At 40.5% G+C, this 576,716-nt stretch overlaps 28 protein-coding genes and 4 long non-coding RNA genes across 45 annotated transcripts; 18 read left to right on the forward strand and 14 right to left on the reverse strand.

The window, feature by feature from the left end:
* Positions 1-471: 471 nt before the first annotated feature.
* ubn2a (ubinuclein 2a) lies at positions 472-23,295 on the forward strand. The gene is made up of 17 exons (XM_085410244.1): positions 472-1,268; positions 2,083-2,199; positions 3,739-3,840; positions 4,683-4,793; positions 6,692-6,795; positions 8,376-8,928; positions 10,460-10,530; positions 10,828-10,957; positions 11,962-12,068; positions 12,597-12,707; positions 13,258-13,401; positions 13,707-13,757; positions 13,877-13,919; positions 14,444-15,931; positions 16,011-16,218; positions 17,424-17,492; positions 19,145-23,295. Exons 1-17 carry the CDS (start codon positions 966-968, stop codon positions 19,189-19,191), a joined length of 3,759 nt encoding a protein of 1,252 aa, XP_085266370.1. The 5' UTR covers positions 472-965; the 3' UTR covers positions 19,192-23,295.
* A 6,669-nt stretch (positions 23,296-29,964) lies between these two features.
* myh10 (myosin, heavy chain 10, non-muscle) lies at positions 29,965-93,096 on the reverse strand. 2 transcript variants are annotated; one of them, XM_085410246.1, is made up of 45 exons: positions 92,902-93,096; positions 86,707-87,088; positions 80,418-80,574; positions 68,838-68,865; positions 64,109-64,211; positions 63,318-63,347; positions 63,106-63,120; positions 61,721-61,738; positions 59,126-59,218; positions 58,494-58,557; positions 58,110-58,208; positions 57,727-57,870; positions 55,276-55,371; positions 53,470-53,588; positions 52,529-52,681; positions 52,205-52,378; positions 51,551-51,724; positions 49,080-49,194; positions 45,944-46,137; positions 45,710-45,831; positions 45,181-45,250; positions 44,101-44,261; positions 42,704-42,812; positions 42,192-42,323; positions 41,827-42,033; positions 41,166-41,303; positions 39,514-39,637; positions 38,934-39,105; positions 36,647-36,859; positions 36,349-36,493; positions 36,045-36,251; positions 35,853-35,957; positions 35,156-35,308; positions 34,541-34,789; positions 34,245-34,457; positions 33,891-34,103; positions 33,615-33,776; positions 33,400-33,528; positions 33,216-33,304; positions 32,951-33,074; positions 32,542-32,631; positions 31,879-31,997; positions 31,678-31,786; positions 31,414-31,586; positions 29,965-30,465 (listed from the first exon to the last, which is right to left on the reverse strand). In XM_085410246.1, the coding sequence occupies exons 2-45, from the start codon at positions 87,049-87,051 to the stop codon at positions 30,318-30,320; spliced, it is 5,997 nt and encodes a 1,998-aa protein (XP_085266372.1). In that variant the 5' UTR covers positions 87,052-87,088; positions 92,902-93,096; the 3' UTR covers positions 29,965-30,317. The 2 variants fall into 2 exon arrangements, with proteins under 2 accessions (XP_085266372.1, XP_085266373.1); XM_085410247.1 differs by lacking the exon at positions 63,106-63,120.
* Positions 93,097-103,881: 10,785 nt separating this feature from the next.
* On the forward strand, positions 103,882-138,624 carry cygb2 (cytoglobin 2). The gene is made up of 3 exons (XM_085408656.1): positions 103,882-104,373; positions 131,378-131,609; positions 137,297-138,624. The coding sequence occupies exons 1-3, from the start codon at positions 104,180-104,182 to the stop codon at positions 137,459-137,461; spliced, it is 591 nt and encodes a 196-aa protein (XP_085264782.1). The 5' UTR covers positions 103,882-104,179; the 3' UTR covers positions 137,462-138,624.
* LOC146668348 (general transcription factor II-I repeat domain-containing protein 2A-like) lies at positions 117,652-118,844 on the reverse strand. Its single transcript, XM_085408347.1, has one exon. It carries the CDS (start codon positions 118,842-118,844, stop codon positions 117,855-117,857), a length of 990 nt encoding a protein of 329 aa, XP_085264473.1. The 3' UTR covers positions 117,652-117,854.
* A 23,875-nt stretch (positions 138,625-162,499) lies between the features above and the next one.
* LOC146668349 (uncharacterized) lies at positions 162,500-169,896 on the forward strand. The gene is made up of 3 exons (XR_014911988.1): positions 162,500-162,623; positions 167,635-167,685; positions 169,531-169,896. It is a non-coding gene; the product is annotated as an uncharacterized LOC146668349 (long non-coding RNA).
* Positions 169,897-180,267: 10,371 nt separating this feature from the next.
* On the forward strand, positions 180,268-188,658 carry LOC146668350 (uncharacterized). 2 transcript variants are annotated; one of them, XR_014912146.1, is made up of 2 exons: positions 180,268-180,977; positions 188,226-188,658. It is a non-coding gene; the product is annotated as an uncharacterized LOC146668350 (long non-coding RNA). The 2 variants fall into 2 exon arrangements; XR_014912147.1 differs by lacking the exon at positions 180,268-180,977 and adding an exon at positions 187,932-187,947.
* Positions 188,659-198,572: 9,914 nt separating this feature from the next.
* LOC146668351 (sphingosine kinase 1-like) lies at positions 198,573-236,887 on the forward strand. The gene is made up of 5 exons (XM_085410248.1): positions 198,573-199,107; positions 218,173-218,322; positions 227,526-227,620; positions 229,283-229,398; positions 235,548-236,887. The coding sequence occupies exons 1-5, from the start codon at positions 198,693-198,695 to the stop codon at positions 236,404-236,406; spliced, it is 1,635 nt and encodes a 544-aa protein (XP_085266374.1). The 5' UTR covers positions 198,573-198,692; the 3' UTR covers positions 236,407-236,887.
* A 6,262-nt stretch (positions 236,888-243,149) lies between these two features.
* On the reverse strand, positions 243,150-289,649 carry ube2o (ubiquitin-conjugating enzyme E2O). Its single transcript, XM_085410249.1, has 23 exons — positions 289,071-289,649; positions 262,256-262,315; positions 261,826-261,936; positions 259,683-259,780; positions 259,491-259,554; positions 256,999-257,142; positions 256,383-256,492; positions 256,077-256,227; positions 255,723-255,780; positions 255,172-255,331; positions 253,482-253,637; positions 252,878-253,032; positions 252,423-252,535; positions 252,162-252,290; positions 251,593-251,682; positions 251,195-251,513; positions 249,957-250,327; positions 249,696-249,876; positions 248,743-248,879; positions 247,654-247,857; positions 246,740-246,797; positions 245,387-246,224; positions 243,150-245,010 (listed from the first exon to the last, which is right to left on the reverse strand). Exons 1-23 carry the CDS (start codon positions 289,500-289,502, stop codon positions 244,983-244,985), a joined length of 4,167 nt encoding a protein of 1,388 aa, XP_085266375.1. The 5' UTR covers positions 289,503-289,649; the 3' UTR covers positions 243,150-244,982.
* A 670-nt stretch (positions 289,650-290,319) lies between these two features.
* Positions 290,320-294,336, forward strand: aanat1 (arylalkylamine N-acetyltransferase 1). The gene is made up of 3 exons (XM_085410252.1): positions 290,320-292,131; positions 292,531-292,685; positions 293,364-294,336. The coding sequence occupies exons 1-3, from the start codon at positions 291,984-291,986 to the stop codon at positions 293,667-293,669; spliced, it is 609 nt and encodes a 202-aa protein (XP_085266378.1). The 5' UTR covers positions 290,320-291,983; the 3' UTR covers positions 293,670-294,336.
* A 1,746-nt stretch (positions 294,337-296,082) lies between these two features.
* On the reverse strand, positions 296,083-333,983 carry LOC146668354 (inactive rhomboid protein 2-like). Its single transcript, XM_085410251.1, has 18 exons — positions 333,850-333,983; positions 310,964-311,104; positions 308,732-308,883; positions 307,911-308,094; positions 306,953-307,174; positions 306,610-306,738; positions 306,226-306,323; positions 305,887-306,111; positions 305,594-305,705; positions 305,213-305,287; positions 303,114-303,275; positions 302,770-302,858; positions 302,622-302,685; positions 302,384-302,478; positions 302,211-302,286; positions 302,035-302,135; positions 301,349-301,502; positions 296,083-297,212 (listed from the first exon to the last, which is right to left on the reverse strand). Exons 2-18 carry the CDS (start codon positions 311,084-311,086, stop codon positions 296,781-296,783), a joined length of 2,493 nt encoding a protein of 830 aa, XP_085266377.1. The 5' UTR covers positions 311,087-311,104; positions 333,850-333,983; the 3' UTR covers positions 296,083-296,780.
* Positions 333,984-336,078: 2,095 nt separating this feature from the next.
* acox1 (acyl-CoA oxidase 1, palmitoyl) lies at positions 336,079-353,066 on the reverse strand. 4 transcript variants are annotated; one of them, XM_085410253.1, is made up of 14 exons: positions 352,844-353,066; positions 351,543-351,702; positions 345,430-345,590; positions 344,261-344,368; positions 344,043-344,162; positions 343,812-343,927; positions 343,233-343,402; positions 342,681-342,843; positions 341,791-341,981; positions 341,342-341,521; positions 339,283-339,388; positions 338,525-338,668; positions 338,152-338,358; positions 336,079-337,948 (listed from the first exon to the last, which is right to left on the reverse strand). In XM_085410253.1, the coding sequence occupies exons 1-14, from the start codon at positions 352,950-352,952 to the stop codon at positions 337,898-337,900; spliced, it is 1,986 nt and encodes a 661-aa protein (XP_085266379.1). In that variant the 5' UTR covers positions 352,953-353,066; the 3' UTR covers positions 336,079-337,897. The 4 variants fall into 4 exon arrangements, with proteins under 4 accessions (XP_085266379.1, XP_085266380.1, XP_085266382.1 ...); XM_085410254.1 differs by lacking the exon at positions 345,430-345,590 and adding an exon at positions 347,584-347,744; XM_085410256.1 differs by lacking the exon at positions 345,430-345,590 and having other exon boundaries at positions 352,844-352,998.
* Positions 353,067-353,083: 17 nt separating this feature from the next.
* ten1 (TEN1 subunit of CST complex) lies at positions 353,084-358,268 on the forward strand. 2 transcript variants are annotated; one of them, XM_085410257.1, is made up of 3 exons: positions 353,084-353,274; positions 356,562-356,719; positions 357,358-358,268. In XM_085410257.1, the coding sequence occupies exons 1-3, from the start codon at positions 353,186-353,188 to the stop codon at positions 357,501-357,503; spliced, it is 393 nt and encodes a 130-aa protein (XP_085266383.1). In that variant the 5' UTR covers positions 353,084-353,185; the 3' UTR covers positions 357,504-358,268. The 2 variants fall into 2 exon arrangements, with proteins under 2 accessions (XP_085266383.1, XP_085266384.1); XM_085410258.1 differs by having other exon boundaries at positions 356,562-356,698.
* A 1,263-nt stretch (positions 358,269-359,531) lies between these two features.
* On the reverse strand, positions 359,532-374,821 carry evpla (envoplakin a). The gene is made up of 22 exons (XM_085410260.1): positions 374,614-374,821; positions 369,969-370,068; positions 369,724-369,878; positions 369,414-369,537; positions 368,674-368,805; positions 368,499-368,540; positions 368,034-368,195; positions 367,770-367,877; positions 367,583-367,678; positions 367,352-367,462; positions 366,562-366,708; positions 366,293-366,447; positions 366,101-366,198; positions 365,813-365,985; positions 365,386-365,561; positions 365,077-365,215; positions 364,795-364,988; positions 364,304-364,454; positions 364,020-364,103; positions 363,598-363,705; positions 363,421-363,513; positions 359,532-363,301 (listed from the first exon to the last, which is right to left on the reverse strand). The coding sequence occupies exons 1-22, from the start codon at positions 374,682-374,684 to the stop codon at positions 359,912-359,914; spliced, it is 6,009 nt and encodes a 2,002-aa protein (XP_085266386.1). The 5' UTR covers positions 374,685-374,821; the 3' UTR covers positions 359,532-359,911.
* A 4,284-nt stretch (positions 374,822-379,105) lies between these two features.
* Positions 379,106-393,592, reverse strand: srp68 (signal recognition particle 68). The gene is made up of 16 exons (XM_085410261.1): positions 393,434-393,592; positions 392,959-393,025; positions 392,498-392,611; positions 392,108-392,303; positions 391,123-391,205; positions 390,888-390,997; positions 390,685-390,764; positions 390,401-390,541; positions 384,800-384,898; positions 384,556-384,620; positions 383,915-384,068; positions 383,670-383,764; positions 383,321-383,450; positions 382,865-382,940; positions 382,730-382,779; positions 379,106-381,986 (listed from the first exon to the last, which is right to left on the reverse strand). The coding sequence occupies exons 1-16, from the start codon at positions 393,519-393,521 to the stop codon at positions 381,759-381,761; spliced, it is 1,776 nt and encodes a 591-aa protein (XP_085266387.1). The 5' UTR covers positions 393,522-393,592; the 3' UTR covers positions 379,106-381,758.
* A 170-nt stretch (positions 393,593-393,762) lies between these two features.
* polg2 (polymerase (DNA directed), gamma 2, accessory subunit) lies at positions 393,763-397,822 on the reverse strand. The gene is made up of 8 exons (XM_085410262.1): positions 396,949-397,822; positions 396,300-396,405; positions 395,968-396,073; positions 395,627-395,812; positions 395,189-395,326; positions 395,003-395,083; positions 394,746-394,846; positions 393,763-394,652 (listed from the first exon to the last, which is right to left on the reverse strand). The coding sequence occupies exons 1-8, from the start codon at positions 397,433-397,435 to the stop codon at positions 394,487-394,489; spliced, it is 1,371 nt and encodes a 456-aa protein (XP_085266388.1). The 5' UTR covers positions 397,436-397,822; the 3' UTR covers positions 393,763-394,486.
* Positions 397,823-398,747: 925 nt separating this feature from the next.
* LOC146668360 (putative ATP-dependent RNA helicase DDX5) lies at positions 398,748-412,926 on the reverse strand. Of its 2 annotated transcripts, none has more exons than XM_085410264.1 (13): positions 412,703-412,926; positions 410,259-410,439; positions 410,011-410,107; positions 409,766-409,899; positions 407,958-408,023; positions 407,371-407,512; positions 407,118-407,278; positions 406,669-406,841; positions 406,291-406,401; positions 405,327-405,388; positions 405,165-405,224; positions 403,505-403,726; positions 398,748-399,602 (listed from the first exon to the last, which is right to left on the reverse strand). In XM_085410264.1, the coding sequence occupies exons 1-13, from the start codon at positions 412,741-412,743 to the stop codon at positions 399,151-399,153; spliced, it is 1,902 nt and encodes a 633-aa protein (XP_085266390.1). In that variant the 5' UTR covers positions 412,744-412,926; the 3' UTR covers positions 398,748-399,150. The 2 variants fall into 2 exon arrangements, with proteins under 2 accessions (XP_085266390.1, XP_085266389.1); XM_085410263.1 differs by having other exon boundaries at positions 410,259-410,442.
* Positions 412,927-417,019: 4,093 nt separating this feature from the next.
* On the reverse strand, positions 417,020-420,862 carry LOC146668361 (uncharacterized). The gene is made up of 4 exons (XM_085408657.1): positions 420,688-420,862; positions 420,366-420,470; positions 420,150-420,239; positions 417,020-417,061 (listed from the first exon to the last, which is right to left on the reverse strand). The coding sequence occupies exons 1-4, from the start codon at positions 420,860-420,862 to the stop codon at positions 417,030-417,032; spliced, it is 402 nt and encodes a 133-aa protein (XP_085264783.1). The 3' UTR covers positions 417,020-417,029.
* Positions 420,863-435,796: 14,934 nt separating this feature from the next.
* On the forward strand, positions 435,797-441,783 carry LOC146668362 (hepatic lectin-like). Its single transcript, XM_085410265.1, has 5 exons — positions 435,797-435,894; positions 435,976-436,329; positions 437,267-437,403; positions 437,530-437,630; positions 437,785-441,783. Exons 2-5 carry the CDS (start codon positions 436,002-436,004, stop codon positions 437,924-437,926), a joined length of 708 nt encoding a protein of 235 aa, XP_085266391.1. The 5' UTR covers positions 435,797-435,894; positions 435,976-436,001; the 3' UTR covers positions 437,927-441,783.
* A 3,169-nt stretch (positions 441,784-444,952) lies between these two features.
* Positions 444,953-445,618, forward strand: LOC146668363 (uncharacterized). Its single transcript, XR_014911989.1, has 3 exons — positions 444,953-445,125; positions 445,199-445,405; positions 445,485-445,618. It is a non-coding gene; the product is annotated as an uncharacterized LOC146668363 (long non-coding RNA).
* A 4,543-nt stretch (positions 445,619-450,161) lies between these two features.
* Positions 450,162-450,833, forward strand: LOC146668364 (uncharacterized). Its single transcript, XR_014911990.1, has 3 exons — positions 450,162-450,290; positions 450,364-450,570; positions 450,650-450,833. It is a non-coding gene; the product is annotated as an uncharacterized LOC146668364 (long non-coding RNA).
* Positions 450,834-454,069: 3,236 nt separating this feature from the next.
* LOC146668365 (CD209 antigen-like protein A) lies at positions 454,070-469,017 on the forward strand. 3 transcript variants are annotated; one of them, XM_085410266.1, is made up of 7 exons: positions 460,726-461,400; positions 461,584-461,675; positions 465,629-465,730; positions 465,810-465,995; positions 467,237-467,373; positions 467,476-467,576; positions 467,731-469,017. In XM_085410266.1, exons 2-7 carry the CDS (start codon positions 461,639-461,641, stop codon positions 467,870-467,872), a joined length of 705 nt encoding a protein of 234 aa, XP_085266392.1. In that variant the 5' UTR covers positions 460,726-461,400; positions 461,584-461,638; the 3' UTR covers positions 467,873-469,017. The 3 variants fall into 3 exon arrangements, with proteins under 3 accessions (XP_085266394.1, XP_085266392.1, XP_085266395.1); XM_085410268.1 differs by lacking the exons at positions 460,726-461,400; positions 461,584-461,675 and adding an exon at positions 454,070-454,200; XM_085410269.1 differs by lacking the exons at positions 460,726-461,400; positions 461,584-461,675 and adding an exon at positions 463,545-463,660.
* Positions 469,018-476,252: 7,235 nt separating this feature from the next.
* LOC146668366 (uncharacterized) lies at positions 476,253-479,988 on the forward strand. The gene is made up of 6 exons (XM_085408658.1): positions 476,253-476,424; positions 477,079-477,180; positions 477,260-477,655; positions 478,538-478,674; positions 478,798-478,898; positions 479,053-479,988. Exons 1-6 carry the CDS (start codon positions 476,280-476,282, stop codon positions 479,192-479,194), a joined length of 1,023 nt encoding a protein of 340 aa, XP_085264784.1. The 5' UTR covers positions 476,253-476,279; the 3' UTR covers positions 479,195-479,988.
* A 6,542-nt stretch (positions 479,989-486,530) lies between these two features.
* Positions 486,531-489,530, reverse strand: LOC146668367 (E3 ubiquitin-protein ligase TRIM21-like). Of its 3 annotated transcripts, none has more exons than XM_085408662.1 (2): positions 489,521-489,530; positions 486,531-488,176 (listed from the first exon to the last, which is right to left on the reverse strand). In XM_085408662.1, the coding sequence occupies exon 2, from the start codon at positions 488,172-488,174 to the stop codon at positions 486,531-486,533; it is 1,644 nt and encodes a 547-aa protein (XP_085264788.1). In that variant the 5' UTR covers positions 488,175-488,176; positions 489,521-489,530. The 3 variants fall into 3 exon arrangements, with proteins under 3 accessions (XP_085264788.1, XP_085264786.1, XP_085264787.1); XM_085408660.1 differs by lacking the exon at positions 489,521-489,530 and having other exon boundaries at positions 486,531-487,911; positions 487,948-488,174; XM_085408661.1 differs by lacking the exon at positions 489,521-489,530 and having other exon boundaries at positions 486,531-487,577; positions 487,923-488,174.
* A 2,176-nt stretch (positions 489,531-491,706) lies between these two features.
* Positions 491,707-496,253, reverse strand: LOC146668368 (E3 ubiquitin-protein ligase TRIM39-like). Its single transcript, XM_085410270.1, has 3 exons — positions 496,094-496,253; positions 494,687-494,888; positions 491,707-494,591 (listed from the first exon to the last, which is right to left on the reverse strand). The coding sequence occupies exons 2-3, from the start codon at positions 494,696-494,698 to the stop codon at positions 492,939-492,941; spliced, it is 1,665 nt and encodes a 554-aa protein (XP_085266396.1). The 5' UTR covers positions 494,699-494,888; positions 496,094-496,253; the 3' UTR covers positions 491,707-492,938.
* Positions 496,254-497,731: 1,478 nt separating this feature from the next.
* Positions 497,732-502,038, forward strand: LOC146668369 (uncharacterized). Its single transcript, XM_085408838.1, has 6 exons — positions 497,732-497,768; positions 499,301-499,408; positions 499,502-499,696; positions 501,374-501,510; positions 501,639-501,739; positions 501,897-502,038. The coding sequence occupies exons 1-6, from the start codon at positions 497,732-497,734 to the stop codon at positions 502,036-502,038; spliced, it is 720 nt and encodes a 239-aa protein (XP_085264964.1).
* Positions 502,039-507,128: 5,090 nt separating this feature from the next.
* On the forward strand, positions 507,129-509,653 carry LOC146668370 (CD209 antigen-like). Its single transcript, XM_085408839.1, has 4 exons — positions 507,129-507,351; positions 507,966-508,102; positions 508,244-508,344; positions 509,506-509,653. Exons 1-4 carry the CDS (start codon positions 507,129-507,131, stop codon positions 509,651-509,653), a joined length of 609 nt encoding a protein of 202 aa, XP_085264965.1.
* A 5,680-nt stretch (positions 509,654-515,333) lies between these two features.
* On the forward strand, positions 515,334-520,774 carry LOC146668371 (CD209 antigen-like protein A). Of its 3 annotated transcripts, XM_085410273.1 has the most exons (7): positions 515,334-515,470; positions 516,861-516,950; positions 517,494-517,550; positions 518,404-518,549; positions 518,639-518,739; positions 519,967-520,114; positions 520,449-520,774. In XM_085410273.1, exons 1-6 carry the CDS (start codon positions 515,350-515,352, stop codon positions 520,112-520,114), a joined length of 663 nt encoding a protein of 220 aa, XP_085266399.1. In that variant the 5' UTR covers positions 515,334-515,349; the 3' UTR covers positions 520,449-520,774. The 3 variants fall into 3 exon arrangements, with proteins under 3 accessions (XP_085266399.1, XP_085266398.1, XP_085266400.1); XM_085410272.1 differs by having other exon boundaries at positions 519,967-520,774; XM_085410274.1 differs by having other exon boundaries at positions 518,407-518,549; positions 519,967-520,774.
* A 6,696-nt stretch (positions 520,775-527,470) lies between these two features.
* Positions 527,471-528,914, reverse strand: LOC146668372 (uncharacterized). The gene is made up of 4 exons (XM_085410275.1): positions 528,783-528,914; positions 528,420-528,506; positions 528,125-528,325; positions 527,471-528,039 (listed from the first exon to the last, which is right to left on the reverse strand). The coding sequence occupies exons 1-4, from the start codon at positions 528,850-528,852 to the stop codon at positions 528,017-528,019; spliced, it is 381 nt and encodes a 126-aa protein (XP_085266401.1). The 5' UTR covers positions 528,853-528,914; the 3' UTR covers positions 527,471-528,016.
* Positions 528,915-534,473: 5,559 nt separating this feature from the next.
* LOC146668373 (uncharacterized) lies at positions 534,474-538,333 on the forward strand. Its single transcript, XM_085410271.1, has 8 exons — positions 534,474-534,597; positions 534,767-534,856; positions 535,079-535,141; positions 536,671-536,730; positions 536,808-536,870; positions 537,639-537,781; positions 537,895-537,995; positions 538,136-538,333. Exons 1-8 carry the CDS (start codon positions 534,474-534,476, stop codon positions 538,278-538,280), a joined length of 789 nt encoding a protein of 262 aa, XP_085266397.1. The 3' UTR covers positions 538,281-538,333.
* Positions 538,334-541,984: 3,651 nt separating this feature from the next.
* Positions 541,985-544,941, forward strand: LOC146668374 (uncharacterized). The gene is made up of 3 exons (XM_085408840.1): positions 541,985-542,014; positions 543,619-544,042; positions 544,151-544,941. Exons 1-3 carry the CDS (start codon positions 541,985-541,987, stop codon positions 544,894-544,896), a joined length of 1,200 nt encoding a protein of 399 aa, XP_085264966.1. The 3' UTR covers positions 544,897-544,941.
* A 7,364-nt stretch (positions 544,942-552,305) lies between these two features.
* LOC146668375 (CD209 antigen-like protein A) lies at positions 552,306-557,958 on the forward strand. The gene is made up of 5 exons (XM_085408842.1): positions 552,306-552,342; positions 557,109-557,198; positions 557,377-557,463; positions 557,561-557,703; positions 557,806-557,958. Exons 1-5 carry the CDS (start codon positions 552,306-552,308, stop codon positions 557,956-557,958), a joined length of 510 nt encoding a protein of 169 aa, XP_085264968.1.
* A 2,940-nt stretch (positions 557,959-560,898) lies between these two features.
* On the reverse strand, positions 560,899-567,689 carry LOC146668376 (general transcription factor II-I repeat domain-containing protein 2-like). The gene is made up of 2 exons (XM_085410277.1): positions 562,587-567,689; positions 560,899-561,997 (listed from the first exon to the last, which is right to left on the reverse strand). Exon 1 carries the CDS (start codon positions 565,237-565,239, stop codon positions 563,947-563,949), a length of 1,293 nt encoding a protein of 430 aa, XP_085266403.1. The 5' UTR covers positions 565,240-567,689; the 3' UTR covers positions 560,899-561,997; positions 562,587-563,946.
* Between the last annotated feature and the right edge of the window lie 9,027 nt (positions 567,690-576,716).

The raw sequence follows: 576,716 nt of genomic DNA on the forward strand, positions 1-576,716 counted from the left end.
CCACCCTTGGCAGCAAGAACTGCAGTCTAGTGTTTCTGGCAATAAATGCTTCTCATCATTGTGGAGGAATCATGGCCCACATTATTTTAGTTTTAGTTTTGGAGTGGCCTTTGACTAGGGGGGAGTTACTTTTTCCACACAGGGCCCCTTGATAAATTAAATCATAATTTAAAAACTGCATTTTAGATTTACTCTTATCTTTGACAGGAAGGGGGAAAATACTTTTCTTAGAGTATATGTGAACACGCGTTTTATTGGGATTCTGCTTACAGTGTGCATCAACAGGTGGATAAATCAGCTGGTTTAGGATGGTTATCTGAAGCAGCCAATCATCTGGCTCGCCTTCTTCCCTTTTACGATTTGATGTTTGAGAGTGAGCGCGTGCAAGAATGCACGATTCAGCGTTTTTTCCCCTGAATAGACTAAATGAAAAGGTCCAGGTGAGAGCTGTGGATTCAAACACGGCACGCGGTCAGAGTCCCCACACAGCCTGTCCTTCACTCACACACTTTATAAAGGTCATTATTGTACTGATGGTGTTGTGATTATAGCCTGTTGTGACAGAGGCGGGTTTAGGATCGGGCCACGCGCTGATTGGACACGATGACCCCCCTGTGGCACTGTGCTTCCGTTTAGTGCGTACGCGCAGGCGCAGCGACCCCTCTCTCTTCTGATTTTTATTTACTCCCGAAACCCAAGATGGCTCCTGTGAATGTCTCAGTCCCATAGCAAATCGAGGATGCGAGTAGCTGCCGAAAAAACAACTTTTCCCCGAGCGTCGCATCCCCTGGAGTTTAATCCGTATGCCGCGGAGGAGGCTGTAACGTCCGCGTAGGCACCGAGCAGCCGTCGGAGCTCCGCGAAACCGCCTTCAATCCACCAATTTGGAGTAGTTTCGCGAAGTAGCTCTTCTCCTCGCTGTCGCTGTCTGTCCGGAGCGAGGTTCAGGCAGGCAGCTCATCCAAATGGCCGAACCGAGAAAAGTGCAGTTTGTCACCCTCTCGGCCTTCACAGCTGGAGCCGCCGCGGAGTCCAGGAAACGGCGGCTGGAGGATGAGGCCGACTTCAACTTCGACAGAGCCGGGGAGGTCGAGGCAGCGACCGGGGCAGGAGGTGCCGCCAGCAACGGTCGCCTCGTTAAAACCGGCGACAGGGACAAGGCTGCAGCCGAAAAGAGGGCGACCGTGAGGCTAAACCTGCCCCTGTCCGAGCCTGACGACCGCTCGTCCGCCGAGTTTAATTACGGGGAACTCATCCAGAACCTCCAGGTAGGATCTCCGAGTTTAAGCAGCATTACGAGGCCGGGGGAGAGAGAGTGGAGCCGGAGTTAATTTATCGCTCTTGGAAGTGTTTGTGTGGACTTGTTTGCTAAGTTAGCTGGAGAGGGGGGTGCACCTTGTGTTTCGATGGCATAGCGTGGTTGAAACTGACCAGCACAAAAGAGAGCAGCATTTCTTCATCTTCTTTTTTTAATCCAACACGTCCAACTTCTGCTGAGCTCTCACAGATTCTAGCTTTTTAAATCAGAGGGCTGGGAGACCTCCTCCCCCGCCTCTCTTCCACATGTAGAGAGGGATGAAGCTGGTCTTGTGCTGCTTTGCTACCTGTGTCCTTTCCACTCAGGCTTGCCCAGCAACAGCCCAGTCACACAGCCATTACAGCACTTGGAAATGCCACATGCAGTTTGGCCCTCTGGCAGCGGCTGATAGATAGATGAGAGAGCATTGCTGATGGAAGTACCAGGATGTAACATGGGAGTGAGGCAAATGTCAGCAGTGAGATCAAAGACAAGCTCGCCACATTGTCAATCTGTGCACATCTGGATCATCTGGTTTCTGCTTATAAACCAAAAGTTAATTAAATATTTCTTACTCGGGGCCAAACAGTAGTCCTGCCAGCACCGTGTTGGGAATATTTTGAGCATTTGTACCAGCACTCACTTGCAGCTGTTCACTTATTTAAGGCTGCTGTGATAATATGTTGATACATTTCTGATTGGACTGAGTCACTGCAACTGTTTGACTTTGCCCCAGGGGTCCGATCATTCCTGTTCACTGTTTTGTTGTTCAAATTTTCTTCCAGGCAAAGAATAATGCTCCAAGTTTGACTTCAGCCCGCAATCCCGATGACTCCTTCAATGATGAGGAGAGAGAGCGGCTCCAGGTTGAAGCCCTGGCTAAGAAGTTTGAAAATAAATATGTGAGTGGTTTGATTAATTTTTTTTAAAATTCCATGTTTGTTGTAGGATTTTTCAATGAGGATCAAATTTCACAGCTGAAAAGTAAATCTTTAAATTAGTGGTGGTTTCTAAATAATGTTAAAGGGCCTCATTATACTGTCTGCTCGTACAGTCATGGACATTGATATTAAATGTGGACAGGTTTCATAAAATCACGTGTCTGTAAACTACTGTGGTCACCTTAGCCACACAACTCTGTGGGGACAGAAGCTCCACCCACCTGAGGTTCAAACCTTTTGATTGTCAATGACAGCCAATCAGAAGAAAGCCGACTTAAAGCAGTGGTTCTTGAACAATGGGCTGTATAGCTGGTAACCAAGTGACAAATATGAAGTGAATGATTGTGATTATTAATTATTTATTTATTTATTTATTAAGAAAAACCAAAGAGCTTGCTGATCCTACTCCATTGACCTTTAATTTAACAAAAAATCTTGGATTTTTTTTTAAATATTACTGATTAATAAAAATTGTGGTGTGGAGCACAAACTGTCTGGCTGCTGAATGTCAGAATATGTTTGAGAACCACTGGGTTAAGGGAAGTGGGAAGGATAAGCAAAGATTATTTTGAGCTGCGAATCATGCTAAGCTACTCTACACTCTAGCGCTAAAAATATGGATCTGAAAATTAGTTTTCTGGAAATCAAAGCTTGTTCAAGCCACTGAAATAAACGTTTAACATGTATAAATCAAAATTTCAGGTTGTTACCTAAAATGTCCAGGTGGGTTTTCTAAACTTAGAAGAAATTAATGACATTTTGAATTGCAGAGTTGAAGTTTTGAGGTGTTAACATTAAATTTATGACTTATGGATAGCAAAGTGTTCTTTCAGTAGTGTAAATAAGTTTTCGTGCATAAGTCCACTTTAATAATGTTTTTCTTGCTCTGTAGCTCAACGGCTCACGCACAGATATGTGTGTGCCAATAAGCTGATGGTCACTAATTTTTATTAGTTAAACATATTAGTGTTAGTTTTAATAACTTATGGTTTTTAAGTTTAAGTTAAGCTACACTTATTTCCAAAAGTTTTATGGGATGCTTGGTATTTCCAGACTCTTGTTTTGTAATGAAAAAACTGTCAAACCTCGAGTGAATTATTGCTTCTATCTAAGGTTTCAGCACTACAGGGTCTTTGTGGCAGATATTTCATATTTAAGCAATAAACTGTACAGAAATATTCATGCTTATTACTGTTTGTGCCATATATCTTTAAGTAACTTAAAAGACAAATTATCCGTTGATTTTGTTATTTTTAATTTTTAAAATAATTAGGTGAAGTGATTTATCCATCAGACTGGATTTGTTTCTGTGGGGGTCCAAGTGTGTTTGTTTGCACTCATCAGAGCGCCAAACGTCCCAAAAACAAAAGTATTACAAATATTTCCTCAGTTCTCACTGTGCTAATGTTTTATGGTTTTGGGTTATGTGAGGATTACAGAGAAGAAAACTGTTGTGTTCTGCTTGTAAATGAAAATTAAATTCTATGAAAAACGTTTTAGGGGAACGTGGGGAAGAAGAAGAGGAAGGATCGAATGCAAGATCTGATCGATATTGGGTTTGGCTACGATGAGACAGACCCCTTTATAGACAACTCTGAGGCTGTGAGTATTCCTTTCTTCATGACTAACGAGGTGTTTTTTCCCTCTCGTGTGTCTGTTTTCTAAGACTTTCATGTAGTGGAGTGTCTGAGTTTGTCTCTATAATAATGTGGCATGCTAGTCTCCTCGCTCCCTTATTATCTGCTGATTTATTTGATGTCCTCGTTACGCTCCTGAACTGCTGCTGTTTGGTCTCGATGTGTGGAGGTAGACATTATCCCTCTGTGGTTAAATATTTATTTCCTGCCTTGATGTTTCCAAACTGTACGTTCAGTGGCACTTCTAAAGATAGACAGTTGTCCTTTATTAAACCAACCTGAGACTGCAGTCTAAAACAGTCCTCATGACTCATGAAGACGTCCGTGCTCCTTGTGTCCAAACAGGAATACGTTGTTGTTGTTGTCTCAGTGTTTATAACTCAGTATTCGGAGGATGTCACTCTCTGTCTGGCTGTAATAGCTAGAATTATGCTCTTTTATGGATTCCCTGCCATTATATGATATTTGTCTTGGTGTTTTTAAATAGCTATCCTCTCTGCTCACAAATTGGCTGCACACTGTTTGACTTATTTCTTTCCCCCTTTTTGTTTTGATATGTGCCATGATGGGAAAATTGTTTTCATCTGTGGCCCGGAGGGGATTGGGATTCTTTTACTGATTTATTTATTTCTGGCTCACAGTTAACACCCTCAGTTTCACTGACCAGCAGCTGCTTGGTGACACATTACCAGTTACTCAAAATGTTTTTAAAGCTGCAGACAGCTGCGGTGCAAGTGGCATTATTCTTTACCAGAGTCGTGTAAATTCACACTGAGGCTTGTCTTCCTTTGTTAATGTTTTCCTCAGTATGACGAGCTGGTGCCCGCCTCGCTCACCACAAAGCTGGGGGGATTTTACATCAACACTGGCACGCTGCAGTTCAGAGCGGCCTCTGAATCAGAGGGAGAGGAGGACAAGGTGAGACTACCTGAGCATATTTCAATATTTCGGTGTTTGAGTCAGTTAAATGGAATTCGACTCCAAAGGGTGATAAATTAAGACCTTCAGTGGTTCTTAATTTAAAGATAAGAAAGCCAGCACAATAAATACACCCTCACCATTAAAATCCAGATGCAACAATAAACTGTTAAATAAATACTAAAACCTAAAAGAGAAAGACTAACTTTACGCCTCAAAGTTGGCTGGATCACTCCGCTGGTAAACTTTGTCTGTAGCGTGTTTCGTGCAGTTCAGAGTGCTTTACTGGTGACTGACAGGCTGATAGCAAAAAAAAAAAAAAAAAAGAACAATGTGCAGATAATCAATTCAAATAAAATCAAAACATGAAGCATCAAAGAAAGAAACTCAGTTGCAACATAGCGTTAGGTCCACAACCTGCTGGACAGTCTTTGGGTTTTGCCTCTGTGCACCACCACAATGGATTTTAAACCAAACAATCAGGATGTGACTTAAGTTTGATTTAAGAGGATTAACACAAATTTAGCATTTACTGTTAAGGATCAACAGACACTTTTTTAAAGTGTTTCTGATTTTTTTTTCAAAGTCAAAAGTAACTGAACAAACTAACATCCATGGAGATCACCAAATCCCGTTTTGTCTCTTGAGATTCTCTGCTAGGCCTTTCCTGCAGTCCCCTTCACTTACTGCTGTTTGTGGGTCGTTTGGCATTCAGTTTTGTATTTAATAATTCTTCTTTTTCAGAAGTGTGCAGGCAGTGCAGAGATTTTCCTTTCAAAGTCAAAATTGGTCTTCCTGCATCTTCTGTTCATGAAGGCATCTCTTGATTGTAGATCTTAGCAATGATTCAAACACCAGCTTGAAAGTTTTTCTTGACTTTGGTTAGAAGTTGCAAAGTTCTTTTTCTTGACCATGGAAATAATTCTGTGGCCTTTCAGGACTTCTGGTGTCGCTGGGCTGGTTAGTGCACTCATCCTTTGTACTGTATTGTAGATTGGCTGCTCTTAAATTTTTATTTTATTTTTTAAACCAGTCTGACAGGTTTATTTGTTTTTTTCTACTTAATGATGGCCTCTCTTACTTATACTCACATCTCTTAAAGTGAAAAGCTATAAAGTAATAGTAGTAGTAATAATAATAATAATAATAATAATGGGGATTTTGTATAAACCAAAAAAATTCTCTAATTAATAAACACTTAAACATGTCGTAAACGCCCTTCAATTAAAACTGAAAGTCTGCACTTAAGTCACATTCTGATTGGCTGATTTAAAATCCGTACCGTAACCAATTAATATGGACAAAGACACGAGTCTCATGTTATCAGGACGGCAACGAAATGCATGACGTAACTCAGAGTGATGGAAAAATGCAAATGTACTACAGCACACCAAGATGTCAGTCACCATAAAAACATGGCGGGCGGGCGGCGGGGCAGAGGAAATGAAACGTCAGCTTTGTCTGGTTCCCAGGTTGTTCTTGCCATGAAATTTAAAGGGTAAACAAACATACCTGGTTCGCGTCAGCATGTTGGTGTGATGATGTTAGAATGTAGCTTTTAATGTTTTTTTTATTTTTTTATTTTTTTATTTCCCAAACACAAAACAAATCTGCCTGTACCAAGTTTAATGACCCAGGGCGACTGCAAGGTGCTCAAACTTTGAGCTAAACCCCGTTAACTGAACTCTACTTATCAGACCATGTGACGCTGCAGTCCTAACATCCAGCAAGAGCCCGTTTTTCATCTGGGTTAGCAAGATACAGTGTTGACAGCATCACTCAACACATCAATAAGAGCATACTGATCCGCACGGAGCGCTGCTCACACCGAATTCGTTATCAGTCATTGTCTGCTGTTTATCTGAATTAATGAGCGTATGTTGTTGTGGCTTTTTCAGAAGCTGAATGACAACAGCGAGCAGGTGATCAAGAGGAGGAAGAAGAAAGAAGGAAACGCTCTGGAGGAGAAGAGCACGAAGAAGAATAAAGTACCCAAACAGGGGTGAGAACCGTGGCTGTGTAATATTACTCCCTGTCCGTTTGTGTCGGGGCTTGTGTGGTTTTTATTATTAAGCTCAATGTGAGGCTTATGAAAAGCTGAGCAAGCCAAAACTCTTGAATTGAAGGACATCGCTTTGCATGCAGCTCTCAGAAAATATTCCTAATCAGGTGATTTATTCTGAAGATGTGTCTCTTCCTGTATATATGGACAGGCTGTTTCTCCTGACCTTTTTAGACACCCAGTGATTTGTGGGCCACCACAAATATGCAACGAGGCATCTGTGTGCTCTTAACCCCTCTAACAAACCGCCACGCTGTGTGACATTACACCCCTCTGCCTTTCTGTGGACGCTCTCGTACGTCTATCACGAGGCAGGGGTGCTTATTGAGACTTGCTCGCAGCTGCTGTGACAAGCAAGCCACCTTCTAGGAAATGCTCCATTATCTATGCTCGTATATGCCGAATACTCCAACACCCCTCCATCCTGAATACTACGTCTAAAAATAGCCACAGCTATTGCCATTGTGCCATTGCTAAATGGATGATGTTATATATGGGAGTGTATGTGTGTCAGACCTTTGAGAGCAGACTGCAGGTTAATCCCATTGAATCCCCACACTTTTGCCTCATATCTGTCTTTGTCAGCACGTGTCGATGCCTCAGTTTGTCTGTGAAAAGATCGTTATTGGTGCCTTGTCCTACGTGGGCCGGTGAGTTTAAGATTTTTCAAAATGGAGTGGACTCGCCTGGTTTCAGACCTCAAAACAGCCGCCCACATTTCAGATTTGCTTAAGCATTCAGATGGGTTTACTGCAACCCCTTTATGGTTGTTTGCAGCAGCTGGAGAGGCAGTTGGCTAATCAGAGCTTAGAAGGTGGGATTAAGAGCACGGGCATCATCTTCCTGCAAAGCTACATTAATGAAAACTAGTTACAAGAAAATGGTTAAGTTTAATTTAAAATGACTTTTGTTCAACTTTCATGACCTTTTGTTAAAGCAGCGTAAAGGTGAGAAAGATTTGAGAATAAGGAATTGGGCTTTGGAAAGTTTTTTTTTTTTTGACTGTCTCTTTGAACTTGTAGGTATTTTCTGTGAATGTTGAACTTTTGAATTAAAGTGATATTGATTAACTTTGTCCCTGATATGTTTGTGAATGTAAATCAGCCAGATGAGGCTGTATTCAAGGTTTGAGAAACCTGAGCAAGCTGCCTTTGCCACTGCAAATGACACCAGCATGGATATTTTATTGAGTTTTCTGATTTTGATAGTTCTTTGAGTTCTTCTTTATGTCTTGGATACAAATGTGGATGTAATCCAGTGGCTCTGAAACAGTGATGTGGGGCACAGAGTCACGGCAGAGGGAGCATAGACAATCAGGGGGAAATGGAGTGAAACTGGTCAATGATTCATCAAGAAGAAAAAAGATGAACGTCGCTGACCTTCACTTCAATAAATTCAGCTTGGGTCCATCTTTATTTTTAATGATTGACTGAAAATTGTAGGTGTGACCTGTTTGGGCTCTGAATGAAAGAAAATTTTAAGAAGCACTGCAGTCATCATGTTTTCGTTTCCCTCAACAGAGTCACAGCTCTCAGCCTCCACCGACCGGAGAAGAAGAAGAGAAAGAAGCTGATAAAGGACTCTCTGTATCTAGCGACCATGCTCCGCCGCTTCACCCGCGAGAAGGAAGAGATGAGGAAAAGAAACCCCAACATGGCTCACTCTGGCCTGGCAGGAAGCGTGGCTAACAAGCCCCACTCTGGCAATACAACGAACCACCTGTTATCTTCTAACTCCACCCACCTGCAGGACAACACAGCCGCCAACGACCTCTCACTGGCAGACCTCACCTCGGACCCCGCTGTGATGTCACTGCTGGGCTCAGCCAACGAGAAGGAGCTACAGGACCTCCTGGGCGACCTGGACTTCAGCTTGTTGGACACAGACCAGCAGCACGCCATGGCGACGGCCAGAGAGAATGGCATACTGGGAGTCGGTGTGCCAACTCATAAAGCGGTAGGAGGAGGTGGCCAAGGGCGTGGCCCGGGGCCCTCCAGCAGACTGTTTTCGCCGCCTCCGCTTCCCAATGGACTGCCTGCTCCTCTTATTAAACGCATCGAGGACCTGCGGGTGGTGAGTCAGCTGTAGGCTGTTAGTGGGCGACTGCAATTACCTGTGAAACCTCTTCACTGAAGTTAAACACAAATGCCATTCAGTTGAGGAAGTGGCAGAGGATGTTTATTGTTTCTGTTTAGTCCGGAGAGAAAAGTCTCTAAAGCGTTGGAGAAATGTGGCTGAGCCCTGAGGGGGTTTTATGTAACTAAAACAGCAGCAGACCTCTCACCACTACCTCTTCAACATATACTTATGTTCTCGTTGCTCTTATATCTGAGAGCCGCCCATCTTTTTATAGATGTTGGTAAACATGTAAGGAGAGGTAGGAAAACAATGGAGAGGATTGATGGATTCAGAGGTGGAGAAGAGCAGACTGAGCCAGAGGGGAGAAATAAAAATAAAAATAGTGGTAAAATATATTTGTTTTTGTTGTTGATTCAAAGATAACATGAGGGGAGTATTTTCTTTAAATGTGGACCTATTATGCTTTCCTTTTAAATTTTCTATACACACGGTTACCACAGACAGCACTTAAAAACATAGCCAAAGATTCAAATAATGAGATCAGTATGTCCAAGTAATCCCTGTAACACTGCTCCAAACACTGTTTTCAATATTTTTTTCTGCTCTTGGCTCTTTTTGATGTCAGAAAGAGCAGATATCCCTTATATGGCACACAAGCTTCACTTACCTGCTATTTAGACCTGTTTGTGAGGGGCAGCCAATCAGAAGAAAGTTTGCTTAAGGAGCAAGCCACCCAGTGTAAAGCTGCTATAGTGAAGTCAGCTCTTACCAATGGTTGCCCCTCGCAGAGCCCAGTGCTGCTGGAGGCTTCTTCCTGTTAAAAGGGGCTCATCTGATTGTTGTCATCTTCTCTGTATTATTAATATGCAGTACCTTGAGGCAACTGCTGTTGTGATTTGGTGCTTAATAATTAAAACTGAATTGAATCAACAATTAAAAAAATATGGTGACTTTGATACAGTAAGGTTCCTATTGACTTCAGGTCACGGACAGGTTTGGTGTTCGGCGCTGTAAGAACCCACATATTTTATTTTTCCTTTGCTGGTGGCCACACAGGCTTGCAGAGAAGTAACAGACTATGAGCATTATTAGTGTAGACTGCAGCTGAATCTGGTGTCATAACTAATACTGAAAAGTAAGAAGCAGGGCAGTGAAGAGAGGTTTTCTGCAGTAACATCACAGCAAGAGTGAGGTTTTTTGGTTTTTTAATTGATCGAGTAAATTGTACACTTTCTAAACACAAGGAATACAGGCCAAAAATGACACCAAATCATGCTGTTGTTTGGGAAGTGTAACTCTTCTTCATGTTGTTCTTTTAGTCGTTTGGTCTGTGCTAAAGTTACACCGACACTTTTCAGCTGAGCTCAAATTCCACTTTAACCATAATTGCTTACAGGTTTATTGTTATATTTAGAGTCATGTATAGCTGTGTGGAGGTAGAGGAGTGTTTGCACACTGCAGTGTTGTATATGTATTTACAGCGTATGGCACAGTGCTCTATGCTGACTCAACCTTTCTCCCACAGGCTTCGCGGCAGTTTGATCAGGAGGGCAGGAAGAAATTTTTCACCCTGGACATGAATAACATTCTCCTGGAGTGAGTAGGACAGCTTTTAAATCACCGTCAGCCAAATCCCAGCACACTCTTCTCCATTTCCCTTTTTCTTTCTTTTTTTTCTTTTTTGGAAGCAGATTTCCCTCGTCACCTCTGCTGCTGCCATCTTTAAGTGTTTTGTTTTCTGTCCGTCTCTCATTTTCTTCAGTAATGACATGCTTCTCATTTCAATCACCCTGCTTTCATTCCTCTGGCACTTCCGTCTTTTCTCTTGTCTCGTCTCTTTTGTTTCTTTTTACCGCTTTTCTGACAATCTGGACTCTCTCTCCCTTCTCTCAGTATTGAGCTGCAGGTCCAAGAGCAGCCTCCCGAGGTGCGCTCAGAAATCTACTCCCACATGGAGGCGTTTGTGCCGTGCAACAAAGAGGCGCTCCTCAAACGCCTGAAGAAGCTCAGCCTGAACATCCAGGTGAGTTAAAGCTTTACTGTGGAGGAGAGGAAGCTGTGAATCCTCACTCTGATCTAAAAAGTGATTGAGTGCAGGAGGAGGGGGGTGTCCTTCTTCAGCCTTTATTATTTCTCTGTGGCCACTAAAAGATTCAGGAGGGGCTTTGAAAATCTCACCACGCAGCATGGCTCAAATCTGGCCTTCTTTAACACATCCTGCAGGTCAGTGTGTGATTTGGGTGGGTGTCCAGTTTTTTCTTTTCCTGAAAGTCAAAAATTGCCCCTAAAACAGACGACCCATAAAGAGTGCAATGATCAAAAATTACTGTTAGATGTTTAGTGTAGAGACATAAAGCAAAGGCCTGGATTGGTCAAAGATGACACGGTTTTGACCTTTTTTTTTATTTTTTTTTACTCTTCTGTGATAAATGAATATCTTTTGATCCTTTAACAGCTTCATGCTCCTTTTTCTGAGCTTTTAGCTTTTTCTTTCACAGCCAACACATCAGGGAGATGCTGAAATTTAACTCTATTTGTTTCTTTTGAGCTCTTTCGAGATATTTCTGAGCTCCTACCCATCGCCAGAACTCCCCCCTTGTTCGTCCCTGTCACGTTTGCCTTTTTCACGCAGCGGTTAATCCCTAGCTGTATTCGGTGCTTCCGTTAATAACGTGCAGGGATCTCAGCGTGGGCAGACTAGCGCAGAGAGGTTTGCAGCTGAAAACAGGCTTCCAAAGGTCTTCTTTGTCATGCGCCATTAATGTTGGATTGTTGACAAAATAAATCTACATACCCTGACCCTCTGTCTCGCTCTTTAACTCTCCATCATATTTTTTTATTATTCCCCTTTCTCGCCTTTTTTTGTGTCTCTTAACTTTTTCATTTCTGAGTCTTCATTCACTTCTGCTGCCTCTCTTTCCCCACTCCCCTCACTCCGACCTTAATTTCTTCCCTCCTCCTAATTTCTTTCTTTTCTCTACCTCTCATTCCCTTTGTCATTACATCCATTTCTGCTTTTTCTTTCAGGACGATCGACTGCGGACGCCACTTTTGAAGCTGAAGCTAGCAGTGTGCAGTGTGATGCCTGAGCAGATAGCGAAATATAACATGGAGTGCATGGCTAAGGTTGCAAAGTAAGTCAGTCCTTTTTGTTCCAGAAGGTGAGCAGTCCTCTGAAAGCAGTTTGAGGACAGCTCTTTTAAAAGAAGTGATATGTGAACTCTCCTGATAATCTTTTTTCCATCCACCCATGTCATCGGAGTTCCCGATGCCGTTTTCACACTGGCAGCATTTGTCTTCTATGCAAATCGTATGAAGATCAGAGTTAACGGTGCTCAAAGTCCAGTCAGTGCAAAGCAGCTTTTTTTTCCCTTGCTGTGTTTGTCAGTTAAGTTGAGATGGAGGGAGACTTATAATATCAAAACTATTAATAATAGCAGGGGAGAAACATCCATTTATTTACACTGATGTAAAAGAAGTCTTAAAAATGCTGCCTGTGGATACATACCCGAATACTGCTACCGTACGACGTTCAAAGCATAACGCATATAAAAACTTGGATGGAAAATGCATAAAAGCATCTTGTTGACTTTAATTTCTTGAGGAAAAAATGGTTTATTCAAGCCGTTTATGTTCACTTTTATATCTGTGTTTTATTGCAGACAGCAGTCAGAGGAGGGTGATAAGAACGGCTCAGAGGAGGACGATGAGGAGAAACCTGGGAAGAGAATCGTGGGACCTCGGAAGAAGTTTGTCTGGGACGACAAGCTCAGGTAATGATCCGAGTCTGTCCTGCTGGAAGAGCCGGCCGGATGCCGTTCAGCGTCTTTGTGCTGCTGTGTGGAGTGATTTGTTTTCTCTTCGTCTCTTTTTGTTTTCATCTTCCCCTTTGTTCTCCACCGCTGGTGTTTAATCTAGTAAACCGAGCTCATACAGGCTGTAAACAATTTATGTCCGTTCAGAGCTTGCAGGATTAACACTTCACATCCTGGAGAAAGAGCTTTTACTTTTCACCATTCTCCTTTTTTCTTTTTTTTTTCCTACTTATATTTCACTAAAACCGAAGTTAAAGTTTTATTCCTGCATGGTGAGGAATAACGAGGAAACCCACAGGTCAGAAATGGTGTCTGAATAAAACTGCTGATAAGTGCTCATTAATTTTCTCCATCGTACTACAAAGACATTTATTTATTCATTTAATTCAAAATAAATGAATACCTCTGCCTCTTTGAAGCATATCAGTGTCTTCTGTCATTTTGTGCTCGGAGACTGCAGCCTGTTTTTCACCTTAATATTGAGTGGAGTGTGTGTGTGTTTGTGCAGGAACCTGCTGTGCAGCTTAGTGCGAGTGAAGCTGAGCTGCTATGAGATGGAGAACCAGTGCTCTCTGTCTGTGGAGGACTACCTCAAGGCTTTCTTAGAGAATGAGGTCAAACCACTGTGGCCCAAGGGCTGGATGCAGACCAGGTCTGTGCTGCTTTTGTGTGTTCAGCTCGTTACAAGCAGGAGGCACTTATCCGTGGAAAAGTGCAACGTATGCAAACTGTGTTTTAAATGTTGTCAAAGTACTATAAATTTGCTGCTGCCATGAGAGCAGTTAAGTCTATTTGATATGTGTAAACCCTCAACAATACTAATCCATCCACATTAGGAACCTTTGGAACCGACTGTATCCAACTTTAATGTGTTTTCCGTTTTTCTCGGTGATGTCGTTCTTAATGTCAGTGACCCTGATTTTTGGCTGACTTTGTTGTTTATTGCCTGTTTCTCAGGATCTTGTTCAAGGAGAGCCTTGTTGTTCACAATCACCTCACTGGAAACCTGTAAGTGTGTCCTTTGTTTCTCCCGTAACTCTGAGCATGCAGGAATTTTACTGGGACTGAGCGTCAATGTAAAATGTCAGCTGGAGAGGGTGAATAATTGCTGGTATTTTTCCACACAGAGTGAAAAAGAGAATGGTGCCTGGACCCAAGGCTAAACCCAAGGTGAGTGACAGCTCAGACTATTTACTGCAAAATATCAAAAAGAAAAAAGGGTGTGTGTATTTTTATTTTACAGCAGTTTTATGAATCGTTCAATTTGAGCCCACTGGCTGAAGTTCTTTTGTGCATTAATACAACTGTAGCTGTATCATATTTGTGTATCTCTCAAAAAACAAGTGATTTGTAGGATTTATACAGCCAGGTGTAGTAACATTTATAGGCGGTGCAGTCAGGCCACGGGGCGAGGTCTCAGAAGGGTCTGACAGGTATGACACAGAATCATAAAGCCACTGTTAAACTGCTTAAAAAACAAACAAAACAAAAACGCTTCCTGACGTTTTTCACAGTAAAAGCTCAAATGTTAAGGAGGAGTTGTGTGAAGGAACCTATGAGTTTCGTTCAGGGTTTAAAAAGTGTTTTGTGGGTAAAATGTTGGAGCTGTACTTTATGAAGACAAGCGGTTAGAAATAAGTTCTGGTTTCTTTGTGGAGCTTGGGTGATACTGACTGTGTTCTCCTGTTCTTTAGGAGGGCCTTTGGCTCCACAAACCATCGCTCGGCATGACCTCCACCCCATCTCAGCCCACCTCCACATCTGTTCTGACCTCCAACCGCCAGCCCCTCTCCTCCTCGGAGCCCATCTGTTTGTCAGACTCTCTGGATGAAGATCTGACCGTTCCCTCTCTGGACTCCATCTCCCACGCTCTGGCCCTCCTCAGCAATGCATCCAAGGGTCCCACAGACAGCCCTTTGTCTCCCCCACCGCTGCAAATACCAACCTCTTCTCCTCCACCCGTCGCCCCTCACTACCCCTCAGGCTCTCAGCTTTCTGCCTCGTTAGCACAGACAACGCAGCACCATTCCCTGTCTAAAGTGGAGAGTGCTCCGCTGACAGCTGCATCTGTTGTGAACTTGCCAACAACAACGCTACCAACCTCCTCTTCTACCTCCTCTTCCTCGTCCCCGGCTGTCTCCTCCCTTGCTCACGTGCAGGCAGCAGGCCTAGCGTTAGCCTCCAGGACTGCAGACGGTCACTATGGCCCGATCAAAGGATCTGGTGTCATGGGCCAAACCCAGACTCAGAGACATGTTACCATGGCGTCACCCAATCACCGGCCAAGCACAGTGATGGGGAAGATGCATCCGCACCCCTCCCCTTCTCCTCCAAAGCATCGGCCTCCTCCGACAGCTTCCCCTCTGCTGCCCCCCCATCAGAAAGGCTTTGCTAGCCCGGTGGGGATACTGGGAACAATGGGAGCAAGTCACGCACTGGGAAAGAGCAGCGCCAAATCCAGCAGCAATGGCAGCGCTGTCAACAGCAACGTCACAGCTTCCTCCTCCCCTTCCCCTCAGTCCCGCTCCAACTCTACCTCCCACCATGGCTTGCAGTCCTTTTGCCCCCCGTCACCGGCCACCTCCTCACCCTCGCCAACCTCCCATACCGCACACTCCGCTCAAGGTAAATCCCACACACACCTCCACCACCAGCCCAACTTCATCACACCCATGCAGGCCACCCTCACCAAGTCCTCGCACAGCAGCAACTCTTCTCCCATCATCAAGCTAACCCCTCGGCCTCCCGCCCCCACCCCGCCACCCTCATCCTCCCCCTCGCCATCATCCTCACCGTCAAATCCGCTTTCCCATCAAATAATCTCCACCCAACAGCAGCAACACCAGTTCTCTCCCAAAACCCCCAAAACTTTCCGGCCCCCCTTCAGTGTATCAGGTGGCGGGCAGGTGAAACAAACACAGGGCGGCTGCAGCTTCACTGGAGCCCAGAAACCTCAGTCCACCACTAGCAACAGTAGCATCAACAACAACTCTAACAACAAGGGAGTGGTCTCGACAGTCTGCAGTCATCCGGACAAAACCCCCCAATCACCTTCAGTCTCAGCCAGTCACGGGCAGAGGCAGAGGGTAGTGGGTGGGGCCAGCCACGGCTCAAAGGCTGGAAATGGTTGGGTGGCTTCAGGAACTTTGGCCACATCCTCCACAACGTCACACCTCTCACAGGTTAGTTTCCACCAACGGGAAGTCACTCTTAGAGTTTTATTTTGAATATATTTGTATATATTTTGTGTTTCCTTTGCAGGTATCGACTGCAGGCACTCCCCTCCTGGGCAACCCCTCTGCTTTGCCCCTGGGCTTCGGGATGTTGGGAGGTCTGGTGCCTGTCTCGCTACCCTTCCAGTTTCCGTCGTTGCTCAATTTCAGCCCTCCTGGAGCTTCCGGGGCGGCTGGAATGGGCACAGCACCCAGCTCCAACTCAGGATACCCGTTAGCACAGAGCGACCTAATGGGTGAGTGGGCTCTTAATTAAGGGACCTGCATCTTTTATCGCCAACAGACAGACTTTACTGTGCTTTTTAAAATAAAAGGCCTTTGATATCCTATATCAATAACACGTTAGACTTTAGGAAGTTATTTTGCCTTTTATTACAACTTGCAACTACGTTATATTAAGTGGGGGTTGCGGTAAAACACAAAAAATAAGATGGTACAGGATTTATACTGGCGGTTTCTGTTAAGAAAATGAGTTACTCTGGTAACCTTTTCACAGATATAGGAATTTAACTAGTAGCATCTTTAAAAGTATTTTAATACTTACTACTAACTGTAGCAGAATTGTTGTAGTTTTTGTTGATTATAGATTTTCTTGTTTCAGTTTAGTTTTTACTCCTCAGTCGTAAAAGGCTAATCTGATATTGTCCTGACACCACCAGGTGTGTGGTTGGGAGGGTGGACTCCCAAGTTTGTGAATGCAATAACTTGAGAACGAAGCGATGTAGGATTTTGAAAAACTTACCAAAGGTGCATCTGCTAAAAATATCAGATGAGTTTGAATTTCAGTGCAATAACTGAAGAAGCAAGTCACCTAGGACTTAAATGTTCAGTGCCAATTGTAGTCTGTTTAATTATTACTGTATGGAGAGCAGATGTCAGAGCCAAGATTTAGAAAAATCAGTACAGCTGTAACAATAAAGACGCATAACTCTTTGAATGCAGTTGACTCAGTCTTGTAGACATCCAGAATCTCAATAAACGCGTCCATGAAGCTTTAATAACATCTTTACCAAACTAACAAGAACTAAAACTAAGGATATTCTATTTTTATTCTGAAATACTTATTTTTATTTTGGTTAATTAAAATGTTTTTCACATGTAGTTTTAGTTGACTACAATAATCTTGCTTTGTAAGAGACTAAATGGGACTCCTTAAATATTACTGGTTCACTGTGTATTTCTGTAAACCAGCAGTGCTTCCCCTGCCATGACCCTCTCTTTTACAAACCAGTCTCCCTCCTTTGTTCTCACCATTTTTTTTTTTTTGCACCAGTCTCTGTCGTTTCAGCCCTTTGTACTCGTTCGCCTCGCTGACAGCTTTGATCCTCGACTATCTTTTATTGCTGGTCTCACATTTTAACGGTGTCATCTTTTCCCAGTTCTCCCTGGTTGTTGCTGTCTTTCCTCTCATTTGTCCACCCTACCCTCCATCTCTCCTCAGATCTGTATAAGAGTCTCCAGTCAGGGTCACAGGCTGCCCTACCTCCTCACTTGCAGCTTGCTTTTTCAGGTAATCTGCATCCCTCCACCTCCTCTTCATCCTTCCTCTCCATCTGTCTGTGTCAGGCTGACTTGTTGCAGTCGGCTCAGCTGCTCTGTTACTTGTTAGTTCTCCAACTTTCTGTTTGCTGTAGTGTATCTGGTGTTCAGCATGCCTCTGGTTTGATCGTAGCATAGTAGAAACACGAAGATATGTCGTTTTTTGAGCAAAGTCTGTTTAAAAAAAAACAAAAACTGGAACCTACTGGTTGACTTATGAACAATTAAACCTTTTTCATATTAGAAGTTTTTGATCCTTTTTAATCAAAAGTTTAATTTGCGTTTTATCTGGTGCTTTCACATATGGATGCAGTGATAAAAGGGTCGAACACTGATAGGTCAAAGTTTACTCAGGTCAGCAGCAGTCATTTTTTATTTTTAGGGGAAAAAAAAAGATTCAAATAATTTAACAGGTGTTCTGTAAAAGCAGGAAAAACCAAGCATTCAGCTACTGGCACGTTTTAAATGATAAGCTGAGTTTAAGGTGGATGAATGAAATGTCTTTTCCTACTAAGGTTGGTTGTTCCTGGGTCGTCCTGTATCATTTCCAAGCAAATCCACACTTTGGATTTACTGTAACTCCTGTTAATTAATCGCAGGGACCAGGCCTGCGTAGCTTGTCTCTGTCGCCACTTCCTGTGGCAACTTCAGTTCAGTTGCCATCAGTTTTATAGTAAACTCAAAAGACAACACAATTATATAAATAACGTCAAGATGTCACCTTTCAGCCAGATTTTCATTTTAAACCTCATATTGACCCAAAATTTCAGAATTTGCCAGTCGTCTGTGTACCTCAGTTTGCCAGAATTAAAGATGCTTAGTAATTTACATTTTCAGCCAAAGAACCACCCACACACTCGGCCCTTCATGTTTCATAAGACAATGTTTTTCATCGTTCTGCTGCAGCCTGTTGCACCAGTTCAACTCAGGCTTTCTAGCAAGTATTCTAAGGACCTCAGATTGACCCTAAGGAGGATGGTCCTTTCTGACATTTTAGTAATATATAATCTTTCTGTAAGGAAAAGGACAAACTAAACATTGTAACAGATGTTCTGCTTGTGTCTAGCCAGTAACAGAGAACCTGATTATTATTAGCAGGCTAATATTATCGTCTTTTACTGGCTATCTGCCAATCTCTGTATTTCCATTTGTAAAGACAAATAAATAAACATTTAAAAAGTAAAGACCAAGAAACAGTCTTCAACCCTTCTGAGTGTTGAAAGCTGTGTCTGCCTCTTACTGAGACAGACTTATCCTGACTACTTCCATAGCTTTTATCAGTCACTGACAGCAGCCACATTGGATTTTGTTTAAATAAATCAAAAATCTTTGTTTTCCACCTGATTGTCTGTTCACATCTTTCTCGATCCTAAAGTGAAACAAAGTGCCTGAAACCAACATTCTTTTTAATAACCAGCAGGGGGCGACTCCAAGAAAAACCATCTGAAATTAAGTGTTTAGAACCTTTTGGGATGCATGTAGACGCACTGTCCTCGGTTTAACAGTGCACGTATGACAGAATATGAGAAACAGTGCATTAGGTGCCCTTCAGTGATCTGGTGCCACAGGTTGCTGGATCTGTTTCATCGTCCAGCTGTTTAAAAATGTGCCCTCTCCATGCAGATGCGAACCAAAGCCAGGGTGGAGACATGAAGAGGAAATCCCACTGAACAATAACAGCACAGGAGACAGACAGACGTCACATCCTCGCCTCCTGGCCACAACCACCAACAGACTCTTCGGCTTGATTGACTGACGTGATGCGGTATGAAGGGGGGAGGGGGTGTTGCTCCCTCGCCTCCTTTTAAAAAAACAAACAAACAAACAAAAAGAGGACATAAAAGAGTTTATCTCCGCTACGAGTGGCAAGGATTTAATTTAACTGTATTTTCTAACAAACCGGGTATGAGAACAAGACGGCGTGAATGACGAGGACACTTGTTTTTGTTCTGCCTTTTTTCTTTTCTCCTCTTTGTCAACATGTTTACATATGACTGACCTTGATCACTGTGGAATGAGTGTGAGCGAGGTGATGGTACAGATGAGAGTAGTAGTACACTACATAATATAATTTGTATTTAAGCTCATGTGGAGTAACAGGACTCGTTGTTGCAGTACAGAAAAGGAAAAAAGAAGAAACAGACTGACTAATGAACTTTTGTTTTTCTGTCTTTCGTGGGAATCGTCTGTAGAAGTTTATCGTCGGTCACCTCTGCTCCCACAAATGACTGTTAAGTAGTAGCTTAAATTAATATTGATAAATTATTTGTAATTTACACAGGGACAAAGGTGTGTGTGTGTGTGTGTGTGTGTGTGTGTGTGTGTGTGTGTGTGTGTGTGTGTGAGAGAGAGAGGAAGAGAGACTGTGATGTGGTTAATTTTAAATGTGTGTATGTACATAAGAAACACAATATACTGTTAATTTCTTTCCAGATTATTCTGTATGACTGGGTAAAGACGTGTATTCCCCTCTCACAATAACGAGCAAGCGTTAAGTGTGACGCCCCTCTCTTGCTCGGTGTGTTTTTGGTGCTGTTAACGATCACACTGGACCTTTCCTTGGAAAAAAAAAAGACTTAAATTGAAAAAGTTTTGGCCTCCTCTTGCGGACAGAGGAATTGCCTGTGAGAGAGGGGGAGAAACAAGATTGTAGTCTACTTGAATTTTTTTTTTTTTTTTAAATGTTAAGATTTTTGATTTCCTTTATCTGCTTATTGACTCAAACCAACTTAATATAACAAGACGCCTTAGTTTGTATTGAAAAAAAAATATATGAAAAAGATCTATGCAGGACTGTAAACGCTCAATGCAAAAGTGCAAGTCGTCGCTTGGCTTTCAACCTCTACTCAACTTTGTCAGTGCATTTCTGGAGTTTGAATGTTTGTAGATGCTCTTTATGTCACTTGAGACTCCATATTTGTTTTCCTCCCCAATGTGTGTGTTCAGACAGAAAGCAAAGCGAGTTTTAGGTGCAGGGCGATAATACACAAACGCAAAGACAGCATGCATGCGCACAATCAGAAGAATGTGGGGAAAACGTGAAAGATGGTACACAAAACGAGTACCCAGTCCTGGGGCAAGCAGAGCCCCAGTGACTGTGACACTTCTAAAAAGTCTAAAGCAAGAGTGTCAAACTCATTTTACACACAGCCTGCTTTGATCTTAAATGAGCCGGACCACTTAAACTCACCTCTCTGTCAATGCAAAGTAGCTTAACTATACGTTTAATGCCTAAGATATCTTAATATAAGAAAAAGAAGGGCAATTTGAACAATATGCCTCAGTTTTTCTATGTGATTAAGAAATGCTGCTATAGCAGAGAGAAATCTCTCGGTGCAACTCTTGGGCTCAAATTGTAAGGTTTTTTTCTCTTTTTCTTTCTATAAACAGAAAAAAAATCTGTAGTTTTTCCTTAATTTTACAGAAATATTTTCTGTTTAAAAAAAAATAAAATAAATAAATGTAATTTTACAGAACTTTCTGTAGATTTTTTTTTTTAATTTTACAGAAATATTTCTGTAATTGTAAACAACTCAAACAAACAAACAAAATTATCACTTAATTACTTTGGGATGTTATGAATGGCCGTGGGTGAGGTCTTTATTGGTAGGAAAAGCTGTAAAACTTGTTAAAAATCCAAGATTTCCTTCCTTCTCCACATTTTCTAAATGTGTCCATTGAGCCAGATCAGAGTGTTTGCCAGGCCAATTCTGGCTCCTGGGCCTTATGTTTGACACCCCTGGTCTAAAGAGTGTTTTGTTTTTGTTTTCCCTTCAGTCAGCGTTTTCACATGAAATTCTAATTGAACTCCCCCTTCATTAAATCACCTGTACACATAGTTGAAGAATTAACAAAAGAACCTTTTAGCTGCTCCTGTTCACCACGGGGTTGTTTTACAGTGACAACTGATTTAAAAGCCGATTTAACAAGAAGCTAAAATGAAAGCTGTCTGCATGTGGATGAACTGCAGTATGCAATCTTAACAAGGGCACAACATTTACTCCAATACATTTATTTATATTTTTGCTAATGTCAGATTTATGATATAAATTATAAATGTACTAATGAAAAGGTACATAAAGTCTCCATTATACACTTTTTTTTTTCTTGTAGCTGGCTAGTTATTATTGCTCTTTTTCTGATTTATGACTGTTAGCAACCAACATTAAAGTGCAATGCTACTGGAAGGTTAACCAGACAGTTACTGGTGGTAATTCTTGAAAATATTAGCAAATGTGTGTTATATTAACATGATATCACTTTTTTTTTTTTTTTTTTTTTAAATATCACATCTGGCAACAATACTGCTGTACTACAACCCCCTCCAGAGCAAATACTCCAGTCTGAATTAGCCGCAGTTTATTTTTACACAGCCAAGCAATACACAGACCAGTGTTGGCCTCTCATAGATATATTTATATATTTTAAAATGTTATCATCATACAGTTTTGTCCACTATTTGCAATACACGCAGCACTGTCTGCAGCACATGTAGCAGAGTAGCATTGGTCAGGTGGTGTCATTAAAATAAGCTGGACAACAGTTTATGAAATACTACAATGGCATTTCCCCTTTACAGTATCTCAGGGTTTGTCCTCGGTGTGCGTGTATAGTTATGGCAATGACTCTGTTACTTTAACAGAAGTCTGTTATTTCTGTACATTTGATAAACAAATGTGTTTTATGGTTTAGTAAAAAATGGTGAGTTGTGTATTTTTAATTATCATTACCAGTGTTTCAACCCCGCCCCTGGAGGAAGCCCAATATCTGTTTGTGGGGTCACTAACCGTTTTGTATGCAGGTTTAAAAAAATATTATTAATAATAACTACCGTATGTGTGCATATAAAGACTCTTTCTTGGATGCTCCACACTTAAATAAATCATTAGTAAGGCTCTTTAAAATAAAGAAAAAAGCTAAATGTACAATATTATTGCACACAGCTGCGTACATCATTAAAATTTAGATTAAGCATCAAGATTGTTTTATATTTGATCTAAATTAAAATACTAAAACTACTACAGCTGATTTATGACCTTTTAATAAGGTTTTCAGTAGCTGCTAGCTAAAACCTGCTTAAATCCATCAGTCTGCAATGACTCTGCTGCCATTATGTGAATGCAGCAGTATGGATGATAAAGCTTTTATAAGCGCTGTGGCTGACAACTCTAATTTAACTAAAGTACATAGGTGAAAATGTAAAAGCTCAATAGATGCAAATAGCAAACAAATACCACTGTTTTTGAACTGTTTTGATGTGCTGCTGAACACAAATTGCTTCCAGTCCTAACCAGCTAACTAGCAGCAGGCTAACTGGCAGCAGGCTAACGGTGAAAAGTTGGCTGACACCCTGAGACTAAAACGAGCTTCGCCCTGTCTGAACGCTGCTAGTGAAACCTCCCCTCAGCTGAATACCTCCGTTAACGAAACCGTTCTTCCTGAGTCTCTCCTCCACCCACCGGCTCCCTGCCCTCCTCCACTTGTGTCTGGCTGACCGGCTGCACCGAGAACGACGCCAAAGATTGTTGTGTAGCTCCTCCTGATGGGGTGCTGCTGGTCTGTGTGTGTATGTGTGAGGTTATTTCCCCGACATGTAAACCCATGCGTGTCATTGTGAAGTCATGTGACTGGAGCAGTGGGTGACATTTATTTAATTTTAAATGAGGGGGGTAAAAATGACATTTCGTGGTTATCTGGTTATCTGAGTTGGTCTTTTTGTAGATTATTTTTGTGTCCATTATGAAATTAAAACAGGTGGTTTTAATGTTGTGTCCAGATTTTTTTTTTTTTTTTTTTTTTTTTTTTTTCCCCCCACCCACTTCCTGTCTTCCTCCAAGGTTTTTGCTGTGTCAGCGCTGTCAAACAGTTTTTATTTCATGGGCTGTACCACTTTGATGAACCAGTGAAACTTTCCTTTCTGTCAGAGTAAGGAGGAATAACTACACATTTAATATCTTGCAGTATCTTAATATGAGAAAAAGTACATTTCAACAGTGGCTCAGTTTTTCTACATCATAAATGCTGCTGGAGCAAAGAAAAAGACCTGGCCCAACTCTTTCAGATTAAATTGTGAGAAAATTTGTAAAATTACAGTTTTAGTTGTCAAATATTGACTCATTGTAGGAAACAAATTTTGATCGTGAACAAAACGACTTTTCTGTCATTGCTAGTGGCTGCGAGTGAGGCCTTTAACAGTAGGAAAAATTCCAAAACAACATTCATGCTGACCTTTGGAAATTTCAAAGCCGTCCAATGGCCTGGATAGGAGCCTTTGCTGGGCCAATTCTGGACCCCGGGCCTTATGTTTGACACCTTTGTTCTAGAGCAACATTGAGTACCTCTACACCTTAATTCATGTACTTTTCAGGAACAGCAGGTACGCTTGATACCTGCGGATCAGAGAGCAGCCCTGTAAAGGTGTTAAATTTTATTTTGTCATGTCATAGAAAAGTGATCTCTGTCCAATGTCAGACCTCTCCCACCTGCTGTTGAAACTTTTTGCTTGTGTTGGGCAGCTAATCAAAACGGAGATGAGCATAAAAAGGGATAAACTGAGGGGCTGGACAAAGCCAAGATTAAGATGAATAAGGATGATATAAGGTTCAATATTAAAAACCTGTGTTTTTGATAGTATTTATGATGTCAGGCTTGCAGATTATCACTAATTCTAAGTAGAGTGCAATCAGTTTTAACTGTTTAAATCAAAAATATAAAAACACAGAGACAGGAACCCTTTAGAGTTGCTTTTGTATCATTACTAAAATTACAAGCAAACAATGTAATGCTTTTAACCCAAGAAAAAAGCAATGGAATTTTTTTTTGTTTGTGGTTATTACTCACCCAAATCAATAAGAAATGCAATCAATAATTTTATTTTCAATAGACCCCGTAGTTTTTAAAATATTGATCTCTACCAAACGGTTGAAATTATAATTAAATTATTAACAAAAACTATCCAGGGCATTGGATACAGTTTATTTCTAGTAGCATGCCAGTGAACATTGCTGTTTTGGTCGTTGGGGTCTTAGGGCGTAGCATTTAGTTTGTGGTCTTGGAGAGCTGAATCATGGTTGTCCAACTCTACAGGTGTAATAGCATATCAGAAAGTTTAATTTCTCCCATATGCTAATTATATACAGGGATGAGTGATGGGCATGGAATGGTGATCTTTGCATTGGACTCTTTGCTTCCCCGTTTGACCGATGAAAGAGGCATGAACCCACAGGCATTGTGTAGGAGGTTGACACATTTCTTGTCAAACTATTTCATTGCAATCAGACCTTCATCAGACCTGTAATACCAGGCTCCATGGCCCTTCTTTATCAGGTCTTTGTCTGCCATCAGGGGAGCTCCACCAGTGCAGTTTGGTCATACAGTACCAATGCACCTGACACCCAATGAGGTGTGCAAGCTCTGGACCAAGCTGCAACTTGTGAAGCGCTGAGGTTCTTTTATGGGTTTGCATACTGTTTTTTACAACTTTGGCCCCTGAGAGGTAGCTTCTGTTAGAGCAGGGCGATATGGCCAAAAATATTTATCACGATATATATTTGAAAATTTGCGACAACGATTTAACTGACGATATAATTGATGCGAGACAAAATACAACTCCACAACATTACTAGCGCAAAAAGACAACCTATCATTTATTTTCACTTAAACAAGAAGCTGGTTTTTATGTACATTAAAGCTTTATAAAAATGTAACAGTGCAAATGCAAATTCCTTGCTGAAAGTTTAACCAAAAGGCATTTCCAGTAGAAATGGGCTGACATATCCTGAGCATAACCATGTATAATATCCACTGAAGTTAAAAAGAGGTGCTTTGCAACATTAAACTGCAGTGTGCAGTACGTATTTTTCGGACCGTAAGGTGCACGGGATTATAAGGCACATTAAGCGAAACAAAGCAGTCAGATAAATCAAACTTTATTAAACTCATTCTTCTTGCTTCCTCCACTTCTGTACCATTGATTCATTAATGTTGAATTCTCTGGCAGCTGCTCTATTCCCATGTTGTTGCAGTATATTAATGACTAACCTCGTATTGTGGATGGATTATCTCAGTTGTTCTCCTGACTGAAGATTGGTCCTTTTACAGCATCCTGCCATGCGATTGCATTTGTCTCTAACCATGAGGAACCTTAACGTTAACTTTTATAAGTGGGAAAGTGTTAGTGTTCGTCCTCCAGCTTCACTGTTTATGTTATGCTAACATAGCTGTGTCGCTAGCGATCACGTAGCACATAATTATATACCAGCTAGCCCAACTTCAGTAACCCTACAAACATCACTGCTGTTTAGTTTCCTGTCTTCATTTATGTTGGAAGTGATAGCAGAGCTGTACGTTTGATTTTTTTCAGAAATCTCTCAGTCAGAACATGCAATATCATGCTTAGGTAACTAGCGAAACTAGCGAGCTAACTTCCGCTAGCTTCCTGCTAGCTTCTAACTCCGTTAAATGTAATACATTTTGTTTTCATGGATGCCTGGAAGTTAAACTTCATAGTTACACCTGGTAAAGCAGCAATGCTGATCGTTTTATTAAAGATGAAAGAATTTAGACAGTTTTTAACTCTCAGTGATGCTGCAGTGTTCGTTTGACCTGAAGCATACGGAGTTTAGGACCCAGATTACTCCCAGATTTAAGGGCATCTTAGTCCGACGGCCGCTTGCATGTTCTTCAAAAAAAATGTGCTTTGTCGTGTATCTGACGGACAAACACCAAACCAGTTCCACATCACTGAAGTTGCACCATTTTTACAAACCAATTCTGGTTCATCTGTTTCACTCAACAATCGGCCATGTGCGTATGAAAACAAAGGCACTGCGCATGCGCGTTTTACTCATATTCTATCGCGATATTTCATTTTCCTATCGTAGCCTAACATTATACCGGTATTACCGTGAACGGTATAATATGGCCCAGCCCTAGCTTCTGTTCCTTTTCACTCAGGGGAGCATTGAAGAATGTAGACCCCCCTTGATACAGCAGCAATTTGTGGATGATGCCAGATGAACTTGCTTGGCAGAACAATATAAAGCCTCACTCATCTGGTTTGTTGGCAATATACTGGTGGAGAGTGCCAGCCCTTGTGGCTTCATACAAAACCATGACCTCAAACACACTGTGGTTGAAGGTGGATGGTATCATGAGTATCATGCCACAGGACCATGTGATTTTTAGCCATATAATTGTTTAGCGTCCATATAGTACTTGTTCAACATGAAATTATAATTTTGAAAACTTAATATTAATTTACCAGCTACTGTAATTTGATTAAACGGTAATCAGTTGTGATATTTGTGATTCCTACGTTATTCTTGATTTTTTTTTTTACAATATTTACTAATATTAACTCAGAATGTTACAAAAATGACTTACTACTATTTCAGCATATTCTTGCTGTGCTAACACTTAATGTGATTTATCAATAGCAATGGATAAACAAAATGGGTCTAATGGTCTGATTTTATGGCAAATAATCAAGTTTAATAACCTAAATGTTATTAAAATTGATTATGTTAGCATTAGCACCATAAAGGGCCAAATCAACCGTTTGGTTGACCACTTAAAAAAAAAAAAAATTAAACACTTAATTTCACTTTTTTAATGCTGTCAAGTGACATATATCTGTTTAGTAAGTCCTCTAACACTATCATATATCAAAAAATTATATCTTCCTACCTTAGTTTCATCAAAAACATTCACAATATGTTGGATGGTTTTTTGTTTCTGACTTCCTGGTTGGGAGAGCCAACAGTTTCCGTTCACAGTGCCTTCTGGTGGATTTCTTTGGCATTACAGATGAAAAACCAATTGGTAGAAAAGACTCAACAAGATAGGTCAATTTCAGTGAAAGCCTCAGTTAGATATAGGGCCTGAAAATGTGCTCTACCAATTGGTTGACCAGAACGCTAAAGGGTTAATGACACAAGCCTAAAAATAACCAGTTTGTTAAAAAGGAGACAGAAAATACGAGAGCAGAGTAACAGTTACAATGAATATGCTTTATTTTCCTTTTACAAAAACAGAAAAAAATCACCGTCTAGAAATACAGGTATACAAGAAATAACAATGATGAGAGTATTTGCAGTTGAACGCCTGGTTGTCAACAGCCAGCTGGGTGATAATAATAGTAATAATAATTATAATAATAATAAAAGAAAACAGAGTTGACTACTAGTGAATGTTAAAGCTTCCAACCAAATTGCATCCTGTGCAGCGCATCAGTTCCCACAGTAATGTGCTAAGCCTTCGCCTGAGGGGGAGAAACGAGCTTAGCATGAGAGTAACGTGGGGAAATGAGGCCGCAGAGGGCTCCGCTTCTCGTGTTAGTTTAATCATAATACTGTAATACTGACTTTGACCCACACGCTCTAGCTAGGATGATATTACAAACGCAGAGGTACACGGTGGATATGATGATACGAAGCACGGCGACAATACAAAAGAAAAGAAAGCAAAATGAAGTGTTGAGTATCTTCTTCTTGATGTACCTGTTACACCTCTGTGAGGAAGCTTTGCCCGCTTATGTTCTTATTTAGTGTCTAAGGCACTTTTAAAGAAACATACTGTTTAGTGTTGACGTTTGAGGAGGGAGGGGGGCACAGGAGTCTGCCATTAATGGGCACAGGTGGTGGATATGGGAGCCCTGGCGTGTGGTTTTCACACTGTGGAGGCTGCTGGAGATAAAGCAGAACTAAGAAAAAAAAACCCTCTTGAATTCAGACAACCTGTAATGAACGAAGAACAAGTGCTTGATCGGATCTGTCAGAGGTCTGAAGATTTGGGATTAAAGTCGCAAAATATAGTTTGTATCTGCTGATTTGTGTTTCACTGCTGTTCTGAGGGGTTTTTCCAGCACACTCTGTTAATCATTTTGCTGAAGAAAGAAAAATATTTTCTTTAAACTTTTGAGATCTGTTTTTATTTGGAATTGCAAACCGGTGCAGACAAGAAGTATTTAAGGGGAACTCGACTGATGTCTTTAAAATAAATGGACCCAAACTGATGCACTAAAACCACCATTACTCCTCATGGTGCCTACATTACCCACAATGCAACTTAACCATTGCAATACAGAGAGGAGTGTAGACTACAGAGTCAGACTCTGTTCCAACTCCATCTACACTTTTAAACTTGTCTTGCGCTGAAAGCAGCCTGTAATGCCTGTTTCATTCACATATTTAATATAGGCGACATTAATACTCAGGGTTACATGTCAACCAAGCTTCCTGCTGCCATCCTTATGGGACTTTTGCCCACATTTGGCCTGTATTAGATTCTCAGATGAGCTCTCTCCTCCTCCTCCACGTATAAAGAAGCCAGCTGAGGTGTTCTGGGCGTGTCCTCCTGGAGGAGACCCCAGGGCTGACCCGTGACGCTCTAGAGAGATGAGGTTTTTGGGTTGGCCCAGGCAGACGAACATCTGTCTCAGGCACTTGAAACTTTTTGTCCGTGCTGGCTTAAAAATGTTAATATTTCTCCATCCAGCTGACAGTGAGTGTTTCAGTAACAGCAGTCGAGTGTTGTTAAATCACACCTTTGCTTCTTAAAGATCAGAGAAAAGCTAATGCTTGCTGAATGTTGACGTCTGCGATCTTGAATTTTTCAGTTTTATTTACAGTATATGTTTTACCAAATCATAGCATAAAGTCAATTTAAAGGTAATACAAAGCAAGGCTGAGCACAAACACTGTAAATGTGGTGATAAGGTGACTAGTTTTAATCTTCGCGTCTAATCGGAGCACGTGATTACAACCATTTAGTGTCGTACTGAGTGCAGCTTTAGTGCTTCCGGTTTGAGCTTCTTTCCTCTTTGTTGGCTTTAAGTTTGAATTCTCTGTGCATGTTCCAGCATTGGTGCATCATTCGCGGCTCGGGCCAATCCACAGGACAGGTCGTTAGCTTTAGATAACCAGTTAAAACCCAGCGAGACATTCTTTTATTACATGTTGAGATGAAGCCACAGAGAAAATATAATACCTCTTTTTTTGTTTGTTTTCACAGTAATATACTTTCACTTGAGAGTCTGTGTTTTTCTATTGCATGTCCCGAGATGTTAGTTGTTCCCATAAGTGCTGCAGTGTAAAAGCCGAAAAAGAAACATCGTCAGAAAGAGACTCATGCAACAAAAGCAGCCGGCGCTGCCGTCCGGAGGCCACAGTGACCTTGGTTTGTGTGGGCTTTTAGGTTTTAGTCATTCAGAACACTGGATGGAGGGAGCGTGTCAGGTGAGAGATGGCTTTTGCATGACGAGTGAGCAGAACACTTAAAACACCAGAGTCAGACACTTTTCCTTGTAGTCCTGCATTTCCAGTATGAGTTGCGGCCACATGACGGACGTGATGTGCGCACACCTCACAACCTTTGCCTACACGCAGAGTTTCGTTTGTATAAAAAGCACTTTGTACCTAAAAAGCAGAGCAGATGATTTCTGATGGGACGGGTGGGACGGGGCAGGTGTAAGGGTTATGATGCTGAGATGATGCTGACGGACGAGCCAGGACTAGCAGCTTGTCAGAGGAGAACGGAGTAAGGCAGAAGTGTCCGTTTGTCCTGTGGCACTCCAGATCGGAGGCGTTCCTTGAGGAGGGTGGTGGATTTTCCCTGCAGATGTGACGGATGGAAAAAAAAAAAGGGCTGTCAGGCATGCTCCGCCCAGCTTGAATAGAAACCTCTCATCGCTCTGATCTTCTGAGTGGATTGAGATGAGTCCATGTGGACTTTGGGGGTGGGGGAGACACAGTTGGGGAAAAGGGTGGGGTGAGGAAAGAGGCGGTCGCTGCTGCGGTTACTCGACGTTGGTGTTTGGCGTCTCGTTAAAGTCGCCGGAGCGGCTGTCTGCGTCGTCGTCTGACATGTCGACGGAGGCGCCGTCCAAGTTGAGGTTGCGCCGGCCTGAGCGGCCAGAGGAGAAGCTGCTGACTGGACCGCCACGCCTGGGCAGAACAAACAGAAGAAAGCTTTAAACCTCCAACATTTCAGAAAACATAGATTGTGGGATGACGAGATACCACTGTGGTGGAAGAAGAGCCGGGAGGTGATGTGATTGGCTTAAACGCAGGAAAACTGTTATTTTGAAAGACGTATGCGGTTCTCAGGAGCTCCAGCGGGCGCTAAGATCAACTATAAAAGTGAAACTGTGACCGCTGCTGACACAAATACATGCTAACATAACATAACATCACATTTACCGGTAACTGCATTTTCATTCATTATGATGGAGGATGGAGCAGACTGTAAACACACTGCAATGACAGCCACAGCTTCAAAACCTTAAGACTGACCAGTCTGGTAATAGTACCAGTGTAATCACTGGCGCTGTGTACCTGAACAAAGTGAAAGAGCTGCAGTAATATTAACTAAATGAGATCACATAGTTGTCTGACTACAGTTTAGTCAGACAGGAGCCTCCCTGGCTCCTCCAGTCTGTGTGATGAGGTATCCTCGGGCAAGACCCTGGACCCGAGTTTCCCCCGAAGCGTCCATCAGTGTGGATGGTTGGAAGAAGGTTGAATTAGACTTGTGGCAGAGAGTGCTAAAATAGAGTAGAAAGGTGATCTATAAGTACCAATCCATTTACTCAATCGCCTCCCGGCTCCATCACCATATTGGAGGAATGACATGCAGGAATGAGAGCTGTCAACATGATGAGGGTGTAGAGGGTGTAGTGGGAGGATTGGTGAAGTGAGTTTAGCAGATTCTTAAAATGAATAATAAGTTAAATGATCAAAACTTTGGCAAACAGCCTGACCCAGTAATAATGATCACGATTATTACTGGGTCAGGCTGTTTCCACTCTGTGTTTTTTATCTCTGCACTGTTTCGGTATCTAGTTCAGGTTCTGGGTTATTTTTAAAACCGGTTAATCGCCGTCCTCTTTGTACCTGAGGCGGTTCTTCAGTGAGGTGACCTCTCGGGTGAGACCCTCGCTGGCCTCGGTGGCATCGTCCAGCTCCCTCTGCAGCTTCCTGCGAGCGGCATTTGCTCTGGTGGCCTCCTCCTCCGCCTCCTCCAATTGACGCTTCAGCTGCTTCATGCGAGAGTTCGCCTTCTCCATCTGACGCACAGATGGAGGGTGAGAAGTTGTAGAGAACCGGCAGTGTGAATGCAGACGGAGCAAAGCCTAATCATTTCCTGTGTGTCCGTACCTGCTCCTTGTACTGGTCGGCATGACGACGCTCGTCCTCCGCCTGCATCATCACCTCCTTCAGTTTCTTCTCTGTACGTCGGACGATTTTGTTGGCTGCCGCTCTCTCCCTGGAGGTTTAATAGCAGAAAACGTAAACATGACCAAATTATCGTAGTCTACTCAAAAGGATCTAAAATCTGCTCTTAAACATCTGGATTACTTGGCTTCCTGCTCCAGCTGCTCTTCCAGCTGCAGGATTTTGGCTTCCAGAGCAGTGATGGACGCCTTAAACTTTGACTTGACAGCCCCCTCCAGCTCTGCCAGCTTGGCCTTCAGCTCCTGTGTTCATGGTAACAGAGCAAATATTCAGTTTGTTAGTTTAGAGTTGTGATCAGGAGGTCCTGTTCATGCACCTGAAGGATCATGTTCTCGCGTATCTCCTGATCCCACTGGTGCATCTGTAACGTGCATCTGCAGCAGAGTTACAGTAGAGCGGCGGGTCAGAGAAACTGAATCTGGGGATCACATTGTGCTACTGAACCCCCAAATACGAAATGCTTGTGTCCTGATCTGCTGCCTCTAGTATAGATCAGGGGTGTCAAACATAAGGCCCGGGGGCCAGAATCGGCCTGGCAGGATTTGTAGTAGATAATGGCAGATGGTGGAAGAATAGAGCTGTGGTTTAGACCTCGGAGGAGACTGGTGGCAGCTCCCGGGCTGGGCTCACATGTACTAAAGAGAGGTGAAATGCTTAAAAACAAAGAAACAAAAACATGAGATGAGGTGTGGGAATGAAAAAGAGAACAGCTTGTAGTACAGGAGGGTGTAAACAGAAGGGAAATGAGAAAGATAAACACTGTAATAAGCTTCAAGTCTACGAGACCTTGTTTTGTCGCTCCAGCTGCTGGCGGGCGTTCTCACTCTTCTGCGCAGTGTTGCGCTCTGCTGCCAATTCAGTATTCAGGGTGTCGACCTGAGAGAGAGAGAGAGCGCGGCAGGCAGGTGAGAGGGATTGTGGGAAAAGGAGAGAGCAGACAAACACGTTGATGGGTGTTTTAATTTTACTGTGTTTAGTGTTTAAAAGAAACATTTGCACGCCACAAGTTTGTCTTATCCTTTCTCATCAATCAAGAGGTTTTTGGTACATCACTCTCTGTGTCACTCGCTTCACCCACCAACCTCCAGGAAACACTTGACAGCCAGTTAGGAAATAAAAATTTTTCCCTAGCAACCAGTAGCTGAATCACATCCAGATAAAGTTTGTGACACTGCTGATTATTTAGTGTGCCTACCTGCAGGTTGGCCTTTCTGAAGCGGTCGTTGAGCAGCTCCATGTTGCCCTGCTCCTCCTCCAGCTCCTCCTCCAGCTGGGTGATGCGAGCCTCCAGCCTCCGCTTCTCCTCCAGCAGCGACGACCTGACGCAGAGTTTCTATTAAATTTCTACTGATTTACAGCGATTGTAAGACTATAAAACAAATCATTTGATCCCCGAGGGGCACATAAAACCTGGCTAATTATTAATATGAAGTTTGGAAAAACTACATGTTCATACTGACTTTCCAGAAGCACTGCTGGAGATCTCGTCAGCCAGCTCATCCCTCTCCTGTTCAGCATGTCGACGGGCCCTCTCTGAAGCTGCGTGGTCCTGCGCAGACACACACACGAGATCATTTAGCATTTCAGACGTTACACACAAATAACTCTGATTATCACCACAAAAGGCAAAAGTCAGAACTTCACCTCCTGAAGCTGCAAGATTTCAGCTTCCAGACTCTTGAGTTTCTTCTCGTTCTCCTTGGACTGCGCGAAGATCTCATCCCGGGAGGCTCGGGCCTCCTCCAGCTCCCTCTGGTAGTCTTTCATCTGAGCCTGCAGGAGCAGCAACGTGATACGGACAAGCTTAGAGACTGAGATAATTGAAAATCAGGACAGACACTAAGCAAACATTTGCGTACCTGTAGTTTCCGGAGCTGTTTGATGGCCTCGTCCCTGCCTTTGTTGGCAGCTTCGATCTGACCCTCCAGCTCGTTCAGGTCCATCTCCAGCTTCTTCTTGGCTGCCACAGCCACAGATCTCTGCTTCCGCTCGTCCTCCAGCTCCGCCTCCATCTCACGTACCTGCAAGAAAAAAACAACTTAATGCAAACACTGTCATTCTGATGATGTAAATGAAGATAAACTGCACATTAAAAATGTGGCGTCAGTCCTTCAAGATCATCGGCCACTTTGTACCTGTTTGACCAGCGCTCTTTTCTTCTCCTCGCCCTGCTCGTCTCTGGCCTGCAGGTCTCGGTCAAACTGAGCCTTCATGGCTTGCATGTTGACTTCCAGGCGGAGTTTGGCATCTTCTGTGGCCTGCAGCTCATCCTCCAGCTCCTCCAGCTGTGTTCTCATCTCCTCCACCTGCTGCTCCAACGTACGCTTGGACTTCTCCAGCTCATGGACCTGTGAGCAGCCAGAGGAGTGGCAAAAATGTGACACAGCTGCACAATAAACTTATGAAATCCTGAGATTTCAGGTCCTCAGGTATTTCTGTGAACATATCTTAATCAGCAGTGTCACTGGAGAGGTCAAAAGGTCACTCACATTCTTCCCCACATCATCCTTGGAGCTCATCAAGTCCTCCATTTCAGCACGAAGTTGTTTGTTAAACCGCTCCAGTTCTTCTTTGGCCTCCAAGGCCTCCTCCAGAGCTCTGGCCATCGACAGAGCCTTGGTCTCCTTCTCTCTGGCCTCTGCCTCAGCGCGATCGCGCTCCTCAGCGTAACGAGCAGAGATGGTCTTCTCCTCAGCCAACATCTAACATAGATAACAGAGCCTTCATTACACTGAACAAACCGTAAGAGACCTTCAATATCTCATCTCTGTTTGATCTCCGGTACCTGGTCAAACTTCTTTTGCTTCTTTTCCAGATTGGACACGATCTGTCTCTGGAGGTCCAGTTCCACCATCTGGTCATCCAGCTCCTGCTGCAGTCGGTTTTTAGTTTTCTCCATCTTGTCCAAAGACATTGTCTTCTCCTCCAGACGCTGGTTGGTGAGCTCCATGTCCTTCTGGAGTTTCCTCTTCACCTCCTCCAGACCCTCCATTGCTCCCACATCCTCCTCCAACTTCTTCTTTGTCTCAAACAGCTACAAAGACATTTTAAAAATATTTGTGACGTGACCTTTGCTGGCCCATCAGTGTGTGCTGGAGAGATAATCAGCTGAGGTTTACCTGCAGATGCTGAAGATGCTAATAATAGTTTTATTAATTATTAATCCAAACCACATGTTTTGAAGTGACTCAGATTTTCTCTTCATTTATCTGTGAAGCCTCACTGAGTTACAGTTGTCTGCACGCTGTGCTGCACCTGCTGCTACAGGTGCTCACAGCAGGTAAACAGCTGGAAACGGTTGCCGGGCCCTTCTCCTGGCACTCGGCTTCAGCGGTACCTCGAAGGTGTTTCTGCCTGACTGGTTTGTGTGCGTCAGATGTGCCCTACTGTGAATATGTACCTGAGCCTGCACGGTCTGCAGCTGTTTCTCAAGGCTGCGTCGTGCCTCCTCATCCTCTTCCTGCTGCTCCAGCAAGTTGTTCTTATCCGCCTCCAGCTGGCGGATTTGGCCGCTCAGGTTCAGCTTCTGACGCGTCTCCTCCTGCCGCAACTCCTACGCGCAAAAACCACGATCAGAAACGATGGTCAAAAGACAAACGAAAAGCAGTTACACCAGTTTTAGTCTTAATACGCTGATACTTTAGCAGAGGCTGTCCTCGTTGGATGTGTGTGAGAAATACAGAGGCGAAAGCTGATTGGCTTCACTAGAAAGCTTAATGTTGATTAACCTGAGGTCTGTCTAAAAAGCACAAACACATCACCAGCACCCAAAAGTATTAAACTATTATTATACTTTAAAGTTTTTTTTAAAATTAGTTTTTATTTATTTCTCAAGTCAGTTCAGGTTTATTTAGCTTCAGTATCTGTTTTACTTTTCAAAACTGTAATATGGACGTATTTGTCATTTTTTGATAACAGGTATATAAACAATTTACTTGTCTTAAATGTTTTTGTGGTTTTATTTCTGCTTATTTTTTATTAACCATAATAATCTTGCTCCACAGAGGATTTATCAGGTAAAACGATGATTTCTGAACACGTCTCCTGCAGCTCTGAAATCATCAGGCAGAAACGTTGATGCTGATGGTCTTTCGTACCTCAGAGTCTTGCAGTTTGCTGTTCAGGTTTTCAACTTCTTTAGCCAGCTTAACGCCCTTCTTCTCTGCCTCCTCCAGCAAAGTAGACACGTTGTCCAGCTCCGTCTGACAAACAAATGGAAACACATTAAACAAAACTTTCCCTTAAAAACGAAAAAGGAAAATCAGTCCCAACAATGAGTTGGCATTTACCTGGAGCTTGTGGGAGCGCTCGGCCAGCTCTCCCTTGGCTCTCTCCACCTCGGTGGCCCTGGCCAATGACTCCTGCAGCTGAGCCTCCAGCTTCTTCCTCTTGTGCTCCGACTCAGTCTTTGCCTGCTGCAGAGCCTTCACTTCACAGACCAGCTCTTTGTTGTCATTCTCCAGGCACTGCTTGTTCTTCTCCAGGTTGGCCTTGAACTGCACAGATCAAATAAAAAAAAAAAAAAAAGCTTTTAGTGACATGTATGAAGGTAAACTGAAGACCTTAAAGGTTAGAAAGGTTTGAGCAGCTCACCCTCTTGGCCTGCTCCAACTGTTCGGACAGTTCCTCGAGCGTTGTGGCGTGCCTCTGCCTCATGTCCTGGATCTGAGCCTCGTGGTTTTTGGTCTCCTCGTCAATGGCCTTCTTCAGCTCTGCCACCTCCAGCTCTCGCTTGCTCCTGGAGATCATCCACGTGGGAAACAGTTAAAAACACAGGACTGCATATAAAGATGGACGCAGACTGAAGTCTATAGAACAGAGAGTGCTACCTGACGTATAACAACTGTGAGGTTCACTTTCTCATCACTGATAAATGAGCATTAATGAGCACCTGAGTTCCTGCTGGGCGGCCGTGGTATCTAGTGTGTCCTCCAGCTCAGTCTTCAGAGCTTCCAGCTCCTCACTCAGGTCTCTCTTGAGTTTCTCAGCTTTACTTCGACACATCTTCTCAGACTCCAGATCCTCCTGAAGCTCCGCTATTTGCGCCTGCAGCTCCCGAATCTGCTTCAAAGCGTTGTTCTTTTGCACCGACTCCTCATCACACCTAGTTGGAGACCCACAAACACATGTCAGTTTTTCCAAGCAGGTCTTAATCAGAGAATTAAATAAAATTCAAACATTTTCTCAAACCTTCAACTGATGATCTGCATTTCTACATTTCCTTTTTTCTCTCTATATCACATTTGTATCTTCAATTCAGACGTCATTCAGAAGACATTAAACAGACTTCCTCACTCGAACATCCTTCACTGCTCTTTACACTTCACACAATTTAGATCCTTAGCATTTAATGTTTTCATGCTCGTAAGTGTGCAAGGCCCCTTTTTGGGTTTGAGTTCAGTAAATTTCATCATCACAGGATGAGCTTGAGGGTCCAGGTGGATGTTATTTTTCCTGTTGGTGCAGACACAACACTACAATGAACCGACATGTATGCAGACGTCAAACAACGACAGTGACGCAGAAGCTCATCGCAGCAAAATTCACTGGTTAATGTAATGTGTGAAGTACTGAGTGAAAGCAATCATTTTTCTTGTCAGTGGTTTGCTGTTTCGCACCAACTGATGAGCTGGAAAGTCCACTGAGAACAACAAATATGACCAAATATGACTGTGTGCAGAGTTTGATTAAGGAAAAAAAAAATGAAGTGAATTCAATGAAAGGTAAGTCCCTGCTGTCCTTTCAAGGATGAGATAGCCACCTGTGCACACATGGTGGCAGTGTGGCGAACTGTTTACAGCTGAAGCTGTGTGTGAGTGTATGTGTTCCTCATCAGAAGAGGAAAATGTGATGGGACTGCTGATTTGTTTGCAGCTGGATGTGCGTCCAAGTAAACCTCGTGCTGGCTGCAGCGTTCCTGCGACATTCCTCACTAATGTAGAAATCTGCTGATTAAACACACCGAACGTCAAAATGATTCAGTTTTATAATTAACAAAGTGAGACCGCTTTGATTAAAAGCACTAATGACTCCCATATAATTGCAATGCTCCGTTTTCCAATCTGTCAAAGATGACAGGATTGTTCTCAGAATAGCTGCTGAACTCAAAATGAAGCACATCAGCTTTAATGAAAGCCTAATTACGTGCGGCTGTGACTAAACCGATGATTTCTGTGTGTGAAATTGGTCGGGCAGATGTTTACCATCAAACCCCGTGTCTGCTGAACGGAGGGGAGCACTGAGAAGTCCCATTAAAGTGATCAGAGCTGACCTTCAGAGGAAAACACCTCCACAGCTGTTTACCTCATTAGCAGTTTTATGAAGGATAAATATGGAAAACAAATCAAACATAAAAGCAAATGTGGACATTTAACCACTGTGGAAAATAAATACATAAAGAAAATATTTAGCTGGAGGTTAGATGCAAACAGTACCAGGTGGAGGAGATGCAACATCTAAAGTATGAGAAGCTAATATTCACTCCATACGACTCGTGATCCATCTTAAGAGAAGAAGTAATATTAACAGAATATATCCATCTGCCTGTGTGATATACGTCTTGTGTGGTATCATGTGCTTTAAGAGCTGTTAAAACATGATGACAGCCCGTTTTCGCTCTTGACTCCTTGTGCACGCAGCGCATCAATCAACATCAGTGTGCCTGTAATCAGACGCGGCTGCCCCGAGACGAAAGGTCCGAGCCGCCGTCGCTTGAGGAAACGCCACAGAGTGCCTGAGTGCTGAAGCACGTTCGCCGCTTTAATTTCGCAGTTGCACGTGTTTCTGTTATTGAATGGCTATTTCAGACTAACGATGGAGTGCTGTTGTCATGGAAACGGGAAGCAGTGCAGTATAGTTGCGCGTGAGGATTTATGTTCCTGAAATGAGCAACACTAGCAGTTACACATTACCACACAAGCGTAGGTTTGCAGAGAGCAGCTATAAAAATACTTCAGCAAAAAAGTTGCTTTTTTTTTTTTGTTTTTTTAATGTGGCGAAAAAACTAAATCGCGAGCTTTGTTCACAATCTGACTCACTGCTGCTGAGCTGCACCTCTCAGTAAATCTTCATATTGGCTTTTTAAAAATATTTTTTAAGAGGCGGTTTTGTGCTGGGACAGTGTTTACGTTTCGTGGAGGTTGTGTGACACACTCATTTTAATGTTTTTTACCACTGACCTGGCCAGAGCAGCCTGCAGCTCCTCCTCCTTTTTGGCCAGCTGGATCTTCAGCTCCTCTATCTGTGCCTGAAGCTCCGCAATCTGGTCCTGCAGGTCGGTCGTCTCGGCGTCCAGCTTGCGTTTGGCTTTCTCCAGCTCCTGACGTGTTTTCTCTTCTTTCTTTAAACGCTCTAAAGGGAAGCACAACCACAGAAACACAAATACAAAGGTGGTCACTGATCATAACAAACTTTTCTGTTTGGAGTTAAACTTTTTTTTTCCATCACTGAGTAAGCTCACAAGTTGTGCAGCAGCCATACAAGAAAAAGGCCATTTAGAAGGTGTGAAAACACAAACATGTAATCATATTAGCTGCTAATTAACTCGCTGTACAGTTGTAAACACTAAATGATTAACAGTCATACTGCATGTCCCAAATGACCTCTGTGCTGTTCTATTTTTATGAAGTTTTGAACTTGCTGGCTTATTTAAACTCCAACACCACCCCCGTCTACCCTTTACACACAGCCCCTGTTTTGTGCCTGTCCTTTTTTTGGACCCCACATAGAGCTGGTAACAGCCTACTGGTAGCGTCTTACCCTCCAGGTCAACCATCATCATCTCCTGCTTGTTCTTGACCTTGCTGAGATTCTTTGCTTTTTCCTCCTCCTCAGTCAGCTGGGAGGTCATCTCGGCGATCCTGTCCTCCAGCAGCTTCTTCTCCTGTTGGGTTGAAAAAACCAAAAAAATCAAGACTCAAGACCTGCAACTGCTGTATAAACGCGAAAAGGTCTCAGTACTTTATTGCCAGGGGGTCAGTCCATGGATACTACTGAAATACTGAGAGCCTCCAAACAAATCCCCACAATTAAGTCAATCAAATAATACAGCAGTTGCCTCAAGGTCTCTACAATAATACAGAGGAAAAACAACAATCAGGCGACCCCCTGTGAGCAAGAATTTGGCGACAGTGGGAAGGAAAAACTCATTAGTTTTACCTTAATACCATTTTGCAGGCTGCTTTCCCATCATTATTTTTAATCTTTTACTCTGCCTCAGGTTCTGCCCTCTTAGCTAACCCGATGTTTCAAACAAACTTTCTTCTGATTGTCTGCTCCTCTCAAAAAAACAGAGAAAGGATTAAGAGGCAGGCGAGTGATGCCTGCAGCTGTGTGGCTGAGATAATGATGAGATGGTAGCGGCTCTCTCTCAGTGACATAATTCAAACCCAAAAGTAGAAACAAATATCTGAAACTGAGTGTTTTTATCTTTCAGCTCATTCTTTGAACCTTTGGCCGTGTTTAACATGAGCATCCACCACTATAAAGGTTCCCTGTGGTGGTATTTAGAGGCCTGACACTGAAAACTAAACCTTTGAGTTACAGACTTCTCTCTCTGCACACATTTACAAGTTTGGTTACAGACCAAATTGATTGAAACGTAAGTAAACAGCTCTCCACACACATTTATAAACTGCAGAATAACATTCCAGTTACCTGAATCTAGTATAATAAACTGTAATCACTGACTGAAAAATTGCAGGATCTTCTACTTTATCTGAGTTGCATCATTACACTTTACAGAGAACAGACAGATCAATGAGGAGGAACAGTCATGAGCTTCAAAGTCTTATTAACTGGTGGGACTATAACCAGCACCATCTATTAACTGTGCCATACAGCTAACCATTTCCTCTATTTAGCTTTGTGATGAGATTAGAAAGCAGATGGTAGACAGCAGCACCCTTCATTGCACAGGCTGCTATTGAAGCTAGCAGGCGACGCGTCACCGTCATGCAGAGGAAGAGCTGCAGCCGACGCTAATCAGTTTTAAGGCCTTCCTCAGTCTGAGTTTGTACTTGTTTCTGTCCAGCATCAGGCCCCTGTTCACTTATTAAGAAGTCTGTAATAACAGACTTCAGTTTCTAAATGTTTTGCTCAGATGTTTAAAGAACAGCATACAGTGTAATTTACTGCTGTCTCTGATGTTCACTGAGTTAACATGAAGTTTTATACAACATGTCTTGTTCACTCGTTCACACTAGCAGCATTCTATCTATCTTTCTATCTAACACTCACACTCTGATGAACGCTTCAGGAGCAACTCAGGGTTCAACATCTTGCCCAAGCATGCTTTAGCATGCAGGCTAGAACATCCAGCGCCGATAAGCCTTTAATGATTCCACCTTAAAGAGCTTCCTCTACTTTCTGGGTTTTGTTTGAACCTTCATTTTCAGCTAAAATTGCCTCACCTTGAGAAACTTGGAGTTTTGGTCCTCCAGCAGCAAAATGTCCTCCTCCATTTTCTTGATCTTCGACTCAGCGGTCACTTTGTCCAGCTGCAGTTTTTGTCTTGCAGCTTCCTCCTCATCCAGCTGCTCCTCCAGGTCCTGTAGGAAGAACACGGCACACAAACATTTGTAACATGAAGATGGCAAAATCTGCAGTTTCCATACAGATGGAAGTTTAACACACTCATTTCTTTAAAGCCCAAAATCACAACCACGTCTGTACAGATTAAATATTTATGACCAAGTGATCTCGAAGCAAAATAGGAAAAAAACATCCTCATTTTTAATGCTTCAAGTCACTTTAGAGTTAATCTGATTCATCAGCTTCTCTGGGTTTCATCCAATATACAAACTGAACAACACAAACAAAAGAGATATCTCATTTAAAATAATCAAAGGTTAAAAAATAAAGCAAGGAAAAGTGTCTTTAGGATCATTTAATATTCAAATGAAAAAAATCATCTTTCACAAACAGATGATGGGTATGCCGACCTCAGTATTTGAAACTTAATGAGCATCCGTCATTGTTACAGTGTAAACACTTAGCTGGATGTTGAAGCATCAAATAGAAAAATAAGAGAAGGTTGTGTTTCAAACTATATAAAGAGGAGATGACGTAAACCTGGATGTGCGACTGCATCTTCTTCTTCTCATTCTGCAGGCTCTGGTTCCTCTCCTCCTCCTCCTCCACCCTGGACTCCAGGTCGTGAAGGATCTCCTCCAGCTCTTGCTTCCTGGAGAGGAGACGAACTCTCATCTCTTCAGCCTCGGCGAACAGCTCCGTCTCCGCGTGGAGCTGCTCTGCTAAAATATTCTTCTCCTCGAGGAGCTGGAGAGAAGAAACAATTCAGAAAATGTGTACCACCTTCACGGCTACAAGTCCTTCCAAAAACTATGAACGTGCAATTTCCCTGAAGCCGTCATCAATAGATTTTAATAAATTATAATTCAGGAGAAAGATTTACTTATAAGTTGAGATATTTTTACCTGCTGGTGTTTCCTCTCCATCTCCACCAGCTCATTTTCCACCTTAAGTTGCCTCTCCTTCACTTTTACCAGCTCCTCGTCTTTGGCTTGCAGCTCCTCCTCCTGCCTGGTGACCTGCAGCAGCGGCTTCACCTGAGTGAGAGAGGAACAAAATTAGACATTTTAAATACTAAACAGAATGAATACAATTTTTTTTTCACGGTCATACTGGCCGGTTAATGGTAGAAAGCCAGTAGTTTTACTACAGCAAGTAGCATTTTTCTTATTATCAGCACTTTCCTGCCATATGTAATTATTCCCTCTAATGTAATTAATGGATTAACATGATTAGGACCAAGCCGAGTTATATCAAACAGACTGACAGACTGTTTGGATTAAGAAATTCTGCCAGAGAAATCTGAACACTGATTTCTGAAAAAGTAGGGCCTTAGGGCTTTAGCAGAGTTGGAGGGCTGATACGAGCGATATAAGAGCCATCTTTTGCTGTCAGAGGTTGGTGTCGTGGTTCTCACCTTGGTGAAGAGTCTCCACCACTGCCAGTGTCGCAGCTTCAAATAAGCAGCACAGTTCCTCTGCAGGACCTTCAGGGCACTCAGCTGCTGCTGCTTCTTAGCGAAGGCTCTAAGAGAACAAAATGAGAGATCAATATCTGAGCTTTTTTGTTTTTGTTGCACTATAGCCGAGCGACATCAATTGACCACTTTTTTAAAATAATAATTTGTATGTTAGGGTGCACTGACATATCACCACCTTTCCGGTTAAAAAAACAAGACCGTAAGTGCACGTATGTGGTTAAGAGTGCAACTTTGTGCTGAGCAGTGCATGATGCGTTTTTGGAGCCTCCTGCAGCCTAAAGCAGAATTTTATGTTTCAGCAATGGTGGCATGTTTGCTCTCCACTGGCACTTCGGGGATGTCCCATCTGCGGAGAGGGAGTGTACAAAGTATGTGTTACAACCGGCCTGTGGGCCACTCTTGTTTGTGCTGTTGTTGGGCCGTCAGCCAGCCGCGGAGAAGAGCGAAATGTTAAGAACAGTGAACAGTGTCCACTGCAGCCACTGTTGTGCCTCTCATGTTGTATCTTCCGATCTCTGAAGTTTTTGATTTTTTCACAGTTCTTCCATTCCCGGTGAGCTTCCATTCTCCCTTCCTTATTTCGGAGCATTTTTCAAACAATCACCATTTGGCAGATGCAGAGGTCGTCCGCATCCAGAGTGAGTGAATCAAACAGGAAAGGTAAAATTGACGCAGAGCTCAAACTCGCTCTAACGCTCCCTAAAGCGGAAAAGCTTTCCAGATCTATTACCAACAGTTACCGAATTAAAATGGTCTCATTTTCCAGCTGCGCATTTCATCATTGTATTTTAGACATGAATGATAACAGAATAATAATAGTGATGCTTCTTCTTTTGCGCAGCAATAAAAACGATGACCTGCACATCACTTCTATTTGATTTTCTTAATATGTTGAATACCCCGGGCTTAATAAAACATGGCAGAATATTTTGAAGCATTAAGATAAACATGCAAACAAACACCACAGATACATTTACACTTGCTGAACCAGTTGCCTCAGACCACCACGGGGGCTGGTTTGAGCAGCTGGATCTCCATCCCAAAGTGCACTCTGGGTTTCAAACCTTTACATTTGTTCTCACCATAGAAACTCAAAAATATAGGCTCTCCAGGGAGTCGTAAAAACTAATACACTGGGGTACAAGAATCCGCTAGAGGCTCTGATTGATTAAGCATGTGACAGGTGACTTACTAGCAATACTACAAGAAGGTCAGCCAGAGAGTACAGGAAAGGAAGGGGGCGCAAACGACCGAGTATTGTAGACTGTAGGATGTAAACTATTATATGGGAATAACCCATATGTAGCAGCACATACAGCGATATAAAGACTCACTTGCGGGCTAAGTATCCACGGCACACGGACTGGAAGTAGATGATTATGTCAGTGATCTTTAGGTCTCGCTCCTCCTCCAGATGAGCCAGAACACCAGTTCTGAAGAAGATCTTACTTTGACCAATCCGGAACAGGTTGGGGTCCAGCTCCAGGGCTTGGATCTATAAAAGGAACACAGTAAGTTGTAGATGAATAAACTGCACGGGCTTAAACAACCTCTACCACAGAGATTAATAGATTTATTCAAGTTACAAACTTTTAGCGTAGGTCAGGCCTGACTAACTCTTAGTGTCAATCCAGATCTAGATGAAGGAATTTTTTGGAAGGATTCTTTACCATTGCAAGATGAGGTCAGGCTGGACATTTCAGGCGACATCTACACAAATGCATATAACAATAAACAAAATACTGTGCTACCCCTCAGCATTTTGGTAGACGCACATATGGTATCAGGTTGGAGATCCTAGATGACGTCCTTCTTGAGTTATTGCATTCACAAACTGTCCATGTCACCCAATACCCCATCAGCCTTCTATGGCTGAGGGGTAAAATGGGGTAAAATGAAAACTGGTAGTTTGATGGCTTCCAAGAAAATGTCACAAATTTTCAGATCCAGAAATCGTTCTGGACCCAGGAACTCTATTCATATGTGGTGTGGAGGGAATTTCCACTCTTGGTTTGAGGTATGTGGCCTGATTTCTTTTGTTTAAGACTGAAAGCTGTTGTATTAATGAGAACTCTTGTCTAGTCAAGTTTAGAAAACATTTAAAAAGACAGTCAAAGGAGCTTTGACTGGATGACCTGGATGACTGAGAACCTTCACAGACATTTAAAAAGACAAATTAACATTTTGACAGCCCCTCCAGGTTGACTGTCCAGTCAGTGCTCGTCCTGGGCATATTCAAACCTGTAAATGTTTTTGCTTCTGTTTATGGGTTAAATGTAAAGTTTCCTTCAATCAGTGTGGATTGAGCCTTGAAGTCTGTTTCACTTTGTTTTTGGATGTGTCAGAAGTGTTCTCCTATCAGCAGTGGTGTATATATCCAACAACCATCACAGGATCAGGAAAGATAGCATTACCATTCTCTCACACGCTTGTTTCCCATCCATGAAACCCTTGGGGATAGCGTTGGGTGTAAGGATTTCATATCTGTGTGCAAAGAGAACAAAGTGTGAATAAGTGAGTTTTCTTCTTGAAAAGAAAAAATAAAGAGTTAAAAATTTATTTACTTGGATGCTCAATCATCCAGGTAAGTAAATCACAAAAGGTTGATACTGTTCATCTGGACGTAGCACTTTCCGTGCTGTGATTGCAGCCGTTCCCCAGCTCTCTGTGAATGGTTCTCAGGGCCATTGGTTGTTGATCAATGGTTGTTGATCAATGTTCATGACAATTTGCATAATAATGATCAAGGAACTGACCTCACAGCCCATTGTTCATTCAGTGGACTAGTTTCAGTCATTGTGCAGACTGGGGAAACCTGCAGTTAGCTGAGGCTGAAAAAGTCCCTTGGATGAGTGATGAAACGTTTCTCCAAATGAAAACGCTACGTCCAGATGAACAGAATCAACCTTTTGGGAGTTAAAAAAAAGTGGTGATGTTTCTCACCGCTGTCTAAACTCCTGGAAGACGATGCGGTTGGGGAAGCCCTGTCTGCAGATACGAATCCCCTCCAAGACTCCGTTACACCTGAGCTGGTCCAGAACCAGGTGAGGCTCAAGTTTCCCAGCCTGAAGGAGGAAATGATACACTCTTAAATACAGAAACAGAAACTTTACCATATTTTATTTTTTTAAAGGAGTCCCAGACTTTCCACTTAAGTTAGATAGTAAAAGTATTTACTCTTTTTTCGTGGTTGGGGATGATGCAGCGGACAAAGTTGGGGTTGGTGTTCCTCAGTGTGGCCATAAGCTTAGTGAGTGACTCTTTGTAGAGCTGTCCCACCGTACGAAACATGCCCTTTTTCGTTTTGTAGGTGGCACCAAACGCCGTCTCGTTCATTCCTGCCACCTGGTCCAGTCCCACGATGCGGTCGACTGGAGGGGTGACGGGAACATATTATTGTGAGTCTGTGTATTTCTGAGATGGTCACCGCAGGAACAAGTGGTAGCAGCACGGTGGCATAATGTGGCTACATGACCGAGTGCAGATGAATGAAAACTATCAAATGAAGGCAGTCTACCAAAGCAGCAGTCAAGAGTCTAAAAGTATCGCTTGTTTCTGCAGGTGGAGATGAAACATTTAGCCAAACTGTTTCTTAGTTTAAACACTGTACACACACGACTCCGTGGTGAGAGGAACCTTTCTGTGGGTGTTCGATGGCGGCTAAATTCATGCTTTTCAATATTTCAGTGCCTTTGATAAAAAAAACAACAACTGCACTTTCATACTGCTAAGATAATAACATTAAAGTTATAATAAGAAAGTTTCGTAACTATAAGACAGCAAACAGTGCATATACTTTTTGATAACTTCTTTTAAAAAGCATCACTCAGTGTTAACTCAGGGTTAACCATGACTAGCAAAATAAGAGAGAACTACACCTGTTACATTAATAAATAACTGAACGGTAATAATCAGCCGCCTCTTTAAGAGATCCTCTTGCCAAATGATTTTGAAGACACCAACAACAACATAAACAACAACAACTTTGCCAACAAGCGAGTCGTTATGGGAAACACGAGATGGGAAACGCCACGGGTAGCTGGTTAGCAGTGACTTAACCTTCTAAATAAGAGCGAGGGGGTTGTCAGTCAGTAAACTGATCATGGATGGTATTATTTTCTTAGATGATGAAAAAATAGAAACAAAAAATGCTAAAATTTGTCTCTTTTTATAGTGGGATGGGAAAATATATTAGAGTGGCCTGCCTCAGTAAAATATATGTGTGGGAAACAGAGGGAACAGCTAGATCCAAAACAGCTGGATTAATATAGTTTTCAGTTTTCTGTGGATTTTGTGGTGGATTTGGTGCTCTACCAGATATTTCTGAGAGCAGGATGGTGTATGCGTTCTTAAAATAAACTACAGTGTGAGTTGCTCTTGTGAAGGAACATACCTAAGTATAAACATGAGCACTTTTGAGTGATTTTTTCTTAAGATGAAGCGCTTTTGATTGTGGAAAAAAAAAATCAAGGTTTTGAAGAAAAAACAATAACTTTTCGGAGGTTAGGGCCACGGCAGTGGGACGACCTGTACTTGTGAGATCTACTTGCTTGTGGGTTTGAGCAGCTGAGGTAACTTTATGACACGTTATTGTGAGTCTGAACTTCATTTAAGACCCACAACTCGAACATGATGTATTTTGACCATCACGTTCTGCTTTTGAATGACCTCAACAAAACAAACAAACAAAAACAAACTAAACCCTTCATCATCACTATCCTCTTGTATATTATCATTTAACGGCCTGCTGTGCTTAAAAAACTTCCAGTATAACAGGAAATACTGATTTGAACTAAACCTGAAACCAGCTGTTAAACAGACTCAGACTCATGTTAGCAGTGAGACATCCCTGCCTCTGCCTGTTACGATGGACCTCAGGATGTGATCAACAGTAATTCCAACAGACAACTTTACACAAGCTTCACTGACAAAACCTAAAACCTGTAAGTCTTAACACCTGATTAAACACAGACTTTGGGTCATCTCATATAACAGGTGACCTCCTTAGAGTCAGCTGATTTGTTTGGAACAGTACTGGAAAAGTCTATCAGGGGGTGGGAGCAAGTGGACTGACCCATATGTCACTTATAAAAAGGGGTGTGTCATAAGTAGCTCACCATACTACATTACAAAATGTAACAAGAAAAAACACATTTATAATAACTTATATCTTAAAAACTGGAAAAGTAACAAAAAGCAAGTATTACTTATTCTATACAGATACCTTTGTCTATCATTATTATTCAGTAATATTATTCAGTAATGTGTCATTTCAGTTTATTCAGTAAATAAGTCAGGCTGGAGGGTGAACGAGTTTAGAGTGCCTGTAAGTTTTAATAATCACACTGCAAGAGGGAGGGATGCAATATGCTGTGATTGATATTTTCCCCCCATCACTATTTATTAATGCCCCCGCAGTTAAATCATAATTACAATCACAGACTCCTGAGTTTAACCGAGGTGATACACGACCTGCTTTCTGGACCCTCCACAGTGATATGTGAGCTCAGAGCCAAAGCAAAATTCCACATCTGGTTTTAATTCTCTGCCACTGTGTCTAGGGACAGGAGGAAGGCAGGAAAATAATGTTATTAAATATTCTTCAGTAGAGTTTCAAATCCTTCATTTGCTTGTGGATGTTTCACATCACTGATGGGGGACAAAGGGAAGAATAAACAGCAATCAGACTCAGACACAGCTGCACTAGATTCCTGTTGCTTGCTTCAGGGCAGCTGGACATACAAAGATCACAAGACCCCATGTCAGCCCACTAACACACCGAAACAAATTAAAGCACATTGGTTCGACTAAAGAGAGACAATGACTATATTCTACTCTAGCTTATTTAGGAACTGGGCACTACTGCTTTTGGCTGAGACAAGGGAGCCATGCAGCCTGGAAGCAGATGGGAGCCACTGCAGCTATGACGGACATTGGCTGAAGCATGAAGCACAGAGCCAGATCTGGGCGGAAATGTACCAACAGGTCACTTTCAACTATGATTCTGGCCCAGCACGACCCAGTCATTCACCTGCCGGCTCATCCAGACTAGTGACACTGTCATAGAATGAGGCCCTTTGAATGGTCTGAATCTCTACAACACAGAGAGAGAGAGACAAGGATGGGGCGCTCTTAGAAAAGGGTAAACGAGGCAGACAGCTGCTGCTGTTAGTAGGCTTCCATGACAGACATGTAGATGTAGAAAAGCAAACAGGTACAAACATAATGAACTACAGGAAGTATTAATAGAACCAGTTGGTTGTAGTTGTTACAGCTGACTTAAGCGTTCAGAGATAAGTAGCTGGTACGTTACCATCCTTCCACAGTTCAGCCACAAACTTGTCAGTTGACTGATGGAGAAGTGTCGCCACGTTGTCATTCAGAGGGTCCATGTTCTTCATTAGCCACTCATCTGCCTTGTAGTCCACCTGTAAGAGTAATTAGAGGTATAGCTCAGAAAAACGCACTATTATCTATAAGACATTTTGGTTTTTAACATTAACTCATATTAAAAACAGAAAGGAAAAAAATAAAATAAAAATATCACTTTTTCCAGGCCGTATGATGAGTGGTGACCTGTTGCAAAAGCTCTCATGTTCTCATGTTCCTAGCTTTATCCTGATGTGGCTGTTTTGTTTTACAAAACATATTGATGCCAATGAAACCACGGTGGAAGGGACAGAGTTTCACAGCTGGTTATCACGGGGAACGGCCGGTGTTTGCACAATATGGACGAGCTCAGTGAGCTGATTAAGGATGAGACAGGTGAGCGTGGACTGATCGAGTGTCTGTGCAGAGTCACAGATCCAGGAAATTTGTTAGGTGTTACTCAATTAAGTTTTTTTCTATTGTTTATGTAAGTGCGCTCATTCGTACAGTATCGTTCCATCTTTCTGATATTGTCTGTTTGTCTTGCTTTATTGACATTCTGCTTCATTTCTTTTTTATATTATAATTGAAAAATAACAAAAAGCCACCCAAAAATAAACAAATGTATAATGAAGAAAAAAAACGACTTTATTTCAAAGTTTAAAATATTTGGCTGCTCAGACACTAATTCCCCACCTTTGGGATAAATAAAGTTTATTTTGTTAACTTTATCTCATTTATTTGTATCTTTCTAACAGAAAAGATTTGATCATTTCTGAATGATCATCGCTGACAGGTATACATAAATGATATGGTTAACCAAAATGTAATCTATTACATTTTTAACATTTGGAAGCCCATTAACGTATATCTATGTGTAAATTCTGTCTCAATCATTGTGAACTTCACGGTGAATTTAACTGTCACTATGACCTGTAAGGTGTTTTTTATTCTAAAAACGTACACGCCACATTCACAGTGCTTTATTTTACCAACTTAAAGAGCTATGTAGGTGCTTTCATGCACGCAGTGATAGTATCTTGCCCAAACATTTAGACTGGAGAAGCGCGGACCTCATGGGACAGGCCTCTCTACCGCCTGCAGCTTTATAAACTCTGTATCAGGATCATTTAGCACAGTTGGATGAGAATCGGACTCCAGAGCGAGAGGTGAACAGTTCAAGTTTACCTTTCATGGTACACTTTCTTACTCTTCTCTTGAGAATATTTTGTGTTTTTTTGTTGTAGTCGATAAAAGACAACTACTACTATTCTTCGGTACAGAGGTTTTTCTTCCAACACAAGCTTTTTCGTAGCTGGAAAATCCAACTTGAACATCCAAGTGACGCTCAACAAGCAATATTATTTTGTTATGTCTCCAAGGTCGGCACAACTTTTATTTCGGAGATATATTACAACCCAGACTAGACGTCAAGATGGTAATTCAACGTGAAAATGTTTGCTGGTCATTATTTATATAATAAACTCCCCATTTATTTAGGATCCATTCACTTTTAAAGACCTGTAAGTCAGAATATTTCATGCTTGAAAGCAAAAACTATAAAAATGTTAATTTCCCATCTGTGCAGTTTGAAGCTAACAAAGATGCTGTTCAATAAAGAGCAACACAACCTAACATCATGTCTGATGTTAGCAAAAAATTCTCCATTTCATAGTTTGTGCATCATCTGTCACTGCTTGAATCACATGTTCCCTAAAAACCAAACACATACAAGACTTTTCATCTTTTCTGATTGTAGAAGTGTAAAAATCAAGAAACATTTCCACACCACTCTGAGTGAGATCGTTTTTCTCTGTGCACACCTGTGTTAACAACATTTGCAGCGTTTGGCTTCGTCGTGCTACAGATTTTTCTCCACGGCAGACGTTCCTACAGCTGGAATCTTTCAGTTTTTGAAATATTGAGGCGTGAAACAACACAGTCCACACAATGATAAGCAGATGTGCTACTCTGTGGGTCTCCCTACGAGACAAATGCTGCGCTCTGTTGCGGAACACCACGGACTATCCAAACCCACTCCCTCACGATGAAATATAAATCAAGCTGTTTCAGTGTTTCCCTGAAATCCCCCCACAGGAGAAGTATGTGTCAGCGTTTTATGTGACCTCTGACAGTCAGCGACTTTTCAGGGATGAAAGAGGGATTCAGAAAAGAGGATTATGGTAAACTGAAGCATAAGTGTGATGATATCAGCTGTAGCAGCTGTGACTGTCACTCTGATTACTTTCTCACCTGTGTGGCTGAACTGAGGGATTCTTTTTAAAAGAGCTAGCTTATCATGGCCTAAAAACAAGCATCAAACATCCTGAACAGTCAGGGAGGCAGCAACAGGAACCGGCTGATTTTTATAGAGATAAAAAAAACACAAAAACCCCACAAAAAACACAAGCATACCCTGCCGGCGTAGTGGATGATGCAGAAGTCGGCCTTATCTTTGAGCTGCCGGGGCTTCTGAAACTTGGTGTGCGTGCCCTGCTCCTGGATCAGCTTGTCTACAAATGTCTTGTCTGTGGCTTTAGGGAACCAGCACTCCTCATCCAGCAGAGCCAACACGCCTGGAGGGTTCGCCTGGAGGAGTCATAACACAGGACAGGACGTTAAGACTGCAGAGAGGCTGGACAGGAATATAGCATCGACACACAAAGACAACGGATCTCATTTCGTTTTCAAAACAGAAACACGTGTCTCGCACTGCTTGAACTATGAGCCATTTTTTTCCTGGTGTGATATTCTTCATGATATCTTTATGATATCACACCAGGACAACTACGTGAATTATTACCCCCCCCCCCCCCCCCATTTTTTTGTCCAGAAAAAAAGACTACTATTCTTCTGACTTAGACTTCAAGCTTTATTTCTTTATTAGGCATTAACAGGAATAAAAAGGACATTTGTTAAATAGAATGAAGCAGTGCATGACTAAAAGGAAACATTAACTATTGTAATTTAGTTGGTAAATAAGTAAAGAAAGATTAAAGTTAAAACATTCTCCAACTTCAGTTCTAAGGAGAATGAATCTAATTGACAAAAGCTAATAATGGAACTGACCGGTCTCTCGATGAGGTCGATGCAGGGCTGCAGGTCGAGGCCGAAGTCGATGAAGCTCCACTCGATGCCCTCCCTCTGGTACTCCTCCTGCTCCAGGATGAACATGGTGTGGTTGAAGAGCTGCTGCAGCTTCTCGTTGGTGTAGTTGATGCAGAGCTGCTCAAACGAGTTCAGCTGAACGAGAAGAAGATCGACACAAGCAAGAACATCATCATCACTGGAAATAATTACCAATGACACAACCTGACAACCACTAACCACGTGGCAAATAAAAATAAATAGATAAACTTTGTCATTAAAGAACTAAAAGATTTAAATTCAGACCTGGAAGATCTCAAAACCAGCAATGTCCAGGATACCGATGAAGGAGGCACCCTGCCGTTTGGTTCGGTCCAGGGCTTTATTAATGCGATGGACAAGCCAGCGGAACAGACGCTCATACGTAGCTTTAGCCAGGGCCTCGACAGCAAAGTCCGCCTGCAGAGAGAAAGTGTGAAAAAAGAAGACCGTGACAAAACAATAAACAGAGAAAAGAGCTGAATGTGGCACGGGAACAACAACAACAACAAAAAAGACATAAGTGTGTGTGGGCTGAAACTAAATGAATTCTACAAACACACTTCTAGTTGCACTCACGTTTTCTTTCTGAGACTTTTTATCCGAAATGCTCGGATGACAGCTGGATCTGTATCAGTCTGCAGGACTACTGCACTTTAAATTTCCAATGCTTCATTTAACAAATGAATGTAGAAAAGTTCAAAATAACATTCTTTATGCTTTTATTTTTTTTTAAACTGTTTTGACTATAAGCTTTCGTTATTTTGACTTCCCTGACTTAGTGCTTTCACCAATGCCTCACAGCGAGAGAGCCCTGGGGTTGCACATAAGGAACATAAGTTACAAGTTTTACAACGTTTAGTATGCAGAAGCAGCCTGAAACTATGCTTTACAAGGGGTTAGGACAAGGACCCACACAGACTGAGGAAGCTGTTGTAACAATGATTTGGAAAAGGCCCAGGTACAGTTCATCTAACACTTTGTACACACAACCTGAAGCAGAATTTTAACCGCATGAGCTCTGGATGCCCCCTTAACTCATCTAACAAGACAGCTGTATTATGCAGCTATCTAGCAGAAAAAACGAAAATGCATTTTTTAGTTAAACAATCAATATACAGTTAATCTGTTACCAAAGATCTCAAGAACAAAAGAGGAAACACATTACATTAGTCAATAGAAAAACCCCCAAAACAAAGCAAACTGACCTGCTCTTTAGTCTGAGCTTTCTGGACGTAGTCTCTCCCCACTTTGATCCTGGGAGTCAGGATGGCTCTGGTAAACTCCATTACATTCATCCCCAGCAGATGGCAGAGCTTCTGAGCAGCTGGAGAGCAAAACAACTTCATTTACATCAGAAGAAAATCAGTCCTACAGTGGATTTCAACCTGCATGCACCAACAGTTCACGATATAAAACAGAAAGCAGAAATTACTTAATGTGTAGGAACCATTTATAGTATCAGGCTCTAGGCTCTTTGCTGTGGCTCAGGTGTTAAAAGTGGGTCATCTGCCAATCAGAAGGTCAGTGGAGTTTAACTGTGTGAATGTTAAGTAAAGTGCTTGGCTATTGATAAAAAGCACTTTATGAACGTGTGATTGGGTGAATCAGAATCATGGTAGATAACACGCTTAGTAGAAAGGTGCAACTCAGACTGTTTGCCATCTAAACGTGTTTCTTTCTGCTGTAAATTCGAGCATTTTCACCGACAGGATATCTGATCTGTGTGGATGGACTTGGGCGATTCAGGAAAACTGCAGTTTTGTTCTCTGTTGCTAATGAATGATATTGTTTTTATAGATAACCTGGTGAAACTGTATTAAAGGCTAAAAGTTTCAGGTCATTAGGATCATGACTAATGTGAGTGACTCTGCTAAGCTGTGTCACCAGCTGAACCTGTGTGTTTGTGGTGTCAGTTACTTTTACAGCCTTTTTCTCGAATTAGATGAAAAGTAATCTAGCTAGCTGTGCGGCTATCTATAATAGTATGTGACACTGTAGCACTGCTTTTTTATGTTATTTGCTAATTACTTACTTACTAATTAGCAGGCACCACCTGAGTGGATGCAACTTGCTCACCAAGCTTGAGAGCATTAGTTCATAACAGAGTACTTCATTCATCCATTCACCCAAATATGCTCCCCGCTCTCTTTCTCATGAAGTCGGCAGCCACAATTCCCAACGCAAGGCTTTCATACACAACCTATATTTCCCACAGTATTTTAATTTGTGTAACTGTGGCTCGTACCTAATAGAAATCAAACATGAAGCAGAAATTATTAAATGCGTAGAGGAAAAAAAGTTTGGTTTTCAAGAGTTACTCGAATGAGACACGGTTTTTCCCCAAAACTACTTTAGCAGCACTGTCTGAGTATTAGATCATCTAACTGATATATAAACAGAATATATAATCTGTGAAAAAACATAGGTGAGCTTTGCTGTTTTCTTTTAATGACTAATATTAAGATTTACTACAGTTTTCATGAGAAATGTTTCTGGAACAGTGTTATATTTTATGTGGCTGGAGCTTGTGGAAAAGTAGAAAAAGCAGAATCCGTTCTAGATAGCCAAAACTGACTATTTAAAAAAACACAACAAAAAAAACATCTGCTTCAGTCCTGATTTCTGCTGTTGAATTTGGAAATATCTAACTGAGTTGGATCGTTGGCATCAGACTTATCCTCTCCCCCCGTATCGCTCTGTTAAGTGCCAAATATGCAGTGCCACATGTGGAGGAACTGGAAGGCTGTGCCCCATTTCCTTCAGGAGTAAATCCTCTCAATGATGTGGTTTAATGGCAAGCTGACAAGGCGCAGGGAGCGAACAGACATAAATCACAGGCCCCTCTGAGCTGTGGATGAGGGGCACAGCGTGAGGGAGGTGCACAGTGAAGGAGAAGAGCTGAAATATATATGAGAAGAGGAAAAGCAGCAGGAGGATGAGGGTGACCTGACCCCTGAGGTTATAGAGCAGATGTGTGTGTGTGTGTGTGTACACAATTCTGGGATACTTACCGGTATTATCAGGCATAGAAGCTTGGTCACTGTTCCTCTCCTTCTTAAAGACGATGTTGCCAAACTGAAGGACTGAGGACACCACTTTCAACATGGCTACAAATATCAGAATCCAGAGAAAACAAAATTACTTGAGTATGACATCATTTTACTTCATTAACTATATTTAGAAAGTTAACAAAAAAAAGGGCAAGAAGACTCAGATAACTTACAAAACTAGTAATGAATAACACCCAAACAGCAGAAAAATGACTGTTATTCCTAAACAGTGGAATACAGGCTGAACACATCCAACACTTCACTGTTATACCAGGCAACTTACTTTCATCAATTTATTGTGCTGTCCAAATTTGAGTTAAATACAGTATCTGTTATAATATACAGCATGAATATTTTTTAACATAAAAATACCTTATTTGTCTTTTTTATATAGAATTATTACATTAATACTAACCTTAAAGTCAGTTTTTATTTGATGTGAAGGAATACGTCATTTAATCCAATAAAAGGTTTTTCCATTAGCTAAAAGTACAATACCACAGAAGGAGCCACATGTTTATTACAGTGGGGCAAAAAAGTATTTAGTCAGCCACCGATTGTGCAAGTTCCCCCACCTAAAATGATGACAGAGGTCAGTAATTTGCACCAGAGGTACACTTCAACTGTGAGAGACAGAATGTGAAAAAAAAATCCATGAATCCACATGGTAGGATTTGTAAAGAATTTATTCGTAAATCAGGGTGGAAAATAAGTATTTGGTCAATAACAAAAATACAACGCAATACTTTGTAACATAACCTTTGTTGGCAATAACAGAGGTCAAACGTTTACTATAGGTCTTTACCAGGTTTGCACACACAGTAGCTGGTATTTTGGCCCATTCCTGCATGCAGATCTTCTCGAGAGCAGTGATGTTTTGGGGCTGTCGCCGAGCAACACGGACTTTCAACTCCCGCCACAGATTTTCTATGGGGTTGAGGTCTGGAGACTGGCTAGGCCACTCCAGGACTTTCAAATGCTTCTTACGGAGCCACTCCTTTGTTGCCCGGGCGGTGTGTTTTGGATCATTGTCATGTTGGAAGACCCAGCCTCGTTTCATCTTCAAAGTTCTCACTGATGGAAGGAGGTTTTGGCTCAAAATCTCACGATACATGGCCCCATTCATTCTGTCCTTAACACGGATCAGTCGTCCTGTCCCCTTGGCAGAAAAACAGCCCCATAGCATGATGTTTCCACCCCCATGCTTCACAGTAGGTATGGTGTTCTTGGGACGCAACTCAGTATTCTTCCTCCTCCAAACACGACGAGTTGAGTTTATACCAAAAAGTTCTACTTTGGTTTCATCTGACCACATGACATTCTCCCAATCCTCTGCTGTATCATCCATGTGCTCTCTGGCAAACTTCAGACGGGCCTGGACATGCACTGGCTTCAGCAGCGGAACACGTCTGGCACTGCGGGATTTGATTCCCTGCCGTTGTAGTGTGTTACTGATGGTGACCTTTGTTACTTTGGTCCCAGCTCTCTGCAGGTCATTCACCAGGTCCCCCCCCGTGGTTCTGGGATCTTTGCTCACCGTTCTCATGATCATTTTGACCCCACGGGATGAGATCTTGCGTGGAGCCCCAGATCGAGGGAGATTATCAGTGGTCTTGTATGTCTTCCATTTTCTGATGATTGCTCCCACAGTTGATTTTTTCACACCAAGCTGCTTGCCTATTGTAGATTCACTCTTCCCAGTCTGGTGCAGGTCTACAATACTTTTCCTGGTGTCCTTCGAAAGCTCTTTGGTCTTGGCCATGGCGGAGTTTGGAGTCTGACTGTTTGAGGCTGTGGACAAGTGTCTTTTATACAGATGATGAGTTCAAACAGGTGCCATTCATACAGGTAATGAGTGGGGGACAGAAAAGCTTCTTACAAAAGACGTTACAGGTCTGTGAGAGCCAGAGATTTTCCTTGTTTGAGGTGACCAAATACTTATTTTCCACCCTAATTTATGAATAAATTCTTTACAAATCCTACCATGTGAATTCATGGATTTTTTTTTCACATTCTGTCTCTCACAGTTGAAGTGTACCTCTGGTGCAAATTACTGACCTCTGTCATCATTTTAAGTGGGGGAACTTGCACAATCGGTGGCTGACTAAATACTTTTTTGCCCCACTGTATGTTAGCAAACATGAACATTTCCAGTGGTTCTAGGCCAAAATATGTTTTCTTTCCTGATTATTTCTAAGAGAGGGGAAAATCATGTGCAGCTTAATCTGCAGTAACCCAGGTTTTAACTGTTTTAATTTGCTGAACCCTCACGTCGCAGAACTGAAGAGAGCTGCGGTTTCACTGTAACTTAAACCTTGAACCAAATTATCGCTTTACCAATCAAGCAAAGGCAAACTAACTAGTTTGAGAGTTTTAATGCATGTTTATTTTATTGGGTTATTAAAAATATACCCAGAATCTCCTCATGGCCAAAGCTCATGATGTGCATGGCCTCCATGGTCTCATGGAAGTTGTCTTTGTCCTGCTGGCCTGGGATTGGGATGTTACCATTGGACAGGAAGCGGTAGTTGTTGAATCCTTCCAAAAGCAGGTCCGCTGTGGTCACAAGACAGGAAAACAAAACAAATTTTACCCCCAAAATGATTCACATGGACTTCACACAAAATTAGGCCATGACAGAGCTACTGATAACATTAGGAACAATAAGGCGTAATAAGGTGTCTAATTTTAATGCTGTATGTACTGTAAAATAGCATAAACTATGGTTGCGTTACACAAAAATACAATCCAAAAACAAGCCATGGTTTAGAGTTATTGAAACTCGGACTGCTCACATTTGAGGTGCTCCCCGGCTCCAGCCAGCAGCTGATAAAAAACGTGGAAGGTACGCTCATCTTTGGCTTGACGAATAGCTCTGGATTTTTCCAGTAAGTCTGGCACAGAAAGTCAAGAAAACCAGATCTGTTTGGTGGGTCAGCATGCCACATATCAGGCTTTGGGATTATCTGGTGTCCAAGGTTGACAAAAGGAGTCGCTGAGATAAATAAACACATGCTAAACTAAATGAATATGTATAGCACATGAAAAAGTTAAACATTTTATACAGTTCTTTTTCTATGGTCCAGGCTGAGATCACAGAACAAAAGTATTCTTGCTTCCAAAAAAACTGAATTTAAAATTCCCCATTACATGAATACTTCTGTTTTAAAACAGGATACAGGTTTCAATGTTGGCCCCAACGATGTATCCAGTGACATCGAAGTTGATCCGGATGAATTTCCCCTGTCGAGATTAATACAAGATAACTTTCAGGAAGTGCACAAAACAACACGAGTGGCATTCAATCGATTACATAATGGCTCTTTTATAACGCACAGTGAGGCTGTGAGAATCTGCACTGATGGTAGCAGAATAATGTACCAGGACTCAGCGTGAATCCTTCAAAAGCATGAGTAATGCTTAGACTGAGAGGCTGATTATTACATTTTATCCAGTAGAAAGCAATGCAGGCCGTCATTGATATTTCTCTAATAATATATAATTATATTTTAATTATAGAAAAAAAAAACAATTTGAGAAAATAATCTGCTATAGAAACACATGAGACAACTGATCCTTTTTGTCTATAACTGAATAAGAGCTGCCTTAAGTCCCAGCAGGTCCGGTATAACAAAGGTCTCCTAAACGATTAGCAGGCAACAGTATCCAGATAAATGGCCTTGTCTTGTAAATTACCGTTACAAGACATAAACACATTTGCTAAAACTCATCTAGGTGCCAACGCAGGATCAGTAAAAGTGGTCCTGAGGCGGAAAAAAATCAGTTTAGCTGATCATTTTTCTGTACTTACAAAACGTGACGAGTTGTCGTTCTTCACAGTCTTTGCATTCCCAAAAGATTCAAGGATGGGATTGGCTTGTAAAAGCTGCCGTTCCAGTTCACCCTATCATAAAAAAGGAATCTTTTGTCACCACATCAAGGTCAACACACAAAACGTATAAACTTATGAGAAGTTTTCCACTGACGATGAAAAGTCAAACATAGACATGCAGACAAAGGCAGAAGATGTCCGAAGACTTGGTTTATACAGAAAAACGTCACGTTACCGCCATAGAGTTAAACTGAACAAACAAAAGCCACAGAAAAGATGACAAGTGTCACGGTTGGACAAAAGAAACATGTCTACAGATGATTATTCGTGTGTCTGGTAATTTGTAATTTCTTTGCCTCTTAGACTTTAAAAAGAATAAAAGTAATGTAGTGGTGGGTTAAAAATAAAAGAAATGAAAGAAAATTAAAGTGAATCAAGTAAAAAAATTGTTATCATTTTGAATTAAAAGGTTTTTTAATTGTATTTATTTTGTTGTCCGCACTAAATGAGCCCGGTGACACGGAGCCATACAAGTTTCCAAAAGTTTCAAACTGCAGGTGAATTTAGGTCACATTTCATCCCTTTTTATCACAAAGACACAATGTGACCACCACATGAAAACATAAAATCATACGTGACAGAAAGTCTAAATCACTTTTTCCATTTAGTAATTTTTATGGCTTTCATACCAGTTCTCAGTCAATAAACCAGCTCTAATGTTTTAGATTAAATATTCTTTGATTGGTTAAAAAGTTCTAATTAAACAGTTTTTCTGGTTTATTACTCTATAAATGCACATTTTTGAAGTTCTGGATGAAAGCACCAGCTTAAACATCAGCTGTGATATTTTATAGATTAAACAATGATTTAAATAATACAGTCTTAATGAAGCTACTTTCAAATACTTCCACCTTTAAAGTCCTTTTATTTTGTCGCATTTAAAACCTTTAATAGTTTAAAACAAACAACAGAGTCTCTGCTGACATGTGGTATGCAGCCTAACCACTTTGTTATGAGGTCACACTCAGGCTTTTGGACTTTTTGCACAGCCTTAGGCAGATAAAAAGTAAGTTTGAACTTCAAATAATGGAACTGAAGATGACTGATGTGTCTGTAGCTTTCGAAAGAGACGTTTTATCTTTTTGCTTTGACGAAAGCCAGAAAGCCATTTTATCAAATCAGGAAGAATGTGTCCACAACACACAGCAGACACGGTTTGCTTCTTTTTTGTCAAGCTGGACACTTCAGGAAGCTGAATAAATAAATAAGTGACTTATGCAGATGTTTAGACAGGTGTTTCCACTGTGTTTCCATCCAAACCATATTGTTGGCTTTGTCGTGTCTAAAGGAGCCAAAGACAGTTTCTTCTGCAACGTTATTTCTCTTCTTGTGGCTCAGAGGAATATTTTCCCATTACGACAGAAATAGCTGCGTGCGCTGAAGGTTTGAGTGTGTCTGAGGCCATTTTCCACTGAAGAGAATTGAGGAATCAGCACTGCGCTCAGAATGTGAGACATGTAATGTGATCTTTGGCCTAAGAGTTAAATGTGCTGCTTTTAATAGAGTTTTTGAGCAGCTGGAATGAAGCAGGGCTGAACTGGATAAACCTGGTCTCTGTCCATCAGCTGCGTTGCAGCCCACAGACGGCACAGGGTTCAAACCGAAAGCCTTTGTTTCTATATAAACACAAGCGTGTGGTGCAACTTAGTAGATAAAATTGTTCACTGGCAGCCTTTACATCTGTGTGGTCTGCACACACAAACAAAGAGCAGATTACAAACATCAGTGGGGGTCCAGCAGCAGCATTATGAGCTGACCCACATTCCTGTTGTAAAGTGAGCACATGTGATATCTGACAGCCAACGGAGCTGGCTCCTCCACTTTAAATGACCATTTACTGCATAATTTTGATAAAATGAGTCACCCATAATCAGCCAGCACTCAAAAAATAAGAGATCTTTTTTAAAAATAAAAAAAGTTCACTGTGTGTGCTTTGGCTCAGTACTTTGGAGATTTAGTGGACTCAGAAAGGATCAGTCGCAACTGTCCCAGTAAATCTTCCGGGGCAGAGGCCAGTTGTGGCTATGTTTCCACAGCTCAGCATCTGCTTTGGAGGTCACAGGGCCAGACAAATATTGCAAGTTCCTGTTCTCACCAACAACGAGAACACCGTACATGTGGGGAACTTATTTGGACCAGATTCTTAGGCTGAAAAGAGGTCAGAAGAGGTTCTGTGCTAGCCGCTAGTTCAGTGATAAGATGAGATGACTTGAAAGCCAGTGAACCACTTCAAATGTCCTCACAGTGTCAGCACTGTAAATGTTGCATGTGTGTTACAATAAGCAGAAGCTGCTAAATTAGTAAGAACAAAACAGTTGAGCTCATGCAATGCGAAGGTTAAAAGTATCCAAATATAGCAGCTCAGTGAAGGTTTAATGGAAAGCATCTACTGCACAGCCTCAGGGAATATTTAGTTAGTAGTGGGTTTATCTAGCCAGTGGAAACAGAGTGGGAAAAGCACCCCTTTTATTTTGTAAGTGAGGTAAAATAGGTGAGAAACTACATACTACTCACATAAAACAGGGGTCCACTCTGTAGGATATGGGGAAATTCAGTAGTTATATTAATGATATTTATTTAAAAAAAATAACACATTTTATTAATGTTATAGGCACATCTATGCACAACCTACTGCAGTCTATGGATGAAAGCTGCAGCACAGATCATGATAGCTTATCCTGGCTCTCGAGACCCAGAGTACTGCTGATGTTCAAAAGATTTAATTTAAGTAAATTTATGACCATCTGACCCCCTCAGAACCAGCTGATTACTGTATTATGATAGCAAGAAGCCATTCACAAATGTACCTTTATCCTAGGAGTAGTGTCTGAGTTTTAGCCAAGTATTATATTTAGTATATGATATTTATATGAATCCAGTGAGTCGTATTTAAAAGATTTTTAAAAAACGCACTGAAGGCTCCACAATTGCGAATGTTACATTTGACTATATTAGAAAATCGTTTTGACAACGAAGGAAGAAGACAAACTTGGTATCAAAATGTAGATAAAAAAGGAGGCTCGTGTTTATAAGTTATAACCTGTTTATAACATATTCTGAAAGTTTACCCAAAATGCACTTAATGATCTTCTCTACACTGAATATAAGAAAAGCAAATAAAAGAACCAGAGCTCGTTTCTGTCGCTCCATGTCAAAGATATTAAACTGGTGCAGATTTGGCTGTAGATGAAATCGTGCTGAACAAAACAAAAACACTTAAGCTTTCGACTGTCCCACTTGGTGTGGTGGTAAAATTGATGTGGGTTCAGTTTAATTTACCTTAACTATGTTTTTTGTTCTTTTATTAGCCCTGAAAACGTCATCTCCTTTACCCATAAATTTAGGAGAGCTAAAAAGTGCTGGGATAAATACACAATACACACACAGCACACAATAACTAAGTAAATCAGCTGATTCTGAGCGGCTCAGATGAGAACATTTTTCCTGGTTAATTTTACATGGAATGACGCAGCTGTGACCTGAACGTCTGGTATTTTGGAACAAAGTCACAAAAGACACGAGGACATGAACAATCTGCAGGCTGTCTGGGTCATGATGACCAGGTCAGAGAATCAAGTAATTTTGGTAAATGTGCTAATCATAAGCTCTTATGGTGACATCCTTTAAAAATGAAGAAGGTCTCCAGCTCTTTCTTAAAAAAGCAGACACAGACATATATTTTTTAACTATGTAAACATATGAATACAACTGAAATACAATGTTTAAATATGACAAGATGACATTCAAGGCTTATTATTTGGCTACAACAACAAATAAACACCACATACACGTGACAATGTTTCAACCAGTGTCAATCACAGTAAAACAAAGCACAAAAAAAACAAACAAACACATTTAAAGAAGTCTGAATGATCATGCCACTTTTAAAGTTTACTTACAACTGCATTTTGTGCCTGACAGAGAGAGACAAAATATCTGCTAAATAAGATATCTTCAGTGTTAACACCAGGCAGCTTACATAAGTGTGAAAAGTAAAAATCGCTGACACCATTGGATGAACTCAGATATTTTATTAGATTAGTGAATACTGTCTTAAAGGTTAGTGTGGCATGCATGTGAACATGGAGTGTAAGAAAGCATAAAAACTTGCCTGTAGTTTCACTGGTTTGGGTGATTCTGGCTGTTTGTTACAGATAAACAAATGTAAACTGTTAGACTGTGTGCACAAAAGCTTTACAATCACAAGCACCTCAACAACAACCCCACTTTTTAAAAAACATCTTTACCTCAATCACAGCATTTTTCTAGCACTGTATTAGTAGGATAGCAGTGGAATGACCCCTCCCTCCCCCTTGTAGGTTAATTAAAAAAAAAAAAAATCAAAATCCACTTTATGAGCAGAATCTAAAAAAGGGGTTTCAAACATGCACCAATGTGATCCATTCGGCACACTAGATGGCTTTATATGAAAACTGCACTAAAGGACTTTTGCTGCGATTCCAGGAGAAAAAATGTGTCAAAACCTAAAAGCATTTCTGGATCTTAATAAGTTGCTTGAACCAAAAAAGTTGCAAAAAAGTTGCAAAACTACATGTGAAATTTTTGCACCTTCCAACTGCCATCTGTATAATCTTCAGTGGTTAACAAATTACTGATGTAAGGTTTATGCCACAGCTTCTCTAAATGAACACTACTGGTAACAACCAAAATCATCTGTTATGTTAATCCACCTGTTTGTGCAAGCTCTCAGAGAGGTCTAGTGTGCCGGCTCAAATTTGGGTGTAAAAATGTGAACTCAGTTTGTCATTTGCCCAATAAAAAAGAGAATAACTTTTTGAGATGAGTTTGATACCCCTGATTTAAAGTTGTATTTCATTTAATTAAGGACTAAAAAGAAGCATGAGAAGAATTACAAAATTGGTGAGACTTGTTAATACTCACGGGAATGTTGTGATCTTTTCTTCCTTTGTGCGAGGAGGCAACATGTGCCAGGTACTGAATGACCTTTTTTGTGTTTTCTGTCTTACCGGCTCCCGACTCACCTCTGCAAAGCAAAGCAACAAGACGATACAAATAAAAGAGTAACCAGAAAAACTAAAACTGTCACGGTGCGGTCATTTGATGATTATAAAAGACAAAAGGCAACCAAATGTTTGCTTTGTGAGGACAAACAAAGCAAGACAGCTGAACTCTGGCTTGCTTTGTCTGCTTCTTCTTTTAAATAACTGTTAGATGTACTTTTACATTGTAGGCTTTCTTATAGATCTTTTGCTACCTAAAATCGGGTCAAGGCCACATGCTTTCTTTCTTTTTAAATAACTTAAAATACATATTTTACTTGCATAGGGTTAGCGTTAGGGTTAGGGGCACTTATCAGGGTCACTGAAGATTTAGACCTCAGAGGGTTAATACTTAGTCTACCATGAACTCTCCATGAACTCACTGAAATGTAAATTGACATGGGAATTGTTAATATTGTTGTATTTAAGGGTCAGTGGATCTGGACAAGGCATTTGACCACATTCCTCAGGGTGTCTGTGTGGCGCGCTTCGGTATCATGTTTCAGGCCCTCAAACCATTCGGTCCCTTCTGCAATCATAGCGAGAGCTTGGTTCACATTACCAGCGATATATCTGACTTGTTGGGTTGGGTGCTGGACTCCGCTAGAGCTGCTACAGATTCTGTTTGTATTTTCATAACATCATCTGCTTTTTGCACATAATTGGAGCAGCAACAGTTTGGGTTAGCAACAGCAGTGATGCCAAAGCCGACCTGAGTGTTAATGCGAAGATGCCATTTTACTGTTTAATCTATGTGCACGGCCTTATCTATACCCAGGAGCTCTAGGTAATCACCAAAAGAATAAGAAATGAGCTTCCTGTCTGGGCTCTGTCTTAGAGATTGGGTGAGGAACTCGGTCAGTTGGGAGGGGATAAGAGTGCTCCACATCAAAAGGAGCCATTTGAGGTGGTTCAAGTATTTGATTAAGATGCCTTCTGGGTGCCTCCTAGGTGAGGTGTGTCAGGCATGTCTAACTGGGAGGAGAGACACACCAGAGGAACTGGAGGAGGTGGCTGGGGGAGGGAGGACTGGGCATCTCTCCTGCTCTCACAATCCAGATAAGAAGCAGAAAATAGATGATTGCTCAATACTTTTAGAATTTATGCTAACAGTTTGAAATTTTGGTTTCTATTCTTTTTTTTAAAAATTGTTTTAATTAGTTTTGTCTGGATATTGTGTGTTTGTAAAACTTTTGATAAGCGCTACAAAAATAAAAATTGTGCACTTTAGACCGTTTTGTGCACAGCTGAGTGTTCGTGGTTAATAGGTTAGACAAGAACTCTTTTTCACTACAACAGCACAAATATAATCTCGGACTAAACTAAACACTGCTACATAAGTACTCCTGTTTATCTTTAAACTATGTTTTTAAGCATCAGTCCACTTCAGCAGCTGTGGTTGCTGGCAGGCCTTTCACTGCTCTATCACACAGCTACCATGGAACGAGGGGAAAAAAAGAAAGAAAAAAAGCTGCTGCAAAAACTTTGGGGAGCAGTTTAGATTTAGAGCATACCTGAGGTTTTACAGTAAGTGCAAATCTGCAAAAACCAAGTATGCACAAAACTATAGTTTTCCTTTCAGACATGGCGAGCGCGATGTGGCTGGGAGATGGGGAGAGAGCAGTGGGTAAGTCTTGTCAGTCTTGTTAGGTACTGTGAACCAGAGGTGGGACCAAGTCATTGTTTTGCAAGTCTCAAGTAAGTCTCAAGTCTTTATCCTCAAGTCTCAAGTCAAGTCTCAAGTAATGTCAGGCAAGTCAGAGTCGAGTCTCAAGTCACTGGTGTAAAAGTCCGAGTCAAGTCACAAGTCTGAAACTTTGAATTTCAAGTCCTTTCGAGTCTTTAAAAAAAACAAAACGAAAAAATAATGTTGCAGTTATGCTAAATGTAAATATTAGACCATGTAATTTTAAAATCTGTGTTTTTCTCAACACATGACAAAATAGTGAACTTAGAAAATATACACAAATTGTGAAATTGCACCTCTTTAAAATGCAGCTCAATTAAACTTAGCTCCAAGAATAATTTTCACCGACAGTTCTGAGATAAGCTGCATGTTATTCTTGGATGCGGTTGTAGGACCGGCTTTAAAATCGCATGACAAAAATATCATACACATTAAAAAAACTGTATCACCAACGTAGCCTGGACAACATTTGCTAGTTAGATGAAGTCAGCTATCTCATCTTAGCATATTTATATGCATATTTATAATTATACGGTTCTTGGAGTGAGTGCACACACTCATGAAGTTTAGTAACTTCAGGTCACTGCAACAAGCCCAGGTACAGTTTACCGACGGATGGGTGCAGGACCTTGAAATGCACCGTGTAGAAAGTAAAGACCATCGTACCTATCATAAGTTTACCAGTCTCACAAATCGTCATCATAAATACACATTCCTTAACCGTTTATTAATAGGACCTTTGAGCTCAACGGTAATTAATTAGTAGTGGAAATAATTTCTGGTACCCATCACAGAAATGTAGCAGTGACAATAATATTGTATGCTGTAATCGTACTGGGCAATTAGTGATACAAAAACCCTGTTTTATCCTGTGAATAAAAGTATATGTTTTTGTCAATGTACCATAATAACAGAAGCGAAACGCAATATTGTGTCAGGACAATTCACTATTTATGCACAATAAATAAAGGAGCATAGCGCGACCATTTCTGTTCAGCGCCAGACTTGCTTGTAACCTATATCACTAATTATGTTATGAAAATGACGTATTAACTACTAAAAAACACTGACCTTCGTGTAAATGCTTGGAGCAGACTAACCTGTGAGCTGGAGTGTTCTGGGACGTTATATTTGATCTTTGAATGGCTGCAATCCAGGCCATCCGTCGCATCTTTGTTACTTCGGAAACATGGCTTGAACAATTTCTCTTCAACGACGTAATCCGATAACAACTGATCTCTTTACCCGTCGGCTTCCCGTGGCTGTCATGCGACTGGCTATTGCAGTTAATAATACAACAGCTTCTTGACATTTTTGTGTTTCTTTTTATTGCTGTATAACTGATTTTAATTGAAAGCCTGCGTGCGCTAGTACCGCTTGCCACGAGTTCCCAGAATCCTTTGCGGTTCTACCCGTGAATGACGTCACATTTTCAATCTCTATATAATATGCATGTTAAATTTTATATTTGGGGTAAAATATCAAGTCTTTTCAAGTAAACCGGTTCAAGTCCAATTCAAGTCCCAAGTCATTGGTGTAAAAGTCCAAGTCAAGTCACAAATCTGAGAACATTTTTTCAAGTCAAGTCTAAAGTCATAAAATTAATGACTCGAGTCTGACTCGAGTCCAAGTCATGTGACTCGAGTCCACACCTCTGCTGTGAACAGACAGTAATCGTGGGGAGATTGCGTCAGTGTGCTTGTTGTTGGCCTTGGACCGCTGGGTGTGATATTTCTCAGCTCCTCCACAATAAAAACCCCCACTGCTGACCTAACAGTAGCTTATGAGATTTTCATGTTTTTTATTATGCATACAAGTGTCAAAACCTTTACCACTGTCCACAATTTGCGGCACATTTTAATGTCTGTCTCCAAGCAAACTCCAAAAAATAAAAATCATTGTTGAATTGCACAAATATACAAAATGCCTTTCATTAAAACTTGAGGTAGATCAACTGTCTTTGACTTCATTGAGGGGAGTCAGTTAGATGGATGATTATTTTCAGGAATGTGCTGATATAACACCGACTATATCGTTGTTTCAGGTTATTCTTTGGCAGCAGACGGTTGCCCTCCATAATCCCAGTACAGCCAGATGTTTCCTTCTGTTAAGAGGAAGCTTTTTTCTCCACACTGTTGCCCGTTTATAGTCTGTGGATCACACAGTTATTCCCTGCATTACTTTCGATTCTTTATCTTATAAAGTAAAGAGCAAAAGTAAAATTATTGTACATAAAAAATGAACTGATTGACAGGGTGGCAACTTCAGACTTGGCTTATCTTTTATAGAATTGCTCTCTTCACTAACGCAAAATGTAGAAAATAGTAAGTTGCGCAGCAGCTGAATGAACAATTATGACACCAAACCATGCGAGGTGTGTAATTTGTTGATACTGTATTGGAATTAAGGTTGCAGAGAGCCTTTGTAAATTACAGTTCTTTTAGTTCAGTTCAGTTTTGTAAACCCTTGTTGCGTGGCTTATATCTTGATACCTTCTCTGGCATTTTCTTTGGCTTCATTCCTGTCATCAGCAGGCACTTGTCAGTGAAATGACGCCAGAGGACTGTGAAGCAGAAATGTCAGGCATTTCTCAGACCCACACTTCTTTTAAAGCAAGCTTCTCAGTGACACTGAGCAGGCTATTGCTTCTTGTGAGAAACGTAAAAAGTGTCCAGACCCTGAAGCAACTCACTCACTTTTACTGCCCTTTTCAACTCATGTAATTGCAAGTAAATGCATTATTGTCCGTTTCATTTAATTCAGGCAAAAGAAGCAACAGAGAAATACACTGCAAGACAGTTTCCATGTCTCCTAATGGAAAGGAGACATTAATTTAGTCCAGGTGGTTCAGTTTGCCTTGCAGAAGAATGTGTCGTGTTGAAATAAGACCAGCCAAATGGTCTTAAATGGTCTGTTTACTCACGTGCAGAGAATGGACTGGTCCTCTCGATCTGTGGAGACAAAGGGGGAAAAAGGGGGACATGACACATAAATGAATGCTAGGTAAAATATTATGAAAATATCATGAAATCATTTATTGCATAGTATTTATTATTATTATCATTAAATATACAATATATTTCACTCTGAGACAGACATGAGTTTCCAAAATTCAAAGTCCTCACAAACTGTCTGTTGACCACATTTAAACAATAAAAATAGATGAATGTGAAATTTTAGGGAGTTGGAAGCAGACTACCTACCAGGTGAACCCAACAGCAAACTTGTAACTGCGTTATTTTATAAAACTGTGCCAGCTGAAAATCATAAAAATCACAAGTCTAACACAAGAGCTGAAACTGACATTTCAACCAGGCAACCCTCACTGAGTTTAAATGTCTCCTTTTCAACTGTGTCCCAGTAACCACAGGTTATAAAGACGTTCAGACAAACCATATTATAATGAAATAGTGTATATGGTTAGAAAAACTACTTGTCATATTTATACTCAAATCTCAATTAAGGTGCTATTTATGAGCAAAGTGACCAGAAAAAGCAGGGCCTGTTGGGACTGACTGCATAAAGCCCCATTACACAAAGTCAGACCGATGCAGCTCATTTCTAATCTACACCAATAAGATCACTGACATTTTGCAGATGAATGTGCTTCGTGGCTAAACTTGCAGCTGGATTTGAATCACATTAAGAAAACCTGAAAAGTCCAAACCTAAGCTTCAATTAATGTGCTTGCATTAATTTGCATGGTGCTGAGGTCAGTCTGTACTTTGCGGTCGTGTGGCAGTAAAATAAAATGACACCTTCGGGGTTGTGCGAGTTTATAGCGTCTCATGAGCTCTGAGTGAGACAGCTTCAGGCAAAAGAAGAGAAATTAATGATGATAATGATGTCATGGGGAAATACTACTTTGTCCTCCCATCAGTGCCTCCTTAGGGAAACAGTCTCCTCTCCAGTTACACTGTTGTCTGATTAGCTTAAAGTCCAAGGCTTAGATTTGAGTCACTAGACTCAGACATGGTGTGTTGTTTCTGCATAACTTAAACTAAAACCCAGAAAATCTGCGTCACTGACATCACAATCACCAAAGGTTGTTATGCAAAAATGAAGAAAATAGCAGGATAAAGATTATTTATTAACCTTGGCAAACAGATGTATTATATTGGAACAAATTTAATTTGACAAACACTATCTCTAATTTTAATTTACAATTAAAAATTTGATTTCGAAATTCTGGTTTAGCTCCCTGAGGCAAGCAGATGACCCATATGTCATAAGGCTAATGCTGGGGCCAGCACCAAGGCCATTACTGTCTTCCCTTGGTCTTTCTCCTAGCACCTGGTAGTGCTTAATGTGTTATTATATTTGAAATGCACCTACGAACTGTTTGCCATTGCCAATAACTGCACCAGATAATGCTCACACATCATAACTCTAACATAACTATCCAGTCATTTGGGCTTTCGGAGCACTCTTTGAATATTTTTGCTTGGAATGCTTATCCCAACAAAATGAGACTAATCCAAGTTATGTAACAAGAGAATAATCCAGAAGTTTTAATGATGTAATCACAACATGGTACCAAACTATAAGGCCACAAACTACATCTCACCTTATTAAACATGCGCAGAAAAAACATTATCAGCTGATTGGTTTGAAAGTTTGAAGAAGACTGTTCTATCTTCTTTCATTCTCACTAAGGTACGTTCTTCTATCTCTTGATGAGCAATAACTTGTTCATTAAAGGGTCCAATCTCTGAGGTCGTTAATTCTGTGACTGAAGTGCAAAGTCTGCACGTTTGTTAAATGAAGGACTTAACACTGACTGATGATTGGCAGCTGATCCATTAGGAGATTGAGCTGGGTGAAGAAAGCCATCAATAACTCAGGGAAAGACTAATCTTTTTTTTAGTTAAACCACAGCTAACTGAATGAACTGGCCCTGGCTTATCCGAAGAAAGGTTTTCTCTGAAATAATTCAGCAGCATAATGTGACTGCTCTAAGCACATTGCAGGAAAACACAATATTAAAGTATAATTTCTCGTACATGAATACATTGAATACTAAAACCAATACCAATGTTTGGAAAAATCCAACACTGCAAAAGAGAAATGTGACGTCAATCATAACCTTTTGTTCTTTTTGTAGCATTTTCATAAGGACAGGAGTTGCTGCTAAGAGAAACAATTTACACCCCTTAAAAAGCAAAAGACAAATTAGAAGTTTTTTCCTTTGTCCTTCTTTTCCAACTGTTGAAGAAATTTGACGTGCCATCTGGAAATCTTTATGCATACTTTAGAGATGCCTGTGGATATCGACCTAGTCACAGACAAGTGTCTACAGCTTGTCCATTGTGTACATAGGCCAGCAAGACCGCTCACGCAAGTAGAAATTGTGCAATCAACCAAAACCACACCCTACCACAAAGCACATCAGCAGTAATGACTTTAAAATGGAAACTACATGCACTAAGAATAATTTACACCATAGATCCCACTCTCTAAATTTGTTATTTTAGCAACACTGTCTGTGAAACTAGATGAAAACACTGATTCGTGTTACTTTTTGACATTTTTTAAATGTACTATCCATGCTCCAACAAAGCATTTAGAAATTTTAAAGATAGACTGTTCACTTTAATTCTTTGCCTCCTAATGACTTTTAGTGGACATCCGTGTACAGGACAGCAGTCATATGTTACAGTCCTCCCACCCACACTCCCCTTGTGGGTGGAAACAAATGCTTTGTGATGGCAAAAGACCGAGATGTGTTGCTCTCATATATACACGAGGGCAACAACAATGAGCACATTTTTTACTTAACAGTCCACTATGATGGCCTAATTTATTAACACATGGTTCATATGATGGCTCTCTGCTCTTTATTGCATATTTTGTACATAACCTTTGAGAATATTAACATAAATAAATAATGGTGGTAGCCAGTGTTAACCCTAGTCTCCTAGTAGATACATCTATGGTATCAATTTCAAAATCCTACGTTGCCTTGTTGTCAAGTTATCGCATTTACAAGATTTTCAGAAAACTTGACCTCTGACCTTGACCTTGTGTATCTGTCTTGTCCGAGATTACAAGACAGATACACGTATTATTATTATTTTGAAACTCCTACATCATTTTGTTCAAGGTTTGCCATTCAAAAAATGTTCAGAAAACTCGACGTCTGACCTTAAAGTCAAAGCCACCGACACTCAATCTTGTAAAAGATTTTTAATAGATGCACCTTTGGTATCAATTTTAAACTCGCTTTGTTCTTGACCTATCGTATTCACAAACTGGGTGTCCACGCTGCTTGCCCGCTTGGTGAGCTGACGATAACACCTCATCAGCCTTCCAGGGCTGGGGAGTTAATTATAAAAAAGGTGAAAAGTATACCCAAATCCAGGGACACAATTATGGAACTGTAGATGCTTTTCTTTGGCTTAAGACTTCTAGAACTCTAATTTACACTATCCATGAAAGTTAATATCCCGACTCGTTTTGTCCATGTTGTGTCCTGGGCTGGACTGTTGTGCCAGAGGTGAAGGTTTCCTAAAGTGCTGACTGCGTTCCTTTGGGGTACAATGGTGGAAGGTTATCTGACTGAGGACACAGCTGGATGGCTCATCAAGGACAACCTGGGTTTCCTGGCTTTGACCAGAAACTTCCTGCAGTAATAGACTCCAACAAGGATAACAGGCCATGTGCACATGGACTAAAGCTACACTGATCCTTTTGGATCTCTCATGTGTTCAAGTTAACTGCAATGATACAATCCCTCGTTAGTGCCTACCTTTATCACACATCTCTCTTTACATTCACATCCCTATCTTACCTAGACACAAAGAGAACACCCCCAGAAAGCAGGGGTGTCTCCTTTATCAGACTGGCTGCAGACACAGAGGAAAGATATGATCCACCGTGAGGCTGCCTGCTTACATTCATTGAGTTAACAGCTGGGCTGTGATCTGCAAACCTTCTCAGACTGTGAACTGCTGATTACTGCCAGAGACATATGGAGAGCTGAAATACATCAAAAATGTAAGCAATCTAATTTTATAAATATAACAGTGGCATGGCGGTTAGCACTGTTGCCTTACAGCAAGAAGGCTTTGGGTTCAAATCCATCATCTGGCAGCAGATTTTCAGTGTGGAATTTGCAGCTGCCTGGGTTCTCTCCAGGTACTCTGGCTTCTCCCCACAGTCCAAAGAACATACAATTAGTGGGGTTAGGTTAATCAGAGGTGTAAATGGTGGTTTGTCTTTTTGTTTTAGCCCAACAACACACTACTGACCTGTCCATTGTGTTCCTTGCTTCTTGCTCTATGGCAACTAGTGGAGAATAAAGTATCTCTGGATCCTGTTTACAAGTGAAGGAAGAGTGGAGCATGAGGCTGACAGATGGATTTGTGCTGCATCTGCAGTCATGCAGACATTGTATCAGCATGTTGTGGTAAAAAAGAGTGTTGAGCATGAAAGCTCAATTTACTGGTCGAACCCTACTCTCACTTGTCCTGAGTAGTGACCAAACAATAAGACGATGGATACAAATAGAAGAAATTAGCTTCTTCCAAAGGGTGTCTAGGCTCTCCCTTAGTGACAGAATAAGTTCAATCATCCAGTAGGGAGTCAGATTAGACTCCCTACTTCTCCACATCAAAAGGCTCCACAGTTGAGTTGTTTCAGCCATGTCCTCCCATGAAGAGGCCCCAGGGCAGACCCAGCACACCCTGGAGTGCTTACATCTCTCAGCTGCTTTGGGAAGGCCTCGGTATGGACTTGTGTCTGTTCAGATGAGACCTCCCCTACCAGCGGCTGTTATTTCGGTGACATTACTTATTGGTCATAAGAACTGTTTTGTGGGTTTCGCATGATTACTGATGCCCTTGCCAACTTCACATGACTCCATGCTGATGAAAGGCAGTGGAGATTTCCCGCAGGACATATAATATTATTAGCTTAAGTAAAGGAGTTTGAAAATAATTCTGAATGCTTGATTTAGAATTATGGAGGGGAAAATGATCAGATTACAAAAAAAGAAAAGCCAGAGTGTTTTCAATCCAAAGATTTTAAGATATTACGTAAGCACAATAAACTACACTGACGATGATACAATTAGACGCCTGAAAAGGTCGGCATTGATTCCGTTACAAACTGTTGACAGTGAAAAATCTGGCGATGTCTTGTAGCACTGACACAAAACAGAAACTCTGCATGTGGCGTTTCACTCTGTAGTGAGAGACGGGAAGAACGAGAGATGATCTTAGCTCCCGACAGTGAGCTCATTGTGATGCTGTGGCATGCTGGGCCTGGGCCAGCGACCATCACCGAGGACTAATGCCTGTATTTAGGAGCGGCAATAAACTCACTTCTGAGACCAGGGCTGCAAACGGAATCAAGCCATTACTGAAGTGTCACAGTGGGACAAAATCACAGTGGTATAAGGAGGGAAACCCATTAGCTGAATGGTCAAGGTAATAAAGGCAAACCTAAAAGCTGTCTCATTAGCAGGAGGAAGTGCATGCTTAATGTCTCTATACTGTCTGTGAAGAAAAAGGAAGCTATAATGTTATGATATATTAGGTTAACAGAGTAGATAAGTAGACATTATCTATCAGTAAAAACAAATTTCAGTAAATTAGCTCTGACTATCATGTACCTTATATCTTCAGTATAAGTAAATATTGAAAACCGAGGTTTAAACACATTAATTATACATTTGAGTTACCGAATTACAGGTTGTCATCACAGTGAAGCGCTACAGAAGATAGGTTGTGACTTGTGACTAGAAAGTTGAGCATGTGGTTTCAGTCACCTCTGTTCCTCATTCATCACATCCATTTATAAAACACCAAGATGTCGATGGCACAAACCCTCATCTCAAGGCTTCACTAACCAGTGGGTGACATCACAGTTTGTTCGGTCCGTCTTTTAGGCTGAACTCTTTAGACTCCAACCCAACTGTGAGTTACACAGGACTGGCTGAAGTCAATATCTCACTGTATTTCCTCGCTGCATTTAAGCAAAACAAAGCCTGAACCTCACTGTCAGATCACTTCTCATTATTTTAGGTTTAGGTATATTAGGTTACATGGCTATTTAACCGTTGTTTACACTTGTTTAAAAAAAAAAAAAAATACTGCTGGGGCAATCAACAACACTTATCTGTGGACCAATCACAGTCCATCTACATCATTCAAATGTTCTCCTATGCTGAGAGCTTTCTCCATAGTAGGCGTTAAAATGACCTTAAAAATCTGAGTTCTATGAACTACACTGCTCTCTAGTACCGGGTTGTACCTCAAATGGTTATTAGAACAATTAAAAGGCTCTGTCCAGTGCCCATGACGACCAGACGACAGACCTCAAGACCATCAGAAGGGTCAGGAAAATGCCACTCACAACTGGCTCAAACCGACACGGACCAGAAGAGAAGTCAAATATTACCTATCGAAAATGAAAGACTGTATTGGAACTTAACAGCCAGTGAATTCCTAACTTTGAAAAATTGCAGTCTATGAAGAATTGACACCGCAGGAAGAGTAACACCTGTAATAATAACATATGTGGTCTGACCTTACAACACCTCCATCCAACTGCTTCTGCTAAACGCACAGACCAGCAGGATGAAAATGGATAAAGCAGCCATCCTTTTAGGCACATTTCTGCCTCTCTAACCTTTTTTTCTACCACCACTCCAAATTCACCCAGCTCCTTGAAATGCAGTGTTTCTGTCATCATTTAATGCAGTGGTTTAGGTCTGTAATAATCAGTACCAGACAGAAAAACCTTTCCAAAACAATATGACGACTATATATTCACTATCACATATTTACTTTTCCAGTTAAACTCAGGTAGTTGGGTTGCATCCCGTGTGGAAACTATAGGATCTGCTTTTTGGATGATACTGACTTGGATGGCGCCATGTGTTGGGATGAATCTGAGCTATAACTACAGAATAGACATCTGAATTATTGCTGATTCTGAAGAACACTGCAGCGTTTGGCATGGGAAGCTATTTTGTAACACAGAAGGGGCTTTTCATTGTTTATTAGTTCAATGCCTCTGAGCAGTTATAATTATGACGAGGCGCCAAAGGGACTTTTACAGACCGTTAAAAAGTTTGAGTCCTGCTTTCAGTGCCCTGCACCAAATGTTGTCTATCATCATGAGTACACCCTGTAAATATGAGGTAACCATTTACTACTGGTGAAAGGCACCAGGGTATCCCTTAGCACAGAGGTATCTGACAGTAATTTTTTTTAAACCCAAAACATCCAAGCAATCAATCATTTCAAACCATTTTAGGGCTATTATGGCAAAGGACTCTGTTGTGGGCAGAACTGGGGCTGATGGTTCAGCCAAGGACTTACGCATGGAAACAAATCGAATGAGTTTTTGAGAGTCTGGTTTCGTGGAGCATTTCTGAAAAGGGAAGTTTGTAATGAAATCCGAAAGGAAGATTTACTGTGTTTGGGAAAAACTGACAAGAAGATTTAGATTTTTATTCAAAGTATTCGTACAAATTAAAGTAATGGAAATCATTCAGGTAGTCTGCACATCAGGTGCAAAATAAATCAGTGGAGACAGCTAGAGTGGCAGCCAAAGAGAAATAAAAGAAAGCAAAGAAAACAGCAAGAAATCAGTGAGAGTAAAAGGGAAAATAAGACATACTAAAGGATGGAAAAAAGGAGGGGAAAAAGCCAGTACAAATCAGTTCTCTTTTAACTCATTATACTAGATTCATAATAATAGTGGACAATTACGTAACTCACATTGCTGACAATGCCAAAAATGATATTGTACAGTGGACCTACAACTATGCAACAAAAGAGCAATAAGCTAGCAAAGTGCAATAAGTGATTTTCTAGTTTCTGCTGAAAAGGGTGAACAAGAACATTTAAGAGCAACCATCGACGGAACAGCAGTGATAGTTATAGATGCAGTTGTGAAAAAACCCTTTAGGATAAAACCTGAGTTAGATGTTTCAGTGCTCACAAACACATTTGCTTGTGCATTTTTAAATGGGATAAAAGTGCAATTTTTGTGATTTTAAAAAAGAGCATCTTTAGTAGATGTTTTGGACCACTGATTAAAAATAATGAGCAAATACTTCCCACTTGCTTTAAATGGACTGATATGTACAGAAAGGAGTTTAAGGTTGAAAGAATCCAGCATCAAGCCTCAGATCACAAAGTCACCAAAGCCATTACAGCTACAGATCTGATCAATGTCAGGTGGAACTACATTCATTTAGACTGTACGTTGCGGCACTATAAACTTTACTGAGCTGGTTTTATCACACATTTTTGACATTGTGGTTTATAATAAGCACTTCTTACTATAAACTTCTGATTTTCTTTATAAAACTGACCTGTGTTAAAGAGTAACAAAGAGCTGCGCTTTGGGAAAAACCTCAATAAGCCAAGATGGATCTAGCTAGAGCTGACCTAATGCCCTGATTAAACACCAGGGAGGGACTGAAGAACGGGGTCTTTCTTCATTTCCACTGAAACAAAGACCTCCTGTTTCGTAACCCCACCTGGGACACTTAGAGTGGTGTTGTTGCATGGAGACTGTTGAAATGTAAGACAGCTTTTTCTTTCTTTAATGTGTTTTTTTCCAATATTTCCTCACAACACATTTATACATAAATAAATAATAAAATTAGCTTCACGAACATCAGTGAGTCAACATCAAGAGTGAAAAAGAGGACAGTTATGTAAAATATCTGGACCTGTAATCAATGACAGATGTGCAGTGAGTTTCAGAGGTCAGCTTGCACGCACCGACTTTGTTAGATAACACTTCATTTAAACTCCCATTTGAGCAATGACAGGCTTCAGACAACCGTGAGTCGTTAATGACACTAAGCTCTGCTCCAAAGGTCATAAATTACACCCAACAAATGATTTCTCACCTGTCTCTTGTTCTGCCACTGCAAAGCATAATTATTAAAAGTGAAAGGTTGGGTGTAAATCAGTGAAATTTCAATAAATCAATTTGACATAACAGAGGCTGGAAGTGACATCTAATACCAATTTGCTAATATATGTTTCTTGACACAGCTGTTTTCATATCTGCATAAAATAGCTTCAGTCATTTGAAACATTGTCAGCTCTTCTTCTGATTGTATTTCTAAAGACATTTTTGCCCACTGGTGGCATCTAGACCGACCACAGCACCTGACATTTTTATTCAAACAAATTACAGTTAAGTGGAGAAACTGGTTCCCTTTCACAGAATAGTTTCATTACTTATATCTATTTTTAAATCCAGACTTAATGTCTAAAACGTGTTTTTACAGTTAACAAATCATCATTAAGTATATGTGTTATATGTTATACAGAAATCTATAGTACACTTCTCAAATTCAACTTACATTCACATTTACCGGAAAAATATTTAAGCCAAAACTGATCACTGATCCTGGCATGTCACTTGATTCATGTCATGTTATGTTATATATATTGATATCAACTAACATGAAAACATTTTCCCTCATTGTGCCCAGACTTAATTAACCACTGGGGATTCAATTCAAGAGAAAAAGCTCTAAATGTCCTCATCTGATCTTTGTACTCAATGTCAGCAATATTGGATTATGATTTTTGCATCATGCAATGAAAGAACCAAAACAGACATTCCTGCTATTTGATGAATTAAATATTTTTTCTAAAAAAAAGAAAAAAAAAAGAAAAAAAAGGAAGACTTTCAGCAATATTTTTTTCACAATATGTCTATATTCAGATTTTAAAAAGTATAAACACCCCGTTGGGAATTTCATGCATATTGCCTGCTCCTACCAGGAAATCTGATAATATAAACCACTTTACAGTTTCCTGCCAGCTTGGAGAAGAGAGAAAGAAGAAAAACACCCATCCTAATCTAGTGTATACAGCTAGAAATTCTCTTTTATTAACCAGGCTGCCGAAATGCTCAGGGCCAAGGTTGAACAGCAGCTGGCTTTCACTAATCTTTAACCTACAAACCTCCTTTTCAATCACAACTGTTTATTCTGATATGAACACAAATGGGTTGGACTAGCATTAAAAATTGCAGGCCCCATCTGTGAGCTTTAGACACAGACAGTAAAAGCAGGCAAGAATGCTAGCGGGGCAACTGCCTCATTTAACCCACAAAAATATGACAGAATCAAAGCTTTACTAATTGACTTGTCTTGTAACCCATCCCCAACCACTGCCCTAGGGTGTTACTGGGCCCTCTCCTTCTACAAATAAATATATATATTTCATATTAATTATCTAATTTATGTGCACCTGTTTCACTTCATTGACAGTTTTTACTGCAGTTCACTATCACACTAGTTTCTCTGCTCGCTCTCTAAATACAACAAAAACCAACAAATGTTAAACTGTCTGAAAATAAATGTGGAAAAATCTTGAGTCAACCGCAACCATCTCAAAGTCAGCCCAAAATATCTGTACTAGCGGCTCTTGCGCTGATAATGTTACAGCTGTAACCCCCAAGATGCAAGCCCACAGTGAAATAAACACCCCTTTACTCCCCCCCACTGCACCCCCCCTCCAAAAGCAGTCAATCTAGGGGGAAATACCACCATGCGTCCACGCCCACTCAAGCAGAAACACAGTTTTTAGGAAACAGAGGGTGTGAAGAAAAGGCTTCAATCACAAGAAACTCGCTGGGCTCAATGACAGATTGTTGCCGAAGTGACTGAAAATATCCCATAGCCTTTATGTCATTTAACCCCCCCCCCCAAAAAAAAAACATAAAAACATCTGGGGTTTAAAGAAAAAATGTCTTTGTCACTAATCACATCAGCATGATGATGTTCCCATGTTCTTTTATTCAAAGAGGGCAGAGCTGCTTGTTGACGCTTTCTGTGTACCAACATGGAGACACAGCAAAGCCTAAAAGGACCGACGGGACTGTCCAGTCTGTCACCACCCCCACCAGTCAGCCCTCGCAATCACACAAAGGATCTATTGTCGAGCACAATGGGGTCACCCTCTCTGTTCTCGCTGGTCTGATCCTAGTCAGTCACTGCTCATAGAGCCTGGACGCTTTCCAGCTACAAGGATCTTCTCAGACAACGTTGAGCCTGGACAGCCGTCACTCACAAGATTCTGTGATCCTATGATTTAAACTGTCAACTATGTCAAGGACAAAAATACAATCTGATAGATGTGTTTATGGAGAAACCTTTCTAGTAGTGTTATTGTCTTGTCTCAAGACATAACCTCAAGCTTTTTGCTTAGTGTTTGTTGTGATTTTATTTAATACAAACTTAATTGCAATTTTGTGGCTATAGAAAGCTCCTGTGTTTGTGAAGGCTGGTAAAAGTTTAAAAATCACAAGTGATAATACTGATAATCCCATCTCTAGATTGACACTGAACATATTGTGAGGAGATGTGACCTTTCAATGCACTAACAAAAAAAGAAAAAAAAAAGCTCCAACCATACAGACATCCTTAGAAGTAACACTCTGACATTCAATGACATTTTAAAGTGCAGTAAAGTGGTATTTTCTGTAAGGGTTGTGGATTGTAGATAAGAAGACTTACCTTGGAGCATGCATCTGTATGCAGACTCTGAGATGGCGTATATGTGAGGGGGCATTTCGTGCCTCTTTTTGCCCCTGTACATCTCAATGATGTTTTCGGAGTAGATGGGCAGGTTTTTGTAGGGATTTATGACCACGCAGAAGAGACCAGAGTACGTCTACAAAGAAAAGAAAATATGGTCGAGTGTTAATTCCTCAGCAGCCCTAATGCAACATTTATGACATGATTAATATATCATATTACCTTAAATGTATTGATTACAGTGGGCAGTAAATGGGCAAGGATTTGGATGTAAGGAGAAATTTGTAAGTAATGTGCTTCAACAGGAAGTATATTTTGTGTCTGCAGTACATGTGTCGTCCGCATCACTTAAGCAGGAACACGTCACTATGCCAACTAAGAGAACAGACCTTTAAATTGAAATAGTTGCATATTTACCCAAACCATGATCTTTTTCTGAACCTAACCTAGTAGACGGTAATGCCTAACCTTAATGAAGTTACGTATTTTTAATGAATAACTTGGTTCTTTAGTCTGAGTGGCAAAATCTGTTTGTCTGAACAGCATATTCATAATTCACTCCCTTTACGCTCATGAGCTCCACCTGTTCATGAGGCGATGTGCTTTTCTTGTTTGTGGTGATGAGCATAACCAAAGTTAGCTTCATTTTGAGCTAAGGGTTCGAATTAACAGTTTAACATAGAGATCAACAGACTTCTATTTTTTCTATTTCTTGTGATGTGCAATACTTCCATTAGTACTGTACAGTACCAGTACATGGAATGAATTCAGATATGTTTATTTTCTCTGCTTTGAATTATTGTAGGGTCTATATAGAGATATAGAACTGAAATTCTATCTTGCATGGGATTTTTTTTATTACAATAGGAATGTAACCAGCAGTAGGTTGTCAAGCCATAATGCTTGCTAACATAATCCTACATTGCTCAATATGTTGATTTTTTATTTTGCAGAAAGATAAAAACACACAATTTATTCAGAGAAAGATGTGATTGTTTAAATAACTGTTTCCCTGTATTAACAGGCAGGTTTTTTGTAAATGGGAACATACAAGTCTGATCTAGTCCAATGTTTCCTATCAGACAATTTGTGAATACTACAAATCCTCTAAAAATCAATTTTACTTAAGAACAAACATACAAAATGTCCTGAAAGTCCCACTGTGGTGCATATATTAAAAACGGTATACAACTGGAGATTTCCCAGTTTTCTTTCTAATACGTAGAAATAATGTTTTTCTCTGCATTAAACTGGTGGCAGGTTTACCCAGAAATCCTTTGACTAACAACAAAAATCAGAGGCAGCGGGAGGTGATTTTAATCCACAACAGAATATCTGCCTTTTAGCTAAAAAATGCAGACAGGCCAGAGCAGGGTTAATCCCTGACATGTCTGCTGCTGCTGCTAGAACATTAACTAAAAACTGTGTGGGGTACAGAGTGAAGAGCACATGAAAGCAGATTAATTATCTATCAGTCCTGATCAAACCTAAAATTAAGCTGCAAAGATAGTAACAATACGGCTTTGTTCCTGCCTGACACTTTATTCTCTTCTCTCCTCCTCACAACCCTTTTTAAGCTTTTACTCCTTTTTCTCTGTACTTTGAGTCTCTTTTACCTTTCTAATGTATGCGCTTGGCTGGGCTGAGAAGCCACACTCTTTAAATGATGTTGTCTGCAGCAGCCTGTGGCCCCGCTAACCCAGTTGTTGAAGTGGAACAACGCTGATGAAAGCAAAGCATGTTTTGGGTGCAGACTGGACTGTACATGCAAGTCAGTGAGAGAGAGAAAGCCTTCCCCTCGGCTGGAGTTTCACACCACACATTCATGTAAATGCAAAACCGACAGTGTTCACATTTACTTAATTTTTTTCTGAAGTTAGATTGGAGTTCGAGTTAATCGAGATCCACCTCTTGTTTTTGTGTGTGATTGTGTGTGTGAATGGGTGAATGACTGAATGTAGTGTAAAGCGCTTTGGGGTCCTATGGACTAGAAAAGCGCTATACAAATGCAGGCCATTTACCATTTTTACCATTTTTGAAATTCAATAAATTTACAGTAAGCCTGTAAGTGATCATGTTGGATAATAATGATGTCAACACTGGCCAGAATGACTCTGATTAGGATTTTTGCCATAATGAATCAGCCCTAGTCTGATTCAACAGCCCATTATCAGTTAAAACAAGTGTATTTCTTTAAAGTATTATTTTGTACAGTACACTGGAAATGCTCATAAACCAAAGCCATGCATATGAATACCAAAGATTATTATGATTTAAGATCTGATCCATATTGCCCAAATAGCCACTGAACCTAAGATCTTGGCACAACTTAGCACACACTAAATTCAAACACTGCTGGTAATGGAGTTGCTAAAGTTGCTAAAACAGAGTCAAAACTAAAACCTGCCCAGAAATGCAAACAACCCTGAGACTTACACACAGTATCACTGAAGCCCATGTGTCTGGAGGGTGGAGTAACATCACCAGATGGCCAACAACCCATCCTCCCCACCTACTCTATGTGCACAGATGCTGTAGACACAACTCTGCTACAATCTGGCCAACGAGAGATTTGTTTCTCTGGCAACATTAGCAGTATTTGAACACCAACATTATTATACAGTATTGGCACTGACAATCCTCCACCTAACACTTATATACTTTGCTAAATGCCATCAACTATAAAAGGTAACTTGAGCTTACAGGATGTATTTGAGGGAAACAGTCATTATATCCACTTCGCAGACCCCCTACAGTGGGCACAGCGCCAAGCAGACAGATCAGTGATCCTGACCAGCGTGGTCCACAGGCAGTGGGGAGAGGGATGACTCAGCTGGCTGTCCTTCATGGTGGACCTCAGGGGGTATATGCAAGATTAGTGGGGCTCAGGGGCAAAAGGGTTGGCTGCCTACACAACCAACAACACTTCATTGAATAAATAAACTATCAAAATAAACTAAAACCACCACAGCTTAGCTAAGAGTGGATCTGGGCTTTTATGGAAGGGCTAAAAGAAGCTAAAAGTACAAATGAAAATAAAATTCAATCACTTAAACAACCCTGTATAGAATCGGGTAACCATAACTAATGCATCTCAGATTGTAGTGTTCATAAACTGTGCCCAGTACCCTGAGAGACTCTGGCCAACAGAGAAAGCTTAAACACAGTCTGAAGGGCTTTCTGGCTCTTCAGAAACATCCAGATGAATTTCTGTGAACTATGCAGTGCTTAGCAACAGGATCTGACTTGGTGGGAAAAAGGGAGAAGATTTCTGGCGTCTCAGCTTTCCACTCTGACATAGCGGGGCAAACTGGGCTCTAGTCTTTGCTGACTTCACACAAAAAATAGCAAATGCATTTGCATGTTTTAATTATAACCATTTGTGTCTGGATAGAAGATTTAAGTGTGCTCTAAATCTTTAGGTGCTCCTAATCTCATTCAGCAGCTTGATTAAAATATAGGAATCTGTGGGCTAACTTACATTCAAGCAACAGTGATAGCTGAGACCCCCCCCCCCTAAATAAAAATGTGAGGAATAATAGCTGAAGTCACCTTGTGACACAGAAGACAATAAGTCTTAAGGAGGTAAGAGGCAACAACCACAAATATCTCATTAAACATCCACATGCAGACCTATGGAAGGCACTGGGTCAACTAACGGAGAAAACCCAAACAACTGGCTAAAATTGGAATCCAGGCAAAGCTACCATTAGTTTACACTTCTGTAGTGATGTGAATATGAATCTGTTAGGGTCGAGCGGTGGCTGTGGTTCACGTGGCAGAGCGGGTCGTTTATCAGAATTTGAGTAACTGAAACACGTATGTGATGTTAGCATGCCATCTCCAGCGTGCAACCTTCCTTCAGTCCACACACTCTTGAGCTCTTTCCACATTGCCCCATGGCAGCATGTTTGACACAGAATTATCTCATTTACATTCTGCAAAGAGGTTTATGTCAGCGCTATGCTATGCTGGCCTGACTTAAAAGGTCATACAATCCTCAAAAGCAGGACGGGAAAACATGCAGAGTCAGGAATGCTAAAGCAGCTGACAAACACAATGCCCCATGCATCCAACTCAAATCTCTTCAAACCCTTTGTTTATTAATTTCACACTGGGGAACACTGGCCTTGTGGAAAAATCAAAAATAAATGATAACTTAGCAACACAAATTGTACCACAGAGATTAACAGTAAGGCATTTCTATGGGCCTCCAGAACAAGCAATAACAGCAAAAAGCTTACGCACATTGGCTGTTAATTAAAAGTCACTTTTCTCACAGTAAAAGAAATTTCAGTTATTTGAACGCACAGATGTTGCTTATCAGTAAACAGAAAGAGCTCTGTTAAGGCAGTTTGGATACAGTGTGACTCAGCACTGATCATCCCTGAGCAAAGACATGAGGCCTGGGTAATTTCTTTGAATCTCATAAGCCTTCTTTAAAATATACAAACACATTTTTTAGAAGAGCATTTGGAGTTTTCTGCTTTTTTTATTTATTTATTTTTACACTTGGGCTTTTTTTTTTTTTACACTTTATCCTTTTAGGTCACACTTTACACTGAGTTGTTTTTTACAGCACATACAGAGTGAAAATCTGGAACAGATTATTCATTTTTTTAGTGACCTACAAAGAGATTACATATGATCTGCATTAGAAAATGTCCTTTGATTTTTCTCATAAGGTCTGATGCTGTCCAAACACATGGCAAAACTTATAATCCTAAATCCTTCCCAGCATACACTAATGTCAAGGCATTTTATTGCCAACAAGTTACTTAATAAAATACACCAAAATAGCTGAAGGAAAAATATCCAATTCAGTTAACGATTGATTGATTGATTGATTGATTGATTGATTGATTGATTGATTTTTTTTGCTTAGCAGGGCTAGGTAGACCTCTGTACTCTTGGGGCTACTGACCAAATAAATTGGCTTTGCCAATTCCAGATTTATATTAAATTAATGGGTGCCAAATTTCAGTAGCAGAGCAGATCGGATTTAGAGAAAGAAAGTGATCATGACCATGTGATGTCACTCCTGCAACATATCGGAGCCCAAAAAATACAAGGGACAAATCGCTGAGCCGAAAGCAGTCTCAGCTACACTTACACTTTTCAAAACAAGACAAACAATCTGAAATAATTTTCAACCAAATAATTTCAAGGTAAATTATAAAATATTATGAACTAAAAGAAAAAAACACAATTGCACAAGCCTTACATTCTGCTGTCAAAGGAGCTTGCAAAGAAAAGCGTCTGGACTTCTTTAAGTTGCTTGAAGACGTTTCACCTCTCATCCGAGAAGCTTCTTCAGTTCTAAGGTCAAATGGTGGAGAGTCCCAGACGCTTTTCTTTGCAAGCTCCTTTGACTACGATGACCTGGATGACTGAGAACCTTCACAAACGTACATTCTGCTCTAAGTACAATACCTCCAATTTCTAACCACGCATTCAAGTGTGAACATGGCAGCCGAATTGTACCTCCTTCCTGGGTCTCAGGTGGCCCACAACCTCTGCATTTGTGCTATTCCAGGAATGCGTATCATTAAGTGGGTAATAATCACAGGGGAAATCAGCAGATAATATGGGACACGAAGGCTTGCCCATTGAAGGAAATGTGTTTTTTAGACTCTTGAATTAAGAAAATCAAGTGTGAAATAGAGGAAGTATAGTTTATCTTTGTTTTGGTTAAAATGAACCACATGTTTAATAATCTTTGTTTTTATTATATAACGAACCCAGTAAAACAACTTCTAAGACATTAAATTAGCAAAGTTATTGTATACCAAGCTTTTTTTTTTTTTTTTGGGGGGGGGGGGGGGGGGGGGTAGTGATGTTTCTCCATGAAAGTTTTTACCAGGAATCAACCATTTCTGTTTAAAGCCTTGTAAAATGAATGGAACTAGGTATTCCAGTTGACCCTCTCTCTCACTGTTAAACGCCACTGGTTTTGGCTAGCAAAACTATCACCTGAGACTCACATGTCAGCGACACAGAATAGATATGACTCTTTGCTAAGAAAGTGGGAAGCACCTGATCATAATCACAAAAAATAATTGACTATAGTTATTCTCCTACTTACATGCAGTTTTAAAATGTTATCTCTGCGGGATTTTTAACATTACAGTAATATTAACCAACCTAACCAAACCTATACTGACAAGTCATAGTAAAGTAAGTCATGTCATGTCAAATTATGACAACTGAACTGCTGAAGAAGACATTTCTTATGAATATAACTTCTTTATAACATACAAATACTTACATAAATAAGGCCGGAGTAGTAGCGGTCTTTGAGGTTGTGAAGCACGGATGCCTCGTTCAAGCAGGTCAGTTCAGCCATATCCTCCACCTTGGTGAACTTGGGCGGGTTCATCTTCTGGATGTCATCCTTGTTGATCACCGCCTTCTTCCCGTTTTCTGCTAGCTCCACCACCACCTCATCTCCACGCTCCTGTTGAATACTTGCAGCCTCGAAGCCGTGGCGTTCTGATGGAATCCATACCAACCTTTTGGCAGTCCAGTCGGCCTGTGCTGCCGGGTTGTATACCACAGCGCGGTCCACAAAGAGGTACCGCTCCGGGTCCTCCTGTCCACTCCTCTGTGTCATTGCTGCTGGAAACCAGAAGCAGAGCACTCTAGGCCACCTGTAGAGAGCAAGCAAAGCACGAAGTTCATCAAAATGTAACCAATTTCACCACTCAATTGTGACTAGTACCCTTACTTAAAGATCTGTGAAAAGTTCAAACACCAAGGCCATTTTTCAGGCAGATAACTGAATTTAGTAGGAAAAGCTACTTTTAGCTGCTCAGAGGACTTGCCGCCTCCTGGAGTTGAACCAGGGACCTTTTGCTAGTTAGCTGAATGTGAAACAATTAACTATTAAAAACATGTTACAAAAGGCAGGTCTCAGTAGGACATGACAGTGTGGCAGAAATTGAAATTGAACATGCACAACACTACAGGTGAGCTAACGAGAAATTGACCAATATCGCTGTTTACACCTTTGCCTTTCCTCGTGGGAGAAGCCATAATGGCTTCTGTGAACAAACATCTATCTGTGCTACGTCAATATTTCAGTAGTAATCGTAGGACTTCACTCAAATCAGATTATTACCAAGTTGACTCGAGTTGCAATTTTAAGCCAAATATTAGATTTTGCCATAAAACTAAAAAACCTGGTAGTAGTTAAGATATAAAATGCAGCATAAATGCTGACTCCCTGTTAGCAGAAGAGTAATAACTATGGATGACATAAAATTCACAGAGTAATCTATTACTTTAGCAATGAAATTTAACAAAACAAGTAAGGCAGTAAGGCAAACAGTTTCCATTTGTAGCAGTTTCTGTAATGAGGGCTATGAGAGCATTTATTAGGTTTAGAGTCAGTGGTGTTATGGATTGCTGTGCATAATGATGGGTCTTCACTTGTGATATGAATCATAAACATTTACAATTCGGCTGTATGTGAGTAAAGCCAGTTTACACTAACTTAGCATGACTAAAACTGGTAAAGATGGTTGATATAACGTCACATCAACATTCACTTTTAACAATTTCAGTTATGACATGATTCCATCAAGATGTAACTCAGATAGTTGAGTGCTGGCGGTGGTTAAATGTTTCTCGGATGATGCAGCTTTTGTAATGGCTGCTAAATGTTGGCTCTTAGCAAGCTCAGATGGTAATGACTGGAATCCTTTTGAAAACAACAGCTATCAGCTTCTTCAAAACAAAGCCGTGTTCTTAATAATTTATGTCATTGTTTCGGATTTGTAACAGTAGCTTTTACTGGGATAATACATTTTACAGTTTTGGTTTGTGGTTATGATTGGTTGTGCCAATGTGAAGCTAAATACTCTATAAACAAGCAGTTAGTTAAATTTTTAACATTAACTTAAATTGACAACATTATTTTGTTGTCAATTTTGATTTACTGAATAGGTTAAGGGCAAAGTTGGACAGGATAGGGAACACCTATGTGGTTTGATGACATCTATCAAATCTGGTGTGTTAGAGAAAGAACTTGGCTAGATAACTACCTGACCACACAATCTTGCAATCAACACTTCAGTCAGGACAATATGGATGATTGTGCAGTTACATCAATTAGCTCAAATACCACAATAATTTGTGGCAAACAGTAAAGTCTGAGCAAAGCTACTGTTAACAGGCTTGTTGTCAGGCTGTGTTAACTGACTTACAGGTCTGTAGCAGACACACCCGTCTTGCAAAAACTGGACAACAAGCTCAATCCATGAGCTCTAATAAGGAAAGCGGATCACAGTGACTAAAGCTCTGTTTATAGTCACTGCATTGGTTGTTGCACATGCCAACCGTGATGTGATCACAGCCCCATAACCATTGTCTGACGTGCTACAGTATTCTCCAAGTTGATACCTGTTATCCTATACCATTAGTGCTAATATTGTATAGAGCGCTTTGAGTACTCCGGGAGAGTAGAAAAGCGCTATATAAGAATCAGTCCATTTACCATTTACCATAATATAGGAGCACAAGTGCTAGAAACAGGAAGCAAGGCAATTTGTATCTTTTCAAGCTGTTGCAGCACCTCCCACTCTATAAACTAGAGATTTCTGAGCTCCTACAGTGAAATGACAGTATGGACCAATGCACTCGTACACTGGGTGTACATGGCCGGTCATAAAAATCTAGAGGTGCACCACACGATGAAACTACACCAAAGTGTGCTCCACGTCAAAAGTGACGCCACAATTGCTTGAAAACAGCGGGAATAAACAGGCCATAAGACTACACTAACGAGAAAGCCTAAAAGCCAAATAACACTACACGTAAAAGGTTGCTGAAAAACCCTAACGGGTTATATTTTAAGATGTTTTTTGTTTAGTGAGCAATAAAAGCGACAGAATGGGAACAAGGAATAAGAACGCAAGAGGAGCATATATAAAAAAACATGTGACACTGTGATGCTATCTTTTATTTAAGGTGGGGCAGTGCACATTATGTAATACAAACACTCAGGTCTGTACAAGTGCCAGATTTAGCAATACAGGCTAATTTATAGCCCCAAATAGAGGCATGTATTGTTAAAAAGGGAAAAAAGGAAATGCACACAAGCACTTGATCAACAAATAGTAGTAGAATAACAACAAAACATATGCAAACTATATGTCATATGTCAAAAAACTCCCCCCCCCCCCAAAAACAAAAAAAACCTGTGATAAATTAAGCATACGAAAGTTCATGGACAGTAGAAAAAACTATATTAGTATGCACATATTAAGATATTTATAAATAATTACAATGAATAAGCATATTCAATAACCACTGAATAACAGATTTACCGACATAACATTTTTTTTAATACCCAAAATTTAAAAACTTAAGCAAAGGTTAGTTTTATTATGAATTTTGATATCAAGATATCGGTCTCCTTGATCACTACGTGTGTACTGGTTCGGGAAAAGCTAAAATGACTGACCTCTACTGGAAACACTGATCAATCAGTTTAAACAATCAGAGAATTAAAATATAAAAAACACATTATCTGTTAATGTCTATGTTGCTGCTTGTCTGTCATAGGTTTGCTGTGAATTATGATTGCCAGTCTTATTATTATTATTATTATGTATAACCTATCAGAAAACACTTAGATTTCTACAGTTTGTCGACAATAAAGAAAACAAAATGGATTTTAAATACTAGTGCAGAGCAATTTACATATAGAGGGGTGATTCATCTACACCTATAAAAAGATACAGTTAAATCATGAGAGGGAGCGTCTAATACTCTAATGAGAGAATTTTAAACTATACGAACCTATAATGCGGAATTATCTCTATTCTGCCATTTAATTTGTTTAAGTTACTTTATTCACATGAATTTAGGGCTTTCCAAATCATTTGCAGGAGGCTCAGACAGATTGTGTGTGAGTGTCAAGCCTCCTACCTGAGTATAACCAGCCCACATGTAGAGTAACGTCACTATCTGTGCCGCTTCAAAAGCAAACGAGAAACCCTGACTATTCTGTCTGATAGAAAAATTAAGTAAATGAAATAATTTAATACCATTACCATATAATCAGAGCAAAAATATTTGCCTGTTAACAGATTTGGTAACTGAGAAAAAAGTTTTATGATTTAGGTCTTTTTTTCCTCAAAAAGATTCAGGTGTGTTGTCTTTTTTAAAATGTAATAAATATTTATATTTATATTGAATATTTGGTTATTAAATCACAATTTAAAATGTTATCATGATTATTGATATTTTCTTCCATGTTGTTTTTTTTATTTCGACTATTTATGAAAGCATTTGTTTAATCTTATTTACTAAGTTAGGAAATCAATGTTTAAGTCAACAAAAACAAAAATACCCAGACTGTTTTGGCTACATTTCGCTGCCTAACTGTGAAACATAAAACTGATTTTAAGGGTTAAATATATTAAATGGTGCAAAATATCAAGTGAGTGTAATCCCCAAATAGCGCTAATAGTTATGCTTAGTTTTTCAGTTCATTTCAATTTCAAGTTCAAAAACATGCTTTTTGGCATTAAATACAGGCACAATTAGCTATTTTGCAAACACATTAAATCAGTTTGAGCATTTTATATTTTCTGCCTCGAGAAACGAAGTCGCAGAAATGCATATGCAACATTTTGAGTCATACCTGACACACAATCTTGTCACTGCAATCTCTTTCTAAATACCAACTCTACCCAGTTTGTGCTGCTGCAAGTCAGTATATCTGCCCCTAAATGTTTATTTTGTAAACCCCTCTTTGGGTCAGCTCCACAACATATTATTGATCTATTAACTCCACATTTTGCCTCAAGGTCACCTCTCACTGAAACACCAAAGATGACCGGGCTTTCTCCGTTGTTACCTTCAGCCTCTTAAACAGTCTGCTATCCCACATAAGGACCTGTCCAGTACAGCTCTAGAGACTCAACTATTTACAATTAAAAAAGAAAAAAGAAATTTTTACTTAACATTACATTGACCTATAACATTTTTATTATTACTCATTACATTTTAACAATGTTGTTAATGTGGGTGTTGTGATTTGTTTTTAGAGATTTGATCTTAATACGTATGACACAACCGGACAGGACTTTGGGTCAGATCCTGTTGTTTTTAATTTACATGTTTTATATGAATAAAAGTAGCTTGACATAAAAATATTTTTTGCTCTTTTCACATTTTTTGACCATGTAGGCTGTGCCAGTAAACTACTGCCCACTGATATCAGTCAGCAAGGCAAATATCAGTCCATACCAATATCGGGCAGATATATCATTGCAAGTCTAAAAAAACTATAATTTTATACACTCAACAATCACCTGACAATTAGATAATTACAATAATCATCAGCTGCAGTTCAACACATAAACATGCCTGCAGCAGTCTATAATGATCTTATATCTTTTACATTTTTAACTCAACTTCATTATATTTTTATAATTTAAAAAAATCTTTCAGAAGTGCACCCAATTATCTTGTGGGCACAAAATAACATCAAGATAGAAATGAAAGAGAGCGGGATAACTGTAAACCTTGGCACTGGATGCTTTCAACAGCTGACGCGGAGACAAGTCTGGATGCATCTTATTAATCTAACTCAACCTCAGCTAAATTAGAATGCTTTATTAATCCCCGAGGAAATTATGTATTCCTAAAGATATTTACACAACAATCTAGTCCCATGCTTAAATCAGGCGCTGTTGCAGCCAAATCTGGGTCAGGTCACGGGATGGAGCGGGATCAGTGCGCCTGCCTTGTTGCTCCATCCCCTCAGTCACTCTCATTCAGCTTGGCAATATCCTGTCCTCATCATGTCCGGTAAGATAAAGAGCTGTGAAATTGCAAGTAGCCGTGAAACCCCCTCGTAAAGGGCTGCAAATATGTACCGGGCCAGGCCAAACAGCTGCATTGGCTAGATTAGCTCGCTAACATTAGCTCAAAGTTGGCGTGCTGTGCTTCACCTCCCACCCACTGGAAAAAAAAAGATACCTACAAGGACTCATTGCTCTGTTTAGCCAACTGTACACAATTGAATTGGTTTGAACCGCTGCTCTTATAACGTTAAGACGATGAGGTAAGAGAGATTCCTAAATAGTCTGCGCAAATGGGAGTTTTAGGGATGAACTGTGCAGCTTCCTAAGGCACAATCCCATCATGGGTGTGGGTGGCTCAAAGACGTCTGGGTGGGGATAAAGCAGGCGGACAATGACCACGCTGTTTCAGACTAAACCCTTGAAGATCAAACTTGAAAACGGAAAATCTTCAACACATTCATCTATATGTGAACAAAAACAGTATGTTGGGTCCGGGGCGCCGGGACAGCGGCTAGCATTAGCCAAGCTGATGGTCCTCCATCATTAGAAAGTCATGCCACAATAATCCGCTAGCTAACGGTTACTGTTGCTAACCACCACATCCCCACTAAAACTCCCGTCCCCGGCTTCTCTGCTCTGCTTACCTCCCGCAATAGACGAAGAAACCCGACCCGAGTGTTTATCAGTGTCCAGCAGATGATAGCAATAGTCCCCCGAAACGTGCTAAACAGTCCCTTCTCCGGCCCGCTCTCTCTCATCAGTGGTACTCCCCCACCATCCAGCATCCGCTCAACCGAACTCTACCGGGCCCGAGAAGATGCACAGCACGACCGCCGCCGCCGCACTCCTCTAAGGCAACGCCTACTAGGAATATGATTGGCTGTCAAAGTCTGATGCCTCTATGCGATTGGTGAAAAAACAATTCCCCATGCCGAAACTTTAGCTTAGTTAGTCGACAACTGCCGCCCAAATGCCATTTGTCTGTGGTCAATAAATGAACACCTGCAGACCGTTGGACGCTGCTCCAGTGGGATGTAGTAGAACCATATCAAATTATTAAGACAAAAAAATCTGGAACATTTATGTGTATTCATTAAATACACTATGTATTTGGTTTTACCGAGCTACAACACCTTTAACCTGTTTACACTCTATCGCTGTGACAAAGCAATTCCTATGTGTATTCATATATATATATATATATATATATATATATATATATATATATATATATTCATTTACTTTTATATCAGTGTTGCAGTGTTTTAAGCAACAATATTCGGTTTTGATTAAGTACAATTTTTATTTATTGTATAATGGTATTTTCTTTTGTTTATTCATACATAGAATACACCATGTAGTGGTGTATTGTAGTGGTATTGTAGTGTTTATTATGCAGAAATTATGGAAATCTTTCTTGGATATGAGTTTTTTTCCTCCTGTGTTTTATATTTACTTTGCCCTTTTAAAATCCTGTTTGCATTAAATTTTAGTAATATCATAACGTTTAGCTTGCCAGTATCTACAGAACCTTCTGGCTACATGTGTGTCATTCTTGTTTCTTTTTATGGCATGTTTTATTGTTTTTTGTTAAATAATCAAACACTTAAACTGATAACCAAGTCAAATCGAGTAAGCTTGTTATTCTACTATAGTTAGATTTATTCTGTGTGCTCTGTCTTATCTGTTCAGAGTGGTGGAACAATTCGCTGTGTTTACTGCGCCCCCTGTTGCATTAAAAAGATAGTGCCATTGCTTAGACGATGTCAGAGGAAAACAAAAAACTACTACTACTACTACAGGGTGTATCATTCGTCGCTTGATCACCTTATGTACATAGATGCTTTTTTGTCCTGTCTTCATGTCGCCGCTCTTTTCTTTTTTTGATGACTAGCAAAAGACAGAAAATTGATATTTCCTGATTTATATAATTAACGTTTTGACTGTTAGGAGGGAAATAAGAACAACAATGTTTAGTTTTTTACTTCAAACTTTTACTGGCTCATAATTTTACTCATTAACTTTTACTGGCTCTATTCTGGCTCTAACGTAGGGTAACTTTTAAAATTAAGTGTATCTTGCATGAATTATTTGCTTATTAGTTTTAATTGCAGTCATTATGGTAACCACCTTGTTATTATTAAGAAAGAGTTTGTGAATACTTGGAGCTTTTCTGATGCATGAATTTCTTTGAGTTTCTTGTTCAGGTTTCCCAGTCTTCGCCCACATTTCCCATAGCTTAAAGTTGCTGTGTGCAGGTGTATCTACCTCTGTATTCAAGTTATTTGTTTATTTTGGTAATACTTATCTCCTGTGTCTTGTGTCTGGTTCTGTCTTCCTGATTTTTTTTTTAACCCATGTTTTTTCCGTAGGTGTGTCCACTTCTTGTAGTTAGTGCATTCATAGCCTCAGTTCTCCCATTGCCTTTTGTCATGTTGCAGTTCATAGCAGTGTGTCTGTTTTCTTTATTTGTGAACTAAATTTGACGTCCACACAGTTGCTCTATGACATTATCTGCATAGTTTTTGTTGCTTCAGCTTTTCATAGAGTTCATGCTTTGTACACACTTTCACCTACATTGAGATGTAGCTATATACAATATTTTGCTTTTCATATTACACATTAAGCCCATTAAATGACCATGCCATTTTATAGACATCTATATAGCACAGAAAGTTGTATGTATAGCCAGCTGTATACTGCCCACCTGTGATTCATGTGATCGGTCATAACAATCACATAAATCCCAGTCCCAGTCATATATTATTTGATGTCCATGTGTCTACCTGCTGGTTTTAACCAGTTCTGAACTGGCCTCAGTCAGATTCTTGTGTAGAGCCACTGGAGCTGCTGTTTACACGGAAATCAAACTTTCAATCAATCAGACTTTCTGTACCATCTTTCAGCTTTGCAGGTGACTGACAAGCAGATAGTAAGACAGAAAAAGAATAAAGCAAAACCAGTTATGTTAATAAGCAACATAAAATAAGAAAAAATAATAAAGTCGATAAGTAAGGGTACATAAATGAAAAACAATGGGAAAACGAATAAAAAATGAAGTAAAAATATGTAAGTAAAATAATATAAAGTAAGGCTAGCTATAAAATGTAATATAAAATATAGTCAAGGTAAATAAAAATGCACAATAATGAATAAACCGTAATCTATAGATGAAAATAAGATAACACAATAATGAGGGGGGAAAGCTAACAAAACAAAACAAAACCCCAAAACCCCTAAAAAATTGTTAAAGTGCTATGATTTTATTTGTGAAGCACCCAATGATTTGTATCTTGAAATACTCAATATAAATAAATGCACTTACCTATATAGACAGGCCTTGTGGGATAGCCTTTTTCTTTCTTTTATAAACTTGTAGCTATGTTTCTATTCTGTTTTTTTTTATATGTACCACCACGACAGCAGTTATGTTCCTAATACAAGCTGAAATTCGTAATTCACACTTTGCTTTTCATTTCTCCTCCTGCTGTTTCCTGTAGTCTAGCAGCAGGATAAACTTACACTGTTGGCATTCACCTCAATGTTTTATTTTTAGGCTCAGCTCCATCCTGACAAATACACATGAGCCCACACAGAGAAATCTCATAAAAACAGTTAAACATAACTCCCGCCTACTGGCCAAGTTACTGCTGGTATATTTATTAAAGTACAGTCAATCAGACCTTCTTTAGGTATATCAAACAAAATTCTTATATATATACATTAGAAAGATTCAGGAAACGCCTCGGTCAAAACAACTAATCAGAACAATCTGACTATGAACTCATTGCATGTGTGCAAAATTAATATGGCAATATTATTCACAGCACTAACAGCAACAACACCCACACAGAATTTTGCTAATTCTTGAGGATATTATTAGTAAAAATTGCTTTAAATTTAGCATTTCCCTCAGGTATAATTTTCCAGTATTATCCCAAATACACCTGTACTATTCCTTCATGAACATCTGTCAAACCAAATGGTTTAAAAAATATATCTGTTGTTCCTTTTGTATCTGGAGAAGTAAAAAAAAAAAAACTAAACTAAAAAAATTAAACTAAATAAGAGTAATACTTTAGCACCGCTGAACATAATATTAATTAATAATAGAAATAACTAAAGGTGGAATTAACTGATGTTTTGCCACAGGTACAATCCTGAAAGAGTGCAGATTTTAACTTTAAGTTGGTGAGCTGACTGTGGACACTTCCAGTATTTAAAAAAACATAAGAAAAAAGTAAAGAAAAACGTAACAAATCACAAGTAACTGAGTACGTCTGTTAAGAAAAAGTCCACATTGTCTTAGTAAACACTTGCTTCACATACAAATATTTGAATAAATCAGTGAAACAAAAACAAGGTATTTAGTTTTTAAAAAAAATACTTAAGTGTAAATATATTGTATGTGCCTCTTCACTTCTTCTGTAATCTCTTTGCTCCACAGACAGATTCTTAAAGTTTGTTATAATAAACTACTAAGTGGTAAAATAGAAAAACGACCTATACGATTGTGCATGTTTGTCTTGTAGGAACTGCGCTTCTCTGCATCTGTTCAGTACTGGTGAAGAGCCTGGTTTATTCATTCTGCATTAACACCAACTGACCACAAGATGGAGTCAGAGAGTTGGTGCTTACCCTGAGAAATTCATCAGAGATGCTGATACAAATTACTTTACAAAATGTCCCAAAGTTTCCCAGACCGGGTCTGGAAATCACAGAATTAAGAGTTTGTAGTGATATATGAAGACTTTGAGTCAGCCAAGTAGAGCAGGAAATTTAGTGACGTATTCAAAGCTAATCACGCCTCAGCTGGTGCTTCCTGATTAAACATTATTAAGGCTAAACCTAGCATCAAATAAATAAATAAAACAGCGCCAAACCAGATTATTTTCCATAGCACGGCAGTAAACACAAACTATCTAACAGAACACCAACTAGAAATGCCCAAAATAGCCTAATATCTAACTCAGCTATGCACTGACATACAAGTAAAGCAGTAAAAGTTGTATCTTATTCATGTAGCATCTTGCTAACATGTTAGCTACGTGAAGATTCAGAGTAAATTTTCATGCTTTTATTAATATTTTTTTCTAACCATTTTTAAGGTCATATCATAAATGTAATTATACTTCTCAACAATAATCTCAATGCTAATAAATAAAATGAATGAAAAATAAATAAAATCTTTAGGTATTTACTGAAGTTATTAACATTTATACCGTCTTACTGTAAAAAAACTAAATTAAAAAATACTAAAGTATTTGACAGTGGATCAAAATGATATAGTCTACTTTTTAAATTTGAGTTTTATTTTCATAGTGTTTGTAAATACTATCTTATCTACAATTTTTAAAAATATAATATTGTAAATTTTGTAGTGTTGTTAATTTTTTTCCCAACTTCATCAAGGGACTTTTAAAATAAAGAGAGACCAGACCAGCTCAGTGTGGACCTCCAGTCTTTTGGAAAGAAGTCAAAGGTTTCAGCTTATTTTCTCTTTCAAAGTCTTTGGTACACTTGCCTCATGTTACTATGGGTGCAGCAGACAGTAGAGGGCAGCAGCTGCATAAACTAAAACTTTGCTGACTTTGAGCCTCATGGGTCCAGTTGAAGTCAGTGGCTAAAGCCTTTGTTACTCACATACTCTTTGAGTTGTGTAGTGCTTAACAAATACATGATTATATACTTTATGTATTGTCAAAACTACACTTCAAGTCAAGTCAAGTCAAGTTGGCTTTATTGTCACTTCAACCATATACAGTTTAACAGTACACAGTGAGGCGAAACAACGTTCCTCCAGGAACCAAGGTGCTACATGCAACATAAATTTACAACATAAATTAACAGAAAACACTAAACTAGCTAACTAAGAGGCCTAGTTAGCTGGCTAGCAGAGACAAGACAGACTGACCATGGTGATTTTCATGCTCAGGGGAGTTTGTCAGGCTTCTGATTGTGTTTTCTATCCATTTGTCCTCCTTCATAAATGTCCCAGTCGTGCAACGCACACAGCTTTGGCACTCACAACACAGTACACATAGCAGTTTTCTTCTTTTTCAATATTTCATGCTACATAGTGAGCACCAGCATAGCTGTGACAGATGCAAGACGTCTGAGGCAGTTATTGCATCGTGCATTGACGAGTGACAGAGTGACACCCTTTGGTGTTGCAGTGAAATCTGCCATTTTGAAAAATGCTGTGACAGCTCCATCTCTCGATTGTCGGCTTCTCCAGTCGCCTCTGTGGCATAATAGACCTGTCAGCAGCATCGTCCTCCACCACCCCTCTGCTGCTTTTGTCTAGACAGCAGTTTAGTAGTTTTTTTCTTTTTTAAATAAGGAATGCCAAATGTGGCGTTTTCAATACCACCATGGCAGATTGGATTGAGATAAATGTTTGACCTCCTCCTCGGGCACAGCCTTCAGTCTTCTGCACAAATATAGATTGATGTGCTCTCTTGGCGCTTGCTCATTTCAAAAATCTACATCTTAATAAGCAATTTTCTCTATCACTGAGTTCTGAAAATCAAATTTTCTTCACCGGATCAAAACAGTTTTTTAAATAGTTAAAAAAAAGCACACACAAATGAGTCTGAAATATTTTTATAGTCGAGTCTCTTTATTTTATTCAGTCCCATTTTTGCAGCAGTTCTTACCACTCACGAACACAAAGCTTCTCCTAAAAACAACCACCTTCCAGGACGCTGAGGTCATGATCTGGAAGGCCCTCTTAAAAGACCTGACTGTACCGAAAGCCCGTAGTGAAGGCTGTGCGGTAAAATACAGGTGGCACACATCTAAGAAAACAGGCATTTACAAGCTTTAAACATGATGGAGCAGCACTCGGAGTAGCTCGAATATTATTTGAAGGATTGAGAAAGAAATGGTGATTATGCAGGAGCCTGCATTAACTTTAATGACATTCTGGTCTGGTCTCTTTCCTTTCCAGGGCCATGTTGTTCTCGGCTTCCTCCGGACCTGCTCAACTGTCTACTGCAATGTCCAGAGAGAGTTTGTGTATAAGCAGAACCTTCTCCTTGAGTTTTAAAGCATGTACTGTTTTCTTTGTCTCAATGCCATCTTTACATTATGACTCATTTCTATGCTGGTGCCCTCTGACAATAGCCCCTGCAGCTCATCTGTACAATAATAAGTTGGCCCTACTCTGTTTATTGCCACGAAAAGTGAATATATTTATTTTTTCAATACGAGAGCAAGCAAAATGGTTATATAAGAAAATAGACGATCATTTACGTCAGTCTGGAGATCTTTAAACAGTAGCTGTTTTTAATTAAAAAACAGCATTGTCACAGTTTCACTAATTTTACAAGCAAAACTTCAGACATTTGCTCTTGTAGAAATGGTAAATATGATTGTTTGATGTGTAAAACATCAGAATCTGAATACTTCATCTCTCGCCCTGGGCTCTGGGGAATATTATGAACTGTTTGTTTTAAAATGTGGCGCTTTATGAGTGAGTTGCCTCTGCTTAAATATAACCGAATTAAATCTATCACTAAGTCCTGACAGTTTAAAGATAACACTGTTAACTGGCTACTTGAGGATACAATGTTCACAGTGTTATAATAATAATAATAATAAAATAACCATGATAACAAAATGAACATACAGGAAACTCCTATCACATCATATCCTGTCATTATGTAGCCACAGGCTGCCATGGTGATTGTATAAATATGATAGACATAGACTGAATGTGCAGCACCTTTAATCTGCAGTCTTCTTAAAGGCCAGCAGGGGGCGACTCTTCTGGTGTTTTTTTTAAAAAAAAAAAAAGGTCAGATATATTGAAGTCTATAGGAAAACAGTACCTGGGTATCTTCACATATAACTTCATTAAAACACTTTCCTGATGATATTATAGCCTCAGCTGCAAGTTTCAAGTTCTATTGACTACAACATATCTGTCATTGTTTTAAATGTAATTCATAAATATAGAGAAAGGAGTTCTCTAAGGCCGAGTGACCTGTGATGCAGCCAAAATGCTCAAGACAAAGCTCTGAAACAGGACTCAGTTTTGATCATATTCATTATTATCATCATTTCCAATGCTTAACTAATGTGGTAGACCACCACCTAATCTAAGATTTATACCCTAAATTAACAGTATTGGAAACGACCAAAATCATTTTTTACGTCCTTGTATTGGTTAATCCACCAGCAGGTGCAAGCTCTTTAATTAAAATGATATTTTTAAATGGTAAATAATCATATAAAAATATGATTATTGTTGCTATCCAGAAATTTTTTAATGTAATCTTTTATACTCAAATTTGGGTATAAAAATGTGAATTTTTGAATTTTTCTAAAATGTGTTTTTTGGTTTTGTTTTTATGTGAGGTGACAAGTTGTTAGGTGAGCATTCTAGCAGAACTAGGCTCTTCTGGGAGTTCTTCCTGTGAAAATTGAGCTTTTCTTTCCCACTATTCCCAAGTCATGTGATTGTGGGATTTCTTTCGTTACCTTACTATGTAAAGTGTTTTGAGGTGACGTTTGTTGTGATTTGGTGCTGTATAAATAAAACAGAATTGAATTAAATTGCCATCATTTACAAAAGCAGATTACAAATTACAAAGAGCAGACATATTCCACTAAACAAGCTTGTAAAGGAATCGCAGGCAGGTGGAGGTTGTTGTTGGCTTGTTGAGGTACAGAGAGGGGACATGATGTGGTATATTATCCATGAGACTGCTGCTCAAACTGCAAAGACAGGCTTTCCTACATCGGTTCTGGTTCAGGGCTCCTGATACATTAAACCAGTCAGTGAAACGGTTTAAATATGTGTCGCAGTCCCAGCAGTAGCAAAGATGAGATATAAGATGGCAATTTTCTATCCCATTGTATGAGTACTGGTGGTTATTAGATTTTTCAGATAGGGAAGGTCAACCAGCTTTACCGTATAGAAAGCAGTGGTAAGTGTAATTATCTCCAGTGATGAAAGCATGGTAAATTAAACCTGGCAGGCTGAAAGTGGAGGGAGCAGCTTTTTGATATTTTTACCTCTATAATCCCGAAAACAAGTGAGAAGAAGTGTCAGATCTCTCTCTCTCTCTCTCTCTCTGTGTCTTTTTTTTGTTTTAAATCTTACATATTTAGATGATGTGAGCAATTTGTGGTCACATGAGTAGAAAGCACCTCATCATCCACCTCTCTGGATCTGTTTAATAGCCTTGCTTTTATTTTCAGGTAACATTTTATGATTGTTGAGGGAGCTTGAATGTGCAGTTTTTCCTAATCCACTTTGAGGCAGTAGAACAAAGATTGATTTCAAAGCTTGAAGTAAACGAGGATACGTTATTATTTCTGGAAAAACGGATTAAATGTGAAAGGGTTCTGTTCCTTTATTAATCTTGGATCGACAGCAGTGACTCTACAGAATATTTTATTGTTTTACGTTCATGGCTATCAACTTCACAGTTTAATTTTACTGAGATTGTTCAACATAGTTTTCTAAAAGAAAACTATGAAAAACGGTGTTAGCAAGGTCAGCTTAAACTTCCTGACTTGGCACTAATGAACCCTTAAAAGCTAAGCTCAGTTTATCAAAATACATTTATAGAACTATTTTTGACTATGACTATAATCCATTAATGTCTTAAATGGCCTTGATGTAAGGCCTTGCACGCTGCTAGCTTCTTTCCATGCGTGGATCTCTAGGTATGCAAATTAATTCCTGCCTCTTTGCTGGAGCTCGTAAAACTACTCTAATGCCATTTTCACACATGACCTCTAGATAATGTTGGGAGAATCAGACTGACATTTTTTGAAGTCGCTTCAAATGCATCCTCATTGGAAAGACATCACTTGGTTTAGGTCAGGCTTTCTGCATAGAGTGGGCAGGAAAAAGACACAGCACTGTTATTTGTCTTATTCTCACATGGGCAAAATCAAGCTTTATACAAGGAAGCTGTGCAGGATTGCACATGCTCACTGTACAACCCTGCACACTCATGGTGCTTTTTGCACAGCTCCATGTTAAAAATGTAAAAGATAAATGTCAGATCTGGCAAGTTAACCCCACCCTGCATGCTGACAGACTGGTTATTTAGGTGTGATGTATATGAACGCCAGGCTGTCTGGGTTTTTAAGACTGTTATTAATTAACTGGTTTCAGAATGGAAATGTCTTTTGCTCATATTTTTTCTACCAGCTCCAGGTTAAAAAGGCCCCAAGTGGATGAATTACCAGGCATTAAAATGACAGAGCATCAGTGAACAGTTTTATATACAAGCATCAGACATTTAGCAACAATTGAGAATTCCCAACATCGCTCTCTTTTTCTCTGCTTTTGATTTTTCCACCAGCTCCCAAGTGAAAAACTTGCACTGGACACTTTATTAGGTACACCTATTCAACTACTCATTGAATAGGCGTTGATTACATAAATGTGTAATCAGTCAATCATATTGCATCAACTCAATGCATTTAACCTGTAGCATTAGAATGGTGAAGAAAGGGGATTTGAGTGAATTTGAACACGATGTAATTGGCCTAGTCTTGGTACTTCACAGATCTGCTGGGATATTCCTGCACAACCATCTCTAGGGATTACAGAGAACTTTCAGATAAAAAAAAAATATCCAGTGAGCTGGTAAAAGCACCTTGTTGACATCAGAGGTCAGAGGAGCATGGATAGATTTGCTTTGAGCAGATCCAGAGGTAAAAGTAACTCAAATAACCACTCCTTACAATCAATTCACTAGAAAGAGCATCTCTAAAGACACAACACGTCGAATCAGGTAAGATGCAGCAGCAGAAGACAACACTAGGTGACAGTTCAGCATTATTAAAATACCACAGCCTACCTGAACATTGTTTTAAGATTCACACCATGCAGCTGATAAATCTATGACGCTATCACGTGAACATGGACCAAAAATGTCTGAGGAATGCTTCCAGCACTTTGATGAATGAAGCAGCTTCAGCCATGAAGCAGTGGCTCTGAAGGCAAAAGGGGTCCACCCCAGTACTAGCAAGTTGTATCTAATAAAGGGGCTTTTCTGTTTGTTGCTGAGGAGATTGTGTTCATTCATTAGCACCGTTTATTCTCTAAAAGACAGCACTGTGCAAAGAGTGACAAAAGAATAAAGTTGTTGGCTTTAAATCATTGAGAGATGCTGAGACACTGGGATCCTGTTAGTCCCACACAGACTCATGCAGAGCAAAGGTTTCTCTGCTGCGCTAACGTTGCACTGCTGCCTCTAATAATCACATATTTACATGTTTTGATGGCATGTAGAAGAAAATATACCATGTAGACAGAAATGAGTCCTCACTCTTTGCATGTGTCCACATATGCACTAAGATATGTGCTCCTCTCTCTCTCGCCTCCTCTTTCATCCCCCTCCTTTCTCCTGGTCTCTCCACCCCTCTGTTTCTTTCTCCTGTCGTCTCCCCACCCTGCTCTCATTCCATCAGGTCCTCACAACACAGCCTCAGCACGCCTCATCTCCTCCACCCAGAGCGAGTGGATCAGAGAGAAGCAAAGGAGAAGTGACGGGAAAACAACATCAGCATCACCGACAAGCATCTCCCTCACCGGGAGAGGGAGAGAGAGGGAGGGAAAAGGGGGAAGGAGGAGGAGGGGAGAGAGAGCAGAACAGTGTGAGAAAGAAGTTTTTAGTTAGAGGGAGTACAAGCGAGTGAGAGTTTGGAGTGAGAGAGCTCGGTGGGTGGCAGTGGAGCTTCATTTTCCCTTTCCTTTTCTTGGCTCTGAGTGCCGTCTGCCTCCTCTCTCCTCCCGCTCTCCTCCTCTTCTTCTCTACTTCTCTTCTCATCCCGTCTCTCCTCCAAGCTCCCGCCGTGGGGTCTCAGCTCTCCGTCTCCCTCCCCCCCTCCCTCGCTCCCTACCTCCCCCGGGCGCTGCTGGGAGCCTCCGGGCTGCTGCGCCGCAGGAGGATGTCGCGCCGGGAGTCTCCGCCGCCACCCTCGCCACCTCCGCAGCTGCTGGGAGTGCAGAGAGGAGAGGTGGAGTGCGAGGACCGTCCGGAGCGCGCGGAGCCGCTGTCCGACACCGAGAGGGAGATCGTCCAGGACACGTGGGGGCACGTCTACAAGAACTGTGAGGATGTGGGGGTGTCTGTTCTCATAAGGTGGGTTTTCCGTCAGCGCGAGTGAACTTAGAAAGTCTCCACGCTTAAAGATCCCAAGGTTGATTCGTGTCTTTTGATGTAACACTGCTCAGTGTTCCTGCTGCTTGAGCTCGAACATGCAAACCTTCCTGCTCCCCTGAGCAACATCCCGCTGACCACTGATAGAAAACATTTTTGCTGCACCGAATTGAAGCCATGAAATACCCTAACACGAACTTGAATCAGTTAAAGGAAAGACCAAGACAGGTAAACACTAAGAAATAACAGAAAGCAACAACAAAATCAAATATCACGAATACACAATGCAAAACTACAGTGCAAAAATAATGAAAACTGGAAAAACCCTAATCATCCCTGGAACTCATAACAACACCAGCCTGACAAACGAAAAATGTTTTCCTGTATATTTTTTTATGCACGATATTATTTCAATTAAAAAACCCCCCAAAAAAACAAGCTTATGTATGTTTCAGTTAAAACAATTTCCCACACTGAGTTATAGTTTAGTTTTAGCTAACTAACCGTGATTATGGTTTATCAGATGTATTAAATATTTTGATTTCACTCTCACAGCCCTGAAAGAGGCTTTCCTTTCTCAGTTCTCCCACACCACATATCCTCAGCTCCTGTCCTCCCCTTTCTTAGCCCCTCCCACCAGACATGTCAGGAGGAATTGAGGTGACTAGGAGGTGAGGGAGGGACACGAGGAGAGAGGAGTCGAGACAACAGACGTTTAACCAAATGAGATACCCTCGCCTCGGAGCCTCATTTTAAAGTGATGAGAAATTAAATATGACATTTCACAAAATAGCATCATAAATTGTTTTGTTATAGCCCAACTGCTGCTGTATTTGATGATCTGCAGTTTAACAGTGATCAGGACATTTTTTTTTACCTTTAATAGGAGGACTTTTAATTAAAATCACAACATGGTGCAATGTGACGAGACATTAGACCTTAATTTAATCACACATGCAGGCAGCAGTGAAAGGCAGAAAGTTGGATCATCTTAAATAACCAAAACCACAAGTACAAATGACTTGCGGTTTAATGAGCCCTCCTCTCCCCGTTGTTTGTATAATCCAGCTGTTCGCCACTTCAGTCTTCTTCAACATGGCTCAGATTTACAGAGAAACGAGTAAAGCCCCGAGATGCTCTGCTCCGCTAGGTTAGCTGATCAGAGACTAAAGCGGGGTGCACAGCAGGCTAGCAAGTTTGTCTGATTGTTGTTCTTCCAATTAACTGTCAAATCATCTGAGACATGACCAAAAAAAAGAAAAGAAAAAGAAAGAACACATGGTACAATTTAGATGCTCTTGCTAAGATCTCATTTGTTTTCTGCTCTTGTCATTCTTTTATTTTGTAATCACAATGAAAAACACACAAAGTAAAGATATTTTTCAAAAGGTGGAAACATCTGGACAAATCTTTAATCGCCTTGCACCATAAAATTCACCTAAATAAGGAAATATCAAACAGAGATTTAACATCATTCATGCATATATAATGTATAAAGGTCAATAATTCTGGTCTCAGCAAACCAGAAGTTACAGTACTGGCTGTTTAGGTGGGTGCAGATTTTAAGAATTACCAACATTTTTTATCTTGAGATGCTGGAAACAATCCTAAATCATCCGATTACTGCAAGCAGCAGGATATTACATAAGCTAAAAATATTTCCACCAAAAAGCTTTCCATTAATAATGTGAAGTTTTAATCAATTTTTTCTTTGCTCTTCTCACGGGTTTGAATACTGACTGTGTATAAAGGCTGGATGTACCTTTTGGACCAGAAACATGAAGCCAACACTAACAAGCTTCTGGCCAAACTTGAGGATCACGTCTGTGCTTATCCACCAAACAGCAGTTCAGAATACCCGTGCTTGTTGCAGTCTCTGGGTGGGATCCTGGGGGGTGTCCCATCCAGAGACTGGAGAAATCTGAACAGTGTCGACTGGAAAAGAAAAGACACAAATTAATGTCACGCATTAATTTACTTGATCCAGGATAACCTTAACCGAAAGGTCACTGATCTGTGTTGGTGATGTATTTGCCAAGACACTCTTCACTCTTGAAGAGAGGAACAATTCAATTTCAATTCAATTCAATTTCTTTATTGTCCCACAAGGGGAAATTAGTTTAGCAGCAGGAGGATAAAAATAAACAGAACAATACTATAAAATAATAATAACAATAATAATGATAGAAAGTTCAAGGACAATTATTTGCCATTAAGGAGACAAGACGCAGTAGGGATAACAGAGCTGTCAGCTGATCAACACCTAATGGTCAGCTGGAATAGATAACTATTAAAGGGCCGTTGGGTACCAAAAAAAGGTCAGAAGGGCTGTCGCGTCTGCTGTGGCAGAACCAAAATCTCAAGCTTGGGAAGAGTTCAGTGAGAAGGACTTTCAGATGGCTCCTAGCAAACTGTCTGGTGAATCAGGAGCAGGAAATAAGAAAAGCAGACTTGGCTCAGCCTCAGGCCAGCTTTTGGTCAGAGACGAGAACTGCTGAGCCTTACTGGAATATTGTGGAAAGAGCTCTTTGAGGTGCTCCTGAACCGGATGAGCACGTCCTCAGTCTCGAAGGCAGTTTGAAGATATAGGGGTGGCCTCACCTCATCTCCTGACAGACGTTGCTGAGGTACACAAAAAGCTCTGCAGTGAAAAAGGACGGGTAGGGATGAGATTCACTCTGTTTTGGCTCCATTGGCGTCCCTGGAATGTAACCCTCAGTGTTAGGTGGCTAACACTCAAGTACAATGGTGCACTGCTCTTTGTGGGTTAGCGTGAAGCAAGGGTGATCGAGTATTTTGAGAGCCTGTTGATGGGACCAGTGAACTAGTGCGGGCATTTTTTCCAAACTTTGTACTGAAGAGAGCTGAGCTGGAAAGCAAACCCTTCGAATTACCATCACTGTAGGTTCCCTCCCTCATGGCATGTCTGGGAAGCCGAAACAATAAGGTTGCAGATGAATGTGGCTGAAAACCTTTTCCTCAACAGGTTCAGACTCAGAAATAGATATTCTATTCTGAGATGTTCTACATTTCAAGGAGTATTCACTCTCAGGAGCTCAGTGAACTCCAGTGTGGGCTTGTGATAGGATGCCACCTGTGCATCAAGTCCAGTCGGAATATCTCCTTGGTACTAAAGATTCCATAGTCAACTGTTAGTGCCATTATAACCAAGTGGAAATGATTGGGAATGACGGCAACTCATCCATGAAGTGGTAGGCCACGTAAAAATCACAGAGTGAGGTCAGTCATGATGCCTTCAGAATAGCTTAAGAAAAGTGTGTAGAGAACTTCATAGTTTCCATGTCCGAGCAGCTGCATCCCAGCCTTACATCACGAAGTGAGGTGCAAAGCGTCGGATACATCAGTGTAAAGCACATCACCACTACACTCTCAGGAGTGATGAATAACACTTTTCCATCTGCCAATCCAATGGACAAATCTGGGTTAGCACAACTCTGAAATGAAGTAGACCGTGAGCCAGACCTTCTTGTTGTTGTGATGTTCTCCAACATCACTGTCTGACCTCACAAATGAGCCAAATTCCCATAAACGCACTCCTAAACCTTGTAGAAAACCTTCCCAGAACAGGTGAAGCTGTTATAGCTGCCAAAGATGGGTTAAAATCGTATTAAACCCTACGTATTAAGAATGGGATTACACTCAAATTCATATAAGTGCAAAGACAGTGTATCCATATTCTCAGACTTGTGAGTAGTATGACTCCTGGATAAATCCTTCTGGAATTTTTCCAGGCACAACAAACTTGGAAGCAGACCAGAAGGGGTAAACCTTGCCATCACTGTGTTGGCCTGCCATCACAACGGACTAAATAGGCTCGCGTCTGTATGGTACCAGATACGGATGTCATCATTTCGATGATCGGCAGCAGCCTGTTGTAGCATCTCTTCAATATTTAGCTTGAAGCATTGTTCAGCCTGCAATGCACGTGGTGACGCACCAGGCATCGCACCAGACATCGCACCACGTATCGCTCTGATATGCAGTTTTTTTCAGGTCTCTTTGATATGATGCACAAAAACTTCTGTTTAATCCCTATTGTGTCTCAGTTAACACAAAGTACTGAATTAATACTTTGTGTTAATGCTTTCATGTTGTTTTTTGTATTAGACAGTAACAGAAGCACACATGTATTCATCTTTCCCAGACGCTTAACTCTAACTATGAGCCTGCAGTCTGCTCTCCAGATGTAATGAGCTATGCTATAAGAACTTGGTTTTCCCCAGAAGGAAGGCAGATCCCAAAGTGACGGCACAAACAGATTTTTTTCACCACAACAGGCACACCCACACCATGTTCTGCACCAAATCCCTCAGCCTCTCAACAATAACTGAACTGTGACAAGTGCAGGAAAGGAGGGAACATCAAGTTCCTCACTCATTAAGATGCTGAGACGGCTCCATACACCACATCTTCTCACAAGTAAAGTGAAAACTGTGAAAAGGGCACCTTAAATTTGACCTGTTCTCACCTTGTTTATATTTTATTTCACATTTCTCTCTTTCACTGCTGCTGTCTTTTTAAGTCATGTGAAAATTAAACATTTTTCCAGGATCGAACAATCTTCTGTAATGCTTCACTCTACAGAGCTGCAGACCAACAGGATCTAACGGCGCTTCTCCTTTTTCCATTTAAAAAATAAATAAATAAAAAATATATATCAAAGAAGAGAGGCTTAATTTATTTAAATCCTCAGCTAAACTGTCTCAGTGTCACTGAGACCTTAAGGGCTTGTTAAAATGAACAGCGAGTCGTAGACAAGGAGACTGATGTGACTGCGACAAACTGATTTTCGGTTGGAGGTGACGATAATCCCCCGAGGGGGAGCAGATGGGGCAGAGAGCATCTTGTGTGTGTGTGTGTGTTTCGTGTGCTCTTATCTGTGGATGACAGCAACAGGCTTTGGCGCTTGAATGCCTCGTTCTGTGCTTCTGCAGAGCTCTTCTCCTTGACGTCGCTCCTTTCATTTCTTATTACTTTTTTCCCCCTCTAAAAGGTGACATGGGTATTCCTTTGAAATCTCAGCTAAACCATGATGACCATTTAATCCGTTAAGTCAAAGCTGCCAGGCACATCACCTGTCCACGAATTCTTTTTTTTTTTTTTTTAATATACTGACAATTTAGCGTTTCTTGTAGCTTAGAAACAGCAGAGCCCACATAAAGTGTTAATTTACTGCCATATAAACAGGATCAGAATATACTCAACTTGGGAAGCATGTAAAAATAGTTTTTATCAAAAATTATTTTGTGCAAATATTTTTCTATTTTTCTTCCATAGAGATGAAATTTTCACTCTCACATCCACACAAACCTACAGAATGACCTGAGGACTAATTAACATGTAAACTTACAGTAATGAGTAGAGAGGACCCCGAATGCAGGATACAGATTCAGTCTAATTAATCAGACTGAAGTAGAATCAAAAATAGCCACATATTGTCCAAAAATATCCACAGGAAAAAAACACAGCATAAACACATTACATAAGTAATGTAACATGACAAGCTAACACCCACAAAGAAATAGAGACAGGAGACAGGAGTGGATAAACTCTATAGTTAATGATGAGACACAGGAGAGCAAGACACAGATGAAAGTAATCAAGAAGTGAAAACAACCTGAGAGAAGAAACAAAAAGCAGACCTGCACAGATATACAGTGTCAAACTCTTGAGCTACCTTTCTTTATACTTTAACAGGAACATGTGAAGTGAGTTAAATTTACTGTACAAACATCCATAGAAATACAGTATAAGAGACAAAACCAGAGTTTGTACAGTTTTAATGAGCTTCAAAGTCATTTTGGTATGATCATCTGTATTTGACAACACAGCCTAAACTCTTATTCAGTTTTATTGTAATTTCTTTAAGTAGTCTTCAGTAACAGTTCTCCAGGCTTCATGAAGGACATTCAAAGCTCTTCTTTGCATGTTGGATGTCCTTTTGTTCCGTTCTCTGTCAAGATGATCCGACACTGCTTCAATAATGTTGAAGTCGTCCATGACTGATGGTGCTCTATTGTCCGTCTTTTTCTATCCAGGTATGCATTTACTGCATTGGTAGTGTCATGTTGAAAAATGAAGCCATTGTCAGTCGATGCTTTCCAGATGGTATTACATGGTGGATAAAAATTTGATGGCACTTACGGGGTTCATGATTGGATCCATTTTAACAAGCTCCCCAGCCCCGACAGAGCCTCCACAGTTTTTCACAGATTGCTGCAAACTCTTAGTGCAATTTCATTGTTCTTGACAATGACAATAAATAAATAAATACTAAATACTAATACTAAATACTTGCTCCTGACCTTTTTCTCCTTGTTTCTCATTGTTCTTTGCGTCTTGATATCCACTCTTCCACTGAGACTATTGCTGATGAAGCTTCAGTGACTAGTAGATCTGTCCGATGCATCGCTCATGTCCTTTTTCTTTGAGTTTAGTTTAACACTAGGAGCTCCTTTCTTCTTCCAAGGGAGTGGACTTATTAGCAGTCCATAAGATGAGAGACACTTTCAAGATTCAAACTCCCCTGACAGAAAAGAGTGAAATCGTCAATAGCTGGCATGCAGTCTGCGGCTTGGGTCAAACACTTGGGGCGGTTGAAATCTTCTTGTTGTGAGCAGTGCACAACATCTGCCACGAGAACACAGAGTTAATGTTTTCATGTCAATCCATCTGCCCGGCTGCATTGAGTGAACAGACAGCGACAAAAGCCTCAGCTGATCTCACCAGTGCGTACAAATGCAATTGCACCAAAAAGTGAGAGCGCCCCAGGCATTGTCAGAGCAGTGCATATGGCAGCTTTGTGAATACAATTAGACTCCGAGTGCGCTGACTCGCATAGCATTGTTGTAGGTATGGTGCTGATGGGAGGAATCAATGACATTTTCATTCTTAAGAAGAAGATGGTATCATTTGATTAACTGCACAAATTTTTTTGTATGTATACTAAATTTGTAGGTGATTGCTCTGCTGTATTTTAGGAAGTGGTTGTAGTTTTTAACTACAATAACTAATGAAGAGAAAAGGAAAAAGCTCAGCCGTGCTATCATTTTCTTGGTTTAGTTTATTTATTTACACATTACGCAGACTGTGCAAGCAGTAAAAAGTATAAAGTCCACAGACCGTGTATCTGACTCAACAGGCTTACAAGTAGTTCTTGTATATATCTGACCTTAATTTCTATAATTAAAAGTCATCTACCCTCCCCCCTGAAAAAAAGCAAAAAGAAATAACCATGACACCCAAAATCATTCACACTTTAAAATATTAATATTCTTTCTTTTGGAAAACAAAAAGACCAGCAATAAAGCCATAAATCTTCTAAAACCCCTCTTTTGCTTTTTAAAACCTTTTTTGCACTGTGAAATTACCTCTTTGTAATTTGATCTCCTGGATTTGAGAAATAACTTTTAGTCACAGTCTGGAAATAACTTTTGTTTAGATATAAACATTATTTGTGTAAATAAAAAAAAGAAAATCAACAAAAAGCACACCAGAAGCACACCTCTGCCAAAGCAGCTCGCTTTGAGCATTATTTACTTTTAAGGGAATAGTATTGTGTTTTGTATATATTTAATTTGTTTTCTTTGTTCTTTTAAAATTACTTAAAGTTCGTAGTGCAGTAAAAATCACATAAGGGTAGCATTACAGATGTTCACTTTGATTACACAAACATTATGTTAGAGTAGGTGATAGATAATAGCTACTGATTTGTAAATAACATTAATAGAGGCGGCGTGCTGGGGTGGGTACCCTAGTATACCTCAGCTTATTGCCTGTAAGTTGTGGTTTCTCCTGGTGGATGAGAGGGTTTGTTCTCTGCGCCTTCGGGTTGGGGAACGAGTCCTGACTGTCGTCTGTGCTTATGCACCAAATGACGGTTCAGAGTACCTGGCCTTCTTGGAGTCCCTGGGCGGGCTGCTTGAGGGTGCACCACCTGGGGACTCATGTTGTCCTACTGGGAGACTTCAACACTCAACAGATGTGGGCAACGGCAGTGAGACCTGGATGTATGTGATTGGGAGGAACGGCCTCCTGGATGTGAACCCGAGCTGTGTTTTGTTACTGGACTTCTGTGCAAACCACAGTTTGTCCATAATGAACACCATGTTTGAACATAGGGGTTTCAATAAGTGTACGTGATGCCAGGACACCCTAGGCTGTAGGTCAATGATCGATTTTGTAATTGTGTCATCAGACCTGCGGCCATATATTCTGGACACTTGGGCGAAGAGAGGGGCTGTCAACTGATCACCACCTGGTAGTGAGTTGGATCAGGTGGCAGGGGAGGATGCTGGACAGACCTGGTGCATCTAAACATACTGTGAGGGTGTGCTGGGAACGCCTGGCAGAGGCCCTAGTTCACAAGATCTTCAACTCACACCTCCGACAGAGCTTCAATGGCATTCTGAGGGAGACTAGGGACATTAAGTCAGAATGGACCATGTTCAGCACCTCCATTGCCGAAGGTGGAAGGAGTACTTCGAGGACCTCCTTAAATCAACTCGTCTATCTGCGGGGGTGAGGTCACTGAGGCAGTTAAACAACTCCTTGGTGGCAGGGCCCCTGGGGTGGATGAGGTTCGCTCTGAGTTCCTGAAGGCTCTAGATGTTGTAGGGCTGTCTTGGTTGACATGCCTCTACAACGTTGCATGGAGATCAGGGGTGGTACCTTTGGATTGGCAGATCAAAGTGGTGGTTCCCATCTTTAAGAAAGGGGGACCAGAGGGTGTGTTCCAACTATAGGGGGATCACACTCTTCAGCCTCCTTGGGAAAGTCTATACCAGGGTACTGGAAAAGAGAGTCCGTCTGTTAGTTGAACCTCAGAACAATGCAGTTTTTGTCCTGGTCATGGAGCACTGGACCAGCTCTTCATCCTTGGTCTGCATTGCTGGCAATAAGTCAGACTTGTTTCTGGTGGGTAATGGCTGCCCTTTGTCATGATACTGTTCATAATTGTCATCAGTCATTCATCATTCATTTAATGGACAGAATTTCTAGGTGTAGCCAGGTGGTGGAAGGCTTCCACTTGGATTGTCTCAGAATCTCATTGCTGCTTTTGCAGATGATGTAGTTCTGTTGGCTTCATCAGGTGATGGCCTCCAGCTCGGACTGGAATGGTTCGCAGCCGAATGTGAAGTGGTGGGAATGAGAATCAGCACCTCCAAATCTGAGGCCCTGGTCCTCAGCTGGAAAAGGGTGGAGCGCCCACTCCAGAGCAGGGATGAGTTCCTGCCCCAAATAGAGGTGTTTAAGTATCTCAGGGTCTTGTTCACGAGCGACAGGAGACGGGAGCGGGAGATCGACAGACGATTGACAGACGGTCCATAATGATGAAGAGAGAGTTGAGTGTAAAACCGGTTGATCTATGTCCCTACCCTCACCAATGGTCACGAGCTGTGGGTGGTAGGTGTCATATTATTGGTTATCAACTTTCTTTCTTAACCCAGTCTTTCTGCTTCAGGCTCTGTGTCACTCACATAAAAAGGAAAAGGAGGTGCTTGATGCATCCCTTGACTTCTCTTCTGCACAAATTAATCAACTGAGCACCATCTACTCAAATCAGAGGCATTATCAGAGGAACTAGTGATAAAGAAACGAATGCAACACTGGGGCTGCAAATAAAACGAGAGAGAAGATCATTAATCTTGTGAATTCATAATCATCACAAGCAAGCTGAGCAGAAAAATAACTATAATCTCCTGTTATGTTTTACTACTCAGTGCTATTTATTCCTAACATTATAGCTGCACATTAAAAGATCCAGTGTTACTCCGCATGTTCGGATTCGTAAGTTTCCTGTAGCCTAGGAAAGGAGACGGGGATAAGACTTTAGTTTGGAATATTGTTGGCAATAAATTCCTTACAAATGCCACTGATGGATTTTCAAAATAGATTTTTTTTCTGAGCTCTGTTAGCTTCAGCTCCAGTAGTGTAAGAGAGACTTTTAGCACTATTAGGAGTAAGCAGAAGACATTCATACATTTTCGCCAATTGCACAGTTGGTGTTACTGTGAATTGGCTGAACATGTAACAAATATAGTAGAGAATATGTATTGCACTTAAAACACACTGGAAATAAAAAAATCAGTGAAAACGTGGCACTTCCAACCTGGGCCCTAGGTCACAGGGTCGGCATAAGTTACCACGGTTATTTAGACATGGCACAGAAAACTCTTCAAGCTCAACATAGCTCAGTATCTCATTAATCTTCATAGCGCACCCCTCAGCTGGAATGATTAATAGTAATCTGTGTTTTTGTGATAAAATAATTAAATTAATTGTTTTAAAGGTCGAGGCAAGACAGTTCCACACTGTAAGAAAGGTTAGGAAAGTATGAGTGAGTGATCCAATACGTGCACGGCTCTTGTTTTAAACAGAATCACTAGCAAGTTTTTTCTTTAAATAGTCAGCATGTCGTTCCTTTTTCTGTGTTAATACATAATTAGCCACACCTCAAAGTTTTGCTCCATGAATTAATTTAATTTTAACGTAACATATTTTGTGTTTGATGTCCCCGTCAGTTTCCTTTTGATTTCCAAAACCCCTAATGATACAAAGAGCTTCTTTGTTTTAAAGAACTTTTGAGGAATTCCAAATAATTTTCAGTGACATACAAAACATGTCTGACACATTTGAGCAAAATACTAACACTTTAACTATATATATAGTTAAAGTGTGGGCTAAAGTATATAATCAATATTTAAAAAAGGGGTACCCCACAAATAATTTGGTTAACTCCTGTCCCAGATTGAAGCTCATTAATGTCTTTATAAGGTTTCATGGCAGTCCGTTCAGGAGTTGTGGATATTACAGATAAATAATAATAACTTAGTTAATTAGTCATTTCCTTTTTCTTTTTTTTTAGACTTCCTGCAGCTATCTGACTGTAGAGCTTCTAAAATCTGGACTACATGGGTTCCTTTAATTAGTCGGTAATTAAGCCGGTGGCGTGTTGTTGAAGAGTTTGTCTTGTGAAAAAAAGATGTCCTTGAAATTCCAGCAGTGAGGCTCAAGGTTGTTCGTGGTGCTTCAAAGAATTAGACGAACCCTTCCAGTGTAATCAAAGTACGATTAACAACCGTCGCTAATGGTGCTGCTTATCTTTGATGACTTCATTTAAATGCAGAGACAGGTGCAGGAATGTGTTCAGAGCTCTCCAAAGTGCTAAACATGCACCGAAACTTATCAGATAGTCACTGTGGTCCATCGTGTTCTCCTCCGTTTGTACACCTCTCTGTGAAGTCCCTCAAGCCTCTTTAATTATGCTGGGTGGAAAAACTTTGAGATACTTCATTTTAAATGTAATGCAATGGCTGTGTTCAGGAGGGTGACAGAATAGGAAAGATTTATTATGCCTTGTGCATTTGTATCATGATAGAAAAACAAAACAAAAAACAAAGTTAAACTCTTCCAGTTGTTTAAGATAATGTTACAACCAGTTAAACATGAAAGGTTCAATTGAAGCAAGACAGATTTCTTCACTAATATATATATATATATATATATATATATATATATATATATATATATTAGGGGTGCAACGATACACAAAATTCACGGTTCGGTTCGGTTCGATACTTTGGTGTCACGGTTCGATATTTTTTCGATACAAAAAAAATGTTCATGCCTTTTTAATTTGTCATTTATTAAAATTATAAATATATATTTTAACTCAAAAGTACAGTTTTTAAATTTAACCCTAACCCTTGTGCGTGTTTTTTATTTTGACAGCGAATGCGCACCTGCGGACCACTTATGTGCAGCCCTGGTTATTTAGCTCGTCATATTGCAGCCACAGAAATTATTTTGTCCATGAAACCATAAAGCTGCACTTTCTTTTTGCCTTATAGTCTGATTTGTCATAACTTCTCCGTTTTGTGGTAAGCTTTTCTTTGGCTGTCACTTCTTCACCCTGACCTGTCTTATTTGGCTCAGCAGAACTAAAATATATATCTGTCTGTGAAGGTTCTCAGTCATCCAGGTCATCGTAGTCAAATATAAATCCTGCTGCTTTTACACACGCACTCACATAAGCTCAGCGATTCTCTGCGCGATCAACCTCTCACATGTTTAAGCTGCGGGAGATTTCACTTGTCATGTTTGCATAGTAAGCTAACGATTAATAAGACGATGTCAGAGGAATTGGTGCGCAAATTATCATCACTCACAGATCAGTGCTGTCGCTCTCTATACACAGTTCGCACGATTGCAAAGTGAAAGCAAAAAAACAAGCGCAAATTCAAACGCGATTTCAATATGTCACATATTGACAGTGGCTCACCGATGCCAATGACATAATTACCCAGCTACATTTCTGAAAGAATGCAAAAGCATTGACATATATTTTTCCTACAATAGCCCGACGGGCAGGGCAGAGATAGATTTTGGTAGCCCGACTGGAAAAATCGCTAGCTCCGGGACGTCAGGCTAGCGATATTGCAAGCCCTGTATCTGATTGAGGAATCACTCATCTTTGGAAAAGAGAGTTTATTACAGAGAAATGGCTCTTTCCAAAATAAAAGCTATACTATCCGCTTCTTCTGGGCTATATTCTCAGCAGCATAAGGAGAATCATGTGCTAACAGCTGTCTAAATGACTCGGCTAAAGTTAGTAGCATGCTTGTTGTTTTTGTCTTTGCACTAGGATGATGTCGGCGTAAATGTGCAGTCATATTCGTTGTGTTCCCACTAGTGCTTTCAGGTTAATCTCGTTGAAATGACCTTAACACCACAACACGGCAAATCTCCATTAACGAGCTACCGCCGATCGCCCCGTGCATGGGGCTAGACCAGGGGTGGGCAAACTTTTTGATTCGTGGGCCACATTGAGTTCTAACATTTGACAAAGGGGCCGGAACCGGAGCAGATAGATGGCATGCTTTGAAAACATCACCTCATTGGGGGAAAAATACACATCTTGGGATATGGAGAAAACATGTGCTTTAATTTCCAATGAAAATGAAGAAAAGCATTACAATAAAATCTCTGACTTCGAAATGAGTCTTTAAAGACTGAAAATCAAATAAATGAACATTTTATTTTAAAGCACTGAAAGTTCTGTTATCCTTCAGGATATCACATCACTCTCCTCCTGACTCTTTTTTTTTTTTCCCCCAGAAACGGTAGGAGATGCAGATGTACTTGTCCTGTTCCTTTTATTCAATTTGTTTACCCGGTGCCAAAAGTCAACAACAACCAGTGCAAGAACAAAACAGTTGCAGCAAGTCAGTCTGTGAAGCGTTATATTTGATCTGCGCTCACTGTTCATTTTAACAACGTGCGTATCACGGAGACACACACATTTTAATGGGAGCAGTGTTGTTGGTCTCCTTTTTTAGCCAGCGCATCAAAGTCTGGAGTTAGTTTTGTTGTGGCGATTCTCAGGATGGATCTGAGGTGTAGGTCTGTTAACTTGGATCTGTGGCTGGCTTTGTTGATGTTCATGACGCTGAATGTAAAGCCAACATCATCTGCGCTTTTCGCCTTAGATTTGGAAACGCGGCATCATTGAGTGAAGCATAGAAGTCATTTAGTTTCAGAGAGCTGAACTTCTCTTTTAAGGCAGGGTCGATGAGTTCGAGCTGAAGCTCCTCTGGAGCTGTTTCGGGGTCTTGTAACAGAGGAAAGGCCAGTGACTTGTCAATTTTATCGAAATCCAAAAACCGACGGCAGAATTCTCCGTGCAGTGCATCCAGTGACTCACTGTATTTCTTTACTTTTGCTCCGGCCTCTTTCAGCATGGCTAGTGTAGGAAAATGAGTGAATGACTTGTTCAAAATCTGCCTGGAGAATAAAGCCAGCTTGGATTTGAAGGCTTTCACGTTTGTGTACATGTCATGCACAAACTGCTCCTTCCCCTGCAGTTTCACGTTGAGCTCATTCAAGTGTGAAAATACGTCCGTAGCAAACGCGAAGTCACACATCCAGCTCTTGTTGCTCAGCTCAGGAAATTCCTCAGTCTTCCCCTGCTGCTCCAAAAACACGCCAATCTCCTCTTTGAGCTCCCACATTCGTTGAAACACTTTGCCCAAACTCAACCAGCGGACACGGGAGTGATAAAGCAGGTCCTGGTGATCCGCATCAGTTTCCTCCAGGAATGCAATGAACTGACGGTGCTGAAGTCCCCGTGCGCGTATGAAGTTGACAAGTTTCACCACAGGATTCACAACATGATTCAGCTGCAACACCGATTTACATAGAGATTCCTGGTGGATGATGCAGTGGAGGAAAATGACATCCTGGTCAGGGTTTTCATCTTTCACTTTATTCTGGATTCTCCTCAGCAGGCCAACGTTTTTTCCCGTTAAATTCGGAGATCCATCTGTGGTGACGTTAACAAGCTTACTCCAGGGAAGCTTCATATTTTCGATGGCTGCAGACACCCGTTCAAACAAGTCCTCTCCCCGTGTTTGTCCTTTCAGAGACTCCATTGTCAAAAACTCCTCCGTTATTTCAAAGGTTTCGTTGATTCCTCGGATAAAAATAAGGAGCTGAGTAGTGTCTTTGACATCGTTGCTTTCATCCAGTGCTAAAGAATAAAAAGTGAATGACTTTTTGTTTAATATGCTGGTGATATCTTCATCTATTAGTTTGGCAAGTCACTGTCCACCGTGATAAACTGATTTTCTCAAATTTGTCTTTGGTCTCTGGGCACAAAATACCTGCTGTCTCTACCATACATTCTTTTAAAAACTCGCCCTCTGACAGTGGTTTGCTGGCCTTTGCTATTTTGAATGAAAGCATAAAACTGGCCTTGGTACTTGACTCTTGAATGGCAGTTTGACGGTGAAAAAAACTTTGCTGAGCCTTCAAATTAGCTGCCAACTTCTCAGCAGCAGCTTCCCGTTCTTTTGTTGAGAGCTTGCTAGCATAATTAGCGTGCTTTGTGGCAAAGTGACGGCTAATATTATACTCTTTAAAAACCGCCACAGTTTCTTGGCATATCAAGCAAACAGCAGATGATCGATATTCAGTGAAAAAATATTTAGCTGTCCACTCCTTTTTGAACACTCGACATTCTCTGTCCACTTTCATTTTCTTGGGTCCGCTCATCTTCATAGAGGGGCGGTGGGTCACAGGGTAAAGTGCAAACGTGGAGTAATAGGCCTACGCTTCACCTCAAAAAAGGCAATATATCTAGAGTGCGCCATCTAGTGAGGAAACATCAGAATTGCAGGGGAAATAAAACATTAACAAGGTTAATTTATTAATTTTTTTTCAAGTTTGGCGGGCCGGATCAAAATGTTTAACGGGCCGCATGTGGCCCCCGGGCCGTAGTTTGCCCATGCCTGGGCTAGACGGCCAACACGTTAACGAGCTAACTGCGCTAACACACTAGTTCACACCCATGTAATTGAGCATTGCACGGCACATCCAACATACTGTTTTACTTTAGTCCATGACTCGCTTACCTTCAGGGTCATACGTCACATGAAAACCAAAATAATTCCAAACGCCAGATCTGAATAAGGGTGGGGGAGGTGCCCTGCGCTCTTCCTTCTGACTATGCTGTCTGTGTTGAGCACTCAGTGGATCTGCGCTCGACAGTGCAGCCTAGGCGGAGTAGTCGAACGCAGATTCACTGAGCGCTCAACACAGACAGCATCGTCAGAAGGAAAGTTGATAAAATAAATTACAAATGTTGTATTGTTCGATACATATGCGTACCGAACCGAAAGCACTGTATCGAACGGTTCAATATCGATACGAATATCGTTGCACCCCTAATATATATATATATATGTATATATATATATATATATATATATACATATATATATATATATACATATGTATATATATATTGGGGGTGCAACGATACACAAAATTCACGGTTCAGTTCGATACTTTGGTGTCACAGTTCGATATTTTTTCGATACAAAAAAAAATGTTCATGCCTTTTTAATTTGTCATTTATTAAAATTATAAATATATATTTTAACTCAAAAGTACAGTTTTTAAATTTAATGTTGCTGAAACAAAAAATAAAATAAAAAAAAGAAATATATCTCAGGGCTCGCAAAATTTCAAAATCCCTGGTAGCCCTTCGGGCAGGAACTCTTCAGTTTTTGGTAGCCCAAAATAAATGTAAGTAGCCCGAATAAAAAAAGAGAGCAATTTTTTGATTGATGTTTTGTTTCTTGTTTTGTTTCCTTTACAATATTATACATTAATGTATAATATTGTAAAGGAAACAAAACATTAATCAAAAAATTGTTGAAAAACAAATTACAACATTAACTCAAATACTTGGTTCTAATTGAACAGAAATTTCTATGAACTTGTAAGAACTGTGTAGAACATGAATCAGTCTGTGTCAGATCCTGAATTTGAAATTTCCACTGAAGTCACGGGTAAGAGGCAAGTGGAACCAAGATCGAGGCCATTTGCTTTTTGAAGTTTGCAAAGACTGCTAAATTTTGCCAGTGTTAGTTCACTCTTTGCAACATAGTACGCTGTTTTAAACTGATTTTCAGGTTTATTTTTAGTATGTTATTTGCAATTGGTGTTTGTTCTGGGAAAGATATTGCAGACTGAGCAATAATGCATTTCTTGCATTTCTCATGGGTTCTAATGGGGGCCTTTCTTAAAATGACTGGTCCCAGTAACAAAGGCGCTTGTCGACTCAGAAATCGAGAGAAAACCAACAACACACCCGGCAGAACATTATGTTATTTACACGGGTGCACATAAGTGGTCCGCATGTGCGCATTCGCTGTCAAAATAAAAGACGCGCACCAGATAAGATTCTTCACCCCGACCTGTCTTATTTGGCTCAGCAGAACTAAAATATATATCCTGCTGCTTTTACACACACACACACATAACGGTCAGCGATTCTCTGCGCGATCAACCTCTCACATGTTTAAGCTTGCTGCGGGAGATTTCACTTGTCATGTTTGCATAGTAAGCTAACGATTAATAAGACGATATCAGAGGAATTGGTGCGCAAATTATCATCACTCACAGATCAGTGCTGTCGCTCTCTATACACAGTTCGCGCGATTGCAAAGTGAAAGCAAAAAAACAAGCGCAAATTCAAACGCGACTTCAATATGTCACATATTGACAGTGGCTCACCGATGCCAATGACATCATTACCCAGCTACATTTCCAAAAGAATGCAAAAGCATTGACATATATTTTTCCTACAATAGCCCGACGGGCAGGGCAGAGATAGATTTTGGTAGCCCGACTGGAAAAATCGCTAGCCACGGTACGTCAGGCTAGCGATTTTGCGAGCGCTGTATCTGATTGAGGAATCACTCATCTTTGGAAAAGAGAGTTTATTACAGAGAAATGTCTCTTTCCAAAATAAAAGCTATACTATCCGCTTCTTCTGGGCTATATTCTCAGCAGTATATTAAACATATAGGTCCCCATAAGGAGAATCATGTGCTAACGGCTGTCTAAATGACTCGGATAAAGTTTGTAGCATGTGCCCATATGGAAAAGATATATATAAATCTTATAAAGTTTTTATCTGTCTTGTGTGAAACTTGTATGAAAAGCATACAAGAGTGAAAACACATATAAGATCCCTTGAAAAATTATATAATGAAACTTGTATGTTTTGTATACATACTAAAAAAAAAAAAAGAAAGTAATGAGAAAGTGGCCACTTTCATGAGTAAATCATGTATGTTTTTACTATTTCTTTTCCATATGGGTGTGCTTGTTGTTTTTGTCTGCTTCCACTTGTCTTTGCACTAGGATGATGTCGGCGTAAATGTGCAGTCATATTCGTTGTGTTACCACTAGTGCTGTCAGCGTTAATCTCGTTGAAATGACGTTAAAGCCACAACACGGCAAATCTCCGTTAACGAGCTACCCCTGCGTGGGGCTAGACGGCCAACACGTTAACGAGCTAACTGCGCTAACACACTAGTTCCCACCCATGTAATTGAGCATTGCATGGCACATCCGACATACTGTTTTACTTTAGTCCATGACTCGCTTACCTTCAGGGTCATACGTCACATGAAAACCAAAATAATTCCAAACGCCAGATCTGAATGAGGGTGGGGGAGGTTCAATTTGCCATGTTGCCAGGAGAGCTTAACTTCTGTCTTGCTAGCTTGCCCTGCGCTGAGTGAATCTGCATTCGACTACTCCGCCTAGGCTGCACTGTCGAGCGCAGATCCACTGAGCGCTCAACACAGACAGCATCGTCAGAAGGAAAGTTGATAAAATAAATTACAAATTTTGTATTGTTCGATACATATGCGTACCGAACCGAAAGCACTGTATCGAACGGTTCAATATCGATACGAGTATCGTTGCACCCCTAATTATATGTATATATATATATATATATATATATATATATATATATATATATATATATATATATGTGTGTATGTATGTATGTATGTATGTATGTATGTATGTATGTATGTATGTGTGTGTGTGTGTGTGTGTGTGTGTGTGTGTGTGTGTGTGTGTGTATTTACTATCATGTCCTAAATAAGAACATTAATAGACAGGTTGTATACTGGCTTCAGAATTTATTTATTTTTTTCATGCTTTGCAATTACAGAAAATGTGTATTGTAATTATTGTGGCATATGTATGTATACCTATGTAATGTATCCCTGCCTTAACAGGTGGGGTAATCTGAACAAAACTTTGCATGCACGTTGTCACACTTACTGCGATTATTGAGATCTGTTTTCTAAAAAGGTTCATTATAAATCCGAATTCTTTGGATGAAAATGTGATGTCACGTTCTCTGTTTGCATTTGTTTCATGTGTCATGTTCAACTTAACGGTCATCAAAATTTGTATGTGGAACAGAATTTTGTTCAAGTTACCAATAAATGTGGATTTAGAGACTCAGGGAAAGATAGTGATCTACAGCAAGAAGGGAAAAATCAATGAAAGTGGACATTGCTGGGGAAAACAAGACACAGGTGCAAACAATCAAGACAGGAGGTGAAGTAAAGCACAAGACAACAGAGGCAAGTAACTGCCAAAATAGAAGAGGAAGTGAGATTACATACGCAGGGAAAAATAGACTCAAGAATAAAGTTAAAGAGAAATTGACACAGGGAGGTGAGACAGAAGACACTGCAGTAAACAAATAAAACTGTAAAGTTGAGACTAAATTATATGATAAACTAAAAGTTCCAAAAATGCTCAAGAAGAAATGAAGATCAATAAATAAAATTATGGACATCTGAAAAAAACCCTCAAAAGTTAAAGAAAACCTAAAGTCAGACCCAGGGTCATGATAGCCAGGCCTGGGGAGGGTAAAGCAGACACTTCAACCGTAAAAATATGTGTGTGCTGACAACTGATCATTTTTCTCGTCACACTGAAAGATTTACAGCTATTATTTACATATAAAGTGAATTAAAGGACAGCTAGCATTTCCTCTGTAGACTTTTATTAAATAGTGATCTGGTTCAGCCGGTTTAATATATTTAACTATCCTCCATCTTGTTACATAACAGTCACACTTTTTCCCCCTGTGTCTTGTGAATCATTCAAAAAAATTAAAATTCCTGAGATACAGGGCTGAATAATGCTTAGGCCAAAACAAATGTGCCTGAAATAAAATTAAAAAAAAGAAACAGTTGAATCATTCAAATCTTTAGAGTCTGTTTTTGAAACTGTGACAGAGCCTTTTGTGCGCTGAGATTTCAGATCAGAACAAGGTTTTTTTCTGTGCAAAGTGATGTTCCCCTTGTATTCCTGCCATGTTTCTTGTAATGTACTATACAACCATGGCTTGGCTACAGAGAATTAAACATTTATCATTCCAACACAAGAGGATTGGCACAGAAACAATTTTTTTCTACAGAGAAAACATCAGAGAGAAGTCTTGTTTTCTCTAAGCGCTACAGTTAACTTTCATGTTTGTCTAAGCAGAGTAGAGAGCATCTGAATTATAAAGACTGTTTACGTATCGTGACAGCTGGTAGAGCCAAGCTAGAGGCTCTGCATGCGACACAAGTGTTTGTAAGCCTAGCATGACACAGGATCTGGGGGATGTGGATGCATTGTCGCAGAGCTGCTGAGGGCAAAACTCCAGCGGGGAAATAACGGTACGAGGAATTTAGTTAGCTCAAGCAATGAGAAGAATTAAACTGGGCCAGAGCAGAAGTGTGTGTGTGTGTGTGCGTATTTAAATCCAGCTGTTTCAGTCACTGCACTCATTGTATGTAAATTTCAAAAGCGTTGTGTTAACAGCTACGCTTTACATTGTCTGTGAAAACCAGCAGTACTTAATCTGTGCCATCCTCCTGCAGCCAGGCTTGTGGAAACGCTCTCACACACGCACACCGAGCTGCTGCGAGGCCACAGGCTGCTGCGATGAAAACTGTCAAACCCTTTGTCAAAACAAATCTTTGTGACTAGAATCCCACAAGATGTTTTAGTTTCTCTTTGTTTATCTCCATACTTAAGTCTACCATGGTGGTTGAAGAATGGAATTTACTTCACCTAAAATAACTCTGATTTTAGGTACTGGTCAGAACTCAAACCCACTACAGGGACATCAGAGATAAATCATTTTGTTCTGTAGTAGAGCTTTGAGGCAAATCTTTGAAAATACTTGCTTCCTTCTCTGTTTGAGAACAATGTTCTGCTTCCCTGTCAGATTCATCAGTTGGTTGGTTGGTTTGCCACTTTTGGTCGGGACTGAAATGTCCAGTGCTATGAACCTCTGTATTTATGGTCACGAGTAAAACTGATGATTATGAGGACATAATTTAACTAGAACCTTTTTGTGTAATCAAATGCATTCACCAGGCACTTCATTAGGCACTCCTCTTCACCTGCCTGTTAATGCAAATATCTAATTAGCCAAACAAATGTTCAAGCTGGGGGTGGTAATGCTGTGAGGGATCTTTTCTCAGCACACTTTGGACCCTGAGCCTAGTTCTGCCAGAGGTTTCCTTCTGTTTACAAAAAACATCACCAAAGTGCTTGCTCATAGGGGATCATCTGCTTGTTGGGGTTTCATTGTATTATTGTAGGGTGTTTACCTTACATTATCAAGCGCCATGAGGCAACTGTTGTTGTGATTTCGCATTATATCAATAAAATTGAATTGAATCGAGCAGGATAATGCTCTTCATGTCACAGACTTCAAATTCTCTCAACAAGTTTCTTGAACATGAAAATGAGTTAATTGTACTCCAACGGCCTCCACAGTCACCAGCTCTGAATCCCACAGAGCAGCTTTGGTCTTTGGATATGTTAGAACGAGAAATCCACATCACGGACGTGCAGCCAACAAATCTGAAGCAACAGTGTGATGCTATGATGTCATCATAGACCAAAATCTGTAAAGCACGTTTAGAGCATCTTGTTGAAACCTTGCCATGAAAAATGAAGCGACTTCTGAAGGAAAAATTTAGCACCACCAAACAAAGAGTGCAATGAGTCTACGCGCAAACCTATGACATTTCTAACATTGGGGCGATCGTGGCTCAAGAGTTGGGAGTTCGCCTTGTAATCGGAAGGCTGCCGGTTCGAGCCCCAGCTTGGTCAGTCTCGGTCGTTGTGTCCTTGGGCAAGACACTTCACTCGTTGCCTACTGGTGGTGGTTAGAGGGCCCCGATGGCGCCAGTGTCCAGCAGCCTCGCCTCTGTCAGTGCGCCCCAGGGTGGCTGTGACTACAATGTAGCTTACCATCACCAGTGTGTGAATGGGTGGATGACTGGTTGTGTAAAGCGCTTTGGGGTCCTTAGGGACTAGTAAAGCGCTATACAAATACAGGCCATTTAACATTAAGTCTAAAGCTAGGGTTTTAAAACATAACATATTATGCTCAAAATAAAACCGCATGCTTAAAAATGTTTGAGGCACTAGCACTGTGCATCTGTCTCTCTTTGTAACACTCAACAGTAGTCACCCATCATGCTTGGATTAAATATAATTTTTCCATCCCTTTTATATCTTGTTCTTTTCCCATGCTCATCACTGACATGAAACTGACAGATCTGGTGGAAAAAAAGCTGAGTGCAGAATGTAAAAAGTGAAATTCTGGCACTCATTAGCTGATATGTCTTCAGCATGTTAAAGCTCAGCATAACTGTGTGCTCTGTGACTGCCAGGAAAATTTTTGGACAACCTGCACTAATGCTCCCTGTGCTGCTGATTCAGTCAAGCATCGGTTCACAGGATCAGCAAAAAGGGCTTCTTTAATATTTTGGCTTCACTTGTCTGGAGATCAAACTTATTTTTTAATTTCTGAACGCCATTGCTCTTTATGTCCAGTCATTGTAATTGTCTACTACTTGGAACATCATAACTAAAAAAAAAAGGGACGTACTAGACAAAAACTGTTTTCAGATTTGGAGTCAGCAAGTGAAATTAAAGTACAGGTGAAAGAAATAGATTTAGAGTTTTAACAGGAATAGGGACGACATTAAAAATAAAACTGTCTTGTCTGTTTTCATTTTAAAGCGAAAACATCAGATCAGAAATTATCTCCGTCCTCACATTTAATGCAGGATTTCTGAATAATGGAAAATGTTTCAGCTGGCATTGTGCGTGAACATTAGAGGATGTCAGGGTGCAGTGTGAAGGTTTGGCAGAATAATGCAGGTCTCACCTTTCCAACGCGCTCCTATTGAGTCCGATCATTCACACCATTCATGCTGGAAGCTGTGGACAAATAAAACACATTTGTGATTTCAACAAATGGGGCTTCGCCAACATTGAATGTACGAGCTGGATGTTCCTCAAAATATTTTTTGATGTGTTGTGACCAAATTATAGGTACTTTAAATGTTTTCTGTGGACTCTCGCATTAAAAGCCATTATGTACTGCTTCACAAACAACTCACATGAATTCAACAAGGTCAAGGCAAACGTATCTTCTACAGCAGTGCTAAAAAATATGCATCTCTAAATATCTCCATTTACTAACATGGTATAATGTTTAAAATGTTACATTTATGTTTTAAATAAATGGACTTTAAAGGCTTTAAGATACAGCAGTTTCTTACAGATGCCTTATTGAGATCGCTGGTTTAAATGCTACAACAAAATGTGGCTCCAAAATGCTCAAAGTGGTCCAAGATGCTCATCTTTTTGAGGCTGAAATTTTAAGTCAGTTGTTACCAATCAGTTCAATCATATTGCTGAATGTTCAAATTATTCCCTACTGCAAAGAGCCAATATATTGAGTGATAAAACTAAACATTTTTCAGATGTAACATAGCTGTAAATAACTGTAAACAAAAGATGGACAAAGCCAACGTGACATCACCCAGTGGATGGTGAAGTCAGGATTGGAAGTTTTAATTTATTTCAGCATGAGTTTTTTGTTTTGTTAAGAGGGTGGAGCGAGGAAGATCACGGGAAAAATATGGATGGAATAATAATAAAAATGTTGTGTAGTCCCATTTAAAGAGGGAGATCTGCATCAGATCGAGATCAAGACAAATTCTTGCAAATTAGTGCTAGAAATGCAAAATTAGAATTAAACATTGGAGGACAAACAAATAAGCACAGTGAGCCATATTCTTTTTTAGACAACAGAAAACTGCATTACACTGACAGCCAAGCAGGAAGCTACCTGCTCACGATCAAAGGGAACGCACCTTTGAGCCTTAGAAGAATTTATATTAAAAATAAATCACCATTTATTTTCATCATAATTCTGTCTGTATTTTTGAATCTTTAATATTTTGTGTTTTTACCTCTGTGATATGAATAAAAAAGGCTGAGTCGTAATTTATCAGCTAACACAAGTGAGCTAGGGCAACAAGATGAGTTTATAAACTGTACAGGTGCAATACACAATCCCACATACCAGCTAATCAAGGTTAAGCAACAGTCTAAAAAAAGCCAAACCCTATAATTGTACTCACCAAACATAAACATCTTGGGTGGTCTGCACCTTGCAGCCATGATATTAGTCAGAAAATCTGTAAAAAATACTCCAAAAGTCTTCAACCGCACAAACACAGCAAAGAGAGCCAACTTAATGAAGATAGCCATTCATCTCAGAGTTCATATGAAGAGGGAAAATATCCAAGACCAAATCTGTTTTTCCAAATCTGTAAATGCTGTTTAATGCTGTAAACGTAGACATTATACCATGGCAGTCTGAGGATTCACTTGCTTTGGAATCAGTGGCCTTAAGAGGAATTCAGTTTCTGCCACTTCTGAGTTTGCTTCACTTTTAGGATTTTTTTAAAATTTTTTAAATTATTATTTTATTTTTAGAAAATAAGTAGTTCCCAGTCTGCTGCACGTGGTTGTGGCATTCATTCTAAAATGAACTGCTAAGCCCCGTTTACATAGGCCCAGTGATTGGCCTGTGATCCCATTGTGACCAATTTCAGTGGTTACCAAGTAGCATACAGTGCTACTATGACTGTTGAGAAACTGTGACAAATGTAGCACAAACAGGAAACAGACTGTTCACCTTCAAAGTAAAAGTTGTTCTTTTAGTGGTAAAACAGCTTTTACCTAGAAGGCAACTGGATCTTGTTTGTGTCAAGCATCGTTGCTGTTTGGGGCTATTTGAGTGCTTGCAGACAAGTCAGCATCTTCCATGCAACTGTGGCAACTCTAGCAACCAAAGCAATCACAATGAGGTTTTTGTTGCAGGGCACTGTTTGCCAAAGATTTTACTAAAGGGAAACCAAAAACCTTGAGCAGTTACTCTCGTACCAGTTGTGGAATACGTCCAGAGGATTGCTAAGTTGGTTCCCAATCAGCCTAACATGCCCAAAAAAACATCAATCGCATATAGTTCATTCAAACCGGCCATGCCACCTGCATATGTCACCAGTTTGCTTGATAATATTTATTTGAGAAGGCAAACAATTATCTTTTACCTTTCAGTTAAATCTCAGCATACATACACACACATACACATAACTAGGATATTGCTGAAGCTAAACAACATACATGCTTTAACATGTATTTCTAATATTACAACCTCTGTAGGTGTCTTTCAGCGTGCTACAGTCTGATACACCACGCTTGAAAATTAAACGGCACTCTTCAGCCCACCTGCATCCAATTACACTCAAAGAGCCTGATCAGTCTTGACTGCAGTGTCTCATCAGTGCTTCTGTAATGTAAAGGTTTCTGCTGGGAACTTCCTGCTGCATGGATGGTGCCAAGGCGAATTAAACACTTTACAGAAAGGAATTGCACTTTTTGTCAAAAACTTAGAAAGAGAGAGAGGGAGAGACTGGTTGATTAAAATTTATGGCATGTAGAGAGTTTAAAAGCTTTGGGGTATCATTGGGATGATAGTTTTAGTGGCTAAATGGCTTTGGGTCATTCATTTCATGTGTAAATTTGGATAAAGCCAAAGTCGACACATTCTTCAAATGCAAGTGTGCTTCTCATTATGATATATTGCCGCTGCTGTTATTGCCGTTGTCTAATGGGATTTGTGCCAATAAAGCCTTGCTAGATGTTTTAGCTGTCACAGATATTCAAATGTAAACAACAGCATGAAGATTATTTGTTGCTCCTGTTTTCCTAATTCTTTTGTTCCTTGTAATATATGGTTTCAGGGTTTTAAATCTTCTTTTCCTCATTCTTTGTGAAATTCCTCTGGAAGTGCAGTGTATATATTTTCCATTTCAAAGAAATCCTGTTAGTACACTTACTGTCGGTGAGCAGAGAAGAACACTGATTACTTCATTCCACTTTGTAAAAGTTTATTTTTTTTCTTGTTTCTCTGTTTCAAAGACTTTAAAACCACATTTTCTCTCCACGGAAAATGTGTGAATTCAATCAAATGTTCCTCAGAGTCTTCAGTTATTTAAATAACAAGCTTTTTATCTTCAAGGCTTTAAAATGTTATATACTGAATCCTGTAATTGTCCTTAATGATTACAGTGGACATGTCAAATCTTTGTCCCCAAGTCATCAGAGTCTTAAAGGATGACACCTTGAAAGTGTAGTGGAAACTTTGGGGCTTTCTTTTTATGGCATTAATCATAAATGAGCCAGCTGCAAGTGCAGTTTTGGCCCCTTTTCTGCTATTTGCTGGATGATCAGACATTATAGGCTTTGCAGCCACGAGTGAGAAGATGGTTGCCTGCCCATGATCTTTGTGTGTGTGTGTTGGCATGTTGGCAGCCGTTTACCTCATCAATACAGGAGCGGACTTTTGTTCCATTTGACTCACGCCATCATTGTCTTGTATTAACACCTTCAGGAGATCCAGAACACTGCAGCAAAAATACTAACTGGAACTGGAAAGGGGACCCATATGTTTCCCATATTAGCTTTTCTTCTTTTGCTCCCTGTTAAAGTCAGAATTGAATTTTGCTTACAAACATGTTTTTCCTCACATCTCGAATAATCCTACCACGTCATATCTTAATGAACTCATTTGCTCTTTACTCTTTCCCCTTCCCCAAATGCCTCCCTGAGCCTGGTTTTGTAGGACATTTTTGTTCAAATCGAGTTTTTCCTTCCTACCATCACCAAGTGCTTATTTATAGGGGTCTGTGTGGTTGTTTGAGTTTCTTTCTAATATTTTACCTTACAATATAAACCACCTTAAGGCGACCAATTAAAATCTAATTGAACTATGGAGCTCCTGAATTTTGATAGAAATGGAAATACAGTTCAATCTCAACTATTATTTTTAACTTACAGTCATATGTTTGAGTACAAGCTTTTGATGAATGAGGGGTTCGGGACGATAAGCCGTATTTTATTCTGAATCTTTCCCTCATTTGATTTTTTAAGTCTGTGTAGAAAAATAACAAAAACTGTAAACAATAACTGACTTTTGCTACTTTTAGAAATGGTAGTTTTAGAAAGGGGTGCTGCATATATTATTATGTGGTTATTCGTGGTTCCCAAGTAAAAATCAGAAATTGATCAGCAGACTTCATCCTCTGTGGACAGTACTAGTCCAAAATGTAAAAACACTGACGTATTCATTCACACACATCAACCTGGAATGTAAAAAAAAATAATTTTGCTTTCATATTTTAATGATGAATTTTATTCACCTCTTTAGGTTTTTTGTCAACTTCCCATCGGCCAAACAGTATTTTAGCCAGTTTCAGCACCTGGAGGATCCTGAGGAGATGGCACGGAGCAGCCAACTCCGGCAGCATGCCTGCAGGGTGATGAATGCCATCAACAGTGTGGTGGAAAACCTCCACGACCCTGAGAAGGTGTCGTCGGTGCTGGCCCTGGTGGGAAAAGCCCACGCTATCAAACACAAAGTGGAACCCGTGTACTTTAAGGTAACTTTCGAAAATGACCCGTTTTTTGGGCTTTTTTTTTTCAGACTTTGTTTTAAACACTTTTAAACATGTTGTCTGCGAAACAAAGCACGGCAAAAGATTATTGTCAGGGGTTCTCTATCCTGAATAACTAGCAGTTTAATAAAGGTATTTTCTTGCTTCAGCAGCCCCTTCAATTATCAAAGCAGCCCAAAGAATTGTCTCATTACCAGTCTAATATCATGGGGGATATTTCACTTTTGCCACTTTACTCAGGACAGAATTCCTGTTTTACTTGTTTTTCTGTTTTATTTCTCAAATGTAGCTGCAGTGTTTTGCTTTGTGTGTGTTTTTAATAGAAATACTTCAAGCTTTTGTGAAGCTGGAGGCTTCAATCTTTACTTAGACACATGCAAACAAATTATGGAAGAATTTTATGGAGCATCAAGTTTATCTTGTAATCGTTGTTCTGTATAATGTAAAAACATGCATGGGCATAAAAACCAATAATAACAAATGCATTAATTTAGTCCCAGATCTTTAACCCTGTGTTGAGTTTTATTTTTGGATTTATGATTTGTTCTTTTGGATTTAAGGAATATTTATGTTCTAGCTCTATATTTGCCTTGAGTTTAGTATTTCTTAGAGCCTTGTAGTTATTTATATTTCTAGCTCTTGCTTCTTGTTTTATTACTTCATGTAGTAAACCACTTGTCTGTTCCATAAAATTGCCGTTACTGGAGTTGTTGGAGCTCTGTGCGCAGTAGCGTGAATGACAGAGACATTCAGACGTGTAACCTGTATAGAGCAGCTTGTCTTGCGCTTAACAAGAATAAGCTGCATAAAAGTCTTTGGTACAACATTAGTTACATTTTTAGATGTCTGTAAATTCTCTCTCTTTCTATAGTTATGCTACATGCTTCCATGTGCTCAATTTAGCTCAGTCGCAGCTGACCACGCCTCGAGAGGTCTTTGCGCAGCAGACATTCTGTCACAACAAATTTTTACTGGAACCTGAGATCCTACCATAATCATTGAGACGCTAGAAGACTTATCAACAGATGCATCGATAAATGCACTTAGATGCTTCATTAGCCTGAGAGGAGCTGTTTGCCAACTCACTGTAATCAGGGCACAAACTTCGAAGGAGCTAAAAATGAATTCAGAGAAGCTCTCAAGTAATGTGACATACAGGCACTGGAAGCTTTCCTGGTAGACAGATAGTGGGAGTTCATTTTCAATGCTCCTTCTGCAAGTCATGCAGGTGGCGTCTGGGAACGCCACATTTGGACCATTCATAACATGCTGAACGCCACTACTGCTCAGTGTGCAGGAGGATGATGGCTCTCTTTGAACTCTGTTTTGTGAAGCCAAGTCTATTGTAAATAGTCACCTCTTGACTGTTGATGGTATCAGTTACCCAAAGGCAACTGAACCTCTCAATCCAAACCATCTTATAATAATGAAATCCAAAGCTGCCCTAACACCACCTGGGAAATTTGTGAAAGAAGCAGTTTGTTGCCTTTCGTGTTCATTCTGTCCTAGTCTCATCTCTGTGTCTTATCATCAGTTGTATCTCCATATTTTGTTACCCTTTCTGTCTCCTTTTGTGTCCCGTTCCATTGTTTGTTCTGCCAAGCTTGTACGTCTTAGTCCTGGTCTCAGCATATGTTACTTCCTGTTTTATTTTGATAGTCCCTTGCTCATGTGCTTCCTCTTTTTGCTTTGTTTTGCCACATTCTGTTCAGCTGTGCTCCCAGGTGTCTCCACTCTGCCCTAATCTCCTCTTGTGTACATATTATCTGTGTGTCCTTCTTTTCTCTCATGGTGTGTGTGCCTCTGTCCATCTGTTTAGCCTCAAGCTTGTTCCTTTTCAACCCTGTGTTGCTTTTGCTAGCATAGATAAAGCTGTGATTTTAAGTTTGCTTCCATCTGTTGAGTCCTGCACTCTGGGTCCACTCTCTGCCTGCCAGACATTCTGATCATGATGTTTACATTACTAATCCTAACCCTAACACAGACGCAGGAACACAGACGCAGGAAGACTGATCTTAAAGCAAGCTGTTTGAAATAATTCAAAAGGTAAAACACAAGTCCAAAAAGAGAACCTGGAAAAATACAGAAACAAAAGCTTGAAAACACATGGAGAAGGATCCAACAGTGCCTGGATCGGGGAAGGATTGGGGAAGTGGAGAGAGATGAGGAAAATGAAACAGTTGAACTAGATCACAGACGAGACACAAGACGAGACAAGGGAAGCACGCTGGAAGCAAAGCACAAGGAACACTAATTCACAAGATAAAACAGGAAGTGGGAAAATGCATACAGGGATTTACTACAGGAGACTTGACAGAAGAGGATAGAGCACTGTGGGAAGAATTAAACTCCCACTATTAAACTGAGGCAATTAAGGGGGAAATACATGAAGCTATCTATACACTAAGAAAACAAAGAATCGTGGAATATTGAGCATTCCCTAATCTTTTAACAATAGTCCATAAACATCTGACAAATGAGAAGACCAACGGCTGGACTTTTGGGAGAGGGATGTCCTATCCTCATCTGATATAAGATTCCGTCCTTTATTTAGCAGGGGAACAATCCTTCTGAAAATCTACACCCTGGAGTTTTTCAGAAAATTAGTTTTCAGTGATTTATATGTGGACGAACAGTCCAAATTCCTGAAAAAAGACACGTGTATATATGCGGAGAGCTGTGACACTAATAAGTCCTGTTAAGATCAAATCTCCTTTACAAGTGAGAGAAATGCCAGGTGGCAGCTTTTTGGTCCCATAACATATCAACCACTGCAACAAAAAAAGTGAAACAAATACATTATATAGAAAAACCCACAACAGTAAAATAACAGCGGCCACTTAAGAAACAACTACATGCCGCAGGAGTTAATGTCTCTCTCACACTATCCCAAATATCCTCCTCTGTCACACCAACTCTCTGCATTGCCTCCTTCACTACATCTATGAATCTCCTCTGAATCTTTTCCTCCCGACTAGCAGCTCAATATTCAACATCCTTTCTCCAATATTTCCACTGTCCACATTACCATCATGTGAACCTTCTCTCTTGCTATCTTTTTAAATTAAAAAAAGTTTTATGCACAATTTAAAAAAACAAACAAACAACCAAAAACCCCCCCCCAAAAAACCCAGCAACAACATCAGTCTTTACTTTGCCTATAGCTTTCTGTAAAAACTTATATGTGTAAGGTGCTTCACAAGTAAATACAGTTTTCCACAAACCTGGAGCACATTAAAAAGTTAGCTTTTAGAGAAGCGTAGACAGAATCAGAACCAATTAAAAATGTCTTAAACTCATTTTTGTATACAGCTCATGTTTTTACATAACACTTGTGTTACATTCAGTGTTCCTCCTGCTCCATCTGACGGGGGAAGTAGATTATTTCTCTTCAAGTCTTCTGAATGTTGTGTTGGTTCATAAACGCAACAGTAACGAGAGAAAACTCTACCACCAATTAGACCTGCATTGATCACTCTGTGAATAGGTCATTAAAAAAATTAGTCCCACTGTATATTCCTTGAATTTTCAACCTCACGTGTTCAACGCCCGACTTTTTTTTTTTTTTTTTTTTTTTAGGCCAGTCATACATTTCATACTTCCTGTTTTTTTTCATAATGTGTCACATTATGGCCTGAAGTTTTTTTTGTGTGTTTTTTTTTTTTTAAGGTTGGCTTAATAGCTGAGACAAAACTGAAACTGACAGCCAGGTGGTAAAACTGAAGGTGCTGCACATATAAGTGAGAAAAAACTAAGAAGCTCTGTACAAGGAACAGTGGGGAGATATGGGAACAAGAAACAAGCAACAACGACTGAAGGAGAACATCCAGATGTTTGTCCAAGCGAATTAGGTACCAAACAAACACAATGACCTGATAATCACCTCTGAGGACTGTATACTGCAACATTTATGTTTGAGAAATATAAAACAAAACCGCAGTGACTCAAGGAAGCACCAAGTTGCTTCCTGAATGTCCAAACGCTCCGTACAGACATCGATACAACCAGAAGTCCTTAGATCTAATAACTGGATGAAATACGAGAGCCCACACTGTTCACTGATCACATTCTTCATGCCAGCCACTGGGCAGGATACAGAAATAAATCCTACCAGATCATCATCAACTACCTTTATTCATTTAGTTTAATAAGATAAAGGGTTTGTGGCATAGTGGTGCCGCAGTTAACACTGTTGCCTCACAGCAAGACGGTCCTGGGTTTGAGTCCACTAGCAAGCTGGAGACACCCCAGTGTGGAGCTTGATGCTCTCCCTGTGCCTCCCACAGTCCAAAGACTTACACGTTGGGTTATTTGGTAATTCTTAACTCCAACTGTCGTCACATTTGAGTGACAGTTAGCCTCACCTTCAAGTTGATTAGATAATTTCTAATCTGTGGTCTTACGAATGGGAAGATTAGGTCTTTTACTCTGTACAATATATTCTCTCACCCAAGTAAACTGAAGGCCATACGTTCATGTAAAGGATGTTTTTAGAAAGAGGGAGACAAAGTGGATATCCTCTACTGCCATTGAAGATTGTTTAGAAGAAAACAAAGCCTCATATGCTTTGACAGTTTAGCAATAATCCCCCCCCCCCCCCACCAACCAACCAAAAAACCCAAACCAACCAACCAAACAAAGAAAAACCCCAACACAAAACAAACAAAGATACATTTATGTCCTAAAAGCTTCAACCTCTCCAGCACGTTCCCAGCATGTTTTGTGCTTCCTCCTATGGAGACGTCATGTGTTCAGCTCCATATAGGATGTAGTCTTGGACTCTACTGGAACAGCTTTTACATAAATCACATTAATAATAATTAATTATTTTTACCTGTTCATAACAAACCTTAAACACACTATTTTAGTCCACGTTTTATGAGAAGCTAAGCCTTGCTTCAGCCTCTGTTCTAAAACGAGCTGTTGTAGCTCCTTGCAAACAGAAGGCTTGAATAGATGGTAGGCGGGGCTTCTGTGCTCAGAGCCGGAGCTATGTGTCTGAGGTGACCATGTTCGGCATATCCCCTCTTTGTTGCAAATCTGTAACAAATTACTTTATGTCTCCAGGTAAAACCACACAAAGAGGGCTATAGTTTTGATTTTGCCAGCACGGTAACTTTCATCCATATCACATTCATGCAGCTGCTCAGCCGATAGAAATCCTTTTGTTTGGTGTCACATAACATGTCAAATATGACTCAAAGCTTTGATAGAACCCCCCCCCCCCCCCCTCATAACCTCGTGTTGAGAAGCTTTTGTTAAATCAGCATCAGCAGTTTGGTTTTATTGCCCCAGTTCTGCCCAGGTCAGCTGACTTTATGGCGGGCTGCCACACTTACACTGAGCTTTCTCTCTCTGTGCTTTTGCTTTAGCCACCTCTGCTGCTCTTTCTCTCGACTTTGTCATTTCTGTTCCTTTGTTTCGCCTGTCCACCCACTGCTTTCATGTTTTACAGTTATCATTTTCAATTCTCACCTGTCTCGCCCACTTCTCTGTAACGCTGAAATGAATTCCTATTTCTCCATCACGCTGTTCCCGCTTTACCCACAGAACACAATTTTTCTGCATTACTTGCACCCCCGCCCTTATTATCTCAATAGCCACATTTCCCCTCGCTCTCCGTCTCTCTGTGGCTCGCTTAATGAAATTTGTTTGTCACCTCTTCCTCTCAGATCCTGAGCAGTGTGATGCTGGAGGTGTTTTCTGAAGATTTCCCAGAATTCTTCACGGCAGAGGTGCAGATGGTGTGGACCAAACTGATGGGGGCGGTGTACTGGCATGTGACGGGGGCCTACACAGAGGTGGGCTGGCTCCAGGTCTCCAGCTCGGCAGTGTGAAGAGTCGGGAAGAAGAGGTGGTAAAGAAGTTTTCAGTGGACTCAATGAAGTTTAAAGAGAGGCAAAATAATGTGTTTAAAATGTTGATGGAGATTTTGCGACGATGGTTTCACAGACATGGATCAGATTAACATGGTAATCCGTGCAATTTTGTTTCTTTATTCAACTTCTTTTGGATGCATTTTGGTGCTAAGCTTTGCACGTCTCGGAGATCAGATCAGTTGGACACCAAGTAATGTAGCCAAACATTTTTATTTAACTGCTGTTAGATTTCCACTTACATCAGTGGCGCTCTGCTGTGTTATCACTGCTAAGGCTAACTATCAGTTCGACATCCGCACACACTGCTGTTGCTGCCAGAGGCACACAACCAGTCACTTTCTGTGTAGCATAAAATCTTCCTTTTTATACACCTGCTGAGATAAGACTGCTTCAAAAGTGTTAATGAACTTCTAAAATCAATTAAAAGGTGACCAATCCTTCTGTTTGTAAGCCTGTCAAGCTTTGCATTCTTGCAAAGGGCTCAAAATTGTAGCAGTGGCAGATGCACTTTATTTAGAGACAGATGAGGATAAAAGCAGAATTTGCTAATCGACATTAGCTGTGCAAGTTAATATATTTCTAGAGTTGTAAATATGAAGTGCAACTGCAGCCTGCAAGACCATTATGGCTTTTGCCATAATGGTCCACTTGATGGTCATATTTTATTTTTATTTTTTATTTTTCCTTGTATGATGGTATCTTATGGAGTCTTTAATACCTGTCAAAACACAGCATTTTTTTCCCAGACAAAAATTACTGAAAAAGATCACTTTTTGTCAGCTAACAATAACTAGAGATGGGCCGATGGGGACGTTGTTTCCATGTAAAACAGAGATCCAGCTAAATGGACAAATTAAATGCATGTGTCCTTGTTCCTTTTAAAACAAAGATAATTGACTGACAGCTAATCGATTTACTACAAAACTGTTAATGGTCATTTATAGTTCTTCTCCATTTATGCAAACTACTGATGATTGTTTTTAAAATAAATAAAACAATTTCAGACATTTATCTTTTCAAAATCCCTGCATCTTAAAACAGTTTAGAGTACAACAACAACAACGAATGAGAGAATTTTAGCTTATTCTTACATTTTTTTCATATTAAACAGTAAAAGGTGAAATTTAATTGTATTATATTTGATTATATCACCTATGTTTGAATAGGTTTTGAATACATATGCTTGTTCTAATGATCTAATCGGTTGCTGAACGTGGATCTCTTGCTAGAAAAGTAGGTCCAGGGTCGAGAATGTTTGCTTGGTATGTTCCCGCAGTCTTTGTCCCCCAGACGTTTATGGTACATAATAGGAACCTCTTGGAACTTGTTACAGGGGTTAGCCTTAGGAGGAACTCTCTCAAAGCTAAATAAAATGGGATTGTGTGACTGCACAGCTAATTTGAAGCCTTGCTTGAATGAAAAATAGACATCCATGAAAACTGTCATTTAAAATGTGTCAAATTCTACCCAAACGCAGCAAAAGGTCTAATGTGTTTTATCAGAATACTGTAGAAAAAAATCCCACCCCACCACATCCAGAAACACAAAGCTTGACAGGCACGCTCTTACGAACATGTATTTTATCCATCTGGAGCAAGAAAAGACGTTTATTTCTGAAAATAAATGCGGATTATACTTAACAGAGTTCATTTCTGTGGAAACCTGCAGTTTCAAGGCGACGCACATGAATACACTTCACAATACTTTGAAAGATGGAAGAAATGCTTAGACACAGAATGACTTTTAGCTATTAGAGGGGGCAGTTAGTTGTTGAAGCCCCGGCTACGGGACCATGGAGCTGCTGACTGTTAATAGATCCTCTTTGTGTCCTGCTTCAGTATATCCTCATGTTCAGGGGACGTGCGGCCCCTTTTCTCTCTATTTAATGTCTTGTTTAACTTTACTGAGGTGTTGTTTGTATAAGCGTACAGTGAGTAAATGTGCACACTCTTCTACCTTCGTATACAACTCAAGGACACGACCTGTGGATGCGTAAAAGAGGGCTGGCTTTGCTTCCCCCCCCTCATTTCATCTCATTGCACACACACACACTAACAATGTGAAAGTGAGATGGAAAATATCAGCAGGTGCACGCTTACACTTTCACGCACAGGCATGCCGTAAGACGTCTCTCATGTGAATATTTACAGGACGGTCGCTTAGTTTACATCTTTAAAACCCGATCAGAGAGTCATGCTGCTTTGAAGTCTCCATTAAGGGCTTTAGAAACCCACTCTGGAGGTCTGTGGAAAACACATCTGTTTCAGAAGTGCCATCAGTCGGTTTCTTTAGATCTCTGACCAGTCGAAAGCAAAAAAAAAAATCCAAGTATTACAGAATGTGGCCTGTGCTGCCTTCTCGTTACCTTACCTGACCTCACCTTCTTTGAAGTTTATGTGCTCCTGCTGGCAGTCCCCATCTTCTCAAACACACACAGCAAATCTGTTTAGGGTGGACACTTGATCCAATCTGCAGTTTGCGTCTGCTGCAGTGACGTCTTGTTTCTCCCATCTGACCCCCGTCGGCATCAGCATCTGGCATTAATGAGGAGGTAATGAGTCTTCTCTCCTCCTCATTTGGCCATTCATCTACTGTAACTTCCCATTGCCTCTGCTCGGAGCGCGTCACTGAGAAGGAAAACAATTATGAGTGGACAGTTGGCATTAAACCCACCGCGGTCATTCACAACAGCGCTATATACGTGCATACACGTCTTTCATTGACTGAAAGAAGATTCAGATTCTCGATTACAAACACACAACACAATCAAAGGAAAAAAACTGGGATGCTGTGAAAAATGTAAATAAATACAGAAATGCAATGAGTTGAAATTTCATTAACTCTTATTTTATTTATAATAGAACATACAAAACAAATCAAATCATTAAAATGAGAAAATGTACAATTTTTAAGAAACTCATTTTGAATTGATGGCAGCAAAACATCTCAAAAGTTGGGACAAGTCAGTGATAACCGCTCTGTAGCATCCTTTTTCTTTTAACAACAGTCTGTAAACATCTGGGAACAGAGGAGAACAGCTGCTGGACTTTTGTGCCATTTTGTCTGATTGAGGATTTTAGCTGCTTAAAGGTTCCGTGTCTTCTTTTGTTGTGTTTTTCATTTTGTTGAAAGGTCGGGACTGCAGGCGGGTCAGTTCACATCTTGAATGATTTGAGTAGAGAACAGTTTCTACTTTGACTCAGTCCATTTTAAAAGAGCTTCGGCTCAGAGAAGGAGGCACTGTGTCTGGATCGTGTTCACATGTGGCTTCTTCTTGGCTTGAGAGAGCTTTTAGTGGCTGTCATTGTGATCCGTGTTCAGACGATGTTTTCTGGAAGCCCGTGCAGTGATTTCCATGACAGAATCATGCCTGTTTATGTTGACCAGCATTATTCTGGGTTATTCCATTTGTAGATGGTTTTTTTGCATGTCAGTGACTCTGTTCCAACTTTTTTTAAGACGTGTTGCTGCCATCGAACTAAAAATGAGAGGTTTTTCCTGAAATCCTAAAATGTCTCTGCTTGATCATTTCTACAAATAAAATATGGGTTTGAGATTTGCACATTCTTGCATTCTGTTTTGTTTATATGTTATACAGCGTCCCAGCGTTTTTGGTAAAAGCGTTCTCTAAAGTTCTAAGTGTTTTGTTTTTGTCTTGCACCGGTGGGTTTAAATATTATTCTGTCATGATATCCTTTACAAAAACAGCCCCCTGATGTGTGATTGAATTTTTACCAAAGAGCCCAAGTGAAGAAAACACGCAGTGCTTGTTTTTAGCTCATCTGACTGAAAGACTGATGCCTTGGTGAAGCTCGGTCATCAGGTGTCGTAGGCCTACAGTACTGGTCTGATTTTAGTGAAGCTTGCACACTTATCACTTCACCCAAACGATGCTCAAGGTTAATGTTAAATGTGTTCTTTTATGGGCCCTTTATCGCTTTCACTTTACAAACTTTAACATATTTACAACTCACTCGCACCTGATGTACAGAACAGCATTCGATTCAGTCCATTTAGCAAAATCATTGACATAAAAGGATAAAACATTGCATGCGCTACAAAATAAATAATAATAATAACTTTGTGAAATATCAAAGGATGCGATGACTTCAAATATTACTTTTGCACACATGTTGCATACTACTTGGTCATGATGGAGGGCGTGGTCACGATGGGGTGAGGGGGCGTGGTAGCGGAGGGCGAGGTCATATTGGTTGAAATTCTTTTGTTAAAGAAGTTAAATGAAGAATAATAATAATATATACTAGCACATGCCTCTCTCACAGACAGAGCTGAATCAATGTAGGATTCAAAACTAACCTTTATTCAGGTTGAGGACAAAGGAATACAAAATCCTTCAAAGAGACAAACAACAGAAACTCCAGGCACGCGTGAAGGCAGAATACAAGGGAGTATTAACAACCACTTTGAGCTCTAAGAGAAGGAAGATCGGGCAATTTATACACACAGGAGGCCAATCAGGAGGCAAACAGAGGTGCAAACAATCAGGAGAAAAGCACAGGCAGGAAGCAAAACTGATGTAAGAAAGCTAGACTTCAAAATAAAACGGTAAACAAATGAGACGACACTTGAAGCAGACCAAGAGCAGCTATTAACAAAAGCTGGGACACAGAAATGAACACATAAGGGAACCACAAAACTAAACATTGCATTAAAAATGTTCAAAATTCAGAAGTGAGACTAAACGACCCAGACCGTGATGACGTGACAGTAATCTGTGAATGGCGATGGATCGTGTACCTTATGAGCTGCTACATCAACCACCTTGTGCTTCACTGACAGTCAAACAAGGTCAAGAATTGCTTCATAATTTGGATTCAACTCTTGCTTTTACTTGATAAATTATATTTGTTTCTGAACAATTTGAGCAAAATTGTCTCTCGAGTGGGCCTCGCTGCGTCGAGGAAATTAGTTTTATTATTGGCTCAAATTCAAAGACTGAAAAGGTTTTTAAATTTGTCTACTTGTGTTTGTACCAAACAGTTAACCCTGTAAGCCTGAACCCCAAAAATTGCCAGAAATTTCAAATTGTTTGTTTGAACCATTTGACAAAGTAAGAAAAAAATTACATATGAGTTTTCATATGAGTTTTGTTTTATATCATTTTGCATATAAGAAAAGGATTTAATGGGGTTAGGGTTAACAAAAATCAAACGGATGTAGATGTCTCACAAAGTGTCAAATATGACATCTGGTGTTGCAGGGTTGATCCTCTAATTATTGCAGTTGATGATTTAAAAAAAAAAAGAGTTTAATTATAGCAAAAACTTGTAAAAGTGGTTGTAGCTGCTGTTGATTTAAAAAAAACAAAAACAAAAAAAAAACAGTGTGATAAAAGTCCTTATGTGGTCATCTCCCAATACTCGCACACCAGACGTTGATAAAAAAAGCAATTTACTTTTTCTTTTGCTCTGTTTTTGAACAGAGCATCTTTTTGTTATCGATTTATTTAGACAGACGAGGCGGTGTTCACGGGGAGGTATGGTAAATATCTCCAAGGATCTCCTTTGAAATGTCCCACATGCACACAGGAGCAGAGAACAAACTTCTTTATCTCACAAATACCTAGTTTACATCCCAAGGTATTACATTCACATAGCGGCTCAGTTTCACTGATTAGCCCGCCATAAGAAAATGTCACTTTGTGATCTTTAGATAATGAAATGAAAACACTACTTGCTGCTTTAACGACTCTCGACTCCTGCAAATGTTTACTGAAAGCTCCCCTTCCAAGCTGAGCTGTGAGCTAATCTCTCACAGCAATGAGTCAGACAGGTGGATAAAAATACACGCAGGAGTCAAACAAACGTCAAGAAAACTGTTTCCACTTGGGCTCAAATCGCTTAGGAGGCAGTAAAACTGCTGCTGGTCTTGAATGATCTGGTTTAAAAATGCACTGCGGTCCTTTTCAAAGCTGCAGGCTCTCTGCATCTCGCCATCTGTGTGCAGCACGAACCTCACCACAATATAAACACACAGCATTATGTGTAGACACATCCTAGTTAAACACATCGCTGCATTGCTTTCCATACGCACACGGTTGGGCATGTTCTCACATGCAAAGTTTACTACTGCAACATAATTCACTTATTTTAATCTAAAAATGTAAATTTTTTGGCTCATTCAATCCATATCATATGCTCATGTTCATTCCCTTTCAGCTAATAAGGGCATCACAGCACATGTGGACTTGTGCGTTTTTGTTGTGAAATGTTCCTGTCTATGAGTTGGAAAGTTAGGACTTTATATTTTTCTAAATATATCTCTGAGGAGGGTTCTGTGTATTTCAGTACTGTATATGCATATGTAACTGTACACTGTTGCTGGGAGCGAATTCAGTGGCTTTGTAGTGTTTTTGAGCATGTTTGCACAGACTTGTACCTTCGCAGACCTGGTGAAAATCAATCATGACCATCAATAAACTCTACTTGTAAATTTGTCTGTCTTTGTGTTTTTTAAAGATTACTGTGTACACACTGATGATTCGGATCAAAATGGAAACCAAGCCTCTGGTTTTACCTGTTTTTAACTACAAACAACCAAGAGGTTCAAGATGTGCCAGGCCGAAGTGAAACTGAAATGGTGAAATGATCAGTTTCCTGCATGTTACATAATCATGCCTGTTCAGGTAATTGATTGTTCCCTGCGTCTGCGCGACACAACATTACATCCAGGTTACATCACCTGTGTGCAGTACAGTGCAGTACATGAGTGCTTCATATACAGTGTTGGGAAGGTTACTTTTAAAATGTATTCCACTACAGATTACAGAATACATGCCCCAAAATGTATTCTGTAACGTATTCCGTTACGTTACTCAATGAGAGTAACGTATTCTGAATACTTTGGATTACTTAATATATTATCATGCTGTTTACAACTACATGAATGTGATTTATTACTATTACTGAAGGTCCGCGGCTCTGAACCATAGTAAAGGGACCTCTGGCTAATACCTCGGGTTCCTACGTAGCTTTACTTTGTTGTCTGCGTCAAGTTTGCTAGCGAGAGACAGAGAGAGGCGTTGAAAGGCTGCTCCAACGGAACTTATTGTTTCGGAGGAAAACACGAACACAGCGTACAGTCGAGTCTTAATAGCTTACTTACAACTGGGCTCGTCAGGCACTCTTCTTGGCTGCAGTGGTTATTATTATATTTACATGCTTCCAGCTCCCGTTTCTGCTCGATGACAGCTCGTAGTTTTCCACTCTCTTTTTTCTCCCTCCTCGCGCTCACAGACATATAACGGGTATGGCAGTCCATTCTCCCAGCAGCACGGACTACACTGCCCATGAGGCTACATTCTTTAGGGCTATGCCTGTAGCATTCTGCCTATTAACTTAGCACAACAACAAAAAGGCGCTCTGTCACCCAGGAAACACAGTCGCAGAGAGAGCACGTCACCCTGTAACCATGGCAGCTGCCGCCAGGAGCAACAGAACATAGCTATCAAACAAAACCCAAACAATCCTGACCCGTGACAATATGAAACAGGAAAATACCGCTGTGTAATCCATTTATTTCAACAATGTAACTGTATTCTAAACACCACCTTTTTAAACGGTAACTGTAACGGAATACAGTTACTCATATTTTGTATTTTAAATACGTAACGGAGGCACATGCATTCCGTTACTCCCCAACACTGTTAATATACGTTAAAGGTTTTTTTTCCTGTCTGAAAGAGAAAATTTTCCTTGTCTTCATTCTGGCCGCTGGAAGTCCCAACAAACTTCCAGCAGAAGTGAAGATCATCTGACGGTAATGAGACGGTTTGAGCGTTTGACTCACTGCTTGAGTCAAACGTGGATTTTTAAACACAGTTCTGTGTTTTACCAGCATCTGGATCATTCTCTTTAACTAAGTGTGAAGTAATCACAAAAAGCTTGTTTTGAAAAACTGGTCACCTCCTAAGATCCAAGCTCCTGTTTAGTTTTAATAGATCCTCTTTATTTGAGAGAGTGACTGGAGAAGTGTAGAGGAGGCCAGGAGTTGCACTGTGTCTTTGTGGCCCCCGGGCATTATGTTTGACACCCCTACTTTAAATCATTCACTGGAACCATATCATAAAAACAAGCTGTGGAGGGAGCCCACACATGTGGGGGTCTCTGGGGCTCTAACTTCATGATTTGAGCATACCCTCCAACAAAAGTCTTGTTAGGATATGACTGGAAGTTCTTAAGGAGAAGAAGAAAAAACTAAATGTAAAACAGCTCAGTAAGACATTAAAGGAAAGGCAGAGATTTAAATAAATATAGAACTAAAGAGAGCAAAAATTTCAAGCCCCGACTGAAATGTGTTAGAGTTTCATAAATGTGGAGCTCACAGGACGAATGCTGCTTCTCAGTGGGAGGTTTGGCTGGTTCATAACATATCAGCAGATCAAAAATGTAATTCTGTGCCGAGCCCGTTCGGTGATCTATGAATGAAACGCGTTTTGAAATCAATTCTCGGCCACACGTGGAGCGCAGATCGGCGAGCTGGTGCGACGTGTTCCACTTCATTATGAGACGAGTACAGCAGCAGAAACCCGGCAGCATAGATGTTATTAAGTTTTTTTTTTTCCTCAGCCAAAGGTTGAACGTGATCCAGATAACATAGTGCAGCACATACACTTACACTGATGTACTGCTGTACAGAATTTGGCCCAGTATTATACCTTTTATGGTTTAAGATGAATCATTTACAGGCAAAATATCTCGTCAGTGGGGAGGCACAGGACTGGGTGTTTTTATTTTTTATTTTGCTTTGAAAAGCACTTGCAAAGAAATGAACAGTCTCTAATGTTTGAAGTAGTTTCATTTTAACAGAACATCAACCAAATATGCAGAAAGAACATGTATGTGTAATACAAATGATACAGTCAGATATTTCTAGTTGCTTAGTAGCAGCAAAATGAGGTCTTGCATTAGTGCAGTGGTTCATTATTGTGGCTTTAGGTGTGTTGTTCTTACTGTTGTTGTGGTGGTTATTTTAGATTTTGATATGTGTGAATGTGTGAAATAGTTTCCACTGTTTGAGGACCAGCATGACAGACTCCTGTAGTGATTAATTACATCCGGCTAGCATTCATCTCCAGGCTGTTTCGTTGTGAGTGATGAATGCAGCCACGTCTCTAAAACGTTGTAGTGGGAAATTTGATTTATGGCAGAGACATTTGAAGAAAGAGACCTGGCACTTGAAGAGTCTTAAACTATTAAACAACAACAAAGATGATGATCGAAGTTCAACTTTCAGAGTGAAAAAAGATTTTAGGTCTCATAAACGTTCCTGCACATTTATATGGTTGTAACTGTGACATGGTTTAAGTGGATTACTTTATGACCTTTTGTTTTGTGTATATAGTGCATGAGTACACATTAGCGAGTGTTTTTAAATTAAAAATGGTTTTAATGAAACAGCAAAGTCAGATGAACCAAAGGTGTTTCCCTCCACCACACGCAGCTTGTCCAGATGTCCCTCTTTATGTGGGACCATTTTAAGTCCTCTCTCCCTTCTTCCCACACGTTGAGACAATGTCCCGCACTGTGATTATGAAAGTCTGACTTTCACCCAATGCATGGAGGCCTGGCGAATGCTGGGCCCATTAGAGAAAGAAGCTTTGCAGACTTTGGTGGATTTGGTGGAAACTACCACAAAAACAATGAACTGTCAGATTATGGTGGGAAATGCAGTCTTTGTCTTTCTTTGGTTAAAATTGTTCTTCAGTTTCACACGAGGTAAAACATGGCATGAAGTGACACAGTGTACATGTCACAATTGATGAAATTGTCACACATGGCTAAACGAGAAATGTGTGAAGATCTATGGATGCATCCCTACTGAAATACAACCACACTTAGAAGCAGCTGAAATAAACAAGAATACAAGAATAAATAAAGACTATTGCATGGAAAAAGATGTTTTTTTTCGTTTGTATACACTTAGAAAGGCAGTTGGAAAAAGCTACTTTCACATTAATCTGGCTCTAAATGTAAATGTGGCAACATTCACTGTTTGTTGTAATTTTATTTTTAACCTGGATATTTTTACCTCCACCCTCAACTGCTTTTTTGTTACCTGCCTATAATATTTGCCTATATTATCGGAAGCACAAAGCCTTTTTTTTTTAACAATAAATCTAAATGTTGTTGTCGATAACTGCATGATCACTCTAAGATTAAAGATAAAAGCTGTTAAATCTAGCTATCAGTGTTTCAGAAACTTCCTAAAATCTTCTAAATATTCTGTCTGCAAGTTGGCATAGAGACTCTGCTTGGCAGTCTCACTGTTTTGTGAACCAGAGATGATTAAATGGAATTAGATGTAAATGTTCCTAATCAATGATTAATGGTTGCCTGCTCCCTGCTTGACGCCTCAGGCGTGGTTCTCCCGACTCTATAAGGCTCCAATGGGAGGTTCATGCAGGGAGGAAGATTTTCATTTTTCAAATCCATAGATAATTTATTCAAGCCATACATTTGATTATAAAGTGTTGACAAAGACTTCTTATAGTTGCTCTTTAAATACAGAGAAAATGAGTTTTATAAAAGGATCTGCTCAGGTTATACTTCTAGGTTTCTGTACAGTGTTTGAACTGAAAATGTGCTTGCAGCCTCATAGGAATAGATGTAATATTCAGAAAAATCAATGTTACTCTCTTGCTGCCTGGCTTGAGTGTAATAGGAACAGGTGAAACAGGTAAACAAAATCATGAGAATCAGAAAATAGTCAGTCTCCCACGAGTGCATCCGTTGCGCTCAACCATGGTCGACAGGACACTGACTTGTCACCATGGCTACACATTTTTTTCACTGCCACATATTGTCATTTTCAGAGAGTGCCAGTAATGTGGGCTTATCACATCCCGGGGGCAAACACACCTGGACAAACTCCACTTTGACACCACACGGAAAACACACAAAAGCCAAAAATATAATGCCAGGGATTTATATCTTGGCTGATACCCTGATCTCAGCTCCTTCTTCTGTTCCATGATTAAATCAGGATTCCACACCGATACGCTCGTGCTCATCCGTCTCTGTCAGCAGGCGTTGACTTATTGGGATTCATCAGGTGTTCAGAACACAAACTGACACAAATGAGTGGAGCTCGTTAAGAAATCCCCTCTGTGTATCTCAAGCTGCTTTATCGGTGAGGAAGGTTGCACCAGTATGCGCTCTGCTTAGGCTCGCTGCATGCAGTTCAGCTGTAATGAAGCTGATTAGTGAGTTTCATCTTTTTGCCTTTTGTTATTTTTTAGGGCACCAATTGATATTTATGTGTTGTAACCTTATTTTAATGAAAACCAAAGAGAACTTTTATCTGATTCTACATTTGCCCCTCAGTGTTAATGGTTTCTGTTAATAATGTCTTTTTTTGGAGCAGCTTCACTGTTGTTGTCCTTATCAGCATCTTCAACAGCTGAACAGGCTCTGATAAACCCACAGCTGTTCGGCACAGGATTACAAAGCTAGTGATTAGTGAACAAAGAGCAGTATTCGACAGCTTAAGAGCCAGACAACCTCCAGGTTTTTGGAAGTGGTGGAAAGCAAGAACTTAAAGGAGAGAAAGCAGCGGACATAGATTCATTATGTGACCAGAAACAATTTATTCTGATATGATTAGCGTGCTATGGTCAGAGCAAAGCTGCTGTTCCTATGCATAAAAATGAGCCAAATGTGGTGATTCATTCATTCATCTGTCAAAGATGCTTCCTGAGTGAGGTGATCTTGGTATTACTAACTGGAAAAGGGGATCCCAGGCTTTCTGAGGATATTCTGATGAGATCGGGGCAAAAAACATAAAAGACTGAATTAACTTTCTGTTATAATCTGGAAAAGTGTTTACTAGGGGTGCAACGATACACAAAATTCACGGTTCGGTTCGAGACTTTGGTGTCACGGTTCGATATTTTTTCGATACAAAAAACTGTTCGTGCCTTTTTAATTTGTCATTTATTAAAATTATAAATATATAATTTAACTCAAAAGTACAGTTTTTAAATTTAATGTTGCTGAAACAACAAAGTATTAAAAAATATATATATATATCTGATTGAGGAATCACTCATCTTTGGAAAAGACTGTTTATTACAGAGAAATGGCTCTTTCCAAAATAAAAGCTATACTATACGCTTCTTCTGGGCTATATTCTCAGCAGCATATTAAACATATCAGGTCCCATAAGGAGAATCATGTGCTAACGGCTGTCTAAATGATTCGGGTAAAGTCTGTAGCATGCGTGCTTGTTGTTGTCTGCTTCCACTTGTCTTTGCACTAGGATGATGTCGGAGTAAATGTGCAGTCATATTTGTTGTGTTCCCACTAGTGCTGTCAGCGTTAATCTCGTTAAAATGACATTAACGCCATAACGCGGCAAATCTCCGTTAACGTGTTACCGTGGATCGCCCCGTGCGTGGGGCTGGACAGCGTCAACACGTTAATGAGCTAACGCACGAAGTTCCCACCAATTGAGTGTGGCACGTCCGACATACAGTTTTACTTTTGTCCATGACGCGCTTACCAGGATGATCTGATATCCTCGTGTTGGTGTTGTTCCCAGACCATCATGAAAATGTTGTTCCAGGTTCAATATTGCAAGTGACCAATCACATTGTTGTGATGTTATTCTTTTGCGTGCCAAGCCATTCGTGCATTTATGAAATTCCAATGTTGCAAGGACAATATCAATTCTGCTTACTGTTTATTAAAGGGTTACGGTTAGGGTTAGGTTCAGGGTCCGTTGATCGACGGACAGAGGTGGTTTCTCGCAGCTTAAGTACAATTTTTTGTTTTACCCGAAGTTGCAAAAGTATGACGTCACAACATTCTGATTGGTCACTTGCAATGTTGATCCTGTAACAACATTTAGTATGATGATCTGGGAACAACACCAACACGAGGATCAGATCGTGCCGCTTACCATCAGGGTCATGCTTCACATGAAAACCAAGATACTGTAGTTCCAAACGCCAGATCTGAATGAGGGTGGGGGCGGTTCAATTTCGGGTAGCGTTGAGGCAGTTGCCATGTTGCAACGAGCTTAGCTTCTGTCTTGCTAGCTTGCGCTGCGCTCAGTGGATCTGCACTCGTCAGTGCAGCCTAGGCGGAGTAGTCGAACGCAGATCCACTGAGCTCTCAACACAGACAGCATCGTCAGAAGAAAAGTTGATAAAATAAATAAAAATTTTGTATTGTTCGATACATATGCATACTGAACCGAAAGCACTGTATCGAACGGTTCAATATCGATATGAGTATCGTTGCACCCCTAGTGTTTACATAGTAATAAGTATTCACCCACTAAATTTCACATAAGTGTTGTGTCCATTGTTATGTCTGGTGTTTGGAGACTGCTTGTAATGTCAGGATAATGCATATTCTGTGAGTTCACCTGTATTCAAACTGATCAGATGTTTGATCAACTATAGTATGGTATACAGGCCCCTAAAACAAATATATCAGGGATTTTATTCCTACTGCTGGAGTCCAAAACTTAAAACATGACAGAGCTGTGTTGTCTTGATAGCTAACATCTGTACCATTCTGCTGATGGCTAAGGCGGGGTTAACATTTTAGAAAATTCAAAGTAGTAAGTAGTTTTGTTGCTTTACTGTCCTGATCTGACATTCAGTTCTTGGTAGTGTTGAATTAGCCTTATGTATTTCTGTTTGGTTTTATTGTAGTTTTGCTATATCTATGGAGTTTGGTGCCTGTGTTTCAACTTTCTCATTGTTTCCCGTCATATACAGTTCAGTATCATTTTGTTCATTTGTCTTGTACACTTAGTTGTCATCTTTTGGGTTGTTTCCTGTTTTACTTTGGTAGATCTCTTTTGTGCCTAGCTTTGAATTTTGCGTTCCTTTGTAATTGTCTTGATTACCCACACCTGTGTCTCATTCCTCCAGCTGTTTCCACTTCCCTGATTACCCCATATGGATAAATAGTCCAGTCCTTCACCTTTGCTCTTTGTTGTGGTGTCTGTGTGCACATCTACCTAAAGGTAGATGTGCCTGTTTCCCAGTCCCAAAAGGGCCTGTTTAGGCCCTTTTGGGACTGTGCATTGGAAGTTTTTCTTTTTTTGTCCTGCATTTGGGTATTTCCTTCACAATACACAAACACAAGCAAATTACAACTCAAAACAGCTTCCTTTTGTAAAAGAATAGAAAGCTATTTTAAGCACAGAGCCCAAAAGGTAAACTCATCTCTCTCATTACAGGGTAAAATATTCTGTTGGTTGGTGCACAAAAACAGAAATGCTTTTCCCCTGCATTTCAGCAGCGGGCCTGGTACACCTTTGCTTCGTGTCACTGTTCTTGCTTTATCCAGATGACAATCACTTTTAAATTTAAAGAGCCCTTCTTTTCCTTCATGCACCTCCTGTAATTTAGACATTGGTCCTAAATGCATAAAATCCTCTTAACTTTGCCCCAACAAAAATGTAACACTCAAAAAAGGCAGGCCAAGCATATACAGGCCAACACAAATTACAGCTCTGTGACGCTTAAATCCTCTGATTTTGAGGCACTGGTGAGTCTGTGCAGCTCTCCGTCGACATAAAGCACAAGAGGACCCCTGAAGAATTTTCCAATTAGGAGGCACGAGCATGTCTCAGAGCTGGAGATGAGATGCACAGCCACATCGCTGTAACTTGACATTCCTCACAGCCACTTGTGTGAACTTCCATCAGTCTGGCGTCCATGCACCAGAAGTTTCACGACAGCAGAGTCACAGATTCAGGTGGTGAGGAATGTCCTCAGTGGTTAAGAATATCCCTGTCCTGCTGTCTGGGAGAAATATAACTGCAGTCTAGTGACACAGACAGCTGAGACCTTTAAGATGTTTCAAACTGTCTTGTCTTTGACCATTCTTGACTTATGTTGCCAGGTTATTTTGTTCCACCTGACAACAGTCATTATACAACCTGAATGGGATACAAATTGTAAAGTGGATTAAATTTACTGATGTTCAGAACTGCAGATCATTGTCATATAAAATACACAGGCCTCTGTTGAAGATGTTATACTATTGTACAGGGTGGAATGAAACCAAATCGAATACAATGCCTCCAGTTTTGTTACCATCAGTTTGTTATAACTGATGTAAGGAAAAAAGACCAAGCTGGAAAACTTAAGAAGCCTCCATTTTGTCAGTAAATAAGTCAAATATTGACTAAAATAAATGCACAAAGCGATTTCTGTAAAGGTGCTGACGCTGTGTGCATGTTAAACCCATCTCTCGCTCACCATCTATCTTGCTCTCTCTGTGAAGTGAGAAATTGTCCATAGAAATTTGGTAAATACCATGTTCGGATGGTTATTGTCATTACAGTTATTTTTTAAAAAAAAGGATCAGGCAGGCAGGAAAAACGTTGGTCAATTTCAACAATGTCATTACTCCAATCTTGTCCAGTCATCTTCTCCCTCAGTCATCTTTGAGCCAATCAGCCTTCACTCTGTGGTTTAAATCCGTGCTCTCTGTCATTCTCTCTTTCTCATTCATGCAACCCATTTCCTCGCCATCTCCACCTCACCCAAGTCTGAGCTTTACCCAAGTCTTGCTCTTCATCATCACCAGCGTCTAGACTCCAGGGGTTCTGTCATTCAATTTCATATATATATATACTTATTATTATTTTTTTATTTTATTTTATTTTTTATTTTTTACTCCTGGTTCAATATGATGTCAGAGTGAGTGGATATCCCTAATATGGTGATGATTAATGAGATCATCATTAGTCATCTCTCATTTAATGAGAGATGATTAATGAGATCATCATTAATCATCTCTCATTTAATGAGAGATGACTAATGCCCAAATACCTGATAAATAAGTAATGCGTTAAAGTTCAGAGAAGGGAATTAGGCTTTATAGATCTAAATTATTTTTTTGTACCAATTATTATTATTATTATTTTTTTATTCATCTTTAGGCATGAAAAAATATTTTTGAACTTTTTAAACATGTACTTTTCAAAGAGGTTTTTTTTTACATATTCACTTAGATGGACAACTGCTGTGTATGGAGTGACGAATCAGTGTCCAATAATAGTGGTTTATATGCAGGTATACCATCAACACTGACACAAATACAAGAAAACAGCCTTTAAATAGCTGTCCACTGTAGTGACCGCTGTGCGTGAAAGGGTTAAAATAGGAGTTTATGGAGATTGACTCATGTTTTCAGTCAGCCTCAAGTGGCCATTTAAGGAACTTCAGTTTGGCCCTTCTTTGCTGGTTTAATTTCTTTCAGCCCTGGAGGTTTGTTTCCACTTGGTTTAATTGCACAGTTTGGATGAAGAAATCCAGACAGAGAAACTGAAAGTGGCTTTAATGATAACAAACGAAGCTGAAGTGCATAGTCGGTCCTGAAGATGAACCAGGAGATAATTTGGGAAATGAGGGGCAGGTGTGGAGCAGCTGATGATGAGGTGACTGGGGAAAACTTAGGCAGGCCGGCCGGGCAGGGCGGGTTGTTGGATAATAGATGTTACAGCAGCTGATATTACATGCTGCAGAAAAAGTTGGAGAATAACTGAAAAAAAAATCCAGTTGCATTTCATGGAAAATCAAGCAGTGCAGAAACATGAATCATGCACAACAAGTGCGCGCACACACACTGTAGCTTATATGTGCAGTGCAGGGCTGTTCTTCAATTCTGCAGCATATCATCTTTTCTAATCTGGGATTGACTAATCCTCCTGTGTTCCTGATCCAGGCAAGGGGAGAGACAAAGACCTGGTAACTGGGAAATGGTTTTCTCAGCTGTGCTTGAGGTTTACAGAATGGGTGGAATATTTTGAGGCTGCTTTCTCTGTGAATGCAGGGTGGTGGTGGACTCTTGGGACCATGTGCACCACCATCATGTTTCTCTCTACTCTGGCTTTTGTACTGCGCCAGCATTTCTTCAGCCGAAGTAAGACGTAAGTTATTAATTTTTTGTTCATCTGAGTTGATGGTTTTTGTCTTTGTTTGGAGCAGCAGTCATGCAGTACAAGTACGTTAATTTTGGTATAATAAATCTGCTACATCTTAAACTCATGTTTACCTGCACTGGAGATTTGACTTTGGTTTGACTACTGAAAACACGACTGAAAAAAAATTAATTCTTGAAGGTACAACAGGTGACTGAAGAAGTATTTTGGCAATCAAACTCTGTATTTTAGGATTCATTTAATTAATTTTTTTTCAATTTAACAATGTTTTTTTTCTACTTGTGGAGCTTAATATCACTTAATATCATTTAAGTGGACCTGTTTATACCACTGCTGTAATCTGCAGTGTTATAATATTATATGCCCATCATGGTCAAAGTAAGTGCTTGAATGTTTGGAAGCAATCCCCAAACATTCAATTTCATATATATATATATATATATATATATATATATATATATATATATATATATATATATATATCCTGATCCTGTGGGACTCCCAGATACAGGCGGACAAAATGGTGGTGGCTAACCAACCGGACATAGTGGTGGTAGACAAACAGAAGAAGATGGCCGTAGTGATCGATGTAGCGGTTCTGAATGACAGCAATATCAGGAAGAAGGAACACAAGAAGTTGGAGAAATACCAAGGGCTCAGAGAAGAGCTCGAGAGGATGTGGAGGGTGAAGGTAACGGTGGTCCCCGTGGTAATCGGAGCACTAGGTGCGGTGACTCCCAAGCTAGGCGAGTGGCTCCAGCAGATCCCGGGAACAACATCGGAGATCTCTGTCCAGAAGAGCGCAGTCCTGGGAACAGCTAAGATACTGCGCAGGACCCTCAAGCTCCCAGGCCTCTGGTAGAGGACCCGAGCTTGAAGGATAAACCGCCCGCAGGGGCGTGCTGGGTGTTTTTATATATATATATATTAGGGGTGCAACGATATTCGTATCGATATTGAACCGTTCGATACAGTGCTTTCGGTTCGGTACGCATATGTATCGAACAATACAAAATTTGTAATTTATTTTATCAACTTTCCTTCTGACGATGCTGTCTGTTTTGAGCACTCAGTGAATCTGCGTTCGACTACTCCGCCTAGGGTTGACAGTGCAGCCTAGGCGGAGTAGTCCAACGCAGATTCACTGAGCGCTCAACACAGACAGCATCGTCAGAAGGAAGAGCGCAGGGCAAGCTAGCGAGACAGAAGTTAAGCTCTCCTTACAACATGGACCTCCCCCACCCTCATTCAGATCTGGCGTTTGGAATTATTTTGGTTTTCATGTGACGTATGAAACAATTTGCCGTGTTGTGGCTTTAAGGTCATTTCAACGAGATTAACCTGAAAGCACTAGTGGGAACACAACGAATATGACTGCACATTTACGCCGACATCATCCTAGTGCAAAGACAAGTGGAAGCAGAAAAAAAACAAGCAAGCATGCTACTAACTTTAGCCGAGTCATTTAGACAGCTGTTTAATATGCTGCTGAGAATATAGCCCAGAAGAAGCGGATAGTATAGCTTTTATTTTGGAAAGAGACATTTCTCTGTAATAAACTCTCTTTTCCAAAGATGAGTGATTCCTCAATCAGATACAGGGCTCGCAAAATTTTTTCCAGTCGGGCTACCAAAATCTCTCTCTGCCCTGCCCGTCGGGCTATCGCAGGAAGGAAAAATATGTCAATGCTTTTGCATTCTTTCGGAAATGTAGCTGGGTAATTATGTCATTGGCATCGGTGAGCCACTGTCAATATGTGACATATTGAAATCGCGTTTGAATTTGCGCTTGTTTTTTTGCTTTCACTTTGCAATCGTGCGAACTGTGTATAGAGAGCGACAGCACTGATCTGTGAGTGATGATAATTTGTGCACCAATTCCTCTGACATCGTCTTATTAATTGTTAGCTTACTATGCAAACATGACAAGTGAAATCTCCCGCAGCTTACACATGTGAGAGGTTGATCGCGCAGAGAATCGCTGAGCTTATGTGAGTACGTGTGTAAAAGCAGCAGGATTTATATTTGACTACGATGACCTGGATGACTGAGAACCTTCACAGACAGATATATATTTTAGTTCTGCTGAGCCAAATAAGACAGGTCAGGGTGAAGAAGTGACAGCCAAAGAAAAGCTTACCACAAAACGGAGAAGTTATGACAAATCAGAGTATAAGGCAAAAAGAAAGTGCAGCTTTATGGTTTCATGGACAAAAGAATTTCTGTGGCTGCAATATGACGAGCTAAATAACCAGGGGTGCACATAAGTGGTCCGCAGGTGCGCATTCGCTGTCAAAATAAAAAACGCGCACAAGGGTTAGGGTTAAATTTAAAAACTGTACTTTTGAGTTATATATAATTATATATTTATAATTTTAATAAATGCCAAATTAAAAAGGCATGAACATTTTTTTTTGTATTGAAAAAAATATCGAACCGTGACACCAAAGTATCGAACCGAACCGAGAATTTTGTGTATCGTTGCACCCCTAATATATATATATATATATATATATATATATATATATATATATATATATATATATATATATATATATATTATTATTATTTATTATTATTTATTATTTTTATTTTTTTTTACTCCTGGTTCAATATGATGTCAGAGTGAGTGGATATCCCCAATATGGTGATCTCAAGCACATGGCTTTATCTGTGAACACAACAGCTCTGCCCACCTGCTCTTCACACCTTTTTACAAGGGGAAGCCAATCATCAGTAAGTTGCCTTTGAGTGGGACGAGCTAACACAGCAGCAGCAAATGGAGAATGAACTGAAGAGGCTCACCAAGGTTCAGCAGTTTATAGAATGGAAGAATATAAACACAAAGCTGAGTGACAGCTTAATATACTGCCTTTAAAGTGATGCTCATTAACAGTCAAATTCATTCTTAAATGCTCCAGAAAATAATGTTTAATCGTTTATGCAAATGTAGAGTATAAGATTTTGTTCATGTATTCATTGTAGTCGTTAGTGGTATTTACACCAATTTTTTGTTGCCCTTTCACAGAGACAAAGGCATACACACACATATTTGTGATGCAGTTTTAATGACTGTAAGTGCGCATTTGCTGTCACTAACATGCTTCTTGGTTTAAATCCTGACTTCTGGTTTATTTTCAGCACTCTCTAGGAAACCTTCCCTTCTAAGTAGTGATCTAATGGGAAAAAAAAGCACAAAATGTCTTTACTCTCTGACCTTGCTCAACAATACAATCATAAGCATCATGCGACTTCTATGTGATCCCATGTCTCAGAATCTTTGAGAATCAGGTAACTTTTTAAAAAGCAATGGAATATATTTTGCTTTCATCACCTGCCCTCGATGAGAAGGGGTCTTTTTTTAGGATTCATTGCTTCAGATGTGCTCATTCTCAGGTTGGCACATACTGATTTGTCCACACGGTTATGTATAATGTGGTGCGGCACCTCGGTTGAAGATTTATGCCTACTGCCAGAGTATGAGAAAGCACGGACAGCAACGTGAGTTCTTCTTGCCTTCAAATGTGCAGTCCCTGGGCTTGGTCTGTCTCTGTATCTTTACCTCATAATGATGTTCATCACTTACAGATGAACATAGCAATTATTTAGTGTGAACAACAGTTCAGTTTAGGACTTGTTCAGAGGTGACTGTGTGCTGGAAAACAAGCAATGATTACTGTGAAATGTTGTTGACTTTCACCATTAGTCAGCTTCATAGTGGTTTCTTTCACTGAAGGGAATTTCTGAGAACTGGATGCTATTTATAGCTAGAAAGAAGTAAAAGCTGACTGGAAATACCAAAATTATGGTGAGAGCTGCTAAAAGACTACTAACCAAAAGACTACAATTGCAAAGATAATCTCATCCATAATTCAGTAACACATTATGTATAGATTCAGGATCTATACATGATAGTTGTTGTTGTTGTTGTTGTTGTTGTTGTTGTTGTTGTTGTTTTTTTTTTTTTTTTTTTTAAACTCTATATTAATGTATCTAGATCCATATATTTATTTGTCTGTATCTATATTTATCTAGACTTTCGGGTTTATCTAATTTTACTGAGCAGAATTTGCGTGTTTGGAGATGTTGGTTCAAGCATTTGAAATTACTGCCAATGAAAATTGGAAAATAAATAAAAATCTGTTTCTGCTAACTCCGCTATCATAGGCTAGCTAGCTCCAACCACAACTTTATTGACATTTGCACCATGAACACATCACAGTAATAGGAAGGAAGAAGGACGTGTTGAGACTTTAAGCTGTGGGATGTCATTATTCTCTTGAGACGGCATCTCCATGTCACCACTACAATCAATGCCAGGCTGCACATGAAAAATCACCTCATTTAACATTACCAGGCATTGACCTGCCAATCAGATTCAAGTTCTGTTAACTGGAAGTACCTGAATGTCATTTGGGGTTGTTCAGGCACGCTTTAATCACTGTGTTCTAGTTTAAGAGGGTTACTGCTGTGCTTCCCATCACCCTCAGTCACGTCAGATTGCTTTGCACTTCCTGAGCCTGGTTCTGCTTAAGATCTCTTCCTGTTAGAAATGAGTTTTTCCTCCCCACTGCTGTCATGTGCTTGCTCATATGGGGTTGCTGGGTATCTCTCTGTAAGACATATATTTTTTAAAAGTACCTTGAGCTCCCTTTTGTTGAGGACTGGTGCTACATATATTAAAACTGATCTGAAATGTGGCCTCCTGACTATTAACACCAGTCAGAGTTCTAAATACAGTCTCATAATAACGCAGATATTATCTCAAGTATGATATCTGAATAGGAGTTTAATATGAGCCTGTTAATATATCCTGTGATGGATTTAGGCCTTTTTCTGAGGAGCACTATTTTGCTCAGTAATTGCCTTGGATTTAAACTGTCAGTTTTCTCAGTAATGCCGGCACATCCAGTAATACGCATCCTTTTGTTCTGGCGTTAAATAAATACAGAACAAACACCCCAATTACACCGTACTCTATTTCCTGTGAGGTTAAATTGAATGTGGGTTAATGGAAAAGGTTTTCTAAGTTTTGAGAGCTGATTTTTAAATGAATTGGTAATTATATGAAACAAATTCACACAAGCTAAAAAATTCCTATGATACAATATTAAACATACTGCCACTGAGACGTGTATCGATCCATTTTCACACAAACATACCTATATCCAGAGTTTATGCACATTTCACATCATGCCAGTACCAAACCAAACTCCCTTTTGTAGAGTCTGTTTGATTTGTACATTTTCACACACTTTTAATTGAACCCATTATGCTAATTTACAAAGGAATATTTTTTGTTCTTGCACTCTACTAAACATTTGCAATAGTTGCAGTTCAAAATTATCTATATCTTGTTTCAAGGTGGTACACTGTTCCTTAGTCTTAAACAGACTGTTATCCCCCTGCTCTCTTATCATAAGCCAACTTTCTTCTGATTGGCTGCACCATGCAAACAGAAGGTTTTAACAGCAGGTGATAGAGCCTTATGGATTATTTTCTGGTTCTCTGATGCTTTGTTGATTATTATTATTATTATTATAAATCTATGTTTCAGTTATTCATGGTGAGGTATTAGTGCTTAGGTTGTCTCGTGCTTAGTATAGGTTTAGTTCAATGTCAAGTCTGCGTCTCTGTTTCTTGTTTCCTGTTTTATTGTGACGGTTTGTCTCATGTCAGCGTGTCTAGCTTTGCTCCCCCTGTCTCGTTAGCCCTAATCTCTCCCAGCTGTGTCTCCCTCCTTTTTCCCATCCTTGATGACTTCCTCAGTGTATTTAAGCCCCGTGTTTCTTTGTGTCAGTGTCGCGTCGTACCTTCAGAGTTGCCTGTGTTTCTGTGCTCAGTGTCATTGTTCAGTTCATGTTTTGTTCATCGCTAGCAATAAAGCGGAGGTTTTTCAGTTGCAATTCAGTCTCAGAGTCCTGCGTTTGGATCCTTGTCTCCGCCTGCCCGCACACCGAGCCCTGACAGAAACAGTGGACCGCCATGTCTAATACACATTTACTGTGATACTCAGTTGGTCAAAAACATTTTATTTAGAGCAATCTGAAGCCAGAGCTTTTAGCTCATAGAGAATATTTGTACTTTCATCCACCATAGTTACTATTATGTCACAGAAAATAAACAAAAGCATAATATGTTCACTTTGATCAGCTGTTTCTACCCAGTGATCTGCAAAGAAGATTGAATCAAAGGGTTGGGAGCCTCAGCGTAAGATTGTTTCTCATAGAAGTTCATGTTGGAATTTGAGGTCTGCTTAGGGAAAATGAAGACAATGAGCCCAAAGTGTAAAGCCATCTTACCCTAACCCTAAGAATTATAGTTTTGCAGTATAATTCATTGTTATATTTAACCATTTTAGGCTTTTTGGGGACCATTTTCATCCGGGGTTGGGGGTTTTGGCACCGTAGACCTGATATGTGAGAATTTGATACTGGTTAGCCTGTAAAACATCCTTTGTATGGCATATAAGCCATATTATGATGGGTTATGTTATATCAGCATAATATATTCTCTGTGCTGTTCACATCAATAGCTCCTGCTCCTGCTGCTCCTTATCCGCTCGATCCAGCAGCATCATCACCCAAACCATATACAATGTTTTGGTGGTGCGAGCACATCTGAAGCAGCCTGTTTCCTGCTGTGGGAGAAGGGGGGGGGGAAAGTGATCTATGTTTTCTAAAACAATCCAAAGTTAGTTGTGAAAATTTCCTATGAAGACCCTAATAGCTGTTTTCCAAGTGTAATGCACTGATTTTGTCCTCGAAGGGATTGAACAGTCATCATTAGGGTGTTGAGCGTGTTTTCTGCGTGGTCTCTGAGCAATTCCTTCAGTTAACAACGCGTCTTTAAAAACTGCAGCAAAACCATGGTTGTTGTTCCAGAAACTTATTGTGCAGACAAAATTACATCAAAGCGGGAACATTTCACTTCCCATTTAGGTTCGCATCATAAAAGATCCTTCTCATTATAAGAAAACAAACAAGTGCAAGCTGACCAGCAAAACAGAACTTTTTTTTTTCTTCTTCCCAGAATGCTGATCTTATACCTCTATTATCTCATCACTTATCACCTTCACAAGTACTTTTTTCATTGCCGTATCCTCTCTCTGACCCCCCTGTCCCCCACTCTCCCACTCCCTCTTCCTTCACAGCTTTCCAAAAGGCTCGCGGGAGAAGGAGTCACCATCGGTGGAGAGCAAAGACACTGACAAGTGACACTCACTTAATGGACATCCAACTCAGGTAAGCATTAATGGATTTTGGTGTCACAGATCATTTCCATTAAATAATCACAGATAAAAGCTTCTGTTGTGGCATTTATCGGTGAACCCTTTTGTAAAACAACTTTTTGATGTAAGAAGCACAACTTCTTCTTTTCAGAAAGTGCTGTTTTCCTGTTTTGTTTTGTTTTTCTCTCCGATTCACCTGCACCAGTAGTCTTAGTTTGCTCATATAGTTTTTACTACTTTTGATATTGTTCCTGGGCAGACATCTAATTAATGAGTTAAGGCTTGAATGGTGATTCTAAATTGGTTAATTTGAGAATGGTTGCCTTTCCCTCTGTGTTAGCCTTTATTTCAGCCACCAATTCATATTCATATTCCTGTCAAAAATATTTTGAGGAACATCCAGCTCCTATATTCAGTGCCCTGTTTGTTTAAATGTGTTTTATTTGTCCATAGCTTCCAGTATGAATAGTTTGAATGTTCAGACGCAATAGGAGCATGCTGGAAAGGTGAGACCTGCATTATTCTGCAAAACCCTCATACCGCACCCCAGCCTTCTCTAATGATCACAGCCCAAAGCCAGCTGAAGCATCTTCCATTATTTAGAAACGCTGCACTGAAAGGCAATCTATCATTAAAAGATGTGCATTCTCTCAGCTTTTGTTGGACTGATAATGGGACCGTAACAAGGCAGCACCTTATAACGTCCAAAAACAATGACTACCACCGACAGTTTGGCTCTGTGTTAACAGAGATCAGTTTCCAGACTCGTGTTACACTTTGTGAAAACTGTGTTGGCCCTTTGAGGAGCTGGTTGTGGTCAGTGCTGTGATCCAGCACACTGCGTGGAGGCGACATCATGGCTAAGAGAGGAGACAGCAGGGCAGCCGATGCATTGTTTCCAGGGCACTGGAGGGATCTGAGCGAGTGGAGCATAGAGAAGAGACAAAGCCACAGAGTAAGACTGTTTTTCCACAAGCTGTCCTGAGCATGTTCTAGTCTTGTTTTCTAGGTACAGAACAAACTGAGAGCATCTGCACATTGCTGACTACTGCCAGCACAGTCAGTACTCAGTAATTTAGACGGCATGCTCTCTATTTTGGTCAATTCAATAACACACTGATTATCGATCAGAAGATCAGTCAGTGTCACTGCTCCTTTATTATGTCTGCAAATTATATGAATAATTTGCATATGGCTTTTCTCGTGCTGCTTCTTTCAAGGATACAGCAGTTAATGAATTTAAGGCTCATCATCACAAGTACTAATGCATTGAGCTTGTTAGTGTTTGTCAGATTGAACTGACTAAGCTAACCATTACAAACCATCATGAGACAGGTTAGTTTTACTAATATTTTTTACATTATACATGCTTCCCTTAGGCAATATTATTAGAAAACACTGTATACATTTTTATTGCTATGCAGATTTTACCCAGCGTTATCTATCTATTAAGCCCAATGACAAAAATCAACTAGTTAACCTAGAGGAATGTCTTAAAGAAATAAAGGCCTGGATGACTTCTAATTTCTAAATTTAGTTAAAATTTAGGTACGCAGTTTGTAGAAACTGGTGTATAACCAGATGCTTTTGTTATATGACGTTACCATGGCCACCGGTGAGGAATCTCGTAGTCATTTGTGATCAGGATATGTCCCTCAATGTGCACATTAAACAAATACGGAGAACTGCCTTCATTCATCTGCTCTGTACTGTTAAAATGGGAAGCATCCTGTCTCAGACTAAAGCTAAAAAGCTAGTTCATGCATTTATTACTTCCCGGATTATTGTAATTAATTTTTGTCATGTTGTTCCTTTAAGTTCCTTAAAAAGCTTTCAGCAGATCCAAAATGCCTCCACAAGAGTACTGACAAGGACTGGAAAGAGAGCATATTTCTTCCATAGAGGGTTCTCTTCATTTATTACCTGTTAAATCTACAATTTTAATTTTATTTTAAATCCTGAAAAATCTGGCTCTGTCATAACTTAAAGATCTTATAATACCTTACTATTCTACTTCATTAAAGCCTGCAGAAGGTTTCTTCCATGTTAGTTTTTTCTTCCTACTGTTGGCTAGTGCTTGCTCATAGGAGGGTGTTTGATTGTTGCATTTTATTTTTAATATTGAAGGGTCTTTATCTTGCAATATAAAGCACTTTGAGTCAACTGATGTTGTGAATTAGCACTTTATGAATAAAATTGAGGAGAATTTGATCTTACTGATGAGGCCTTGTTGCAGTAGTAATTCTGGTTAGTTACAACAGGAACTGCAGGTTCAGACATTCGGTTTGAGTGCTTGATGGACGAGAAAATGGCTGAATGCTCCAAATCAAAATATTGTAGTTCTGTGGATAGCAAACCCACCTGAACCAGTGAAGGAGAACAGGATAGTTTGGATGTATCCATAGATTAGGTATGCCATATCTGAAAAATAACTCGTAACAAAAACTGTTTCTCAGAATAAACGACTCTCTCATTTTCATCCTGGTAGTTTCCATCATTTATATTCCTTAAAATCTGCAAAGCTTGTGACTTTTTGGTAACTTGTTACTGTCCTTGATGAGTAAGGCATTACACAGGCCAACCTACTTGCTATAAAATTTTTTTTAAAGCCTTCCCTTCATGTACATTGGGTAAAAGCCAGACTTCAGAAATGTTTGTTTTCTACAGAACCAGTAAAAATGTGGGAGAAAAGAGTCTTTCAACACACATTCGTTCACTTGGTGATGAAGAATGGTGTCAATTATATCAGTACAAATCTGCCATAGGTGTTTAACTGGTGACATTTAAGGCCATAGCATATAATTCTCATCTTTTTCATACTCATCTATTCGTTCAGTTGGCCCATGTGCCCTTTTGGCATTGTTAGATTTAAAGACATCACTTCAAATAGGATAAAAATGTTTCACCATAGGTGAACACTCAGAATAACTGTGTACTGTTTTTCATGGACCCTTTCCTCCAAAAGCATAAAATGGACACAAAACATGTCCAGCCCTTACGTCATACTGGGCTCTTTTTGTGCCACTTTTTTCATTCGTATGAACGCCATTTCCGCTGTGTTGGGTGTAACATAGCCAAACTTGCCACCCGGTTTCGTTTTTGTAAAAAATTCAAATTTTCAGTCTGATTTTCTTACATCAGCCTAACACGGCTTAGCAGCAAAAATACTCACACTCATCACCCTAGGGACCGTTTTGTGCCCCATTGAAACCCATTATAAACGCTATTTTTCACGGCAAAAAAATTACGGTCAAATCGATCGTGATCGGTTATGTTTCCGTTTCCGTTTGCAGTACTGGCCTTAGAGTTGTAATTTTTTTATTTGTCCACCGGGTGGCGCCCTTGCTCCACATTTGACCCCGGGCTGGAAAACAGCGGGCTGCTTAAACAGGCCTGCGGGAAACGAAGCCTCATTTCCGGCGTGCAGCAGCGGCTTCGCCCGCTGATCGGGCGGGACCATTTTCGGCCCCTAGGACCGTTTGAGGGTGCATTTTTTTTTAATCAACAGGAAATGACGTATTTGTTGTGACGTGGTACCGGACGTGTGTGTTGGAAAAAGGGGTCCGACGCAACATGCCCCGGTCATCGTCGGGAGTTAACCCAGGAGGATGCACTGATTTCGGCCTAGAGGAGGAGCATTTGCCGCCTGGAGACCATTTTCTGGTCCTGAAAAAAAAAAAAAAGGCGATCGAAATGAAGGTTGGTGCCAATCTTTAGTCCATCTAAAGGCCTAATTATAATAACAATCAAATATTACTTCAAATGTTGTTGTTTTTTAAATATTTCGTTTTGTTTTGGGGGGCTAAAAAAAACGGTGCGCTCATGTAATTAAACTGCGATTAAAAGGGTTAAAACCCCCGAAATATAATTAAAACTTTACATGGATAGTTCAGGGAGAAGTAGTTTTAAAAGACTGGCTAATTTAAAGTGGAAAAAAATATGAATATATAATCTTTTTATAGCATTTTTCGGGCGTGGCAGAAAACGGTCCCTAGGGTGATGAACGTAAGTTTTTTAAAGGATGACGTGAGGGCCAGCAAATCACCTGACAGCAGGAGTCAAGTGCTCAAGATCGTCCTTTAAATGATGTCTTGTCTATACATGCTTATATATATGTTTACCAATACAGGATAAAACACTGCCTTACAATCAGGCAAGTTCTTAAAGCCCACCTACATTTTTTGTGTTTTTTGACTGAGCTGATATTAAAAAATGTACCAATTAAAGTATTAATTAGTTTGGTTAATGAAGCTGTGAACACAAGTAAATTACCTCACAGTGACCATGAAGCAGAACTGCACCATGCTGTGCTCACAGCAAATATTAAGAGAGACGAGGACGAATCAGCCCATCGGCACAGATCTGTCTCCAGCTGTGTGTGAACTTTTAATTTAAGTGGAAATTAAATACCTTAACCCCTTTCACCCGGGAGGCTGTGTCAATTATAAAAGCACCATTTTTCCCAAGTTGCCATGGGCGACTCATTCACTAAACTACTACCGATGACAAAGATTCTGCTTCAACGAATTGAGTACAGCTGCAGTGCTGACACATTGGTATTACAGACTCTAATTTATCCTTTTTATTTATAAAAGTCACTGGTCATGGCCGGTCTGAGTATTTCTGCTGGGTTTTTTGCACATATCCTTGTCTGGGGTTTGCAGAGAATGATCTGAAATTAGAAACTTTTCAGTTCTCAGGGTGAGAATACTTTGATGCAAGAAGTCAAAGGAGTAACCAGACTACTTCAAGCTAAAGACAACAGTAACTCATTAGAATCACAGTTTGCAGAAGAGCATCTCTGAACTTGCACAGCCTCACTAAAACTGGAACACTGTTAAAATGTTGGCTGGTCTAATGAGACTCAATTTCTGCTGCAACACTCAAATCGTAGGGTCGGAATTTGCCTTCAACAACATGAAAGCAGGGATCCATCCTGCCCTGTGTCAAAAGTTTAGGCTGGTGGTGTAATGTTTTGTGGCACACTTTGGGCCTCTTTGCACCAACTGGACATAAGTTATGCCTATCTGAGTGTTGTTGATGACCAGGTCCATCACTTTATGACAACAGTTGACTCATGGCTGCTTCCAGCAGGACAACGTATCAAATCACGAAGCTCAAATTCTCTCAAACTGGTTTCTTGAACATCACAATGAGCTTACTGCACTCAAATGGCCTCCACAGCCACCAGATCTGAGTTCAGCACAGCACCTTTGGGATGTGGTGAAACAGGAGTTTCACATCATGGATGTGCAGCCAACAAATCTGCAATGATTGTGTGATGTTGTCACGTCAACATGGACCAAAAACTCTGAATATTTCCAGCATCTTGTTGAGTCTGTGTTACAAAGAATTAACACCCCTCTGAAGGAAACAAAACGGGGTCCAGTCTGGTGTTATATATACTGTATAAAAGAATAGTAATGATGCATAAATCAGACTTTCTTCCTGATGACCAACTAAAACAACAATTACTTAAAAAAAATAACTAATGAGTAACTTTGTGTCCCTCGTTGTAAAGGTTTACTCCAAATCAATGAGACAAGAGACAAAAACCAGAAAACATTTGTAATTGCTGAAAAACTGTGCTTATGCTGGACCTCCTTACACACTTAACATGACCTTGAGACAAATGTAGAGCATCTTCAAACAGAAAACGTGTCCTGTAAAGTGAGGTATGTTGTTTAAATTGGTTACACTGAAGGCTGCCCTTTCCATCTAAACTGAAGCAGACCACCTGTGTGCATTAGAGGTGCAGTAAGGTTGCTGCCTCCCGGAGCCTCTTTAATATTTTATCAACCAAAATGTGAAAGCTCTCTGTATGCTCAGATCTGTGTCTGCTGTGATCAAAAGGCGCATGAGCCAATTTCGTTTGCAACATCTTTCTTTAAATGATGAAATACTTCATTTTGTTGCTTTCCCTGTGTCCCCTTTGACAACCCGCACCCACCTCCTGCTCCACACAGAGCTGGGTTTTAGATGTGGAAGCTGTGCTCAGGTCCATGGAAAGACAGCTGGTAAGTTGATCCAAGTCTGTTTTAATAAACGTTAATAGATATTACTATATAATAAATCTAAATCAAAATGGTAAACTCCTAAAAAAATTTAATTTAGGGCATCGTCTGAAGTTTTTCTTTCTTGCACGCTTTTCTCACTTTTGGTTCAAACCTCTCCGTGTGAAGTTTTGTTTGTTTGTTAGCTAAACTGGTGTTTCTAAACTGTTGGTAGGTGTGGATATAATTGTGAATGGATGGTAATAAACTCCAGAAAATGTAGGTGGAATTGGGTCAGGAGAAACTGCCCTGCAGCAGGAGGCATTTTACATCAGTTATATTCTGATTGCTGCCTCTCACTACAGTGTGTGGATTATTTGCATCGAGTGTGCATTCAGGCATCACGCAGGTTAGAGGCCATTTAATGACCAATCTATTCCAACTGCAGAGTCTATTTGTATTCCCACAGCACATCCATCGAGGCTGCAGTGCCAGTCGCGGTCACGGATGCATAAGAGAAGCAGTCTGAGCGAAACCAAGCCTGAAAATGTCCTTTAGTACACCAGCGGTCCCCAACCCCCGGGCCTCGGAACGGTACCGGGCCGCGAGAGTTGAGGCTCAGGTGTGAAATGTATGGTTTTCAGGGTTTTTAGCGTTATTTTGTTATCGTTAACTCTGTTTTCCTGGGTCTTTTCACGCGTGTTATGAATAAATCTTCCTTTTTTCGGTACCGGTACTAGTTTTATTTTGTTGTATTTATCCACGACACATTAAAGGCCGGTCTGTGAAAATATTGTCGGGCATAAACTGGTCCGTGGCGCAAAAAAGGTTGGGGACCGCTGCATTACACCGTAAATGGACTGAATCTGTGAATCGAATTGGATATTTAGATCTGGATTTATTTGTGATATTTTCTTGAAAACTCCAAGACAACATCTCCCAACATTACAAATTCAGTTTCACATGTCTTTGTGAAAGGGGGCAGAATGTCACAGCTGTTAGTGCTGTCACTCTGCAGCAAGATGGTTCTTGCTTTTAGTGATGTGTCGGTCGCGAACGAAATGGCTCTTAGAGCCGGATCTTTGACGTGAACGACGCGAGCCGGCTCCTTATCGCGAGCCGTGGGGTTTTTTTTTCCCAAAAAAAGCAACAAAAAACCTGAAGAGCCAGTTCGGAGCTGAAAAGAGCCGGCTCTTTTTAGTGAGTCGAGCCATAAGAGCCGGTTCTCTAAAAAGAGCCGGAAATCCCATCACTACTTGTTTTGAACCTCCTGGTCAGATAGATGGAGACTCCAAATACATGTCCAAGGAAGTGTTTCTTAGGTTAGCTACTTTATTCCAAGTTGGCCTTAGGTATGGATGTTAGCAGCTGTTGAGCTGCTGAATCTATCCCAAACCCCTAATATTACCATATATCTTGTGAGAAAAAGGATGGATCAGTGATAATAGAACTTGCTCTTATGTAGCGCTGTTCTACCTTACCGGATGTGGGGTATGTTTAACATTTACACTCCAATAAATGACGAGAAACTCAGGGGTCTTGCCCAAGGGTACTTTGGCATGTAGACTCATGGATTAAATCACCAAGATGACCTGCTCTACCTCCTGAATCACAGCCAGGAGGTAGAGCAGGTCAAGGACATCGTTCAGATTCTGGTTGACTTTATCACTTTGAAGTTGGGCAAACCTTCAGCTCTGGTAAATTTTCCAAAACTTTGAGTAACCTGCTAACAAACTGAACCAGTCATACAGTCTCCTCAGCAGAAGTAACGACTGTGTATTTTCAGTTGTGTTTAAATGTTTTTTTCAAATGTATACCCTAATGTTGGCAGTGAAGCATCAAACTAAAGTTTCTTCTTTTTTTCCTCAGAATTCTCTTTTGGAGAAATGTCCTCAGTCGAAATGTGGAAACAGCCCAGTGGGTCCTCTATCTCCTTTAAGCCACAGCAGGTCTCGCTCCAGTCAACAAGCTGATCCGTAAAGTCAACTTTAGATGCTTTTCAACTTTCTGAGCAAAACAAATCCCATATTTTTGCCCCAAACAGTCACTTGGAGTAGACAGACTTTGAGCACTTCTTGTTGCCGGTTTTCCTTTATTCCAGCAACAAAGAGCCCACAGAAGTGTACGCTCTGTGCCACGAGCACCAAACCTGCTGTGATTGGCAGCTTTGTTGGAGGGTTTTTTTTTGGCTTGCTAAAATCCCTGTGCAACAATCTCACCTCTTAAGTAGTTGTTTGACATTACAGGGAGGAAAGCAATTTCACACCCGGTTGTATCATTACTCAACTGTTCCATAAGCGATGAAAACCTGACGGTCTCTGGAATGACTGAAAAACTTTCTGTCATTACCGAGCTGCCAGACCAGAAATAAACAAGTGTTTTCTGTGATGTACACGCACAGCCTGCTGCATCTTTATTTGAAGGGAAATCCACACCCACACTCCCAGCAGCACAAAAAAATCAAAGCTCCCTGGCTTATTCGTTTCTATAATTGAGCCTTTTGCTCTGCACATGGATTCACAAGCATGTCGAATTACGAATAAATCATATAGCGTGACAATGGGCCCCCTATGCACAGGATCTTGGCAATTAATACTGTTTTTCATCTTTTTATGGGCTGCATCATTTCCCTTGCCGACAAATGAGATCTTATTTCCTGCCTGATTACATAAGTGATTGGATCCTTATTGATATTAAGGTTGTGCGCTGCCCCAGAGATACCAGTGTGCGTTTAATGATACGTTCCAGTGGGAGCGACAGACCGCTAAGTTATTTTCAAAAAGGGACCAAAACCGCCTCTGTGGCGGGAATATGGCCGACTGTTATGCATCTACTCTATTAAGAACTCCATTATTGTGAATATCCCTGTTTGTCACTCTGACAACTGTGTACAACAAATCCCTCCGGCTGAAGTACTCCACTGGCAGAAGCCCGGGGAACTAATGAGCCTAATATGTCCCCAGGAACGTCGCCTCGGCCAAGTGTGCACTCTAAATCCTCCTGTGTAATCAAGGCGGTGCAGGACATGGATATCTGCAGATAGTGGCAGTAGTACTTCCATATCTCACTGTTGTCTCCTGCCCTGATGAGTCTGTCTGACTCAAATTACTAGGTGAAAGCGGGGTTTTTGTGCTGCCGGTAACGTGGAGTAGCTCGGGTAATGACTATGGTCTTCCTGAACACTCTGGTAGACCATGGGAGATAATCTAATGAAGGGGAGAGAGCCATGGTTCATAATTGCCTGAGAGAGAAGCTGGAAGAAAGGTACACATGGAGACTCAAACCTGTTTTTCCTGCGCGCTCCAAACTCAGATGCTGCTGCAAAAGCAGGAGAGGAATCAAGAGATGCTGATGATAGTCGTGCATGTTAAGGACACAGAGCATTTAAGCAATCAGACCTGTTCAGAGTCGTTCTGTACTGATACTGTTTTAAGTGTTAATGTTTTAGCTGATTTTGAAATGGGATGTTACAGCCTGCTGCTGCAGACTCTTGGAGTTTGAGGTGAGGACCCAAACGCAGACAAAACGAGGTGTGGAAACAAACTTAAATTTGTGAACCTTTTTAGGTTTTACACTAAGACACAAAATAACGAAAAAAACAGAATGTAACCCAAACCTGTAACATAAACTGGGAAAACTACTAAGAACCTAAGAAACCATGAATCCTGGACACACAAGGAGAGGTGCGCAGACAACCTGATGATGAACACAGGGAAACTCACGCAATAAATGCACATGAGGGTGACGAGGGAAGTGGAAACACACGAGGAACGCAGCTGGGATGAATAGGCCTAATGACACAAGAGGAAGCAAAACTGAACACGAGATAAGAGACCATCAAAATAAAACAGGAATCGCGCAGACTAAGACACACAGACTTGACACTGGGACCGGGAAAGAACAGGAGAACATGGAAACGGAGGGAGATGAAGGGCTGGGGAGACATGACATGAAACATGGGAACAGAAAAGCGAGCGGAGACACGGAGGGAGACACAGACATAACGAACATATACATACACATCAACAAGAAAACATGGATCATAATTCTAATTAAACTTACAACCTAACCAGGTCTAAACTCTATGCAAACTGTAAACACTAGAAGTTAAACATTTCCCCAAAATAGCAAAAAGGGATCAAAAATACAAAATGCACTCAAAATGCTGAGTCAACGGCCCAGCACGCTGACATCGGAGAGGTTATAAAGACTGATGGTTGTGTTTCGTATTCACGTCGGTTGTCCTGTTTCACTAATTTGTGCCTCCTCCTGTGTGTGACCTGGAAATCAATCTCAGTACACCATGTTGTTAGACGTGTCTCAGCTCCTAAAAATACATCTGCAGGTCGGAGCGGAGCGGCGGCTTCGCTAGAAGAACGATAACGGAGGATACACACGTGTATCCTTTTACAGAAGGATTTTCTGTCGATTACTGTTTCTATGTATTTTTAATTTAATTAAAATTGTCCATAAATATAAAAAAGACATTAAAGGGTTGACTTAATGATGTGTTTCGGATAATTGTCCTGGCACATAACCTGACTGAGCTTGAACTTCAGGGCATGAGCTGATGGAGAGACGTCCTCCTTCAGGTCTTTCTGGTAGAGAGAATTGATGTTTCCATCAGTTACAGTAAGTCGTCCTGAAGCAGCAAAGCAACCCCAGACCATCACATTACCACCACCATGTTTGACTGTTGGTCTTTGTTGTTGTTGTTTTTTAAATGAAATGCTGTGTTAATTTATAACACGTGTAACAACACTCAAAACATCCAAAAAAGTTCATCCTTTGTCTCATCAGTCCACTGAATATTTTCTGAAAAGTCTTGAGGATCATCAAGATTGTCGAGATGTTCTTATCTTTCTCTCTTGCCAAATGTGAGACGAGTCTTGGTGTTCTTTTTGGTCAGCAGTGGTTTTCTCCTTGGATCTCCCATGGATGCTGTTTTTGCCCAGTCTCATGAACTCTGACCTTAACCAAGACAAGGAACAGAGTTCCTTAGACGTTGTTCTGGGTTCTGACCTCCTGGATCAGTCGTTGATCTCCTGTGAACATTCACCACTGTTCCAAGTTGTTTCCATTTGTGGATAATGGCTCTCACTTTGGTTCACTGGAGTCCCAAAGCCTTAAAAATGTCTTTGTAACCCTTTTCAGAATGATAGACGATAGATGTTTCTGTGGATCATGACATGCTCTGTTTATTTTTGAGATATTTTAGCCTGCTTCACTTTGTCAGACAGATTTTTATTTTGTGATTCAACAGGCCTGGCAGTAAGCCGGCCTAGGAATGGCCAGTGAAAGTGAACTCAGCCACAAAGAAATGTGGTTAATCGCAGTTATAATATTAATTAACTTTTTCCACAAAGGATAAACTTTGTCTTAAAAAAAATCCAATCAGCATTTAAAAACTGCATTTTACATTTAGTATGGTTATTCTTATCTAATATAAAAGTTTTTGGAAGATGTTATACGTGCAAGTGTGAAACATTTTCCACAGTTGTAACTTTAAAGCAAGGTGAGGAGGATCATTTTGTTAAATACCCCTTTTCCTCACCTCCTCTGCTCTGGGACTGCAATGTGAGGAGAGGAGTCATGGATGTGCAGTGGAAATGAGAAGGGGAGTGTGTCTATGGCTAACGTGTGGAGTGCAGCGGTTGAGATGCATTGTCCATAATATCGAGTAGTTTCTTAAACATCCTCCTATTCACCACAAGGTCAGACATCACAAAGATGGACTTTCACATCGATTCATCTGCTGCACAAAGAAGTTTAGTCTTAGACATGTTAGGCAGGACAAGTTTAGACACTTTTTTTCAAATAACAAGAACACGGCTGAGTGACAGTATCTAAACACCCAGCTCTATTTACCGTGGTCGAAAATGTTTGTATTTGGGAAGAATTCAACGGTTATGATGACGTTTTACTGGGAAACAAATGCAGTGACAGAAAGCAGTAGCTGTGCAAACCCACAGCAGGGCCTGGATGCTCCGGCTTCTTAACGTGACTTGTTAATTTTTCATGCGGGTGCTTACCTCCGGCAAACATGGCTGACGATGACCTCACTGCTCTTCATTTTCAATGGGTTCTCTAAAAACTGCATCTCATTGCTTCCTTAATAATAAAAAAAAACCTCAAATTACAAGCCACCATTTCCTCTTTTTTGTGTTGTTGTTGTCGAGTGTCACAAGTCGAAGCAGGTGTCACATATTGCTACCATGGCAACATCAGTTTTTGGTCTTCAGTTAGCCTGAGAGTAAGGTGTCTATGAATTAATCGGTCTTTATTCTTGTGAGGCTGGCAAAATAACTGCAAATGTATGCAAAGAGGTATGCACCGAACGTTCGAACAGTTAAGAATGCAAACTGTAAGAAAAAGCAAAAAACCTTTGACATGTGGTGGATTACTGAATCAGTACATTACTTTTTTAGTGGGTTAAAAACTTTCTGGTTATTATTGACTGTTTGGTTGGTATAGGAGGCAAAATGAACGTGAATCTGCACTGGTATCAGCTGACAGTACCGCGAGGATGTGGCTGCAGTGGATAGATGCAGTTTTCACCTCACGTCCTCTTGTCCAGGCTGACCAAGGACATCGTTCATGCTTCTATTCAGATGATCCTAGGTTTTCCTTCTCTTTTTTTTTTCTTTTTCAGTTCAGTTTTGAACCTCTGAGCTAAAGTCGCTAAACTTTACCAGGTGATAGAAAACACTCTAAACCCACAAAAGGGCAAAGAAGACAAAACTGGATCCAAGAGAGAGAGAAAAAGCAGTAGGAAGAATTTTTCTTGTATCAAATATTTTTCTTCCTCTGTAGCATTCGTCACTCTTCTACCAGTTTATTTATCCATTGTTGTGATTGGGCAGATACTGCTAATGTTGCCCCTTTAATGCAAACATGCAGGTGAATACCTGGGTTACCTTAACAATATGCTGATATCGCTCCGTGCGACTGTTATCCTGAGTACTGATGATAGGTTAAGTGAATCCAGATTAAAAAAAAAAAGTTTGGGTATGTTGAACCTGTCAGAGGTCAGGGCCTTGATGAGTGAAGACAGAACATTGTCTATAGCTTGTTCATTGGAAATGAGACACAGGTGGAAACAATTTAATGCTGGTGAAACTAATGAGACATTAGAAAACTGTATCGTAACATACAGACTAAACAGGGGAACACATATATAGCAGGGGCAAAATAACAAACGTAACAAAACAAGGGGCCATGACATGAGTTTGACTGCTCGGTCTGCCTACAGTCACAGGTATAGGGAAAAAACATGGATGGGTTTAAGCAGAAAAAGTACTCCTTCGGTTTTAGAAAAAGCTCTTTCCGCAGTCTTACTGCATGCTAAGAAGCCTGCATCTCCAGTTGTCTTCACAGGGGCATTCTCAGTGATTATGTGCCATCGTAGAGGATAATCCACTGCAATCAAAATGATGTCCACACAGAATAAAAGAAGAATCTCAAATAAAACAGCAGTGCAATTTTTTTCTTGCTCACATTTGCTCCTGTAATCCTCACCTGATAACCAGCCACAGGTGGAGACTGTAAAATAAAAGTCTGATCAAATGTCATTCAGACACAATTAGCACAGAACAGCAGCAATAACCGCCCTTCAAACTCTCATCGAAACACCTGCATGCAAACACTCTTTCGCTGTTCCTCTGGGGTTGTATAGGTTGTGGTTTTGTCACAGGGGGGTTTGAGTGGGATGGAGAGGTTATGAGAATAGCATGATGTCTGCTCAACCAGCATGCTTTCTTCTCTCAGCACCACCGAGGTACCACTTCAGACCATGAGGGGCAATATACAGGAGAGCTACTTCCAAAGGGTCGCATCTAAGCATCATGAGAGCTGACCCTGTGGCAGGAGGAAGAGAGGTGACAGGGAACCACAGCAGTGGGCTGGCTGCCTCATACTCATCAAAGCCAGAAAAAAGCAATATAGCCTGTTAAAAACTCAGACCACGAACAAAACTTTGCAAGAAATAATGAAAAACATGTAGCCTATAACCCTTAATAATATTTTAATGAAACTAACCAAAATCCCATAAACCACTGTCAAAGGCAGAGCTCCACACGACTGATTAAATCTACTTTTTGGAGCCCGTTTGTGGGATTTGCATCAGTAGTCGTGTTGAGGCTTGTGTCATAGATCATCCCAGTGGTTTCGGATGGTGTGAGGTCAGGGCTCTTCGTAAGCCACTCAGCTGTGTGTATGTGGGCATTGTCATGGTGACCTTCTTTAAACTGTGTCTAGAGAATATAACTATCTAAAAGCATTAAAATATTCTGTAGGCTAAAAATCTAAGGTTGAACACTGAAAATGGCGAAAATGTTTGAAGAGCTTCTGTCTTTGAATCACTCAGAATATCACCACAGTAAATGACTTTCTCAGAGCTATGGGAGTTTTCTCCTGCACCACGAAATCAGCGAATGCTTAGAAACAGGTAAATTTCCAAAAACATCAGGAGCGTGAGCTCTGATTCTGGAGACTCTGTCAGCAACGCACACACCACCCTAACCTGTGCCATAGGCAGTGTATGTCATGTGTGACAATCCATAAATTAAACATAAGTGAAAACCTAAGTCCACATATGACCCCAAATCTGATACAAAATGTGAATAAAAAAAAAAAAATCACGAGGCAGTTCACACTCTGGGCAGGATTTACTTTCAAGAGAATAGTTTGTATTTTGTGTGTATTTATTTTATTTGTCCTTTTAAAGAATAATTTTATAAGTTTGTAGTGCAGTAAAAACAAGTGCAATGTTTGGCTTTTATTATTTGCCCCGTTGGCAGATATGAAATATAAAAGTGAGGTCAGAGGTCAAATCTGACATGCCAATTATAATGCGATATTTATAATACCCATATACCATGCATTGCGGGCCAATACAAACAAAGGCATGAGAATTTTAGGCAAAGTTTTAAAAATAAAAGGCATTTTATGAAAGTTTGACCTTATTTGAACTTATAGAAGAAGTTAGAGGTCTAAGGTCAAACTTGCTATTTGATATAAAAAAAAAAAATCAATCAAACACAAAACATAGGGAAAACAAAATAATCCTAATAAATCATAACTCGTCATGTTCAAAAAAGATTAGGAAGAAGCTTATTTAGCCCCACCCCTTTCTTCTGTTTCTACCACACTGAGATTTTCAAATCATTATATTCTGTTTTATTTACATTTTACACAGCCCAACTTTTTTGGAATTGGGATTGTATAAAATATAAGTAACTAAAAGAATAACGCACCACAGTTGGATTCATGTGTGCTCCCTATGGTTTGAAATATGAAGTAACTTTAATTGTTGTAATTTCAATGTGTTTGTCTGAAAAGGGTCTTTTGTAAATAAGACATTTAGTCTCAATGGGACAACTTGTATAAATAAAAGTTAGATAACATAAATATGCCCAGCTGTTCCTGGGGACAGGAAATATGATGGTGTGTCAATAATCTTTCCCTAAACTGAGCTGCTTGTAGGTTTCTAAACCACAAATTTCAAAGTGGAAAACATCAAGATACCAGCAGGAAGTCGACCACCACTGTCTCCTGGATCATAAACCTACAACTTACATCACCTCCACTCACTTAACCTACACTTGCGGATGCTGTAGGTGGCTAAAACTCTAAAATGATAGCTAATATTGATGCAGCAAGTGTTTCAAGGATGGGTGAAAAAGTGCACCTTGAGCAGAATGGTGAGGTTCGGTGGCAACTGACAATATTATGTAACACCTAAGAATGAGACTGGATTGCACATGGATGGCTTTAAAAGAAGAAGCCGAGGACAAAACTGGAAAATTAAAGAAAAAAAAAACAACAACAACCACAAGACACGATCGTGGCAAAGGAGCTGGACAGAGCTGAGGTCAGACATACTTTCAAATAAGCTAAAAATAAATAAAAAACAGAATTTTGATCCATGACTGATTTTTTTTTTAGAAACATGAGCATAAATATGGCGTGCCTTTGATTTGTACACCTACAGCGGGACTGACGTAAGCTTTATGCTTTAATCTGAAGATTTGACTCCTGCCAGCCATCACATTTCGCCCTCTGCAGCCCACATCACATCTCAGTAAACACCCCCCCAGGGCTTGTCAGTAATGCCCACTGGCCAAGATATTCACTGAATCTGAAGAGCTCCCTCTGATAACCCCAGACAAATAGATTCAGTCATTTTGCAAGCCTGCATTTCACCCCTGAGACACAAAATGTATCAGTGCTTGGAGCATCATGCTAATCCAGCTGCCTCTGCTCAAATCTGCATGACCATGCTCCACTAATCAGGCCACGAGAATGGAGGTGACCCAATAAACCACGTCCACATTTAACAAGGAGTGATTCCCCCACTGCAGAGGAAGAGGCCTGGGCTTTCCCCCTGTCTGCTCCTCTTGGCATAACTTCAGTTCACCGAGTGACTCAGCCCTCTGGATGCCCCGTGGCAGCCGGGAGGCAGCTCAAGCTGAGCTAAACTCAATTTGTTGCTGGTTGTGTTGTAAGTCAAACAAACCTCTGAGAAGAAATAACACAAGCATCTCCCACATGAGAGCTACTTGATATATTTAAACCCATTAAAACATAAAATGGTATTAGAGAAACGAATTACTTGTCATTTTGACATAACAAATAGATTTAATTTGGACTTTGAGAGATTGCGAGAAGCATTGCTATTGTTTGACATTTTATTGAATAAGAAATAATAGAGTGCATCATTGGCTGATTAATTAGTCTATTATTAGTGCAGGCAAGCATAATGAAGCAGCAGCAGCGTTTCCACAGATTTAACGTTGAATTGTCAGCCAAACAGCAACAAACACTCACTGTTAGCGGACAATGAGAGCCTTTTTATTTGTGCAGTTAAGTGAAAACAATACATGTGTAAAACAATGAAAAGAAAAGTGGATGGTAGGACGGATGAGGTAACAATAATTAATCATAATCAAGACAAAGAGAAACAAGAAAGGAAAACAAGACAGCAAAACCAGTCAGACAGAGAGAGAAATTAAACTTTGCCGGTTTTAGCGTTGTGCAGGTTGTGCTGTCGCTGTCTGCTCGCTGCAGTTGCTTGTTGGTTTTCTGCCATGCTTGAGGGGAAAGCAGTGTCTGCCTGATCCACAACTGCGGTTCAGACTGAAGTATCAAAAACTGAGTTTATATATATATTTAATGATGTAATATGCACTCACCAGACATTAGATACTGTAAACCTTGCTGGTACCAGGTTGGACCCCCTTTTGCCTTCCTGACAGTGTCACACAGCTCCTCTTCCATGATGTGAATGTCCTGTTTCACCACATCTGGATAACCTTGGATGCTATGCTCAAGAAACCACTTTGAGAAGACTTGAACTTTGTGATATGGAGCAGCTGGAAAGAGCCATCAATAGGTGGGTACACTGTGGTCATAAAGGGATGGACATGGCCAATAGCAATATTCAGGTAGGCTCTGATGTTTAAAAGATGTTCATTTGGTACTTAGGGACCCAATGTGTGCTGAGAAAATATCCCCCACACGTCAAAGCACCACCAGCCTTAACCATTAATATAAGCAGTGTTGGGTAAGTTACTTTAAAATAGTAATTTAGTTACATTACTAGTTACTTCTCTCAAAAGTAACTCAGTTACTTCAAGTTACTCGTTACTTTCAAAGTAACTAGTTACTAGGGAAAGTAACTTTGGTTTTACTCAGAATTCTCTTGTTAATGTGTTGCTTCCATAACTTTGCCAGTCTTCTAGCTTGCTTACTTGCCACAAGTGCACTGTGCCACCTACCAATAGAAAGGAAAAGATAATGTGCACATTTCCACGAGAGAAATCCCACGCCTGGACCGTCATTGACTGCTGCCATGATTCTAGCCTACGTCACAGCGTCATGTGCGCCTTTTACATCCAACACAAAAACTGCAGTCGTGGTGCTTTCGATTGTACTCAGAACTCGGAAATTCTGCCTTCTGAATAGGAAGATGTAGGCAACACCAGACTGCAGATGAGCTGCATACAGGGCTGGACTGGGACAGAAAATCGTCCCGGGCATTTTTACTAGAGACCAGCCCACCATTATAGGAAAAATCATAAAGCCTTTGAATGAAAATAAACACTGTTGTGACAGTGATGTTCACTGTTTTGATGGTATATATGCATCAATCTATCAATCGTTTGTTGTAAGATTCAGATAATAATTTTTTTAAAAGCTAGACATTTTAAATGAGAATAAGAAAGAAAAGTATTTCTTTGTGCCCCCCATTCCCCGTTAATGCCCTATGTAACAGAGTTAATAATACATATGAAAAACATGCACTTACCTGTTCTTAATTATCATTTTAAGTGTGAATTTTATCATTTTTTTTAAAATTGTATTTTATTTTGAAAACCCAGAAACCGGATCTCACCCTAACGTTTAGAAGCTGCTAAGGCTTCCGCTCCTCACAGCGCGCGCTTGCACTGTGAGGGTAAGTCCGGTAATGAAAGGCTCTGGCATTTTTATGGTTTCTGGTGTGAATGTTGTTACATAAGTTATATATGTCGATGTATATAGGTTCATATTGATATTAGAAAGTTTCTGTGTAACTGAAACAAAGGCGGGTTGCTGTTAAATAGTGTTTCTGCCGTATTTATGCTCTTTGGCAGTTAGTCTTTGTCAGCCCCCTAGTGGTTGCTGCGCATAGCAGGAAATGTGTTTGGATTTACCGTTTTTCTGTGCTTTTTGTGATGTTGCTTTACATTGTAGGAGCTACAATTGCCGGTACCACCAGAAGACACCTGTTGAATGTGTTTTATGTCTTCTGCAGGTATGTGAGCTTGTTAACAGCCATTTTGTCTGTAAAGCACAAGCAAGTGAAGATGTAATGCGCTATTGTTAATTTGTCCACTAGAGGGAAATGTTTAGTCGGTGGTATTTATGTTTATCCTGTTATTTTGTTTTATACGATTGTGGAATGTATTTTATTAGTCATAAGATTTCTTTTGTATACAAGCTCAGTATGACAGACTGTAAAATGGGAGAAATTATTATTTTCCACCTTTTCTTTATTAAAAAGTTAATTGTAAGTCTGTTAAGACAGCGCGCGCTTGCACTGTGAGGGAGCTACAATTGCCGGTACCACCAGAAGACACCTGTTGAATGTGTTTTATGTCTTCTGCAGTAAACTGTGAAAAGCCAACCCTTCTGAGCGTCTGTGATTCTTGAAGAGCTGGAAGTGTTACACTGGTGCCGTGACCATTCGGATCTTCAGATCAGCTTGATGCTCATCGCCGTGGCTGCTGTTCTGCTCCCCTGCTGTTCACAAGTTGAATGTGGGTTGTTGTAACCAAGTGAGTTTAGACAAAAGAAAAACCCAAACAAGCGAAACCCCCCCCCCAAAAAAAAACAAACAAACAAAAAGGTGAGGGGTGTGACTGAAATAAGACAAGGGTGAAAGTGTCTGTGTTTTGATATACAACGTGTGGTTATACACTCAAATTATTTGGACATTATTATTATAATTTTTTTTTCTTTCCCTCGTTTTGCTACTGTTATACTGTTATTTTTCTTATTTTTATCTCTGGGTTTGTTTGTTTTTCTCTCCCTAACGGAGTGCACATGCAGTTATTATCTTAAGTGTGTGATTTGACGATGGATAAATTTGTCACTCCAGTACTACCTAAGGGTAGAGGTGCCGGACTAGTTCATGCAGTTGACGCCAGTAATGTCACACAGTTTGGTCCTGTGAGCAGTGACACTGGGCTAGGCCAAAGCCCGAGTTTTATTCCCATCGGTAGGGGTGTGGGTGATATGCCCCAGGTTTCCACTCCAATTAGAGACAGTGATACTGTACACAGTTTTACTGACATGGTTGAGCAAATAGGAGCCCAGATTGGTGAATCCATTGTTACTAAACTGTTGTCAGCTGGCGTTGTGAACCTGATTGGTGACTCTAAGACTCAAACTGAGCAATGTAACAGTACCGCTCGAGATGTACCACATGTAACTGTCCATGTTAAGCCCAATAGGGAGCTTCAAATTTTTAGGGGTGATGGCACAGACAGATGTTCTGTTCAGGACTGGATTGACATGGCAACAACCTACCTGTGGAAGCAAGAGGTCCCCATTCATGGCCAGGCTGACGAAATTATTAGCCACTTAATGGGGAAGGCCAGAGATGTGGTCAGAGTGGCTCTTCGTAGTGACCCAGGTCTTGATGTCAAACAGAAACCTGATCTGGTCTTTGGTGTCCTTCGCCATTACTTCAGTGATTCTTCATCGTGCCTCCCTCTTGCTGACTTTTATGCAACGCTCCCTACCAGGGGTGAAAACCCGGTAGATTATTGGATAAGACTGAACAAGGCTGCTGAACTAGCCATAGAGGGGCTACGCAGACAGGGGCAGACAGCGACCCCTTTAACTCATGAAGTAGCATGTATGTTTGTGAAACATTGTCCTGACCCCGAGTTGTCTTATGTCTTCAAGTGCAAGCCTGTCCATGAGTGGACTGCTCGAGACGTACAACAAAGGATTGATGATTATCAAAGGGAGGTGAGTGCTAATGGTAGAGCCAGCGGCGCTGCACAGTTGAAGAGCTATAATTCTACGATCACCACCGTACACCCGAACGCCTCACCTGCAGCTGCTGTGCCGGAGGGACGCTCCCGAAGCTTCTCGCCCCCATCCTCAGGTTTTCAGGGGTTAGTGGACTCGTTCCCCTCCACCACTGCAACACGAGATCCCCTCGTCGGAAGTCTGAGTTTCTCCCCTTCGACTGCGGTGAGTCAAAATCTTCAACAGTCAGAGGAAAGGCTCATGGGTCAGATGGTGGATATGTTTCAGGCCATGATGGAGAGAATGCAGCACCACAACACTCAGACACCAAGGAGAGGGGCGTTTAATCAGTTCTCGCGAAATAGACGGAGGAGGGAGGATGCCTGCAAAGTCTGCAGTGATCCAAGACATACCACAGTATCACACTGCCTATCTGACAAACTGTGCTTTTCATGCTTTGCTCCTGGCCATGTTCGGTTGTCTTGCCCGGCTAGTACGTCTACCCAGGTCCAGCCGGAGGGAAACTAACCGACCTGTATTCGGTGGGAGGCAGTGCAGGTCTTACAGGAAACTCCCAAACTGCTGATACCTGTGATGCGGAGTCAGTGTATGAGGAGGCAAGACAAAAATGCAAAGATTCTGAAGTTATCTTCCAAAACGTTCACAAAGTCGGCAATAGTGACAGTCTTTTCTACACTCCCGTCACTTTCGGTGGGCTTTTGAAAATGGGTGGTATGCTGGACAGTGGATCCATGGCCTGCAGCATGAATGAAGCAGCCGAGGTGACTCTGCGTGAGTCTGGACTGATATCTGATCAAGATGTTATCAAAGTGGATGTGACCCTTGTTGGGTGTGGAGGACTACGTGTGAAGCCTAAGTATGCCCTCAATGTGGAAATGGAGGTGTATGGCTGCAGAATGATAGTTCCCATCCTGGTGGTTCAAGGGCAGCTTGATGACCTGTTACTGGGGACGAACGTCATTAAGCACATATTACACCAGTCTAAACGTTGTGAGCCCTACTGGAACACGGTCTTCAGTAATTGCTCTAAGACCAACCTTGAGACTGAAAACTTTCTGTCTATGCTTTCTGGTTTGACCCCATGGAAAGATTCGGACGTCCCGGACAAAGTGGGCACGGTTAGGTGTAACTCAGCTGTGTCCCTTGAACCGGGTCGCGAATATCTGGTATGGGGAAAACTACCAAAGAACATCAATGTCTCCCCTGGCAGTACAGTGATGACAGAGCCCTCGTCATCCCGCTCAGCACCCAGAGGGATTTTGGTTGCTAGATTGGTTACTCCCTTGTGGGGTGATAGATGGGTCCCATTGAAACTGATCAATATGTCTGAGCAGCCTGTACATCTGCGACGTAACGCCAAACTAGCAGATGTGTACTCCTGTGTGGCGCTCGAGGACTTTGATGCTTCAGCGCTCCAGGAGACAACTCTGGCTAGCAGCCATCAGTCGGCCATGTCGCCACAAGTCACGCCCACCTCCATGACGGAGAAACTCAAACTTGTTGGGCTTGGTGATGTTGACATAGAGTCCTGTGAGACATCGGGACAGTGTAAAGAGAGGATGGCTGACCTGGTTTTGCAGTACGAGGATGTCTTTTCCCGCCATCATCTCGACTGTGGGGAAGCCAAAAACTTTGTGCATCGCATCCGCCTCTCAGATAACAGACCTTTCAGACTTCCCTACAGGCGTGTGCCCCCAAGCCAGTACCAGAAGCTGAGACAAGTGTTGACTGAGATGGAGGAGAGGGATATCATCAGGAAATCGACCAGTGAGTATGCATCACCATTGGTGCTCGTGTGGAAGAAGAATGGCGATCTACGCATTTGCAACGATTTCCGGTGGCTCAACAAGAGAACCCTGAAGGATGCCCATCCTCTTCCACATCAAGCAGATTGTCTGGCTGCTTTGGGGGGAAACAGCCTGTTCAGTACCATGGACTTGACATCTGGCTTCTACAACATGACGCTGCATGAAGATGATAGGAAATATTCTGCCTTCACCACGCCCATGGGTCTATATGAGTATAATCGGCTGCCGCAGGGTCTGTGCAACAGCCCTGCAAGCTTCATGCGCATGATGACCAGCATCTTTGGTGACCAGAATTATTTGAGCCTGTTGTGTTACCTGGACGATCTCCTGGTGTTTGCTCCAGACGAGGACACTGCCTTGCAGCGCCTGGAAATGGTGTTTGAGAGGCTGCGCGGGCATAACTTGAAGCTGGCCCCCAGAAAGTGCTTCTTCCTGAGGAAATCCGTGAAGTTCCTCGGTCACATCATCGATCAAAATGGGGTATCAACAGACCCATCCAAAGTCGAAGTTATCGCAAACATGAGGAGCGTGGACCTCATGGACACTGATGGAGTGACTCCTTCCCAACGAAAGGTCAGATCATTTTTGGGGATGATTAATTACTACTAACACTTTGTCCCCATGTACTCTGCTGTTGCCAGACCTCTGTTTGAGCTCCTGAGAGGTGCTGTGAAGAAGGGCAAGGGAACAACTAAGGTGAGGCGGCCATGCAGGAAGTTGAGTGCTTCGGATTGGACATCCAGAGAAGAGGAGGCTTTTGAGAAGCTCAAGAGCTTGATGTTAAATACAGTCGTTTTGGCTCACCCAGACTTCTCTCGCCCCTTCTTGCTTTCGACAGACGCATCACTGGATGGCATTGGAGCAGTGTTGGCTCAAATCCAGGACGGTGGAACCAAGCCCAGACCGATTGCTTTTGCCAGCAAATCCCTGTCTCAGTCTCAAAGAAACTATCCAGCACACAGGTTGGAGTTTCTGGCGTTAAAGTGGTCGGTCTGCGACAAGTTCAGTCATTGGCTCAAAGGTCACAAGTTCACCGTCTGGACTGATAACAACCCCTTGACCCACATTTTAACCAAGCCAAAGCTGGACTGTTGTGAGCAACGCTGGGTGGCTAAACTTGCAAGCTATGACTTTGACATTAAATATGTCCCAGGCCGTCAGAACATTGTGGCAGATGCCCTGAGCCGATTGCCTTTTGTGAAGGATAATGTAAGTGACAGACTGCTGGCTGAGAGATATGCAGACTTCCTTAATGAGGCAAAAGATGTTTCACATGCATCAATCCAGGGGGCGTTTCGGTGGTCCACCGACTGCAAGGTGAATGGTGGATCCGGTGGTGGAGCTTCCATCATGTCCCAAGGCACGCAGAGTCTGCATCCCTTGGTTCTGGCTGAAGATGCTGTCACAGCTGTTTTGCAGTCACATGTCGAGTGGGATGTCGGCCCAAGAGGGAGAGCAATAGAGGCTTTACATCACCTGCCACAGATGGTGTCCCCCGGTCTGGAGGCCTTACCTGCCCATTCAGAGAGAGAACTTAGGGACGCACAGCTGCAGGATGCAGTGCTTTCCCGCGTCGTCTTCTACGTTGAGAGACACAGGAGACCCTCGAGGAGAGAGCGGGTAGGGGACCTAATCCTTGTTAAAAGATACCTGAGCCACTGGGAGAAGCTGGTCCTCAACAACGGCGTGTTGTACAGAGTTTCCAGAGACCAGATATCAGGTAACAGACGACTGCAGTTCGTGGTTCCTGACTCGTTGAAGGCTGAGGTCCTCCGAGGAATCCATGATGATGCCGGTCACCAGGGCCAGTTCAGGAGTTTAGACCTGGCTAGAAAGAGATTTTTCTGGTTGAACCTTGGGCGTGATGTGAGAGACCATGTACGGGGATGCCAGCGCTGTGTAGTCAGTAAAACTATCGAACCGGAGGGACGTGCTCCTTTGGTCAGCGTGTCCTCGTCCAGACCGTTGGAGTTGGTCTGCATCGACTTTTGGTCGGCTGAGGCCTCACACAACAAGTCCGTCGACGTCTTGGTCATCACAGACCACTTCACTGGCTGGGCGCAGGCCTTCCCATGCAAGGACCAGTCGGCCAAACAGGTTGCAAGGCTTCTCTGGGACAGGTACTTCTGTGTGTTCGGGTTTCCGGAAAGGATACACAGCGACCAGGGTGCTAATTTTGAGAGCCAATTGATAAGTGAGCTCCTCAGGGTCTCTGGTGTGAAGAAGACACACACGACACCTTACCACCCGATGGGGAACGGCAGTGTGGAGCGCTTCAACCGGACTCTGGGTGGAATGATTCGTGCCCTACCACCAGACTCGAAAGTGGACTGGCCACGTCGGCTACAGACTCTGACGTTCATGTACAACTGCACCGCACATGAGACAACTGGATTCGCACCCTTTTACCTAATGTTTGGTCGCACGCCCCGGTTGCCTGTTGACATTCTGTTCCGCTCTGTCCTGAGCGATCCTGCTGTTACCTGTTATGACAGGTATGTGGTTTCCCTCAGGGAAGATGTGAAGGAAGCAATGGTCATTGCACGCACCCGAGCTACGCAGGAGAAGCGTCGTCACTCGCAACTCTATAACAGGAGAGTGAAGGGTTCCAGGATTGAGGTTGGTGACAGAGTCCTGGTTGCTAACAAGAAAGAGAGGGGAAAGAAGAAGGTTGCTGATCGGTGGGAGTCAACGGTCTACACCGTGATCAATGTGAACCATGATACTCACACTTTCAAGATCCGTGATTCTGTTTCCGGACGAGAGAGAGTGGTCCACCGGAATCTGCTGTTGGTGGCGAATTTCCTGCCCCTGGAGGATGATGCTGGAACCTCGGATCACGTCTCCTCTACGTGGGATGTAAACACGGCGCCTGAAGATGATGATGGGGCTGCGTCTGGGGAGGGGGATTTGAATGCCCCTGCTGTGAGCTGTGTTGGTGCTCATGGTAACCGCTCACCCAATGCCATGGGTGGGACAGCTGACCTGGAGGTTATCTCTGAACCTCTGGACCCTGGAGAGAGGACAGTTGCATGGGTGTCGCAGTTGACGGAGTCCAGCCGGTCTCAGGGAGATGTTACTGATGTTTCAAGCGTGGATTCAGTCTTGCCAGCCGCATCGGCCTTGTCTGTTGAAGTGAACTTTGACCAAACCGGTTCTAGCATGGCGTCCCAGGAGGTCAATATTGCTACGAGCTGTGGGGAGGGTGTACAAGTATGCTCTACTACACCTGACGTAGTGGTGGATGTAGTTGCTCCTGCCATTGCTGCTCAGTCCCCAATGGTTGACTATAGCCAAACCGGGAATGGTTCCCAGATCAGAACCAGACTTGGGCGACTTGTCAAACCTGTGAATAGACTGATCCAGACAATGTCAAATCAAGTCGTGGTTCGTGACAGGTTTGACGTGAAGTCAGTTTGTAAGTCCTTGATCCCGTCCTTCTCTAACTAAATGTTCTGTTTATATGCCTACCTGAATGATGGGATTTGTACTTGCTGTTATGTACTCTACATTTTTTTTTTTTCTCTTTCTGTTGAGCCATGGTACACACCTTGTAAGGGGTTATTAGTAGGGTGTATTTCGGGCACCCTGCTGCCAGTTGCTGGGTTGGGAGTTTGGCGCTGCTCCCACCCCACTTCATCCTTAGGGATACGTTTAGTTGGTGTTTGTGATTTTTGACCTCTGGTTGGTTGGTGCATACTAGTGTGGGTACCTGGGGCTCAAATTTGATAAAATTCAGTGGGGGTGAGTGTAACAGAGTTAATAATACATATGAAAAACATGCACTTACCTGTTCTTAATTATCATTTTAAGTGTGAATTTTATCATTTTTTTTAAAATTGTATTTTATTTTGAAAACCCAGAAACCGGATCTCACCCTAACGTTTAGAAGCTGCTAAGGCTTCCGCTCCTCACAGCGCGCGCTTGCACTGTGAGGGTAAGTCCGGTAATGAAAGGCTCTGGCATTTTTATGGTTTCTGGTGTGAATGTTGTTACATAAGTTATATATGTCGATGTATATAGGTTCATATTGATATTAGAAAGTTTCTGTGTAACTGAAACAAAGGCGGGTTGCTGTTAAATAGTGTTTCTGCCGTATTTATGCTCTTTGGCAGTTAGTCTTTGTCAGCCCCCTAGTGGTTGCTGCGCATAGCAGGAAATGTGTTTGGATTTACCGTTTTTCTGTGCTTTTTGTGATGTTGCTTTACATTGTAGGAGCTACAATTGCCGGTACCACCAGAAGACACCTGTTGAATGTGTTTTATGTCTTCTGCAGGTATGTGAGCTTGTTAACAGCCATTTTGTCTGTAAAGCACAAGCAAGTGAAGATGTAATGCGCTATTGTTAATTTGTCCACTAGAGGGAAATGTTTAGTCGGTGGTATTTATGTTTATCCTGTTATTTTGTTTTATACGATTGTGGAATGTATTTTATTAGTCATAAGATTTCTTTTGTATACAAGCTCAGTATGACAGACTGTAAAATGGGAGAAATTATTATTTTCCACCTTTTCTTTATTAAAAAGTTAATTGTAAGTCTGTTAAGACAGCGCGCGCTTGCACTGTGAGGGAGCTACAATTGCCGGTACCACCAGAAGACACCTGTTGAATGTGTTTTATGTCTTCTGCAGTAAACTGTGAAAAGCCAACCCTTCTGAGCGTCTGTGATTCTTGAAGAGCTGGAAGTGTTACACCTACATGCCCCCCTGGCAACACTTTGCTAGATCCGCCCCTGCACAGTTACCAGCTGTCAGCTACTTAGAAAAGGATCCTGGTGTTATTTGTCTCTCAGAAACAGTTCATAACTTCCCTTCAACTCATTCATGTCACCTAAAAGGTAAACCTGTTTCTCCATCACAGCTCTGATGATCCAGTAAGGACATCTCCTGGTTTCATCTTCATGTTTCCCTCTCACCAGATAACCAAACCATATCATGACCAGCAGCTTTTTTGCAGCTGTGGCTCCAGCAAACATCAGCTGACACTAGAAATTAATATTAAATAAATTCTAACAATAGCTGATCAAGCTTAAACGTGCTGCTGTTGTTTAGCGCGACATCCGCTGATTTCTGGAAACCAGCGGTGAGTGAGCGATAAACAAACAAGAGAGCCGATCAGCTGATCATTGATCAGTTTTCATGACTGAAGTAGAAACGGGAGAGGGAGGGGGGAGAATGAAAGAAGAAGAGGCGGCTGTGCAGCAAAGACACAGAATAACTCCAGCTTTGTGCCTTTTTCATTGTAGCTGAATTACGGGACAAACTGTTCCCTTTCACCTCAATAAGAAACGCGTAATATTTTCTCTGAATACCAGACGGGACGGTTGGCAACTCTAATAACTTATGAACAAAATAAAGTTCAACATCAGTAACTTCATAGCACCACCCAGCTGTATAGAAACTCCGTCATGCTAGCTAGCACGCAGTATGGAAAAAGTCAGAATAACGAAAATAAACTCCACCTAAACTTGGTTCATATCTGACCCAAAGAGACTGCAGGTCATAACTTCTTACCTGAAGTTCAGTTCACACTTGGCCCGGCGGCCGCCTCGGGTCTCTTTTCCTTCTGCGTCCCTTTTCCTTCATCCACCTGCTACTGCTGCTGCCTCCACCACCTGCTAATGTTACTGAATCTGTGGAAGCTCCGCGATAGCCACCACACGAAGTAACGAATAACGAGCCTATCTAAATCCCAGTAACGAGTAACGCGTTCCTGATTTTGGCATAATAACTAGTTACTGTGCTCGTTACCACAATAATAACGTAGTTACTGTAACGCGTTACTTAATAACGCGTTAGTCCCAACACTGAATATAAGGCAGGATGAAACCATCCTCTGCTAATTTCTGACTGTGCCATTTGAATGTTGCAGCAGAAAGACTCAAGACTGATCAGACCACGCAACATTTTTCCAAACTTCTACTGTTCAATTTTACTGAACCTGTGTAGCTTCGATTTCCTGTCCTTGGCTGACAGATGTGGTCTTCTGCTACTGGAGCCCATCTGCTTCGTTTGTTGGTTGGAACAAGGGATTATTTCATTTACAGTTGTGCTATCAGCTTGAAGCAGTCTGGCCATTCTCCTCTGACCTCTGACATTTCTCCCAGAGAACTGCCGCCCACTGGATATTTTCTCTTTGTTGGACCCCACCTTCATAAAGCCTAGAGATGGTTCAGTGGAAAAATCCCAGCAGATCAGCACATAAATATTCTGAAGTACGCAGAGTAGCTGATATGGCACCAGCAACCATACCACATTCAGAATCACTCAAGTCACCTTTTTTCTAAGTTTTGACCCTTTGTTTAGAACTTCAGCAGCTCATCTTGACCATGTCTCCTAATTGACTGGGCTAATGCAATATGATTAGCATAATTAGCATCTTCTATTTCTAATACAGTTTGAAACCATAAAATATGCATTATTTTTTGGTATAGCAGAAATATGTATCAGCACAGACAGACAAAGAGCTCAACCATGTACCCCAGTGTTGCAGCCATGTCATCTTGCATACTTGCTGACATTAGAATTTAAACACATGAAAAATTCCGAGAGGAGGGAAAAAAAACTGTCAATCTAATAATTAAAACACTTTAAAAGACTTCTGAAATCTCCCACGGTAAAAATGATCCTGCTGCTGCTCCACAGGCAGCGACAGAGTGCAACTGAGCATGTGCAGAGTAATTGTCACCACTCTACTTCGTTTCTATTAAGGGTGTCACAGCAGCCTCCACTGCAACTGCCCCCTTATGTTAACATGCTGGCATCAAAGCACAACAGAGTCCCTGCAGCTTCACTGAGCTGCTAACACTACACAGGCATATATATTTAACTTTCCATGAAGCACACAGCCAATGACAACTTTATTAGTTTTAAATGATACATTTCACAATGCGTGGGTGTACATTTCTCATGGTTATCACCATTAAACCTATGATTTCAGAGCTAGAAATATTTCATTGTTTGCCAGCAAGCGACAGCTTTACATAAGTCTTACATAATTATGGCATCTCCTTGACAAAGGGGAGGGTGGGCATCCGAAGAAACAGAGCAGAATTAAGGGGCAACTGAAGGAGAGTCAGGCAGACAGGCAAAACCTTTCTGCGAGCCATCAGTGCTAAGCGACCCAGACAGGGAATCTGTCATGTTGGATGCCAATGCAAACTAAATTCTGAGGTATATGACATTCCTTCCTCCCACTCAGTTATCTGTCACTGTGTTTGTGTGTGCGTCAAGGGTGTGGGGTGGTGGTAGGGCAGAGTAGCTCTCTGAGTTGCACGTTATATAAGCAATAATGAGGGTAATGTATCGACTGTATTGATATGCACTAAGCTGACATCTGCACCGAGTTGCCCTAACAACAGATAATGGCTGCTTATCAGTTATTAAGCTTGTGCCAATGGGTTCATGCTCAGGAGATGAAACCAGATGGTGTGGATAGCTAGTGATGGCAATCAAACCAGGACACGTGGAAGCATACAGCGAAGACACGGTCGTGTTCATTGGCCTTTTTGAAAGGAAACCTCTCGAAACTATATGCTCAATCTCTTGTGGGAGTGACAGCAGTGTCTCACAAGTGGCATGAAAAACACCGTGTGCAGGGACGGCCCTCTTCCCCTCCTTCAATACCAAGCGGCAATAGTGCTCACAGCTGGAGAAGGCTGGAAGTGAGACTCTACTGTCTCCATTCACAGCTCCTGTGCCGCTCCTCAGCTGTGCCATTTTCAATCAATAGCTTTTAGGAAATAAGCATCTACCCTGCAGTTTGGATTGAAAAGGCTCTTTTGTTGTGAAGCCCAGAGTGTGAGTAATGATTTTGCGTTGTACGTTTTTCAGAGGCATTTTCTTTTCCCCTTGCAGTAAATTACATAATATGTTCATGTTCATAGTGAACCCTGAATGTCAGCAGAGAGGGAAAAAAAAATTATTCACAGCTAAAGCAGCAATAAAGGTGATGCCTGCCTATCTTCTGGTGTGAAGTGGATGAAAAGCTGTGCAATTTTAGCAGCACAAGACTTGCATGTGAATAAGATCATCTCATTTCCCCTCTGGCTCCAGGTGTTTACTGGGACCACTAACTCCCATCTGTATAGCTATATGTTTACCTCCTCCTCCTCCCACTCCCCTCCTTCCCTCTGTGGATGATGTGCCAGTGCCGGGAGCAAAATGTGAGAACGACTTTGATTTGACCAAGGAGAAATCAGGCAACTTCTTATTATCTTCTCATCTTTCTCCTGCAATAATAAGACATAACGTATGTTGACAGAAATGTATTATAGCAGCGCCGATGACAAAATACATTATGCACTGCACACTGAAAAGTAATAAACTCATGTACTGAAAGTGATCTTTTGCACAACAAATGCACCTCGTATGATGCATTTGTTGTGCACAACAAATGCATCATACGAGGTGCATTTGTTGTGTGGAAGGTAATCAGGTAAACCGCCAGTGCTAGAAAACATATCTGAAACAACTGCCTTTGAGGTTTCCAGATATCATTTGTGAAAAACGAAATAAAAAATATGTTCATTTGCACAGCTCAGAAATTTTGTTCAGTTTTTCATGTTGCTTGGTGATAGTCACATTTAAAAGTCTGTGTACTTTAAACCATCTTTTGTGGCCATCAACTGTCTTTTTCTAAGGCTAACACTGCCATCTGTTGGCCATCTGAAGCAGCTGCTGTGTTCATATGATAAGAAAGATTGAATACAACATTTTTATTGTACCTGCAGAGATGAAAAGAAAGGAGACTAAAGATAATAATGCAAATTAATCCACAGGTGTTGCATTCAAGAAAGAAATGGCACCTGTTGAGCAGCCGTTCTTAAGGAAGGGAAACAGGACTGAAACTGGACTGAAAATTAGTGGAAACAAGTCTGATGGAAATATGAGGAGAAGGTCAATAGAGAGGCACCAGAGTGAGTGTCTACAGCCATCTGTAAAACTCTGTGGAGGCTGTGTTGAGTTTTTTTCTGGGCTTCATTTAAGCCGGTAGTGATGGAGATCTTGTTCAAATTGATGGAGTTATGAACACAAAAAAGTACCACCATGCAATATTACCTGGAAAGCGTCTGATTGGTGTACTCTTCAGCATGACCATGATCCCAAACACACTTACAAAACTGTGCAAACTCTGGTTTTTCTTTTCATGCTGCATTTCCATGCATGTTTGCACGTTTCAGTAAATACAGCTAAAATAGAAGCACACTTCTGTATATTTGCTACTAGCCTCATCAAGTAAAAGCCAAACGTTTAGAGTTCTTTATATTTTTTTAAATGGACAGCCTATCATTACACCAGCCATTATGCTGTAAATGAGAAGATAATGTAATCCCCAAATGACACAGTTCAAAACTTTTGGGTCTCTGGTACATGTTTATGCAATATTCTATTCTAATTCCTTTTTGTTACATTTTTATTTCATGCTCGTTTAACTATTCATGTTTTAGAATAGTTTGTTGCACTACTCTGCCTGGTTTACACTCAATGTCATTTACCCTTACCTGAATATTGTATATTGTATATTGCATAGCTTTCTTGTTAATTTGTATTGTATTTATTTAAATTTTTACTTTTTAATTATTTTATTTGCATTTTTTTAATCACTCTCTTATATTTAAATGTTCATTTGCTATTTCATCTAGGGTTTGAGAGTAACGAAATTTCTATTCTCTGTATGTCCTGTACATGTGGCAGAATTGACAAATAAAGTTGACTTTGACTTTGACTTTGACTTTTGTTGTTATACATGTATAACAAGAACTTTTCCAATTCATTAACACCGTGGGTCATTAAAAAGAATAAGTATAGTTAGTTGAGCTGTGACAGGCTGGCGACCAAAAGCGAACACATACAAAAGTGTGGACTCATAAAAGCACAAAGTATCTCTAACTACAGTAGAAAGAGAAGAGGAAGCCCATAGTACAAAACAGACAAACAAGTGCATCTCCAGTTAAAGAAACAGGTGACCTAACAAGTTCTCAGCCAAAAGCTTCAATACATAAAATACCCATCAAAGTGTCATGATTCTGGGATTTGAATCTGAGGTTTTATTCGTTTTAGAAATGTATGAATCCAAAAACAGAATTATTGTCTGTTTTTGGATTTCAGGGTGTCTTGTCCTTAATGTTGTTTATTGTGTAAGTGTGATTTCAAGCTTTTTCACTTGTATTCTCTTACTTTTATGTTCTGGGTGTTTTTTCTCTGTTAGCAGTTTGAGTTTATTCGTTCTTTCAGTCCTTCATCTGTTGCATTGAGGAAATCAATGACTGGTTGTGCCACAATTTTCTCCAGCTAAACAAAAACAAAACTGAGGTAATAGTCTTTGGCGCCAAAGAAAAACGATTACAGGTCACCAGAGAACTTCAATCTATACATCTAAAAACCACAAACCAGGCGAGAAATTTGGGTGTAGTGATGGATGCAGACCTAAACTTAGAAAAACACATTAAGACAATAACAAAGTCAGCTTACTATCACCTCAAGAATACATCAAGGATAAAAGATCTGATGTCTCAACAGGACCTGGAAAAACTAGTCCATGCATTCATCTTTAGTAGGCTTGATTACTGTAACAGCATCTTTACAGGTCTACCTAAAAAATCAGTCAGACAACTACAGCTCATTCAGAACTCTGCTGCTCGAGTCCTCACTAAGACCAAAAAAGTGGACCACATCAGTCCAGCTCTGAGGTCTTTACACTGGCTGCCTGTCCGTCAGAGGATAGACTTTAAAGTTCTGATGCTGGCCTATAAAGCTCTGAATGGTTTAGGACCAAAATACATCAATGACCTCCTGACCCAGTATGAACCTTCCAGATCCCTCAGGTCATCTGGATCCGGTCTTTTATCAGTTCCCAGAGTCAGAACCAGACACGGAGAAGCTGCATTCAGCTTTTATGCTCCTTATATCTGGAACAAACTCCCAGAAAGCCTCAGATCAGCTGAAACACTCAGTTTATTTAAATCCAGGTTGAAGACTCACCTGTTCTCAGCTGCATTTGAATAAAGCACCAAATCCACACTTTAAGCTTAAATTTCAAAACTTACATTTAACTACTGATTTTATCTACTGTTCTGATTTTATCTGTTTTGATTTTATATACTGTTTTGTTTGTTTGTTTGTTTGTTTGTTTGTTTGTTAATTAGTTAGTTAGTTTATTTGCTTGTTTTAATCAATTTTAAATCATGCTTTTTATTTGTTCTTGTTTCTAATGTCTCTGTAAAGCACTTTGAATCACCTTGTTGTTGAATTGTGCTATACAAATAAACTTGCCTTGCCTTGCCTTGCCTTGTAGTCATCCATTCTGTAAAGTCTCTGTGAACACCTGTTTCAGTTTTTGTTTCTTATTTCCTGTTTTATTTTGGTAGTCGTGTATCTCCTGTGTTTTGCACTTATTTTTACTTCCTCTGTGCCGTTATCCTCATTAGTTTCACCTTTGTCTTGTTTCCTCAGCATCTCATTCTATTGATTAGCCCTCAGTGTGAGCGAGTGAGTGAGTGAGTGAGTGAGTGTCACAGTCATGTCATTCCCTTGTGGACTTTTACAAGCCGTCTCATCAAACTCACAGTTTGCTCACTTTTTGTTAATTCTACTTGTCTCCAGAGTCTTCTTTTGTGTCCTTGTCCTGTGAATGATGACTCAAAGTCAGCACTGATGAAATGGGTTCTGGATGCTGGACTTGTAACATTGCAAAATGGGCCATATCTGAGATTGGAAAGAATTAAGCTAGTTAAAGAACACAGACACTGGAGAGAGGATCTTTGATAAAAGTTGGAGGTGTTTGGGTCAAAATGTGGAAAAACATAAACGGATACTGGACGAGTGCTGGACTCCATTTGATGAGGGTGATGGAGGAAATGTTTGGTGGTAAAGTGCGAGTTATGCACAGGATAAAATTGATCTTGAACAATAAAGTCTGTCATTCCATTTTGCAAACCTTTGCCAAAACACTGTGGCTGCCACTTTGTTGGAGACAGTTTTCTCAAACAACAGGACAATGACCCAAAGCACAGCTCCAAACTATGCAGGAACTATTTAGAGAAGAAGCAGTGAGCTGTTATTCTGTCATGCAGTGGCCTGTGCGGTCGCCGGATCACACACTGGTGGAGGCAAGCTACAGTAGTAGCCACAGCTGCCCTGGGGCAGACTGGCAAAAGCGAGGCTGCCATATCGTGCCATCGGCCCCTCTGGCCAACACCAGTAGGCGGTAGGGTAAAGTGTCTTGCCCAAGGACAATAAAAAAAAATACTATGATCGTAGCTTTTTCTTCATGTTGGGAATCCACTCTCAGGTTTTCTCTTAACGTTTTTACAAATGTGCATTCCCCAGAAGGTTTCAGTAGATCTATGGACTGCCTGCTTCTCACTGACCATAAAACAGACACAAAGACAGGCAGTTTAAAAGGGTGCAGCAGCAAAAGAGACAAATATTTCCCTTTTGAGTATGTAGAGCGCAGAAAACAAACAAACAAAAACAACAACAAATGAAACGATGTGTGTAAAGCATCACATCACGTGAGACCCACTTTCAACAGGTCTGTGGTCACAACAAAATTTTGCTTGGCCCAAATGGCCCCACAAGCGATTATCAGAAAAGGGCATCCTTAATCCACAATAATTATTCATCGTTTTTCTTAACAAGTGGTCTCAGATGAAATTAGACTCCTCCTCTCTGTTTCTGTTTTCCAGCCCACAAAGAGATATTTGAGCTAAACTCGTTTTTTTTAATCCATCCATTCATTTCCATTTCAGATAAGAAAACAAAGTGGGAATGCTGTTTGAACAGCGCCATGTTAGGTAAACCAAACACAGCATATCAGCACAAACACACACCAAGCACGGTGGTATAAAGGTAAGGATTTGGGCTTGTTTTGCATCCACGGGATCTGGACACCTTGCAGTCATGGAGATCATGAACTTATCTACATACTAAAGTATTCTACGGGTCAATTGTGAGGCCAAAACTGGGTCAGGTAAAGGAAACAATTGCAATCACAACAGCAAAATTACAACAGACTGGCTAAAATACCTCAAGGTGTTTAAATGGCCCAGTGAAAGTAAAGACTTTAATCTGACTGAAATGCTGTGGCAGGACCGTAAGAGAACTGTGCATGAATGAATGTCCGCAAACATCAATGAAATAAGCCAGGTTGTAAGAAAGATGTATTTTTTAAAATGTAGGTATTTTACAAGCTGCCACTTAAAGCAGTGATGTCCTTAACTATTTTATTGGCAAGCTATATGATGTTTATATTTATTTATTGTTTTGGGTTTTTTTTTACATCCTGGAAAGGTGTAAAATAAAGTAATAATACTATATATTAAAATTCAGTAGAAATACTATAAATGTTTTACAGTAACTTGATATAAAATTTGTAGACGATTTTTTACAGTGCACAGCCGCCTCCAAAGGAAACATAAAAAACATGTTAAACATTTCTCTATAGGTGTGTTCAGGACAAGTAAGTTGTGCAGGTAGTTTCTTTTTTAACTCTTAAGTTATTCTTCATGTGCTTGTTTAAAAACCTGCATTACTGAATGCCTCAGTGGTCAGTGGTTTTCTGCTGTGATGACAGTGATGACAGGCGCGCATCTGTTCTATGTTTGTGTTTTGTTCGTAATTGTTACTCAGTTCAGTTTTATTTGTTCAGGGACTTTTTTTTTTTTTTAAATTTACACAGTTACTCCACTCTCATAAACACTAGGGGGCAGCATACTGCGACTTTTGCAGCCGGAGAAAACTACTGCACAGCAAAGTTCAGTGAAAACTGAATATGAAGCCAGCGACAGACAAAGAAAAACACCGACAAATGTGGGGATGAATTAAAAATAAAAGCTGGATTTTGCGTAATACAAATCACATACAGCGAATGATGAGGGTATATCTGTAAATAAATAAATAAATGTGCATGTTTCACGGACCTGAATAAAGCTAAAGGAAAACAGGTTTTGATTTCACCAGGACTGTAAATGCCATTATCTATGAAATCGCATAAATAAAAACTCGGTAAACACAAAACAAAAAATATAAGGTTTTTGATTTAAGTCGATTAAGCAATGTTAAGTTGACTGATTCTCCTATAGCAGAAACTTGTTTTTAGCTGGCAATAAAGGAAAAAGAAATAACATTTTATTGGAATATCTTACTTTTTAGAGATATTTAATTGTTTTTTTCTTAATTAAACTTTCAGTCATCAATTAGTTATTTTATCTTTATCCTGTTAGTAGTTTGAAAATACTTTTAAAATTTGGATTTCATTTAGTCATATGATCCATGAAATACCAGAAATGGCTCCACAACAAAACAACAAACTTACATTTTTGTAGTGTTAAATAATTTTATTTATATTAATATTGTGACTGCGTGAAATATCTACGTTTTTATTTTCTGACTATAAGCCATTGACTAAACCCTGGCAATTCCTAAATAACTATAACTTGAAACCTTAGGCAGCGTCCCACAAGGAGCTGCAACGCTTTCAGTGTTGGGGCTCTTATTTTGAAATGTCACCGGATATGTAGCGTTTGATTCCGTCAGCCTTCACAGCGGTCCGGAGCAGCCTGTCAGTCCTCCGGTCTACTTTGCTCGCATCATTCACGTTAGCTATGTGACTGTGTGGCTGCTTCTTCTGCTTCCCGGATCCCCTCTGCGTCCCGGTCTCTCCGGTCCGGCGTCTGTTCAGGATGGATCAATGCAGAGCTAAACTGGAGTCCACCAGTCTGGTGAAGCTGTACGGGGAATTTACGGGGACCAGTAACCGAAAAGGCAGGTGTGCCGTCATCCTGACCGAGAAGGACCTCGTCGTCCAGAGGCTCACGTCGGCACCTGTCGGACGGAACAAGGTGGTGCTCAGTCTGAAGGACTGTGTCGGCTGCCGGGCTTACCGGGGAAATGACAGTGCGAATAAGGCAGCGTACTTAGTCGCCTACTTTTACCCGCTCAAACGGCGGTGGATGAGTTCCAAGGTATCGCGGCAGAGAGTGGAGCAGGGCTTTCGGCTCGCCTCGCTCCAGGACCCGCAAGCTAACCTGGAGGAGGCAGAGAAGTGGGCTCGCGCTGTCCGAGAGCGCTCTGCCCGGCAACAGTTCCCTAGAAACGGTGAGTGTTGGATAGCAACGACAGCGGAAAGTTTGCAGGTAGTGATAGAAGCAGGATCCCACGCTGCAATTACATTCATCTCTGAATGAGTATACCACTGTGATACTGAGGCAAATATGAGTTTCAGTCGTCACCAAATGACTGTTAACCCACACCTTTGCTCACTGGTGAAAGAGAAAGGTTAGTGAAACGAGAAAGGTGCCGCCTTTTTTATGTATATTTTATCAAAAAGTAGGCAGTTTGCGTATAAGCAAAATGCTAACATGTTAAAAGCTAGGCTTAATCTAAAATCAGTATGCTCAGTTGTCCTCGCCTCGTTTTGCTGATATAATTTAAAAAAAAAGACTAAAACAAGACACTTTTTAATATTTTATTCTCTTTTACTTCGTTTCTTCGTTTTGTAAGTGCAAAACATCGTGTAAGTCACCTTCTATTTCTTCTATTTCAGTTAATTACCCCCCCCCCCACACACACACACACTATTTAACCTACTTCAAAATCTATGTAGGTGTTGACCTACATCTTCTTTTAATCCAGCATATAAAGGCTTTTAGTGGCACACAGTGCACTGTGTTTAAAGGTAAGCTCAAACATATTTGTGGTCTGTAAAATGTTAAACAGAAGTTTGAAGTTTGCTGTCATATAAAAAAGAAAAGCGGTGCATCCTCACAAGCTGGAAGCTTTGACCTTAAAATGTTGAACATTTTTGAAAATTAATTGATTTAAAATTAATTTTACTCAGAGTAGCTTATTATCTTGTTACAGTCATACTGTGTTATTTATGGTCATGGATTGTAGTGGGAGGAGCTTTAACTGCTTTTACCCTATGATTAAAAAAGGTGATGAATCACTAAGTCTGTTCTTTGTTGTTGTTGTTTTTTTTTTAACACAATTACACAAATACCAGAAGCATGATTAAATATAAGGTGGCTTTTATTTCTGTTCAGTTTCTGTTAGATTGTTAAAGCCTTAAGTGGTTATTAAAAGCAATGCAATGTACCATTGATGAGTCATCACCTTAAAACTTCACCTTTGTCTTCCTTTTTTTAAAATGCATTTCTCACTTTTCAGGTTCTATGAAATTGTAAAGTACAATTGCACTTAATGTTTACTATACAGGGCCCACTGGTTTTTCTTTCTTGGCTTATTCTTGTATCACTAAATTTTTCCCCGAAGCACCACTGTTACTTAGCTGTTAGTATCCTTATTCATTTCCTATACCAAACAGGTTTCTTGGCACTTTGTCAGATCTCTCCCGAATACCTTTAAACTGCTCCTTGGATTAATAAAACAAAAGAGCCAGTCTAAACAGAGTCGTGTTTCAGGATCTTTTAAGAAACCTGAAAAAAACCACAAGGGATTATTGCTGCTATTGAGTTAAGGTCCAGTGAAGAGGTATGTCTTGTACAGAGTCCTTACTATCAGTTCTGCTTCATCATATTTAACCTCCTGCTTACATGGATAAAACAATTGTCCTGGTGTGTTATGGAGAGTCACTTTTCAGTTCAGTATTTTCAGCCTCCTGCAAACAAACCCACTTGACATAAAAACACACCTGAGAAACATGAGACAATATTGATTGCTTCTTTTGTTAACGTAATGCTGAGACGTATGATCATTCCAGTGGGAGCTATTCTATAACCCACGATTATACTAAAGATAAGTAAAGAAATTATTTGTCCTTAAAAAACAAAAATCCAAAACACTTTTTCCATTTTCTGTCATACATATTATTTCCTTCACACAGAGCACTGTGACCCAGTTAGCATTTTCCACAAAATTTATTTTTAACAAGACAAAATATACTGCAATTCTGCTCTGCCTGTCATTGCCAGAAGAGAAGAGAGTAGACTTTTAGTAGCTCTGGAAAGTTTCATTTGCTTTGAAATGTCTTGTAATATAAGTGCACGGGTTGTAATCCGATACAGTGACTGAATGAGTGTCCCAGGTTGGGACAGCAACCCAAATAAAAGAGGCTCAATGACTTCACCTGATCTAGCTCTGCCTCTCTTATTACTGGTTTATTCAGACCAATGCTTTGTTTTTGGCCTAGTTTTTGCTTCTCACGCTGTATACTACTGACTAATTTAACACATCAAGTGTCATTGTTGCAATGATGGTTGCTCAGTTTCAAGCAAAAGTAAAGAAAAGGAGATAAATCATTTTGAAGTTCCACTGAATGCTATTTCTTTTTGGTTGTAGTACTTGTAGTTTTTTTTTTTTTCATGTTTGCATGAGGTGTTTTGTGAAACAATAGGTTTGATTTATAATATAATAATGATAATAATAATGATGATGATGATAATAATAACTTAGATCTGTATTGTGCCTTTCAAGAAACCTAAGGATGTTTTACATAATAATACAAACGAGATGGGAAAAGCTTTGTTAGATAAAGAGTTTTTTGATAAAGATTAAATTTATCTCACATGTTTGTAAGAGGCGTTGATGTGTAAACCAGATAAAGAGTTGCTGAGTTTTTTCTAATCTCTTACACTTACCTTGACTACCAAATACATAGGTTTTACATAGTCAAAAACTTTCCTATTTTTGGAATTCTTCTTCTTTTATTGTTGTTGTTGTTATTGTTATTATTATTGTTCAGTAATTGTTCAGTAGCACCATCACCTCACAGCTGGGGCCTCTCTGTGTGGAGTTAGCATGGTCTCCACTTCTCCACAGTCCAAAGACATGCATGTTAGGTTAATTATTAGGATAATTGCGTGTTTGGTTTACTGTAAATTGGCCATAGGTGTGAGCGTGAATAAATCTGTGTTAGCCCTGTGACAGACTGGCAACCTGTCTCACAGGTGGGGTAGACTCCAGCTCCATTGAAGATGGATGAAGTTAAGATAACAAACACTGAATATTGTTCTTGATTCTTATACATTTTCCAGTTGATCTTGATTGCCTCTTTCCTTGGCTGTTTTTGCGTGCAGTTGGGATTCTCGGTCTGCGTCCATGGCCAGCTTTTCTGCTGCATTATGTATGCTTACTAGGGATATACTCCCTGCTGAGGTTAGATCTGGATGCTATGCTTTGGTTGCTACTGTTGGTTGCAAACTAGTTAGCTGGAGCTGTTACAGACTTACAGTATGTATATTCCTTTCTTACTTTCTGTGTGAGTTGGAAACTGTTCATTACACTGACAAGCAGTAAAAAATAGTATGCACGAAGTATTGTTTTTACATTCACACTACTTCAAATGTGGAAAAATAGACAGGTTGATTGTGGCAAACTGTGTTTATGCTATATATGATTTGCTGGGGTAATTTTTTAGTCAGTTGGTTTATTGGTACCTTATATTATAATAAATTGTTGATATTTTAATTTTAGTTGCTAGTTACTGATTTGGGGGTCTAGAAACATTGGAGTGAGGAAGTGTTCCTCTTATATTTGATAGTTGTAGTAATAATAAAAGATTAATGACTCCTCGATGAAATCACCTGAATGCTGATTTTCAATTATTGTCACCTGTCTGGGTTTTGTAGGATAAAGAATCAAATAGAGGTACTGAGAATAAAATATCAGCTGAAAATGAGTCTATTTCAGCGCTACCTGCTGATGTGTTAGATTTCTGAACATTTTCACAGTCAGTTGTGGTAATTTCAAACCTCATTGTAGCTGCAGGGTCTTTGGTATCTTTGGAACAGGCTAATATGATTGCAGCCTGAAAGGGTGTCTCCAGTTAGTTACTCATTGTGCCCGAGGCCTCATGAACCATACTAAATCATGTTCAGGAGCTCTGCATCCAAACCATTACTCTAAATGAGGTCAATGCAATCCTTTCTGACCTCTCCATCAGTATTGATGCTTGTGTCATTGGCTTAATGTCAGGTGTGCTCAAAGAGTTATTCAGAAAACATCTATTTTCTATACACTCATTTTCCTTGTGTTTGTTTCCTTGTGAGATAGCTTATATAGGCATATTTCATGTCTGCTCAACTTGTCCAGTATTGCTTCTCTGCTCTAATGGTTGACACTGAGTCAGCTGCACTTTAGATCACACATACTAGTTTGCATGATAATGATCATTTATCCAAACATCTGTTAGAGGCATGACTGAAACCACCACTTGGTGCTTTTTTTGTGGCTTAGAGAATTGGTTAGGTCACAGGCTGATCATGATACCGCTGTAATTATGCAATGAAATAGTCTGTCGTACTTATTCTCACTGTTGTATTCCAATTAAAGTATTTTCATTGAGAGACATTGAACACAGCGTTGCTTGCTCAGAAAAAGGAAGTGAACAATACATTGCAGGTCATTACCAGCTGTCGGTTAGCTCTGTGGTGTGATGATGTGAAACCTTTGAAAAAATGACACGAGGTGACAGATGAGTCAACAACTCGCCACGATGGCGCCAAAAAAGACTGATACATTCCTTCTTTGGAAATTACAACTGACACCTCAGCTGCATTACCTGTGTTTTTTTTCTTAATGGTATTGTCCTGAGGTTACAAACATAAAATTTGAATGAAAAGACTGAATTCACTTGTTGACAGCATTATGATCATAAGGAAGGCGATGGTATCAGACAGAGAGGTTACAAGTATTGATTAAACCCGACAGAATATATTGTCATCTCGCTCGAGCATGTGGTTGCTGATGTCAAATGATAATGAACTGCAGCACTGCAGTGCAGTGTATATAGTGGAAGTGTAATCAGCAGTTATTGTAATTCCATTTAATCTGTGAACGAAAATGTTACTGGTGGCTACACAAATTTCCAAAAATGGCATAAAAACCTGAAGATTGTGTGACACAACAACACACATCTATGAGAGCTTTAAAATTAGACAAAAATGATGAAACACAAAGAAATGACAATGAAAACAGGCTATTTCTCAGAAAAAATGGGCCCGTGAAAGAGAACAGTGTGCTATTCAAAAATGCTGCTTAAGGATACAAAAACCTTAGCTCAGCAAACTGACCCAATCAAATTACAGAGATCTCAACCAGGTGGTGTAGCTGTAGCCCTGTGGTTGCTCCAGTCTACATGCCCATGTATCTTGCGTTATATAAAAACAAGTTCATTTACCATTGCCATTTATATTAGCAGAGCAAATCATAATAATGGTAAACAGGGAAATTAAAGGGACAATAGCTAAACTCAAAGAAACTCTATTCCCCTCCGTATTGTCACAGCAGATGGTTCTGTCCATTTGTTTGGCATCTTTAGTGAGATTTTGCAGACATAAGTCACTTTGTTCACACAGGTTGAGAGACCTGTACGCAATCATTTAGTAACTATCAGTCATGAGGGGAAAAATGATCATTCCCCAACTGGCTGTGTGTAATTGGTGGAGGTTAATGGCAGTCTTTGGCAAAAGGATCGCTAAAGTCATGCATGACTGCGACTTGAACCACCAGCTACCACCAGTTGCTAGGAAAAAATATATATTCCAATTGGTTGGGAAAAACTTCCTTGTGTGTTTGGTCCCAAGTATATTGCTGTGGACATAGTTTGAATGGCTGTAACAGTATAATATAGTGTAGTGTGATAAAGGGTTTTGGAACAAATCGACCATATTAGCAAAACCAAACAAGCAAACTGTTTATTCACAGGGATGACTGAATGGGGCACATTGTAAACCTGAATAGTGTGTCCTTGAGGAACAAACAAAAAAATGAAAACGTGATGATACTAGATGGATGATAATATGGGAGCAGCTTGTTTTTCGTGATGTTGGTGGCTCAGTGTCAACTGTAGAATGATGTGCTGTTTGTGTAGAAAGAGACACTTTTTGCTTAGCATCATGCAGTCACTAAGATTGTCACTAGGATTTTGCACTAATTTGTAGAACAACAACATCAGCCATTGAATTTTTCTAACATTTAGTTTAGAGTTGCAGTCCTACCACTACTACATTTATTTTAATTAATTAATATAATATATATATTTTTTTAGTATGGGTTTTGTAGTCAGTCAACATCAGTGCAGAGTTGAACTCCAGGGCAGAGCGGTGTCATTGTTTGGCCTCTTGAGACAATGTCATTGTCACTTGTAGTTCCTCATTGTCTGGATGATTTTGCTTGTGTGTGTTTTTACCATCAGACGTTTTTGAATTTCAGCATCTGCTACAGCCATGACCCCAATTTCTAGTTTTCCTTTACAGCCTTCGTTATTTGGACGATAATTTAGGTATTGTGTGTGTATAGAACAAACAACACTGCTGTGACTGTTATTATTTATCTCTGTAACTGAAATCATGAGTAAGGGTTTTGTTCAGGTAGTACTGTAGTGATACACTGAAGGTAATGTTTTGAGTCACTACAGGGATAATGATTTGTGCTAATGCAGTGTAACTGAATATGAGTGTGAAACAATGCAAATGGCTCTGAAGGATCTTATCTGACGTTCTCGAGGGGACTGGCATGGCTTCTTTTAGCTGCAAAATCCAGGCCTCTCTCAGCCAGTCGATGCCGTTACTAACACGTTACCTCAGGCTGAGAAAGTTGAAGCTGGGACACTGGTTTTTGTCCTGCTGCAATAGTTTATAAGTGCAAAGTAGAGTTCTATGTTATATGAACAAGTGATCAATCTTTAGAAGCGACCATTTGTTCTTATTAGCAAACTCAATGTTTTTATTCTTGGACTGTACCAGAGATTCACATCTGTAAATAATGCTTATTTGTCTTAAACTGGGTCTTGGTGCTGCACTCCCGTTCAATCACTGTATGAAATAAGCAGTATTAACTCCTCTCCATTTAAGCCAGCTTTCTTCTAATTGGCTGCCCATTACAAACAGAAGGTTTGAACAGCAGGTGGGTGGAGCTGTGTATTTGAGATGACTGCATTAAGGAAAAGAGAAGAGTAGAAACCATCTGTCAGAAACCAAACGTTTAGAGGTATTTGACTACCAGGGAGTGCTCACAGGATACTTTTCATAGTTAAAATCACGTACAGCATTGTGCTACTGTAAAATCTTGAGTCACCTCTCATTTCTTTATGATTTGGTAGGAAAATGGGACATGGGTAGTAGTTTATTAAAATGTGCAAACATACATGGAATGACTGTATAAAAGGCAGAAACAGAGTTTGAACAATGCTAAGAAGCTTGAAAGTCTATATTTAGTATGATCACCTTTATTCTTCAGCATAGTCTGAACTCTCTCACTCAAGCTTTCTTGTAAATTCTTAGTCAGTTTATCGTCATTTTTGGCAAGATCTGCAACACCACTTGCTGAAATGGAGGCTCAAACTCTGACAGAGGCTGGATCCATCGTTGTTGTTGTTGTTTTTTTTGGTTTTTTTTTTACAATTGGCTGTAGACATTCACTGCTGTACTTCTCCTGCATACCAAAATTTTCAAATTTGGGTTCATTACATCATAAGACCTGTATTTTAAAAATACATATTTTAAAACGCAGATCTTTTTTATAATGTAGTAAATACGTACACAGTAAACACAAAGTACAAAAAGTGTGGGTGCATATGCAAACACAATAAGTACATTTGATAATTAGACACAAAAAAGAGCAGGTGCCATTATTTTACAAATACATGTATTTGTATTTCAAGAAATTTATGTTTTCATCTGATTTTTGCCTTTGTCAACTTTGGTTTGTCTATTGCAAGTCGTTTGAGAAAGTGCACTCATTTCTTTGACTTTTTTTTTTTTTTTTTTTGGGATGGTCATATTTGAACTAAAAGTTATGTACTGTAACCAGTCTTTCCCCTAAATTAACCACTACCTTCTCCACCCTGTTTGTGGAGGGGAAGCATACCTAGACACACAGGCTAGGCAGGCTTTTTGGTGACACTAATTTAATGCATCATTTTCAAGCATGTCACCCCTAAATATGATGTTCTCAGCATAACCCTAACACCAAGTCTTAACCCTTAAAAAGGCATATTTGCATTACTTTATAGGAATGTAGTTACACGCGTTCTATGTTTGTCTTTGGTTTCCTGTGACAAATGAGTTCAGTCATTCATTCATTTTTAGATGAGCGGTTCTCGAGAAAGCTGCAGACTGCAGTCTGCCCATCCTGCACGTCTACGTTTTGAACAGATGCAGTCACACATCGAACACACACACACACACATCGAACACACACACACACACACACACACACACACACACACACACACACACACACACACACACACATTCAGCAAGTTTATCGTTATAGCTGTCCTATATTTAGAACAGTAACTCTGTGTTTTCTTGTATGTTTAATGGGCATCTGTAAATTGTAGCTACAAAAAATAAGATAAGTTACGCTCACTAAATAAGCTCTGCATTATTATTGTCGTAGCCACAGTCTCCACTGTAATTCATCCCAAAGATTATCTGTTCTTTTTGGCCAGCCAAATTCTTCCACATCAATCTCACTCATCCGTGTCTTTATGGACCTGGTGTGCAGTCATGTTGGAATAATGACAAATTGTTCAAATAAAGAGGGGAGCGTGAAATTGTCCAAATTGTTTTGATATGCTTAAGCATTCAGGTGCTTGACTTTATAAACCCGTGGCCATGGAAGCGATTTGAGCACCTGATTTAGATTGATGAGTGAATAGTTTGGGCAGTATAGTGCAGTTTTACTGTTCTTCAATCGTGGCATTTGTTTAGTCAGATTGAAGAAGTTCAGAACAACAACCCGGGTGTGGTTTTTCTCACATTTAGAAGCATGTTTAATTTAGGTTCACACTCTTCTGATGAATCGGTCGTGAACTGTCAGTAGTAATTAGGGCTGAACGATTATGGAAAATAATCTAATTGCGATTTTTTTTGCCCCAATATTGCGATTGCGATGCGATATGCGATTATTTTTTTAAGGTATTTGTCTTCTGTATTATTAAACAAAGACAAGCAATACATCATATAGTATGGCCAATACTATATTACATTAATTTTAAACTGTTCTTTCCTGGAAGACAGACCTCTGTTATGATGACATGAGGTGATGCATGAATTGATGACTGACATTTTTATTTAACTTCTTCAATCACAACAGTATATTTGAACATACACAATAGTTTATTTTTAGCTTACAAACATCTGAGCATAAAGTGCTGACAAGGAACCCCGGTGTAAACATTAAAATGAAAGTCAGTGCAATGTGCAGATTGCAGAAATATACATAAAAAAAAATCAGTGGCTTTACCACACTCAGTTTTTCGACATCTGTGAACTACTAGACAGTCATTCAATTAAAAAATAATATTAAATAAATAAAACTAATAAATAAAAAATACACACATCTTACTGATCTCTGCAGTCAGTAACATTACACATAAAGTGCAAACATAATAGCAATTGTATAAACACACACACAAACACGCCTTTAAAATTTAAAGGCGTGAAATTGGACGGTCTAGCCTTCTGATTAGCGTCACCGCTGTCTCGGTGGAGTTTAATAAACTCGGCCGTCTGCTTCTTGCTATCTAAAATATAACCAGACACTGGTGTAAATTCTCGACTGTCTCATACTTCTGTTTAATAAGTTTTCTGTTTGACGTTTAGTCAGCTGTGTGAAAACCAAGGAGGAACCCACCCAGGGGATTAATAAAGTTTTATTTTATCTAATCTAATAACTTTAATCTCAGCCAAACCGATTTACTCACGAACAAACAAAACACTGAAAAAAGCCCAACAATAACATTTTTAGGTTGTCTAAGTGACTTATATATTACGTTTAACCCGAGCAGCGAAACTCCGCGGTGATCTGAAAATGATGTGCCGGGAGTTGTGCCGTTCTCGGCCGCATCAGTAACCCTCGAGCTCCCGGCTAGCTGTCGAGCTGGTGGGTAGCAGACGCCTCTGAAAACGTCGAAGCACTTTTGCAAATATGGGATATCTTGATAAACCGAGCAGATATTTGATGTTTACACAACTACTTTCTCGCCTGAAAATATGTTAAAAGTTTATTTTGTGACCCAGAAAGATTAGTATGAGTAATTTTAAAACTTAGTAGCGGCCGCCATTGCTGGAAACTGGAGTTTGGCTGGGCCGCGCTATGAATTCTGGGATATGGTAGTAATTTGGACAGCCTTCGGCGCGTCGCTGTGACGTAATCGGTCTACAAATGCGGCCTCAGGAGGATGCAGCCCATGAATTTGGACATGTCCAGAGTATAATCGCAGCCTTTGCGGTTAGAAAATTGCACTTGATCATGTCGCGATATTATCGCAAATACGATATATCGTTCAGCCCTAGTAGTAATAACGCTTCTCAATTCTTGGAAGTGAACCTACATATTTTATTCATAGCAGGTTGTCTGTGTTGTACAGGATCAAAAGAGAAGTCTACAATAAGCAGAGCTTCATGAGTTCTCACTGCAGCGTTGGAGGCATTGGTGTGTGCAGTCAGACAGCAGTGGCAGCAGCAGTTTTCTCCCAGTGGACCTTACCCAACATACGCAGCAATAGAACTTGATGTGCTGTCTGTAGCTCGAGTTCAGTGTCTCGTTCTCTCACCGGAGCTCACTGTAGGTACTGAGGCTCGCTGCAGCTTTGTGTCCGTAATGCCCCTCTCTGTCTAACTATGAAAAAATGCAAACAGTACAATACATTTCAAAGAAACCCTGTGAGACTTGGATATAGATGCAGGAGCTGAATACAAAACAAGAAGATGACTCTCTGTACATTATAGCAGTGAGTGCAGAAAGTTTTCTGTGCTTCGCCAGATTTCTATTCTCAGAAAAGGCTTCTCAAGTCATTCTTTGATACGCCGACAGCAGCAACCACAGTCCATTCAGGCTACAGCAGAGCAGCTGCTACACCTAAGAGTAAGTCAGTCTTTCCTAGTTTAAAAAAAAAATGTGGTTATGGGTTTTTTTTAAGGTGGAAAACATTTACATTTCTTCCAAACAGCAGCAGTGTACACTTTTTCTTGTATATTGCTGCATTTTAGTTTTGTTTTTTGTGCTCTTGTCTTGTGACTTTACGTAAAAAAAAATAAAAATAAATAAATAAATTTGAACTAAAGGCCAGTTTGGATAACGTTAAGTATCTTACTTGTTGGTTGTTTTCTAACCTCCCTTCCCCAATCTCACTCTAGGGCCTAAAATACACAGACAGACAGCTATTAAATCCTCTTTCTCCTTTCACAACCTTTCCATTTATCTCTTAGCTCAGGATACAGTAAGGGCAACTGCGTAATATACATGCAGGGTGATTTCAATTCAAACCTCAGTGTCGTAAACTCTCTGCCTTACTTAATATAGATTTACAGAAGGCTAACCACTGCCACCTCCTCCTGCTCCTCAGCCTTCCACACCCTTTGTGGTTCTGGCTCAGCAGAAATTTGCTTGTGAGCTTGAGGAGCTTCCACTCTTTGATTTACAAACCGCTTGAAGAGTTATCACCTCAGTGCAGCTAAGTGCTCCTGCAGTTAGCTCCAGTCAGACGAGATGTGGTTTCTTTAAAGGCAGAGCCTATGATTCAGTTTCAAAAGGAAAGTCTTAACCTAAAATATCACTTTAAAATATTCTGTCAGGGCCTTTAATGGACACTTTGTTTTCTGAAGCATGGTAAGTTTCATTTATTTAAATTGGTAAACACAGATGGTAAAGCTGAGTATACACTGTGCTGATGAAAGATGACTAGCGTGAAAGATACTGTTTGTCGTGGCTTCGAAACTCACACAGTCTCCTGTATGAGGTCGATCTTTCTACAAAAAGAATTTTAAACAATGGCAGAAATTTGGGATGATCAACTCACAATGTGACTGCCACTATGACCTACAGCTGCTAACCAGCCAATAGGAAAGCAGCAGCAAGCATGCAATAGTGTGATCAACGTCACAAAGACACAAACAATAACAAACTCAAATGGAATGTATTGTAGTAAAATATGCAAAACCAAGTGTTTGGAATTCCAACAAAGAAGAAAATCTAGTTTAGGTTTGGTATCGGAAGCTCGTCTGCACGATATGTCATTTAACACTTATCCAAAGTTAACTTTCTAAAGAAGACAAATAGTTGAGGAACTGTTCCCACGATGGAGCCCACAGTTCAGCTGGGATTATAAACCATACCATATACATGCAACAAACTCAATGTCCTAACAGTTTATTAGCTTATTATGCTCCACAGTTTGTCTTGTAATGAATTTATAGGATCCTAATAAGTATACTTAAAGGATTTTGCACGTTGATTTGACTGCAAAAACATAATTAATGGCAACATGGAAAATATGGTGATTTTTGCACCCTTTTCATTAAGGCTCTCATTTTGTTCAGTATTGAGATCACGTTTATTTATCATGACTATTTATTGATTTTAATGACATCTCATGTAAACAGAACACTGCTCTCACGTCTTCACATCTAAATTTTGTATTTAAAAAAATGGTCATCTTTATTCACATAGCTTCTTAGGTAGGTAGATGGATAGATATTTTGGCGAAGGTATGTGTTTGTTGGAAAACACATCTCTTGGGCAAATGGGTGCGATTGGTTGGCGGATTCAGTGCATCTTTGCGATCTGGATGGATACACGGATGCACTGCTCTGGTTTGCCAGTCAGTTGAGTCTGTTCACCTGCAGGTAGCGTTTTCAGTGGGAGAAACATTTTGTCACTCGTCCTTGTGATGACTTCAGTGACCAGAATAAACTTTCTGGGATTTCCTTACCTGGATGATTGAGCATGTATTTTCAAAACCTACACAGGCTTATTTTGATGGATGTCTGAGGTGATGGTAGTTGATTAATGGCAGCAACCACTTCATTGTTTTTCTTGGGCTTCATGCATTAATTACAGTGCAGTTTGTGGTATGTTTTCAGGTGGTTCTATCTAATCTGAAGTATTTCCAAACAAGCTTGTCAAGCCCTGTTGTTCTGTTTGTATATCTGTCTTTTAATTTGTTCTTACTTATCTAGACTAGTCCAGGAACAGCTGTGATTGTCACATTCTGATTTAGAAAACGCTTGAGTTTCTATTGCTTTGCGTTTCATGTAGAAGTAGGTGCATTTTAAATTTCGCTCCATCATGCTCATTTAATTGTGGGAAGCCAAAATCATGAATGAGATTAAAATTCAATTAGTTGTAGAACCCTAGAAACATTTCTCTCAGATGTAATCACTAAAGTGGCTTCCACTATTTATTTAATTTTTGTTTCACCTCATGTTTTTGGTAGGCTACGTTAAAATAAAAAACCCATTAGAGCGACATAAGAGAATTACTGATTTTGAAATAGTTTAACTCATTGAATCTGTCACATTGCGCAGAGCTGGAAGAGCACGTATTGTGTCAAATACAGTACGAAATAGATGTTAATCCAATAATCTCTTAAATGTGGAAACTGGATTCCTTCCTAATGGGTGTTGTCAAGGCTTAGAGTGCAAATCTGCACTGAGCAACAGGCAGAAGTGTGAGCACAGCCTGTGGTGTATCTGTCTTTCCTTCTACATGTTCTTTAGGTGAATTTTATGCAATAATATTAGCTACCAAAAAAGGTCATGTAATGTTGTCTGGGATTTCATAGACTCTTCTGTGGGTTAATTTAACACAAATATATGTAAATATATGTAGTTACCTATCTCTTAGTTTTGAATTATAATGTGTTTTTTTTTTTACTTCTTGGCTAGTTGTAATCATTGTCTGAATCATGGTCATCTTTTCCTATATGTGAAATGGACATTAAGACTTAGAGCAAAATATAACCCGATGTCTCATCTCTCTCTTTAAATCCCCAGTTTTCACTGAGTTTTGACAGTTTGACTGGTCCCATCTGCAGATTTATGCTGGCCGAGATGCGGGCTCAGCAAAGCGTAATGAAAAGCTCGGAATTTTTCATCAAAATTGCAACATTATAATTTCCTAATCACAGACGGTTGATGCTTTGTCATACTTCACTGCTGAAGGGGAACTGAGATACCGGAACTACTGACTGATGAGTGCAAGTCATCACTGTTAGTCAGACTGAGTCGTAGAGCAGTGATCACACTTCAAACAGAAACAGTGACCATGTAAGGTCATAGAAATAATGAAGATGCAGCTTGATGAATATCCCTGTGTCCCTTCCTAAATACAAACACTGAATTTATATAACTTCAATTAAAAAGAGTATTAAAAAGACTGGAGAAGTTTTCACAAAAAAATTGGAATAAGTGCATTTGAAGTTTACCATGAGACATTCATGTCTGTGTCTGGTTTATACAAGCAGATACAGCAGGAAAAAGAAAAAGGAAGCTGTCTGTTCTCACACTATATATGCACCCAGAAAGCTACTATAAGAAACCTTCCCAGAAAATGTGTTTTGTTTTTTTTTTAATGTTTTTTCTTTTCTTTTTTTACTGCTCCTGGGTTTTCCCTTTCATTTAGGTTGTTATTTCCTGTGGCGAATAGCTCAGTAGTGATTATTCCATTAAGATCTGGAACGGTTCCAATGCTGTTGGTTTGAAGAGAGGAGATGAGACGTCCGTAATCACAGATCAAGTAAACGTAGTTGAGGCGCAGAGCATAGCTTTGTTGTTGGAAGTTTCCTGTCATTTTGTATCTTGATTGTTGTTTGTGAGGTTACTTTTTAATTTACACAGTTCCCTTAATCGCCTCATCCAAGATGCTGAGTTTCTTGTTTTCACCAATTTTCACCAATTGTGTGAAGATGTTCCAGTTTGACTTCTGCTGCAATTGTTATTATTTTTTTTTTATGCTTTATTTTTTTATGATAAATTGATTGGCATTTGCGTCAGCAGGGCTTTCATCAGGACTATACAGATCATCAGCAAATAAACAAACACGACGCTTATCTGCTGTCATAAAACTCCAACCAGTAGACTGTTTAGAAAAAAAAAATATATATATATATTTGCTACAGTCTTTTGCATCTTATATTAGATGTTTTGGCTCAGTGCCATGTTGCTGCTGCAGCAGAGTTAATGATAGAGGAGGAAACCCAGAGCGTGGACAGACAGACGAGAAGATAGTGTCCTCTGGAATGTTTGTAGAAAAGCGCTATATAAATACAGGCCATTTACCATTTACCATTTAGAAGAGGAGGGGTGCCACACAGGAAGTGGCATAGGACTGGGTTTAGCCAGCAAGAACTGCTGTGTGGGTGTTGGGATGCGCACACACACACACACACACACACACACACACACACACACACACACACACACACACACACACACACACACACACACACACACACAGACCAAGGTCAGGGCGTTCGGTGCCAGCTGTCGTGCAGCTGATTCATGAGGGCACTTTCTTGTCTTTCCCTCAGGAGTCCAGTCGCTATGATTTTGAGATTACTGCATCTGAATGATACAAGGAAATGTGACGTTAACGCTCTGCATTTATAAAAAGACATAACCAGCCTTTCTTGAATGCCAGTTTATAGACTAATGTGATTATTGTGTACCGTTACATACAGGTTTTACCTGCCATTACCGTTACCCGAAGGACCTTCTGCTAACCCGAAAAAGAAAAAAGAAAAGTGTAAATGTTTTTTTTTGTTTTTTTTTAATTTATATGCTCTCATTTTATATGAGCTCAGAGTGATAGGCTGATACGTTTTGCTTTCATTTAGTCACAATAGTTTCCCTCCCTGTATGTGTGTCTGCATATGTAAACCCTCTTCTCAGATACATGAAGCAGAGCCCAGTGAAGTGAAGATAACCTTAATTACTTTAGGTTATGTTACTGTGAAGGTAATAAAACAACGGAGAGAGTAAGAAAAAAGTATTCCTGTTTCCTGGATCCATCCATCCCACAAAGCATCAGCTCAGGGGAAACCCTGCACTTAATTGTGCACAGTTCACTTGTTCAGGCTCGGCCTTGGCCACTGGAGCGCCTTGAGGCGACTGTTGTTGTGATTTGGCGCTATATAAATTGAATTGAATTGAGTTGGAGCTTATTGTACCAATGCTTTGGTGGAATTGCAAGCATTATCTTGCAATTCCACCAAAATGTGGTGTGGCTCATTTCTGAAGTGACACAGAAACTGCTCTCACACCGGTCAGAGTAGTCCTGGGTGTATTTTCAGCAGAAGCCTCGTCAGTTTGCACAGAGAGGACGAGGAGTCAGCAGGTCAGAGGAAGGATAGAGAGTCTGGTCGATTAACAAAATAGAGGAACCTGTGCATGTATTCCTGGAATTACTACAATCAAGGACACGGGTATTGAGTAATACTTACCAGTTCTTCTGCTTTACTGAAATAAAAGGAAAAAATTGAATTCTTGGGAAAAATGAGAAGTAATTAAAATGAAATTGCATACTTGAAGTGAAAATATACAGAAAACCACGTCATATTACTTCTTAAATCAAGTCCCCAACCTCTCCTTAGTGTCTAGAGCACTGATGACCTTATACAGGAAAATAATAGTGGGGATAGTGTGGGTTGTCCTCTATTAATGGATAAAGTTTTATTTGTCACTAAAATACTTTAATATATTTAAAATTACTCACTTTGGGGATTCTGATTCATGTTGATTTATTATACTGTGATTTAAATGTAGCTGAGCATTGTGACACTTGTATTTTTCCTTTATTTGCTTTTCCCTTCTGAGTTATTCCAGCAAACTAATAATGAGATAACAAATGAGAATAAATTAAACAAGCAAATATACTCAGGTGTGTCTATTGGCTCTAAAGCACGAGCAAAGATCGAGCTTTGCACCACATAGTCCAGATTCCAGAATTACCGGTTTAATCCACAGATGCTGCAATATTACTTAGATAGTGCTAATAAAGTGGCAGCAGTGTGTATAAAGTTATGGCAATGGTTCAGTTCAGGATTACTGAAAAAAGACTTAACGCCTGAAGAGTTCACCTCAGGTCAAACTGTTAAGGTGCCGTAACGTGTAAACCTCTTTCCGACCGGTTTCTCTGCATTCCAGCGGTATCACTGTCAATTAGGTTTTTAACCAGTTAGACACACTCATCACTAAAGCATTTCAGTTGTTCAGCTGTCAGACGTGCTAGGATGAAAATCCAATCAACTGCAAGAATCAACTGTGAGAATTCTCAGGAATATCACTGTAGGGTTTTTGGATATTGAGTTGAAACAATATAGCATGACACCCAGACTTTTTTTATTGGATCACACTATTTTTAGAAGAGTTTATTCCCCCCCCTGTACCTGTTTGTAAAATGATCCCTTAGCTGCAGCTTGTCAAATGTAGCGGATAACTTCACCAGAGCTTTTTTTTTGCCTTTTATTTTAAATATTTCCCATCTGACCTCCAACAAAAACACACTGAAAGGGAGAGGAGGAATGAGATGGAAAATTCATGAAGTAGTTTGCTTATAGGTTTTGTGTGGGGAGGCAAGAAATGTTCTTTCTATAACTTTCTAAAACATTTGAGATATCACCATGATATCATCTTTCGTTTCTCTCTCAGAGCTCGTATCGTACTTTGCATATTAAGTAATAATCTTTCAGATAAAATGGACCTTTTAGGCTAATGTGTAATTTTTATATTAAAATGAGCACTTATTTACCTTATACTGGTAAATACAAAATCCAGTCAGTCAGTTCTTTCCCTTTAAGTCAGCGTTCCTTTAACTGGGCGCCCCTTCATAAGAACTGCAGGTGGATGCTGCTGCTCTGATTAGAGTCAGAGCTCTTCAAAAGGACGTCCCCTCTCACTTCCATCACGAGGATTCGAGTTTTAAAAACTGACTGAAAGAGCACTCTGAAAAGATTGCATTCAGGATTGCTGTACCTAATTAGTCCTCCTCAGAGGAACAGAAGGCCAGCAGCAGTTCTTCTCTGTTTTTTTTAAGCCCCCACACCCAGTCTTCTTCACTGTGTTAAAAAGATCACTGTGAGATCTTTGTAACCCTCTGATAACTGTTTCAATCCCTAATTTGCATCAACCCCGCAGTTAAAAATTTAGCAAAGAGCTCAGAGCTGTGCACATTCATCTTGAGATGCAAGCTGTGTCATTGGACTAAGTTAGTGTGTGCCACTGACCTTTGTTTCTGCTTGCGTCCACAAATTTTTCTGTCAGGTCTGTGCACAAAGTCTCCTTATCAGTGGGTTCTTAAGTAAATGAGCTGTATTTCATAGCAGCTGCAGGTACATTACAGGTAATATCACAAAATTAAATTCAGATTAAATAAAGTACATTTATCACATTAAAAGAATGCACAAAATTTGCAAAAGATCAGCTGATGCAGAAAAAATACCAAAAACAGTGGGTCAACACATGCATGCATCAGCCAAAAATCAGTTCACATTAATGTGCAGAACATTCAAGGCTCTAGTTCATGCTGGAAGTGTTTCTGTGTATGGCCCATGTTTCTGTCGCTGAAGGCATTCATTATCATGACCTTTTATCCCGCTGGGTCTATGCAGGCGATTCAGGCTTGCACTCCATCGGTTCCTTCCTGTTGCGGTATTAATGAAATATTTTAGCAGTAACAATCGTTTTGCACCTCCATCCTCTCCTTTACACGAGGCCAAAGCTGGTTAGGAGAGATAAGGCTACTGTTTGTGCATGCATCTCCAAATATACCAGTGTGCAGATTCCCAGGTGTCCTGGCTTCTGGCTTTTCTTATGTAGGAACATTTAGTGCTGTGTCTTTTGTGTTTAATATTTTATGACATTTCAACAAAAACTACTTCCTTTCTTGGTACAATGTGTGTACCCTTACTGAAATGTCTAAATGCTAGGGGGTGACCTTATTATTAGCCAACTCAATGCAAATTTGCATTTCAGCTTGGCACAGTGGATGTAAACACATTACCCTGATTAACCTTGCATCGTGTGTGCATAAAAAAATAAAAATAAAACAAAAACTATTCATCTCTCCATCTCTGTTTTTTCATTTTATTCACAAGCATTTTTTTTATGGCACTACAGAACACATACATCATCCTGCCAGGCCGTCCTCCCACTGGTGCTGAAGGGGCACAAAACACTAAAGAAAACAAGGCGAGAATTATGATGGTCTATCAAAGATATAGTATAACACAGAGACGTGTGCAGTATGAAAAATATCCGATATAATATATATATTTTCTTTAAATCATTTCTCAAAGAAGCAGTCAAGTTTCAGTTTCCCAGTATACAATTTGTGGTGTATCTTCAAACCCGTCGTACTTATTCTGATCATATTTGTGGATTCCTTTAGTTACATTTTCTTTCCTCTGCATTGTAGGGGTGTTGATGAGCCAAATGTCCCGCCCGTGCCAGATGATGCTGCTGGTGAACCCACAGAGTGGGAAAGGACAAGCACTCACGCTGTACAACAACCACATCCAACGAATGCTGAATGAAGCCGGCATTAAACACACTCTAGTTATCACGGGTGAGTCGCAGGCACATATTCTACGCTCATTTTGGTTTGATTTTTAATAGATGTTTATTAAAAAGAACTTCACATGTGCACTTTGAGAGCAGAGCTGCAAACAAACAAAACAAATCAGTCAAGCTTTTTATTCCCAGAGAATTCAATAACTGTAACTAATTCATTCAAGTCTGAAAAAGACTTGAAAATGTAAATTAATATTCACTCTATTTTTGTCTGATTTACCCTCATTTGAAAAACGAGACAGACACTTGATTTGTGCCTGATGGATTGATGAGTATCTGACTTTTAAGATAAATTGGTAATATTTAATGAATCCATCCAAGGAGGAAAAAGTCCTTGAGTAAGATCTCTGTTTGCTCCACAGGACTGAAAGAAATCATCTATTATACATGAATCAAATCATCTTCTGGGATATTTGAATTGCTGGCTCAGTTGACTGAGTGCTTAATAAAATAACGGAATAAAAAGACACTGAATTGGGAACGTTTATGTGATTAGCTTAAAGATTCACAGTCAGCTGGTGGCTTTCTGCACAGAGTTTACATGTTCTTCCTCCCACAGTTAAAAAGATGTTGTGTATGAGGATTATTGGCGAGTCTAAATTGGCGAGCTTTTTGTTCTTTTTGGTCAGCCGTGGCTTGGATGCCATCTTTGCCCAGATCGTTCTTGCTGTTGAATCATGAACTCTGACCTTAACCGAGGCAAGTGAGGCCTGCAGTTTTTAGATGTTGTCCTGGGTTCTTTTGTAACCTCCTGGATAAGTCATTGATGCGGTCATGCAGTCTTAGAGTAATTTTGGAAGGCCAGCCCCCCCAGGAAGGTTCATCACTGTTCCATTTGTGGATAATGGCTCTCACCATGGTTCGCTGGAGTCCCAAAGCCTTAGAAATTGCTTTGTAGACCTTTCCAGGCTGATTCCAATGACTTTGTTTCTCAGCTGTTTCTTTGCATGATGTGTTGCTCTGTGTCAGATGTGTCGCTCTTTGAAGTGATTTCTTGAATCTGGCACTAATCAGACCTGAATTTGACTACTGAAAATGAATCAGCTTTCCTAAAAACTGCGTTAATCACAGTTAATTCCTGATTTAAGAGTGGCAAATACTTTTTCACAGCACTGTACAAGGGGGTTATCAGGTGTGGGTTTTGATGTTTATGGGCTGATAATATTATTTTATATGTTTGGACCACCTTCAGATCTGGTGGGCTTTTTAAAAGGAAGTTCCATTCTCTTCCCTTGACCCTGTGCCTCTTCTCCAGTGTGTCAGAACCGTTATTCTTTAGCTTAATTTTCAGTAAGTGGATAAAGTTACAGGGAGACACAGCTGGTGATTAGGCAGGTAGTGAGCAGCAATGATGTTGGTGTGGCCAGAAAAGTTACAGTGACACGCTAAATGTTCATCCTCAGCACCTTAAAGAAACTGCAGTGAATTGGAGGACTAATTCATGGAGCAAAACATAGTCAGTGTATTAAAAAAATGATAAGCAGATTTGTCTTGGCATCTCTTTTTAGCTGAGACGCTGAATTTATGCTTAGGCCTTAGACGTGGGTTTGATCATTTTAAAAGAGAAGTGGATGCTTAAAGTTTGTGGTGAAATCACATTGCGAGGGAACATTGCGAGTGGTCATAATAGGATTTCCAGGGAGGAATCTAAAAATAGCAGATGCACTGATATCGGTCCGGAGGAGGGTGAGTCAATGATCTTAAACAGGCCAGGTTTGTAATTTTTATGGATGTATTGCTGTAATATTTTAATCACACCTCATATTGTAGCAGTGCATACTTACAAGTCAACCTCCCACTAGCAGGATGAGTCAATGATGACACCAACCAACACACACAGCTCAGCAAAGGCCACACCTCCATTCATGGATCTGCTTTTCTTTCCCTCTCTCTGTCTCTCTATCTACTGCTGCCCAAATCCTCTTGTTTTCATGCTGCTGCCACCATTATGTTGACCAACTGCCTCTGAACCGTAAGCATGCTGTGCTGTTATGTAATAACTTTGTGTGCACACACTCAAATACACATATGGATAAAAACAGGTCCATCATAAACACACACACATTCACACAAAATCCCCTTTAGCTGTAATGTGCTTTGATATAATCTCACGGGCCCCAATTCTGACATGTTCACCGTTGACTCTGTAATCTACTCTGGATAGTAATGATCTTATAGTGCGTTGTTAGAAACTCATCTAAAACTGTATCATGGCAGACAGATAATTCATCAAATCAGTGGAGTTTTTTTTTTCTTTGAGTGTCTGTGTTTGTTCGTGAATCAGTGTCGTGTAGGTTAACAGGCAAAAAAAAGTGGTTTTCATCACAGTCGGCGGTGCACCAAGAAAGAAAGGAGGGCAGAGGGAGAACAAATCACAGTCAGGAAGAAAGAAGAAGAAATCCTCTTACGGTGCCGTGCAGAGAATGTCGAAAAGACAAAAGACTTTTTATGATTTCAGAGATGTACTTTTAGACAAGTTAATCCCGGAGAACGAATAAGAATAGATTAATCCTCAAATCTACATCTATGTAACAGCATGGCCACTGACAGGAGAACTTGATTACAACAGCGATGGACAATCTGATCAACTTCTGAAATAAATGTTTCTCTCTAATCTCTCTCAAATAGCCTAGAATTATGTCTCAGTACTAAATATCTCCACCAGGCATGTTCAGAGACCAGAGGTCAGGTGGTTAAAGACAAAACGTCATTAAACAGGGCAAAATAGTGTGTGAGCACGATCCCCAAATAGCACTGTGGGTAGTTTTACAGGTGATTTACAAACGTGATGCTTTCCTAACCAAGGTGTAGTCAGTCCAGTTTAAAGTGCAAAAAGTAGCACAAGCCTTTTTTCTGCTTTAAAGATCTGCATTCCTGTTGTAGTATCTGTACACTGGCATTCACAGTTTTTTGTGTACTTTGTGAACCTTTTATGATTTTTCTGCAGGTGAACGTAAAATCAGTGTTTTCAAACTCTGAACATACTTAATTTTGCACACTCAAGGTGGAACATCACAGTGAACGAGCAGTGACCGAAACTCATGTTTGAGTTACTTTAACTTTAAGTTCAAAGTAAGGGGGCACGATATGACCTCAATATTAGATCGTAATATCCCTTAAAGCCATCCTTTACGACCATGTAACCACGTCAGTAATACGGACTTACTGCTTGCCTTTCCTCTCATATGGAATGCAACTACTGACGCTCAGTTGAGTCATTTATTTACATTTGGTCCACACCTTACCTGTGCCTGACGTGTGATTCTTGCTCATTCCTGGGTGTGTCTCTTTGTTTGTCTGACATTTTTACATTATTCATATATTTATGCCTCTTTGTGATATGATATGGCACAGTCCTAGTTCAAAGATCACTGGAATACAACAACTGCTAATCTGCTGTTTTTTTGTTTTGTTTTTTTAAAAAAGAAAGAAAGAAAAACAGAAAAAGAGTGTTAACTAAGGTGCAGCGTCCGAGTCGAAAGATGAAACCAAAACAAAAGTGCCAAAAACTGCAGCTCCTCTTGTGGCAACTTGAGGCTGGTTTCAAAAGAGTCGATCACCACAGATTCCCATGTTAAAATATCCCACTCTGCTGCATTAAAAAGCATGATGACAGCCTGGTGCGAAATACTGTACTGGCCTCTGGACTCTGCTAAGCCTCATCCACTAGTTCCAGTCATTACATTAGAGCTCCTCCACTACCTGTGACTATTTTGTATTATTATATGTTTTCCTGTCATTTGAGAAGGAATTAAAAAGTGGTCAATTTAAGTTGTTTATACCCATGTGTTAGCTCATTGCCTGTGAAAAATATGCTTTATAATGTGTTTTTTGGCACCCTTACTTTGTAACAGCATGTTTGTCTGCTCCTGTGTGTTCGTGGCATCTGTATGAAGCATACGGCTGGAAGCGTTTGTGGATGCTCTTGTAAGCGGATATTAACAAAAGTGGACAGAGTCATTATTGAATCTTGCTGTGTGGCAGCTGCGGGCACTGCCAGGGGTGGAGGATGGATGAAGGATGACTGCACTGCTGTGGGGGTCCAGTGTAGAGGAGAGAGTGTGTTGTTCTGTCTGTGGTTGTGTTCTTGTTAGTGCACATGTGAAGAAGGCCTGCTGATTCCTCACAGGCACTCTGAGATGACTGTCAGACAGTATTAATTAAACAATGTCATGCTTTTCTGCTCCGGCTCATAAACTCAATACAGACTACAAATATTTACCAGAAGAGATGGCTATTCCCTGAAACTGCTCTGTTGCTGTCTTTCTTGTTCAGTCTTTTGTTCTTTCATTTATGACAGCACTCGTCATGCTCTTTTGAAATCTGCTGTACATCTCGGAGCTCTTATTCTCTGTTGTGACCCACGTGAGGATGTTAAAACATTTATTGCATGAACACTAGAAGAAAGGGCAACGAGAGAGCAGGAATTTTCCTAGATCTCACAAAATGTTGAAAGGAAAAATCTATCGCAGCCTCCTGTTAAGCAGGAATCCAGGAAATCACACTGGAGCTGTGCAATAAAGCTGCACAAAGCGAGTGACATTTTGACAGCTGCTGTAGACAAGTAAAAGGCTCAAAATAGTAAGGAGACATTGATCTCAAATGCCAGAAATCCTGGGAGATAACACAGCATACCCGGGTACAAAATTGGCTGGGCAGTGATGCTTAAAGGGGAGTGCTGCCAATTTTACACATGAAGATACATATTACAGTGTTTGACAGTCCATATTTTGTGGCGACTCTCAGGAGGGACCAGAAATGAACCCTTTAAAGCCTGAACGATGAAATAACTGACAGAAAAGTAGTTTGTCTGACAAATTTAAAAATATTCATTTGCTTGTTTCTTCTTCTTTTTGGTCTTAAAAATGTCTTGTGCAATTTATTTAGGTTTTTACTGCTTTACTCATGTCTCCTAAACCACAACCAATCTAATATTATCAGACTGTTAATCTGGAATACTGAAATACTCTGAAAATCAGTTAAGAAAACTATACTTTGTCTATGTCGATACTTTATCCTCTATACTCTAGCGTTCATGGAGGCACTCATTTTTAGGCTTTGAGAGCTGCGTAGCCAGTGTAGATAACAATTGTGGGAATACTTGTTTGATATGGAGGTTTCCACTTAACCACCACATAGTTTGTGTTAAGCTGCAACTAACTTGTAAAGTTGGTCCACGGCTTTACTGTCACTGAGTCGAGGTACGTTTTCCTCGGACACACGGAGAAGAGGGCGGTGGTGTTTAAACTCCTGTTGGCTGATCTTGCTTGAGGCCGAACTGAGGGCGGGAAATGTCTGTCAGCCCATCTGTGTCTCCATGGATCTGCGATGAGATGTTTTTCTGTTACTGTTACTACAACCTCAGAAGTGCTGGGTCAGTGGAGTGAAAGCCAAGAATTAAACAGAGTGTGCGTGTGTGTGTGTGAGAGAGAGGGGGGGGGATATAATTTTTACAATTGTGTGTGTACAAACTTTGGGTGGCTTCACCGTCAGGCCGCTCCCGGCAGCTGAGAAAGCTGTCGCAGTGTTTAGTGTTTCCTGCTCTATACACACACACACACACACACACACACACACACACACACACACACACACACACACACACACACACACACACACACTCGGTATGTTGTGCTGTTTAACTGTCATCACCTGCTGTCATGTTGCTGGAGGAGTGCAGCTGCTTAAAGATTGCTGCGGGCAGGAAACGTAAAAAGCAAGGTGGAGGTTTATTAAGCTGCCTTTAGCTGGAAGATTAAGGTCGACAGGAGGACGAGGCTTTCTGTTACCTTACATGCACTTAAAACAACATGCACTTAAACCATCACAACAGAGGAATTTGATATGTGGAGAACTGTAATGTCATTTGTGAGGCTGTCATCTCAAGAAGAATGGCATTTAAGGAAGTGCACCCAAACAGGATTTGTTTATTTTCAAGTGACACTGTGCTCTTGCAGCTGTTCAAGCCCTTGCAGGAGCTGATGCTTCAGTGCCACAGATGGGCCGGTCAGTCAGCTGGTGGCAGGATTTTACTGTAAGCCAGTAGGCTGAGATTGATGATAAAGTCTTTATAAAAGTAAGTCTTACCACTTCTCAGCCATTATAGTAATGCCTGCAGGCCCATTTGTAAATGAATGTGGAGTCTCTCAACTCTAATTTCAATATTCAAAGGGACCTAAAAACTGCATATATCATATCACTGACCATCGGGTTTTAACAAACAATTGAAAAGTTTGTGGTTTGGTGACAGCATGCAGTGCAGAAAAGAAAATCACACAGGATGTTGACTTTTACTACAATGTTTTCTGTGAAACAGCATGTATTTGATTATGGGCTGGAATCTGTCTTCATCGTGATCCTCTCACAGTGGCCTGTAATCTTCTGTTGTAGCCATCTGCTGCCCTCGTTTTCACAGCTCTGCCAATCTGTGCCAATCAGTTCCAGAGTCAGTCAAATGTTGCTCAACATGAAATTGCAGTCGGTACATTGCTGTTAAGTACCTGTTCAAAGCTAGAAACACAAAAGTTCAACAGCACTTGATTTTGTCTCCTCTCCACTGCAGCAACTACTATAAAAACCATAACAAGCAGTTCCACCATCCCCTAATGGTTTGACCGATGTGAGGAGCTATCCTTCAGCCACACCGCAGTGTTGCTGCTCTGCAGCTTTGTTGCTGATTGGAGGCCTTTTAAACCTTTTCAGTGTTCAGACTCTGCGCAAATAACTAAATGTGATGTGACTGGACTGATGAGGAGGAATTGATCCCTTCATTCTGTGGGTTTCAGGGAAGAGGAAGTAGAAAGAAAGGAAGAAAAAAATAGATCCGTCACTAGAGAGAAGTGCATGTGTGTCTGTGTGCTGGGTTAATTAATGCATGGAATCTGCATGTATCTTTGCATTAAAATCAGAACTTTAGGCATTTTTACAGAAGTAACCCAGTATTGAATTACTTCATATTTCTTCATATTTCACGTTCTGCTATTTATGGTATGTAATGATCGGTTCTCAGAGCTGTGAAAATGTGGTCTGGTCCGAAAAGACACCAGGACCAAACTGGCTCGCAACGGCACTGGAGGCGTATTAGTGTATTAGCATAACTAACAGGCTGCTGAATGAGAGCAGTGTCTGGTTTCTGTGTTCCTATTTAAAAAAACAAACAAACCCATCTTCAACAAAGCAGTGCGTGGTGGTATTAAAAAAAAAGAGTTGTTCTTAATAGCTTCTTAATAGCTTTTGTAAGTATGAAATATAAGCACCATGTTGAATATGTAATACTAAATGTCTAAATACTTGATACTTTTAGTGGGGATACAGTGAGAAATCCAGTGATTCCATTATTTCAACAACCTAAAGTCCAACTTTACTGAAATGCTTCATCGTTACCTTAATTTTTTTTCTTATCTAATCAAATGAGAGAATGATTGCTGCTTTGTAAAGAAAAAATAAGAAATATGAAACACAGAAACACAAACCAGTGGTGCTGCTGTGTGTGTGAGTGTGTGTTTTACGCCTCAGAGCACTTCTTCTGCCCTTTAACCTTGAAACTGTTGAGAAGGAGACTCTGACAGTGAAAGAGCGATACAGAAGATTCCTACAAGAGCAGACAAACGCGAATGGAATATTCAAAAACCTGATTAAGAAAACTCACGAGGCTTGTGCAATAAAATGTTCAGATGTGACACGCGTGTGTAGGGCTGTTCGATATAACGATATATATCGGATGACGATATAAAAACGTCTATGTTTTATTTTACGTTATCGTTTGTTTCGTGGTGTCGCAATATAAACTCTTTACGGCAATATTTTTCCATCGTTAATTTCTTAAAGTTCTCTCTTTCTCTTATATTTTATATAACCACACTAAGGACGGACAAGCGCCTGTTTTTATGTGTTGTGGTTAGCAACAACGATGGTAAAACCATCGCGTGTCCGCTTGTTTATGTTCCACATAAACCTTTCACAATAAAGCTCAAGATCCTGTTGAGACTTTTCAAAATAAACTGAATCACATGAAAGAGCAGATTACTTACGGATGAGAAGTAAAAAAAGAGCCGCCAGGTGCTAAAAAATAGACCTTAGACTCAAACGTTAGGACAGGCTTTTCCCCGCAGCACGCTGTGTAATATGTAATGTGGGCGATCGTGGCTCAAGAGTTGGGACTTCGCCTTGTAATCGGAAGGTTGCCGGTTCGAGCCCCGGCTTGGACAGTCTCGGTCGTTGTGTCCTTGGGCAAGACACTTCACCCTTTGCCTACTGGTGGTGGTCAGAGGGCCCGATGGCGCCAGTGTCCGGCAGCCTCGCCTCTGTCAGTGCGCCCCAGGGTGGCTGTGGCTACAATGTAGCTTGCCATCACCAGTGTGTGAATGTGTGTGTGAATGGGTGGATGACTGGATATGTAAAGCGCTTTGGGGTCCTTAGGGACTAGTAAAGCGCTATATAAATACAGGCCATTTACCATTTAATAAATACTCACAAAGAAAACGGTGGCCGTTACAACTTATGTCTAAAAAAGTAAAGTTTCATGCATCTGTTAAAACACTCGACTCCAGCTACATGACGCGCAGCTGGAAACACTTCCCGCAAGTCGAGCTGCCCGAGATTCACAGAATTTACAGAAAATGTTACATTTTTGTGATTTATATCGTTATCGGGACGATAGAATTCTTATATCGGGATATGAGATTTTGGTCATGTCGCACAGCCCTACACGTGTGACAGCCTTACAAACACAAAACCTTCCAAGCAGCTGGCCCATTAGCGACAGACGCGCATCAGATTATTCATTCTCGGAGTAATTTGACAGAGTGCTCCTGAGTAATTTAGCTCTCTCAATCTAATTGGCGGTGTGACAGGCGCTTCATTTAAGAGCATACATCAACTTTCCCTCCCACGGTGATACTTTAATTTGGAAACTGAAGGGAAGGAAGACTAAAACTACAGGAGGAGCAGGGATCTACTCAGACTGCCTCAGATGTTCGTGTTTGTGTCATGTTGCTGTCTTTTGGCCGTCCTCGCACAGCTATGCTATTCAGCTGTAACACAAGTAGCTACACCTCTGAGGGCCAACCATGACCTTCCTCTGAGGAGGAATGAAGCTGACATTTTGAGAAGGTGTCCCCCTTTTCAGATTTCTCTTCCAGGAAAGACAAACCTGCATGAGTCAACATACTTTACATATTTTCTCTGTTTGTCTTGCAGAGCGGCAGAATCACGCTCGGGAGATGGTGAAAGAGGCCGACCTGTCGCAGTGGGACGCTTTAGTCATCATGTCAGGAGACGGACTTCTGTATGAGGTAAAGACACACACGTGCACTATGTTCATAACCAAAAACACCACCGTAATCTCAAAACCAATCCAGCTGGAATATATGAACTCAGCTGTTTATTTATTCAAATATACTTTTTATAAACTGTATGTATGACAGTCAAGTATGTTTCATTTGGCCAGATTCTATTAAAAATAATGTTTTACATCGTTTTATATTTACATAAAAGCAAATTATGTGAAATCAGCATTTTTGGGCATAAATGTTTTGATTGTATGGTCATTTTTTAAAGACATGGGCAATTTCTGACATTTATTAGACAAATAACTAAAAATGTAGCCTGCCAATCAAAAAAGAGCAGGCCAGTAGAAACAGCAGTCAGCTACTCAACCCACCAAATTCACCTCACAGTCATCCATCACACAGACAGTGTTAGGTTAAATGTACATAGGCTCTGCCTGGGTTATTTCGGTCTAAAATGGTTAAAATTGCATTCCTAAAAGGTAAAATGAGTGAGTACAATGGCGTAAACACACTAGTTTTCTATTCTCTCTGTGAGCACATGAATATTAGCACTCCACAGTACTACAAAAGATTGTGCTACCAGGCTGGATGCTGACTGTTGGAGCCTGACCAATACCGGACTTTTGGAGCTGATGACAATGACGTGTTAGAGTTGAAATGGGAAAAATCATGGGTTATTGTTTCTCCCCACCACAGTATTTCATACAATACTTGCTACATAGAATATATACATATGTACAATGCTAGAAATTTCAGCAACACAGTGTAGCGTTGGTTAGCGTTGTCAGCCCACACAGAGGTTTCCTAGTTTGAACATTTCAGCCAGCAGGAGCTTTTCTGTGTTTTCTCCCCTGCCTGCATGGATTTTGTTCAGGTCTTTGGTTTCTTCCCACGGTCCAAAGACGTGCGTATTCGGTTGATTGGTGATTAATTTATGTTAACCCTGTGATAAACTGGCATCATGTCTCAGGTGTACCCTTCCTTTTCTCCTATGACAACTGGGATAGGCTCTAGGCCCCCACGACCCTGAATTGGACAAGCAGTTAAAAAAGTGTATGGATGGATTGGTGGTTGGAAACTTGCTGTGCAGATGCCATTCGACTCTGCTGCACTGCTGCATGCACTGCAGGTGTTTCTAAGAGTATCATAAACTGTTGATATGATATCAATATTTACAACCTGCATTACTGTACTTTCAGCAAAAAATACATTGTAAATGCAAGTAAACTATGGACAAAATTGGGCCACACTTTCTCTTGATATCTGAATGTAGCTGCTTTCATCAAACACCTTGTGAAAAGAATCATTCTAAAGAGCTCACTGAAGTCAAGCGTGTGACTGTAACAGGATACCGCTGCTGCAGCAAGTCAGTTTATGAAATTTCTTCCCTCCTAAATATTCTATGATCAGCTCTAAGTGCTATTATTGCAAAGTGGAAGTGTGTGGGGACCACAGAACCTCAGCCTTACAGTTCCAAACCTCCTCTTGCATTAACATCAGCGCAAAATCTTAATTGCATGGCTTTCCACGGTCACCAGCTCCTGCTGGTTTGATGTGCAGGTGGCCCCGTACTTTGGTCCATACAGTGTATATCTGTCACTGGCTAGCTGACACAGTAAATTTTTCAGGCCACCTTACTGAGGCTGTATTTTCTGTGTGCGTCAGGTGATAAATGGTCTGCTAGAGAGGCCAGATTGGGAGGAGGCCATCCGGACACCGCTGGGTATCCTTCCTGGTGGATCAGGCAACGCCTTGGCTGCATCCATACATCATTACTCTGGGTGAGGCACGCACACACATGCACAAATCAGTCATCAGCACTCTGTAGAAACCTCAAAACCTTGAACCTTTTTTTTTCCAGTTTTGGACTGTTGGATAGATAAAGTAAAACATCATCTTAAAAATAAAGATCTTTTGGTTTTGCAATTTTAAAATTACGCTAATAATTAATGAGCAGATTAATCGGTAGTAAAAAATGATTCGTTTCTCATGATGAACCCCTGGTGTAGAGCTCCACCGAAACCAGTCCAGCCAGTCTGTGAACATACCAGCCTGAGCCACACCATTACACGAGCAGCATGCACATACCTGTGGTTAAGTGATTTAAATCACATGCAGTGTGTAGTTTCAACCAAACAGTAGCTGTCATTAGTAATTACTTTCTTAGCAAGTGATTGTAGCAGGAGGAGGTCTGTCTATTTTTATTCTCACGTAAGAACAAAGATCTGCAGACAAGGACTCTGAATCGTGGCTCTGATCCCTTTAAGTGTGGTTCAGTGGGGCCTGTTGAACCTTCTGTTTCTCATCAGTCATATAACAACAGCTTTTTCTGTAAAATGTTGTGGACATGTTACAGAAATCAATAGGAAGTATTTATGTGCAGCGTTGCTGTAGATACAGCATCTTTTGCACAGCTGAACCTCAGACACACATGGTCCTGACTCCTTTTGGTGCTTTTCGTTGTAAAATGCACTCCTCTCATCTGAATTAATTATTCATGACTCATTCAAATGGGTTATTGTTTGGAGATCATTCAGCCTGAACACAGGACAGAAAGAAGAAGTCAGAGGGACAGAAGATAAAGGAACTTGTTTACTCTATAAATGCAGTGACATTTATTATAACACAAATACATACAAGCAGCTTACTCGCGTATCACACACTATCCCTGCAGTGACACAGTTTGGTCTGTAGTTAGTGGGAAACTCAAACACTCAGAACACAGTTGATGGGAGGAGTTTAAAAATCAGTTAACCACATATCACCTAATAATAAAGCTCTCCTCAGCTGATATCAGCATATGTATCAGACCACGTTTATCTGTAAATGTTCATGTAGCATAAACTGTTACTAACTACTGTCTAAAAAGAAAAAGACCAGTGGCGTTGTTTATGAAGTACAGTGTCATCGGTTTGAGTCTGAAACCTGCAGTACATCAGGGGTCAAGGACATCGTAATGATCCCTGAGGGCTACAATCAGCAGAAGTCACTCAACCATCAACCAAACAGTTAAATGCAATAAATATAACATCATAACACGGAAACATCTGGAATAAAATATTAACATTAAAAGCTGTTATTTAAAAGGTCAGTGGCAGCAGATGTTATGTTTTCCTTTTTTTAATTATCTGTGCAATAATAATGATGATGATGATGATGATGAGAAGAAGAAGCATACCTTGTTTTTTGTTGTATTTTTTTCCAGTTTGCAGTAAATACTGAACCATTTATTGGTTACATGACATAATTTACTCATTGCCTTCATATGCTGGGCCAGTGACTCCTAAATCATCTTCTTGATGTGTCAGGACTCTTTATGCACTCATACTTCCTTGTAATTACCAGAAGCATAAAACAGGACTGTCACTCTTAGCAGGGCACGATGCCAAATCATCACTTTGTGCGGCCGTTTCTGTTGCATCTTAACATGATGCTGCAGTCACATTAGAGAAAACAGTGGATGGACACTGGGGCACGTCCAAATTATTGCATTTGTGTGCAGTGAACGAAACAGTCTTGACAACAATCTTTTAAATGGTCAAGTCAAAGAAAGAACCAGGTATGGGCGACTCGCAGTCAGTTGCCATCTTCAAAGCAACTGGATTTGAAGATTTGAAACATGATTAACAAACACAGCCTTGATTTTATGTAGGAATATAACAAGAGTGCAACCAGTTGCAAACCAGTCGAGGCCCCAATTGCAAAGAGATGTTTTACAGACAAGTTGCACAAATCAACACAGACTGATTGATTGATTGCAACATGTTGCCCTCAGGGTGTTGCTGGTTAAGTTGACCAGTTGGTCACTGTAGCTACTTGCAGTTGGTCTCCAACAGCCATTGCCTACAATTGTTTCTTGGTTAAGGACTTGCATCTCTGTTTAAGTGGCTCGTGTCAGGTGTTCTCAGTTCTTCTTACTGGTATTTATTTCCACTAATAGGCAGCTCACACCACTGGAGAGTGTACGTGCCTAAATCATCCCTTCGTTTGGTACCAAAACATGTGACACGCAGTTAATTTTCTTACAGGTGGTTGGTTTGTTTCATAAAGATGTGGCTTCTTGGTCCATTTCTATACAAATTTGCGTCCCTCTATGTAAACAGCTTTTGAACTGTGGCTTCTATTTGTGTGTTTAGATATTCTGCTCTTTATACTCTAAAGTCACCATGTGGGAAATGGGGAAAAAAAGCTTGTTTAAGTGCTTTGAGGCGCTTCCTTTTCAAGCTGCTTCTTTTTTTGTAGGTCACATGAGCTTTATCTGAGCGCCTCGCTGTTTTATTTAATTAAATAATTTTTCACTCAAGTGTTGTTTTTTTCGGCGGGTGTTTTTTGTAGTCAAGCAGTTTTTTGTCCTGCTGTCTTGGATTTAAAAAAATAATAATGGGGGGGGATTCCAGACTGAATAAAAGTTAAAGTGAATATAGTCAAACTGAAGAAAACACCTCTCACTGGTGGTTTATTCTTTCATCTGCCAATCAGCTTCTCATCTCAAACAATAGTCTTCCAGTGAGAGCGGCAGCAACAATGGGAGGAAGGGACCAGATTCTGCATTGTTTACTCTCCTCTCACAGTCCCGGGGCATCCAGAAAATCTCTCCCTCTCTGTCCTGCAGTAGCCCTGGCCAGATTGTATTTGGTATTATTCCCAGCTGAATGTCGGGTTCACCGAGGCTACGTGGATCAAACGAGCGACAGCTAGAATGTATTTGGTGTTATGCAAAACACTGGCAGTGTGCAGGTTTGCTGGCTGAGGGTCTAATTTGCTTCTGAGCAGGAGCTACAACGTCATCCAACCATCAATGGCAAGCCATACAGTTCTATATCGCTTGTCACAACGGTACCACCCCCACCACATCCGTCATCCCATCAGGAGAGCAACAGATTTATTGCCCACTCAGACAGGAATAACAAGGAAATGACAGAGAGCAAAGCCCACAGCGCCAGGCGCACCACTGATGCTGTGGACACATGACAGAAGACTCCGCGGAAGCGGCAGGCCCTGACAGGAGTCCTGGATGGGTGCAGCAAGGCTTCGCCGCTTAACTAACACCAGCAGCTTCAATATGTGTCTGTCACAGGCTGTAGTCTCCCAATGCTTCAAAGCTACCACCATTATTCCAGTTTGAAAGAGACCAACCACTTCAGTGAGCTACACTAACATTCAGACCTACTGACTGTAAATAAAAGATGGATAGATATGGAAAACGGCCCATTGGCTCCCTCTATCCATGACTTAATTTCACACTTTCCTGATGAGTTAGTTGTTGAATACAGTGGGATGTTTGTGTTGTAAAATGTGAATAAATATGTAAGTCAAAGTCTAAGAGGATAAAGCACATTTTTAGTGCAGTTGTACTTTTATCCTTCTTTTGGACTCTAATCTAATCTATTAGTTGTAATCAATGAGATTTTAAACTAGTGATTGAGAACCTAAAGCAATTAGAAAATGTTTACACAGGTCAAGTGATCCAGGAGGTCATTTTTATATGTTCTTATCCATGAGTGAGACCCACAAATAGACCTTGATGCATCATCAGTGAGCAGAAGAGTGTGTGTTATAGTTAATGTCACTGCATGTTTAATATAGGAGAGAAATTAGTGCATTGAAATGTGGACAATAAATGCAGTTTAACCTCGGTGTTCCTCAAGGCTGCATACTGGGACCCCCTCTGTTCTCATTCATGTTCCTGTCCACTTCACACACAGTGAATACGGCTGCGCACGACACCACAGAAACAGTAGTTCTCAGATTAAACTCAAGCGATGACTTATGTGCTAAACACCTTTAAGACACTTTGCTTTTCATCGGTGGACATCAGTCAAAGGAAGATGGCTGCCGTTCTTGAGCCTCCATCTGAAGCTTTTTTCTGTTAACACCGAGCTTCTCCTCCACATTGTTGCTGTGCACTTACTCTATACTTTAAGGTATTGTACAATGAAGAGCTACTTTTGGCTGGTTCCCTATTCACAAGGTAGGCAGGTAGCTCCACATGTTCTGTTTTTGTTTTTTTGACATCAGATGGCCTTTCTGGCGCAACCCCAAAGGGATTTGTGTCTCCTCCTGGGATCAAACCGGTGAGCTTTCTTTTGTTAGGTAAATCACTAAACTTAAGATCGTGTACCATGATTGGCCAAATATTTGACTATTCAATATTTGTTCGTTGGGTAGGCATTCAGTTTTTCATTTTGGGTATTTGAATCTCTCTTGTTAACCTGCTTTATTTCACCTCATTGTTGCTAACATGTTGCTAAATGTTTGACATTTTTATGCCACAAACAGCATCCTGCTGCTCTCTGATCGCGTCTTGCTCTTTCTTCTGACATTGACAGAACTATCTCTCTGAAAGTAAATGTTGCTGAAATCTGCACACAGTTGCACGCTGCTCACAAAGGTTTATTTCTTTGCTCTTTATTACCCCAAACAATCCAAGAGCACGTCTATAAATCATGTTGTGGTTCGGTGCTCTATAAATTGAATTAATACCTTTAACACATAAAACTGAGAGGCAAAGCAGGATGAGCTGGAAATCGCCTTATAATCAGATTATTTCTTGACCTTTTTACCAGAGCGTGATTATACAGTAACAGAGCTGTGAAAATGTAGATGAGTTTGTTTGGAAAGCTAGACTGATGAATAAATTCAGGATGTTGAATATGGAGATATCTGAGCTCCGCTGAGACGTCCATTCCTCGCTGTAATTGGCCGTTGGCTGTAACAGCCGGCAAATCTGTGGGTGCGTGTTAACGTGACCTTCCACCTCTGTATCCGTTCTCCCAGATGGGGTCGTCTTTGTTATCTGAAGGCCCACACTGTCCTTCGCCTACACCCCCACCCTCTGAGCTTTGTAGGGGCTCCACCTCTTCTCTCCCCCACCTCAGTGATTTCAGATAGCACAACAAGGTCACTGTTAGCCCTGTATTGTATAACGCCACTTTTTAAAGTTCACTTACAAAAACACAAGGATGCCTTGACCCACTTCCTAAAAATACAGAAGGAGCCTTTCTGTTATATTTTGGTGTCTTTATCTTGTGTTTGAAACCAGATTTTTTAACTGCCTCCTCCTGCCAGACTGATGAGGGGAAACTCTGTCTGCAGAGTCTCAAATGATTTGTTGTTGATATTTTATGAACTGAAACATAAATCAACACTGAAAATCAGCTTTAGTTTAGTTGAGGGTCTAGATATGTTTCCAGTTTGGATCAGACGCCTCTGCTTTACATTACAAAAGCCCGTCGCTCACATTTAAATAGATTTCATTGCAAATAATGATTAAATGGAACCAGAATGGAAGCTGTTCTGAGGTGGATGTTTCTCTTTTTATAAATAAAGCTTGGATTGTGGATCAGGAGGTAGAGCAGGTCATTTCGCAGTAAGTCTGTGGAGGAGATCTCCACCTCCACAGTTTGCATGTTGACGTGTCCTTGGGCAAAATGCTGAACCCTTAAACCTGCTCCCCTCCCATGTGACTGAGTGTGCAGCAGGAAATGCATAAATGTGCTTGTACAGAACAAAAAACACAAGGAGAATGTGGCCTGTAGAGGTGATTTCTAAATTAAGCTGTAGCAATAAAATAAATATAAGTGGTCTTTGGGTTTTTAAATGTCTAACTTGCATATTTACATGTCAACGTTTCAAAATCTTGTCGTATATTTACTTTAAGGCTGAATATTCTGATTATTTAATAATATGCACACTGCTTTCTTGATTAACTGATATATTGTTGTGAGTTGTTATTTTTAAAAATCACATTTATCCAACAGCTGAAGATGTACAGTTAACAACGACATTAATTAATCACCACAATACATCCTAAATAATTTACTTGCAAATCACTTATAATTTATTCATGTGGTTGTTTCAGCCTAACTGTGGTCGTGTCTGAAAGCAGGAGCTGCCATGAAGTGTTTAAATGTCCCCTCTCCTCCTGCAGAGCCTCTCCTGTGACCAGCGAGGAGCTCCTGGTCAGCTGTGGCTTCCTGCTCTGCAAAGGTCTGGTGTCCCACATGGATATGGTCTCCGTCCATCTCTGCTCCAGCCCCCGTCTCTTCTCCTTCCTGTCTCTGGCCTGGGGCTTTGTAGCGGACGTCGATATAGAGAGCGAGAAGTACCGTCACTTTGGCGCCGTCCGCTTCACCATTGGCACGCTGGTGCGGCTGGCCTCTCTCCGTGTCTATAAGGGCAGGCTGGCTTACCTGCCCGCCACCAAGGACCACAACAGCGAGGAGGCTTTGAGGAGTAACACAATGCTCTGCAAGGATCGGGTCCCCCCCGTGACACTACCTGCTGTAAGAGACTCCTCCTTCCACAACTCCTGCCACTCCAACAACTCCCTCAAAGTGAGGCGGGTGGAGAGCACGCCTTCCCGAAGCGTCACCAAAGCCCTCCCCGGCCCACACGATTCCCTGCTGCCACCTCTGGATCAGCCGCTGCCCGACGACTGGGTGGTGGTGCCGGAGGAAGACTTTGTCCTCATGCTGGCCATGTACCAATCCCACCTGGCGGAGGATCTCCTGGCGGCACCAGAGGCCACCCCGGACGACGGCGTCATTCATCTTTTTTACGTTAGAGCGGGGATATCGCCCACCGCGCTGCTGAGGCTGTTCCTAGCTATGGAGAAGGGTGCACATCTGACTACTAACTGCCAACATCTGGTGTACACTAAGGTGCGGGCGCTCAGGCTGGAGCCGTACTCGCCCAAAGGAATAATTACAGTAGACGGAGAGGTGGTGGAGTACGGCCCAGTACAGGCCGAGGTGCACAGAGGCCTGTCGAGGTTAATCACTGGATGAGACTGAACAATCTCGACTGCCCGCTTTCATCTCTGCTCTGTGACGGCGTTTAACAATAAATGTGTTTCACCTGTCGCATCAGGAGCTGTGCAGCTGCAGGAGCAAAGCAGCGGATTCAAGCCTCCTGATGTTATTACATTAAAATGAGCGGAGTGTTCAGTATTAGACAAATAATGAAACAAACTCCAAATAATGCCATCAATTACACTAAAAATGACTTTTTTTTTCAAGCTTAGGTTGATATTTTATTATTAAACATTCTTTTCACAATAAGAGATTTTAGCACAGATATTTTGACCTGTAAATCAACACAAACTGAGTCCGTTCAAAGTTGATGCAATTGGCTCATTTCAAGCTCCATACTAGAGTAACATCAGTGGCTCCACAGTGTAGTGGTTTACACGCCCCAGTTCTAATTCCAGGAAGAGACACAAATCTCTAAACTGACGGCAGTCCTGCCTCATTTGAGCTAAAACACAAACACATAAAGACCCACACGTTTCATCATCCATTCATCAAACGTTCAGCCTCCGGAGAACGAAAATCCATCACCATCTTTTTCCCGGCGTCTCGTTTCATCGCGGCTGCACGGACAGCGACGTTTGTCTGCGTCGCAGCAAACACATCAGCCAGAATTACAGCATCTTATGCAACGACGGGGGATTAGTTTTCTCTGGCCTTTACACTCCTCTGCAGTGCAGCGTGTTTGTGTCTGTTTGTGTGAGAGAGGCTGAAACTCGTAAATGAAAGCCTTTATGGACCTGACCTTCAGGAGGGAAGGTGCTCGTCTGTGTCACGGGCGACGCCAAGGCAGGAAAACGTCTGTTTCTTCATGGTATCTTAAAGTGAACCGCAGCTAAGCACATTGTATAAATAATCATTAGATATAAGTATTTATATTTAATTTATTTATATTTATTTTATCATGTATCAGAGCTTCGTGGGGCGCTCCTGCACCAGCGTTCCTGGTTTCTGATCAGAGGCCGTCACGTTGTTTCGCTCTCTGAAGAGTTTCTCATTGTTGCCTTAAACTCGTTAACTTGATCCTGTTTCTTAAAAGCACTAAAGGGTATTTCACACATTCAGTAGCGCCTCCCCAGTTCCCGATTTTTAAACCAGCCACGTTAACTTGTCCAAGCAGAATTGCGTTCAACATATCTTCATCCAGCCTAGAGGCTGTGTGGGCCTCAGCAAGTGAATCACACCAAAATTTAAGTAGAAGTCCTACTGGAACGTTGGGAAATTGAGTTTCAGCTGTGGAAGCTGCTGCCTGGCATCAGTGGATCCAGACTTGTCTGGGCGAGAGAGGTTCCCTGATTGCCAAATTTAATAGATTACAAATACGAATATGTATTCCATCGTTTAAGTGAATCACGGGTTAGAGTTGGGGTCACTGATGGCGACGGGTGAGAGTGAATGTAAAGAAGCAATCCACCTTAAAACACAGTAAACAAGCGGTCACACCCACAGAAATCTCACACAGCTTTGGCACCGTTTTCACGTTCATATTTCCCTCGTGACTCAGACTTTCTTTTGGCACGAGATTTTCATAAAGCGGCAGGAAAACATCAGAGGAGGAAAATTCGTTAGAGGTTTTGTTGACATAAACAGGGTGTGAAATCTGCGAGGCGATTGCTGCGCTTCCATCTTCACTTGCGACAGTTTTCAGTTTTTGTGTCTGTTTTTTTTGGTTTCGCAGGATGAAACCGCTCCAGTGAAAAATGTTCACAGGCACATTTTGTGTGGATGTGAATTCTGATTAAGCCCGATTTGTTTTTACACTCGCAACAAACAAAACTCCCTCAGCCGTGTCGTCGTGCTGCATGCCGGACCTTAAAAGCTGCAGAGCTCTTTGCCCGTTTAGAAAAACCACTACACCTCCAGCAAGTGTTTAAGTGCTCGCGGGTGGAGTTTCTCCCTCAAACAGCTGTGGCTCTGCTCCTCCTCACTTACGTGATGCTTCAGTTTGTATTTTTTTTTCCTTGCCTCGCTCTCTGCCATCCCGTCATTCTCACCATAGCACCCATCATCTTCTTCTGCTTTCAGCCATCTATTTGTTGCTTTTGGTGCCACTGCAGAGCAGTCACAGCGCGCACACACAGTGGCAGATTTATCATCACCGAGGTGTCCTTAGCATTGAGCTTTAAATCACAGAAAAATGGCTGCAGATTTCAAAATGTTTGTGAACACTGAGGAGCCTTAAACAGGGGTTTTGGGTGGAGCTGGTTACACTGAGTGTGAGGGAGTGGACATGGAGGAGGAGAAGGGGGAGATATTGACTTGTTAAATGCTGCATGAGGTGGGCGGTGTTGTGTTCCTTCCCCCTCACCCCGGGAAATCATTGGGGAACATTAGTAGACTGTCCAGATGCAGTGAGTCAGAGGAGGACGTGTTTCACTTCAAGCTGAGCAGTAAAATGAGGGAGGGGAGAGGCGACGGTGATCTTTAAGTCCACATACGAAGGAAAGTTGTGGAGCTTCGATGTGCCTACAGAGTCGCAGTAAACATGCTGATGTTTCCATGTTTTATTCAACACGCCAACGACTGTTTGAATCTGCAAAGGCTCAATCGTTAGAGACCAAAATTTGTTCCCTCTTCCGTGTTTTTTGCACAATGTACGCTTGTTGCCAACGCCACGTTAAAGCCTTCGTGGGACGTCGAGGTTGTGCTTCCATAGTATAAGTGAATCACGGGCCCTAATTTAAGTTTGTGCAATCGTGCTGGAAACCTGCTCGGTCCAGCTGGGGGATGAAGCAGGATCAACCTGCTATGATGATGTTCAATTATCTGGAAATTTGACTAAATTTAGAAGAAAAATAAACCTGCTCTTAAGCAGCAGCAGGTTTTCTGCTCTGTCTGAAAAAGCAAACATTATGTAACATTTAATTTTTTTTTCTAATGCAGAGTCCATTAGAGCACTTACATCTTTTATTTTTAATTTTTTTTTCAGTGCAGTCAAATGTTTTATGTCCTGTGGTAGTGTGCCTTGATTGTGCTGCCCCCCGGTGGTTTAAGTGTGGCAGTGCAGTTAACTTGCTGCTTTTGGGTCAACTGAAGAAATGCTCATTTGTTTTTTTGGACACATTTAGAGACACCGATGAAAATATTTTATTATGAAAATTAAAAATATGCGAGAAATGGATTAGCTCTGACACGTGCTGACATCAAGTCTGCTGAATAATCTTATTGACCGATCTCTGATCTGTGCGGGGGAAACCATGGATATGGGCTCAAATTGTGGTCATAAATATTTTGTACTTATAAATCAGGATTTGTATGTGTAAAAAGAATTTGTGTTTGTGTAAAAAAGATTTGAAACTGTGAAACTCTGCACTCAAGTTTCAAGTTACAAGTACGAATTTTGACCCCATTTTTCTTCCTTTCATCTGATTGGCCAATGTCACGTCAATCACAAATTTAACAATCCAACCAGAGAACAGATGGGTTTGGCTGTCATACAAAGTATGTACAAAATATTTATGATCACAATTTGAGCCCATACATGGAGAGTCAGACCAGTTTTCCTCTGTAGGTCGATGTGACTGAAAATCCGAGTGATAGGGCGATGAAGGACCTGACAATTTGCTGTTTGTCTTTATCTGCTGCTTCTGAACCGCTGTCATCTTCTGTGTTTCAAAGTTTACGGTGAAGGGAAGACGAGTTGTTTTTATTTTATTTTATTTTTCAGTCATGCTGATTATTGAATGATTGATTCTTTATTCTAAGAGAGATCTATTTTTCCATTTAGATGAATGTAAGTTTTCTAAACTAATCAAATCACTCTACTGACGTGCTTTTGACTGAAACAAATAAATTGAATTATGACAAAAAAGACAAACTAGTGTTTGGTTTGTGAAACGCTGGCTGTGTCCTCCTCCTTCCTGCTGTCAGGATGAACTTCTCCAAAAATCAGATGTTCACTGAAAGGTTTGCCTGCACAGCTTATCTTATATGTAGGTCAGGGACACAGTAATTGCGTCCACGTGGCCTGAATACAAAGGAGGAAGATATCATCATCATCATCACCTGCACAAGGACAGAAAACTCAAAGGAGAAAAGTTTAAGTCATGACTGGGTCATGCATCCTGCATCTAGCTGCATCACAGGGTGATTTTGCAGGTTTACTCTCAGGTGTGTTACTGCTTCAAAACTACACCTGAAGACATAATCTATCACTGACAGGAAACCTGCAACGCAGTTCTTTAAGATTAAATGTTCAAGTTGCTTTACAATTTCTGACATTGGACCAAAATGAGTGGGTAGGTATGCAGCGCTGCAAACCTCTGATCTGGTGTGTTAATGAGGGATGTGTCCAACTCAAATCCACCCTAGGGAGGATTATTGAGGACAAATGTTCCACATTCAGGGCTTTTGATAAAAAGTTATATTAATCTTGAGTAAATATGATAATTAAATAGTTGTTGAAATTGTGGAGCTCATGTCTCCACTTTACCAAGATCTGGAAGAAGACCTGGACTGCCATCCTCAGATGAGAGGAAGCTGGTTTGGTTGTTCAGGAACAACCCAGGAGCCACTGAAGCTCAAGGAGTTATTAGAGGGTGCCAACCAAGAAAGAAGCCCCTACTCCAAAATCATCATCTTCAAGCTCGACTCGGCTGCCCACACAAGCCAAACGCCTTCAGGAGAAAAGACTGAGCTTTTTGGTTAGAGGAGTAAATGTGAGGCTTTCAAAGAACACTGTACCAGTTGTCAAGCATGGTGGTGGTAGAATCATGCTTTTGGGCCGTTTTGCTGCCTGTGGTACTGGTACATGACACAAAGTGGTGGAATAATAAAGAAAGACTACCCCTCCAAATTCTTCAGCTTCCCCTCAAATCAAGAGCTAGACAGTTGAAACGTGGACACAGATCTTCCAACACACTAATGATGCCGAACACACAATTATTATTATTTTTTTAAAGTAGATAAAGGCGGATACATTTTAGCCCTGGGTGGATTAGAGAAAATCCAACAAATTCAAACTAGCACACCTAATTCTTGTTTTTTAAAATGATTAAAGATGCTGTACAATCATCCCAACCCTAGAAAAAAGAACTCATCAAGAGCCCAAAATTATGACATTCATGCCCATGATGTTCATATGACAATCTCAGCTGATGGGCTGCAGGAAAATCAATTTGTTTTATTAAATTTTCTGCCTCTGCTGACTCGAAATCTCAGTTTCACAGATACGGATTTATTTTGGTTTAAACACCTGGAGACGCTGGCGCCTTCATTTTGACCTCGACCCGGTCTGAGAGCATTTCAGCTTCATCATCTGGAGGGAAAAAAAAAAACAAAAAACTACAACACAGCATCTCTCAATGTTTCAAACCATTCGTGTGTTTGAGGCAGTGTAGCTGAACTAGCCCCGAGGCTTTGCCATATTCATCTCTACAGCAGCCATAATTCTTTAATTCAACCCAATGAAAAGGGACCAATTTCTTAAACAGTCAGACCAGTGCATTCAACCACCAACTTCCTAATCACCTGTCCAAGTAGGATAACAGGTGAGGCTGGAGCTCATCCAAACAATGGACAAGAAGCAAAGTTCCCTCCGGACAGGTTGATAATCCAGCGTTAAGAAAACAATCATCCGTGCTCATGTGCCGCTCCGTACACCTGCATACTTTGTTTTTCTTTCCCGTTCACAGCTGCATCAGGGTTTGGATACACAGGTAATTGAACCTGTTCATTTCCAGCATGTCCTCCACTACAGCAGCAGGCTTGATTCACACTGGACCTTTTAGCTCCTCCCCCTTTAACCCAACTTTTTTCTGATTGACTGCAACTTGCAAACAGAAGGTTTGAACAGCAGGTGGGTGGAGCTTCTGTGCTTAAGATAATGATATTCAGGACCTCCCTTCTTTCTGACATCATACAGGTACAAAAAAATAAAAAGTCACTGTAAGAGCTTGTATCTGACAGAGAAACAGGTTAAAAGTGGAGCAGGTCGCCTTTAATAACATTCATTCATTACCGAGTTTGTACTTTTCAGGTGATTTCCTTCTTATTATTTTTGTATCCGGCACAAATAAAGCCACAAAGCTTCTATGGTAATGCTTGCAAAGTTTAATACATCACTGTACAGTCGTCTTAAAGCAACAAAAGTAAACCATTAAAAAGATGAAACAATAAGTACAATACACACTCAGCATTTTGTACATACTCTACGCCCCGACTCATCACAACTCAAGTTTGTGTTAAATATATACTGTATGTATTCATATATTTCAATATAGTCATGATGTCTGTACAGAGGGAATCAGGCTACAAATTATAACTGAGTTCCTTTTTTTTGTTTGTTTTTTTAAATATTATATCAATAACAGGCCACTGTGGAAATGTAGACATCGTACAGTCAAGTCTTGTGTGTAGCCCATTCGAAAGGCTTAAAGCAACAATGTTACATGCTTTGGCTGTAAAACAAACCTCTCGCATTATTATTAATAATAATAATAATAATAATAATAATAATAGTTTCAATCTGAAGAATATACACACATACACAGAAAATTATACAAAGCGTCATGGGCTTGATATCCTGTCGGACTTTTATTTTGAGATCTAGAGATGGATTCACATTTTCTGTTAATGCTTCTGTTGATAAATGAGGACGAGGGCGAAAGATGAAGATGGCGGGAGTAATGTCACCTCCTGGTTCTCGGTGGAGCCGGGGAGGGAAACACGCTCCTCTTGAGATGTGCGACAATTTACGAACAGCAGCATGATGACAGGAGGTAAAAAAAAGAAAAAAAAAAGAAAAAAAAAAAAAGAAGAGGGAAACGATGCTAGAGGCAGCAGTAAAGGCAGTGAAATCATGAAAAAAGTAAAATCTGAGAAGAGGAAAACAAATCACGGATGCCTGATTTCCACATCTGATACAGGGGGAAGAAAAGAAAATAAAAGGGGGGGGGGGTAAAAAAAAATGGAAGACAATACCCTCATGTTTATTCGTTTATTAATTATTATAAGTCTCTAAACGCAGCGGCTCTTGGCTTGTTGTTTCTATACTTTCATACTCTTCTGTTACTGCTTTCTCATCCACAAACACTTCTCAGCATCACAGATCAGCACAGGCAGCGCTATTAAAGCATCACAGGGCATGTCTGACCTGTCCAATAATAATAATTACTAATAATATTTAGTAGAATAAGAATAACGAATGCAATTCTTTCAAAAGTTGTAAACACAGAATGCAGATTTTCCTCAGGAAGCACGATTGGACCCAAAGGTTTGAGTTTCACAGCTTTGTGGAAACTTTGTAGCTAAAACCCCTTTTTTTTCCTCCTTTCATCCAAATGTAAGATATTTACTGTAGAGGCGTCATCCCATTGGCCACTTGAATCAGAAAACTAACTAAAAATGAACAATTAGGCAGATTAATTATATCATCAACATTCATACTCGACTGCAGTTTACGTTCTGATCTAATTCAACTGGGCACGTGCAGTTTGGAGGGGGAACGAATCAGAACACGGCAGCGGTGGGAAGGGGAATGAGAGAAGGGAAAAAAACAAAAAACACTGGAGCAGGATTTTAGTGGTTTTTAATGCGTGTCCAGGCCTGCGTGGGTTAATGAGTAAAGCAAGACACAAGCAGCTCTGTACACAAGAGATCATTAAGAACAATTCAAGTAAGGCAACATGTTGACATGAGATGGCGGAATGGATGCCGTGTGGATTTTTTTTGTTGTCGTTTTTCATTGTTTAAGTTGTGTCATCTGCAGTGATGTGGGGTTGACTACAGTTCAGTGAGTAAAACCACCTGAAATGGATCAAAAGTTCGACGTTGGCGTACGAACCGCCTTGATAAATCCTCCGACTAAACTGCGCCACATACACTCGCCCGACTGGCCGCACCGCCTGCTCCTCTGCACGCACACCAAACAGCTCCAAACCTCCGGAGGTTGATTCGTATGTAAACTTTGCCACTCGATGTTCGCCGCGTGCTCCGGTGATGAGCGAAGGAAGATGCCAGCGAGCGTGTGGTGGTAGAAGTGGTCTGTGGTTGGCAGTTTTACTGACGTTCGGCCTGTTCTTCTGTGAAGATTCGCGTGAGTGTGTGAACAGAGAGAATTTGGCAGAAAGCGTAACAACCGGTGAGAAAAAGTGGTTTTATGCGCGTCGCCTCTCCCAAACTTGATTGTCCTTTCGTTCGTTCGCTCGTTGTAGTGCAGGATGGTACAGTGATAACATCAGTAGTGCTACAGATAGCTGCAGTCGACCCGTCGCTGACCGGGAGCTGGGCTGTGCAGTTTTTCCAGTGGTACCCAGTTACTTCTTCATCCGGCAAATCCCCCCCCCCCCCCCCATACGGCAGAGGATGCTGGAGGCTAGTGGGATCATGAGAGGGGGTGTAGGAGAGGACATGGCACTGATTCCTCATCTCACTCTTTTTTTTTTTTTTCTTTTTGCATCCACGCCACCACAGTTCTTACTGGCGCCACTTTTTTTCCCCCTTTTCTGTTTTTTTTTTTTTTTTTTTTTTTTTTAACCTGCGTCCATGAAAAGATGACAGTGTGTGAATGACGAGGCAGCTCCCTCAGGTGTGTGTGCAGGTGGGTGAGTCGCTCTTTATGCTTCGCACTCGTCTGCAGGGACACTGAAGGAAACAAAAACATGATCAAATCGTCGTCCCGAGCAGAGCCCGCTCACGCTCCCGATCAAAGGTGCGGCTCTCTTGCAATCGTGGTTCGATTATGGGGGCAAGAAAAGGCAGAATGTTGTGGAGTTCAGGGCAGCAGGAGCAGTAAAGACTAAGAAATGGAGGTAAAGGTTAAAAATGTGGGCAGTGCTGGGGGCTTAGTGCAGCTCTGGACAGGGGTACAGCAGACAGAAAGCTGTAGCCCCCCTCTCCCAGACAACAAGTAATGGATCCTCCTCGACGGCTTGAGGCGGATGAAAAGGTAGAAGAAGAGGAGGAAAAGGAGCAGGGAACAGTGCAGTGGCATACTGGGAAAGGATGAGGAGGCACTTACTTGTCCTCTGTGTGCTCGGGGATGCCTGCGGCTGCCAGCGCAGCTCGGTACTGCTGCAGCACGCCTCGGACGCTCTTCACGAATCCCTTTGAAAGCGGGAAGAGCGGGAAGCCGATGTCGGGGTAACCGCTGCCCTCCGGGAGGAAGCTTCGGTAGCTCTTTCTCCTTTTCTTTGGTCTCACCACTGGCTGGCTCCCCGAGGAGCCCGCCCCTCCTGCGCTCGCTGCGGCAGAACCCAACTCGGACGTCCCGGTGCGGCTTACGGAGCCGGGCCCCGCAGCGCTGCCCCTGTTTTCACTGCCCAGAGAGCTGTTCCCCAGGTTGCTGTCGCAGTCTGAGTTGTTGCCCAGCTCCTGCTGAGAGGCTGCTGTGGTGGAGGGACTCAGTCCTGAATCCTCCAGCTCCTCCTCCATAATACTGGTGACGCCTGCTCCCGTGTATCCCTCCTCCCCCGCCTTACCAGGGCTGCTGTGGGCCACCGCCACGGGCCCCGATCCCAGGGCCAGCTGCTCATCCAGAGGCTCCACAGATGAAGGTCGGTCCTTGGAGTGCTGAGCCCTGGAGTACGGGTGTGCGGCCTGCCCTCGCTCCGCAGAGTCGTGCAGCTCCAGCCACGACTCCAGCCGGTGGACGAGCCGCCAGCCATTAGAAACAAAGTGCTCCTGGATCTCCTGCTTGAAGACCTCAATGGGATTCTGGAGGAGTTGCGTCATAGACTGCACCATCTTGATCAGAGCCATCTCATTGTAGCAGCGACTGTTCTCGTATCCCTCCTGGAGGCCTCGGTCACTGTCGAAGCCGGCCTCGTTGTAGTAAGGCTCATTGACGAGGATAAGGCCTGCAGGCACACATCGAATCAGGATTTGTGAAAAACAGAAAAATAGCTCAAGACTGTGAAATCTGCTAATTCAACTGCAACATTTGAAGCTAAAAGATATCCGAGATTTAAAACCTGGATTCTGTTAGTCTGGCAGGCTGCAGATGTTGTATGGACATGGTGTCATGTCTGTGTGTGAGGCAGATATATTTAGTTGAGTAACTTCTGAGCAAATGAAAACATGAATAAAACATTTTCAGCTGCAGAGAAGAGAAGCAGCAGTGTGTGTGTGTGTGTGCTTGGTATTACAGCAATCTGGGGACCTACATCAGTTTCATGTTCACATTGTGGGGACGTGTCTTCCTTGTGAGGACAATGTACTTTGTTAAGTTAGGAATGCAAGCTTTAGAGGTCAGAGTAAGTAAAGGTTAGACCAGGGTGAGAGAAAATCTGCAGGAAATGAAAGTGAGTCAGTGTGAGGTCCTCTGTAGTGATGGATGCACAATCTGTGTGTGTGGGTGTGTGATTGCACTAACCTTGTATCGAGATGAGGACTTGCAACAGGCTGGACTTGCTGGTCCATCTCTCAGTGCCCTGCAGATCACAGCAGCATTAAAACAGCTCAGCACTGACGTCTCTGACTAGTGAACAGTTCACTTAACGCTACAATAAGCTAAAGTAAAGTCGTCCCCAGATTACACTTTTCTCACATTAGATTACAATAAAACATCCAAAGGTACTGTGTGTGTGCAGCCCGGACACTTTAAACCCCAAAACATTCAGCAGTTATACAATTCGTACTTTAGGTTCATATGTTGAGAGTTTAACTGTAACTATAACCTGGTTGGTTACAGTTACAGTGCTGTTTCTAAGTTAGTCCTCTATTCTTTTCATTAAAGGTGAAAGAAATGTGTGTTATTCTCCGTGTCTCCAGCTATCTTGTCTCCCTCTTCTCTTCCCTGAGCCTGGTTCTGTAGGAGGTTTCTTCCTGTTAAAAGGGAGTTTTTCCTTCCCCCTCTTGCCAAGAGTCATATATCCACCCTGAAATCCACACCACTCTAATCATCCATAGTGGTTGAATCAGCCACACTGAAGCAACAGTGGAAAAAAACAAAACAAAAAACCAACCTACTACAATCAGGAAAATCTGAAATGTGACACCTCGTACATCAGACACACCAGAAAGACTCTACTGACTGCCAAGTCCAATTAATTTAAAAGTTTAAACTGGTTTAACAAAAACACTTCAGGGTGATCAACTGAATCTTTCAGGCTGAAGTTTGGAGAAACACACTTCACTGATGTTGTTTATGATTGGGTGATGAAGAAGAGGGACAGATTGGTGAACACCGTACTGCAGTGACCTGATAAAAGTCCACTGAGAATACTCTGAATCATGTGCTCGGGCTACAAAGACCATCTTGAGGCTGTCCACACCTCCGGCACTCACCTTGCCTATCCAGGTGCCCAGCAGGCTGACGCAGACCTTGCCGTTGTCGTAGAGGTTGGGATTGAGGCGGCCGCTGCACTGGGACAGGTATCGAAACAGAGGCGGCACAGCTGGGTAGATGTTAGGCAGCTGGATGTCAAACAGGAACACACCGTCCTCGTAGGGCGTACGAGTCGGCCCTTTGATCAGAGCCGAGAACAGGTCCTGTGGTGGAGCGACAAAAGAAAAGTACAACATGTTTGATGTTGTAACCTAAAGGAGGCCGATGTTCAGGCGTCTGCAGGAGAATACGTATGAGATAGCAGAACAAAGTACAGCGCAGCAGACGTAAGAGTAAAGCCTGGCTGCTTCTACCTTTCATTCCCTGTAATTTTTTAAATATTTATTCTTTTATTAATACTTTTAAACCTCATGCTGGCATTTGGGTTTGAAAAAGGCCCATTAGTGATCATGAGGCTTTTAAGAACTAGCAATTTAATTTTATGCTGTCAAAACGACTTTTTCCAACTTAAAAATGTAAGTTGTGTAAAAGGAATGAAAATATTTTCTGCACATTTGTGGCCTTGAATCTCTGCTGAAGGCATTTTTTTAATACAGCGGAGAAAAACAAAGGCTTTTGAATTACTACATATCTACAAATGGTTGATTTCACCTAAATATGAAGGTGGTGGTAAATTTGTGTCCTTGTTTAGTGTCTTTTAGTAAATCTACAGATTTTCCAGCATTAAATGAAACCGTCCAAATTTGGAGCATATTACTAAAGAAGAATAATCTGTTTAATGATTGGGATCATTTCCTGCTCCATATTTTTACTCTTTGACTCCACTACACTAGCTTTGCATAACCTACAGTTCAAAATAATCCTCAGCTTTTACGCAACCTTCAACTCAGCTCTTCAATTAATCTACACTGTAAACAAGACAATTTAGCTCCTCCCCTTTTAAGCCTTCAGACACGCTCACAAACTTTCTGTTTCCGAGAAGAAACCAAAGGTGGAAAATCAGGAAAAGCAGAAAAGTTTAATTCTGAAAAATGACAATAAAAGCATGCACTGCTTTACTTTCCCGGCATTAATGACAGGAAACCCACCATGCGGTCCTCAAAGGTTTTGACCATGATGCCATCAGGCAGCGATGTCGCTAGCAGAGCCATTTCCTTCCTCACCGTGCTGAAGAACTTCTTCGCCTCCGCAGGCTGGAACTCCATTTTCTTAAACGAGTGAGTTTCTGTGAGAGACAGAAAGGAGGACGGCGACGAATGATGACTGAACACGACCACAGTAAGAAAGAAATCTACACAATTAACTGAGCATTCAGTACACAAAACGATGCGTTCACAGGTGCGACTGTGTTAGTGAAAACCATGCAGGGAAAAAATAAATCCTAAAGCAGCAGATCAGGCTGATGGTGATCTGACCCACTTCTGACACGACGTGTATATTTATTGTATTTGCCGTTCATCCTCTGTCCTCCTGAACGATCTGCAGGTCTCTACTGGACTTACAGGTTCAGCTACACCGATGATGTAAACCACCCGATTGTGCCCATAAACCATATAAAGCAAACATGGACTCAACATCTGTGTTTTGGCCGCAGCTGTGTTTGTGTTTTGGAGCCAAAATTGACCATATTTGGATGAGGGGGCGGGGTGTTTAGTTATCAGCTACGGCGAGTTTGGGAAACCATCCGCAGAGGCCATAACGGTTTTCCTGCAGGCTGTAAATAAACTTCTGTTGTCTCTATTTTTGAAGCCAGCTTAAAGGAAGTGCACTTTTTTAACATTTCAAGTTTACTTCATTTTTCAGCTCTGGAGAAAAACCAACAGCAACATCTCAGCGCATTTATGTGGTTTGTCAGTACTTTTTCTTTGTAAAGTTAACAGACAGAAATTCCTGCCTCAGACAGTCGAGCAAGGTTCAGTAAAGATCAAGACACTGGAAAAATAAAACCAAAGGAGATCTGGAGGAGGATAGATGGTGTAAAACAAAGACAACAAGCGTGGGGGGGGAAGAGAGTCACAGGTTACACATCTGAATGTCTTACCTGGTGCCCACTCTAGCACCGAGAACACCTCCCCCTTGGCACTGGTAAATGTCACACCGGGTTTGCCGCCGCTCTGCTGGCACAGTACCGGCGTGTCACTGAGAATCTCACTGGGCCACTCTTGCTGACCTACGGGTGTCTGCGCCTCCTGCTGGGGCTTTTCATCTCCAGCTCTCTCTGCCTGTAACGCAGCGACAGGTAAGACGCGGTCTAATGAGCGGAGATATCTAAACGAGGTAAGAGCAAAATGATTGTACACACCTGTTTAACACCCGCCTCCATCCCTGCTCCCACACTCCCCACTGCCTCCACCACAGCTTCCATCTTCTCCTCCTCCACGATGGCCACGTTGTCCAGAGTCTTCCTCAGGTTTTCCTGGAGCTTCTTGATATCGTCTAGGAAGCGTTTCTCCTTGGTCGGTTTTTCTTGGGTCGTCGGCGTCACCGAACTCGCCACGTTAGTCATGGAAGCGGGTTCGATGGAGGTCGGGGAGGTTGGGGAGCCACCGGTCCAGAGCTGCTCCACAGTCATATTCTTCAAGCTCTCCAGGATCTTCAGCGCCTCTTTCAACTCCCTGAAGCCCCGAGAGGCTCCATCCTTACCGGGTTTCTCCGCTCCGTTCACAGCTCCTCCTGCAGCGGTTCAGACACAAGCCGACAAAATGACCACAAAAGCAGTTTACAGCAAAAGACAGAAACTGTTTCTTTGATGCGAAAGCACCGTGTGATTTTGATTATTGACTGCATCAAATTTTTTTTATTGTTTTTGCTCCATTTGACTTATTTTTATTTTTTTATAAGGGGTTTAAATATACTGTTTTATATACACAAACTAGTCAAAATAAATGCAAATAAATCCATAAAATGTGGTCAACAAATTCCACCAAAATACCAGAAACGACGTCACATTATATATTTTTTAATATCTTCACTCTTTGCATGAAAAACATCCACGAGTCTTCAGTTTATAGGTTAATTTCTTTTTTTTTTTTTAAACAGCCAGGTATCATAGTTTTTAGCATCCAGTATTCAAAAAAGAAGAAAATTTGAACATGTTGAGGGTTATTTTCAGATTAATAAACAAACATGCTGATCTAACAAGTATTTAAGGCAGCAGGACGGTGGATGAGTCATAGTGAACTACAACTAGAGGCGAGAAATATAATATAGGAAAATGCCATCAAGATAAATACTGAGATGTTTTGCAGAATTTTAGAGCAGCGTGTGACTGGAATACATAATACTTGCCTAAAGACATGAACTGCACTATAAAGTTTGATGGCAGATGTATCTGAGAGCTCATAAACCAACATCTGTTGGTTTCTTGTTTCTCTGTGGTTCGTCACATGGTCCATTTAATGGCTGACTGGTTACAGCTCCATCCAGCTGCAACCAGCAGCTTTTTTCTGCAGCTGTTGATGACAGCTGTCTGAAATAAGCTCGTAAGACCAGACTAATATTTTTTTTGTGTGGATGAAACTTCTTCCAATGAGTTCCTACCTCCACCAGAAGCAGGACTCGCCATAGACGCTTCGCCCTCCTCTCCTGAGACTCCTTTGGTGGGGCTGGTAACCCCGGCTTTGCTGCCCTCCTGCGGTGGGATGATGAATGTCGTGGAGCCAGTGGGCGTCGGGGTCGGCGTTGCAGTATCCGTGGCATCCGCGTTGTTCACGTGGCTGTCGTCCTCTGGGGTCAGACCGTTGTCTGTCTCCCAGCTGTCGCTCTCGTCCTCCCACTCCTCGGTCGACAGAACGCTGCTCGTTTCTTCCACCGAGTCGTAGTCCGTCTCCTCGATCTCCGATTCCACGTTGTAGAGGTGCTGCAAGAGCGATCGGGGGTCAGAAACAAACGTTTCACCTGCGATTACGCAGACATCACAATGAGCTTCAATTGCTTACCTGTGGCAGGACAATGGTCCTCGAATTGTCTGCCCACACCACCTCTACTTTGCTGCTTACATCCACCCTGTACACCTGACCGACTGACGTCTGAAAGGAGGCAAATATAGGGACGATTATCAGCAACAATACAATATGAAGACTAAGAGGGACAAAAGTGCAGCAGCTAGTGTGTGAAGTACTGCCTAAAAAGCCTTTTTAGGATTTGATATTGACTTTTCCCCACGGAGAGGTGCAAAAGAAGCAAACTGTTTCGAGGCTGGGAATCAGTAGAGGTTCACTCCATGTAAAAATCACCCAAATCTGAAAAGAAATTTCCACCTGACCTCCTCAGAATCAGCCGTTACGATTTTTCTGTATAACAACTTGATGAATGAAGCCCTGAAGGCCCTCACCTTACAAAGAAGGTGGGCTTAACATGTGGACTTGATTTGTCTGGATTTGAGTTCTCATAACCTTTACAGTCCAGGAGAAAGACACGCGTCATTTTCATGACTCTTAAAAAAAACAAAAAAACAAAAAAAAAACTGAGTGTTTCGTGTGTTGGGCGGTCGGTCGCATCACTTTACCTCATTTTCACAGTCGTTCTGTCCGTTTTCCGAGTTCCATATTCTGATGACGATGTCGGTCGTGCGGAAGTGAAAGTCCGGATGATCAGCGATGTCGTAGACACTGACATCCTCCTCCAAACCGATGACCTAAACAACACAGAAACAAACGTTTATGGCCTGTTTCTCCTCGTACCTCTGTCGCCCACAAACATTCAAACATTAAAGCTTGTGATTTTCACAAGCTTTAAATCACAATCGCTGTTTTTCCTCCTGACTGACCTCCACGTCGTCACTGGTGGAGTTCAGTTTGATCCATTTCACCACACACGTTCTGCCTTTGTGATCGCCAGACTGGATCATGCCGTACACCCCGGGGTCCTGCAGCGCTTGGGCTGAGGTGAGCACACATGCATAGCTTAGAGATCAAAGTAAACTCTGTAAAACACAAATATCTGTACTTTTTGGATTCCCGTTTTAAAGAATATTATGATGTGAAGTTAACCTCTATGGATTCTACATAAAAACATTTTCATTTGCCGAATGGCACTACCGTACATGACTGTAACATCACCATTGTGATGTAAATCCCGGTGTATTCAGTCCATTTTACAGAGACGCTTTGGCACAGTTACAGAAAATGACCTACATACTGCAGGTACTAAGTGGCAGAGAGGCCCATACACAAAAATACCCACCAATCTGAGATCAAATCTGAGATAAAAGCTTTTCCTTACGTCGTTTATCTACTACAAAGTCGCCGGGGCAAAACTCGTGGCTGTCCAGGTGCTGGATGGGGTAGAGGTCGTTCGATCGGATCCCCTTCTCCACCCGGCCGTCCTTCCACATCACATCAGCCGTGGTATTCGTGGATACGACTTCCACTGCCACTCTGCAAAAAAAAAAAAGAAAGAAGAAAAAGACAGCAGATGACTTTTATCCTGCTTCACTGCCATCCGTCTGGTCCTGCTGCATCCATTGTGATAACAGTGTGCAGTACAAAAGTGGAACACTCTTACACTTAACCTCAAATGCAGCGTGTGAGCAGAGTATGAGTGTGTCTGTGTGGTTGAGGAAATGACACCATTACTGAAAGACTTGACGAATCGAGTCGCAAACCCTTAGACAAATGAGAGCTGGATGGACAGACATGCAGTCAAAGCGAGAGATGGCAGGTCTTTCCGAGAAAGCAGCTGCAAATTTAACAGGAACAGGTGTCATTCCCACGTCTCTTACAGACAACTCTAAAAACATAAACAGTGGACTGCTAACTCTGGTGACAAACAGAAGAAACTAGATGGAATTTACTCTCGTGTGCCGGCGTTTGTGATTTTAACCCACCGGTCTCCGGGCTTGAATTCGCGGGAGAACTTTGTCCTCTTCTTCTTGTGCTTCCTCTTCAGGTTGCGGATGGAGAGTGGGATGCTCTTCTTGCGGTTGGTTCCCAGACCGCCGCTCTGAGAGGAGGCTGTGGAGCTCGCTGATGACGTTAAAGAGCTGCAGCGAGGGAAACAAGTTCTTTATGCAAATGCAATTTTCTGTGTATTAAGCATGCAAAAACTCATTTTTCCCCTCAGTCAGGCTGTGCAGTATTAGGTTTACTGAGTGATGTCTTTGGTCTGAACTGTAATAAAATGATGAGAAACAAAGTGGGTCCAGTGTTGAACAATAAATTTATGCGCTCAACACATACAGGAAACATTTTAGACACAACTGTGCAACAGATCTGCAATAAATCCCACATTTATGAAGCTTTTAAGCTCCACGTGATGTTGAAGTCACATTTAGAGCAGTTTTTCCCGCTCAAATTTCCACTTTGGACTGTTTACTCACACGCGCATACAGCACTTTATTTTGTGCACTCTAAGCATTTAGTCTTCATGTCCATGACCAATTTAGAGTCACCAATTAACCCAACATGCATGTCCTGGGACCGTCTTTGGTTCGAGACACGATGATTCAGCTGAACTGTTACTTTCTCTAAACCAGGCTTTAGTCTCTCTGGTTTCCAACAAAACACATTTACATCCCTTTCAGTTTAATATAATACCGAGTTAAAATGTGTAGAGCTGTCCGATATCTCACTTTCCCCAGAATCTCACACTTACGCTGTGTTTTCATATCTTTGTGGGGACATAATTGACATAATGCTTTTTCTAGCCACTTAGCCTAAACCTACCCATAACCTTATTGCAACCCTGACACTGAAACCACATTTTGAGTCTCAAAATGCCTTCAAACTCGTGGGACCTGGATTTTGTCCCCATAAGGGCTGTTGGTCCCACAAGCATAGTAAACTTACAATTTTTGGTCCCCACAAAGATATGTAAACACACACACACACACACACACACACACACACACGACTGATTTTAATTAACAAGCAGCTCAGCTGTATTAATGATGTACACTGAACCTAAACATCTGCCGGGCATCTCAGCTGATTAATTACAATAAGCAGAATAATTAGCAGCAACTCTGATATAACAGAAAGCTGACTTTTTATTTCCTAATGCAAAAAAACCCCCTCTGTAACCTCTGTAATCTAACTGAACCACTCACGAGGATCATCACAAATATATATTAAAAGCGTTTCCTACTGTCAACCTAATTCTCCTCCATTTAGTTTTAGACCAAAATGGTAAGCCCTCACTTATGTTTTCAAAAAAAAATTAAATATCACACGAATTAACTATGAATTTTAAAATTATTTACATCTACAAAGAAGCGGTTTGTATAGATGTTTGTTTTAAAAGCACAGAAATAAAAGATGAAAAAAAAAAAAAAAGACATCGTTGAGATTCTACCAAACCATAACACAGAATTCATTCAAACATGCCTTACATTATAAATGATACTTTTCTTATTATTAAAGGAAACTGACAAGGATTGTGTCAAGTTTTTAATTTCTTAAATTTGAATAAAAATGACTCAAAGCTATAATAAATTATATTAGAGCATTTTAGAATTGCTTATAGATAAATTAGACAGCATAAATGTTTTTGTAAAGGGTAATAACTAGGACCCTGACCTGGTGTCGTCGGTTTCCTCTGCAGCCTCGTCATCAGCGTCCTGCTCGCCGTGTTCAGCCGAGGCGTCGTTCTGCGAGTCCGGAGCGTTCTGAACGGGAACCGCGGGACCGTTGTTGTTGTTGGGATGATTCGAGTCGGTCTGTTCAGATCTGTGCTCGCCTACAGGGAGAAACAAAGTAAATAAATAAATAAATTTAAAAAAGGATTATTTACATTCATCCAGTCAAAAGGAAAAATCATCAAAATTCTATTTGAGAAAGAATTTAATTAGCAACAAAGAAGTTATGGTTCTGTAAACCAGGTGAGGCTCTATAGTACAAAACCTGGTTATTTATATACGCTAGAATTGTATATAAGAGCCACTGGAAATAAACAATATAAGGAGGTGGGGAGATTATAGACTCAAGAATATTCTCCTTAAAAAAAATGTTTTTTTAAATTAAAAGGGACTGAATCCTTCCACCTCTTAAAGTTCTCTGAATCTGATCTCTTTTTGATACATGCTGTATTACTGGGTGTGTGTTTTATGATCTTCTGGATGTTTTGGCACCTTGTAATTCGGCGTTCTCTGTCTTCTTCCCAGAATCCTTCTTGAACATCCTTTTCAACTGCGCACACGCACACGCACACACACACACACACACACAAGCAGTGAGATAGAGCAAAGGCTTGAAGATGATCAAAGAGTGTTTTTAGGTGCTATCAGTCCTTCTAACACTGAGTGTTAACAAACATTCGAGAGCAACACTCTGAAAATACACCAGCATCAGAGATCGTCCCCGCTCTTGTGTAAAGCAGCTGGTTTAAGGTGCTAATGTGCTCCTCTGGGGAAAAAAATAGCTCTTTACAGAAGGAAACAACCAATTAAGAACACATGAAAAGACCAGTGCAAGTTTATCCACACCTTTCTGGCAACAGGGTCTTCAGGCAAAACAGGGGCGCCCTCAGGTCCATCACAGGTGATGCGTGTGGCATCACCTTTGGCCGGGAATACGTAGAGGGCCCTCTCTCCCAGCTGCCTCTGGGTGTGGTCGTAGTAGCCCAGACGCCTCACCCTAAATCCAAACGGGAGAATGACTTTAACTTAAAATCTAAACGATATCAATACACGATGCAAACTGCACCCAATAAGCAACGGTAACAAGAGCAGCTTGTGTACGGAGGCAGACGTAGCTGCAGTGGGCACGTGTGGATGAGTCACTGCACTGACCTGCAGAGGTTTTCCTGTGTGATGGTGGAGGCAGGCGGATAAACGCTGTCAGAACCTTTGGGCGAGTAGCTCTTGGTGATCCACGTCACTTTCAGCTCCACCACCTTCACCTGAAGGAAGCAAGATGACATCCAAGTGAGTGTTTACATTCATGAAGAAGTACATTTACACATAGACTCCAATTCATTAAAAACAACTGAACGTGTTAATTAAAAGAATATTGTTCCATCTGCCTGAATTCATCTCTCGAGTGATCGCTAGCTTTCGCTGTAAAAGTAAATAAACATTTTAATTACAAAAAAATCCCCAAAAGGCTTAAATTAAGATAAATAATTCACTTAATGGTTTTACTGTTTCTTCCCATTTTTTTAGAAAGGGCCCCAGGTGGTCCAACAGCTGTTGGTGTGATTAAAATCAAAGAGCATTTTCTTATTTTACACAGAAGGGAAGAATTCAAAATGTTCATCCAAAGATTTTAATTTAAATTCAGTCGCTTATTATTCAAAGGAGAAAAGTTTCAAGGCATAACAAACTTATATAATAACCAACGAACCCTAAACGAGTTGCTTTCCATCTCACATAATGTGGCTGCTGCATAAAAGAAAAGATTGCGTACCTCTTCTACCACCACCCTGAACTTGCACTTCCTGCTGAGCACAGGTTTGACCCCTGACAGCCACTGGACATTGGAGAAAACTTTGGCGGGACCAATCAGGACCTGTCCCGGGTAAAAGCCGTACGCCTCGTCAAAGAACAGACCCTGGATCCCAAAAACAACAAGAACGTCACAAAACCAAGAAGTGAGAGCGCAACATAACAAAGATACAAGTACATGTATGAAGCTTCATCAATGTAACTTTTATTAAACACACAATGCCAAGTACATTTTTAATTTGTTTTTCTTGAAGCTGCACAAAACCGTGAGGAAAGAAAAAAAGTCAGCAATGGGATGAATGATCTATACTTCATAATGATGCTCATCAGGGAAAGACTAAAACTTTGGGCCTCTGAAAGCGCAGACCCTCTCATCCTCATCATCTTTCCTAGAAATGCCAGCATTAGTACAGTGGGGCAAAAAAGTATTTAGTCAGCCACCGATTGTGCAAGTTCCCCCACCTAAAATGATGACAGAGGTCAGTAATTTGCACCAGAGGTACACTTCAACTGTGAGAGACAGAATGTGAAAAAAAAAAATCCATGAATCCACATGGTAGGATTTGTAAAGAATTTATTCGTAAATCAGGGTGGAAAATAAGTATTTGGTCAATAACAAAAATACAACTCAGTACTTTGTAACATAACCTTTGTTGGCAATAACAGAGGTCAAACGTTTACTATAGGTCTTTACCAGGTTTGCACACACAGTAGCTGGTATTTTGGCTCATTCCTCCATGCAGATCTTCTCGAGAGCAGTGATGTTTTGGGGCTGTCCCCGAGCAACACGGACTTTCAACTCCCGCCACAGATTTTCTATGGGGTTGAGGTCTGGAGACTGGCTAGGCCACTCCAGGACTTTCAAATGCTTCTTACGGAGCCACTCCTTTGTTGCCCAGGCGGTGTGTTTTGGATCATTGTCATGTTGGAAGACCCAGCCTCGTTTCATCTTCAAAGTTCTCACTGATGGAAGGAGGTTTTGGCTCAAAATCTCACGATACATGGCCCCATTCATTCTGTCCTTAACACGGATCAGTCGTCCTGTCCCCTTGGCAGAAAAACAGCCCCATAGCATGATGTTTCCACCCCCATGCTTCACAGTAGGTATGGTGTTCTTGGGATGCAACTCAGTATTCTTCTTCCTCCAAACACGACGAGTTGAGTTTATACCAAAAAGTTCTACTTTGGTTTCATCTGACCACATGACATTCTCCCAATCCTCTGCTGTATCATCCATGTGCTCTCTGGCAAACTTCAGACGGGCCTGGACATGCACTGGCTTCAGCAGCGGAACACGTCTGGCACTGCGGGATTTGATTCCCTGCCGTTGTAGTGTGTTACTGATGGTGACCTTTGTTACTTTGGTCCCAGCTCTCTGCAGGTCATTCACCAGGTCCCCCCGTGTGGTTCTGGGATCTTTGCTCACCGTTCTCATGATCATTTTGACCCCACGGGATGAGATCTTGCGTGGAGCCCCAGATCGAGGGAGATTATCAGTGGTCTTGTATGTCTTCCATTTTCTGATGATTGCTCCCACAGTTGATTTTTTTTTTACACCAAGCTGCTTGCCTATTGTAGATTCACTCTTCCCAGTCTGGTGCAGGTCTACAATACTTTTCCTGGTGTCCTTCGACAGCTCTTTGGTCTTGGCCATGGCGGAGTTTGGAGTCTGACTGTTTGAGGCTGTGGACAGGTGTCTTTTATACAGATGATGAGTTCAAACAGGTGCCATTCATACAGGTAACGAGTGGGGGACAGAAAAGCTTCTTACAGAAGACGTTACAGGTCTGTGAGAGCCAGAGATTTTCCTTGTTTGAGGTGACCAAATACTTATTTTCCACCCTAATTTATGAATAAATTCTTTACAAATCCTACCATGTGGATTCATGGATTTTGTTTTTCACATTCTGTCTCTCACAGTTGCAGTGTACCTCTGGTGCAAATTACTGACCTCTGTCATCATTTTAAGTGGGGGAACTTGCACAATCGGTGGCTGACTAAATACTTTTTTGCCCCACTGTATGTGCTGCTTTTATGTGTGCTTCTTTTATCTCAAACATAACCCTCCACAGAGCAGTTTGGACCTGCAGCACCTTCGTGTCAGGGTAAGCCCGGGATTAAATCTGAAGTTATCTACTAAGCCTAAAATTCTGCTCCATAGTACAGGCTCCTGGACACCTGAAGCTGAGGACTGATCCTCAAATAACAGCGAGCACCAGAAGAAATAAAATACAAAGACGGGAGCAGCACGAGTGGAGAGGGACAGCATTATCAGAGCATGTTCAAACTTAATTTTAACAATTTCACACACAAAAAAAAAAAAAATGGTGAACAGACAGCTGTCACTTAAATTTCAGCCTCTGTGGGGGCTATGACCTCTGAGCAGCAGCCGGGACAACACACGAACAAAGCGAATGTACCTGAAGTGACAGATCAGAGCCGGTGGCTACGTACCGAATCACTGACGTGTGGACAGACATCATAAAGCTTGGCACCGTCTTCCACGCTCATGGAGCACCTGGAGGGAGCGAGACGAGACATTCACTGGATGTGGCACCGATCGACGTACGTTCACGCGATCCAACAGACCGTCACATGGTCACAGTACACACTGCCTGCACACGCACGCACGCACGCACGCTTTACCTGGCTCCATTGGACAGCTTGAGGATGATGTGATTGGTCAGGTCGTACACTTTCCCCAGCCAGAAGTCGTAGGCAATGTAGTCGCCGTACATGAAAGACTGAAAGCAACAACAGCAGGAGCACATCAGCTTCACACTGTGTCAGAGAATTAACTTATGAAGGGCTTTTTCTTCTCGACTCGACTACATTCTGCTCCTCGGTGTAACCTGACTGCTTAAGAGAAACTGAATATAGTAAATGTATCTAAAATCCAACAATATGAGGACAACTTTGGATAACAACATCCAATTACATCATTTTGTGTCCATCGTTTACTCAAACGTAACAAAAGGTGCATTTAATCCTCTTAATGACTGATGCCAGAAATGATCTTTAGATCTGGGTTTTCCTGCACATACAAACATTTGTCTTCCACCAAAGATGTTCTGGCCTTTCAATAAAGGAAAAATCACTTTTAAAATGTGCTTTCAATCCCTTTAAATTTCCTTAAGATAGGGTTTAATTTACTCAACAATTACTCATAAAAACAAGAAAAACATTCTTTTAAATCAATGAAAACCTCTGGGCAGCTGTGGCATAAACCTTACATTGGTTAGTGGTCTTATAAGCTTGAAAAACACTGTATATTTGGACCAATCAGAGTTAAATGTATGGTCACCCCCTCAAAGGCACAGTTTGAGGTAACGAAATCTGATTTAAATGTCAAAGTATTAGAATTTATTTCTGCACTTCAGTGCTTAAATTTCTGCAATGTGCGCGGACGGTGACCTTTTTAAGAAGATCGCCTCGTTAGCACTTGTTGTGGGAAGTGAGTGACTCTCTGCTGTCCCTGTGAAGTGCAGCTGACAGGACAGCAGTGATTATGTTACTGAAATCAGCTGTAAGGTTTGTAGACGAATCCAACAGTCGGTAAAACAGCTACAGGAGTGCTGTGCACCGCATTTGATCTCAGAAAAGGAAATAAAGACTAAACCCATGCAGTGCTGTGAAAGCATCTGTGTGTGAGAGCAAAGGCTAGTTAGCAGCTATGAGCCAGACTCACACTGTGAGTTCCAGCTTTGCGTTTTCCATTCAGTTTAACATCAGTTTGTTTCCAGAGCTGGTTTGCTCCTGTCGGCCTGTTTAAAAATGTTTCCTTTTAATGCCGTTTCTATTCATGTGTGTGTTTTCTTATTAATATGTTACAGGTCCTATTAGGAAGATGCTTAGAACAGCAGAGATACTGGAGAGATACTCCACTCTAAGAAGGTCAAATGTCAAACTTTTGCACCACTGTTTCCATCAGGTCGGACGTGTGGATGAATCTGACTGAAGACTAAAACTAAACACACTTCCTGCATTTTTATTATAAAAAGATTTGTAGGTGCATAAAATGCTTTTAATAATAATAATAATAATAATAATAATAATAATAATAATAATAATAACAACACACACATACCGGTTAGTGTGAAAAAGAGCTTTTTTCTTACTCCTCAAATGCGGCTGATGTAAAACACATTTAAGGTGGTCGTGCATGCTTTATATCTTTATGTGTTACATAATTCAAAGGTGTGTAAACATCACGCGAGAGGTCTCAAACAGGACTTTTATTTCACTGGTCTCAGCATTTCCACTTTCACTGTTGTAAATAAATTCAGTCCGATTTCTACTTCCTGAGACTCGAGCTCTTGCTCTTTTTAATTTCTCCCAGCTAACTGGGATTAGTCAAACCTGGTAAGTATCGTTTCTGAAAGTAATTATTTTTAGTTTGTTATAGGCTTGCTTAAGAGCCTAACACAGCAGAGGCAAGTATAAAGTGCAGAAAAGCCTAAATGCAATGTCCCCATATGAAGCTACAGAGTCTCTAGAGGTCAATTTAGGAAAGTTGTTCTGACCAGGACCACCTTCCCTGTTATTAGAAGCCTTTGCTTGCAGTAAGAAAAGCAGTTAACTTGAGTAAAGTATAGATTATTTATATAGGACTGTTTAAGGCAAGAACGTGTCACTGAGTGCTTAAGTTGAATTCTCCTCACGTCAAACATCCACAAACGTTAAAAGAAAGCAAAGCAGAGAAACTAATTTAGCTTAAAGCAAAGCAGGGCAGAGGTTCTCACGCTGAACTGAATCTTAGTAAATTTGGTCTTTCGGCTCATCTTCTTACCCAGATGTGCTGCAGGTCTTTGCTGTTGACTGGATACAGAACGCAGTTGGTTCCAACTAATTTCACTGCACACTCGATGTTCATGTTGGTCACGGAGCCACACTGGTTATCCTGAAACACAACAGAGGCGCACATCAGCCTGTTAGCACCTCAGACCTTTTAGGAGTTTTTTGCATGCACAAGACCTCGCACTGTGAAGAAAACCTCAGAGCTTAATGTTTCATTTGTATTCAGACTGCGTGTTACACGAGGTAAGAGTCTCCTTTCAGTCCTCTACACGAGCAGACCTGCAGTAATATTCGGGTCATGCCTGATGCAGCAAATGAAACAGAGTGATGAACAGTGACGTGACTATCAGAGGGAAAACGAGAGAGCGGCGCAGACAGAGAGAAGGTGAAAGAGTTCCAAACAGGCGGAGGGCCGCACTCACATTAGAGTTGTTTCTTCGCACGAAGTCTCTGATGACGATCGATCGATCTTCAAGTTTTAACTGCAAGAGAAAGAGCAAACGGTTTGAGAAAATGGTGGCTAACGCAGCTGAGTGACTTCATGGTTAAGACATCTCAATGCTCACAGAAGCTGCTGAGTGTGTGACACTGAAATTGGATCATCATCTTCTTATAATAACCCTTACAGCAGAGGAGAACGCTGCACATCAATAACTCTAATGGAGCCTGGACACAGAGCTGGAAATTAACCAGCAATGAAATCTATTTGCACTCGGACCATAAGAGCGCTACTTATGCAATTTGTCACACGGGCATCCCGTCCTCACCCACACGACCACTCGGCAGAGCTGCAACGCCCTCTGAGAGCAGATAAACGACTCTGCTGTCCAAACAAAGAGACGCATTTCACTGAGCCGGCCAGCAGGAGTGTTTATTCAGCACCGGACGAGTCAGCAAACACAATTTCACTTTCAATTGCTAATCAAAACACTGAAATAAAAGAATACAGATCCAGTAAAACTGAAATGGTTTGTGGATAGTCTGAGGGGCGGACAAAGTCACAGCTTGCAGCGATCGGAGAGGGCAGAAAACAGAAGCTGTTGGACTAAACTTGGCATCGGATCAACTCTCAGAGGGAAACATTGTTCCTGTGAACTGAATTCTGCTGTGTCACGCCATGCCTGTGCGCAGGAATCCAGACTGAAAACAGGCCTGCAGTAAATTAATTAAAAAACTAAACAAAAACATGCCTGCTGTAATGAACAATGGCTGAGCAGCAGCTATAGAGAGTTTCAATGCTTTTTGGATGCCAACACACAGATGGTTTATAATTAATGCTTAGAGAACAACATTAAAAAACGATCAGCAGGTAAACGGCATAAAACGCACTCCTCATGTTCTACCAGGAGTGTGAGCTCCCCGTTATCAGACTGATTTACAGCCCGCGTCCAAATTCAGTTTCCATGATAGATATACACCTTCTCTGTTCACACATGGGTTTTTCTTTAGAGAGGATACGTTTTAAAACGTTTTTAAAAATCCATTAACTGCTGGCCTGATCTCCAAATATGACTAGATCATGTACACAAACTACATAAAGGATGTCAAATTAATTTGACATCATGGGCAACATGAGCTGAAGTGGCCTGGACTACTGAAGACTGCCCTTTCTGCCCATGTAAAGAAGTTTTGCTGCGTATTTAACCCCTGAGATGTCTTAATGATGTCTTCATTTCAACTGTACATCGCAGTTTTTCTCCTTGATAAAGGAATAGACCCTGCCCTTTACTGTGGATTTTATTTCACTTATATGGATATCTTGGTTTCTCCTTTAAAAAAAAAAAACAAAAACCCAAAAAAACAAACAAACACCAAAAACAACTCCGGCTCACATCCTTGCTGTGCATTTCCTTCACCTTTAAACCACAGCATGCAGGACTTCATGGGTTCATACATGAAACAGATGAAACACCAGTGAACAGCTAGTTTAGTTCAAGGTCATACAGGGAGTGCAGAATTATTAGGCAAATGAGTATTTTGTCCACATCATCCTCTTCATGCATGTTGTCTTACTCCAAGCTGTGTAGCTCGAAAGCCTACTACCAATTAAGCATATTAGGTGATGTGCATCTCTGTAATGAGAAGGGGTGTGGTCTAATGACATCAACACCCTATATCAGGTGTGCATAATTATTAGGCAACGTCCTTTCCTTTAGCAAAATGGGTCAAAAGAAGGACTTGACAGGCTCAGAAAAGTCAAAAATAGTGAGATATCTTGCAGAGGGATGCAGCAGTCTCAAAATTGCAAAGCTTCTGAAGCGTGATCATCGACCAATCAAGCGTTTCATTCAAAATAGTCAACAGGGTCGCAAGAAGCGTGTGGAAAAACCAAGGCGCAAAATAACTGCCCATGAACTGAGAAAAGTCAAGCGTGCAGCTGCCAAGATGCCACTTGCCACCAGTTTGGCCATATTTCAGAGCTGCAACATCACTGGAGTGCCCAAAAGCACAAGGTGTGCAATACTCAGAGACATGGCCAAGGTAAGAAAGGCTGAAAGACGACCACCACTGAACAAGACATACAAGCTGAAACATCAAGACTGGGCCAAGAAATATCTCAAGACTGGTTTTTCTAAGGTTTTATGGACTGATGAAATGAGAGTGAGTCTTGATGGGCCAGATGGATGGGCCCGTGGCTGGATTGGTAAAGGGCAGAGAGCTCCAGTCCGACTCAGACGCCAGCAAGGTGGAGGTGGAGTACTGGTTTGGGCTGGTATCATCAAAGATGAGCTTGTGGGGCCTTTTCGGGTTGAGGATGGAGTCAAGCTCGACTCCCAGTCCTACTGCCAGTTTCTGGAAGACACCTTCTTCAAGCAGTGGTACAGGAAGAAGTCTGCATCCTTCAAGAAAAACATGATTTTCATGCAGGACAATGCTCCATCACACGCGTCCAAGTACTCCACAGCGTGGCTGGCAAGAAAGGGTATAAAAGAAGAAAAACTAATGACATGGCCACCTTGTTCACCTGATCTGAACCCCATTGAGAACCTGTGGTCCATCATCAAATGTGAGATTTACAAGGAGGGAAAACAGTACACCTCTCTGAACAGTGTCTGGGAGGCTGTGGTTGCTGCTGCACGCAATGTTGATGGTGAACAGATCAAAACACTGACAGAATCCATGGATGGCAGGCTTTTGAGTGTCCTTGCAAAGAAAGGTGGCTATATTGGTCGCTGATTTGTTTTTGTTTTGTTTTTGAATGTCAGAAATGTATATTTGTGAATGTGGAGATGTTATATTGGTTTCACTGGTAAAAATAAATAATTGAAATGGGTATATATTTGTTTTTTGTTAAGTTGCCTAATAATTATGCACAGTAATAGTCACCTGCACACACAGATATCCCCCTAAAATAGCTAAAACTAAAAACAAACTAAAAACTACTTCCAAAAACATTCAGCTTTGATATTAATGAGTTTTTTGGGTTCATTGAGAACATGGTTGTTGTTCAATAATAAAATTATTCCTCAAAAATACAACTTGCCTAATAATTCTGCACTCCCTGTATTTGTGCTTTTCATATGTATACCGCTTCCTTTAAGATACGATTCATTTATCCCAAACTTGGGAAATTCCTTTAATTTCTTATTTGACAGATACGGTAAAACGCTTTACTGCAGCGGTCTCCAACCTTTTTTGCACCACGGACCGGTTTATGCCCGACAATATTTTCATGGACCGGCCTTTAATGTGTCACGGAGAAATACAACAAAATAAAACTAGTACCGGTACCGAAAAAAAGAAGATTTATTCATAACACACGTGAAAAGACCCAGGAAAACCGAGTTAATGATCAAAACAATAACAAAATAACGCTGAAAACCGATAAAAACCCTGAAACTCATACATTTCACACCTGAGCCTCAACTCTCGCGACCCGGTACCAAACGACTCATGGACCGGTACCGGTCCGAGGCCCGGGGGTTGGGGACCGCTGCTTTACTGTACTTAAATGTTAAGTTTACTCTACTTTTAATCATTAAAAGTAGAATAATCACAATTAGAAGTATTTTTGTTACCTCCATAGTGCCAGTAGTTATGCTTGACTAAATGGTATAATGCTAGCTAACTCAGTTGTTGTTGGGCTGTTGATGCCTTTACATGGAACAAACTGCAAAAATAAACAAAAACAAAACTTTGAATCCCACGGAGGCAGGCGCTGTTCAGTTTGTGCATAAACACCACGCACTACACCCGAGAGGACAAAAACACCACCTGCTGTTACCAAAAATTCATCTACAAAAATACTGGCGGTGACCAGTAGTACCCTTTAGCCTCCTAGTAGAGACACCTACAGCATGAATTTCAAAATGCTACGTGACTGTGTTCTGAAGTTTTCACATTCATAAGATTTTTAGAAAACTTGACCTTTGACTTCTAACCTTGAGGTCAAGGTCACTGAGACTCAAACTTATTTGAGATTTTTAGTAGAGTCGAGGTGTCACATTCACAAACTTGTGAATGTGACACCTCGACTCTGTGACCTGTGATTGTGAATGTGACTTTGTGATCACATTCACAAGTTTGTGAATGTGATCATGTCGCTTGCGTGCCCGGCAGGGTCAAAACAATACCCCATCAGACTTTTATGGCTGAGGGGGGAAAACGTTCAGGGTCCAAAATCACCAAAATGTGCAAGAGCGAGGTTTTAATGCCTCAGATTGCTACATTAGGTGTTAAGAGTCCAGTCAGGGCAGAAACACAAAAGTGCACCAACGTGAGACTGTAAGACGTGGACCGTTGCTGAAGACACAGGACTCTAAATGGGGGAAGTGACCCAGAAGTAGCTCTTCAGATTCTCTAAATATGAAAAGAAGGTGTTTGAGTGCTTCTTTCATTCTCCTTTAGGACGAAATACACTGAACCACCCTTGAAAGGAACAAGGATAACACAGCCCCCACAAGGGGTTCATTACCTGGGACTTTCCATCAGTTCTAGACCCAAAGAAGCATCTTGAGAGGTGAAACATCTTCAAATAAACCTAAAAAAGCCTATTTGCCTTCTTTTAAACTCTAAAGATGACACACAATTCACAGAGACACACAAATAGTACAGCTCATGTAAATGTTAACCGAGCGTTATGAGAGGTGAACTCTGAACGGTACACTGCTGTGATAAAAATCGGACTTTCATGAAGTCGTTCACCTGAATGAAGAAGCTCTAAACAACAACAATGAGCTGCGTGAAAATAAAAAAGTGAATTTCAGGCTTAAAGCAAATTCACTTTGCATTTGTTAGGTCCTCAGTTTGATCGCTGCCATCTTGTAGCCTCATTTTTTAATTTTACAGCCTTAATGAAAGGCGGGAGTTACCCTGGATAACGATAGGCATGGACAGGATGAGCAACTAATTTCAAGACAACCACCTCCTCTGTTCCTAGACAACTAAACCGTGTGTCCAAAAACATACAAGCGAGAAAAGTGACTGAATGAAATGAAGAAACACCAGCACTAAATACCACCACCCTCGCAACAGAGTTTAACATTCCTATGCAGCACTCAATCAGGTGCTGGCTCCCAAACTGGCACTCAGTGATGAAAACTTTGAAAACCCCTGCTGTAAAAAGGTGACCTGTGGGAGGGCCTATTTTCACTATAGGCGAGTGGAAAAGATGGCTTTACTGGCAGGAAGAGAAGTGGCAGCGAACCAAAAAACCAGAGTTTGGACAGACGCAGATGGAAGTAGAGGAGAGAGTAGAAATCGAATAAAATGAGAATAAGAAGAGCGAAAGTTGATCGTTAACTGAAACGGATGAACCAGAATTGGTTTGTAAAAATGCTGCAACTTGTGTGGTGTGGAACTGGTTTGGCTTTCGTCCGTCAGACACACAACAAAGCACTATTTTTGGTAGAGCATGCTAGCGGGCCGTCGTTATTGCAGTGTTTTTTTGAAAATACGGCACACTTAGATCAATCCTTTGATTTTTCTGAAAATTGACAGTGCCCCTTATAATCCCGTGTGCCTTGTATGAATTCTGGTTGTGTTTACTGACCTCGAAACGATTTATGTGGTACACGGCGCTTGAAAATCTGTCAAATGTTTTAGTGCGACTTTGCTAAGCTACGAACCCGGATTGTTGGAGCATTACGGCTATCGTAGGCAGGCGCCTCGCGGAGTGATACGTACTGTGCTTCAACATAATATTACCGTGTTGTGTGTGTATAACCTCTTTGTAAGTTTTGTGGATATTATACATGGTTATGCTGAGGATATGTCGGCCAATTGCCACTGGAAATGCCTTTTGGTTAAACTGTCAGCAACGAATTTGCATTTGCACTGTTGAATTTTTATATAACTTTAAACAAGCAGCTTTTTTAAAGTGCATTAAGTGCAAATACATTGATGGTTTTTTTGTTTGCACTAATAAAGTTGAGTTGTAAAGAATTTTGTCTAGTGTCAATTATATCGTCAGTTATATCGTTATCGCAAATTTTCAAATGTATATCGTGATAAATATTTTGGGTCATATCGCCCTGCTCTAATGGGGATGGAGAAAAACAGGAATATATACTTATATCAGACTCATGTGTAGGTAAGCAGGTAATACTGCTATTATTAGAGCTGAAACAATCAGCTGATGAGCTGACTGATCAGAATACTAATCAACACAATCCATCCATTTAGTTTGTTAACTGCTTATCCAATTCAGGGTCATAGCGAGGCCAGACCCTGGACAGGTCGCCACTGTTGGGCTAACACAGAGAGAAGGCCACTCACACCTGCAGCCAGAGTCACTAATTAACAAAACATCACTCCTGTCTTTGGACTGAGAGGAAGCTCGAGTACCTGCAGAGAACCCACACATCTACAGGGAGAACAGGGAATACAGCCGGCTGACTAGAACCCAGGACCCCACAGGACCACTGTGCTGCCCAAATAAAATAAAAATGGGGGAAAAAAAAAAAGTAATACATTCCACAGTAAAGCATAGCAGCATGTTTTAATTGGCTGAAAGATAATTTCAGCCAATTAAAACAATAATTAGTTAAACGAGGAACTAAATGGTACCAGGCTTTCCCGGCTCCTAAACTTACTATACATGTGACAACGAGCTCAACTACATTATTATTTAGTATTATGCATCTCTCTTGACCTAAAGGAAAATTCAAGCATTTCAATAATGTTAAACGTTTCTGATAAGTGTGGACCTTCTGGGTCATTTTATGCCTGCACAGCAGAGATTCAGAAACAGGGCTAAACTCTGCATCAGGACAATCAGCACACAACTCTTCAATGTTTGGAAATACATTTTTCATTTTACTGCAAAGAGTTGGACTAGAAATGAGCACAGCAACAAGAAGGTGCTGGAGATAACAGTGAAGACTGTATGGCTGCAGTTTGTATGAGTAAAGATGCCCAAACATCCTGTTGAGGACAGTATGAAAAGCGCCTGCAAGCACGCACACACACACACACACACACACAAGCTCTTCAGCTTTATCTTACACTGTAACCCAACTCCTCTGGTTTCTGGGAGAGGAGCCACTGAGTGTGTGTGTGACTGTGTGGAGGGGATATAATCGATGGGTCGCCATGTTCCCTTGTACTCGATTAAACATCAGCTTGTCATCTCCTCATTTCTCTGCAGCTCAGGATTAGAGCATGTACACACACCAACTTCTGTCCCTACTTATCTGAAGCTTTTAGCCAAGAGAAGAGCTTTTTTTGGACAGACCCACAAATGCAGCTCTTCTTCATTAATATTCTTTCAGTGCTTTGTGCTGCAGTGCGCTGCTGTAGTCAGAAACGCTGCGTTTAAAGCACAGGTACAGAAACATAACCACCGAGTGCGAACGCGCTGGTCAGGCAGCTGTTAAAAGTGTCCTGTTGGTATCAAAGTATAATCCACTTAACATGTGTAACTGTAATTTTAATCCACCGTACACCTTGTAACTGGATTATGTCATTTACACTCTGTTCCTTAATTCTGCTAGGGAGCTGCATGCCCCCGCGGTGGTAGCGACGACTCTCCAGGAAGAGGTGAAGTTGAGGAGGAGGGACGGCGCTGCCATCCCATCGAGCAACGCGTTACAAAAGTGATAAAGCAAAAACATTTTCCCCTCCTGATACTGTTATCTCTCAGCAGAGAGGATCGCCTGGGCTTACAGCTCTGGTAGAAGCTGCTTTAACCACCAATGAGCTACATGCACCCAGTTTTGTCTTACCCTTGATTTAACTGTATGTTTGTGTTCAGCATCAACACACATGAAACATTAGAAACCTAAACCTTCGAGTTCCTTTTTTTATTTAAAATGCGTGAGTTGTACTGATGTCTAAAAATACAAATGGTCACCATCTTACAGTCTACGTCTCTTACTGCCTAAATGAGTGATTTAGGCAGTAATTGAGGAACTAAAGGGAGATAAAAAATAAAAAACCATATATTACACCTTTTTTTGGCTGATCTTAAGTGCTCTTGTTTCATCCAGCAGTGTCTTGGTTGACCTTTGCATTACTTACTCTCTTTTACCATGTGTGTAAGAAAGAGAAAGACTTAAAGGGAGGTAGGGGAAGGGGCAAAACAGCGAGGACAGAGAAAGAGAAAAGACGAGGAGAATCATATACAGTAAACACTGGACAGCCTGGTATCCCCGCTCCAAGTATCTAGATTTTGTCTTCACAGTTATTTGAGCCATACCTGGCCTAGCCCCTTACCTTTCCTTGGAAAACCCTACATAGACCAAGCAACCCCTAACAACACAGCTACTGGGGCCAGTAGATGAGGTGTTTTGGGTGTGTCCTGGAGGGGATCTGGGGACAGAGCCAAAACACGATGGAAGGACTTTGTCTCTCAGAGAGCTTGGGATCGCATCAGTGTCCTGCAGGAAAGGTCAGGACGTCACTGCTCAGACTAACAGCAGAAACTGAAATCAGTGGAATCAGAGGAGTTTGTGTGTTATGTATCTGTGTGATAAATAGTGAAGCTAAATGAAAATAAAACTGAAGTTGTCATTTTTGGCAACTTCAATCACATCGATAGCACTCTGGGCCCCCTTTCCTCCTATTGTAAAACACATGTAAAAAACCTCGGTGTCTACATTGATGGTTCTTTTAAATTGAATAAGCAGGTGAGTGCAGTAGTTCAGTCCTGCTTCTTTCAGTTAAGACAGCTAGCCAAGGTAAAGCCATACCTCCCGGCTAACGTCTTTGAACGTGTTATTCACCTTTTCCTTACTTGCAGATTGGACTACTGCAATTCATTGTATTTTGGTCTAGACCAGGCCATCATCCATCGTCTTCAGATGGTCCAAAATGCTTTTAGCTTCTTTACACTGGCTTCCTGTCTCCTACAATTTAAACTTTTACTTTTTGTTTTTAAGTCACTTAACGCCCGAGCCCCTCCTTACCTGTCTGAGCTCCTCTCTGCTTATGCTCCAGGAAAAACCATGAGGTCTAGCTCAAAATTGATGCTGTCTATCCCACAGACTAATCTCAAATCTCGTGGTGATAGAGCCTTCTCCGTGGCAGGTCCCAGACTTTGGAATAGTCTCCCCCTAAATATTAGATCTGCACAAACACTTGAGCAATTTAAATCACAATCGCTGTTTGAAATGTGCTATATAAATAAACTTGACCTTGACCTTAAAATAAGTCAGAAGCCAAGTACTAATGAAAGGTCACAGCTACTAAACTAATGATGCAGAATTAAGATGATTCCAGTGCACAGTAGCTTGAAAAACAACATTATTAAACTTGGATGTTGATAGAAAAACGTGACCCTTGCAGAAATACTGATGTTCGCAAAAAAGTAAAAGACAACTTTTAAGTTTTAAGCACAATTTGCTCAGGTTTGTGAATTTACTCTCACATCTGATTTTTCTGCAGAGCAATCTGGTGAGCATTAATTTAGCACAAAAAACAAACAAACGAACAAAAAAAAAAAAAAAAAACCTTAAAGAAATCCTCCACATTAGCAGTGAAGCGATGATATCTCCTTAAGGAGCAGAAAGAGTTTGACAGCTTTAAGGTTTGTTTGGAGGTCAAATTAAAATGAGGCAGCGCTGTGACTTTGTGAAATCTGAATCTGAAAGCAGATGAAGGAGGAAGGTTCCTCCTCGTTACTCACATGATGCACACAACTCCTCGAGGCACCTTGAAATCAAAGCTGTGTCTCTGCACCACTGCTGCTGTGGTGATTTATGCATTTCTTCCAAAGCCACAGGTTCACACACACATGCGCACTAATTAAAACTGGACTTTGACACGCTGAGTGAATCGCATATCTCTTGACATTACCGGTAACACACACACACACACACGCACACACACACGGCTGATTACCCTGCTACACCGATGGGTCACAGCAAAGCACTTGACTGTTGCTATGGCTCATATAGAGATGAGGAGGAGGGAGGCGGTATGATGAGGTGGTGGGCACAGACTCCGACAACAAAAAGGGAAAAAATAAATAAATAAATAAAAAATGTTTGTGTGTGGTACTTGCCTCGGAAAAAAGAAGAGCAGCAACCTTGGTTGTCTCTTCATCCATGCTTTTAGGGCAGAAGTGGCCAGATTGATAACAAGAATCGATGGAGGCTTTGATTTTCCAGCCTGATTTGCACGAGTCATTATTCAGGTGCGGCACAAAGATGGAGAGGAAGATGGATGCTGCAGAGAACTGCAGCTTGGGGGCCACGCCTGCTCTCTGACAGACAGCTTTCTATACCGGGCTCACTTCTCCTTCACTCTGTTGTCCATACAAAGAAGACACCCGAGCCACAAACACGGGCGCATTCAGTAGTAACAGGTAACATTTCTCTCCACACACGGCTAACTTCACTGAATATGAAGCCAGAAGGTGAAATTCCACCCACAGATGCTGCTAAAAATCTGTGATAATGAAGGTGCGACGTAGCACAGCTACATCCTGCACCTCCGCCTTCAGCCACAGGCAAACTATGCTTCAGCTCAGTGGCGTTTGGGAGAAAAATCGAAAAAAGTAATTTGCAGTTTTGAAAGAAGAGACAAACAAACTGTAAAAGAGCAAGTGAGGCCTTCTGGGTTACGTGGATCCTGTGAGAACTGCGCTCTGGGTGGCTGCCGAGTTGTTTTTATGTGAATGACTTCAATGATTTGTAAGTGCACAAAGAGTTGGCTGAAACTGGTTTAAAAGCAGTGTGTTAGCATACTCAGTAACTGAGTAAGCCAAGTTCTACAATTCAGGTAATCTGTTGCAGAGCTACTATAGGTTCACATTTCATAGTTCCTGCTTGTTCTGAGCTAGATAGGTACAAGGTACAAGACTGTGTGAAGAACTACTTTTTCTTTTTTTTTTTTCCACAGTTAAAAACTGCTCATCCCAGAATGCATTGCAATTCTAGACATACGCAGACACTCACTCTGGATGAACTTCTTGAATTTGAACCTATTAATCATCCCGTTGTTGTATAATTTTTTTGTATATATTTTATCCTTGTTATCAATGTAGCACAGTGCTTCATGCTCTACAGCAATCACCACTCTCGCCATTTCTGAAGTTTACCGTTTATTAAGCTACCTGTCTTCACAGGTAGAAACATTTCCATGGTAACAGAGACTTCCACCAATCACAGATGTGGTTTCAATTTAGGACTGTGGGCACGGTAGTTCTTTTCCGCGACTTTTCCGGGGGGTGAGGGGGAGTCTGCTTTGGATGCTTAAAATATTATGGCTCGTAATCAGAATCCCTATGTGGAATCTCAATGGGATTATTACCTCACTGCATGCTGGACTATTTGTGAGCAGCAAGATTTCAGAAGTCCAGAAGAGGTATTAACTTTTCTCAATCATGTAGACATCCAAGTATCAAACAAACCAGATACACCAAAACCTCACGTAAAGGTTGGGATGACCATTGAGAAAGACTAAGCTCGTTCACATCAAACACGACGTGAACTAAAGAGGTGAACTGATGCAAATCCACATCCATGCAAGTTAAAAACGTTTCAGGTAAAGCCAGTACACTCAGATGCAAATGTACAGTAGGTCCGTCAGGACGATGTAAATTACATGTGCAAGCTAATTAAAAAAAAAAAAAAAAAAAATGTATTGAAAGTTTTATTTATTTGTGACTCAAAAATACTTAAATGACTTTGCTAAGCAGGTCGCCCTGATAATAACAGACCTACATGCACGGGCAGAGCTTCGCCCCATGCAGTAGCTGAATCAAAAGCTAAATTAGCTCATATATCAAAAGTTTTACAATTCAATCAAAAATTAAATGCATAAAAACACGAGCTGTGTTGTGAGTAGTTTCATGATGTTGAGCTGACTCATCACAGTCAGTCTTTGAGTGGTGCTGCAGTCTTTTCTCACTTGTTGCATTTAACAGTGCACCAACAGCATTTGTCCACTTTCAAAAACTGATCGTTAGTTTATATAATTTATTAATTAATTAGTAATTAATTAAGACTTCACAGTAGAATGGAACAATGTCAGACTCTGCACTGTGGGTCTGCTGAAGCTGATTATGGATAAAACTGAAACGTGTCCGTGTTGAGTTAATGTGAACAGCCTCTGGATCAGATATGTGTGGTGTAGAAGCGACTGATGTAACCGTCTCAAAGGAAACAGGGTCATATAAAACATTTTAGATGTTGTTTGTAGCATCTTTTCAGAGCCTGATGGTTTATGTTCATAATTAGGGCTGAGCATTTAATCTGTTTTCACCTTCAATTACAACTTTGGTTCCCAATGACTTACAGATTACTGTGATCCCAATGATTTACTGATCATCAAACCTGTTGCCATAACAACAAGCCAATGTTTGTATACACTACGGTTTTGTGACTGTAACCATTGCGTTACACTGACAGTTTTCCTACCATTTTTGTGTCTTTTAAAAGCCAATTTCATTCTGTGCTGTTATAACAGTCACCAAATTCTATTTGTTTTTATCTTTCAGCAAAGACAAAGTACCTTAATCTTTGACACAGTTTGCCAGTTCTTCTGCCAAGCGCGTCTCTATTAAGCATCTAAACATAATGACACGATGAGTCAGCGTGGGATCACTGGTTTCATTTTCATCAACGCCACTGATTAAAATCTCATAGGACTCAGAAAAAACATTATGATAAATTTCCACTCATTTTACATTTATGTAAATATTTTGTGATGTCCTCCTAATGAAGTAGCCACAGACATAGCATTAGCTAATGTCCTGCTCCAACACGTTGTCTACTAATCAAAAGGTTGATAGTTTAATCCCCATGTCGAAGTATCCTTGGGTAAGATGCTGAACCCCGAGTTGCCCCTGATGCATCCATCAGAGTGTGGGTATGTGAATCTTAGGCTTGTATGAATGCATGCGATTGTGCGTGAATGAGGCTTATAATAACTTTGCGAATGTGTTAAAAGTTAAAACAGCTCTGCAGACATTAACTTGACAGCTGGCGTATGTAAAGGGGCTATGAAAAGAATTCTAATAATAACTGTTGTTACGTTTCGGTGTGTCAGTGTTTTGTTTTTGCATGACTTATGTATTTCCTGCTTTACTTTGAAAGTCTGTGTTATCTTAGTGTGTTCAGTTTACATTTTCCCTGTCTCGTCAGTTCTAATTTGCCCCAGCTGTGTTTCCCTCCTGTGGTCCATTTCCTGATTGCTCCCTCTATGTATTTAAACCCTGTGTTTCAGTGTGTCATGGTCGCGATCTCCCCCGTGTTGTAAATAGTTTGGTGTTTTGTTGTAAATAAATAGTCTGTTGTAAATAGTTGTGAATGGGTTTGTCAATACTTTCGTCATGGGATATTTTTGTTTTGGGATTTTGGTGGAGAGCCTTCGTGGTTTTATTTTCCTTATCTTTGTTTTTCTACGTTGCACCCCGGTTGCCTAGGCCGGGGTGTAACACTGTGATACACACCAACTAACTGCTAAACACTACACAGGCTGCTACTAATTCAGCACTAATTACAATACCGTTAGGAGACCCTTTGAACTTGTGTGGGTTGGTTTGTACACATTAAAGCCTCTCGCTCTCACACTAGTCTGAAGAACTGCTGTCACAGCTTTGTGATTGGCTGTCTGATGCTGCACAATGAGGTTCTCACATCAGACACTGATTCTGCAAGGATGGTGATCTTAAAATAAAGTAAATACAGTAATCCTGAGTTTATTTAAAAGTGATGAAGCAAAAAAAAAAACAAAACAAAAAACAGATCAATGATTAGTCTTTGCAGTTTTGTTTATAAGGCAATAAACTGCATCACCAATAAATCCTCACACCCTGATAACCCTTCTTGCTGCTGCAGGACAGCCTAGCTGAAGCCTATTGATTTGGACACAGGAAGGGTGCACGGCTCTATTAAAAACAGAGAAGGCACAAATCCTTTTACCGATGAAGACCACAGGGGATCGACAGAAGGACTAATAGCACAGTATCTATTATAGAGCAATCTCCTTGCTGTGTAATTTGAGAGATGAAACAAAAAAAAACCCAACAAGGAGCACTAAGAGCCGCAAGACAGCACTGTACTGTATATCAGCAGGGAAATGAGTAGCAAAAAGAAAAAGAAGAAAATGCAGTCACAAAAAGGTGGAGAATAGAAGATGGAGACAGGAAGAGGGTGGTGGAGGATACTCGAGAGTCAATCATTAAGACAAAGAAATGGATGTGGGGAAAAAGAAAAGAAAAAAACGTCAGGAGAGAAGATGCCGAAGGGGAGGAGGGCGCAAGGAGCTGGAGACAGGGTGTGACGGGGAGAAAATGAGGATGAGCTGTGAACGTGGTACAGACGAGAAAGCAGCCAGCCCAACAAGTGGGAGATCGAGACAAGTCCCAGGAGAGAGACAGAGAGTGAGGAAACCAGAAAAAGCAGGAGCCAGAAATAGACAAGAGTGCAGCAAAAACAGCAGATAGTAAAATGGAAATACAAAGGGGAAGAGCGAGCGGGAGAAAGTAGACTGTCTCCCCACTGGGCAGGACCAACACTGCAGAGGAAAACAGAGAGGATGGGAAGATGAAGGAGGGAGAGAGAGTGAGGAGGAAAGGAGGCTGGCTCCTTAAGCAAGGCAAGTCACCTCAGAGTGCAGCTATTCCTGTGTGTGTGTGTGTGTGTGTGTGTGTGTGTGTGTGTTCCATTATCCCATCCAGTCAGCACCACATTACATCAACAGTCTCTAACACGTCTCTGTCAGGACGCTGGCTACGGCTGTATGAAGGAAAAGAAATATCGATACAAAATTTAAACAAAAATAATAAAGAGCGAACAGGTCCAAAACATATTAAAAATGTAAAGAAACTAGTGTGGTAGTCTAAAAACTAGACTAAAATTACTCTGACTTTTATTACAAACCCTTGAAGTGGACCTTTGGTGTATATTTCCAGGGGGTTTCTTGGACTCAGTAAGAGTAGCTTTGCATGATTCACAAATCAAAATACTCCTCATTTGTCTTATTTTGAGCCTTTTAGAACAAACCCTTTTAGCTTCTCTGCCTTTACAGTCAGTCTCCATAATCAGCCCTCACTGATTGGCTGCCCCTAATGAAACAGAACGTTTGGTGGGTATGAGGACATCCACTCTTGACATCATACATATAAAAAAAAAAAAAAGAATTTAAAAAGTCTGAGCTTTTAGCGCATAGTTGAACACGCACTAATAATTAAACTACTTCGTATCAATATGAGTAACCATACAAGTGAGGCTGAAATCAGAGAGAAGCACATTAGCTCTACCTTAAAAAAAATGAAAGAAATGAGTCACAATAACAAGCGCTGCAGTGAACATGACGTTATTCTGTCCATTTAACTGCGTCAGAGCATGTAAACACCAGATTATATGAAAATCACATCCCACAACAGCTGATTTTATTCAGAATGAAAAAGCTGTGAATGCAGCTGCTGTTAATGAGAAGGTGGAGAAGGTGGAGAAGGTGAAGGAGGTGGTGGGAGGTGGGGGAGATGAGGAGAACGCAGGGGAGCGAGAGAAATGAAGGGTGGGATGGAGATAAAGACACGTTTGAAAAAAGAAAAAGAAAACAAAAAAAAACAACTCTCAGACACAACAGGCACCTTTTATCCTTTAAAATCATCAGAACTGATGATTTTATGTCTAAATGAACACTTTAGTCACTTTTCTGTAAAAGCTTGAACGACAAGTCTGACAAGTCGTGATGAGGAACACGCATGTTTCACTTTCAAGTTTGAACGCGGTGCTGACAACAGTGGAATTAATGCAGGGATTAAGGTTCCTGTCTGCGCTCGTCTCTCGTGCAAGCATGTCTGCTCACTGTAGACACGGCAGACAGGAAACAAAATTCATCTCCCGGGTTACAGTAAGAAAACCGTGACCTCATACATTACACATCAGTTGGTGTTCTATGCATCTGTTAACCAAGCAGCAGAGAAGGCTAACGTTAGCCCCACTCAAACTAATCTGAGATCAGACTTCAGTTAAAACCGAATGTAACCAACGGCTTAAACGGTTCTTTGATTTACACCATATTAGTACAGACAGTGTTTAACCTCATCCATTAGACTACTCAGGTTTGACTGTTTCATGACTTTAGACTAGTGAGCTAGTCTGATTTTACTCCCTGTCCTGGTCGTGGGCCGGTCTGAATACCTGCTGGACATCTAGTTTAACCAGCTCGGTCTGACAACATCTCAGTGAAAATGAAGTTTAATGTAGGCTGTGTCAGAATAAACTGGCACTGCACCAGAGCGATGTGTAACCAAATTCCCAACAGGCAACATGGACTTTAACCAGCAGGAACAGATGGCTGCTGGTGCCACGATTAGCCAAAGTCTGCAAATTAACACAGCACCAATGTTTACCCACATTTTAAAAGGTCGATTTAAAAAAAAACAAAAAACTAAATTGCCCAAACCCTCATACAGTCTGTAACAACTTGGATGTAGCTTAAATGGAAGGAGGATAACAGAGCAAGATGATCCACGAGGCCTGAAGTCTTCAGAGAGCACAGCAGATTCACAGCTTGTCCCGTCCATTTCACACTTTAACAACAAACTGGTTGCACTCTAAAAGCCATGACCCCCGAGGAGGAGGTCTAAAAGGTGAAAAAGAAAAACATCAGACATATCCTTCCTTTACCTGCTGAGCAGCTTCATCACAACCTACCTAGACATCCTCCATGTCTGTCTGCGTTTTCATGATTGCTCTGATGGATAAGACAACAAAGCAAAGTCACCGCGCATTTAGCAGCATTGTAGTCGTGTGCCGTCTAGAGCACCATCAAATGCTGTCAAATCAATAAACTATCACACACTCAGTACAGCATGAGCTGCACTCGCTGCTCGTGTGTTTATGGGTAATTGATGGTTGAAAACAGCAGCCGAGGAGTCCTCAAAGTTATTGCTTCGTGTCTATTTATTTTTGACGTTTCGACGCAATAGTACACGGACTGATTTGCATTTTATTTAAAACTGGTTAGAAGTTTTTCCCCATTTTCTTCCCCCTGTTATCATACAGTTAAGTTGTCTTTCCTTCAGCATGCACAGCACTTTGTTCATTTTAAAATGTGCTTGTGAATAAACGTAATAAACTTGAACTACTTTAGTGTAACAGTAACGCACAAAATGACAGTTTCAAAGAAAAAAAAAGAGAAGTTTCTGATTTATTTTTCCCCGAACAATTCAAACAAGACAGCAAGTTGACTAAACATGATTTAATGTTGACGAGCAACATTTTCAGATTTTCTCCTGATCCAATAAAAATAGGTCTAAACACTGCATAACTGTTCTAGTCGTGAAGCTTGTGTTTTACCAGTCAGAAACCATCTCCAAGAAGACAAATAAATAACTTTAACCTGAACATTTTCTTGAGGGATGAACACAAAACAGATGTTTGCATCCACTATTCACAGACTTTTGCAGCTACCTGCTGCAGCATGTACAGTCAGCATTAAAGAAAAAGAACTTCATGCAATTTTAGGAGGATTGCTTCACTGTTCTTCGAGGAAGCGTACAGTACGGTGGCTGGTGCCCTGCCCCTCGTCTGTTTGTTTCCCTGCCTGGCACCTGCACAAACCATAACCAAGGCTCTGGGCTCCAAAGCTCCGTTGGGCGGGCCTTGGCAACAGCTTCGTGTCCCAGATTACGCCAACGTCTGCCAGCCTACCACGAGCACCTGCGGGAGGCTTCTGAGCAAACTCCACTGACGGATGCATACAGTCATCTGATGGGTATTAGTGCTGAGCAGTGTGCGACATCCGAGTAGCTGTTTTGACAATCGGCAACACTCAGGTGACCTTTAAAAGACATAAGACCACAGCTCTGAAGGACTTAATCAAATTCTACTGATCCTACTTTTTTAATTTTTAAAAACAAAAACGTTTGATTAAATCCAACTTGAATTGCGGCAGGTTAAACACAGAGGAACTGGCAGAATAAATGATTTAGGTTTTAAACAAGCTGAGCAGACTAAACAAGTGGAGATAAGCAATGTGATTAATATCATCCGCTCAGTCCAGACAGTAACTGTGTTTGCTGCTTTATCAACTAATCAAGCTTAATCAATAAGGACGACACACGCAGTCTGACACCACAGCGAAGTGAATGAACACTCAATTTTTCCTTTGTGTGTACTGTGATGTATTGCGCGATCATCCTGCAGTCAGACTGGACTTAAAATATTTGTGTAATCCAACACAGTGTCATTTTCGGCTATGTAAGAAACAAACAGGGAGGCATCCACACAAACCCCTTCCTGCAACCACAGGAGTCGTTGTCTGCTGGCCTGCTTAGGAAAAATGCAAATGTAAGACACTTTGCACCATCTCCACTTTTCAGACCCTTTAGTTAGAGCCATCCTTTATATACAGTCTATGAATGCAAGCCATGTTATCGTTAGATAACTGAGCTAAAAATGCACCACAAGTTTGGTAACTTGAATAAGCAGAGGTGAAGCCAAACACACACAGGCTGTCCATCGACCTGTCAGTCAGAGCAGCCACACCCCAGGAATAAAATTTCAAGCCTCTTCGTACAGCTGTTATAAAGTGATAGAACTGTGGTAAAGACTAGAACATGGACCCTCTCATTCAGACCTCCACCACTGGCGTCATTTTTAGCCACAAACATTACTGCTTGCTTGCCATGTAATGAGTGTTTGTATAATTTGTATCATTACATTGCTAATTCCCACCCCTAAAGCTAATCACACCTATTCTACTCGGTCAGATTACTCTGTGCATTTCTTGAAATACTGTCCTCGGTGATCGATTTACAGTCACTTTGTTTAGCCTCCACGTGTTTAACAGAAGAACCAGAAATAAAAAAAATAAAAATACAGCCCGACCTCGTGTTTTAAACGCATTTCAGCAGTAAGATGATCTCTTCAAGTGCTCGGCAGCGCTGCAGCTAAAATGCTTTTGAAGAGGCGAGGGCTCGATGGGACTAAAAGCAATGTATGTGATCATGACCAGAAGATGGATAAGAGGTGAAAGAAAACCGTGTGGTGCAGTGGCCCGAGTGTAAATCAGCAGTCAGCCCACACAGTGAAAGACATGTTTCTATTGTGTAGGTCAGCTGGGGGGGTTGACCACACTTGTGTAGCTGGATGGATGGGGGCAGGGTGGAGGGCCAGGTTGACAGATGGGAGTCACCCTGCGGTTACAGCATTCAGCTCTTCCTCCCACTTGAAATTTTGATGGATTTTCCCCCCATTTGCTGCAAACAAGAGCAATAAACCTGTTGTTCACACAAGAATTTAAACTAATTAAACTACAAGCCTGAGAGACAAACAGACTGATGGCTGCCATCACGGTTTCCATGCTAAGGATAGCATACAGTGAATATAACCCCCGCCCATGTAGGGGTGTTCATGATTTCCTAATAACAAAATAGTCATCTTATTATCAAAAAAACAAAACAAAAAACAAATAGCTTATGTAACTATGATTTCTCTTATACATTTGCATTTTCTTCCATCCAGCAACTAGTATGACGTAACACAAATCTGCTATAAACTAGCAGGAGTCAGATCAGCAGATCTTTTCCAGTGAGATCCAAAATTTTTAATTTTATTAATTACAAACTAAGCTCTACATTATCAGGCTTGAACCCATGCTAAACATGCTTGAATGTACTGTATGTTGGGATATGTACACTTATTCCTTTTCATGTACTTTGTTAAAAATTGCTATTCACTCAGGACCTGCACGATTTTTCAAAATTCCAGGTTTCACCAGACTGGCGTGTTTTAACAGCACCACATAGTGACTGTGGTACAGGAAAATTGGAGTTGTGGTACAAAACTGCAGAACTGTTCCCCCCGTAGACCAAACAGAAGAAACCTGCACAGACGGACTGCTACAGCTGCCAAAAGGTTCTGTGTGCAAGTCACAAGTCTACCAAAACTATTCAGTAATTTGAGAGCACTTTGAGTTGAAGGACAATCCAAAGAAAAGGTTCCCATATAAACGCAGCATCAAGCTTCCCTAAATAACTTGCTCAGCAGTGCCTTTAAAACAAACAGAAAAAAAGAAAAACCTTCCAGCACGATGAAAAGGCAAAAATAAATGCAGTAAGACCTGGAGTCTCCCTATTCACCGGGATTTATTTATGTCTATTGATCCAGAACTTCCTGTTTCAGTTGCAATATAACGATAATGGCTTAGCATAAGCGACAAAATGCTAATGTTTTATTTCCTCATTTCACCGTGGGGTCAAGCACTGCGAGCAGCCGAGTGGAATTTATTAATCACAAATCAGATCAGTCTGATTTGTATTCAGAGCAGTGAACCTTAATGAATGCATAATGCTGCTAACTCGAGGGCACTGTAACGGGCAAGAGCAGCGAAAGTGGGAGCTCATCATATGACAGCACGCCAAGAAAGCCCTGACAATTCAACTGACTCTGAGAGCAGAAGGTGGGATGAAACCATTCCCAGGGTACAGAAAAAGCCTGCACATTACCATAACAGCCACCTGGGACTAAACTGTCAGCATGTCTCATTTCCAGTCAACATTTTTATTTTTTTTTAAAATTCACTTTCTCATGGTGTAATTCACTATTTCAGTGAGGTTGGTCTGAGCATGATGGGCTGATGTTAATTAATGACCCATGACAAAAATTCAGCACGCTGTCTGAAAGTGGAAGCAGACTCCATCGTATGAAGTTTTAGCGCCACGAAAAGGGAAATGCCATTTCCTTCCTCAGAGAGAACAATTCCACCTACCTGAATTAAAAGTCACCAAAGATCAGAAAGCACAAGTTTTGGTTGGTGCTCTTGGATGGATACATCATATCCATTGCTTACATTTCCCAGAGCTGCTGGACTGCAGTTTGTTGGAATTTCCTGCTGATTTTCAGATTCAAGCACGTTCCTGAACATCCCGGCTCTGTTTGAATGGTCAGGAGACCAAAAACTGTAATCGCCAGTAGAGTTTGTGTCTTCCGACATGTCCAGAGAGACGGTCTTGGCGGAAACACTCAAAAAGCACCACCTGGTGGTGGTGATGTGGTCAGGTATGTATAGTTGGTATATGGTGTCATAGGTTTGACAACACGGAAGATGAGGTCATCCATTATTTAGGTCAATTATTGCTATTGTTATGTTTTAGGACATAGGGTATTTTCTGCACTATGAGGCACTTAAAATCCTTTAATTTTCCTTATGTATGAATTCTGGTTGTGCTTACTGACCTCGAACCGATTTTATGTGGTACAAAAATCTGTCAGCAAATGTTTTAGTGCGACTTTGGTAAGATAGGAAGCCGCACCGCTTGATGGATTGTCGGAGCTACCGTAATCAGGAGCCTCGCAGAGTAATCAGGGTCCAAAACTCCATCCGCTTCAGGACCTGAAGTCGAACGAACACTGCCGCATCTTTGAAAGTTAAAAACTGTCTAAATTCTTTCATCTGTAATAAAATGATCAGTGTTGCTGCTTTACCAGGTGTAACAATTAAGTTTAACATCCAGGCATCCATGAAAACAGAATTTATTAAATTTAACGGAGTTAAAAGTTAGCAGGAAGTTAGCTCGCTAGTTTCCACCTAAACATGATATACCATGTCCTGACAGAGATTTCTGAAAAAATTAAAACGTACAGCTCTGCTATCACTTCCAACATAAATGAAGACCGAAAACTAAACAGCAGTGGCTTTTTAGGGTTACTGAAGTTGGGCTAGCTGGTATATAATGATGTGCTACGTGATTACCAGCGTCACAGCTATGTTAGCATAACAAACACAGTGAAGCTAGAAGATGAACGCTAACTTTTTTCCACTCGATCCAATGGTTGGGGACAAATGCAATCGCATGGCAGGATGCTGTAAACTTCAGTCAGGAGAACAACTGAGATAATCCATCCACAATACGAGGTTAGTGATTAATATACTGCAACAACATGGGAATAGAGCAGCTGCGAGAGAATTCAACATTAATTAATCAATGGTACGGAAGTGGAGGAAGCAAGAAGAATGAGTTTCGTAAAGTTTGACTTATCTGACCGTTTTGTTTCACTTAATGCCCCTTATAATCCTGTGCGCCTTATGGCCCGAAAAATACGGTACCGGTAATTTAACATCTGTGAGTGATACATAAACTGACAATCACATAAAAGTAATCATAAATTAAATCATATAACAACAGTTGTTTTTCTTGTGCAATTGAATGGTTTTATTGGCTTGACATTGCACAACAACTCAAAGTTTATGGCGTCGAGAGCTGCTAACGCTCTGACCGCTGCTAACGCTCTGACCGCGACAACCTCTTTAACATCAGCAGCACAGCTTCTCATATTGTCCCCACCCTTCACCATATTAGATATTGGGCAGGCTTAAAAGTAAACACGGATGTTCTCAGATGTTTAGCGCACCGCCAAATAGCTATTTAAATGTACACTGATGTCGCTGGTGCATTTTTAAATAAACAAAGTAACACCGAACATGTCGTACACGATGCATGTTCACACCACAAGCTCAGCAAGCTTGCCGTTTCATTTTCACTGTTCCTTCCTCGATGTGCGTTATACTAAAAATCAATGGGACCGTGTTGTAACGTCAGTCAGGAGGGTGACCACAAAGCCCAGATAGAGTTTTTAAAGAGTCTGCAACATGCAGATAAGCTCATAGTCGTTGATAGTTTTTTATATCAAAAGTAATACCAGTGGCGTACGAGGCTGCTCGATGGGGCACCACGCCTGCTGGCAGATCTTCATTAAACTGACCACTTTGTTTAATCTCATACTGTTTCTGGCAACACTACGTTTGTGTACATTTTAAATCTTTGCGAGGCTTCCTCGTTGTGCAAGCAGAGATTTTAGCATTTCAATCATTTTAACTTTGAACGGTTTCACTTTCATGCGCTAAAATGAAGCAACAAAGAAACTACATTAGACTGATCGCCTTGTATCATTTAGAGTTTGCACATAATGGTCGCAATGTCCAAAATCTTATTTCGCTGTGAAAATGTCTGCTTTATGAAACCCGAGAGTAACTCTAAGCATCACTTTTCTCTCCACTGATCGCTCCTGAGAGAAAACGTGAAGTGAAAATGAGGTGCAGCCTGCAGAAAAAAATAAATAAATAAAAAGTTGAAATTTTGTGCAAACAGCACCTTGAAGATGTGCAACTTTGCATACTGCAGGATGTGATCATGAATGATTGATTAGGATGTAAAACTGTACTCTCAGGATTTATGCAAAATGAGCTTGCTGAGACTGGGCGTGCAGATAAGCACAGGAGAAATCACGAATACGACACACAATGAAACCCATACATGTGCACATCGACACAGAGGACATGGTGCTGCGTAAACATCAGCGTCATTGTTTAAGGGGCGCGTCGTTCTGCCTTTGTTCTGACTGAGGTCTGAATGACACTCAGACCAGAACTTTTCTCATTTAACTGGAAAGACAAAGCAAGGCAGCGCTGGGCTCTAAAATAGGCTTCTTCTGGTCGCATCCTGTCTCTGAAATGAGTCTGTGTGAGCTTGTTCCAGGCCTGTCCTCCTTTAAACTCTGTGACCCTTTTCCACAAAGCCCAGGAGAACCCCAGAGAAGCTTAGAGGATGCACAGAACAACAGGTTTGCAAAGTCTGCACCTGCTAAAACGTCTTCATTATCTGGTGGTAAAATGGTAAAACTACACAAAGATGTACGCAGCAATTTACATGTCTAACTGAACTGAAGCTGACAAGAGGTTTTAGAAGGCTGAGACTGTAGTTTATACCGATGCAGGTTAGCGACTTTCTGTACCAACATCACATATGTGCTGTCCAGATTCGACTGAATTCAAGGTCTGATGCTGAAGCGCTCCACACTGCTGTTCCTCGAGGCTGGCTCCAAAATCCAGTCACTACAGACTTCCATGTTAAAATGTTCAAATGTACAGCATTAAAAAGCATGTTAACTGCCCAGGAGAAAAATGGTTTTAATCTCTGATTTTTTTTTATAATTCATCCAGGGTGGAGTGGGTGGAGACGAGTGTCGCAGGTGATTTGTGACAGAAGAATAGTGGCTAAAGCAAAAGGGAAGGTTTCAAAGATGGCTGTGAGGAGAGAAATAAAGGGAGTCAACCTGGAGGTGGCAGAGTTGAAGATGCTCAGAAGAAATAAGGCTATCAGAGGGACGGCTCTGGTTACGGTTTTGGAGAAGAGGTTAGAGAGGCAGGGCTGAGATGGTTGGACCATGTGCAGAGGAGGGATAGTGGATATATATGACAAAGGATGTTGAGGAGGTTTCATGGATGTAGTGAAGGAGGACATGCAGAGGGCTGATGAGACAGAAGAGGATGCTAGGGATAGAGTGTGATGGAGGCAGATGTGAAGACCCATATAGGGAGCAGCTGAAAGTAGAAGAAGAAAGGATGCTAGAGTTCAGGGCGTGGCCACTTAGACAAATACAGGCAGCAGCTGACTGCACCAGACAGTCAAAGTGTTACGGACCATTTAGATTCCTCTGGTCAATTTTTGTAGAGCTTAAAATCTGAGTGTCTGGCACTGTTACCAGCATTCATGCTTTTGTGTGGTACTCTGTTAATTATTATGAGTGAGAAAAAGGAAAAAAAAGAAAAAAATCAATACAGCATAGTGTCAGTGTATTTTTGCATTGTTATATTGTTTCGATACAGGGGCGCCAAATATGAATATTTCGTTAAATAAATACATTAAATACAAATACTTTGGGAATATTACGACCCAGGGGGTTCAACCTACCTGATGGGTGGCAATCTTTCTACAAGCTGTTGCAGTCTGATTTGGACTGACTGAAATCACTCAGAGAAATCGCCAGAGGTTTGCAAATATTTGCTGTCTACTTTATAAATGCAGACTTTAAACTTCAAAACAAATGAATGGCGTCCAGGAGTCTAAATCTATATTTCATACCTCAATAGCCTTCAGAATTTTAATCAATCACCTTGATATCTCAGTTAAAAGGTATTGATTCATATTGGTTGCACTCCACATAATCGCCCCAGTGTTGAACATACTGGTAGTATCAACAAACTACTGATCAACAATGACAGCTGAATTTTTAACATACAGGTTCACAGTGTCCAACCACCACCAACGAGTGATGTAATTAATTAAAGTTAAAATAATGTCAACTGTACTATTTGGGATGCAAGAGTCTAAATTCTTGGGTGCTGGTTTAGCTCATGGGTAAAGCACCTGACCCATATCAAATCTGCCTGAGGACATTTGCACAGTCTTCCCTGATCTTTGTACCCTTTTTGTACCCTCTTCACTTAACAGCCCCTCCCAAAAAATATAACCTACACTAGGTTTAGTGTCCTTAAGGATGATCTGAAACTATGAATTAACCGAATCTCCAGGCGCTGATGCCCAGACAGGGTGCTGCACCAAAAAGCTCTTTGTGATTGCTGTGGTCACTCGTCCTTTGCAGAGAAGACTCTGACTTCTTTATTCGCCAAGTGGCAGTGAAACTGAAGAGTGCAACACTTGTGTGTTAATAGCTAATGTTTGCCTTCAAAGTAAAGAGTTACGCCTTTTGAAACATGGTGGTTTCAGCAGTAAGGTACAACTCTTACATTAAAGGTGAGCAGTGTAAATTTCACTAGTGCTCAATGGTTTGTTGGCAAATACGGGCAAGTTGACACCTTCCATGCAAACTACAGGCGACTGCAGCAACCACAAGGAGGTTATTGGCGCAGCATACAGTTTGCAAAAGACAGCAACCTCCAGCAACCACTCTCCATCCAGTCTCTAGGTCTGTGTGAACTAATGCAAAAAACTAATTCAAATCTTCTTGGTAATGTTCCCGACATTTGAAACGACAGAGAAAATACAAAGCACAGTAATCAACAAGATTTGGATTCAAATGACTAAAAGGACACTACAGAACCCCAAGGCATGGAGGTAGATCGAGCAGATAATTGGGTGGAAGCAATTATTGTTAGTGTTAGATATGTAAAACCCTGCTATAGAGGAGCATTAGAAATTATCAGCCATAGACTATAAATTCTCAGTTCAGCATATCTGCACTATCAAAATTATATTAAAATATTAAAATGACCAGCAGCCATAAAAAAAAAACTAAAAAAAAAAAACTGCAAAAATATGCTCACAATGATGCAAAAGAAGCAGCACGAGTTTGGTTTCAATGTTCTGAACTAATTAAGGTAAATAATAAACGCAATGAAAAGTAAATGTGCTCTAAAGAAATTAAAAATTTCAAATTAAATCCCTGCTGTTCAACTAACTCATTCATTGTGACTGAGCTGGAAAACATCTGCAGCTGATAGAGGGGACAGGGCAACGATTACAGCCTCGTTCTCCTGGTCTGACCTCGGTGCTTGGGATCAGGTTCAACTCAGATATGTATGTTTATATAATAATAAGAGATCTTCTATCACACACAAAGCTTGGTCTCAGGCCAGGTCACACCCAGCTGAGGATCTACACTGAGTCAAGGATGAGCTAATCAATAGGTGTAAGGTGTCTAAGCAGGGAGGTGTACCTGACAGGACCTGTGCAAGACCCTACCTGTCCGGTCAGTGGTGTGTGTGTGTGTTTGGTGTACTAGCAGCGAGCTGGCTGCAGTCAGGTGGATCAACCCTGCTCAACCTGCCGGGACCAGCTGAAATACATGAGGCTACGAGCTAAACTGCTAGCTAGCTTGTGTGCTTGAATGCTAGCCAATTAGCGAGCTAGGCTGCAGGTTTTAGTCTGATGGATCAGGTGAAGCTGATGACTGCTTGGGTAACAAGTCCGCCGATCACCCCCCTCTCCAAAAAACCACAACAGGCAGGTGAAACAAAGCAGTCCTGACGTCAGGCTGAGATAACCACCGACTGCCGGGGTAAACAGTAAGCACGTTAGCAGCTGTGTGGTACCTTTGTCTCCCTGATGTCCTGCTTCGCACCTTCGGGGTACCACTGGACGCGGACAAATCCCCTCCCGAGAGGCCGACTTGGGGTGTCCACGGCGCTCTCAGTGTCCGAACCGCACGGTACTCGTCCGCCTCCTCCACCGCCGCCGCCGTCTCCGCCTCTCCCTCCGCCATCGTCGAGGTCCGAGTCAGAGTTAAAATCCTCCTCGCCGTGGATCATCCGTACGAGGCCAAACCGGACTGAGCCGCGATATCGTCCGGAGACCAGGTCGTGGGAGAAGAGCAGCCGCTGTGAGCCGTCCGCGGTGGGGGAGAGAGCCATGGAAGGAGGCTCGGAGCCCGGGCTGGCTACGGGAGAGGGGCCCGGTGTGGGTGATGATGCCGCTGCTGCTGCGTCTGTCTTGGCCGCTGCATCCGATGCTACGGGCTCCGCCATCGCCGCTGTTGTCAGGGAGCGATGCTGGAGCGCGAGGATGACGGTGGAATAAAAAAAAACTGTAACCTGGAAGCAGCGAAGCGCACGTGTTTACGTAGCTACGCGGGCTACGTATGAAGCGCAGTGTGGCAGCGTCATCACGCAGTACCCGCTGTCACCACTGAGGGGCGCCGAGAGCCAGAAACAGGAGCCACCGAGAAAGACCGCAGGCTGTACGTAAAGTATGATTCGTAATCTGCTGATGGGAGACTCTCTAACTTACTCTAATTGTGTACATTTTTATTTTACGCCAATATTTTAATGGTTACATTTCGTTTTCTGCTGTAAATTACTAATATTTATTATTAGAAATTTCATCATATTTAGCTATGTTCCCTTTTAAATTATATTTTCCTAAGTAACATAGTTAAAAAAGACATCTCTCTCTCTGTGTGTGTGTGTGTGTGTGTGTGTGTGTGTGTGTGTGTGTGTGTGTGTGTGTGTGTGTGTGTGTGTGTGTGAATGAGATCTATGATCCTTTGTGGATCTTACCTAAATGATTTAATATTGTTGCACAGTGAACGCTATACAAATAAACATGCAGCTCAGTTAACAATAAAAAAAGTTTTCCTTTATTTATTATTTAACATCTTTCCACAAATATACATCTGAAGTAGCCTGAGTTTATTAATTTTCAGTGCCCCATAATTAAACATCAGTTGTTTGCTTTAAGGATATATCTGTTTTGTTTTAGATTTGGTTTTTGTGGGGATTTTTATGATAATCTTCTCAGTTTCCAAGTTCTCAAAGACATTTACAAAGTAAACCCCATTAGTGTACAGGAGACAGAATATGTGACAGTTTAATCTGTTTTTAAAGGAACAGGTCTATAAATTTGTGAAGACTGAAAACCAGGAAATATTCTTGATGTGACTTGAATATTCCATCCTCTTCTACTTATCTGATTCAGGGTTACCTATCTCAGACAGATTGAGAGGCAGGGAATACTTTGAACAGGTTACTAGATTATCACAAGATTCACACGTAGAGAAAGACAACCATTGACACCTACAGCCACCAAATAACCCAACCCAGGCATGTCTTTGTGACGAAGACATTGTATCCAAAAACAAGCTACAAAAACACAGGGGGGAAAAAACACGGCATTAACAATATTTAAAACCGTCTCATACCTAAAGACACAGGAGAAAACACAGATAACAGATTATTTATATTTCCTTTGCTGAACAGCACTGTTGCGACTGTCTCAACATCTTCAGCACAGTTGCAGTTTTGCAAACAAGAACATGTAAAATTTGTCTTTTAGGAAGAACGTGGGGATAGAAGTGTTTAGTGTCAGAAAAGGAGGTGTCCCCATTACATTTATTACATCACCTGACCTGTAAACATGAGCACAAAAGTCAACCACTGAAACTAATTTTTCTGTTCAGCACTGCAAATAAATAGCTTTCATTTGTTATCTTAATAAAAAGCTTTTTTTGTAAATTCAAGGATGACAACAATAATTATCGTTTCGCATTAAATAAGCACACTGGTGAATTTACTATTAGACAAACATAAGTCATTTTGCTAATCATCAGTATTGTTAATTTAGTGTAACTGTGGCATAAACCTCACATTTAGGTGGTGTTTTAATAAATTTGTTAAGCATTGTATATCCTGCTCTCGGTGTCAGTTTGCATTAATTTGTTGGGAAATGCCCTCTAAAAGCGATAAAATGCAGTAAATTATTTTATGATTTCATCTCATGAGGGTAAAAGTTTGTTTGGAGAGGATAAATTCTTCAGGGAGCTTAAAACCCCACCAGGTGACAAACAAGCTCCTACACATCCTGTAGCCTAATCCTCTTACAGAACTGGAAAAATAACCCATGGAAAAATCGTGAACTCTGCTTAAAGCGGCTATGGATAGACAAAAGTCTCCTTCAGAGAAATCACATGAAGAGTGGTAAGTCGAGCCCTTAAGTTGGTCCAGTTAAGAAACACGCAATCTCCTCAGTGTGACAATTAATCATCACTGACGTTCTGATGATTAACCAGCCAGAAAATAATTTTCCAAATATCTATACCTACGTTATTGTGTTTATTCCAACCCAGTCGCGTCACTTTATGAAACTTAAACCTGACTTTACAGCAGGCGAACACGAGTTTGGTGTAGGAACTAAGCAAATCCAAATCGGTTGGTCTGATGGAGGCAAGACGATTATCCCTCCTGTAAATATGTTTATGGTTCAGTTTACTCACGGGGAGTAAAGGGTTTATCCATACAGCTCACTTCAGGATTACAAACGGTATAAATACTGGAAGCGCTCCACTCTGTTCAGTCTGCGCCAGTTCTCGCTGTACAGTTACGCGCGGATCACGGACAGCCAGACAAGTTTCATCTCGTTGTTTAAAAAGAGACTGACACGAAATCAGACAGGAAATTGTCAGCGCAGCACTCTTAGTTTTCCTGCGAAACTTTCTGGGAATAATCAGGACTATGTCTGTGGTGAGCGCAGTGCCTTTCCTGAAGCCTCTCCCCATGCGCTCTCCGGTGCCTCAGGGCCGCCGCCACACGCTGCCGGCCAGCGAGTTCCGCTCCCTCAGCCCGGAAGATGCCATCAGTGTATTCGAGATTGAAAGAGAAGGTAAGCAGACTCTTTGAACTTACGTTACAGAGCAACGGTGCTTTTAAATACCTGCCTGAATTTCTTCAGAGGACGCGCGTATTTATGCAGATTTACGCACGCCAAGCGTCTTTTAAGAAAACTGCGGGGAGAGATTCTCAGCTAAAAACACAGATTTTATTTATGTTCTCCGACTGAATAGAAAGCTCTCTACAAACCTGAGCCATCACTGATTTTATTCACGGGCAGATTCTCTTCAGTTAACTGTCCTGTACACTTTCCTTGTGCTTAGCAGTCAGTACATTTGGGAACATTACGCTCAGCTTCTTTAACATCCTGCACAACTAATAAAACTGTCTGATTGTGGCAACCGTGACCCTTATCTTCTTCTTCCTCCTCCTCCTCCTCCTCCTCACACAGCTTTCATCTCTGTCTCCGGTGAGTGTCCTCTCCACCTGGACGAGGTGCGTCACTTCCTTACTCTGTGTCCTGAGCTGTCTCTTGGCTGGTTCGAGGAGGGACGGCTGGTGGCTTTTATCATCGGCTCACTGTGGGACCAGGAGAGGCTTACCACGGTAAGACGGAGCGGAAGACACCTGGACAGTGATTTATCTCCGGTTGAGAGTCGAGCAAAGATTCAACACAGATTAAGAGAGGCGCTTCAAGTGCATAAAATTCAGTGTATGGTGATAAATCTTGCCGACATACGAGTTTAGTGCCAACCGAAGAGAGAACAACAATAATCATGGAAGCTGCCTGACAATTTCTTTTAAGCCTGCAGCTGTACGAGTTTTAAGTTTCCACCTAGCAGAAACAATAAAAAAAAAATCAGATCTTAAATTTCTTCATGATGACGCAGTTATGCGAATCCAACCAAGAATGAAAGACTGTTTGCTATAAACATTTAATATTCGAGGACTGCAGGCTGGAGTCAACATGTAGCTGATATATTTTCAAAATATGCAGCTTTTAATCCCAAATACAATCATCATTATCATTCAAGAGTTTATTCACCATCTTTTAATTCTCATACTTTTCATTCAACTAAAAGTTATGATGATGAATCCTGCTGACGTCATTTTAACTCCAATATGAAATTATTTTTAATGAAACCAGAGTCATTTAAACTTGAGCCCTTCATTTAGCTTTAATTATTAAAGATGGTTTTTGGGGGTCTTTTAAGCTTTAAATATTTCTGTGGGTACCCAGCAGGATGTTTTACTTCTACTGACAGCTCTCCTCTTCCTCTCCAGGACGCCCTTACGCTACACAAGCCTCACGGGACCACCGTTCACATCCACGTTTTGGCCGTCCACCGGACCTTCCGCCAGCAGGGAAAAGGCTCCATCCTGATGTGGCGTTACCTGCAGTACCTCCGCTGCCTGCCCTACGTCCGCCGTGCCGTGCTCATGTGTGAGGACTTCTTGGTCCCCTTCTACCAGAAGTCAGGCTTTAAAATGCTAGGCCCCAGCAACATCACGGTGGGGCCCCTTAACTTCACAGAAATGTTCTACCCCGTGAGGGGCCACGCCTTCATGCGGCGCAACAGTGGCTGCTGAAGACACAGACTTGATGTGGATTCTCTATAGCTGTGAAAGGAGGTGAAGACCCCTGAGAAACGGGGTACAGGGAGCACGTGATGAGCGGTGCAGTGAGTGTTTGTGATCATCGCTGTCTGTGAGTGAAGCCTGTTTGTTTGGCAGGAAGTGACGTGTGAATTCTGACCCGGAGTCTGCAGAGAGCCAAAAACAGAGAGATGTCGACAGCAGTGGTTTGCAAAAGTGTCCTGAAAGCAAGATTTGATTTGCATTGTAGTGAGTTCGTTACACAAAAACCAAAATCCCAAATCTTTATTTTGATAAACGCTGGACATTTGTGTCCAACAGAACTGCTGCCTTCTTTATTTCTTTTATTTTTTTAAACAGTGAGGACACGTTTAAATAAAACTAATTCCTTTAGTAATTCTCCAATAATATGTAACAGCAGTTAAAATGACAAAGGAGGGATATCAGCAAGGCTAAATATTAACATTTAACTTCTATTAAGACTTCAGTGATCCCGTGACTGACCGTTTATAAATCGGACGTGTGGCACTTTAAAAGTCTGTCTTCTTTATGGTCTTGTCAACTTTTTCTTGTAGACAGCCTCCATTTTTGCCTCGGAGTCTTAAATCAAGACAAACTCATTTTTACACTGTTTTGTTCTAATAAAAATTTTATTTTCTAACCTCTCTGTCTTCATATGTTATTTACATTTTTAATTACTGCTGAACATGAAAGGGGGATGTTCATTTTGACATTTTTCTATTTTTCTGGGCTTGCTGAGGACCGAAGTGTCTGGAAAAACTGACATTTAAAGTTTGTTCTTGACTGAAGAAAACAGCAACCGAGGAAACATATCTGAAGCTTTCAGCCTTCAATAAATGTCAAACTCATTTTACGACAAAGGCCATATACAACCAAGTGACGACTGAAACTCCGCTTTGTCAGTGTAAAGATACTTAACTACACATTTAATCTCTGTGATATCTTAAACAACCGGAATTTTCTCTTATTTAATTGTTAATCTATTACTTAGTTGTAGTTTAAATGGCTGTGGGGGAGGTCTATCAGTAGAAAAAGATGTAAAATGTATAAAAATTACAGTTAAAAAAGGTCCAAAAATGTACACTCTCCTTCATATTTTCCAAAGCTGTCCTGCAGGCCGGATTGGAGTCTTTGCCAGGCCAATACTGTCCCCCTGCACTAATATATAAAAATAAAAAAATCAAGTGATCTCTATAAGTCTTCCTTTTCTCCACATCTACAGCAGTTCATCATATGATGGGTGTATTGCTGGGGAGTAAGTGCAGTCAGGTTTGGGAAAACATGAAATCAAACTACTCACAAACGTATTGTTGACAGTGTAATGTATTTTCACATGGTTGCTTCAATACACATAATTTCACATATAACAGTACCGTGAACATCTCCTCTAATTAATTTTAGCATTCCCCTTTTGTTCCAGTAAATAGGGGGGGGGGGTGACATTATTTGGTCCCGATGCACATGCAGCTGGCCGTACAGCTGCTGCATACAGACATGATGGTGGAAATGGCTTGTTGTGTTTCATGTTAAACATTCAGATGCGCACACGTCAAAAGGCACAGTAAAGGTTTCCTTAACAAAAAGAAGAAGAAGAAGAAAGAAGAGAGGTGGATGTCTTTGTTCACACTTTACCCGCCAAATGCACGAGGGCACGTCTGTAACTAAACTCACATAATCCTCCACACAACGGTCAATATTGTGGTTCTAACAGTCCGGGTCAACTCAAACAACAACCCCGAACAACAACAACACCCGTGATGGGGAATCAGTTTCACTTCAGGCTGTCGGGCCTCTGAAACATGTCGTTTCCAAATCTGCTTGTATGTGTGCAGAGAAGTTTGTCCAGGTTTGAAATCATTTCAGAACATTACCGAGTGAAAATGGAGAGGGCGACGCATTTTACGGTGCATTTCACCAACATTTCAGTACCTGGGCGAAACATGGAGGTGATCCCGTGAGTCTGACTGTTTCACAGAGTTGGAAATGTAGTACAAATCTTAATTTGATCTGAGAAAAGCAGCCCATGAGATCACTGCTAAACAAATACCGTTTTCTTGTGTCCATTTTTTTTCACAGATTAAATTAAAAAACAAAACAAAAAAAAAAAAAAACCCCAAAAAAACATACAGTTTAGGCACCGCTGTGTTACCAGACACATACGATCAAATAGTGATTAAAAAGTAGAGCTCAAGTAAAAATTTGTTCGTGGCATTGGCATACGGAGAAGTGGCTGTAAAAAGATCATGCATACACGAGCTCATAAAAGCAGCATGACAACTTGCTTTGGTAGCTGAGGGTCAAAAAATGTCTCATTATTTACAAAGTTGATTACAAGCAGTATTCAAAGTATAACAAATGCCTCTGTTTAAGGCAACTAGGTGCTGTAGACTGAACCGTGCCTTAACTGCTGTTAGTACTTGGATCACATCATTAACTTTAGCATAACATTTCACTGCTCCGGAGACTATCGACATGCCAAGTGCATACGCGCAATGGGCAAATACAAAAACAAAAAAAAAAATACAGCAGCAGACGGCGTCTGTAGTGTTAATCCAGTGTTACCGAAAACAAGGAAGCATCTGAAATGGGCTACAAGATGCTTGATGACCCGCTGTGGTATCGTCGTCCACAGAGTTAAAGGGAAACGACTGTCAGACAGAGTCGTTCAAACCTCCTTCTTTGACTCGGCTTCTTTACTTCAACACGACTCTTCATATACACTGAAGGAGTCTCTCACTCCGTAGATCTTTTGGATCCATCAGCTCTTTGCAGTTTTAATGTCCTGAGTGCCTTTTCCTTTTTTATGTTCATCAGTTAGCAAATTAACATTGCAGGTCGTACCAGACACAGAGGACTAAAAAAGGACTGGATATGTTTTATGGAAGGAGGAAAGTCACCTGACTTTTGAGGAGGAAGTGATCCAGTTCTGGTTGCATGGAGTTTGAGTAGAAAACAATAAAAAAATAAAAATAAAAAAAGAGAGAGAGATTTAAAAGTTCCCACCCAAATGACTGATCACATCATTGCTAGTAGGCCGTCAGCACAGGCAGTTTGATAATTTAGATGTCATCTGTGGCCTCCAGACTAGTTCACCACATGTTCGATGTCGTGGTCTATGTCGTATTTTTCACAAAACTTGTTTGTGATCGGTAAGCAGGTCAGATGCTCCAGCCAGTGCAAGTTAATTCGGCGAATATAAAACCAAACGATGAGGGAAGCGAACAGTCCAACGTAGGCCAATAGCGAGACGGCGATGAGGATACGTTTCCGGTACTTGTCGAATGTCCCGAAGGTGACGTAGGGCAAGAAGGCAAACGAGAGCAGCAGGCCGCTGAGGAAACCGAAGATGTGGGCGATGTTGTCGATCCACGGCAGAAGGCCGCACAGGAAAAGGAAGAGCATGATGCACGACAGTTTAGAAAAGGCTTTCCAGGGCTTCTCCAGCATCTGCCAACCCTGAAACAGCTCAACAAAGAGGCAAGCGAGGAGCCCAAACTGAGACCCCGCTGGACCCACCTGTCAGGAGAGAGAGAGAGAGAAAAAAAGCCAAGTTACACAGGAACTAAAGAGGATTCCTGCAGCATGCACGCTGCTTCACACAGTGTGCACAGAAAACCTAAACGCCTGACGCACTGGACCAACGCATGATAAGCATCAGGTGCTTTTAGTGTGTCCTGTTAGGGGGCAAACAGGATGTCAGGGTGACTCTAACTGCTCCACTTAATTGGCACATTACACAGGCTCACACATGGTGGTAGTAGTGGTGGTGATGGGTGGGAGAGGGGGGACAACTCCTGGAACAACTTTCCAGGAGTTGTCAGAACTGTAAAATTTAATTTATTTTTTAAAAAATAAAAACACATTTTAATAAGATGATTTGTCGAACTGTGTTATTTGCAGAGGAAACCATTAAAGTGAACTGTGTTTGTTTAAATGCGAACCAGGTCTCTGAATTAATCAGTGATTTAACAACAGCAAATAAAGTGCAACAACCAGTTAGCTCGCTGACAGACAGACCAGGCAGACGCGCCGTTTAGGCCCAGAGGAGCAAAGATTTAACCTGATTACCGAATCCTGGCAGCAAGTACCAGGATAGTATTTTAAGTAACAATTATTTAAATCGACTCATTATGAGTGACACTAAGAGGCTTAATGCAGTGTAAACTGTAGTTACTGCAAGTAAGGTAAGGATAAAAACTCACCAGCATCTCTCATAAATTATTCTTTAAAGCAAAGCAGACAGAGGTTCAGAGAAGTTTCTAAGCGACTCTCAGTGCATCCATACTGAAGCTTTCTAACCGTAATGCAGGTTTAGTTGTGCACAGATTATCTTATGTTAAAGATCCAGTTCTGGGGAAGATGTGCAGTATGAGCCCAGGGTCACGCAGTAAAGGTGAGCAGATTAAGGTGACGTCAAAGCTTGGCCTGGTGAGAGGCAGATGGCTAATCGGCAAAGACATTAAACACCCACAAACATTTTTTAAAAAAAGAAAAAAAAAAGTGCACGGCAGTCCACCCACACACCCCACACACGCAGGCTGACACGCTCCTCACACGAGTCGTCGTCACTATTAAACCCCTCATTCAGAAGTAACCTGCTCACTGCTCTCAAACTGAATCAGAAGCTTTGTGTGTTCCCGTATGACTCTCTCATAATCACCTAAATGTTTTTGTACAAATAATCTAATGAATTATATTAAGAAGTGTTCTGACAGACAGACACTCCTCTCCAATTTCTCCTTGAAAGTAACGTATATAATCTCCAGGTATCCCTTTATATTTCTCCAGAAACCACTCTTCAAATTCTTTCACTCAAATACCAAGATAAAGAAGAAAACTCACCGACGTCTCACTGTCAACACGCTGACTTTTGCACTGTTTGGATTGTTTTTCCTGTTGTTTAAAGCTTTTAGGTTTCACATTCTCACAGTGTCAGGATTTAATTAATTCTAAAATGTCAAGTCTATTAAAGTCTCTGAGCGTGAACAGCTTTAATCTAACTGAAGGCAGGTAAATGTGTTGTAATAACTCCACAGTGAATTACTTCTATACTGTTAAGCAGCAGGACAGGAAGCACCTAAAACGGAGCCAAACAAAAGTTTAAAACTGAAACAAAAACTCAAGATAATATATAAACAGTGGACATAATATTAGTCAAGCTGACTCTATTTGTTACAGTAAAAGCAATAAAAACATCGTTTTAAAAAGTTATCCGTTTTAAAGACACCAAACCCCAAAACATGAAAGTCGGGTCGAGAACTGATTTTTTAAAGCATCCAACCTGAGCAGGTGCACCTCCTGAAGTATATCAAAGCCTTTTAATGTAACTTAAACTGCTTGAAGATGTTTTCTGGCTCCTAAGAAAAAAAATGTTGTGGTTGTAAATGTGAAAGGAGGAGGAAGGTATGGTCAGCATACTTTATGTTGTATGCAGCACTTTTACATTTAGCGTACCCTGCACTGGTGGTTAGCAAAGAGACGTTTGACTGACATTATCAAATAATAAATATTCATGCTTGCTCGTCTCTCTGCAGAGCTTAATGAACTGAAACTAAAGTTGTTCCTTCACAAATCCGTAGAGCTCCTTTACTTGTGAAAACTATTATTTCCAGCCACAGCTGCTGTTTGAGCCATTTTTGCTAAAGCCACAGGGGCTCCTTAATTCAACAGTAAAGGGATAATCCACTTAAATCGCCTCCTTAAGTGGCCTCACTGCATGTGCTTCCTCTGGTTATTCCTGGTGCGTGAAGACATGTGAGCTGGTCACTGATATTTAGAACTACAGTAATTGTCAGGTAAAAACAACTGGAGCTCGCTTATAAAATCAAGCCATCGTGTACATAAATGTGTTACATGTTGGTCTCTTTATACATTAAAACTGTCCCCTCTATCAGTGAGGAACTGTTTCGTGTGTGTGTGTGTGTGTGTGTGTGTGTGTGTGTGTGTGTGTGTCTGTCTGTCTGTCAGGATGGACCTGTTCAGGAACGTGTGGACCAGGTCTGGTCTCTGCAACAATCGTCTTTGTTTAAAAGGAAAAACATGAAATCCCATTCACTAAGTACCACAGCAGTGGCCTTTGTTAACCCGCACAATGGCATTAGGCTAATCTCTTAAAGGGGAAACTGGACTATATAGATACATTCAGAAGAAAGCAGGCTTGCTGGTAAAAAGCCCCCCCCCCCCCCCCAACGTTTATTCATTTGTTGTTGGGGTTTGTTTTTGCAAAAATGACAATGAATCACTTAAAGTAGTGACCATAGTAGTGTTACTCTTTAAAAAAAAAAAAGAAAAAAAGAAAAAGAGTGAAACACTACTGCTTCAGGCGAGATCTGCTTTCCTCCTTGTAAATATTTACGTATATGAAATTCAACCACATCGGCTGATTTAATCTAATATTTTCTGGTGAGTTTTTTTTTTTTTTTTTTTTTTTTGTTTTTTTACAAACAATAATGCAGACAAGGCAGACAACAAAGGAACAGCATCAACTATTTAGAGCCTTTTAAAACGACATACAGACATCAGTTAACATAGCATGTAGCTGCAGCTGATTCAGCAACTATTTTCTATCTCACACTTGATCTTGTGTGAGGATTGCCTCAACTTTCCTTCAGCACATCCAGCAGTACGGTTATATGCAACAGAACTGTGAATAACAGGTCACCTTTCTTTCTTTATCCCTGCACAGTCATAACTGATTACCCTGCTGGTTGCTGTGCTGTTACCGGTCACTGAAATGTTGGGAGCGCTGTGACACGTCTTTCTTGGATGCTTTACGCTCGGTTTGGTGGGGCTGCTGCTTTCGCAGTAAAGTTGTCTCATGTGCTGTTAACCCAAGTTCGGTTTCTCCAGGCACTTCCACAGTTAATACCACAAGTGTTTCCTGCACCCCTCTAAACCTCTAGACTAAGATGGTCAATTCTGCTCCAATAATCCCCAACAGGAGAAACCCTCGTCCAGTGAGTGAACTCAACTAAGCTGAGCCACAGAGTTTAGACAGCAGGCACAGAAACTGCAATTCAAATAAGAATGTAACACAAAACTAACGAGAGCTGGAGCTCACACAGGTGACATTTAGACCTGAACTCAGATTATAGTGTAGCGAGAAATACATGAAGTGAAACAGCATGACGGTTTCTCCCTTTAGATAATTTAGGGGGTAAATGAGGAAGAAAGCACATAAGTATATACAATGTCTGATTTTACATCGCAGAAATTTGACAGTGTGAAAGTACCTGTGTGTGTCAAGTGTGAGTGCTTAATCAACAGAAGTACATCCAATCCTGTCAAAAGTCACTGCAACTAAGATATGTTGGTGTTTAGAACAAAGTGTGTGAAAAGCTGTTTTTTCTTTCTTCAGCATCGTGTCCAAGGACACACTGGCATGTGGGCTGGATCGAACCGCGAGCGATTTGCTCCTGAGCCCCAAGTCCCCCACATATACAGACTTAACAGATTAAACAGAGTTTCCTTATAGCGGATGCGACTGGAATATTCACTTACCAAGGACACTTAACTGAAGGTTTAACATAAACTTTCAGACAAATGAATTTAAAAAGCTTAAGTGCACAAAACTTCACATCCTGTGTGCCTTGAAACTTTCAGAGAAAAAAAAAGTGTATTAATGTGTATTTACATATATGTGACGAACTCACCTCGGCTCTGTAGGGCAGGAAGAGGGCAGAGGCGAGGTTACCAGTGATCCCACTCAACATGTAAATGATGGAGATGCGAAGCCAACCTGCCAGCTTCTCCAGGTCCCTCAGTATGGTCATCTGGAACACTACGGACACCACGCAGTGTAAAAGCCTACACACACACACACACACACACACAAACAAAGGTTATCACTGGTAACTAAAACTCCTTTCCACCACTGCATTATCACAAATATGCATTTAGGATTTTTTTTTTTCCCCCATTAAGCTCCTTTGGCTTGTTTGCTCGCCTGCTTTTAAAGGGTTACATCTGAGGGAAATCCCTTGTGCCTGCCTGGTATTAGTATTACAGTTCTCATGTGAGCGAACGTCTCACGAGCACTGGGTCCTCAATTAGAAATGTTTCATTACTTTTGAATCCTCAAGGATGCTGACACAGTGAAACTGCATTAAGTAATCACTCATAGCAAATTAATGAAACAGTTCATTGACTGTGTAAAAGGCTTTGTCATGGCATATTACACAGTCTCACAATATATCATCAATGCTACATTCAGCTGAAATAGCTCATTCATAGATAGACGTGTCAGAAATTAAAAGATCTGTGCAACATAGCCATAAAACATGACCACAGGAAAAATAAATCTTTGTCTTAGGACGTTGCTGCAGGGGGAAGTGCGTACCCAGCATGTAGGAAGAGAGAGAGCCAGAGACGGTAGACTTGATCGGGAACGTCAGGATTAAGGAAGGGCAGCAAGCCGCACACATCATCCAGACAGTGGACCTGTGTAACAACACTGCAGTCAGAAACATACTAAAGAAAAAGACACACACACTCATCATCATGCACACACAATACCTGTGAGCAGAGGGTGGCTTCCTCGTGGAAGTAACCATGCATGAAAGTGCAATACTCTCTGGTTGCGATTTCACATCTACAAATAAATACATAAATAAATAAAATTTTATTTATTTATTTAAAACAGATGACCTCAGAGTAGCAAAGCGCTTTAGCAAACACATGTTTCGCACCTGCCCTTAGTTCCTATGCAGCAGGGCCGTCCTTTGATGTTACAGTCCATGTGTCTGTAGCCTGTGTGACTCCACTTCTTTGGATATGTACAGATCTGACAGCAGCACAGGTAAAACCAAAAAAAAAAAGGAAAAAAAAAGAAAAAGGAAAATTAATATAAAATGTGGTTCAGATGCAAGTGAACACAGAGTAGCAACAGAAAAATGAAGAATGAACGAGGCAGCGGTGGCCCCTCACCGGCCACGTGGTGATGTCATCCTTCCATAAATGAGGCTCTGCAGAGGCAGGCTCCTCACATATTCTGTTCACAACAAGAAAAGCATCAAAGTGGTGAAACGCTGCTGAGTCTTTAATGACACACTTTAATTAAGCTTCATATCCTCACCTGGGGTCCTGGTGACAGACAGAACCGGACGACCTACTGATGTTTTCCATTTGTTCATTGTCCCATTTAATAAAGGTGGCCAGCGTCTCCTGCATGAAGTTATTATACATTTATATTATTATAAATATTTAAGACACAGTTTTCTTTCTCATTTACCAAGCACAGCAAAGAAATGAAAAACGGATTATGTTTCTTTTTTACTGCACACCCAAAATCTGCATCTAAAGGGGAAAAGTTCAAGAGTACAGCAAAGACACTGTGAATGATTAGCACGAGCGTTTAAGTGATTATATGCTTAAAGATTATAAACTCATGTGCACAGGTATGTGTATATTATCACGTACAGAGCAGCCGGAGCTGAGGGTCTGCACACATCCGGAGTTGTCATTCTGAACGCAGCAGCCAGAATCTTTCTCGAGCTCTCTGGCCTTCTCGATCAGGCTGACGATTTGTGCATCCCGACGGATGCAGGGGGAGAATTTTGCCCCCAGGTGGATGAGGTCTTCCTAAAAATTGATGGAAATGATTTTAAAAGATCAAAAAAAATGTGGTAACACACATGCTAAACACAGATTAAGATGATAAAGAAATAAACTGGTGCCTGTCTATCTTTTAAATACACAATTTTCCCCAAAGGTATTTACTCCTGTATCCAAATGTTGATGTTGGCTCTGTTCATCTGGACGTAGCGTTTTTAGTGGGGGAGACGTTTCATCACTCATCCAAGTGACTTTTTCAGTCTCAGCTGACTGCAGGTTCCCTCAACCTTATAAACAGCAAATTTGCACAATGACTGAACGTAGCACCACTGAGGGAACAATGGGCTGTGAGGTCAGTTCCTTGATCATTAATATGCAAATTGTCATGACCATTGATCAACAACCACTGATCAAATCCTGTTGATCAAAGACCACTGATGATTGATCAAGGACCACTGATCAAAGGCCATGAGTACCATTCACAGAAAGTTGGGAAATGGCTGCAATCACAGCATTGTAAGAAGGTGAAGATGCCCCCCTCCTCGATTCAGAGATGGTCTTTCCCTTTTTACGTAAATGGCCTCCTTGACTCAAACCTCCATAATGACATCTCTCACTTTCTCAACAAAATCCAAGGTGTTCTGGATGTGGTGTTCAGAGCTGTCTACAAGCGGGTTGAGGAGATCAAAGCCAGAAACTTTGAGATGTTATAGGTGACCGAGTTGATCATACAGACAATTAGTCTTAAAGGTAAACCCTGTTTATTTATCTTGGGTAAACCATACAGACTTTGTGTAGATTCGCCTGGGTAAAACCTGTGGTATGAGGTCCCGTCAATACCATTGTCTCATTCTAACTGCATCAGACAATCTATCACCCTCTTCCTGTAACCACTTCCTGGGTCTCGTTTCAGGGGTTTGTAAGTATTTACAAATTACATATCACGATGTCATAAGTCACTGGACACTGTGAACATCCACGGTCACCACTTCATGCATAATGGACCTTCCATGTATATGGACATGTGCAGGTATATATGTCTGTATATGTATACATATGTATATTTAGTGTGTACGTGTCTATAAATAGGAATAGCAGTGGTACAATAGCTATATCAAGCTATATAGTTTATGTCTTCCATATTTCCAACTATATCCATAATCACATACTGTGTATGCTACCATTGTATATAGTGTATTATCTTACTTTTTTTCATTGATTGCACTTATTTGTATTTTTGCATTTCCTTCTGATATCTGTACCTGAGCTGAGGTGACGCAATAATTTCCCCGTTGTGGGATCAATAAAGTCTTATCTTATCTTATTTTTGTCACTGAGCAGTGACAAAATTTTTCTCATGATATTCTTCCTTGCACTTATCCTTGTCTGTTGGAAGGATGATAATGTTATTGTCATTACTAAGAAAGGTCCATAAAGTCATGGATGAGCAAGTGTAGAAGAGACTGACTGTCTTAATCTCAACCCAAGTTCATAAGGGTGTGAAGGCAGACGAGTGGATACTTTTGGCAACATAGTGTATGTGCTCATGCATTCAAACATAGAAGTTCCGTTATTTTTCTTAATAAATTACTAAAACCGGTCAGCTCAGCCTCCATTTAAACAATTTACTCTCACAACTGAAACGATCAATTTTAAATGCAGAAAATAAATTGACATTTTTAGGCTTGTAACTTAATAAATGCAGTAAATCATCACTGATAAAACATGAAGTGAGAAAATAAAGTAAATGCACTGGAGGAGGGCAGAAGTGTCCCACCTGAAAACACAGCAAACCTAAACTTCACACCAAATGTGAGCTCCCTTTAGCTGTGCTAGTATCATACATTCTGGCTGTGTTCATTTTACCATATCGACCATTTTTGGGAGCTGTTCCCTTAGGTTTTGCACATCTAGACAAACATCCAAAGCCGTTCTAAGCACATTAATAATACAGCTAAACTTACAGAGCTTGGACCAATCCAGAAGTTCTGTTGTTGGACATACTTAACACTCTCATAAATGCCTTTGTTCTTCAGCACCTACAGAGGGCAGCAGAGCATCACAGTTTACAAATGAGTCTGATCAAGGACTTGTGAGTATTAGCTTGCACAGTAATACACATCTCTTTCTGTGAGTTTTAGGACACAAATACAGCTACTAAAAAGTTGGTAATATATTTACATTGAGTGTTCAAGAGCAAAAAAAGGAATTCTAATTTCAATACTGAGTTACACTACGAAATGTTAACCTTCAATTTTCACACTGATATGAAACCTGTCATGTCAAAAAGTATATTTTCTATTTTTAAATATTGCTCCAAATTAATCTGTGAGATATATACTTACCAGCTCAGTTGTCGAATGTTGTGCAAACCCAACAGGGGCAAACCCATACGTGCAGCAGGCCAGCAATGTGATAACGATGTGGACAAATGTAATCCAGTAGGTAAAGTAGGGTCTGAAATCATGCACACCACAAAACAGTGCTGTGAATCGAGTAACAGCTAAAACAAAGACTAACCAATAAATACTTTCAGCACTTTGTCAGCCTAATTAATTATCTCTCTCTGAATTGTGTTATGTTGATTTAAATCAAGCAAATAATTCACTTGTATATATGCACAGTGCTCATTCCCAACCTGTGGCTGTGGAAGTCGTCCAGCTGCTTCTGGACGTTGCTGCTAATGCTTCGTCGATACTGTCGGTTTAGCCATTTCCCCACAACTCCCAAACCATACTGACGTTTTTGCTTGTCAAACGCAAAGTGCTTCACTTGGGAGGCAATGCGACGTCCGCGACGTGGTTGAGCCATTTCGTGGAATAGTGTTGGCATTTTAGGAGCCTGTGATAAATCCTTACTGGGACTGAGAGGAAGACAGGTATGCAAGACAGAGAAAGAATTAGGGTTAAAAAGGAAAAAAAACAAAACACAATGTGTGCAATTCAGAGACTTTGGTTGAGTATTTATATTTACTCACAGGCTGGAAGGTTGCTCGCAGGGAGCAAAAGAGGCAGACAAGGGAGGCGACTCAAAGACATCATCGGCCATGGAATATAACTCATCACGGACATCACCCTGTACAGAGGTAATGCAGGACACAGAGGACAAAAAGAGAGGGCAGTAATTAACATGTAGTCACATGTTATGTGTTGCTGTATGGGACACACAAACAGCGAGGAAGACAGGAGGACAAAAAAAGAAAAATACAGTCACAGAAAAAAATGGAGGCTGAGAGAAGAAGCAGGTAAACAATGACAATCGAATGAAAACATAGAATTTTGTCAAACAGAGTAAAAGCAAGGAAAGAAACTGCTGCAAAGATCCGGGTGCCAAACGGGTGGCTGCGAGAGCTGCTGCTGACCTTACTGAAGAAGAGCGACTCGAATGCATCTGCAGAATCCACAGTGTCCTCGTCCATCCAGCTGGGCCTGACAAAGCTCTTCCTGGGGAAACTGCGACCAGCCTGTGGGCCTGCCAAGCTGCTGCGACCCTGAACAACAAACACGCCACATGACATGCGGTTCTTCAAGTGCATAAAAAAGGAGAGATTTTAATGATGCTAATAATGATAAAAACAATAAATGCTGGCATTTACTGTCATTTTATTCAAAGGGATGGCTAAAAAGCATGCAAACACAGAGGAAACATTAAAGGCCGGGATTCGAACCAGTGCTCTTGCCACTCTGCTTTTCATTTCCACCCACCCTCAACAGGTTGGACGCAGCTCTGATGCTCATGCGCGCGACGGACTCTCGCTTTCGTTTGGGGAAGCGACTGTACCCGGAGCGCTGGCTGGTGAAGGAGATGAGTGAAGCGACGCCTGGTGTGACCGGACCCCCTTGAGCTGTTTGAGGTGTTCTTGGAGAGCGGCTGTCCAACTCATCCTGGCAGCGGAAGGCTCGCCCTCGTGCCAGGGGGTCCACAATCTAGCAGAAAGAGAGATTAGGGTCAGCCTGATAAAAATACTTCACTGTGACAGTCACGTGAATTTGAACTGGTAAGCATCTTTACATATTCCTACTGTGCCGACGTTGAAGAAGAAGCACTCTGTGGGTGAGCATGACAGGATCATATTTATAACTTACAAACTTCACAGTGCTGACACTGGGAGAGAGAGAACTGCTTTATGTGTTTGTGTAAACGTACATATATGTAGCAAAGAGGGAATGATGGTAGGTGTGTGTAGATGAGGACAGAGAACAAAAAGATGAACAAAATATTGGATGAGTGGAGCAGAACTGTCTGGCACAGACTGAAAGAGAGACATGATTCGTCTGCAGCACAGATGGTCCACGTCTGTAACTATGCAGCACTTTAATACAGTGTCTTCTTGAGAAATCTCTCCACTTCATCAAGTGAAAAAATGCAGGTGGAGAACAAAGAAAAAAAGTTGAGCTTCTTGGCAGTTTAGAAATGGAAAGTCTTAGTAGCTACACATGGAGCCTGCTGTGTGTCATTCTGTTTAGTTTCCTTCAGAACAAAAAGTTTTTCTTTTCTTACAAAAGTATCAGAATATTAAACAGAAAGTGCATCATGTTTCCTGGATGATGTTCTCCACTCAAGTTAAAATTACCGATAAGGTAGACATTTAAATAAAACTGTAGCATCCTAACAGTAGGATAACACACTAAGTGACGCTGTCTTTGTATGACGGTATTATACCCTGGGCATCCTGTGGGCAGCTGGTGAATCCAGGCTCTGGTCGATGCTGGTGGCCGTCTCGGGCTCTCTGTACTGGGGCTTCAGCTTGCCATAGCGCTGGCTGCAGTGGCGCAGGCTCTTCCGGTGCCAGACCTGCTGATTAGTCTCACAGTCTTCGCCCACACCGAACCACTGGGCTGTACTCCTGGAGGGACAGAAAGATTGTTCAGCTAAAAGAAGATATTCACAAAAATGACCTGAAATGTTTAGCATATACCTATTCTTAAAAGCTACATAAACAAGAAATGAAACGAAACATCCGAGTCTTGTTTTTCACCTTATATGAAGAGAGTAGATACTACCACAAAAGAAAAAAATAAACAGTTACATTTTGACACCAAATTACACAATGCAGCTTTGTTCAAGCTGATGTAGCTTGGATAACTTTCATATAAGGGAAGTCAAAAGTCACGTACTGTGCACTCTTAAAGACATTAGTGCACTTTATTACCAAACATTAAATGTCTTGACGCTTGCTGCACGCTCAATGACTGGACTATTAGGACATGTAGTTGATAAATGGGAGTAATTAAATGACTGCAATTAGGATTAGGATTATGAAGAGGAGATTTCTGGATGAATGAATTGTGTGTGCTTGATAGTTTTAGGTGAATGAACTGCAGGGAACAACACCCAGACTTCTTTGAAATACACTTTAGGGGAGAATGCTTACATACATTTGATTTTTTTCTGTCTCCCAAAGCTACTTATGCCTCCACTGTAGGTGGAGTCACACTTGACTCTGAGACAAAAACAACAGCAGAAGCAGCAGCAGAGCTTACTTTCGGATGCTTTGTGAGAGCGATGTTTGTCTGCTAAACTTCTCCCGTCTTTCTCTTGCTGAAAATTCTCCATCTCTATGTCCATCGACGCTCTCTGACACAGAACCGGTCGCTTGAGCACTTGGGGTTTTTTTCAGGGATTGTCGTGGTGGCTGACCAGAAGAAAGGAAGCGAAGAAAATGTTGTCATCAGAAATCTTTGCTGCTATAAAATATATAAGCTATAAAAACTAAATAATATTGCCTGTGCAGGGGGAAAGGCTGTCAAACGATCAGGTTGCAAGTACCTTCATAATTAGGCCATGCTCAATCTCCTTCCAGAGGAGTGAGGACAAATGCCCTCTTTTACACCAGTGGCTCTTAAATGTTATTCAGTTCAATGCTCCAAAAATGTTTGTGCCCCACGTGACAATTTTTAACATCAACAATTTAAAAAGGCATTAAACTCCCCGTTTCTAGCTCCAATAAACCCCCCCCCCCCCCAAAAAAAACCAAACAAACAAAAAAAAAAAAACACACACACACACACACACCTTCTGAAACAAAGCCTTGTTGAGCAGGCTCCAATGGTAACATTGACTGACTCCAATGACAAAAACGTATAAGACTTCCTCTGTAATCATTTTTTCTTAAGATCTAGTTGTTATTACTCTACTTAACTAAAATGCTTTTCATATGTAGTTTTTGTTTTCAGTTTTAGTTCAGAATAATAACACTGCCTCACACATCCTGATTAAGTATTAACTATGGCACATGATGCAGCAAATCAGTACCAAATTTAGGATGATCTAAAATTGTCTTTGTAATGGAAAAGCTAGTAGCATAAATACCTGCAGTGCAAAGCCACAGCACAAATTTACATGTTTATTACACTGCTTGCCTTTTAGAACAGTTTAAATGTGACATGCTCAGTTGAACTCTGAGCACCAACTAATTTGTGTAGCTAAAATGCCTTTGTTTGTGTTGCTAGCATGAGGCCCGCCGTTACAAATATATGGGCTACACAAACTGCCAGATAGTTGTGCCAACAGCCTGCTTGCGAGAGCAAGTGGCAATTACAGAGGCATCGAGGAACACTGTGCTGCTTTAATGTGTTGTAAACTCTTAAAAGTAAAGTACTGCCCATAATCGTTTATTTTCTTCTACTGTGCATCCTGAGTCAAATGATTATTACAAACCATTTATGAAGTAGTCCATCAGCCCATTAATCCATCCATTAATTTTCATAATCGCACAGTGAGTGAAACCGAAAATTGATCTGAACCTTCATGTGAGCTACCCACAAAATATCCAGACATGTTTTTTGGACCATGTTTATGAAGCAGATTGAGAGGAATGTGCTCTTTACTAACACAAAATGAATAAAAAGCCTTTCTTTGAAGAAATTTGTTCAGTAACAATCACAACACTCGGGCTTTTTTTGGCTCTGTTTTAATTCTGTGTTCATTGAGCTGATCTTTGCTTATCTCCGTTTAAATGAAGAACTTTGTGCTATACGCAGGAGTGAGTGATTCACAATGAGTTATTTTACAGGTCACTTTTTAGATTTCGCTACATTACATGTGATGTGAGAGAGTATGGAGCTTGACAGGCCACTAGTAGTAGTAGCACAAGAAAACAAAAGCTAAATAATGGTAGAGTAGAGAAGACATTTGTAAATATTTTCACACATTTTTCTGGGGAGAAAAAACAAGTTATTTTAAAATTGTATAATTGAGAGAAAAAAAAACCTTTTAAACCCTTTGACAACATAAAGAGTATATCAGTATTATGTTTGCCAGTCTGTGCTAATAAGAAAATCACCACACTTTGTGGGTAGTTTGCAGTATTGTAGACCATGTTAACCTAGTGCAGGACAGACTGTAGTGTCCGTGATCAACGTCAGCTCAGATGTAGTAGTCATCAATTTGGATTTCAGCCAGTAACGCTCTTCAGTATCACTTAGCAAATTACACTTTTACTTCAGTTTTTTAGTGGCTAGCCACCGGAAGGCATCCATGATAGTTCATTTAGCATGTACTAATATCTTGTAGAATTCATTGTGTTAAATCCACAGAGAGCAGCAAACTTCAGAGACAACAGAAGCACAGACCTGCTCATGAGTCAGTCTATATTTTCAGAGTTAGGGTCCATGTCAACCCTACGTGTTATGTGACAACACATTTAAATAACTGTTGCATGATACCAAGCAGTGAAGGACAGGGTCAGGTAAAAAAAAACACAACCAGCCTACCTGGGACATCACTGCTTCTGGTGGAGGGATGGCTATTACAAGGCTGGGTGGCTTCTTGCTCTTTAAACGACTATCTGTTCGGCCCTGGTACGGAGGAGGCTCCTCCCCTTCGTGTGATGCCATCCTGTCAGAGTGCTGGAGCTGAAAAAATCATGACAAAACAAAGTTTGTATTATTATTTGATAATCTGCATATATGCATGTCTACGGTGAGTCTCCATACATCAAACCTCCAGTAGGTGCAGAGATTTACTGGCAGGTTAAAACATAAATGGAAATACAGTGTAAGACAAACACGTTGAAGTCCGGACTCTGGGAGAGGCTAATCCATGACTGATACTGCTCCACTGTTTTTGTCTGTCCAGGTCTGCTTTTACTGCATTGGCAGTGTGTTTGGGATCATTGTCATGTTGAAAAATGAAGGTGTTCATAATTCCATCAATTTTGACAACATCCACAACACCACTGGCTGAAATGTAGCCACAAACCATGCCAGAGTATCCACCATGTTTTACAGATAGCTGCAGACATTAATGGTTAGCCTCTCTCCTTACCTCCTCAGCATATTCATTTTTTATGTTTGAATTATTCATAGGTCAGTGTTAAGTAGTGCAATTAAAAAAACAAACCCAGGTTGCTCCAAAAATAGTACAAGACTGGACTGACAATGAATGTAAAAGCAGCCAAAGTCCACAGAAAATCTCTGAAAACTTCAAGAAAGTCTGGGGAACACTTCAAAAATAAAAAATAAAATAAAAATAATTAGAAAGTCAGGCTCCTTGGAAGTAAAATATAAAATAATGAGGTGTGGCACAGTACTGTAGGCTTCAGTATTACTGTTCATAAATATAGTGATTAATGCTTACTTACAAAATGTTGTACTGAAATATATCGAAAGAATATTGAATGCTCTAGCAGAGTCTTTATTTAAACTGGATTTATGAGCATGCATAATATATATTTTTTTATTTTTTTATTTTTTTCCCTCCCAGGTAAGGTCAAGAAGAAAAAGAAAGAAGAAGGACACATAAAGAAAGAGAATAAAAATGTCATATTTAGAAAATGAAATGCTTTTGTTTGCATTTATATCAGGTCTCTGCTGTGGCAGTGGACCTAATGCCTTCCTTCCTACAGCCAACAATAACCGAAAAAAGGAAACCATTACAGTCTATCCAAACAATCAGCCTCTAACAGCAACTGGCTCCCTTCCAGTTCCATCTGCTACTAAAAGGGGAAAAAAAACACTGCCAACTTTCTTTGCTTTTGCTTTCCTTGCTTTTTGATTCAAGGCAATTTCTTAAGTGATTCTTTAAGGCTTTGCACAGAAATTGTGCTGTATTAAGAAGAGAAACCTTCTCTTACATCAAAGTGTTCAGGTCACTTATGCTTATGTAATTTTAAAGGATGAGGAAAACAGGGCAGAATGATACATCTCCCGAGTGTTTCAATTACATGTATTTAGCCAAAACATCAAATAAAGCAATATATTTGTTTAAGTTTATAGTTATAAATATTCATTTTATTAGTAAAATCTCTTTGTAAGAAGGTGATACATGTGATACTACACTCAACAAAAATATAAACGCAACACCTTTGTTACTGCTCCCATTCCCCATGGGATGGACGTAGAGACCTAAAATTCATTCCAGATACACAATATAACCATCCCTCCCAAACAGTGGTCACAAATCAGTCCAAATGTGTGGTAGTGGGCACATCTGCTATATTGAGATAATCCATCCCACCTCACAGGTGTGCCACATCAGGATGCTGATCTGACATCATGAGTAGTGCACAGGTGTACCTCAGACTGCCCACAACAAAAGGCCACCCTGGAATGTGCAGTTTTGTCTCACAGCAAAATGCCACAGATGCCACAAGCAATGAGGGAGCGTGCAATTGGCATGCTGACAGCAGGAATGTCAACCAGATCTGTCGCCCGTGCATTGAATGTTCATTTCTCAACCATAAGCCGTCTCCACAGGCGTTTCAGAGAATATGGCAGCACATCCAACCGGCCTCACAACCGCAGACCTCGTGTAACCACACCAGCCCAGGACCTCCACATCCAGCAGGTTCACCTCCAAGATCGTCTGAGACCAGCCACCCAGACAGCTGCTGGAACAATTGGTTTGCACAACCAAACAATTTCTGCACAAACTGTCAGAAACCGTCTCAGGGACGCTCAACTGCATGCCCGTCGTCCTCATCGGGGTCTTGACCTGACTCCAGCTCGTCGCCGTAACAGACTTGTGTGGGCAAATGCTCACATCTGATGGCGTCTGGCACGTTGGAGAGGTGTGCGCTTCACGGATGAATCATGGTTCACATTGTTCAGGGCAGATGGCAGCTGAGAATGTCCCAGTTCTTGCATGGCCAGCATACTCACCGGACATGTCACCCATTGAGCATGTTCGGGATTTGCTTGACCGGCGTATACGACAGCGTGTACCAGTTCCCACGAATATCCAACAACCTCGAACAGCCATTGAAGTGGAGTGGACCAACATTCCACAGGCCACAATTGACAATCTGATAGACTCCATGCGACGATGTGTTGCACTGCATGAGGCAAATGGTGGTCACACCAGATACTGACCGGTTCTGGGTCCCCAGACCCCCAATAGCGCAAAAAACTGCACATTCCAGGGTGGCCTTTTGTTGTGGGCAGTCTGAGGTACACCTGTGCACTACTCATGATGTCAGATCAGCATCCTGATGTGGCACACCTGTGAGGTGGGATGGATTATCTCAATATAGCAGATGTGCCCACTACCACACATTTGGACTGATTTGTGACCACTGTTTGGGAGGGATGGTTATATTGTGTATCTGGAATGAATTTTAGGTCTCTACGTCCATCCCATGGGGAATGGGAGCAGTAACAAAGGTGTTGCGTTTATATTTTTGTTGAGTGTATATCTTTTCTGGAAATATACAACATCATGAATGAGTTATTTATCAAAAACAACTGAATGCGAAAAAAGAAATGGAAATACAGCACTAGTGAAAAGTTTGGACAATTAAATACCTAAATATTTTAACTAAGTGATGCAAAAATGATGTAATTATGAGACCACAGGCAGCCCTGCTCATTGATTTTTAAACAGTTAGAGGGATAGCTCCACCACACAAGAAAATCAGTCATACTGTGACTCTGCTCAATAAGGAGACTCTAAAAGAATTAAAGATCTTTGACTTCGAATGAAAAAGCAGCTGATAAACAATGATGTCACATAACGGTGATCAATAGTCTCCGTTAATCATGATACATTCGAGGTGGTGAGTAATCGCTATTGTTTTCTCAGCTTATTTTATTGATTGAATGTAATAATGGTGATCTAATAGCTTAAGCTTCTCCTACTAATGCATGCATTAAAGAATAAAACAAATACCTGTATTTATATTTTTATAATGCAATTGCAATTTTGTCAGTTGTAAGAGCAGCACACACAGCTAAATAATTAGAAACTTGATATTTTCAAATCAATGCACTTTAGTTAATTTTCAAGTTCTAAAATGTCAATCTCAGTTTTATATGTAAAAACAAACAAAACAAACTACAATTAACACTTTTTTACAATTTAAATAATGTGAATTAAGACTAAGCAATAGCAATATAAAGTTTTCAATCATGCAGTGCTGTTTCTGCCAGTCTCAAAGTGAATCATTTCTGATTTCTGACTTTAGTTCAGACAAAAACAAACAAACGTGAAAGTCACTTTGAGCTGCCGCTTCAACCATTTACACTACTTACAGTTTCTGTTAATGTAAGCTGTGGAGATTATGTGCTTATATGGTAAATGGTAAATGGCCTGTATTTGTATAGCGCTTTTCTAGTCCCTAAGGACCCCAAAGCGCTTTACACAACCTGTCATCCACCCATTCACACACACATTCACACACTGGTGATGGCAAGCTACAATGTAGCCACAGCCACCCTGGGGCGCACTGACAGAGGCGAGGCTGCCGGACACTGGCGCCACCGGGCCCTCTGACCACCACCAGTAGGCAACGGGTGAAGTGTCTTGCCCAAGGACACAACGACCAAGACTGTCCAAGCCGGGGCTCGAACCGGCAACCTTCCGATTACAAGGCGAACTCCCAACTCTTGAGCCACGATCGCCTATCAATAAAGCTCCACACCACACTGTAGAAAAATACTCAAAGGACCAACAGGATGACTCCTTTTAATATCACTTTGTCTCACTGTCAGTGTTTACTAACAACAAATCGTATTTATTGAATTGCATTGCGCGGATGACACAAATGACATATCCTCAACTTCGTTAGCCAAGTTGATGGAACGGAGCTCGTGAAATAGGACTCATTATTGTCTACACAGGGACTGAATTATACCGTCAAACTTACTTATCTTTGTCTCCCTGTCTTTACAAATCTCAGTTAATGGTGTAGCAAGCAGCCAGTCTATTCCTGGAGCTCAGAGTGTTTCACATAGCATTACACAGTGCATTTCCAGAGAAATTCAAGGCATTGCAGACATAAAACACCACACTGAACATAATGTCATTTTGCTTGGCTTGGCCAAAACATCCATTATGTCATTATGGTGTTCAGAGCCCTGAATGCTGTCCTGGAGTTGTGGTTTATAAAATCAATGCGAGTCCCTGAGTGTCTGGGACAGGAACGGCTGCAACATGGAAACCTGACACCAGCTCGGCCTAGTTTCCACTACAGAGCTGAGGAATGGCTGCGCAGGGCTAACCATAGTGTAGGCAACACTTACTCTGTCCACATACAAACAAAAAACACCATTTCTAAAATACCTTTATGTTATTACGAGTGTACATTTCAACACAGATCTCAATTAGGTGTGCTAAATATTTGAAGCTTAGACAGAATGCCTGGTTCAGCCCTCCAGAGACAGAAGAGGTTACTGGCAATCCAGCCTCTGGTTCAGTAGAGTAGTGGGCAGGGGCTGGAAATCACTCAGATAATGAAATAGCTAGGAATTTAGCTAATGGATGGAGTACTCGGGTCTAACCAAGTTTATCAATGTATGCAGGCAGTTGTTAGGGTCCATACTAGAAAACATATGGGTACAGATTGTAGAAGGATAACAGCGACATATAAAGAATAGAAACACAAGAATTGTATTAATTTTTGCAATGTTTCCCCCCCCACATACACTTTACTTGCTGCCAAGGTAATAATAACTGTTATCCAATTAATTTGTGTGTTTATTTTTACTCCATTTGTATTTTTTTAAATCTGAAACTATCACTCACCCTTCACACTCATTTTGAAAGCTCACTTGACAACATTTTTTGAACCCTGGACCTTTCACACAGAGAGAGCAGATTTACTTGAACTTCAATTATAATGATGTGTCTCTGTGATATAAAAATAGTGATATAAAAACAAACAAATACACAAAAAACCAAAATGAAAAAACGAAACAGAAACCAAGGATTTGTTTCCTAAGCGTCCTTTAAGCCACTTCAGTGGGACTTTAAGCCACGTCAGCCTTAGACTAGTCTAACTCTAATACAAGTATAATGCATTATCCACCACTTTATGTTGCAACTCTACATGCATTATTTTACAATTGAGCATCATTTTAAGCTAATTTAACAAAGATGTATTTTAGCTTCTGTTATGATAACAGAACATAACACAGCCGTGTCAATTGTTAAGAAATGTTGGTATGACAGCTGAAATCAACAGCAAGAAAAGGATCCTGGCATCCAACTTTTCAAGTTGGTCAAAAAATTTTTTTTTTTTAAAGAAATTTGGAAAACAAAGAAAACAAGTCCGGATCCTGTTCAACAAAATGTCAAAAGGCATTCTTGTTTGTTCTTCTGTAACTTCATGCAAATGCAAACAGATTGCCAGCATGTTGTCATCAGTCTGAATGAGTCTTTGTCAATGAGCACAACTCGAGGGGACTTGACCCAACTGGCTGCCAGCTGGTTCTATTCTGCCTTTATTCCCATAGAAAAGGAAGGTTAATGAGCATGAAAGTAAAAGTCAAATGTGAAGATCTATCTATGAAGACTGTTTTGGAGGAAGGAAGGTTCAGGGTTTCAGTAGTCATCATCATGGGCTCATCGGATTAGAATGAGAATAAGCAGTCATCATTTGCAGGTTTTGTCGTTTTATTGTATAACAGGTAAAGGAAAGGAAGACACACATGGACTGCTCTCTCTCAGCTGCCGCCCCATGTGGGAGTGAAGAAAGAGTGAGGGGTAGGTGAGTGCAGTCCTTATATAACAAGTGACAGGTGAGTGCAATTAAGGCCAAGCACCACACCCAATCAAAGGTGAGGAAAAGAAACAAGGTGCATCTGGTGAAGTGAATGTGTTGAAAGGTGAGCCTTTACAACAGCCGCCCCCATATTTCTACTGAGAAATATGTTCAAAGGATCAGAGATGCTCCTTTTCACAAAGCGGGAGCAGAGGAATCAGACATGCTACAGGTCTAATATAGGTTCAGGGGGTCGACAATGCAGGCCAGACAGTTCAGGGGGCCGACCATGTAGCCAGCGGTGGCGGCAAAGCAGGTCCAAATGCCAACCGCATGGGATGCAGCGGCAGGCCCAGACCTGCAGACCGTTGGGCAGTTTTGCAGGTGCTGGGGGCAATATACGGGGCTTGGCAGAGGCAGGACCAGGTGATGCAGGAGCAGGCAGCGCCCTGACCACTGGCGGAATGGCAGCCACAGGCGGTGGAACTGGTGATAGTGGCACTGCCGGTGACGACATAGGTACTGCTGATGGTAGAGTATGATGTGGCTGAATGAATTCAGAGCCATCAGCGGACACAAGGATGTGCTGGAGCGGTTCTCCTGAACCTGAACTGGAAGATGTGAATAAACATTGGGCATGCGTGGAACTGCTCTGGGGTTGGAAGTCTGTGATTGGACCTTGGAGTGTCCATCCTAAGCGGGTTTTGACTGCTGCAGGAGATCCAAATGGTCCATGTCTAACTGGTGCAATAGGCGTAATAAGGTGGGTATGATCAGAGCCTATGAGCAGTAGTGGAGCTGCTTTGTTAATGAAGGTTAATGGGATACCTTGAAGATGCTTGTATCTCCGTTGAAGAGGGGATACGGGGTAGGTGTGGTCTGAAAGTGCTAAGTGACTTGTAGCGAAGGCATTATTAATTGTGTATGTTTTCTCTGGATGTGCGATGGGTGAGATCTGGAAACTTACACAAGAACCTTGAATGGTTTCAACTTCTTGATGGACAGTTCTGAGTGATAATTTTTCAGCTTTCCCGGTTAGGTGGAGATGCTTAGCTGCAGATGTCAGAAGCATGGTACGTTGGGAGCCATCGTCAAGTATTGCATATGTTTCCAGGGTTCTTTTGCCATTACGCAGGAGCACTTTCACAACCTTTAATAGTACACTAGGGCGATCGCTAGGTCTATCAAAGTACAGTGTCCTCACTACAGGATTAGTTTCAGTTCTAGGTCTCTGATTCACCTCACATAGGATCTGTAGATGTCTTTCCATGCAGGTGGCACATGCTTTCCTCAGATCACACTTCGCAGCCTGATGAGTTCTAGCACAACGCCAGCACCGTTTGTTTCTCTTTATCCACTTTATTTTCTCATCCTTTGTCTTGTTAATGAACTCAGGGCACTTGCTAATGTGGTGTTTAGGTGAGCAGCAATATGCACATCTAGCCTTAGTCATTATGATGGGTTGTGCTGCCTGTACAGGATCGGATGCATTTGTTCCATGTAATATTGTTGTGAGTGGAGAGGTGTACTTATGGGCAGGTCGTGGCTGGTTAAAGGATGAAACAGGACTGTCCTTTCTTGGTTGACACTTGCACTCTATTTGCAACCAGGATGAGAACAAAGGTAAGACATACATCATATCTCCTTGTTCCCTGTAAATGTGCCGTTTGAAGCGACTGGAATGCTCTGCGGGCAACTTTTCAAGTAGGCGATCGACATGGGAGCCACAATTTAGTTCTGTCTGTCCTTGATCACCCATAGTGCTAAGCAAACCAACTAAAGCTTGCACACGAAGAGCAAAGTTATCCAGAGTCCGACCATCACCTGCTCTGATAGGAGGAAGCTCCAGTATATTCCGTAGCTCTTTCAATGCTAGCTGTCTTGGTTGCCCATAACGCTCATCAAGAGCTTTGATGGCTTGAGTGTATGGGTCAGGAGCATAGGAAAAGGAAATAGCTAACCGTTTAGCTTGGTCTACTTTCAGGTGATCAAGAAGGACATGATATTTGAAATGCTCTGTGTCATGAGGGTCAAGCAGGTTAGTAAGGGCCATTCGTAACAGCCTATACTGGATCTCATCTTCTCTGGTAAGGTCTGGGAAAGAAGGACCCTCAAGCTTATACACATGTGTTCTAGTGCTAACAGGGTGACTAGAACTAGCAGTGATGGGTACTGAAGGGTTTTGTGCATGCAAACCATCAGATGTAGCTGGTTGCTGCTGCCTTGGTTCCGGAATGCAGACGAGAGGTTGAGCGGGGTCTTCATCTAGAGGAACAGCAGGTTGAACACATGAAATCTGGTGGGGACCTTGCAGTGGCGTGGCCAGGAAATTAAAAGGAGTCTCATCTGGTGTCTGAAAAACTGGTCTAGGCAAACCACTTGAAGGAACTGCAGCATCTAATATTGTTGAATTAGGGAAAGGAGGGCTAGCAGCCAGAACTGCACCAGAGTGACGGCTAACCTGGGGGGGCTGAGAGGGTGATTGACATGTTGCTGGATCAATCACTGGGAACTGCTCATGTTGCTGATGTGTTTGGGGAATGGCTTGTAAACCGCAAACAGAGGATTTGCTCTCATCAGAGACAGTGTGAATTGAAGATCTGGAGGAACTGCGAGAATGGGGAGGAGATAACTGAATCATGAGTTGCCTAATCTCCCTCATTGTCATCAGGAGTTCCCTCATCACCTCATCTTGATTGGTGGGTAAAGGAGCAGGGGATGTCTCTGGTTGTCTTTCTGACTCTCCGACAGGATCCTGCGGCCCATGTGTGTCTTTGTCACTATGCTGGCATTCAGTTTGGCTCTCTGTCTCACATGTAGCTCTTCTAGCTCCAGGATACTGAACGTCATACTGCTGCAGGTAGGCAGGAGGTCGACTATCACGACTGGATCTTCTCAAACCTTCAGTCAATGGCTGCTTTGAATCCATGACGCTAACGCTACTCCGGCTCGGAGGACCATGTTTTGGAGGAAGGAAGGTTCAGGGTTTCAGTAGTCATCATCATGGGCTCATCGGATTAGAATGAGAATAAGCAGTCATCATTTGCAGGTTTTGTCGTTTTATTGTATAACAGGTAAAGGAAAGGAAGACACACATGGACTGCTCTCTCTCAGCTGCCGCCCCATGTGGGAGTGAAGAAAGAGTGAGGGGTAGGTGAGTGCAGTCCTTATATAACAAGTGACAGGTGAGTGCAATTAAGGCCAAGCACCACACCCAATCAAAGGTGAGGAAAAGAAACAAGGTGCATCTGGTGAAGTGAATGTGTTGAAAGGTGAGCCTTTACAACAAAGACATCAACCAATATGCCATTTTTGATGATTTATCAAAATTTATTTTAACTGGTGTATTACTAGAAACAGATTGGTTAACACCATGGTTATTGTGCTCTCTGCCTGTCAGAGAGCACCAGGAACGCTAACAAAGTCATATGAATGTGACCATGTGAGAAAAAAAAAGATCATATATGAAACTAATTTAGTCACGTTATGAAACCCTATGATCTTCTCTAGCTGTGTGAAAGCCTTTACCTCAACCAGAAGCAATGACATCAGAGCATATTTTCTAAAGCACCGAGAAGCCTCCCTTTCAAATCCATGTGCATTCCTTCTTTCATGTTGCAGATATGTTTCTATAAAAACTGAAACAGTGATACAAATCAAAAGCCAGCTGTTCAGGTTGGAACTGAATAAGAAACAAGTAAGATGTAAGATAAAACTGTTTGCTTCCACAGAACAACAAGAATAAACCACAAGAAAGACAACTGGAGGGGGAGTAGATTCGCTGAGGAAAGGACAATGACCACAATGACATAATCAGCAGTTTGTCACATGATATGGAAAGTACTGACACATCTTTGCCTCTCTAGGGTCTAATAATTCAATGCCTCACCTAACTGCTCCCTACTTGACCATTGACCAGCAGGGATGAATGTGCATGTGAGTGATGTCACATGGTCCTCTGAAGGGGTGTCATCATGGTTCAGTTTCCCCCAGTGTAAGGCCTGTCCTCCGCGTATTCTTGCTACACTGTCTAGTTTTAGCAACATGTATGGGCTGCAGACGCACACAAGGCACACTCTCTCTACCTGTTAAACCTCATTCACAGCATCTTAATGCATGTGCAATCATCCAGGTAAGTAAATCCCAAAAGGATGATTCTCTTCATCTGGACGTAGCGTTTTCAGTGGGAGAAACATTTTGTCAGTCATCCAAGTGACTTCTTCATTCTCAGCTGACTGCAGGTTTCCCCAACCTTATAAACACTACATTTGCACAATGACTGAACGTAGCCCACTGAGTAAACAATAGGCTGTGAGGTCAGTTTCTTGATCATTAATATGCAAATTGTCACGACCATTGATCAACATCCACTGATCAAACCCACTGATCTCATTCATGGTCCACATGAGGAAAGATGATGAGTTTCATTTTATGCCACACTCGCTTTGCACAGCAACTTAGCGATTCCACTGATCTCAGTGATCAGCAATGGTCACCAATCAGCAATAGCTGGCAAGTCAAATTGATATTTAACCAGAGTTCCCCACCAATGATCAGAACAAACAAACAAAATCAAAAAAACTAAACAGAAACCAAGGATTGGTTTCCTAAGCGTCCAATGGGACTTTAAGCCACTTGACTCTTAGACTAGTCTAATACTAATAAGTCATACTGGTTATTACTTAAATAAATAAAAAATATAATTCATCATCTACCAATTTATGTTGCAACTCTATCAGTACTAGATTTATATTCATTTGAATTAACCTCACTATGGTTTCATGTTGACATCCATGGCACATATGCATGCAAAGACTCTTGCAACACAGAACTGTCTGGCCACACACGCAAGTTTATGTCATTACCTCTGCACTGAAAATGAAATGCATGAGTCATCTATTATCATGACCATCATAAGAAAACCGAAAGAGCCAGTATCTGTCTGTTATTCTGATTACAAATTAGACCTTAATAGAACTGGTGAAGGTGAAAGTGGGATGGAAGGCGAGCATTTTTTTAATATAGGAGGGGACTGAAAAATAACTACAGGACAAAAGACAGAAGTTAAGAGTCAGGTTAAATATTATTAATGAATGCCATTTTAGCTGCTCAGGCTATATCTGTCCACTTATAGTTACTATTACACAACGCTCTCACGTGGAGTCTACGTTCTCTCTCTGGAAGTGAGAAATAAACTCCCACTGTGTGCTCTCTCACCAGTGTTGTGTTTTCTGTATTTGGGCCATGCAGCATCCACCTCAGTCCCATTCTCTGACCTGGCAGCAATTCTGTAGTATCATTTACTGGAAATCGCACAGGGGGGGTGACAGGATGATCGGACTATGGCAAAGACCCAAAAACCTAGACTGCACTACTGGTACAGATAAGAGAGGGAGAAAGAGAGCAAACTGCTGACCTTCTAGTTAAGGCATTGCCCACGCTGGATCCAGTGTCTCAAATTACTATGCATCACAAAGGCTGTGGTTCCCACCACACTAAAGTCAGCCTCAGGAGATTTTCAGGTACTTCTTCCTGATTTTGAGGTTTGGAGGTGACCCAAAAGTCAAATCCGAAACCCATGCTTGCAAACCTGTTAGCATTCTCAATGTGCTGTAAGTAGGAGTTAGTTCAACTTCATCTGCTCCTGTGAGTCTATTGCTGTAATTTGGGAGCTCATCAGCTAGTCTGCTGACTTCGAATGGAATTATACTTGGTTTTGGATGTGCAACAGGACAGCTGTGCATAATAGTCCTTCCAATTACACTATTTCAAGTCTGCTCAAGTCTCCCTGAAAGATGCATGTGTGTGCATGCACTTACATCCCCTGATGACTGTGAACATATGGAAACACGTTTTAACAAGCTAATAAAAACCCAAATTATTGCAAGATGGAAAATGCAACATTGCTATTGCTCTCTATGAAGATTGTGTACTTATATAAAAATTATGTTTAGGTAACTGCACTTGGCCAACAAGAGGACAACAAAAGGGAAACATTAGTCTATGTATAATATAAAATATAAAACCACAAAAACAAAATATCTACTACGTGTTTTGGCAGCAACTCAGTGTGTATTTTTGGCATATCTGAAGCAGGGGAATGGTTGGAAAAACAAAATCGATTCTGTGTGCCTCCACAGCAGTAAAAACAATGTTCTTGGTGTTTACTGTGTGGAGAAAAAGCAGAAGCTTGCTGAACTGGGTTGACTTCAATGTTGCAAGTACCAAGCCCAGAATTTTTTTTCTACATTTCCATTTTAAGCATTCTAACCAGAGGAACTTAGTAGTAGTTGCACAAGCCTTACATTTGCTTCATGGATGCACATAGTGAGTACTGACAGCAGCAGGAGTTACCAGAGTGCCATGCCACTACATCCAATCAAGTAGTGGAGCTATGAGCTAAAGACAAATGTGAAATCTGAGTTGACTGCTGGCTCCTGACTGCAGACAGCTTGATAATGTTATCTGCACAATAGGCAGACTGTAATGAATATGTGTCATCACTGCTCAGATCGACTGTGCAAGGCATATATCATTTGACTGAATTGTATTCCACTCAAAGACTCAGCCTTGTGAGTTATTGGCCAATAAATCCTCCAAATGTCTCTGATCATACAGTTCAGTGATATCTACCAGGTGTGCAAAATGGTTTTAAAAGGCGTGTCATAGTCTCCATGTCCACAGGTCTGCTCAAGTCCATTTGGGTCCAAGAAACAAACAGAACAGAACAAAGATCGTAAAGCTTCATCCTGACCTCTATGTGTCTGATTTTTTATTTTATTTTTTTTTTGCAACCATGTGGACTTGTGTGTAGAGATAATTCAATACAGACAATGCACCAGCAATTAAACCTGACTTTACTTGAATATAACAGGACTGATTACTCAGCCGCAGTAGCTGACTTTTGTTAAGTAAGGTAACCAAGCATAAGAGCATGGCAATAATCAGAAGACGGCTTTCAATCACCAATTCCTCCAAGTGTTCTTGGTTGCCCCCAGAATAAGGAATAAAGCACCGTATGAATGTGTGAATGTAGCCTGAACTAAAGAAGAATAGAACAGAATTCAACTTTATTGTCATTGCACATGCACAGGTACAGGGCAACGAAATGCAGTTTGCATCCATCCAGAAGTGCTTAGTGATATAGATATATTACAATATATATTAGCAATAATATAGATATGTAAGTATATTACAGAAATGGGTCTATTATGTTATAATGTACACGGTATGAAGTATGTTGTGAATATTCTATAACTATAAGTATGTACAGGCTGTAGTGAGTACAAGCTATGTACAGGATATGGACAGGATATAAATATGAAAAACTATACAGAATATGAAATAAATAACTTTACAGGAATCTGAGATATACAGCTATACAGAAATGGGAACTATGCAAGTTGTAAACAGTTGTAGGGTTAAAAATTATCGTATGTACAGAATGATTGTTTACACAGGGCTATACAGTAGTGCAGTTAAGGTAAGTGAGGGTGTGGATAATTTCTACAGAGGCTATATAAAGTGCTAGTGGTTGTGAGTGGTGGTTCACTCCATGTTATTATTGTGTGTTTGAGGGTACAGTTGTCCATTGTGTGTGTGTGTGTATGTTCAGTCCATGAGTTAACGTGGGTCAGATGTCAGGAGGCAGAGTTCAGGAGTCTGACAGCTGTGGGGAAGAAGCTGTTCCGGTACCTGGTGGTCTTAGTCCGGAGGCTCCTGTAGCGCCTCCCAGAGGGCAGGAGGGTGAAGAGTCCATGTGATGGGTGACTGGGGTCTCTGATGATTTTCCCAGCCCTTTTCAGACACCGCTTCCTGTAGATGTCTTTTATGGCAGGAAGTGGTGCTCCGGCGATGCGCTGGGCAGTTTTCACGACCCTCTGCAACGCCTTCCGGTCCGAGGCAGAGCAGTTCCCGTACCAGACTGTTATACAGTTGGTCAGGATGCTCTCGATGGTGCAGCGATAGAAGTTCACCAGGATGTCTGAGGACAGGTGGTTCTTCCTCAGAGTCCTCAAGAAGAAGAGGCGCTGGTGAGCCTTCTCGAAGGCTCGAAGTACTAACTATACTACTAGTCTTTTTCCCCATCTCTGCCTTCACTATATTTGGACTAATGGTGCTTACACGGCAAGTTCCAATTTAAGGCAGGAAAAACTCTAAGCACGATAGTGGAGGAGTGATTATTCTCAGAAAAGTATTTAACTTTTAGCTAACTTTTAACTCTTAAAAAAAAAAAAATCTTGATAATAGCCTTGAGTGAGCCAGTGATCATGTCACATGGTTGAGCTTCCAACATGAGTTAAGACCTAAGATGCACAATTACGCTTTACTTTTTGTCATAAAGACTTGTGAATTTACTTCTCTGTTACTTCTATTATATAAAGACACTGTTTTTTTTTTAAATTACAAACCCTACTCCAAAACTGCCTTATATGCTTTACATTGAGTCATTTTATGATTTGCACTTATATTGTCAAATTAGCATGCAGAAGAAACAGCTGCTGTTCCCAGCACTGACTTGGAGGCTAAATGAGGAACTAACCCACATTACTGCCTCATAAGTTCTTTTTTAACATCAAGCCTTACACATGTACGTAAAACTTGACAGGCACGCATGCAAAAAGCAATTCTACTGTTCTACTTAAACACATTTGTCTTCAGAATACTTGCAAATAAACAGGAGTGCACTGGTGCAAAACTGTTCCCTGAAATGTGAGCTCTTACAGTTTGCTAATGAACAGTCCTTAACCTCTGCAACATGCCACACACATCAGAAAAGAATAAATATGCATGGACACAAATCTAAAATCCATAATTTCACACATGCAAGAACTAAAAGGCTTAGAACAAGTGTGAATCATATTATGAGACATCGGTACAATGAGGAGTGAGAAATGAATAATAACGCAAACTGTAATTTATTTCATTATTAAGCTGAGAACAGCTTTGAGGGTTGAACTCAAAGAAGAAAAAAAGAAAAAAGTTCACACCCTCGCACAGACTACGTCTCACATCATCATTAAGAGCGTGGACAACTCTGCCAAGTGCCAATTTGTATGTGGGACTTGTCTACACCAACACTGCAAGCCTGGACTGTAACATTAACATTGTGTATTTATGCTGGCTGTAGCTCTAAATGAAAACAGGGTAAAAAAGATAATTACATGCCGATAGAAAACGACGCACACTACATCTGAATCTTATGTTATTACATTAGCTGATATGGTGCAATCAGACATCATCCAACATTTCTACATACACATTGACAGCGCAAAAGAACAACTGTTTGCCTGGTGGTAGCTGCAATTAGGCGTCGGGCTGGTTTGTTTCAGCACAATTTCATGTTTTTCATTGGTAAAAACCAGCAACTGGGGTTGTCATGACTGAGCTGAATAAAGTTAAGGCACAGGGTCTCTGTTGCCTTACTTAACAGAAGTATAAACATTTTTCTGTCATTTCTAGGCTTTTTTATTTATTTATTTTAGGTTTTAGCAAATTAAACCTCAATTTTAAAGTTTAGACATCTGGTGAATGTCCATTGGGGCATGGCCAAAACCTCTTTTGGGTTTAACCTGGGGTTCAGCATCTTGCCTAATGATAATTCAACACATGGACAGGAGGAGCCAAGGATCAATCCACTGATTGGTATATGACCCGCTTGACCACCTGAGCCATATGTGATGGCTCAGACAGAACAGTGTGTATGAAATCAGTTAACTAGAATATGTGGCTAGATAGTTAGAAAAACATTCATGTGCTGTCCAAGTGTTACCTCAGGCCTGGTGTCTAAACCAGACAATAATCTGACCGTCAAGAAATGGTACAGTGGTATATATATTCATCATCTGTTATTATTAGTATTATTTCATCAGGTCAGAACAGTTCTTCACTTCTCAGAAAGAGACTGACTCACTGGCTGACCTTTATCAGTCCAAACTTTGCCTTCTAATTCTCACATTTAATGGTTTCCATTCAACATTTTATGGCAAATACAGGGGTGTTATTACTTCAGCCCTTTAACTTCTGAAAGCTGAGGCAACTGGAAGGAGAAATGGGACAAAGTTTTGTCTGTTAAAGGTGCTGAACATCAACGGCAGCAGTCATATTCTTTACTCCACTCAGTTACACAATCAGCACATCTATACTGCTGGGCAGATGTATGCAAACATGACTCTAAACAACACGCTATTTGGGATTAGATTCCTAAATTCACAGCCACATATTTATATAGACTTGTTATAGTCTATATAGAGTGTTTTTAAATATTCTTCCAAACAATCAAGAATCCAAAGTAAAGGACTCATAAAAAAAAGAACATGCTGCTTATGAAAATATATTTCCATCCTATCTAGGCTTGTTAATGGAGCCTTTGTGTCTGGTCAAACAGAGATGGCAAAGAAACACCGTGCTGTAAACGAATGACTAGACACGATAACGAAAGGACTGTGAAAAAGACTCACAACAACCTGGCAAGCAGCCAGCAGCATACCTTAAAGCAGCGGTCTCCAACCCCCGGGCCTCGGACCGGTCCGTGAGTCGTTTGGTACCGGGCCGCGAGAGTTGAGGCTCAGGTGTGAAATGTATAGTTTTCAGGGTTTTTAATCGGTTTTCAGCGTTATTTTGTTATCGTTTTTATCGTTAACTCGGTTTTCCTGGGTCTTTTCACGTGTGTTATGAATAAATCTTTTTTTTCGGTACCGGTACTAGTTTTATTTTGTTGTATTTATCCGCGACACCTTAAAGGCCGGTCCGTGAAAATATTGTCGGGCATAAACCGGTCCGTGGCCCAAAAAAGGTTGGGGACCGCTGCCTTAAAGGTTTTATAATATGTGACAGCGTGAATATTAATATAGAAACAAACAACTACATGCTAGAAGGAATATAGTAGATTACAGCATCCTTAGCAAAGAATGAAGTCATAATCTTGCAGTGCATGCTGCAATCTATCCTCATCATTATCGAGTTTTGTTTATGTCCCGCAGCACGTACATGTCTGTGGATGGGAGAAGATATAAATGTAGCAAGAGAGTGACCTCCCAAACTCCACTGTTAAAGCCAGAATCCAGTCCAGAGTATTCAGTCATGTGGAATAAGACAGGGAAAAGTGCAGTCTGTGCAAAACCCTTAAAAAAAATTTAAATAAAAATAAATAATGTGGGAAAGAAAATTAAGTAGAACAAAATAAAAGGGACCTCAGTAAATCACTTAATGGAATGAAGACAAATAAAATAAGCTTACTAAATGTAACCAAAAAAGGAGAAGCACCGAAAGAGTCAGATGGCATTAAAGTGGCTCAGCATAGTGGATGGTGCACACCCAGTGCTTCTGAATGTCTAATAAATGCACCTGTCAAAATAAAAAGGAGTACTCTGCTTTAACAAAAACCTTTAATGTAATGTTAAAGCAGAGGACTCTTTTGAAGTGAGATTCTCTTGGCTTTTTTTTATAGAAGAGGTCTGATTGTTACTGTTGCTAGGTGTGTAGGGTTAAAACTCATCATGACTGAGCCGACAGTCATTATGCCAGCAGGCACAACAGTTGAGTGCTACTAAGGCGTAGGAGAGTGTGCGAGTTTCAGTGGTGTCTGTACGTCTCCAAAGAGTGAGAGCAACAATCAAAACTGCCCCCTCATTCTTCGCTTCCAACCACAATACCTCTTGATGATGACTGGCTCTAAACAAAACCTTAAATCTTTACTAATACCATTACATTTCTTTGGCTGACGATGATAGCACTTTGGTGGCTAAAACAGATCAATCGTTCCATTTCAGATCCATTAGAAGATGATAAGCACGTTTGAGAAGCACCTTGACTGTGACCTAACCCATCTAAAACGCTGCACCTTTTCCAAGAGTCTTCATGCCCAAACTTGCATACCAGCAAGCTTTGCAATGCTGCAGCTACAGCCTTGGCCCACGCCATGAGTTCCTTACAATCCTTAACATGAATAGCTAATCTTACACAAAACAACACATGACACATGTGAATGTTGAAACGCGACACTCAGAAAACTGCTAGCGTAAGGCTTTTGCCAGATAAATTCCTCTCAGCTAGCCCAGCTTGCCTTTTTTTTTTTAAAAAAAGCGAAACAGATGAAGCAGTCGCAAATCTGCTGCTGCAGTGCCAGAGACAGAATATGAGTGAGGACATTTTGTATCCCCTCCGAAACTGGCATGAAATGTGGAAGGAAATTAGCTTTTCAATGCCGCAATAAATATGCAAAGTGGACATGGACTCCTCTGCACTTTGAAGACTTCTACATTATCAACAAAAAGCTTTTTTGCAGATTTACGCGTCTTTGGATTTCAAAGCATTCCTAGAATGTTCCCATATTTTCAGATAAAATGTCATGCATTGTGGAATGAGGTTTGGCATGGAGAAAAAAAATCCCAGCATATGAGCCAGTAGCTTGATACTCCCGTAACTTAAGTGGGTGGGGTTTTTTTTGTTTGTTTGGGGTTTTTTTTTTTTTTTAAAGGGGCTTACCATTTTCTGGGTGTGTTCTTAGCTGAAAACAGATAACATCATGGAAGACCCCCAAAAAACAAAAGGACAAGCTGAGGGCTTTCCATACTTACCACTATAAATGCATGGAAATGAATGGTATCTTTTCCAGCCTTTGTTGTTGAGAGAAAAAGAGGACTGTGGTTTGACAAATGGGGAAGTAACAAAAAATGAAAACTTAAACCTCTGAGCAGATGTATCTGACAATCACAGTTTCACATGAAAAGAAACCCCGTAAGGTTCAACGGAGGTAGAACCTAACAGCTTGTTTCCATCTAAAGACGATATCTCATTTTCTAACTGAACTATTTCTAAAAGTTAAAACTTCCGACACTGCTCAGTCACGCTAAAAGAAGAAGTTACTTTTCATTGCTCCCTTGTCACAAAGAAGTTAATTTGGCAGAGCTGGCAGAGTTTTTGTGTCTCTGGCTGAAACCAAACAGACAAAACTGAACCAAGAAAACTTTTGAGATTAGACCATCCACAACACGAGGACAGTTATTAAAATGCCACTGCGTAGTTTGGATTACTCGCTGTGGAAACAGGTTAAGGTTAGTTGGTTTGACAGTGATCCTTGTCTGAAGTGTTAAAACATGTTATTTTCAGGGCTGGAGTATATGCCACCCAACATAGGATCAATATGTCATCAATTAAGAACCTTTAAAATCAGTTTGACAAACAAGTAAAAGCAGAACACGCAGATAACGCATATCCCATAACGTCCAACAAAACTGTGTACTTTTTGAGAAGTAAAGCTAAGCAGATTAATGGCATGACTTCTGAAGGTAAAATAAACGAATTTGCTGACCTTTGACTTGTTAAACTTGAGCTTAGATCCTTTTGTGTTATTGCTGATTGATAAAAACGGGGACATGTGACATTTTTGGCTTTTTTCTGTGGGAGGCTGTCAAACAAGTAAGATGAACTTTCTGAATGAAACTAGGCTACAGTTTTCTTTTGTAAAGAGGTGACAAATGTGAAACTGGTGCAAACATCACATGACTCCAACCACACAGAAACAGCTGTTTGCTAGCCATTACATGGAAACACCGTGCCTTCTGTGCCTGTTTATGTGCCAGTGAATTTCCTCTTTTTTCTGAATTTCCTTCATGATTGCATAAAGTTAGTAGAAAGTTAATGTAATAAGCATATACCGCAATAATTCTCTTTTTATTTCATGTTGTACACAGAGATGCAGAGATAATACAGGTTTCAGTTTCATCCTGTGATGTCAGTGAGGCTGGGGTGAGCAATATAACATAATGATTTCATTACATGACTTTAAAGTCAAACTGTGTGATGATGTGATACTTATTGCAGTGATCATTTTGATCATATCACCCACCTCCCTCCCACATATCAGGGGTGGGTGACAATGACGCTACACTAAATTTCAATTTTAAAATTAGCTCCTGAAGTAACCGTGATGCTTCGAACTACTTGCAAACCATCATTAAACAAATATGCAGTAAGAGGCGGTGAAAGAGAAGACCTCCACTGAGTATAACTAAAGTATATCTGCAACACTTTTTTGTCTCGACATTAATCAACATGTGCTTGATATGTGTTTGCGTCTACACGGCTTTCTGCCTCCAACCAGTGAATCAGAGAAGGTTCAATGCTCTTTTTAGTAACAAAAACAGAGTAGACAACTCTCTACAAGAGCGATGTCAAACACGTAGCCCTCCAGAAGGTCCAGTTCAGCACCATGGATGGCTCTGCATTGTGTTCAGTCATTAATTATGTCATGTTTTTCAGTAAAACTGATATTTCTGTCGTAGTGTTGGTGCCTGGATTACTATAAAGAAGTAACAAAGTATTTTTGGATCTAGACACATTATTTGAAACATAAAGACATAAAATGCTATTGTTCTATATTTACAAATCCACTATATGTGAAGATTTTGTGCCTGTATAGCTCCACTGTGTACATATCATAGTAAAAATGTATTGACAGTAAATGAATGTGTCAAAACCTGAGATCTATTATTTAAAGCTGCCTCTTTTTTCCCCCCATTGATGTTCCTGTACTTCTTTACAATGTTCTCAAAGAAATTTAGAGGGATATGTTTCCTCCCCCCCCCCATATAGGTTATTAAATTATAGCTTTAGCCCACTTGAGATCACACTGAGCTTTGTGTGTCCTATGATAACCCAGGACTTAATTCCAGGAAGTAGGTTTAACAAACAACTCTGAATTTGTTAACCATAAGTTAATGGAAAACCCACGTTTTCTGTTCTAGAGAGTTAACTTAAACTCTGAGTTAGTAACCAAGGTAACAGACTCTGCGAACTAAATCTGCTCACTGGCAGATTTTTGTCAACATAGTCTAAGTTTCTCTCTGACTCCTCCCCTCCTGCTGCACCCGAATCAGCTGACTGACCCTCCGATTCATTTTCTCATTCGTAACGTTCTTTAAAATATTTAACTGATCGCTTTTACAATACTTCAGTTGTCAGTCTATATGGACAGAGAAAGCAATTACATAGCAGATTTATGATCAGCTCAGAATAAATTGCCTCCATGTTTCTAAGTATGTGACTCTATGGACAGTACTGCAGCTGTCAGCCAGTTTCCCTCCACTGTAAATATTTTTGGACTGTAACAATCACTCTTTAAAAACAACCTTATCTGTCAAAGCTTTAGAATAACTTACTGGTTAAGGATTATTTATTTGTTGTGCTGTTTTTGGTCACACGGATGGAAAAAAATGTTTGTCATACTCAAAGATGATTGATCTGTGATTAGCCTTTCTGAAAGTTCTCAAAGGTTCTCAAGTATATTCTTAAAAGGTTTTTTGAACATGCTTCCTGTAATACGACCCTGCTCTACAGTGCATAAGGAGGAAAACAAACAAAACACAGGAAGTCCTAAAAACTGTGGTTCCTTTAATGGGCACATCCAGCTGGCTCCAGAAGAGCGTCCCAAAAGACTCCCACATTAACATGTCCAACTGTACAGCATTAAAAACCATGCTTACTGCGAGGTATAAAGCCTGTTTTGGCCTCTACTGACAGTTTCCCACCTAAACACAAAACCATAGTGTTTTTTTTTCTCTTTTAAACATGTCCAACTGAATGCTGGAGTTAAAGGTGTAGCCACTTTAAATGACAGGTGTCCCAACACAGGAAACTGAAGCTGGCTGCTGTCTGGCAGGCTTTGGGTCAACAAACTGAACCTCTGAGTGTTTGTGCAAACTGTCCAGAAAGTTTCTGCTTCTCTGTGCGTGAAATTGTAGAGTTTTGTTAGTCTGGCGGCAGCAGATTTGCAAGTCTGTGGTACAGTTAATAGATGCAGATTGCTAACCAAGCCCGCTAGCTAGAGGATACCGCAACATGCCACTATCTCTCCCAAATATGGTCACATGTGGCTTCAAAAGATTAACACAGCTTAATGCTGAGCCTTCAAAAAGACTCCAAACCAGTGTGCAACGTCTTTTATATACAGTCTTTGGTTTTAACTTTAAGTACACTGACACTTGAACGCAACTATTCCTACCTGTTGTGACTTGGTTAACTTCTAATCAGCATTTCAATAACTCACCGCCCTGCCTCTGTTTTGGTAAAAACTAACAAATGGAAACACACATTTTCAAAATCAGCAGTGACACACAAATGGTTTCACGTTAGTTGTGTCATACTTTCATGTGAAACCGTCCGTTCCTGTCATTCCGGGGAAACATGGTGTGTCAAACCCACCTCTTACCTTCCACCAAAAATAAATGGGAGGGGTGTAAGGCTTACGGCAAATTCAATTTTTCGGCACACGGCGACTACGATTAACTTTAGAGGGAGAACATGAGAAAATCCAAGAGGATTAATTGCATTCATATGCACTTGTCCCAACAGGCAGAGCAACAAAGGGCTTGCCGAGGCGTGCTTTCAGCCGCTACTCTAACATTAGATGTAAACGACCGTTGGAAGCTAACGCCGACACTGAAAATGTCATTATTAGCAGTGCTGTTTGTTCCTGTTTAAACGCTTTGACTCATCTAGGATCGCATACAAAAAAACAGTAAATATTACAGCATTAGTACACCTTATACTGAGCTATTAGGTGCTTTCATATTAAAAGCGTATTAATAATGACCGTTGACCCCCGACCCTAAGTTAAGTTTTAGCGATTGCAGCGTCACAAAAACAAATAAAAGAGCTGTAGAGTGCTATTCCACTCACCTCCAGGAAGAAATGCCTAGATTATAATTCATTAGCAGAGAGAATATATCCGAAATGCAACGATACTGTGGGTTAGTGTCCAACAGCGTGTCACTACTTCCCTCTTTCTGCTTCCAACATCCTTGAAGAAACCAGGGGCGGAGCTAGGACCCCCCGACACGGGCCTGAAAGAACAGGAGCCCGAGAAGCAGGGGCGGTGTCAGTATATGTGTTCTTGTCAAAGTCTCCACATACACAAAAACTAACCGAAATAATACTGGTTCCTTAAAAATGGAAATTAGTTTTACTCCTTGTAACTTTGGTCAATGTACCAATTCTTTTGCATGTGTTTCTTAAGGCTGGGATGTTATGAAGTTCAGCCTGTGTCATAGTTTCTTTTCTGAACTTCTTAAATTTTGAAACATAGTCACATAGAGATGGAGAGGACATGCTAACTCCACACAGAAAAAAGCCCCAGTCAGATGGTGGATGTGAATTCATGACCTTCTTGTTGTGAGGCAACTATCTATGTAGCTGTCCCTAATGAAATGACAGCTTAAATAAGAGTTTTGATATTTACTGGTATAGAAAAAGGTATTCCCTCCTACAAAAAAGAAAAAATAGCTTCCATTTATGCTTATTGTATTTACTTTACAAGGGAGTTGGGATGATGTCATTCAAATCAAATACATTTTTCTTGTTCTTCACATGATTACTGCCAAACCATTAAACGTCACACTTTGTGTGTGTGCATATTTAATGTTTGTCCCATACAAACATACCTTTTAGCTTACATTTAGAGCTTGTTGTGATACAATCACCATTTGGTGGCAGAGGGTGACAAAGATCATTTACTTGATCAGAAATAAATATAGTGGTGCTCACATGCAGCCATGAATATCATAGTGTTTTGAAACCTGATGTGAGTAGCAAGGTTTAAATCAACTGAATTCTCAATAATCCTCCTAACTCTTAGACTGACCATTATTTACAAAATGAACTTCAAGGTTAATTTACATACATCGACCCCTGCAGGCCATTAAAAGAATACAGGTTTAATGTATTTCTGAATTAGCTTCACTTTTTATAACCAGAAAATACATCCATCTCTTACATGTGCATCATAATAATGGATGTTATAATATAGCTTATTATATAAATAGACATAAATCTATTTATCATAAAGTAAAAAATAATAAATAACTAAAGCTTTGAAATAAATATTTTGGAGTGCAATAGCACCCTAACCGTAGCCAAAATACCAAATAAGAAATACATAATAGTGGATACATAACAGTGGGCTACAAGCAGAATTTAGAAACACTTATAAAACTTTTAGTACATTAAAACTGTACTTCAGTAAAGTACTCAGAATAGAGTAATTGTAAAATTACATTATTACTGCAGCTGTCCATTGCCCCCTCACCACACTCATATGCATAGAGGTCATTTACTCCAACTCCTACACAAATATGCAGCATGCTTCATTGCACTGTCTGGTAGCTTATTCATTAGCAAACAAGCTGCTTATTCTACATTACAATCCTGTGATTTTAATAGCAATGTGTGTACATTACTTTGTACCCATTCAAAAATCAGTCTTAAGGAGTAGTGAACTACATTTTGCAGTAGTTGCTTTGTATTTGGACCAAAGTCATATTTGCATAGTAATTCAACAAGTTCAAAGACTAGTTTACTACTGAAATATTTCTCATTACTATGTAATTTGTTAACCATTAACAGATCAAGCTGTTGCCAATTTCAAAGTAGTAAGGAGTAATTCTGCAGCTGACGCACCTGCATTTCTGGATGTGTCTGATCAGTTTTATTTTATTATTTTGCAATTATGTTAAATTTTCGTTCGTGTAAACTGTAAATGTTTTTCCATGTAGGTTTGCAGTACTTCAGGTACTCGTGTAACATTGCCTACTATATAGCTCGAAAAACATTCCTTTCAACACTTAGGGAAAAATAATATATAGAAACCAAAAGATCAGTGTGAATACAGAATTTGCCTCTAAAGCAAAGTTAAGCTTCTTATTCTCCCAAAATATTTCTGCAAATACTTGCGAATATTCATTTAAAGGAACTCCAGGATTTTAGTGTCCAAACAGTTGGAAGTAAAAATAAGATACTGTTGGTCAAAGCCAGAAAATTCTGAACTGTATACATGTCACTCATTAATTTATTTCTCCAGATTTTTGTGGACTTTTTTGGTGGGTTTAAAAAAACAAACAAACCCACACACAATGGTGATATTTCAGGTCATGTCTTTATTTGCCAACCATAAAAACTGTTCTTACTCATTGAAACATGTTTTTATTTTAGCTTTTAAAAAAGAAAAAAAACAAACCTCAAACAGCTTACTCTTATATAGTGATCATTGTGACCGTTTAACAAATCAAAATAGTTTTGTGAAAAAAACAAAACAAATGAAATGCAATTACTTGTGAGAATATTCTGAATTAGAGTCAAGAAGAAGAAAATAAAACTCCTCCCCACCCACAATGACTGCACAAATTAGAAGACCAGTGTTACGAACAACTTTGTCATCAGAACTTACAGCAGACCCAAACCATTAAATACAGGATCGAAACAGGAGTCATGTGATAACATTCTGAATTAATGGTCAGGCACATAATTATTATACAAATCATCATCGTCTACAGCGAGGTTTTAGATTTAAGCTCACTGCCCAACAAGTCATTTACAAAAAAAAAAAAAAAAAAAAAAAAAAAAAAAAGTAATTTTACTGCTTTGCAGCATCACTTAAACAATTGCACTCTGAGATAAAAGGAACATTTTAGTAAACAAATTCATTTAGATTTCTTACATTGAAATATGTTAGAATAAATGAAAAAACAAAAAAAAAATCCATCCAGACCTTAACATAATCATGCTGAGCATTTACAGATACAGAGCCGATACTGTCAGAAACTGAAGCTTTGAGAATCCTAGCGTGCTGAACTTGATCTTCTCTCAGCCCCAAATTTTTTCCACCGTCTCAAATGTGCACACTGCCTCTCAGCTGTCCAGTGAGCTCAGCTCCTATTTATGGAGCACCAATACGGCGGACTTGCCATGTGACATAATGTTGGTCATTGTGTGGGAACAGATGCGGAATAAGAAATAAGAGAAGAGGCAGACAGATTCACCTTTTTGACTGAAATAAGACAACTGGAGGATTTAGGCAGTTAAAGGCTTGTGGGGACTACAGCTGGTGACGTGGGTTTACAGCAGACTGCAGCAGATGCTGTTAAAAACGGCCACATTTCTGGGGTACAGATGCTGAACATTTGATACTAAAACAAAATCACAGATTTCAAGTGAGCCATCAGTTAGCAGTGACTTTTACGATCATTTTATTACAATAAGTGACTGAAGAATCTCTCTTTATGAAAAAGTTTTTCAATCGAAAATTGTATCTGAAACAAACGGAAGTCTGCCATGTTATTGGTTGAATCTTGGTTGAATCACTGATGTGAAACTACTCCTTAAGCAGTACCATGATTGATAAATGTTATGGACAAACAAAAGCCTCTTCAAATAATTAAGAACAACAGTTTGTCACCCTGATTTTACCATTAGCCGATTGCCCACATTATGTAACAATCAGACATTCTGTACTTGCTAGAAGAGAGAGGGAGAAGAAAAAAGGAAATTTCAGGCATGCAGCAAAGAAATTGAGGGGAAAAAAAAAAAAAACTGACCACAAATAATACTTTGCAGTAGATGTTCTGTTCAAAAGGCAGGTCAGTCTAAAATTGTAAATGTGTGATTGTTAGTGTTAAAGCTATTCTTCAGGTCTCTCAGTGGGCTCACTTTATCAATTTTCAGTCTTGGTTGCATTTCCATTTCCCTTCATAAGACACATCTACTCACTTTAAAATTCCCTTCTCTCACTCTCTACTATCTTATAGGGTTAGTTCGCCATCTACCATGGCCTTAAGAGGGCTAATATTTGAAATATACCAGCTGGTAGCTAGTAAAAAGCCTCATGGGATAGATTAGTACTGTTGAGCCTGCAGAGTCAAAGGGTCCGGCCAGGAGGTGAGGTTCATGGATCAGTTCACAGTTTGGACCGCAGAGGCTTCAGGTACTTGTGGAAAGATTCGTGTACCTGTAGGGAGGGGGAAAAAAAAAGTTGCTGAAATAATGCATTGCATTGTACACAATGATCACACAAACAGGTTTAGTGTGAGGTTGGATTTGCCAACATCTTCATTTTCATATAAAACACACTCGAGTTCCACGCTGCTGATAAATGCAAAGAGCAGCTTAGCATTAACACTGTGACCATACAACCTCGTGGGCTCGACTGACCTCTGTAGCATTGAGGGGGGATTTGCGAGCCCACTCGAACATGTGCTCATAAACATTCCCATCGTATCGTCCCAGGACCGAATTCAGCTTCTTGTCGTGGATGTCAAAGGCATCCGCCAGGGCCACAGCGTTGGGCCTCAGCTGAGCCAGCAGCTCCTTGATTCGACTAGAAATCTGCATCACCTGAGGCACACTCAGCAGTCCGGCCTAGAAAAAGAATTTGAGAAAAACAAAAAACAAAAAAACCAAACCCACAACACCAGCAGCTGTAGAAATTTGGATCTTAGATCAGACCAAGCTGAGCAGTAGAAAGAGCCTTGAAACAGCACTGTTGTGCTTATCTGCTGACCACACACATGATGATTTTGCTTACCTGTAGGAAGTCTCCAGAGTTCTTTGTGATGCCATACAGGGTGTAGAGCAGAGCCAGGGTTGACAGCACTGAGTGTACTGCAGTATCAGCAACCTCCCCAAGCTTGTCAGTAAAGAGTGTCACTACAACATAGTGACAGTGGGCCTGAACACAAGAGAGAGAGAGAAAAAAAAAAAAAAAAAAAGAATATACATATACACACATATATACATACACACATATATACATACATACACATACACGGGGCGATCGTGGCTCAGGAGTTGGGATTTCGCCTTGTAATCGGAAGGTTGCTGGTTCGAGCCCCGGCTTGGTCAGTCTCGGTCGTTGTGTCCTTGGGCAAGACACTTCACTCATTGCCTACTGGTGGTGGTCAGAGGGCCCGGTGGCGCCAGTGTCCGGCAGCCTCGCCTCTGTCAGTGCGCCCCAGGGTGGCTGTGGCTACAATGTAGCTTGCCATCACCAGTGTGTGAATGTGTGTGTGAATGGGTGGATGACTGGATATGTAAAGCGCTTTGGGGTCCTTAGGGACTAGAAAAGCGCTATATAAATACAGGCCATTTACCATACACACACACACACACACACACACACACACACACAAGAACCGAAGATACTGACTAGTAACAAACAACCTCCAACTTTAGGGCAATATTCAAAGGGTGACAGATGTTTTAGATATTCTTTTCAAGTAAAACCTTCCAAGGTTAGTCATAATTTATTCATAAAAAAGGACAATCAAGCAAAATTGAACTTACATTTGAGGCTCTGACCAGGTCAATGGCGCTGTTGTTCCAGGCATCCTCCTGACTCTTCCTGCGTTGCAGCTCCTGCTGGATGCTCTTCGCTGCCAGCTCCACTAGACTATAAACACAGAAACATAGCGTGCATTAAGCAACAAAGCCAGAATTACCTCCTTGTGGTTGTAGGTAAGCTGCAGTTTTCCATCCCAGTATGTCTAGACTAAAATGTGTACCGAATGCTCTTCAATGGATCAACATTAAAGATTAGCGCTGACCTACAGAGTTGCATACTGAATACAACTAAATGTGAGTACGATCAGTCTTCCCTTTTCGTTCACAATTATAGATCAAAGAGTGTTTCATGTCACACTAAAGTTGACTTTTAACCTTTTGTGATGGAAAACAAAAAAAGATGAGCCCCTCCTATGACAGTAACTAGTGTTTGCATAATAGACTTAATAGATAAATAGCAGGTTTACACCAAAGACTTGGAGGAAGATAGTACACTAGTTAACCTACAACATTCAAGCTTCAATGAATACATCTAAAAATTGGGCTTAGACAGGGATTATGAAGTCCTGGATTAAGGCAAGTAAGCTAAAAATGAGGTTTTATGCTGTGAAATAATGATAAAAAAAACAAACAAACAAACGTTTTTGTGGCATTGCTGATGTTATGACAGATACTGTAAGAGCGGTTTCTTCTTTGGTGGTAAACAAAACAAATGCAGGGGTACAAAGAGAGCATTTTACAACTTGGGGAGGCAGAGCAGCCACCAACCTTAAACACAAATTAACTGAATTAGTTTTAGTCCGAAACGATACAGTATGTGCGCCCTTTGGATGAAACGAGAAACTTCCAGGTGCCTCAAATAATCAGAAAGACGTGGATTAAGATAAAAAGGGGAGATGAGAGAAGTTGCCTACGCTCCCTGACAAACACTGCTGAGTCCAAGTTAAACCTGCCTCCCTGATGGATTTATTTAATCTTCAATTTAGAGACGCTTTAATCCTCCCTCTTGCAATCGCCTTAGTTAGAGCAGGCAGAAATGTACGACTGAGCAAATGTCAGACTGTGCAAGTCCATTTTTAAGAAACACCAAACAAGCTTTTTAGTCTGGTTCTTGACTAAAGCCTCACCCCTCCCAAGCCTTACCTACCTGCCAACACAGAGTCAGTGTTTGACACCATAACACTCATTTAGTTTTTTCAGATATGTCAACTCCTCTTATGAAAAACTAGCCTTTTACTACTTTCTTTTCATCTGTTTAGTCCCAATACTTTAAGCATCATTTTCTTAATACTATTTAAAAAACAAAAACAAAAAAAAAAAAAACACCCAATTATAAATGCATATTTGCCTTTTAACCCTCTGATGTTTAAAGTTGGACCACATTTTAAAAAAACCCACACTTCCACCACAGTTGACACTCCTTGCCGGACGGGTTTCGATAATGACAGCTGCATATCATGTCACATGCAGGGAATGACCAACAACTGCAGGTGTAAGTCAGACTTGCACTAGCAAACTGAACTATTAAAGAGATCAGTAGTGACGACTGCAAAACTTGTTTTTAAAAAGAAAATACGGTGTATAACATTTAAGGAAGGACAACACTCAGTGGAAACCCATTCCTAAATATGAATGGGAATCAAAAAGCAACTTTGTCAGAGACCATCGTGATCATGGTTCTCAGTTGTGAAGTGGCAGCATGGAGAGGGCATATTTTACCACCCCGACTGCACTTTACTGTGTAGAAATGTTACTATACACAGTAAAATACACAGATTTCTTCTCTGTACACAGTTTAAAATTTTTTGTACACAACTTCTTTTATGGTTTTTCATTTTTCTAATATCTCCAATTGACTTTTCTTCCTGACTTCTTCCTTTTGCTGCTGGAGCGTGAATTTCCCCAGTGTGCAATCCAATGTTCAAGTTCCACCACCTTTTCTAATGTACGAACCCAGAAAACCTGTACAATTCTACTAGATATATAAATATTAAGGGCAAATAAAAGGAAACGGGTAATATTTCATGTAACAAGGTCATCATCTTTCCCACTGCTTTCTTACATGGCTGCTCGGAGTTTGTAGACCTCCGTCAGGCTAGTCAGGTCATTGATGTCAACCACTGTTGGCCTGGCAGCGACGGGCTGTGGCTGCACCCTCCGCACATCTGCTTCGTTCAGGTATGACACAATGCCGCTCAGCTGCTGGCCTGCCTTAGCCTGTTTGTAGCTCTTCACCAGGTATCTGCAGACACGAGTGCTCAGTTTAACAGTTAGATGCGCGAGATAGCTAGCAGCTGCGTTTCTATCAATTGAAAGCTTTACAGAAATATTTACTGTACCTATTAGAAATAAAAGTTAACATATCTTCATTTTTCAACTAACTGCATGTTTTAGTCATCGGTGTGAAGGTGAGTTTATGAACGGAGCTTATATGTTACACCACCAATACTGACACATAATTCAGCTTCAGTAGTTCTCTAATTTGTGGTGTTAAATGTCACTTTGCGTTACCTGGCAGTCTGCAGCATCATGACTGTATTCTCTCCTTCGTAGGTGCAGGTAGGGGTAAACTCAACATAAATGTCCGGCAAGGCACTGCTTCGAGAGTAACCGTGGCCACCACATGACATGCGGCACACCTCGATGGCTGAGGTCGCTTCCCATGAGGTGAAGGCCTTCAAACCCGCAGACAAGGCATGGAGCTGTGAATTAGAGAGCAAAGCAAGTGAAACAGATTAATTCATAGCTATGAATGAATTAAACTTAAGAAATGGGAACAAATATATGGTTCTGAGACAGGCTGGACTGAAAGTAAGTGGAAGAAAAAAAAAAAAAAAAAAAAAAAAAAAAAAAAAAAAGCAGTCTGTCCAAAGAAAGAGGACAGGCTACCATTCCACCAAAAACCAGCAACCGTGCCATCAAACAAAACCATATGCGACACAGATATGCTTCAGAAATGTCTGGTAATTGCTTTTCTAACATTTTGCTCAAAATTCCAAACAGATTTGGTTTTTTTTTTTTTTTTTTTTTTTTTAAATGTAAAGTGTAAAAATCTATTTAAAAAAAAAAAAAAAAAAAAGAAAGAAAGTGTTTTTAAATGTTATGTGATTAATCTGTCCATTGATCATCAGCACAATTCCTCACTTAATTCTCATTCTAGTACACCCCACCCAGCCCCCAACTTAATTTAGACCCTGACCACAGAAGTGGGATCAACAGAGTGGGTGAACTAGTCCCTGAGAAAAACTCCTGCAGTGGGAGAAGAAGGAGGAGGGGAAGGGAAGGAAAAAAAAAAAAAAAAAGAAAAAAAAAGAAAGAAAGTGTTTTTAAATGTTATGTGATTAATCTGTCCATTGAGCAATTAAGCTTTGCTGCCCCACATGAGGATGGCTGGTCAGTACCTCAGGCATCTCGCTGAAGTCTCCCTGGTTGATGTCTTCAGTAATGCGGTGGTAGGTCTGCCTCATGTACTGGCCAACAAAAGTGAAGGCATAGGCTGTGGCCAGCAGAGGGAACAGCTTGTACTGCTGTGTCTGATAGTCGAGGATCTGAGGCTCTGGCTCTCTGTGCAATAGAAACACAAAACTTTTTTTTTTTTTTTTTTTTTTCATGATTGAAACAGTGACGCAGACGAGTGAGACCACCGAGTTTAATGTCTCAGGTCTTTTTTTTATAGTCACCTATGCAAAAGTTGCAGATGTGTCAATCCTAGCTGTTTGCACTGCAGTATACTTCACATCACATACCGCTGGGATTCATTTTTCCTTTATGCTGATATTCGGGCAAACTAGGAACCACTAGTAGAGTGAAGTACTTTAAAGTACTAGTGTAACGTTCAGCCTGTTCACTTGATTTATTTCAGCTCAACTACAAATTTGTTTTTACTCACTACTTTTGAGTCATGAGATGTTTGTGCAAATGTTTGCATTGACAGCGATCAACTGTCCACTGACCCTGGCCGTATTTCAGACTGGTGACGCACGGCACTGTAGCGGATGGCAATGGTGGAGGACTTTGCAAGGGCTCGAGCTGACTCGGCGACAATCATGGAGCGGATGAACACCATGGTGCCGTAGGTCAGCTTAGTACTTGGTGGTTTCACATAGGTTCCATCTGGCTCCACCTGGTGGACAGAGTCATATTGAAGCCCCACTTGAAATGTATTTATTCTGTATCCATATAACCACCAACAACACCAAGTGTCAATGCATATTACCAAATTGAATAAGTATTTTTTGAGTAATTCTTGCAAGGCATTTGCAAATGTAATCCCAATGAGGACACAATTTCTGACACTCATCAGTTAAACCACCACTGTTAGCACAGATTGGCGCTTGATTATAAAATAATCTGCAAGGAGCAAAAGGACAAGAAATGGTTGAAACATGACCAATAACTGTGCATTATTGCAGTAACGGGGTATAATTTCAAGATCAGCAATTCCCTTCCCAAACATCACAAACAAAGAGCTGAGGTAAATTAATCCACTCATGGCGAATCACTGCTGTTAAAAAGACAAACTTTCATTTCACCTTGGCGTATTTCATCAGCATGTTTTCCCGTGGAATTCGTACGTTCTCCAATTTCAGGAAGCCGTTGTCAACTTCATTGAAGCCAAACTTGGGGCCAATGTCACCAACAACAATACCTGAGAGAGAAAGACAAACAAAGCTAGTAAGAGAAAAAGTGAGATGGACAGAAAGGATGATGAGGACTTACTTTACAAATATCACATTCAGAAAGTCATCACAGACTGTGGTTACCTGGCAGGGGTAAATGTGTGTTCATATCTCTGATGGGTACGATGAAAGCATGCAGACCATGGCAGTTTCCAAGAGTGTAAAGCTGTGCTAACACTATGGCATGGTTGGAGGTCTTCCCAACTAGAAAGAGAGGGTGAAATGGTTAAAAGCAAAACAAGAAAACCCCACAAACGCTATTCATGATGAAACCCCAGACCTAACGGAGTCAAAACACTTACGTCCTCCGGGCCACCACTTGATGGAGCTCACAGTGGGACTGTTCAAGACAAACTCTTGAGTGGCTGGATCATATGTGGCTGTGGTCTCCAGCCCTCTAAGGTGTGTGCCTGGAGTGATTCAATATGTCAAAGGCCACCAGACACACATGCAGAGAACACAGTTAAAAAGCAAAAGTAGTGCATCACAATGCTGGTTAGACATTAGCAGTCGATCTGATGATTTTTATGCAAAACTACTACTACTGTTAACAAACATGCCTAGACTAAAAATTACATTTACAGAACACAACTTTAGCATCAGAGATGGAAAAAAAAAAATCTAAGTTTAAACTTATAATAAATTGACAGCACATTTGGCCCTTGAGACTTAAAAATGGAGTATCCAGTATAAATTTACTTAAGTAAAATAGCTGAATCCACTTCTCTCCGAGAGAAGCTTGTAGGTGTTTGACAGATCTTAATTTTCAATCACAATTTTAAGATGATTCAGTTCTATGCTGTTTAAGCTGGATTTTACTGGTTTTTAGTTAAAGACATAACAGCCCATGCTGTTAAAGTATAGTAAAGATTATTAGTGAAGACAAGAAAACAAAACAAAAACACAAACCAGATAAGAAGAGCTACTGTGGAACAGGAGGGGTGGCCAGGGAGTAGAACAGCCAGTGAGAAACTACTCAATGTTTCTCTGTGTTTACATTTTTTTTTTAAAGTTCTGAAAGGAAAACTTTACACTTGTCCAGTGGCCCCGTGGACACAGATGTTATGTAAATGAATCATTAGTTTCAAGATTTTTTTTCTCTTTAACAAAGAAAACACTTCCACTGTTAGAGATATACTGGGTGCATTTACCATCATCTAATCTTAAAGTAGCACAGTGGTTTAACTCTTACTTTGTTTGCAGCAGTTCTCTAGTTGACTAAATTTACCTAAATTCCTTGAAGTGTCTTTAAATAAACCACTTGTACACCAGCGCATATTTTGGTTGGTGAATATACATATTTGAATAATAAACCAGTGTTGAATGCCATGTGTAAAATAAGCAGCACTAAGTTCTTTCTTACTTTAAATTGCAACCAACCTGACTCAATAGTTTGTGGGAATATCGACAATAAAATTAAAGATGGCATCGTGTTCCTAACTGGCCTACTCTGTTTCGGACTTCATTTTACCGTGGCCCATCTCAGTCTGAGCGTAGGTGCCGATGATCTTTAGGGTCCAGGCGGGCATGAAGAAACGGTCCATTTGCTCTGGGGTGGCCTGGTTGAGTAGTGTGGGCAGGAACATCCCGAGATGAAGATCCAGGGGCTCTGGCCTGTCAGGGTGCACACATCTTGGCCACGCAAGGCAGTGGGAAATGGGGAAAAAAGCAGGTTGTAATGTAGAAAGGGCGAGGAGAAGGGACGCAGATGGTGGAAATGATTATGAAGAGTTTAAGACAACGTTAGCAGAGATGAATGAGAAGATAATGATGCAGTTTTGTATCCGCAGGAAGAATTATTTACAGGAATTGAAATAGTGATGCAAGAATAAAAGACATGTGCACAAGCAGCAGAGAAAGAGGTGACAAAGACAAATTAAAACAATTTGTCAGCATGACATGCATATTGGAATTGCTGATTTGATCATGTGGTGAGAATCTAACTTCAAACTTCATAAATGCCATTTTCCAAAAGTTTGTCTTTAGTAGCTGGATCTACACATTTACCCATACCACTGACAGGGATGACCAAGACTTGAACTTTAGCCTACTCTCAGTTTGGGTTGCTCAGTTGGCAACAACTCAAAGCCACCAAAAATGTTTAGGGGAGTTGAACGGATACATAGATGTAAACTGGACCTGCTTGTTACAACGCTGACAGAATGTATATTAATTAAGTCTAAAGAGATAACTGGTAGTGTTATTTATATGCTCGTTTTGAATATGATACTAGTCACATGTTGGGAAATCAAGTTGGGATGGGGCAGCCAAAGTGGAACATTTAATTATTAACATGACTTTGTAGTTACAAAAACAAAACAAAAAAGGATAGTGCTTTCTTTGGTCCTGAGATCATTTACAATGGACAAAAATTGTTTAATGATTTTTGGAACCCATGGTTAGAGTGTCCTGCAGGCTAAAGAGGAGAAGGAACATTAAACAGTCCAGTCATTGAAAGGATTCAATGTGTCGTGAAAAAAAAATAAACAAAACCAAACAAACAAAAAAAACCCCAAAACAAAACAGAAGCAGTTAGTTCCTAAACAAAGGAGCAAAAATGTGCCACCCCCAACTTTAATAAAATAGTGTAGCAGGCAGCAAATTCAAAATGAGCAACTGTTGCCAACACACAGTGCAGAGTTTTTATTTTTTTTTGCATCATTTTCAGTGAATATGGGGTCTAAATCGCAAATTCCAGCAGTCTGATATTAGGAATAGCCTCACAAGAGTGTTAAGGCACCCTTGACCACAACTAAGTGTTCTCTCTAACTGACCCAGTGTAGGCTCAAACCAAACTGAACTGGTGAGTGAATACAGGGGTAAATATTAAGTGCAGCTTTGTGACAGATTTACAAATTCAAAATAACATCCACCAGGCTTTTTAACAGAAAGCCACCAAATAGCTGCTTGGCCTACATTCTCTCTCACATAGATTTGCTAATTTCTCAGATTACAAAGAGACATTCAGAGGCCTCATTATGAACTCATGAGCCACAAACTTCTGCAGCTTATAATGCTGCTTCTCTTACTCTTTCAAGATTTCATGAAAAAGACAACTGAACTAGTTTCATGTTTCTAGTTCCCATCATTTCAAATCCACAGGCCAAACAAAGACAGGCCATCTCTGATCAGTTATTCAGTCTTAATTGTTAAAATCATGCATAGAAAAGAGTGCAAATCAGGGGAGCAATCAAAATATACACAAGCTTCATAATTGGGGCATTATCAACATAGAAAGGGGAATGAAAGAGTCAGTGGGAAGGAAGTAGACTTAGAAACTGCTTATGGGAAAGTGTTGATGACATAAAACTAGTTTAATATTTAGGGTCTAAATGGGAACTTCTACTGAAGCTACGCTAATAGCATGGATAGATCTACATGTAGCGTCTTTTAGAAAAGCATGCAAACTGCAAACACAATCATAAGGACACACATGCAACTACTTTGGATTTTCTCAATATTTTGCTTCTGTCAAACACATACAAGAAATTAGAGTTATGGTTTTAAATGTTTTATTCTTTTGCTCAAATGTGACTGCTGATCATTTATCAGCAGAGGATGATAAAGTTTTGTCCAAGGGCCTTAATCAACATTCAGTAAGTTCAAAGCTAAGTCCAGGACTGACCGTGACCCATCTCAGTTTGGGCATAAGTGCCCATCACCCGGTAGGACTCTGCCAAAGGCAACCATTTCTTTTTTTGGTGATGGTCACATTGGCTGTGCAGGAATGGGATGAACATGGCAAAGTGTAGTCCCAAAGGCTCCTGATTGTTGCCTTTGACCATACTGGGTAAAGGGAAGTGTACACAAGTGTGGTTCAGACAATGTTAACTCGCATATTAGACATGGATAATTTGATTACATCCAATTGGAAGTTTTCTACATACATCAAGTTTGGATCTGTCAAACACATACAAGAAATCAGAGGTATTCTTGGTGTTAAACACTTTTCCCATCCTGCTTAAAATGGCATTTTGCCTGGCCTTAGAGATCATTTATTAAACTTTTTTGGGGAAAAATAAAAATTGTAAATTTGAAGCGTTTCAACACAGAATCATTAAGTTTTGTCTAAGGAACTCCAGAAAAATTAAGTTAATTTGTGTCAAAAGCTAAATCCAAGACTGACCGTGACCCATCTCAGTTTGGGCATATGTGCCCACCACCTGGAAGGACTCTGTCAGAGGCAACCATTTCTTTTTTTGCTGAGAGTCACACTGGCTGTGCATGGTTGGAAGGAACACCCCAAAATGTATTCCCATAGCCTCAGGGATGTTGCCTTTGACCATACTGGGTGAATACAAGGTCAGATTTACCATCAACTCAAATGTTAGATGACTGCATTATTTTATGACATCAAGTTTATTTCCTATATAGTGATATTAAGTTTGGATCTGTCAAACATACAAGAAGAGAGAGACACTCTGTTCAACAGTTCCCAGTTTTGCTAAAATAAAACAACCCCAAAATAGTCTCGTCTTCCCCAAAATATAACTTAGATTAAACTCTCAAAAGTTGCAAATTTGAGGCATTTTAGCACAGCATCATGAAGTTGTGTCTAAGGGTCTTAAATAGTCAAGCCAATAAGTTTAAAGTAAATCCAAGAATGACTGTGACCAGTTTGGCCAGATTTTACCAAGTGGAGCAACCCCCCCCCCCCCCCCCCACACACACACAAAAAAAAAGCAAAAATGCAAGTGAAGAGATCTAATAGTACTCATTTTAAAACAAAGATGCATGGACTTTAATGTACAAAGTGTGCTAATTAGCCAGTCAAAAATAAATATACCCAATGAACCCAGTAAATAACCAAAACAGTGTGTGCATTAGGGCTGCCACAAACGATTATTTTGATAGTCGACTAGTCACCGATTATTTTTGCGATTAGTCGACTAATCAGATCATCATCCATTGGACGTAAAACGTACAGCTTATTGCACCAGCATGCATCTGCTCTTATATAACTATCATTAGCTTACAGCTTTAAGTGTTTAAGGTATGTGCTAACTAAAAATAAAGACAAGATGATAGTTTGTTTCAGTGAAGTTTAATAAACTCCTTGCTATCTAAAATATAACAGGACACTGGAGTATATTCTGGAGCATCTCACACTTCTGATAATCAGCTGTCTGCTTGACGTTTATTCAGCTGTGTAAAAACTAGAACTTTAATCTCAGCCAAACAGATTTACTCAGGAACAAATAAAATACTAAAAGAAAAAAAAAAAAAAAAAAAGCCAAACAATAACATTTTTAAGTTATCTAAGTGACTCATATGTTTAACCTGAGTAGCGAAAGATGGCGGTGGGTTTGAAAACGATTTGCCGGGAGTCCGGTGTTCTCACGGCGCTAGTGACCTAGCCCCCGGCTAGCTATCGAGCTAGTGGGTAACAGACGTCTCCGAAAACGTCGGAGCGCTTTTGAAAATATGTGGTGTCTTGATAAACTGAGCAGATATTTGAGGTTTCCACAGCTACATTCCCACCTGAAAATATGTTAAACGTTTATTTTGTGACCCAGAAAGAATAAGAGTAATATTAAAACTAACTAGCTGCCGCCATTGTTGGAAACTGAGCTGGGCCGTGCTATGAATTCTGGGACACAGCTTCTTCTTCGGGGTTTAACGGCAGCTGGCATCCTTGTACATGCAGTGCTGCCATCTTCTGTTTCAATCCGTTATTACACTCTTAAATCCTACTACTTATTCCTGCGTCTTTTGTGATCTTACAAAGCTTCAAACGACGCGTCGACTATTAAATCAGTCGTCGACAATTTTGATAGTCGACGTAATCGTGACTAGTCGACTAATCGTGGCAGCCCTAGTGTGCATGGAAATGCAGATTTTAAACATGTGCTTCTCTACAAAAGCATTTAACAATTCAGATGAACTGGAGGCAGTGGAAGGAAAACCAATAGGGAATGTTTGGTTTTCTTTTTTTCTTTTTTCTTTTTAAAAATGGGGCAACCCTCTTAGAAATTGCTGGGGACTGTGTGCAGATAAATCTGTACGATCTCTAGACAGATCCAACAGCTCAAGTGAAATACATGACAAACTATTACAGCGATTGTGTAGATAATGAACAAAGAACTTTGCTTACAGTCAGATCCTGACCCATCTGCTTTTTTAATAAGTGGAAACATTTTTCCCTGTATGTTATGCAATGTTGCAAGCCAAAGCCCCATTAAAAGCTGTATTTTGGCAGACATTTCAGTACAGCATGCATTATGTGGTAGTGGGGAAATTTTAAAACATTTAAAAATTAAAACAAACAGGTAATGTGTCATGTTGCAGAGCTCTGTGTGTATGCACCTCTGAGAAAAAGGCACAGAGTTGCTCTTGTGCTCTTTGCAGTTTTCATTGTGGATCAATCTCTATGCAGAAATATGACATTCAACCTGAAACACTCCAAACCCATCTGCTCACTGTTCCTCATCAAAATATGACAATAGTCTTCAGTAATATGAGGACCAGAAGAATGTGGGGCTCAGCTCTAAACATGCAGGGTGAGAACTCAGTGACGAGCTACAGATCATTTGGGGATTTTTGACTGTTAATAAATCTGGTCATGTGTCTTGACAACTCAAAGGATTTGTATGAATATGTGCAGTTTACAGTGGAAGTAAAGCTGCACTGCATGGTAGAGCTTTGAAGAATTGAGTTTAAGTAAATGCACACAGCTCATGAAGAAAGCGCACGATACGTGGCAGATTGCTGCCCTCTAACACAATTTTAATCTTTTGCGAACTTTGCTCCAGCTGCTTTTGTTGTTGACTTAGTTGCCAAGACTGGTTTAAAAAAAAAAATCTACTTGATTGGGTTCAATTTGGAGGGGGGAGGGGGGCTCTTAACCTCCTAGGACCTGGCGTCCACATATGTGAACATCACATTTTGGGTTATTTAGACCAAAATACTAAAATTTGCTCTACAAGGGCCTGATATCCACTTACGAGGACATTATACTGCTACTGTTCTATCGAAATTTTAAACAAATATCCTCATAAGTGGCTCTCATTTTTCTCAGAAACAAAAATTAGGTAAAACTTTTTTTATTTTTTTTTAAGTAATTCTTTGTTTTTACATTCATCAGGTTCCAATCAGCCCAAATATCAAAGAGAAATTAAAAATGCATGCCGTGGAAGAGTTCGGGTCTTAGGAGGTTAATTAAGAAAACTATATTAGGGCCGTTCATGTAACATCTGTGACACTGTTTGAGATTATTGCTCGGGAACAAACATTGGTTTTCGTTGCTTTGCATATCGCACACGAGCTGACAGAGAAGGTGGGTGGATAATTTGATTACTGTCAAAGTACAGTCGGGGTGTAGTAACATTAACGTACACCACATACACGATACTTTACCTTTGAGCCTCACATCATTTGCTTCATAAGAACATTTCGTTAAGCCTTTTTATGAGTATACGCTGAAATGCACTGAGTGTGATAAGCCCCCCCTCCCCACTTATACTTCTACAGATGAACAGCATCTACACACAAATGAGTGGATTTAAACATTTGCAGGCTGTTGTTTAATAACAAACCCATTTACTTTAACAGTTGGCTTTATGAGCAGATTCCTCTACCACATACCTCTTATAGTGGTAGATCTCCTCTGGGTCAGCAATACCATACTCTCTGAGCTTCAGGATCATTTGGGCACTTTTTCTAACGGCTTGGTCATAGCGCTCACTGCGGGACAAGAAGTTTGGGTCTTCTTCCTTAAAGTCTGGGTCGCTGAAAACGAGTGACTCTACAGTGGAAATTCAAACATTCATGCATTAGTAAGGCAGCTACTAATTGAACAGGTATGGCACGCTGAAAAGGATGAATCCCACAAATACCTCAAGGCCAAACACATAGTAAGCCTGTTTCACCAGAATTGAGTAGGACACAACCACTCAGCATCCTATAATAAACTGTAAAGAAGTCATTCGCTTAGCAGAATGGTTTTAGTGTCCCCCCCTATGTAAAAGACAGTAATTACATTTCTAAAAGAGGTCACATGGGAAGCTGGGATTGCTGCAAAGGTAACTCTACACATAAGCTGAGTTCAGTTCTGCTTAATATCAATAACTAATTCTTTCTCTTTATGAAGTTATTGGTGTGATTCTCCAGTCCCATGTGGCCCCTTGGGAAAATTAATTGTTCCCCCCTGTCCTGTGATCCCTGATGACACAAGAAACAGCTTCCGTTAGCTTGGCATTAGCAGTTTATCAGTTTACATGAGAGACACATTAACCTTTACTAAAAAAACACTGCAAATGCCCGTTTATTGATTTCCACAATGCCAAATTCCAGCTTGAATTTGGACATTGGAGTACCGGATGAAAGATTTCACTGTACATAAATATACCTCCATAGTAATCAGTATGCGCCTCAAGTTGTACGTGCTGAACTAACATTACACGGGACGTGTCAGCAGTTTGGGTTCATCTACCGCTGTCCACAATAAAAAAAAAAAAAAAGAGAAAAAAAAGAAGTGGGTTAAAGTGCATTGCTTCAGTACAGTGAAACGCATGAAACGTAATCATAAATATAAATGACACTAAAGCCGAATTTAGATTCGGATCGCATAAAAATCATTGTGGCACAGTCACCTTCAGAAATGCCACTTTAAACTAATAATTCTGAGACTGATATCTAAAACATATAAAAGTGTGTTGCACCCCGGACACTAAAAGTCACCTGCAGGTTATGAGAGCTGCTAACACCTTAGCTAACAGCCGATGGAAACACGGCTGTGCTAACATTAAACTTCTCTTACCTTCACGTGAGTGTTTTTTACTTAAATACAAGTACAGGTCCCATGATCGTATTAAATCAAAACAGTCAGCAGCACCAAACGCGTTAAAATAACATGTTTTGATCAAGGAAGACATTTACAATCTCACCAATTTCTCGCCTTCTTCTGGTCTTTTCTGGGCCACCGTCCAAAATAAAGGTCAGTTTTTCGACGTCAAACGTGGCATTTTTTCTTTCCTTAACGATATCAGGATTCATGGTTCCGTCTCAGACTGGAAACAATACTTACTACTTAAAACTATGAAGCGACCCAGATCCTAAAACTCCTGCAAACTGACGGCTTCTCCTGAATCGGCCTCTTATCCACGCAGGCGCAGAGAGGCGGAGGTAAGCCACGTGACATGTAGCGCGGAAGTACCAAGTCGTCTTCAGTTAAACGACTCTTAAATTTTAATCATACAAACCAAACATTTTTTTTTTAAGAAATCGGGATGCTGCCCTTAGCTGCAGTTTTTCATTTCCCCTGGGAAATAAACTCTGGAAGCGTGGAGGAAGGACAATCAGTCAGAACATTTGGCAGGTGGGTTTTGTTTCAAACTAGAAAAAAATCTTCCGTGTGTGGTTAATGAGATCACGAACAGCCAGTTGTGACAAGCATAATATCTTGTATATACCTGATCTAATGTGGTCAGAGAGGACAGAATCAGACTTATATTAGTAGAGCTACGACTTTTGGTTGTATTTCAGTAAATTCGATATTTAATTTAAATTTTCTAAAGCATCTGTTTGTTGATTTAGCCCACACACCTTTATTCTTCCATAGGCATTAAGAGGGTAAGTAGCAACCAGATGCTGAGAATCAAATGCAGTTGAGCTATTGACCATGGGTAAAATGTGAACTTTTGACAGTTTTCTGGCTAGGAGCATTCAGATGTCTTTTAACATGGTGCCAAGGAGGAAAAATATCAACAATGATCTTTGATCATTAAAGCAATCTTCACTGCTTATCTGTCTGAGATGGATTACAAGACCAACCAATCTAAAGTCCATCGTTCAATAGTGAATTATTCACAAGTGGAAAAATATTCAAGACCGTTGACAGTCTTCCCAGAGGTCCATGCCCCATCAAATTCAACTAAAGGTCAGCCGTCTAATGGCCAGAGAAATAGAAAAAATGTTAGTTGTCAAAGTATCTTGAACTCTACAGGCTTCAGTTAGCCTATTAAATATTAAAGTTCATGATCATACTATTAGAAAACAAGACCAAAGCGGAGATATTAGACTATAATGAACAGCACCACATTTGGCAAATCAAATGCAGCATGTCAGCACGAACATTATGGGCCATAATTCCTCCACAATGATATTAGACACCGATAAAGTCATTTGTCAGAAAACGATTACTTCACGTTACTGTTGTTAAAGGTCAAACCACCTTCAAGTTACTGAATCATGAGGTGTACTTAGTTTTTCACTGCATGTGTTACAGTTAGAGACTTATTATACTTTCACAAATTAAGGCAATAGGATGCAGTACAAGTAAAAGGTGTTTGTAAGATAGTTAAAGTCTGAAAAACTGTTATTAAAACCATACAGTTTCTGAAAATTTCCTCTTAAAAATGAAAATCTTTGAAAATGAACTTTCTCTGCACTCTAGGATTTTTGCTGTCTTCACTGACTGGCAGCAGCACTGAGGGTGGTAGATGTTGACTCAGGCAGAAATGACTGTGTAACTGACATTAATGATTTCATAGCGCTTCTCTGCTCATACACCTTTATTTATCGTTATCCCCTATTCTCCTGTTTGTCACCTAAAACGTAAGTAATTTATAAAGTTTACTTTTATAATTAAAAAGTAAACATATGTCTGAACACAGACAGAACACAGACAGTGGAAAAATGTCAGTCCTAGTTTTACTGGATCTCAGTGCAGCATTTGATACAGTTGACCACAACATATTACTCAAACGACTGGAGAACTGGACAGGTCTTTCAGGAACTGTACTAAACTGGTTCAAAACATACTTAGAAAACAGGAAATACTTTGTATCAATAGGTAACTTCACATCCGAGCAGACAAGTATCACATGTGGAGTTCCCCAAGGTTCCATCTTGGGACCCCCTCTGTTTAACATTTACATGCTCCCACTGGCACAGATTATAAAGAACAACAAAATAAACTACCACAGCTATGCAGATGACACACAAATATATATCACAATGTCACCAGGAGACCGAGGCCCTGTACAGGCTCTTGGTAAATGCATTGAGGAAATTAATGACTGGTTGAGCCACAATTTTCTCCAACTAAACAAAAACAAAACTGAAGTAATAGTCTTTGGCGCCAAAGAAAAACGATTACAGGTCACCAGAGAACTTCAATCTATACATCTAAAAACCACAAACCAGGCGAGAAATTTGGGTGTAGTGATGGATGCAGACCTAAACTTAGAAAAACACATTAAGACAATAACAAAATCAGCTTACTATCACCTCAAGAATATATCAAGGATAAAAGATCTGATGTCTCAACAGGACCTGGAAAAACTAGTCCATGCATTCATCTTTAGTAGGCTTGATTACTGTAACAGCATCTTTACAGGTCTACCTAAAAAATCAGTCAGACAACTACAGCTCATTCAGAACTCTGCTGCTCGAGTCCTCACTAAGACCAAAAAAGTGGACCACATCAGTCCAGCTCTGAGGTCTTTACACTGGCTGCCTGTCCGTCAGAGGATAGACTTTAAAGTTCTGATGCTGGTCTATAAAGCTCTGAATGGTTTAGGACCAAAATACATCAGTGACCTCCTGACCCAGTATGAACCTTCCAGATCCCTCAGGTCATCTGGATCCGGTCTTTTATCAGTTCCCAGAGTCAGAACCAGACACGGAGAAGCTGCATTCAGCTTTTATGCTCCTTATATCTGGAACAAACTCCCAGAAAGCCTCAGATCAGCTGAAACACTCAGTTTATTTAAATCCAGGTTGAAGACTCACCTGTTCTCAGCTGCATTTGAATAAAGCACCAAATCCACACTTGTAAGCTTAAATTTCAAAACTTACACTAACTACTGATCTTATCTGTTTTGATTTTATATACTGTTTTGTTTGTTTGTTAAGCTTAAATTTCAAAACTTACATTAACTACTGATTTTATCTACTGTTCTGATTTTATCTGTTTTAATTTAATATACTGTTTTGTTTGTTTGTTTGTTAAGTGGGTTTAGAGCTCTGGGTAGCTCCCCAGCTGGGTCTAGACTGGGTCTAGAGAGTATTTTAAATTCAGGGAATTTAAAATAGAAAGTAGCTCGTCCACAGAAGGACTGGTAGCTCCCCTTACGATAAGGGTTCAGATCGCGTGAACAGGTGTGAAATGTGTGTGTTTAGTTAGTTTGTTTGTTTGCTTGTTTTAATCAATTTTAAATCATGCTTTTTATTTGTTTTTGTTTCTAATGTCTCTGTAAAGCACTTTGAATCACCTTGTTGTTGAATTGTGCTATACAAATAAATTTGCCTTGCCTTGCCTTGCCTCGCCTTATTACTATCAATTTAAAAAACAAATGGAGCAGATTAAACATACAGAAGCTACTGTGTTGTTCACACTTTATGGCCCCATTGGCTGTTCATTAAACCACTAAAACATACACAGATCAGCGATTATATCTTCTACATAGATTTAGACCGTACTGCCCTGTTTACACACTTTTTAAAAAAAAATATTGAAGGGTAGCTTTTGTGAACCGGTTGTGTAAATGATTATTTAAATTGTAAATCATACAAAGTTACTCTTGTATAGCTCAATAACTAAACCACGGATCTGGAAATGAACCAAATTCACTTTAAAATGTTTTACTCATTTTTTTTCAGACTTGTATGCTATCAGCCTGAGGAGTCCAGGGCTACGCTGTCAGCACAGCATGCTTCTAAAGAGCACCGTGTGGTTGTCCACACCTTGTTTGTGGAGCCCTTCAACCCCATAATTGGAGCCCAGTACACTGTGCTGGGTGAGATAGAAAATGATGAGAGTAAGAGAAATATTTCACACAGACAGACAGTGTGCAAAAATGTTGCAGGGGACTGTTCAGATGTTAATTTACCCTCACATAACTTAAAAATGGGAAACATTAAGCAAGTGTCAGTTTGTCCTGTGTGTGGTTGACCTGATGCCAGCTTTAAATGCTATGTTTGTTTGTTTGCGTTTGTTTTGGAGCGACCGTGGCTCAGGGGGTTGGGAAGTGTTGGGAAGCGTCTGTAACCGGAAGGTCACTGGTTCGATCCCCGGGCTCTCTGTCCTGGTCGTTGTGTCCTTGGGCAAGACACTTTACCCTTCCGCCTACAGGTGATGGCCAGAGGGGCCGATGGCGCGATATGGCAGCTTCGCTTCTGCCCCAGGGCAGCTGTGGCTACAACCGCAACTTGCCTCCACCAGTGTGTGAATGTGAGAGTGAATGAATAGTGGTATTGTAAAGCGCTTTGGGTGCCTTGAAAAGCACTATATAAATCCAATCCATTATTATTATTTTGGGCAAATGTAAATTGCAGTTCAGTACCAGTGAAATTTCTTTGACTCTATTTAGCTTTATGCTGCCTTTTGAAAAATTTAATTCAGGGGTGATGTTTTAGTGCTATCACCTGCCTGTGTTTGTAACTTCTTGTCCTACAGGAGTCGGTGCAATGGTCCGTGCCCGTGTGCTGAACTGTGTTGACGGTGTAAACATTGCCCTTCTGGAGAAAGCCATCACTGAACAAAGAAACTTCTTCACAGAGAGGGAGCGCAAACTGGGTGCACAACCTGCAGATGCAACATGATCAGGGACTTTATTCATGTGGTTTCTTTGGTCATCAGAGCTGCAGTGATGCCCCTTGCTGTGCTGTCTGAACAGTGAACTTAATAACTGTCTAAATTTGCGTAAAAGACACGGGTTCACTTCTGAGAGTTTAAATGACTGTCCTGATCTGGGATTTTTCTGCACTTGATCAAGGGATTGCTTTTAAACAGCTAAAGCCCCGCATTAGTGGGGCATTATTAGATTTTCTTGTAGGGTCATTAAAGAGTTACAAACAGATGGTTTGGGTTTATGGCTCATAAATATGTCACATTTTTAGTTTTGTCTGTGATTCTGAAGACTCAAGGTGATGATTCGGCATGGACACAGCTTTAAAGATATGAGCAAATATCCGTATGCATGTAATATGATAAAACTTCACTATATGTCCAAACATACTGGGCCATCAGGAGCAGCTTGGCCATGGAAACATCAGTGCCAGAAGAGGTTAGGATTCTGCAGCTGTTAAGCCAGCAGAGTTTTGGTGAATATTATGCATTGCACCTCAAGCTGGTGCCCCCTTTCTGTAACTGTGCGTTGTCTGCTACTTTGAGACTGAATTGCGTCCTAAAAACTTTGCAAACGTAATATTGGGAAATCTCATCTGACTGTTAAAGTTTAGGTCAGGTTTATGTTGTCTGTCCCATTAATTTTATCAGCCAAGTGTGTTCTTAGCAGAAGTTAATATTAAGAAATGATCAGATGTAGAAATTTTTGTACAAATTGAAATAAAGGATTGTTTGAGTCATCAGTGGCTTCCTTTTAAGCCCCTTTTTGGAATCTATCATTTGCCTTAAATGTTTCATGAAAACAATTTTAATATTAGTCTAAGATCACCCAAGTAAATTAAAAAATACAGGTTTTATTGATTAATTTATTTAATATTTGATGATTTAATTTATTAAGGAAAAAAACTATCCAAACCTACGTGGCCCTATGTCAAAAACTAATCCCCCCACTTTTTAAGTCATGAATTAACCGTGATTGAAAACTTTTTGTTGGAAAGCTGGGTTCTAGTTCACTAACCATACCCAAGCCTGATCACTGTCAGGCAAGTAGAATAAAAAAACCCACTTAAATAGAACCTGTTTGATAAAGTGAAGCGGCCTAAAAGAACTCACAAAGCAACACATCATGCCACTGTCTAAAGAAATGGCTGAGAAACAAAGTTACTGACATCTATCAACCTGGAAATGGTTACAAAGATATATCTAAGGCAGTGTTTCCAGTGAACAACCCTGTGAGCCTTTATTCACAAATGGAGGAAACAGTGGTGATCCTTCCCAGGAGTGGCCAGCCAACCAAAATTACTCCAAGAACACATCATCGACTCATCCATGATTTCACAAAAGAACCCAGAACAACAGTTAAGGTCCGTGTTATTGATTCAACAACGGGAAAAATACAGGACAAAGATGGGAGAGTTCCAAGATGAAAACCACCGCTGAACAAAAATAACAGAGAGTCATTGCATATTTACCAAAAAAACATCTTACTGATACCCAAGACTTTGGGGGAAGTATTCTGTGGATTGATGAGATAAAAGATAAACTTGGTGGAAGGGTTGTGTCCTGTTGCATCTAGTTGTTTCATAAAAAGAACATCAACCCAACAGTCAAACATGGTGGTGGTAGTGTGATGGTCTGGGGCTCCCCTGCTGTTTCAGGACATGGACGATCAGTTCATTCACTGAAGCCCAAGCTCACTTGGACAACGACTAAGAGCACATCAGCAAGTCTACCTCTGAATATCTCAATAAGCAAATAAAAAAGAAGGTTTTGGACTGCCCAAGTCAAAGTCTTGTATTTAATCTTGTTGAGATACTTTGGCATGACCTCTATTACACGATTATATTATATTTTTCTAATATTAAAAGATGTTTGATGATCTGAAACATTTAAGTTTGACATATATAAAAAAAACTAAGAAATCAAGATGAAGTAAATACTTTTTCATAGCATTTTTCTTTACTTTAGAGACTGCACAGCATTGAAAATGAGAGTCCATACACTTTAACCATTATAATTTATTTTATTGATATTTGTTTCTTTATAAGGTATCAAACAAGATAAAATTCAATGAACAGTTTTGAAGAAAACCCAGGAGTAATACAGAATCAATTAATCTTGGCAAATACCATTGCACCATGTCCCAGTATCCCTAATAACACATTAATATTAAAGATAAACTTCATTTATACTGTTTTTAAATTAAACCAAAAAAGAAAAATCTGCCCACATCAAACATTTTTAGTAAACAAAAAAACTCAGCAGCAGTTATTTTGGCTAGAGAGAAAGCTTTGCAGTAGAAGACTTTTCCTGAGTCAAAATGTCCATTATAAGTAATGTATGGATTTCATATAGAAAAGATGTCTCCAAAAAGTAAACATATCTAAAATCTTGCATATCTAGTCGAATTGTACACTGGACTATAACCAGACCCTTTGGAAGAGGCAGGCAGCATTGGTAAGCCTGTATTTGGGTCTTTCCTGCAGCGATTCAGAGCTTGCTTGTAGTTGATTTTCTCCTTTGTGATTGGGTCTATAATATCTTTGATGTAGGCGGACTCAGTTTCCAGGTCTCTCATTATTGTGTTGTCAATCATTCTGGACCCAACGGCATCCAAGATGCTAACTCTGTGACCGGTATCTGGATCGACCAGCCCTCCGGTCAGGTGCTGAGCCTCCATGAAGCGAATGGCAGTGTCCTTCGGCATCCAGCCTTTCTGAACAGCCTTTCCCACAGACAAACGCTCTTTGGTCACAGGGTCTTCAACTCCAGTGAAAGCCTTCTGTGCATTGAGCAGTCTCTGGATTTGACTATCCTCGATGAGGGCTCTGTTTGCTGCCTTGTGAACCGTGTATCTCCCTTTATTGCTGATGTCAATGATTCCTCCTGTTGATGCCTGAGCCTCCAGAAGTCTTTGGGCAGTTGTGGAATCAATTAGCTTACTCACGGTGGCATTGCGTATTGTGTAGCAGGTGTCAGTGTCTGTATCTATTATTCCAGCAACTGGGTAGGTTTCTTTGGCAGCAGATAGGTTAATAGGTGCTGAATTGAGTGATGTGGTGGATTTTGGGGTGATTGAATTGAACTGGGACTGCTTCTTGTTGTCACCAGCGACGAGCAAGGCAAATTCTGAGATGGGAATTTTTCCTTGTTTGTACTGTTGCAGATCATATTCTGTCAATCTTCCGTCCTTCAGCGCATCTTTGATGGAGTACTGCTTTCCACTCTTGCGATCCTGGAGTAAAGATATCTCCCCATCAGGTCCCAATGAAGTGATCTCCTCCCAGTCACACTCAAGCTCTTGCAAGTGAATGTACTGCGGACGATCAATCAAGCCCTGAAGGTAGGCATCATAAGGAGACATGTCTTTGCCGGTAACTGGGTCCAAAATTGTGATCTTTGTAGAGACATTGGTCTCTTTGGTTCTTGTTTCTGCACTCTCCTCTCTCTGTAGGTTCTGTATAAGCTCACGGATGATGCTATCTCGCTGATGGATCTTGTCTTTTTCGTCCAAGATATCCCTCTCCAAACGCATGACATCAGACTCCATCTTAATGCTTCTCTGTCTGCTCATCTGTGTTCTTTCACTCATCAGTCGGCTCTGCTGCTGGAAGGACAGGCTGATATCGTGCCTCTTGCCATCAAGGGATCTAAGTTCACGAGTGAGGTCTTCCTTCTCTCTCTGTAAGGCATCTCGGTTCATAATCAGGGTTGTCTCCTCTCTTGAAGTAGCAGATTTGCTGTTCATTAGGAAATGGATTTTGTCATTGAAACGTCTAAGTTCATCCTCGAGGTCTTGTCTGGCAAATTTACTTTGAGACACCTGTTCTCTCAGGCGATCCCTCTCAGCCTCAACTGCCTGGTCTTTTTCAACACGGACAACCTCTTTGTAGACTGTCCTCTCACTGGACTTCTCTTTCTGCAAGATTTCAAGCTTTATGTTGATGTTACGGATTTCTCTCTGCAGTCTCAGAATATCACTGGTTTCCTTGTCCATGTCTGACCGCAGACTGCTTGTCAGCCTCTCCAGTTTCGGGTCTCTCTCCACCTTGAGCACCTCCTCGACAACTATGTTTTCCTCAACAGGTGGTGGGGCATTTTCCAGCTGTGAGATACGCAGTTTAATCTCTCTGACTTCAGACTCAGCTTGAATCCTCTTTTGGCGTTCAACACTCTCTCTGAGGATCCTCTCTTTCTCTTCCACCTTTGTTCTTAACTGTTGTAGCTCCAGTTCAAACTGACGCCGGTTCGTTACTTCTTCATCCAGGTTCCTGCTAAGCCTTTCATGCTCGACCATTTGCCTTGGGTCTTTCTGCAAACGAACAACCTCTTGGAGAACCACCTTCTCTTCTGGTTTCTGTCTCTCCAACTGGATGTATTTATTTTTCAGGTCAAACACCATCTCTTCAATGGTGCGCCGAATCTGTGTCTCTTCCCGCACATTATTTCTCAAGCGGTCAAACTCTTTCTCTTGGAGTGGATCGGGCTCATACTTAATAACTTCTCTGGTGACAAGTTGGGTCTCTACCTTTGACTTTTCAGCCTTCCACTCATCTCTCTCTTGCCGGAGCATTCTCAGCTGGTCTTGGAGGGAGTCGTAATTGCTGTGTAAATTATGCACCTGGTCATTTAGCCTCTGAATTTCTCTCTCATTTTCGGGGCTTCTTTCCTCTTTAACCACCTCTTGGAAAACTTCTTTTGTTTCAATTCTTGGCTTCTCTGACTGAATGATGTTGAGTTCAGTTGTCACCTTGGTGAGCCCTCTTTCAAAGTCAGAGCGCTGCTTGCTGCAGTCTTGTATCTCTTTGCGGAGCCGCATTATCTCCACCTCTGTGTTTGGGTCTATCCTGTAGATCTCGTTAACAATTTCCTTCACCTCAACTCTGGGTTTCCATTCGTAAACTTCTCTGTAACGGTTGTGGAGCACCGTCAATTCATTGACCAGAGAGTTGTTTTCAATTCTCTCTTCCTCCAGGCTTGTTCGAATATTCTGGGATTCGTTGATTAGGTCTTGGTCTTGTTCAATCTTTTTGACTTCTTTAGTGATTATCTTAGGCGCAATGTTAGGAATCAGCCTCTCTAGTGCATTTATCTGACTCCTTGTTTGGAAGATGTCATCATTGAGGAGCTTGGTCCTTTTGCTCTCGTCAGAAATTTCTGTCTCAAATGTTCGCACTGCTCTCAGCATCTCTGGGTCTTTCTCCACTTTAACCACTTCCTTCTTAACCACCCTCTCTTTGATTGTTGGCCTCTTCTGCTGGAGAATTGTTACTTCTGTCTTCATCTGAATATGCTCCCCATCCCTCATCCGAATTTCTTCTCTCATCTTCGTTATTTGATCTCTCAGCTTAGCAGCCTCTGTATCCAGCTGGGGATCTTTCTCAAACTCTGTCACCTCTCTAGTCACCAGTTTTGGTGGAGCGCTCTTTACGGTTTCTGCCAGGGTGGTGACTTTTTTGTTTGTAACCTCAACCTCAGTTTGTATGGTGGTGCGCTTCATGATTTCCTCATGTAGCGTCTGCTGCAGAGCCCTCAGATCACTTTCCACTTTTGGGTCACGGTAGTACTTTAGTACTTCTTTCTCCTCGACACGTTCAACTCCACGGCGACTCTTCAAAGACAAAAACCTGTCTTTGAATGTTCTCAGGTTTGTCTCAGCATGAGTCCTCCTCTCCTTCTCCTCCTCCAGCTCTTTTACCAGACCATCTAACTCAAAAGCACTCCTTTCAGACCGCACTTGCTGCTGTGCCACTGCTTGAACTGTCTCTTCATTCTGCAGCAGGAAAAGCAAATTTATTCAAAGTAATATTATTTGCAATGTAGCTTTAGTTTTATGGAAAGCATAATCTAAATGCATACAAAAGATAATAAATTCATTCACTGTTTTCTTACTCGTGATATGAGATTCTTAGCCAGGCCCATCTGTTTTTGGCGCTGGGTGTTTTCAGCTTTTGTTTCAGCGTAGCGGTTCACCAGACTCTTTTCCTGTAATAAGCAAACCTCATGTCACCTCGATCTATAAATAAATGTGAGAAGTGTGTATCATGTTGAAAAACACACAGACATTACCTCTTTCTGAATAGCCTCAGACAGTGTGGGCATACGTGGTTTCTTCGGAACGGTGGCGCCGGCGTCCTCAAGCGTACTGTTGTACGTGTCAACGTTGGTCTCGTACTCCTGCAGAGACGTGAAGATTTAAAATCTTTGAATTGTTTCATGTCATTTGTTGCCTATTTCAAAATCTTTAAGTACGAGCCATGTCTGCTAATGTTAAAATTAAAATGTATTAATTTACTTTCTGTGTTGCCTAAAATGCATTTATGCATTCTATGCTTTTTTAACTTTCAACACATTTGTCTTTACACTGGATGCCCTTCCTGAGGGAAGTCCCATTAGCCCCAGGATTAGCATTTCCTCCCAGGGTTGTACCGCTACACCATGGTTCCATAAATTATTGTATTATATTATTTATTATAAGTTAGGAGTCTTACATTGAGGAGTTCCTGCAGGTCTTGAGAGAGGCTTGTCACCTTTTCCATGTCAGCTTCCTTCCGCGTCAGGTCGTCCATCACCCTCTGCAATGAGTAGGTATAGAAATATTAATCACCTAAAGTTACTGTCCTGTCATAATCATAGTGAATTTCTACAGGTTCATATTGAGAATAATGTTTATACATCCATAAATCAAAAAGACATTATGTGTGGAGTGGGTAGCCAGGTTGTTATTTTATTCTTATGTGATACTTAAAGGTAAATAATCAGAAGACAGTCTCACCTCTTGAGAGCTCTTCTTAGCAGCAATCTGAGACAGATCGTCATTGGGGCTTATCTTGTTTGTTGGCAGGTTGTCCAAGAATGAGTTCAGGGATTTACATGTGCTCTGGAACTCCTGGTTCTTTCCTGCAGTTTCGAGTAAGGTGCTTTCTCTGAGAGGAATATGAGAGGTATTAGGCACATTATGAGGTATTGGTGTATTAGGTACATTATGACAACAGAAACGCCTTATGTAATGAAACCTGTTTTACCTTTTAGTAGTGTAGTAGCACATTTTTATAGGTTATATATAGATGTATATAGATTTATAGATGAAGTACAGATGAACCCCATTGCAGGTTGCAAATACCCGATCTAATCGTAAAGGTACTTCTCACTTCCTTGTTGCTTGATTTAAGTGATTTAAAAGGCTGATGAGGGAAAACCACTGTAGTCTGTCTTTCTAATAAAGCTGAAGGGACTGAGATGATGTGTTCACAGTCTGACTCTCACCTCTCCTTCAGCTGGTTGGCAACATTGGTATAACGTGCTTGTAGCTGCTTGACCTCTGTTTTCTGGCGCTGGATGTCCGGGCAGTACTCCTGGTAGTCCTGCTGCAGAGAGCTGCACAGCTGCTCTGTGGTCTCCAGATCCTTGCTGAGCTTCTTCATGTCATTCTGAGCAGCTGCCACAGACTTTTGCTGGCTCTAAACACCACAAAGGAGATGTTCAATTCAAAGTGAACATTAGAGATATGCAAGAGAATTCAAATTTGTATGGTCAAGACTTCCTTACTTGAATTTCCTCAGCACGGGTTTCAATTGCTTTTGGGCCATTAGGGATCGGACCATCTTCACTCAGCCTTTTCTCAAAGCCGGAGACGAGACCATCCACCTTCTTGATCTGTTTCTCCAGGTTAAGTGAGGCATTTGCTCTGCAGAAAAGAAGATAAATAAACTACTAAATATACTAAGGTTATCTGTTATCTAGATCATCTACTCAAGTAACACAACTTAACAAAGATGGATAGAAGAATGAAAAACTGATTTAAGTTTTTAAAAATGTTGTTCCAAAATCAAACCCCGCCATAAAACAAGCTCTTACTTCTTATTGTAAAGGTCAGCAAGTGCAGCAAGGTTGTCAGACTTGTTGCTGGCAGCACTGAGTTTGAGCAGCAGTCCCGAAGAGGTCCCGTTGGGATCTTTAGCCAGCAGGGGCTGCATGCCAGCCTGTGCAGCCTGTTGCTGCTGCTGTAGAGCCTGTAGTGTCTGAGCAGTTTGCTGTAAAGAGCATCCATACAACCCTCCATTAAACATCAGATATAAGTATAATTCACAGCATAATCATTTCATGCTGACAGTCTGCAGGAGTGAAGAATCCCTTTATGCTGTATAGGGTATGAATGCATACACACACATACGAGGATAATAACAGCAAAATAATGGCTTTTATATGGTTTGTTTTAGTTTCTTGGTGTCACATGGTGAATGATATTTAGCTGGTGCTGATGTTAGTTTGTGTTTTTTCTCACCTCCTGCTCCTTCATCCTTTTGGCCAGATCACCAGCGGGATCACTGCGGCTCAGCGGGGCTCGCAGACGGCTCAGCATGCTCTCCTCAGCTTTGGCCAGGTCATTGTCCAGCTTGTCCAGCTGCTGAGAGAGGGCTGCTACTTTGGGGTCCATGGGGGCAGAAGACACTGGGGCTGAAGGAGGAAAAGGAGAGCTTTTTAAATGGTTGATCTCACTTTAGTTGTGGTTTAAAGATGCAGTGATTGCATATAATGAGGACACTTATGCATTTAATTAATTGACAACAACCTAACTGCTGGGCCCTGGAGATTTCTGATTTGTTATTCTTCAGGGAGTCGGCCAGAGCGGCTCTTCTCTTCTTGATGTCTGCAAGCTCCTGGCCCAAACTAATGAACAAAAAGAAAGGGGCGGAGTCAAAGAAAGGGCAGACGTCGGATGTGCCATTTGAGCTGTTTAATAATAAAGCTTGTCAGCACTTACAGGTCCACTTTATCAATGGCCTCTGAGTCAGGTGGTGGGATCTGGAAGCAAACTCCTGGGAATTTTTTAGTTTTTCCATCAGTGGAAATGACATTCCAGTTCGCAACGTCTGAGTTTGATTTTAAGGTGAACTTGTCTCCTCTTTGCAGAGAATCCTAAAAAAATAACGATTGATTCAGTCAGACAAGTCACTTTTCAAAGTTGTTGTTGTTTTTTACTGCAGCCACATGCAGTTAGAGTTTTACATTTAGACAAAAATTGTTCCCCACCGTGCCTGTTTCCCAGTCGCACAGGGACTCCACAGTGATGGCTCTGCTGGGGGTCGTACGTCGCAGTTTCAGTGGAGCGATGGTGGTGCTGCGTTTCCTCAGGTCAGCCAGCAGCTGTTCACATTTCTGCACATCTTTCTCCTCCGCCTGGTAGGAAAAACACGCAAAGATTAAAAAAAGATTCCAAACATATCTTTTCACATAATTTTTCTGCTGGGTTTAACAAACTTAGTGTAATATCCCACAAAATGAACCTCTGTTTCTTCCTGATTTCAGTACCGTGGCAATGAAAGACTGCTCTATAACACATCTCAATCAGTGGGTGGTGGCAAACCAGGTGTGTGAGCACCTTTAACTCATTTTATGTATTTGTTTTTGTTAGTTCTGGTGTATATTGGCAGGACTGTAAAGTTTCATGTGACCTGCCCAGCAAATTAACAGTTTTCCTTCAGTCTGCTGTGTTTACACCTTATATTTTCTCATATATATGTCCATTTACATATGAATAAATAAATAAACTTTGAGAATTATTCAATAAATATAACTCAAAGACTTTATAATTTCCCTTTTTAGGCTTCCACTGAACAGAATCAACTTTTGGAGACTTTCCCTGTTTTACTTTTGAACTTTGGAGTCTCCTTGTCTCCAGCTTTGCCTGCCCCAGTGCCTCATTTTCTATCCAAATCTCCTTCTCATTCACTTTTTTAAAATCCTCACTGCTAGCTTGAAAGAGGGGTGCAAGCTGAATTTCTTATGTGTGCTGAGTTGCAGTACTGGTGGCTGGACGTACCTCAAGCTGCAGCAGTTTCTCAGTTTTGCTCTTCTTGCTGAGAGTCTTGGGGTCCAGGGTGCTGTTGAGCTTGGTCAGCGACTCTGACAGCTGCTCGCTGTCATATTGGTACTGAAAAACGGAACAAAGCACACTTTTTGTTTTGTTTTGAGTTTATGCATAAAATCTGCAAATGGTGATGACAGAACAGGTTGCAAACTGAGCACTGCATTGCGATGAACTCTGTCTCACCCTTTTGAAATCCTCCACGCTGTCCAGGTGCGTCTCTTGACAGATGCAGAGATTGAGGAATTTCTGCCACTCATTTCGTACATCATCTCTTTGAGCCTGGAAATATAATGAAGGGAGTTGACATACCTTTAAACAGCATTCAGGATGAAAGAGTGAAGCTGATGTTGTTAACGGGCTTTTCAAGTACCTGTATTGTGTCGCTTGCGGGGTGCTTCATCTCAACAAGTCTCTCGCCTTCGTCCTGGAGTTTGTTCACCTCGGCCTCGTGGGACAGCAGACTGTTGTTCTTGAAATTCTAAATGAGATCAAATCAAAATTGATGTATTTATGTGTGAATTCATCCAGGTACAGAACCAAAACAACTTCTGTCACACTGGACAGGCCACACCTCGTGATTGGTGAGCCTTTCAATTCTATTTTTCATCTGACTTAAAAACGCATTAATCCTAACCTCATACTGCCTCCGAACGTCAGGAGGGTCCAACATGTGGTCACTCCAGTCTTGCTTTTTGATCTTATTCTGCTCTTCTGCCAGGAAGTTCAGCTCCTTGTTGCAGCTCTGCATGTACTCGTACAGGCTATTAAGGTAGTGACGGCGCCACTTGGAGTTGTCCTTAGGAGAAATAAATTTAAATGGAAAGACAAATGAGTACCCCTAAAATAATTTTTTATTCATTTATTCATGTATTAATTATTATTTCTTTCTTTCTTTCTTTTGATTTTTTTAATTTCTTTTAATTTTTTTTTACTTTTTTGGGGGAAATTTTAAGCAGAAATTTACATTTTTCATTTTTTCTCCAACAAAGAAAAAAACAAAAAATAGAAAAATTGCCTCAGAGCTTTTTACACTGCCAAAACCAAAAGTGAAATAAGACTTGTGTTTATCTTTGAACATTAAGTGACTGACGCAACTCACCAATAAGTTGTTGTACTGTTTTTTCAGAGCGTCGTATTTCTCCTTAAAAAACAAGACAGCGAATGTGAGCGGCTGTTTGAAATGCTTTTTGCTTAATAAAGGACACAAGCTGCAATCAGTTTTAAGTAGAACACATCATGCAAGCATGTGTTCTTGTGTAATCATGCATGCAGACCTTGCTGCCAGCAGAAGCGAGGCAGAGCTGCGTGTTGTAGGCGTCAATCTCTTTGTGTATGATGTTGTGAGCAGCAATCTGCTTCTCCAGATCAGCCATACTAGGGCCAAACTGCTCCACATCCACCAGTTTCTGAAAGCACAGACACCAGAAGAAAGCAGTTCATGGAAATGTAGTGATGAGATATCAAAGGACAGGTCTGACAGGGTGAGGCCGGTAAAACAAAGAAACAAGTGCATTTAGATTACATTAGGATTAAAGGATACAGTTAATGTTATTTATTATTAAGCAATCCTGTGAAAGGGTGACTGCCATTTTCCCCACCCTGTAGTTCCTAATGGAGACTTAAATCTTTTTAAAAGACTGCAAATATTTAGTTTGATTTTTTTCAAAACACTTGATGTTGAGGGGGTTTGCAAAGTGGCTTGCAGGGAGAACAGCAAGGGTGGCCAGGCTAGTGCTAGCTAAAAAGGGAACTATAGATAGAATTACATAGAAATTACAGATTGCTGACATCATGTCAAAGGAGTCTGATTTCTCTACGCTGCTCAAATAAGCAACAGTGCGACTCAAAGTTTGAACAGTTTTTGTTACAGAGCGTCTGACTACAGAGGAAAATACTTGTTGGTGGCAGCAGTTTTAAAACAGTTTTTTGTCCTTTTTGTTGACAATAAGAGCATTAATATTTAATAGAGTATGAAAGACTGACGTGGATGTTCAGACAGTGTAACAGTACTTACTTGCTTCTCACTTAAAACAGGCCCCCAGTCAATTAAGGGCATCCGCGACACATCATCAATCTGCTCGTAGATGTCTCTGTAGACGGTACAGTCCTTCAGCCAGCGCTCATGAAGATGAAGGACACTGGAGTCATCAAAGGGCAGAAAAGACACAAAGAAACAAACAACTGTGGTTAATGTGGAGCTCCAATGAGTTCAAAGTTAATGATATTAAACAGCTAAAATGTTTTAAAATCCTCAGTATGTTCTCAGAGGAGGGACCAGGTATACTGCAAATCTTCTGTGTTGTATTTATTCTGCATGAACTCACTCGCTCTCTATGTCTGTGGCTTGTGGATGTTTTAGGTTCTTGGCTTTGTCAACATCTATGAAGAGCTTCTTCAGCAGGCCCTCAGCTTCACCCAGCTCATCTGAGATCTCCCTCTGATGCTGGTACGGCAGCTCTTTCTTGTCATTTTCAAAATCCTGTCAAAGGCAGACAACAGATAAGGTGACGTTTTTACAAAGCAATGAGGGTAATCGTTCATAAAATTAGAGGTTTTGTTTTGTTCTTACCACAGCAAGCAGCTCCTCAGCCCTGAGGACGTTTTTCTCCACCAAGTCTGCATCTTTTTGCATCTGGGTGATCAGCAAGGCCAAGTCGGTGGCCTGTGACCTGCAGCAGACAACAAAGGTCAGAGGTTGAACAGCAGCACACATCATTTCAGGGATGATACAGAATTGGTAAGTATACGAGTACTCCCACGCAGAAGTTTTGAATAATTAACAGCTTGATTACAGTCAAACCTTATGGTGTGCATTTTTATGAGCACTCTCACTACCAACAAAGACTTATTTATATTTGTGGACAAACTTCACATCCCCAGGTCATCCTTTATATAAAAAAAATCTGCACAGTGAGGGTGTTTTTATTTTTTCCATTCAGTGTTTTTTATTTTGCACAAACTGCACAGTTTCCAGATCTTTTAGGATGGAGTAGGATTTTTCCACCCTTCGCACCACACCCAAAACGTTCCTTAAATTCTACCCATTCTTGAACTTTGACTGTCACTCCCTCTGTCAGTGTTTGTGTTGATTGTGTCGCTGCTCAGAGTAAAGCAAAGCAATGACTAAGATTGTCAAAATGAGGAGGAGGAAGACATTCCATTGAGAGATTAGCTACACCCATGAAGGTGAAGTCTTTGGGATTGGAGACAAATATTGTATTTGTTTTATTTAAGAGGCTTTGTATCTACTGCCTGAATAAATCATGGGGTAGAGCTCAGTTAAAAGTTAAATTAGATTAAATCAAAGTTTTTGCAAACTGCAAACTGGGTTTTGGAGATATGTTTGTGTATAATTGGTTCAGAACACACAGCTCCTCAATGTGTGTGTGTGTTAAAAATAGACTTTTTAAAATCCAGGTTTTGCCTCATTAACTGAGATTTATGTATTTTACACAGCTGTATAAAACTGTATACCACACACACACACACACACACACACACACACACACACACACACACACACACACACACACACACACACACACACACATTCTAAATATGGCAACTTTCAACATATTACACTTTTGCTTTTGTTAGTAATGAAATGTGCGATACATTGCACAGCAGTCTCTGAAGTTTAAAAAATGTTGCTAAAGTAGAGCTACAGTTCAAAAAATACAGATGAAAAAATTTTAGCAGCACAATTTTTTGGTGTATCTGTCAGTGTCAACATTAAGAAAAGAGATATGAGAAGCTGTCAGACTGGGCTGGACTGGGACAAAAAATCAGCCCAGGTATTTTGACTAGAGACCGGCCCACCAAGTATTATAGGAAAAACCATAAAGCCTTTGAATGAAAACAAACGCTGTTGTGACAGTGATGCACAGTCTTGTTGGTATATATGTATGATTTCTATGACGATGAGGGATGAGAGAAGAAGAGGAAGAATAAACACACAAATACACAGAATAACTCCAGCTTTGTGTCTTTTTTTCATTCTAGCTGAAGTATGGGACAAATCGCTTGCTTTTCACCTCAACATGGATGTATTGTAATTGGTCCAGCCCAGAGTCGATCACAACCATTGGACAATCCACCACCTTTCATTGTTTATACCGTTAACATAAAAACGAAAAATCACTATCTGCCCACCGGTAATAACCATGTTATTATAAAGAATAACATGGTTATATTAACCAGTGTAAGTAAGTTTACTTATGAAGCCCTTTTAACAGATAAGTAGTCACAAAGTGTTGCACATAAAATAGAGTAAAATAGATTTAAATGTGAAAAACATAATAAAAACAAGCTCAAAGATCAAGACAAAGAATAAACGAAATCAAGAAAATTAAACGATTTTAAACTGCTTTTTTAAAAGAGAGTCAGCGCTTTTGAAAACTGCTTATAGAGGAAATGACCAGTGGGCCGAGGATTCAGTCTGAGAAAGGTCACACTGATGCTGAAATTACACTTATGTGCAAAACGAAATCAAAGAATCTGGTTCTGCAGCTGCTGTCACAACGACTGCCCTGTTCCTGCTCACTCAGCAGGAGGGACAGGTATGCATTCCCACCTTTGCAGTCAAAGAAAAACCTGTTTAGTTACCATTGTTTATAGAAACAGTAGGTGCAGTGGGCTGTGGAAGAGATTTATCCTCTTTGCTCTAAAAAAACAAATGATCAAATAAATACATGAAAAAAAAGAGTCTGTGATCATCAGACAGAGGAGCATGAGCCAAACATACCAAACACTCGCTATACTACGCATGGCGCCATTTTTCCAATAATTGCACTCAATTTGGATTTTTAAAGGTAAATTTTAAAAGTGGCTTTAATCTCTAGTTTGTCTTCTGTAATATACAGATCTTTATATTTTACTTTTTTACTTTCCTACATGTCGGATATTTAGTTCTGAGTTTGTCTTGATAAAGGTGAACTGTGTAGGGACTGAAATGAATAAAGGTCTGATTTCTGATCTCTTTTATTTAAAGCTGTCACCTTTGGTTTATTCACTTTATTCTTTTATTAATAGCAGATAAGAATTACTGGTCACACCCATACATTGATGTAGACACATACAGTATCTGCATCAAATGTGTGCTTTTTTTTTTTTTTTTAATCAAGCAGCAGTGTGATATTCCTGTGCAGGAGTGGCTGTGCAGGGTTTTCCAGGAGTGTCTTGTAAGGTGATACTTTGAGTTTCTCATAAGGTGTTTTGGGGGAACTTTATGCTTTCCTCAGCATGAATCAAGTATTTGTGCGGGCTGCTTGTGTGGTCATGCTGAGCTTTTAGCCAATTTTAAAAAAATGGTTAAAGAAATCGTTAAACTGCTCTTCTTCAACAGTTGGTGGTTTTTAGTAAATTATTAAATGAATGACTGCTACAGAAAACACTACTATGAGACCAGTTTAAACTGGATTATCTGCATAATTTAGAAGGGCTTGCCTGCATTTTTTAGATGATAGTAAGATCTCACATCTTCTGCACAAACACCCTCATTTCCCCCTCAAGCTAAACTCATATTGTAAAAAAAAGGTCTGATTTCATAGTAAAATTAGGTTCAAGAATTGTTATTTTACAACATGACCACTGGAGCAAAGAAATGGATGTTGAATGCCGAAATGAATCTGTGCTTTACAGTCAGCAGAGTCATTATTAAATCCCTGTGTAACCAGCGCTCTAATCTGTGATGTAACCAAAGGCACCAGCAGAACAAGATGAATGTCTGAGAGCCGCCCAGACTCAACACACACAATACAAATTTTTCCATGACGTCTTTGGGCTTTTCGACTTCTTGGAGACTCAGCCTGACCCGAGCATTAGCTGCCACTTTTACCTTTATTTGTACCTTTATTTTAAAAACATTAAAAAACGTCCCAGTGCCATGTCTAATGCACAAATCCATACATGGCAGCTCTCCAGCTGTCCGTGTCATTTCCAACAAACACCCAGGAATCATCTTTGATTGCGATTCACAAATTTTTCTTAAACTAATAAATAAACAATTATCAGACAATAGAAATGACTGAATGAAATGAACAGCACTTCCTGTGCGTCACTCTGTAATGTACAGTTAAAAACCAACGCCCACATGAGAGGCAGAAACCAGCTGAGCAAAACGGACAACATCACGCCTCAGCAGAGAGAAAATATGTCTGAAGCCGAGCCAAGGTGAAGGCACAAGCCGGACACCACCTGACGGTGAGATCACGTCAGCGGTCTTTTGTTACTCCCAGGAACAAAAAGGTGAAGTGGTCGGCTTTGCAGCTGAATGTGGGGCTCTTTCTATGAATAGAAACTGATCCTGAGGAAACCTGAAGAAAACCCATCCTCAATACTATCCATTACTTAAAAAGGTGATCATCCCACTTCGCCACTTTGAATGCAGCGACTTAAATGGCGTTCTGATCTGTGATCCGGAGACTTTTGGCAGATTTGCCATGAGTTAGATTCAGTGGCTCTTCATCTTTATATTTAGCACATGAAAATGACCTCACCCACATTATGCATCAAATGGAATTCATTTTTATTCGCAATCCTCTAAAGCAGGTTGCTGTCAGCTTTATGTAAATGTTTGAAACCTGTGCCACCTGACTGTCATATTTCCATATCTGATCTGAACAGCTGCCTAGCCTGATAGGACTCCCTACATCTTCAAGCAACAAAAGCTCTCCAATAATCATTTTGCACAGACAGAAAGTTTCTCTGTGAATGATTTTTTTTCTCCAGTACAATAAAATTACTAATACAAATGATCTGACACCTGTCAAGGGTCTAACACCAATAAATTAGGTTTAGGGTAAATTTCTGCCTGATAATCAGGATGACAACATCTTTCAATTTCACTTTTAGTCGTAATTCCCTCATTTCACTCGTCCTCTTGCAGGACACCGATGCACATCGTGTTTACAAAGTAAACTTGACCCCTGGCTTGTATTTAGCTTTCGCTTTTTCCAAAAGATTAACTCTCACATAACTCAGCACTTGAAAGCAGTGAAGGAATTCCCTAGGAAAACATGCATTAAAACCTCATTTAAACTTGTAATATAATAAACCACAAAACAGACGCACACAGAGAAAGAGGGCAGCAAGAACACACAGGAAACATGACACAGTTCTTGGCTTTAGAAGAACAGGAACAGGAGGAACATGACAGAGATACAGTGTCACCACACTCATACACGCATTCATAAAATCCACAGTGAATAACTCACTTGCTGATCTTCCCCGAGACCTTGAGTGTACCATTCTTAGTGTCCTTGGAGCTCTCCTTTTTCTTAAACATCTTGGCAGATGTCAAGCAGAGATCCTGAGTAAAAACTCTCACTCTCTCTCTGTCTCACTCCTTCTTCGTCTCTGACTCCCGCTCTCTCTGGTTCTTGTCAAACACACTGAAGTATACAAACACACACACACACTCATGTCACCACGGTGTTTAATGCCAGTGGCTCCTCCCAAACAGGTTAACAGGTGTGTCAACGCCCAAACATCCACCTTGCAGAGGACGACTGGACCGACCTGTTCTCTGCACTCTCCCTCTCTTCTTCCCTTCTTCAGGCCAGCCCTTCCTTTCATTGGGCCCCTGACACACTCTCCAAACTCGCACAGGTCTTTTAATTACCAACAAAGCAGGAATGCATAATTCAGAAAGCCAGAGGGAAACGCTCCATTCCTGCACTGTTCACTCGGCTCTGTGTGTCACACGCATTGTGAAGATTATATCCCTTGGGATAATTATAGAGCTGAAAAATGATCCAGTGCTACAAACCCAAAATGGTATTGAACTGCAAATCTGATTCCTTAAAGGGATAGGTGAGTTTTGTCACAAGGTTTCTCTCAAGGTTATTCGTATAAGAGGATACATAATATTAGGCAACTCGATTTCACGTTTACCCCAAAAAAGAAATAATAATTCTGGCCTTTCAAGACTTCAGTGAATAATACCAATAATATACCAGAATAATACCAGTCTGGTTTTAAAGGTAGCAGCACAGAAATTGGGCCTTACAGTCTTGTTTGCATAAACTGTAGATAAAAGATTGAAATGACCACTGCAACATCACCGTAAAGTCCTGCACACCTCAAAACCCTTAAAAATAGAGACCAAGATACTGAGCCGTTTGTAAGAGAAGCTGAACTGCCCTTTTAAAAGGTTTCTATATAAGTTGATTTCTTTTTTCCACCAGAGGAGTTGTCCACTGCTGGCCATTTGAAAAAGCACTGATGTATCCATATTTTACACATGTGATTCTTAATGATTGTTAATATTGGATCAAACAGCCCTAAAGTGTCTGATCTGGTCTGTCCTAGGTGATTACATAACTCACCCCCATTAGAGGTACGTTTTCTGAGCTGCTCTTGTCTTATTTAAAGTTTGTGTATCATATGGGGTCCCTCAGGGCTTAGTTTTGGATCCACTTCTGTTACATTTGTGGACTACATCATAAAGTCATACAGCAATTCATATTATAAATAAACTGAGGCTAAACAGTTATACTGTTTCTGCCAACAAACTCAGCGCAGCGCTGATATCAAATATCTATTGAAAGAATTTTTTTTTAAAACCGACATATATTCTAATAATAAACCCATGAGGCACCAGATTCCCCTTTATTGATACCTATGTTGGTGAAACCTTGTGAGCATGGCAAAACACACACACAACCACACATATATTTTCAAGGTTTTGCCATATGTGTAATCCACATTGTGTAAAGTGACGCATACGGCTAATGAATATTACATTTAATGTAGAATCAATATAGCATTATCCCCTTTTATTCATTTTATCCCATCTAATATATTTTTTATTTACTTATCCATATTTTTAAAAAGAATATATTATTTTTGTGTAATCTTTGCAATTTGTTTCCTTTTTTAATCGCATGTAAAATTTGCATTGTAAATACATTTTTACTTCTGAAGAAGGACAGTTACAGCTCTGAAATATCTGAAATATGTAGCACAGGAGGAGTTTTGGCACAACAGCTCACTGTTGATTGGTCTGAAAGGCATTTTTAAAATTACAATTTTTAACATTTTTTTTTCTCCCAGTGTAGATTAAATCTCTTTTTTGGACTGTCATTAATTGAATTTGGTTTTGTCATAATGACAAGTGGCTCAAGGTGCTTTTATTGTAAGGTAAAAACCCTATAATAATACAGAGAAAACCCCAACAGTCATATGACCCCTCTTTGAGCAAGTGCTTTGGCGACAGTGGCAAGGAAAAACGTTTAAACCTCTGGCAGAATCAGGCTCAGGGAGGCGGCCATGTCCTGTGACTGGTTGGGGTGAGGGGAGGAAGCCAGTATGAGGACATGCTGTGTGAAAAAGAAAATGTGCGATAATTATTAAAAGGTTATCCTCATTTCCAGCTCAATGTTTTTATTTTTGGACTGTTATTTTATTATGTTATTATTTGTCTTATCCCTGGACTGAAACTGGACCTCTAAAACAACCTGTTTTAAAACCTAAAGACGAGTTCACATCAGAGCTGTGTGCCCGAGATGATCCTCTCGGCCTGATATCTGTCTGAAACTGAGCATTTGGTTTACATGCTGACCTCATTGCTAATAACCTGCTTCATGTTATATATGAGCATCCATTATTCTAAATATATGTGTAACAGCTAATTGCTTTCAACCACACCTTCCTTTATTATAGTTACATTTTACTTGAGTATTAGAACATTAAAAATTTACATGGAAGACGTGTGTAGAAATAATTAGCAGCAGTAAAATAATCAAAGAAAGAAGTGATTCCATGTGTGAGTGATAAGTGGACGCAGAACAAATGGTCTTTATGTTATCCCATATTTCTCTACCTCTGTATCCTGTTAAGTCCCTAGGATCAGAGATAAAGGATATATTTATTATCCCGGAAAGAAATGTGCTGGAGAATAATCACACTACCATGAAGGAAACATAAACAGAGACTAAATACCTCATAGAAATCGCACTGACTTATTTAAAGGTGACATCTGCTGGGACAATTTCGTTTATAGGTTTCTGTCTTGCATGCTGGAAAACTCTATCTACTGCCAGACAATAGCAACTTGATGCATTAGTATATCCAAGAAATTTCTCTGCTACCATAACTAAAAAGAACACAGCATTCCCAATCTGAGAGCTCCAAATTAATGAGAATATTCAGGAGACGATAGTTTACACAGTGAGATCAATTTTTTTTCCCCTTTCTGATTTTTCCTTTTTCTTCCTTGAGCCTTTTTTTCCTGAATTTATAACAAGGAAATTAAGTCGTTCTCATTTGGCTATGTCACCCTGACACCTCACTATTAAGCCTGAGTCAAAGCTTGGAGCAGACCTGTGCCACAAACACTGAGGGACACTGTGTACAGTCAACAGTGGAACATCCAAAGGGTCAGAAAGTAATTTACATAACACTTTCATATAGTGGTACATGCCATAAATCTACTGATTACAGGTTGCCCCATACACTGGAACGTTTAGTGTGCAGCATCTAAAGACGTGGAAGTTATTCCAGATCAGGGCGTCTCTCTGCTGCATAGCAACAATTGGAAATCACGAGAAAAAATGTAGCTAAGCAGCTTTCATTGCAACAGCGAGAGCACGCTGTGCTCATTGGTCCAGTCACACAACGTTTCTCTGTGGGTGGGTCTACGTGTCTGGAGTAACATACTTTTTCACTTGCTCACATATATTGTATATTGTGGTTGCACCCAGGTAACAAACTGTAGCAATACTTTCATCTTAAACCTCAAGTGAGCTGCTGAAAATGACGCATAGACAGGGGTCATTTTCCTCTATATCAGGGGTGGGGAACTCCAGGCCTCAAGGGCCGGCGTCCTGCAGGTTTTAGACGTGTCCTTGATCCAACGCAGCTGATTTAAATGGCTAAATTACCTCTTCAACCTGCCTTGAAGTTGTCTGGCAATGAACTAATCATTTGATACAGGTGTGTTTACCCAGGGTGATATCTGAAACCTGCAGGACACCGGCCTGAAGAGCATGACAACACTCGTGTTTATGTTTTACATTCAAGTTTTTATTGATTTTGTATGTTTTTTGAAAACATATACTTAAACCTGTATAAGATGGGAAAAAACAAAACAAACAAAAAACACAAGAAAAATGCTGGTGTGCACCCCTCCCCTTAAAACACTCATGTTTTTTAGTGACAAATGCCCCCTGAGCAGGGAGACAAATGTCTGCACCACAAATGCAAGACCTCGTGGAAAGCAATCATTAAGATTCTTCGGGATTAAAGGTCAGGCGTTTCTCCGGATGTCAAACCTGCAGTTCACACACATCCTGCAGCTCATTTTGAGCCACATTAATGTAGCAACTATGTATCTGTATACCTGTAAATTCCAAACAGCTGAACAGAGAAGAAACAACAAAGGCAGAGACACTGCAAGGGTGTGCCAGCCTCTTCATTCACCTTACACACAGCACAGCTGTCTGCTCATACTTTGATGGTTATTCTAAATTCTGGACCTCTCTTGGAGGAAAATGCGTAACACAGTAACACAGAATGTTGTTCAACAGTTTTAGCCTTTTTGTTCTGCAGATAAGCATTCATCTCCACCCCATAAAGGCTTAAATATTTTCAGTCTATTCTAAATAGTACACATTTCTGAAATACCACAGTAACAGTGCGCATGTGTAGGTTGGGGGGACTTTTTACCACGGAATATTCTTGGTTAGAAGATGGGGAGACCCCCCCACCCCAAAAAACCCCAAAACCCACTAATGTCAGATCGAGGTTAATAAACACACCTATATCATTATTCTCACTTTTCAGTGCACAAACAAAGTAAAGCTAAACATTCACACCCTGCTCAGGCATCCAATGCACTCCCACACCCTAACACAGGAGCAACTGAACACACACACACACACACACACACACCCCCCTCCATGCCTACTGTCCTCAGAACACGTCAGTTTAACAGCAGTTCTTTAGCAATCAAACTATGCCCGATCAAAATAAATACTGCCAAAAAGAAAAATGTGAATGAAGAATGACAAAAACAGCATTTGGTGCAAATATACTTTAATTACCAGGCTGGAAACTACATGAAATCATACAATCTCCTCATTTCATTACTCTCGTCACACACACACAAACGTTTCCAGCATCTACAGATTATAGCTATTTTGTTTTCCAGGCTAATCGAGGTAAAGTGCTGGAACTGTTCCAGCCCATCCATCTTACTTAGCGTAAAAACACATGAGTAGGGAAGAGGGGGGTGAAGACAAAATTAAGCAACAAAAAAAAAGAAAAAAAGAAAAAAAAAGTTAAACATGTTAGTGAGACTGAAACTGTCCTTTCCTAGTGTTTCACCAAGTCTCACAGGCAAACCAGATCACATAAAGATCAGGGGTTTCAATACATCCCGACAAATATGTAAAACAGAAAATCCACAGACATGTCAAAGGTGATGAAAACATTTTTGTAGTCCTTCCCATGACAGACAGAGGTGTGGTGTTGGCAATGCGATGAATGAAAGGTTGCTAACAGCTCCTTCAGTGTCCTGATGTCTGCCACTGTCCTTTGTAGATAAATACACACCATTAAAAGCTTTACAGTAACAGATTACAGTCTCATGAGCTGAACCTGCCGTCAACAAGCAGGTACCATTTGAAAACATGTAGCAGAGGGACCTTTAAAGAGCTTTCTACTTCCAGCGAGACGACGCTATTGAAGCAGTTGGACCTTTGACAGGACGTCAAGTTTGAGGGCAAGAAAAATGCAACAAAGTACAAATAAACCAAGTAGCTAAAACTAAAGCAGGATAATACAACTGTCATGGAGGGAATCCCGCCATTATTATGACTGTAAATAAGCGGCCTCTTACTGCAGTGTGTGTTGTATGTGACTGCTTTAGTTCTAGCTGGTTAGTGGATCTAATGAACTGCCTGGTGAGTTTAGGCTCTAACTACCAAAGAAATAAAAACACTGGCCAATCCAGCTTCTTTTATTCAGAAAGGATCATTTCAAACTGTGACTCATAGCTTTGTCATTAGTCATGCTAGCCCTGTCCCAGTTTCCTGAATTCAGAGGCTGGGTTTCGAGAGGCTTTGGCGCAATGACATAGGACGACAGAGAAGAAAAAACAGAAAACCACAGACTGGAAAAATTTCTTCTTGCGATTATTAAAAGTACATCACGTCTGCAGATGAGGGACAGCCCTACACCTTTGACAGTGACAGCTTTGTTTGTTATGATGTGGTGCCCACCCACAGGGCACTTAGGAGGAACTGGATGTTGTACATGTTCGGATCCTCGCCGCTACTAAATCACAACCAAGTGGAACAACTAAAGGACTAAAGGTGTACTCACACTTGTCCTCGTGTGCCTGCACTCAGGCCTGAGTATGTTTCTGGAGGTTATGCTCTGAAGATTTTCTTCCAATTTTTCCTTAAACCCAAATTCAAACATCTCTCCACTCAGAGACACGTGCTACAGTTCACGTTATAGAGTTTGAAGTTAAAGACAGGCACACTTACAGTGAAACCTTGTTCTTTATTTACCACTGATTTATTGGTTAATAACTGAGATGTTGAAGCAGCGTTTCAGCTACGGACCCATGGCCACCTGTTTTCTTCTAACAGTTACACACCGGTCAAAACAACTGAACACTGGGAGGAGCAGCTCAGTGCGAGTACACTCTTAGGCACCTGAGCAAGCTGACATTTCTTGTCCCAACACAAGGTCTTGTGGCTGTACAGTGTTTATGAGGATTTTTATGCCGTCAAAGCAACAAGGGGCAAAGATTAAGAGGACAAACTTTAGTTTGTGATGACAGATGAAATCATACAGATGATTACAGTTTGGTCAGCTATAGGTCTTGTAATTAATGTTGAGGCTGATGAGATCAAAACATATCTTTTTGTTTTTAGAGGGCTAAGAAAAATGCAGAACAATCCATTTACAAAAGGAAAAAAAACACAATATGAAGGCGCATTTAAAACACAGGAGGGAAAAAATGTAATCTTTTACCGTGAGATTGACAGCTTGACTTCACTCATCAAAACCACGGCATATTAATGTCTTAAAAGTTGCCAACACCTCCATTGCTCAGTTTAAGGAGGGAGCCTGTATGCTGTGAAGCCATGCAGGCTGATACGATTACTGAAGCTGGATGTGGACTTGGGTCATAGTGCTACCATTTCATTAATCTTTCCGAGAAGACTATATTGACTCCGTCTTCCTCAGAACTGCCAACTCCAACCCCTCTGCACATAGGCACTAAAAATTAAACATAAAAGACAAACTGAAATGATTCTAACTAACAGCTGACCCAATTCTGGCTGGTTGCAGTAAACTCTGGGCCCTGTGGCTCTCACATGGAGGTTGAAGTGTGGGTTTAGGTTTAGCTGCCGAAGCCAAAAATGCCCTTGATGTAGCCAGTCAGACCGCCCTTGCCCTTCTGTTCCACCTTGTCATCCAGCGGTGGGAAGGCCACATGGTTAAGAGCAAGGTCAAAGAACAGAGGCTTGCAGGGGATTGGCTGGAAGTCGGGTGGGAACTGGACCAGACTGGGCTGTTTTCCGACGAGACTGGGGTCAAAGCGGAAGGTCTCCAGGTGGTCACAGAGGGGCTGCGTGAAAAAGAAGTGAGGAGATGAGAGCACTGGAATCATAGGGAACAGAAAGTTCAGCTAAATGAAGAAATAAAATAAAAAAGCAGCAGAAAATGGAGTGATGACAACCTCATCAAACTGCATTTCTTGTCATAAATGTTAAAATGGCAGATCACATCAAGCATGGACACAAATTAAAATGATGAGATTAGCATATGTGCAAATAATCCCTTGCTGCTCCAAACACTCATTTTCCAAAAAGAGGATATCCCTAATCTCAGCTCTGTTAGAGCACAAGCCCCGCCCTTTGTTCTTCAAATATTGTGTCTGTGATGGGCAACCAATCAGAAGAAAGCTGGCCTGACACGAGAGGAGCAGAAATTGCTTGCGTTAGGCCAAGGCCAGCATGACAGATAAGATTTCGAACTTTGACTCATGCAACTAAAGCTACTGCAGTGCAGACTGTGACAGATCCACTCAAACTTATTCCAGTTATTGAAATTCCTAAAAATTAAGTTTTATCACAAAAATAGATAAACGTTAAATGACATCATCAAAACCACTTTTCAAGTTTTTATGTTGCAGTTTGTTAGACGCAAATATACAAATTAAGCTTCACCTCGGCTCTTCAGGAGTAATATGACCGATAAGTAATTAATCCACAGAGCTCGTTTATTTTATTCGTACAGACACAAACGTGCAAGAACCATGTGTCTGTGTACGGCTGTAGTGTTGAGCAGCCTGAGGCTTCCTCCTCTTACCGTGTTGTCTTTCACCAGCTGCTGAGGAACTTCAACTATCTCGTCGGTGTCTGAAACACAAACACATCTCTTCAGGACTGTACAACAGAGAAGACGACTGCTGGTTTAACTGTTTAACAACTTCGAGGCTCGCACCTAAAATGGCAGCAGCTTGAAGTGAGTATTTTTCAGCGTTGACCTCAGCAATGAGCTCCTGGACATCGGGGAGATCCTGCAGAAATTCATGATGAATGTAAATTAACGTAGCGCAGTGATATTTTTGTTAAACTTTGATGTACCGTGTGTTCGGGTCTCATTGCATTTCCCTAACAAACAACATGGTTTGCTGCACAGTTACTTATACTAACTAAAAATCTAGCAATTTATTAGTGTTACTTAGAACAGATTAGCAGGCATCTGCATCTTTGTGATCCATAAAGCTTTTTACCATAAAGCTTTTTAATAACATCTATTTGTCTAAATATAATGTGTTGTAAATAACTAAAATGGCAACCTAGATAAAGATGAGGCTTTGAAAAGAGGCCTCCACAATGAGTAACGCCATGACTCATGTTTGAGGTGTGTGTGTGTTTGCTTGCATGTTAAACCAACCTTGAGGCTGTTGTTGAGGCTCTTGGCCTTAGATTGGACTTCCTTGGCATATTTCAGCACCCTTTCATACAACACCAGCGCCTCACTCCACTTCTTCACTAACACATAAGACTGGGCTATAAAGAAACACCTGCAGGAGGCCAAAGAAAGCAGCTCATTAACAACATGTGGGTTTATGAACTGCAGAAGCTTTCATGGAAATGTGAAATGGAACAAAGCTTAGAGATACTTTTCACATCAGGACGCAGGTGTATTTGCGATTGTAAATACGACACTTGTTGCACTGTTTGAATTTCAGCTGCATTGTTTGATGCAGAACATGTTGAAAACCAGGCACAAAAACACTGACCTGTAGGCCTTGTAGACCAGGGTCTTCAGGGACACCTCCTTTTGGAAGGCGTGGTCATCCTCCAGACCCTGCAGGGTGGAGAGCTCTGCCAGACTCTGGATAGTTGGAGGAGGTGGTGGTGGGGGAAAAAAACAAAACAAAAACAAAAAACAAAACAAAAACACAAGATGCACATCATGTAACTATGGTAACACAAACATCAGGCTGTACACCTTAGAGACAGAACTTGATAACAGGACATTCACCTGCAGGATGATGTCATACAGGCGGATGAGATCCTGTGGACGGGGCCCCCTCTTGTTCTCGTCGGCCTCGGGCTCCTTCAGTTTGGCCTGCAGAGTATGAGCCATGCTCTCATTCCTCTTCACCAGTGTACACAGCTTAATGTAGGTCAGGTAGCTGGGAGAGAAGAGCAGCAGTGATTATTCACTTACGGCGTGCGATCCCTTTAAACTCATCAGGTCTGTAAACCTCGGCTGAATCAACTGCAGACATCGTCAGGAACCATTAACATGCCTCACAGGCGCTCTGCAAGTTGAACCAGACTCACCCGACACGTGTTCAGCCTAATGATGCCCCGACCTGACAGGTTTATACATGTCTGTCTATCAAAAGATGTTAGAAGTTGCTAGTAATGTTTCCAAACAGCCAAATGTTCTCCGATTTCATCCTCCCAAAAGTGAGCATGTGTTTGTAATTTCACAATAAACTGAAGATCTGTGTGTTACAGTGTTGTCTGCATGAAGAGACGAGGAGGGGAATGATCAAAGTGTTATTGACTTACTGAGATAAGTGGTAAAGCATTTAGCTGCAGCTATAATCCTATGACTGACTAACTTAACAGAACCAGGAGTAAAATCGAAGTACATTTTTCTTCCTTTTTTACCTGTGCAGGTACTGCAGGTTGGACACCTTCCCAGTGTCACCATCAGAGCTCCTCTCTCGCTGTTTCTACAGTGATAAAAAAATTGATAGATTTACAAAAAGGAAAAAAAAAAAAAAAAAAAAAAAAAAAAAAAAGCTCTTTAGTTGAACCTTCTAGTATTCCCAGTTTCAGGTATTTACAAGCTACATCTTCACCACCTCTCATTCTTGTCAACATCACAGCTTTTCATCCTGCTGAATCTTACCGCCTCAGTCTTGAGCTCCTCTTTCACTGCCTGGATGGTGTCTCTGCACTCGGCCAGCAGGGTCTCATACAGATGTTCTTTGGTTTCCTCATTAGCTGCCTGAATGACACAAACAGATCCAAAGATGAGGATAAAGGAAAAAAAATAAATGTAGAACTTACTGAATAGTAGAGAAGGAGGGAGACGGGCGTGTTTCACATTCTAAGCAGAGAAACGTCTCAGATCGTACCAGCACGGTCTTTACATTTTTTCATCATAGATTTAATGCAACTAAACGTCTAAGTTGGCAACAATGAGGAAAACCCAGGGGGTGAAGCCTATGTGTGAGGATGGCACATGCTGAAGATGAGATGATGTACAATAGATGACTCTGGAAAGTAAAAACAGAGTACCTATCAAAAATGCAGGTTCAGCAGTAACACGACACACTGAACGCACTGAAGCAGTTTTTCAGCCTCCAGTTTGGCTTCCATGTATCTCCTTACTTCGATTCAGCTCTCTGTACAGGTCAGCTAGGAACATACTTAAACACTTTCAGTTGCTTTTCTTCTGCTTTCTTGTAGCTACAAAGACTGCTTTCAGCTAAAAGAACACTCAATACTCTGAGGCCATCCTAGGCACACACAGGCAGAGCGGAGAAGGGGAGGAAGCAGTCGCGCCTCTTAACATGCAGACTGAAAGTGGAGATGTTCACAAATCCTTTTTATGCTTTTTGTAGAATAACTTCCAAGCAGATTTACGCAGCGATAGCAGCCATTTAACCAGACTGATGAGATTTGGCTGAAACTTGATCAGATCATAAAAGGTTTCTACCAGATTGTGCAGACGTATCTCATTTAAAACGCGATCAAGCAAACATTTGATGCATGTAACAGTTTTAGTACTTTGATACAAAGAGCAACAGTTAAAGCAGGAATGCGACTGACAAACTCGGGGAGAGACGCAGGTATGTGGCCCGGCAGGCTGCTGATGCATTCCTGCACATAACTCATCAGCAGTTAAGACACTGTATAGTTTCAGGGTTCAGGTCTTTAAGAATGACACGATTGTTCATCATCTAAGCCGTCTTTCATCACCACACTAATACAACAGGCCTGTGTTAAACTGAGATAGTCTCAGAAAGATGCAGGATGGGTTTTACTAACACTGGAAAAAAGCAAAGTGAGAGCAATAAAACAATTACAGAAGGACTGATCACTCATAAAAATATCAGTTTTAAGTATTTAAAAGATTTTGTGGATTACATTACTGTGTCTCTGTTGTTGCGAAAAGTTGAGAAAACACAGTAGAGGAATGTTACAAAACAATTCCTTGTGGTGGCAAACCTGATAACAGATTGTTCACAAGCCTTCTCTCTCCCACCCAGAAAGGTGATGCTGCTACGCGTTTCACACTTGTGCCAACACCCTAATAAGGCCTAGAACAGCCAGTTCTACCTGTTGAGCATTCTGTGCTGTTCGGCAGGAGGGCTGGATGGATACACTGGTTAGAGGAGGAAACAGCCCTTCAACTAGGGTTGACATTTGGCCCTACAGTGTCTCCTGTCCCCTGAGGCCACAAGCAGAAGAACAGGTGCACATTGTGAAGCTAAAGGTGCTAGAGCTGTGACACAATATAATGTGCATACTATGCAAAAATCCTTTAATTGTGACCAATAAGAAAAGCCAAATGTGATAAAAACTGCCAGCGCTGCAGTTCTTCTCCACACAGTCACTCACAGCCACCTTTAACCGCCTTTTATGCGACAGTCAGACCTAAAATGCTCCATCTGAAACTAAAATGAGCTGCTGGGTGTAGCCCTGCATTCATGTGCGAGGTGAAATGCGTAGAATGCAGTTGTGCGATGAGAGCAGCTGCATGCCTGAGACCTGAGAGGCAATGGGTGTGACAGGTGTGTCTGCAGGGTGTGCTGAGTACTCGGGCACAAAACAGAAGTAATGAGCTGTGGCGACAGCGAGGGGACATGTGATACTATCAAGAACAGAGTGCCACCTACTGAGATTTTATGGAACTGCACTGAGTGCTCTCAGGGTTGTTTTATGGTTTTATTAAACCGTTTTAATGCTTGACGAGTACCCGACAGCCTCCAGCAGGATGAAAGATTATTTAGTTAAGAAGAGACTTTTATGCTTTTACTTATTTCCTCTCATATATTCACTTTTACTTAGAGCTGGGCAATAGAACGATAACGATATGTATCGCGATATAACTTTTACTCGATAGAGAAATTAAGCTATCGCGATAGACCTCGCCGCTCTTGTCCTCTTAAGAAAAAAAAAAAAAAAAAAAAAAAAAGGTCAGCCGATCCAAATTCAGTAGCGCAGAACTGAACCAATCACAGCCGCAGCGTCACGTTGCGTGACTTGCTACGTACAGCACAAGTGCCAAGCCGCACGTGTGTTTGTTTGGGAAGCAGCCAGCGCATAATGGAGGAAATGAGTGTGCCGACTAGAAAAATCAACCGAGCGTGACCGAAGAGAAAACCGATGATGGTTCCAATGCCGGAGAGATTGTCGAACGGAAGAGCCATAGAAGTTCCGTAGTGTGAAGGTATTTCGGCTATTTCAAGTCTGACAAAAAACAGAGTAGCGTGCACTGTAAATTGTGCCGAAAGCAAGTCTGGAAATACAATAAACTGGTGCATGCGTCACACTGTGCGCCGCGTTATTGTTTCGGTGAAATGAATTTCTACAATACTGTTACTGTTAATTCTACTCTCTGCAGTGTTTAAATACTTACATATACACACAGTTACTGTCCCTCCACACATACGACTCGGTTCTGCTTCTATGCCCCAGCTTTGTTTACTTTTTCCCACCGAGGCTTCTAGACTTCTGATTGGCCAACATTTCTGCACGGTTAGGAATCTAGCGCCACCTGCTGCTTTGGCATGTTCATAGCAGCGTTTTCCTTCATTTCTGCCTTTATGTGTGGACGGGATTATTTTTTAAAACGAAAACGGAAAATCTCCGTTTTCAAAAATACCCGTGTACGTGTGGACGTAGCCTCAGTCTCTGACTGGAAGCGCTAATTCGTCATTCGGCTTTTGTCAGACTAAAGTAACTGTTAAAACTGTTTGAAAAGCTCAGCTATACAACAAGGAGAGATTGAGAATTTCCTTTTAGTTCTCAGTTTATTTGATATTGACAAAAGTTAGTCAGTTTTGTCTGTTCTTCTGTAAAACAAACTAAGATTTATTTTTAGAATTAATATTTTGTTTCTAAGTGGAATTGACAATTTAGTCTGTTTCATTTGTTCTATTTTGAAACTTAAACGCTTTAGCGGCTGCCTTTTGTGTAGTTTGCAATATTTGCCTTTATTTATCTGAAAAAGTCTCATGTTCCTTAAGTACATCTACCCTGTTGAACTTATTATGGGAAATAAATATTTAAAAACAAGCTGCTGATTATTTCACATTTTACTTGTGAGCAACGGCACATTTAAATCTTACAAATATAGTTATTTGGCTTATATCGTGATAGATATCGTTATCGCCTGAAATGAAAAAAACATATCGTGATATGGAAAAAATCTCATATCGCCCAGCTCTACTTTTACTGTACCGGACAGTCACTGAAAACATGCAAAGGTTTTGGATATCGAGCTCATCTATATCAGGGATGTCAAACTCATTTTACATTGTGATCTGTTTACATACTTTGATCTTAAGCGAGGCGGACAAGTGAAACTCCCCTTGCTGTCATTGTAAACAAGTGGAACTACACATTTAATCAATGAGACATCTTAATAAAAGAAAAAGTGTTTTCAGTACATGATAAAGAAATGCCGCTGTAGTAAATTAAAGAATCTGTCAGCACGACTCTTTAGGCTTAAATTACAGAAAATTAATATGTAAAATTACAAAAAGTTATAAAACAAAGTGTTAATTCACAGAAATTTTAATTTTACTCTGAATTCACTGAAAAAGAACCATAGTTTCTTTTATTTCTCTTATAGATAGTGAAAGTAGTCATTTAATTGCTTTAACTATCACTTAATTGTGTTGTTTTAGTATGAATGGTCACATACGAGGTCTTAAACAGATGGAAAAGCTGCCAAACTTATGAAAATATAGTTAAAACACTTAAGACATTTTCCAAGTCAGTCCAACAGGTAAGACTGGAGTGTCTGTACCCAGGAATTATGTTTGTCACTACCTGATCTATATGCAATTAATCCTTATAAGCTTAAAACTCAAATCAAGGCCCAATTTAAGAATGAAAATATAGAAGTGGGCCTGAATTTGGAAGTGAAAACAAAAATAACAGGCTCGCCTTCTAAGGATATAAAAGGCATGTGGCAGCGGAGAATAAGAAACAAGGTTGAATTCATTACATTAAAACATTGGCATTTATAAGCAGTCTAAATGGGTCATATGAGCACACAGAATCAGTGTTGTGATACATACTGGGTAGTCTCTGATAGTAGCTCTGCATGAGGCAGTCAGGAAACATAAGGAGGGGTAGGGCTGCTCGATTATGGCAAAAATGATAATCACGATTATTTTCACTGAAATTGAGATCTCGATTATTTGACGATATTTATTTAACAATAACAATGTGTTGAATAATGACTTTAAAGATTGTCAAAAATAATATAAAATAGTGTGCAAATACTGATAACAGTGCAAATGTTTGCAATATAAAAAATAAATGAAAAATGTAAACATCTATGTTTAGTGAACTTTGCAGTGTTGCTCTGTGGTGCAGCTACGACACTGTAGCAAAGTTTACACACTATGTCTACTTGATCCACGTCTGACTCCACGAACCCATAATATTTCCACACCACTGAAGTTTTTTTTTACCTCTCTTTTCAACCAACGGCAGTCACTCTCCTCTCCAAATAACTTCTGCTTAGCTTTCCGAGCTTTCCGAGCTTCCCTCGGGTCCTCTTAATCAGCGGTCTCCAACCCCCGGGCCTCGGACCGGTACCGGTCCGTGAGTCGTTTGGTACCGGGCCGCGAGAGTTGAGGCTCAGGTGTGAAATGTATAGTTTTCAGGGTTTTTATCGGTTTTCAGCGTTATTTTGTTATCGTTTTTATCATTTACTCGGTTTTCCTGGGTCTTTTCACGTGTGTTATGAATAAGCCTTTTTTTCGGTACCGGTACTAGTTTTATTTTGTTGTATTTATCCGTGACACCTTAAAGGCCGGTCCATAAAAACATTGTCGGGCATAAACCGGTCCGTGGCGCAAAAAAGGGTTGGAGACCGCTGCTCTTAATTGTTGTGACACGTGTTCGAAATGCAGAGAGGTGCGCTTGATTTGCCACACGGAGAGTAAAGCATGAGGGAGGGGCTAATAATCGGCTCAGTCATTTTTAATGATTGTTGAAAGCCCAGATCGTAATCGTGATTAAAATTCGATTAAGTGAGCAGCCCTAGGGAGGGGTAATGACCAGTGATGAACACGATTATATTTGTACTACAGAAGGAATCTATTCACTTATTGTCTTTGAGTCAATGTCTCTGCAGTTGTTTCCATTGTTTGCAGCCCAAGAGACATAGAAAGGACAACCAACATTAGGAGGTGCAACAACATGCGTTTCCCACTGAGTTTGTTTATATGCTTAAAAAAGAAGGAATGTGTGAGAGGCTGACCTGAGCGATGGCGGCCTCGTTGTCTGCCAGACCCAACAGGAAGACGCGAGCCTTGTCAATCTTCACAGGCACCGTGCGTCCTCGCCACTCCACTTCACTCATAGTGGCCGCCTGCTTGGTTCGCGCCTGAGTAATCAGTGCCTTGAGGGAAACAAAACAAACCCTTCTGGATGTAGTACACGATTACACAGCTGTGTAATATTCTTGTTTGGTATGTGCTCCCCCCAGCAGTTTAATCATGAATTACAGACTGATTAACAAAAGTTTTACCCCTTCGTGTTTACCTCTAGTTTCTCAGCCATCATGCCACCTCCTCCACCAGTCAGCCTCATCTGCATCAGGTCATTGATGGCATTCTGATCACCTAAAATCAAATACAACCAGGGAGTGAGTGTGTGTTTGTCAGTGTGCAGAGGAAGGACTGAACTCAGGATCGGTGTTGTGCATCAACAATGACACTGAGAAGAACGACTACAGCAATGCTGACCAATATTGTAAGCGCAGTAGCGAATGTTGGGCGATATCTCGTCTACACGCTGGCGGTACAGAACTGCCAGGTCCTCAGTGAAGGCACTGGCCAGCTTCTCATAAATGGTCCTGACAAGACAAAAGTATTTATCAGTGGTTTAAAAAAAGTGAAAGAAAAACAAACAAGAAAACCTCCCATTATTAAAAGAAGAATTAAAAAACAAAAAACAGAGTGCAGTAATGTTAACGCTCACTTGCACTTGTTGAAAGCCTCCATGGCTTGTTTCCACTCCTGCAGCTCAAACTCCACCATTCCAGTCAGGTATGCAGTGTAGGCCTGAAATAACACCACAACACATGATGAGGAGCTCCTCTGTTCATTCCCTCACCACACTTCATCAACAGTAAAGGTGGGAATCACCAAGACTCTCCATGATATTATCACATTATTTCACTCATGATATATTATTGTGATTTAACATTTTTGTGATATCTGCAGTAGCAAGTACTACAATTTATCATCTTCTTTCAACTCCAAATTATGTCTCCAAAGTTACAGTTAAACTCATTTTTTTTCTTTTGTTGCAAAATAAGTACACAACACTGTCACTAAAGTTTGCTGTAGAAGTTGCCATAAGACAGAATCAGTCTGCTTTGAAACTGATATCAGTCTGCGATGGAACAGGGTCAAGTTGGCAGTTACATACATGGAAATCTGTTGTCTACGCAGACAGAAATGACCCTCTTTTCTACAAGAATATAGCCAGAATACAATCAGCTGGCAGCCAGTTTAGTTGAGTCCCCTCAAGTTGTGCTCACTGACACAGAGTCATTCAGACCGCTGACAATCTGTCTGCATTTATAGATTAGAGAAAGCAACTATTCACAATCCTCTGCCAATTTCCCTGAATAACTGCAGTCAATCCAAAGGCACACTGCAACTGTTTGCAGAAAGGCTGCCTCCTCCAACCTTTCAGCCCTCTTGTTCAAAGTATTCCAAAAGTATTTTATTGATTAAAATATCAATATTTGGTGTCCCTGTGTAGATAAAATATCGTCATGAAATATTCTGCACTGTTTTTCTAATTAACAGTGTTTGAAGTTCTCAAATCTTACAGTTGAAAGACAACAAATCGAAAAGTTAAAGTTATTCATCTCTGAGGCTGGGACCTCGCTGCACATCCACTTGTTATTCCACACACCTACACGGGTCAGTTAAGATGAATTTGACCTGTGTACCTGTGCCTCCAGTTTAGTTTTGGCGTCCACACGGGGGCTTTCGCAGAGCTTCTCCAGCTTCTCACTGTGTTTTGCAGCCTTACGTAGTCGTGACAGCAGGTGGAAGCGCTTACGTGGCTCTGTATTGGCCTCCTGCTTCAACTGCATGGCGTAGCTCCATGCACGCTCTGCTTCCATCAAAACCAGCAGAAGATACCTGAAAAAAGGTGGCATAGCTGTATAAACAGTTTGTTTTTTTATGTGAAAGCATCAAGCCGCTGAACTGTTCCACATCAAAGCAAAGTGATCTGTTTAAGTGTTTCAAACTGGAATTTCCTTAATGTAAAGGTTCCCAAACCAGCAGCCAGTTAACTACACGTGAATGACCAGTTAAAATTATCTAAGTCTAACCTGTTATCAGAAAGCATTTCCACAGTGACTTTCTTCCCAACAAACTTGTGTCGGTTTCCCATCTTGAAGCCAAGAGTCTTGCGGAGGCGCCGTAGCCTGCGGGAACAGTAGCCCCTGGAAACAGACAAGGATTTTTTTAATTCTACATTACAATAAATGAAATACAACATAGACAAAAAAAGTCACCACGAAACTTAATATGCAGGAAGATCAAAGAACATAAATTATCTATCACTATATCTTAAACTCCGCAAATATGAAAATGTGGCGAAGATAGGTGGACATCAAAAGCTTTGAGTTTAACTTTAATCCACACCTGTTCCATTTAACTGCATTAAACCATAAATCTGAGCCCAGCATTGTGAACAGAAGTCTCATGTCAGTGTCTTTACATTGGGTGGGAAAACTGCTGCACCACACACAAATCTCCACCCTGTAATGTATGACCTGAGCCAGCTCACCTGTATCTCTGGTAGTCTCCATGCCTGAGGCCGTGCTGCTGCTGGGATTCTTTGATGATTTGCAAGACTGAGATTAAACGTTAAGGTACAAACCTTATGTAACCATCACACACGTTACTCTGAGGGGCAGTTAACCATTTATTTTCAAGCATGAACGTTTCAGTTTTGATAGCAGTTATTGTATGCAAGCACCAAGACAGGCTGTTTTAACTATTGTAACCGCTAATGAAACTCAAAGATGACATCACATAATAGCTAGCAATCTTAAAATATGTCCTCAGACCCCCAAAATAAATTGTGAATACATAAAAATCCCCATTTACCACTGACAGCCTGCTTCAGTATGACACGTAGCCTAATAACCGCTAGCTTATCTTCCAACTGAGTTAGCTAAAAGCTAACGTTAGCTTAAGAGCGTGAAACATGCTCGCAGAGGGAAAACGTCAAAGAGCACGTGTCGTGTTCTTAAGGATACTTTCCAGTCCGAGTCCTCCATCCGGTAAGTTTTCTTTATTTTCTTCCATTAGGGAAACTTTAGCGTCGTTTTGCTTGTCTGCGGCCATCGCTTCACGCTAACAGCTAAGCGGCACACATACACACATGCCCAGTCAGAGGTGCAGCCAGGGACCAATGAGTGCGCAGGGAGGGGCAAAGGGGCAAACTTCGCGAGACTTTGCTGATGTGCCTCATGATTCAGTCGATTCATACGCCCCACCGCCCCCGGAACAACAAATAAACAAAAACAATCTAAATAAATTAAAAATAAAAAAACTTTTATTCTTCTTATTATCATTATCAATACAGCTACTGCTATTAATTATAATTAGAATAAATTATATCATCATAAAATTAAACCACCCCTCTTTGCCTTTAGCTTCCTCCCACAGAGCAAGTAACATTAATAATATTCAGAGGTTATAAAGGGATAGTCACCAATGTACTGACCAATTTATTTGTGTTTTATTATAGCAGTTTCAGTCCTCTGTACCTGTGTGGTATCATGCTGTATTTTAACTTTATATTTGAACTAAACTACAGTTTACTAATACGGTAAGACTATTTTCTTAACTGCTTGTTCCATTATTGTGAACAGTCTTTGAACCTTCAGGAAACAAGAATCAAAATTGCCATCAACAACCAGAAAAAACAATACAATATAAATATTAAAGAGGGATTCCATATCTTTTAATAGAAATGTAGAGACAAATCCAAAAGCTTCCTCCTCCGTGACCACTATGTAGCCACCAATTACGCACAGATAAATAAACCTGATATAACCATGTCAGTGCCTTGAATGTACTGCGAAGAGACTGTAGGATCAGTAAGAGCTGAGTTAGCAAAGTTAAGAATACAAACTCTTGGGGTACATGTATACACACAGTGGGTTCATGTGCACCTCTATCCCAAAAAGTCTCTTATTTTTGGACCGCTCTGAGGAAATATGTTTCACAAGCATATCCCTGACCATAATTTTGTTTTTAAAAGGAATGCAAACTCAGGCAGGTGTTCGAAAAAACAGCAGGGGCATTCAGATGTTGTCAGCTGCAGAAATGTATCTGAATAGAAAGTTTTTGATCTCCGAGATGTGCATGGTCTCTTTGATGGTTGTGTCTCTGCTGCGGACCTGAAGAAGGCCACTTTCCAACGTGTTCTCACCGATGATGATGGTGAAAAGAACGCCCATCTCATCGTATCTGCATTACATCCACACAGAAACACACAGGCACGAGTTTAAAGAAAGGTAACGTAATTCAATTTGCATTATGTGCTGATTTAACGGCATTTACTTGGCATTCAGCTGCTCCATTGATGTTGGCAGAGTTTCAAGATATCCAGGCCACACAGAGATCTTTGCTTCCAGGAACTCCTGCAGAAGGCCTTCACAAATCTGAAGAAATATATTTAAAACACTTTTAATGCAATTTGATGCAAGTCCACAGAAGGAACACATTCAATCAGATCCTTTTAAGGTGAAAAATGTGTATTTGCACAGAAAAACTCCACAAAGAAGAAGCATGCAACATGTACTTCATGTTATCATTACCTGCCTCAGCTCCACAGTGGCTCCTCTACCAATATTTAAAGCCACTTTAATGGGAACCAACACTGGATGCAGCTTCAGCACCTGAAATCAACAGTGCAACAAATCTCATAAATAAAAGTCATGCCACAAATAGGAAACCCGCTGACAGTTTTTCTGCACGTGCAGCGAGCTGTTAAGCACAATCACCTTTCTCTGGTGCAGCTTTTTCTTGCTCTCTTCTCTCTTCAGCTGCTGGAGTGAGTTGGACAGAAACGCCATCGCACCACGGTCCATGTTTGCGGTAACGGAGACGACATGAGGAATAGACCTTCGTCCATCTTGATGCTGAAAGAGGTCAGGTAAGAGAAATGACACTGCGTGTGATTAAACTGAAGAAAAGCAGCAACAGACGAGCAGCTGCCCGTGTTTCTTATGAGACCTGGTGGTTCTTCTTCCTAAAGCCGTTTAGTTCAACTGAGATTTCTGAAAGCCTCTATCAGCTGGGAGCTAAGGGAATTTTTGATATCAATTTGACTTCCTGTTTTAAGACATTGTCAGAGAACCAGAGCCTCTGCAATAGCAGCTTAGGAACATGACTGAATCTCGATCCCGACTTAAAGCACACTCTAAAAGAAGCAGACGGACCTGCAGTTTGGACCGGTCTCCTTTGTGTATGTGCAGCAGCTCGGCATCTCCTCGACTCCACAGTGTCTCCAGGACCTCCTGACCCCACGGGAAGTTGTAGATGATCCTCACACCGCGAGATGCCGCCTGTTCGAGCTCCTCCTGCTGGACTTCATTGCTGCTGAAGTCGGACGGGGAGAGGGCAAACTGGATAAACAGGACGAAACAAAGAGAAAAGCTGAGTTATTAATGTTTGTAGTTTATAAGGCTGGGAAAGTGTTCTTACAGGAAAATACATTTATGCACTGGTGCATCACACCGTTTTAAATTTGTCTGAGATGTTTCCCTCCTCAAAGACTCACTTTTCTCCACCACTTCAGCCTCTGTCGTGTCCAGTGGTCCAGCCACTGGGACGATGTGCGAGGAGAGCAAAACCACACTAGAGATGTTTGCGTGACCTCAGCTGAGCTGACAGAAAATAGAATATACAGTGTGTTAATATGACATACTTACCTCATAAGGTCTGAAAAAGGTTAATGTGAACTCATGAAATACTGTATTAATATTAAAAGTCTAGCTCAGATAAACAATATAAAGAAACAAAATCCCAGTGAAGTTTGTTTGAATTTTTATTTTTCATAAGTGTATCCACACAGACACTCACACAGGTAAGAAACAACAGACGAAGCCTCACCAACCAGAGCCTTCTGCAGGCTGGAAGCACAGACCCGTCTCAGCCAGACCAAACGGCAGCTTCCTGTTCACCAGCTCTAACGAGGGGACAAACTGCTCCAAGGCACCTGGAAACAAAACAACACGCGTGAACCATCAAGACTAATTTGAAAAAAATAATTATTTTTTAGTTTTACAACAATGTAAAAGACAGAGACATGTTAAACAGAAATGTTACTAGCTGAGTTTCTGAAGCTGATGAGCACTTTCACACAACACTGAAGTCCTGGCAGTATCCTTAACATGGTATTTCAGCTCTTGCCATCATCTTTCTTGCTTACTGAGTTTACTACAGTGTGAAAATAATATTCCAAGAACAGCTCGTTTCCATTCACCTTACTCAAACAAAAGTACCACAGTGTTGGCATCAAACTGGACAAACAAGTATCAAAAGTATTCATAAACCATTAAAAGAAATACATGGAAGATCATAAAAGCAATAACGTGAAACAGTTGGTATACACGGTGACTTTGCTTGTAGTTTATAAATCATCTGTGGTGTCATTACTTTACTGTGCATGTTTAATGCTAGCGCTCAGTAAAGAAATAAAAACGTGTATGTTATGCTCTATTATCATCATTATTTATTACAGGTGTGTGAGGCAACTTACCTTGCAGTAAGTTTGTTCTCATACTTGGGGACCTCTGCAGGAGCATGTGCACCTCCTCAGCGAGCCGCCCCTTGCTTAGCTGCTTCTGCCCAAGTCTCTGTTTCAGCTGTTCACATTCAACAATCCTCAGCTGGCCCTGTCCACCTGTAGGTGCTTCCCTGCTGCTGCTGCTGCTACTGCTGCTCAGGGTGTTAATCCCAAAAACCTGAGCTCCGGACCTAGTCACTGAATGCCACCACTGGTCCAGCAGGTTTCTCCTGAGCTCCATGCCCAGAGGTCCATAGCTGCAGCACAGCCCGCGCTGAAACAGCTCCACGTTAGCGTGACCAGGAGAAACGAAGAACCTGTCCACGCAGAGCTGCAATAACGTAGTGACCTGGTCCACAGTCTCAGTCTGGGATGTGCTGCAGCGTCTCCAGCTGTGCCGCTTCAGCGTCACAGTGAATGCACTTCTAGACAGGATGTTTCTTACACACCGAGTAAACATGATGAAGAACCCGCTTCAGAGAAAGTTTCATTAGCAAACAACAAGCTTTAAATCCTGTAGATTTAAAATATTCGCTAAGTGTACGGTCCTAAGTGGCCGCATACCGCAGTGAAAAGATGAGTGCATACGGTGGTTTGAATAGTACATGTGAACTGGGCTCACTGTGTTAAATTCCCAATGAAAGCTAACTTTAGCGAACCTTGCTAAAAGCAGCGTCTACAAATACAGACGGCTGTCGGTGCATTTAAGAGTCGGACGGTTTCCCTGCTGTCACACATCTAATGTCCAATTAGCCGCTGCTCACACTTCACATCTCATGGGAGACACATATTTCAGCGTTAGCAACGTATCTGTTACATGTGGTGGGTGATCCGGAAATTAAATCCTTATATCCGGGTAAAGGAGACTTTCAAAATAAAATGGAAACGTCTACATCCTTCACCGATTCAGTGATATGAGTGCTTTTCTGGCTCACAGATTAAACTTAATTCGGAAGTGAATGGAGGTGGTGATTGAGTCTGTATTCATTACTGTACAAAAACAAAAATAGCAGTTTAATTTAAATAGATTTTTTTAAAGTTCATTTATCTGATTATAGCGTACACTATGATTATAAAACTACAAAAAATGAAATTAAAAAAAGGGTACTTGTAAAAATTATAATATAGTTAATAGAAATGACTACACCTCTGATTTACCTTTAACCAATCCTTGACCTTTACTGTGAAATATTTAATATGTGTATTTCATTTGATTTCAGTTGAAAGTGCGTTGCATAGATGTCGCCAGGTGCTTGCTCATAGGGTGTCTTCTGAATATCTGAGGTTTCTCTGTATTATTTTGGGGTATTACCAGTTAAAATCATCAATTGCACCATAAAACTTTACTTTCCATAGACATTCTCTGCGATAATTAAATAATAATACACCCCCCCCCCCCCCCCCCCCCCAAAAAAAAAAAAACAAAAAACAAACAAAAAAGGCAGGTAGGGCCAGAATATTTTTGAAAGACTGCATCTCTCAGCTGGCTCGGGAACTCTTTGGTGTTCCCTAGAAAGAGCTGCAGGTTGGCAAAAGGTTTAAAGCTTTGCATTACGTGTTGTCCCAGTGACCCAGATAATCAACAGAAAAATGGATGGACACACGGGTGAAAATTGACAAAAAAAAACCCCAAAACAGCAGAACAGAGCTCTGCCAGCTTCCCTGTAACACCACTTAGAGGTATCAAAATCTACCCCCCCAACCATCCAAAAAAAAAAAAAAAAAAAAACCCCACAAAAATCCCCAAAGAGAGAGAACACAGACACACAAGGTTACCATCTTTTCTTATTTTTATTGAAAAGGGCCACACGCACCCCTTTTATAGATGATCTCCATAACATCACTTTAGGCATACCACAAACTGAAAACACTGTATTACCTAGTAAAAATAAATTACTGAGGAATGTAACAAAAAAAACAAACAAACAAAACAAAAAACCAAAAATAGTCAAGGAAAAGTGCAGCAATCATGGTTGCACTATAGGAGACGTATTTATGACTCCATGTAATGCTCTGGGTTTACGGAATAATTCCAACCCTGCTGTAAGCAAAACAAAGTTAAACAGTACAAAGGATAATAATATTAATAATAATAATAGTAATGATCATCATACTGTAAGATTTCAGAACGAAACAAAAATCATGTTGGTTCCATTTATTGTGCATATATCATATCTACTGAGGGAAGGGTGGTGGCATGGTGTAGGGCACCATTGGTGGTGGTGGCGGCTGCTGCTGGGCCTGTGGGGGCGGCGGCTGGGAGTTGAATGGGAATGGTGGGTGGTTCATACCATTCTGAGTGGCCCTCTGCATACCCCCAAACTGAGGGGGACCCTGGAAGCTTTGGTTACCAAAGCCGCCCACCTGGTTTGTAGGAGCGCCAAAATTACCCTGTCCATTGCTGTTGCTGTAATTGCTGCTACCATAGTTACCACTAGAGTTACCACTATTGCCTCCATAGTTGCCACCATTTTGGGCCTTACTGCCACCAAAGGAGCTCTTCGGCCCACTGCCAAACCCTCTGTCGCTGTCCCTGTAGCTACTACCACTGAAGTTACTCCTCCCACCCCCAGAATACCTATCCCGGCGATCATCCTTGTAGCCACCTCTTCCCCCCCTTCCACGACCTGTGTGAGACAAAGGAGAGAGAAGGAAGGGTGGGTTAAAACACCGTGGCTGTGGCACAAAGACACAGAAACCAGCATCAGGGCTGCTATGAGATCGTAAAACCCCCCAAAACAACAAAAAACAAACAAACAAACAAAACAAGTCACAATTCCCCTCCTTGAATCGCTACCTTATCGTGGTGGAGGGGTTTGTGTGTCCCAGGGATCCCAGGGGCTATGTTGTCTGGGGGCTTTTGCCCCCTGGTAGGGTCTCCCATGGCAAACTGGCCCTGGGTGAGGGACCAGACAAAGAGCGATTCATAAGACCCTTATGAAAAGGACACCGAGGGAACAGTTTACCCTGCCCGGGATAGGGTTACCGGGGCCCCGCCCTGGAGCCAGGCCCGGGGAGGGTGCCCGAGGGCGAGCGTCTGGTGGCCGGGCCTTAGTCCATGGGGCCCGGCCGGGCACAGCCCGAAGAGGAGACATGGGCCCATCCTCCCGCAGGCCCACCACCCGCAGGAGGCGCCATAGGGGTCGGGTGCATTGTGTGCCGGGTGGCGGCCAGGAGCGGAGGCCCTGGCGGAGTAACCCCCGGCTGCCAAGACTGGCAATAGGGACATGGAATGTCACCTCTCTGGTGGGGAAGGAGCCTGAGTTAGTGCGTGAGGTTGAGAGGTACTGGCTAGATATAGTCGGGCTCACCTCTACGCATGGCTTGGGCTCTGGAACCAGTCTCCTGGAGAGGGGCTGGACTCTGTCTCAGTCTGGAGTTGCCCCTGGTGAGAGGCGGCGGGCTGGGGTGGGTATTCTAATATCCCCATGGCTTGCTGCCGGTACGTTGGGGTTTTTCCCGGTGGATGAGAGGGTTTGTTCCCTGCGCCTTAGGGTCGGGGAACGGGTCCTGACTGTCATCTGCGCTTATGCGCCGAGTGGCAGTTCAGAGTACCCAGCCTTCTTAGAGTCCCTGGGGGGGGGTGCTGGAGGGTGCTCCACCTGGAGACTCTGTTGTCCTGCTGGGAGACTTCAATACTCACGTGGGTAACGACAGCGAGACCTGGAGGGGCGTGATTGGGAGGAACGGCCTCCCTGATCTGAACCCGAGCCGTGCTTTGTTATTGGACTTCTGTGCTAATCACAGTTTGGCCATAACGAACACCCTGTTCGAACATAAGAGTGTCCATAAGTGCACGTGGCACCAGGACGCTCTAGGCCGTAGGTCGATGATCGATTTTGTAATCGTATCAGCAGACCTGCGACCATATGTTCTGGACACTCGGGTAAAGAGGGGCTGAGCTGTCAACTGATCACCACCTGGTGGTGAGTTGGATCAGGTGGCGGGGGAGGACGCTGGACAGACCTGGTGCACCTAAACGCGTAGTGAGGGTGTGCTGGGAACGTCTCGCAGAGGCCCCAGTCCGCGAGATCTTCAACGCACACCTCCGGCAGAGCTTCAACAGCATTCCGAGGGAGACTGGGGACATTGAGTCCGAATGGACCATGTTCAGCGTCTCCATTGCCGAAGCTGCTGCATTGAGCTGCGGCCGCAAGGTGGTTGGTGCCTGCCGTGGTGGTAATCCCCGAACCAAATGGTGGACACCAGAGGTGAAGGGAGCCACCAGGCTGAAGAAGGAGTCCTATCGGGCTTGGTTAGCCTGTGGGACTCCTGTGGACTGGCAGACCGGGGTGGTGGTCCCCATCTTTAAGAAGGGGGACCGGAGGGTGTGTTCCAACTACAGGGGGATCACACTCCTCAGCCTCCCTGGGAAAGTCTATGCCAGGGTGCTGGAAAGGAGAGTTCGTCCGTTAGTCGAACCTCGGATACAGGAGGAACAATGCGGTTTTCGTCCTGGTCGCGGAACACTGGACCAGCTCTTTATCCTCTCCAGGATACTTGAGGGTGCATGGGAGTTTGCCCAACCAGTCTACATGTGTTTTGTGGACTTCGAGAAGGCATTCGACCGTGTCCCTCGGGGTGTCCTGTGGGAGGTGTTGCGGGAATATGGGGTGTCTGGCCCATTGCTATGGGCCATTCGATCCCTATACAACCGTTGCAAGAGCTTGGTTCGCATTGCCGGCAATAAGTCGGACTCGTTCCCGGTGGGTGATGGGCTCCGCCAGGGCTGCCCTTTGTCTCCGGTTCTGTTCATAATTTTTATGGACAGAATTTCTAGGCGCAGCCAAGTGGCGGAGGGCTTTCGCTTTGGTGGCCTCAGAATCTCATCTCTGATTTTTGCAGATGATGTGGTTCTGTTGGCTTCATCGGGTGAGGGCCTCCAGCTCGCACTGGAACGGTTCGCAGCCGAGTGTGAAGCAGCGGGAATGAGGATCAGCACCTCCAAATCTGAGGCCATGGTTCTCAGCCGGAAAAGGGTGGAGTGCCCACTCCGGGTCGGGGGATGAGTTTCTGCCCCAAGTGGAGGAGTTCAAGTATCTCGGGGTCTTGTTCGCGAGTGATGGGAGAAGGGAGCCGGAGATCGACAGACGGATTGGGGCTGCAGCTGCAGTAATGCGGACGCTGCACCGGTCCGTCGTGGTGAAGAGGGAGCTGAGTGTAAAAGCGAAGCTCTCAATTTACCGGTCGATCTACGTCCCTACCCTCACCTATGGCCACGAGCTGTGGGTAGTGACCGAAAGAACGAGATCGCGGATACAAGCGGCAGAAATGAGCTTCCTCCGAAGGGTGGCTGGCCTCTCCCTTAGAGATAGGGTGAGAAGTTCGGCCATCCGGGAGGGGCTCAGAGTAGAGCAGCTGCTGCTCCACATCGAAAGGAGCCAGCTGAGGTGGTTCGGGCATCTGACAAGGATGCCCCCTGGGCGCCTCCTGGGTGAGGTGTTCCAGGCATGTCCCACCGGGAGGAGGCCCCGGGGCAGACCCAGGACACGCTGGAGAGATTATCTCTCGGCTGGCCTGGGAACGCCTTGGTATTCCCCCGGATAAGCTGGAGGAGGTGGCTGGGGAGAGGGAGGTCTGGGCCTCTTTGCTTAGGCTGCTGCCCCCGCGACCCGGCCCCGGATAAAGCGGATGAAGATGGATGGATGGATGGACAAGTCACAATTAAAAAGTACAATTACTTTATTAGATCTAAATATAAGGAAAAACACCTAATAACTGATAGAAGAACGAATTGCAAAGTTCAGTAAGGATAATAAAAATCTAGTGCTCTACTTTGAAGTCAGTTTATTTTCCCCCCCAAAAATCAGATTTGAACATTATAATAAGCAACATTTCATGGTTATTATCCATTCTTGGACTGTACTGGAGTAGCTACACCTGTATGCTGTATCAACATTTAAGGTGGAACTACTATGCTTTTCCTTGAATATAACACTTCTCTCTTATCCACAAACACACACACAAATTGTAGGTGCAGCCCCGTGACGGAAGGTGGGGTGAGAGAGAGAATGAGAGAAGTCAATTACAATCAATATATTAAAAATATGAAAAGAAAAAAAAACAAAAAACTTTCTAACCTTCAGTTGTATAACTGAGTTTTAAATGGCCAAATATGAAATAAAAATTATAATAATTACAATAAATATATTCTTGATCACCTATTTTTGATGCTGAAATGTCAAAAAGAACTAAAATGGAGACGTGCCAACCAGATGCTAGAGAGAAAACTTAAGGTGTTGGCGAAGCTGTCCCAGCGTATGCCTGAAATAACCATATTAGGCATATCCGTCTCTTGTATAGGTCCATGAACAACGAAAACTGAGTGTTTACAGCAGTCTAAACCATTTAACTTTTATTTAGAGACTAACTCCTGATACTTGGATCTCATTTTTTGGAAAAGACTAATTGGTTCACTTTAAATCGCCTCTCTAATAACATCACTGATCAATAACAAAAACTGAGTATCTACTCGTCAGTAAGTCTAGCTCACGTTTAAATCCTAATGTAAATAAGAATGACATTTTACCTCCTCTGTCCTCTGCCATCTGGATCAGCTTGGGGTTAATGGCCTGGTTGGCCTCGCGGAGCACAGAGATCAGGTCACTGGCTTGTTTCATGTTGTTGGGGGTGAAGAAGGTGTAGGCTGTGCCCGTTTTTTGACTTCGGGCTGTGCGTCCAATGCGGTGGATATAATCCTCGGAAGAGTTAGGGTAGTCATAATTGATGACAAATTTCACATCCTCCACATCTGTGAAAGTGTTGCAGTGTGGCAAAACAAAACAAGGAGGCCACAAAAGATTTTGCACACCACAACAGCCAGATCAAAGGGAAAAATTAGCAACTGGGAAGGCTGGGGAAGAAAGGCGACTGTTAGCCTGTGGAGGAAACACGTTAAAACATCAGAATTGCGTACAAGTCTACTCCATGGGAATACTACTGTGGGAAGAGAGAAACGATGCACACTCCAGTTGCTTACCATAATCAAAAGACATGACTCTCCCTTTTGTTAACCAAGGGAGAAAAAAAAATGAATTTAAGTCTTACCATTAAGGAGTATGCATTCACTAGTCCTTTCCCAATGCAGCGAAATCCCCCACAAATTGTCAAGTGACATCCAGGAGCTTCTACGCAGTTGGGCCACGATATGCACTGGGGCCTCCTCGTGCCAATATAGGACCATTGAGTGGTACATTTTTGCATGTCCAGGCTTTTCCCAGTACACTCTCAAAAGAAACTTGTTATTAAAGGCCGCACTGCGCGTCTTGCCAAGACAAAATAGACCGAGTACTAATTTAAACAGGGGCCCGCTTCAAAAACCATGAAAAAGAGCCAAACATTGAACCCTGTGGGACCCCTGAGCGAACACAGAACAATTACCACCACCCCCACCCCCTTCATCAGTATCATCAAGGCAAGATCTTCCAAGAAGCCAGTGTTCACTTGAGAAAATGTCTCTTGTTGGCAGGTCTCGACATGACTATAAAACGCAGGCGAGGGAGGAACTTTGGTTTGAGCTGACTCTCTCTTTTTCCACTCACTAGATGCTCCCACTACCCCCTAAACACATGTGCCAGGTCTCCTCAATTTTCAGAGACATGATTTCAAACTGCTCTCTCCATTTTCAAGGAATCCAGCACTTTGACGGCAAAAGAAAACAACTGAAAGCTTTGACAAGCTCACACCCATGCTATGTGATACAAGCTCTGAAAGGTAACAATTGTTCCAAATCTCAAACAAGTGACTTGCAATACAGCGCTCTCTAACACAACAGCATGCAAGGCAAAAGTCACAGCATCAAGCATATCTCTGTTTTTTAACGTTTGAGTTGGAAACAGCTGGATGGCATTTGTCAGGTGAAATCCATGGACAGAGAACAGATGTGAGCGTTTTTCAACAACATATCAGAGACAAAGGCTTAGCCACACAGCCTTTTGAAGATCACTGGCACACAAGAGCTTTCACCTCTCTAGGCCCACTGGGTGGCAAGCCAGTTGAGCAATTCCAATATGTCATCCTGCTCCCTCTCGAGGCCTGGGACTGTCATGCCTAGCGCCTGCCACAAAGACTCCACCTTAAGGTGAGAAAAACTCAGAAAATGCATAGAAAAGTTAAAGAAAGCAAAAGCACTTTCTTTAAAATAAGTGTAACACTGATAATAAAGTAGTACTATTCAATGCCATACTGACCTAAGCCACGGGAGGCCACATCTGTAGCAATGAGAATTGGCGCTTTGCCATATCTGAATTCTGGAAGGAAAGGGACTAAATTGAGTAAAATATAGAGTAACAATGATTGTTTCAATATTAAAACCCAGATCCATTTTATTAACACAAAATCATATATCTTACCGTTAAGGACCCAGTCTCTCTCCTGTTGGCTCTTGTCTCCATGGATTCCCATTGCAGGCCACCTGTCTCACACACACACACGCACACACACACACAGTCAGCCTAGATTAGTCCACTGTCAGTCCACTGAGGAGCATGTGTTGCAGCAATCTTGAAATGCCTATAGGCTCTTACTTAGGCAGTTAATATGAACCTTTATCTAAAGTAACTTTAATTTTATGTGTTTCTGGGTCAAAACCTGCATGTATATTTACAGCAAATGTGACACATGTTGCTTCAAATATTTGCTGAACTTGACTGTAAATTAGGGCTGTTCGATATAACGATATATATCTGATGACGATATTAAAACGTCTATCGTTTCATTTTACGCTATCGTTTGTTTCGTGGTGTCGCAAAATAAACTCTTTACGGCAATATTTTTCCATCGTTTTGATGGTCACTGTAGTGGCTATATTAATTTCTTAAAGTTCTCTCTTTCTCTTATATTTAATATAACCACACTACAGACGGACAAGCGCTTGTTTTTATGCATTGTCGTTAGCAACAACGACGTTAAAACCATCGCGTGTCTGCTTGTTTATGTTCCACATAAACCTTTCACAATAAAGCTCAAGATCCTGTTGAGACTTTTCAAAACCTTAGACTCAAACATTAGAACAGGCTTTTTCCCGCAGCACGCCGTGTAATAAGTACTCACAAAGAAAACGGCGGCCGTTACAACCTATGTCTAAAAATGTAGTTTCAAGCACTCGACTCCAGGTACGCGACGCCCAGCTGGAAACATTTCACGCAAGTCGAGCTGCCCAAGATTCACAGAATTTACAGAAAATGTTACATTTTTGTGATTTATATCGTTATCGGACGATAGATGTCTTAATATAGGGATATGAGATTTTGGTCATATCGCACAGCCCTACTGTAAATACGATTAAAAAAAAAATTAAGGATATGGACTCCTTACCCATCTCTCCTCATCCTCCTGGTGAGCTCATCACAACGTCTTTTGGTCTCCACAAAAATAATGGTCTTGTTCTCCTTTTCACTCATGATCTCTTCCAGCAAACGGATCAGTCTTACAGAGAGCAGACAACAGAGAAAGTCTACTCATTATTCATCTACTAGCTGAATAAAGTTCTCTACCAATTTAAAGCACGTAAATTTACGTTTTGTGTCTAAATGGTTAAAGTAAAATACTATGAAGATGGTATGAACACAACAGGATTAGAGCCATTTTAGATTTAATAAGACATTTTTCTTTATCTACAGTACATAATTAAATATAGAACATGGATTTTCATGTTTAAGCACTCGTTAAGGGTGGTATAAAGCATTTACTCACTTGTCCTCCTTCTCAAGGTCATTGCAAACATCAACTATCTGCAGGATGTTATGATTGGCACTGAGCTGCAGTGCTCCAATATTGATCTGGACATAGTCCTTCAGGAAGTCCTCGGCCAGCTGACGAACTTCCTTAGGCCAGGTGGCGCTCCACATCAGGGTCTGACGGTCTGGCTGGTAGAGAAAAACAAACAAACAAACAAACAAACAAAAAAAAACAAAACAGAAAAAAATAAATTTTACCAACACAGGTTTACTTGATGTATTCTGGTACAGTTCTAGGTCTTCATCAAATTTTTGAGGCCCTTGCCCTTAAAAGACTATGCAAATTACGTATCATAAGAAACCACTAAAATAGCTGCCATCTTTGTGGCATGAAAACCTGTTTTGACACAGATTCTTAGAAATATAATGTTAACTGTCTGCAAAGCAAAAGCAGAAACAACCTACCCGAATTTGGTCCACTATTTTGCGGATCTGAGGTTCAAACCCCATGTCCAGCATGCGGTCAGCTTCGTCCAGCACCAGATAGGTGCAACGACGCAAATTAGTCTTACCGCACTCCAGGAAATCAATGAGACGACCCGGAGTGGCGATGCAAATCTCAACACCTTAAACAAAAACCGAGAAAATAGCGTTTTTAAACTTAAAACCAATACAATTAAACTGTAATCCTGAAACAAAAACTTTAAAGAATATATACCTCTTTCAAGGTCCCTGATTTGGGGCCCTTTGGGCGCCCCGCCATAGATGCAGGTGCTCTTCAGACGGGAGGCCCTGCCATATTCAGCCGCCACTTGCTGCACCTGCTGGGCCAGCTCACGGGTTGGTGCCAGCACCAAGCACTAAAAAAACGATTTACATTCTTTTTAAGTCTGAACATTTCAGCTGTTCTTCCACATGACAACAAATATGGATGACACATGTTTATAGATTAAATATCAAAAAGTGTGGGTCTTGAAAGTACTGTAGATGGGCAGCAAAAAGTCATAAATGGAAGAAAATGTATTTTTTTTTTATTTTCTGTTTGAATTAAAATGTAAATATTTAATATAAATATTTTTTCATTTTAAAGTCAAACTTGTGCCTTGTCAATAGATGGAAAAAACTAAAAGACTGCAGAGGCTATGAGGATGTAAAAAGGCATCAAGATATATAAATGAATCACTGAAAACACAAAGGAGGAAAGATTTTCAGATTTCAAAATGCAGTCAAAAGGATGGAATTGGCTGTTTTACACAGCAAGATTTGTATATTTACACAGACAACATGAATATATTTTTTACTTACAATAGGCCCATCTCCATGCTCCAAGAATGGCTGGTGTTGGATGTGCACAATTGCAGGCAGAAGGTACTAAAAAGGACGAAAAGGAGTGAATCTTGCAAGTAATGCAACTATTAACATAACAGTGTAACATCAGTGTTTTGAAAGAATAAAGAGTTGTCTGCCATATCTCCATAACATCAGTGCTGTGAATTTCTTACAAAAGACAGCAGTGTTAACATGGTTTTAACTAAGGGTGGGCGATATAAACAATATATGATAGAAACGATATAAATTTGGCCAACGATAGAGATTTTGACTCCATCGCTCTATCGCATGTTGATGATGTCATCAAGCTGTGCCTGTTTTGGTCGAAACCATTATTATCTGCAAATTATGGCGGGCGACAGTCATAGCAAAGAGATAAAGCACTTTTGAAATATGGGGAAAGCCAAAAACTGCGCTTCCTCCACTTCCGTAACATTGATTCATTAATGTTGAATTCTCTCGCAGCTGTTCTATTCCCATATTGTTGCAGTATATTAATAACTAACCTCGTATTGTGGATGAATAATCTCAGTTGTTCTCCTGACTGAAGTTTGGCCCGTGTATAGCATCCTGCTATGCGATTGCATTTGTCCCTGACCACCAGAATCCCTCACGTTAACTTTTATCGAGTGGAAAAAAAGTTGGCGTTCATCCTCCAGCTTCACTGTGCTAATGTTATGCTAACATAGCTGTGTCGCTAGCAATCACGTAGCACAACATTATATACCAGTTAGTCCAACTTCAGTAACCCTGCAAACGCCACTGCTGTTTAGTTTTCTGTCTTCATTTATATTGGAAGTGGTAGCAGAGCTGTGCATTTTAATTAGTTTCAAAAATCTCTCAGTCAGAACATGCTATGTCATGTTTAGGTGTAAACTAGCGAGCTAACTTCCTGTTAACTTGTAACTCCTTTAAATTTAATAACTTCTGTTTTCATGGATGTTAAACTTAATTGTTACACCCGATAAAGCAGCAATGCTGATGATTTTATTAAAGATGAAAGAATTTAGACCGTTTTTAACTCTCAGTGTTCGTTTGACTTTGGGACCTGAAGGGGACGGAGTTTTGGATCCAGATTACTCCACGAAGCTCCTCACTACGGCAGCCGTATAGTGCAGCTTACCAAAGTTGTACTAAAACATTTTTTAACAAATTTCGGTTCGAGGTCAGTAAGCACAACCAGAATTCATACATAAGGCACACTCTCGATTTTTGAGAAAATTAAAGGATTTTAAGTGTGCCTTATAGTGTGGAAAATATGTTATACAGAAGAAAAGGATATATCGCGAAATATATCGTTACTGCACCTGCTTCAAATTATACCGCAAAATGCATTTTAGGCCGTATCGCCCAGACCTAGTTTTAACTCAAAACATTTTGTCCAAAATGGATATTTTACAACTCATAGCATCTGGTCAGTCTCAACGGAGCCACTCTTAAACTTGTATACACTCACTGTTGTCACCTTAAAAAATATCAACAGTGTTATACACATTTTTTTTTCAATTTTGCCTAGTGAGTGGTGCAGTAAGGTTACCTTGCCTTAAATGGCTGTACTAAATAATACAAAATGACAGAATAAAGAATTTATTATGTTTTTCTCTTTGGTGAATTTAGCCAATCATGCTGCAAAAAATTCTATACTGTATTATGTTTTCAAATGCTTTGGAAAGCAAAAGTAACCACATAGCACCATTAATTTTATTCCCCATCTTGGCTGAAATGGTTTAAAAAAAAAAAAAAAAAAAAAAAAAAAAAAAAAAATCTAACTGTATAACACTTACTGCAAGGGTCTTCCCAGAGCCAGTCTGAGCGATTCCAACCATGTCTTTGCCACTCAGGGCTACGGGCCACCCCTGAGACTGGATTGGAGTTGGTTCAGTCCAATTTTGTTTGACAATTACATCCATAACGTAGCCTGAGGAAGCAAGACATGCAAGTTTAGTAGCTGCAAGTTGAAATATCAGCATAGGGTAATAGAGCAGGCAGGCAGTTCTTAATTATTTAAGCAGCATGAATTTGTACTCACTTGGAAATGCAGCTTCGTGGAACTTTACGATCGGTTTGGGGCAATCTCTGCCTTTAACCGTCACTTCTTTGCTTCTTCGGTACTGTTCGACCTCTTGCTGGAATTCCAAAAAGAAATAAAAAGACACAAGTTCACATTAAAGCAGCAATACCCACTGAAATCATGTATAATTTTAAGAGCTTTACATTTTATGTTTTTTTTTCCTAGTTAAAAAAAAATAGAGAAAATTATGCAAAATCAGGCCTTACAAGTGGTCTGCGGGTGACATCTGGGTGCTCCTGGTAGAAGTTCTTTTGAAACTTGGGAAGCTCATCGAGGTTCCAGTGCTTCTTTCGCAGCCTCTCACCAGGGTTGCCGAACTTTCCAGGAGGAGGTCCACCCCTATTGCCTCCTCCACCACCACCAAAACGAGGAGGCCCACCGCCATATCTTCTTGTGAAAAAAAAAGAAAAAGAAAAAAAGATGCCACGTATAAAAAAAAAAAAAAAAGAAAACAAAGTACCCTTTTGTTAAAATAACAATTAACTGCTCAGCCATTCCTATAGAAATATTCTTAAGGATGCAAAATGAAACACTGCAATTGTTTAAATAACTGCAGTCTAGACTTTTTCAGGTTGGCTTAAGCTATGAATGAAGTTAATCGCAGCATCACTGCTGAGGTTTTCGCCTGTTTGGTCAATTTCTTCAATCGCAGCGCTAGATGTATTTCCTGTCTCCACAGTTTTATAGCACTATAAGGAAACAGCCTTTGTAAAATAAATATAAAGGCATTTGTTACACAAAACACAATCTTTCTATTATATCCATTTTCCATGTATTTATTTACTGGAAGAAGAGGGTATTTGTGCCCACTTAGTTTGTAAAACTTAAATATTTACTTTACAGAAAATCAGCACCTGTGGAATTTCGGGAAAACGGAAAAGTGATATGATCGAAGATATGCTTTGTATTTTGTTTTTGAAAATAACAGCATTCACCAAAAAGTACCCATAGATGAAATAAATGACAGCAAAGAAATTCATTAAATGGAATAAATACAAGTTTAGGACCAAACATTTGTAGGTTGAATTTTTTCACTTTCACTTTCTTTTTTTTTAGAGGTTTTAGCCAGAGCCAAAGAATACAAACTGGCACTGTGAAATACAAGTTATTTTTTTAAGCTCATTTTGGTATTTATGGTGTAATTTAGATTATTATAATATACTTTTTTAACTTAAATAATCAGACAGCGTAAAAACAAACAAACAAAGACAGACTTTTTGCCGAAGGAGATCACATACAGTGCTTTGTAAAAACAAACAAACTTTTCCAGATGCCACCTTACGATCTAATGATTGCACCTCTATTTAAACAAAATAAGATTTAGATCCCTTTTTTAAATACTTAATAATTGATTTTAAAAATTGGTATATGAACAATTCAGCTTTTTAAGTAGGGCATGGCAGAAATTTAAGAACTACACCCTTAACTGTCAATAAACTAATCTTTTAGACAGGCGTGGTCAGGACAACCAGAAACCAACAAACAACAAGAAGCTGTTATGTCAAATGCATACGTATAACAGGCTAATAATTACATATGAAATTTACTTTAAAAAAAATTAGATAAAGCAGTTAAGATTGTCTCTCTCACATAAACCATTTAAAAAATATTTTAATTTTAAAGTCCTTTGGTTTAAAATGTGTTATGCAAATAAAACTTGAAACTGTAATTATCATCTTTATGAAACGATGGCTTTTACTTATGTATATATATATATATATATGTTTTTTATTTAGGAATATTTATTCATTGTAGCTTTCGTTTTTGATGAAACCTAGTACTGAATAGGCTAAAGCTCCAGGCTGCATCTTTTCAGTATATTCTATGTTCTTTCCGCTTAATTCAATCCTTTGCCGTTCTGCTTTTTTTTTCCTTTTTTTTTTTTTTTAAATGGGCATTTATTTAATTGTCATTTTCCGAGAAACTGCCTATAACTTGCCTTTTGCAGTAATTTCACAAGTACATTTAACCAAAACAAACGCTAAATAATGACAAAAAAATTGTAATTAAAATGTTTCATAAACAGTCCCACATTATATGTATATATTTAACTTTATGTTATTGTAGTATATGTATACAACACCAGGTTTACTAACATTAAAAACCCATATACAACTATGAATGCTGTACAGACTGAACAGGTTCAAACCGCTTATGCGGAGCCATCTTTGAATACCGCTTCCGCATAAACAATAACATGTCACATCACCGAGCCTGACGTGACCCGGTTAATACACGGTTAAACGGGGCTGTTGTGAGGTTTCGTTTTGCCTCCGGTGACAGAAAACGACTCTTTAGTAATAAATTGGGCCTCAGCGACATAAATCTTGCACTCTCAAGAGAAGACACTTCTGCGTCACATGCTCCGGTAACGGGAAGGCTGACGTGCAAACGCCGACACGGAGCCGCCGTTCGCTGCCATTTTATCTCCAAACGGCAAGGAAATGGATTACATTACACTGACAGGGCGCCGCCCGCATAGAAACAAGCGTACATTCTAATACACGCCTTTACTTACTAACAGAAAGGCGACAATAAACCACGAAACCCTCGCAGTGACATTTGTTTTGATACGTAAGACAACGCTGCAGCCAACGGCCGAATGCTACACTTGGCATTTTTTGCTAATATTAAGGAAACCCACACTTACCCTCGGTCTCTGCCACGATCTCTGTCTGAAAAACCTGGCATTGTGTTGTAGACTGCAGTGAAAAAAATGGGATAAGAAGAAATATCAGCTGCCGGCCTATAAAACAGGCGAAAAAAATCTACGAGCTGAAAGCGCACCGGCGAAATAAAAAGAAAATGCCGGCAGACAAAAGTCTGTCTACCGAGACGGAAACGAGGTCAGACGGGACGGATAACATTTGTATCAATGCGCGTTTTTCATTCGTATTAGCTGTGGTACTATTTTATGTTCGCGTTCAGGACTGTGACGTTTATTTCTACAGTTGATACAAACCTGCTTTCTTTGCTTTCTTTCTATCTTTCCTTTATCCGCCCCGTTGACATCAGTAAAAGCATTTTTCAAAAGCATTTTTCTGAGAAGTGTATGACAATTGAACAGTAGTGCAACTACCTCCTCCAAAGTGAATAAAGTAAAAAAAAAAAAAAAAAAAAAAAAAAATCTACACTCCTTCCAAAAAAACTAGACATCCTTTACATCCATTAGACCTAACGAAGATCCTGGCAATTGAGTATATACAGATGTTTATAATGCAAACCTTTAAAACGGTCCACATTCAAAAACAAGTCTGTGATCTCTTACTGGCATGATGTTTGGGTAACTGGAAATATGTTGTTTTCTAAAACTCTTTTGCCTGAATTCTTAGATACAGTGTGTTTATTTAATGGAATTTACATGGGATTTATCACGTGTATGTGTTTTGTTGGTGTGATGGGGCTCCAAGGTGTTTAGGATTTACATATTCCCAACATTGTGAGAGAAGGACAACAGCAAGAGTGAAAGGGAAAGTTTACAAGATGTGAGACCTGCTGTGATGTAGGGTTTGGAGAAGGTGGTACTAACTAAAAGATAGGTGACAGAGCTGAAGATGTTAAGATTTTTGTTGGGAGTGTGCAGAATGGGCTGAGTTGAAAATTAAAAAATTAAAAAGTACATCAGGGAACAGCTCAGGTTGAGCTGTTTGGAGACAAACGCGAGGAAAAGTTGAGATTCAACATTATGCACTCCACACTGTATATAAATGCCACTTGTTTTGCACATATTCAACTCTGTATATTTTATATATTTTATTATTATTATTATTATTATTATTATTATTATTATATTTTATTTTTTTACTATTTAATTTGTAAAAATGTGTACACACACACACACACACACACACACACACACACACGTAGGAAAATATTTAGTATACACATCCAGAAATGCATACACTATTATATATTGTACATATATTTATTAGTTTCAGGTTGGCCATTCTTGTACTTTGCTCGTTTGTGTTGTTGTGTTTGCACATCTCTGTTGCTTGTGGGGCTCGCACACAAGAATTTCACTCGCATGTGCTGTGCCAGTGTGCCTGCACATGTGATGTGACAATAAAAGTGATTTGATTTGATTTGATTTGATTTGAGATTGTTTGGATGTTGGAGGAGGGATAGTGGAACAAAGGATGATAATATGGAGCTAAAAGGGAGGAAGAAAAGAGGAAGACTACAGGGAAGGTTAATGGATGTGAATGAGGACATGCAGAGGGTTGTTGTAACAGAGGATGATAGGGATAAAGTTAAAGGGAGGCAGATAGTCAGCTGTGGCGACCCCTAAAGGGAGAAGCCGTAAGAAGAAGAAGAAGAAGAAGAAGAAGAAGAAGAAAGTGTGTACATGCCCAGAAACTGCAGATAAAAATTATTAACAAATTGAAAATGAAATTCTCCACACATCTTTTATTTCCACTTCATCTGTTTACTTGTGCCTGTTTCACTGAATATCCCCAAAACGACTTAACAGATTTCAGTGCCATTTTGTCAACAACAATGACAATACTTTTACAATTTTCTTTGTTAAAAATACCGATGTTTACCAAATGTATGGCAATTTAAAAGAAACATAACTCAGTAGAAACCTTGCCCACTTTACATTTTGTACACTTCATTGTACTCACTAAAATATCCCTGGGTTATCATGTGGAAATAACCAAATGCTGAGTTTCTTTGGTCATTGTGATACAGAATACTTGACATTACATTCTTAATCATTAAGCTATAGTTTTCCTCCAGATCTTCCTTTAATTGAACATGGCCAGTAGTGTGTAAATGTTAAAGTGGAATAAATTTCATAACTACCTGACAAAAAAACCATTATAACATTATCAATTTGATGGTTCATATCTTGAGCAGCGTGGCATGCCAGATGCATAACCTCATTTTTTGTTCTTTCCAGCAATATCCAGAGTAACAGCAAGTAAACATTTATTTGACAAATAATATTGCTAATTCACACAGTTCATTCACAATTAATCAGAGATATAAACATTATATGAAAAATGTTTATAAGCCACTGGTTAATGTACCTGCAGAAACAGAAAAATAAAATTATAACCCAGATATTTTTACCACAGGCAGTCGTATTTTTGACAACGATGAGTTGTTTATACGTCTTGCTTATTATAAATCTTTTTTTTACCTTGCAAATTTTGTATTTCTTGTACAATTACACAAGAACACTATCACTAAAATGACACGTGTGAATGATTAACATCTTCTTCATGTATATCATTACATCCTATTTTTTCTTTAAATGACACAACCTATGATAGCATATAAAAATATGACATTTTGATCTGATATTTGAAGCTGACACTGCACACAAGCTGATTTATACTTGATTATTTTTCAAAAGTTATCTTTGAATCAGTGTTAATATAATTGTACAACTATGTAAAATGCCATGTCATGTTAAAAATCAGTAATTCTGTCCAAATGTGTTTGAATGAGCATTTTTATATATACGTAGGCTACTGTTGTGTGGTCAGCAGTGCTGTTGCATCCATCCAGTAGCGGTTTTTGATACGGGCGACACGGGCGGTTGCCCGGGGCAGCATCGTGGTGGGGGCGGCATCACGGGCATCGGCAAAAAAAATAAAAATAAAAAAAATGCTCGTACTCATGCTGCCCCGACATCAGCCAGCGCATATTGGGAATGGCATAGGCACCGATCGGTTTTCTATCGCCCATTTCCTGTCCTGGGAGTAAGGGCGCCTGCTGCTTGCTGCACAGGGAGGAGAGGGCGGGGCGGCGGGGGATTCACTGGCTGGCTGAAGCAGCATCTAATAACCAACTCGCAAAATAAAAACAAAACAACAAACACGAATACACCAGACATCATGATGCAGACTTATAATTTGCACCGATGTTTTTTCGAAATTCTATACGCGAAAAGTGAGCGCGAGAGCCCTCGGTACTGCTGAAGTCAAAGTAAACTTTATTGTCATCTCCGCTACATACAGTCCAGTATATAGAGAGACGAGACGACGAGGCTCCAGTTACAGCAGTGCAAGTAAACAAACAATAAATATAAGAAAAGTAAGAAAATAAATATACACTTTAGGACCAGGGGTAAAGGGATCAATAACAATTTAAAATTTATAATTTACAGTTTGATGATTTAATGTCTCACACACAACCCGTGGAAAGGGGTTCATAATGTTGTAAATCCAAGCCCATTATGTATTCATGATTTGAATCCTGAGTTGTGTGAAATCCCAGAAATACACCTTAGACAAAGTGAATCTGTGAACTAAGGTGTAGGTGTGTTAGATTATGTTGTGGTGATCCTTGAGTTGGGGGATTTGTGTTCATACTGGAGTGCAAAATTAAAACCAATGTAAGATGGACAAGAAAAGTTCAAAGCCATCAGGTGCTCAGTTTAGAAAAAAGAGAAAAGAAGAGGAGGAGAAACGAACAAAAGATACAGGTAAGCAGATGTGTCATTGGATAATGGCAGGTCATCCTGAAACAATCAGAATCAGAATCAGAATACTTTATTAATCCCTAAGGAAATAATGTGGATTACAGTTGCTCCAAGAAGAAATGGTAAAAATAATAACAGTAACAGACTAAACTCCAAACAATACATTATGTTACAGATTTTAATATTAATTAGTCATTGTCAATTGTTGATTTGTCCTGTTCTCATTGTATGACGAATTATGATGGCTGTTTGGTAGCCATTTGCATACAATGCATACTCTCTCTCTTGATATATGTGTGTGTGTGTGTGTGTGTGTGTGTGTGTGTGTGTGTGTGTGTGTGTGTGTGTGTGTGTGTGTGTGTGTGTGTTTCTCTGGTGATATTCAGTATGGTTCCGACAACAGTTTTATGTTAATGTATAATCCTTAATATGTTTTATGTGTGTGTGTGTGTGTGTGGGGGGGGGGGGGGGGGTGTTCGCCCGGGGCACCAAACAGGCTAGGACCACCACTGCATCCATCCATTCTCAGGTCCTTCTTTGATCACGGACATTTACACTGAGCCTTGGAATTTTCTACAGAGGGAGAGAGAAAAACATGAGTAAGGAAGTAGTTTCACAGTAAACACTCTGCTTTAAAAGTGTGTTTAATGGATGCTTTGGCTACCCAGTTTATTAAAATCTAAAATTTCAATCGATTACATTTTTAAAAACAAAAATATATTACATTATAACATTACGTTGCAATATAGTTTAAGTAAGCCAATTTTTGAAGTTCACATTTGAGCAAATTTGCCTTTTCAGCATGAATGATTAACTTGGTTAACCTTAAAGTGCCATGGCTTTGACAGCAAGACCAGAAGGAAACTTTACATTACTCAATTACTTTACTGAAGTACACTTTAACCAACAATATTTTGAATTTAAATATTGTACTCCAAGCAATATATTTTAAAGGTTTTGTTTCCATATACAGTGGGGCAAAAAAGTATTTAGTCAGCCACCGATTGTGCAAGTTCCCCCACTTAAAATGATGACAGAGGTCAGTAATTTGCACCAGAGGTACACTTCAACTGTGAGAGACAGAATGTGAAAAAAAAATCCATGAATCCACATGGTAGGATTTGTAAAGAATTTATTCGTAAATCAGGGTGGAAAATAAGTATTTGGTCAATAACAAAAATACAACTCAATACTTTGTAACATAACCTTTGTTGGCAATAACAGAGGTCAAACGTTTACTATAGGTCTTTACCAGGTTTGCACACACAGTAGCTGGTATTTTGGCTCATTCCTCCATGCAGATCTTCTCGAGAGCAGTGATGTTTTGGGGCTGTCGCCGAGCAACACGGACTTTCAACTCCCGCCACAGATTTTCTATGGGGTTGAGGTCTGGAGACTGGCTAGGCCACTCCAGGACTTTCAAATGCTTCTTACGGAGCCACTCCTTTGTTGCCCGGGCGGTGTGTTTTGGATTATTGTCATGTTGGAAGACCCAGCCTCGTTTCATCTTCAAAGTTCTCACTGATGGAAGGAGGTTTTGGCTCAAAATCTCACGATACATGGCCCCATTCATTCTGTCCTTAACACGGATCAGTCGTCCTGTCCCCTTGGCAGAAAAACAGCCCCATAGCATGATGTTTCCACCCCCATGCTTCACAGTAGGTATGGTGTTCTTGGGATGCAACTCAGTATTCTTCTTCCTCCAAACACGACGAGTTGAGTTTATACCAAAAAGTTCTACTTTGGTTTCATCTGGACACATGACATTCTCCCAATCCTCTGCTGTATCATCCATGTGCTCTCTGGCAAACTTCAGACGGGCCTGGACATGCACTGGCTTCAGCAGCGGAACACGTCTGGCACTGCGGGATTTGATTCCCTGCCGTTGTAGTGTGTTACTGATGGTGACCTTTGTTACTTTGGTCCCAGCTCTCTGCAGGTCATTCACCAGGTCCCCCCGTGTGGTTCTGGGATCTTTGCTCACCGTTCTCATGATCATTTTGACCCCACGGGATGAGATCTTGCGTGGAGCCCCAGATCGAGGGAGATTATCAGTGGTCTTGTATGTCTTCCATTTTCTGATGATTGCTCCCACAGTTGATTTTTTCACACCAAGCTGCTTGCCTATTGTAGATTCACTCTTCCCAGTCTGGTGCAGGTCTACAATACTTTTCCTGGTGTCCTTCGAAAGCTCTTTGGTCTTGGCCATGGCGGAGTTTGGAGTCTGACTGTTTGAGGCTGTGGACAAGTGTCTTTTATACAGATGATGAGTTCAAACAGGTGCCATTCATACAGGTAACGAGTGGGGGACAGAAAAGCTTCTTACAGAAGACGTTACAGGTCTGTGAGAGCCAGAGATTTTCCTTGTTTGAGGTGACCAAATACTTATTTTCCACCCTGATTTACGAATAAATTCTTTACAAATCCTACCATGTGAATTCATGGATTTTTTTTTTCACATTCTGTCTCTCACAGTTGAAGTGTACCTCTGGTGCAAATTACTGACCTCTGTCATCATTTTAGGTGGGGGAACTTGCACAATCGGTGGCTGACTAAATACTTTTTTGCCCCACTGTATTATAATATATTATGTCTTATTGTTATAGATAAAACTGCCCAGCCAAATTAATTAAAGTAAGTTATGTAAATAAATAAATATCTAAGACATTAATGTAATACATGCATTCCTTAATAAATATTTATTGTTTGCTAATATAATGTCTGTTTTAAATTAACTACAAGTTTAAAATTATTATGTCTAAAATTATTGATTAGAATATTATTTATTTATTTATTTAACTTGCATAAAGATAAAAAAAACAAGATAATTAGATGATGACCTCAAGCCTAATATGCTTTATCCTAATTTTGGAAAACTCATTAAAGCATTAATTTTCACTATAACTTAAACACTTATCTAACAAAACAATTTTCAGGTCTCTTACAACACCACTTAGACACAGACTTGAACCTGACAGTTTTCTACAGTGTGTCAATCCTGGCTTCCTGTGAGCACTATCTTCATTTATTTATTTATTCTTTTTTTTCTCTGCTTTCTTGGTCCCCCCCTGTGCCACTCTTGGGAAATATCTCTACTTTTATATAAACATGTGAACAAAGAGAACTTGTTTGCTTGACTCATTGTCTCACTTATAAACACAGAAGTGAGTGTGCTGAAAAGGTTAATGTGGAACCTGAAATCGCCTGTGTAACAACACAACAAGGAACACTTTGCCTTATTTCCTAATTTCTGCGTAGATTAATGGCATCAGACATTCATACCAAATTTTTTTTAAACCTTCTGTCTTCTTTTTTTTTCCTTTTCAAATTTACATGTGCTATAGTTTACAGATTGTTATGTGAACTGTTTTTGTGGCTGTAAAAGCTAAAATATTTGTTTTAATAATACAGATTAAATCATAAATTAAGTAATGCATTTTTTTTTAAATGGAGCTCCTTGTGGGTAAATAAATTCTAGTAAATGTGTTTGGCACAACATCATATTCAGATCATCATCATCATCATTGCAAAAGCTGTCAGACTAAAAATATATATAAAATGTCTGTTTAGGGGATGATCCATTCTCAGATCCTGTTAACAGAAAAAAATCTTTCCAAATTGCTCATTGAAAGACAAATCGCAGAGGTAACAGTCTACTTACTACAGAAGTCCCGGCAGAAGCATTCTCTTTCATTTCTGAGATTTGCCAGTAACTGCAACAGCTTCTCACAGTTGTTTTTGTTGTTATTCACTGTTGTGAAAGTAAACAAATATGTAAATATTTATAATAAAAAAAGCAGTACATATGTTCTATGATATAATTTGAAATTCTGTTATAATTTGTAAATTACATTTGGAAAACAAAACAGAAACTCACTTTGGACACCAATGCAGATGATCCCAACCAGGAGGAGAAGACACAACAAACCCAGAAACATTGAACAACTTCTGAAATGATTTCTCTTTCTGGTTTTCTCAGTGACTAAAGGTGTTTAACAAGAAAAATATAAAAGAAATAGACGAATAATTATAGATTCATAAAAGAAGCCTAAATTATAGTGCAGTACATCTAAACACATTTTTAGAGGTAACATTATTGCATTTGCTCTAGCAAATCAGCCAATAAATTAAATATGAAAATCTGGTAAATAGAATAGAAATGTGTGTGTTATTGTTATTCATACTTCTAATGAGCATACCTGTGTGCTGAACTCCTGTCGGTCCAGGGGTGTTTGGTGACGTACTCTCCACCCAGGGGTTATCATACACTCTCAGGCTTTCTGCACTTACATAGATGTCGACTATACTTTCCTTCTTCTTGTCAGAGGGAAAGTCTTTGATGCTGCCCGGGTTAGCGTACAATCCTTCCGACATTATTTTGTCAGGCTATGTTACATTAAACACACACCTGTTGCAGTTTTTTCTACTGTACTCTAAGTATTCAGAGTATTTTTGAAAAACTTGATATAACAGCAGTTGTGTCTGATTTTTCAAAAAAGAGGTAGGACACAAAACAAAAAGAGGAAGATCATAAAAATGGGAAGTCATAGATAATTACCATTTGGACACCCACTCATTCTTTTTAGAAACTGATCGGTGCTAAACTTTGCCATTTGATTTGTGGTTAAAATAATGTAGATAGAAGTAGATATTGTGTTCACAGTTCCTGACCGAGGCATTGTTTAAACAGAGAAGAGAAACAAGAAGTAGGCGAGGCTGAAACAAAGGAAGGGACTCTATAGCAGTGGGCACGATGACTTCTTCAATGTCAAATATACATATAAAACATATGAAAAATATAAAAAAAAAATGTCAATGAAATGGTAGACTTTTAAGTCTGGTCACGAATATCAACTTGCAGAAATTGTTTACTGACATCATGGTAAATGATAAATGGCCTGTATTTGTATAGTGCTTTACTAGTCCCTAAGGACCCCAAAGCACTTTACACATCCAGTCATCCACTCATTCACACACACATTCACACACTGGTGGTGACAAGCTACATTGTAGCCACAGCCACCCTGGGGCGCACTGACATCATATATCATGCAGCATTCTTCTACAGAAATGTCCTCCAGCTGCATGATGTCAGAAAACAATGGACAACAATGTGGACTAAATCCTAAAATATCAGTGAAAAACATTATAAAATGCTACGTCTGGGATTTTTAGTTATTAGTCAATAATTGCCTTTAAAACATTTTTTTTTAAATGTTTTTCTGAAATAAACACAAAGTCTTAAAAGTCTATACTTAAAAAAAGTCTTTTTATAGCACCTTTATGTGAGGGGACTGTTTTCAAAGAACATGTATAAACTGTATGTGTGTGTATTGTCTTTGATTCCCACATAAAAATTTGGTTTCTCTTTTAATGTAATGTATGATTCAGTTACTCCTCCAACATTAAGGCTGCCCCAGACAGCAAACAAACTTCAAAACTTTTAGAACACATGGCTCGCTTTTGGTAAATTCTCTGATTGGCTCAAAAATCACGAGGCGAACCTTTGCCTGAGTTTCTGCAGTCATGCTTTGATCTGACTGCAGCTTTAGGACAAATTTGAGCCAAACATTCATTATTATGTGTGTCTGCACATCTGTTTTCCACAAGTCTTTCTACTTACAGAGCCTAATTAGAGTTTCCTTTCCCTACTGCTTTTTCTCACACTCTTTCTGATAACTTGTTCTTCCCAGTCTAACACTTAATTTTCATCTGACTTCACTATTAATGAGGCAGCATAATGAATTCACAGCAGTGACAATAAAAAAGCGCCATGGCTGTTTCCAGCTGAAATAATCATCTCCTTAAACTTCTTAAAATATGCTCTGTGCAAAACATTGTGGGGAAAAAAAACACATTCTACTGATAATGACTTACAGACTCAATTTACTTAAGAAATTAGACTGTAAAGTTTTTATATGATGTAGCATTTTTTGTATTAATGGTATAGATCACCACTGCTGCTGAGGAACAGAAAATGGGAACATAAAGCATAAAATTGTTGCATTCAAAAACATTTTCACATACAATAATAAAAATGGTTAACTAATGCCTATCAGTTGAATAAACTGAACCTCTTCTAAATGCTACTATAGTAATATAGGATTCAGTAACAGATATAACTAATTATTCAGTTATTTTAATTAGCATCTTTAGCCTGTGATAGCTCATAAAATTAACAAGAATTGATAAAAAAAAAAGATTTATCAGTTGGTTTGTTTATTTATTCATTTGTTGTCACTTATTGTATCACACAGCTATTTATACATGAAGAATGCAGACTGCAAACCCAAATGCTCAAAGTCATTAAATACATTACATCACAAGTAATTTGAACTTAATTTTAATAAAACACTCCTACAAACTCAATTTCTGAACTGCATATCAATAGTCTGATCCTTTGTTTCTCCAGATTGGATGCTGAAATATCAGTGAGCAGGACACCAAGCACCAGCTTATTTAGTTTTCAATCTCACATATGAAATTTCTTTGAAGATTGCATTGCAAATCATTCCAGTTTGAGTTTGGCTTTCCTTCACTAAGTTCAGCACAGTCTTCGTGTGATTCCCAATTATCCGGCTGTGTGTCTCTCCAGTATCTACAGATTAACAAACAGTTCAGTCAAAATTAAATTCACTTGATGTCAAGTAATAAACTTTCAGATATAAGTTATGATGGCACAAATGATTGTTTTATCGACAGAAAATGACGTTTAAAAACCCAGAAAGGTTTATTTCAATTGGAAATCAGATCTTAGATTCTTATTATTGCTCAGTTTCTTTTCTGAACTTGCAACAGACCAGTTTTGTTCAGCATACAGCTGCTTTGGAGTGTGTTCACACCCCTTCAGCTTTTAAACACATACAATGACAACCCCTCTCGCTCAGTTGTTGGCATTTGCTCTTCCTCAGATCTCTGCTCTGTGTGCTGACAGACATCTTTGGACCAGTTCTTAGTGTGTCGCTTGCACTCTCAACATCTCTGCTCCGTGCACGCTCAACTCTCTCTGTACACCGTTGTAAATGTGCCACAAAACCAACCAATCACAGACTTGGATGCAAAAATTCTCTTGGCTGTTTTGGTTTCCAATCAGCTCGCTAGCTACTGCATTCCGGAAACACTGTCCAAAGTGTAGCTAAATCCATGTTTTGGTCAGTATGTTTAATTATTTTATTTTAAAATATATATATATTTTTAAGACCGTTGTTGGTTTTAATCTAGTTTAAACCAAACCAGTCCATTGGATTTAGCTACATTCTGGACCGTGTTTCCAACTGAACGAGAGGGGCTGTCCTTGTGTGTGTATATGGATAATCGCAAACACTGAAATACATTTCTTGCATGCAGCAATTAATTTTGTTTGCTCAAATGAAACTTTTCTTCGCTAAAAATTATTTTCTCCTCAAAATGCAACATTTGTAATTTCAAAGTTTTTTTTAAAGTGCGCTGAGAATAGAGGCACAAAAATGATGCCATACTTTTGTACTAGACTGCGTCTATGACTGATATGTGCAGATAGAAGCAGAAGGCCATTAATATCATGAGGAACTGCACCTACACCTACCTACACGCCATGTCTGCCGTGGTACAATGGGACTTCTGCTTCTGAACCTCTGTGCACAGCATCTGCAAATCGGGGCTGTACGAAGTCACTTCATCTTTGCGCAAGACTGTAAGCTGTCATCTGTATGGAAGCCCGTTTTCCGCCACTAAAAAAAAAAAAAAAAAGATCCATAACTCGAAATTTCGAGTTATTTTCCTGAAATTTCGAGAAACCTGGAACTTTTGATCATTAAATGTCACCCCTTCTGTCTTCCTTGGGAATTCACCATAGTCATAGCCTGCACAGTCTACATTCTGCTTCACACAGACTTGGACACTGCCTTATGCGAGCTACACAAGGCTCTCAAACACTTCACCAGGATGTTGCACTCATTGTCATGGGAGATTGTAACAAAGTCAATCTCAGACGCACATTTTACAACCTTTACCAATACATCACCTGCCCTTCTCAGGGGCAGTAGTACACTGGACCACTGTTCTACTCCGTTTAAGTACTGTTACAGATCACAACCCCTGGCGGCATCTGGGAGTCAGGCCATTCCGCCATTTTCGTTATGCCTGTTTAAGAACAAAGGCTTAAGCAGGAAGTACCAGTCACAAGGGAGATCGCACACAGGACGGACCAATCCATAGCCACGCTGCGTGTTTGATGATGAGCTTTATGACTGGGACATGTTCCGGCAAAATTATGATGACATAGACATGTTTAAGGAAGCGGTTGTGGGATTAATTGGGAAGCTAGGGGTTGATACAGTAGAAAAAAACTATCATCTGAACATTTCCAAATTAGAGGCCATGGGGGGACAAAAACATCTGTGAGTTTCTGAGGCTGCACACTGCCACCTACAAAGCAGAGCTCGCCTCTTTTAATATGGATCAATACAAGGCTACATCATACATTGTGCACAGTGTGGTAAAAAAGGACAAGCCGAACTATGGGGGAAAAAAACAGTCTGACTCTAGGAGCCTATGGCAGGGACTGCGCACAATAACGGACTATAAACAACAAGCCTCTACAATGATGAATGCCGACACTTCACTGGTCCACCAGTGAAGACAAGGCGCTAATCCTCACAAGGCACACCGTGACGAAAGCTTTCAGTAAAGTGAACACCAGGAAGGCCACAGACTCAAGGCAACAGACTCAATGAGCAGCTAACACCGGTGTTCACAATCTCAGTGTGGCTCAAGCAGTGGTTCCCAGGTGCTTCAAACAGTCGGTGATTGTTCCTGTTCTAAAGAAATAACAGCTTGCTTGTCTCAGTGATTACCGCCCAGTAGCACTGACTTCATTTGTTATGAAGTGTTATGAGAGATTGGTCAAAGACTTCATCACTTCTTCACTTTCTGCCACCATTGATTCACTACAGTTTGCATAGTAGACCAATTGCTCCATGGACAATGCCATATCACACCTACTACACACAACCCTGTGCCATTTGGACTCTGGCAGGGGAAACTATGTTAAGATGCTATTCGTGGTCTACAGTTCTGCATTCAACACAATAATCTCCTCAAATCTTTTTACCAAGTTGAAGGGTCTAGATCTCAGCTCATCACTATGTCAGTGTATCCCCAACTTTCTCACAGACAGACCCAGCAGTGAGGCTAGGAAAACATGTCACTCCCTTTATCTCACTTAGCAATACCTCCATTGTCAAGTTAGCTGACACTGTGGTGGACCTGATTTTTGATAACATCGAGAAGGCCTATGTGGAGGAGATCAGGAACCTGGAGAACTGGTGCCAGAAGAATAACCTTCTCCTAAACATCAGCAAAACTAAGAAGCTGATTGTAGACTTCAGCACAAAGCAGGTGAGAAATTATGAGCCACTTTACATCAGTGACGTGTGTTGTGGAAGTTTTCCATTAAATAAAGCCTGCAGACGAGCAGTGAGCGGTAGCTAACATTCTTTAATCAAAACACACAAAGAACAGACAACCAAGCTTGTGGAGAGTGTTCATCTTTAATCTTCCCCACAATCTAAGCTCTCACATGCAAATGGCAACAACAATAATACAGAGGAAAGACCTTCTCCAGAGTGTCAAAGTACTTTGCATGGCAAAGTGAAACAGCATTAGGTGGTCATTTCCAGTCACGGTCATGGCTCCTGGTGTCTGTGCCATCTACAGAGTCATAATTCCAACGCTGATCTCCCTCTGCGCTGTCACCTTTGGAGCTTGGCACGCTCTCTTCATCCCTCGATTTCTGTTCCAACGCGGCTGTAGATTAGGAGCAGAGCAAGTCGTACACTCCTGTAGTCTTCCTCAACGTCAATGTAGAAACTTTTTCACTTTATTTTAAGATTTTGCTGTTCAAAATCTCCTCATGACAATCTTTCGGAAGCCCAGTGCCCACTTCTGCATAGCATTCCGTGTGTCACTTGTAAATAAAGCTCACTTGCAGTAAATCAGTGCCGGCACTTGCGTCCATCTCTCACCACTTCACATGACTGCTGCCGCAACTGTGACAAAAGGTTTGTCCACTACTTTTGATTTCTACCTGCAGGTGCTGAATTTGTAAAGCAGAGTTCTTGCAGAGCTGCTGTAATTCATCTGGGCCTGCTGTGTCTTTTCCTCCTGATGGGACTCATAACCCTGGTTTTGCTTTGTAAGTACAACAGAAATATAATTAGCATGCCAAAATCCTCACAGGCGATGCATGTATTTTATGATGATGTGTCCAACACAGTCACCCAAGGCAAATCTCAGTGGGAAATGGAGGCAGTGATGCTACACAAGCTTTACGACAACGTGACCAGCGAGAGTGACAGTTGCTGACTTGAGCAAATTCTCAAAAACTTATTCAAGACAAATTATGCATTCCCTCTGAGACCACAAAATGTGAAAATGCTTGACATAATACTTTTTAACATATACAGCTTTTAAATACATACAATGATATTTTTGTAAAACTGGATATGTTGTGTGCAGTGCCTTTTGTTTCTGTTTTACATGAAGTTTTTTGAATTTGTACCACTGATTGCTTCTTCAAAGCAATATTTTGAAAGGCTCATGATTGGGATTATATGGATCACAGTAAGACAAGATTAATCTCATTTTCTTAAACAGACTATAAACAAAACTGGGTGGCCTCTAATGGCAGTTTGTTCCAAGTTTCTTCGGAGCCGAAATCCTGGGAGGAAAGCCGACAAAACTGTCGTCAAAAAAGTGCAGACCTGATGATTATCAACAGGAACAGGTTTGTGTGTGTGTTCAAACATAATACAGATGTGTGTAGAACAAAGAATTAAACACTGAATGAAAACAACTGATACACTGATACATCACTTTAAGTTCTCTATGGTTACATTTTGTTTCTCTCTTTCTAAGAAAGAACTTTGTGAACAAGTTCAAGAAGAATTTGTGGATTGGACTGACTGACTCAGAGAGAGAGGGGACATGGAAATGGGTGGATGGGACTCAAACGAGCACAAGGTTGAAATAAAAATAAAATCTGTCTCTTGTCCATAAAGTATTTTTGTGTTATTGTGTACTTTAACAAAATTAATTGGGTTAATAGGTTACTGAAAACAAAAGACTGACTGAATTGTTGAGCTTAATTCTTATAATTTTATCTGTATTACAGCTTGTGATGTAGCATAGCTTAAGCAGCAAGGAAGGTGATAAGTAAATAGCATTAGCAGACGATTGAAGTTCTTTTAAGTAGTGATGTGACGTTCTGTATCGAGGCTTCGAAGCTTGTGTCGAGTAATGGAGGGGGCGTTTCCGCGATGCGCGTATCGAGGCTTGCTTCATTTATGGGAGGAGCTGAAAATGATGACTTCTGAAGCCTCGCTGCCCGGCTGTACCACATGACTGGTTCATGACGTGGTTCGAACTTTGCCGCGAGATATGACAGCGATATAAACCCCTCAGACTTCATTCAAAATGTAGGTGTTTGATGGAGAGTTGCGGTTAGTGAGAGTTTGGAGGTTTATGAGAGTGAGGAGAGAAAGTCAGGAGAGAATGGAGCCAGCTAAGAAGAGGAGGATGTCCTCCCCTGTGTGGGAACATTTTGATCTTATTCCTCCCAACAAGGTATGTAAATTTCTACAGAAGATGTATTTTCATAATACTGATGGTGCAATATAATTTATGTTAAGCTGTCTTTACTTTTGTACAAGGTGAAGTGCTTGCTATGTGCCAGGGAGCTGGGATATAACAACAACACCTCATCCATGCTTAGGCACTACAGAGCTTTGCATGAGAAAAGAAAACAATACTATACAAAATGAAAAACCCTCCATTTGGTTACACCCAGCGATGCAATCATTGACCTCATGACCCTGTATAAACAGGAAGTAGTGGGCGGCCCTCCCCATACACCTGTCTCCCATATAGGACCTGAATACACTGAGTATAACCAAAGCAACATAAAGAAACATAATTTACCAGACATGTGCCTGTAAACAGAAGAAAATTCAGATGATCTGATGGTATAGTGTTTGCTTTAAAACACATGCATGGATGCATAGCTGGACTGGCCATCGGGCATACCGGGCATTTGCCCGGTGGGCCGCTGGCGATTTTTTGTTTTTATGGGCCGATGGATTTTTTTTTTTTTTTTTAGGAAGGGTATATATAATGAAAGGTGTTGGATTGGCCAATTGGTCATGATCGACTCTGGGCTGGACCAATTACAGCCGAGGAGGCCGAATGCACCCGCCCCCTTGTTTAGCAATCACGTGATTTTCGCGCATTGCATGCCGGGAACTCGTGGCAAAACAATCCAAGTACCGCATCAAATGCAAGCATTTGCAGCACCGCAAAACGTTCATTCTCCGGTTCCAATACCTTATTGTTTTTTCTTTGCCGCACAAAAAAGGAATGTACAAAACAAAAGGAGAACAATGCCGGTCCGTACAAAGACAGACTCGACGAAAAGACAAAGAAAAGATACGAGGAAAAAATCAAAGGTGTGAAAGGGTCAGACCCTTACGAGCACACAGAGTGGACAAAAGACGTCAGCGTGCTGCCCAACTTTCACCACGCTCATATTTATAATTACACGGTTCTTGGAGTGAGTGCATACACTCATGAAGTTTAGTAACTTCAGGTCACTGCAACAAGCCCAGGTACAGTTTACCGACGGATGGGTACAGGACCTTGAAATGCACCGTGTAGAACGAAAGACCATCGTACGAACAAAGGTAAGTTTACCAGTCTCACAAATCGTCGTCATAAATACACATTCGTTAACCGTTTATTAATAGGACCTTTGAGCTCAACGGTAATTAATTAGTAGTGGAAATAATTTCTGGTTCATTACAGAAATGTAGCAGTGACAATAATACTGTATGCTGTAATCGTACTGGACAATTAGTGATACAAAACAACTGTTTTATCCTGTGAATAAAAGTGTATGTTTTTGTCAATGTACCATGGTAATAACAGAAGTGAAACGCAATATTGTGTCAGGACAATTTACTATTTATGCACAATAAACAAAGGAGCATAGCGCAACAATTTCTGTTCAGCGCCAGACTTGCTTGTAACCTATATCACCAATTATGTTAAGAAAAATGACGTATTAACGACTAAAAAACTATGACCTTTGTGGGAATGCTTGGAGCAGACTAACATGTGAGCTGGAGTGTTCTGAGACGTTATATTTGGTATATCCAGACCATCCGTCGGCTCTTACTTTGGAAACATGGCTTAAAACATTTCTCTTCAACGACGTAATCCGATTTTAAAAAAAAAACGATCGGCTTCCCGTGGCTGTCATGCGACCGGCTGTTGCAGTTGATAATACAACAGCTTCTTGCCATTTTTTGTGTTTCTTTTTATCGCTGTGTAACTGAGTTCAATTGAAAGCCTGCGTGCGCTAGTACCTCTTGCCAGAAGTTCCCAGAATCCTTTGCGGTTTTACCCCTGAATGACGTCACATTTTCAATCTTTATCCTGGTGGGCCGGTCTCTAGTCAAAATGCCCGGGCCGATTTTTTGTCCCAGTCCAGCCTTGCATGGATGTAAAGAATGTAACTACTGCTACCACAAACAAAACCCGGGATAGTGTGTGTTAAGAGAAGTTACACCAGCAATGTCTAAATTAAAGCATTATGGCTGACTGTAAAATAACAGAACACAAAATAACAATATTTGCAAGTGACAAATGGCAAATCAATTCCGTTCTAGCCACTTTGTCACACAGCTACTGGAATCAGGGGAATAAAGAGCCAAATGGTGGCACACAGCAAAATTGTGGAGAGATAAATAATTACAATGCAGAAGACAGCTGGAATGATCCACCATGTTCCAATAGACAATTCTGGATATGTGAGAAGAGAGTTTCTCCTTAACTTAACATCCACACCCAACAAATACTGAGATGAGATGACACATATGGAAAAGACATATCTCAATCTTATAAAGTTTGTATCTGTCTTGTGTGAAACTTGTATGAAAAGCATACAAGAGTGAAAACAGATTCATCCAATTAGGCTGTCAGTCGTCTGTCACTTTTTGCCAGCCAGGAAGGAGAAGCCAAACCCCAGGTAACTCAAACTAAGAAAGATGTATAAATATAACATAAAACAGAACTTTGACCTTGCAGTGTTAATATGTGTGCACACTAATGATGGCCAAATGAAGCTTTCTGAAGCACTGAAGCTTGTATTGAAAAACAGTTCACTACTCGAAGCTTTTCAACACAGTCCTCTCTGGTGACATCTGGTGGCCAAAAATATGAAGAGCAGCTTGAATCCACAAAATAAAACCAACTGCTTCATTATGATTGCCCACTCTACAGAGTGGAATTCTGTCTGATATTGGGCCGCCGTTGTGTTGCTTTGAACTTGTATTCTTTGGTGGTTAAAAAAATGTGGTTTATTTGTTTAATAAATAATTTTGACCAGTAAACTTTCCTTGTTCAAACATGCACTGGTGTGGTCTTTCTTTGCTTGTGACTTATTGATGTTGGTAAATACAATAATTGAAAAATACCACATTACATAAAATATACATATAATAATGTACAACACATTATGGAGTATTATTCTGCTCTGAGGTCCTGCCTCCATGCACTTATGCAATTAACCGCTACACGGGTATATTTATAAATAATATTATATTAGGGAAAATTTCCAAGACATATTTCTGACCTTGGGGTAGAATTGATTGTGAACTGGAAAGGGAAAATGCTTATGAACTTGCAAATTAAAAACATGATGCATTTAAAGTGGCCCTTTTTCATTTTTATTTAAGAAGAGAATTTGTTCTAGTGTGCGATGGCCGAACCTGTTCCTTTTCGTGGAGATAATTTCTCCTGCCCTAAGGGAAATCCCTTCACATGGCACAGAAGAGGCTGGAGTGCAGAGAAACTGGTAGAGATGCAGTTATACATTCTAACTGGACCCCACAAACTATCAGATAAAGAGAATAAATAAATTCAATTGCTGCACATTTGGCAGACTAACATTTTCAGATTAATTAAACAATAAAATATATATTTTTACAACATTACATATAAAGAGTCAAGTGGAAGTTTTTCTAAAGTTATTTAATGATATTTATATTATGGAAGCAGATTTTTGATATTTTACCTTTTTCCCGTTTTCAGATATAATAAACACGCACAAAACCAAAGCAAATGGCAAAGTAAACTAAAGTGAATTAACTGGTGGTGAGGTGTGGAGCTTACCACGTGTGGCTTGCCATCACTTGCATACTTCGATTGGCCCAATAGCAGCGAGACTAGTATGGGACCAACTTGTAATACAGTATTCAATATGAGCCAGTATCACAGAGTACAGGAATGTAATCGCTGCTGTGTCTATTCATGATGTGTGGATATGTCTAAAGTTCCGTATATTAACATTTACACTTTTCACTACATTTTCAACATGTTTTTTTAAAGGGATAATTTCGAGACTAGTAGCACTCCCAAATACTTAAATTCCTCAACATTAATTAGTTCTTGTGCACAAACAACCTTGTGCACAAGGTCCACAAGTTCCACTCATCCAACGTGTGAAACCTGCTGTGAGGACAATTAAAGTGTGGCCAGAGGGGACAGACGCAGTGCTCCAGGAAAGATTTAAAAACACAGACTGGAATACGTTCACCCACACAGACTTGGACCAGTACTGGATTACATCTCCAAAACCACAGACAGTGTCACCACCCAGAAACGGATCACCATGTACCCCAACCAGAAGCCTTGGATGAACCGGGATGTTTGTCTCCTCCTGAAGGCCCGCAACACCGCCTTTAGGTCAGGAGATGCACATGCCTACAGTACAGCCAGGGCTAATCTAAAGAAGGGCATCAAAAAAGCAAACACCATTACAAAAAGAAGGTAGAAGAACACTTCTCCAACTCCAACCCCCGACGCATGTGGTAAGGACTCCAGACCATTACAGACTACAGGACCACCGACCCCTCCCCCACACCTTCTGATGCGGTGCTGAGCAGGATCAATGTCCACAAGGCTGCAAGTCCTGATGGCATCCCCGGGCGTGTTCTCAGAGTGCGTTCTGAGGAGCTTGCAGGAGTGCTGACAGACATATTCAACCTATCCTTAGCCCACGCTGTGGTACCGGCCTGCTTCAAATCCACCTCCATTGTCCCGATACCCAAAAACTCCAACCCATCTAGCCTCAATGACTACCGCCCAGTAGCACTCACCCCCATCATCACAAAGTGCTTAGAGCAGCTGGTCCTAGCACACTTCAAATCCTGTCTCCCCCCCCCCCCCCCCCCCCCCGGGACCCCCACTTTATTGTGTCAATAAAACTTAATTGAAGTTTTGATGTTGATCAAGTGGCGCATTCACTGAAGCACCATTTTTTCCTTTGACAAGGCAACATAAAAAAAAAAGGAAGGAGACAATGAAAAATAACAAAACATAGTAAATAAAAGCTTACAGTACATTAAAAAAATACAGTAGTATACTTCCTGCAGTCCAAAAGGTTCAGACTTGTTCACAGTTTTTTTTTCTTTTGTTTATGTTTGTGTTTGTTAACATGTGATTTAAACATTCTTGTATGGCAGGTTAGAGACTTCCAGCTCTGATTTTGAGTGAAATTTGTATTTCTTCCCTGCCAGTCCTGCCAGTGCTTAGACTTTTTATTGCTTTGGGTAGATTTACCAGAAATCTGTAACTCCCACATCAATGACAGTCACATTTTCTGACTAGAGACCTATATTTTTGTATCTAATTTGTGAAGGAAGAGGGGAAATTGATTGTGTAAGGAGAATTTGTTCGAACATAAGGAACAGATTCAGAAAGCTAGAGTAGTACAGTCTTGATTGCATTGCAACCAAAGCAACGCATGTATTTTCTAAAAAATTATCATGATGCAATAAAAACTTAAGTAGGGATTTTATGAAAACAGTAAAATGCATGAAAAAGCCGAATTATACAGTAGGAGCCCAGTGGTTTGAGAGCATTTCTGAGTTTGAATGGTGCTTCTAAGTGAAAGTATGTGGAAGCAGTTGAATTTCAAAAACAACAAAGTGTTGGTGGAATTCTGGAAGTTTTTAATTTCTATTCATCAATGGGAGCAGAAAAGCCACAAAAAAGCTGAATATTTTAAAAAGTATAAAAGTTAAATAGCAATAAATAGAAAGTATAGCTGGAGAGAAAAAAAGTAGAATAGTTAAAATAGAACAAAGTATGGAGAAGTAGTTAAAGGCCAAAAGACCTAAAAGGGCAACTTAAAGAAAAAGAAGAAGGATAAAAAATAGGAACAAAACAATAACATGCTTTACAGTATGCTTTACAGTGTGAATGCTTTACAGTATTCACAAAATAATCAGCTAGAAGACTTTAACGATGGGCAAGGGGACACTGAGACATATATTCACATGAAAATAATACGAAGCTAAAGGCCTAAACAATGTAGAACACATATTATAAATTCAGAAATAAATCATGAACCCAAAGAAACTCAATACACTGGCTCAAATAACCCAGGAACCACAACACAAAACTATGAGGAATGCTCTTTGTTTTGTGCATAAACAAACAATGTTGTGATGGTTTTCACAACTATGAGACCTTTAGCAGGCATTTAGGTACAAAGACAAAGCAACTGAACAGATCTCATAAAGATTGTATTACAGTAATGTGATAAAATAATGTCACACAGGAAGTTTGGACTTTTTAAAAACACATTATAACATATACAATGTAATTTAATTATATATATAATGTAAAAGATGGCCTTCTCTACTGTTTCTATTCATACTACATGTATGATATATTATAAATTCTTTCAAGTCAACAAAGCGCTGCAGTGAGTGTTGTGTGCATATTCAAATGCAAAGACGAATGGAGTTATAACACAAACACAGTCTTGAGGCATGCCACCAGTCCTCTAATTTCCTGTTAAATAGAGAACTGCTTGTGTCAATATATTTTCACGTTCAGAGCAACTACAAACAACTTCAGAGACTCTCTCAAAACACTGATCTCCTCAGAGACTTAAAGACCCAACTGAACCTCCAGTCATGGCTGAAATCTATGAGAATACAGAAGAAGTATTAGGTTGTCACAGAAAGTACAGAAGTGAGCATAGAACTTCAGAAGACATTTATATGAATCAGGAAGCGATCCAAACTGTGCAACTTAAAACAACTGGACCTGCACCCCCAGGTAAAAAACATATCTATAAATATTACAATTACATGTTGCTGAAGTTTTGTCGACAAACAAAACTAAATCTAAAATTAAGAATTTTATATAAACTGTCTGAAGAAAACAAAAGACTAATTTCAGGAAATGCAATCTGCTGTAGAGTTACTGTAGTTGTGGATTTTTTGTTAGCTGTTAATTTTGATTGAGATAACAATAATAATTTAGTTTTGATTACCGTAGTTTCTGTCATGGTCCTGGGTCTGTGACCCAGTGAGTTGAATTGTTTATTATTTATATCCCTGATGTTATGTTATGTTATGATGTGTGTGTTTCAGTTTTGGTATTTCTAGGTCCTGGGTTTTGACCTCTTTGCCCCTCATGTTATTCTGTTCTCCCTCTGTTCCAGTGTAGTCAGGTCTCTGTGTAAAGCCTGCGTCTCTGAGTCTGTGTCTTTGCATGTGTGAGTTTCCTGTTTTATTGTGAAGTCCCGTGTCTTATGTGAGTGTGTCTGGTTTTGTTCCCCTTGTCTCTGATTTCTCCCAGCTGTGTTTTCCTCCTGTCTCCTATTCCCTGATTACTCTACCGTGTATATAAGCCTTTTGTTTCCTTCTGCTTGTTGCTGTTCTGGCTGCGTTTTCTCCCCGTGTTCCTCTATGCGTTCATTCTTCATGTACCTCTACTCTCTGTCTCCTTGTGTTCAGGTTTGTTGTTTAGTTCTAAATTTTCCCAGTTTCCAACTATTTCTCAGTTCTGTTCTCGTGACCCTTGCCTTTTGTTGCATGTCCCTCTCCACAATAAAGCTCACTCACATCAGCAGTGCCTGCATCTTGGGTTCTCACTTATAACCCCACACGTCTGCCGTTGCAGCCACGACAGTTTCAGTGTTAATCGAAGTTTACACTGTTGCCGGTGTTTGCTTGTTTGGAAAGAGCTCAGAAGAGAAAATAATACAATACGAATACTTTGTAACTAACACTATTTGTGTCACTGACACCAAGACCCATTCTCAGATACTGATTTTAGGAGCAGAAATGATCACGTACTACTTTTTGATAAAAAAAAAAAAAAGAGAAGAAATGAAACTGGTGTTATATTAAATTTGAGGATATGAACATTTTTCATTTTTAGACATAACAAATTTTGACTTCTACCTTCAGGTGCTGAATTTGTAAAGAAGAGTTTCTGCAGAGCTGCTGTGATTCTTCTGGGTCTGCTGTGTCTTTTCCTCTTCATTGGACTCATAACTTTAGTTTTTCTTTGTGAGTACAACAGAAGTTTAATTAGCATGCTAACATTCTCACAGGTGATGCATTTATTTAATGATTACGTGTCCAACACAGTCACCCAAGGCAAATCTCAGTGGGAAATGGAGACAGTGATACTACACAAGCTTTACGACAACGGGACCAGCGAGAGAAACCAGTTACAGACCAGTTACGACAACCTGAAAACTGAACAGAGCCAATTACAGACCAGTTACAACAACCTGAAAACTGAACAGAGCCAATTACAGACCAGTTACAACAACCTGAAAACTGAACAGAGCCAATTACAGACCAGTTACAACAACCTGAAAACTGAACAGAGCCAATTACAGACCCGTTACAACAACCTGGTTGAAGAGAAAGAACAGCTCCAGAAAAGATTTGACAACCTGACCACAAACAGTGACAATCTTCAGAGAAAGCTTCAAGGTAATTATTTCTTAATGCTCAATGGCCATTTAAAATTCAAGTTTTTTGTCACATACACAGTACAACATGTAGGGAAATGCTTGTGTCCGAGCTGGGACAGGCTGCACCATTCCAGGGCTTTGGTTTAGCAATGGGGGGGTCTAGCTAGGACCCTTACTGGATACCGGGTGGGAATCAAACTTTCAAATCCCACTCTAAAGGTGTGTAGTCTTACCACTATACTATCCAGCTGCTTATTTGATCTCCAATAGCAATTTAACAGTGATTAAGGATCTTGGGGGGAGAGCAGCATAGTGATGTGTGGTTAGCACAACAATCCTGGGCTTGTGTGGAGTGTGTGGAGTTTGCAAGCAGAATGTATCTTGGGAAAGGCCTTTGAAGGGTAAAGTTGTAAATGTAAACTGAGGCTAATGTGAGTGAACATATGAATATTCTATACGTTCATATAAGCTTATTTAGACCGTTTATAGTGGGGCATTAACCTGCATTGACAAGAAACAACCTTCTGATGTTTAACTGGCTTCTCAGCTCCAAAAATAACTCTAGTGTTCTTCATGTTAATAGAAGACATGTTAATACTGTGGTTTTGGTTCAGAGTGTGTTATGCTACAAATTACTGTAACACCATCAAGGATTCAAAACGAGAAGTGGACAGAAGAGAAAAGTTGATTTCTCCCTAACTTAACTTTAATTAACTTTCTCAAGACAGTGACAGTTGCTGACTTGAGCAACATTACCAGACATAAATTATTAAATCCGAGAAGCACTCCCTCTGAGGTCACAAAAATTTAACATTTTTCAAATTTTTTTGTGTTTTGAATTTGTACCACTGATTTCTTCTCCAAAGCAATGGTTTTTAAAGGCTTATGACTGGAGTTGTATGGATGCTACCCGTCCCCCAGTAAACCCAAATTTTTATTCTGATTTTCTTAAACAGCTTATCAACAAAACTGGGCGGCATTCAATGGTAGTTTGTTTCAAGTTTCTTCAGAGAAGAAATCCTGGCAACAAAGCAGACAAGACTGTCTTCAAAAAGGTGCAGACCTGATGATTATTAACAGCCGAGGGGAACAGGTGTGTGTTCAATCACAATACACATGTGAATGAAACTGCATGAAAACAGAGGATACACTGATGAATCACTTTAAGTTCTGCATGTTTACATTTAGTTTTTCTCTTTCTCTTTCTTTCTAAAAAAAGAACTTTGTGAACCAGCTCAAGATGCGTTTGTGGATTGGACTGACTGACTCAGAGACAGAGGGGACATGGAAATGGGTGGATGGGACTCGCATGACCACAAGGTTGAAATACAAATTAAATTCCTTTCTTGTCCACAAAGTCTTCTTATGTCATTAAGTACATTAACTAACTTATTTTAACTAATATCATGTCACACAAAACCAAAGACTGACTGAATTGTTGAGTTTAACTTTTATAATTTTATTTGTATTTCAGCTACTGGAATAGTGGGGAACCAAATGGTGGCAGAAATGAAAACTGTGGAGAGATTAAAACTTACGACTCAGAAAAAAGCTGGAACGATGAATCATGTTCCAATGAAAAATTCTGGATATGTGAGAAGAGAGTTTCTCCATAACTTAACATCCACGCCCAAAAAATAATGCATAACACAGAGCCATGAGATTAACTCCTGAAATGAAGCAGAACAGAAAGCAGTGGACATTTACAGCGGGTAAAATAAGTATTGAACATGTCACCAATTTTCTGAGTAAACATATTTCTAAAGGTATTATTGAAATAAAATTCTCGCCATATGTCAGTAACAACCCATCCAATCCACACATGCAAGGAAATTAAACTACAGATGTCCATAAATTAATCCATGTTTGATAGCGAAAACTGACACAGGGAAAAAGTATTGAACACATGAAGAAGGTGCAAAAAGTCATGACACCAACTTAAAACTATCAGTAATAAGAAAGCAATCCTGCCACTTAATGCAAATTAATATCACCTGATTCAGTCCCAACTTATGGGCTATAAAAAGGTGATGATGATGATGATGATGATGATGAAGCCATTTATTTGCCACTTGCAGTTGCCTGCAGCAAGACTTGACCTCTCCCGATCATACATACAATACACAAACATCACGTTGGGTTGACAGGTCAGAACAGGTAGCGTAACGAAAAAACAATGAAATGTACAACACAATAGTGGAATGGAGGAGAGAAAAGGAGAACTCAGACTGAGCTCCTAGTGGGAGATCAGTATAAGAACAGAAAACAAACTCCTCAGCACAAAAAGCACATGAATCTTCACACCATAACACCATGAAAACACATCACAAGCAACAGGGGTGGCTGCATCGAGTGGGGGCAAGCTTTTGGCATATGGAGGGAGGAAGGGGGGTGAGTATATGTCTGTGTCTGTATACGTGTGTGTATGCATGTATATGTGTGTCCTGTGTTCAACTGAGACAGTGTCCCTTCACCCAGATGAGCGAAATTAAACTGTCGTACAGCCGACCCAGGTGGCCTTGAAGGGTGTAGTGTAAAGAGTCGAAAACACAGTCCCGTTATCAGGGAAAGCAGAGGCCTCGGGGGCCTTCAAGCAGCAACGTGGGTAGCCAGATGAGAGAAATGATGGTTGTTTGGGTTTAGTGCGAACGCGCTCCATCCAACTTTAAAGCCGATCTAAATGTCAGTCACTGGTCACCGGGTCTGTCAATTCCCCGTTGAGGAGCTGTGAGCTTCTCCAAGATCCATGTTGCGTTCAATAAGCACAGTCTGAGAACTCACAGCCCTTCCCATCACTTACATCATAGCGGCTAGCCTTGTGGGGTTTTCTTTCTTCAATCTTCGAAAAGCCAGGGCCAGCTCCGATCAGCAAGAACCCAGTTACCATGGTTCTGAATAGGTATAAATCTTCTATGTCCTCAATTGAAAGTCCCACCAGGCACAAACGTCCCTCCGGTACAATCAGGTTGTGAAGAGCTACAGAAAGACCTGAAATTAGCTGATACAATTGTTTCAAAGAAAACAATAAGTGACACATTCAACTGCGATGACCTATATGGACGCTCAGCAGTGGCGGTCCTAGCCTGTTTGGCGCCCCGGGCAAACGTTCCTCTGGCGCTCTGGCGCTCACTTTTTGTGTATAGAATTTCGAAAAAACATCAGTGCAAATTATAAGTCTGTATTATAATGTCTGGTGTTTTCATGTTTGTTGGTTTGTTTTTATTTTGTTTTATTCTGCGAGTTGGTTATTAGATGCCAGAGAATCCCCCGCCGCCCCACCCTCTCCTCCCTGTGCCGCAAGCAGCAGGCGCACCTCACAAACGGAGGGCGCCCTTACTCCCAGCAAATGGGCGATAGAAAACCGATCGGTGCCTATGCCATTTCCAATATGCGCTGGCTGATGTCGGGGCAGCATGAATATGAGCAAATTTATTTATTTTTGCCGATGCCCATGATGCCGCCCCCCACCACGATGCCACCCCAGGCAACCGCCCGTGTCACCCATATCAAAAACCGCTACTGACGCTCAGCATGCAAGACTCCATTGGTGAAGAAAAAGCAAGTCAAAGTGTGTTTTAAGTTTGCTGAACAACATTTTGACAACTCTGTGAAATATGATGTGAATATAGTCTGGTCAGATGAGAAAAAAACTAAACTCTTTAGATGCCTTAATACAAAGCTTGCTTGGAGGTCAAAAGGCATTGAATATCACCCAAAAAACACCATATCAACAATAAAGTTTGGAAGTGGGTTCATCGTGGTGTGAGGATATTTTTTAACATTCAGCACTGGCACGCTTCATATAACTGAAAGAGGAATAAATAGAAAAAAGTACAGAGAGACCTTTGATTAAGAGAAACTGCTGCTATCTACCGAAGAAATGAGTTTGAACATTCCAATAAGACAATAATGATTTCTCATTATTTAGCATAACCTAATTGATGGGTATCTATGGTTTGCTGTCTTTACATGTGTGGATTGGATGGGTTACAACCAACATGTGGTGAAATTTTCATGTCAATTGCACCTGTAGAAAAATATTTACCTAGAAATGTATTTAATACCTATTTTACCCATTGTATGTGGAAATAAGTGTTTTTGCAATGCAAAGCACATCAAAAGAAATATTGTGCTCAAAATACTCATGTTCATGTTATACAAAAAGATTATGTTGTCATAAGTTTGTATCGGTGTGTGAAATTTAACCTTGAAAACATTAGCAATTTAGACTGTGAGGAAAACATTTACTGAATCTATCTATCTATCTATCTATCTATCTATCTATCTATCTATCTATCTATCTATCTATCTATCTATCTATCTATCTATCTATCTATCTATCTATCTATCTATCTATCTATCTATCTATCCATCCATCCATCCATCCATCCAGCCAGCCAGCCAGCCAGCCAGCCAGCCAGCCAGCACATAATAGCAGGGTGCAGGATGCTAGCAGGCAGGGCATACATGGAACGCCATAACCAAGTGGCCGGCATAGTATACAGAAACATCTGTGCCGAGTATGGCCTGGAAGTCCTGAGATCAAAATGGAAGACGCCCCTTAGGGTGGTAGAGAATGACCGAGCTAAGATCCTGTGGGACTTCAAGATACAGATGGACAAACTGGTGGTGGCTAACCAACCGGACATAGTGGTGGTAGACAAACAGAAGAAGGCAGCCGTAGTGATAGATGTAGCGGTTCCGAATGACAGCAACATCAGGAAGAAGGAATACGAGAAGCTTGAGAAATACCAAGGGCTCAGAGAAGAGCTTGAGAAAATGTGGAGGGTGAAGGTGACGGTGGTCTATTAAACCCGATTCTTTGATCCCCATGATAGAACAGAGAAAACCCGACACAGAGTGGTCAAAACATTTATAATTCTTTATTCAATCATCTTCCGGAAGAGAGAGCCCTGCACAGCCCAAAGCTGGTTGCAGAATCTCTAACATTAGAAGCTAAAAATGTGTCTCATATAGGTGTTATTTTGGTACTTTACACGTCACACACAGCCTCAATACAAAAATCTCCTTATATGTTACTAGTTCCTCTTTTTCTGTCAGATTTCCGGTGCAGCTCTGCACTAGACTTCCCCTTTTCTTTACTTCTCCTTTCTAAACTCTATTGCCAGGGCAACTTGTCACCCTCTGACCTAGTTCTTTGTCACCTCTGGGCCTGGTTCATAAAGGCCTAACTGTTTTTTCTCTTGTAGCAAAGGTGCATAATACAAACTGTGGCTAAATATATGCTATCCTTTTACATAAAGTTGATATTCTTTTCACTCGTGACATATGTATTGTTAAATAAGTTTAACCATTTTGTTGTTTGGTATCATGCTAAAGGATATTTCAGCTTGCAGTCTGAAGGAGCCAGGGATCAGACTATTGATCTGCTGTACTGTGTTTTTCTTGCATAAAAAGCTTTGCAATCTAAAAAGTTATAATGTTATTTGTTTAGGTAACAATAATTAAATAAATAAACCTACTGTTAGTTTAGAAAAGACTTCTGTGCCACTTTTCCTAACCTGGAAGCTGAGAGATGGCCTATTCCTGACAGGGAGACAATCCTCTGCACTTTAAATAGATGATACATCCTGCTGGCAGCAATTCCAGAGAGCAATGACCACTTGTAATGATCGTCACATTCTTCATATATCCATGTTGGGCAGAGTGTAAATACGAGGCTGAATGTCCTTTGTACAAGCAACACACTGTGTAGAAAAGTCAGTGTAGAGAAATTCAAGTAGTCAGCCTGTCTCACACTAATCAGAGTGCTCATTATATCACACAGTAATTTGCATTGCTTTCCCCCTATTGCTAAAAAGAATCATGCAGATGTTAAATGGGATAGTTAATCTGTGAGGTTTTGTGACATCACGTGCACATTGCTCAAGGACACGATAAGCGGTAGCGATCACATCCAATCACTGATACACTTTACATAGAAACTACCACAACTTTTCCCCCTCACGATGCTTATATTCTGCTGTGCCGCCGAGGGCAGCAATCATCAAGGACAAAAAGAGAATCTTTTTTAATCACTGTAGTGATGTGAAAATGAAGCCATGAACCAGTACTGAACCTCCAAAAGTTACTGAAACCCCCCCTCGATTCAGAGATGGTCTTTCCCTTTTCACATAAATGGCCTCCTTGACTCCACGCTCAAACCAGCGTTCCTCCCTGTCCAAGATGTGTACATCCTCATCCTTGAAAGAGTGTCCACTGGCCTGTAGGTGTAAATAGACTGCAGAGTCTATTTCAGCCAGGCTGACAAAAAGTCAGAGCTCTTTTGAGTCAACCATCCCTTTAACGTTAACTAGTAATGACTTCATGAACTTCTTCACAAATAAAATTTCTATCATTAGAGAAAAAATTACCAGTAATCATCCCACAGATGTAATATTATCTACAGCTACTTTTTACCATTGATGTTAAGTTAGACTCTTTTTCTCCAATTGATCTTTCTGAGTTAACTTCAATAATTACTTCCTCCAAACCATCAACGTGTCTTTTAGACCCCATTCCTACAAAACTGCTCAAAGAAGTCCTGCCATTAATTAATTCTTCGATCTTAAATATGACCAACCTATCTCTAATAATCGGCTATGTACCACAGGCCTTCAAGCTGGCTGTAGTTAAACCTTTACTCAAAAAGCCATCTCTAGACCCAGCAGTCTTAGCTAATTATAGGCCAATCTCCAACCTTCCTTTCATATCAAAAATCCTTGAAAGAGTAGTTGTCAAACAGCTAACAGATCATCTGCAGAGGAATGGTTTATTTGAAGAGTTTCAGTCAGGTTTCAGAGCTCATCACAGCACAGAAAGAGCTTTAGTGAAGGTTACAAATGATCTTCTTATGGCCTCTGACAGTGGACTCATCTCTGTGCTTGTCCTGCTAGACCTCAGTGCAGCATTCGATACTGTCGATCATAATATCCTATTAGAGCGATTAGAACATGCTGTAGGTATTTCAGGTACTGCACTGCAGTGGTTTGTATCATATCTATCTAATAGACTCCAATTTGTGCATGTAAATGGAGAGTCCTCTTCACACACTGAGGTTAATTATGGAGTTCCACAGGGTTCAGTGCTAGGACCAATTCTGTTTACATTATACATGCTTCCCTTAGGCAGCATCATTAGAAGACATAGCATACATTTTCACTGCTATGCTGATGACACCCAGCTCTATCTGTCCATGAAGCCAGACAACACACACCAATTAGTTAAACTGCAGGAATGTCTTAAAGACATAAAGACCTGGATGGCCGCTAACTTTCTGCTTCTTAATTCAGATAAAACTGAGGTTATTGTACTCGGCCCTGAAAATCTTAGAAATATGATATCTAACCAGATTCTTACTCTGGATGGCATTACCTTGGCCTCCAGTAACGCTGTGAGGAACCTTGGAGTCATTTTTGACCAGGATATGTCCTTCAAAGCACATATTAAACAAATATGTAAGACTGCTTTCTTCCATTTGCGCAACATCTCTACAGTTAGAAATATCCTGTCTCAGAGTGACGCTGAAAAACTAGTTCATGCATTTATTACTTCCAGGCTGGACTACTGTAATTCATTATTATCAGGAAGTCCAAAAAACGCACTGAAAAGCCTTCAGCTAATCCAAAATGCTGCAGCAAGAGTACTGACAGGGACTAGAAAGAGAGAGCATATTTCTCCTGTTTTGGCTTCCCTTCATTGGCTTCCTGTTAAATCCAGAATTGAATTCAAAATCCTGCTCCTCACATACAAGGTCTTAAATAATCAGGCCCCATCTTATCTTAATGACCTTGTAGTACCATATCACCCTATTAGAGCACTTCGCTCTCGCTCTGCAGGCCTACTTGTTCTTCCTAGAGTATTTAAAAGTCACCTTTCTCGCTCACTATGTATTAACAGACCTCTCTGTATTGAATCATATCTGTTATTAATCTCTGTCTCTCTTCCACAGCATGTCTTTTATCCTGTCTTCCTTCTCTCACCCCAACCGGTCGCAGCAGATGGCCGCCCCTCCCTGAGCCTGGTTCTGCCGGAGGTTTCTTCCTGTTAAAAGGGAGTTTTTCCTTCCCACTGTTGCCAAAGTGCTTGCTCATAGGGGGTCATAATAATAATAATGGATTGGATTTATATAGCGCTTTTCAAGGCACCCAAAGCGCTTTACAATGCCACTATTCATTCACTCTCACATTCACACACTGGTGGAGGCAAGCTACGGTTGTAGCCACAGCTGCCCTGGGGCAGACTGACAGAAGCGAGGCTGCCATATCGCGCCATCAGCCCCTCTGGCCAACACCAGTAGGCAAGTAGGGTAAAGTGTCTTGCCCAAGGACACAACGACCAGGACAGAGAGCCCCGGGATCGAACCGGCGACCTTCCGGTTACAGATACGCTTCCCAACCCCCTGAGCCACGGTCGCCCACAATGATGATTGTTGGGTTTTTCTCTGTATCTATGAAGCGCCTTGAGGCGACTTATGTTGTGATTTGGCGCTATATAAATAAAATTTAATTGAATTGAAAGTTTCGGCCTATCTCAGCAATGCAAAGGCCCCGGCATCCAACATCACCATGGAGGAGAGGAAGGCACTCACATCACTTAGTGATGACAACATTATCATCCGTCCAGCACACAAGGGTGTCATGGTCTACGGTGGGTGGCTGGAGTTTCCATTAGGCTCCTGAACTGACCTGGGATCCGCCCCTGGGCAGGGCCAACTCCAGCTCCTGCACACCTGGAGCCTATTGCAGGCTATCAAGCCAGAGGGATTTAAACCACACATCGATGTTCACTCACTGCCAGTTCGTCATCAACCCATGTTGGTAACAGGTCTTGTGTTTCAAGTTCTCGCTGTAATTCATCTTACTAACTAAGACTCTTTTGTGCTACAGTCGCTGTACCCACCCTGGCTCACTCCACCTCCGGACTCGGAATACCTAGTGATCATTTTGGAAATCCCTCTGTGCCTCACCTGCCTGCCCTCCTGCCATCACACTCCATCTGGAGCCCCGGATCTCAGGTCAGCCTTTCCACGCCACTCAGCCTCCCCTGGATCTTCATCATCCCCCTCTCAAACACTCCAGGTCCCTAACTGCAAAGTAAGAATTGCTGCTCTTTTACTGGCCACTTCTGAGCTGCCTTCACTACCTGCCTAACTTCTATATCCTCTCCCCTCAGTGTGACTGTTCCCCACTCAGCTCCGTTCCACTTCTCAGGCCTCGTTCCCTCGCCCTAGCCACGTTCCCCTGGGCACGCCACACCAAGGCTCCACGTCTCGTCATTTTCTGTCTTTGCCACGTTTCCCTTTTTTTTTGTTCCCCTTGCACTTAACTGTAATAAACTATTAAATCATCTACCGTCTCCGTTCTGGGTTCCTGCACCTGGGTCCTATTCAGTACCGGCCATCCGTCGCCGTGACAGTACGAACTGGCCAACAAATGGACTCAGCAGACCCAGTACGTGCAGCAGTCTCCAAGCAGGGAGCCATTTTAGGGGCTCATGAGCAAGCGTTGCAGGTTCTCGACACCCGGTGTCAAGCCATAGGCGAGACCCAGGCTAGGATCTTAGCTTCCCTGCAGGAGATTCAGTCGGCTCTTTCCCCTCCTCCAGGCCCATCCTCCACGTCCCCTGCGCCCGTGGCAGAACCTCCCCAGTCCTCCCCAGCTCCGACCCCTTCGGGCTCCGTGTTTCGCGATGCTGCATTCCCAGAACCCGAGCCGTACTCTGGGGAGCGGGGCCGCTGTACGGCCTTTCTACTGAAATGTTCTCTCGCGTTCACGCATTCACCCCGTTCATTTACTAGCGAATCAGCTCGGGTAGCATATCTGGTGGCTAAGCTACAGGGCAAGGCGCTGTTATGGGCCGAGGCGTACCTGTCGGCTCACCCGCTCCCAACCTGCTCGTTTGATGATTTTCTGTGCGAGTTTAAAAAGACCTTTACTCACCCAGTATCGGAGGGTAGTTCTGATGAAAGGTTGCTCGGGTTGCAACAGGGGAGCCGGAGTGTCGCGGAGTTCATTATCGACTTCCGTACTGCAGCCGCCGAGGCCAATTGGCCCGATCATGCCCTTCGGGGAGTGTTCCGTCGCGCCTTAAACGACGAGCTCAAAGACCAGCTCGCTTCCCGCGATGAGCCCAAATCCTTTGAAGACTTGGTCTCCCTTTCCCTTCGGATAGATAATCGCCTGAGGGAAAGGGAGGCAGAAAAGAACCAGAAACATCGTAAACCTGCGCCTCGTACGTTTTCACTTCCTCCACCGTCACGTCCGGTGTCAACATCCGCTCCCGTTTCCGTGGAAACGGACGCCGCTCCGGAGCCTATGTTAATCGGCCGCTCTCGTCTCACACCAGAGGAGCGAGAACGACGGCTTCGGTCGGGCGCGTGTTTTTACTGTGGCTCAGTGGAGCATAGGTTAGCGCAGTGTTCGGTTCGGCCAAAAGGCTACGCCCGCCGGTAATTTCGGGGATACAGGTGGGCGGATCCTCTTTCAGTTCCAAACCCCGGTTAATTCTACCAGTCACCCTGTGTCTAAATAAGGTTTCTCACCCCCTCCATGCTCTCGTTGATTCCGGAGCAGAGCAAAATTTAATAGATTTAGCTCTCGCTAGACGCCTTCATTTGCCACTCAAGACTCTCGATCCTCCCATCCCTGTTACCGCATTAAACGATCAAATATTCTCTCAGATAACCCATCAGGCCGGCCCCGTAACCCTCGTCACCTCTGGAAACCACCATGAAGCCATTACCTTATTCACCTTCTCTTCTCCTGATTCACCACTCATCCTAGGCTACCCCTGGCTACAGAAACATAACCCTCATATAGACTGGTCTGGAAGTAAAATCGCTAGTTGGAGCCCCTTTTGTCTAGCCCACTGCCTCAAGTCTGCCCTACCGCCGGGGGCCCCTGACACTAACACCTCGGGCGTTGATCCGGTTGACCTCACACTCGTCCCACCTGAGTACCATGACCTCCAGGAAGTTTTCAGTAAAGACAGAGCGTCGTCCTTACCACCCCACAGGCCTTATGACTGCGCTATCGACCTTCTACCTGGTGCTCCGCTTCCCTCTAGCCGGCTATTCAACATCTCCAGACCAGAAAGAGAGTCCATGGAAAAGTACATCCACGAGTCATTAGCTGCAGGTATCATCCGCCCATCCTCCTCTCCAGTGGCCGCCGGCTTCTTTTTTGTGGAAAAGAAGGATAAATCACTCCGTCCATGCATAGACTACAGAGGGTTAAACGACATCACCATTAAAAACAAATATCCTTTACCCCTTATCAGCTCAGCCTTCGAACCCCTCCATGAAGTCACCGTATTCACCAAACTGGATCTCCGCAATGCCTACCACCTTGTCCGCATCAGGGAAGGGGACGAATGGAAAACGGCTTTTAATACGCCCCTAGGTCATTTTGAGTATTTGGTCATGCCGTTTGGGTTAACCAATGCCCCCGCTGTCTTTCAGAACCTGGTCAACGACGTGCTCCGTGATTTCCTGAACCAGTTTGTCTTTGTTTATCTTGATGACATACTCATTTTCTCCAAGACCCCCCAGGAACACCATGTCCACGTCCGAGCAGTCCTCCAACGCCTCCTGGAAAACCGACTTTACGTCAAAGCCGAGAAATGTGAGTTTCATGCACAATATGGTCATTTTTCTTGGCTATATACTCGCAGGAGGGCAGGTGAAGACTGATCCAGCCAAGATCCGCACGATCCTAGAGTGGCCCACGCCCACGTCACGTAAGCACTTACAACGTTTCCTCGGCTTTGCCAATTTCTACCGGAGGTTTATTCGCAACTACAGCCAGGTAGCCACTCCTCTCACTACACTCACATCCACCAAAAGACAGTTCATCTGGACACCTGAAGCTGAGGTAGCATTCAGTAGGCTCAAGCGCCTATTTACTTCAGCTCCAGTATTGTGTCACCCAGATCACTCCAAGCCATTTGTTCTAGAGGTAGACGCGTCCGACGTCGGCGTCGGAGCAGTCCTTTCACAGCATTCAGGTTCCAAGGCCAAGTTACACCCATGTGCCTTTTTTTCACGTCGACTCTCGTCAGCTGAACGCAACTATGATGTAGGAGACAGAGAGTTGCTGGCTATTAAGTTAGCCCTGGAAGAGTGGCGTCACCTATTGGAAGGAGCTGAACACCCATTCACCATCTTCACAGATCATAAAAACCTTACTTACCTCAAAACAGCTAAGCGTCTAAACGCCCGCCAGGCCCGTTGGTCTCTGTTCTTTGATCGCTTCAAGTTTGCCATCTCTTTCCGTCCAGGTTCCAAGAACGCCAAGGCTGATGCCCTGTCTCGTCTTTACGACCCAGACGCTGAACCCACCGAACCAGCTCCTGTGCTTCCTGCCTCCTGCCGCGTAGCGTTTTTATCCTGGGACATAGAGGAATCCATCCAGCGTGCTTTACTGGATGAACCAGACCCTGGCACAGGTCCTCCGGGCCGCCGCTTCGTTCCCACAGCAACCCGTTCGGCTGTAATTAAGTGGGCTCATACCTCCCGGTTTTCCTGCCATCCTGGAATCGGCCGCACCATTGCACTACTACGTCGTCACTTCTGGTGGGCAACTCTGGAACATGATGTGCGGGACTACGTCTCTGCCTGTGACGTGTGCGCCAGGAACAAGACCCGAAATCAGCGACCATCCGGTCTTCTGCAACCTCTAGCCGTACCTTCTCGTCCTTGGTCCCACATTTCCCTGGACTTTGTCACTGGACTGCCTAGGTCAGCAGGTAAAACAGTGATACTCTCCGTGATCGACAGGTTTTCAAAAGCAGCTCACTTCGTTGCCCTGGAGAAACTACCCACTGCCACGGAAACTGCAAGACTGATGGTTGACCACGTCTTCAAACTCCACGGGATTCCTGCCGAGGTCACTTCTGACAGGGGACCTCAGTTTACATCCCAGGTTTGGAAATCTTTCTGCTCTGCCCTGGGTGCTCGAGCCAACCTCAGTTCTGGTTACCACCCTCAAACCAACGGGCAGACTGAGAGGCTCAACCAAGAGCTGGAGTCCATGCTCCGCTGCATGGTTTCCCATAACCCGGCTACCTGGTCAGCACATCTCCCATGGGTGGAGTATGCGCACAATTCTCATGTTTCCGCATCCACTGGTCTCTCTCCATTTGAAGCGTCCCTGGGCTATCAGCCTCCCCTCTTCCCTGAGGAAGAGGCTGATTTGGCTGTGCCTTCCGTCCAGCACCATCTCCAGCGCTGCCGCCGCGTCTGGACTCGGACCCAGGAGGCACTGAAGAAAGCTGCTGCCCGCCACTGCCGCTATGCAGATCGTCTACGGTCGCCAGCTCCTCGGTACGCTCCAGGGCAGAAGGTGTGGCTGTCGGCTAAGGATGTTCCCCTTAAAGTTTCCTCCCGCAAGCTGGCTCCTCGGTTTATTGGGCCGTATGTCATCCACTCGGTCATCTCGCCCTCTGCTGTGAAGCTCGAGCTTCCTCCCAGTCTGCGGATTCACCCGGTTTTTCATGTTTCCCAAGTCAGGCCTGTGCTGTCCAGCGTGCTGTGCTCGCCTTCCGACCCCCCTCCGCCCGCCCGGCTCATCGATGGTCATCCGGCCTATACGGTTCGGCGGATCGTTGACGTCCGTCGCCGTGGTCGGGGTCGCCAGTTTTTGGTGGACTGGGAGGGGTATGGGCCTGAGGAACGTGCCTGGGTTCCTCGCTCGTTTATCCTTGATCCTGCTCTTGTCTCTGATTTTTTTTTCAGGTCACGTCGCGGGCTGGGGACCGGTCGGCCGCCGGGTGGCGTCCCTTGAGGGGGGGGGGGGGTACTGTCATGGTCTACGGTGGGTGGCTGGAGTTTCCATTAGGCTCCTGAACTGACCTGGGATCCGCCCCTGGGCAGGGCCAACTCCAGCTCCTGCACACCTGGAGCCTATTGCAGGCTATCAAGCCAGAGGGATTTAAACCACACATCGATGTTCACTCACTGCCAGTTCGTCATCAACCCATGTTGGTAACAGGTCTTGTGTTTCAAGTTCTCGCTGTAATTCATCTTACTAACTAAGACTCTTTTGTGCTACAGTCGCTGTACCCACCCTGGCTCACTCCACCTCCGGACTCGGAATACCTAGTGATCATTTTGGAAATCCCTCTGTGCCTCACCTGCCTGCCCTCCTGCCATCACACTCCATCTGGAGCCCCGGATCTCAGGTCAGCCTTTCCACGCCACTCAGCCTCCCCTGGATCTTCATCATCCCCCTCTCAAACACTCCAGGTCCCTAACTGCAAAGTAAGAATTGCTGCTCTTTTACTGGCCACTTCTGAGCTGCCTTCACTACCTGCCTAACTTCTATATCCTCTCCCCTCAGTGTGACTGTTCCCCACTCAGCTCCGTTCCACTTCTCAGGCCTCGTTCCCTCGCCCTAGCCACGTTCCCCTGGGCACGCCACACCAAGGCTCCACGTCTCGTCATTTTCTGTCTTTGCCACGTTTCCCTTTTTTTTTTGTTCCCCTTGCACTTAACTGTAATAAACTATTAAATCATCTACCGTCTCCGTTCTGGGTTCCTGCACCTGGGTCCTATTCAGTACCGGCCATCCGTCGCCGTGACAAAGGGTAAGTGCATAGTTTTGCTAAACCAGAAGGACTATCATGAGAAAATTTTGTCACTACTCAGTGATGAAAATACTTATGAGCCCCTGAAACGAGACCCAGGAAGTGGCTACAGGAAGAGGGTGATAGACTGTCTGAAGCAGTTAGAACAAGACAAGGCTATTGACCGGACCTCATATCACAGGCTGTACCCAGGGGAATCTACACCAAGTATGTATGGTTTACCAAAAATACATAAACAGGGTGCACCTTTAAGACCGATTGTCTGCATGATCAACTCGGTCACCTATAACATCTCCAAGTTTCTGGCTTCGATCCTCAACCCGCTGGTGGGCAGCTCTGAACACCACATCCAGAACACCTTGGATTTTGTTGAGAAGGTGAGAGATGTCATTATGGAGGCAGATGAAACCATGGTCTCGTACGACATTACATCTCTCTTCACTTGCATCCCGGTCACAGAAGCGTTGGAGGTAGTCCGTAAGATATTACAGGATGACACCAACCTCAGCAACAGGACCACTCTCAGCATCCACCAAGTGTGTTTGCTTTTGGAACTGTGTCTTCATTCCACCTACTTCACATACAAGGGTCAGTTCTACAGGCAGAAACAGGGGTGTGCCATGGGCTCCCTAGTTTCACCCATCATGGCCAATTTGTACATGGAAGAAGTGGAAAAGAGGGCTTTGTTATCCTACCCTGGAACACCACCAAGCCATTGGTTCAGATATGTGGATGACACCTGGGTGAAAATCAAATCTCAGGACGTACCACAATTCATGGATCACATTAACGCGGTGGACAGACACATCAAATTCACCAGGGAGGATATGAAAAGTGGCAGGTTAGCCTTCTTAGACTGTGAGATTTCCATCAGTAATGGGGGACATCTAAAAGCTGATGTGTACCATAAACCTACACATACGGATCAGTATTTAAGGTTTGACTCTCATCATCCACTGGAGCACAAACTGGGTGTCATTAGGACGTTACAACACAGAGCGAACACCATCCCCACTGACATAGCGGCCAGGGAGGCAGAAGAACAGCACATCAAGAAGGCCCTGAGTAAATGTGGTTATCCCAGCTGGACTTTTATAAAAGCTGGAAAGGCACCTAAAGAAAGCTCCAGCCGATCCAGGAGAGAAGGACAACCGCTGCCTAAGCGAAAACCTGTAGTGATCCCATATGTGTCAGGAGTATCGGAGCAGTTGAGACGCATTTTTTCTAAACACCGACTCTCTGTGGCTTTTAAACCCCAAAACACGCTGCGCCAAAAACTGGTCCACCCCAAGGATCGGGTCCCCCGACACAAACAGAGTAACATAGTGTACGCTGTTAAGTGCCAGGAGGATTGCCAGGATTTATACATCGGGGAAACCAAACAACCTCTGGCGAAGCGGATGGCACTTTGTTTTTTTGGGACAACACCATCTGTAAGTTGCGTTTGCAGTACTTCAGCATCTAGCTAGCCCTACTGAAGATTAGCAAGCATAAAGGTAGCAATGATTTTTAAGTGGCAGGTAATTTCAAATCCAAAGTTTTTTCAGCTCAGCAAACATCAGCAAACACACAAACTGTTTGTGTGCAGTTTTTGGTCAAGTGTGTTGTTAGCTAAAACTCCAGCTGCTGCAGTTCAAAGAGAGAACAAAGAAAGAGAGCTAACGTCACTCAGAGATGGAGAAAGATAAGAAAGACAGGACAGGAGAGGAAGAAGAGATTTAAAGGTAAGGATTGCTCAATCCTATTTGATAAAGTGGAAATTTAAAGCTTACATGTAAGTCGATGTAAAGCAGACTGTGTTATTTAAAGGTTGCATTAAAATAGCAATACTAATAGGATAAAGAGGTTAGTTTGCTGTAGTGTGATGGATTAAAAATCTTTGTTATTGGTGCACAGGGGCTGTGGTGTTACATGAAGGGTAGCAGACATTAATTTGAATGTTAGCTGATAATGTTTAGTGTCAGTTTTGGCTGGTGGTCATGGGTCACTTCCAATAAAATGGCACGAGGCTGGAGTAAAATACATCCATCAAATGGAAGACTTTATTAAAGAGAATACATGTTGACACATCAACACACAGAAAGAATCCAACCCCCTCAAAAGCAGCTGTCTTCCTTTTATACTCTACCATTCCAGCGAGCATATGGAAAACATAAACCTCCCCATGAGAAAACATCAACGACAATATACCACATGATAGACATATTCCAATGTGTTACAAATTCTATAAATAATTCAATAATATATAAACTTCAATCACTTCTATATAAATTAAAATGCCTTAACCACACTCCCCTAGCCTGGCACATTGGTTTGCTCCAGGAGCTTATAAGATTGAACTGCTTTTACTCTTTTGCTCCACATCCTGCAAAATAAGCCACCGGGAAAGATACGTACTGTTACCACTACAATAATCTATCTAGGACAGCGGTCCCCAACCTTTTTTGCGCCACGGACCGGTTTATGCCCAACAATATTTTCACGGACCGGCCTTTAAGGTGTCGCGGGTAAATACAACCAAATAACACTAGTACCAGTATTGAAAAAAAGAAGATTTATTCATAACACACATGAAAAGACCCAGGAAAACCGAGTTAACGATAAAAACGATAACAAAATAACGCTAAAAACCGATAAAAACCTTGAAAACCATACATTTCACACCCGAGCCTCAACTCTCGCGGACCGGTACCAAACGACTCACGGACCGGTACCGGGGCTGGGGACCGCTGATCTAGGATACTGCACGTAAGAAAAAAAATGATATAATTTCCAAATTTTGACATCTGACGGAGTCTGAGGGAAGGACAGATTTGATACTCTGAAATAAATGTAATTCATGGCAAAACGGTATCAAATAAATTTGTGAGTGTCAGGAGAATCTGAAAACATATTGTCAAAAGGCTTATGTCTCTACATTGCATCATTTGTGATTCGAACACCTGTCCGGGTAGAGACTTCCAGCTCTGATTTTGAGTGACATTTCTTAGCTAGAGTGGTACACTCTTGATTGTATGCAACCCTAGCAATGCATGTATTTTCTAAAGTATAAAAGTTAGAAATAGCAGACTACTGAGCAAGAAAGAGCAGAATAGCAGAATGGTTAAAATAGCACAAAATTTGCAGAAGTAGTAATTGTTGGAAAGGCTGTCAGCTGTGTGGGGGCGAGAGAGCACAGTTGCACTATTGAGCACATGTTCCAGTGATCAGAGTTGGAGCTAACACATAGCAAGAGCCACCTGGCAGACTGACTCAGCAGGGGATGTCTACACACGGTGTGAGTTGTGTGCGTCGCTAAAGAACTGTGAGTAGACGTGGAGCCATGCCTGGAAAGGACAGTTTTAGTCTTTTATGCCAATTAGACATTTAGTGGATGTAGAAGTGCAATGTGTATCGACCTGTTCGCTATGTGGCTAGTTCATGCTTCTAATGCTACCTGTTATGCTACATACCTGCTAGCTGTAAGCTAAACGATTTGGTGTTTGTGATATATTGTTGTTGGGTGTATTGGCAATCAATGTCATGTACTGTATGGGTTTGGGAGTAGTGTATGAAACTCGTGCATGTAGATGTTCATATAGGAATTCCCATTTGTAGTTCTGGTGAGATTCGAAGAACGCTAATGCATCATAATTCATGACTTAGATGTTTATTACATTCAGTATTCTGTATATGTTCTGTTCACAGACCACACACCCACACCCCTCACCACTCTGTAAGCCTGCGGTTGCATGACTGTGTTGTTGTTGCTGTTAAGCTGAGGAATCACAGTAAAGACGGTATAACCTTTATCTGTGCGTCCTGTGTGTTCTGACCGACACCCCAAGGTGAACACCACTGCTATTCAGCCAACGCCTATACAGTCCTGGGTTCAACCCAAATTAACAAGTAATAGAACAAAACACATACATAAGCAACTGGACGAAAAGAGGAAGAATGCAAATGGACAGAAACAGAACACAATCGTGTGAATTGTTTACAGTAATCACACAATTTAGCTGGGAGACTATAACACATGGGAGACACAGCAAGATAGAGATCACAACACGACACAATGACAAAAAAACTATGAGAAATGCTTTTTGTTTTGTTCATGAATAACACCATGTTGTGACAAAATTCACATTTTTTGAGACAATAAGCAGGCATTTAAGTACAAAGACAAAGCAACAAAACAAGACTGTGATATCTCATAAAGATTGCATTACAGTAAAGTCTTAATGCATGCTCAATCATCCAGGTAAGGAAAGAAGAGTTGATTCTGTTCATCTGGATGTAGCTTTTCAAGTGGGAGAAAAATTTCTTCAGTCATCCAAGTGACTTCTTTAGTCTCAGCTGACTGCAGGTTTCCCCAAGCTTATTAACAGTATATTTGCATAATAACTGAAACTAGCACCACTGGTGAACATTGGGCTGTGAAGTCAGTTTCTTGATTATTAATATGCAAATTGAACATTGATCAAGAACCACTGATCAAAGACCATTGTGCCAAAAATTGGTCCAATCCAAGGATTAGGCCATTCTTTCAATGAGATGGATGCACACATTCTGGACAGGGAGAAACGCTGGTTAAGCGGGGAATCAAAAGTGAAATAGGAAAGAACATCTCTAAATCTAGCCTGAGGGTACATGTCTTACGATCTCTTGTCATTTTACGATGCTCTAATTGAAGCCATTTCCCAACTTTTTGCATCCCATGTTCCATGGAAAGTATTCACTTTATAAACATATTCTAATATATAATGTTTTAGGATTAATATGCAGTGGCCTTCTCTCCTGTTTTTATTCATACTTATAATGCTTGATATATTTTAAATTCTTTCAAGTGGAAAAAGTGCTGCAGCTAGTACTAAGTGCATATTCAAATACAAAGACAAATGCAGTCATAATCCCAAACACAGCCCTGAGGAGTGCCATCAGATCTCAGTTTCCTGTTAAAAAGAGAACTGCTTGTGTCAGTATATTTTCACACAGTTCAGAGCTACTACACACAACTTCAGAGACTCTTGCAAAGCACTGATCACCTCAGAGACTTAAAGACCCAACTAAACCTCCAATACAGATAAAATCATGGATGAAGTCTATGAGAATGCAGAGGAAGCATTAGGTTGTCGCAGAAAGTCTAAAAGGGAGCATCAAACTGTGGAAGACATTTGCATGAATCATGAAGTGATCCAAACCGTACAACGTAAAACAACTGGACCTTCACCCCCAGGTAAAAAACACAAACCTATCTATAGATATTACAATTACGTGTTGCTAAAGTTTTGTGCACAAAACTAAACTAAAAATAAAACTGAGAATTCTATACAAACTGTCTGAAGAAAGTATACATATGCATGCATACATACGTACGTGTACATGTACATAACATTATGGAATTTAATTAAATTTTTTAAAATTTTCTATTTTATCTATTTTGTTACGCGGGCATTTTGCCGTACCACGGGCAGAAATATTGCCGTTAAGTGCCTTTGTAACTTGAATTTTTCGTTAAATGGGGTCTTCGTAAGCCGGGGTTCCACTGTAATGGTATTTGTTTCGCTTCCACCAAGACCCATTCTCAGATGCAATAAGTCTCTCATACTACTTTTTTTTTTTTTTTTTTTTTTTTTTTTCATTTTACAACTTTATTTATAGTTTTCCAACAAAACAGTCCAGAATTTCTTACAAAAGTTGCGAACCCTACCCCCCACCCCCATCCAGGTGGCATCCCCACAACCAGGAAGCACAATACACACAACACAAAAAAAAAAAAAAAAAAAAAAAAAGGGGGGGGAGAAACACTCAAACCAATCTGTGACAGTCATTATAGCACCAACAGCCGGACCCCGGCACATGAGAGAAGAAACAAAGAAGAAAAAGGGATTAAAGAAATCCCAACAGTCAAAGTACGGGCATTGAGGAGACTATGGACAGCAGTCCGAGAAGAGAGCAAGAGCATAAATTACCAACAAGTAAAGAACAATAAATCAGGCAAAAGACAGACTCTTGACATGAGTTATGAACCGTGACCAGGTTTTGTCATATTTACTCTCCAAGCCGCGCACGGTATACCTAATTTTTTCCAGAGCTAATCCCAACATCACCTCTCTAATCCAATGGACGTAGGAAGGAGGGTTCGACGCCTTCCAGCTCAGCAGTATCAGACGGCGGGCATGCAACGAGGCAAAGGCTATTGCGTTTTTGTGGAGGGGAGAGAGTCTCAGCTCTTCCCGAGGTACACCGAAGATAGCTATCAAAGAGTCAGGCCGCAGTGTTTCACCCGATATAGCTGACAGTGATTGAAAAATTGATGTCCAGAAACCATACAGGGAGGGACATGACCAAAACATGTGCCCCAAAGAAACAGGAGAGTAATCACATCTAGGACAATTCGGTGCAACATCAGGGTACAGTTTAGACAGTCTGTCATTAGAATAGTGGAGCCTGTGGACGACCTTAAATTGAATCAGGCCATGTCTAATACAGAGAGAAGACGTATGTATACGCTGTATGGCTTTCTTCCAGATGTCTTCTGAGATGAGTTCTCCAACCTCCCCTTCCCACGCCGCCTTAGGTTTGTCCCATGTATGAGGGCAGCTTTCAAGAATCAATGCATAAATCTTCGATATTGCTCTTTTAGTGGGCTGACTCACATTAAGAACTAGATACAGTAGGTCCTTAGAGGGCAGAGACGGGTACCCTGGGAGAAATTTAGAAGCAAAACTCCGAGCCTGAAGGTATCTGAAGTAGTGAGACTTTGGTAAGTTATGGTCTTCACACAAATGTTTAAATGAAACAAAGCCATCCTCAGTGAAGAGATCTTGAAAGAAAACCAGACCGTTTCTGTGCCAGACTGCAAATGAATGATCTATTTGAGATGGTGTAAAAAGATGGTTGAACATTATCGGAGAAAAGCTACAAGTATTTGTCAAGTTAAAATGTTTCCTGAATTGACCCCAGATCTTAATTGAATTTTGAACCACCAAATTGGAGTTCAGCCCAGATGCTTTGACATTCAGTGGGAGAGGGGCAGTTAAGATCGAAATCGGAGAGATTGGGAGTGTAGCTCTCAGTTCCATATCTGCCCAGACTGGACCCTCCCCATCCGCAAACATGGTTATCCAATATGTCAGCTTGACAATGTTAGCAGCCCAATAATAGAATAGGAAATTAGGTAAGCCCAAACCACCATCAGCTTTAGCTCTCTCCAGGCTTGCTCTCCTTATGCGTGCAGGTTTTTTGTTCCATATGAACAAAGAGACAAAGCGATCCAGCTGGGCAAAATAGGATTTGGGGAGAAAGATGGGGATCATTTGGAATAGATAAAGAAACCTGGGCATTACAGTCATCTTCACCACATTTATCCGTCCTGCCAGCGAAAGTGGAAGTTTTGACCACCTACCCAGATCAGATTTAGTACTGTCCAGAATAGACCTGTAGTTATACTGGAAAATAGTCTTAATCGAGCCAGCTATTTCCAGTCCCAAATATGTGAATTTGTCATTTTCGATTTTAAAAGGCAAATCGTCATAAGTGGTCTGTTTTGCCAGATTGTTCAATGGAAACAGTAAAGATTTTGATAAATTAACCTTATACCCCGATATGTTGCTGAACTCCCGCAGCCAGCGGAACAGGTGGGGCATACTCCCAATTGGGTCTGATATCTGCAAAAGGAGATCATCAGCATAAAGCAGAGTTTTATGAGTTACCTCACCCCTGGATATACCTTTAATCCTCTCATCAGATCTGATAGCAATTGCCAGCGGTTCGATCGCAATGTCAAACAGGAAGGGTGACAGGCAACAGCCCTGCCTCGTCCCCCTGTAGAGCGAAAAATATTCCGAAATCAGACCATTTGTCCTGACTGCAGCCATAGGCGTTGAATATAGGACTTTAATCCATCTACAAAAAGTAGGTCCCATGCCGAATTTCTCCAGAACTGTGAAAAGGTAGGACCATTCGATTCTATCAAACGCCTTTTCAGCGTCAAGGCTCAGAATAACTTCCGGTTGTATTGTCGAATGGGTGGAGAATACCACATTAAACAGTCGTCTCACATTAAAAAATGACTGCCGTCCGGGAATGAAGCCTGTTTGGTCCTCATTAATAATGGTGGAAATAATAGGGTCCAACCGTAGTGCAAGAGTTTTGGTTAAAATCTTATAGTCACAGCACAAAAGACTTATTGGCCTGTATGAGCTACACTGTACAGGATCTTTATCTTTCTTTAGTAAGACTGAGATCGTGGCCTGGGTAAGCGTCTGCGGCAGATTGCCAGTAGCAAAAGATTCAGCATAAACTGATTCTAAAATAGGTGTGAGCTTCGAAGAGAATTCCTTGTAAAACTCCATGGGGAAACCGTCCGGACCTGGCGACCTTCCAGTCTGAGATAATTTAATAGCGTTCGTTATCTCTTCAATCGACAACGGCTGTTCCAAAGGCGACTGAGCGTCCGGAGAGAGCTTGGGAAGATCCAGCGAGTCAAGAAACGAGTAGATCTCGGATGAATTACTGCCCACCTCTGATTGATATAGGGTAGAGTAGAAATATTTGAACTGGTCATTAATGACTCGGGGGTCGTGAGATATCGAATCAGCACCTATTTCAATTCCCGAAATCACGCGCTCGGCTGACCGCTGTTTGAGCTGAAGTGCAAGGAGCCTCCCCGCTTTATCTCCATGCTCATAATATACCTGCCTGGATTTAAAAATATTTCTTTCGGCTCTCCATGTCATAAGCGTGTCAAATTCAGTTTGCAACAGTAATTTCTCCTTAAAAAGATCTGGCGTAGGTGAAAGAGCGTAACGCCTATCCATATCCGCAATCTTGTCAGCCAGTTCTTTAAGTTGTTTAGAGCGCTCCTTGTCTCTGTGTGCCACATAAGAAATAACTTGGCCCCTAATATAGGCTTTCATAGACTCCCACAAGACTCCCCTCGACACATCCTGAGTGTCATTAATTTCTAGAAAGAAGTCAATCTGATTGCTGAGAAACGTTTTAAAGCGTTCACATAAAAGTAATAGGGGGTCTAGCCGCCACGTTCGTTGGGGCGCTACATTACCTGGAAAAACCAGACCCATCTGCACAGGGCTATGATCTGACAACACTATACTGTGGTATTTGGTGCTGGAAATCAAGGGAAGTAGCTGGTTATCGACAATGAAGTAATCAATCCTGGAGTAACTATGATGTACAGGGGAAAAAAAGGAAAATTGCTTCATAGATGGGTTTGTTGCACGCCAAGGGTCTGATAAGCCGTAAGAACGAAGTAGGGAATTAATAGCCACTGCTGCTGACGAGAGGGTGTTGCTCGACCTCACGCTTGATCGGTCCAGCTGGGGAGAAAGGACACAATTAAAGTCTCCACCTAGAATTAGTTTATAGGAGACAAGGTCTGGGAGAGTCGAAAAAAAATTAAGAAAGAACTGTGCGTTGTCCCAGTTAGGTCCATAAATATTAGCCAGTATTAGTGGTGTGTTAAACAGCTTGCCCACTACAACAACATATCTGCCATTAGGATCTGATATCACTTCAGAGTGTGCAAATGGAACCCCCTTCCTAATTAAGATTGCTGTTCCCCTGGCTTTGTAGTTAAAACGTGAATGATATATTTGTCCAATCCACTTACAACCTAATCTTTTTTGGGAGTTAGTATTTAAGTGTGTCTCCTGTAGAAACATCACGTCAGGTTTGAGCGATTTCAAATGACTAAATACCTTGCTTCTTTTAACCAAATTATTCAGCCCTTTGACGTTCCAGCTAATGAATGAGACCGATTCCTGTTGATTATTCACATTATCCAGAGTCATAGTGCCACAATTGATAATAGACTGATCCTGCACGTTGGTTATATCTCAGTGTTTCAGTGCCTGTTTGAGCCACAACATAAACCACAGATAAACCCAAAGCAAAACTAACAAAAACAAACAGATAAACATAGATAAACCTCTCACCATCCTGGACCCCTGGGCTGGTCTTCCACAAACCTGAGACTGCCCTGAAAACACTCCTCTCTCTCCTAGGCATATAACACGTTTACACTAGCTTAAACTCTTACATGAACTCAGCAAAGACAGAACAAAGTATAATAGGACCCTTGACTCAGCATCATTATTGCCGCATGCATGTCGGCACCCATCCACTTACAGGCCGGTACGGCTCTGAACACTCACGGTTGGAAAATAATCCCACAAGAAAGGGGTAAAACCCAATAAAAATAGTGACACTGGTGAAACCGAGCTATTTTCTTGATGTGAGCTTCTACTCAGGGTTTTTTCTTCCAGTTCAGAGCAGAATTTTTTTTTGTTACGATACTGGATGTTTTTTTTTTTCTCCACAATTTTAATTATAAGCTAGATACATTGCTGCTAACAGCAACAGGGATGACCCAGTGAGTCACTTGGGCTTGTGAATCATGATTCATGAGTCAGTAAAGTGATGCTCGAGTATTGAACGATTCGTTCATGATTCGCGCATCACTGGGAGCCAGGCAGACAGAGGAGAACTGAAGTTCCACCAGGTACCAAAGCAAATCATTCGTACTGTACAAATAATGTAAATATGATGGTGTATCACGAAAGATTGATATCAAACTGATCACTTGACCCATATTACGTTACTTGCTCTTCAAGTGAATCAACAAACGGCAAAGTGAAAAGCCGAACAGTCTTAGCTTACATGTGTGTTTATTTCATATTTTCAGTTGTTACCCTCCATGGCTAAATAAATCGGTTTCAGTAATGTACTGATATACAAGAATGGACATAAGTGGCTTCTTTCAAAGAAAAAACTCTGGTAGGTGTTATTTTATATATTATGTTTTGTATGTTGTTCAGTATATTTCTATGCAAAACAAGAGGAATTTCAATACACAGCAGTATATTCACAGTTTAAACCAGATATTTACATACACTTTATGGAAAACACAAGAACATTTTTTTTACTGTACAACATCAATTTAGAGTAAACTTGTTTTGTTTTGGATAAATAAATATTGAAATATCTTTTGAATTAGTTAAATGTCCGAATAAAGAGAGACAGAGCTGTCTATTTTCTATCACTTTCATGAAATATAGGAGTACATATACACTAAGATTATTGTTAATTAATAAGAAAACTCCAGACGATTCCATTCTGAGCTGAAGAAGCTTCTGATAGGTTAGTAGAGTCCATGTGAGTAAATTGGTGGCACACCTGTGGATGCATATAAGGCAAAACACAGAGCCTGTTTCTGTGACATGGGAACATCAAGAGATGTCAACCAAAACACCAGGAAAAGAACTGTGGAGCTCCATAAGTGTGGCTCAATTTTGAATACATTTTGGTGCCATTTACAATTAAGAAATACAGATAGTTTCTCTCTTTACTCTTAAAGTTAACAAATATGTTTTTTATATTTATCAATCTAAAAAAATAAACATTTAGTCGGATTTGATGTTACAATTAAAAAAGTATTTGTGTTTTTATCTGACGAGTTTGTAAATATCGGGTTTCAACTGTATATTTGATGATGTTGGTGTTTGGCTTGATTGTCAGCACACAGAGAGAGAGAGGAACAGAGATGGAACAAGAGCAGGTGACACAGACATGTTAGTCAAATGGTTGTTTAACAAAAGTATCACCGTATCATAGGTACTCATGTATCTCGTACCTAGTGTTTCTTTTTAGGTTTGTTATTTTTCAAATTCTATATTTATTACGTTTTGCAGCTTGTTTGCACAACAAGTTCAAATAATTATATAAACTTTTCTCAATCTAAATAGTGGACTTTGGTAGAATTAAAAAATAAGTGTAGTGCAGGTCTATGATGATATTTAGTGCTACTATCATCTAGTTTTGATTCTGATTCTTTCAGTCATTTCTAACCCCCCCACCCCGCCCCCCACCCCCAAATTCCACATGCGTACTACCCATTAGGGCTAAGCCCCGGGTGTATCAAATGTCTGCCTCCGCCTCTGGCTGATACAATCATTTTGAAGGAAATAAGTAATGCACGCAACTGCCGTGGCCTGTGTAAACGTTCAATGTAGAATACTCCATTGGTGAAGAAATAGCATATTAAAGCGCATTCAGAGTTTGCTGAACCACACTTTGACAACCCTGCGCGCAGCTGCTTAAAGCTGTAGCGTCCAGATTACTTACGTAGTCAGCTACTTCCATGCAACTGATATAAGATGCGTTAAGCTGAACACAGCTTCAACCGTCTGTTTGTTGAAAAATAGTAAGGGACCGCATTTTCTTGTTAGTAACTGTAATGGCGTTGTAACGATAGGAGTAGTAATTAGTTAGATTACCCGTTACTGAAAAAAGTAACAGCGTTACTGATGGCAACTAACACCGTTATTCCCATCACTGCTTATAATGTGTGATATATTTTAAATTCTTTCAAGTGGAAAAAGTGCTGCAGCTAGTACTAAGTGCATATTCAAATACAAAGACAAATGCAGTCAAAACCTCTAACACAGTCCTGAGGAGTGCCATCAGATCTCAGTTCCCTGTTAAAAAGAGAACTGCTTGTGTCAATATATTTTCACACAGTTCAGAGCTACTACACACAACTACAGAGACTCTCGCAAAGCACTGATCACCTCAGAGACTTAAAGACCCAAATAAACCTCCAATGCAGATAAAAATCATGGATGCAGTCTATGCGAGTACGGATGAAGTATTAGCTTGTCGCAGAAAGTCTAAAAGGGAGCATCAAACTGTGGAAGACATTTATGTGAATCATGAAGTGATCCAAACCATACAACGTAAAACAACTGGACCTTCACCCCCAGGTAAAAACCACAAACCTATCTATAGATATTACAATTACGTGTTGCTAAAGTTTTGTGCACAAATCTAAAAATAAAACTGAAAATTCTATACAAACTGTCTGAAGAAAAAAGACTTAATTCAGGAAAAAGTAATCTAGAGTCTGGCTTGCTGTAGTGTTACTGTAGTTTTGGATTTTTTGCTGGGTGTTAATTTTGATCGAGATATACAGTTTTGTTTTGTTTTTATCTGGGTTTACACTCAGCTGTTTTCCAGAATGTGTGGGTTTTTCAGTTTAGTTTTTATTTAATGTCTGTATTTACTTTAGTTTTGATTAGTTTCAAGGTTAATTTAAACACCATTTGGAACGAGCGCTGAAGAGAAAACAATACAATACAAATACTTTGAAACTAACAGTATTTGTGTCGTTGCCACCAAGACTCATTCTCAGATGCTGATTTTAGATAAAAATAGTAATTGGTGTTATAATAAAATGTATGAGGATATAAGGCTGTGCGATATGACCAAAATCTCATATCCCGATATAAGAATTCTATCATCCCGATAACAATATAAATCACAAAAATGTAACATTTTCTGTAAATTCTGTGAATCTCGGGCAGCTCGACTTGCGGGAAGTGCTTCCAGCTGCACGTCAGGTAGCTGGAGTCGAGTGATGTAACCGATGCATGCAGTGGCGGTCCTAGCCTGTTTGGCGCCCTGGGCGAACACCCCCCCCCCCCCCCCCCCCCCCCCACACACACACACACACACAAAACATATTAAGTATTGTACATTAACATAAAACTGTTATACACACACACATATGAAGAGAGAGAGAGAATGCATTGTATGCAAACGGCTACCAAACAGCCATCATAATTCGTCATACAATGAGAACAGGACAAATCAAAAATTGACAATGACTAATTAATATTAGAATCTGTAACATAATGTATTGTTCAAGAGTTTAGTCTGTTACTGTTACTATTTTTACCATTTCTTTTTGGAGCAACTGTAATCCACATCATTTGCTTAGGGATTAATAAAGTATTCTGATTCTGATTGTTTCAGGATGACCTGCCATTATCCACTGATACATCTGCTTACCTGTATCTTTTGCTCCTTTCTCCTCCACTTCTTTTCTCTTTTTTCTAAACTGAGCACCTGATGGCTTTGAACTTTTCTTGTCCATCTTCCATAGTTTTTAATTTTGCACTCCAGTATGAACACCCATCCCTCAAACCGAGGATCACCACAACATAACCTAACAGACCTTCACCTTAGTTCACAGAATTACTTTGTCTAGGGTGCATTTCTGAGATTTCACACAACCCAGGATTCAAATCATGAATACATAATGGGCTTGGATTTACATCATTATAAATGAAATGTGCTCTATTTGGAAGCAGCCACCCCCCTCCCCTTTCGACGGGTTGTGTGTGAAACTTTAAACCCTCAAACTGTAAATTATAAATTTTAAATTGTTATTGATCCCTTTACCCCTGGTCCTAAAGTGTATATTTATTTTCTTACTCTTCTTATATTTATTGTTTGTTTACTTGCACTGCTGTAACTGGAGCCTCGTCGTCTCGTCTCTCTATATACTGGACTGTATGTAGTGGAGATGACAATAAAGTTTACTTTGACTTCAGCAGCAAGCAGGCGCACCGAGGGCTCTCGCGCTCACTTTTCGCGTATAGAATTTTGAAAAAACATCGGTGCAAATTATAAGTCTGTATCATAACGTCTGGTGTAGTCGTGTTTGTTGGTTTGTTTTTATTTTGTTTTATTTTGCGAGTTGGTTATTAGATGCTGCTCCAGCCGGTCAAAGAATTTTTGCGACACCACGAAACAAACGATAGCATAAAATGAAACAATAGACGTTTTTATATCGTCATCTGATATATATCGTTATATCAAACAGCCCTATGAGGATATAAACATATTTTATTATTAGACATATAACAAATATTTACTTCTACCTGTAGGTTCTGAAGATGTAAAGAAGAGTTACTGGAGAGCTGCTGTGATTCTTCTGGGTCTGCTGTGTCTTTTCCTCCTGACTGGACTCATAGCTGTGGTTTTTCTATGTGAGTACAACAGAAATGTAATTAGCATGCTAAAATCCTCACAGGTGATGTATTTATTTTATGATGATGTGTCCAACAGTCACCCAAGGCAAATCTCAGTGGAAAATGGAGACAGTGATACTACACAAGCTTGCTGACAACGTGACCAGCGAGAGAAACCAGTTACAGACCAGTTTCAACATTCTGGTTAAAGAGAGAGACCAGCTCCAGAAAAGATTGGAAGACATGACCACAAGCAGAGACGACCTTCAGAGAAAGCTTCAATGTAATTATATCTTAATGCTTGATGGTAAATGGCGTGTATTTGTATGGCACTTTACTAGTCCCTAAGGACCCCAAAGCGCTTTACACATTCAGTCATCCACACATTCACACACTGGTGATGGCAAGCTACATTGTAGCCACAGCCACCCTGGCGCGCACTGACAGAGGCGAGGCTGCCGGATACTGGCGCCACCGGTCCCTCTGACCACCACCAGTAGGTAACGGGTGAAGTGTCTTGCCCAAGGACACATTGACTGAGACTGTCGGAGCCGGGGCTCGAACCAGCAACCTTCCGATTACAAGACAAACTGCTAACTCTTGAGCCACGATCGTGCATTTATCTCTAACAACATTTTTGTCTCTTTAACACTTTAACAAATGTAGCTTTTTAAAAAGCATGGTGAGGCAGGAATCCTGGGTTTGTGTGGTGTGTGTGGAGTTTGCATGTTCTCCCTATGTTTGCATGGTTTCACTCATTCTCTAGTGGGTTAGGATCATTCAAAATTCCCCATAGGAGTAAATGTAGTTGAAAATGGTTGTCTGTCTGTGTGTTAGCCCTGTGTCAGACTGCCAATCTGCCTCTGAACACATGCCAACCCCCCCGCGGCCGAGGTAAGGATAAGTGCTATAGAATGGATGGACAGATCTTGAGAAAGGCCTTTGAAAAGTAAAGTTGTAAATGTAATGTCAATTTGAACTAAATCTAATGTGAGTGAAAATATCAACATTCTATATGTTCACATTTAGACAGTTTCTAATAGCTTGTTGATTGTTAAAACCTGCATAGACAAACAAAAACAAAAAAAGAGTTTAGCTGACTTCTTAGCTCCAATTATATCTGCAGCCTTCTTCAGTTCTCACACAGCTGAATATAGATGTGGTGATGCTTGTAACACCATCAAGACTTCAAAACAAGAAGAGGACAAAAGAGAAAAGATCATTTCTCTCTAACTTCCCTCTAACTCTAAGTGGTGGTTTTCAGTGACAATTGCTGACTCGAACAACATTATTAGAGACAAATTATTAGATGTGAAAGCACTCCCTCTGAGGCCACACAACACAAAATTGTAAAATGTTTAACATATACAGCACATACAGTTTCAGGGAATTTAGATCTAGATTTTACATAAGACTTGATAAATTGTGCTTAGTCATGTGTATATTTACTGAAGTGCTTTTAATTCTATGTATGCTACCTATCACAAAGCAAGCACAAATTATTATTCTGTTTTTCTTAAACAGATTGCCAAGAAACATGGGTGGCCTTCAGTGATAGTTGGTACCAAATTTCTTCAGAGCAGAAATCCTGGGAAGAAAGTAGACGAGACTGCCTTAAAAAAGGTTCAGACCTGATGATCATCAACAGCCGAGAAGAACAGGTTTGTGTGTGTGCAAACATAGATGTGTGCAGAAGAAAGGATGATGATACATCACTTTAAGTTCTGAATGTGTACATTTAATTTTTCTCTTTCTAAATAAAGAACTTTGTGAACAAGTTCAAGAAGCATTTGTGGATTGGACTGACTGACTCAGAGACAGAGGGGACATGGAAATGGGTGGATGGGACTCAAATGACTACAAGGTTGAAATAAAAATTTAATCTCTTTCTTGTCCATAAAGTCTTTTTATGTCATCAAGTACATTAACAAAAATTATTTGGTTAATATCTTGTTACTAAAAACCAAAGACTGACTGACCTGTTGAGTTTAACTCTTATAATTTTATCTGTATTTCAGCTACTGGAATAGTGGGGAACCAAATGGTGGCAGAAATGAAAACTGTGGAGAGATAAAAACTTACAACTCAGAAAACAGCTTGAATGATGCATCATGTTCCAGTGCAAAATTCTGGATATGTGAGAAGAGAGTTTCTCCATAATTTAACATCCACGCCCAACAAATACTGCAGAACACAGAGCCATGAGATCAACTTCTGAAATGAAGCTGAACAGAAAGCAGTGGACACTTACAGCGAGTAAAATAAGTCACCAATTTTCTGAGTAAACATATTTCTAAAGGTATAATTAACATAAAATTCTTGCCATGTCAGTAACAATCCATCCAGTCCATACAAGTCATTATTACAAGCATGTATAATAATGAAAAATGACACGGAAAAAGTATTGAACACATGAAAAAGGTGCAAAAAGGCATGGAGAGCTGTGACACCAGCTGAACTGTATTAGTAATAAGAAAGCAATTCTGTCACTTAGGCAAATTACTATCACCTGGTTCAGTCTCAACTGATGGGCTATAAAAAGCTGTGTCATTACTGAGGTTTTGCTTAACAAACATCTCATGATGGGTAAAACCAATGTGGTCTCTTGAGACTGTTGCAACACATATTGATAACAGAAGAATTTCTAAACTACTGAAGGTTCCAGTGAGCACTGTTGGGGTAAAAAAAAGAAGTTGAAAGAACATCATTATACCATAAATTGATCAAGACCTGATGATCCCAAAAAGATTTTAGACAGAGAATTGAAAACGATTATTAAAAGAGATGTTCAAGGCCAAGGACCCCTTGCAGAAAGCTACAGAAATTAGCTGATACAATCATTTCAAAGGAAATAAGTAATGCACACAACTGTCATGGCCTGTGTAAATGTTCAATGTGGAATACTCCATTGGTGAAGAAATAGCATATTAAAGCGCATTCAGAGTTTGCTGAACCACACTTTGACAACCCTGTGAAATACTGTTAGAATATAGTCTGGCCAGATGAGACTAATACATAGCATGTTTGAAGGTCAAAAGTCATATAACCCAATAAACACCACACAAATAATGAAGTTTGGAGGTGGGTTCATCATAATGTTGGGTTATTTTATTTTTCAACATTCAGCACTGGCATCTTTCATATTATTGAAAGGAGGATGAATGTAAAAATGTACTGTCGCGAAATCGATCAATGTAGAGCAGTGTCACAATCCACGGAGGCCCCAGAAAAGTGCAATCAAACGGTGAGTTTATTAACAGCTAGGAGAAAACATCAGCATATGTCTTCTGACAAAAATACATATGGAGAACACTTATAAAGCAGCGGGAGAGCTGCAGCGGGAGAGCTGCAGCGGGAGAGCTGCAGCGGGAGAGCTGCAGCGGGAGAGCTGCAGCGGGAGAGCTGCAGCTCTGAGTGCGAATGTACAGCAACCGTGTAGGGATTAATAAAAACTTATCAAAATGCCACTGGGTCTGCCGTGTATGTTTACAAAGACATTAGTTACAGTGAATGGTACATCTTGTACATCTTTAATGGCTATAAACAGACATAGAACTTCTCTTTTCTATAACACCTTCCATACAAGGTAATAAACTTCAAGCCCTCAGGGTCTCTGGGGCAAATTATTGACTCTGGTCATCTGTTACCAAGTAGACTAAAATACAGTTAGAAGCTAAATGAGTTAAGGCCTCAGGCCTGACACATTCCTAGATTATATGTGTTATTGTAAGCATGTATTGCAGTTATCCTTTATGCTCTAGTCTCTAACACAATAGATTGTGAAGACGTCGCGCTTCACGAAGCTTAAGACCCTCTGTAGACTAAGCAACAACTCTTAATGAGCACAAATACTATGCAATGTGTATGAAATACTTCTGACTGTACTTGTAAAAAAAGTTAACATAATGGAAGGATCCTCAAATGAACATCTTCAATAAACAACTTTAATGCAATATCAATACTGTGAGAAATATTATTAGATGAAATAATGCTGTAAAGAATGTTATCAATGCGATTATAATGATGCAGATTATATGGCAGCAATAAAAGAATTTCTGTATCTCCACAGTACCAAGATTTTCTTGATAAACATCTGCTGCCATCTACCAGGATGATGAAAATGAAACGAGGGTGGATGTTTCAGAAAGACAATGATCCCAAACACAAAGTTAAAGAAACTCTTAGCTGAAAGAAAATGGAGCTGCTAGAACAGCCCAGCCAATCGCCTGACCTGAATCGAGCTGAAAATCTATGGAAAGAAGCAAAGCTCAGAGTTCACAGAAGGATCTACAGAACCTTCAGGAGTTGAAGATAGTTTGTGTGAAAGACTGAGCCAAAATCACACCCAAGCAATGTAAGTAGGCATCGTAATTAAAGCAATCATCGCAGACAAAGGCTTTTGTATGAAGTATTAAATACATTTGAGTAAGCATGTTTAATACTTTCCCCCTGTGTTATTTCTCACTTTTAAACATAACCTAATCTATGCATATCTATTGTTTGATTTCTTTACATGTGTGGATTGAATGGGTTGTTACCGACATCTGATGGAAATTTCATGGCGGTTGCACACCTACAAATACATTTACCTAGATGTGTGTAATACTTATCCTTATATCCAGGATCTTTAACCAGCAGGGGATCTGCTTTAACGTGACTTGTTATTACACTAGATTGTAAGCTATATTTGATTTAAAAATTACACATTTAAAAAGGAGAATGCTTAATTAATCAATGCTGTGCTTAAACAAGCACAACATTGCTCACTATCCTCATAACAGTTTTTTCACTACCCTCACATACATGTCTGCCACTCATGACTTACGGTACTTATGTATGCTGATTCAAATTCTGATTACCCCAGTTCCTCTTTTGCCTCTCGGAACAAGTGACAGTTTTTTCTCTAGTAGCAAAAAAACTGACTAAATACAGGGAGTGCAGAATTATTAGGCAAGTTGTATTTTTGAGGAATAATTTTATTATTGAACAACAACCATGTTCTCAGTGAACCCAAAAAACTCAACCACAACCACAGCCTCCCAGACACTGTTCAGAGAGGTGTACTGTTTTCCCTCCTTGTAAATCTCACATTTGATGATGGACCACAGGTTCTCAATGGGGTTCAGATCAGGTGAACAAGGTGGCCATGTCATTAGTTTTTCTTCTTTTATACCCTTTCTTGCCAGCCACGCTGTGGAGTACTTGGACGCGTGTGATGGAGCATTGTCCTGCATGAAAATCATGTTTTTCTTGAAGGATGCAGACTTCTTCCTGTACCACTGCTTGAAGAAGGTGTCTTCCAGAAACTGGCAGTAGGACTGGGAGTTGAGCTTGACTCCATCCTCAACCCACAAGGCCCCACAAGCTCATCTTTGATGATACCAGCCCAAACCAGTACTCCACCTCCACCTTGCTGGCGTCTGAGTCGGACTGGAGCTCTCTGCCCTTTACCAATCCAGCCACGGGCCCATCCATCTGGCCCATCAAGACTCACTCTCATTTCATCAGTCCATAAAACCTTAGAAATATCAGTCTTGAGATATTTCTTGGCCCAGTCTTGACTTTTCTCAGTTCATGGGCAGTTATTTTGCGCCTTGGTTTTTCCACACGCTTCTTGCGACCCTGTTGACTATTTTGAAAAAAATGCTTGATTGTTCGATGATCACGCTTCAGAAGCTTTGCAATTTTGAGACTGCTGCATCCCTCTGCAAGATATCTCACTATTTTTGACTTTTCTGAGCCTGTCAAGTCCTTCTTTTGACCCATTTTGCCAAAGGAAAGGACGTTGCCTAATAATTATGCACACCTGATATAGGGTGTTGATGTCATTAGACCACACCCCTTCTCATTACAGAGTTGCACATCACCTAATATGCTTAATTGGTAGTAGGCTTTCGAGCCTATACAGCTTGGAGTAAGACAACATGCATGAACAGGATGATGTGGACAAAATACTCATTTGCCTAATAATTCTGCACTCCCTGTATGTGCTGTCATTTAACATGAAGTTTTATTTGATATTCTTTTCACTTACGATGTATGTATTGTTAAATAAGTTAAAGCAATTTGTTTTGTTCAAACAAAACAAATCTCCACTGTCTTCTGGGCATTCAGCACCAGGTTGTTGTGGCTGCACCAGGACACCAGACGTTCAACCTCCCTCCTGTAGGCAGACTCATCCCCGTCCGAGATGAGTCCAATAACGGTGGTGTCATCTGAAAACTTGATTAGCTTGACAGACTGGTGGGTGGAGGTGCAGCAGTTAGTATACAGGGAGAAGAGCAGGGGAGAAAGAACACAGCCCTGAGGGGAGCCGGTGCTGATGGTCCAGGAGTCCGAGACATTCTTTCCCAGCCTCACATGCTGTTTCCTGTCCATCAGGAAGTCAGTGATCCACCGGCAGATGGGATCAGGCACATTCATCTGGGAAAGCTTGCCTCGGAGATGGTCTGGAAGGATGGTATTGAAGGCAGAGCTGAAGTCCACAAACAGGATCCTGGCGTAGGTTCCTGGGGAGTCCAGATGCTGCAGGATGAAGTGTAGGGCCATGTTGATGGCGTCATCTACAGACCTGTTGGCTCTGTATGCAAACTGCAGGGGGTCCAGGAGGGGGGCCGTGAGGGTCTTGAGATAGGAGAGAACCAGGCGCTCAAAAGACTTCATGACCACAGATGTCAGAGCCACGGGTCTGTAGTCATTTAGTCCAGTGATCCTGGGTTTCTTGGGGACAGGGATTATGGTAGAGGACTTGAAGCAGGCAGGCACATGACATGCCTGCAGTGAGGAGTTGAAAATGCCAGAAAACACTGGGGCCAGCTCGTTTGAGATATATAAATAATGTCTTAATAATCATGTGCTGAGTGTAATGAAGGTTTGTGGGAATGATATAAATACAACTTTGGAAAGACTGATTGGCTGGTCAGTTTGAAGAAGTTGTATGTTACCAGCGGGATAGGAGGGACTAACATGAAGTTAAAACAGTGAAAGAGGAGTCAAGATGGCAGTTTTCAAAGGTTTATTTCCAGCTAGTTTTAAAGTTCTGGTCCAGACTGACATTTTGGACTTTCGTTTTGGATAACAGTCAAAAACAGAGGTAGTCACAGGAAGAGTAAAACTAGTATTCTCCATGGTAGGACAGTCTTTAGTATGAGCAACACCAAATAATTGTGAAGAGGAATAAGACAGTCTGAGGAAGGCGTCTTTGGTGGCTTAATGACTGCACCTCTGCTAATGGGATTGCTGATGGCTGCCCCACCAACAGTCATTTTGTTACTGTGTTTTGACAGGAGTATTCTCAGTCTTAGATGTTTCATAATTGCGAACATTCTTTTCATAGCTGAGCCCATAAACCAGCAAATCAGGATCCGTTTGCATGGCCTCCATAGAGAAAATGTGACCAGCAAAAAATAGTCACCCACCTCACGCTGTTGTAAGCCGCGGTGGTGATGTGGATGGTTGTGGAGGCACCCCCCCCCCCCCCCCCCCCCCACACACACACACAACACACATCAAAGTAACAGAGCTCTACTCAAAAGCAGGCAACAAACAATACTACTAACTCAAACAAACTGACCTACCTAAACAAGAAAAAGGGGAAACTTAAATAGTGGTCAAGACCCAAATTGCAGTTCTCCATATGGGCTTGCTCCATCCCTTTTCCACCTCTTAGCTTATCCAACAAGGGACTGGGAGCAGATTCCATTGAGGTAACTCAGAAAACAAAGACAGACTAAATCATAGACATAACAGTATAAACTAAAATTTGTGCACTTATTTTAGAATACAGTATTATGTGATTTTATAAGTAAATTAGTTCTAAACCAAAACCAATTCTTTATTACCCAGTAAATTAATTTACATATTTAAAGAAAGACAAATATGTAAGTGTAGTGTTATTGTACATCTTTAATGTAACACTGATGTTTAGTTGATATTACCACTGTATCTGGCTGTAATTGCAGCCGTCACAGCTGCTGTTAGCTGCTGTAATTTAGAATTAGCCGGCATTACTGAAACCTTCTTTTAAGTGGATCAAGCAATGTTGTACTTGGTCACTTAGTGACTTTCATACAATGTGAGAATATAATCAAATTGTTTATCAGAAGGAAAGCATGATTTTTTTCCAGCCAAAAATTTCCTGCTATAATGTTAGCTTATCACCCGCAGAGGTTTTTCTTATTTAGCAGGCTTGTTTTCAGCTGTCTTGAGACAAAAAGGTGTCTAATCTTCTGATAATAAGTCATTGTCACAATATCGGGAATAAATAAGCATGCATATGCAGTTATTTGTATGTTAGTTTCCTGACTTCGGTTAAGGTGAAAAGGTTAATATTTTATCTAGATGCCAGTTAGGTTGTTAGGACGTCTTCTCAGATGGTAAGAGATAGAAATGATCCTTCACATCTGGAGTCTTAAGGTGCAGACACAAATTAAAATTTGCCCCTACAGTAAACAAATGCCCACAAATTTTATTCTTCTCCTCATTTGGAATACAATGTATGTGGCTGGTCTCTAGCCAAAAGTGCAAATAAATAGAAAGGTGGTGCACACTTCAGCTAGTGTATTCAAGATGGTGGGGAAACATGGTGGTTTCCACTGGTAGCCATATGTAATTTTAAAGGGTTAATTCTAAGTTTATCAGAGTGCATCAGTTTCATTTTTCTGTTAAATAAACTAAAAAAAGAGAGAGCGATACATCCAACTTAGTTCACTGAATCAATTACAAAAATGATAATGGCTGCTTATTGGTGGTGGGTTCACCTAAAGAATGAAGTATATGTCCATCTCTCTGACCTGTCTGTAATGTAAAATATAAATTTTGCATCAAAAGTAGTCTGTGCTGTGAGAAGAAGTTACAAAATTAAATTATTTATTAGGGGTGCAACGATACACAAAATTCACGGTTCGGTTCGATACTTTGGTGTCACAGTTCGATATTTTTTCGATACAAAAAAATGTTCATGCTTTTTTAATTTGTCATTTATTAAAATTATAAATATATATTTTAACTCAAACGTACAGTTTTTAAATTTAATGTTGCTGAAACAACAAGGGGATAAAATAATAATTCTATCTGATTGGGAAAACACTCATCTTTGGAAAAGAGAGTTTATTACAGAGAAATGGCTCTTTCCAAAATAAAAGCTATACTATATGCTTCTTCCAGGGGATACTCTCAGCAGCATATTAAATATATCAGGTCCCCATAAGGAGAATCATGTGCTAACGGCTGTCTAAATGACTCGGGTAAAGTTTGTAGCATGCATGCTTGTTGTTTTTGTCTGCTTCCACTTATCTTTGCACTAGGATGATGTCGGCATAAATGTGCAGTCATATTCATTTTGTTCCCACTAGTGCTGTCAGCGTTAATCTGAAATGACGTTAACGCCACAACATGGTAAATCTCCGTTAACGAGCTACCGCCGATCGCCCCGTGCATGGGGCTGGACGACGTCAACACGTTAACAAGCTAACTGCGCTAACACAGTAGTTCCCACCCATGTAATTGAGCATTGCGTGGCACATTCGACATACTGTTTTACTTTTGTCCATGACATGCTTACCTTCAGGGTCATACTTCACATGAAGACCAAGATAGTTCCAAAGGCCAGATCTGAATGAGGGTGGGGGAGGTTCAATTTGCCATGTTGCAATGAGCTTAGCTCCTGTCTTGCTAGCTTGCGCTGCGCTCAGTGGATCTGCGCTCGACAGTGCAGCCTAGGCGGAGTAGTCGAACGCAGATCCACTGAGCTCGCAACACAGACAGCATCGTCAGAAGAAAAGTTGATCAAATAAATTAAAAATTTTGTATTGTTCGATACATATGCGTACCGAACCGAAAGCACTGTATCGAACGGTTCAGTATCGATACGAGCATCGTTGCACCCCTAATATATATATATGGGATTTCCAGTGGTGGCTAACCAACCGGACATAGTCAAACAGTAGTGATAGATGTAGTGGTTCCCAATGTCAGCAACATCAGGAAGAAGGAACATGAGAAGCTCAAGAAATACCAAGGGAGCACCAGGTGTGGTGACCAAACTAGGCGAGTGGCTCCAGCAGATCCCAGGAACAACATCGGAGATCTCTGTCCAGAAGAGCGCAGTCCTAGGAACAGCTAAGATACTGCGCAGGACCCTCAAGCTCCCAGGCCAAGGACCCGAGCTTGAAGGATAGACCGCCAGCAGGGGCGAGCGGGAGAGGAAGTGTATATATAGACAAAAAGTGTTCTTACCGTGCCAGCATGTGTGCAAATGAACTCCCATGCAGTGGTCATTTCTACTGTTCTACTTGTACTCCAAGTATGACATACAGTAATTGGTTTCAGTTGAGTGTTGTCTGTGTATTCAAAGGCAAAGACAAATGCAGTCATAACCCAACAACAGTCCTGAGGTGTGCCAGGATTCAGGGAAATGAAAGCAGCATTTCATTCCTCTAGCTCTTAGTTTCCTGTTAAATAAAGAATTGCTTGTGCCAGTGGATTTTTACACAGTTCACACGCTCACAAAATGCTGATCGCCTCAGATACATAAGGACCCAACTGAGCCAGCAATACCAGTAAAATCATGGATCAAGCCTATATGGGCATGGAAGAAATATCAGGCAGCAACATAAAGTTGAGAAGGCTGGTAGAAACTTCAGAAGAGAATTATATCGATGATGAAGTGAGTCAAACTGTGCAATGTGAAACGACTGGACTTGGACTCCCAGGTAATAAACAAAAACAAGTAAACATATTAGATTTAGATACTGCATTGATATGTGATGATGAATTATTGTGCAGAAATAAAACAAAAAGTAAAACTAATACCGGGTAGATGTAGGGTCCGGTTTGCTGCAAAGTTACTGTAGTTTTGGATGTTTTGTTTTTAATTTTAAAGATTTATATTTTAAGGTATTTTTTTAATCTGTATTTGATTGTGCTGAAATGACTAGTTGACAGGTGACCCTTGGCCCATAATTTTGATTAAATTATAATTTTTGTTTTTAATTCAGGACAGGCTCAAACACATTCAGCGTGTGTTTATTTCAGTTCAGTTTTAATAGTTTAATAAACCAAAAATCTTTGGTTTTTATTAGTTTCAGTGTTAGTTTTTATTTATACTGTGGTGTGTGGTTGCCGGATTCTAAGTTCAAAAGAGAAAATAATACAATAAAATACTGTGCGACAATCACAGTATTTGTGTCACAGCCATAATCACACAGAAACAAGTTTGCTTCTTTGTGGTCAGATGTTGATTTCAAGAGCAGAAGTTCACATGTTACTTTGTAGAGAAAATAGTATTTTATGTTATGATAAACTATATGAGGATGTAAATATTCTTCACCTTTAGCATTGTAACAAATATAAACTTTTACCTGCAGAGTCTGAATTTGTAAAGAAGAGTTACTGCAGAGCTGCTGTGGTTCTTCTGGGTCTGCTGTGTCTTTTCCTCCTGATTGGATTCATAACTGTGGTTTTTCTCTGTGAGTACAAGAAATATGTAATTAGCATGCTAAAATCCTCACAGGCAATGTTTTTATTTGATATTGGCATGTCCTACAGTCACCCAAGGCAAATCTCCTGGTGAAATGGACACAGTGTTGCTACACAGTCTTTACAACAACTTGACCAGCGAGAGAAACCAATTACTGACCAGTTACAACAGGCTGACAACCGAACAAGAACAGTTACTGACCAGTTACAACAACTTGAAAACTGAAAAGGACCAATTGCTGACCAGTTACAACAACCTGACAACCGAACGAGAACAGTTACTGACCAGTTACAACAACTTGAAAACTGAAAAGGACCAATTGCTGACCAGTTACAACAACCTGACAACCGAACGAGAACAGTTACTGACCAGTTACAACAACAAAGTTAAAGAGAGAGACCAGCTCCAGACAAGATTTGAAGACATGACCAAAAATAGAGACAATCTTCAGAGAAAACTTCAGGGTAATTATTTGTTTCCATTTTATCTCGTACAGAAATGTTTTCCTTTACATTTGAAGTTAACATTCAAGTACATGACGGTGTTGTTGTTGTTTTTTTCTCATTTAATGCATTCTTGAATCACAGCGTTAACGATACTGGTTAAGACTTAAAGTGAAATTCAGTGTCCCTTAAACCATATTAACATCTGGACAGTTCCATACTATTAAAAAAGAAAGCCTCAGTAAAACCTAGAATTAAATGTAAATTAAGCTTAATGTGAATATATGAATATTTCATATGTTCTAAGTCTATTTAGATATAGCTCATACTGGTGCTTTAATCCATGTAGAGAAGGAAAAAAGATTCTCGTCATTTTTATCTTCAACTTCAACCAGTATGTCTCAGCTGTTTTTTTATTTCCATATTTAGTTGTGAAAGACACCTAACCAATGACAGAAATTTTAATACTGCAGTTTCAGTTCACAGTGTGTGTTATGTTAGAAATTACTAAAGCACCATGAAGCCTTCTAACTGAGAAGTGGACCTTGGACAAAACCTCGAGTTTCTCCTTATTTTCAGTGGTCAGTAACAGTTGCTGACTCAAGCAAAATCCTTAGATAAAATATATATTTCCCACACACTCCTTCTGAATGCACAAAAATGATGCATTTCTTTTTATGTTCTTTTAAAACACAAAACCAAAATAAACCTTTTTTATTTGATGTAAAACTAGACATATTGTGCAACAATAGGACAGTGTTTTTTTTCTTTCATATGTTAAAGCTTTGTGAATTTGTACAACTGACACTTGTGTAACAAATATGTGAGGCTAATTATGAGATATTAGCCTTAAAGATAAGATCCTAACAAAGCCCAAATTATTATTCTGTTTTTCTTAAACAGATTGCCGAGAAAACTGGGTGGCCTTCAGTGATAGTTTGTACCAAGTGTCTTCGGAGAAGAAATCCTGGGAAGAAAGCAGACAAGACTGTCTTCAAAAAGGTGCACACCTGATGATTATCAACAGCCGAGAGGAACAGGTGTGTGTGTGCAAACATAAATTAATGTACTATGTTCAGAATAAAACACTGAATGAAATCAGAGAATGCACTGACACATCACTTTAAGTTCTGTATATTTACACTTACTTGTCTTTCAACTAGAATTTTGTGAACCAGTTCAAGAAGTCTTTGTGGATTGGACTGACTGACTCAGAGACAGACGGAAGATGGAAATGGGTGGATGGGACTCGCATGACCACAAGGTTGAAATAAAAATTAAATTCCTCTCTTGTCCATAAAGTCTTCTTATATCATCAAGTACATTAACTAACTTAATTTAATTCATATCTTGTTACTAAAAACAAAAGGCTGACTGATCTGTTGAGTTTAACTCTTATAATTTTATCTGTATTTCAGCTACTGGAATAGTGGTGAACCAAATGGTGGCAGAACGGAAAATTGTGGACAGATAAAGGTTTACGACTCGCAAAACAGCTGGAATGATGAAACATGTTCCAATAAACACTTCTGGATATGTGAGAAGAGAATTTCTCCATAACTTAACATCCATGCCCAACAAATAGTGCAGAAAACAGAGCCATGAGATCAACTCCTGAAGTGAAGCTGAACAGAAAACAGTGGCCACTTAGGCTACGTCCACACATACACGGGTATTTTTGAAAACACAGCTTTTTCTATGCGTTTGGGCCTTTTGTCCACTGAAAACTGAGATTTTTTAAAACTCCTGCCAGGGTGGAGATTTTCGAAAAACTCAGTTTTTGCGTTTACATGTGGACGAGCAAAATGGAGATCTAGCCACGCAACATCAAAGGTGTGCGCCTTTTTTAACGTCAGATCTGCAGTTTTTACATGCTTACATATACACACGCAGTTGCTGCCCCTCCACTTGGAAAGACAGAGTGAACTTTGGACGTAGCTTTTACATTCAACACACTCTCACAACCTAAGTGTAATATTAAGGAATAATTCCACCTCACTGTCAGTCCACACATAGGACTCATTTCTGCTTCTATGCACCATCTAGACTTCTGATTGGCCAACATTTCGACACAGCATTATATCATAGAGATATTTTAATAAAAAGGAACGTGTGGAAGATGATTTTTTTTTTTATTAAACGAAAATGGAAAATCTCCACTAACAAAAATACCCGTCTATGTGTGGACATAGTCTTAGATGGAAACAAGTTTAAAGGGTTTTCGCTTTGCTTTCTAAATCAAGAATATCTTTTGTTACTATATCCAGGATCTTTAATCAGCCGGCGATCTGCTTTGGTGTGACTGGTCATGACAATTTTAAGACGTGTTAGATTAAAAAACTTGCTCAACAATCCCATGCTCAAAAATTCTCATCTTATAGAAAAATATTCTGTTATCATAAACTTTCCATCTGTATTTACAATTTAATCATTAAAATGTTGACAATTTGGACTTGTTTTACTCCACCTGACTCATTTATTGAGGAAAGACTGAAGATTTAGGAAAAAATCCTCTCAGTGTGCTGTGCAAAAATGCAAAACCCAACCCAAGTTTTCGCTCTCATGTATTCATTTCTAATATTGTTCATCCTAGTCCTAGTGAAAGTCTTAACATATACAGCTCTGCCTCCCATGTTTTTGTTAGTGCAAAAACCATAACCTGAACCATACATCACAGTAGGCCTGCTGCCATCTTGTAAACCTTCCCTTTCACGCTTCCTGCTATTCTTCTGTCCCAAAATCACACCTGACACTGATCTCCACTCACTCTCCAGTGCACTCTGAATTGTTAAACCCAGGAATTTAAACTCATCTATCTTTACTACTTCTACTCTTTCTATCCTCACTCATTCTGTCTTACTTGCATTCCTCTTCTCTCTAGATTATGGCTCCACCTCTCAATAGTCTCTTCCACCTGGTCCTGCTCTCACTACAGATAAGTATCGTCTGCAAACATCATTGTTCACAGAGACGTCTGCCTGACCTGATTTGTCAACTTGTCCATCACAACCGCAAACAAGATCTCTGATGATGGGCTCAGAGTAGATCTCTGATGCCCTCCATGCCCACCTTTAACCCGACTGTCACTCCTATTCCACTCCTCACGACTATCTCACTGTCCCACATTACCCTTTGTTCTTCTTTGCCACTTCTGACTTCGTGCAATACCTCAGCTCCTCTGTTTTTTCTAAATTCATAAAAGACACAGTGCACCTCTTCTGACTTTCTCCATACCGAGAGAAGCACTCTCACAGCAAACATCAGCCTGTAGTGCTTTTTCTTGGCATAAAGCCATACTCCTGCTTGCTGATCATTATGTTGCTTAAAGATGGTATGGTTCATCAACTTTATCCCTATTCAATCTTTTTTCTTGCAAGTACCCAACAATCAATAAATGCATCCAAGTATATAAATTTACTGAATATTTTTATTCAGTAAACTTGTATACATCAATAATAAACACAGTTGAGACAATTAAAGCAGTAGTGTTATTCATCTGATTTATCTGCACTGGTTTTTATTTTGGATCAAAGTAAGAGTCATTGTACTACAACTATTGTAAATAGAAAAACTATTTAATCATTTTGAAAGCAGCATGCTAGGTTACCATAATGATAATAAAAGCTGAGCTGCAGTGGTTTCTGATTGCGTCCAAGCTGCAGTAATACCACTTATTGTGATATGTAGGAGGAAAGAAAGTTAATTATAGTGCATATAGTAAATGAAAGCTTTTGACCGTACTTCAGCCAAAGTAAAAAAAAAAAAGCAATTTAAAATTAAAATTACAGAAAGAGAATTTTTCCAGGATAACAATTCTGTAAAAACAAAAATTTTGCATACAGGAAGCTTAAACTAAAGCATTAACTTCAGGATTAATGCTGGGTTTTCAGTAGTGCTCTGGTTTTACTGAACATACTTCATAGTGCATGCTACAGCTGGAACTTGTTTGTATTGAGTTTTAATAGTTTAAATAGCACTTTCCTGTTTAATAGACAACCACTTGTGTTAGTGGATATTTGGAACTACAACTTGCAAATTCAGAAACTCACAAAACGCTGTTCACCTCAGATATCTGAACACCCACCCACCTGAGTTAACAATGCAGATTCAAATCATGGATCAAGGCTGTACAAGCACAGAGGAAATATCAGGTGGTCAGAAAAAGGAGTTCAGAAGAGTAAAATAATACATGTAATGACTGGGACCCACACACTGTTATTGTGCATGTTTATTGCAGTTGCACACATATTGTTAGAGAGTTATCTCTAGGATGCCAGTGCGATGGCTTCCTCAGGACAAGGACTCTTTCCAGATATACTTTAAGGAGCATTAACTGGTTGAACAGCAGGCCAATAGGTACAGCAATTGGCATACTCAGTGAGATAGTGATGTGTCGCAGCTGTTCTGATATTCTACTTATCTATGTGATGTACTTCTGTATGTTTTATCTTTTACGGCAATTTTTACCTCTACATTTGAAGCTAACACTTTGATAAAATGATCTTTTTATCATAATTGTGACATAAAGCAGACATGATATCTCATTTAATACAGTGGTCAAAATAGAGTATTAAACATCTCAGGAAAAGCCTTTGATAAAAAAAAAAAAAAGTCCCAGTTCATACTATTAAAAAAGAAAACTTCAGGAAAACCTCAGAATTACATGTAAACTGAGAATAATGTGAGTGAAAATATTAATTTCCCATACATGAGTTAAAACTGAAGTAGATCTGAACATCTCATCTGTTCTGTATTTCCATGTTTAGCTGGAAAACACACAACTTAGTTCAGGAATGTTAATAAAGAGAGAAGTGGACCTTCGAGAAAAGCTCACTTCTCTCTAACTTGACCTCCAGCTTTTTCTGAATTTTCAAAACCTGTGGTTTTCAGCCACAGCGGCTATTGTACTGGATTCTTCTGTGACCTCCTGGATAGGGTTCTCTATTTGTGGGAAATGTCTCTCACCGCAGTTTGAGGGTGTCCCGAAGCCTTTGAAATTGTTTTGTAGCCCTTTTCCAGACTGACAGGGATCAATGACTTTGTTTCTCATCTGTTCTTGAGTTTCTTTAGATTGTGGCATGACACAGTTCATACTAGTACTTTAACCTGAATAGACAAGAAACAACCTTTTGAGGTTTAACTGACTTCTCAGCTACAACTGAGATAATTCATGATGTCTCAGCTTTTCTATATTTAGGATAAATGTGGAAATGTTAATACAGCAGTTTCAGTTCATGGTGGGTTATGCTAGAAATGACTGACCCTTCAAAGTAATAAGTGGACAAAAGTTCACAAAAGTTATTGTAATGCAAGCTCACTTTAATTATTTGGTAAACTGCAGTTTTGTGGGGCAATCATGGTAACCAGTTTGACTGAGGAATGCATCTCAGATTTTGGGAAGTACCCCTCATATTTCTTTAAAACTGGAAAGAGGTCATTAATCAGCATATGTAGCTAATCTAAAGCATAATTAAAAAACTGCAAAGCAAAGAAAAATGTGTTGCACTCACAGCTGTCCCAGTGAGTGGTGAGTTCATTGCACTTTTGCACCAAGAGAAAATGTCTCTCCTGTTTGTTTATTTATTTGACTCAACAATATGTCAGATATTTTTCCACTTTTACAATTGTGGCTTTACTTGAAAGCTTTTTCAGTGGGAGTGGGATAGCAAAGTGGCTTTAGCCAAATTTGCCATCCACCCTTGGCAAATTTGCACCCTGCCCATTGTGATATAACCCTTTAAAGTTCACCCAAAAAGCATTTGTTCAACTTTTCTCCTTTGAGTACTGAGAAAGAAGATGACCATCCAGTGAACTAATACTTGCTCCTGTTATGCATCACAGTTATTAAAGCAGTGGAATCTGATATTGAAACTACGATATCTGCTCATGATGTTTGCCAGGAAGAAAAAATGCATGATTTTAGATTCAAAACCTGAGACTTATAGGTTTGGTTTATTAATTTACTTTAAAAAAAAAATCATTAAATGTGTTCTTTTTCTGCCTTAAAAAGTGTGGGGGAGTTAAAAAAAATGAAAAATGCTGGATAGTTTTTGTTTCTTACAGTATGAAGGTTAAAACTGTCGTACAAACAACAAACAAATCCTCTGATTTTGAAAAGGTCCAGTGGCAACCTCAGATTTGACTGATTTTACAGGGAGCGGCACAATGCTGTTCAAGTAACTTGCCTAAAAACTTTCATTTGTCACAATTTAGCGTTTGAACCAATGAATAAGTGTAAAATAGAATAGATTAGAATAGAATAGAATTCAACTTTATTGTCATTGCACATGCACAGGTACAGGGCAACGAAATGCAGTTTGCATCCATCCAGAAGTGCTTTAGTGATATAGATATATTACAATATATATTAGCAATAATATAGATATGTGAGTATATTACAGAAATGGGTCTATTATGGTATGTTATAATGTACACGGTATGAAGTATGTTGTGAATATTCTATAACTATAAGTATGTACAGGCTGTAGTGAGTACAAGCTATGTACAGGATATGAACAGGATATAAATATGAAAAACTATACAGAATATGAAATAAATAACTTTACAGAATCTGGGATATACAGCTATACAGAAATGGGAACTATGCAAGTTGTAAACAGTTGTAGGATTAAAGATTATCGAATGTACAGAATGATTATTTACACAGAGCTATACAGTAGTGCAGTTAAGATAAGTGAGGGTGTAGATAGTTTCTACAGAGGCTATATAAAGTGCTAGTGGTTGTGAGTGGTGGTTCAGTCCATGTTATTATTGTGTTTGAGGGTACAGTTGTCCATTGTGGGTGTGTGTATGTTCAGTCCATGAGTTTAACGTGGGTCAGATGTCAGGAGGCAGAGTTCAGGAGTCTGACAGCTGTGGGGAAGAAGCTGTTCCGGTACCTGGTGGTCTTAGTCCGGAGGCTCCTGTGGCGCCTCCCAGAGGGCAGGAGGGTGAAGAGTCCATGTGATGGGTGACTGGGGTCTTTGATGATTTTCCCAGCCCTTTTCAGACACCGCTTCCTGTAGATGTCTTTTATGGCAGGAAGTGGTGCTCCGGCGATGCGCTGGGCAGTTTTCACGACCCTCTGCAACGCCTTCTGGTCCGAGGCAGAGCAGTTCCCGTACCAGACTGTTATACAGTTGGTCAGGATGCTCTCCTTAGAAAGGTATTCTAAGAGCATGTTCACATGGTTGTCTCCTAGTTTTTCATGACAGTGACAGTAAATATCTACTGTACCACTTTATTTTTATAAAGCCTTACTCTACTCTCAGATTTATTCATTTTATATTCTACTGTCTAAAGCAAAAGAACATTTACTGTTACAATAACAGTAAATGTATGAAGAGATAAATGTATTTAAATTTTTTGGACTTTGGATATTTTTGACAAATATCGATTCTACCTCCAAATTCAAAATTTGTAAAGAATCAATTAATTATTTTTTAAAAGCTTTCTGGGTTGTGTTGGGTTCTGCTCAGAGGAATGCAGCTTTCTCCAAAAGGTTTGAGCTGCACTTTATTAAAAGTGCTTGTATTTGAGCTGCTCGTTTGTTAGAATAGCAATCAGTTTTAATTTCTAATTCATTTTGTTGTTTTTCAATTGTAATGGTATTCATCATTGAACAAGAAAAAAATAATCCACCCTGTCTAAAAGAAAGTATCAAAAAATGGGTGTTAAAGAAGTGATGTAATGAGTCGCCCTCTTGTGGTGGGTTTGATTTGTGATTAGATGTTTAATGTCAGGAAGATGGGTGCATGATCACTATGAGCAGATTGTTGCATTTACTTACTTGCTGTGAGATAAAATTACTGAGGAAAAGTTCTGAAGGAAAGAGGACAAGTAAGTGTCTTCTCTGGAAGAGGAATTTCTCACCTTATCCATAATTAATGTTTTTTTTATTATGTTTGCAAATATTATGTCTCCAGATTCTTGAACTACCGAATGAGTTTGAATGGTGAGCTAACGATAATTAGAGTCTCTAACTAGTAAACTCTGCTGAATGGCACTGTGATAAAAATTATGCATGAAAGATGGGAGTTTTTGAGAATGTGGATAGTTTAATTTTAGAATAGAGACTTTCATTTATAAACACTGGCAATCCGCCCTGTTTACCACTAAATGGTTGAGAGAATATTTTGTCATACTTGCAGATCTTTTGCTTTTTGTGGATTTGTGATGCAAACACAATTTATTTATCCTTTATGAGTGAATAACATCATCACAGGCATGACCAAAAGAAAAAAACAAGGAAAAAAACATTCTCAATTGTCAACAGTCTTTTGTCATTTTAAATTTGCCTTTTTGTATTTGATTTTTCTACATTTATTTGAAATATATCAGTTCAGGAGCGAATGTTCAGAATTTAGACTTCAAATACAGGAAATTTTATTACAGCAAGTTAGCGAGAGCAATGCAAAACCAAAAGCAAATAGTAAAAATCACAAAACCGTAATCAGCCTACTTCAGCTATACTGAGCTAGTTAACCTTCTCTGAGCTAATGCTGATTTTGTTCTTGTCTTTTGTGAGGAGAGGTTTGAGAAAGGATGAGCATGTCTGGATCCAAAGATGCACTTATCCCAGTGTTCCTAGTTGATGATAATTACTCAACAGGGAAGCAGCACATAATCCAATTTTTCATTTATATATTGATAAAACGTATTCTTCTATTTATCTTTTAATAAAGAACAAAAATGTTTTGTAATTAGAAAAAAATTTAAAGACTATTTTGCCTCAGTCAAAATCAGCATCACTCAGACTTTAAGCTCAATTTAAGATGAATATGACATAAAAACACAAAGAAATCAATCAGAATCAGAGAAGAAAAGAAGACCAAATCAATCAGTGTCACCAACGAATGTGTTCTTAACACAGACTGCTACATATAAAATCATTTTTCTACTCAATGTGATTAATGGGAGGGATGAGGAGAGGTGCAGAGTTTTTGCCATTGTCGTTATTACAGGGATTGAAGTATGGGTAGAGTTTCTCAGTGAAGGAGCAGCCAGTAAAGGAGTAGATAAGAGCTGCTGCATCTATATCATAAAAGGAAACCACACCCTCCTCGTAATCTACAAACACTCCCACCTTCTCAGGACCAGACGGACGACAGACACAGACATCATGTTCATCGAGAGCTTTGTACTCATTTCCATTTCTCAGCACTACAGTCCAGAATCCATCCTCGGGACTAAGAGTCATTATTTTCTTCCTGTCGATCGACTCTCTGGCCACTCCCAATTCCCAGTCAGTCTTTCTTTTAACTTGAGCCTCATAGTAAAATCTGCCTGAAGAGAAACTCTGCTTTCCTAAAACACAAACACAGTAAGAAAATCTCTCCGGGTTGTCAGGAAGATTGTGCTTTTCATCTCCATGATTCACTTGTTTTCCATCATCAGACAAGATGAGCTCAGGATGTGCTGTATCAGCATCAAGACTCACATCCACAGCATACTGCTGGACCCTCCTCAGCTCAGCCTCAAACAGCTTCTTCATTTCTATCCTCAGTGTCTCCTCCAGCTGAGCCACAGCTCTCATCACAGTCCCCTCATACGTTGGTGGAAGGACGATGACCTCAGTCCAGTCCTTGGCAGGTGGAACAGCTTTCAGAGATGAGAAGCTTTGAATAAAGTGGAGGTGGTCTTCAGAGCATATTAGATTCTTCACCTCAGAGCTCCTCTTCTTCAGCTCTGAGATTTCCTGTTCCAGCTCTTTGATGAGACCTTCAGCCTGTTTCTCTGTTGTTTCCTGTTTGTCTTCTATCTCCTTTATGACCTTCTTCAGGCCTTTCTCAATAAACTCCTTCAGAACAGTGAAGATCTGAACACCTTCTGTTTTCTGTTTGTCTGCAGCATCTTTACTCATCTTCACTGACTCATTGATCTCCTGAATCTTCTGTCGTCTCTTCTCGATCATTTGCTGAATTTCATCATCCATTTTCCTCAGCTCTGTCTTCTTTTCTTCAGATTCTTCTCTCAGAGGTACAAACTCATGAGTCTTGTGGTCTAAAACAGAGCAGAGCGTGCAGACACTTGTCTGATCGGTCTTACAGAACAGCTCCAGATGTTTATCGTGCTTCATACACATCCTGCCTTCCAGGTTCTCCACAGGCTCAATCAGCTGATGTCTTTTCAGACCTTTGACTGTCAGATGAGGTTCTAGGTGAGTCTCACAGTAGGAGGTCAGACACACCAGGCAGGACTTCAGGGCCCTCAGTCTGGTTCCAGTGCAGATGTCACAGGGAACTTCTCCTGGTTTGGCAGCTTGTTGCTCTGTGCTGCTCCTCTTGGCTTTCTGTTGAGTTTCATCTCTGAACTGAGCAACCACCTCAGAGAACAAAGTGTTAACCTTCAACAGAGGTCTACAGTAGAAAGCCTCTTTGCACATGGGGCACTGACAAGGAGCATTTCTATCCCAGTGCTGAGTGATACACTTCTTACAGAAGTTGTGTCCACATGGTGTGGTGACTGGATCAGCGAACACATCCAGACAGACGGAGCACAGAAACTGATCTTCAGATCGCAGATTACTGGCAGCAAACATATCTGCACTCTGGGAACAAAAGTCAAAGCATGATGAGTTAAAGTCTAACGATTTTCTGTGAGTGGTTTAGAACTGTCGAAGTGGGATCATGACAGCAATTTCAGATGAGGCAAAGAACTTGAAAAAATCTTCAAGGTATAACTATCTTATGTTGCATGGAGTCCAAAAATCACAGAATCACATCAAATAATTTAAGAGTAGAGTAATCCACTGAGAGACATCACCTGCACACTCACTTTATGTTTCTACATGTAGAGCTTACTCACTAAGTGCTGCCGTTCACTACAATCTCCTGACTGGAGGACTCACCCCGAGCTAGTTTTAGGATTTTTAGAACTGTGTTATATCAATCAGGTCTAAGAAGTTAATCCCAGGACTTTATGTTTGTTTACAAGTTTAAATAAATTTCTCATGTTATCCTGCACTGTTTCAGATGAGAGTGTGACTATGTTTGGTTTCATAACCACTTCTTTAATTCTAGTCATAGTTTAGTCCATGGAAAATCATTCATCATCTCTCTTCAGCCGTTTTTTCCGGTAAAATATCTTTAATATATTTATAAAGCCATGCATATTCTTTTTTTTACTTCACACTTCCTGGTTCTTAAGTAAGTGGGGGTGAATTGGAATTTGGCACTCTTAAAGTTTCAAGATTTTTGCAGCAACTTTTAACACTCATAACTTCATATGGATACAGGAGGAGACTGAAGCATGCCGTTTTCAGCTTTAAAAAAATTACATTCAATTGAATTCTACACTGGTGTCATGATTTTTCTGTAGCATACTTTGAGGATCAGCATCGTGGGATATCAGGATATTAATAAATTGCACCAGTTTAATGTTGGTGACGTAGAGAAACAGAAACAAGTATCGGTACCCTGTACTTTCTATGTGTTTTCTGATCATTCACTGGAGGAAACTTAAAAAAGGCAATTCTGGCTACATTTTGAAGGCTTATGTCACCATGTGGTATAGGTGGTTGCTCAGTGTTTAAGGACAACACTTTCTCAGCATCTTTTCAACAGCAAATGTTGTAAAATCCAAAATATGTGATATAATTCCAAAAAATAAAAATCAGGTCTGCTTGTCAAATGCAAACAAAACACTATGCATCATGTGTAAGCTGACAGAAAAAAAGTATCACTTTAAGAGAAAAATTAGCTGATTTTGAATTTGAATTCAACAACATTTCTGAGACTTAAAAAAAGAAGGAGAAACATTCATGAGAGTTAAGTTTAATTTAATATAGATAATTAAAACAAACCACTGTAAAAAATGTACTCTTAAAATTTTAGCACTTACAGTATAAGTGAAGTTTTGAGTTAGTGTGGCTCGTTCTGTACTCACCAGTATTTGAGTCACTTGCTTAGAAACAAAAGATGAACACTGTTTGATTTTGAGACACAAATCCAGAGCTTTCGGCTGTAGTACTGCTATTACTGCTATTACTCACACTAACATTAAGTTTCATTTCAAGAATTTGACGTTTAATTTCCTATTATTTCTCCAACTCTTCCTGCAGGTGTTTGTTAAGGTTTTGGTTCCTCTTTCAGGTCCACAGATGATTATAAAGTGCTAGAAAAATGAAGGTAACACTCGATCACAGACTCAGTTAAATTCATAATCTTTCAGTCCTATTGAGGAGATACTAAGGCTGTTACACAAGAAGAGATGGGCAAGGATGAGTGTATAAACCCAGCAGTACCAAACTGTCAGAAACAGACTCTGTGAGGGTGGCATGAGGGACTGACGTCCTTTAGTGGGTCCTGTGCAGAGCCGTGCAGCTTGATTGACATTTACTTGTGAACACTAGAACCAGCAGGTTGTCCAATGGTGTGCCGGTTGTCTTCACAGATGAAAGGAGGGTCACACTGAGGACATGCAACAGAAAGTCTGGACCTTCAACGTCTTCCACCATGACCAGTTTGACAGTATGCTGAGTAGGCAGTTCACTGGTGATCAAAGCACTGATGAGAGAGGATGCTGCAATTTGCATCAATGGAAAATAAATTTGACAGTCGTCTGCATAATAATGGAAGCAAATATTATTTTTCTGTAAAATTATTCCAAGTAGTAACAGGTACAAATAGAAAAGGACAGTTCCAAGAATAGAGCCTTGTGTAATCCCGCCAGAGGAGGGCAGCAGAGGTGTAGGTAAAGGTTCTATCAGAAAGGTGGGTCCTAAACCATTGGAGAGCTGAGCCAGTGATGCCCACCCACTGCTCCACCCTGGACACGCGGATCTCAAGGAACACAGCGTTAAAAGGCAGCTGTTCAGTCCAAAAGCACAAGTAGCACACAGTCACCAGAAGCTATTGCTAAAAAATATAACATTAAAAAAGCCTTAATAAAACATACTGATTGCTTTGGTGAGCTTTTAGTCCTGGCTGGAACACTTCCAGAATTGCACATTCACCCAGGAAGGACTTCAGTTGGGTAAAGGCAATTTTTTGTAGGAGTTTAGAAAAGAAAGGTAGCCTGGAGACAGCCCCTGAAACAAAACAGAATGGTCAAGGCCTGTTTTTTTTCAGCGAGAATTGCCCAAAAATATTTTTACAAAAGGTCAATGTACTGTTAATAATGGCAAGAATAAAAGGACCAAGGGTAGGAAAAACCTTCTTAAGGAGTTGAGGAGGAATAACATCAAAGGGGAATCCTTATGGGTTTATACTGGAAATGAACTGTTCTGATAAGGAGAGACAGGCTCAAAGTGGTCAACAAAAGCCAAACAGGGTGTTGAGATGGATGGATCATATGAAGGCCCTAGTGCTTACAACTTTCTCCAAAAAAGTGAAGACATTTGTCACAAACTGAATTGGAAGTTTCCAGTCCTTCATCCCTCCACATGAACAGTTTCATGAACAATAAGAACAGAATTTTTAACTTTGATTGTTTACAGTTTAAGTTAATGCTACTTGAGTTATTCTGACATGTCAGTGTGAAATGAAAGGTGTAAAAGTCCAGCAGCAAATTTGATTGGTGCATTTTCTTTTCGTAAACACCACAGTGCCTAACTTTTCCTCCCTTTGTGTTTAACCCTCCGTTGCAGACATTTTCATTGCTACATATCTAAAATTGACTCAACATTATCTAATAGTTCCTTTTCAGTAGATTTAATGATATTATTGATTATTAGGTCGAAAGGGAGAAACACTTTTGTTTTGTACTGTGTTTCATGTAGTGTGTTACCACAATACTTTTTATAGTATTAGCTTTTATATGCTCAACCTGATGAGATCACTCTTACTAGATTAGATTAGATTAGATTAGATTAGATTAGATAGAACTTTATTAATCCCTCGGGTGGGTTCCTCTGGGAAATTCGATTTCCAAAAAAAGCACAGCACCGACAGAAGTTACAGAGTTACAGAATATTATATATATATATATATATATATATATATATATATATATACACACATACACACACACACACACACACACACACACACACATATATATATATATATATATATATAAATACAGAGACAATATAAATAAAATATACGAAGGGGATAAATAGAATAAATAGGAATAAAAATAAAAATATAAGTGAATTGCACATTTCAAGTATTGAGTCTATTGCACTGTTGACTATTTACAAAAGTATTGCACAAAAGGTATTGCACAGTGAGGTGAAGAGGCACTACAGCTTAGTTGTTCCCCCCTCCTTTGTCCTCCTGTTTCCCCTCCCTCTCCCCTCCAGGGAGGAGTTAAACAGTCTGATGGCGTGTGGGACAAAGGAGTTTTTAAGTCTGTTAGTTCTTGTCTTTGGGAGAAGCAACCTGTCACTGAACAGACTCTTCTGGTTGTTAATGGCCGTGTGCAGAGGATGCCTGGCATTGTCCATAATGTCCATCAGTTTCTTTAATGTCCTTTAATGTACTAACACCGCCAATGAACACCTACTGTAAAGTTACAGCAGTGCAAACTACATTAACAGTGGAATTTGCAAGCATTCATTTCTTGATGCAGAAAATGTTGAAATTGTTCTTATGGGTCATTTCATGAGAGGTCATCAAATACTTCCATCTCGACCATCATAGATTCCCCTGAATAAAATAGGGGAAATATATTATTCCTAATAGATATTACACAAAGGTTCAGGTCACCTGTGTCATGATTTTTCTTAAAAACAGTATTTCAAGGGACATAAGAAAAGTCACGTGTTATAATAATGATTTTTATAATACATGTGATATATAGAGTATAAGATTTTATATAATATACAATACATTTTTTGATGCATCAATGCTGCTATTTATCTGAGTGCAAAGAAAGTAACAACCATTGACTGTTGTCTCTGACTGGGGTTTAAGGTTTATCCTGTTAATGTAAAGAAAGTCTGTTTATCATTATTAAATCTTTTATTTAAATAGATAATTTCATTGAGATCAAGCCCTCTTTTTCAAGAGAGACCTGTGTACAAAACATATATATAAAAAATATACAGACAGGCACATGATGATTGAGAAAACATGTCCTATGGTGGAGACAGCATTGAAACACATCATTATTGAAGACATAATTACAGATTGGCTGATTGGCTACAAGGACATTTCCAAAATGTTTTTGCTCCATTGGTTTAAACGACACTAGACTAGACGTCCTGTTTTCCCTCTTAAAGGGAGAAAAATGTAATTGTGGGGGAGTGTGAAATTATGAAAATTCAGTATTGAGAAACATGTTGTCAAAGAGAACAATAAAACAGCATTACAATCTTTTCACAGACCACTTTCAAATAAAATGTAATAACCTTTCTTGTCTAGTTAATGCGATTGATAGGAGTGATCACAAGAGGTGCAGAGTTTTTACCATTATCATTATTACAGGGATTGAAACATGGGTAAAGTTTCTCAGTGAAGGAGCAGCCAGTAAAGGAGTAGATAAAAGCTGCTGCATACACATCATAAAAGGAGACCAAACGCTCCTCATAATCCACAAACACTCCCACTTTATCAGGAGCAGACTGAAAAGAGAGAACGGCTGCTGGGCCAGTACATGCTGTGTACTCGTTGTTGTTCCTCAGCCATAGAGCCCAGAAACCATCCTGAGGCTTTACTGAGTTTCCTCCCTTCCTGTTCACTGACTCTCTGGCGACTCCTAAAATCCAGTCAGTCTTTCCTTTAACCTGAACCTCAAAGTAAAATCTGCCTGAAGAGAAACCCTGCTTTCCTAAAACATTTGCAAAAACTGTGAATCTCTTTGGATTGTCTGATAGACTCTGATTCACATTACCAAAATTCACTTGTTTCCCATCATCAGACAAGATGAGCTCAGGATGTGCTGTATCAGGATCAAGACTCACATCCACAGCATACTGCTGGAGCCTCCTCAGCTCAGCCTTAGCAAGCAGCTTCTTAAAATGTTTTTTGAGTGTCTCCTCCAGCTGAGCCACAGCTCTCATCACAGTCCCCTCATACGTTGGTGGAAGAACGATGACCTCTGTCCAGTCCTTGGTAGGTGGAACAGCTTTCAGAGATGAAAAGTTTTGAACAAAGTGGAGGTGGTCTTCAGAGCGTGAGGCCTGCTTCAGCTCAGAGCTCCTCTTCTTCAACTCGGAGATTTCCTGTTCCAGCTCTTTGATGAGATCTTCAGCCTGTTTCTCTGTTGTTTTCTGTTTGTCTTCTATCTCCTTTATGACCTTCTTCAGGTCTTTCTCAATAAACTCCTTCAGAACAGTGAAGATCTGAACACCTTCTGTTTTCTGTTTGTCTGCAGCATCTTTACTCATCTTCACTGACTCATTGATCTCCTGAATCTTCTGTCGTCTCTTCTCGATCATTTGCTGAATTTCATCATCCATTTTCCTCAGCTCTGTCTTCTTTTCTTCAGATTCTTCTCTCAGAGGTACAAACTCATGAGTCTTGTGGTCTAAAACAGAGCAGAGCGTGCAGACACTTGTCTGATCGGTCTTACAGAACAGCTCCAGATGTTTATCGTGCTTCATACACATCCTGCCTTCCAGGTTCTCCACAGGCTCAATCAGCTGATGTCTTTTCAGACCTTTGACTGTCAGATGAGGTTCTAGGTGAGTCTCACAGTAGGAGGTCAGACACACCAGGCAGGACTTCAGGGCCCTCAGTCTGGTTCCAGTGCAGTAGTCACAGGGAACTTCTCCTGGTTTGGCAGCTTGTTGCTCTGAGCTGCTGCTTGCATTCTGTTGAGCTTCATCTCTGAACTGAGCAACCACCTCAGAGAACAAAGTGTTTATTTCCAGTTGAGGTCGTCTCTTGAACAGTTTGTTACATAGGGGACACTTGCACCTAACATTAATGTCCCAGTTCCGGGTGATGCAGTTTTTGCAGAAGTTATGTCCACATGGTGTGGTGACTGGATCAGTGAACACATCCAGGCAGATGGAGCACAGAAACTGATCTTCAGGTTGCAGATTACTAGCAGCAAACATGTCTGCAGTCTACAAAACAAAAGTAAACATTTTAGGGAAAAATTTTTTTTTTTTTTTTACAGATGTCTGATTCAACGGGTTTAAGAAAAATATTTGGGAATTACCTTGTCTCTCATTTGCAGAAGCTCACAGGTAATGGGACAATTAGGTAAGCTGTTTCATAGCCAGATGAGGTCTGTTCCATCATGATTTCATGAAAAATGAAATTGCTTCATACTGTTGATTCTTTTTTATAGCTTTTCATTTTTCACTTTAGAATATGAGGCCCAAAGAGATGTCAGTGCAACTGAGGGATCCATGATTAAGCTGAACAAAACAAACAAAAACAAACAAACAAATTAAATCAAAGTAGTAGAAAAAACTTCAGGAGTAGGCAAATCAAAAATCTGGTACTTTCACTGAGCAGCTCAGCAACACCAAAAGGCCCGAAAGACTTCAAGATAACTAAAGTGTACGATGATGGAATTATTTCTTTTGTTTAAAAGAAAAAACAACTTCACATCCAACCAAATCAAGAATATCATAGATGAGGTATCACTGTTAAAAAAAGAGATGCTTTTATGAATGTAAACACAGAGGATTTACAAAACTGCACAAATTGCACACACATAATTATGCAAAAAACATTAAAAAAGTAAGTTTTAATGTCTAGGCCTAGACCAAATCTAGACCAAAACACTAAATTTTGCTCTACAAGGGGTGGAGGGGTGAGGGGAGGGGTGGGGTGGGGTGGGGGAGGGTATGCCCCCCACACCCCCGTTGCCGAGCTTAAAAACTGGCATCTTTTGCACGTACAAGCACGTGCACATGCACTCTCGTGCACGCGCGTTCACTCATCCGAAAAGGGGCACTTCCGGGCCATGCGGTCCCACTGCGCACGCTCTGTCTTCTCCTAGCGGGATGTGTTTTAATAAGGTTCATCAGCCGCTGTTGGCATTTTGGCTTTTCATGGTAAATTTATACAAACAGGAATTACTTTGTCTTTTTACACTGACACTATAGAAAGGCTTTTGTTGTCAGACAATCGAGCTGAAACGGCAGCGTGTTTTATAAGCAGATTTTCGACGGTTAGTTAAACGACTACCTGTGTGTATATATATATATATATGTGTGTGTGTGTGTGTGTAGACTTTTGTGGGATGATCATTCCATCTCACAGCAGCACTCCGTTTTTACAACGAATTCGAAACAAATTCGAAGCGGACCTTTAGTTTTGCTTTTGTTTTGTTTGTTTGTTTTTCGGGAATATTCCACATTTAACTTTGATGATATTACCTCCCATTTTGCTCAACACAGCCTGCGACAGACTGGTGACCTGTCCAGGGTTTACTCTATGATAGCTCGGATAGGCTCCAGCCCCCCGGCGACCCCGACAAGCATTAATAGAAGAGAATGGATGGACCTTTCTTAACATCAGTCTCCAGTTGAACTAATCTGACATTTCACGTGAAGTAACATTAAGAGAGAAACAGTGCCTGTTAAACACAGCAAATCTGATCAGCTGCACTCACCTGCATTCCAGTTTGTTGTTGAGAGAAAAAAAATTTCCTCTTAATCTTCTTTAGATACGGAGATTGACCTGTCTGCAGCTCTAATTTTACTTTGACTAACTTCCACTTTCATTTCAGTAATTTGATGTTGAATCCTTATTGCTCCGCCTCTTCGGCTTTGTCTTCTTCTTCCGGCTTCAGGCGGGTTTGACACGTGGAGGGCGTTTTGCTGCCCTCCTCAGGTGCTACGAAGTATTTCGAAGCATGTGAGGAGAAATCCTATAGTCCATAGTCTATAGAATTGTCTAGTACGTCGCAAAAAGTTGAATAAAGAAGTTATGGTTTCCAATTAGTCCAAGCTGAGTATTATGTCGCTTACAGTTTTCTCATAGCTCAATTCTAGCAGAAAAGTTATTCTCACCACTCTTAAAGCAGATCTTTAAACAGTAGCATAACAAAACACTGAGACATCTGTGTGAAAGACACTACAACAATCAAAACCTTTTTCACAATTGTGAAAACATGAATAGTCATGCAATCACTTCAACGCTGTAATTAATGAATAAAAACATTTCACCGCCTTTTAAAGACTGAGCATTCAAAATGTTTAGTTTTTTTCCCTCAAAACCATTTGCATCAGAAAGCAGACAAAGCACCAACTACTGTGTAGTCCACCAACTTCACACTACATACATTCAGCAACCAGTTGATCAGGTACGCCTGCTCCAGTGGCATGGTTTTTGATGTCACTTAAGCTGGTGTGAGTATTTTAGAAACTGATGATGTCCTGGGATTTTCCTGCACGACCATCTCTACGGTTTACAGGGAATGGTCTGAGAAAATATCCAGTGAGGAAGAAAATTTGTAAATGCTGCCCGTGCTTCTGTGAACTATGAAGCAGATTATTTGTTTTTTTGGTTTTTGTTGTTGTTGTTTTTGTATCAAATCTATTGTCTTTTGTTGTTGTTGTTGTTGTTTTTGTATCAAAAGCTAAATTATTGTTGAATAGTTTAAACTTTTTACTTAAGCTAATTGTTTAAAATGCAGCATTTTCTGCAGCAAGCATTGATTTTATCACTTACTATAGCAGATTTACAGAATAACTAGAGGTTATGGTCTGAATAAAGAAGAGATATAGCATTTGAACTACTGACTGTCAAAGTATAACCTGACATTCTAAAGAGACCAAAGCCAACAATGAATCAGTTATATTAATATGTTGTTGGATTGGTCTTCTGCTATTTCTACTCAGTAAATTTAAATTGGCTTAAATTAGATTAAGGGCTGCAGTGAGTGTAGTCAGCCCATTCAAAAGCAAAGACGAATGCAGGCGTAACCCCAGCAAAGTCTTTACAGAGGGCCATGAGTGCCAAAATGAATCAAACAAATACATTATTAAATAATTTATGAAATGTGTCAATAATGATTACAATTTTAATGGCATCCTAGCCCCTGCACTGTCAGGATTTATTACATGCCATGTGAGCACAAGCAGTATAATGTTTTCATCTTACCAGACCTCAGTTTCCTGTTAAATAGAGAATCACATGTATCAGTTTCACACAGTTCAGTACAACAGTCTGCAACTTCAGAGACACTCTTAGATCTTTTCTTCAGAAACCCAAGACACAGCTGAAACCAGCAACGCATCTGAAAATCATGGAAATGCGCTACAGGAATCCAGAAGAAATACCAGGTAATCACAGAGTGTTGAAAAAGGGGCAAAGGTCAGAAAGCCTAAAGAGGACCAAACCCTTAAGTTTAATAACATTTATTCTTTATTATGTTTTTTATTAAGTTTATGCTGTTACAGTATTGTAATATTTTTAATTTAAACCTCACAAACTAACCCATACTATAATAAAAAAAAAAAAAAGAAATCATGTAAAACAGCTACATGCAGGTGTTTCAGTTGACAAAATTACAAATGTTTTTTTTTAATTTACTTTTGTGAATCTAGTTTTAGGTTTTAGTTTATTTTAGTTAGCATAATAATCTTCATTTGTGGTCACGGCTTAAAAAGAAAAATGCAAATTTTAAAAAGCAGTCACTGCAGGCAATATTACAAGAAAGATACAATGAGAAATTCCCCATTTAGTATCATTATTCAGTATTTTTAGTCAAAATCAGTCTGTGAAATAGGTATAAACCCTTTATAACTGCATACATTTTAAATTCTCAGGACAGAAAAGCCAATACATAACATCGACCTTTCAACTTTGAAGATGTATTTCCCAAACAGCTCATATATGAGCATACTAAGTAAAGCCATGCAAAACCTTTTTACCTTCATACTATAAAATGTGCCCAAATTATAGCTCTTGAAAGTACGGGTGGGTAGGTTGAAATTTAGTGGTTTTAATTTTTCTGTCATTTTTGAGCCCCCAAAACTTCTTAAGTATAGGAAATAGACAAATTCAATTTTTCTAAAATGGAAACAAATTTAAACTCTGTTAAAAAATGTAACCAAATAAATTTTGGCCAGCTTTGCTACAATACTTGCTACAATTAGCTCAAATTTCAGTTCATTAAGTAAGACCAATAACTCGATTATAAAAAAAATTCTCACCTTCCAAGGAGACAAACTAAAAATGCCTTCTCATTTTATTTTACATTACTGTATTTAGTTGTATTTAACTATTTCAATCTTTTTGCATTTAAGAAAATGTTTTCTTTTAAATTTTTTATTCTAACATGTAAATACAATGAAAGGGTTTAGTAGGGGCCCAGCAACCCTGGCAAGGATATGCGGAAAAGAATGGATGGATGGGTTTAGTGGGGGTTTTTTGTATGTACTGATCATTAATGAGGTAAAATGTATTACTTACCCAGTTCCCTAATTAATACATAGTCGATAGCTGCAGCCCTAAATTAAGTTGAACATCTGTCATGTTGCTCTTAGCTGATTTTTTTACTGCACAACAAACTTCTTAAAGTATGTTTAAAAAGAAAAATGACACTCTCGGAGTGGTTCGTGTTAAATGTGCTAATTATTTTTTTTGTTGTGACAGTAAATGTCTGCCGTACCAAATTGCTTTGACAAAGATAAACGCTGTTGTGTATTGAAGACAATCATCCTCTTCAGGCGCTGATTGAAAAACAGATGTTTTTTTTTCTACTTTGTAAATTAAAAGAGCAGTTGCTAGTGTCACCGTTGTTATTAGTCACCAAATATGAGGTTGTTAATGTCTTATGTTTGCACACATGTTGAAAAATACTGACTTCTAGCCCCAGGTACTACATTTGTGAAGAAAAGTTCCTGCAGAGCTGCTGTGATTCTTCTGGGTGTGCTGTGTCTTCTTCTCCTCACTGGACTCATAGTTCTGGCTTTTCCTTGTGAGTACAGCAGCTAGATAGCATGCTGATGATGTCCTAAATGGGTGTTCATTAATAGAGCTTGTTCATTTAATGTTCACATGCCCAACACAGTCAACCAAGACAAATCTGAGTTGGAAGAGGAGGTGGGCAGACAGAGAGCATTACAGATCAGTTACAACAACTTGAAAACAGAACAAGACCAGTTACAGAAAAACTACGACAGTGTGGTTCAAGACAGAGTCCAGCTCCAGAAAAAAGTTGAAGCCTTGACCAAAGAAAAAGATGATCTTCAGAAAAAGTTTCAAGGTAATTATTCCTCTGTCAGTGCGCCCCAGGGCAGCTGTGGCTACAATGTAGCTTGCCATCACCAGTGTGTGAATGGGTGAATGACTGAATGTAGTGTGAAGCGCTTTGGGGTCCTTAGGGACTAGAAAAGCGCTATACAAATGCAGGCCATTTACCATTTTATTTCATTCAAAGAAAATATGTTCTTGGGTCTAGCCTTTATTCTGATGATTCAATAATAAACCAATAGTTTATAAACTGCAACAAACAAAACGTGGTAGATTTAGCACAGACCCTGCCTACAAGACATCATAAATAAATATCATAGTTAAATGTGATTGCAAAATGTTTTAAATTCACATTTTTCAGTTTGTTTCTTTGTTTGTTTTTACTAATTTCTTGGCATCATAAGGAGCATGGCTGCACTGTTAGACAATAACAGTTGATACATGAAGTATTTCAGAGCTCTGAGATAAAATTTCCCAAAGGATTCATACAATAACTTAATGCCACTGGACTTAGAAAATAAACAATCTTTTGATGCTGTTCAGGTGAATTCCTGACTCAAACTGAACTCACTCAGTTTGCCTTCACTCTTTTTCAATTATGTACTTGAAGTTGCAAATAATAATAAAAAAAGACAACCAAATACAGAGATGACTGTACCACCAACATTGTGGCTTACGCTTAGGGCTTCTTGTGTAAGAAATGAAAGCAGCATTAGAGTCTTGCCACATTGATGACAGTGATAAGCAGCTTCCTTTCCATGCCTTTTTTTTTACCTACAGCTGCTGATGCAGATTACAGCGGAAATCACTTTATCACATTTTACACATCTTCACTAGAAGTCACCAAAGTTCAAATAGTTTCGCAGATGCCAACAGACTTAATAAACTGATCCGTAAGGCCAGCAATGTTGTGGGGATGGAGCTGGACTCCCTCAAGGTGGTGTCGGAGAGGCGGATGCTGTCCAAGATAAAGACAATGTTGGATAACACCTCCCACCCACTCCATGACATGTTGGTCAGTCACAGGAGCTCGTTCAGTGAGAGACTGAGATTACCGAAAAGCACCACTGAACGACACAGGAAATCATTCCTGCCTGTGGCCATCTCCCTGTACAACGCATCCACTTAACACACTGTTTGCTGCTACAACTACACATGTTTCTTTTCCAAATATTTATTTATAAGTGACTTATGTATGTATGTATGTATATATATGTATATATTGTACTATTCTTAGTTAGCGTATTGTCTGTCTTGTCTTAATGTTGGTTTAAAATGGAGCACTGTAACAAAAAATAATTTCCCCCAGGGATCAATAAAGTATTCTGATTCTGATTCTGATTCTGATTCTATATAATCTTATATCTTTCTCATCTTCTCAGCCCTGAGAGTTACTATTAACTTTGTGCACAATTGGAGTAATTAAGTGCACATTGTTAATGAACACGAAAACAAATCTAAAAATCAAAGTGCTGAGAACACTGACTTGAACTATGTCTTAGGAAACACATTCTGACAAATTGTGCAACTATGACAGAAAGTTTTTTTCACCACCAAAGTGTTTTGAATTTGTGTCACTAACTCCAAAGCAATGGCTGTGAAAAAGCTCATCATTAGGGTTAAGTGAAAGCTACCTCGTACAATGTAACCCCAAATTGTTAACATTCTTCTTCTATTTTTTTTATATTAGATTTTCAGCATAAATGGGTGTATGTTAGCGGTAGTTTCTATTACATGTCTTCAGAGGAGAAATCCTGGCAAGAGAGCAGACAAGACTGTCTTCAAAAAGGTGCAGACCTGGTGATTATCAACAGCCAAGAGGAACAGGTGGGAGTGCATTAAAAATATTTAAATGAAAATTAAAATGAAATCAAAGTTCAGTTAAGTGGAGGCTATATAGATACATCAGTTTAAACTCAGTATCCTTACAGTTGGTTTCTCTCTTTTTTAAAAAGAACTTTGTGAATCAGTTAAACAAGTATTTGTGGATTGGACTGACTGACTCGGAGACAGACGGGACATGGAAATGGGTGGATGGGACTCGAATGACCACAAGGTTTAAATACAAATAAAATCCATTCTTTAGTTTGCATATATTTAAGTAAAAAGATACTGTTCATGCTGTCTCATTAGTATCTAAGTTACAGTTACTGAAAAGAAAAAACTGATCAGATTGTTGAGTTTAACTCTCATAATTTTATCTTTATTTTCAGCTACTGGAATAGCGGTGAGCCTAATGGACTCAAAAATGAAAACTGTGGGCAAATAAAAAATTACAACTCAAAAAACAGCTGGAATGATGAAAAATGCTCTATTTTACACTCCTGGGTGTGTGAGAAGAAAGCTTCCCCATAACTTCACATCAAGTCCATCAAATAATGCATAAAACAGAGCCACAAGATGCATTCGTGAAATGAAGCTGGACAGAAAACTGTGGAAATTTACAAAGAAACAAGTACACACAGAGGCTTTTTGCTTTGCTTTCAAAATCAAGAACTCTTTTGTCGCTATGAACCTTCTCAGTGATGGAGATCTGCTCTGGTTATAACATTGTTAGCTGTATTTGATTAAAACCAATCCCCCGCTTAAAAATACTCATCCTATAGAAAAAGACTCTCTAACCATAAGTTTTCTATCTGTATGTATATTTTATTCTTTTTACTTAGTGTGGCTCTCATTTACTATCTATCTTTTTGTTGTATTTGAACTACAATGCAGTGGTAGAAATTAAAAGTACTTGTGCATGTATTATTTCGCTAGTGCTTTTCATGTGTATGCCTTGCCTGTCATGGTCCTGGGCCATGTTGGCCCAGTGTTCTTAGTTTTCTTGTATGTTTGTATTTTGTTCCTTATTTAGGCCATGTTTTCTGAGTTGCCCTGTTGTGTTGTTCCCTAAGTGTTTTCCCTTCATGGCTTTTACCCCCTGTGTGCCCCTCTGTGTATCTGTGAGCCCTCGTCTCTCCTTATGTTTTATTCCATGTTTCCCCTGCCCATTATGTCCAAGTTCTCCCCGTGCTCTCTCTCCCCCCCCCCTGTGTGCCCTGTGTATTTATGAGCCCTCGTCTCCCTTTGTGGTTGTTTCATGTTTCCCCAGCCCGTTATGTCTGTGTTTTCCCCGTGCTCTCTCTCCTCCTGTCTGAACCTCTGTGCACTTCCTGTTTACTTTGTGACTCTCACGCCCGTACATGTCATGTTCAGTTCACCCCGCCCTGTCTCGTTATGATTATCAGTGTCACCTGTGTTACCCGTGTGTTCCCACTTTCCTCGTTAACCCTCTGTGTATTTCTGTCTGCGTCTCCCTCTGTTCGGCGTGACGTCGTCCCTCATGCTGTGTGTGGATCTCCCTGTGAGTTCTTAGTTTATGGTTTCCCAGTTTAGTCTAGTTTGTATGTTTGTTCTACCAGCAAATAAAGCTGTGTTTTGAGTTCACCTCCCCGAGTCTGTGAGTCCTGCATTTTGGGTCCAACTCCTGCCTGCCGCACAGCGATTCATGACATTGCCTACCTTTTTATAACCTTGTGTGTTTGTGGCATCTCAGAAGCAAGGAGGGAAATAGTGAACACAAACAGATTGTACTGATATGACTGAACTACACTTGTTGACTGAATATCAGAGGGGTGCATAACCTAAAAGTGGCAGAATTATTTAATTTCTGTTAAGTTTTAGGCTTGCAAGAATTAATTGGTTGCTAGCAATAATGAAACAGCAGCTATGGGAACAAGTTTAATATTATATTTGGAATGGGCAATATGACATATGCATGATATTCAATAAATATTGGATCTGTTATTTCTTAAAGAAAGATCTTTACATCCTTTTATGTCTGTCTGCATAAATATTGCTATTTTAACATACTTTTTTCAGGTTTTGCAGAAATACTAACCAGATAGCCACAAACACAGTCCCAGGAAAACAATAGATTACTTAAACATACTGGGCCATGCTTGTGGTACTCAATACTACTGTGGTTATAACTGACAGGAAATATTCTGTCAGCAAACTGTATTCAGATATTTCCCTTGTTGCATATGCCCCACAGCCAAAATTGATTAAAGCTGATAACTTAGAGAGAAATGACATTGCTTAAAGAATTTCTTAAAGAAAATTAAAATCCAAACTGGCAGCTGATTCCACAGAAGAGGGCCCTGAAAAGTTCTGCCTCCCATTCTACTTTTAAATATCCTATAGGATGCACAAGTAAGCCCTTAGCGTGAGATTGAAGTGCTTGATTTTGGTTGGTCTATGGTCTTTGAAGTCTTTAAGATACACTATGATAGACACAAGTTTGGTAGAAATTTAATAATTGTTTTGCCTCCCTTTGTCTGGTTTCCATTAACCCCTGAGTGCTGCTCAGACGGCGTGGCTCAGAGCTTTTGTTCAGCGCTCTTTTTGTTTGAAAAGATGTACAAATGACATGTAAAAGATATTTCTTCATAAGGAAAAATTTGAAAAGAAAACAGACAAGACTGTCTTCAAAAAGGTGAACAAAGTCAAACAGCTGTTCAAACAAATTCAGTTCAGTTTGATTTATATTGTAGTATGAACAGTGCATCACACACACACACACACACACACACACACACACACACACACACACACACACACACACACACTGCTTTGATGCAGCTGCAACCTGTGGGCAGAGCACAAATAAAGTGGCCTATTATTATTTCATCCCACCAGACCTTCATTTCCTGTTAAAGAGAATCACACTTTTTCACACAGTTCTCAAAACTTTGTTAATCTCAAGTTCCTGTTCAGGTTGTAACTGAACCACAGCACAGAATAACATCATGGATGACATTTATTTAAACAACATAGCAATTAATCACAGAAAGCTAAAAGGGGACCTAAATTCCTCAGAAAATATTTATGTCACTTATGATGATATCCAAACTGTGGAGATGAACAGGACTGGACTTTCACCTGCATTCACAGGTAATAAACAAATAATTTGACACTGTTACAATTTTATGCACAAACACAGGCAACTTTACTAAACAAAAAAAAACCCATTCTTTTACCTGTTTTAGCAATTTTGTATTTTGATGAATGAGAATTGACTGACCTGACTGAATAACGCTTGCTTTTGGCTACAATGTACAGTGGGGCAAAAAAGTATTTAGTCAGCCACCGATTGTGCAAGTTCCCCCACCTAAAATGATGACAGAGGTCAGTAATTTGCACCAGAGGTACACTTCAACTGTGAGAGACAGAATGTGAAAAAAAAAAATCCATGAATCCACATGGTAGGATTTGTAAAGAATTTATTCGTAAATCAGGGTGGAAAATAAGTATTTGGTCACCTCAAACAAGGAAAATCTCTGGCTCTCACAGACCTGTAACGTCTTCTGTAAGAAGCTTTTCTGTCCCCCACTCGTTACCTGTATGAATGGCACCTGTTTGAACTCATCATCTGTATAAAAGACACCTGTCCACAGCCTCAAACAGTCAGACTCCAAACTCCGCCATGGCCAAGACCAAAGAGCTTTCGAAGGACACCAGGAAAAGTATTGTAGACCTGCACCAGACTGGGAAGAGTGAATCTACAATAGGCAAGCAGCTTGGTGTGAAAAAATCAACTGTGGGAGCAATCATCAGAAGACATACAAGACCACTGATAATCTCCCTCGATCTGGGGCTCCACGCAAGATCTCATCCCGTGGGGTCAAAATGATCATGAGAACGGTGAGCAAAGATCCCAGAACCACACGGGGGGACCTGGTGAATGACCTGCAGAGAGCTGGGACCAAAGTAACAAAGGTCACCATCAGTAACACACTACAACGGCAGGGAATCAAATCCCGCAGTGCCAGACGTGTTCCGCTGCTGAAGCCAGTGCATGTCCAGGCCCGTCTGAAGTTTGCCAGAGAGCACATGGATGATACAGCAGAGGATTGGGAGAATGTCATGTGGTCAGATGAAACCAAAGTAGAACTTTTTGGTATAAACTCAACTCGTCGTGTTTGGAGGAAGAAGAATACTGAGTTGCATCCCAAGAACACCATACCTACTGTGAAGCATGGGGGTGGAAACATCATGCTATGGGGCTGTTTTTCTGCCAAGGGGACAGGACGACTGATCTGTGTTAAGGACAGAATGAATGGGGCCGTGTATCGTGAGATTTTGAGCCAAAACCTCCTTCCATCAGTGAGAACTTTGAAGATGAAACGAGGCTGGGTCTTCCAACATGACAATGATCCAAAACACACCGCCCGGGCAACAAAGGAGTGGCTCCGTAAGAAGCATTTGAAAGTCCTGGAGTGGCCTAGCCAGTCTCCAGACCTCAACCCCATAGAAAATCTGTGGCGGGAGTTGAAAGTCCGTGTTGCTCGGCGACAGCCCCAAAACATCACTGCTCTCGAGAAGATCTGCATGCAGGAATGGGCCAAAATACCAGCTACTGTGTGTGCAAACCTGGTAAAGACCTATAGTAAACGTTTGACCTCTGTTATTGCCAACAAAGGTTATGTTATAAAATATTGAGTTGTATTTTTGTTATTGACCAAATACTTATTTTCCACCCTGATTTACGAATAAATTCTTTACAAATCCTACCATGTGGATTCATGGATTTTTTTTTCACATTCTGTCTCTCACAGTTGAAGTGTACCTCTGGTGCAAATTACTGACCTCTGTCATCATTTTAAGTGGGGGAACTTGCACAATCGGTGGCTGACTAAATACTTTTTTGCCCCACTGTAGCTTTCCATCACCAGTGTGTGAATGTGTGTGTGAATGGGTGGATGACTGAATGTGTAAAGCGCTTTGCGGTCCTTAAAGACTAGTAAAGCACTATATAAATACATACTGTTGTCTACAGTTCAAGCAACTATTGGCTGTATGTATGTCTCTGTGATCATAACTGATCTCATATCTCACAATACGCTAGCATTACTTACAGCAAGTGTCTAGTGGCTCCTGAAAGCTCCATCAGAAAGGATCTTTGTAAAGTTTCACTGCATCAGAGTTAAAATAATTATTAGACATGGATGAACTGTCTCAGACAAATGTTTCTGCGTTACTGTAAATGTGTTTTACTATAGTCTGTTCTGGTTTTGAGATCAGAATCTTAAGAGAACTTTCCTGACCCCCATCATCAACGCTGGTCAGTTATCCTAAAAAAGCAATGTAGCAAATGTAATGTAAATAACATAAGAGTTTTGGAAAATTAAAGCATTAAGTCTTTTATCATTCTGACAAAATATCAAAAAAGTATCACCCTGACTTAACTTAAACAATATCGAAGAGAGTTGTGTTTTTGCTATCATAGTAGGTGGGTAATGGATCAGAAATTAAAACTGGGTCATCGTGGTGATCTAGATTTTTAAAAATCAGGGAAACAAAGAAAATATAATTTATTATTTTTGTCTAAATGACAAAAGGACTGCAGTCTTCTTTGATAAGAAAGGGTCCCCTGTGATGGAGAGACCTGTACCTATCACATGGTAGCCGAAAACTTGACCAGAAAGTGGAATGAGTTGCAGACCAGTTACCGCAGCCTAACAATTGAACAACACCAGTTACAGACCATGCACAGTATTCTGAAAATGGAACGAGACCAGCTACAGAAAAGCTACAACAATATGGTGGAAGACAGAGGCCAGCTCCAAAAGAGACTTGAAGACATGACCAAAAATAGAGATGATCTTCAGAGAAAGTCTGTCGGTAATTATTGTTATTTCACCTCCATAAAAACAAAACAAGTTTTGGGGGGATATTTTGAAGTAAGTAAGGCACAAATGTTTTTTTTTTCTCAGCACATTAATAATCCTATTAAGGTTTAGGAAAAATATCAGGAAAAGTAAGGTTCAGTGCATCCCAAATGACATCTTAAGTAAATCTTGGAGCTAAATGTGACTCAACAAAAGTTTGAAGTTTTGAAATAATAGAAATTTATTATCCAAAGCAGCACACATGCAGTGTTGGTTCCCCGTGTTTGATTTATACAGTATATGTCAAATCACCCAATTAAAACCACTACAAAAGAGCTGATATAATACTGTAATATCTCAGTTAAGACTGCATTTAATCACTTAATTCAGCTGACTTCTTCGCTCAGGCTGAGCTAATTCATGATGTGTCTGCTGTTTTTCATTTCTCTATTTTGTTGTTAAAAAACTGTCAAACAACTAAATGCAGAAGTGATTCCACTACTGACAGCTGCTAGAAATGACAAAAGCAGCATCAGGCCTCCTAACAGTGATGAGTTCACTGCAGAGATAAACTCATTTCACTCCACCTGCAGACATTCCTGTGTTTTTTTTTCTTTCCTTTAACAGGTTGTCTGCGAGAATGGATGCACTTCAATGGTAGTTTATATTACATTTCTTCAAACAAGAAATCCTGGCAAGAAAGTAGAAATGATTGTCTCCAGAGAGGCGCTGATCTGGTGATTATCAACAGCAAAGAAGAACAGGTGATTTTCTAAATGTGGTTTCTGTCTATATGTGTGTTGTATATATGTTATATATATGTTATATATATGTTATATATATGTTATATAATACATATATATATATATATATATAACGTATATATATTTCTTTGTCTCAACAAGGAATTCACAAGAAATTTTCAAAAGCTGATGTGGATAGGATTGACTGACAGTGAGAAAGAGGGGATCTGGAAATGGGTGGATGGGTCTCTGCTTGTTACAAGGTTTTACTTTTTTCTTATTGTGCTGCACCACAAGATAAGTTAAGTTAAGTCTATCAAGTCTTAAAATCATTTATATACGACCTTGTGTCGGTGAGTGCAATGTAAAGAGAAATTACAAAAAGATCTTCATGTCTTCTCTCTTCTCTTCACTCTAAAAAGAACATGTCAACATGGCTTAGGCCTGCAAAGTTCAACAAATCACAGAACTTCTGGAATGTGCTGTCTCAGTCAAAGTCAGAATTTCAACTAGACTGCGTTTAAACAAATGGCCAAAAAACACAGCAAACTGAAGCAGCATTGTGAAAAAGAGTGGACTAAAATTCTTCTGCAACGATGTCAAACAGAAAGAACTTAACGTTACTGCTGCTAAACATAGTTAAACAAGATTCTGAGTCATGCGGTGTGCTTACTTCTTCACATACTGCTTCTATATTTTGGCTTAAGGTTTGTTAAATAAATTGTCACAAACATCTGAATGGCATACACATTAATTTGTGAGGACTGAAGAACAGGATGTAGGAGGCAGAAGTTAAAGCCAATGTAAGTATTTAATGTCATTAAGTCCAAACGTTACAAAGTTCAAATCCAAAATTTCTGAATTAAGAAAAATATGGATACAACATGATGGCTTGATGTGTTTTAGAAGAGATTTCACAAAATGATTTGACAAACAGGAAAAATATTGCAGTCTTATAGCAACATAATTTTTGATATCAAAATATCTGAATATTTTTTTTGTACAGATCCCATTAACGACTACAACTTTGTTTACTAAATCATCATTTTTTTCAATTCACTTTATATACTGCCATTTCACAACAGTCACCTCAAGTGCTTTATCCTGTAACGTAAACTTCCTAAAATATTTAAAAGAAACCCCAACAGTTACCATATCAGCAAATGATTGATTAAGTACGGAGTGGTGTATGAACCCACAGGGAGTGAAAAGAGACGTGTAAAGAAGAAACACTCAGTGAATCACTGAAGTCCCCCCAGCAGCCCAAGAGTAATGCAGCATAACTAAGGATACAGGGTCACCTGATTCAGCCCTGACAATAAGTTTAATCAAAAAGAAAAGTTTCAAGCCTAATCTTAAAGAGAGAGTGTGTCTTTTGCATTGTTTTTTGTTTTTTGAAATATTGTATTTTGTTTGTGTTTCAGCTACTGGGCTACTTTTGAGCCAAATGGTTTTCCACAAAGAGATGAGGACTGTGCAGAAATAAAGAACTTTCATTTCCCAAACAACTGGAATGATGAATCATGTGACCTTGAGAGAGTCTGGATCTGTGAGAAGAAACTGGCTACATAAATCAGCATCCAAACTCATCACACAGTGATAGAAAACAGAAAAGAAGTTCATGAAATGTATATGGCTGATCCTGCTCACTGTTCCCTACAGTATAAGCTTTGCATTAAAAGTCCTTATTATCACTTCCTTGTACATGACAGTGTGTGATATAAAGAATCTCTATATTCTGTATATCTGTATATAGTATATCCCAAATATATTTAGGAAGTATGCATACTTCCACAGTAGCAGTCATGTACAGGTGATCAAATGCATTGGATTACCTGATGATCAGTAATTGTGAGTACCAAACTGCATTACAGTTTGGTACAGAAGCTGCTCTGCCAGCAGCCAGAAATCACTACAGAGGCTGGTGAAAGCAGCAGAGCACATCACTGGCTTGAGGATTCCTGCCATTCAGGACATCTATCTCCAGTGCTGCCTCTGCAAAGCACACAGCATCATCAAGGACCACAGCCACCCAGCACATCAGCTGTTCTCCTTGCTACCATCTGGCAGACGTTACAGGAGTCTGTCTGCTCGGACTACGAGACTTAAAAACATATTTGACCATTAAGCCATACGACACCTCAACCACAACACTTAAACAGACACACACACTCCACAGATGCACTGAGAATCTGTCCTACAGTTTCACAAGTACATTGTACACTCTGCACTGGTCACTTCATTCTTATTAGTATTCAAACAGATAAAAACCTTACTCTGTGCAATACTGTACTAACTGCCACTCAAAATTTTGTACTATTCAGTTTGTACTGCTGCTCACTCCTGCCACTTTATCTCATGTGCAATATCCCATTTGCTTTCTTTTTAAACTACAGAAGTCTCTTTAAATGGCCACATGATGGTGCTGCTGTATTGGCTCAAAAAGATTCGGTTAACTCCACCAAAGTTTAAATATTTAAATTACACATCACATAAAAATGACATAGTAAAAGATTACCTGGTCCTAAGCAAGTCTTAAAATTCTATGAATACAACCTTACAGCTGCAACAGAAATCAATGTTAAGAGAAACAGCGGGAATAGTATCTTTACATTGTAAGGTAAAGAGCCTGCAATGATACAGGATTCTTAATTCACTAATTCGTTTTTTGTATAGAGCATTGTACATCTGAACAAAATGTCTTTTTTGGGTGGTTTATCTTGTTCTCTCTCTTGATTTTGTTTTACACAGTGGAGAAGTATTTTCCTCATCGTGCTTGCATATTTGTGGACCTGAAGAGAGCGTTGCTGACTACAGACAACTACAGACAGTTGCAGTGCGAGCGTATGTGTAGAAATGTGGTGGGTTTTGATGTTTCTTATACTCCCCACAGTAAATAAACAACCAGAGATCAGATCGCCGGGGTCCTTCATTCATGCACTTAGCCTTGCGGGAACTACAAGAGGGCGGGCCCTGACAGGGTAGACTGGTCCCTTGATTTAGTTTCTGTCATAGGGGTTGAATCTTGGTCAGACCCCTTACCCAGGACCAATTTGCCTTGGGAAGACCCAGCAGGCCAAGAGGCTCTGTCATTTTCAGGAGGGCATAATGCTGCTAAAATACTTAGTAAGTGATACAATTCAACAGTTCTTGATGTTTATGTATAAAAGAGGCAAATCTGAGTTGGACCTGGAACAAACCAGTTACAAAGACCTGGAAGAAGAACTTAACCAGTTAAAAAACAGTTATAATGATCTGGCTAAAGTGCGAGAGCAGCTACAACAAAAACTTGAGATCATAAGGACAAATGAGCTTCCGAGTAAGTTATATATTTCTTTGTTCTTGTTGGGTTAACGTCATCACTGAAAGTGATCTGTACATACCTACGTTTAGCCATCAGCAGAAGGGCTACAGTGTTTGCATGCATGTAATGTTTGCAGCTGTTGTAAATGCTGTAAGTCTAAAAGATGACCTTTGACACTTTTTTCCTCTAGCCTACAAAAGGCCATCTTAACATTAATGTATCACCAACGGTCTTAATGCAAAATATGACAACTGTCGATCAAAAAACTATTGCAGTGACAAAAATCTCACTACCATAAACTCGTAAGAGTCTATCAAGGTTCTCTGAATTGTGTACAGTATGTTCAAACCTGCACAGTGACATTTGTTCCAGATTTTTTTTTATTAGTGTTGCTTAAAATACAACTTACACTTATCATTTTTAATGAAATAAAGTAGTTCCCTCTAAAAGTCAGAGTCACAATACACCTTTGAATCCATGAGTAAAAACGTTGTGCATTATTTTTGTCCTCCTCTGGAGATCATGAAGGTGAATGCAAAATCCAGTATATCCAGTTTGCTGACAGTTAAAATATTTCACTCTAAGCTTAAACTTCATACACTATTTGTTAACTTTATTTCCCATTATTATTAGTGCAAAATATATTTCACTAGAACATTGTCCTTTTATCAATTTTTTCCGGTCACAGCTACTGGTACCATCCACAGCCTGACAATGGAGGAGGCGAACATATCGAAGAGGATTGTGCCAAGTTACTAAATTACAACAGTGATATGTTACTCAAATGGAACGACATACTTGCTTAAAAACTAGTCACTGGATTTGTGAAACTGCCTTACTGTCTTGACAAATGTCTTAATGTTATTTTTCAAAAATATAAAATCTCTTACCACTGTCACAGAGATGATACCCTGTTTCTCTTTCAAGTACAATCAACATTCAGACCTTCGCTGCATTGTACACATAATCTGTCCAAAATATGTTTAAATCCATCAAAAAAAAAAAAGTACTACACAGTTCAGCATGAAGCACTTTACTTTAAGCTGGAAGAAGCAGGCCATGTGACATGTCATCATGTATCATACTGTATCGCCCAAAAGTATTTAATACAACTTTAGTCTTTTTGCAATATATCAAATATATTGTTGTTCATTTTATTTTTTCCCATGTTTCCATGTATGTATTTGTTTTTGTTTCATCTATTTAGATATAATGCTATTTGAATGAAAGTTTCACGGCGGGGTTTGCCGGTGTGTTTGAAAACCGGACCCAAAAGCAGATGGTTAGAGAGGAAGTAACTAGTTCACTTCCCTCCACTGTGAAAGACTGCGCTGAGAAGACGCACCGCAGCTCAACTCTGTGAGAGAACAAAAAGAAAATCACAGACAAGACAATGATGGAAATGTGTCAGTGGCATTTACTGTACTATGAATATAAATCATGTATTCTATTTAGATGTTTAAACTGTACATTGTACTTGCATATCAGACTAGACTGAAGCTGAAACTAGGATCATACTGTGCAAATAACTCTAGTGACTCCTAGTGCTAGTTTCAGAAAAGACACTCTATGGCCTAAAATACTAGACATTTTAATTAATTCACATTTGCTCTTCTAAACTGCCTGATCAAATACATTAACTTAATACAATATTTTAAAAAGTTTTAAACGTTTATTTCTTGTACCCTTTCTTCACAGTGGCAAAATTGGAATTAATACTGTTATCAAATACATAAATACCTGTTTAGTAATTGATTCTGAAATACAATTAGCAATATGCACCAGGAGTCATTGCATGAAAAATCCTGGGACATTTGTATAATAAGGAACTATTTTTGCATTTTTTAAAAACCCTTCAATTTTTAGACACAAACCCCCAAATTTCCCGTAATCAACCTGTGGGCAACAACAGAAATTTTTTTTTAAAAAATTTATAACGTTTCATTTCAAGCCTGTCCCTCTCATCCTTAAGTCTTGTTATGTTGTTTAGGATGCAAACTGAATGTTGCATCCTCAATCTAAGCGTTAAAGCATGTCTTGCTTTGGAGATAATTGCAACTCACAACCTTTTTGCATGTACTATTTCTTTGTCTTCGTTATACCTTTGCAGTCTTTTTCACAGTCATGCTCAAGGAAACTTGAACATGTGCACCTGAGCCCAGTGTGACTGTTGGAGTTGCACAGTTGATGATGTGTGTTACATCAGTCTGTTACCTATACACTTCCACTTCCAAATAATGCAACATCAACCATTAGGTAATTGGTTTTCACTGTCAATGTTGACACTAAATTCAAACGTAAAATGAGTCTTTTGCTGTTTCACACTTTGGGTTCTAGTGATCAGCTGAGTTTTGTGATTTGATTCATGATTAATCGTAGTATTCGTAGGGTTCATTTTCTTTCCTGTCAGTTTTGTTTCCTGTCTAGCTCTCCCTGATTGTCTGATGCTTTTAGCCTTCAGTGTTCACTTTTTAAAACTTCATCCCTGGCTGTTTGTGCCTCTGTAAATTATCTGAGATAATCATTTGGAAAACTGAACTTTTACCACACTCTGTTGCTTCATCAGGAAGATTACGTAGTCTCAGCTTTGTCATCCATCACTGCGAGTTATGCAATGTTGGAAATTTTGGTTTGTCACCTCAAGCATTACCATTCAAAACATTTTTATTGTTGCTATTCTTTTCCCACATGGCTGCATGCCTAAGAAGAAAAATCTTTGCCATTTATTTATTTATTCTGCGGCCTCACAACCTTTTTTAACCACAACATTTTTACTGCCGTCGATGGTACTGTTAGTAAATGGCATCTACAATTCTGCAAACAAACATTTTAATAAATGACCTTGTGTTTCTAGTTTTAAAAGACTTAAGTACATTAATATTAAAATGACTTGCTAAATATTATCATGTTTAACAAAACGAGTAAATGCTGTCCTTAATTATAATTTGTATGGTCTTAATTTATCGCATATTATTTGTCATTATGCTGAATTGGGCTTTTCACAATATCAGGTTTCACTGCAATTAAGATATCGCTATGTGTCTGAAAAATATAAAATATAAATGCTATGAGCCACACAGAGGTTGGTTTAGATTTGATTGGGCAATATATTGTCGTAATAAAAATTAACCAGTGGGCTGCTATCAGTGCTTGTAGGGCCAGTGCACAGTTGCCCTTCAAGCCAGCCTGTAGCCTGTATAATTCCAGGCTATAGGCTGGCTTGTAGCCTGTAAAAAGTGCAAAATATATATAATGACTCATTCAATTCAGTTTTATTTATATATACCAAATTACCAGTCCAACCCTATTTATGGGTTACTTTAAAAAAAAGGAAGAAGGTTCACAAGGTATTACAGGAAGCAAAGGAATTGATTAAATAAAAGAGAAAACAGCTGCACTTTAAAGGCTCGAGGTACAATTCTGCATAAATTATTCATAAGCAATCCATAAAGGTTAGTTATAAATATATTTAAAATAGATTAAATCACTGAGTCCTCCAAATTTGACCACCACCTCATCCACACTGGATCAAACTCCTATGGTTCCTCCCGTCGATTGTGGATGCATAGCAGGGCTGGCCCATGTGCCCTGGCTGATCATCATCGGGAAAGGCCAGACTACCAGACCCACTACCACTGTTGCCTTTTCCATAGTGTTCTAAAGAACTGCTTTTAGCATTAGTTTTCCTTGGGAGACCCTATACTACAGACAAACTGCCACCTGCAACAAATCACTATTAACTATGGCAGACAAATCCCCCCCACCCCCAATAGAATTACTGGTTTTGGAACACTGGGTGTTCCCCCAGAGGAACTGGTCCATTGGAAGTGGGGGGTGAAGGGTAAAACCTATGTAATACTGAGCAAAGTGAAGGACAGAAAGAGGAAACAAGCAAACAGAAAAGTATAAAAGAAGAAGTGGATTCTACATCATCACTGACACTCTCCAGGCAGTTGTTTAAAAGATGGCAAGAGTTGCCCATAGAGAGCAACTAGAGATTACTATGGATTATGCAAATCTGCCTGATGTGTCAGACAGAAGTCGCTCTAATAAACACAGCCAAGGGGCTGCTGCTGCTGCACCAGGTAAGAAATAAATCATTTTGATTTTTTCTTTAATAGCAACGAAAAAAACAAATTTTAAAGGTATATTTTAAATGAAGCAATAATTGATGTACACGTGTTACTGATGTATACATAATTTGCATTGAAAACTCTTACTGATTTTGCTGTTTTGTGAGCTAATAATGAGCTTTTCTCTCTTCTGTATTTATTTGGGCAGCACGGTGGTTAGCACTGTTGCCTCATAGCAAGAAGGTCCTGAGCTCAATTCCACCATCAGGCTGGGGTCTTTCTATGTGGAGTTTACATGTTCATCCCGTGTTTGCGTGGGTACTCAGGCTTCCTCCCACAGTCAAAAGACATGTAGTTAGTGGGAATAGGTTAATTAGAAAAACTACATTGCCGATAGATGTAAATGTGAGCGCAAATCGTTGTCTCTGTCTATGTGTCTATGTGCGACATACTGGCGATCTGTCCAGGGTGTACCATGCCTCTTGCCCCAAGACAGCTTGGATAGGCTCCAGTGAACCCCTGCGACCCTGAAAAAGGACGAGCAGAAGTGAATGGGTGGACCCAAAACCTCGAATTCCTAGAACTCAACTTTTTTTGAATGAATGAAGAAGTCAGTGCCACCAAAATGAGAAAAAAACAGGAAATGTTTAGAAACTTTGGCAGAGTGACAGCAGAATGTAGAACTCTGTTCTCCATTTCTGTTTATATTAGTCAATTCCTACTCTACCAAACTATCATTTATGAACATAACTAACTGCTATTGTGCATCGAAGTGAATTCTAATTTAATGGGTATTTTAAAAAAACAAAGACATAAGTTCTCATGTACAGTAATGCTGGGGGTGGAGAGTGAACCAGGGTATGGGATGTATAGCTATATACAGAGCAATTGAGTAAACAACAAAAAATATTTTCACAGAACTGCACAGAAAAAAAATGTAGACCATCAATACTACAAAAGCATAAGCATACAGAAACTTGCATCGAAGGCGCTCGTGGGTTACAGGGAAAGAAGTGCCATGCTGTGTCCATCTTCTGCATTCTGTTCTCTCTTTCCTTTGCAAAACCATTACACATTCTTACTCCACCATGCTCGCAAATTGATGTAACTGTTTCAAGTTTTACAGTTGTTTTTACATAACTAATCCCCATAATTTTCAACTAAAATGCTTTTACCAGGATCATCATCCACATAAAGAAAATTCATTTAAAATAACTTTCCAAACAATCATTGTTTATACTGCATATTCGCCTAATATTTAAATGAAAACATGGAAATGCAGATATCTTTCAGTTTTGTGAGTTTGTCAGGTTTCGATGAGTAAGGTTAGCCCAAAAATTCTGCAGACCTGTTTCTTTAAAGAGGCTACTTAAAGAGGACTTTTTATATGGTTGTGTTGCAGGGAGAAAACTAGCCAGACTGGTTGCTGTTAGCTTTGGACTCCTGTGTATCCTCCAAGCTGCCATCAACATCTCCCTACGTTTTGCTTTCTGTAAGTAGCGTAATTAAACGTTTAAACACTTTTTTTACAAATCAGATATTGGAACAGAGTACTGCCCTAGTTTAGTTTTGTTGTTGTTGTTGTTGTTGTTGTTGTTGTTGTTGTTTTATCACTGTGTACATCATTGATTAATGACAAGATGAAACATTTGTAGTCCTGTGTCTAGTTTTCATTTAGCTCACTAATACTGAGGGCAAGGAATTGTAATATGTACTGCTAGAATTAATAGTTGTTTGACATTCAGACAGAGAAAAAAGATTTGGGGAAGTTTAGATTCAAAAACATCAAGTCAAAATGCAACCAAAGAACCCCTAAAGATTGCGTTAGAAAAAGAAAGGGACTTTCCAGTTAAAGTCATGTTTCAGTTTTTGAGTACCAAAAAACTCAAAATAAAGCCATAGTCATGAGGTACTTACATTTCGCTGTGACACAAAATGTTTTCCAGTATCGGTTTGAAGAAAAAGTAATTTTAGGCTTTTTTTGTAGGGAGGGCTTGTCTTACATTCTGTTGACAACATGTTTCTGCTTTTGCAGACAGTAAAACATCATGTATTAAGACAGTGGAGACCGAAGAGCTGAAAAACCTCACTGGTAAGCATGAGTTTGTAAACTTTGTAAAGAGGCCTTTCATACACATATATGTATATATACTAAGGGTTAATAATATCAACACTTTGGTATACCTGGGTATCATGTAGGATATATTACAATAAATGAGTCTTTTTTATGGCTAATCAAATTAATGCAACATTCTCAAGCTGTAAATGATATTTACATTCAAATGGTTACAGCAGGATTTTGTTCTGTGGTAGGCGGCATGATTTTATTCACCATCTAGAGTTAAATGAAAATTTACACCAACTTAAACTTAACATGTTACAGCGTTTTACATCTCACTTTTTGTATTTGACTATTTTTACCCTTGCAAGGCCCTTCCTCATTAGCAAACATTGTGTAAGTGCTGTAAGCAAGACTTACAATACTTAAAGGAGATCTATTTAGCTCATGTCCAGCTTTATAATTCTTATTCTTGGACTCTGCTTAAATTGCTGTGCTTTTCGCAGTCTATAATACCTCTTAGGCCTCTTATGTTCAGCATTCTTGCGGCCTCTTGGTTTATCTTTTATTTAAAAAACAAACACTTTCCCTTTTAAGAAGACTCAAAGCATTTGAACTGTGACCACAAAGGCCCTGGGTTGACCTTATTAGGAATATCATCTCTAAATGACAACATACTGATCACAGCAAATTAATAAATAAACAAATAAATAAAGCAAAGACTGCCTCTGAAGTCTGATAATTTTGCTTAAAGAGATTTTTTACATAAGCTGACTATTTAAAATGTTCTAATTTTTAACAGGAGCCGAACTTTAGAATAAAACTGTTAATGTAAATTTATGTGTTAATCTCTGAAATATTAAATGTTGTTTTTTTTCTCCAACAACAGATCAATATTTTCAACAAGGATGGGTCTATTTCCGCCCAAGTTTCTATTATATTTCCTCTATTGCGAAATCCTGGAAAGACAGTAGAGACGACTGTTTACAGAGAGGTGCAGACCTGGCAATTATCAACACCAAAGAAGAGCAGGTTTGTGAATGTGACGTAATAATAATGGAAAGAAATTCATAAATACGTGATTAGTTCCATTAATTAATTATTTACTTTTGATTTGCTAGGACTTTACAAGAAACTTTAAAAAAGTCATGTGGATTGGATTAACTGAGACAGCCATGAAAGGGACATGGAAATGGGTGGATGGGACTCCACTGAGCAAAAGGTTTATACATTATTGTTTTATTCTACTTTAATGCATTGATGCATTGGTGCATCATATCTTTATTCTCTTCCCCCTCCTGCCCCCCCCCCCCCCCCCTCTTTCTTAAATAGATAACTATCATATCTGATATCATATCTCACAGTACAATAATATTGAATGGGTTGCATTGTTGTATTTTGTCATGTTTCTCAGGTCTTTGTCTGAATTTCTACGAACATTATTGCTAAGGATTGTCTTATTGCATTGGAGTCACACTGGGTTAAATATGTACACTTGGGTTTTAAGGGGTATTTATTATTTTCTTCTTTTTTTTGGGTTGTATGGAAGCCCCAAACGCAATTTCATTGTTCTTGACAATGACAATAAATAAATAAATACTAAATAATACTAATCAGTGGCAAAACTAAGGCTACGTTCACACTGCAGGTCTTAATGCTCAATTCCGATTTCACACTACAAATAAAATGCGACAACAAACGCGCTCTATAGTGTGAACGCTCAAAGCGGCCCGCATGCGCAAAAGAAGTAATGTTGTGTGACTGATGGCCCTTAATATAAAGACTTCGGACTTTACGTTTCCCAATTTTTGCTTTAAGTTATTTTGTTATTTACATAATAATGTAGATAACCTAATAATTATCCCCATTGCTGTTTTAGAGAGGAGCGGTGCTTCAAAGGATAGTTGCAGATTTCTGTCAGAATCTGCAGATTATACAGTACAAATAAAATGTTCACGTTTCTCCAATGCTGTCTTCCCAACAGTTTCACTGACATCTACACGGGATGGCCAGGAAGCATTCGCGATGTCTTCTCGGGCGCTTCTCCGGAGCTGATAATTGGCGTCTGTCTTGTGTCGGTGACGTAAAAGACGGATTTAATGCAACTTGACCGTTCAAACAGCAGTCGCTTTCTGAAACATCGGATATGTATCGGATTCAGTACCACATACGAAAGTGACCCAGATCGGATTTGAAAATATCGGATTTGCGCGTTCACACTGTCATAACATGATCGGATATGGGTCGCATAGGGTCAAAAATATCGGATTTGATGCGCTTTCGCCTGCAGTGTGAACGTAGCCTAATGCCCTCACATATTGTTGTGCCAGATTACAATACTGCCGTTTATTTAAGGAAGCTATTTGAATTTTCTAACTTTCTAACTTGTCCACATTATAGTGAGCTGCATGCATCCTGGATTAAATTCTCTGTTTTGTTTGTTTTTCAGTTACTGGGGACCTGATGAACCCAATGGTTTTGAAGGAAAAAATGAAGACTGTGTCGAAATAAATTTTTTTGATTTCGAAAACAGCTGGAATGACATACCATGTGAAAATCAAAACTTCTGGATCTGTGAAAAGAAACTAGTTTCTTAAGTAAGCCAGTAACATCGTGCAAATACACTTCCTCATCTGAAGGCTTAAAATCACATTTCATGTGCAAATGCCTAAAAGCTGTCTCACAATCCTTTGACTGCATACTGCATATGTGAGCAGTGATATTGCATATGTGCATATGAACATGTGATATTGATGAGATAGTTTTGCTGTTTTTCAAACTCACACACACAATTTGTGAAGTGCAGTAAGTTTGATCACACAGTTCAACATCTTAAATGACTAAAATAACTAACTACAAAGTCTGGTTGGTATGTTTAATTGTCTGCAATTTCTCTTTTTACATGTTTAATTTTCTTTGCTGCATAACAAGGACGACTTTAACAGCACTCTTACAAATACTCAGAACAAGAACTCACCGAAGATCTAAGAGTTGTAGATTGAAGTGGAAGATAGAAGTTGAGAAAGTCTCTCGGATCCATTTATAAAACAACTGCAGATTTCAAGATAATTGGTTCAAACAAATGTGTAAAAGTACAAGTTATTCCAAAGAGTAACCACTTTGCCAAGGTCTCAAAATAGACCTACACGCTCACATTTAAATGTGACAAAAATGCAAGGAACTAAGAAATCAGGAAGGGCACAAATTGTTTTTTCAAAGCACTGTATGTAACGGTCAATAAATGTATTTACCAATAATCATGCCTCTTCTGTCCAAATGCAACCTTGAAAGATTAATGCATGCTCTTATAACCTTTCTGCCATGTACTTTTTTATCAGAATTTGCCAGGCCTGCATTGCTTGCCTACGGCTGGTGTAAAATGCTGCAGCTTGATTTTTATGTGGTGCAAGCAAGCAAGATCATGCCACCTCAAATCTTAGCCTCCCTTCAATGGCTTCCAGTTTGTTTACTAATCTATTTTAAAAGGCTTGTTGTGGCCCCTTTTATCTGTGCCAGCTGCTGGAAACATATGTCCCGTCTCGTTCTCTAAGATCAGCAGACCAGATGCTTTTGCTCGTTCCAAAGATGCAACACAAACTCAGAGGCGATAGAGCTTTCACAATTTCACATCAGACTTCTCTCTTTGCCATTTTTAAATCTCTTTTGAAGACACACTTTTACGCCCTGGCCTTCGGACCAGTTGAAAAGTTCACTGTGACCTTGAGTTACTTTTTGTGTACTCCTTTATTGTTTAACTTCTACTGCTGTTTTGTGTTTCTATATCTGTTACCCTCCGGCCTGTGTTTGTCTTTTATGTTTGGTGATATTGATAGGCCATGGTGGTGTTTTTAAAAGTGCTTAATAAATAAAGTAATACGGTATTGTATGGTATATTTAAAATAGAAGCGGCAGTCAAGTAGCTGCTGCAAACAGGTTAAACAGAAAAAGACAGTCACCTTTAAAAATAATTGCATCAGTCATCAATTTCCTGTTGAGCAGACACACATAATTGGGCCTCTTTTAGAAGGTGTTCCTTATTAGAGTATTAGACAGGCACTCTCTACAAACTGCCACCTTCACATTAGACATCGACAGTTCTAGAATGGAAATGGATAATATCTATGCTAATGTTGATGGATTTTCAGGAAAACACAGCAGGAAGAAGTGGGAGACACACGATTCACAAAATGTTTATGGTAATGTGTTGCTTCACAACCAAACTGATGCTGCACCCTCAGGTAATACATCTGTTGAGGAATATAACACATGTGTTTGAAAACCTGATTGAAAGTTTATGAATTTTTGTGATAATTTTCACCCAGGTGTTGACAGACGTGATAACACTGCAAAGAAATAATTGTTAGATCCAGCACATAGGTTTAGAAACCATTCGAGTCAGCTTAGAAGTGTAATTTTTGTGACTGGCAACCCCAGAAAACTATGTGTACTAACCAAGTTAATACATACAGTGTATGAAATAAGGCAACAATATGGTATGTCATGCATGTAAGTGTAAATAATGCAGTGTAAGTACACAATGATTTGGTGACTGGGTTTGAGTTAGTGTCACAGTAAAAAAATTTCATGTACGCTTCTGCAATGATCAACTTCTGCTGAGGTAAGTGTGCAAATATGTGTATAAATTTAGAACATGACTTTTTAAAAAGATGATCATTGTTCTTCTTTGACCCACATTAAAGAAGAAAAAGCAAAAAAAAATTAATGTGGTCTAACTTTTTTCAGCCCTGTACTAATGACATAAAAACAATGTAATAATTAATTTCATATTAAAAAGGTAAAAGATAAATGAATAACATGTGATTACCAAATAAATACCCAAGAAAGCCTACCACTATCACTATTAGTCTAACATTTATTATGGGAAACACATTCAAGTGAATGAGATTAAATAATTTAGCAATGCCTAGATTATATTTGGGTAACAGTATCATAGCTTGCTAATAATAATACTGCATTCTATTTGTATTTGGATACAAATAGTAAGGTAGCCTCAAGAGAAAACTGAAACCTGCGCTGAGGTAATGAAAACCATGCTTGTACTGATGAAAGCTGTGCTGGCTTTTATTCTCATGTCAAAATTCAACTCACTCTAATAGATGTGATGTGAAGCTTTGATAAAACGTACATTCATTTGGAAGAAAACAAATAATACATTTCTGGTTTTCTTCAGCGTCTGGACATGCAAAGAAGGATTCCTGCAGAGCTGCTATAGTGTTTCTGGCTCTGTTGTGTCTTCTCCTCCTGGCTGGACTCATTTATATGGTTTTCTTATGTGAGTATTTTTTTGGTATGCTGATGATGCCCTAAGGAGATAACTGGTTGATTTTTTTCTTTATTTGTTTATGTGTCAAATGCAGATACCAAGAGCAACTCTGATTGGAAAATGGAAAAAACTCTGTTACAGAACAGTTACAACAATCTGACTGAAGAAAAAGACCAGTTTCAGAACAGTTACAACGATCTTTCTAAAATAAAGGACCAGCTAGAAAGTGAATATAACTCCCTTAGTGATCAAAGTAATAAGTTACGCTCCAGTTATGAAAGCCTTGAAAATCAAAGACTCCAGTTAGAGACAAAATACCAAAACCTCAGTGATCAAAGACGCCAGTTAGAGATAACATACGAAAACCTTTATAATGAGACCAGTTTCAATAATCTGGTTCAACAGATAGAGCAACTACAGACACGACTGGAGTCCATGGCCAAAGCCAAAAATGATAATCAGTGAAAGCTGGAAGATTACTATCTTTCATCTCCTCTCAACAACAAAAACACTCATTTTAACTGGGAAAAAAAACAGAAGTCTATAAGAAGAAACAATAACGGCATTCATATGTTCCAGTTATCTTTAAACTTATATCATTATACCAAATTATGTGCAGCAGCTTGCAAAACCTCGGTAATATCATAACCGCTAAATAACCTTTGTAATAACTGATGATTCGATTTGTTCATAAGAAGAAAGAGTTGTAATTAAAAGCTCCAGAAACAGCAAGTAAAATGGACTTTGTGATGAAGTCAAAGGGAGAGTTTTAGAAAATAAGCACAATACATAAAATTAAAATTTAAGATGTGACATTAAACGGTCTTTACTGATTACCGTCTACCATTCTGTAAATACACTGCTTCAAAAATTAAAGGAACACTTTTTAATCAGCATATAGCTTCAATTCAATTAAACTTCTGTGATATTGATCGGGTCAGTTAAGTTGCAAAGGGGCTTGTTAATCAGTTTCAGCTGCTTTGGTGTTACTGAATTTAATAACAAGTGCACCAGAGTGGCAGCAATGAGTCAACCTACTCAATTCAATTAATAATTATTGATATAGCTCCAAATCACAATAACATTCAAGGTGCTTTATATTGTAAAGTAAAGACCCTACAATAACACAGAAGGGTTTTACAGCTTTTAAGTTTTTTTGCCTTCCTCTTCTTCTTAAACTGTTTTTTCACTAGTTTTGTATTTGGCTGGGGTCAGTGTCACTATAGGGCAGGGATAGCTCAGTAGGTAGAGTGGTCGTCCCATGATCGGAAGGTTGAGGGTTCGAATCCACTGAACGGCTACCCTGAGGTACCCCTGAGCAAGATACCGTCCTTACACACTGCTCCCTGGGCGCCTGCTTAGTGGCTGCCCACTGAGTGAATGGGTCAAATGCAGAGAAAAACAAGTAATTTCCCCACGGGGATGAATAAAGTATACATTATTAGTATTATTACTGCTGGTAGTAGAGGTCAATATTTCAAGCCTTAAGCGGCTGCACAGAAATCAACACATGCCTTTGCCAGAAGGTTTTCTGTGTCTCCCAGCAGTCTCAAGAGCATGGAGGATTTTCCTGGAGACACACAGTTACTCTTATGTGTTTTGAAAGTCCCCCTTTGGTTGGCATACACTTGTGCATCTAAATGCATAATCACCACTTTCCATGTGTTTGCATCTGCACTGTACATATAAGCATAGATTTTTAGTAGGGAGCATGATAATTTACAACATGCAACTCAGTACTGTTGCTATCAGTAGCTAGATTAGACTTTATGGGAATATCTGGATATTGAGTTGATATAGACTTCAGAGGGACTTTTCTTAACAAAGACTCAAATTAATTAGTCTTTGTTTATATTCTTGTCTTATATTTTACCCCCCAAAAAACTTCATTGCAAAAAATTTGTGTACTAAATACTGAATAACAGAGTCTAAAAACACATTTTGTTTTGTTTTGGGGGTTTTTCTAAGCTTATAATGATGTGTTAGGCAAGAAAAGTATTGTCTATTATAATATTTGACTGAAAATAAAACCGCTTTGATGGAGCTTTACTTCAAATTGTAATTTAAATTGTAAATTTTTTTGTCCACGTTGACTTATGGTGTGCTGACAGTGTGTATGTTAGATTATTTTTTCTTCAACAGGAAGGTCAGTGTTAAGACTTTTTAAGTTATCAGTTGTAAAAATTAACATTAACAATTAACATCTTGTATCTTGTTGTTGTTACTTTTTCAATACCAGCTTTCCTGTTTTAATATAAATGTATCAGCCAAAGTTAGTTGTACTGCACTGTATGTGTGATGGTTCATGTGGAAATAAAATCAGCATTTAAAAAAAACAAAAACATTATCTGTATGGGTTAAAGTGGGCCAGAAGGATCCAGAATAGTATTCCAGCACCTTCACTTGAGTGAGTTATTAAATTTGACTGGAAAGTTTAACCATATGACTTTGAAATTATTATACTTTTATTTTATTTATGTATTTTTTTTGCTGCTCCCTGGCGTTGCATCCAGTTAGTAAATATCTCCAAAGTGTCCTAAGTATTAAAAATAATGACCTCCCAGCGCCAAAACATCCCTTTTTCCTTCTCATTCACTGTGATGCATTTATGGTGCACATACGGTACCTCAGCATGTAGCTAGCTCTGCTGAAGAGCATAAACAGAGTGGCAAATCGCTGCATCCTGTGGTAGAACAGTGAACCAGACCCTCACCTACTGTGGGAGGGTTACTTGTCTTTGTTGCCTTTAAAATAATAAATGATTTGCCGTTAAACCACAACATCCATAACATGCTAATGCCGACGGAAGATGGTGTTAGATTAACATGATCTTTGATTCACTGAACTGCCAATACAAATCAGTCTGATAAAATGCATACCTAATTATTTAATTAGGTATGCAGCTCTTGAAGGACAACTGCCCAGCAGAATACTGTAAGACTGACTAAAGATGTGGCTGTTGACCATATATACAGATATTTAGACCGTGAGACCATAACACCATCACAGAAACAGGAAAATGGATCTTCAAATACAATTTATGAAAATGTATATGAGACCAAAACTTTGTGAGTGGACCTGCTTTCTCAGGTAAGGAGTCTTTGTCAATTTGGTCATATTTGCCAAGAGAGAAAGCCTAAGAATATCATCATCAGGTACTGGCAAGACCCAAGAAGCAGACTTTGTGGTCAGTACTCAGTTAATTGAACTTTACTATCAAGTAGGGGCTAGTGAGTGTGGGGGGTAATGGGTGCTCTGTCACAGAGGAGGGTATAAACTAGAGTGGTCTTAATTGGCGGGGAAGCAGACTATGGGTGAGAAGCTAGGTTAGACAGGTGGAGTTTCTGTGGTTGCACAGGTGGTGCAAAAAGAGAGCAGATTTGTTGGAGATTTTACCGGCCTCAAGGCCAGTAGGCTGACTGAGCCGGCAGACCAAAGGATGGAGATTTTGGATGGAGATTTTTTGTTTTGTTTTGTTTTAATTTCTGGAACTTGTGTTTCAGCTTAAATAAAGACTTGTTTTAATTTGATTCCCTTTTCTTGCATCTTGCATTTGGGTAATCTTGATTACTGCATTGGTATTTGAAATATAACAATTTTTTAAATACAAATAAATAGTTTAATTACAAAAATATTTAATTTCATATTTTAAGTGTATCGTCCTTCAGAGGAAAAAAGTAGGTAGTTATTCAAAGGCCTTATACTTTGGTCATTGGACTTTTATCCAGCCACTTCAAGGGCTCATCTCTGCCATGTAAAATGACCCAGTAAAAGATATAAAAATCTCCTTCCAGATGATATATGTATGTTTATGATATATGTTTACATAAAGAAAAGTGCTAAAACCCCTTAAAATACCCTTAAATTACAAATTGTGTTTTCAAATCCAAATAGTTGCCAATTTTGTGACATACTGAACAATCAAAGAAGTGTTTCAGAAGAACACAACATCACATCATTTGATGGCTGTTGTTTATGTGCAAAATGTGAATTTGTAACATTTGCTGTCAAATAAATATAGTGGAGTAGATGTATTTTCTTCTGAGATCTGGTGAAATACATGACTTGAATTCATGTTTTAGCAACATTACAAACGTACGATTTGTTAATGTAACTCTTTCTTTAACAGTTCCTTTTGTAGGCTATTTGTTCTCTGTTAACTGTTGATCAGAACCAGGTTAGCTTCTTCACTCGCACAAGACTTTCTGCTTTCTGCCATTTTGTTCCCAGTAGAAAGGGGAAAACATCTAGATATGACTTCCCTCCAATGATAAGGAGGCTGCTGAGATGATGCTCCACTGCTCAGCTCTGTGAAAGTGACAAACAACCATTCACAGCCTACACAATAATGCGCTGAGATGTGCTTTAGAGAAGCTTTAGGTACAAAATGCAATTTGTTAGTGAAATTGACTGTACTACAAAGATACAGTTCTATAAATATAAACTTTCTATTCTATTTATCATATCTTTGACTTCAGAGACTTCTAGTGCAGGTGTAGGAAGACAAAATAAGGTCTAATGTGCTGGAAAATAAGAAAAAAATGTGAAAATATTCAGTGTTCTAAACTGCATGAAAAGATTGGTTTGTTAGGTCGTGTGGCATGTAAAGGTTAGGACCCAAAAGCAGGACACAGATGGCAGACTTACTAACAAAAAACAAGCCATTTTATTGAGGTTAATGTAGAAATTCAGGGCGTAAGAAAGTCCAAGAAGCAAATGAGAAACAAATCCAAAAGTCCGACAGCCATGAGGAGACAAATAGACAAGAAACTAGTGTGAAATTTAACAAATAGGACCCAAAACCTTCATAAAGAAAAATAATAAAAAAAATACAGCTCACTTTGGTAGAAATGATGGATGGTAAAACAGAAATTACAATGAAAACCATGAAGTAAAACCAGACATGAACAACTCAATTTAACAAGAAATTCTCTTTCAGAATAATACAGACATAAACATTTCAAAGAATAATTAATAAAAATTATAAAAAAAAATTTTAAAAACCCCAAACAGAAATCCAAACTGTAATACAATCACAATCATTAACTGCAAAAGTCAAACATGTGGGACAATTAGCTTAAAACAGATTATAGACTAATAATAATAATAATAATAATAATAATAATAATAATAATGATAATAATAAACTTTGTTGAAATAATACCAAAACCATTTTAGAGAGAAACTCAACTGTTTCATATGAGCCGCCATTTTTCTAATTATACGATGAGATGAAACCTAAGAGAGAAAAGATGAGCGTGAGATCAGAATACCACAATTTCTTTTGCAAGTACAGAAAAGAGGAAGAACTGAAGTTTCTCACCATTCTGCCTCTTCTTCTCCTCCTCAAGACTCTTTATGATGTTAAGGAGCTCTTCATTTCTCTTTTCAAGCAGGCTTCTGTCTCTGTTCAAAGCAATGATTCTTTCTTGTAGTTCGCTACAAGAATTTTGGTTAAAATTTCCTGGTTTTAACTGGTTGTTGCCACATAACTTTTTTGTGTGGGGTGAGTCATTCGCCTCGACTAAAACAAAGAAAGACAAGCACTGAACAAATGAAGGCAGTTTGTGGATATTTTTTCTTTCTTTTGAATTTCATAGATAAGGAATGATGCTCACATGTGAGGCGTAAAGCAAGATTGAGAGTGGCTTGTATGACACACAGCACACCAAAGCTGAGGAAAAGCAGCTGAAGGAGTCGTCTCTCTGAAAAATCGAAATCATTTTTAGTATGTTGTAATATGTGAAGCCTATTCTGTTAAAACATATGCCATTCACTGCATTCATATCTATCTATCTATCTATCTATCTATCTATCTATCTATCTATCTATCTATCTATCTATCTATCTATCTATCTATCTATCTATCTATCTATCTATCTATCTATCTATCTATCTATCTATCTATCTATCTATCTATCTATCTATCTCTCTCTCTCTCTATATATATATATATATATATATGTCATTACTGTCATTACCTTTATTATTGTCCATCCCGCATTTCCCATTGCATCTTTGCAGCTCATTTCTAGTCTCCATTTTCTCCATTACCTGCAACACTCTGAAGGCATCAACAGGAACAAAACTTCAGTGCTGTCTGATCATTGAACTGTTTGTCCTCTGTTGGTGTATTTCTTCAGCAATGATGGGTGAGGAAATATACTCATGCATTGTGGTTAACAGATTTGGAAATGGTAAAAATAGGGGAAGCAAACTGAAAGTCTAACAAATGATGAATCTAAGCCTTAAAGTATGTTGTCATGCTCAAGGGCACTTCAAATTGGGGAACAAAACTTTAACCCACCTGACGTATACATATCCTTTTCCACATAATGTCATATCTGCCATTAGGTTAATTTTTTTCACAATCACTGCTGACACTAAATTCTCTTCATCACGTCATCTTTGGCTGACAACTGTACATTGTTTGAATGACTGGGAAATGATAAATGGTTTTTCAACATATCTTACAAAAAACATGTTTAATATATGTGTCATGGTCCTGAGTCTGTGACCCAGCATTTGTGTTTGGACTTTTGGTTTATTTAATATTCTGAGGTTGAGATTCTGTTCCTTATGTTGGTTACTATAATTAACCCTCTGTTTAATATTTGTATTCTTAGGCCGCATTAGTTTTCCCATCTATTCTTTAGGTTCCCCCCCTGCTCCACGCCCCATGTGTAGTCATGTCTGGTTGTTTACATTTACAGTGTGTCCCTCGCTCTCTCTTTGGTTTGTAAGTCACATCTCAGTGCTTGTTCCCCTGTCTCATTAGTTATTGTCCAGCCATGTTCCTCAGGTGTTTCCTCTCTGCTCTGATTCACTCGTGTCTTTATATTGTGTGCATTTTCTTGTGTTCGTTGTCATGATCTCCCTCATCCCCCGCAGCTGTGTATTTGACTCATTAGTGTTCACTTGTTTAGTTCCTAGTGTTTCAGAGGTTTCCTGTTTGGGGCAATCGTAGGCTCAGTTCCCTAGTTTTCCTGTTTCCTCAGCCAAAGAGAGACAAGGCTTCCACCACTGCCGCTCTTCTCGTGCAGACCAACAACCTGCGACAAGAGTGTGTCTGCATCACTTTCCCCTCAAAAACTGCCAGGTATCACCACCTGAATAATCTAAGACTGTTTGTGTTTCTCATCCTTCATCCCTAAGTCTATTGCTTCACCTGTTCCTGCTCCCATGGTGGCTTGAACCCAGCCTTCCCCTGCACCTGTACCTGTTGCTCGGGTGAGGGTGGCTGGGACCCAGCCTGTCCTTGTCCATGATCCCAGAGTGGTTTAGACCCAGCCTTGCCCTGCGCCCACTCCAGTTCCCCAAGTGAAGGTGACTGTTCCAGTACCCAGAAAAGCTACAACTCAGCTTGTCCCTGCACCCGTACCAGTTCCTCGGGTGCAGGGAAAGCTAGTGTTCATCCATCAAATGCTCCTGTGCCTACTTCCAGCCGAGGCCCAGTCAACCTCAGCACCCGTACCAGTTCCTCAGACGGGGGTCACTGGCCTCCAGCAGGTTTCTCCACCCATACCAGCTCCTAGGATGAGGCCAGCCGAGGTCCAGTCCACTCTTGTACCCGTACCTGTTCTTGGGTGGGAGAGGCCTGTGTCCGGCAAGTTCCTCCTCCTTTCCCTGTTCCTAGGGTGACAGTGGCAGGACCCAGACTGTCCCTGCACCCATACCTGTTCCTCAGGTGGGGAAGGTAGACTTCAGTTCTGTGTTCTGTGGTGCCTACGTTTTCAACTTATTTACTCGCGTAAAACTGAAAAAGTACAGGCTCTGAAATGTACTCAAAGCAAGAAAGGAAAAAATAACTCTTTGTAAGAAGCTTTGTGCAAAGCTAAACAAACCCTTGTGCTATATTAATCTAATCTAAAAAAAAATAGTATTAATAAATTAAAATACAACCTTTACATCAGTTTTAACTTGAATTCTAATTCAATCAGCTTGAATCAATTAAGTAGAAAATGAGCAAAAGAGAAAAATTAAAAAATACACTGAACAAAAATATAAACGCAACACTTTTGTTTTTGCTCCCATTCCCCATGGGATGGATGTAGAGACCTAAAATTCATTCCAGATACACAATATAACCATCCCTCCCAAACAGTGGTCACAAATCAGTCCAAATGTGTGGTAGTGGGCACATCTGCTATATTGAGATAATCCATCCCACCTCACAGGTGTGCCACATCAGGATGCTGATCTGACATCATGAGTAGTGCACAGGTGTACCTCAGACTGCCCACAACAAAAGGCCACCCTGGAATGTGCAGTTTTGTCTCACAGCAAAATGCCACAGATGCCACAAGCAATGAGGGAGCGTGCAATTGGCATGCTGACAGCAGGAATGTCAACCAGATCTGTCGCCCGTGCATTGAATGTTCATTTCTCAACCATAAGCCGTCTCCACAGGCGTTTCAGAGAATATGGCAGCACATCCAACCGGCCTCACAACCGCAGACCTCGTGTAACCACACCAGCCCAGGACCTCCACATCCAGCAGGTTCACCTCCAAGATCGTCTGAGACCAGCCACCCAGACAGCTGCTGGAACAATTGGTTTGCACAACCAAACAATTTCTGCACAAACTGTCAGAAACCGTCTCAGGGACGCTCAACTGCATGCCCGTCGTCCTCATCGGGGTCTTGACCTGACTCCAGCTCGTCGCCGTAACAGACTTGTGTGGGCAAATGCTCACATCCCATGGCGTCTGGCACGTTGGAGAGGTGTGCGCTTCACGGAAGAATCATGGTTCACATTGTTCAGGGCAGATGGCAGCTGAGAATGTCCCAGTTCTTGCATGGCCAGCATACTCACCGGACATGTCACCCATTGAGCATGTTCGGGATGTGCTTGACCGGCGTATACGACAGCGTGTACCAGTTCCCACGAATATCCAACAACCTCGCACAGCCATTGAAGTGGAGTGGACCAACATTCCACAGGCCACAATTGACAATCTGATAGACTCCATGCGACGATGTGTTGCACTGCATGAGGCAAATGGTGGTCACACCAGATACTGACCGGTTCTGGGTCCCCAGACCCCCAATAGCGCAAAAAACTGCACATTCCAGGGTGGCCTTTTGTTGTGGGCAGTCTGAGGTACACCTGTGCACTACTCATGATGTCAGATCAGCATCCTGATGTGGCACACCTGTGAGGTGGGATGGATTATCTCAATATGGCAGATGTGCCCACTACCACACATTTGGACTGATTTGTGACCACTGTTTGGGAGGGATGGTTATATTGTGTATCTGGAATGAATTTTAGGTCTCTACGTCCATCCCATGGGGAATGGGAGCAGTAACAAAGGTGTTGCGTTTATATTTTTGTTGAGTGTAGCTATATTTTCTGTTGGGTGAGTTTGACTGGCACTACTGTTTATGGTGTCATTATACTAAACAGTATGAAGGTGAATTAATCTTAGCATTATTTTAACTTCTGTAGTTTCACTTCAAATTCATCTCTGCTATACTTAATGTAACCTAACTCTGACCATGAGCACACCATCCACTGTGCACCACTCAAACACAATGCTTTATTTTAAATTCATCATATTAATGCAAGCTAACTAGATTATCCTGAACTATGGTGCATTTTCATGAAACCTTTAAATGACAAATTAGCCTACCTCAGTTGGTTTCGCAGCAGCTTTATGAGCACTTAGATGTAAGATTTAAATTTCCAGTTTATTTCATTTCATTTAATTTCTTTATTTATTTCACACATGGTTCAACAGTGTTTCGTTTCCCACATACAGATCCTCCTTCCCATTAATATAACACTGCACCCATGGGTGAAAAGGAGCAGGAAGAAGAATAAATTCTTGTTAGCACCTGCCCCTTATGTGCAATCCAATTATTCTTACAAGAGGACGCCAGTAACCCCCAAAAATCCCTCTAACGTGTATTTTTATGTAACAATGCAAAACTAAACAACAAATCTGTATAATCAGCAATATACAGCACTAAATGGCAATGAAAATTTTTCCTTCCACATTTAGCCCAAATTACTTTTATGTTCTTCATATTGATTTATCCTTTTAAGTATATAACACATTTTAAAACGGTGCATGTTTGTACACCTCTTGAGATTATCTTGAAGAGAATTCCATATTCTTATACCCTTAACTGTAGGACACATTTGTCTTTGTGTGGTCCTAGCAAACTGATGCTTAAAGTCAAACTTCCTTCTACTGTCCCCACTTCCTGAACACAATACAAACACATACCACTTAGCAGAGGTTAAATCTAATCTCTTCCTCCTCTCCTACACTGTCTTTATCTTTCTCCATCACTGAGTGAAGTTAACTTTTATTTCTCTCCCTGTGAAATACAGCAGCTGTACTTTTAGCAAGCAACACACTGTGTAACAAACTGTAAACAGAAACTGTGTTCACCAATGTTTGTTGATTGGATATAAATGTTGCATTTGAAATTACTTGCTTTTCTCGCTCCTCTTCTGTAGTGCTAGATAGTTGATGAAGTACGCAACTATAACTTACAGACATGTGCACTCGTTCCAGTCTACTTTGACTCTGACTATGGTAAATGGGTTTGGCTCCTCCTTCTCTTTTATGCTACATACCAGCCTGTTTTGAAAATGTAGGCAGTAAAAAGTTCTCATATTTCTTTAACAAGGGAATAAAAGTAAAAAGTTGAATAGATTACTAAAAATTCTACTTAAGTACAGTATTAAAAGTATTTGTACTTCATTACTTCCCTCCTTTGCTGCAAATAAACCTCATAATTCAGAAATTATTGGTCATGCTTGGGAAAATAATTACTGGAAATCTTAATTAAAATGTTCAGGCACCTCTGATGGAGAGTTGTACTTCAAACTAATTTTTAATTTAAGCTTGTTAAGAAATATATATATTAAGAATAAACTCTGAAGAATAAACTGAGGAGCCGAACATTTAGAATGACAAATTAACTGATGACAAAACTTACAAAACCTAACATAATGCTCTGGAGGTTTCTTACACTATGAATGTGTTATGATTCATTGATTTTTTTAAAATTTGCATTCTGTAACAGCATACCAATTTTGTGCTTTTGGTGAAGTGAAGTATTAACCAGTTTGTAGCGCCGCTTGCTGTGTGGATAACAGTGTCTAGAGTAACTTTTAAGGTTAAAGATAATAATGAACCAAATAAAGGTCTCCATTATAAAAATTCAGGCAAATTATAAGATGCAAATAGATATATAGAAATATCTTTGTTTCTTCTGTTCACATAACTGTTTTAAAATAAATGTAGTTATAATCAAACTAACCAGACAGGCAGTAACACAGCCTTAAGAGACAAACATGAAAAAACAAATATTTTTCTTTTGAGTAAGTACAACAGATAAAGAAATAATGTTCTGATAATAGAATGTGTGACAGAAGTAAAGGGTGTGGATGGTAAAGTGTCATTTTGATAAAGTACTGATTTTAAAAAAACAAACAATAAAAATGAAAAAACAAAAAGACAGGACATCTGCTGCTTGCTAGACACTTTTATATGCGTCTCTTCCTTCCTGTCCAAATGAGGTTAAAAGTGTGATGACATTTCTTGAAAAAAAAAAAAGACAAATGAGGAAGAAAGTATTTTCCTGTGTAAGCAACTTGAAAAACAATGCACAGTGACTAACGGTTGTGCAAGGTCACATCAATTTCTGTTAAACATGAAAGGCCATAGAGATGAATCTGGTATGGTTCCGGATATTAGAACCCTCAGCTCTCCAGCCAGGAGTGTTGGCTTGAACCGGATCACTGATGAAAGCGTTGAAGCTGCTGCATCTGTGTCAGGTAAGACACAAATGAAATTTTAGTGGTTTTTTTTACACTTTTTAGTGTGTGTAATGAATGTGTGTGTGTGTGTGTGTGTGTGTGTGTGTGTGTGTGTGTGTGTGTGTGTGTGTGTGTGTGTGTGTGTGTGTGTGTGTGTGTGTGTGTGTGTGTGTGTGGTCCTTTACAGGAGGAAAGCTGAATAAATGGATTGCTGGGAGCTTTTGTCTCTTATGTATCCTACAGGCTGCTCTCAATGTTTCCCTGCGTCTGGCTCTGCGTAAGATGGCTTTAATTATAACTTAAATACTCATGTTAATAAATGTTGTTATTGTGGAAACAGACAACAGAATGGTCTATCACCACTGTTGTCATCTTATGTATAAATGATGCATGATGTCCCTAAGCTAGTTTATTGTTACGGTTATTTAAAAGAATAGTTTTAAAGAAAAATGTTGTGTTGGGTGGTCATAATCTGATATTTTGCTAATCTCTACACTAGGTACTGATGTTACCTGTGAAAATCGAACTAATGTAGAAGACAGTTTGAAGAAGATCAACTTTGGTAAACATCATGGGGATAAAAGCCCTCTAATAGTCACAAATAAATGCTTATTAAATATTGTGCACACATAATTTGTCAGGTTTTATAAATGCCACATAATAATTCAATAAAGCTGCCAGAAATATGGATAAAATTTTACAGTGTGCAAATAAGCACGAACTATATACACTACCAATCAAAAGTTTGGACACACCTTCTCATTTAATGGTTTGTCTTTATTTTTACTACTTTCTACATTGTCGTCGTCATCATAGTTTATGTATATATCACCTTAAAAACGCGCAAGGCTTACCAAAGTGCTGAATAACAGAAATATAAGAGATACAATAGGAATAATAAATACAATAAAATAATAAACATTGTAAAAACAATAAAATATAAGTAAATACAAGTCAGAGTCAAAAGCCAGTGAATAAAAATGCGTTTTTAATCTGAATTTAAAAACCAGCACTGATGTTGATTGACTAATGTGAAGAGGAAGATTAGATTGTAGATACATACTGAAGATATCAAATATATGAAGCAAGATATATGGAAGAATGTAGGCAAGAAAAAAAATGATAAAGAACTTGATGTAAGTTTTAGATTGCTGAAAGAAGCCACCCTTTGCTTTGTTGACAGTGCTGCTAACCCTTGGCCTTCTCTTACTTAGCTTTATGATCACCTGAAATAGTTTTCACTTCACAGGTGTGCCTTGTTTGGGTTCATTTGTGGAATTTCTTACCTTCTTAATGGGGTTGCGACCATCAGTTATCTTGTGCAGAAGTCAGTTTGGTACACAACTGACAGCCTATTAGAATTCATGCTATAGCAAGGACCAATCAGCTAAGTAAAGAGAATCGACAGTCCATCATTACTTTAAGAACTGAAAATAAGTCAGTTATTAATTTGTTAAAACTTTGAATGTGTCCCCAAGTGCAGTCACAATACCATACCATACACTTTGCGTTTAGTCGGACCAGCATTTATTTTTCAACAGGACAATGACCCCAAGCACACCTCCAGGCTGTGTAAGGGCTATTTGACCAAGAAGGAGAGTGATGGAGTGCTGCCCCAGATGGCCTGGCCTCCACAGTCACCTGATCTGAACCCAGTCGAAGAGATGGACCGCAGAGTGAAGGCAAAGGGGCCAACAAGTGCTCAGCATCTTTGGTAACTCTGTTGGAAAACCATTTCAGGTGACTACCACATGGAGCTCATCGAGAGAATGCCAAGAGTGTGCAAGTTATCAAAGCAAAGGGTGGCTATTTTGAAAAATCAAAAATATATAACACATTTTGAGTTATTTAACCCTTTTTGTTTACTACATAATTCCATATGTGTTCATTCATAATTTTGATGCCTTCAGTGAGACTACAATGTAAATATTCATGAAAATAGAGAAAAACCATTACATGAGAAGATGTGCCCAAACTTTTACCTGGTAGTGTATACTTTCATACATTTATGCAATACATTCAGTTTAAAATTATGTTTTTATCATGCTCTGCTTATGTTTCAAGTGTTGGTAAGCTCTCTAAAAATATCAGCTTTGCAGGATTCTATGAATAAGGAGCGAGAAGAGCAGAAGAGGCAACTCGATTGTATTGGTGAATACACGTGTTTCCATTAGTTATCAGAAAACTGGCAATGTATGTAACAGCTCGTCTCTCTTATCTTATGGCAGCTTCACAGCTGAATTTCCTGACAAAAGAGAGAGAGGAGTTGAAGAGGAAGCTAGAGGACTTTGGTAAGTGTGAGCATGAAACTCATACTCATACTCATAACATGATCATATCGTTTTCTTGCTGCCAGGATTGCACAACCAGTTATTGGGTATAGGTGAAAATGCTCTTTATGATTTCCTTACTGTACTGCCTTATGCAGAATTTTCTGAATCGTTTTAGTCATTGCTGACATCACTGTTGGGTTTTGTTTAGTTTCTGTTCTTCTAAGTCACGTCTGTTTTTGTATTTCATCTTTCTATGTTCCCTGGTTTCCCTCCTATCTTCCCTCTGTGTCAGGTTCATTTTATTTTCCCACTTCTGTTGTTTCTACGTGTTGTGTTGTGTTTACTTCCCCATCTCATTATGTCAGTTGTGCCACCTATCCCCTCGTTATCAGGAAGATATATTGTGTCTGTCTCCCTCTGTCTATTGTGGCACCATCCCTCAGCTCTCACATCTGTGTGTACACTAGCTCTTTACCTCCCTCCTCCAGGTATCTTCTAGTGCTTTTGATCTTGTGTAGTTTGGGCTTTCATCAATAAATGTTCATTTTAAGTTTACTCCTTCCTTCTGTGTCTCTGCATTTTGGTTCCACAAATAACCAGCTCAAACAACAACACATGACAGGGGATATACCCATTCACAGCACTATACACTATATACACAATACCAAACAAACACATTCAAATGAAAACTATGTTGTATCTTTTAACATTTGACACTTATTTCACAGGTGTTATTTAGGTTTGTACAATACTGTAACTACAGTTCATTCTTTCTTCTCATGAAAGCTCACTATGCGCAACAAGGTTGGCTGTATTTCAACAGCAGTTTCTATTATATTTCTTCAATCACGAAAACTTGGCAAGACAGTAGAGATGACTGTTTGCAGAGAGGCACAGTCTTGGCGATCATCAGCAACACAGAAGAACAGGTATGTTCATTTATGATATAATTAGATAACAGAGTGAAACATTTAAGTAAAACAAAAATGTGTGTGACATCATTTCAATGGTTGATTGCTGCATGTTTATGTTTATGTGTAAGGAATTCATAAGGCTGCAGCAGAAGGTAATGTGGATTGGACTGACTGACAGAGAGACAGAAGGAGTTTGGAAATGGGTGGATGAGACTCCATTGACGGCAAGGTTTCCACTTTAAAAATTTATCAAATTAAATAATTCCTCTATTTACATGTTTAGATTGTAAATATCATGAACTTGTTGATTTTAAGTTGTTTCTAATTTGCACGTGTTTGTGTTGCGATTTTGTCCTCTTTATCTTTCAGCTTCTGGTACTCTGGGGAACCCAACAATTTTAAACGCAGAAATGAAGATTGTGTAGTAATAAATTACTACTATGATTATGAAAACAACTGGAATGATGCTGCATGTGAAAACCTAAACTTTTGGCTCTGTGAAAAAGACATGTGAAACATGTGGGTTACAGTTTTGCTTTGTTCCTGCTAAATAGTTTTAATAAAATATCCTGCATTAAAAAAGTCTAAAATGTGAATGTTCCCCTTTAAGCCCTTTGTGAAACAGTAAAAGTAAAGATCTGTGTATTGTTATATCTCACTCAAGTGTTCATACAGGTTAATCAGGACTTAACAATTAACAGATCTTTGGGGCCTACTTTCCAGGCCACTAAATCTTAACCCAGTTAAATACCAAGTGCACAGATTATAGAGAAGAACTGCTGATAGCAGGTGTGTGATTTGTTTTTGACTGCAAAGCCACCCTGGCAAGTACATATTCAGTGGACGCAGGATTGACATACAGGGGACCCTGGTCCCCCAACTAAAATACTATGAAGTATGTTTATACAGTGTAGCCATGTCAAAAACTGTTTTTACAAATGAACTCATTCTCGCAGCTGGAAATACTCTGATTTAAGCCTTGCAGAAGCCAGAAAACATAAACTCACTGTAAATTAATTTGACAACTTTCTGCCATATTCTTATGTGGTGCAACTCGGATATTACATGGTTTTTATTAAAAGTTTAAACTTGGGAATATATTTTCCTCGATGTGGCCTCTAAGATAAAATGACTTTGAAACCTCTTGCATAGAGGAACCAGGGACCATAACAAAAACTGGCTCAACTAACAAACCATAACTTAAGATAGAACTACAGCAAAGCAGGAAGCTCTGTGCTTAAAACTGCAGATGCTGTCAAAAATGAAAGAAAGATAAGGAGGTTCGCTATATCCAACGAGGATGGATATACTTCAAACACAGTTTATATTACGTTTCATCTATTGAAAACACCTGGAATGACAGCAGAGAGGACTGTCTGCAGAGAGGGGCAGACCTGGTGATTATCATCAGCAGAGAGGAACAGGTACAGTATATAGGAGCAAAATCTGTTTCTGAGACACAAAGACAAAAGTGTCTCAGTATTTCTATATAAGAGAAAAGTCCTGGAATGATGTACCATGTGACAGTAAAAAAGTCTGGATTTGTGAAAAAAATGTAGAGATAATTTAACCCACCAGAAAAGATGTAAGATGTAAAATCATGACAAATATATGTAGTCATATAATATCACCATTCATTTCAGGTAGTCAGCTGATTTTAAGTGAAAGCAGAGAGGCAGAAGAAAAGACAACCAACATAATACTTTGTTTATAAAGTTGGTGTGCAGGCTGTTGTCTGTATATTATATAATCTTATATAAAGCTTCTCCAGCTTTTCTCAACATATTCCAGAAAAAAACCTGAGTGCCATAAACATGTGGACTGATCTGTGTGAGGGAGGAGGGAGGTAGTGACGTGGCATTTCAAACCATATAGTTTTATCCTTCCACACTGAATAGTAAAATCTCCATCTTACTTACTTTTTTTTAATTTAAGACAACTCAAATGACCAGAGCTGATCAGCTTTTTGAATGAAAAGTACTAGTAACTTACTTAAACTGAGTTCTAAAAACAAGTTGATAAAAACTCAGTCTACTTGATATTTTTAGTTAAACACATTATTAGATTTTACAGTGTGAAAAGAATTTAGATAATGTTCAAATTTTCATTTAAAAATATATATCTTTACCTAAATGTGAATGGATTTTGCCACAATTAAACAAATATGTAGGACTACTTTCTTCCATTTGCCTAATATCACTAAAATTAGAAACATCTGGTCTCAAAGTGACACTGAAAAATTCTATAGAGTCTAGTGTCCTACTTTAGATTTTTGCATTTTCTTTTTAGTGTTCTGACTATTTAGTAGGTTCTCGCCCCTGTGTCCTCTCCTTGTATCTGTGAGTTCCCTTGACTAGTTTCTCCTCCTTGTGTTTAATTTCCATTTTTTCCCCAGCCCGTTATGTCTGTGCTCTCCTCGTGTTCTCTCTCCTCCTCTGCGTACTTCCTGTTTTACTTTGATAGTCTCCCATCAGTGTACGTCCTGTCGTGTTTTCTCCTGCCCTGTCTTGATAAGATTATCAGTGTCACCTGTGTTCCCCGTTTGCTCCCACATCCCTTGTTATCCTTCTGTGTATTCATGTCTGCGTCTCCCTCATTTCTGTCGCGTCCTCCCTCATAGCTGTGTGTGATTCTCCCCGTGTCTCCTAGTGCATATTATAATTAGTTTTTCCCAGTTTAATTTTGTATTGTTTATATTGCCTGTTTCCCAGCAATAAAGGTGTGCTTTTTAGTGATGGGCAGATGAAGCTTCATGAAGCACTGAAGCTTTTCATCCAATTGGTTCACCCCAGCGCAAAACTTCTTGAAGCTTCATTTGCTCTAGTAGGACATCTACTGGACGTAAAAATATTAGTTGGCATGAATTTGAAGAGTGTGGCCTTTTGCACACAGCCTGTAAATGTCAACAACAAAAGGAGTGTGTAAAACATGTATATTGTATTGATGGCAGTATACTGTGTATATTTATACTGCCAGTATGGAAAATGATCATTTGGAAATGCTTAAAATGGAAATGATCATTTACTGTGAGGTGAGGTGTGGTTGGGGTGTGGACAGTAGTTGTGCTTTTGTAACGTTGAGGTATGGACAGCTACACACTGAGGCGTCAGTCCTGCCTGTTCACATTTTATTCTGTAAAAACTAAATTTTCACTGCTTTTATGACCTTTTTAGTGGGGAGAACATAGCTAGGATTTAATGATTTAACAAATCTTTTGAATCCTTTGTCCTCCACAATGCTAAATGGCTGGGAGTCCTCAATCACCATGCTAACCAGGTTTTCATCTATTTGAGATTGTTCTCCTGAGGAAAGACAATAAAGACAAAGCACAGATATAAATAACCACACACGTAACTTATTACAGTTGTATAATATTGTTTCATTTAGTAACATTACTGCATGCTATATTATCATGGCATTTGATGGCTCACCTGGTCTTGCTCCACAATCGGTGTTCCCCTTATTCTCATGCAAAGCTCTGTAGTGCCTAAGCATGGATGAGGTGTTGTTGTTATATCCCAGCTCCCTGGCACATAGCAAACACTTCACCTTGTACAAAAGTAACGACAGCTTAACATAAATTGTATCGCACCATCAGTATTATGAAAATACATCTTCTGTAGAAATTTACATACCTTGTTGGGAGGAATAAGATCAAAATGTTCCCACACAGGGGAGGACATCCTCCTCTTCTTAGCTGCCTCCATTCTCTCCTGACTTTCTCTCCTCACTCTCATAAACCTCCAAACTGTCTCCAAACTCTCACTAACCGCAACTCTCCATCAAACACCTACATTTTTGAATGAAGTCTGAGGGGTTTGTATCGCTGTCATATCTCGCGGCAAAGTTCGAACCACTTCATAAACCAGTCACGTGGTACAGCCGGGCAGCGAGGCTTCGGACGTCATCATTTTCAGCTCCTCCCATAAATGAAGCAAGCCTCGATACGCGCATCGCGGAAACGCCCCCTCCATTACTCGACACAAGCTTCGAAGCCTCGATACAGAACGTCACATCACTAGTGCTTTTGAGTTTAAGTTCCGTTCCCGTGAGTTTGTGTTTGGTTCCAATTCCTGCTTGCCACACAGCCATAACGTGACAGTTGACACATTCCCAGAACTCTCAGTTATCCGTTATTTTTGGCTGTATTCATTTTCCCTTTAATTCTGACAAGCTTCCATTTTCCTGCCACTGATAGTGCATGACACTGCTACCAGCATGCTTCTCCAGAGGAATGGCATCACAAAGGTAATTTCTTTTAAACGCTTCTAGATTCAGATCCAGATTAAGTTTTACAACTTCCAGTATGACTGTTATGTACTGGTTACTTAAAGTGGCTACTGTCCACTGCACTAGTCCCAAGGCTCTATTGGTCCGGCTTATAAAGTGCTTTTAACATACGGCAGGTTGTCTAAACTGTACAGGGGAATTCAGTTAGAGAGACCATTACGCTGCTGGTCACCTTTCTGACCGATAATCTCTTGTTTGATGGTTTGTTTGTTTTTTTGTTTGTTTGTTTGTGTTTTCGTTGATTCTATACTTCTTCCTTTTTTCTCCCATGATTGAAACCAGTGTGCTGTTAAGAATGTTCAAAGCTTTATAAAAAGATATATAAACCCTTGACCTGCTGTTTCCCACCTCAAAACAATAACAGAAGTCACAGAATTTCTCTCACCAATTTTAAGAAACTCACCAATTTTTCCAAGGATTTCCTTTTGCCGCAGATGCCCAAGCAAATTTTATATTTAACTGGTCATTTAATTACTGACCTTGAATTGCTTATACTGATGTAGCCAATGCTAAGGTAGCATGATGAGTGGTGATTTTGTCTGTGTGTGAATTAATCCTACTGTCTTTCCAGTTTTAATATCTTAATATATTCCAAATGACTGAAGACAAACGCTTGAACGTTAGACCAGTTTTACCATCATTGTAAGTAAGGTTTGGTTTCTCTTTCACTGGATTTTATTTTTGAGTGACTGTATGTGTAAATAGTTGCCTGTGTATTATAGACAATTCATATTGAAAAAAATACTTATATAAGATCAGAATCGACAGTATATAGAGATTATATAGATTTCCAGGTGGATATTACATTCAAAAGATCAAAAGATAAGTAAAGGAAAATTGAAATGAGATTATTGAGATGCACAAAGACACATTTATGCACCCTTCTATAACATTTAATCATTATTTTTAATGTAATGTGGAATTGTAAATAGATATCATCACTTAAATACATTTTGACACTTGGATCACTTATGTAAGAAATCCTTGACATTCACCACATGTTATAAAGACTTCATATATTTGTCACAGGAATTAGCTGCATCAGCTATCAGCTGCCATAAAGGGTAACTTTCAGCTTTTCTATTCTGCTATTGTCTCTTATTTACACGTTTCTTTTTTCCCCTCACAGGTTCTAATAGAGAGCACTGAAAATAACTAAAAGGCATCATAGACTGTTATGGAACTGCTCAATGTGACGTTTCCCCCTGTTTTTTCTGTGACTTTCATTTTGCATTCTGACCTTGCTTTGTAAAACAGGGTTGAAACTCCTTTTGCGGTTGTGCTGTATGTTGTGCCCAAAAGCCCGTAAAATATAAGCTGTTTTTACTCAGGTTTTAACATTCCAGCTTTTTAGTACAAAGTTCACATGATGTCCGGTTGTGCCAATAAGTAACTGTCCACAGAAATCACTGCGAGGTAGTGAGTAGATGTCCTGTACCTGCCTCCTGCACATTCTACCAAGGCAGCTGTCTCTTACTTGAAGTAAAGGGAGTAGTTGGGTACTGAAGTAAAGTCCAAAAAGGCCCAGATGGTCAAGTTCAGGAGGCCGACCATGCTAACAGCAGCGGGGCAGGTCCGGATACCGGCCACGCAGTAGGCAGTGGCGTGGAAACAAGTCCGGGGGCCGACCGTGCGGACGGCAACAGCGGCGTGGAAACAAGTCCGGAGGCCAGCCACGCGGAAGGCAGTGGCGGCGTTCAGGAGGGCGTTCAGGAGGGCGTCCACGGTGGCGGAGATGCCCAACAAGCGGCCTGGCAGATGACCGACGATGTGGAGGTGGTAGTAGGGGACCTGAAGGCTGCGTGGCCCCTGCAGCCCCAGGCGAAGCGGAGGCTGGACCAGACGAGGCGGAAGCGGAGGCTGGACCAGACGAAGCTGGTGCGGATGCTGATGCTGAAGCTGAAGTTGGACCAGGCGACGCTGATGAGGATGAAGACACGGAGGCTGGACCAGACGAGGATGATGAGGATGCGGAGGCTGGACCAGGTGAGGCTGAAGCAGAAGCGGAGGCTGGACCAGGCGAGGCTGAAGCAGAAGCGGAGGCTGGACCAGGCGAGGCTGCAGCAGCTGATGAGGAGGCTGAAGCTGGACCAGGTGAAGCAGCTGATGAGGAGGCTGAAGCTGGACCAGGCGAAGCAGCTGCTGAGGGGGCTGAAGCTGGACCAGGCGAAGCAGCTGATGAGGATGCTGGAGCCGGACCAGGCGATGCTGATGAGAATGCTGGAGCCGGACCAGGCGATGCTGATGAGGATGCTGGAGCAGATGCTGGACCAGGCGATGAGGATGCTGAAGCAGATGCTGAAACCGGACCAGGCGAGGCCGAAGACACGGGGGCTGGACCAGGCGAGGCCGAAGACTCTGAGGCCGCAGCAGGCGAGGACGATGAAGCTGCAGCAGGCGAGGACGATGAAGCTGCAGCAGGCGAGGATGATGAAGCTGCAGCAGGCGAGGACGATGAAGCTGCAGCAGGCGAGGATGATGAAGCTGCAGCAGGCGAGGATGATGAAGCTGCAGCTGGTGATGAGACTGCAGCTGGTGATGAGACTGCAGCTGGTGATGAGACTGCAGCTGATGGCTGGACGGGCTCCTCGGGCCCCCCAGCTGACGAGGCAGAAGGCTGGACGGGCTCCTCGGGCCCCCCAGCTGACGAGGCAGGACGCTGGACGGGCTCCTCGGGCCCCCCAGCAAAAACAGTCTCAGAACCAGCAGGTGCGGAGACCTCTGGCAGGAACGCAACAGGACCAGCAGGCACACGGGCCTCTGGCAGGGACAGAACAGGACCAGCAGGCACACGGGCCTCTGGCAAACACATAGCGGCCTGCAGCTGCGCAGAGCATTGACCCTGCTCAGGCAGCGACAGCCGGGTGCAGTCCTCAGCTGGCTTCTTAAACTCCAGGGGTCCAGAGTCTGATGGGGGCTGAAACCCAGCCTCTGGGGAGGCCCTGGTGTGCATCTCAGTCTCAGAACTGGCCAGCCTTTGAGGAATGTTGACATTATTATTAGATTTGTCTCTCTGCTTGGAATGGATGGGCGAGGAATAGTGTCTTTCGGGTAGAATTGACTTGTATTGTTTTACAGTCGAAGCAACTGACACAGGATGCAGGGCTGGTGGCTGCTGAACAGGAGGCTGAACTGAAGGTGACTGACATAATGGTTGTGATGACAACGGTGGTGAAGTTGGAGACTGAACGGAGGATAAGACTGGAATCCTCAAGACTGGAACTGCTGTCAAGTGTTAAAGATGTTGCAGAGATAAAACAGAAAACTGTTGAAAATGATCAGTTTTAAAGTGTAATGTATTACATGGAAAGGAAGAAAGCATTTCCTATTTAAAAACTGAAGCAATGAAAATTGGGCTCCACTCTCCTTTCACTCATAAACAACCCAAAATGCTTGAACATCTTGAAGCAGCAGCAGGATACAAATTCACCATCGGAATAATGAAAAACATAATATAAAAACTAAAACAAAATAGTGCAAAACTGAGAAAGGATTACAATTTTTCAAACTGTAATGTAATTAATCTAAGTTTATTTACTGTATATCACCCTCTGATATAAAACATGTCATCTCAAGGCAGCTAAGACTTTAAAGCTAAGACTTTACAGTGTTATATAGAACGGTGTAACTAATGAAACAATAAGAAACACATGATTCTATATTTCCAATCATTTGAAGTATTGGCTCCATATCAAATATACAAGAGTCAAATAAAATAATGTCATATAATGTTTTACTCTAATGTAAATACTTGTCTTACTTTATAATTCCTTTACTGCAATTTTTAAAACTATGCCGATAAACTGCTGTAACTGAGGTTGCTTTTATTTTAAGCATTAGTATTAGTGGTGCAGTAGTTAGCATTGTCTGTGAAGGTTCTCAGTCTTCCAGGTAATCGTAGTCAAAGGAGCTTGCAAAGAAAAGCGTCTGGACTTCTTTAAGTTACTTGAAGACGTTTCACCTCTCATCCGAGAAGCTTATTCAATTCTAAGGTCAAATGGTGGAGAGATATAAACCTAGTGGGAGTATCCCCCCACAGAGGGACAAAAGGACCCCCTGATGATCCTCTAATCGCCTGAGCCAAGGTGTGAAACTGGGTGTGGGTCCCAATCAGCCAGAGTTTCGGGTGAGTTCATTGTGAAACCTGGCCCCACCTTATCATGCGAATTCCTGAAATCAGATGGCCCAGGATGTGAGTGGGCGTTAAGGCGTCTGGGAAGGGAACTCAAAACTGGATTATAGATGGCAGAGAGTTGGTGTCGTAAACCACCGCCTCTGTTCAAAGATGGTCGCTCACAGTGGACATAGATGGCTTCTTTCACTCCTCTTTCAAACCATCTGTCCTCTCTGTCCAAAATGTGAACATTGGCATCCTCGAAAGAGTGTCCTTTATCCTTAAGATGCAGATGGACGGCTGAGTCTTGTCCTGTGGAGGTGGCTCTTCTGTGTTGTGCCATGCACTTGTGAAGTGGCTGTTTGGTCTCTCCAATGTAGAGGTCTGGGCATTCCTCGCTGCACTGTACAGCATACACCACATTGTTAAGTCTGTGTTTTGGCGTTTTGTCTTTCAGGTGAACCAGTTTTTGTCTGAGCATGTTGCTGGGTCTGAAATACACTGGGATGTCATGCTTGGAGAAAACTCTCCTGAGTTTTTCTGATACACCGGCTACATAGGGGATGACAATGTTGTTGCGTCTGTCCTTCTTATCCTCCCTCGCTGGTGTCTGATCTTCTTTTCTGTGCCTGTTTGCTGACTTTAAGAACGCCCATTTAGGATAGCCGCACGTTTTGAATGCTTCCTTTACATGTGTGTGTTCCTTCTTTTTCCCTTCAGGCTTAGAGGGAACATGTTCTGCCCGGTGGTGTAGGGTCCTAATTACTCCAAGTTTGTGTTCCAGAGGGTGATGGGAGTCAAACAGGAGGTACTGGTCCGTGTGTGTGGGCTTCCAGTAAACTTCGATGTTGAGGTTGCCATTCTCTTCAATGTGCACAGCGCAGTCCAGGAAAGGCAAACAGTTGTCCTTTGTGTCTTCCCTGGTGAACTTGATGTTTTTATCCACAGCGTTAATGTGCGCAGTGAAGGATTCCACTTCTTGTGTCTTGATTTTGACCCAGGTGTCGTCCACATATCTGTACCAGTGGCTGGGTACTCTTCCTTTGAAAGAGCCAAGAGCCTTCCTTTCCACTTCCTCCATGTAAAGGTTGGCTACAATAGGTGACACGGGGGAGCCCATGGCACAGCCATGTTTTTGTCTGTAAAAGCCTTCGTTGTATTTGAAATATGTAGTGGTGAGGCAGAGGTCTAACAGTGTGCAGATCTGATCGGGTGTGAAGTTGGTCCTGTCCTCCAAGGAGCTGTCTTCTTGTAGTCGTTTTCTGACAGTCTCCACTGCCTCCGTGGTGGGTATGCAAGTGAAGAGAGAGACTACATCAAAGGACACCATGGTTTCATCTGGATCCAGGGTAAGTTTCTGGACCTTGTCAGTGAAGTCAGTGGAGTTCTTGATGTGGTGTGGGGTGTTCCCCACGAGAGGAGCAAGGATAGTAGCAAGGTGTTTAGCAATGTTATAAGTGGCTGAGTTTATGCTACTGACTATGGGTCTGAGTGGGACAAGCTTCCTTGTGGATTTTAGGAAGTCCGTAAATGCAGGGTATGGCATCCCCCGGGTAAAGGCGGTGATATGTAAGGCGGTCAATGATTTTGTCCTTTTCAAAGTCTTGAAGGCAAGCTATAACTTTCTTTTTGTAGCTGCTTGTGGGGTCTTGCTTTAAGGCTCCTCTCGTGGGGAACACCCCACACCACATCAAGAACTCCACCGACTTCACTGACAAGGTCCAGAAACTTACCCTGGATCCAGATGAAACCATGGTGTCCTTTGATGTAGTCTCTCTCTTCACTTGCATACCCACCACGGAGGCAGTGGAGACTGTCAGAAAACGACTACAAGAAGACAGCTCCTTGGAGGACAGGACCAACTTCACACCCGATCAGATCTGCACACTGTTAGACCTCTGCCTCACCACTACATATTTCAAATACAACGAAGGCTTTTACAGACAAAAACATGGCTGTGCCATGGGCTCCCCCGTGTCACCTATTGTAGCCAACCTTTACATGGAGGAAGTGGAAAGGAAGGCTCTTGGCTCTTTCAAAGGAAGAGTACCCAGCCACTGGTACAGATATGTGGACGACACCTGGGTCAAAATCAAGACACAAGAAGTGGAATCCTTCACTGCGCACATTAACGCTGTGGATAAAAACATCAAGTTCACCAGGGAAGACACAAAGGGCAACTGTTTGCCTTTCCTGGACTGCGCTGTGCACATTGAAGAGAACGGCAAACTCAACATCGAAGTTTACCGGAAGCCCACACACACGGACCAGTACCTCCTGTTTGACTCCCATCACCCTCTGGAACGCAAACTTGGAGTAATTAGGACCCTACACCACCGGGCAGAACATGTTCCCTCTAAGCCTGAAGGGAAAAAGAAGGAACACACACATGTAAAGGAAGCATTCAAAACGTGCGGCTATCCTAAATGGGCGTTCTTAAAGTCAGCAAACAGGCACAGAAAAGAAGATCAGACACCAGCGAGGGAGGATAAGAAGGACAGACGCAACAACATTGTCATCCCCTATGTAGCCGGTGTATCAGAAAAACTCAGGAGAGTTTTCTCCAAGCATGACATCCCGGTGCATTTCAGACCCAGCAACATGCTCAGACAAAAACTGGTTCACCCGAAAGACAAAACGCCAAAACACAGACTTAACAATGTGGTGTATGCTGTACAGTGCAGCGAGGAATGCCCAGACCTCTACATTGGAGAGACCAAACAGCCACTTCACAAGTGCATGGCACAACACAGAAGAGCCACCTCCACAGGACAAGACTCAGCCGTCCATCTGCATCTTAAGGATAAAGGACACTCTTTCGAGGATGCCAATGTTCACATTTTGGACAGAGAGGACAGATGGTTTGAAAGAGGAGTTAAAGAAGCCATCTATGTCCACTGTGAGCGACCATCTTTGAACAGAGGCGGTGGTTTACGACACCAACTCTCTGCCATCTATAATCCAGTTTTGAGTTCCCTTCCCAGACGCCTTAACGCCCACTCACATCCTGGGCCATCTGATTTCAGGAATTCGCATGATAAGGTGGGGCCAGGTTTCACAATGAACTCACCCGAAACTCTGGCTGATTGGGACCCACACCCAGTTTCACACCTTGGCTCAGGCGATTAGAGGATCATCAGGGGGTCCTTTTGTCCCTCTGTGGGGGGATACTCCCACTAGGTTTATATCTGGGACTCTCCACCATTTGACCTTAGAACTGAAGAAGCTTCTCGGATGAGAGGTGAAACGTCTTCAAGTAACTTAAAGAAGTCCAGACGCTTTTCTTTGCAATCTCCTTTGAGTAGTTAGCATTGTTGCCTCACAGCAAGAAGAGTTTGACTCCACCATCTGGCTGGGGTGTTTCTGTGTGGAGTTTGCATGTTCTCCCTGTGTTTGCATGGGTTCTCTCCTGGTACTCTGGCCTTCTCCCACAGTCCAAAGATATGGAATTACTGGGGTTAGCCTCTTGCCCTATGATAGCTTGGACAGGCTCCAGGCCCTGCCAGGATGGATTGATGAATTTAGTTTAATAACAAGAAGGATTCTTAATGCAACTCCACCAGCAGTTGGAGACTAGAACAAAGCCTGACCACATACAACTAAGAACAGAGGAAACATGCAGGGACATCCCAAACCAGCCTGCGACCCTAACATTTTCATAACTGTACTTAATGTGCTTTGTCTCAGTAAAATATCTGAACAAATGAAGCTAACTGAAATGAAAAGTTTGTCATCCTTTCCCATCCAACAATAACAATTGTTTATTTGTTCTCACAGACAATTCTGATACAAGAGCAGATGCACCAAAAAGGATGTGAAATACTTTTTTGTGAGTATGATGTTGAAAATGTTAAAAAAAAAAATTTCATTCTTGTTATCACTTTGGTCCCTGTAATTATTTAATTATTCAGTTATTTCTGTGTAAGAATTTATTTTTTTAATATTTTCAAACGGATTTCCAACATGGATGGGTGTACTTCAGGGGCAGTTTTTATTACATTTCTTCTATTAAAAAATCCTGGAACAACAGTAGAGAGGACTTTCAGCAACGAGACGCAGATCTGGTGATTATTAGCAGTTCCTGTTTGTTTATAAGTTGTTGATATGCATCTCTGATTTCGTGAAAAAAGCTGATTCTTTAGTTTCAGATGGCACAACGGGGAGCCCAACCGTTATAATGGCCGAGATGAAGACTGTGGAGAAATGAAGATCATTAAAGATGAAAACAAATGGAATGACAGAGTGAAAACTTTTGGATCTGTGAAAAGATTGTGGATCTGTAATTGGCTATCGGACTAGTATTTTAAGCTAGAGGGAAAACGGCTTATCATTATGCATGCAAGTTCAAACAAATATGGACATTAAAATCAAATTCAAGAGATTAAAAAATTATTCTGACCATAGAAATTGCATAAACATAAGGATAATGGCTGTAAAGTATATTAATGCACAACCAATAACAGGAAATATGTTGCGTTGCCACATGTTTCCTGTTTTTGTGAACATCTCCCTTAATGCACTTTCCCAGCAGCCAACAAGAGTTAGCAGCACTGTGAAATTTCTTTTACAAAGAAGGACAAGTCAGGGACTTTGCTGTGTATTAATAAATTACTGCAACAGTGAAAACTGTTCAAGTGTGTGAACAAGAAAACCTCTGACTATGTAAAACTAACATGGTTATATTAAGATGCATTTACCAGTTTTAGCTAAAAAGTCATGTTTGTATATAGTTTGCAGATATCCAACTGAACTTTATTTCTCTGTAAGACAGTATTAGCGTACTACTACATACTAAATAATAACAATTGTAACAATATTTTGTTGCCAAGACAACAATGTGGCAGGCAGAGTACTTTGATGTGTTACTCATTAAGTAAACTTCTTGCTGTGGTTAGCACTGTAACCTCAGATAAATTTGGCAAAGCCGTTCTGAATCAGCCATTTTTACTAATAAACTGTATATCACATGAAAAGGACTGGATTTCAGTTTTCTTATAAAGAACTTTATATTATATAGCACAAACTTTTCATTCCTTTAGATTTGGTGATTTGTTTAAAAAAAATGCAGAAAATTTTTTATAGGTTACTATGTTGTTTAAACGTTTTCCTTTTGTTTTAATAATCCTGGATCATTGTGGAACTCAGCAACCTTTGTATGGAAGTGTGATTGGATGCTTGTATGTGTATGTCATATCTTATATATGACTATGAACTCTATGCAGGTCTGTACACCTTATAGACCAGGGGTGGGCAACTCCAGGCCTCGAGGGCCGGTGTCCCTGCAGATTTTAGATGTGTCCTTGAACCAACACAGCTTATTTAAATGGCTAAATTAGCTCCTCAACATGTCCTGAAGTTCTCCAGCGGCCTGGTAGCGAACTAATCATGTGATTCAGGTGTGTTGACCCAAGGTGAGATCTAAAACCTGCAGGACACCGGCCCTTGAGGCCTGGAATTGCCCACCCCTGTTACAGACTATAGGTTTAGACTATAGGTAACAGCTACGTGCTACTATTCAAATGCACTTAAATAACTGATCATTAGTTAGTGAGAGCACTTCTATAAAAACAGAGGTTTTGCCTCTACACCCACAACTGCAGTTTGGCCCACAACAACAACCTCATCATCAAGTTTGCTGATGACACCACGGTAGCCCCCTAAAATATAAGCTGTTTTTACTCAGGTTTTAACATTCCAGCTTTTTAGTATAATGTTCAAATGATGTCCAGTTGTGCCAATAAGTAACTGTCCACAGAAATCACTGCGAGGTAGTGAGTAGATGTCCTGTACCTGCCTCCTGCACATTCTACCAAGGCAGCTGTCTCTTACTTGAAGTAAAGGGAGTAGTTGAGTACAATAAAAACTAGTAAACTATCTCAGCATGCCGTCTCATATTTAAAAGTAGATATATATGAATGTTTTTATCTTAGTGGAAATTGGAAACTGAGTTGATCTGATAAGGGAGAAGGGGTAGATGTATTCTGTGTACAGGAAGCTGTGAGCTTAAACCTGCCGATGTTGTCATAAACGGAAGAAAGAAAGGTAGATAAGGTTATTGATTAGTTCTGCATTTTCTCACTATATGCCTTTGCCATACCACAGCAAAATAAGTTTGTTCTTAAATACGAATCTGACATGGATTGTGAAAATGGAGCTGATACTTCGACCGGTAGTAAGTAATTCAATTTATTTAGAAGATTTTCATGCTGTCAATGTCGTATGTTTTATTCTAGTTTCAAGTATGAGTTTGCACTGAAAACCCCACCTTGGTAGATATTCTTGGAATCAGGTGGAGGATTTTTTATTTTTTTAAACAAACGATTAGGGAATAAACTGCATTCAAAGTTTATTTTTTCAACCACTAACACAATTAAAATTATGTAATAATTTTATTTAATAATTATAAAATATTGAATAGTTTCTTCTTTTAAAGAACTCAATATCAGGGCTTTCTTCTTCTAAATTCAGCTAAAACTGAGGCCACCGGGGGACAAAAGTGGGCACGTCTGTTTTTTTCTTTTCTAGAATTCTGAGATTAAAGTCAGAATTCTGACGTTTTTCTCAGAATTCTGGAAAAGAAAAAAAGATATGCCCACTTTTTTTTTCTGGTGTCCCTAATCCTCTTCCATACTAAACAGATTCTTACTCTGGATGGCATTATCTTGGCCTCCAGGAACACTGTGAGGAACCTTGGAGTCATTTTTGTCCTTCAGTGCAGGTATTAAACAAATACGTAGGGCTGATTTCTTCCATTTGCCTAATATCACTAAAATTAGAAACATCTGGTCTCAGAGTGACACTGAAAAACTAGTTCATGCGTTTACTACTTCTAGGCTGGACTACTGTAATTCATTATTATCAGGATATCCTAAAAACTTCCTGAAAAGCTTTTAGTTGATCCAAAATGCTGCAGCAACAGTACTGACAGGGACTAGAAAAAGAGAGCATATTTCTCATATATTGGCTTCCCTTCATTGGCTCCCTGTTTATTCCAGAATCTAATTCAAAATCCTTCTCCCCGCATACACGGTCTTAAATAATCAGACAAGAATAAATAGTGCCATAGGACCCCAGTAGAGCACTTCACTCTCAGACTGCAGGCTTACTTGTAGTTCCTAGAACAGGGGTCGGCAACCCTGAGCACGCATGCCACAGCTGGCACGCGAAGGGTTAACTGATGGCACGACCATAGCTGGACTGGCCATCGGGCATTTGCCTGGTATGCCTGATGGTCATTTTTCGTTTTTATGGGCCGATGATTTTTCGTTTTTTTTTTTCTTTCTTTTTTTTGTTACTTTCGAACAGTATAAACAATGACAGGTGGTGGATTGGCCAGATGCTGGCTGATGTGTAATAACTAGGGCTATCTCGATATCCTTTAGCTGGATGGCGATATACAATATATATCTTGATATTTCTTTAAAGCCATATAGTAGGAACAAAAAGAGAGTTCTCAGTCATGCTGTGTCCCAGATCTCACACAGGCACTTTTATTAACATACAGCGCAGATGTACATCAAAAAAAAATTGGTCAGAAATAAATTATCAGCAATTATTAAATAATAATGCTCCATAAATAAAGTAAAACAATGTTGTTTTTGTGCATAACAAAAAGCTCACAATTGTGCCGTCAAAATGTAAACTAAAAATACGCTGAGCATAATAACAAAGACAGACAGATTTCCCAGCTGCTTTGTTCCCAAGTTCTACTGCGCGACTGACAGCCTGGAGTTTGAAATCTGCTTCGTAACCGTGTCTCTTAACAGGTACCATTTGTGGTCCTAATACACACACACAATATGGTATTATTACGGTAATATTACTCTGCAAGGCTCCTGACTACCGCAGCTGTAATGCTCCCACAATCCATCAAGCAGTGCAGCTTCGCAGCTTACCAAAGTCGCACTAAAACTATTTTTGACAGATTGCTGCCTGCCGTGTACCACATAAAATCAGTTCGCGGTCAGTAAGCACAACCAGAATTCATAAAAAAGGCGCACTGTCGATTTTTGACAAAATGAAAAGATTTTAGTGTAAGGTTATAGTTGGAAAAATACAGTATACGAGTTTTGTAAGGTAGTTTGTATCGGGGCAGGAGGTTGGGAGACTTCGCGGTCTGGGATACAGCATACAGTTTCACACACTTTTTATTTTGCACTTTATGGCGCTGTTGTAAATGGTGAAAACACTAGTACTGCTAGCTGCACGCCACCAATGCGTTAACGGGCTAACTGCTAACGCTAACCGCAACGCTAACGTGTTGTCCTCTTTGATAGCTTCTGTGTCCATCTTGTCGTTGCCTGCAGGTGAAGCAATGGGGGAGGGGGAGTTGTGTTCAGTGAAGGAGAGAGGCGAGGCAGAGTAACTTTGCGTAGAGACAATAGTGGATGAAAGAGAGACAAACTTGCGGTTCCACAAGTATAATTATAACGTAACATAGACTATATTTTCACATCTCATATCTCGTCTAAAAATATATCAATGTATTAAAAATCTCAATATTACGGAGCCCTGCAGGGGACATGGGAGAAAAAAAAATTAAGACAGACTTTTGCGAGATCTCGCAAAACTAACTCAGGATCTCGCAAAACTTTTGCGAGATCTCCCAAAACAAACTCGGGATCTTGCAAAACTTTTGTGAGATCTCGCAAAACCAACTCGGGATCTCGCAAAACAAACTCGGGATCTCACAAAACTTTTGAAAGATCTCGCAAAACAAACTCGGGATCTCGCAAAACTTTTGCGAGATCTCGCAAAAGTTTTAGCCGCATACTTCGGACGCTGGCTTGAAGCCGACCGGGAGGTCAAGGCACGATGTGCCGGGAAAGCGGTGTTCCTCCCGGCTGTATTAAACCTCCCGTTAACTTCGAGCTAACGGGAAGAATGCGGCTAAAACTTTTGGGAGATCTCGCAAAAGTTTTGCGAGATCCCGAGTTTGTTTTGCGAGATCCCGAATTTGTTTTGCGAGATCCCAAATTTGTTTTGCGAGATCCCGAGTTTGTTTTGCGAGATCTCGCAAAAGTCCGTCTTGATTTTTTTTCCTCCCATGTCCCCTGCGGGGCTCTGTACAATATGTCACCCAGTCCGAGTAATAACCACCTGATGGGTGGATGAGGGAAAGGGGAGGCAGGAGGAGGAAAGACCCGAGGCGGCCGCTGGCCCGAGTGTCAGGTGAACTTCAGGTAAGAAGTTATGACCTGCAGTCTATCTGGATCAGATATAAACCAAGTTTAGGTGTAGTCATAGCTGGACTGGCCATCGGGCATACCGGGCATTTGCCCGAAGGGCCGATGGTGATTTTTAATTTTTATGGGCCGATGATTTTTTATTTTTTTCCGGTAACAGTACAAACAATGAAAGGTGGTGGATTGGTCAGATGCTGGCCGGTGTGTAAAAATAACTCAGTTGTTTGGTGGTGGTTATAGCGGAGCTTCCACAGATTCAGTAACATTAGCAAGTGGTGGAGGACAGCAGGTGGATGAGAGAAAGGGGAGGCAGGAGAAGGAGAGACCTGAGGCGGCCGCTGGCCCGAGTGTCAGGTGAACTGAACTTCAGGGAAGAAGTTATGACCTGCAGTCTATTTGGGTCAGATATAAACCAAGTTTAGGTGGAGTTTATTTTCGTTTTGCTGACTTTTTACCGTCAGTTACAATAACTTGTACTGCGTACTAGCTAGCATGACGGCGTTTCTATACATCTGGGTGGGTGTTATGATGTTACTGATAGTGAACTTTATTTTATTCATAAGGTTAGTTAGTAGAGTTGCCAACCGTCCCGTAAAAAGACGGAAATGTCCCGCATTCAGAGAAAATATTATGCGTTTCGTATTGAGCTGAAAAGGAACACAGTTTGTCCTGTACTTCAGCTAGGATGGAAAAAACACAAAGCTGGAATTATTCTGTTTTTACGCTGTCAGCTGCCTCTTCTTCGTTCATTCTTTCCCCTCCCTCTCCTGTTTCTACTTCAATGAATATGATCATGAAACTGATCAATGATCAGCTGATCAGCTTTTCTCTCTTGTTTATCGCCCACTTTGCGCCAGAAAGAGGAAACCAGCGGATGTCACGTTAAACAACAGCAGCATGTTTAAGCTTGATCAGCTGTTGTTAGAATTTATTTAATATTAATTTCAAGTATCAGCTGATGTTTGCTGGAGCCACAGCTGTTAAGCTGCTGGTCATGATATCGGTTTGGATATGTGGTGAGAGATCTTTATGGTTTAGCACACCAGCTAATGCTCTTTTATCAGTCTGCTAATACACATCTGGTAAGAGATACAGATGCATAAAAAGTCACACCAAATGATTCCTGAACAGTTCTTACCCTACAAATGTAACCACACTGAACTGAAAACCACTAAACCCATTTGTACTTCCTCTTTATTTATCCCTTAATACATTTTTTATTCGGCAGCACGGTGGCACGGTGGTTAGCACTGTTGCCGCACAGCAAGAAGGCCCTGAGTTCAATTCCACCATCAGGCCAGGGTCTTTCTGTGTGGAGTTTGCATGTTCTCCCCGTGTTTGCGTGGGTTCTCTCCGGGTACTCCGGCTTCCTCCCACCGTCCAAAGACATGCAGCTTGTGGGGATAGGTTAATTGATTAATCCAAATTGTCACTAGGTGTGAATGTGCGAGTGAATGTGAGTGTGAATGGTTGTCTGTCCCTATGTGTTAGCCCTGCAACAGACTGGCGACCTGTCCAGGGTGTACCCCGCCTTTCGCCCTATGACAGCTGGGATAGGCTCCAGCGCCCCCCGCGACCCTGAAAAAGATAAGCGGAAGCGAATGGATGGACATTTTTTATTCTCATGTTGGTGTTTATAGTATTATTATTATGCATGAGTCCATATCCTGGCAGTGCACCATAATTTTCGTTGTACATTCTTATATAATGACAATAAATGTAATTTTCTTATCTGTTTGATACCTGCACACAGAAAGAAAACTCTGCAGACTGGTTGCTTTGAGCTTTGCACTTCTGTGTATTCTTCAAGCTACACTCAACATTTCACTGCGACTGGCTTTTTGTGAGTCAATTTACATTTTCTTTGTAATGTGACCATAAATTCACCATCTGAATAATATAAGAACAGAATGACAGAGACCGTTACAGTTTGAAGAATTGCAATTAATTTAACTTGAATCAGGTTCATTCATGTGGCACTCTGGTGGTGTAGTTACTTAAGGAAATGTTTGCTCTTACAGACAGTTCTGATACAACAACAACACCAGATTGTGAGGCCATTATGAAAAACTTGACTAAAGAAGAAGACATTAAAATGAATGAATTAGGTGAGTGTAACGCTAAACAGTATTATCATTATTAACATTGCTGTTTGTTATTTTCTTGAGCATAATTTTGAAGGTTCAGTTTTACTGTCCTTTGCAGCTCGCTATATCCAACGAGGATGGATATACTTCAAACACAGTTTATATTACGTTTCATCTACTGAAAACACCTGGAATGACAGCAGAGAGGACTGTCTGCAGAGATGGGCAGACTTGGTGATTATCAACAGCAGAGAGGAACAGGTACAGTATATAGGAGCAAAATCTGTTTCTGAGACACAAAGACAAAAGTGTAAAACTCAGATGTATTTTATATTATTGTTCATTTCTTTTTCTGTGAATAAGAACTTCATAAGAGAGTTTAAAAATCGGACATGGATTGGACTGACTGACGCAGAAAAAGAACAGACATGGAAATGGGTGGATGGGACTACACCTACCATCAGGTTTCACACTTTATGTTTGTTACATAACTCTTTCATAAATTATTATTGGTAACTTGCATTTTAAGATAAAGTGTAGGTGTAAATTCTTGTCCTTGTGTGTAGTTGTTTGTTCAGTACGGTGGCCCCTAGAGACAAAGCACGTACAAACTCCAAAACACTTGCAAACTCCAAAACACTTGCAAACTCCAAAACACTTGCAAAGTATCTGAGGCTGAGACCACAGGACAGTAAAACATGATTTTTGGGCTTCATTTCTGTACTGAACAGTCATTTAAGATTAGTTAGTAAATAACAATTAGCTAATGTTGTTCATGAGACTAAAGTCATATCACTTTGGTAATGTAAATATAATATGGCCAATATTATAGTTATTATATTAATCATTATTGGCTATTACAGCAGTGAACATGAACTCTGTGTCAAATACTGAGCCTCAGTACAGATTCAAGTTGCAGTTATTTATATGTCTTATCACCTTAAATCTTCACTCAAAGACAAGTATCTTTGACAGTGCATATATAGGTGTATCATATATAAGAGACAAATGTTGTTCCTTCAGTATGTTGGCATTACTAAATTTGGCTCATTGCTTACATATATTTATAAAAAGAAAATGTACGAGCTGTGATAACTGTTTCTGATAAAATGAAGAGTAGACTGATATATGAAATATTCCTTTATTGGGTGAGAAAATCAGACCATGTCATAACTGCTTTAAGTCATACAGAATAGATATCAGAGCCTTAAACAGGCTGACTTCTGCTAAATGGGTCAAACTGGGCAGAAAGTCTACAAACACATAACATCCTTATAGAATATGATGTAACACTATAGATCAATGTAACCACGGTAACTTCTGACCCCACTTCCGCCAGTCCCTTTATTGTGGCGGGAATGAATCCTGTATAAGTTCCGGGTCAATCAGCTGCATGTCCCTGCTCCTCTGGCTGCTGTTGTCCCTGTGGTTGGCGTACTTGTCAGATATCGACAAATTTTGCACTACAGGCCAGTTGACAGCGTGCAATAACCCGGCCGATTCATTCATCTTTACACTACCTCACAATCGACTCAACGGTGAGTTATTTGTTTGTTTTGTCACAATTAATGACAATGCGGAGCCGCGATCGCACATCCTAAAACGCCAGTAAGCTAAAGCTAGGCTAGCGACAGTAAGTGCAATTACTAGTTTTATTTATTGAATATTGTTGTTTTTGTTTATTCCGTTATGGACGAATGTTGACTTAATGTATCTAGAGTTGAACGAGTGATTTGATTTTTGTAGTTTTGTCCGTTTTGGATGTTTTTTGTTACTTTTCTGATGAAATGCCAAAACGGCCTATGAGATTTTGCATTGAGTTAAATTCCATTGAGCTTATTGAATCTGTTGCGCAACACCTGTGATTAAATGAGTTTTGTAAACATATTTGATTAACTTTGGATAATATTTATTAGCTTTAACGCTGATATACTTTGATGGGACCCATGAGAATGTTTTTCTATAATAGTATTTAGAATGAAATTCATTATAAGAGATGATGGTTTATTGATTGTTGTATGAAACGTGGCATTGATTACTTGACTTTGTTATTTATGGATTTATGTATTTATTTTGTCACAGCAGTAGAATGCTGTTTCGTTTTCTTCTGTGAATGATTTGTTTTTGACCTTGTTTAGGTCAGGTTTTTTTTTCTCCCGCGATCAGCCCTGATCAGCGCGAGATGGCGAGCCACCCGACCACCGCTACGTTGCGGTAGGATTATGAACCTATGGACTGAATCAAACTGTTGACACATGACCTATCACAGGTCCATGGAACTAAAATAAATCACATACTGGACTACACCTCATTCCACCTCCCTTTTGGAACCCAATAAGCTGTTTTGTATTGTCAACATTATTTTTGGTTGTGATATATATGCATATTTATTTTTTGTACATCTGTCTATATATTCCTCATAACAAACATAATATATATATTTTGAGCTCAACTTTGATTTCCTGTGTTTTATTCACACCCTCAGGCTCCATAGTCGAAACTTATTCTGATAGCTCATTGTCTATGAGGCTGCAGTCAGGCGCCCTGGTCCTTTAACCGCGTTACATCAACTTACCTCAGAATATATAAAGCATATAAACAATTACAGCAATATGATGCAACTGCCAGAGTTTTCAGTTTTGTTCATGTTCAGTTTATTTTGCCACTTCCATGTGCTCACTTCTGCTTTTCCTGTGTCAGCTCGTCTTGTGTCATTAGCCAGATTATGTTCAGCTGTGTACTCACTGGTCTCTCATTATCATCCTCATCAGTCTGTGTATTTAAGCACTCTGTTTCTACTCGTTCACTGTCGTGTCATTGATGTTAATGTCGTCTGTGTGTTCAGTTTGTCAACCAGCCAGTCAGTCAGTCCTTTGTTCGTTCATTCATTCATTCAGCCAGCCAGCCATTTCCTACCTCTGTACTGTTTGTTCACTCCTTCGGCAATAAACATCCACCTTCACCTACCTGCCTGTGAGTCCAGCGTTTGGGTCCTCCTTCTCTCATCCACGACACTACTCCTGACAGCAACAAACACAGCAGTACTACTAATGCAAAATACTCAAAGCTTTATAGAAATGAAACAAACATTTATTTTTAGCTCCATTCTGCTGCTGATACATACTTTAGGTTTCTGAATATTAAACTTGTTGCTGCCTTTCATAGTGTGTAACTTGAAGGCCCTGAGTACTTTGTCCCACACTGAAAACACTGGAATGATACAATTATTTGAAGATTGCCTAATAAGACTGATTCAGGACAGACGATTAGTTAAACTTTCCTAGCAGTCCTTCACAAACAGGGAACAGTCTATTCTCTCCATCTGTCAGCTGCTGCTGGCTCTTCCTCCTCCTCTTCCTCACACCCTGCTGAGTTTGTCCTGGTGGATCATCAGGGGTGCAAAGCCTCACAGATGATGTGCAGCAGTGGGTCCCTCAGTCTGTCCTCACTCTGGACACTTGCAGTTGTCACACATGGAAATCAAATGTGTGATAAGCTGCAGGATTCAAACACAAGTGTGACTTATTAATGAATGTTCATACTTTTATTACACAATCAGAGAAAGAAAAAGAGAGAGAGTGCAGGACAGACAGACAGATGACAGTCTCAGGTGTATACACTGCTACAAAACAGCACAAAAGAAGGAGGATTTAGTGTTTGTGTTATTACGAAACAAGAAGAGTTCCCAGATGGTACAGTGGACACATGTGACTCCTGTGATTAAAGCATCTTTCTTTCAGCTTAACGAGTGAACCGTCAGCTCGTTCAAACACACGTTAAAGTCAGTTTGGCTCGACCCCACCGAACAGAGGCAGCAATATAACATAGCTAACATTAACAGTGCAGTGAATCCTGCTTGTGCCGTGATATTCAGGACTGCAAACCGAGCAGCATCACTGACTTTCAGCTTGTTGTGTTTGTGGATATATGACTGATTTTAATTATCCATAAAATCATCACATTCTCTGTACACAGCAAATCCAGCATGTCCAAATTAACACTGTCGGATTTGATTTCAACACTATTAAAGTGTCTATATGGGTCCACACCAGAGAGTGTTAATTTAACTCTTTTTGGAGAGTTGGTACTTTAACTCTGTTTTAGTGTTAAACACCAAATCTGTCTGGAGTTGATAATTTAACACTTGGTGTTAAGAGTTTATATATTAACTCTCCAAGAGTATTTTAGTTTAACTACGTAAGAGTTATCTTCTAATTCATTCTAAAAAGCGGGAATTTTACTGTTCTGAACTTCTAGAAATTTCTTTTGGAAATAAACATTTACTAAAAAGATGCAATGGTTTTTGAAAAACATTTATTCTGAACTGTGCACCACAATTTCAAAACATTTTCTGAAAGATGTAACAGTATACATGTTCTCACTTTCATTAGAATTTTGTTTATCAAAAGGTCTGACATAGGCGAGCTGGTAAATGCAAATAACAGCATTCTCATCACTTATTTCTTCAATACAATATGCATGTCCTTCATTCATCACTTTGTGGAACTTCAACGCACTTCTGCTCTCCCCCATATTCCATCTTCACAAGCATATCCTGTGCGGAGATTGAATAAAAATTAGTTGACCCTAATTAATGGCACAAATAATCCAGTAAACAATTGCAGCACAGTAAAAAAAAAAAAAAAAGGAATCCTCTTTGAGCCTTTACTTGTGTAAAGTATTTTCCCAAAAGACAAGGACACAGGCAACAGGTAATACTGAACTAAATGTAAAACCTCAACCTTTTTCATTTTTACCTAAACCGTGTGCACAAAACTCTGGAGGGATCTATGCTAACGTAGAATCCAGTCAGGACGTCTGCTACTGCTGTTTGCTCGGTTTTTTTTTTTATGGGCGATCGTTTTCAGGCTTCAAGTAGCACCATTATACCAACATTTCACATTCTAGACATTGTTTTAGGTGTATTTGACCAAAAGTTTGACTGAAAATTCACATGCAAGCTTTTTTTCAAGGCTGTGGTATTTGCCTGCAAACAATACCTTTCAGCTAGCTAAAACAGAATATTATGCTATCAGCGAGCAACATGGCTAATGCCTTTCACACAGCTTTGTCTCAACTCCAAAGAGCCACAGAAGTAAAAGCTAATAGAAATAATTGAAACAATCTTTGAAAAAATGACTTACCAAGCATGGCAAACAACTCAAATACGTAGAGCAAAATGTTCTGAAACGGCTTCACTTCAGCTTCGATTGGAGCCGTGCTGGGGGCGGAGTCTGTGAATTTACTCTGTTGGTGTCATAGCCCCTCTAGGAGTTCAGAGTTAAGAGGTCAAGATGTTTCCATTGTAACACCTCCAGATTTGACATAGAAACACTCATTTTTAACACTCGATTTTAACTACTATCATTTTACACCTCAGAGTTACATTAAAACAGGGGTCACCAACCTTTTTGAAAGTGAGAGCTACTTCTTGGGTACCGATTAATGTGAAGGGCTACCAGTTTGACACACACTTCTCAAATAACAAATTTCCTCAGTTTAACTTAATTATGTGTTATCATTAATAATTAATGATATTCATCTATGTACGGACACTAATTATGTTAATTATTTTTCACCATAATTATAAAGAATGCAAGTAGGAAACAAGGTAGGAAACATAAATATCAATATGCAACGCTTTATTTCTATATATCTCTGCAAGTATTTACATTTTGAAGTGATCACTTCTACAACATTTTCACTTACCACTAACAAATTTTAACAAATCATGCACTGTTACATACATTATTTTTGTATGTATGTAACATACAAAAAATCAACTTTCAAATTTTACAGAACTTTTCACCAAATTGGCAGCATTTTAAAGCAAATTTTCACATGTTACACTTAACAAACACATTTGTTTTTCAATAATTAAATTCAACTTTGACATGACACTGTAATGTTGCCACTGAGAACATCTAATATGGCTTTCTTTGTCTGTTAGTGGGAAACCTGGCATTGCATGCTGTTCACCAGTGTGTTCTAATCTGGGGTATAACTTGACACTGCAACTCTGAGTGAGTCTTGCAGATGTGCATCGGAGAGGCGTGTTCTGTGTTTGTTCTTGATGAAGTTCATGTCAGAAAAGGCTGATTCACAAAGATAGGTTGAACCAAACAGGCTGGCAACCTTCATAGCTGCTGTGCACACACCACTGTACTTTTCTGTGTCAACAAGGCACCAAAAGTTTGGTGCACCCAGATAGGCTTTGAGGTGGACGTCATTTTGCAATGTTACAATTTCGATTTCCACCTGTCCAGCATCCAAGCTGAACATTGAACTTAGTTGCTCAGCAATGCATGTTGTGTCCACATTCATGAAAGGATTGGAAACAAATGAGACACATGGCTCAAGCTGATCAAGGTCACAAAACCTGTTCTCAAACTCTTGACCAAGTCAGTTTATGACTTGAGTGTACTTTTCTGCAACTTTGTCAAAAGTCTTAGATGCTGAAGCATTGTCTTTCAGCACCATCTGCACAGAGGGAAAGTGCAGCACCTATTTTCTCTGTAAATGCACAGAGAAAATGTTCATCTGGGCTTTAAATCCATTTAAAGCACTTATCATGTCAGCAACAGTCTTACCTTTGCCTTGCAGCTCACAGTTCAAATGGTTCAGTTTCCCAGTAATGTCTGTTAAAAACGCAAGGTCAAGTGTCCACTCAGTGTCCTCCAGCAGAGATGTGTCTTCCCCTTTGGATTGCATGAACTCCTTGATTTCACCCAAAAGTGACAAAAAACGAAGCAAAATCCGTCCCCTGCTGAGCCATCGGATTTCCGTATGTAGTAGCAGGTCACCATATTCAGCTGACAGCTCCTCCAATAGCACCTTGAATGTTCTGTGCTGTTTAGCTCTGGAGCGGATGCTGTTTATGATCTTCACGACGGGAGTCATGACGTGCTCGAAGCCGATCACCTTTGCGCATAACGCCTGCTGGTGAATGATGCAGTGGTAATGCATGAAGTTTGGGAACTCTGTGTCACCTTTACAGTGAGCGATGAATCCCGTATGTCGGCCGATCATAGCAGGAGCCCCGTCGGTAGTCACTGATACCAGCTTTTCCAACGGTACCTTTTTCTTCGCGAAAAACTCCTTCACCACGTTATAGATGTCAACTCCCTTCGTAGTTGTCTTTAGCGGCAGTAGTGTCAGAAGTTCTTCTTTTGTGGAGAAACCATCAAATACCATCCGGATAAAGACCATCAGCCGTGCTGTACTGCTGCTGTCGACGGACTCGTCACACTGGATGCTAAACCAACTGCACTTTGCCAGATCCTGATCCAACTGATCGGCCAAGTTCCCGGACATAGCCGACACTCTTTTAACAATTGTAGTTGCCCCCAGCTGGACATCAGAGAGAGTGGAGATTACATCGTTTCCATATTTCTCGTCTTTAAGCACAGTTTTTGCAATTATCATCATTGCTTCTTTGAAAACCTCCCTGTCTAAAAATGCCTTCTTTTTCTTAATCATGAAATGTGTAGCTCTAAATGAGGCTTCGGTTGCTTTTTGAGAGTTTTTCACCGGTCTCGTGAAAAAAGACTGCTGTTTGCTCAAACCTGCCTTTAATTCGCGGGCCTTTTCCGCTCGCAGTGTGCTGCCCTTTGGGTAGTTAGCATGGTAGCTTGTGTGACACGTTCGGAAATGTCTCTCCACGTTGTGCCGCTTTGCCGTTGCCACAGTTGCCCCGCAAATGAGACACACGCATGAATCTTTCACAGTGGTAAAAAAAAAGAACTCTTCCTCCCATTCACTGTGAAAATTATATGTTTTCTTCCTTTTTTCCGCCATGTTTTCCTCATCTCCTCACCTTTGCCTTTGCTGGTCTTCACGGCAACTGTTTCCGTGGAGACCAGCTAGCACTAAATATTAGATCATGATCTAATATTTAATAATAAACATTTTTTTTTATATATTATCTCTAACAAATTAACACCAATGCAATTGTGATTAAAAAAAAATAGCAAGAAAAAATAAAAATAGATGCAGCTTACTGGTAAGTTGTTATGGTGAGCTATTTTTAGAACAGGCCCGCGGGCGACTCATCTGGTCCTTGCGGGCGACCTGGTGCCCGCGGGCACCATGTTGGTGACCCCTGCATTAAAAGAATGTGACTCTACTTAGAGTAAAATTAACTCTACTTTTGCAAGAAGACTATTAACACCAAAACATTTAACACTTTTGAATTTGCTGTGTAAGATTAAAGTCAATTATTGAATGGCGTATATTTTGAAGTAAAGGCTTTAAAACCAAGTTAGTACAAATCGTACTAGTACATAATCGGCCTTAAAATGCGGCCTTTAAGGCTGCAGACCCCAAATCCGGTCATTGGTACTTCCTGGCTTGTGTAGTTACTAGGTAACAAAAGCTCAACACTGCCCCTAGCGTCCTGGAGCACTTCCGTTGTGTTTTGGAATTTGCAAGTGTTTTGGGGTTTGCATGTGTTTTGTCTCTAGGGGCCACCGTAGTTCAGTATACCATGACTTCAGTGTCAGTATAAAATGGTTAGTCTTTTTTTCTGTTTGTGTTCAGCTTCTGGTACATCGGCGAGCCTAACAATGTTGATGGAGGTGAAGATTGTGGAGAAATCTATTTCTATAAAAGAGAAAACTCCTGGAATGATGCACCATGTGGCAGAAAAAATGTCTGGATTTGTGAAAAAAATTTATAGATAATTTAACCCACCAGAAAATATTAAGATGTAAAATAATGACAAATAAATGTAGTCATATAATATCACCATTGATTTCAGGTAGTCAGCTGATTTTAAGTGAAAGCAGAGAGGCAGAAAAGACAACCAACATAATACTTTGTTTATAAAGTTGGTGTGCAGTCTGTTGTCTGTATGTTATACACAGAAAAATATTTAAATACTGTTCAAATTATGTGATTATCTTCTTTTTATACATATAAAATGTACCTCTGTTCCAGAGTTTTCTGCCATAAGTGGTACAAAACTTTCCATAAATGTGTTGGCAGCACTGATTTGCTTTGAGCAAACATAATCATGTGTGTTTGCAAATAATATCAAAAATACTTTATTCATTACATTATAACAGCAAGAACTGTTTCTCGAGTTATGTGTGACAACATGAGCCTGGTTACTGGAAAACAAGTAAATGACTTCAATAGTTTGGAAACTAAATGAGAAAAATGCAAAAACCCATGTGGAAGATTGTCACAGTTACCATTTTTTAAGGGTGCCAGAAAAAAACCAAATTATTTGTAGAAAGAATGATGTGAAGTTGTCTGACTGCTTGTATTCAGTGCCATTTTGTTATTACCACATATACTTCATTAAAAGGCCTGGAATCGCTTTTTCTTATTAAAAAACCCATTGCCATTTTACATGCAACATCTGTTAATGTTTAATGATCTACAGAATTATGAAAACAGCACACATAGCATTACAACAGGTAATCATGTACAGGTACTCAGAATTCTCACAGCCAGAAGGCATGCATGTGGTTACGTTAATTAGGTTGGTGATTCTAAATGTAAATAAGTACAAGCGAGCATATTCTTAGTATGGATATAAGCCTTTATTGTTTGTTTGTTTGTTTGTTCATTTATTTCAAACATGCAAACAATATTCCGGTAGATTTAATAAAGAAGATAAGAGAGAGAAAAAAATACTAAACAAAAGTCAATACATTTCAATATTGCTACCGTTCTAATTCATTTACATGTTGAAAGGGAGTGGTGCCACTAGCAGCAGCAATTAGACAGAATTCAGTAATTAAGGGCATAAAATGCAAGAACGTGGAGCATAAAATCAGCCTTTATGCGGATGATGTGTTACTCTTTCTCCAAAATTCACAAACCAATATCTCTGGGGTGATTGAATTGATAAACTCTTTTGCAAGAATATCAGATTACTCAATTAACTGGTCAAAATCTACAGTTCTACCGATTAATTGCTCCCTCCATAATTCCTCTTCTACACCACTGCAATCGGGAAATATAAAATATTTAGGTATTAATGTTTCTCCCAAGCTTGCAGATCTAACTAAATTAAACCATATCCCGCTTTTAAAGAAGGTAGAAGATGATCTGGCTAGATGGAAATGTCTACCCATATCACTCATGGGAAGGGTTGCCGCTATAAAAATGATGGTCTTACCAAAAATAAATTATTTATTCTCAATGATCCCAACTAAACCGCCACAAGATTGGTTCAGATCTCTAGATTCATGTATGTCCAAATTCCTTTGGAAAAATAAACCCCCCCGAATAAGCTTAAAAACACTACAAAAGACCAAGGATAAAGGAGGATTAGAACTACCTAACTTTCAGCACTACTTCTTAGCCAACAGGCTTCAGTTTATCTCAGGATGGCTAAAACACACCCTCTTAGATGAACCTTGGCTAGATGTAGAACAAGCACTTTGCAATAATCTAGAGATCTCAGACCTACCATTTATCAGCTCAAACATCCAACGACATGAATGCTTTAAAAGCATCAACATCAGCTCTTCTCTGACAGCATGGTGGGAGTTTCTAAAATTGACGGCGTCTTCATTAATCCCATGCAAACGTACACCTATCTGGAACAACCCTGACATATTACAAAACAATAATATGATAAACTTTTCAGATTGGAGTGGTAAAGGAATAAAATATTTAGAACATATACTAGAAGGAACAGAATTTATTTCATTTGACGGACTAGTTACACAATATGGGATCAACAAGAAAAGATTTTTAGAATATCAACAAATTAAATCCATAGTAAAAAAGAAATTTAAACCGGGTCAAGTTGAACTACAAACACCACCAAGTGTGGTTCAATTTCTTACTCTTAAAACCCCCAAATTACTATCCAAAATATACAGAACACTTTCTAAATTAGATGAATCAATATCACTTCCTATTGCAAAATGGGAAGCGGATTTATCAGTTAACTTAGACCTAAACTTCTGGTCTCAGATTTTCTTAAAAACCTTTCATCTAATTAGAAATCCCAGTCTTCAATTAATTCAATACAAAATATTACATAGAGTGCACTATACAGGTCATCGGATGTTCAAGATGGGTTTTACGTCTACCAACAACTGCTCACACTGCCAAACCAATTCACTGGACAATTATATCCACGCTCTTTGGTTCTGTCCACCAGTTCAGAAGTTTTGGCGCGAGATATGTGAAGACTTATCAAAGTGTCTGAAATGTAACATTCCAACTTCCCCCTTAGTGTGTTTGTTGGGCAGCTTAGATAATGTCACTTCAGAAAAGAATATAGCCCATATGGTTTTCACTGCCCTATGCATAGCCAAGAAAACAGTCCTCATGAACTGGAAAAATAAAAATAATCTTAATTCTAACCAATATAGAAATTATCTATTAGATTACATTAGTCTTGATACAGCCTCTGCCACCACATCAGATCATTTGCTCTGGGCTCCTTTGATCAGCTCCATCATATATATATATATATATATATATATATATATACATGTATATATATATATATATATGTATATATATATATATATATATATATATATATATATATATATATATATATATATATATATATATAATTAGGGGTGCAACGATATTCGTATCGATATTGAACCGTTCGATACAGTGCTTTCGGTTCGGTACGCATATGTATCGAACAATACAAAATTTTTAATTTATTTGATCAACTTTCCTTCTGACGATGCTGTCTGTGTTGAGCGCTCAGTGAATCTGCGTTCGACTACTCCGCCTAGGCTCGACAGTGCAGCCTAGGCGGAGTAGTCGAACGCAGATTCACTGAGCGCTCAACACAGACAGCATCGTCAGAAGGAAGAGCGCAGGGCAAGCTAGCGAGACAGAAGTTAAGCTCTCCTTGCAACATGGACCTCCCGCACCCTCATTCAGATCTGGCGTTTGGAATTATTTTGGTTTTCATGTGACGTATGACGTATGACCCTGAAGGTAAGTTATGTCATGCAAGAGTCATGCACTAAAGTAAAACAGTATGTTGGATGTGCCATGCAATGCTCAATTACATGGGTGGGAACTAGTGTGTTAGCGCAGTTAGCTCGTTAACGTGTTGGCCGTCTAGCCCCATGCACGGGGCGATCGGCGGTAGCTCGTTAACGGAGATTTGCCGTGTTGTGGCGTTAAGGTCATTTCAACGAGATTAACCTGAAAGCACTAGTGGGAACACAACGAATATGACTGCACATTTACGCCGACATCATCCTAGTGCAAAGACAAAAACAACAAGCATGCTACTAACTTTAGCCGAGTCATTTAGACAGCTGTTAGCACATGATTCTCCTTATATGTTTAATATGCTGCTGAGAATATAGCCCAGAAGAAGCGGATAGTATAGCTTTTATTTTGGAAAGAGCCATTTCTGTGTAATAAACTCTCTTTTCCAAAGATGAGTGATTCCTCAATCAGATACAGGGCTCGCAATATCGCTAGCCCGACGTCCCGGGGCTAGCGATCTTTTCAGTCGGGCTACCAAAATCTATCTCTTCCCTGCCCGTCGGGCTATTGTAGGAAGGAAAAATATATGTCAATGCTTTTGCATTCTTTCAGAAATGTAGCTGGGTAATTATGTCATTGGCATCGGTGAGCCACTGTCAATATGTGACATATTGAAGTCGCGTTTGAATTTGTGCTTGTTTTTTTGCTTTCACTTTGCAATGACAGCACTGATCTGTGAGTGATGATAATTTGTGCACCAATTCCTCTGACATCGTCTTATTAATCGTTAGCTTACTATGCAAACATGACAAGTGAAATCTCCCGCAGCTTAAACATGTGAGAGGTTGATCGCGCAGAGAATCGCTGAGCTTATGTGAGTGCGTGTGTAAAAGCAGCAGGATATATATTTGACTACGATGACCTTCACAGACAGATATATATTTTAGTTCTGCTGAGCCAAATAAGACAGGTCAGGGTGAAGAAGTGACAGCCAAAGAAAAGCTTACCACAAAACGGAGAAGTTATGACAAATCAGACTATAAGGCAAAAAGAAAGTGCAGCTTTATGGTTTCATGGACAAAAGAATTTCTGTGGCTGCAATATGACGAGCTAAATAACCAGGGCTGCACATAAGTGGTCTGCAGGTGCGCATTCACTGTCAAAATAAAAAACACGCACAAGGGTTAGGGTTAAATTTAAAAACTGTACTTTTGAGTTAAAATATATATTTATAATTTTAATAAATGACAAATTAAAAAGGCATGAACATTTTTTTGTATCGAAAAAATATCGAACCGTGACACCAAAGTATCGAACCGAACCGAACCGTGAATTTTGTGTATCGTTGCACCCCTAATATATATATATATATATATATATATATATATATATATACACACACACACATATATATGTACACACATATACATATATCACTGACTTTCAGCTTGTTGTGTTTGTGAATATATGACTGACTTTAATTATTAAACATTCGCACATAAATAAGTGACGTCATATTCAGTATTTTTGACAGTTCACTCTTCGGCCGCTCCATCTTATTAGGGAAATTCCATATACATAAATGTAAATTTCAAAACTCAACCCCATCATTTAATTTGTTTTTGATTGAAATTGAATATTACTTAAACTCTCTTAAATTAACTTCCAATAAAGAAGGTTTATCATTGATTGAAATTCATTCAGAAATTTTTAAGGAATGAGCTGTCACAGCTTTCAAGTACAAAGTTGTTATGAAGTCTGTCACATCCCCCCCCCCCCCCCTTTTTTTCTTTTTTTTATCCTTTAATTATTTATCCTTCTTATTTCATTGTACTGTATATTGTTACTGTTATTTGCCTTGTATGTCTACTGTACAAACTGAACTGGAATGACTGACTGTTCGCTTTATAAGTTCAATAAAGTTTGGAAGAAAAAAAAAACCTCTTCGGCCGCTCCCTTCTGCCGTATTTTGCGGCAAAATTATCCACACCCACCGCCGTGCTATGAATTGTGGGATATATGGGACCACGAAGCGTGCACCAGACCACGCTTGATACTTGGGGAAATCGACGGCGCATTTGGAGTATGCATTTGAAGTACACTTCGAATTGGGACAGCCATCGTCGCGTAGCGGTGACGTGACCGCACTTGAAATGCGTACTTCAAGTGTGCAGACCCTGAATTGGGACACAGCCTATGACCTATGAGCGCTTTGGCACAGGTGAGGTGCTCAAGGCAGCACCGCTGCTTGTTGGGAGTAAGAGCGATACGCGTTTGCACGTCAAAAAGTCGTCATAAATAAGTCTCCAATAATACCAGAAAAAGTTGCCAGATTTGTCGCTAGTCACTTTTTAGAAAAAAAGTCGCTAAGGGGGTCTGAAAACTCGCTAAATATAGCGACAAAGTTGCTAAGTTGGCAACACTGTCCGACACTAGTCTTTCCTTCTGTCTTACAGTTATATTGGCGGTTGGCAAACAAGTGAAAGGTGCATTACCGCCACCAACTGGTATGGAGTATGGTCTGGAACGACGCCCAAAAAAAAAAAAATTCTCAAATCCTGCCAAACAGGTTCCCCTCTTTTAGAAATGAAATAAGGCCTGATAACTTTTACTTCCCGATTCCTTCCGAAACAACTCAACCAGATCCAGTTTGATTTTTAGGTTACTAAGAGTTTGAATCAAATGTCTTCTCTCAACCTGATACCTCTGACACTGCAACATGACATGTTCTACAGTTTCTTCTACCCCACAGTAATCACATTTGCCAGTACTATGTTTCCCAATCATGAATAACGTATTATTCAAGCCAGTATGTCCAAATCTCAGTCTGGATATGATCACCTCCTCCCTCCTAGTCCGTCCTGCATTCCTCATTCCTCCCACCCTCCTTTGAATCTTATACAACCATCGTCCCTTCCTTTCCTCCTCCCACTGCTTTTGCCATCTTGCTCTCATATCTTGTCTTACCATACTCCCTTATCTCTGCTTGGCCAAAACTAACAGCCATGTCAACCACCCCATGTTTTACGGCCTCCTTTGCTACTCTATCTGCCTTTTCATTCGCCCACACACCATAGTGTGCTGGCACCCACAAAAACACGACAGCAAGTCCCATCATGCGTATCCGGAAAAGTGACTGCTGAATTTCCGCCAAAACATCTGCTCTACTGTCTGAGTGACTATGCTGTAGACTGACCAACGATGAACTTGAATCCGAACAAATGACAGCATGTAAAGGTCTCACGTCCTCCACCCACTGAACAGCCAATAATATTGCGATCATTTCCCCAGTGTACACAGAAAGCCCATCACTAATCTTTCTACCCATTTCCACCGAAAACTCTGGGACCACGACTGCAACACCAGTTTGACCAGTTGTGTTCTTCAAGGCGTCTGTATATATTTGAACATAACTATAATATTGGTCAATGCAAACCTGTGCCGCATGAGAGTTCAAAGGAAATGCCCTATCCTCATTCTTCTTGTTCAACAATGTTAAGTCTACCGTAGCACCAGGAAGTAGCCATGGAGGTACTGCCGGTAACGGCACTCTGTGACTAATGTCTAACTGATCCAGATTAACTGCTGTCACTTGCCTCCCCACAATCCATCCAAAGCTCTTCTTTTCCCTCCTTTCTTTCTCCCAGCAAGGCTTAAGTACTTCATGCGTTGGGTGATCCTGCCCGTGGCCCTGTAAATTAGCCCAATAATTAAGTGTGAGCTGCTCCCTTCTCAGTCCCAACGGCATCTCTCCCATCTCCACCTGTAAAGCTGCTGTTGGAGTTGTTTTAAATGCATCTGTGCAAATTCGTAGTGCCTGATACTGAATATGGTCTAACTTTACCAGAGTTGTGTCTGCTGCTGAGTTATATGCTACAAACCCATAATCCAACAGTGATCTGACCAACCCAGTGTATATGGCCCTCAAAGACATTCTATCCGCTCCCCAGTCCCTCCCAACTAAACATCTCATTATGACACTAGTCTTCTATTAGGTAGCTCCTAAAGAACACTTTTGAAGAAAGCATCTGATGAGTAACAGGTGTGCCAGATTCAGTGACTCACTGCCCCGCCTACCTATACAAAAAGGGAGGCACCAAAAAAAAAGCACATACAGACAAAAACACCACATAACCAGAACCCAACTCCTAACACCATTTAGTTTTCCCAGTTTAGGTTTGTTCAGTAGCTTCTCTCTTCTCATTTTCTGTTTTTGTCACTCTGCCACTTGTAAATAAACTCTCACTCATATTATCAGTCATTGTCTGAATTTTGGGCCCTTTTCCTCCAACACCACATGACTCCAAAGTATGTTTCAGCATTATGGCATGGGTATGTGTGGCTCCCAGCAAAATGAGGGCTACTAGAATTTATTGATGATGTAAGTGCTGAAAGAAGCAGTAGAATAAATTGGGAAATGAACAGATCTCTCTGCTCACATTCAGCCAAATGTTGCAACACTGATCGGACAGCACTTCACAGTACAAATGGATATTGCAGAAGAACCTCAAGAGTTTTTCATAACGAAGAAATGAGATATTCCTTAATGGCCATTCAACCCAACAGTGCATGGTATTCCATTATTAATTACAAAAGCGAATGCAGAAAGAGCCACAAACAAGCAGCATTTGAAGGTGGCTCCATTAAAGGTCTAATTGAGGAAAAACATTTGATGACGTCCTTGACTTTTAGACTTCATTTAGTCATGGCTGCAAAGTTTCTTCATCCAAGTATTTAAAAAAACTTTATATTTAAATTTATCTTTTCCCATTGACACTGTGAGGAATCTTGGAGTCATTAAACAAATAGGCACCAGCGGGGAAGTAACGTGCCGCTTAAGTTGCGAGGCGTGAAAAACGGGATGGACCTTCATAGCTGTTGGAAGCTGTAGACGATAAGTAACCGGGTTGTTTATTTACTCATGGCTGCAAAGGTTCTTCATCCAAGTATTTAAAACAATCTTTATATTTAAATGTATCTTTGTTTTCAGCATTAACACTGTGAGGAATTTTGGAGTCATTCAACAAATATGTAGGGCTCTTTCTTCCATTTGCACAATATCTATAAAATTAGAAACATCCTGTCTCAGAATGACGCCGAAAAACTGGTTCATGCATTTACTTCTTCTATGTTCGACTACTGTAATTCATCATTATCAGGATGTCCTATAAACTTCTTGAAAAGTGTTTGATTTGATCCAAACTGCTGCAGCAAGAGTACTGACCGGGAATAGAAAGAGAGAGCATATTTATCCTGTGTTGGCTTCCCTTCATTGGCTCCCTGTTAAATCCAGAATCAAATTCAAAATCCTGTTCCTCACGTACAAGGTCTTTTATAATCAGGGCTCATCTTATCTTAATGACTTTATAGTAACATGTCACGCTATTAGAGCACTTCAATGTCAGACTTCAGGCTTACTTGTTGTTCCTAGAGTTTTTCAAAGTAGAATGGGAGGGAGAGCTTTTGATTTTCAGGCCCCTCTTCTGTGGAACCAGCTTCCAGTTTGGATTCAGGAGACAGACACTATCTCTACTATTAAGATTAGGCTTTAAACTTTACTTTTTGCTAAAGCATATAGTCAGAGCTGGATCAGGTGACCCTGATACCTCCCTTATTTATGCTGCAATAGGTGTAGGCTGCTGGGGAATTCCCATGATGCATTTAGTGTTTCTTTTTTAGTCACTTTTCCAACCCACTATGTGTTTATACACTTCTCTGTATTTAATTATTAGTTATTATTAATCTCTGGCTCTCTTTCAGAGCAAGTATTTTGTCCTGTTTTTCTCCCCTCACCCCAACTGGTGGCGGCAGATGGTCGCCCCTCCCTGAGCCTGGTACTGTTGGAGGTTTTTTCCTGTTAAAAGGGAATTTTTCCATCCTACTGTTGCCAACAATACTACACTCAAAAGGATGTAACAATGGCAGTTTATTTGACTTATGATTACAGTTATCACTTTTTGAACACTTTTGTACAATTCAGTGTTTAAATAATGGTGCAAGTAATGGTCAAGTTGCAGATTTCAGCATCAGTGATGTTGAGATCTGAAACATGACAAACATACACCCTAAGACTATCTTTAGGATAAAGAACAACCAGTTCTAGAAGTGATGATGTGGCACAAACAGTACAGATGTCAACATCAGAGGTGTACTTAGAAGTGACTTAGAAGTGAGCAATGAATGTACCAGATGCCCTTTATCCAGTCATTCTCCTCATGTATGGACATTGCTTGTGGTGTAAACTGTCCAAAGTATTAATACTCTTTGCTGACGATACAAACATCTTCTGCTCTGGTGATGATGTGCAGAATTTATTGGAGGATATGACTAATGAAATAAGTAAAGTGAAGTTCTGGCTTGATAAAAACAAATTATCATTAAATTTGAATAAATCTAAACTTATGTCATTTGGAAATAGTAGTTTAAATACAAATCCTATGATTCAAATAAATGGTGTTGATATTGAAAGAGTCAGTGAAAATAAATTTCTGGGGCTAATAATAGATGAAAAACTTAACTGGAGGCCTCACGTAAGATACATTCATTCCAAAGTATCACAAAGCATTGCAATACTAAACAAGGCAAAGCAGGTATTAGACAGAACATCACTTCATATTCTCTACTGTTCACTGATTTCACCATACATAAGTAGAGATGGACCGATCCGATATTACGTATCGGTATCGGTCCGATACTGACCTAAATTACTGGATCGGATATCGGAGAAAAATAAAAAATGTAATCCGATCCATTAAATATCACGAAAGCACCTCACAAAACTTGCAACACGCCGTAACTCACCTCAGAACGTTAGCACGTCGGAGCAGTATGCATCACGTGATAGAGCGGCTGTGGCATGCGGGACCTGTCGGTGGTCTGGATAGCATGTGGAGCTTCGCTAGCAACCCGGTATTTCATCTCCGACAAAGTTATCCCCGAGAGAAGTAAAGCAAGTGTGTAAGTCCATCTCTGAATGTTTGTAAAGCATTCCTGCGTTAAGCTTAACAAACGATATTTGGAGCGACTGCCTCTTCTTGCTGCTACTTCAATCATGAAACTGCTTAATGATCAGCTGATCGGCTTTTCTGTCGTGAGTCTGTCTCTCTTGTTTGTTTTTGGCCCACTTTGCACCAGAAAGAGGAAACCAGTGGATAAACAACAGCAGCACGTTTAAGCTTGATAAGCTGTTGTTAGAATTTATTTAATATTACTTTCTACACCAGGATCTTTTTCTACGTAGCTGACGCTGGTAACTGTGCAGGGGCGGATCTAGCAAAGTTTAGCCAGGGGGGCCGATAGGGCATTAACAGGGAAAAGGGGGCACAAAGACATACTTTTAG

This window comes from Rhamphochromis longiceps, linkage group LG6 (genome assembly GCF_057381845.1).
Source record: "Rhamphochromis longiceps isolate RC_006_pf linkage group LG6, R_longiceps_female_GT1.1, whole genome shotgun sequence".
Classification (NCBI taxonomy): domain Eukaryota; kingdom Metazoa; phylum Chordata; class Actinopteri; order Cichliformes; family Cichlidae; genus Rhamphochromis; species Rhamphochromis longiceps.

Excerpts from the sequence above, each read along its gene's own strand:
- ubn2a (XM_085410244.1), top strand. The coding sequence starts at position 966 with ATGGCCGAACCGAGAAAAGTGCAGTTTGTCACCCTCTCGGCCTTCACA. Across the intron at positions 8,929-10,459 it reads GCATCGAGGACCTGCGGGTG|GCTTCGCGGCAGTTTGATCA; the intron begins GTGAGTCAGCTG and ends TTTCTCCCACAG. Across the intron at positions 10,958-11,961 it reads AGCTCAGCCTGAACATCCAG|GACGATCGACTGCGGACGCC; the intron begins GTGAGTTAAAGC and ends TTTTTCTTTCAG.
- myh10 (XM_085410246.1), bottom strand. The coding sequence starts at position 87,051 with ATGACACAGAGGAGTGGACAGGAGGACCCGGAGCGGTACCTCTTTGTG. Across the intron at positions 55,372-57,726 it reads TGGCCATGAGGAGATTCTGG|CCATGTTGAAAGTGGTGTCC; the intron begins GTATATTTTTAA and ends TGATATTTGTAG. Across the intron at positions 52,379-52,528 it reads CTGGTTTTGAGATCTTCCAG|CTGAACTCGTTTGAGCAGCT; the intron begins GTCTGAATTTAA and ends CTTCTCGTTCAG.
- cygb2 (XM_085408656.1), top strand. The coding sequence starts at position 104,180 with ATGTCGCGCCGGGAGTCTCCGCCGCCACCCTCGCCACCTCCGCAGCTG. Across the intron at positions 104,374-131,377 it reads GGGGTGTCTGTTCTCATAAG|GTTTTTTGTCAACTTCCCAT; the intron begins GTGGGTTTTCCG and ends TCACCTCTTTAG. Across the intron at positions 131,610-137,296 it reads TGGAACCCGTGTACTTTAAG|ATCCTGAGCAGTGTGATGCT; the intron begins GTAACTTTCGAA and ends TCTTCCTCTCAG.
- LOC146668348 (XM_085408347.1), bottom strand. The coding sequence starts at position 118,844 with ATGGAGTCTCTGAAAGGACAAACACGGGGAGAGGACTTGTTTGAACGG.
- LOC146668351 (XM_085410248.1), top strand. The coding sequence starts at position 198,693 with ATGGATCAATGCAGAGCTAAACTGGAGTCCACCAGTCTGGTGAAGCTG. Across the intron at positions 199,108-218,172 it reads GCAACAGTTCCCTAGAAACG|GGGTGTTGATGAGCCAAATG; the intron begins GTGAGTGTTGGA and ends TCTGCATTGTAG. Across the intron at positions 229,399-235,547 it reads TCCATACATCATTACTCTGG|AGCCTCTCCTGTGACCAGCG; the intron begins GTGAGGCACGCA and ends CTCCTCCTGCAG.
- ube2o (XM_085410249.1), bottom strand. The coding sequence starts at position 289,502 with ATGGCGGAGCCCGTAGCATCGGATGCAGCGGCCAAGACAGACGCAGCA. Across the intron at positions 259,781-261,825 it reads AAGACCTGCAGCACATCTGG|TCTTTCATGTACGGCGACTA; the intron begins GTAAGAAGATGA and ends TGTTGCTTTCAG. Across the intron at positions 259,555-259,682 it reads AAGCTGTCCAATGGAGCCAG|GTGCTCCATGAGCGTGGAAG; the intron begins GTAAAGCGTGCG and ends CGCTCCCTCCAG.
- aanat1 (XM_085410252.1), top strand. The coding sequence starts at position 291,984 with ATGTCTGTGGTGAGCGCAGTGCCTTTCCTGAAGCCTCTCCCCATGCGC. Across the intron at positions 292,132-292,530 it reads ATTCGAGATTGAAAGAGAAG|CTTTCATCTCTGTCTCCGGT; the intron begins GTAAGCAGACTC and ends CTCCTCACACAG. Across the intron at positions 292,686-293,363 it reads ACCAGGAGAGGCTTACCACG|GACGCCCTTACGCTACACAA; the intron begins GTAAGACGGAGC and ends CTTCCTCTCCAG.
- LOC146668354 (XM_085410251.1), bottom strand. The coding sequence starts at position 311,086 with ATGGCATCACACGAAGGGGAGGAGCCTCCTCCGTACCAGGGCCGAACA. Across the intron at positions 307,175-307,910 it reads CTGCCCACAGGATGCCCAGG|ATTGTGGACCCCCTGGCACG; the intron begins GTATAATACCGT and ends TCTTTCTGCTAG. Across the intron at positions 302,859-303,113 it reads CCCTCAGCTCCGGCTGCTCT|GAGACGCTGGCCACCTTTAT; the intron begins GTACGTGATAAT and ends AACTTCATGCAG.
- acox1 (XM_085410253.1), bottom strand. The coding sequence starts at position 352,952 with ATGAATCCTGATATCGTTAAGGAAAGAAAAAATGCCACGTTTGACGTC. Across the intron at positions 342,844-343,232 it reads CAGTCTGAAATACGGCCAGG|AGAGCCAGAGCCTCAGATCC; the intron begins GTCAGTGGACAG and ends TCTATTGCACAG. Across the intron at positions 338,669-339,282 it reads ACCTGGTCAGAGCCTCAAAT|GCCCACTGTCACTATGTTGT; the intron begins GTAAGTTCAATT and ends TCTTGTGTTCAG.
- ten1 (XM_085410257.1), top strand. The coding sequence starts at position 353,186 with ATGCTGCCCTTAGCTGCAGTTTTTCATTTCCCCTGGGAAATAAACTCT. Across the intron at positions 353,275-356,561 it reads TCAGTCAGAACATTTGGCAG|ACTTGTATGCTATCAGCCTG; the intron begins GTGGGTTTTGTT and ends ATTTTTTTTCAG. Across the intron at positions 356,720-357,357 it reads TGAGATAGAAAATGATGAGA|GAGTCGGTGCAATGGTCCGT; the intron begins GTAAGAGAAATA and ends CTTGTCCTACAG.
- evpla (XM_085410260.1), bottom strand. The coding sequence starts at position 374,684 with ATGTTTAAGAAAAAGGAGAGCTCCAAGGACACTAAGAATGGTACACTC. Across the intron at positions 367,679-367,769 it reads CCGCAAGCGACACAATACAG|GCTCAAAGAGATGATGTACG; the intron begins GTACTTGAAAAG and ends TTATATTTCCAG. Across the intron at positions 365,986-366,100 it reads CTCCAGGGCCCAGCAGTTAG|CCCCAGTGTCTTCTGCCCCC; the intron begins GTTGTTGTCAAT and ends TTCCTCCTTCAG.
- srp68 (XM_085410261.1), bottom strand. The coding sequence starts at position 393,521 with ATGGCCGCAGACAAGCAAAACGACGCTAAAGTTTCCCTAATGGAAGAA. Across the intron at positions 383,765-383,914 it reads TGTATGACATCATCCTGCAG|AGTCTGGCAGAGCTCTCCAC; the intron begins GTGAATGTCCTG and ends CCAACTATCCAG. Across the intron at positions 382,941-383,320 it reads GCCTCAACAACAGCCTCAAG|GATCTCCCCGATGTCCAGGA; the intron begins GTTGGTTTAACA and ends GAATTTCTGCAG.
- polg2 (XM_085410262.1), bottom strand. The coding sequence starts at position 397,435 with ATGTTTACTCGGTGTGTAAGAAACATCCTGTCTAGAAGTGCATTCACT. Across the intron at positions 396,074-396,299 it reads CCTGCAGAAGGCTCTGGTTG|CTCAGCTGAGGTCACGCAAA; the intron begins GTGAGGCTTCGT and ends ATTTTCTGTCAG. Across the intron at positions 394,847-395,002 it reads CCACTGTGGAGCTGAGGCAG|ATTTGTGAAGGCCTTCTGCA; the intron begins GTAATGATAACA and ends ATATTTCTTCAG.
- LOC146668360 (XM_085410263.1), bottom strand. The coding sequence starts at position 412,743 with ATGCCAGGTTTTTCAGACAGAGATCGTGGCAGAGACCGAGG. Across the intron at positions 409,900-410,010 it reads CCACGAAGCTGCATTTCCAA|GCTACGTTATGGATGTAATT; the intron begins GTGAGTACAAAT and ends TTGCTTCCTCAG. Across the intron at positions 405,225-405,326 it reads GAGAGACTGGGTCCTTAACG|AATTCAGATATGGCAAAGCG; the intron begins GTAAGATATATG and ends CTTTCCTTCCAG.
- LOC146668361 (XM_085408657.1), bottom strand. The coding sequence starts at position 420,862 with ATGTCGGAAGGATTGTACGCTAACCCGGGCAGCATCAAAGACTTTCCC. Across the intron at positions 420,471-420,687 it reads GACAGGAGTTCAGCACACAG|TCACTGAGAAAACCAGAAAG; the intron begins GTATGCTCATTA and ends AAACACCTTTAG. Across the intron at positions 417,062-420,149 it reads CTTCTGCCGGGACTTCTGTA|AAAATTCCAAGGCTCAGTGT; the intron begins GTAAGTAGACTG and ends CTCCCTCTGTAG.
- LOC146668362 (XM_085410265.1), top strand. The coding sequence starts at position 436,002 with ATGGAGACAGTGATACTACACAAGCTTTACGACAACGGGACCAGCGAG. Across the intron at positions 436,330-437,266 it reads TCTTCAGAGAAAGCTTCAAG|CTTATCAACAAAACTGGGCG; the intron begins GTAATTATTTCT and ends TTTCTTAAACAG. Across the intron at positions 437,631-437,784 it reads GGGACTCGCATGACCACAAG|CTACTGGAATAGTGGGGAAC; the intron begins GTTGAAATACAA and ends TTTGTATTTCAG.
- LOC146668365 (XM_085410266.1), top strand. The coding sequence starts at position 461,639 with ATGGACATAAGTGGCTTCTTTCAAAGAAAAAACTCTG. Across the intron at positions 461,676-465,628 it reads CTTTCAAAGAAAAAACTCTG|GTTCTGAAGATGTAAAGAAG; the intron begins GTAGGTGTTATT and ends TTCTACCTGTAG. Across the intron at positions 467,577-467,730 it reads GGGACTCAAATGACTACAAG|CTACTGGAATAGTGGGGAAC; the intron begins GTTGAAATAAAA and ends TCTGTATTTCAG.
- LOC146668366 (XM_085408658.1), top strand. The coding sequence starts at position 476,280 with ATGGATCAAGCCTATATGGGCATGGAAGAAATATCAGGCAGCAACATA. Across the intron at positions 476,425-477,078 it reads GACTGGACTTGGACTCCCAG|AGTCTGAATTTGTAAAGAAG; the intron begins GTAATAAACAAA and ends TTTTACCTGCAG. Across the intron at positions 478,899-479,052 it reads GGGACTCGCATGACCACAAG|CTACTGGAATAGTGGTGAAC; the intron begins GTTGAAATAAAA and ends TCTGTATTTCAG.
- LOC146668367 (XM_085408662.1), bottom strand. The coding sequence starts at position 488,174 with ATGTTTGCTGCCAGTAATCTGCGATCTGAAGATCAGTTTCTGTGCTCC.
- LOC146668369 (XM_085408838.1), top strand. The coding sequence starts at position 497,732 with ATGGAAATGCGCTACAGGAATCCAGAAGAAATACCAG. Across the intron at positions 497,769-499,300 it reads GAATCCAGAAGAAATACCAG|CCCCAGGTACTACATTTGTG; the intron begins GTAATCACAGAG and ends ACTGACTTCTAG. Across the intron at positions 501,511-501,638 it reads TCAACAGCCAAGAGGAACAG|AACTTTGTGAATCAGTTAAA; the intron begins GTGGGAGTGCAT and ends TTTTTTAAAAAG.
- LOC146668370 (XM_085408839.1), top strand. The coding sequence starts at position 507,129 with ATGGTAGCCGAAAACTTGACCAGAAAGTGGAATGAGTTGCAGACCAGT. Across the intron at positions 507,352-507,965 it reads TCTTCAGAGAAAGTCTGTCG|GTTGTCTGCGAGAATGGATG; the intron begins GTAATTATTGTT and ends TTCCTTTAACAG. Across the intron at positions 508,345-509,505 it reads GGGTCTCTGCTTGTTACAAG|CTACTGGGCTACTTTTGAGC; the intron begins GTTTTACTTTTT and ends TTTGTGTTTCAG.
- LOC146668371 (XM_085410272.1), top strand. The coding sequence starts at position 515,350 with ATGGCAAGAGTTGCCCATAGAGAGCAACTAGAGATTACTATGGATTAT. Across the intron at positions 517,551-518,403 it reads AGAGCTGAAAAACCTCACTG|CAGATCAATATTTTCAACAA; the intron begins GTAAGCATGAGT and ends TTTCTCCAACAA. Across the intron at positions 518,740-519,966 it reads GGGACTCCACTGAGCAAAAG|TTACTGGGGACCTGATGAAC; the intron begins GTTTATACATTA and ends TTTGTTTTTCAG.
- LOC146668372 (XM_085410275.1), bottom strand. The coding sequence starts at position 528,852 with ATGGAGAAAATGGAGACTAGAAATGAGCTGCAAAGATGCAATGGGAAA. Across the intron at positions 528,326-528,419 it reads TCTTGCTTTACGCCTCACAT|TCGAGGCGAATGACTCACCC; the intron begins GTGAGCATCATT and ends TCTTTGTTTTAG. Across the intron at positions 528,040-528,124 it reads GGAGAAGAAGAGGCAGAATG|GTTTCATCTCATCGTATAAT; the intron begins GTGAGAAACTTC and ends TTTCTCTCTTAG.
- LOC146668373 (XM_085410271.1), top strand. The coding sequence starts at position 534,474 with ATGAAAGGCCATAGAGATGAATCTGGTATGGTTCCGGATATTAGAACC. Across the intron at positions 536,731-536,807 it reads GAGGCAACTCGATTGTATTG|CTTCACAGCTGAATTTCCTG; the intron begins GTGAATACACGT and ends ATCTTATGGCAG. Across the intron at positions 537,782-537,894 it reads TCAGCAACACAGAAGAACAG|GAATTCATAAGGCTGCAGCA; the intron begins GTATGTTCATTT and ends TTTATGTGTAAG.
- LOC146668374 (XM_085408840.1), top strand. The coding sequence starts at position 541,985 with ATGCTTCTCCAGAGGAATGGCATCACAAAG. Across the intron at positions 542,015-543,618 it reads AGAGGAATGGCATCACAAAG|CAGCGGGGCAGGTCCGGATA; the intron begins GTAATTTCTTTT and ends CCATGCTAACAG. Across the intron at positions 544,043-544,150 it reads GGATGCGGAGGCTGGACCAG|GTGAAGCAGCTGATGAGGAG; the intron begins GTGAGGCTGAAG and ends AAGCTGGACCAG.
- LOC146668375 (XM_085408842.1), top strand. The coding sequence starts at position 552,306 with ATGGATTGTGAAAATGGAGCTGATACTTCGACCGGTA. Across the intron at positions 557,464-557,560 it reads CATTAAAATGAATGAATTAG|CTCGCTATATCCAACGAGGA; the intron begins GTGAGTGTAACG and ends TGTCCTTTGCAG. Across the intron at positions 557,704-557,805 it reads TCAACAGCAGAGAGGAACAG|AACTTCATAAGAGAGTTTAA; the intron begins GTACAGTATATA and ends TCTGTGAATAAG.
- LOC146668376 (XM_085410277.1), bottom strand. The coding sequence starts at position 565,239 with ATGGCGGAAAAAAGGAAGAAAACATATAATTTTCACAGTGAATGGGAG.